At 41.4% G+C, this 518,854-nt stretch overlaps 1 protein-coding gene, 7 long non-coding RNA genes, 1 other non-coding gene and 1 pseudogene across 27 annotated transcripts; 5 read left to right on the top strand and 5 right to left on the bottom strand.

Annotated features, from left to right (window-relative positions):
- Positions 1-52,523: 52,523 nt before the first annotated feature.
- Positions 52,524-65,256, top strand: LOC147360967 (uncharacterized). Of its 2 annotated transcripts, none has more exons than XR_015139550.1 (2): positions 52,524-53,445; positions 63,627-65,256. It is a non-coding gene; the product is annotated as an uncharacterized LOC147360967 (long non-coding RNA). The 2 variants fall into 2 exon arrangements; XR_015139551.1 differs by lacking the exon at positions 63,627-65,256 and adding an exon at positions 54,651-55,076.
- A 5,144-nt stretch (positions 65,257-70,400) lies between these two features.
- LOC147360966 (uncharacterized) lies at positions 70,401-71,296 on the bottom strand. The gene is made up of 2 exons (XR_015139542.1): positions 70,808-71,296; positions 70,401-70,614 (listed from the first exon to the last, which is right to left on the bottom strand). It is a non-coding gene; the product is annotated as an uncharacterized LOC147360966 (long non-coding RNA).
- LOC147360965 (uncharacterized) lies at positions 70,591-137,478 on the top strand. Of its 5 annotated transcripts, none has more exons than XR_015139531.1 (6): positions 70,591-71,849; positions 72,012-72,088; positions 126,506-126,574; positions 132,156-132,277; positions 134,955-135,056; positions 135,771-135,929. It is a non-coding gene; the product is annotated as an uncharacterized LOC147360965 (long non-coding RNA). The 5 variants fall into 5 exon arrangements; XR_015139533.1 differs by having other exon boundaries at positions 71,229-71,849; positions 134,955-135,063; XR_015139534.1 differs by lacking the exons at positions 134,955-135,056; positions 135,771-135,929 and adding an exon at positions 137,342-137,478 and having other exon boundaries at positions 71,709-71,849.
- On the bottom strand, positions 117,287-314,158 carry ZEB1 (zinc finger E-box binding homeobox 1). 10 transcript variants are annotated; one of them, XM_086334045.1, is made up of 11 exons: positions 314,082-314,158; positions 264,772-264,927; positions 251,191-251,330; positions 171,047-171,247; positions 152,000-152,062; positions 144,404-144,565; positions 135,891-136,093; positions 131,733-131,838; positions 122,148-123,958; positions 119,937-120,117; positions 117,287-119,811 (listed from the first exon to the last, which is right to left on the bottom strand). In XM_086334045.1, exons 7-11 carry the CDS (start codon positions 135,918-135,920, stop codon positions 119,213-119,215), a joined length of 2,727 nt encoding a protein of 908 aa, XP_086190171.1. In that variant the 5' UTR covers positions 135,921-136,093; positions 144,404-144,565; positions 152,000-152,062; positions 171,047-171,247; positions 251,191-251,330; positions 264,772-264,927; positions 314,082-314,158; the 3' UTR covers positions 117,287-119,212. The 10 variants fall into 10 exon arrangements, with proteins under 10 accessions (XP_086190171.1, XP_086190174.1, XP_086190173.1 ...); XM_086334048.1 differs by having other exon boundaries at positions 152,000-152,059; XM_086334047.1 differs by lacking the exon at positions 264,772-264,927.
- Positions 159,229-159,780, top strand: LOC147360964 (deoxyuridine 5'-triphosphate nucleotidohydrolase, mitochondrial pseudogene; annotated as a pseudogene).
- LOC147360963 (small nucleolar RNA U109) lies at positions 166,966-167,091 on the bottom strand. The gene has a single exon (XR_015140116.1). It is a non-coding gene; the product is annotated as a small nucleolar RNA U109 (small nucleolar RNA).
- A 5,568-nt stretch (positions 314,159-319,726) lies between the features above and the next one.
- Positions 319,727-322,078, top strand: LOC147360960 (uncharacterized). Of its 2 annotated transcripts, none has more exons than XR_015139541.1 (3): positions 319,727-319,805; positions 321,078-321,163; positions 321,921-322,078. It is a non-coding gene; the product is annotated as an uncharacterized LOC147360960 (long non-coding RNA). The 2 variants fall into 2 exon arrangements; XR_015139540.1 differs by having other exon boundaries at positions 319,797-319,934.
- On the bottom strand, positions 320,991-321,402 carry LOC147360961 (uncharacterized). Its single transcript, XR_015139544.1, has 2 exons — positions 321,285-321,402; positions 320,991-321,189 (listed from the first exon to the last, which is right to left on the bottom strand). It is a non-coding gene; the product is annotated as an uncharacterized LOC147360961 (long non-coding RNA).
- Positions 322,079-451,554: 129,476 nt separating the features above from the next.
- LOC147360958 (uncharacterized) lies at positions 451,555-509,206 on the top strand. Of its 4 annotated transcripts, XR_015139537.1 has the most exons (4): positions 451,555-451,639; positions 466,219-466,313; positions 484,553-484,723; positions 508,666-509,206. It is a non-coding gene; the product is annotated as an uncharacterized LOC147360958 (long non-coding RNA). The 4 variants fall into 4 exon arrangements; XR_015139536.1 differs by lacking the exon at positions 484,553-484,723; XR_015139538.1 differs by lacking the exons at positions 451,555-451,639; positions 466,219-466,313; positions 484,553-484,723 and adding exons at positions 487,851-488,128; positions 502,395-502,516.
- LOC147360959 (uncharacterized) lies at positions 483,289-487,375 on the bottom strand. The gene is made up of 2 exons (XR_015139543.1): positions 486,975-487,375; positions 483,289-486,329 (listed from the first exon to the last, which is right to left on the bottom strand). It is a non-coding gene; the product is annotated as an uncharacterized LOC147360959 (long non-coding RNA).
- Positions 509,207-518,854: the final 9,648 nt, after the last annotated feature.

The following is a 518,854-nucleotide window of genomic DNA, read 5'->3' as shown; positions in this document are numbered from 1 at the left end:
TGTCAAGAATACACAGAAGAACTATACAAAAAAGATCTTCACAACCCAGATAATCATGATGGTATGATCACTCACCTAGAGCCAGACATCCTGGAATGCGAAGTCAAGTGGACCTGAGGAAGCATCGCTACGAACAAAGCTAGTGGAGGTGATGGAATTCCAGTTGAGCTCTTTCAAATCCTAAAAGATGATGCTGTGAAAGTGCTGCACTCAATATGCCAGCAAATTTGGAAAACTCAGCAGTGGCCACCAGACTGGAAAAGGTCAGTTTTTCATTCCAATCCCAAAGAAAGGCAATGCCAAAGAATGCTCAAAGTACTGCACAATTGCACTCATCTAACACGCTAGCAAAGTAATACTCAAAATTCTCCAAGGCAGGCTTCAATAGTACGTGAATGGTGAACTTCCAGATGTTCAAGCTAGATTTAGAAAAGGCAGAGGAACCAGAGATCAAATTGCCAACATCCATTGCATCATCAAAAAAGCAAGAGAATTCCAGAAAAACATCTATTTCTGCTTTATTGACTATGCCAAAGCCTTTGACTGTGTGGGCCACAACAAACTGTGGAAAATTCTTAAAGAGATGGGAATACCACACCAACTGACTTGCCTCTTGAGAATTCTGTATGCTGTTCAGGAAGCAACAGTTAGAACTGAACATAGAACAACAGACTGGTTCCAAGTCAGAAAAAGAGCATGTCAAGGCTGTATATTGTCACCTTGCTTATTTAACTTATGTGCCGAGTACATCATGAGAAATGCAGGACTGGAAGAAGCACAAGCTGGAATCAAGATTGCCGGGAGAAATATCAATAACGTCAGATATGCAGATGACACCACCCTTATGGCAGAAAGGGAAGAACTAAAGAGCCTCTTGATGAATGTGAAAGAGGGAAATGAAAAAGTTGGCTTGAAGCTTGACATTGAGAAAACGAAGATCATGGCATCTGGTCCCATCACTTCATGGCAAATAGATCGGGAAACAGTGAAAACAGTGACAGACTTTGTTTTTTTGGGCTCCAAAATAAGTGCAGATGGTGACTGCAGTCATGAAATTATAAGATGCTTCCTCCTTGGAAGATAAGTTATGACCAACCTAGACAGCATGTTAAAAAGCAGAGACATTACCTTGCTGACAAAAGTGTGTCTAGTCAAAGGTGATTTTTCCATTAGTCATGTATGGATGTGAGTGTTGGACTATAAAGAAAGCTGAGCACTGAAGAATTGCACTTTTGAACTGTGGTGTTGGAGAAGACTCTTGAGAGTCCCTTGGACTGCAAGGATATCAAACCAGTCCATCCTAAAGGAAATCAGTCCTGAATATTCATCAGAAAGACTGATGCTGAAGCTGAAACTCCAATACTTTGGCCACCTGATGCAAAGAACTGACTCATTTGAAAAGACCCTGATGCTGAGGAGGATTGAAGGCAGGAGGAGAAGAGGACAACAGAGACTGAGATGGTTGGATGGCATCACCGACTCAATGGACATGAGTTTGGGTGAACTCCAGGAGTTGACAATGGACAGGGAGGCCTGTCGTGCTGCAGTCCACGGGGTTGAAAACTGTTGGACATGACTGAGTGACTGAACTGAACTGCCTGATACTGTTATTTCTTTTTTTAGTTGGCTTTATTGACTATGCCAAAGCCTTTGACTGTGTGGATCACAATAAACTGTGGAAAATTCTGAAAGAGATGGGAATACCAGACCACCTGACCTGCCTCTGGAGAAACCTGTATGCAGTTCAGGAAGCATCAGTTAGAACTGGACATGGAACAACAGACTGGTTCCAAATAGGAAAAAGAGTACGTCAAGTCTGTATATTGTCACCCTGCTTATTTAACTTATATGCAGAGTACATCATGAGAAACTCTGGGCTGGAGGAAGCACAAGCTGGAATCAAGATTGCAGGGAGAAATATCAATAACCTCAGATATGCAGATGACACCACCCTTTTGGCAGAAAGTGAAGAACTAAAGGGAAAAAAAAAGAACTAAAGAGCCTCGTGATGAAAGTGAAAGAGGAGAGTGAAAAAGTTGGCTTAAAGCTCAGCATTCAGAAAACTAAGATCATGGCATCTGGTCCCATCACTTCATGGCAGATAGATGGGGAAACAGTGGAAACAGTGTCAGACTTTATTTTTTGGGGGCTCCAAAATCACTTCAGATGGCAACTGCAGCAACGAAAAGACGCTTACTCCTTGGAAGGAAAGTTATGACCACCTAGACAGCATATTAAAAAGCAGAGACATTACTTTGCCAACAAAGGTCCGTCTAGTCAAGGCTATGGTTTTTCCAGTAGTCATGTATGGATGTGAGAGTTGGACTATAAAGAAAACTGAGCACAAAAAAATTGATGCTTTTGAGCTGTGGTGTTGGAGAAGACTCTTGAGAGTCCCTTGAACTGCAAGGAAATCCAATCCGTCCATCCTAAAGGAGATCAGTCCTGGGTGTTCATTGGAAGGACTGATGTTGACGCTGAAACTCCAACACTTTGGCCACCTGATGTGAAGATCTGACTCATTGGAAAAGACCCTGATGCTGGGAAAGTTTTAGGGCAGGAGGAGAAGGGGACGACAGAGGATGACATTGTTGGATGGCATCACTGACGCGATGGACATGAATTTGGGTGGACTCTGGGAGTTGGTGATGGACAGGGAGGCCTGGCGTGCTGCGGTTCATGGGGTTGCAAAGAGTCGGACTCAACTGAGCGACTGAACTGAACTCAATTAAAAAAGGTTAAACATAATAAAATCCTTTTAGACTTACCCATTTCCGCCTATTATGGTCTCTCTCCAACATCCATCTGCCACCTGGTATCATTTCCTTTTGCCTGAAGAACTTGCTCTGATACTTCTTGTAGTATTGGTTTGACAGCAATTCTCTCAGCTTTTATTTGTCTCAAAAATGAATGTAATGAGAAATGAAAGTGATAAATATAAACCCAAATATTTTGCTAATTGTGATACATTTTAATGTATTTTACCACCAGTTACAATATAGAGGCTTAGGCTGGATGTTTAAGAATCCAGTGCTGTTTATAAGAAGCACACCTAAAGCATAGTGACACGGAAATGTTGACAGTAAAAACAACTAATCTCAAAAATATACAAGCAACTCCTACAGCTCAACTCCAGAAAAATAAATGACCCAATCAAAAAATGGGCCAAAGAACTAAATAGACAGTTCTCCAAAGAAGACATACAGATGGCTAACAAACACATGAAAAGATGCTCAACATCACTCATTATCAGAGAAATGCAAATCAAAACCACTATGAGGTACCATTTCACGGCAGTCAGAATGGCTGCAATCCAAAAGTCTATAAGCAATAAATGCTGGAGAGGGTGTGGAGAAAAGGGAACTCTCTTACACTGTTGGTGGGAATGCAAACTAGTACAGCCACTATAGAGAACAGTGTGGAGATTCCTTACAAAAAATAATCTATGTGAGTCTACTTCTGCTGACTCCAAATATCCTGAGTCTGCCGTTGGATCCTCAAGACAATGTCCTCCTGTCCTGGGCTCACTCTTATGCTGCATTCCACAATCGGTCTAACTGCTGGGTCTGCGGAGCGCTCCCCTCTTCGTCAGTGAAAGGCTTCCCATGGTGGACATCCCCACTTCAAGGAAAAGACTTTCTCCAAGTCTGTGAATACCTTCGACAACAATCACATGCGATGCCTCTTCTTCATCTGATGACATCTACCAACCCTAAAATGGACTGGTGCAACACTTTGTACTTTAACTATGGACATAATGTGACTTTTAATTTTAATTCTGGTTGTTTTGTTTTTACTGTTTGCTCCCTGCATCTATAATTGTATAACTGGATTTGTTTCTAGCTCTAGCCGCATGAAAGCTTTTAAGTTACAAATGGTTGCTCAAACTCTTGCTACTGCTGTAGCTTCCTCCAGCTACTATTTGGGGCCCCTGGATCAGATATCCTCAATATGAGGATTAGGAGAATATGTTGCCTCACCAATTTAGGGACAACGCCCCTTGTCAGCTCAGAAGTAGTTATGGAATGAGAACGACGCCCCTTTTCCCTAGGCAACATAATTCTCCTAAAAGAAAAGGGGGGAATGATAGAGTCATTTCCTAGGCAGGTTGATAGGGAGTCTAGGGGTCCCCAAGGAGAGAGGGGTCTGGAATTCTCAAGGAGGAAGAAAGGACAAACTTTTTTCTTTCTCCACATTCCTTAGGATTATATAACAATAATGTATCCTGCCTGAGGACAGTCTCTGGATTAAGGATAGTCTTTGGATTAAACCTTCTGGCTAATTCTGTTATCTTAAAATGTAAATTATGGGAGTAGGTCTGATGAGGTCTTTACAACCTCCAGACATTCTTTGGATTCATTAGAGAGAATATAACTTCATTGTCAACACTAGCAAGCGGGTACTCTTTCTGCCCCCTTCTGATGCCTATGTCAGAAGCTTTCTCTATCTCCTTTATACTTTAATAAAACTTTATTACACACACACACACAAAAAAAGAACTGCCTTATGATCCAGCAATCCCACTGCTGGGCATACACACTGAGGAAACCAGAAGGGAAAGAGACACGTGCACCCCAATGTTCACTGCAGCACTGTTTATAATAGCCAGGACATGGAAGCAACCTAGATGCCCATCAGCAGATGATGGATAAGAAAGCTGTGGTACATATACACAATGGAGTATTACTCAGCCATTAAAAAGAATACATTTGAATCAGTTCTAATGAGGTGGATGAAACTGGAGCCTATTATACAGAGTGAAGTAAGCCAGAAAGAAAAACACCAATACAGTATACTAACGCATATATATGGAATTTAGAAAGATGGTAACAATAACCCTGTGTACGAGACAGCAAAAGAGACACTGATGGATAGATCAGTCTTATGGACTCTGTGGGAGAGGGAGAGGGTGGGGAGATTTGGGAGAATGGCATTGAAACATGTATAATATCATGTATGAAACGAGTCACCAGTCCAGGTTCGATGCACGATACTGGATGCTTGGGGCTGGTGCACTGGGACGACCCAGAGGGAGGGTATGGGGAGGGAGGAGGAGGAGGGTTCAGGATGGGGAACACAGGTATACCTGTGGCGGATTCATTTCAATATTTGGCAAAACTAATACAATATTGTAAAGTTTAAAAATAAAATAAAATTAAAAAATAAAAACAAAAAACAAACAAAAAAAGTCCCTGCAGATGGTAAAAAAAAAAGTAAAAACAGATACTAATAAAACTGGCGAAGCTGCATTAATAACAGATGTATCTGTTTATATTCAGATAAACTATTAGATGAGTATAAGTATCTACACTATTTATATTTTAAACTGCAGACAAATAATGGGAGAATTCAGCAAGTTTGCCATATAAGACTTATGTACAAAACTTAATAGTCCTTCTGTACACCTGCAATAAACTGTCAGTAAAATGGCACCCCACTTCAGCACCCTTGCCTGGAAAATCCCATGGATGGAGGAACCTGATAGGCTACAGTCCATGGGGTTGCAAAGAGTCGGACATGACTGAGTGACTTCACTTCACTTCACTTCAATTCATATGCAATTATAGACAGCATTTTTTATAGCAACAAAAATAGCAATAGGATATGTGACAAAATAATATCTTTATAAAAAAATTACAAAGTGTATCAAAAGACTTCAAAATAAGTAAAGAGATATCATCATGATGGAAAGGCTCAATGTTGTAAAGTTCATATTTCTTCTACATTAATTTATAAATGCAATGCAGTTCTACTCCTGACTGATAAATTTCTAAGTTGATTCTAAAATAATTATGGTAAAGCAGAAAAGGCCATGAATAGTAAAGGTGGGTTTGTGGAAGACTAATGGCTGGGCGGGGTGGGGGACTGTTGTAGATACCAAGGCTTATTTTGAAGCTGTGATGATAAAGAGAGTAGAATTGGTGAAGGTTGGATGAACAGACCAGTGGGACAGATTATCAGTTCAGAAAAAGACTATATTTTGTAACTTGGCATTTGAGGGGGGTCTCATTAAGTATGTTTTTATGTTACTTTCATTTACAAGTTAGGGACTCATGAAAAACTGTAAAACTTTAAGGAAACACACCAGAATACTTTTATGACATCAGGGTAGGGGAATCGTTCTTAGGATAAAAAAAAAACACAAATGACAAAGGACAGGCTTGGTCATTTGACTATATTAGTGTTAATCATGCATCATAAATGAGGCCACAGTAAAAAAGACAAGCCACAGAGACAGATAACATATCTACAATCTCTGTAAGTGACAAAGGATGAATCCACCCTGTATAAACGAATCATGTAAATGAGTAGTTATTCATTTACAGAAAAATGAGCAAAAGATGTGAACAGATGATTCCAGAAAGGGTCCTAAAATGGTCAATGTGGCAATCTCAGCCATACTAATAATCCAGGAAAAATATTAAAATGGCAGCAGATTATCAGAAAGGCAAAGATTAGAAGTCTGATAAGAACTGGAAAAGATGTAGGGGATGTGGGGAAATGGGAACCCCAGTAGCTTGCTGGTAGGAGTATACATTGATACAGTCCCAGTAGAAAATGGGTGCTCTGTGTGCTTGAAGGTGTGCACATGCTTTAACTTGGCAGGTTTTTTTTTTTTTTTTTCTGGGTGCACTGTGCAGCATGTAGGATCTTAGTTTCCCAACAAGGGATTCAACCTGCGCCCCCTGCTTTGGGAGCACAGTCTTAACCACTGGACATCCAGGAAAGTCCCGTACACGGTCGTTCTTAAAGGAGCCGTGTGCAAGGCTATGTGTGGCAGTCAGCTCTCTGTGTAGCAGGGTCATTTCACCAGGGATAATACCATGCTGTGTTTAACATGAAACATGTGATCTGAATTACCATCCATGCCCCCTATCCCCAGATACACACTTCTTACCCACTTTTTTTCCTTAAATGATCTCTTTAGCATTTACCACTGCCTTAGTGCATTTTTATATATGCAATATTTCATATAGATCAGCATATGTGTTTTACTTATCTTTTTTATTCTGCATCTCATGAGAAGAGGGGTTTTATCTTTGTCCTCTTTTTTTCAATTCTGCTACCCCAGTACCCCAAAAGTTGCCTGGTTTATTGTAGACACCGTGTAACTATTTGTAGCAAAAATAAGTGAAATCACAAAAACATAATAATAAGTGAAAAAAGAAAGATGCAAAAGGGTGTGGATACCATGCATGTAAATTTGAAATAATAGTGCAAAGTTTATGGCTACCTAATGGATATGCCATTATATGCATCTTCACTTCAAGATAGTGTCAGGGGAAGTTTGGGGGTGGGATTTTAGTCCTATCTATAACATTGTATTTCTTAGAGAGTTCAGTTGATCTGATATAAATTTGGCAAAATGTTAATTTAACATTTTTCATCTCTGGCGTTTGAAACATTTTATAGTTTGTTTAAAGTAAAAAGTGAAAGTGTTAGTCACTCAGTTGTGTCCTACTCTTTGTGACCCCACCAGACACCTCTGTCCATGGGGGTTCTCCAGGCAAGAATACTGCAGTGGGTTACCATGCCCTCCCCCAGAGGATCTTCCTGACCCAGGGATCAAACCTGGGTCTCCTACACTGCAGGCAGATTCTTTATCATCTGAGCCACCAGGAAAGCCAGTTTGTTTAAAATTGCAGGTAAATAAGAGAAAGGCTGTCAGGTTATGTCTTTATATTAGGTCTATTCCTGGAGTTCTGATGCCCAGGCCTCTGTAGGTAGATGGAATCCTTCATGTTAATCTCACTCTCCTGAAGGTCACTGTTGCCGCCCTAGGCCATCAAGCACAGGTGTTCCTGGTTCTTTTCATGTTGTAAGATCTAATTCCACCACGTCTTATTTAATCAGGGCTCTCTTTTCCTGGGAGGAGAGGGCATCAAGTGCCAGAAATGAGCCCTTGCCTGCATTCAGCCCCGGCAGCCTGTCCCCTCCCTGGGGGGAGGAGCAGATATAGTCACCTCGTTGATCAGATAATGGGAGTCTGCCAGTGAAACCAACTGCAAGGCTGGAGCAGACACAGACGTTTATTAACACAGATAAGTTTTTATTGTGTTAAGAGCAAGCACTTAGAAGGCAGACTCTAGAGAGTAAAGGGATTAAGTCATTTTGAAACATTGTTCTGTCATGGGGGCTAGTGAACATCACCTCGGTCATCTGATTCTGATCCACTTGAGTTGGTGGCGTGGCAGTCAATGGAGGCGACGGAAAGTGCTCATGGGCAGTTTCCAAGGAAAGGCACCCTTGGTGGGCATCAGAAGTCACCTCCCTACAGGACAGTTCAGTGACCAGAATGCCCAGAGAATACACTACTCTGATTCCAGAGGAGAGTGACTTGTGAGGTACCATGATTTTTTTTTTTTCTATTAAAAATACAAGTGTTGATGTACTTTCCTTCCTTGATCAGTTTCTATCAATAAGGGTCAGCTACCTTACATGAGGCGTCTACCATCTTCAGTGGGTTATTATGATCCTCATTAAACAGAAAGGCATGAAGCTCCAGGGAGGTTAAATAATGCTGATCATGGGGCTTCCCTGGTAGTTCAGCTGGTAAAGAATCCACCTGCAATGCAGGAGACTCTGGTTCAATTCCTGGGTCAGGAAGATCCACTGGAGAAGGGATAGGCTACCCACTCCAGTATTCTTGGGCTTTCCTGGCGGTTCAGATGGTAAAGAATCCGCCTGCAATGCTGGAGACCTGGGTTTGATCCCTGGGTTGGGAAGATCCTCTGGAGGAGGGCATGACAACCCACTCCAGTATTCTTGCTTGGAGAATCCTCTGTTCATGGGGTCTCAAAGAGAAGGACATGACTGAGCGACTAAGCACAGAACAGGGGCAGGGACGGTACTCCAGGTGCCAGAACTTCCACCTCTTCCCACTGCTTCTGTCCCTCCCCCTCCCTCCTCTCCCTTCCCCCCCATCTCTTTCCTCCCCTTTTCCTCCTTCCCTCCCTCCCCGCTACTCTGTCTGTCTCTCTCCACTCTGATGACCAAGCCTCTTTGGCTCACATCCTGAATATGAAATTGTGTGTGAGGGGTGGTTGCATATATACTGAACTGAACTAATACTGTATAACCCTGGTAGTCCCACGATCATTTCTCTTTCCCAAGATTCCTAATCGGTGCTTTTTCCTGTCCATCTTTTCTTGTTTCACTGCTTCCTAGTTCTGTTTCAGAAAGTCTTGTTAATATTCCTGCCTGGTCTTCTTTCATGCCTTCAGGAACCGAATGTGCTCGTTGTAAATCCCTTCTGAGATTGCTTCTGTTTTTCCAGAGAGGAGGTTTCTCTGTTGATTATTGTTTGTGGGAGCCCTTTCTTGGGGCTGTGTTTCCAGCATCCTTTAGATCTTTTGTTTACAGGGTTGCCTGGACCAGGAATTGTTTCTGATTTCTTGATTTTTCTCCCTGGTTTTGTGGTCACCTCTACCTGCGCTGCCCCCACCCCCACCCTACCCCCGAGAGGGCCAGTGTCCCTGGCTCAGGTTTCTGGGTCCTCAGTGGGAGGAACCCAGGTGAGGCCCTGTCTGATCCTAACTCAGTTATGAGGATGCTTTTTTTCGGTACCAGCTACTCTCTCCCTTCCTGCCTCACTCCCAGGAGCTGGCTCTGGTTTCTTTCCAGGAAAGGGGAGCCTTCAACCCGCTTCTCTCCAGGATTGAGCTTGACTTCCTCTGCCTGGAGCCCCCCAGGCCTGTGACATCAGCTTGCCCTACTGTGTGTCTGTTCAGTTTCTTGTCCTTGGATATGTTTCTTTTGGTTCTAAATGCGACCCTGTCTTTTTTGTGTAAAGAAAAGTTCATCTCTGAGTGCCCCACTTGGAGAACAGAGGACTCATAGGGTAAACTCACACTATCGCTTTGACCTGCAGCAGCCCCCAAGCTGCTATTAATTTCTTTTTTATTCTTTGAACAGGCACGGATGTTTTGTTTAACTGTTTTTCTTGCTTCCTCTTATTTTTATTTCACCTAAAAGAAGAATGCAGAACATTCTCCACTCCCTGTGGAAAGACTCAGTTTCTAAGGGTATTGCAGGATGGTCTGGATTTTTTTTTTTTCAGATTTTTATGGTCGCACATTCAGCTGTAATGGGTGGAGCCTGTCCCATTCCTGTATTAAGAGGACTAAAAATTGGAGGAAGGGAGGGAGGGGATGAAAGCTGCATTCCACACCTTATCTTTAGCATTTACAAGAACTCTATAAATGTATTCAAAACCCCTCAAGCAGGAAGAGAGTAGTAAAACCCATGTGTTCATAGGAAATTCCGGGGCTATTTGTCCTCAGTGGGTTTTGGAAAGAACCAAGAGGTAAATAGCCAGCAGGGAGGTGGCCTGGGGGCCCAGAGGGGCCCACTGCAGCTTTCCCCCTCCCCGGAGCCACCATGCCAGGCCCCCTCTCTCCAGCTTCTCCTGGGTCCCTGGGGATGCACAGTGATGTTGGGGAGCCAGGATGGGTTGGTGGCTGGCTCCAGGCCTGACACCTGCATCCATGTGTCTGGGTTTTAAAAGGTCTCAGGATTGAAAAGTTGGAGAGACTGTCTTCCTGCTTGAATGCCCTCCACTTTCCACAATCAGACAAGAGATCAGAGTCTGCCGTCCAGGGTAGCAGGCAGCATGGCGTTAGAGATCAAGAGCGCAGACCTAGGAATCAGGTTAGCATCGCAGTGCAGTCACGCACTGAGCTGTGGCACAGGCTCCTCGGTCTCCCTGGACCTTAGGCCCCTTTGCTGATGGTAAAATGGGACCAAGTACCTGGCTCCTGTGAAGGCTTTTGTGAAGATTAAAGAAAGGAATGCGTAGTAAGCACTTAGCACAAGGTAAATGACTCTGATTTGCATTATTTTATCATCTGGGCTCATAAAGGCATGGCAGGCAAATCAGAAAGCCAACATTTTTGTTCTGGGGCCAAGTTCCAAGCACTAAGCTCTTCCTCCTGCAGTCCCCACCCCAGCCCCAACCAGGACACCCTTTCAAATTAATCTTGTAATTCTAATCGCATGTCTATGTCCCTTAAGGTTTATTGGGTTTTGATTTCTGCTCCCAGTCTGTCTGAAACTCTGCTGTTTCCATAAAAGTCAGTTAAAGAGCACATCTCTTCGGGGACTCAAATGCCTGCTGAGGAGGCAGCAGAGAGGGCCCTGAGCCCGGGGTGAACCGAAATCTCCCCACCCCCAGTCCACTAAGAAAAGACAGTAGTCAAAGAGACCACCAGTGACCACTTGGACCTGTTGGTCCCATGTTGCTGGGCTGCCTGCTCACCGCCTCCACCCTTCAGGAGTGATATGGAAAATGAGAAATTGTTGTTCTTGTCACAAGTTGCAGAGGGCTGTGTGCCACTGTTTTCAGTGTGAACCACAATTGTGGAGAGTCACAAAACTGCCTCTGACGTGACTCCTGCTGTAGTAGAAGCCTGGGCAAGAACATATGTGCCTGTTTGCAGGCACATTTTTGCTATACTTTTTGTGCTCCAGGAATGTAAATATGATTAATCGTCAAAATAGGTTTAATTTTATTTTAATCCGTGGTGTTTTTTCCCAGTACCTAATCATTACTCCTCTGCATTGTCTACTTTCCCTAGTCAAACCTGACATTTTTGTTTTATTAAAATTATTTATTTATTTAGCTGTGCCAGGTCTTAGTTGTGGCATGCAGGATCTAATTCACTGACCAGGGATTGAACCCTTGGCATTGAGGGTATGGAGTCTTAGCCACTGGCCCACCAGGGAAGTCCCAAACCTAACATTTTAGAATTACTTTTTTCACAGATGGGTGCAAATTCTCTAATGATTTTCTGACTGCTCTGAAGGCCCCAGAGGTCCAAGGACTAGGGCAAGGGGGAAGGGACAGAAGGTGGGGAATGGCCAGGGTTACCGGGGCTGCCCTGCGTGGTTGTAATCCATTCAGCTCAGGTTTTACATAACTTATTGGACGTCTAGCTACAGCTCAGTTGGTAAAGAATCTGCCTGCAATGCAGGAGACCAGGGTTTGATTCCTGGGTAGGGAAGAGCCTCTGGACAAGGAAATGGCAACCCACTCCAATATTCTTGCCTGGAGAATCCCAGGAACGGAGGAGCCTGGCAAGCTACAGTCCATGGGGTTGCAAGAGTCAGACATGACTCAGCAAATAAACCACTACACCATGGGACTTCTGTCTAAGATTTTGCTTAGAGGAAGAATTCTACTGTGGCAAAACAGCTATTCCAATGCATTTTGTGTTTTACACCTAATGGATTGTTAATGTATGAGTGTGATTAAAAGAATGTAACTATAGGGACTTCCATTGAGTTAGACAAGGCTGTGGTCCTAGTGTGATTAGATTGACTAGTTTTCTGTGAGTATGGTTTCAGTGTGTCTGCCCTTAGTATGATCTAATTGTTTCCAACACAGAGGAGACTTTAAACCTAAATTACCATAGCCTGGTGTTAGCCAAATAAATCCATCCCATAATTGTGGGAGATTTTTTCCTCCTTTGCTGAAACTTTTCTTGTTGCTCTGATTGAGCTTGAGTAATAGAAAAGAGCTCAAATTTATGGCCAGAGTCAGAGCAAGCATAATTAATTGACTGTGCCAAAGCCTTTGACTGTGTGGATCACAATCAACTGTGGAAAATTCTGAAAGAGATGGGAATACCAGACCACCTGACCTGCCTCTTGAGAAATCTGTATGCAGGTCAGGAAGCAACAGTTAGAACTGGACATAGAACAACAGACTGGTTCCAAATAGGAAAGGAGTACGTCAGGCTGTATATTGTCACCCTGCTTATTTGACTTCTATGCAGAGTACATCATGAGAAACGCTGGACTGGAAGAAACACAAGCTGGAATCAAGATTGCTGGGAGAAATATCAGTAACCTCAGATATGCAGATGACACCACCCTTATGGCAGAAAGTGAAGAGGAACTCAAAAGCCTCTTGATGAAAGTGAAAGTGGAGAGTGAAAAAATTGGCTTAAAGCTCAACATTCAGAAAACAAATATCATGGCATCCAGTCCCATCACTTCATGGGAAATAGATGGGGAAACAGTGGAAACAGTGTCAGACTTTATTTTTGGGGGGCTCCAAAATCAGTGCAGATGGTGACTGCAGCCATGAAATTAAAAGACGCTTATTCCTTGGAAGGATAGTTATGACCAACCTAGATAGCATATTCAAAAGCAGAGACATTACTTTGCCAACAAAGGTCCAGCTAGTCAAGGCTATGGTTTTTCCTGTGGTCATGTATGGATGTGAGAGTTGGACTGTGAAGAAGGCTGAGCACCGAAGAATTGATGCTTTTGAAGTGTGATGTTGGAGAAGACTCTTGAGAGTCCCTTGGACTGCAAGGAGATCCAACCAGTCCATTCTGAAGGAGATCAGCCCTGGGATTTCTTTGGAAGGAATGATGCTAAAGCTGAAACTCCAGTACTTTGGCCACCTCATGTGAAGAGTTGACTCATTGAAAAAGACTCTGATGCTGGGAGGGATTGGGGGCAGGAGGAGAAGGGGACGACAGAGGATGAGATGGCTGGATGGCATCACTGACTTGATGGATGTGAGTCTGGGTGAACTCTGGGAGTTGGTGATGGACAGGGAGGCCTGGCGTGCTGCAATTCATGGGGTCGCAAAGAGTCGGACACGACTGAGTGACTGAACTGAACTGAACTGATAGGGACTTCCCTGGCAGTCCAGTGGTTAAGACTCTGTGCTTTCATTGCAGAGGGCCCAGGTTTGATCTCTGGTTGGGGAACTAAGATGCCACAGGCTGAGTGGCATGGCCAAAAATTAAAAAAAAATTTAAATAAATGAAGTTTTAAAAAAAGAGTGTAACTAGTTATCAACCAGAACTCATACCTGGTATTAGTGGTTTCTCTTTGAAGTTGTCACATTGACACTGTAGACATAGTCCTGTGATATTAAATTTCTCAAAACATTCTGACATTTTAAAATAATTGATTCCAGGGCTAATTTGTATATTCCTTTGGCTATTTTTACTAGACCCAAAATCTCATATGTAAAATGGAGAGAAAACTAGCACGTCTATTGTTGTGAAGAAGAAGAATTGCTTAGGATTTACTTGAATGAGTGAGTGATAGTCACTCAGTCCTGTCTGACTCTCTGTGATCCCGTGGACTGCAGCCTGCCAGTGGAATTCTCCAGGCAAGAATACTAGAGTGGGTTGCTATTTCCTTCTCCAGGATTTACTTGGAAAAGTGTAAAACACTAAACAAATTTTATGTTTTAAAAACTTCTCTGAGCATGGGTTACATTTTTTGAATGGCTCCAGATCATTGTGAATGAAAACTATTAAACAAGATGAGTTATCAAACCAGGTAGTATAGTAAATGGTCCCAAAATAGGAGTGGTTAATACAGTAAGGTTGAAACTTTCTTGGTGGTTTAGCCTTGATCCTTCCAGAAAGCTTTGAAGATTAGAATAATGTTACAGGATGATACCTTTGAAAGGCATCTTTGGTGGATATATTCTGCTTATTGACATTGTAACCCCACAACTGGGTAAGAGGATTTGTACAGTGTGGGTCCCTGAAAGAAGTGAATGTCCCTAATCATTGTCCCTAGAACCTGGCACAGTGGCAGGTAAAGAATGGCTGTTAGTTAAAAATAAAGCTTTTTCAAGGCTAAGTATGTACATGTTGATAGAAATATGGATTCCTAAAAGACTGATTTTATAAATGGCAACTGAATTTGATAACTTATATTTTTCTTATATCTTTGTTCTTTGTCTTGGATTTTCAGATGACCCAGAGACACTGAGTGACTCACGCATAGTCACACAGCAAGCATGGGGTAGAGTGCGGACCAAACCCTGAGCTGTGGACTCCGGGCTCAGGGCTCCCTGCCTCCCACCTTGCTGCCCATGACCCAGGCCTGTTCCTGGACATCTGACCTAAGCATTCACCCAGGGCCCTGAGCTTGGTTTAATAATCTACTATTGCTGTCTTGAAATTTGTAATAATTTTCAGAAAAGGGACCCCACATTTTCATTTTCCTCTGGGACCCACAAATTATATGTGCTGCTTTGCTGGGACCTTGGTGGGTGTGATTCAAGGATTAGTCATGTTTCCTTGGAGAACTGCGTTCCGGTGCTACAACTTCCTGTGCTCTATCTTGAGGATCAAAGACAGAACTGATAGCAAAGGAGCATCACCCAGGACTCTGTCTCTCCTTGGCCTAGACTTCTGTTTGGTGCTTCATGCATGGCAGCTGCTTACCAGGTGGTGTGTTCCAGGCCAGCTCTTCCTGGGGCTCCTCCCTGTGCTGGATGGTGGCCTGGAGCAAACTCCAGCAATGCCACCAGAGTCGACCAGCGTCAGAGTAGCTGGTTGAAAAGTAAAAAATCCTCTCCTTAGACGTAAGCACTGGCTCTTTGGTATATTGCCAAGAGTTTAGCTATTGTTTCTGTTTATTTATTTTCTTACTGACTCAAATGATTTTTCAGTGAATTGCCTGAAATGAACAGTTAGTTTTTTTAAATTTTTGTTGTTTTTTAATATTTATTTGGTTGCACTTAGTTGTGGTATGCAGCCATGGGATTAGTTGTAATACCTTGTCTTTCATTTACAGTTTTATTTATTTTCATCTTTCCCCTTTTTTCTTAGTCTGGCTAAATAGTTGTTAATTTTTTTATTTCCAAAAAAAATCCAGTATGTTTTATTTTTGTTTTTTCCTAGTCTTTTAAAAAATTTTTCTCTGATATTTATTATTTCCATCCTTCTGGTCTTTGTTCTTCTTTTTCTAGTTCCCTGAGATGTAAAAGTTAGATTGTTTGAGATCTATTTTCTTAATGTAAACATTTATCTCTATTGGAGCTGAAGCTCCAATCCTTTGGCCATCTGATGTGAAGAGCCGACTTATTGGAAAAGACCCTGATGCTGGGGAAGATTGAAGGCAGGAGGAAAAGTGGGTAACAGGATGAGATGGTCGGATGCTGTCTCTGACTCGGTGGACATGAGTTTAAACTCCAGGAGATACAGTGAAGGACAGGGAAGCCTGGTGTGCTGCAGTCCATGGGCTCTCAAAGAGTAGAATATGATTTAGAGCCTGAACAACAACAACAATCTTTATAACTTTACTTTTGGAGCTGCTTTTGCTGTTTCCCATAGTTTTTCTATGTTGTGTTCCATTTCCATTTGTTTCAAGATAATTTTTTATTTCTTTTTTAACTTCTTTGTTCAGAAGCATGCTGTCAGCTTTCCATATTTGTGAATTTTCCAGTTTTCTACTTTTCTATTGATTTCTACATTGTGGTTAGAAAAGACATCTGACATGATTTCAAACTTCTTAAATGTATTAAGACGTGTTTTGTGGCTCAACATATGATCTGTTCTGGATAATTCTCTGTGCACTTGAAAAGAATGTGTAGTTTGCTGCTGTTGGATAAAATGTTCTATTTATGTCTGTTAGTTCCATTTCATTTAAAGTGTAGTTCAAGTCCAATGTTTCTTTACTGATTTTCTGTTTGGACCATATATGCATTGTTGAAGTGAAATATTTAAGTTCCCTTCTATTATTTTATTGCTTTCTATTTATCCTTCAGGTTTATTAATATTTGTTTTATATATTCAGGTAGTTCAGTGTTGACTGCATATACATTTATAGTTGTTTTATCCTGTTAATGAACTGACCCCTTTTTCATTATATAGTGACCTTCTTTGTCTCTTGTGATAATTTTTCACTTAAAGTCTATTTTGTCTTGATATAGGTTTGTCCGCTCTGTTTTGGTTACCACTTGCATGCAACATCTCTTTCCACACCTTCACTTTCACCCTATGTATATATTTAAAGCTAAAGTGAGCCTCTTGTAAACAGCATAGAGTTAAATTGTGTTTCTTAATCTGTTTTTGGTATGTAATTGTCTTTTCATCCACTCTGTATCTTCTGATTGGCAACTGTAATAATCCATTTATATTTAAAATAATTGTTAATAGGTAAGGACTTACTGTTGCCATTTTGTTATTTTTTTACTGCTTTGTAGTTCCCTAGTTGGTTTTCTCTTTGTGATTACCATGAAACTTACATAAGCCTTCCTCTATTTATTATAGTCCATTTTGTGCTGTTAACAACTTTAACCACATACAGAGACTCTACGTGTTACCTTTCCTTCTCCACATTTTATGTTTGATGCCACAGAGTGCATTTTAATACTGTATACCCATGAGCCAATAATTATAGCTATAGTTTTTAAAAATGCTTTGTCTTTTAACTTTTGTACTAGAGTTTAAAATGGTGTATATACCACCATTACAGTGCTAGAGAATATTCTTACCTTTACAGTGAGTTTTATATGTTCACGTGTTTTCATGTTGTTGGTTAGTGTCCTTTAATTTTAACCAGAAGAACTCCTTTTACCATTTCTTACAAGGCAGGTCTGCTGGTGATGGACTTCAGCTTTTAATTAAAATAATTTTTTTTTAATCTGGGAAAGTCTTTTATCTTTTTTTAATTTCTGAAAGACAACTTTGCTGGATATAGTCATTTCGGTTGGTGTTTTTAAAATTTTCTTTAAAAAATTTTTTTATTGGCGTATAGTTGGTTTACAGTGTTGTATAAGTTTCAGGTATACAGCACAGCCACTCATTACATGTATACATGTGAAAGTGAAAAATTGAAAATGTTGGTCATTCAGCCATGTCCAGTTCTCTGTGACCCCATTGACTATTGCCTGCCGGGTTTCTCTGTCCATGGAATTCTCCAGTAAAGAACATGGGAGTGGGTAGCCATTCAGTTCTTCAGGGGATCTTCCTGACCCAGGGATCAAACCTGGGATTCCTGAATGGCAGGCAGATTCTTTACTGTCTTGAGCCACCAGGAAGCCTACATATACATATATCCTCTCTTTTTGAGATTCTTTTCCCATATAGGCCATTACAGAGTATTTAGGAGAGTTCCCTGTGCTCTACAGCAGGTTCTTACTAGTTATCTATTTACATTTTGTAGTGTGTATTTCATATATTGTAGTTTTGTATTTGTATTTTTTTTTTTAATCTTCCAGTTTATTCCCCTCCCCTCCCTTACTCCTTGGTAGCCATTAGTTTGTTTTCTACCTCTGTAACTTTATTTCTGTTTTGTAGATAAGTTCATTTTTACCTTTTCTTAGACTCCACATATAAGCAATATCATATGATGTTTGTCTCTGTCTGATTTACTCGCTCAGTGTGACGGTCTCTAGGTCCATCCATGTTGCTGCAAATGGCATTATTTCCTTCTTTTTTATGGCCAAGAGATATTTCACTGTATATGTGTACCACATCTTCTCTAACCATTACTCTGTGAATGGACGTTTAGGTTGCTTCCATGTCTTGGCTGTTGTAAATAGTGCTTCACTGAACATTGGGGTGTATGTATCTTTTCGAATTATGGTTTTCTCTAGATATCTGCTCAAGAGTGGGATTGCTGGATCATTTGGGAGTCCTATTTTTAGTTTTTTAAGGAACAGCCATGCTGTTTTCCATAGTGGCAATACCAGTTTACATTTCCACTAGCTGTAGGAGAATTCCTTTTCCCAAACCCTCTTCAGCATTTATTGTTTACAGACTTTTTTGATGGTGGCCATTCTGACTGCTGTGAGGTCATACTACATTGTAGTGTTGATTTGCATTTCTCTGACAGGGATGTCGAGCATCTTTTCATGTGCTTCTTAGCCATTTGTATGTCTTCTTTGGAGAAATATCTATTTAGATTTTCTCCTCATTTTTTGATTTTTTTTTTTTTTTACATAGAGCTGCATGAACTGTTTGTGTATTTTGGAGATTAATCCCATGTCAGTTGCTTAACTTGCAAATAGTTTCTCCCATTCCAAGGGTTGTCTTTTTGTTTATTTATGGTTTTCTTTGCTATGCAAAAGCTTTTAAGTTTAATTAGATCCCATTTGTTTGTTTTTATTTTCATTTTTGTTTTTACTTTAGGAGGTGGATCTAGAAAGATCATGCTTCAATTTATGTCAAACAGGCTATGTTTTCCTACATTTAGATCTTTAATCCATTTTGAGTTTATTTTTATGTATGATGTTAGGAAGTGTTCTAATCTCATTCTTGTACATGTGGTTGTCCACGTCCCCCAGCACCACTTTTTAAAATCTTTTATTTATTTATTTTTGGCTGTGCTGGGTCTTCTTCATTCCTTTGTGTGGGCTTTCTGTAGTTGGGGCGAGTTGGGGCGACTCTAGTTGCAGTACATGGGCTTCTCATTGCAGTGACTTCTCTTGTTACAGAGTATGGGCTCTGGGCCATGTGGGCTTCAGTAGCTGCAGTGCACAGGCTTAGTTGCCCCAAGGCATGTGGAATCTTTCTGGGCCAGGAGTGGAACCTGTGTCCCCTGCATTGGCAGGTAGATTCTTAACCACTGGGCTGCCAGGGAAGTCCCTAGCACCACTTACTGAGGCAGGTTAGTTGTTTTTTTTTTTATGTTTTGAATGTATTTTCCGACTCTCTCCTGGCTTGTAAGATTTTTTATGAGAAATCCATTGATAGCCTCATAGGAGTTTCCTTGTACATGACAAGTCACTTTTCTCTTGCTTCTTTCAAAATTCTCTCTTTGTTTTTAACTTATGAGAATTTGATTATAATATATTTTGTTGATGGTCTCTTTGTCTTTAGTCTTTTGGAGTTCTTTGGGATTCATGGCTTTGGATGTTCCTCTACCTCTCCAGATTTGGGAAATTTGCTCTCATTATTTTTTAAAACAAACTTTCTTACCCTTTCTGTGTTCCTTCTGAGACTTAATAGTATATTGGTTTGCTGATGTTGTCCTATAATTCTTTTATGCTTTTTTTCTTTTTATTTCTTTGACTTGGTAATTTCAGCTGACTTATCTTTGAGCTGCTGATTCCTTCTTCTGCTTATTTGATGTTGAAGTTCTCTCTTGAATTTTTCAGTTCAGTCATTGTGTTCTTCAGCTCCAAAAATTGTTTGGTTTTTTAAAAACTTGTTTCTCTTTGTTGAACTTCATATTTTGTTCATGTGTTGTTTTCCTGATTTTGTTTAGTTGTTAATCTGTTTCTCTTATGGCTCACTGAGCTCCTTTAGGATGATTATTTTGAGTTGTTGTCAGGCAGTTCATAGGTTTCTCATACTTTGTGATCGGTTACCAGTGCTCTATTTCCTTTCTTTGATGTATTATGTTTCTCTGATTATTCATGACATGTATTGCCTTGTGTTGACCTCTGTGTGTTTGAAGAAGCAGTCATTCCTCCCAGGCTTTACAGACTGGCTTAGGCAGGGAAAACTCTTCACGAGTCAGTCTGTCCAGAGATTCTGGACAGGTCAGCTGATGGGTTTTATAGGCCGGCTTGCTCCTGGAGTCCTCAAAGGGCTGGTATTTTGCCAGGTCACTGGCAGGTAGGCTTGGTACTGGATCCACTGGGGCCAGCCTGATGCCAGGGTCTGCAGGGGTGTACCTGGAGCCTGAGTGTACCACAGTGGGCCTGGCCTCACAGGTGTGGGGCCTGGATCCTGGGTCTGTGGAGATGGTCTAGTTCTGGGGTCCACAGGGCCAGGCTTGGAGACTGGGTCCCCAGGGGTATACCTGGGGCCTGAGTATTCTGAAGTGGGCCCGGAGACTGGTCCACAGGTGTAGAAATGGATCCTTGGTCCACAGAGGTGACCTGGTGCCGGGGGCCATAGTGTCAGGCTGGGAAACTGAGTCTGCAGGGATGGTCCTGGAAACTGGGTCTGTGGCAGCCAGTCTTCTGCTGGGGTGGTTTTAGAGCCTGAGTCTTCAGGCCAGTTTGGTGTTGGGATGGACCTGGTCTTGAGTCTTTAGGGGCTAGCTTGGCACCAAAGTCCACGGGGAAAGGCATGGAGCCTAGATCCTTGGAGATTTGCCTGGAGTCTGAGTTCATATTGATGGACCTGGAGCCTGAGTCTTTGGGGCCTGGCGCCTGGGTTCCTAGGGGCAGGCCTGGAGCCCGGGGCCACACAGGCTGGCCTAGCACTGGGGTTCACTGGGCCAGGCTTGATGCTGTGGTACACAGCAAAGATGGGTGCTCTTTTTACCCTCCTTCTTCCACGCTGTACTGTAGGGGGTTGGAGAGGGTGGCGCAGTGCCTTAGTCCATTCAGGCTGCTATAACAAAATAGTAGACTGAGAGGATTATAAACACAGTGTCCCGGAAGCTGCAAACCAAAATCAGGGTGCTGGCATGGTCAGCTTCTGGTGCATTGCAGAGTGCTGACTTCTTGTGTCCTCACGTGGTGGAAAGAGCAGGGGAGCTCTCCTGGCCCTCTTTTATAAGGACACTAATCTCACATGTGAGGGCTCCACCTCCCAAAGGTCTCTCGAAGGCCCTATCTTCAATTTCCATCACAGTGGACATTAGGTTTCAGCCTAAGAATTTTGGGAGAACACAGACATTCAGACCGTAGGATATGGGTGATGTGAAACTGTCCTTCCTGCCTTCTTCAGTGCATCTTTTCATGCTTCTGTGTGCACTCAAGTGCTGCAAACTCTCACCTGGATTCCTTAGCCCTTGTGAAGGTATTTCATGTATGGATGGTTGTTCAGAGTGATGCTTTTTGAGGGACAGGTGCTGGAAACGATTCTGCTTCCTTGCTGATATCACTCCTAGTAACTGTATTTTCTTATTTTATGCATTCTTGATACTCTGCATTTGGGGGTCTTAGACTCTGAGGGAGCCTGCCCTTTCCGAGCTAGCCAATTTATAGAGATAACAAAGGGCTTAGCCAGGAGCACATCTTTCCCATGAAGAGCAAACACTCCCAAGTCTATGCCCCCAGCCACCTCTTCATCTAACTCACACACACCAGGTCAGTATTTTCTGTGTCCTGAACCATCCCAGGGCCAGGTACCAGGCAACTAGATACCACCCATATTGCCCAAAGCCCACTGGAATTGTTCAGTCTAGTGAACCCTATGCTCTTTACCCTACCCTCTTCCTGCAGAAGCCCCAGGACGGGCTCTGACTCAGCTTTTCCCTCACTCCTATCTTTTGCCTCCTGCCCATCCTAAGCTTTCCCTGTAGCCCTGCTTGGAGTGGTGTTTTCCTTTCTCTTGGGAAATATATGTCATAAATTCTTCTTTCTATGACATTGGCCTGTCTGTGTCTCTTTCATAAATTAAAATCCTACAGTACATTTCAGAACAGAAGGTGCCTAATAAATACTTGCCTGTCACAGTGAATGAAAGAATGAATGGATGAATTAAAAATAATGTCCAGCGATCTTAAGTGGCTTGCCCAAAAATCGCCCAGCCAAGTAACCGTTAAAAATTGAAACCCTCTGTCTCTCAACTTTCCTTAGGGACTTACCTTCCTTAGGGACTTAGAGTACTTGCCATATTGGTGAACACAGAGCTGGCATATCCAAAGAATACACAAGCTGACAAGATAACAACTCTGTCACATCATACATTTGATCTCTGAAACCATTCTTTCAGGCTGTCATAAAATGTGTATTTCCTTCACAACTATGTTTGCTTTTTCAGAATTTAAGTAATTTTTAGGAATGATTCCTATGTTTCGTTTTAAAGCTGTTTAAGATTCTTGTAAGTGCCCTTAAGAATTTTTAATTTTGACGAAGTTCAATTATCAACTTTAATTTGTTGCTTGAAGTTCTGTTGGCATATTTAAGAAACCATCACCTAGTCCGGGGTCATAAAGGTTTATCCTGTATGCCTTCTTCTGACAGTTTCACATTAAAAATTTTTACATTGGGAAAATGGAACAGGATAGGATAGAACGGAATAGAATAAAATGAGTAAAATTTGTTTCAGGGAGAGGGGAACGAAAGCTTTCTTTTTCTTGCAGTAATTTGCCCTGCAGCAAACAGAAGGTTCCAGAACTGTCCCACTGATGAATCTTCTCAAAGGCAGTTATCGTATCTTCCAAATGTTTGAAGGCATTTCTGAGGGACTTCAGCTGGAAGGGCTCAGAAACAGGGTCTCTGGAATGTTTTTTAGTATCATTTCGGTGCTTCGCCACCTCCCACTACCAAGGGCAGCCTGAGGGGTGATAGTGAAGGGAGATGGCAGAAGCAGAGGTCTTACAGATTGAAGACCATCTCCTGTGGCCTTGCTTTCCCTTGTTGCCGCCTGAGTGCAGGAGGAGACCCTGCAGGGTAAACCAAGGAATGACTGCAGGCTCTGGGGAGCCACTCTTCTATGATATTATCTGAGTGGTGAAGGATGAAAGCAGGCAAGGGCAATCTAGAAACCAGGGACTGTCTCTGTAGTGTGATGGCTCAGAGAGGAGTTGTCACACAAGCCATACGTGGATTTGGATTCTGCCTGTACAACCTTAAATGTGCTGACTTAGCCTCGGTATGTGCATCTGTAAAATGGGACTTAAAACACCCACCTTTTCCTGTTACTCTTAGATGATAGAGCAACATGGAATCAATTAAGTGCTCACTGAAAGGAAGCTATTGTTGCGTTTCTTGGGCAGGTCTACAGGACAGTGGTAGTCTCACAGAAAAGGCCTTGGATGTTTGATGCCAATAACGGGGTGGCGAGCTCAGTGCCAGATCACCATAAATGCCCAGGCTCTGAGACTTCAAGGTAGAGGAGAGAATTGCAAATTTGGACGCACTTGCAGGGTCACTCCTTCCTGGAGCTGGGAGGCCTGCCAGGGGAGCCCAAAAGACGCTGATCTCATTTCTCTGTTCCCTGTGTGTGTCCTGGGACAGAGGTTGGCTGGCACCAGCTAGCACCACGGTTAATGGGGTGTGCTGTGTTCTAGGCACTGGACACTCAACGAACCAGGCAAACACTTGGCAGACTTTATTGATCACCTGCTGTGCGCAATGCACTAGAGTCTGTTCTTATCCTTCTGTATGAACCAAGTGAGAAGCTGAACATTCCTGGAAGCAAACAGGCTGGAAACTACCTGCTTCTGTCAAGGGCTGAAGTTGTCCAGAGCACTGTGAAAAGGAGTCATTGTTGATCATAAAGTGACTGGCTATTTGGGACTTTCCAATACAGTTTAACCAAGGTCATTGCGAAAATTCAGGAGGAAAAGGTGGAACAATGTGATTTTCAAAGCTGTGAGTTTCTGAGAAATAAAGAAGTAACAATACAAGGGTAATTTAAAGATAAGATCTCCTGTTGAATTATCTCCAACATTTAAAAATAATTTTATTTCTTATTTTCATAAATTTTTCTTTTCTAAGCTTTAAAAATAGTGTATACACTCTTACTATATGTAAAAATTAACTCAAAATGGATCAGAGGCCTAAACTTAAAAGGTAAAACTTTTTCTTTTAGAAGAAAATTTGGGAAAGCTTCATGACATTGGAGTTGGCAGTAATTTTTGGCTGTGACACCAAAACCATAGGTAATAACAACAAAATAGACAAACTGGACTTCCTCAAAATGAAAACCTTTGTGTATCAAGGACACGATAGAGTGAGAAAGCAACCCATGGAATGGAAAAAATATTTGCAAATTATATATCTGATAAGGGATTAATATCTAGCCTATATAAAGAACTCCTACCACAGCAACTGGATCTAAAAATGGACTTGAGAAAAAGGACTTGAATAGACATTTCCCCAAAGAAGATGTACAAAGAAGACACACAAATAACCAATAAGCACATGAAAAGATGTTCAACATCACTAGTCATTAGGGAAATGCAACTCAAAGTCATGAGACACCACTTCACATCCAGGCTGTTATTAAAATGCCAGAAGATAGCAAGTGTTGACAAGGGTATGGAGAAATTGGAACTGTTGTGCTTTGCTGGTGAAAATGTGAATGTGTACAAAATAGTTAAGAAATTCCTAAAAAAGTTAAAAATGGAGTTTCCATAAGATCTGGACTTCCCAGGTGGCTCAGTGGTTAAGAATCCACCTGCTAAGCAGGAGATGCAGGTTTGATCCCTGGGTCTGGAAGATCCCCTGGAGAAGGAAATGGCAACTGACTCCAGTATTCTTGCCTGGGAAATCATGGACAGAGGAGCCTGGCAGGCTGCAGTCCATGGGTCACCAAAGAGTTGGACATGACTTAGCGACTAAACAAACCATGTGATCCAGGAATTTCACTCCTAGATAATATATGCAAAAGAGCTGAAAGCAGAGACTTGAACAGACACTTACTTATATACCAATGTTTATAGCAACATTATTTACAATAACCAAAATGCAAACGTCCGTCAACAGATGAATGGATAAAAAATATGTGGTGTATACATTCAATGGAATGTTATCCAGCCCTAAAATGAAATTTTGACACATGCTGCAACATGAACGAGCTTTAAAGACATGTATACTAGTGATATAAGGCCGATACAAAGAGACAAATATTGTATAAATATACTAGTATGAGGTATCTAGAGTAGTCAAACTCCTAGAGATAGAAAATGAAATGGTGGTTTCCAGAGGCTGGGAGCGGGGAGCTGGGAGTTAGTGTTTAAGGGAGATAGAATTAATGTTTGAGAAGATGAAAAAACTCTGGAGATAATGGTGGCAATGGTTGCACCACAGTGAATGTACTTTATACCACTGAAATGTACACCTAAAAATTGTTAAAATGGTAGATTTTATGCTATGTGTATTTAAACACAAAAAGATGAAATTCTGATACATGATAAAACATAAGATGAACCTTGAAAGCATGCTTAATGAAATAATCCAGCTACAAAAGGACAGGTACTGTGTGATTTCACTTATCTGAGACACTGAGAATAGGCAAATTCATAGAGACAGAAAGTAGTATAGCAGTTACTAATGAAGAAGTAACGGAAAGTTATGTTTCATGGGTTTCTGTTTGAGAGGATGAGAAAGTTCTGGAAATGAATAGTGGAGATGGTTACATCACATTGTGAATGTACTTAATGTTACTGAACTGTACACTTAAAAAAGGATAAAATGGTAAATTTTATATTACATTTATTTTACCATAATAAAAAAGTCATCTGCTAAAGTTAAAACCATTACACAATACAAATAGTATCAAATGAGAAGGGAACACCTCACCTCCCTTTCTCTCTACCCCTCCTCACTTTTGTGTGTTGCCTGTGGTTATCTCTGTGACTCTGAAATCAGAGTATCTATCTCTGTGTGTTGATTCTCCCAGGGTAGATGGTGTCTGACCTCCTCTCAAGAATGGATGAAGGGTTGAGAATACTTCCGTTAACTCCCATCAACCATCTGCCTTTATCACCTCCTTGTGAATACTTACATTATACTTTTGGATATTCTAGTGGCTAATTTTTAGCTTTAAATAACACACTTAAAGCTCTGTCTTCTAAAACTTTTTTAATTATGGAAATTTCAAACATATGCAAAAGTAACATTCAGAAAACTAAGATCATGGCATCCAGTCCCATCACTTCATGGCAAATAGATGGGGAAACAATGGAAACAGTGAGAGACTTTATTTTGGGGGGCTCCAAAATCACTGCAGATGGGGACTTCAGCCATGAAATTAAAGGACACTTGCTCCTTGGAAGAAAAGCTATGACCAACCTAGACAGCATATTAAAAAGCAGAGACATTACTTTACCAGCAAAGGTCTGTCTAGTCAAAGCTATAGTTTTTCCAGTAGTCATGTATGGATGTGAGAATTGGACCATAAAGAAAGCTGAGTGCCAAAGAATTGATGCTTCTGAACTGTGGTGTTGGCAAAGACTCTTGAGAGTCCATTGGACTGCAAGGAGATCCAACCAGTCCATCCTAAAGGAAATCAGTCCTGAATATTCACTGAAAGGACTGATTTGAAGTTGAAACTCCAATACTTTGGCCATCTGATGCGAAGAACTGACTCACTGGAAAAGACCCTGATGTTGGGAAGGATTGAAGGCAGGAAGAGAAGGGGATGACAGAGGATGAGATGGTTGGGTGGGTGGCATCACCAACTCGATGGACATGAGTTTGAGCAAGCTCTGGGAGTTGATGATGGACAGGGAAGCCTGGCATGCTGCAGTCCATGGGGTCTCAAAGAGTCGGACATGACTGAGTGACTGAACTGAACTGAAGACCTGGTGCAGCCAAAATAAATACATACATACATACATGAAGAGATAAAGCATAGCTGCAGTGTCATTCAGTTCAGTTCAGTTCAGTCGCTCAGTCGTGTCCAACTCTGCGACCCCATGAATCGCAGCACGCCAGGCCTCCCTGTCCATCACCAACTCCCGGAGTTCACCCAGACTCACGTCCACCGAGTCAGTGATACCATCCAGCCATCTCATCGTCTGTTGTCCCCTTCTCCTCCTGCCCCTAATCCCTCCCAGCATCAGAGTCTTTTCCAATGAGTCAACTCTTCACATGAGGTGGCCAAAATACTGGAGTTTCAGCTTTAGCATCATTCCTTCCAAAGAAATCCCAGGGCTGATCTCCTTCAGAATGGACTGGTTGGATCTCCTTGCAATGTCATTACCACGGCTAAAAAAATTCCTTAATAGCCAGCTACTTTAATATCAATATTTTAGTCTCTCTTTTTTTTTTCAGTTCAAATCAGGATTCAAATAAGACTCTTACATTGTAGTTGGTGGACCTCTCTCTTTAAATTATAATCTGTAGACTCTTCACTCCTCTTTTTCTTCCCATACAACGTAATTTATTGAAGAAACAGCGCTGTTTGATTTGTAGAGTTTCTACAAGTCTGGATTTTTTTGGTTGCTTCTCAGTGGTGTCATTTAAATTGTCTTTCCCTTGTGTCCACTGTATTTCCTGTAAATTGGTGATTAAGGACTGACTCAGGCTGAGATTTACTTTTATGGCAAGAATACTTCATATGTAGTTTTGTTAACTTTTACCAAGTGGTTGTACCTTTTTTAATGATTCCAGCAGCCACTGATGACTATTGCCTAGATCCTTCAGTTCTTTAGAAGTCATGTTGATTTCTTGCTCCTTAGTTGACAGTAGGAATGCTTATTTAAAAATAAATTTCTCCTTTGCCTATTCTGTTATCCTAAAGTGCAGAAGAAGCAGAACTAATTGCTTGACCCTTTTAATCACTGAAAAAGTGTTTAATTACCAGTTTTGAAAATGTTTAGTAGATTCCTGAGCATCCTGTAATGGTTACCTTTGAGTTCCTTTTTCTTTTTAAAAAAAAAAATTATTTTAGAATATGGTTAATTTACAATGTTGTGTTTCAAGTTTACAGCAAAGTGATTCATTATACATATACATATATCCATTCTTTTTCAGATTCTTATCCCATATAAGTTATTATAGAATATTGAGCAAGTTTCCTGTGCCATACAGTAGGTCCTTGTTGGTTATCTGTTTTATATACAGTAGTGTATATATTTGTTAATCCCAAATTCCTAATTTATCCCTCCCCCTGCATTTCCATTTTGATAACCATAAGTTTCTTTCTGAAGTCTGTGAATCCGTTTCTCTTTAATTGAGAAGTTCATTTGTATCTTTTTTTTTTTAAGATTCCGTATATAAGTGATATCATGTATTTGTCTCTGTCTGACTCACTTCAGATGTAATCATCTTTAGTCTCTCCGTGTTGCTGCAGATGACATTATTGCATTCTGTTTTATGGCTGAGTAATATTCCATTGTATTTTTGTACCACATCATCTTTATCCCAGTTCCTTTTCCTGTTAGGATCATGATGAACCCATATTTGATTTATTTCAAGCCATTCTTTTCAGTTCTTACTGAGGTTCAAATTATCCTGTCTTTGGCTCATGAAAGCCTCTTCACACTTGGTCCTGAATCCTCTTGGCTGATTCCAAGGGTCTTTGGTAATGTGCTTGTGTTCTATCTATAGTATGAACAGATGGCTCAGGCTTCTGTGATATTTACATTTGCTGCCCCAGACCTGGATTAACCATTTCTCCAAGGAGTTCTGGTTCCTTTTAGTTAGAAAATAGTATTTAGAGATCACAGTTTGGGCATTTGAGTGCTCATTGCTACTACTAGTTTGGTTATTGTTAAATCTTTATTTCTAAATCCTTAAAATCCAGACCAGATTTGTTAACCCCTTCCACAGAGCCTCATTGCCTGGGGGGTGGGGAGGACAACTTTCTTTCTTCAATCTTGTCTATTTCTGTCAGTTATAACATGAATTTTACCATCTTCAAGATTTGTATCCTTGATATTTGGCTTGGAGATGATAATTAATCTTTCTTACTTTGTAGGCTGATTATAAAAACTGTAAGCCAAAACTCAGCATTTGCAAAATTACAATTACATAAATATCATCCAGTTATAAACCTCAAAACAGTATGATTAGATCTGTGGCAAAGGAAAAAACTGTTTCTGTGTCACTAACCTGGAACCCTGGAATGAAATCTTTGTAAAGTTTCATGGCTGAATGGATTCTTTTTATAATTGCAGTCAATTGCTTAATGTCATGACACTTTATTCCGATTTGTGTTTGTACTATGATGTCATACAGCTCTTTTCCCTGGAATTTCTAGCTGTGTTAGTTGTTGTTGTGTTGCAAGAAGAGACGGATATGCTTTCATCTGATGAAAATTTTCCAGGTTCCTAATCGTTGAATTGTGTAATGAAATACACTTGCATTTTGAAAACTGCCATGGTGGAGTCCTTTGATGCCTCCCATTTTAATTTTAACTTATCATTTTCCAGGCCTGTTGCAGAGTTTCAAGCTAAGATTTATTTTGATTGCACTTCTGAGTTAATTTCACTTTTCTGGTGGATCATAGACATTCCTTGGGTTCCTGTTTGCTGTGATGGCATTCATCTTCAAATACCTTTAAAAAAATTTTTTTAAGAAAGTTTATGGAAGGTAAACTTTCTAATTTCTTCCTACCTAAAACCGTGTTATCTCCTCTCTGATAGCTAAGTATAGATTCTCAGGTCTGAAATATTTCTCTCCTAGAATCATAACTGCATTTCTCTGTTGTCTCCTAGCATTAAGTATTGTCAAATTATAAATCTCATATCTGTCTTCATAGCAGCTCTTGGTAATAAACTTTTTACCATCCAGTCTTTCCTTTTATTCCTTTTTACCAAACCCTGATTTTGTTCATGTCTCAAGACCATTGTTTTGAAGGAGGGGGCCCTCTTCCCCAACCCCAGGGAGGGGCTCATGATTTATTTAGGCCAGTCAGGAGAAATCCATTCTCCACATCAGTGATTGACTTACTAATAGGCTTTCAAATGTTTATGCTGGAGGATTTGATGATTCTAAACTGTGGCAGGCATTCTGTGACCATGAGAACAAATGTCAGCGACAGCAGAATAGACTGAAAGAATCTGAGTTATTGATAATGTGATCGCACAGTTGAATTAGCCAACCCTAAAACTATCTGAGTTGACCCTTGAATAAACTAGGGGTTAGGAACACCGACCCCAACACTGTGCAGTGGAGAATCCACGTTTAACTTTACAGCCGGACCTCCCATATTGGAGGTTCCATATTTGGGGATTCAGCCAGCCATGAATCATGCAGTACTGCAGGATTATTTAACAAAATATAATCCAAGTATAAGTGGACCTACACAACTCAAAACAGTGTTGTTCGAGTCAGCTGTAGGACTTGCCTGGTGGTCCAGTGGTGAAGAATCCACCTGCCATTGCAGGGGACACTGGTTCAATCCCTGATCTGGGAAGCTTCCACATACGAGGGGGCAACTGAGCTCATGTGCCACAACTGCTGAAGACTGTGCCCATTTCTCATGTCCCGCCACGAGAGAAACCGCCTCAATGACGAGCCCACTCACCGCAACTAGAGAGTCGCCCCCACTCACCACAGCTAGGGAAAGTCCGTGTGTAGCAACGAAGACCCCGTGTAGCCAGAAATAAAAATAATTAAAACTTTTTAATTGGAAAAATAAAAGATATCCTGGAGGTGAACAAGTTCAAAACATAAAAGAGTAAAGAAAGTGTTGTTTTAAAAAAAAGAATCAACAGTGTTTTGTCAAATTTTTGAGAATCACTTTTTCTCTTGAAGAGATCATATTTATCACTATTCCTAGCTCCTATTTTGAATCATTGGCACCTGAACATGGCTGATTTTTGTGTTAAACACTAGGCACCTCAGGCCTAATGTTTCTCCAATGTCTTCTTCACAAAGGGGTGAGAAACTTGAAAAAAAAGAAGAGCATCTGTACAATGAACTTGATAGACTTGCAGAACTGAAAAGACTGTCGGGAGTTAATTGAGTCCACGCCCGGGCTCTAAGCAGGTCTCATGAGAAAGTGCCCCATAAAATTGCTTCCTATGCTTTTCATAGACACAGAAGTGTCATCACCTCCCTTGCTTTGGTGCATTCCAGCATGGCTTTAGAGTTTTATTCTGAAAGAAACGGTGTGATATTTGTCTTAACAGAACCAGTTATTCTTAGCATGTGGGAAGCATTTCTTGTTGCAGGAAAACCAACTCATGTGCAAATTGATAAAATAGATTCAGGGAAGTGAGAGTTTGAGCTGCAGAAGTGACTTGGTTTTTACAAAAGTTTTCCTAGAATGTTCTTTAAAACACAAAGCTCACCAAATGGATTAAAAATGGAACTTCATCTCAAAAATAAAAATCCCAGATGCTGCCTATCTAATGGAGCATTTATTTTAAGTGCACATGCTGTTAAATATATGAAACCCCTCTATTAAGTGGTAGCCAAGGAGAAACCTCTGGTTTGGGAGTGGCATTCGCCTTTCCCCACCCGGGGCTTTCCTAGGGTGGGGACCTGCTTGGCTACCCTAATTCCTTCCACGTGGAGGCCCTGGCATCTGCAGTTGTAAACCACGGTTCTCTGACACGCAAATCCCAGATGGTGCTTTGACTTTAACGCCCATATTGCCTGCAGATTTCCACCGCGTGTGGTTTAATTTTTTCCCCTCACTGTTGCTCAGTGCATGCTTGTTGTGCAGGAAGAAAAGTAGATAAATATATAACAAAAATAAAGAAAACTCCTGTAGCCCCACGACTGTTCATATTTTGAAATCAATCCTTCTACATGGTTCCTGGGTATGTTCATTTATATGTATAACTTTATTTTTTTATTTTTTAATTGAATTTTTATTTTATATTTGAATGTTTGTAAATAGTTGATTTACATTGTTGTGTTAGCTTCAGGTGTACAACACAGTGATTCAATTATACATAAATACACATATATGTTCTTTTTCAGATTCTTTTCCCATGTAGATGATTGGGCTTCCTGGTGGCTCAGATGGTAAAGAATATGCCTGCCATATTGGAGACCCAGGTTCAATGCCTGGGTTGGGAAGATCCCCTGGAGAAGGGAATGGCTACCCACTCCAGTATTCTTGCCTGGAGAGTTCCATGGACAGAGGATCCTGGTGAGCTACAGTCCATGGGATCACAAAGAGTTGAACACAGCTGAGCAACTAACACACACACCTAGATGATTACCGAATATTGGGTAGAGTTCCCTCTCCTTGTTGGTTGTTTATTTTATATATAGGAGTGTGTGTGTGTGTGTGTGTGTATGTTAATCCCCAATTTTAATTTATCCCCCCACCTTTCCCCTTGGCAACCACAAGTTTGTGCTCTTTGTCTGTGAGTCTGTTTCTGCTTCATAGATAAGTTCACTTGTATCATATTTTAGATACCACATATAAGTTATATTATATGGCATTTAGCTTTCTTTTTCTGACTGACTTCAGGTCCATGTTGCTGCAGATGACATTATTTCATCCTTTTTTATGGCTGAGTTGTTGTTCTTGTTGTTCACTTGCTAAGTTGTGTCTGACTCTTTGCGACCCCTTGAACTGAAGCACTCTAGGCTTCCCTGTCACTATCTCCAGGAGTTTGCTCAAACTAATGTCCATTGAGTCAGAGATGCCATCCAACCATCTCATCCTCTGTTGCACCCATCTTCTCTTGCCCTCGATCTTTCCCAGCATCAGGGTCTTTTCCAGTGAGTCAGTTCTTCGCATCAGGTGGCCAAAGTATTGGAGCTTCAGCTTCAGCATCAGTCCTTCCAATGAATATTCAGGACTGATTTCCTTTAGGATGGACTGGTTTGATCTCCTTGCAGTCCAAGGGATTCTCAAGAGTCTTCTCCAACACCACAGTTCAAAAGCATCAATTCTTCAGTGCTCAGCTTTCTTTATAGTCCATCCCTTACATCCATACATGACTACTGGAAAAACCTTAGCCTTGACTAGATGGACCTTTGTTGTTATGGTTGAGTAGTTCCATTATATGTATGTACCACATCTTCTTTATCCATTCCTCCATTGATGGACATTTAGCTTGCTTCTGTGTCTTGGCTATGAACTTTGGGATGTATGTGTCTTTTCAAATTATGATTTTCTCTAGATATATGCCCAGGAAGGGGAGTGCAGGATCATGTGGTAGCTCTACTTTTACTTTTTAAAGGAATCTTCCTACTGTTCTCCATAATGGAACTTTATTTTTAATTATTTTTTACAAAAATGGTGTTGGACCTGTACTACTCAGGCTACTCCCCATTCTGTGTGTCATGCCGTGGATGTCATGGCCAACAGGTGACCCAGATGTACCCATCACAGGCTACTGCTTATGAGCTGCTACTGGGCAAGGGCCCATCAGCTCATCATAGTCAGCTGTGTTCACCAACATGAAGGGAAAAGCATGGGGGCCATTGCACCCTAGAGATACCATGTATTGAGCACCTACTGTTTGCTCCTGGAGATTTTACATGCGTTATCTCTGCTTTCCAGACTTACCCCAGGGAGAGCTGGTTCCCACATTTTGTGGATGAGAACATTGAAACTTGGTTAAGTCAGAATTTAGACTCAGATCAGTTTGGTTCCAGTGCCTGTATTTCCTGGGTCCCCTCAGTGCTTCCAGCTGGGCAGACCAGCGGGGTCTGGGGTGAAGGCAGCAGGAAGGGGAGGATGCTGTCCCCGGAGAAGGATGGGAGGTGGGATGGGATGAGCTAGATTGACCTGTAATGGACTGAGCAGGGCGGCTGGGGGCTGTTTTCTGCTCAGTCGAGGCAGGGGTTGGGGGCAGTGACTGAGCCTCAATGGGAGATACTTCTAGGGTAGATGTGTCCAGAGATAGAATGGGTTCCTGTGGGGCAGGGTTGGCCTGGGGAAAGCCATGGGGCTGAAAAAGCTTGGTCTTCACTCATGTGCAAAGCTCTCAAGCTCCTCAGGCCCCTTAAGACCCATCAGGGGTCCCAAACCCCAGGCCTGCCTCTCTGGTCTTCTTGGGTGGGACTCTCCCAGGGTACAGATCTCCATCCTGTGGCATTAGAGCTCCCACAGGCAGTAGTCCAGCTCTCCGAAGGCTTTTTCTGCTGACTAAGAAAGTGCAGGCACTGGTGGGTTAATGGGTATTACTGGCTCAGTATACTTGTCTCTCCTAAATACTCTCACTGGGACAGCATTGTTGGTACCAGGGGCTGGAAATATAAAGAGGAAGCCACCTTCTATTAAGCAGCTCACTGTAGTGGGGTGGCGTGACACAGTGGGGAGAACACGGGTTTGAAAGGACGTGATGGAGGTGCGCGCTGCAGGTTATGCTGCTTTGTTGTTGTTCCTGTTGTTGCTTTTTTGTTGTTTTTCCCCTGGGGAGAGGGGCCTGAGAGTAGCCCTGGAAGGAGATACTGGAGTGGGGCTTTGAGGGATGAATAGGAGCTGTATACCAGGCCGAGGAGTCACTGCACTGAGAAAGCAGCTTAACCAATTCCTGGACACAGTGATGGCCTCTGCCCGGACTGGATCATGTAGGCAGAGGCTGTAGGCTGGGCCAGGCTGAGGAGGGCCTCGGGTGACATCCTGGGACATGGGAGCTCTATCCCTCGGGCAGATTCTAAAGCATTTTAATCAGGAGAGAGACTTAATCTGACTTGTATTCTGGGAGGATATTCTTGGTAACTGTGAGGAGGCTGGATGAGTCACTTGGAGAGCAGGAGGCCGTATCACAGAAAGTGCAGTCATCTGGATGTTTTCTGCAGATGCTGAGGATGAGTTTGGATCAAGGTGGCTTTGTCCCAGGGTTCCAGTGAAAGGAAACGTCCTCAAGGATGTGTGGCAGGTGGTGTTGGTCCCCAGGGAGGCAAGCGAAGCAGTGCCCCCCAGCCCCTGGGCCTCATGCTCGGGGGCAATAGAGCCCGAGGCTGCCTTCATAGCCCTTTAAAGAAACGGAAGGCATTGGGCATTCATGGATTGCAGTAAGTCCTGGTGTTGGCCTGGGCAGGGAAGGAGGCCCTGGACACCTTTCCTATGTTCGCTCTTAACGGCCAGCAGGCTTTGTGAAGCTTTCTTGCTTCCAGAGGTGAGGAGCCACATGGGATGAAGGCCCCACACTGGGCAGGGGTGTCCGGGTGGGCCAGAGGGCTCTGACCCCAAGAGACAGCCAGTCAGAGAGTTTGGGGAGACTCCCAGGCTGGGTGGAGCCAGCAATGGGCAGGGCCTGGTCTGCCAGACACCTCTTGGGTGGAGTGTATCCTGTGCTTAGTCGCTTAGTCGTGTGCAACTCTTTGAGACCCCATGGACTGCAGCCTGCCAGGCTCCTCTGTCCATGGGGATTCTCCTGGCAAGAGTACTGGAGTGGGTTTCCATTCCCTTCTTCAGGCGATCTTCAGGGATAGAACCCAGGTCTCCAGCAGGCAGATTCTTTAGTGTCTGAGCTACCAGGAATGCCCAAGAATATTGGAGTGGGTAGCCTATCCCTTCTCCAGGGGATCCTTCTGACCCAGGAGTTGAATTGGGGTCTCTTGCATTGCAGGCAGATTCTTTACCAACTGAGCTGCCAGGGAAACCCTATACTCTAATACAAACCAGAAACTTTTAAAACAAGATAAAAAGAGAGGCCATGGAGTGTTCTGTGGTTCAGAGCCAGGCTGTGGGTTCAAATCCTGGCTTCACCACTTCCTTGCTGCATGTCTTGGAAAAGCCACTTCTCTCTCCATGCCTTGGTTTTCCCATCTGTAATATGGGGGCGATAATGACCCCACATTGCGGGTTTATTGTGAGGATGAAATGAGTCGATGCCTCCACAGCATTTGCAGCAATGAGCATCTTGCTAGGATCAGGTGCCTGCTTGCTTTGCCAGAGACCCAGGGCAGCCTGAACTCTCAGGAGGTCAGCCACCCAGACCCACCCTGGTCCCAGGCGCTTCTTCCTCCTCTGGCGTATGCACAGCTGCACCCTGAGACACCACCCTTCTCCCTCCACTTCCTACAAATCCAAGGACCAACTGGTGCCCAGACACACCCAGTTAGAGGGCAGGGGAGAAGCTGCGTGATACCCTGACCCAGCCCTGGAGCCCTGGCTGGCCAAGCCCCATGCCACCAGGGGAGGCAGCCTCCCCTTCCAGAGCGCCCAGCTGTACCTGGACTGACGCCCCCCCCCACTTGCTCCCCGCAGTTCTCCCTTTGCCTGGAACTTCAAAGAGGTCTATTTTTTCCTTTTGCATTTGGATTCCAGGAATATTTAATGGGGCGTGTTAGAGCAAACAGCCCCACTCACAGTCTTCTTCCCGAGATTAAACAGGTGCTCCGGCTTCTTTAGCCAGGCTTGGCAGCTGCCGCAGTGGAGAGCTCCCCCCGGGGGCCTCTGTGGCTGCACTTTCCTCCCGGCTTTGGGCGGGGGGATGGGCCCCAGTGCTCCTCTCCCTGCTCTGGGCCTTCCCCCTACTTCCCCATCAGCCCAGCCCGTGCAGGGCAAAGCCATCTCATCTGTGAGGAAAAAACAAGAAAGCAGGTCCTGTCATCAGGTGTGTTTGACTGAATCCACATAAGTTCTGAGGGTGGGGTGAGGTGAGGCCCCAGTGGACACCCCCCTAGGACAGGCCTGTGGAACCACTTAGGCGGCCATCTTCCTCTCTCCCGAGGGAGGGGTTGCTGCATCAGGCATTGGGGACTGTCCCTCATCCCCTGCCTGTCCTCTGGGACTTGGCTCAGCTCACAAGCGGGGGTCCTGAAGCCCGTCTTCCCCTGCCCAGGCCAGCAGCCCAATTGCCCAGTGCGGTGAGCCCTACCACCCCTCTCCTTTTTTCTGGAAGTTTCACAACCATGTTCAAATATAAACACCATTGTGTGAGAGCCCAGCAGCCCCTCGGGAGTCCCCTGCGGTGTGATGGATGAGCTGGGGACAGAGCCCACATCAGTCAGCTCTTACCTGGCCCCAGAGCAGGCCGTCAGCCCCGCCTGACTTGCATCATTTGTCTCCAAGTACCAGGGGATTTTCGGCAGCTGTGGAGCCAAGCATTTCAACAGGGAACATAGTTCTGGTCTGCGGTAAGAATAACACACACTGCCTGTTTGCTTCAGCAGCCTGGCCTCGCATCTCCTGGGCTGGGCGTGTCAGCCCCCGTGGTGACCCCTCGCCCTCCCCACAGCTCCTCCTGCAAGTGCCTGTGCTGGTCAGGAACCCCACGGGTCCCAGACTCAGGGTGCACTTGGTGGAGGACGTTCCTCCCTCTTCCCCTCGCCCCGAGACCTTATTTCCGCCTGACTCCCAGGGGCTGTAATGCTGGAAGCCAAGTCCTGGGCCCAGAAGGATGTTTCCTTCCACAGATGCAGCATTGTTCTCCTTTCTTCCTCTGCCCTTTCTTTGTCTCTCATTCCATCCCCTCCCTCCTCCTCATTTTGTGCCTTCTCCACCCAGAGAGGCCTTGCTCTGAGGAGGGATGGATGCGGGGCTGGAGGAGGGACCCTAGCTCATGGTGCTGGTATAAAAAAAGCAACTACAGAAAGTAGACAGGGTGTCAGAGGCTGATCATCAGCCGGACACAAGGGCCCGAGGGGGAGGCAAACACAGCAGCGGAGCACAGAGACCCCGTGTGGGAGCCACTGAGAGTTCCTGAGGGGGAGAAGAGGGGTGAGGGGAGAGAGGAGATGGAAGGGGAGGTGGCCGGGGCCCCAGGGCCTCAGCGCAGCATCCCTCAGCCAGACTCTTGGCTGCATTCAGCCAGTTCTCCAGGCAGAACTGGAGGCTGGAATCCCTCGTCCTCCTTCCAGAACTGCCTGCCCATGCTGAAACAGAGGGCTGCAGAGTCTCCCTACCCACCTGTGCACCCAGTGCTGCCTGCAGACAGGGAGCCTCTGGGAGCCGAGCCTTCTCGGGGCCTCCCAAGCATTGTATCCAGTTCAATTCAGTTCAGTCGCTCAGCCATGTCTAACTCTTTGCGACCCCATGAATCGCAGCATGCCAGGCCTCCCTGTCCATCACCAGCTCCCAGAGTTCACTCAAACTCATGTCCATTGAGTCGGTGATGCCATCCAGCCATCTCATCCTCTGTCGTCCCCTTCTCCTCCTGCCCTCAATGCCTCCCAGCATCAGAGTCTTTTCCAATGAGTCAACTCTTTGCATGAGGTGGCCAAAGTACTGGAGTTTCAGCTTTAGCATCATTCCCTCCAATGAACACCCAGGACTGATCTCCTTTAGAATGATCTCCTTTAGGACTGATCTCCTTTAGGACTGGTTGGATCTCCTTGCAGTCCAAGGGACTCTCAAGAGTCTTTTCCAACACCACAGTTCAAAAGCATCAATTCTTCGGTGCTCAGCTTTCTTCATAGTCCAACTCTCACATCCATACATGACCACAGGAGAAACCATAGCCTTGACTAGCTGGACCTTTGTTGGCAAAGTAATGTCTCTGCTTTTCAATATGCTATCTAGGTTTGTCATAACCCTCCTTCTAAAGAGTAAGCATCTTTTAATTTCATGGCTGCAATCACCATCTGCAGTGATTTTGGAGCCCCCCAAAATAAAGTCTGACACTGTTTCCCCATATATTTCCCATGAAGTGATGGGATGCCATGATCTTCGTTTTCTGAATGGTGAGCTTGAAGCCAACTTTTTCACTCTCCTCTTTCAATTTCATCAAGAGGCTTTTGAGTTCCTCTTCACTTTCTGCCATAAGGGTGGTGTCATCTGCATATCTGAGGTGATTGATATTTCTTCCAGCAATCTTGATTCCAGCTTGTGCTTCTTCCAGCCCAGCGTTTCTCATGATGTACTCTGCATAGAAGTTAAATAAGCAGGGTGACAATATACAGCCTTGACATACTCCTTTTCCTATTTGGAACCAGTCTGTTGTTCCATGTCCAGTTCTAACTGTTGCTTCCTGACCTGCATATAGGTTTCTCAAGAGGCAGGTCAGGTGGTCTGGTAGTCCCATCTCTTTCAGAATTTTCCACAGTTTATTGTGATCCACACAGTCAAAGGCTTTGGCATAGTCAATAAAGCAGAAATAGATGTTTTTCTGGAACTCTCTTGCTTTTTCGATGATCCAGGGATGTTGGCAATTTGATCTCTGGTTCCTCTGCCTTTTCTAAAACAAGCTTGAACATCTGGAAGTTCACGATTCACGTATTGCTGCAGCCTAGCTTGGAGAATTTTGAGCATTACTTTACTAGTGTGTGAGATGAGTGTAATTGTGCAGTAGTTTGAGCATTCTTTGGCATTGCCTTTCTTTGGGATTGGAATTAAAACTGACCTTTTCCAGTCCTGTGGCCACTGCTGAGTTTTCCAAATTTGCTGGCATATTGAGTGCTGCACTTTCACAGCATCATCTTTCAGGATTTGAAATAACTCAACTGGAATTCCATCACCTCCACTAGCTTTGTTCGTAGTAAGGCCCACTTCTCATTTCAGGATGTCTGGCTCTAGGTGAGTGATCACACCATCGTGATTATCTTGGTCATGAAGATCTTTTTTGTACAGTTCTTCTCTGTATTCTTGCCACCTCTTCTTAATATCTTCTGCTTCTGTTAGGTCCATACCATTTCTGTCCTTTTTTTTGCCCATCTTTATAAGAAATGTTCCCTTGGTATCTCTGATTTTCTTGAAGAGATCTCTAGTCTTTCCCATTCTGTTGTTTTCCTCTATTTCATGAGCAGGAATATCCCAGAACCCAGAGACTCAGCCAGGGGTTGGCCAGCAGAGCACTGCCTTCAGGAGATCTCCGTTTCTTCCTGCCCTAGCGGGGCCCTGTGGCTGGGGCTGCAGGAGCCTCCAGTGGACACTTGGGGGCTGCAGGATTGGGACTTGCCTTCTGTGCTCCCAGCAGGGTCTGGGGAACTGGAATGCTCCCTGCTAGGGGGTTACCTCCTATGTGGCCTTCAAAGCTGTCTCTGTAGGGAGAAAATTCCAGTTTGGGGGACATCAGCCCACAGTGCAGGCAGGGTCACTAAGGACAGCACTAGCAAGCTACCTGGGACACACGTATCCCTGACTGTGACCCCAGATGACTTTCCTGATGGGCAACCAGGCTTTGCTAAGTCCCCCCAACCCCCTTCCTCTCCCCTTAGGGTGTGTGAGGAGGGGGCGTGTGCTGCTCGATACACACACCCACAGGCACACGTGTGCAGTCACAGTCACTGAACATACCACAGTACAGAATACTTAGGAAACAGAGACAGAGGAAACACTCCACCCCCACCGTGATCTCACCTAAGAACTGCTGACCAATATCAGGAGTGTTTCTAAAGAAAGCAGTTGTTGTTGTTTAGTTGCTAAGTCGTGTCCGACTTTTCTGTGACCCCACGGACTAGCCTGCCAGGCTCCTCTGTCCGTGGGATTTTCCCAGCAAGAATGCTGGAGTGCGTTGCTGTTTCCTCCTTCAAGGGATCTTTCCGACTCATGGTTCAAACCATCTCCTGCATTGGTGGATAGGTTCTTTACCACTGAGCCACCTGGGAAGCCCAAAGAAAGCAATATAAGAATGAAAAAAAAGTAAAAGGGTCAGAAAAGAGTATTTCCTATTTACCCTTTAAAAATTGTTTTATTGAAGTATAATTGACTTACAGTGTGTTAATTTCTGCTGTATAGCAGTGACTCAGTTATACATACATACACATGTAAATATTTATATATATTCTTTTTATATTCTTTTGCATTATGGTTTGTCACAGTATACTGAATATGTTAATATCTCCGTGTGTCACACAGCAGGACCTTGTTGTTTATCCATTTCGTAGTACCGTGTCTTTTAATCCCAAACTCCCAGTCTGTTCCCCTACCCGCTCCCCTTGGCAACCACCAGTCTGTTCTCTCTCTGTGAGCCTGATTCTGTTTTGTAGATAAGTTCATCTGTGTTGTATTTTAGATTCCACATATAAGTGATATTATATGTTTGTCTTTCTCTCTCTGACTTACTGTAGTATAATAATCTCTAGGTCCATGCTTTTTGCTGCATGTAGCATGATTTCATTCTGTTTTATGGCTGAGTAACATTCCATTGTATATATGTACCACATCTTCTTTACCCATTCATCTGTTGATCGACCGACAGTGTTCATTAACAGATGAATGGATAAAGATGTGGTACGCATATGCCATATACTATGATAGCCATGTACTACTTGGCTATAGTAAATAATGCTGCAGTGAACATTGGGTTGCCAAGTATCGTCTTGAATTCTACTTACCCTTTTAAAAATGCAAATACTAATATAAGACACAGTTCAGTCATTCCCTCCTCTCATCTGTGGTTTCAGTTATATGTATTCAACCACAGTCTAAAAATACTAAATGGAAAATTCCAGAAATAAACAGTAGGTTTTAAATTGTACACTGTTTGAGAGGCAGGATGAAATCTTCTGTCCACAATCTGCAGCATCCTTTTGTCCAGCACATCTGCCTGTTGGCCACCGTGGAGCCACTAAGTTGTCAGATCTGCCGTCACAGGACCACAGTGCTTGTGTTCAGGTGGCCCTAATTATACTTCATATTGGCCCCAAAGCACGAGGGCAGTGATGCCAGCAGTTCGGATGTGCCATTGAGAAGCTGTAAGGTCCTTCCTTAAGTGAAAAGGTGAAAGTTCTCCACTTAATAAGGAAAGGAAAAGAGATTGTATGCTGGGCTTGCTAAGATCTACAGTAAGAACAAACCTTCTACCTGTGAAATTGTGAAGAAAGAAAAAAAATGCATGCTAGTTTTGCTGTCGCGCCTCAAACTGCAAAAGTCACGGCCACAGAGAATGATGACCTAAGTGCTTCGTTACGATAGCAAAGGCATTGCATTTATATAATACATTTTGAGAGAGAGACCAGATGTATATAACTTTGATTACAGTGTACTACTATGATTGTTCTATATTATTAGTTATTGTTGTGCATTGCTTACTCTGCCTGACTTGTAAACTGAGCATTATCCTAAATATGTCAACTACAGATTGGTAGTTGCCATGGGCACTTGCCATCTCCCTCTATGAAGATTAAATCATGTGCTACTGCAGCTGCTGACTTTCAGTACCCCCTGAAAAGAGCTCAAGAAATGAGGCCCTCTGTGCTCTGGGGAAACTGGCAGAACAGGTCTTTGGATCGTTTATTTTCAGGAGCCAATTTTATGAGCCCAATTCTTGCATCTCCTCATATTTAGAAAAGCACTAAAATCCTTCATGGTGACATCTGCCCCTCCTGCCTGGCCTCACGAGACCAGCAGAAACCTGCAAAAATCTGTGCTTGATTGCATGTTCTCCCCCTTCACCAAAATCCCATAGATACTGGCCTCCCCTCCTGCCTCTTTGGAGCAGTTTCTCAGAGCTGTCTAAGGCACTATCTCCCGGGCTGTAGTCCTCATCTTGCCCCAAATAAAATTTCACTTACAACTTTCATGTTGTGCATTTTTAAAAATCAACAGGTATTGAAAGGAAAAGCTTGGTATATACACAGGGCTTGGTATTATTCCAGGCACCCACTGGAGTCTTGGGATGCATCCTCCTTGGATAAGGAGAGGAGGTGACTATAGAAGTTTTATTCTCGATACAGTTTTGTGCGCTCCTTTTCTAACTTAACATTTTGCCAGAAGAATTTTAGATGAGTAGTATTAACAGGGATCACTTAGAATGACAGATTAACATTCCAGGAAACGGAAGTATGGTGGTAATAGTCCACATGTTGTGTCGGACTTTTAAGTGACTTCTGTTTTTTCGCTGCTCCAAGCAGTACTGCACCACAGCTGCAAAAAATACGTGTTTGATTGAACTGATCTCTGGGAGCCACAAACCACAAGCTTCGTGTTTCTTGCATGAGTCCAGCACCACAGATGGGAGCCATCCCTTGGCCATGGAAGTGGAGTGAGTCAGTGCAAGCCCAGCCCCTCCTGGGAGGGACGTTATAGGTCATTGTGTTGTCCCAGGCAGAGGAGACCTTCTCTTTGTCTCCCGCTACCCTGGTGCTGTGCCCCCCCGCCCCCACCGACCCATCGTCTCTGAGCTCACCCTTCCTGCCCACCATGGGAACCCCAACTGCTTTTCTCCTCAATGAAGTGTGAGCCCTTGAACACGGAGACTGTGTTACCTCATCTTTGAACCTCTCGTGCCTGGGGACGGGACACTGAATTCTTCACAAATACTGGGCTGGAGGGAAAGAGGACAGAGGGGAGGTGAGGGGAACAGCCACTTCCTTCAGCATGGTCATCGAGGACATTTTCATGGTCGAGTGGTCTAGTTTTGGGGAGGTGGTGGGGAGCTTTGTTTGTGGCTTGCCAAGTCTTCTTTTGTTTGAATTGGGAGAGTGATGCAAAAAGGGCTCACGGCCAGCCGGTCTTCACCAGCCTGGGAAATGGAGAGACTTGACCACTCTGTACCAGACCCACAACAGCAGGAATTCTGTGAACACGATCCCCAACAGTGGATATGATCCCTGACAGCGGGCACAGTCCCCAGCAGCACATACGATCCCCAGCGCGGATACAACCCCAAAGGTGTGTTTCTCAGCTCTGTCCCCTTGGAGCCTCAGTTTCCTAACCTGAAAATGTGAATAATAAAACCACCCACTTCGGGGCTGTCGGAGTGGATGAACTGAGCTGCTCCATGTGGCTCATGCAGAAATCTTGGACACATACAAAAGGTCCAGCTCGTCTTAATTGGACCAGAGTTGAAATGAACCAGAATCGAAATCTGATCTTCAGCATCTGTAGGTCTGTGCACAGCAGCCATGAACATGTGAGCTGAAATGTGACCTTGGACCAGTTCTGAGGGATTGCCTGTCTCCTCCTGGCATCTTCCAGAAAGGAAATAGTGGGGACAGCCCCTTGTGGAGGCTGCTTTCCTTTGGTTTGCACCTTCTAACACCTTTGAAGAGTGTTGCCATTTCTGTCTGTTCTCTCCCGGGTTTTTCTTTGGTCTGCTCAGGGCTTTCTCCCAGGTGACTGGATCTTTCTTGTCCCTGGGCAGGGCCAGGTGACTCAGCCCATTGGGAACAAGACCTTTCTGGATGGCGTTTTGATGCCCACTACAGCTTCTCTCATTCTGGGCTTTGGCTTGGAGAAAGTGGCAGGAACGGTCATAGCAGTAAAGGCCCTTTCTGTTCCAGTGGGGTCTCAGGATGCCTTTGGGTTCCTGTCTTCAGAGGATTTTGCTGTGGTTGCTACTGCAGATCTTAACTGGTCAGCATGGAGACCAAAGACATAAACATGAAATCTACTGCTTGTAACATTACGAGATGCTGTTGAGGATGTTGGCAAGACAAAATTCTCTGAGGTTTCACAGTGAGATATCCCCTCACACCTGACAGGACGGCCAACATCAAAAAACGTGTGTGTGTGCCAAGTCGCTTCAGTTGTGTCTGACTCTTTGCGTCCCCAAGGACTGTAGCCCTCCAGGCTCCTCTGTCCATGGGATTCTCCAGGCAAGAATACTGGAGTGGGTTGCCATGCCCTCCTCCAGGGGCTCTTCCCAAACCAGGGATCAAACCCATATCTCCTGTGGCTCCTGCATTGCAGGTGGATTCTTTACTGCTGAGCCACCAGGGAAGCCCTCATCAAGTAACAAATATTGGCAAAGATGTGGAGAAAAGGGAACCTTTGTACACTGTTGGAGAGAATGTAAATTGGTACAGCCACTATGGAAAACGGTATGGAGATTTCTCAAAAAAATTAAAAACTACCATATGACCCAGAAATCCCACTCCTGGATATGTTGGATATGTACCCCCCCAACCCCCATCCCCAAATGTACCCAGTGTTCACTGCAGCACTACTTACAATAGCAGTCAAGACATGAAAGCAACCTAAGTAACCGTCAACAGATCGGTGGATAAAGAAGATGTAGTACATACATACAATGGAATATTACTCATCCACAAAAAAGAATGACGTAATGCCCTTTGCAGCAACGTGGATGGACTTGGAGGGGATTATGATAAGTGCTGAATCAGACAGAGGAAGATAAATACCAGATGACCTCACATGTGGAATCTTATAAATACAACAAACTAATGAATAAAACAAAAAAGCAGACTCAGGTAATGGAGAATAAACTAGTGGTCTCCAGTGGGGAGAGGAAAGCAGGGGAGAGGCATTACAGGGGTAGAGGATTAAGAAGGAGGGGTTATTATGGAATTATATAAAATCATGTATGTGAAACATCTGAAAATTTTAAAGCACTGTAGAACTTGAAGAATTATTTTTTTTAAAAAACAGCCCTGAGGTTTCAGCATCAGAGCCATGCTTTCTCTAAACCACGGGTTTGTTTTTGTCCTGTGAGCACCATGGCTTCTGTAACTGATGGTTTCACTTATTACTTGGGCTGCTAGGGAGCTCAGAGCCAAAACTGTGTCTCTCCTCCCTGAAGCTGAGGCAGGACAATTGGTGTGCCCTTCTGTGAGGTCATTTATTTTCCTATTCATGTTACCCTCCAGTCCCTCAAAGGTTTTGGTTGCTGTTCTTCTGAATGAACCCTGTTGGTCACAGGATCAGTTCTCCATAGTCAGCAACCCGGACAACGAGCACCCAGAATCTGTCCATCCCATTGTCTCCACACTGGCCAAAGGCTCTCAGGTCAGCAGCTTGAAGCGCTAGGTTTGCCCTAGTGTGTTTTTGATGTTCATTTAAAATCCTGCCCTGCCATTTATTTTCTTTCAGGGCCATGTGAGGCTGGCCTAATTTTCATGACTCTTCACAGGACTCCACACCAGGTGGTAAAGAGGAATGCAAGTGGATCCGTGTGCCAGGCACGTTTCTGTTGAGTCAGATGATTTTCAAAAGAAATTCTCTGAGCCTCTCACAGCCTCTTCTTAAGACCATCCTCCCTCCATGCCTCTCTCTTTCCTTTCTTCTTTCTGGCCCTTCTTGCTTTCCACTGCACACATATGTCCCTTGGTAGCTGTACAAGTCACTTCACTTATTTGAGCCTCAGGTTTTTTTTTCCTTTTCATCCATAAAAGAGGGACCACAAGAAGTTATATAATGATTAGGTGGATTAAATGAAATCATTCCTGTAAAGCACTGAGAGGCAGGAGAAGCACAATGAATGTTCAGTTCAGTTCAGTCACTCAGTCGTGCCTGACTCTTTGCAACCCCATGGGCTGCAGCACGCCAGGCTTCCCTGTCCATCACCAACTCCTGGAGCTTGCTCAAACTCGTGTCCATCGAGTGGGTGATGCCACCCAACCATCTCATCCTCTGTCGTCCCCTTCGCCTCCTGCCTTCAATGTTGTGTTGAGCCATGAATGTTAGCTGTTATCATTCACTCATTCAACAGACATTTATGAATAGCATCTGTTAAATGCTGGACATACACAAACATTTGTCAAGGAAAGAGAATTCTCCTTATTTAAACACAGACCCAGGGCGGTCCAGTGCTTAAAAGACTCCATGCTCCCAGTGCAGGGGCATAGGTTCGATCCCTGGTTGGAGAAGTAAGATTCTGCTTGCCTCATAGCAAAGCCCCCAAAACAGGAAATTACACACATACATGCACACACGCACACCCGAACACAGTAATCCAGGGGCAGAGAAGGACTGAGATTCCACTTGTGAGACTTGCTGGACTCCTAGGACGGGCTGGCAGTGGCCCCTTTGGGAGGCTGCTTTCACTACTTCTCGTTTCCTCACCCCAGTTTATGACATCCCCCTTCTCGTGATTGTGAGACTCACCTTCTCTGGTCTGAGGCTCTCTTTAAGGCCTCAGCCACATGTAAGGCTGGGGGCCTCCCAGGCCGAACCCCACCGTCCACTCCCACGAATGTGGCTTCATTGTTACTACCTCTGTGCAAATCAGCCAGAAAAAGATGGGTCTCCGCATTCACTTGACCCTTTATTCCCCAGCCTGGCCTGATGACTTTCAGTTTCCTTCTCTGCCTTTGTGGACTGGTTGTCCCTCTGGCTCCCACAGGCTTAGCTAAACGCCCTCTGTCCAGCGATGGCCTGAGTGATTAATCTGTGGCTCGTTTCCTCCCCTCTTCCCTGGAGCGTGTGCAGGGCCCATCCATCAAGATGCCCAGATAATTGAAGCAGTCCCCCTTCATTCAGGGCCGTGCCTAAGCAGAGATGCTGGCTGGAGACCTGTGCTGTTCTCTATAATTACTCCTTCTGAGTGAATCCCTGGGGCTCCTGTCTGCCTCCTTCAGCTCCTCATCTCCTTGAACCATGTTTCTATAATGGCCTCTCCTCCTCCCACCAAGACTTTTCATCCCAGGCTGGCCTTAGCAATCGTTTCACCTTGACCCCTAAGAAGAGCTGTTCCACCAAAGAACAAGACAGGCAGAATCAATTCAGTGCAGTCTGAGGGAGCTGAGTTGGCCACTAGAAAGAACTTTCTTCCCTGAGGCTTGGAGAAAGGCAGTGGGATCTTTCTAGATCTCTGGGGAAGGGACTGAAGAGTCTTTCTTGAGATCTATTAGAGGAATGAATGCCCTCCCCGAGCCCTTCCCCAGTCTAAGGAGAGTTCTTGGAGTTGGAAGAGACCTAGGAATTATCTATCCCACCCTCCCTCTCAATGCCAATTTTGGGAGACTTTGCTTTGCACAAATCCTCCTTAACTGTTCATTTATTCATTCAGCCACTCATTTCACAATACAGTAAGTTCCCTACATACGAACCTTTAAGTTTCAAACTTTTGGAAGATACAGACATGCATCTGGTTCCAGTGGGGAACCAGAACCAATTCTATCAATGTCAGGCATTAGTGAAATTGCATCTTGCCCTCCGTTTCCTATTGCTGATGACCCTTCAGCTCTACCATCTCCCACCTCCTCTCCCTCCTCCAGTCAGTAACTCTTCTTGCCTGTCCACTCAATGCCAGCTCCTGGATGTCAGCTGTTGTACTGTACAGTGTACTTTTCAAGGTACTGTACTGTAAGATTAAAAATATTTTCGTGTTTGTTTTTTATGTATTATTTGCATACAAAGTATGATAAACCTATTACAGTACAGGGTTATATAGCTGACTGTGTCAGTTGGATGCCTAGGCTAACTTTGTTGGACTTATGAACAAACCGGACTTACACATGTGCTCTCAGAATAGAACTTGTTTGTGTGTAGGGGACTCACAGCATCTTATGACCAGATCTTCACTGTCCCAAGCACAGGGTAGGGACAGGTGACATCAGCAAAGTAGGGTCTGACTAACACGGAGGGATGAGAAGGTTGTTTCCAGACCATCAAGTTAATAAAAGCAATAAACCTCCTTGGTTGTTCTAGGGAATATTCAGTAAGAACGGCTTTGCATTCAAGGGGACGTCCTGTCTTTGAACCAATGCCAGTCAACTTGGCAATGAAACGAAGATGCGTGATCACTCCCACGAGGAAACCTCTCACGCGTGTAGTCCTGAAAACGCGTACCGTGCAACAAAGGATCTGAAATCCTGGATTTGGCTCAATGAGTAACTCAGAGATGCAGAGAATTTGAAGCAGTCATTGTGCTTGGACCCTCTGCATATCAAGACATGTGGAGTCTGGCTGCCTCACTGGGAATCCAAGTCTTATAAAACATGGTCCCAACTTAATTTTCTCCTGAGAGGCTGCTAATATTAGACCTCTGGAGGGCCTCACCGCTGGTGGTGTCCACCCCCACCCTCCAAAAAAGGTGAATATATAGCATTACTAAAAACCATAACACAAGGGTAAGGAAGTCCGATTCTGTTCCAGTTTTCCTCATAATGTCTTTTTGATGCTGTTTTAAAAATATCAAATGAGAAATGCTTAAACAAAAAGGTTGCCATCGATGGCCTGGGGATGTGTGTAGTATGATGGAAGGCAAGCAAGCATTGTCTACTGTCCCCACCAGGACCCCCCATGCACTGTTAGCCTGATCCTGACCCCAAGCTCAGGACCTCGAAGGCTCTTAAGCTTCCTCTGCACCACGCATCTCTCTCTTTCTCTCTTTTCCTCCATAATTCTTACTTTCCATCTAAGATTCCCGTTCAACTTCAACTCCCAGACCAGCAGCACCACCAGACCTGTCCCCCAACCAAGGAGGCCTCCAGTGGTTATTCACACACAAAGAAAGCTCCCCCGCCTCTGATCTCCCGTGGAAAGTGTTGTCTGCATCACTTAATAATATACTACTTGTGACACGTTCCACATTCTTGCTTCGAGCTTATAATTAACTTTTCAAGTGTTCTTGTATTGTTTTAATGAACCTATGAGTGTTTGAGGGCAGGACTCAGGTTTTCATTTCCTTCTGGTGCTGTAAGGAATAGAAACCACCTTCACATTTCAAAGATGCTTCTTCTTGGGTCAGTCCTTCCTAACATGAGGAAGAAAGAGACTCACTTTAGAAGTGGAAATTCTCTGAAACACTGAGAACACATTTCATTTATGAAATATTGAACTAAAGGTTGGTGATCACGTGGTGCCCATACTATGGCACCTTGAAACGCACCATCAAGCACTGGTTAATGTGAAAGGGGAAGTAAAACCTTACATGTTGTAGAAATGCTTAGATCCTCAATAATATCTCTCTACTTTTCCTTCCACCCCATGCCTGCTCCCCACCAAAGCCTTCAACTCTAATCCATGTTTGAGAGTTATCAAAATAGTGAAATAGCTCACCTATTACCACCTCAATTCCAATTATTTCTTTATATTTATTTGTTTATGGCTTCATCAGTTCTTAGTTGTGTCACGAGGGATCTTTTATGTCGCTGCGTGCAGGCTTCCCTCTATTTATGGCGCTTGGGTTTAGTTGCCCCATGGCATGTGGAATCTCAGTTACCCAACTAGGCATCAGACCCGTAGCCCCTGCATTGGAAGGCAGATTCTTAACCGCTGGACCACCAGAGAAGTCCCTTAGCTCCAGTTATTTCGTGCTGTGAGTCAGCCTCCCTTCACAGGGAACTAGGAGAACAGGCAGAGGCCAGTTGCATTTCTATGGGGTGAGAGGAAGGTTGGAAAAGAGTAGAGCTTTAGATCCTTAGTACCTTTAGATCCGGGTACCACTTCTACAGGTCACGTTTCTCTATGTTAGAGCAAGAAGAACCAAGAGGAATAGCCTCGAGAGAAGTGTGCGATTCAAGACCAGATGGTTGCTGATGCCAGGTCTGCAGAGCAACAGCACAAAATGAGCAAGTGTGCATGGTTTGCAATGCTCATGGGAGAAGAGGAAGGCAAGAGGGAGCTAGAGTGTGCTGTAGATTCAGTGCAAAGTAGGAGGCAAGAAAATGTAATTGGCAAGAGTAGAGGGGAAGGGGACAGAAGCTTGAGGAGCCTTTGTTTATTTAGTTTGGGAATAGGGAGATGAACACACTCATAACTAAAATGACCAAAGATTCAAGTGACGCAGGGGGTAAAACAAGGATGGCCGGGGTGGTGACTGTGTTGAGAAGGAATTAACCAGAGGCAGGGGAGGGGAACCTTTCCTTTTGAGAAGCAGATCAATATTGATGTTATAATGTATCATATAAGAGGCCTTTGGTTGTAAGTGAGAAAAGCCAAAATTTTATAGTTTTAATTTCATATTAGAGTATAATTGATGTACAGTGTTGTTAATTTCAAGTGTACAGCCAGGTGATTTAGTTATATATATATATTCTTTTTCGGAGTCTTTTCCATATAGCTTATTACAGAGTATCAAGTAGAATTCCCTGTGCTGTACAGTAGGTCCTTGTTGACTGATTATTTTATATATCATAGTGTGTATCAGAGGATGAGATGGTTGGATGCCATCACCAGTTCAATGAACATGAACTTGGGCAAAGTCTGGGAGATGGTGAGGGATAGGGAAGCCTGGTGTGTTGCAGTCCATAGGGTCTAGAAGAGTAGGACACAACTTAGCAACTGAACAACAAAAATAGTATGTATATGTCAGTCTCAACCTCCTAATTTACACCCCTCCCCCGACCTTTGCCCTTTGGGAACCATAAATTTGTTTTCTTACTCTGTGAGTCTGTTTAAGAGAAACCAGTTTGAATCAGTTAAGTTAAAAAAAAAGAAAAAAAGCATGGCTGAGCCTCAGGAGCTTCTGGAATGTTCCAGACTCTCCCTCCATAGCTGTCGGGTCTCCTCTGCTTCCCCTTCCTTCTCTCGGCCTCTGCAGGTCCTCAGCGTCTTCAGTGTTGTGGGGAAAACAGGACTGAGGCTGCAGCCAAAGGAGTGGGACTGTACTGACTTTCTTGACCCCAAACCCAAAATTCTAGTGAAAGTTTCTCACTGGTCCATCTTGAATCTGTAGGAGCCAAACTGGGGTCAACAGATTGTGCGAGGCTGTGCAGAGGCAGCTGTAGATGAGCACCTGCCCCACTGAAGAGGAGTGTCTTGTCGATCTGTGTAGTTCAGAGGTAGAGGGAAGTTTAGGAAGTCTCTGACAGGTTCACATCTCAGGTTTGTCTTTATTTTTTGTTCTCAGGGAAGTTAGAGCCTCTGCCAAGAATATGGGAGGGAGGTGGATGGAGGTTCAGACTGCAGAAGGTTTGGCATGCTAAAGTATGAACTGAACAAGTCCGTGGGACAACAGAGCAATGTGGAGAGGCAGTCAAGGGTAGGAAGTGCAAGTACGTGAAGGGGTCAGCCCAGATTTATTCACCGGATGAACATTATTGATGACAGTCTATTATCTCTTAACGCTGGACCTGGCACCAATAAAACAGACAGTTGGGCTGATCCAGCACTGGAGAGAGGAAAGATAGCTGCTTCAGGTAGAGGGGGCACAGGAGCCTGGGGCGGGGGCAGAGGGCTGAGGTCGCTGGAGATGGGTCCACAGGAAGGGACGCAGGGACCTCATCAGGAGAAGCTGACACTGTCGTCTCAGTGGTATCCTGTTCATGGCCCTTCCCAGCATAGATGACCTCAGATTAGGTGAATCCAGTCTGTTTTGGTCAGGAATGTGTGTGTGCATGTGTGTGACATGGACTGTACCCTGCGAAGCTCCTCTGTCCTTGGGATTTTCCCAGGCAAGAATACTGGAGTGGGTAGCCAGTTCCTTCTCCAGGGGATCTTCCTGACCCAGGGATCAAACCCATGTCTCTTGTGTCTCCTGCATTAGCAGGTAGAATCTTTACCACTGTGCCATCTGGGAGAGCCATACTCAGGAAAGTCCCATGTGATTATCCATGGCACTTCTTTTCATTACTGACAGGTCCCTATGATGCTAGATCATGTGGTCAGCCTTAACTCAGCCTCGCAGGGATGTCACTTCTTGTGGGTTGTCATTCCTAATGATCTGGAAAGGCTAAGTCCTGGTTCTCAACCTGTGTCTCTCCTGTTGGTCCCACCCAGGGAAATGGAGACATCTGCAAGTCTCCAGTGCCTGCAGTTATGAGGTCCAAAGAGAACGGATCAGAGAAGGAAACACAGCTACTCCGGCCTCTCCGCCTGCTCACAAGAGGGAGACACCCCATCAGCAGAGGCGAGAGGGAACGGCTCCTTTCCTTGTTGGCAGTGGGCTTGGAAACAGCCACACTGGCTTCCCCCAGGCCACCTGATACACCTCCGGCGCCTCAGGGCAGGAAGTCTCAGAAACCAGGCATGGTTTCTGACTGCCCACTTCAACTCTGGTTGGCACGAAAAAAAGAAGGGCTGTGCAGGAATTGTCTCTGTGCCACAGTAGAAACCGAAGTAGATTTTCAGTGCAAACTCACGTGATTGAATGGCTGTCGTCTCCAGAACAGACTGGAGCTGTCCTATCTTAGAGGTGCTTCCGTTGGTGGCCTTGAACTTGGTTTGCAGACAGAAACTGCACTGGTACACCACAGGAGATGGGGCAACTGAGGATGGGGGTCGACGGGAGATTGGCAGGAGCTGGGGCAGGATTTTTTTCCTGACCCCAGCTGGTGATCAGCTTATACCCTAAAGCAGAAGGATTAATAACCAGGGTAATTTTATCCCTGTTAGAATGTAACTACAGATGTGGGCTTACTGGCTGAAACAGCTAATCCTTTCTACATTTGGCTCACTCATGAAATACGATGCCTGAGGTTGTCTAAAGCACTGTTTCCACACGGGCCTGCGCTGGGCGCGGCCTCTCTCTCTAGGCTGAGTGGGCAGCTGTGGGGTGGGGTGGGGAGGCATCTGTGCTCTGGCCTCTTGGGCAAGCTGCCTTTTCACTGGGCCGGTGATGGAGGCGAAGGCCTGAGGCCTGTGTGTCTGTGGACTTGAAGGGTGCAGTTGAAGGAAAATGCCAGGTGTTGGAGTGGGTGGGTGCACAGAGAGCCTGGAGAGGAGAGAAAAAAAAAAACTCTTGGAAAAAAATCTAAGGTTCATTTCGACCTGAAGTCCCTGAGACTCGAGGGATGGGGAGGCAGCAGGAGGGGGAGGGAAGGGGGAGCCCCAGGTCGAGCCAGCAGGCACCCAGGGATTTACAGCGAGGCGATGGTTGGAGGCTGCAAAGCGAGGAGACACGATTATTAATAATCAAAGAGCTACTGCTGCTGGAGCAGAGATGAAAGGCTTTCCAGGCCAGTCGGTGATGCGCCTGGAGCTCTCCCCTGGGCAGCCACCTGCGGTGAGTAACAGGAGACACTGATCCTTTGGGCGCTGAGGTCCGTGAGTCCAGAGTCCGAGCTGCCCGAGGAGGGGCGGTCCCCGGGAGCCCTGGAGTGGTGGTGGGTGTGGCCTGAGGCAGAGGGCGTGGCTCCAGTGAGCAGGCGCAAGTGACCGCCGCCTCCCCACCTCCTAGTGGGCGTGGCCACAACGTCACCGGGCCAGGTCTCCCCGGGACCCCAGGCAACCCCGCCCTTGACCTCAGCGGCTCTAGGCCCTGTGACCCCGCCACCCACCCCCCCCGTCCCTTCCCCTCTTCTTCCCACCTCTCACCCCTCCCAAACCTGCAGTCTGGGCTGCAGGAACCTGAGAGGTTAAACCTTCATTTTTGAGCGCCGCCTTCCAGAAACTTCTACAGACGCCCCAGGGTTCTTGGAAGACGTTGAGAGGAAAGCAGAGCGTCCCGCAGCCCCACCCGAAAGTTCCAGAAGCAGAGATGGCGTTTGCCCCAGACTCGGAGGGGGGTTGGGAAGGGCAAAGTAGTCAAGGGGCTTGTAAGAACACCTTCCTCCCCTGTCCCCTTACCTATGGGCGTCATTGATGTCCCACCCCCTCCTTCCAAGCCCCAGCCCCTAAAAACCTACAACCCTCTCCACCGCGGGGTCGGGGGAAGGATTCTGCGTCCGGAGCGGGGTCCCAGGGTTGGGAAGCTCGCATCTCCATGGCAACGGGCTCTTCCGTGGGAATAACGAACTCTCAAAAGTGCGGCAAATTGGAGAGGGACCTGCTGAGTGCCAGCTGGGGCTCCAGGGAGGCGGGGTATGGGGCGGTCTGTAGGGAGTGGAGGGGTGGGGGCCGCGACCGAGCTTGACAGGCGACCCCAAGCCTGGATTCAGGGCTGCATGCGTTCCCTGGAAGTCAGATGGGGCCACACGCGCGGGACACGTGATGTGATGTGCTGCTCTCCGCTGGCCTCCGGGTCCGGGTCCGCTGACTCACTTAGAAGGGCCGCCGCCCAGTGATAGCCCAGGCTGAGGGGGGCGCTTCCATTCCATGGGTCTGTCCCACTCCCCTAGCAGGTGAGACCAGCAGCTCTTGTGGGAGGACAGGAGGGTTGGCTGTGGAATTCAGTTCTACCTGGCTGAGGCCATTGACATCTTTTACAGTTCCTTTTTAAAGTTTTTAAAGCTGTATCAGCCATTTAAAAAGTCTATATGTTTTTTTCAGTTGAGAAACATGTAAAGAAGGAAATGAACATGAGCCACAGTCCCCATCTTCCCACCCGAACGTAACCAACCACTATTAGCATTTCGTTGTCATCCTCCTGACATGCTCACATGGTCACCTAGGGATGTACCAGTGACAAAAGGAGATTCCATGATGTTTCGTCACGGGAATTTTCACTTAACTTACCAAAGACGTGGAAAGACAGAAAAACACGGTACTGTTGAATATGATTTCTAATGGCGACATAGGGTTACTGTGATTTGTTAGCTAATTTCTTCTTGCTGGAAAAATTTAAATTATTTCCCAATTTTTATTCTTCTACACGGTAGAAGGGTAAACATCCTTCTACATACCTATTTGCATTCAGTTTTCTTAAACTTCTAGAAGAATTACTGGGCATTAAAATTTTTAATGCGTATTTCTGAATTATGGTTCTGGGTTTTTTTTTTTTTTGTCTTTTGTTTCTTTTTTTTTTTTTTTTTTTTGAGAGCCAGTGGACTTTATTTTCTCCCTGTCGGTATTAGGAATCAGGGAAAGATTCATTATAAAGTTTATATTCTCCCCAAATCAAGATCTGAAATGAGTTTGGGTGTGAATAGATTTTTTTCTAGAGGCTATCCAGGAAGCAGGCTTCCCTGGTGGCTCTGAGGGTAAAGAATCTGCCTGCAATGTGGGAGACCTGGGTTCGATCCCTGGGTTGGGAAGATCCACTGGAGGAGGGCATGGGAACGCACTCCAGTATTCTTGCCTGGAGAATCCGCATGGACAAAGGAACCTGGCCGGTTACAGTCCTTGGGGTTGCAAAGAGTCGGACATGACTGAGTGACTAAGCACACATATCCAGGAAGCACACTGAAGGGGTAGCAGTCGGGTGCACCAGTGAATGGGTTACTCCTGTGGGCTGCGGGGCTGATCCCCTTGGGGATCCTCTGGGAGACCACACAGGACCACCCTCAGAATTGACCCCCATTTGTTTCTGCAAGGCATCAACTCTCCAGATTGGCTGATTTCCCCCCGCTGTTATGTGGAAAATGTCCACAAGTAAATTCTGAGAAAGACCAAGGGGATGTAGCCAGAGCACTCACAGCCTCAGTGACGAATGAATGATTGCTCCTTACACTGAACCCAAGCCAAGGCATGAGGTTAATCCAGGACACAATTGCAAAATGGGTTAAGATTTCATCGGCCCCTTCGTCTTCCCTCTCAGTTCCCTAAACCATCTCTTGGTGCCAACTCCATGCTGCCCCCAGCTTCCAAGGTACCTGATTCTCCAAAACACATGAAAGAGGTCTTCTCCTGATTAGAGTCAGAGACAAAATATGCTAGTTACTCTTCCAAGCACGTTTATATTTTAAGATGGGAGAATAGCTCTTCACTGAGGACATTGATGATAACATTGGCATTTCAGGCATGGTGGCAGCTAACGGCTTTCCTGGCGGGACACCCAGCCCTGGGGCTTGTCCAGCACAGGAATTCGGCTCGTCCTTTCCTGAACTGTGGCAGGTGAGAGGAGGTAGGGAGGTGGAAGTGGAGGAGGCAGGGAGGGAAGAGTCCAGAGACTTGCTTTGCTAGTATGGATGAGACTGGCCTGTGGATTTTAGAAACTGAGACCGAAAGAGGAAATCTGGGCAGGGGGGTGGGGGGAGGGAGGAATCAGTTGCTGGAGGGGTCCACATCAAAAACAAAAATCTTTAAAAAAAAGATTGAGCAGTTTGTCTGCCCTCCTTCCTCTCTTGACTCTTCCTTCTTGGTGTCCTTTAGGGATCCTGCTTTCTTCTGCCAGTCCCCTCCAGGCTGGTGCTACCTAGAGTTCAGTCCTGGACCTGTTTTCTTCTTCAGTTGCACACACTGTGTGGCCAGCATGCCTTCATGGCTTCTGCTGCTGCCACAGCACATGTGTGCTGGCCCAGCTTGTCGGAGGGGAGCTTGGGTCCCGACTGTCCAGAAGTTGACAGCATTCAGGGTAGTGGGAGGAATCTTGGGGCAGACACGTACTCCCTTTGGTGTGTGTTCTCTTCTTGTCACGTTTGAAAGCTTGTGTCCCTAGTTGAGTTGTGAGCTGTGAGAACAAGGGCTTGACTTTGACTCGCTGATCAGTGAATCTGCAGTGACCAGCAGACACTGGTGGAGCTGCCCTCCGTGGGCGTTTCTCCACCAGCACCATTGTGGGGACCTAAGAGAGAGGGCTTCTCTGATAGCTCAGTTGGTAAAGAATCTTCCTGTAATGCAGGAGACCCCAGATTGATTCCTGGGTCAGGAAGATCCCCTGGAGAACGGATAGGCTACCCACTCCAGTATTTTGGGGCTTCCCTTGTGGCTTAGCTGGTAAAGAATCTGCCTGCAATGCAGGAGACCTGAGTTCAATCCCTGGGTTGGGAAGATCCCCCGGAGAAAGGAAAGGCTACCCCCACTCCAGTGTTCTGGCCTGGAGAGTTCTGGCCCTGTATAGTCCATGGGATCACAAAGAGTTGGACGCGACTGAGCGCCTTTCACTTTCAGGAGGACGGGGGCCAGCACTTTTCTGTGCAGCATCTTTGTTTCTACCGACATAGGGACCGCCCCGCCCCCACCCACCACAGCCATTCACAATTCCTCAGAACCTTCTCACCAAATCCAGTGGATTTCCAGTTCTCATCCTCGCTCCTCTTTTTGCAGCATCTGGCGCTATTCACCTCCTCCACCATCTTGAAACCATCCTTCCCTGGCCTCCCTAACATCACACCCTGGCCCCGTCCTTCTGTCCAACACGCTGTTTTCTTTCATCTCCTAAACATAGTTCTCCCCTAAGACTCCATCCTCTGGAGCGGTGTGAGGTAGTGGAAAGAATGCAGGTTTGGGAGCCAGAGTGGCTGTTGGATCCTGGGCTGTGTCATTTATTAGCTGGGTGACCTCTCTGAGCCTCCATTTGCTCAACTGTAAAGTGCAGATTAATCAGGAGGGCTGAAGATATGGTAGGTAAAGGGCCTGACACAAAGTCATGGCTAAACACAGGGCAGCTGTGGGTGTTCTTGTGTGACTCTGCCAAGCATTACACAAGCCCCTGTTGACTCACCCACCACTCACCTCTGGGCTGAGGGAGCCAGCACTCTTTCCCCATCCCTGAATCCTCTCCTGCATCTGGTCCTGGATGCCACATATGGGTAAATGTTTCCACTTTTGATGTCCTGCCATGACCCAGGCATTGGCCTGCAGAAACCTACCTTGTCATCTTTCTTTCTCTGAAACTCTTCCTGCCAGGATTTCCCCTGGTTCAGCCATCCACATGCTGCTATTTCCCAGACTTTTGGGATAAAGAACTTGGGAGTGTCTTTCATTCAGCCATCTCTTTGGCTTTTCATATTTGGAAATTGCTTTGATTATTGGTCCAGGGACTTCACATGCATTTCTGACTTCATCTCAACAGAACTTTGAAGCCGGCTATTATAGAAACGTGGCCTGGAGATGCAAAATCATCTGCCAGGAGAGTGAATAGTAGAGCAGGACTTGGACTCAGAGCCTAGCTTATCCCATTTCTTGGAAATTCCCTCCCTGGAATGACGGGAAGTCAGACTGGTCCCACATCCCACTAACTGAAAATGTTGGGGTCTCTGCATCTTAAGAACAAACTGATGAACCTTTCCTAGTGTCTGTCTGCAGCTGTCAGCTTTCTCCTGTCTCCCCCTGGTACCCCTCCCCCTGTCTCCCCTCCCACCAGTCTGTCTTGCTTTCTGCTCTGGGTTCCTTAGTCACTGCCAGCTAACATCCACCTCCCTGGAGTGGCCCCCACCATGTCATTTGGTCCCCAAGACACTTTGTGGCCCTCACCATACCTGAGCCCTGTTTAACCTCTTCACAACCCATCTACCAACATGTTTTCCTTTAGCTTCTCTCCTAGATTTCCTCCCACCTCTCTGGCAGTCCTGCCCTAGTGGCCTTGGCCAGCCCATCACTTGGATGCTGCAAATCCCCAGGTTTTGTTTCCAGGCCATGTTCCCTTTATGAAGCCTTTGTTCACCCTGTGGGCTCATTTCCTCCTGGAGTTTCAAGGCTCTCACACGCACCCACCCAGAAACACCCATTTCCCCTGTTTCAGTCTCTCACTCCCTCTCAGTCTGTATCAGGTGCAGACTCTGATGGAAGAGATTCACTTTTCTAAAAGTCTTGAGTTTGGTTCTCAGCTTGGTCTACCTCTGGCTCCAGGAAATATTTTTTGTTTATTCAAAATTGCCAAGGAAGCCTCTGTCTCTCGCAGTTTGCTTTGGGTTAGTAATCAACTGCCCCGAGCCTGTAATTTTCTCTTTTCAGTGCCTCCAATGATGGTCAGTAATGGCTGCCGACACCACCATCTTTTAATTACTGTTTGCTCTGTACCTCTCATGTGCCAGAGATATTGCCAAAAAGTATTCCCTTTTGGCTCACCACTGATGAGGGTCTCAGTAATTACACTGCTGCACCAGGCCAGGGTTTTTCCATACTCCCACTGTGAGGAAAGGAAGCTGAGGTTAGATGCTTTTGGAGATTAGGACCTTCCAAAGTAGCCATGTATTCAGGAGAATTTAGAAACACATGTGCATGTACAGTGAAGATGCTCAGATAAACTCTGAAATGAGGCATTCACTTAGAGCTTATTCCTAGGCTCAGAGAAAGTCTAGGTAAGTGGTGGGGTGTCCCTAGGGCAGAGCTAATCTGCAAAGGCCAGGAAAGCTGGCTGTTTTCTCATTTTGGAGTCTTCTTTTGGCATATTTGTTTGTTTGTTTTGTATCTGTTTCGGCTCCTGGCATTTCAGGAAATCTCTGCCAAAACACTAATTGAACACAAGCTAAAGAAATAGAATATTCACAGTGATTAAGCATGACAAGGCATATAATCTTTGCAAAAATATTTTGGAACAGTCTCAAACAAATGTACTATTGTAGCCTTCAACAGCATCGAAGAAAGTGAGGGAGGGGTGAGAGAGAGAGAGAAAGGAGGAGAAAGGACAGAGAAGACTAGCAAACCTTGAGGAAGGGAGGAGAAGTAGAATCTGATTTCCAGAGTTACTACATTATAATAGCCAAATGCATGGTTTTCAACAACAGCAACACAATTGCAAGGCATAGAAAGAGTCAGGAACAGATGGCCCATTCAGAGGAACAAAATTAATTGACAGAAGCTGTCCCTGAAGAAAGTCAGACATCAAAATCAATAGACAAAGACTTTAAAGCAAATCTCTCAAGTATTTTCAAAGAGCTAGGGAAAACATGGATAAAGAACAGAATGAAATTAGGAAATCAATGTGTGAACAAAATGAGAATATTAACAGATAGAAATTATAAAAAGGAAACAAAAGTTTTGAGCTGAAAAGTACAATAATTTATATAAAATTCACTAGAGGGGCTTCAGGAACAAATTAGAACAAGAAGAGAAAGAAAATCATGGAACTTGCAGATAGAACTATTAAAAGTATAGACTCTGAGAAGCAGGGAAAAGGAATGAATAAAAATGAACAAATCACAGGGATTTGTGGAATGCCATTAAGTGGAACAACTTATACCTTATGAGCATTTCAGAAGAAGAGACAGAGAATGAGACAGAATGATTATATGGAGAAATGGTGGCTGAAAACTTCCCTAATTTTGGGAAAGACATGATTCAAGAAGCTGCATAAACTCTAAGTAGGATGAACTCAGAGAGATCCATACTGAGACATATAATCAAACTGTCAATAGTCAAAGACAAAGAATCTTAAAAATAGCAAGAGAAAAGTACCTTAGCATGTACAAGGGATCCTCAATAGATTATTAGCTGATTTTATATCAGAAGTCATGGAGGCCAGTGGGTAGTGATAAAATTTAAAATGCTGAAAGAAAAACTGTCAATGAAGAATTCTATATCTGGCTAAACTGTGCTTCAGATATGAGGGAGAAATTAAGACATTCTCTGATAAACAAAAGCTAGAGGGGTTTGTTACCATTCGACCCACTCCACCAGAAATTCTAAAGGGAGTCCTTCAAGTTGAAATGAAAGGACTTTAGATGGTCATGCAAAGTGGTGTGTGTGTGTGTGTGTGTGTGTGTGTGTGTGCGCCAGCTTCAGTTGTGTCCTTTGTGACCCTGTGGATTATAGCCCACCAGGCTCCTCTGTCTGTGGCGATTCTCCAGGCAAGAATACTGGAGTGGGTTGCCACGCCCTCCTCCAGGGGACCTTCCTGACCCAGAGAGAAAACCAGCGTCTCTTGCATCTCCTGCATTGGCAGGTAGGGTTTTTTACCACTAGTGCCACCTGGGAAGCCTGCAGAAAAAGGTAAATATATGGGCAAAAAGTCCATTATTATTGAAATTTCAGTTTGTAACTCCTTTTAAAATTTTCTGTAGTATTTAATAGACAAAATTTATAAATCTGTCACTGGGGACGCAGTGTGTAATAATAAAATTAATAATCAATTTCAGAGCTAATCTGATGTCCACTGAGCCAGGAAAGAAAGCAACAGGAATCAGGTTACATGGCACCCAGGGCTCCATTATTGTGAGCTGAGTCTGTTACAGAGAAGTATGGGACGTACTCTTCTTTGAGTTCCTGATCCCAGACAAACTTGCCATAGCAGTGGCTGCTGGTCTCACCTGTTAGAGGCCATGCACACTTTTCCCTGATTGACTGTTCACTCCTGTGTTCATTTGTTTGTTTACTTATTTGTTCACTCGTTGCTGTCATACGTTTAGAATAAAACCTGAAGTCCTTGTCATGGCTTTCAAGGCTCCTGGCAGTTTCTCCAGCCTCATTTCTTACCTCTCCCTGCTCAGTCTGATTTCTGTCTAATTGTCACACACATCAAACATCATTGAGTTTCAGGGTCTTTTCATTGCTAGGATGATTTATCTGCTGCATGCATCTCTCATGCTCCAGCAGGCTAACCTGGGCTTGCTTTCATAGTAACCTAGCAAGTTTCTGAGAGAGAAAGAGAGAGGACCAAGGCCACCCAAGGCCTAGGTTGGGAACTGGAACTTGGTCACAGCTTTCACATCTTACTGGCCAGAGCAGGTCACAGAGAAATGGGGATGGGGAAAATGCCAAAGGCTGTATGGTGGAGAGACTTAACAGTGGCTTCTGTAACCCCTGCCTCCTGTTGTCCATGACCTCGTATAATCCCTCCTTGAGGGTGAGCTGGACCTTCTATCTGTATGATAGACTATGATAAAGGTAAAGGAACATCACTCTTATGATTAGATTACATTACACAAGACTCTCTTAGCAAACGGGGTACTAGAGACCCTCCTTATGAGCTCAGTGAAAGATGGAGCCATGTTGGAGAAGCTTGTATGTCAAGGAACCGTGAAAAGACTCTAGGACACTGGGGTGTCCCCAGCCCACAGCCAGCATGGAACTGGGTTTTCAGTATAGCCATCGGAAGTGAGCTCTGTGGAGAACCTGAATGAGTCTGGAAACAGATTTTTCCCCAGCAGAGCCTCCAGATGATGACGCAGCCTTGTGAGATCCCAAGCAGAAAACTCAGTCCAGACTCCTAGATATGGAAAGTCTGAGATAATAAATGCAATAAAACAATAATAAATATTGTTTTTGAGCCATCAAGTTTGGAGCAATTTGTCATACAACATAGAAAATGAATGAAGTCTGGGTTCAGCTGATAAACAGTAGCTGAGAAGTGGAGTGTCCTTAAAGGAGTCTAATGGTTCTTTCTGACTTTACCTGGGAACCCAGGAGCCCTGAACAGATGGGTTGTGATGGACCATGTGTGCCTGGTATTGGATTTCTCATGTGAACTGCTGCTGCTGCTGCTAAGTCACTTCAGTTGTGTTTGACTCTGTGCGACCCCATAGATGGCAGCCCACCAGGCTCCGCCGTCCCTGGGATTCTGCAGGCAAGAACACTGGAGTGGGTTGCCATTTCCTTCTCCAATGCAGGAAAGTGAAAGTGAAAGTGAAGTCGCTCAGTCATGTCTGACTCTTCTCGACCCCATGGATTGCAGCCTACCAGGCTCCTCCATCCATGGGATTTTTCAGGCAAGAGTACTGGAGTGGGGTGCCATTGCCTTCTCCCATGTGAACTGACCTACCTAAAATTCTAGTGTGTGAACACATAGAAAGACAGACTGTATTAATGGGTGGAGCCCAGGATGGCTGTTCCTTGTAGAGTGGGGTGTTATGAAAGTCCAGACTGACCCTCCCTTCCCATTCACATACACACTCAGACCCAGTTTTTCAATGGAATCTCTAGGGGTGATGTGACTGGGATATGGTATTAATTCAATTAACTTGGAGATATGAGAGGAAAAGAGACTTGTCTCAAATTAGTGATAAAAACAAATATTAATAAAAAAAGACTTTAAAATAAGTTCTGTCTTGTCACTGTCAAGCAGTTAAAAGAAGATGCAGTGGTTAATGTATTCTTGTTAGATATGTTTTTATGATTAGGGAAGTAAACCTTATAATTAGCATATTAATTGCTGATATTAAAGTGATAGCTTGAAGATTTTAGTTTCAAAAAGATGAACATTATCACAGTCTTCTTTATATTATCAATTAGTGTTTTGAGAGACAGAGATGGTGCAGCAGCAAACAGCACAGCCCCTGTTTAAAAGTCACAAACAACAAGTGAGCTGGATGCAGATGATCAAATTTTTACTCTGCTCAAATGACATACCTGAAGCACTCAGGTGACAGAAAAAGGAAGGTCATGATCGTGTTTGTCAACTGAAGCCATGGAAACAGCACTTGTCCCACAGCTCTGCTGGGCTGCCTGCCCTGGTGGGATTTAATGTTTTGTCTTCCTCCGTTTGCAAAGTCCTCAAAGAACAGTCAGCAGTTTACGTAGGATGTGGGATACTGGGGCAGCAAATGGCATTGGTTTATCAAATTTTTAAAAAATTTGATGCAAAACCCATGTCAGGAAATTGGTAATTGGAATTATGTGGTTGCATTACTTGATGACAGCATATTATTTGATAAAAAGCAGACACCACTTTGCCGACAAAGGTCAAAGCTATGGGTTTTTTTTTTCCAGTAGCCATGTACAGGTGTGAGAGTTGGACCATAAAGAAGGCTGAGCACCAAAGAATTGATGCTTTTGAATTGTTGTGCTGGAGAAGACACTTGAGAGAGTGTCTTGGAGAGACCCTTGGACAGCAAAGGAGATTGAACCAGTCAATCCTAAAAGAAATCAACCTTGAATATTCATTGGAAGGACTGATGCTGATGCTCCAGTATTTTGGCCACTTGATGTGAAGAGCTGACTCACTGGAAAAGACCCTGATGCTGAGAAAGATTGAAAGCAAAAGGAAAAGGGGCCGGCAGAGGATGAGATGGTTAGATAGCATCAGTGACTCAATGGACATGAATTTGAGCAGCTCTGGGATACAGTGAAGGACAGAGGAGCCTGGTATGCTATAGTCCATGAGGCTGTGAAGAGTTGGACATGACTTGGTGACTGAACAACAACAACATTACCGGTGAAGACAGACAAGCATGTGGATTCTGGATTCTGGGCCTGTGTTTCCTCTCCCTTCTTCCACTGTCACTCCATAAACTGCAGAGCTGATGGAGAGCACCCCAGAAGGCTGCTGCAGAGGAGGGAGCAATGCTTTTCCCTCCAAAATCCAAGGCAGTACTTTCCCCTGGTGGAGGGTCCAGGCCTCAACCCCGGCAGCCAGAATGGCAGCCCAGGGGCCTGATGTGAAGGAGCAAAACCTTGGGTTTTGTAAATCTTGCCCCAGGACTGCCTTTCCTTCCAGGAAACTACTTCAGAGGTCACGGTGCTGAACTGCTGGTGAAATGCTTAGGTCTTCCCAGAGAAGAGAGGGAAGGGAGGCCAGAGAGGGTGTCAGTCCAACATAGATGCCCCTGGGAGGCCGGCAGGCTGCTCGGCGCAAACCTGCCTCTCTTGCAGAAATCTCCCTTGCATCACTGCAGCCCCCAGGCCTCTCTGTCATCAAGGTCCTACAGCCAGGGCAGAGTTAAGCACCGCTCAGGGCTGGGTTCCAGTCCAGAAGTCAGCTCTGGCATCCCGGACCTGCTGTGCCCACCTTGCTGTGTGACCCTCAGTTGGGTGTCTGAGCAGCTCTAGGCTTCAGGCGTCTCTCCCGCCTGTAGGACACGTCCTGTTCTTATGTGGTCCTGTGTGTGGCATCACAGCAGAATCTCATAACCAAGAAGAAGTCTAATTTTTCTGTGTCTGACATGAAGGAGGATTTATTTGGCTGCATGTGAAAGACTCCAGATAACAGTACTTTGAACCTGGCGAAAGTTTCTTTCCTTTTGATGGCAAAGCCTGAAGGAAGGCCCCTGAGGGTAGTGTGAGGGCTCCAGGCCTGCTCAGCTGTCCAGAGGGTGTGGCCTTGAGCCTCAAGGTCCAAGGTGAGCTTCCGCTGTCTTGTCCATGCCCCCAGGGCAGGATGGAGGAAGAGGGGTAGGGGAGGCAGTGGGGGGTGGGGGAAGAAGAGACATGACCTCCCCGCCCCCGCCCTGCTTAAGGGATCTTGTCCGAGAAACCACACATATCCATTGCTCACTCTCCACTGGCCAGCAGTCACCTGGCTACAGGAAGGCGGAGAAATGTGGCCTCAAACCCGGGTAAATATCAGCAGATCTATGGTTGTGAAAGGAGTGGATGATTATTAAAGGGATGGCAAAGAGCCTTTGACATTTGTTTTTATTAACCTTTTCTATATTGATTTTTAAATTTGAAAATACTTGCTTACAACATATCAAGCAGTGCAAAGATACATATATATGTATACACACAAACATATACTTATGAGAGTGTGTATATATTCTGCCCCTCCCCACCACCCCCTCCCCCCGCTGCCCTCCCCACCGCCCTATAAACTCTAGTAAACTCTAGGACTTCTTGGTGGCTCAGATGGTAAAGAATCCACCTGCAATGTAGGAGACGCTGGTTCAATCCTTGGGTTGGGAAGATCTGCTGGAGAAGGGAATGGCAACACACTCCAGTATTCTTGCCTGGATAGTCCCATGGACAGAGGAGCCTGGTGGGCTACAGTTAATGGGATGGCAGAGTAAGACAGACTGAGCAACACTTAAGCTTTCACATAAACTCCAGGCTCCCGAGGGAACTAATATGAACAGTTGGATATATATTCTTTCATGTCTTTCTTGATTGACATGTAAAATACATAAACCTTCCTGTCTCCCCACATTTATTATTTTTTTTTAATGAGAACTGCATTTTAGAGATAAAATATATTTTTCCAAATATGTAGTTTGCTGGTTTCTAATACATAGCAAATCATTTTATTGGAAATTATATGTGGCTCTAACCCGTTCTTTATAATAGCTGCATAATCGCTCATAGTATGGATTTCATAGTTGAATGCACTGTAATTTCTTTTGCCATTCCCCAATAGAATACATAGATTATTTCCTTTTATTGCCACTGTAAATAATGTTGCAAGAAACAACCTTGTACACTATCCTCAGGTATGTCTCTCTGTGAGATGTTTGATCCAAGGGCCTGCAGTGAGTTCCACTTGGTCACTTCCTGCTGCTGCTGCTGCTAAGTCGCTTCAGTCGTGTCCAACTCTGTGCGACCCCATAGACGGCAGCCCACCAGGCTCCCCCGTCCCTGCGATTCTCCAGGCAAGAACACTGGAGTGGGTTGCCATTTCCTTCTCCAGTGCCTGAAAGTGAAAAGTGAAAGTGAAGTCGCTCAGTCGTGTTCCTGAAGACTCCTAATTTGCAGGTGGGTGCGGGGCAGGGAGGGGCTGGTCTCAGCCTTCGGCCCCCTTTCACAGACGTAACTCTAGCTAGTGAGTGACAGAGTGGAGTCTTGAGCTCAGAAGTGACTCCCTCTCCACCCCCCCAAATAAAAACCCTTGCTTCCCCTTCACTGCCAGGGGGCTCCTGCTTCTCTAAGGAGGGGGAGAGACGCTGGGGACAGCCAGCTAATTCTTTAGCCACCTCAGCACTTTGTAGAGCATCCTGTTTTTGTGTTGGGGTGTGTTGGGGAGGATGGGTGACCTAACTTCAGGTCAGCTAGGCAGCCACACCCCCTCAAAGTTACTTCCTCGATTCCTGGAATCCCCACTGCCGAGGTTTCTAGCTCCTGGAAGGATGCAGTGCACCCCTCTCCAATCTGAGGATACACACAGTGTGCCCTTGACCCATGACATACACCGACCACAGCAGCCACCCAGAGAAAGTGACCGCTTCCCTTCCCCACCTGGCTGGAGGGAGGAGGGCAGTTTCTTCCACCTCTAGGGACTCTGTGCATCTTGTGCCTTCTAGCCAAGTCATTGCCATTACTGTCCATGGACAAATCAAAGTCGTCAGCTCTGAAAAACCCCAGTTCAATAAACAGCCTTCCTCACTCCACTCGGTAACATGAAGATTCTCAGTTCTTCTCAGCCTGGGCTTAGCAGTCAGCCCAGCCCATAAAAAGGACAGGAGCCAGCCCCACCTGTCACTGTTGTTTAGTCCCTAAGTCATGTCCAACTCTTTTGCAACTCCACGGACTGTAGCCCACCAGGCTCCTCTGCCCATGGACTTCCCGGGTGAGAATACTGGAGTGGGTTGCCATTTCCTCCTTCAGAGGATCTTTCCAACCCAGGGATCGAACCTGTGTCTCCGGCATTGGCAGGCAGATTCTTTACCTCTGAGCCGCCAAGGACACCCAGCCCCACACTGCTCACCTTTTATCTGCAAGTGGCTTTCACAGTATAGGACATTTTGTTTTTATCAACCTACCCTCTGTTACTCAGGGGCATATATCTAGCTGTTGCTTTTCTCACGTTTTGGGAAGTGCTGATTTTGTGCTTTTCAGAGTGAAGACAGAGGCCAGAAGCATCTTGATTTTGTTTTTGCATCTTGTATGTTTGATTCAGCAGTTGGAAAGCTGTTGCATGTAAGGATGTTTCTGAGTTTGGAAAAGGCTGGGAACAAGGCTCTGGCAGAGCCCTGGATGGTGGGGGCAGGGTTAGAGTAGAGTCTGTGTTGTCCTTTTAAGTCATAGGATCGCAAGCTCCCTGAAGGGCAGTGACTATGTCCTCTTGCTTCTGAGTCCCCAGCACCTGTGTGAGGTCTGCCCTGGAAAGTGCTTGATAAATAGAACTGGGCAAATGCAGGCAGAAGCTGAGCTCAAAGGCGGGCCCCAGGCCAGGAATGACTGTGCCAGTCTTGGGGAAAGCCAGTGTCTTGGGGGTGGGGGATCCAAGGTGGCTAGAGCCCAAGCAAGAGGGGACCCCCCAACAGCTCTGCTGTAGCCCCTGGAACAGACTTTTGGGGGACTCGCATGTTGGTACCACAGCTTTCCAGGCTGGGCCTTGCTGGGTGGGGAGGCTGCAGGATGTACCAGGTGAGTAGCTGTGCCCAGTGGCAGCCCTGTGTGCTCCAGGGCTGTGGGTGGGGGGCCCTCCTCCTGCAAAGCTCTCTGGGCGGTTTATTTCTGCAGCATCAGTTCTGTTCTGGGAGCTGAAATCCAGTGGCCAGACCTAGAAACAGTCACCAAGAGAAACAAACAGCAGAGGAAGCCTGGGTCATAGCTGACTCCCTTTTGGGGGGATGGCTGTGAGGGAGGTGTGTCAGCTCCTGCAAAATGGTCTTATGGGGGTGGGTGGAGGCAGGGAGCCGACCAAGGACCCTTGGGAGGGCCGTGCACAGGGAGAGGAGCACAGCTATTTGTTCTGTGTAATTAGATTGAGCTTATTTCCTTCTGTGGCACAGAGCCGGAGAGTCAGGGTTCTCAAAAAATGTTATCTTATCTCATTTTGTGTAATGTCATCATGGCACAGCTGGAATGGGAAGAAAGAACATTTTTGAGACATTCCTGGTCCTCTTCATGGATTGCGTTCTGTTCATTCGGCGTTGAAGTCAGTCTGATGCTGAGGTCTCCAGGAGCCCAGGGCAGATGCAACACTGTATTTATGTAATCAGCCCACAGACATACAGGAAGGCACTCTTTCTGGATAAATCTAAGGCCTGAGTGAGAGAGGCTGAGAGATCAGACAAGGCAGTCCCCTGGGCCCCAGCATCTCTGCTCAAGAACCTGCCACAGCTGCTGACCTAGGTTTGTCCCGGAGGGGAAATGAGAGAAACAGAGAAGTAGACCTGGGGCAGCTGAGTTCCCGTTTGAGTCACTGTCCTGGAGTGACTCTGTGAAAGGGGGCAGCCCACCGAGGTGGCGCTGAAAAACGTCAGGGAACAAAAGAGGATGACCATGCAGTTCTTTTCAAGATGAGAAGGCGAGACGCAGGCGGGGGGCTGGGATCCCGGGCAGGCACTGGCGGCCCTGCCTTCGCCCATGCACTCTCTCCCCCCAGATTTCTAGCTGCTGTCTTCATGGAGCGCCAGCTGTTGCTGGATGCGGATGTGTCCTCCAGGGCACTTTGCCTGGGGCGGGCTCCCTAGAAGGACAGCCTGGCTGGAGAGACCAGTGGCTGTGCCTCAGCCCTTCCCGACGGCTGGATGCTGTGATGGCCCCCCAGAGTCTCTGTTCTTGCCCGCCTGCCCTCTGGCTCTTGCAGTGACGTGGGACCCCGGCAGGCTGGGCTCCGAGCACAGTGGCCCCCTGCAGCTCTCCCCCCAGGGGTAGGTCTCTGGGGGTGCTACAGTTTGCTGTACTAGAAAGATCAATGATGGATCCAGATCTTAGGAGTGGACAAGCCACCAGGAAATACCTCCAGCTTCCTGAGGAGGGGGTCTCCGTGTCTCGGATGTTGAGGACGACACATGGCATTTTGTAATGTGCTGGCGTTTCTCCTCACGACCACACTGGCCCCTGTGGTCACCACATGCTTGTGTCACCAGGAAGATTGCCTGTCCAGCTCCTTCCTCTCCCTCTGCTCCCCATGTCCTTCTGCCAGGTCATCAAACCACTGGCCCCTCGGAGTCTGGATTTCACAGAAATGTACGTGCATACGGCTCAGGACTAGAAGGGACCTCTGAAAGTAGTTGGTACATCTGTCGTGCACTAGTTTTCCATCACTTTCATGTACATTTCCTCATTTCTTTATAAGGACTGCCATCCACCAGTAGACAGCACAGACACAGACACCAAGGTCTGGGGAGCATCGTGACTTACTGAAGGTCATGCCGACTCTGATCCATGCCCTTCCTGGAGCTGCAAACCCCCGGGCCTCCTCATTCTCTCCCTCCTCCTTGGACCAGCCCCAGCTCTGGTGCTAAATGGCCCCATCATAGCTCAGTCCAGCCTTGGCCGCCCCTGGACAGGGCTGTGCGGGCAGCAGTACTGCTCGGAGCCTCCTGACTTGAGCAGGAGTTTGAGTGGCAGCAGCTGGTTCTCTTGAGTCCTGTCCCGGCTGGTAAGTCTGGAGGCCTTTGTATAAATGCCCCGCTGTGGGGTCCAGTACAGGAGCAGGTCAAACACAATCTGGAATCACCCTTGGTCATGGCTCATCCGTGGCAACCTGAAACGGCTGAGCACACGTGAAGCCCCACTTGTGGCCCTAAGGTGGCTTAATCACCCTCGTGGGGTGATTTCCTCTCAGAATCTGCACTCCTTTTGGTCCGTGTGTCTGGTGGCCCAGATGCCCGGGACTCTGATTAGCCTTCACACACACACTCTCCCACAGGCCTCAATTCAGTGAGGTCTGTGTGCTCTGGACCCCTCCTAGAACAGTTTTCAATGAGAGGATGAAATACCCCAGACCCTACAAGGGAAAAGGCCATGTTTTGGGACTCCACACCATGGGTGTTCATAAATCCCAGAGGAAAGGAAGATCCCTCGTCCCTCCAGGCCAGGTCACAGCTGACCATCTGCTCCTTGTGGTCTGATAGGTATTTAGTTCAGCCTCAGCAAGTCTTCTCTGCCGCCCCCTGACCCCTGGGAAGCCAGATAAATGGTGACAGGAAGGTGAGAGTCTGATGTGTTTTTGAAGACCTGTCCTGGGCAGGAGCACACAGATGAAGGACACTGGTTTGTGGTGATGCTTCTGATGCCCTGGGAGTGAGCCATCCAGCTGAGGAACAGTGATGAGGGCCAGGTCCTGAGGGGCGCACAGTAGGGGCAGCCACGTGAGCTGGGGAGAGAAGCAGTTGAGAAGTGAGGAGCTTGTGCCAGGCTGGGAAGGAAGTGGGGTGACAGGTGGGGGTTGCTGTGCTGTCTGGAGCTGCAGATGGATGTAGGGGCTGGCAGGGCTGCCAACAAGAGCCTCAGATGTGGCTTGCAGGGAGTCCGTGAGCACTTTAAGTCAAGCAGTGACATCCAGTCACCTTGTGAAGCTGCCGACGGGCAGGATTGTAAGGAGGGTCAGGCTGCAGATCTCTGGCAGAGCGTTGAAGCCCAACACTCAACTCTAGATCTCACACAAACAAGAGGAGACTTCCTTGCTCCTCCAGGGCAAGACATCTTTGCTCAGAGCCAGGAGGCTCAAGTTGGGCTTCTCCCCACACAGGAGAAGTTGGTGTTATGGAGCCAGTTGCTCTGGCCTGCAAAACTTAGCAACATCGTAGGAGGCTGAGATGCTCCTAGGGGTTATTGAGACAGGAGACCCTTTCTAATCTGTGCTGATAAAAAGAATCAGCTCATGTTAATAGGTGGCAACAGCAGGCTTGGGACTCTGGCCATCACCAGTGGTCCCTCTGCAGTCTTAAGAATGGTCTTTGGTACCAGAAGGATGCTGAGGTTGAGGCTGGGGTTAGTGGGAGGGTCAAGGGTTGCCAGGGTTAAGGGTGTGGCAGAGACTCCTTTAAGGTCAGTGCACTGGGCCCGCCACCAGATACCTATTTGAAGACGTACAAGAACCGCCCCCACCCTGGGTGCCCAGCCCTGCCCCAAACACATCTGAGTGGCTCTGACTTAGTTTAAGGCTTTCTCCCTGATAGAGTAGGTCCCATTGAGGCCGTGGGTTAAACCCATTTCACCTGCCTTCACTAAGCATGGTCATTTTAAGAACCCAAGGCCGCTAATATGTTTGCCTGAGTTGTTTTCTAGAAACTTGGGCTCAGCTGTGTCTAGTTGGAGCTGAGTTGGTTAAGACTGGATGGAACCGCCCATCCTTCATCTGAGTGAGCGGGAACACGTGGTCTGCTACTTCTGGCCCATAGCGGAGTCACGCATGCGCAGAACAACCATCCTCACAGCTTTTCCTCATCACCTTTCCCCACGCTCCCCGAGCAAACACACTTTGCTGCAAATTTCGGCATCTCAGCGTTCAGGAAACAAACCTGGCTGGTGACACTGGAAGTTTTTTCTTCCCTCTCGTGCCTGGGACTTTGCATCTTGGAAGAGTTGGTGGGAGACTTTCCAAGTGAGGTTCGTATGGTGAAGGCACCAGGGGGCTGGATACCCGAGGGAACAGGTAGGGGGTTGCCCAGGAGGTGGGGGAGCAGAGAGCAAAGGCCACAGTCTCCATCTACTCTCCATTGGCTTCACCGTCTGTCTGAGCTGACCTAGGCCTTGCCATGTTCTCCTTAGGCCCAGCCGAGGACGGCTTGACCCCAGGGCTTCTGCTAGACCTCCCTACACCCTGGTTCAGCCTGAAACCCAGAAGGGTAAGTTGTTCCAAGGAGACCAAAGTACGGGCTGTCCTCAGCTTGGGCCAGGGTGTGCTCTGAATGCTCTTTGTTCATGTGGTTACTTCCCTGTAGAAGCAGTGCTGTCCTTGAGGGTGATCTGGGGACTTGGATCAGCCCGCAAAGGCTTGACTGACCCATGAGGTGTCCGGCGTGGTTTTGACAGTGGTCTTGGGTCACCAGCTTTACTCTGAAGCTCGGCTCTGAGCAGGTGGCGGTGCGGCCTCTCCTGGGGAGAACGTGGGCAACAGGAAGGGAGGGAAAAGGAAAAGGAAAGGGCAGGCGCTTGTGTGTGTTGGGGGCTTTATAGGGGTGAGGGAAGCCAGGCTCACACAGTTCTTTGGCTGCTCCAGGAGCAGAAGTCGACAGAGCCAGAGGGGGACGCTCAGCAGAAGGCCCAGGGCGGCTCTCAGGCCTGTTGGGGGCACATGTGTGCCCTTCAGAGCTTCGGGATTTGGTGTACTTTTGAGTCTGGTGATTTTTTTTTTTTTGTCTGCTTAAAAAAAAAAGTATAATTCGCATATAGTAAAATGGACCCTTTTAGAAAAAATTATAGTTGATTTACAATGAATGCTGTGTTAATGACTGGTGTACAGCAAGATGATTCGGTTTTGCATATACATTCTTTTCTATTATGGCTTATCATAGAATATTGAATATAGTTCTCAGTGTTAAGCAGTAGGAACTTGTTGTTTATCCGTTCTATATGTAAAAGCTTACATCTGCTAACCCCAGTCTCCCACTCCATCCTTGCTCCGTCCCCCACCCCTTTGGCAACCACAAGTTTGTTTTCTTTCTTTGTTCATAATTCTGTTTTGTAGACAGGTTCATTGTGTCATGTTTTAGATCCCACACATAAGTGGTATCACATCGTATGTGTCTTTCTGATTTCATTTTGTATGGTAATCTCTAGGTCCATCCATGTTGATGCAAATGGCATTATTTTGTTCTTTTATGGCTGAGTAATATTCTGTTGTGTACATGTGCTCCCTCTTTGTTGATTCATCTGTCGGTGGACAGTTCGGTTGCTTCCACGTCTTGGCTATTGTGAATAGTGCTGCTATAAACATAGGGTACATGTGTCTTTTTGAATTAGAGTTTTCTCCAGGGATATGCCCAGGAGTGGGTTTGCTGGATAACATGGTAACTCTATTTTTAGTTTTCCAAGCAACTCCATGCTATTATCCACAGTGGTTGCACCAGTTTACATTCCCACCAATAGTTTAGGGGAGTTTCCTTTTCTCCACACCCTCTTCATCATGAAATGAACCCGTTTAGTGGACAGTTCTTGAATTTTGACATAATGTATACAGTTGTGTAACCACCACTGCAGTTAAGAACGTTTCATTGTACCCTCCCTCCAGGTAAGTGATGGGTTTTCTAACTGTTACGAATGATTTTCTATTTTATTTCTCCATTGGCTATCATTGGTAAAGAACATTACATTAAATTTTATGAGTTAATATTTTATCTTGCAATATTGATGAACTCTTACTAGTTATAATGACTCATCTAATGGTCCTGTTGAATTTTCCATGCAGATGATCCAATGTGCAAATAAAGACAGCTTTATCATCTCTTCAAATTCTTTTAGCTCTTATTTTGTTTTCTTGTCTCAGTGATTGCCAGGATCTCCAGATTTATAATAAGTCATCATGATGATGGTAGACATATTTAGGTTTTTCTATTAAGTGTAATGTTTTGTTGACTATGATTTTTTTGTTATTGAGATATTGTCAAAATAAGAAAATACTTTTATATTCCCAGCTGAGATTTAAAAAAATAAAAATCATAATAGGTATTGAATATTACCTAGTACTTTTCTGCATTTATTTTCATAATAACATGATTTTTTCCCCTTTAATTCTTAGTACCTTAGGTCTTAATGTTACTGATGTTCTGATCCTAATGTGCTTAATTTAAATTTCTAGAATAAACTTCTTGATGCTGTTGCATCATCAATACCTATTAGACTTGGTTGTCTAATATTTTGTTAGGATTCATAAGTATAAAGAACTTTTTTTTTTATTCTTCTTACTAGTTTCAGAATCAGGCATATGATGATGATTATCTATTCCTTGGAAGTGTGGTAGATTACATCCATGATATCTGTCTTAATTTCGGCCACTGTAACAAAAATACCATAGACTTGGTGGCTTAAACAACATTTATTTCTTATAGTTCTGGAGGGTGGCAAGTCCAAGGTGCCAGAAGGTTCAGGGACTTGGTTCATAGGTGAGGACTTGGTGAGGACCTGGTTCATAGAACGTTGTCTTGTTGCTTTACCCTCACATGGCTGGAAGTGAATAAGGGAGCTCTCTGGGGTCTATTTTGTAAAGGCACTAATCCCATGACTTGATCACCTCCCAAAGCCCCACCTCCTGATACCTTCACATTGGGAATGAGGCTTCAATATATAAATTCCAGGAAGACACAAATATTTAATACCTTAAGAATACCCTTTGGGTCTGGGTACTTTTGCGAATGCTCAATTTCCCTAATATTTATTAGTCTATTCAGTATTTCTTCCTGTGCCATTTCAAAATAATGTTCATTGAGTTAAAATGGACATACAGCATTATATTCATTTCTGGTATACACAGTTATGATCTGATATTTGCATATATTGCAAAACCATCACCATGATAAGTCTAATTATTATCTGTCACCACACATAATTGCAATGTTTTTCTTGTGATGAAGACCTCTAAGATACTCTCTCAGCAACTTTCAAATGGGCTACTCAGGATTATTAACTATAGTCACTGCTGTACATTGTTATATCAGTGACATATTATTTATAATGGGAAGTCTGGGCCTTTGATCCCCTTTACCTATCTTTCCCATCCCATTTTTAAAACTTTACATATATCCAGAAATATATTTTGCCTAGACTTTCTATGTTTATTAAAGCTGAGTAGTTAATATTTTTATTGTTGTTATATCACTGTGTCATAGTTGATCGTATTTTTTCTGTTTAAAAAAACTTTTTCTTTAAAAAAAAAACTTCTTATTTTTCATTGGAGTATAGCTGATTAATAGTGTTGTGATAGTTTCAGGTGGACAGCAAATGGACTCAGCCATACATATGCGTGTATCCATTCTCCCCCAAACTCCCATCCAGTCTAGGCTGCCGCATAACATTGAGCAGAGTTCCCTGTGCTGTATAGTAGGTCCTTGTTGGTTATCCATTTTAAATATAGCAGTACATATGTGTCCCTCACAAACTCCCTAAATTAATCCCTTCATCTCCAATTCACATTATCTCTTTTTTTTCTTGACCAGAGGTATGCCTACCTGATTAGACAGATTTATCTTCTGATTTGTTTCTACTAGCCAAAGCAGATCCAATGTTCTTTAAAAATTAGCCAAACCTTTTTCACCTTCTGGTAGTTCTTGTCCTCTTTTCAGGTTTGGGGAATTTTCCAAAAAAAACTATAAGTTTTGGGCAACTTTCCAAATCAGATAATTTCCTGGATATCACATTGCAGAGTTTGAAATATATAAATTAAATGTGATTTAATTTATTATTTGATGGAAAAGATCTACTAGATTCCTTATCTCACCATCCATCCCCATAATTCAGGGAAATTAGGGTCCAAGGGGAAATCAGGCTACTATTTAAGTAATAACACAAATATGAAAATTACATAAGTGGTAAGATTTAGGAGTGGGGAAAGGCTACGAGAAGTGATATAGGAAGCACTGACTCAATTATGACCATCAAGGAAAATTTCTCTGAGTAAGTGAGAGTTATCTTGGTGAGGAAGAGAAGAAACAGCATGAGTAAACATTCTAAGGCAGGGAGCCAATGAGATGGGATGAGGAGGATTAAATGAATACATTCAGGGATTTCTGCAGTCAAGTATGAATCAGTGGTGTTGATAGTATTACGTTGGCCAAAAAGTTCATTTGAATTATGCTGTCAAATGTTATGGAAAAATCTGGATGAACTTTCTGGCCAATCCAATATCTTTAGACAGAGAAGAATTGAGAAAGAGTCCTAGGTTGTAAACTGAAAGGTATATGCATTAAAGTTGGAAAAACCCCAAAAGATAAAACCCTATTTGTATCCTGAGAAAAATAACTGCAAAGACATATTTCAATAACTGAACATACCCTCAGAAAACACGAAAATGTCTCTGGAAGGGTTTGAATTCTTCCTACAATGATTTGAAATGATCAAAACTCAAAATGTTGCAGGTTAAAATGGAAAATAATTAAAAATGATTCTTTGGGATAATATATACCAAAGCAATATGTTAGATCTGGAATATATTCAACTTTCCCATCATGGCATATTGAAGACAAATATATTTTCAACTTATGAAGTAGTATTTGCTTTTAATTTAATTGTGTGAAGAAGAGCTGACTAGTTAAATTTCAACTCTGCAACAACCAGCCTTTCCTAAGAGCACAGACTCAGATGTGCATGCCCTGGCACCTCTTTCTGCATTGTGCCCTATACCAGCTTTTTGGTTGAACGATAATGTCCGCAAGTACCACATATATCTTGATGAGAATAAGCTACAGGTTTGCTTAAAGGTTACTAACTTCAGTTGCCCCAAATATGTGACTGTAAGCGACAAATCTGGGCCAAAAAAAGAGGCAAGAAATTGAGATGATGTAATTTATAGCTTTTTTCCCAAAGAAGTTGATGCAAGATGATTTGTTCATCTTAATAACATTTTAATAGATTCTTTCCCATAACACGTATTGCAAACCAGAACATTAAGCACTGCAGAAGCCTTATTATGGCTATGGATTTAGTAATGTGACAAACAGATTGCCTTGGTTATAAAACCTGAGATTGCTTTCTTTGGTTTTGCAGCATATGGAATTCTTCTTGGTGAACCATTAAACACGCACCATGCTTTTCTAATTAAAACTAACGGTTCCCTTTGTCACCATTTATCCCATCATTTCCTGGTGCAGAAACTTTCATAGCATCATAGGATAAAGGCCAAATATCATAGTCTAAAATGCAGTTCCTCCATGACCTTCCTTTCTGCTCTTGCTACCCTTTAGGCTCTCATGAAAGTGAAAGTCACTCAGTCGTGTCCTACTCTTTGCGACCCAGTGGACTGTAGCCTGCCCGGCTCCTCTGTTAATGGAATTCTCCAGGCCAGAATACTGAAGTGGGTCGCTGTTCCCTTCTCCAGGCGATCTTCCCAACCCAGGGATTGAACCCATGTCTCCCACATTGCAGGCGGATTCTTTACCGTCTGAGCCACCAGGGGAACCTAGTAAACAGTCTATGTGATTTCTCCAAATGTGACTGGTCCCTTCCTGCCTCTGTAATTTACTAAATGCTCCTCGCAAAGTTCTTCACTTTCTCTCTTCCATCTTGGCCTGCTGAAGCCCTTGCAGTTCTTTCAGAATCATCTCGGATGCACCACGCATCCTGGAAGCTTTCCTTGGTCTTTCTAATTACGCTTCCCAATCTGGGTTCCTCAGAACACCAATTCTATGGACCATAGAAGGACATTGCTTTCTGGAGAGTCACAAAATGAAAGGAGCATCTTAAATGCTCAGAGAAGTTGTACAGTAAAGACATCGGTTAATTTTTGTTCAGCTCAGCACTTCCTAAACTTGGTGTGACCATGAACTTTCCCTCCAGATGATACTTGTTAACATCACAGAGAGAAGACTTTAAGAAATATTTCCCTCCTAGTCTGCGTTCCCTGTTCGCAGGTCCTTATTTATTCATTCACTAGTGAACAGATAAAATAATTATAGACTGTATACTAAGTGTAGAGAAGGATTAAAAAAAATGACTCAGGCTTAGAGTCTCGCGAGAAGCTTAAAGTCTAGTAGGAGAAATAAGGCAGTAATGGCTGTCCAAGGTTGGCTTTGTCAAGTGCCCCGATGCGGGCACCAATGAGATGCCGTGGAGGCTCAGGGTGGAAGATGATCTTTAAACCCAGGGACTATCCATCTGGGTCCTTTAAGAAACAGATTTCCGAATGTGTGCTTTGTAGCTAACTAGGAGTTTCTGGATGATTTCAGATGGTATATTAATGAACATTAACAATGTTTATTTCAGTTCAGTTCAGTCGCTCAGTCGTGTCCGACTCTTTGCAACCCCATGAATCACAGCACGCCAGGCCTCCCTGTCCGTCACCAACTCCCGGAGTTCACTCAGACTCACGTCCATCGAGTCGGTGATGCCATCCAGCCATCTCATCCTCTGACGTCCCCTTCTCCTCCTGCCCCCAATCCCTCCCAGCATCAGAGTCTTTTCCAATGAGTCAGCTCTTCACATGAGGTGGCCAAAGTACTGGAGTTTCAGCTTTAGCATCATTCCTTCCAAAGAAATCCCAGGGATGATCTCCTTTAGAATGGACTGGTTGGATCTCCTTGCAGTCCAAGGGACTCTCAAGAGTCTTCTCCAACACCACACTTCAAAAGCATCAATTCTTCGGTGCTCAGCCTTCTTCACAGTCCAAATCTCACATCCATACATGACCACAGGAAAAACCATAGCCTTGACTAGACGAAACTTGGTTGGCAAAGTAATGTCTCTGCTTTTGAATATGCTATCTAGGTTGGTCATAACTTTCCTTCCAAGGAGTAAGTGTCTTTTAATTTCATGGCTGCAGTCACCATCTGCAGTGATTTTGGAGCCCCCCCCAAAATAAAGTCTGACACTGTTTCCACTGTTTCCCCATTTATTTGCCATGAAGTGATGGGACTGGATGCCATGATCTTCGTTTTCTGAATGTTGAGCTTTAAGCCAACTTTTTCACTCTCTACTTTCTTTCATCAAGAGGCTTTTGAGTTCCTCTTCACTTTCTGCCACAAGGGTGGTGTCATCTGTGTATCTGAGGTTATTGATCTTTATCCTGGCAATCTTGATTCCAGCTTGTGCTTCATTCAGGCTGGCATTTCACATGATGTACTCTGCATATAAGTTAAATAAGCAGGGTGACAATATACAGCCTTGACGTACTCCTTTTCCTTTTTGGAACCAGTCTGTTGTTCCATGTCCAGTTCTAACTCTTGCTTCCTGACCTGCATACAAATTTCTCAAGAGGCAGATCAGGTGTTCTGGTATTCCCATCTCTTTCACAATTTTCCACAGTTTATTGTGATCCACACAGTCAAAGGCTTTGGCATAGTCAATAAAGCAGAAATAGATGTTTTTCTGGAACTCTCTCGCTTTTTCCATGATCCAGCGGATGTTGGAAATTTGGTCTCTGGTTCCTCTGCCTTTTCTAAAACCAGCTTGAACATCAGGAAGTTCATGGTTTACATATTGCTGAAGCCTGGCTTGGAGAATTTTGAGCATTACTTTACTAGCATGTGAGATGAGGGCAATTGTGCGGTAGTTTGAACATTCTTTGGCATTGCCTTTCTTTGGGATTAGAATGAAAACTGACCTTTTCCAGTCCTGTGGCCACTGCGGAGTTTTTCAAATTTGCTGGCATATTGAGTGCAGCACTTTCACAGCATCATCTTTCAGGATTTGAAATAGCTCAACTGGAATTCCATCACCTCCACTAGCTTTGTTCATAGTGATGCTTTCTAAGGCCCACTTGACTTCACATTCCAGGATGTCTGGCTCTCGGTGAGTGATCACACCATCGTGATTATCTGGGTCATGAAGATCTTTTTTGTACAGTTCTTCTGTGTATTCTTGCCACCTCTTCTTAATATCTTCTGCTTCTGTTAGGTCCATACCATTTCTGTCTTTTATTGAGCCCATCTCTGCATGAAATGTTCCCTTGGTATCTCTAATTTTCTTGAAGAGATCTCTAGGCTTTCCCATTCTATTGTTTTCCTCTATTTCTTTGCATTGATCGCTGAAGAAGGCTTTCTTATCTCTCCTTGCTATTCTTTATTTAGGTATTAAATATAAATTTGGAAATGTCACTGGCACACAATAACCACAGTGTAGGTAGTTGCCCAGAGTTTTTGGTGGTGGTGTTGGTTCCCATAAATTATATAAGTTAAAAGCTTGAGAGAGACTTTTAAATGAAATAGTAAATAGATAATAAAATGGGAAATACAGAGAAAAATGTAGATTCCAAGACAGGATTAACTGTGCAAGGATTGATTAGTCGGTAGGAGCTGTGAGAAAACAGGGAGGGAACTGAGAAAACCTGGGAGAGCCATCCAGCCACAATGCAGCCTGACCCCTGAGTGAAAGAGAAGTTGAGGGTTGGGAGGAAGAGAGGGCTGCCCAGGGAAGATGTGGCCAGGCCATTGGGAGTCCTTGAGCCAAAGCTAGCCTCAGAGCTGTCTGGAGGCGTCTGTTATACTCAGTCATGGCCGGGAGCAGCCCGGGGGTGATATGGCCTCCGCACAGGGACAGCACTGAGTCCAGAGTGAAGCCGCTGGCCTGGAGGTCAGTCCTGTCGTTGCCAGCGCATGAAGTGTGTTTCCATGGCTGCAGCTGAGCACTGGGGCTGGGTGAGGGCTTCACAAGCTGGCACTGGTGCCTGACCTTGATGTTGTATTGGAACGTAGAGGTGGGAGAGAAGAGTGTTCCAGGGAAGATGAGCAGTAACGCAGAAGCAGGAAAATATGGAATTGCCCGTGGAAAACATCATTTCATTTATGGTTGGAATGTAAGGAATGGGAGAGCTGTTAAAAGTTACTGGTGTGAAATCTGGAGTCAGGCAGCCTGGCTAGAATCCCAGCTGCTCTCTTACATTGGGTGAGGCCCCTCACATCTCTTTCTTCCACTCTCCTCATCTTTACTGTGGGAATCGTGATGGGGTGGTTGTGTCATTCCAACAACAACCTTTGAAACCAACTAGGTGTCTGGCAGTTCTATTCTATTCTGAACAAACCCGAGTGAGTGTAGACCCCAGAGTTGAAGGCTGAGGAGCACTGAAGTGACCGCCCACACTTAAGATAGCAGCTGCCAGCGAGGTCCCCAGGCTACTTGCACATCTGCCCAGCTGGCTGTAAATTCAAGATTTTCCACATACTCACCCCTCAGGTTCAATAATTCACTAGAATGACTCACAGAACTCAGAATAGAGCTTTGCTTACAATGACCACTTTGCTATTTTTTTACAAAGGGTGAAACTTCGGGACAGGCAAATGGGAGAGATGCATATAGAGCAAGGAGTGGGGTGGGGGACAGCGTTTCCATGCTTCTCCAGGCACAGCTGCTCCCCCAACACGATCAGTAGGTTCATTAACCTGTGTGTTTATGTTAGCATAAACACAGGTGCGGATGAGATGGGATTGTTAAGAATAGCAAAAGACACTCCTGTCACTCAGGAGTAATGTAATGTTTATGTGAAATAGACATATATGAAATACACTATCTTAACAGTTTTTGTAGTCCAGTTCAGTGGTACTAGATACGTGCACACTGCTGTGTGGTAATCACCACCCTTCCATCCTCATGACTCTATTCAGCATATAAAACTGAAACTATACACACACTGAGTAATTCCTCATTTTCGTCTCCTTCAGCCTGTCAACCAACATTTTATTCTCTATCCTTACAGTTTTGACTATTCTAAGTAAAGTCACGTAGGTGGGTTCATACAGCATTTGTCTTTTTTGTGACTTAAATAATATCCTTAAAGTTTATCTCTGATGTTACATATTTCACACTTTCTTTTTTAAGGCTATGTAATAGTTCATATGTATAGACCACATTTTGCCTATCCATTCATCTGTTGGTGCACACTTGGGGTGCTTTGATGTTTTCAGTTCAGTCACTCAGTCATGTCTGACTCTTTGCGACCCCACAGACTGCAGCACTCCAGGCTTCCCTGACCACCACCAACTCTCGGGGCTTGCTCAAACTCATGTCCATTGAGTCGGTGATGCCATCCAACCATCTCATCCTCTGTCGTCCCCTTCTCCTCCTGCCCTCCATCTTCCCCAGCATCAGGGGCTTTTGCAAGGAGTCAGTTCTTCACGCATCAGGTGGCCAAACTATTGGAGTTTCAGCTTCAGCATCAGTCCTTCCAATGAATATTCAGGACTGATCTCCTTTAGGATAGACGGGTTGGATCTCCTTGCAGTCCAAGGGACTCTCAAGAGTCTTCTCCAACACCACAGATCAAAAGCATCAACTCTTCAGTGCTCAGCTTTCTTCATGGTCCAACTTTCACATCCATATGTGACTACTGGAAAAACCACAGCTTTGATTAAAGGAACTTGCCAGCAAAGTAATGTCTCTGCTTTTTAATATGCTGTCTAGGTTGGTCATAGCTGTTCTTCCAAGGAGCCAGCATCTTTTAGTTTCATGGCTGCAGTCACCATCTGCAGTTGTTTTGGAACCCCCATAATAAAGTCTGTCACTATTTCCATTGTTTCCATGTCTGTTTGCCATGAAGTGATGGGACCAGATGCCATGATCTTCGTTTTTTTCAATCTCAGTTTTATGTATTTATTTATTTACTTTTACTTTACAGTATTGTATTGGTTTTGCCATACATTGACATGAATCCACCATGGGTGTACATGTGTGTTGAGTCTTAAGCCAGCTTTTTCACTCTCCTCTTTCAGTTTCATCAAGAGGCTCTTTAGTTCTTCGCTTTCTGCCATAAGGGTGGTGTCATCTGCATATCTGAGGTTATTGATATTTCTCCCGGCAATCTTGATTCCAGCTTGTGTTTCATTCAGACTGGCATTTCACATGATGTACTCTGCATGTAAGTTAAATAAGCAGGGTGACAATATACATCCAGGACATACTCCTTTCCCAATTTGGAACCAGTCCGTTGTTCCGTGTCTGGTTCTAACTGATGCTTCTTGACCTGCATGCAGATTTCTCAGGAGGCAGGTTAGGTGGTCTGGTATTCCCATCTCTTTAAGAATTTTCCACAGTTTGTTGTGATCTACACAGTCAGAGGCTTTGGCGTAGTCAATCAAGCAGAAGTAGATGTTTTTCTGGAACTCTCTTGCTTTTTCCATGATCCAGTGGATGTTGGCAATTTGATCTCTGGTTCCTCTGCCTTTTCTAAATCCAGCTTGAACATCTGGAAGTTCACGGTTCATGTACTGTTGAAGCCTGGCTTGGAGAATTTTGAGCATTACTTTGCTAGTGTGTGAGATGAGTGTAACTGTGCAGTAGTTTGAGCATTCTTCGGCATTGCCTTCTTTGAGACTGGAATGAAAACTGACCTTTTCCAGTCCTGTGGCCACTGCCTGGTTTTCCAAACTTGCTGGCAAATTGAGTGCTGCACTTTCACAGCATCATCTTTTAGGATCTGAAAGAGTTCAACTGGAATTCCATCACCTCCACTAGCTTTGTTCATAGTGATTCTTTCTAAGGCCCACTTTACTTTGCATGCCAGGATGTCTGGCTCTGGGCGAGTGACCACACCATCGTGGTTATCTGGGTCATGACGATCTTTTTTGTACAGTTCTTCTGTGTATTCTTGCCACCTCTTCTTAATATCTTCTGCTTCTGTTAGGTCCATGCCGTTTCTGTCCTTTATTGAGCCCATCTTTGCATGAAATGTTCCCTTGGCATCTCTAATTTTCTTGAAGAGATCTCTAGGCTTTCCCATTCTATTGTTTTCCTCTATTTCTTTGCACTGATCACTGAGGAAGGCTTTCTTATCTCTCCTTGCTACTCTTTGGAACTCTGCATTCAAATGGGTATATCTTTCCTTTTCTCCTTTGCCTTTAGCTTCCCTTCTTTTCTCAGCTATTCGTAAGGGCTCCTCAGACAACCATTTTGCCGTTTTGCATTTCTTTTTCTTGGGGATGGTCTTGATCACTGCCTCCTGTACAGTGTCACAAACCTCCATCCATAGTTCTTCAGGCACTCTATCAAACCTAATCCCTTGAATCTATTTGTCACTTCCACTCTATAATCGTAAGGGATTTGATTTAGGTCATAGCTGAATGGTCTAGTGGTTTTCCCTACTTTCTTCAATTTAAACTGCAGAAGGGAATCGAAAACCACTTCAGTATTCTTGCCTTGAGAACCCCATGAACAGTATGAAAAAGCAAAAAGATATGACACTGAAAGATGAACTCCCCAGATCAGAAGGTACCCAATATGCTACTGAAAAAGAGTGGAGAAATAACTCCAGAAAGAATGAAGAGATGGAGCCAAAGTGAAAACAAAGCCCAGTAGCAGGTAAGACTGAAGATGGAAGTAAAGTCTGATGTTGTAAAGAACAATATTGCATGGGAACCTGTAATGTTAGGTCCATGAATCAAGGTAAATTGGAAGTGGTCAAGCAGGAGATGGCAAGAGTGAACATCGACATTTTAGGAATCAGTGAACTAAAATGGACCGGAATGGGCAAATTTAATTCAGATGACCATTATATCTACTACTGTGGCCAAGAATCCTTTAGAAGAAATGAAGAAAGCCCTCATAGTCAACAAAAGAGTCCAGAATGCAGTATTTGGGTGCAAACTCAAAAATGACAGAATGATCTCTGTTTGTTTCCAAGGGAAACCATTCAGTACCACACTAATCTGATTCTATGCCCCAGCCACTAATGCCAAAGAAGTTGAAGTTATAAGGTTCTATAAAGACCTACAAGACCTTCTAGAACTAACGCCCCAAAAAGATGTCTTTTTTGTCATAGGGGACTGGAATGCAAAAGCAGGAAATCAAGAGATATCTGGAGTAATAGGCAAATTTGGCCTTGGAGTACAGAATGAAGCAGGGCAAAGGCTAACAGAGTTTTGCCAAGAGAGTGCACTGGCCATAGCAAACACCCTCTTCCAGCAACACAATAGAAGACTCTACACATGGACATCACCAGATGGCCAACATTGAAATCAAATTGATTATATTCTTTGCAGCCAAAGATGGAGAAGCCCTATACAGTGAGCAAAAACAAGACTGGGAAGCTGACTGTGGCTCAAATCATGAACTCCTTATTGCAAAATTCAGACTTAAATTGAAGAAAGTATGGAAAACCACTAGACCATTCAGTTATGACCTGAATCAAATCCCTTACAATTATGCAGTGGAAATGTCCATCATTAGATGAATGGATAAAGATGTGGTCTATATACACAATGTAATATTACTCCATCCTAAAAAAAGCATAGTATAAGGTCATTTGCCTCAGATTTTCATAATAAGTGAAGTCAGACAAAGAAACACAAATATTATATGACATCACTTATATGTGGAATCTTAAAAAAGGAAACAAACGGACTTATTTACAAAACAGAAATAGACTTACAAAGAAAACAAACTTACGGCCATGAAAGGGAAAAGCAGGGGAAGGATAAATTAGGAGTTTGGGATTAAAATATACATACTACTATATACAAAATAGATAACCAACAAAGACCTACAGTTTAGCACAGGGAACAATTCTCAATATCCTATAATAACCTATAATGGAAAAGAAATCTGTATGCAGGTCAAGAAGCAACAGTTAAAACCGGACATTGAACAATGGACTGGTGCCAAACTGGGAAAAGAATACATAAAGGCTGTGTATGTCACTGTGCTTATTTCACTTATATGCAGAGTATGTCATGCAAAATGCAGGGGTGGATGGAGCACAAGTTGGAAACAGGATTGCCAGGAGAAATATCAGTAACCTCAGATGACACCACCCTTATGTAATAAAGATAAAAGGAACTAAAGAGCCTCTTGATGAAAGTGAAAGAGCAGAGTGCAAAAGCTGGCTTAAAACTCAACATTCAAAATACGAAGATCATGGCATCTGGTCCCATCACTTCATGGCAAATAGATGGGGAAACAATGGAAATGGTGACAGACTTTATTTTCTTGGGCTCCAAAATCACTGCAGATGGCAACTGCAGCCATGAAATTAAAAGATGTTTGCTGCTTGGAAAACAAGCTATGACAAACCTAGACAGCATATTTAAAAGCAGAGACATTTCTTTGCCCACAAAGGTCCATCTATTCAAAGCTATAGTTTTTTTAGTAGTCATGTACAGATGTGAGAGCTGGACCATAAAGCTGAGCACCAAAAAAATCGATGCTTTCAAACTGGTGTTGGAGAAGACTCTTGAGAGTCCCTTGGACTGCATGGAGATCACACCAGTCAATCCTAAATGAAATCAGTCCTGAATATTCACTGGAAGGACTGATGTTGAAGCTCCAACACTTTGGCCACCTGATGCTTCAAAGAACTGACTCACTAGAAAAGACCCTGATGTTGGGAAAGATTGAGGGCAGGAGAAGGGGAAGACAGAGGATGAGATGGTTGGATGGCATCACCAACTTGATGGACATGAGTTTGAGCAAGCTCCAGGAGTTGGTGATGGACAGGGAAGCCTGGTGTGCTACAGTCCATGGGGTTGCAAAGAGTCGGACACGACTGAGCAACTGAATAATGGAAAAGAATCTAATACACACATATATACATATATTTATATACATGCTTGTATGTGTGAATCACTTTGGTTTATATAAAGATAAAGCAACATCAGAAATCAACTACATGCTAAGTTGCTTCAGTCATGTCTGACTCTTTGCACCCCTATGGACTGTAACCCTCCAGGCTCCTCTATCCATGGGATTCTCCAGGGAAGAATACTGGAGTGGGCTGCCACTTCCTCCTCTGGAGGGGAGGTCTTCCTGATCAGGGATCGAACCCGTGTCTCTTCTGTCTCCTGCATAGGCAGGCGGGTTCTTTATCACTAGCGCCACCTGGGAAGCCCTGGAAATTACTTCATTTAAACAATTTTTTAGGTAGGTTCTTTGAAAAGATCAAGAAACTTGATAACCATTAGATGAGCTAAGAAAAATTACTAACACCAGAATTAAAAGTGTGGGCATTATTACCAATTCTACAGAAATAAAAATTATTATAAGAGAGTACTATGAAAAAGCTGTGGTACATATACACAATGGAGTATTACTCAGCCATTAAAAAGAATACATTTGAATCAGTTCTAATGAGGTGGATGAAACTGGAGCCTATTATACAGAGTGAAGTAAGCCAGAAAGAAAAACACCAATACAGTATACTAACGCATATATATGGAATTTAGAAAGATGGTAACAATAACCCTGTGTACGAGACAGCAAAAGAGACACTGATGTATAGATCAGTCTTATGGACTCTGTGGGAGAGGGAGAGGGTGGGGAGATTTGGGAGAATGACATTGAAACATGTATAATATCATGTATGAAACGAGTCGCCAGTCCAGGGTCGATGCACAATACTGGATGCTTGGGGCTGGTGCACTGGGATGACCCAGAGTGGGGGGTATGGGGAGAGAGGAGGGAGGAGGGTTCAGGATGGGGAGCACGGGTATACCTGTGGCGGATTCATTTTGATGTTTGGCAAAACTAATACAATATTGTAAAGTTTAAAAAAAAAAAAAAAACAAAAAATAGAAGAAAAAAAAAAAGAGTACTATGAACAACTGTATGCCCAACAAATTGGATAATTTAGATCATCTGGTAAGTTTCCTAGAAACACAAATCCTAACAAGAGTAAACCATGAAGAGAAAAACTGAACAGACTTATAACTAGCAAGGAGATTGAATCAGTAATCAAAAATCTCCCCCAAAAAGAAAAGCTGTCAACCTGAGGGCTTCACTTAGTGAATTCTACATTTTAAAGAAAAATTTCATACCAATTCTCCCCAAGCTTTTCCAGAAAATTGTAGAAGAGGGAACACTTCCTAACTCATTCTATAAGGCCAGTTTAACCCTGATACCAAAGCCAGACAAAGATATTACAAGAAAAGTAAATTACAAACCAATATCCCTATGGATCAAATCAGCTCAGATCAGATCAGTCGCTCAGTCGTGTCCGACTCTTTGCAGCCCCATGAATCGCAGCACGCCAGGCCTCCCTGTCCATCACCAACTCCCAGAGTTCACTGAGACTCACATGCATTGAGTCAGTGATGCCATCCAGCCATCTCGTCCTCTGTGGTCCCCTTCTCCTCTTGCCCCCAGTCCCTCCCAGCATCAGAGTCTTTTCCAGTGAGTCAACTCTTCACATGAGGTGGCCAAAGTACTGGAGTTTCAGCTTTAGCATCATTCCTTCCAGAGGAATCCCAGGGCTGATTTCCTTCAGAATGGACTGGTTGCATCTCCTTGCAGTCCAAGGGACCCTCAAGAGTCTTCTCCAACACCACAGTTCAAAAGCATCAATTCTTCCGTGCTCAGCCTTCCTCACAGTCCAACTCTCACATCCATACATGACCACAGGAAAAACCATAGCCTTGACTAGACGAACCTTTGTTGGCAAAGTAATGTCTTTGCTTTTGAATATGCTATCTAGGTTGGTCATAACTTTCCTTCCAAGGAGTAAGCGTCTTTTAATTTCATGGCTGCAGGCACCATCTGTAGTGATTTTGGAGCCCAGAAAAATAAAGTCTGACACTGTTTCCACTATTTCCCCATCTATTTGCCATGAAGTGGTGGGACCGGATGCCATGATCTTCGTTTTCTGAATGTTGAGCTTTAAGCCAACTTTTTCACTCTCCTCTTTCACTTTCATCAAGAGGCTTTTGAGTTCCTCTTCGCTTTCTGCCATAAGGGTGGTGTCATCTGCATATCTGAGGTTATTGATATTTCTCCCGGCAATCTTGATTCCATTTTGTGTTTCTTCCAGTCCAGCGTTTCTCATGATGTACTCTGCATATAAGTTAAATAAACAGGATGACAATATACAGCCTTGACGTACTCCTTTTCCTGTTTGGAACCAGTCTGTTGTTCCATGTCCAGTTCTAACTGTTGCTTCCTGACCTGCGTACAAATTTCTCAAGAGGCAGATCCCTATGAATACTGATGAAAAAATCCTCAACAAAATCCTGGCAAAAAGAATTTGGTAGCATAGTAAAAGTATTATACACAATGACCAAATAGGATTTATTTCTGCAATGCAAAGAAGGTTTGATGTATGAAAATTGATCAGTATAATATGCCACATCGACAACATGAAGAAACTGCACAATCATCTCAACTGATATAGAAAAGTAATGTGGCAAAATAAAATACTCTTTCCTGATTAAAAAAGACTCCAACAAACTGAATAGAATAAAACTATCTCAACATAATAAGAGCAAGTTATGAAAGATTCACAGCAAATATCATACTTAACGGTGAAAGGCTGAAAGCTCTTTCTCTAAGAGCAGGAACAAGGTAAGGATGCCCAGTTTTCACCTCTTTTATTCAACACAGCACTGGAAGTTACAGCCAAAACAGTTATAGCCATTAACAATGAGAAAATGAAATAAAATACACCTAAATTGGAAAGGAAGAAGTAAAGTGATCTGTTTGCAAATGATGTCATCTGATATATATCATCTTATATATCATCTTTTAATATCATCTTATATATTTATATAGAAAACTATATATATAAACTATATATATATATATAACTTATATATATATAGAGAGAAAACTCTAAAAATTCCACACAAAAAAATTAGAGGTAATAAATGAATTCAGCAAAGTAGCAGGATACAAAGTCAACACACAAAAATCAGTTGCATTTTTATACACAATAAATCTAAAAAAGGAAATTATAATAATAGTTCCATTCACAATAGCATCAAAAAGAATAAGATACTTAGGAATTATAACTTAATCAAGGAGGTGAGAGACTTGTACAATAAAAACTACAAAATATTGCTGAAAGAAACTGAAGAAGATATAAATAAGTGGAAACACATTTCATGTTTATGGATTGAAAGACTCGATATTGTTAAGAATGTCCATACTATCCAAAACAATCTACAGATTCAAAGCGAGTCCTATCAAAATGCCAATGGCACTTTTTAAACAAAAATAGAAAAACCCAAACTAAAAGTCACATGAAATCTCAAGGGATTCCAAATAGCCAGAAGTGTCTGGAAAAAAGAACAAAACTTCAGGACACGCACTTTAATTTCAAAACTTACTACAGAGATAGAGTAATCAAGAATGGGAGATACGCAGAACGATAAACATAGAATAATGGAATAAAACAGAATGCTTAGAAATAAACATATACAGGGAAGTGATTTTTGACAAAGGTGGTAATGTTGCCTTTTCAACAACTGATGCTGGGAAAACTGAATAACCACATGCAAGAATTAAACTGGATCCATACATAACAGCACATACAAAATTACAAATGAATCAAGGCCCTAACTGCAAGATTAAAACAATAAAAAAATTCAGAAGAAAAGATAGAACAAAAGCTTCAGGACATTGGACTTGGCAATAATTTCTTTGATATGATATCAAAAGCAAAGGTAACAACAGAAAAAATACACAAATTTGACTTCATGAAAATTTAACATTTAAAGACATAGACAAAAGAGTAAAAAGGCAAAACCGTATGATGGTAAAAAAAATATTTGAGAATCATATATCTGATAAGGGATTAATAAAATATATAGAGAGCTCCTAAAACTCAACAACAACAAAAACAAAAAACAACCTCAACAACAATTCAAAATTAGCAAAGAACTTGGAATAGACATTTCTCCAAAGGAGGTATGTGAGTGGCCACAAAAAGATGTTCAGCATCACTAATCATTAGGGAAATGGAACCAAAATCACAGTGAGGTACCATCTCGCACCCATTAGGATGACTACTGTTTTTTTTAAATTTTTTTAAAATTTTATTTTTAAACTTTACAATATTGTATTAGTTTTGCCAAATATCGAAATGAATCCGCCACAGGTATACCTGTATTCCCCATCCTGAACCCTCCTCCCTCCTCCCTCCCCATACCCTCCCTCTGGGTCGTCCCAGTACACCAGCCCCAAGCATCCAGTATCGTGCATCGAACCTGGACTGGTGACTCGTTTCATACATGATATTATACATGTTTCAATGCCATTCTCCCAAATCTCCCCACCCTCTCCCTCTCCCACAGAGTCCATAAGACTGATCTATACATCAGTGTCTCTTTTGCTGTCTCGTACACAGGGTTATTGTTACCATCTTTCTAAATTCCATATATATGCGTTAGTATACTGTATTGGTGTTTTTCTTTCTGGCTTACTTCACTCTGTATAATAGGCTCCAGTTTCATCCACCTCATTAGAACTGATTCAAATGTATTCTTTTTAATGGCTGAGTAATACTCCATTGTGTATATGTACCACAGCTTTCTTATCCATTAATTTGCTGATGGACATCTACGTTGCTTCCATGTCCTGGCTTTATATTTATAAACAGTGCTGCGATGAACATTGGAGTACACGTGTCTCTTTCCCTTCTGGTTTCCTCAGTGTGTATGCCCAGCAGTGGGATTGCTGGATCATAAGGCAGTTCTATTTCCAGTTTTTTAAGGAATCTCCACACTGTTCTCCATAGTGGCTGTACTAGTTTGCATTCCCACCAACAGTGTAAGAGAGTTCCCTTTTCTCCACACCCTCTCCAGCATTTATTGCTTGTAGGCTTTTGGATCGCAGCCATTCTGACTGGTGTGAAATGGTACCTCATAGTGGTTTTGATTTGCATTTCTCTGATAATGAGTGATGTTGAGCATCTTTTCATGTGTTTGTTAGCCATCTGTATGTCTTCTTTGGAGAAATGTCTATTTAGTTCTTTGGCCCATTTTTTGATTGGGTCATTTATTTTTCTGGAGTTGAGCTGTAGGAGTTGCTTATATATTTTTGAGATTAGTTGTTTGTCCGTTGCTTCATTTGCTGCTATTTTCTCCCATTCTGAAGGCTGTCTTTTCACCTTGCTTATAGTTTCCTTTGTTGTGCAGAAGCTTTTAAGTTTAATTAGGCCCCATTTGTTTATTTTTACTTTTATTTCCAATATTCTGGGAGGTGGGTCATAGAGGATCCTGCTGTGATGTGTGTCGCAGAGTGTTTTGCCTATGTCTCCTCTAGGAGTTTTATAGTTTCTGGTCTTACATTGAGATCTTTAATCCATTTTGAGTTTATTTTTGTGTATGGTGTTAGAAAGTGTTCTAGTTTCATTCTGTTTAGAGAAGGAGTGGACAAACTGGAACCATTGTGCACTCTGTGGGAATGTAAAAAGGTATAGTTGGTATGTTGGTTCCACAAAACAATTATACGTAGAATCATTAGTGCCAGTGGTCCCACTTTTAGGCATAAACCTCAAAGAAGTGAAAGCAAATTCTCAAAGAGACATTTACACACCCATGTTCATAGCTGTATTACTCACAATAGCTAAAACATGGATATGCAAAGATGGATGTTAGGTCCATGAATCAAGGTAAATTAGAAGCGGTCAAACAGGAGATGGCAAGAGTGAACATCGACATTTTAGGAATCAGTGAACTAAAATGGACAGAAATGGGCAAATTTAATTCAGATGACCATTATATTTACTACTGTGAGCAAGATTCCCTTAGGAAAAATGGAGTAGCCCTCATAGTCAACAAAAGAGTCCGAAATGCAGTATTTGGATGCAATCTCAAAAACGACAGAATGATCTCTGTTCGTTTCCAACGCAAACCATTTAATATCACAGTAATCTGAGTTTATGCCCCAACCAGTAATGCTGAAGAAGCTGAAGTTGAATGATTCTATGAAGACCTACAAGACCTTCTAGAACTAACACCCAAGAAAGATGTCTTTTTAATCATAGGGGACTGGAATGCAAAAGTAGGAAGTCAGGACATACCTGGAGTAACAGGCAAATTTGGCCAAAATGAAGCAGGGCAAAAGTTAACAGAGTTTTGCAAAGAGAACACACTGGTCACAGTAAACACCTTCTAACAACACAAGAGAAGACTCTACACATGGACATCACCAGATGGTCAATATCGAAATCAGATTGATTATATTCTTTGCTACCAAAGATGGAGAAGCTCTGTACAGTCAGCAAAAACAAGACTGGGAGCTGACTGTGCCTCAGACTATGAACTCATTATTGCCAAATTCAGACTTAAATTGAAGAAATTAGGGAAAACTACTAGACCATTCAGCTATGACCTAAATCAAATCCCTTACGATTATAGAGTGGAAGTGACAAATAGATTCAAGGGATTAGATTTGATAGAGTGCCTGAAGAACTATGGATGGAGGTTTGTGACATTGTACAGGAGGCAGTGATCAAGACCATCCCCAAGAAAAAGAAATGCAAAACGGCAAAATGGTTGTCTGAGGAGGCCTTACGAATAGCCAAGAAAAGAAGAGAAGCTAAAGGCAAAGGAGAAAAGGAAAGATATACCCATTTGAATGCAGAGTTCCAAAGAATAGCAAGGAGAGATAAGAAAGCCTTCCTCAGTGATCAGTGCAAAGAAAGAGAGGAAAACAATAGAATGGGAAAGCCTAGAGATCTCTTCAAGAAAATTAGAGATACCAAGGGAACATTTCATGCAAAGATGGGCTCAATAAAGGACAGAAACGGTATGGACCTAACAGAAGCAGAAGATATTAAGAAGAGGTGGCAAGAATACACAGAACTGTACAAAAAAGATCTTCATGACCCAGATAACCACGATGGTGTGGTCACTCGCCCAGAGCCAGACATCCTGCAATGTGAAGTCAATTGGGCCTTAGAAAGCATAACTATGAACAAAGCTAGTGGAGGTGATGGAATTCCAGTTGAGCTCTTTCAGATCCTAAAAGATGATGCTGTGAAAGTGCAGCACTCAATATGCCAGCAAATTTGGAAAACTCAGCAGTGGCCACAGGACTGGAAAAGGTCAGTTTTCATTCCAGTCTCAAAGAAAGGCAATGCCAAAGAATGCTCAAAACTGCACAGTTAAACTCATCTCACACGCCAGCAAGGTAATGCTCAAAATTCTCCAAGGCAGATTTCAATAGTACATGAACCGTGAACTTCCAGGTGTTCAAGCTAGATTTAGAAAAGGCAGAAGAACCAGAGATCAAATTGCCAACATCCGTTGGATCATTGAAAAAGCAAGAGAGTTCCAGAAAAACATCTACTTCTGCTTGATTGACTACGCCAAAGTCTTCGACTGTGTAGATCACAACAAACTGTGGAAAATTCTTAAACAGATGGGAATACCAGACCACCTAACCTGCCTCTTGAGAAATTTGTATGCAGGTCAGGAAGCAAGAGTTAGAACTGGACATGGAACAACAGACTGGTTCCAAATAGGAAAAGGAGTACGTCAAGGCTGTATATTGTCACCCTGCTTATTTAACTTATATGCAGAGTACATCATGAGAAACACTGGGCTGGAAGAAGCACAAGCTGGAATCAAGATTGCTGGGAGAAATATCAATCACCTCAGATATGCAGATGACACCACCCTTATGGCAGAAAGCAAAGAACTAAAGAGCCTCTTGATGAAATTGAAAGAGGAGAGTGAAAAAGCTGGCTTAAGACTCAACACACATGTACACCCATGGTGGATTCATGTCAATGTATGGCAAAACCAATACAATACTGTAAAGTAAAAGTAAATAAATACATACATAAAACTGAGATTAAAAAAAAATGAAGATCATGGCATCTGGTCCCATCACTTCATGGCAAACAGACATGGAAACAATGGAAACAGTGACAGACTTTATTTCCAAAACAACTGCAGATGGTGACTGCAGCCATGAAACTAAAAGACGCTTGCTCCTTGGAAGAACAGCTATGACCAACCTAAACAGCATATTAAAGAGCAGAGACATTACTTTGCTGGCAAGTTCCTTTAATCAAAGCTGTGGTTTTTCCAGTAGTCACATATGGATGTGAAAGTTGGACCATGAAGAAAGCTGAGCACTGAAGAGTTGATGCTTTTGATCTGTGGTGTTGGAGAAGACTCTTGAGAGTCCCTTGGACTGCAAGGAGATCCAACCCGTCTATCCTAAAGGAGATCAGTCCTGAATATTCATTGGAAGGACTGATGCTGAAGCTGAAACTCCAATAGTTTGGCCACCTGATGTGTGAAGAACTGACTCCTTGCAAAAGCCCCTGATGCTGGGGAAGATGGAGGGCAGGAGGAGAAGGGGACGACAGAGGATGAGATGGTTGGATGGCATCACCGACTCAATGGACATGAGTTTGAGCAAGCCCCGAGAGTTGGTGGTGGTCAGGGAAGCCTGGAGTGCTGCAGTCTGTGGGGTCGCAAAGAGTCGGACACAACTGAGCGACTGAACTGAGCCTTTATAAGTGGTTGAGCTACTGTCTTTTCTGTATATGCGCCTTTACCATGCGGTGTTCGTGTTTTTCACATTCTAGTGTGGTCTTTTTTCCTTAGAGAAGTCCTTTTAATGTTTCCAGTAAAGTCAGTTTAGTGGCGCTGAAGTCTTCTAGCTTTTGCTTGTGTGTAAAACTCTTGATCTGTCCTCTAAAACCAAAATGATGGCTTTGCCAGGTAGGGTATTCTTGGTTGTATGTTTTTTCCTTACATCATTTGAACATATTGTGCCACTCCTTTCTTGACAGAAAGTCGGCTTCTAATCTATTTGTGCATAACTGTTTGCCGTTCTCTTGATGCTTTTAAGACTTTCTCTTTTCCTTTAATTTTGCCATTTAATTATAATATGTTGGCGCAAACTTCTTTGGTTCATCTTACTGGGCATTCTCTGTGCTTCCCGAACCTGTTTCCTTTCCCAGGTTATGGAAGTTTTCAGCTATTGTTTCTTTAAATAAGTTCTCTTCACCTTTCTCCGTCTCTTCTCCTTCTGCAACCCGTATAATGCCAGTGTTAGTATATTGGATTTTGTCATAGTTCTCTTAAACTATCCTCATTTTAAAGAAATTTATTAGATCTACAATGTGGTGTTAGTTTCAGGTATATAGCAAAGCGATTCAGTTATACACTTATTCTTTTTCAGATTGTTTATCAATATATAGGTTATTACAGAATATTGAGAAGTGCCGTATGCTATACAGTAGATCCTTGTTGATTATTTATGTATATTAGTGTGTGTATGTTAATCCCAGGCTCCTAATTTATCCCTTCCCACCTTGTTCCCCCTTTGGTAACCATATGTTTGTTTTAAAAATATGTGAGTCTGTTTTGTAAATAAGTTCATGTGTATCATTAAAAAAATTAGATTCCATATATGAGTGCTATCATGTACTTGTATTTTTCTGATTTACTTCACTTAGCATGATGATCTCTAGGTCCATCTGTGTTGCTGCGAATGGCATTATTTCATTCTTTTTTATGGCTCAGTGATATTCCTTTGTGTATATATGCTGCATCTTCTTTATCCATACCTCTGTTGATGGACATTTAGATTGCTTCCCTGTATTGGCTATTGTAAATAGTGCTGTGGTGAACATTAGGGCGTATGTATCTTTTCAAAGAAAGGGTTTCTTTGAATATATGTTCAGGAGTGGGATTCATGGATCATATGGTAGCTCTATTTTTAGATTTTTAAGGAACTTCCATACTATTCTCCATAGTGGTTGTACTGATTTACTTTCCTAGCAACAGTGTAGGAGAGTTTCCTTTTCTGCACGTCCTCACTGTATGTGTGTGTGTCCAGTCACAGGCATGTCCAACTCTTTGTGACCCTTTGAACTGTAGCCCACCAGGCTCTCCTGTCTATGGGATTCTTCAGGCAGGAATACTGGAGTGGATTGCCATTTTCTCCAGGGAATCTTCCTGACCCAGGGACCAAACCTGAGTCTCCTGTGTCTCGGGCCTTGCAGGTGGATTCTTTACCCGCCAAGCCACTGGGGAAGACCCAAATCCTCTCCAGCATTTTCTGTTTGTAGACCTATTGATGACGGCCGTTCTGACTGCTGTGAGTGATGCCTCGCTGTAGTTTTCATTTGCATTTCTTTGCTAATCAGTGATGTGGAGCATCTTCTCCTGTGTCTGTTGGCCATCTGCATGTCGTCTTTGGAAAAATATCTATTTAGGTCTTTTATCCATTTTTGGATTCAGTTGTATGTTTTCTTGACATAGAGCTACATGACCTGTTTGTATATTTTGGAGATTAAACTCTGGTTGGTTGCTTTGTTTGCAAATATTTTCTCACATTATGTGGGTTGTCTTTTTGTTTTGTTTATGGTTTCTTTTGCTATGCAAAAACTCTAAGTTTAATTAGGTCTCATTTGTTTATTTTTGTTTTCATTTCCATTGCTCTGGGAGGTGGATCCAAAAATATATTGCTGTGATTTGTACCAAAGAGTGTTGTTTTCCTCTAAGAATTTTATAGTGTTCAGCCTTACATTTGGGTCTTTGATCCATTTTGAGTTTATTTTTGTTTATGGTGCTAAAGAGTGTTCTAATTTTCATGCTTTTATGTGTAGTTGTCTAGTTTTCCCAGCACCATTTATTGAAGATTGAGACTGTCTGTTCACCATTATATTATTCTTGCCTCCTTTGTTAGAGAAGTTATCCTAATTTTTAAAAATTCTTTTTGTTCTTTTTTCTTTTCAGCATGGATAATTTCCAGTACTGTCTTCCAGTTCACTAGTCTTTTCCTATGTGTCACCTAATCTACTGTTGATATCTTTTGTTGCAGATCAGATCAGATCAGTCACTCAGTCGTGTCCGACTCTTTGTGACCCCATGAATCGCAGCACACCAGGCCTCCCTGTCCATCACCAACTCCTGGAGTTCACTGAGACTCACGTCCATCGAGTCAGTGATGCCATCCAGCCATCTCATCCTCTGTCGTCCCCTTCTCCTCCTGCCCCCAGTCCCTCCCAGCATCAGAGTCTTTTCCAATGAGTCAACTCTTTGCATGAGGTGGCCAAAATACTGGAGTTTCAACTTTAGCATCATTCCTTCCAAAGGAATCCCAGGGCTGATTTCCTTCAGAATGGACTGGTTGGCTCTCCTTGCAGTCCAAGGGACTCTCAAGAGTCTTCTCCAACACCACAGTTCAAAAGCATCAATTCTTCGGTGCTCAGCCTCCTTCACAGTCCAACTCTCACATCCATACATGACCACAGGAAAAACCATAGCCTTGACTAGACGAACCTTTGTTGGCAAAGTAATGTCTCTGCTTTTGAATATGCTATCTAGGTTGGTCATAACTTTCCTTCCAAGGAGTAAGCGTCTTTTAATTTCATGGCTGCAGGCACCATCTGTAGTGATTTTGGAGCCCAGAAAAATAAAGTCTGACACTGTTTCCACTGTTTCCCCATCTATTTGCCATGAAGTGGTGGGACCGGATGCCATGATCTTCGTTTTCTGAATGTTGAGCTTTAAGCCAACTTTTTCACTCTCCACTTTCACTTTCATCAAGAGGCTTTTGAGTTCCTCTTCACTTTCTGCCATAAGGGTGATGTCATCTGCATATCTGAGGTGATTGATATTTCTCCTGGCAATCTTGATTCCAGCTTGTGTTTCTTCCAGCCCAGTGTTTCTCATGATGTACTCTGCATATAAGGAGGAAGCCAATTCTGACTCCATGTTGGAACTGTTTCTTTGACTTGCTTTCCATTGTTTTTGTTATTATAATCATACAGAATGGTTTACCTCAGAGAATCCAGCCCCTCTGAACTAAATTTCCTATGTTCAGAGTCCTGTCCACATGTGGATGGCAGGAAGGAAGAAATTAACACATCTCTTTGCTGAGGCTTGCCATTCTAGGAGATGTTTGCAAGATTACTGGCCTTTTTACTTTGCTTCCTCACCTCCCCTCATCTCTAATTTATAAAAGAACCCGGCATCCAGACCCTAAAAGGATGGTTATTTTGATGTGCTAACCTGCCATCTTCTCGGCCTGCCAGCTCTCCTATTAAAGTGTCTTCCTTGCCTCAACACCTCGTCTCTTGGATTCATTGACCTGTTGTGCAGCAAGCAGAGCGAGCTTGGACTTGGTAACACTTATACTGTATTACTTATTTCAGTCATTGTATTCTTTAGCTCTGTTTGGTTCTTCTTTATACTTTCTCTTTTTAAACTTATTACTGCATGCATCCATTCTTCTGAGTTAGTTGAGCATCTTTATAATCATTACCTTGAACTCTTTGTTGGGTAAATTGCTTATTTCCACTTAGTTCTTTTTCTCAGTTTGATCTTGTTCCTTCATTTGGAACATACTCCTCTGTCTCCTCATTCTGCCTAATTCTGTGTTTCCATGTGTTGGTAATTCAGTTGTGTTTCCTAATCTTGAGGAAATGGCCTTATGTAGAAGACGTTCAATGAAGGGGAGCCCACTCCCTTCTGGTCACCTCATGTAGGCTGTGTTGGCTGTTATGTTGTGGTTGGTATGACTGCTGTGGGCACATTGGTACATGGGTCTCATCCCTGGCCCAGTTGACTACGCAGCCCTAGTTCAACCCACCCCTGTTGGCTTGCTGTTAGATGGGGAGGGGTCCTGGCATGGCTGGTTGCATGGCATGGGGGTTGCCCAGAGCTGGTGCTGGCCTGCCTGTTGGTGTGGCCTGATCCTTGGGTGGCTGGCTGTTAGTCCTGAGGGGTCCTGGGGTTGATGCCAGTCCACTAGTGGATGGGTCCTGGGCTGGCTGGCTGTGGGGCCAGAGGGACCTGGGAATGATGCTAGCCTGCGGTGGGTGGCTGGGGGGAGGATTCCAGAATGACGCCAGCACCAGTATCTTAGTGGTAGAATGAGCTCCCCAGAATGACTGCTGCCAGTGTCTATGACATCAGGGGAAGTTTCAGTAGCCTCCAAGAGGCTCTCCAAATCAATGAGTTTGACCCAAATCCCTGCAAAGTACTGAGTCTGCACTGGGACTTGAATTATGTGAGATTACTGTGTGCCCTGTAGGAATCTCTGTTTTCTATATCGCTCTGGTTCTCCCATACACAGGCCCTGTCACCCTTCAGAGCCACATATTCTGGGGTCTTGTTTTCGGTGCAGGGCCTCCACGTTGGGGAGCCCAATGTGGGCCTCAGACCCCTCCCTCTTTGGAAAGAACCTTTGCAGTTGTGGTTTTATCTTCCCATTTTTGGATTGTCTACCTGAGGGGGTGGTGGTGTGGTCAGGTCATATTGTGTCTCTGTCATCCCTACCCATCTCATTGTGGTTCCTTCTTTATATCTTGAGTTTTGGAAAAATCTTTTCTGCTGGTCTTCAGATTGTTCTCATTGATAGTTTCTCTGTAATTAGTTGTAAGTTTCGTGTGCCTATGTGAGGAAGTGAGCTCAGTTCTACTCTCTGTCTTGGCTGCACCTTCATTGTGTTTTCATTTGTACTCATCTCTGGGATTTTCCAGATTCCTTTGTGAGTTTTTCTTTGATCCATTGGTTAAGAGTGTGTTGCTTTCCCTTCTGGTTTCCTCAGTGTGTATGCCCAGCAGCGGGATTGCTGGATCATAAGGCAGTTCTATTTCCAGTTTTTTAAGGAATCTCCACACTGTTCTCCATAGTGGCTGTACTAGTTTGCATTCCCACCAACAGTGTAAGAGAGTTCCCTTTTCTCCACACCCTCCCCAGCATTTATTATTTGTAGACTTTTGGATCGCAGCCATTCTGACTGGTGTACCCCAGTGTTCATCGCAGCACTGTTTATAATAGCCAGGACGTGGAAGCAACCTAGATGTCCATCAGCAGATGAATGGATAAGAAAGCTATGGTACATATACACAATGGAGTATTACTCAGCCATTTAAAAAGAATACATTTGAATCAGTTCTAATGAGGTGGATGAAACTGGAGCCTATTATACAGAGTGAAGTAAGCCAGAAGGAAAAACACCAATACAGTATACTAACACATATATATGGAATTTAGAAAGATGGTAACAATAACCCGGTGTACGAGACAGCAAAAGAGACATTGATGTATAGAACGGTCTTATGGACTCTGTGGGAGAGGGAGAGGGTGGGAAGATTTGGGAGAATGACATTGAAACATGTAAAATATCATGTAAGAAACGAGTCGCCAGTCCAGGTTCGATGCACGATACTGGATGCTTGGGGCTAGTGCACTGGGACGACCCAGAGGGAGGGTATGGGGAGGGAGGAGGGAGGAGGGTTCAGGATGGGGAACACATGTATACCTGTGGCGGATTCATTTTGATATTTGGCAAAACTAATACAATTATGTAAAGTTTAAAAATAAAATTAAAAAAAAAGTGTGTTGCTTAATTTCTAAAATTTTTTGAATTTTTTTATTGATTTCTAACTTTAATCCTGTTGTGGTTTAGAGAAAATATTTTGTATAGTATCTATCTTTAAAAACTTTTGAGACTTGTGGCCTAACATATGGTCTATCCTGGACAATGTCCTATATGTGCACTTGAGAATAATATGAATTCTCTTGTTGGTGGCTAGAGTGTTCTGTATATGGCTATTATATCTAGTTGGTTTATTGTCTTTTTAAGTCTTCTATTTCCTTACTTACCTTCTGTCTAGTTATTTTATCCACTATTGTGAGTATTGAAGTCTCCAACTCTTACTATGGAGCTCTCTAATTCTCCCTTAAGATCTTTCCATTTTTGCTGCATTTATTATATTTTGATGGTCTGTAATTAGATATATGACTTCCCTGGTGGCTCAGACAGTAAAGCGTCTGCCTACAATATGGGAGACCTGGGTTCAATCCCTGAGTCGGGAAGATCTGGAGAAGGAAATGGCAACCCACTTCAGTGTTGTTGCCTGGAAAATTAGATATATAAATGTTTATAATTGTTATATATTTTTTCTGTGTTAAACCTTTTATAATATATGACATTCCTCTTTGTCTCGTATAACCTTTTGTGATTTAAAGTCTGTTTTGTCTGATATTACCATAGCCTCATCCCCTGCATGCCCAGTAACTTTGGGTTACTGTTTGCAGTTAAATCTTTTCCCATCTTTTCACTTTTGACCTGCTTGTGTCTTTGGATATCAAATGATTCTCTTGTAGATAGCATATAGTTGGAGCTATACATATAGCTTTCAGTTCCGTTCAGTCCCTCAGTCGTGTCCGACTCCATGAATCGCAGCATGCCAGGCTTCCCTGTCCATCACCAACTCCCGGAGTTCACTCAAACTCAAGTCCATCGGGTCAGTGATGCCATCCAGCCATCTCATCCTCTATCGTTCCCTTTTCCTCCTGCCCCCAATCCCTCCCAGCATCAGAGTCTTTTCCAATGAGTCAACTGTTCGCATGAGGTGGCCAAAGTACTGGAGTTTCAGCTTTAGCATCATTCCTTCCAAAGAACACCCAGGGCTGATCTCCTTCAGAATGGACTGGTTGGATCTCCTTGCAGTCCAAGGGACTCTCAAGAGTCTTCTCCAACACCACAGTTCAAAAGCATCAATTCTTCGGCACTCAGCTTTCTTCACAGTCCAACTCTCACATCCATACACGACCACAGGAAAAACCATAGCCTTGACTAGATGGACCTTTATTGGCAAAGTAATGTCTCTGCTTTTGAATATGCTATCTAGGTTGGTCATAACTTTCCTTCCAAGGAGTAAGCGTCTTTTAATTTCATGACCGCAGTCACCATCTGCAGTGATTTTGGAGCCCCCAAAAATAAAGTCTGACACTGTTTCCACTGTTTCCCCATCTATTTGCCATGAAGTGATGGGACCAGATGCCATGATCTTCGTTTTCTGAATGTTGAGCTTTAAGCCAACTTTTTCACTCCCCACTTTCACTTTCATCAAGAGGGTTTTTAGTTCCTCTTCACTTTCTGCCATAAGGGTGGTATCATCTGCATATCTGAAGTTATTGATATTTCTCCTGGCAATCTTGATTCCAGCTTGTGCTTCCTCCAGCCCAACGTTTCTCATGATGTACTCTGCATATAAGTTAAATAAGCAGGGTGACAATATACAGCCTTGACATACTCCTTTTCTTGTTTGGAACCAGTCTGTTGTTCCATGTCCAGTTCTAACTGTTGCCTCCTGACCTGCATAGGTTTCTCAAGAGGCAGGTCAGGTGATCTGGTATTCCCATCTCTTTCAGAATTTTCCACAGTTTGTTGTGATCCACACAGTCAAAGGCTTTCATATGGCTATAGAGTTGTGTTTTTATACACATGCCAATCTGTCTTGTGATTTGAGAGTTTAATCATTTATGTTTAATTAATTATAAAAAGAGGCTTACTACTGTCATTGTTTTCTATACGCTTTACAGCTTTTTTGCTCCCCTTTCCTACATTCCTGTTACTTTTTTGGGTTTAATTGTTTTTTTTTTTTGTAATGTTTAAATTCCTTTCTTATTTCCTCTTATGTATATTCTATAGCTATTTTCTGATGGATACTGTGGGGATTACATTTAACATTCTGAAGTTGTAATACTCTAATTTGAATTTATATCAATTTAACCTTGTTAACATACAAACAATTTAAGTCTGAAGAAAGTAGGGAAAACCACTAGACCATTCAGGTATGACCTAAATCAAATCCCTTATGATTATACAGTGGAAGTGAGAAATAGATTTAAGGGCCTAGATCTGATAGATAGAGTGCCTGATGAACTATGGAATGAGGTTTGTGACATTGTACAGGAGACTGGGATCAAGACCATCCCCATGGAAAAGAAATGCAAAAAAGCAAAATGGCTGTCTGGGGAGGCCTTACAAATAGCTGTGAAAAGAAGAGAAGTGAAAAGCAAAGGAGAAAAGGAAAGATACAAGCATCTGAATGCAGAGTTCCAAAGAATAGCAAGAAGAGATAAGAAAGCCTTCTTCAGCAATCAATGCAAAGAAATAGAGGAAAACAACAGAATGGGAAAGACTAGAGATCTCTTCAAGAAAATTAGAGATACCAAGGGAACATTTCATGCAAAGAGGGGATCGATAAAGGACAGAAATGGTATGGACCTAACAGAAGCAGAAGATATCAAGAAGAGGTGGCAAGAATACACAGAAGAACTGTACAAAAAAGATCTTCATGACCAAGATAATCACGATGGTGTGATCACTGACCTAGAGCCAGACATCGTGGAATGTGAAGTCAAGTGGGCCTTAGAAAGCATCATTATGAGCAAAGCTAGTGGAGGTGATGGAATTCCAGTTGAGCTATTTCAAATCCTGAAAGATAATGCTGTGAAAGTGCTACACTCAATATGCCAGCAAATTTGAAAAACTCAGCAGTGGCCACAGGACTGGAAAAGGTCAGTTTTCATTCCAATCCCAAAGAAAGGCAATGCCAAAGAATGTTCAAACTACCGCACAATTGCCCTCATCTCACATGCTAGTAAATAATGCTCAAAATTCTCCAAGCCAGGCTTCAGCAATATGTGAACCGTGAACTTCCACATGTTCAAGCTGGTTTTAGAAAAGGCAGAGGAACCAGAGATCAAATTGTCAACATCCACTGGATCATGGAAAAAGCGAGAGAGTTCCAGAAAAACATCTATTTCTGCTTTATTGACTATGCCAAAGCCTTTGACTGTGTGGATCACAACAAACCGTGGAAAATTCTGAAAGAGATGGGAATACCAGACCACCTGACCTGCCTCTTGAGAAATCTGTATGCAGGTCAGGAAGCAACAGTTAGAACTGGACATGGAACAACAGACTGGTTCCAAATAGGAAAAGGAGTATGTCAAGGCTGTATATTGTCACCTTGCTTATTTAACTTATATGCAGAGTACATCATGAGAAATGCTGGACTGGAAGAAGCACAAGCTGGAATCAAGATTGCCAGGAGAAATATCAATAACCTCAGATATGCAGATGACACCACCCTTATGGCAGAAAGTGAAGAGGAACTAAAAACCCTCTTGATGAAAGTGAAAGTGGAGAGTGAAAAAGTTGGCTTAAAGCTCAACTTTCAGAAAACAAAGATGATGGCATCTGGTCCCATCACTTCATAGGAAATAGATGAGGAAACAGTGGAAACAGTGTCAGACTTTATTTTTGGGGGCTCCAAAATCACTGCAGATGGTGACTGCAGTCATGAAATTAAAAGACGCTTACTTCTTGGAGGGAAAGTTATGACCAACCTAGATAGCATATTCAAAAGCAGAGACATTACTTTGCCAATAAAGGTTTGTCTAGTCAAGGCTATGGTTTTTCCTGTGGTCGTGTATGGATGTGAGAGTTGGACTGTGAAGAAAGCTGAGCACCAAAGAATTGATGCTTTTGAACTGTGGTGTTGGAGAAGACTCTTGAGAGTCCCTTGGACTGCAAGGAGAGCCAACCAGTCCATTCTGAAGGAGATCATCCCTGGGTGTTCTTTGGAAGGAATGATCCTAAAGCTGAATCTCCAGTACTTTGGCCACCTCATGCAAAGAGTTGACTCATTGGAAAAGACTCTGATGCTGGGAGGGACTGGGGGCAGGAGGAGAAGGCAACATCAGAGGATGAGATGGCTGGATGGCATCACTGACTCGATGGACGTTGAGTCTGAGTGAACTCTGGGAGTTGGTGATGGACAGGAAGGCCTGGCGTGCTGCGATTCATGGGGTCGCAAAGAGTCAGACACGACTGAGCGACTGAACTGAACTGAACTGAACATACAAACACAGCTCCTATACAGCTTTTACCCCACCTTCTTTGGTTGTTGTTGTCACAAAATTACATCTTTATACATTGTACACCCCAAGTCACTCCTTGGAAGGAAAGTTATGACCAACCTAGATAGCATAATCACAAGCAGAGACGTTACTTTGTCAATAAAGGTTCGTCTAGTCAAGGCTATGGTTTTTCCTGTGGTCATGTATGGATGTGAGAGTTGGACTGTGAAGAAAGCTGAGCACCGAAGAATTGATGCTTTTGAACTGTGGTGTTGGAGAAGACTCTTGAGAGTCCCTTGGACTGCAAGGAGATCCAACCAGTCCATTCTGAAGATCAGCCCTGGGATTTCTTTGGAGGGAATGATGCTGAAGCTGAAACTCCAGTACTTTGGCCACCTCATGCGAAGAGTTGACTCATTGGAAATGCTGGGAGGGATTGGGGGCAGGAGGAGAAGGGGACGACAGAGGATGAGATGGCTGGGTGGCATCACTGACTCGATGGACGTGAGTCTGAGTGAACTCCAGGAGTTGGTAATGGACAGGGAGGCCTGGTGTGCTGCGATTCATGGGGTCGCAAAGAGTCGGACATGACTGAGCAACTGAATTGAACTGAAACATAAACTGATAATCATTTAAAATGCATTAATTAGTCCTTTATATTTTGTAGAAAACAAGATTTGGAGTTACAAACCAAAGTTACGGCAATAATAGCTTTTACACTAATAATTTTTTATTTAAATTTGTTAATTTCTCAAACCATGTTGAAAACAAAAAATGCAATTACACATCATTTTTGTAATAGCTTTTATAATTTCCCATCTATTACCATTATTGAAATCTTCATTTTTCAATACAGCTTCAAGTTACCATCTAGTGTCTTGTCTTTTCACCTTGAAGGACTCCCTTGAGCATTTATTTCAGGGCAAGTCTAATGGTGAAGAACTCCCTCAGCTTTTGTTTATCTGGGAATGTCTTAATTTCTTGTTCATTCTTAAAAACAGTTTTTCTGGATATAGGATTCTTGGTTGAAAGTTTTTTCTTTTAGCACTTTGAGTATATTGGCTCACTGTTTTCTGGACTCTGAAGTTTCTAATGAAAAATCTGATCATCTTATTGAAGGTCCCTTGTATGTGATAATTTGCTGCTCTCTGCCTGCTTTCAAGATTCTTTCTCTTGATAGATTGATTATGATGTGTCTTGGTGTAGGTGTCTTTGAGTTCGTCTTTACTTGGAGATTACTGACCATCTTGGATGTTTACACTCATGTTTTTCATTAAGCTTGAGAAGTTTTCAGCCACTATTTCTTCGGCTGTTCTCACTTTCCCTTTTCTCTCTTCTTCTGGGACTCCTATGAGAGTATGTTGGTACACTTGATGGTGTCCCACAGATCCCTTAGTCTCTGTTCACCTTTATTCAATTTTTTTTTCTTTCTGATCCTCAGATTTGATAATTTTTGTACCCTGATCTTCAAGTTTGCTAATTCTTCCTTTGGCCTACTCAAATCTGTTTTTGAATGCCCCTTGTGAATTTTAAGGCTTCCCAGATGGCTCAGTGATAAGAATCTGCCTGCCAATGCAGGAGACATGAGAGATGCAGGTTTGACCCCTGGGTTGAAAAGATCCCCTGGAGTAGGAAATGCAGCCCACTCCAGTGTTCATGACTGGAAAACTCCATGGACAGAGGAGCCTGGTTGGCTACAGTCCATGGGGTCACAAAGAGTTGGATGTAACTGAGCATGCACAGTGAACTTTTAAGTTTGTTGTACTTTTCAAAAGCTACAGAACTTCTTTTTAGGTTTTTTTTTTAATCTCTATTTAAAAAAATTATTTACTTAATGTATTTGTGTTTGACTGTGCTTGGTCTTCATTGCTGTGCATGGGCTTTCTCTAGTTGCAGTGAACTGGTTCTCCTCTTTGTTGCAGTGTGCAGGCTCCTCACTGCGGTGGCTTCTCTTGTGGAGCACAGGCTGGAGGTACGCGTACCTCTAGTCTTGCAGTCTTCAGTAGCTGCAGTGCGTGGGCTCAGTAGCTGTGCACAGGGGCTCTGGAGCATGGGGCTCAGTAGCTGTGGCTCACGGGCTCAGCTGCCCCATGGTGTGTGGAATATTCCTGGACCAGGGATTAAACACACGTCCCCTGCATTGGCAGACAGATTTTTAACCACTGATCCACCAGGAAAATCCTGTCTCTGTATTTAGTTTCCATTTTGTTCACAGTGCATTTCTTGATTTTCTTGCATCATCCTTTAATTCTTTGAGCATCTTTAAGACAGTTGTAACATCTTCATCTAGTAGATCTGCTATCTGGTCTTTTTCAGGGACAGTTTATGTTGACTTATTTTACCTTTTGAATGGGCCACACTTTCCTCTCTCTATGACTTGTGATTTTTGTTGTTGAATGCTAGACTTCTGAATCTAATAATGTCACTCTGGAAATCAGATTATCCCCTTTTGCCAGGGTTTTCTCTTTGTTATTGTTTTATTTTTGTAAACTGTCTCTGAGCCAGTGATCTATCTAAAGTGTAAACTTAAGGTTTTCTTGAGTCTTTTCTGAGCCTTTTCCTGAGCATGTGAAATTACTTTCTAATTTCCTCCATATATTAGTTGTTTTAAATGTTCTAATGTCTAGCTCCCAGAGTCTTTATTGGTATGGAGATGTGGAGGAAAAGGAGGTTAGAGTTAAGGGTGGGAAATTGAGTCAATGCCAGTGAAAATCACTATGAGATACCATTTCACACCCATTGCTGTTGTTCAGTCACTCAGTCCTTTCTGACTTTTTGTGACCCCATGGACTTCAGCACACCAGGCTTCCCTGTCCTTCACTATCTCCTTGAGTTTGCTCAAACTCATGTCCATTGAGTTGGTGATGCCATCCAATCATCTCATCCTCTGTTGCCCCTTCTTCTCCTTCAATCTTGCCCAGCATCAGGGTCTTTCCCAATGAGTCAGCTCTTTGAGTCAGGTGGCCCAAGTATTGGAACTTCAGCATCAGCTTCCAATGAATATTCAGGGTTGATTTCCTTTATTAGACTGGCTTGATCTCCTTGCAGTCCAAGGGACTCTCAAGAGTCTTCTCCAACACCACAGTTTGAAAGCATCAATTCTTTGGCACCCAGCCTTCTTTATAGTTCAACTCTCACATTATACATGACTACTGGAAAAACCATAGCTTTGATTATACAGACCTTTGTCAGCAAGGTAATGTCTCTGCTTTTAAATATGCTGTCTAGGTTGGTCATAGCTTGTTTTCCAAGGAGCAAGCATCTTTTAATTTCATGGGTGCAGTCACTATCCGCAATGATTTTGGAGCCCAAGAAAATTAAGTCTGTCACTGTTCCCCATCTGTTTGCCATGAAGTGATGGGACCAGATGCCATGAACTTCATTTTTTGAATGTTAATTTTTAAGCCAGCTTTTTCACCCTCCTCTTTCACCATCATCAGGAGGCTCTTTAGTCTTGCTTCCCTTTCTGCCATTAGGGTGGTGTCATCTGCTTATCTGAGGTTATTGATATTTCTGCCAGGAATTTTGATTCCAGCTTGTACTTCATCCAGCCCAGCATTTTGCATGATGTATGCTGCATGTAAATTAAATAAGCAGGGTGACAATATACAGCCTTGATGCACTCCTTTCCCGATTTTGAAACGGTCTGTTTGTTCCATGTCCGGGTCTAACTGTTGCTTCTTGACCTGCATACAGGTGTTGCAGGAGGCAGTTAACGTGGTCTGGTATTCCCATAAAGGAATTCTCCACAGTTTGTTTTGATCCACATAGTCAAAGGCTTTAGTGTAGTCAGTGAATGAGAAGTAGGTGTTTTTCTGGAATCCCCTTGCTTTTTCTATGATGCAACAGATGTTGGCAATTTGATCTTTGATTCCTCTGCCTTTTCTAAACCCGGCTTGTACATCTGGAAGGTCTCAGTTCACATACTGTTGAAGCCAAGCTTGAAGGACTTTGAGCATTACTTTGCTGGCATGTGAAATGAACTCAGTTGTGTGGTAGTTTGAACATCCTTTGGCATTTCCCTTCTTTGAGATTGGAATGAAAACTGACCTTTTCCAGTCCTGTGGCCACTGCTGAGTTTTCCAAATTTGCTGGTATATTGAGTGTAGCACTTTAACATCATCTTTTAGGATTTGAAACAGCTCAGCTGGAATTCTGTCACCTCCACTAGCTTTGTTCATAGTGATGCTTTCTAAGGCCCACTTGACTTCACATTCCAGGATGTCTGGCTGTAGGTCAGTGATCACACCATCATGATTATCTGGGTCATGAAGATCTTTTTTGTACAGTTCTTCTGTGTATTCTTGCCACCTCTTCTTGATATCTTCTGCTTCTCTTAGGTTCATACCATTTCTGTCCTTTATCGATCCCCTCTTTGCATGAAATGTTCCCTTGGTATCTCTAATTTCTTGAAGAGATCTCTAGTATTTCTCATTCTATTGTTTTCCTCTTTTTCTTTGCATTGTTCATGTAAGAAGACTTTCTTATCTCTCCTTCCTATTCTTTGGAACTCTGCATTCAGATGGGTATGTCTTTCCCTTTCTCCTTTGCCTTTCTTTCACTTCTCTTTTCTCAATTATTTGTAAGGCCTCCTTGAAAGTGAAAGTGAAGTTGCTCAGTCATGTCTGACTTTTTTCGACCCCGTGGACGATAGCCTACCAGGCTCCTCCCTCCATGGGATTCTCCAGGCAAGAGTACTGGAGTGGGTTGCCATTGCCTTCTCCAGGGAATCTTCCTGACCCAGGGATCGAACCTGGGTCTCCCGCATTGGAGGCAGATGCTTTAACCTCTGAGCCACCAGGGAAGCCCTTAGACAACCATTTTGCCTTGTTGCATTTCTTTTTCTTGGGGATGGTTTTGTTCATTGCTTCTTGTACTGTGTTCACCAATTAGAATGGCTATTATCAAAACACAGAATAACAAGTGTTAATAAGGACATAGAGAAATTGAAATGCTTGTGCATTGCTGATGGAATATAAAATAGTGTACTGCTGTGGAAGAGTTTGGCAGCTCCTCAAAGAGTTTAACTTAGAATCACCATTTGATCCAGCAGTGCCACTTGTAGGTATATATCCAAACGAACTGAGAGCAGGAACTCAACAAGTCAGTGATCCTAGAAGCTTTATTCACAATAGCCAGAAAAGGTGGAAATAGCTAGATGTCTATTGATAGATGAGTGGATAAACAAGATGTGGCATATACAGTCAGTGGAATATTATTTAGCCTTAAAAAGGAATGCAATTCTGATACATACTACAGCATGGATGAACCTTGAATATAAACGGTTATGCTAAGAGAAATAAGCCAGACACAAAAGGACAAATACTGCATGATTCCACTCATATGAGGTATGTAGAGTAGACCAATTCATAGAGAAAATACAGTAGTGCATAATAAGGTTAACAGGCTGGGGAGAGGGAAGGGTGGGGAGTTATGGGTACAAAGCTTCTGTTTGGAGATGACGAAAAGTGGATAGTGGTGATAGTATAACATGGTGAATATACTTCACGCTACTGAACTGTATACTTAGATATGGTTAAAATGGTAAAGTTTATTGTTGGGGGCCAGAGTGAGGTACTCTGCCCGTGACAAAGGTCATGAGGAAGGAGGCTCGACATACGCAAAGGCGGGATCGAGCCTCAGGAGTCCCCCTGGAACTCCTCGAGCATCTACCCCCATAACCAGAGCCTGCCTACTTTACTACTTTGTGCTCTTACCTACACCTCTGACTTTACGGGGGGCTGTCCCCCACCACCTCTTTTGGAGAAGGAGTTAACTTAGAGCTCCAGTTAATAATAATTCCTGGGCATGATAAGAGTGTTTTAACCTACAAACTCCTCTGAAGGTTCTCTAGCCTGCCTGACAGGCTCGTCCAGCCACATGTGATTGCTCACAGCCTCCCAACCGTGAGAGGCACGAGATGCTTTAAACCTTCTAAAAACAGGTTCCTTAGAAAAGTTAGAAAACTATTAGTATAAGTATAATGGGCTAATTAGAAATTGTGTTGGTGAAGGGTTTTTCATTTGTTGAGCCAATGTTTGTTGCTAAGTCTCCACATCCCCTGCCCTTACACACATTAATGAATATATAGAAGAAATAAGTATTAACCTTTGATATTAATCACGTTTGACCTTAGGCTAAGTAAATTCTTTCCTTAACTAAAACCCACTACACCCTCACCCTGTAGGAATGTAACTTTATTTGGGTGGCGTCTGTTTTGAGAATAATCAGCCCTGGAGAAATAAGTGTCCTGATTGACTGACCGCTGTCACAAGGAGAGGGTCGTAAATTGTCAGCAGGCCCCCCTGGCCAGAAGATGATGTAACACCCTTAAGACCTCTGTATACATTTGTATGAAGCACCTGACTTTGATAAAAGTCAGGACTACTGACCCCGCGTGACTTTTGCATAACATCTCAGTGTATAAAAGTAGACCATGGAAAATAAAGAATTGGGATCAGTTTCTCAAAATACTGGTCTCCCCATGTCTCTCTCTCCCTCTGGCTGAGTCTCCATCTGGAGCGCGGAACCCACCAAGCTTACTAATTTTGCCTGGGCTTCTAAGATCCGACCGGGGAGGCCTCAGTGTCTCCTCTCCTTCGGGAGAACGGAAGGACGCCTGCGGCCTACGTAAGTGGTGCAAGCTTCTTGTCTTGAAGTTTTATTGGTCCCCCGCGTAAACCAAGCTACTCAGCCTCTTTTCTCCACTGAATTTTCCTACTGAGCTATCCTTATTCTATTACTCTTTATATCTTTAATTAATATCTAATTGAAGCTATCGTATCCTGATCCTCGCCTACGCCGTCTCTCCTTCGAATACCCTGGATCAGCCGGGGCTGGTCCCCGGCAGTTTATATTGTACTTATTTTATGATAAGAAAACAGACAAGCCCCAGAGTAATAGTAGAACATAGCATTTTCTGAAGATGAGATTATTAAAAAAATTTTAACTTGTAATTTGCCTTGAATATGTCTGCATTTAAGAGTTTCCTTCCCACTTTCTAGTACTCTAAAAAAAGCCTAATCCAGTAACAGAAATATTGAGTCTTTGCAACACAACTCAATATACTTAGAACACAAAGCCAGCGCTTACTCCCTGTTTTGTTTTGATCTTCTTTTAATTAAGAAAGAAAACGGAGGCATTGAAAAGGCTATTTTTTTTTTTTTTTTTTACAGTTTTTGCAAAGGTGTATTCCTGTATGGCCACCACTCTTCATGTTATAGTTAGCATATCTGCTCTTCAGATTCATCCATGTTGTATGTGTTGCTTATTGTTGAGTGGTATTCCATTGTGTGGAATACTGTGGTGTATTTATTCCCTGGTTGCTACATATCTGGGTTACCTTTGGTTTGGCTATTATGGCTAAAACTGCTATGAGGGTAAAGCATCTGCCTGCAATGCAGGAGACCTGGGTTCAATCCCTGGGTCAGGAAGATCCCCTGGAGAAGGAAACGGCAACCCACCCCAGTACTCTTGCCTGGAAAATCCCATGGAAAGAGAAGCCTGGTAGACTACAGAGTTGGACACGACTGAGCAACTTCACTTTCTTGCTAACTTCACACAGCTATGTTAATTGAGAAAGTGAAGTCGCTCAGTCGTGTCCAACTCTCTGCGACCCCATGGACTGTAGCCTACCAGGCTTCTCCGTCCGTGGGATTCTCCAGGCAAGAATACTGGAGTGGGTTACCATTTCCTTCTCCAGGGGATCTTCCCGACCCAGGGATCAAACCTGGGTCTCCCGCATTGGAGGCAGATGCTTTAACCTCTGAGCCACCAGGGAAGCCCATGTTATTTGTATTACTCTCTAAAAATGTATCGCTAAGTCTCCAATCAATAATGATAACAAAAGACATACTAATATGTCTCCAGTGAGTAAGAATTTAACTGTATTTAACTTTATGAGACAGTGACAAGCTATCTTCTAAAGTGGGTGTATTATTGTAAATTCCCACTAGTAATGTATGAGAGTTCCGGTTGCTTTCTATTCTGCGCAGTATTTAGTATTACCCATACTCTTAGGTATATAAATGAGTGTGTGCAAGTATTCTTCCAGTCTGTATTCTCTTTTGATTTTCTTAACAGTATCTTTTGGAGAGCAAAATTTTTAAGTTGTAATGTCATCAATTACTTTTTTCTATGACTCATTCATCCTTTTTGTGTCTTATCTATGAACTATTTGCCTAATTGGAGATCACAAAGAATTCCTTATGTTTTCTTCCAGAAGGTTTATAATTTTAGCTCTTGTATTTAAGTATGTTATCCATTTGGAAATAATTTCTGTGTATGGTATGACATAAGGTCAAGTTCATTTTCCTGCATATGGTGTGACATAAGGATCAAGTTCTAATATCAACAGTATATTTTGAAAAGATGATCATTTAACCATTGGATTACCTTAGCACCTTTGGCAAAAATCAATTGGCTGTGAATATGTGGGTCTCCTCCTAACTTTTAATGGTTTTCTTGATCTGTATGTACATTCTTATGCCCATACAACCCTGTATTGACTACTGCAACTTTATAGGAAGGCTAGAAATCAGGTAATCTAAGTCCTCCAACTTAATTCTTTTCCAAAATTGTTTTGCTTACCTGAAGTCCTTTGCATTTCCATATAAATGTTGAATAAGGCTGTCAATTTCCACAATTATATGGCTTCAGTTTTCACTGGAATCATGTTGAATCAATAGATGAATTTGAGGAGGACTGACACAGCAATGACATTCAGTCAATCTTCTAATCAATACACATGGACTATCTTCTCATTTGTATTGCATCTTTCTTTTAGCTGTATTTAGTATTTTTGGTGCCCAGGTTTTGCCCATATTTGATAAATTATCCCTAAATGTTTCATATATTAAAAAATTAAATTTCCATTTTATAAAAATGATAGATTTTTGCATGATGACCTTGTATCTGCAAATAAAGTTACTTCTCTTTTCTCAATCTGTGTGGTGTTCATTTCTTTTTCCTGTCATGCTGCACCTGATGGGACCTCTAATACAATACTTTAAAAAAAGAGTGAGAGTAGCCGTTCTTGCTTTGCTCATAATTTTATGAAGAAACCATTCAATTTTTCAAAATTATTGTAATAACTATGGGGTTTGTTGCAGGTGCCCTCTATTAGATTGAGGAAATTTCCTTCTATTCCTAGATTGCTGAGGACTTTTATGACTTGGTGTAGAATTTTGTCAGGTGCTTCCTCTACACCTGTTAAGATGATCATGTGGCTTTTCTTTTTGCTCTGTAAATATGATAGAAGTATGTACAAACGGTGTTAATTGGTTTCTGAATGCAAAACAACCTTGCAGTCCTGGGATAAATTCCACTTGGTCATAAAGTATTTTCCTTTTGATACACTACTCAAAATGATTTCCAAATACTTTGTCAAGGATTTTTGCATCTACATTCAGAGAAATATTAGTGTGAAGTTTTTACTTATTGTTATGTCATTGTCTGATTTTCCTATCAGGTTAATGCTGGCTCCACAGACTAAGGCGGGAAATGTGTTTTATTTTCTGGACGAGCTTGTGAGGAATTTGTACAATAACTTCTGTAAAACTTTGGTAGAATTCACTGGTGAAGCCATCTGGTCCTGGAGTCTTCTTTGTGGGAAGATTTTTAAAAAGCTTTATTCATTTATGGCTGCCCCGGGTCTCTGTCGCTGTGCACGGGCTTGCTCTAGTTGTGGCAAGTGGGAGCTACTCTAGTTGTGATCGGCTAGCTTCTCATTGCAGTGGCTTCTCCTACTGTAGAGCACAGGCTCTAGAGCTTGTGGCACACAGGCGTAGTGCATGTGGGGTCTTCCTGGACCAGGGATTGAACCCACATCCCCTGCATTGGCAGGTGGATTCTTAACCATTGGACTACCAGGGAAGTCCTGTGGGAAGGTTTTTAACTAGCAGTTTGTGATTGGACTAATCAGGTTATCTATTTCGTGTTATAGTGAGTTGTGGTTGTGTCATTTTCATCAAAGCTCTCAAGTTCATTGGCTTAAAAAGTTTACAATACTTCCTTTTCATCCTTCTACCCTGTAGAATTTGCAAGAAGAATATCTTCTCTTATTCTTGATGATGTGTCTTCTTGATCTACCTGGCTAGAGGTTTATCAGTTTTTTCAAAGAATCAGGTTCTGATTTCATTGGTGTACTTATTGCTTTTCTGTTTTCTATGCCATTGACTTCTTCTATTATTGCCTTTTCCTTGGTTTGGATTTAATTTTATTCTTCTAATTTCCAAAGGGGGAAGCTTATGCCTTCTTTTCTAATGTAAGCATTTAATATTATGAATTTCCTTATATGCACTGCTTTTACTGGTTACTACAACTTCTGATGTTGGACTTTCATTTTTACTTAGTTCTTTTTGTCAGTGTTTACTGAGAAACATGTTAACATAGTTTCAAATAGTTTTGTGGGGCAGGGGGAGGGGATTTTCCAGATGTATTTCTGTTACTGATTTCTAGTTTATTTTGTAGTCAGAGAAAACCACTTTGTTTTTAATCCTTTAGAATTTGAAGGTTGTTTCATGGCTCATAATATGGTTTCTCTTCATGAATGTCCCATGTGTTGTTAAGAAAAAATGTGAATTGTTGAGTGCACTGTATTTGTTCACCAGAACAGAGAAATTTATGTTCTATTTTTTTTTAAGGTTTGAAGTCCATATTATAGTTGTTCTAATATATCCTCCCATTGATCTTAAGAAGTCTAAGTTTGCATTTTCATGTTTTCATGGCGAATTTTAAGTTTACACAGATTTGAAAAAAAAGTCTTTGCCCTTCCTTCTCTTTTTCTCCATGTTATGAAATGTGTATTAGTCTTGCTGACAACTTCTACTCATATTACTTACAGCCAGGCTTAAGTTCAGATGTAGATAGTGTAGGCTATTCTCACATGAGATGTGATACAGGCTAGTTAAGAGCATGGCTCTTAGTGTCAGATATTTTATTCTGCTCCTTAATATGTGTGTGTTCATGGGCACATGGTGTTTCTGTCTTGTAAGGCTTCTGCAAAATCAGCTTTGACAACAGCAGCAAGGAGTCTGTGCATGTGGCACAGGTCAGTGACGCCCTGTTACTGGATTTGGGGGAGTGATGGGAAGTGCTGACGCGTTGTCATCTTCAGAACTTCTCTGATGAATCTAGAATTCCTTCATTAGCCATTTACCCGTATAAATCGAGCACGGACTTCTTTGAGCTTCCCGTTAGAGTGATTATAGTATGAATGTGTCCTAAGAAGGGTTACTTATTTATTCTTGTTTCCTAAACCTCTACTGTGCTTATTGGGGAGGTTTTGTCAGTGACAGAAGTGAGGCATCACGCTGGGAACATGAGGCCATCAGAAGGGAAGGGGGTCCTCATGGAATTTGTTAGGATGGGTGCTGGCACTCCTCCCAGAGGCCTTGAGCACCTGTGTCATGTACCTTGAGGTTAAGCACAAGAATACACCTAGAAATAAACTCACAAATCAGAACAGAAAGGCAGGCGGACAGGCAGAGTTTACTATTTGTCTATTATGTCTAGTGTTTAATAGGACCTGAATAAGGACATTACCAAATTGCTGAAATCATTTAACATATACAGAAGCAAAAGAGTAGTAAAGACATAGATGAGCTCTTTTAACATGCAAATTATATTATCATTCAGCACACACGGCCGCATGGACTTGTGCTGGGCACTGGGGCAGGAGAGTGACCTGGCAGGTGGTCCAGAGGACCCTGGTCCTGGTGGGAGGGGCGTGAGAGTGTAAGGGCCGAGGTGAGGAAAGCGAAGGCTGTGGGAGCGCAGAGGAAAGACTGTGAAACCCAGCTCCCCAAGGGTAAGAGGTCACGGATCCGGAGTCGGGAGTAAAAGCTTCTGGACGAGGACGCAAGCTCTCAGTTGGCCATTCGTTGTCACCTCTGACATTCCCAGAAACACCAGCTGCAGGAAAATCCCTGACTTAGTGGGGAATGTCTAAACCACTGAGTTTACCCAAACTCAGCCCAAGATACACCCAGAGCAGGATGACTGTATACCTACTTTACAGAGTCCTCCAGAGAAAATCTTGACAATGATTAAAAGAAGGACAGCAAGTCAGGCTTGTTGATGCATTTTATTGTGAGATGGGGAGTCTGGTAAAAAACTAGAAAATGACCATGGTGTAACAAGGAACTTAAAAATGAAGAGTCAGATTTGTAACTTACATACATGAATACAGGAACAAATTGGCACAAAATGTTAAACGTTGTTCCCAACACTGTTTACATGAGGTTATCCTAATTTGGCTTCCTAAGGAAATGAGAGTTTTATGGTTAGACTAATCTCTTAATAAAACCGCAGAGCATCATGCTATTAGTCACACAGTGAATTTCAAAATTTAAGAGTTTTATATTAAAAACTGGGTAAAGGTAAAATGACTTGATTGCAGTTGTAAAACTAATACATTCCCATTTAAATTCTGTTCTACAGTCCAAGGCAAGTATAAATGTTAACATAACACTGTTAAATCAAATCTCAATGCAAGAGAACCAATTGCATCTCTACTTTAAATCTTATCAACTTTCCAAATTTTCATACTAAAATATATTATTGTATTAATACAAACTACAGTATTATACACTACACTGTGTAATAAATAAAGAAATATAAAAATAAGACACATAAATATAAAAGTTTTCTAAAACTAAAAGTACATATGTCAGTAAGAAGGGTATTAATACTGCCAAGTTTGAAGACATACAGTACAAAAATGTTGCACAGATCTATAAACTAAAAGAAATAAAATAATACTGATAGGTAAAAATCAGCTAATGTTGTTAATAAACTGGGTCCATAATAACTAACATTTGGAAACAGTTATGAGCCAAATAACAATGGCAGGTCCATGTTTGAAATGCAAGTACATGGATAAAGCAGATTAGAAAATTTCCCTTTCGTTTCAGTAGAGAAATTCTGAAAGTCAATTAACGCAAAATGAATACTGAGGAATTAAAGGGTGAAATGTCCCAGTGTTTGGCTTCTCTGACAGAGTCAGTGGTTTTTAAGTTTTATTTTGGAATTTTGATACAAGAAACAAATCAACAAATGCTAGTTATTGTAGGCCACGCATGAACAGAGGCTGGTCAGAGCCTTGAAAATACTGATAAATGGCACTTACAGCACACAGGTCTTGCTTAAGGCCAGAGGAGATACAAAGCTTCATATCACATCCTTCATATTTGTGTACCACGTACGCAAACACAATTACGAACACTGATTCTGACGTCTCTGCTGTCTCACCAGTATCAACACTGTTAGTCCCTGCAATCAGAACTCAACGGCAATCTCGTCAACTCCATTTTAAACCACATGAGTAAGAAACTTCAGCTCTTCTAGCGGCTGCTTTCTTAAGGCTAACAATACACTTTAAATGAGAATACGCTCTACTGTGACATCTAAATATTAGAAATGACTACCTTCTAGGTTGAATTTAGAAAAGGTAGTTAGCACGGTTTGGAACTGCATTATACTTCTCCGTGAAGGGAATTCTGTAGTGCAGAAGTTCTCACATTTTACAAAACATAATAAAATACTGAAGCGGATTTAGCATATGTTTACCAATAAAAAATTATAAAATTCTCCCAATTGTACAGCTTAAGAATAAACTAACGTAAGAGTGCTAATTAATACTGATAAAATGAAACAATGTCAGGTGCTCATCTAATCAATCAGCTTTCTTTAACCTGTTAAATCTCTGCTTTCTGAGTCATTAAGTTTTCTAATCTGCTTCATATTACAAACTTGTTCCTAACTTTGAAAAATGCATGAAAAATTACTAGGTCTGAGGTTCAGGCACACCCGGATTTTTTTGTGTGGTTTTTTTTTTTTTTTTTTGATTTTGTGTTTTTTTAAATTTTTACTTTACACAGTAGTGAACAGAAATCACAGTATACAGGTTACTGTGTTTCCATGAAAAGCATGTATAATATAGAACAAAACTTCATTACCAATTAGAATTTTCTTTCTTTTCTAGAAAAACTATTAGGCTTCATTTGTTTTCTCTTCGGACACCTGCTCGCTGCCCTCACTGACTTTGTGTTCTAAGCTGTGGGCCTGGCCTCCAGCCCCCGCCCCCTGCCCCACACCTTCCGTTTCTGCTCTCTCCCCGTCATCCTCCGCCTCCTCGTCCTCGTCCTCCTCGTCGTCCATCTCCTCCTCTCCGTCCTCCACCTCCTCCTCCACCTCCTCCGCCCCTCGCGCCGCTCCACTTCCCTTCTCCTCCTCCAGCTCCTCCAGCTCCCGCTCCTCCTCCTCCTCTTCCTCCTCCTTTTCGCTGTCCTCATCCTCCTCCCGCGTCGAGCTCTCCCTCTCGTCCGAGTCGCCCTGCCCCGCATGCTGCTCGGGCGGGACCCCTGGGCCTGCGGCCCCCGGCTCAGGGGGCTCCCGTTCCTCGGCCTCCCTCTTGCAGTAGGAGTAGCGGTGGTTCATGTGTTGGGAGTAGGAGCCCGAGTGGGAGAAGCGCTTCCCGCACTTGTCGCACTGGTAGGGCTTCTCCCCGGAGTGCAGGCGCATGTGCTCGATCAGGTGATGCTTGTGTTTAAACGCCTTTTTGCAGATGCCACACTCGTGGGGCCTTTTACCTGAAAATAAGGGCACAGCTATGAAATACAATGGCATGGAGCCGCTAGGCCTTGGGGCACTTCTGGTTATGGAAATAGTCATCAATTCAACTCTGCAAAACTGGCAGCTTCCTTAATATACATACCTGTGTGTTCGTATTTATGTCTCAACAGTGAGCTACTCTTTTGGAATATCTTATCACACAAATCACAAGCATACATTCCGTTTTCTGTCTTCCGCATTTTCTTTTTGGGGGGCGTGGAATCGGAGTCGTTCTGATCCTCTACGTTGGATACTCCTTCTGAGCTAGTGTCTTGCCTTTCATCCTAGAGAAAAGGAAGTAGAAAAAGTTCGTTTAAGATTACAGGATAAACGACAGACATAAATAAAAGCAGAGCTGAAGGAACCACTTTGATTTCTGCTTTCGACAACCTGACCAAAGCAGGCTCTAAGGGAAGGTTCGGGTGAGGGGGCCGTGCAGTCACAACAGCAAAAGCAGCCCAGGGTCGGCGGGCACCGAAAGAAAGGACGCTGCAGAGAACACGCTTAGTTGCCTCTGGATCATTAATTTATGAGAAGTCTGCCGAACATTTTAACTTACCAGTTTGCTAAACAGTTGTGAATTTCTACCTGCATCACTTACTTACCTTCTGGGTTTTACTAAGTGAAAATTAAGACTCTATTTCTTAAAAGTGGTCTTTAAATTGTATCTTCCAGGACCTTAGAATTTTGTGAACTAAACTTCATTGTCTCCTTGTAAAGAGGGAGGTTTGTCCTATCACTTTCCTAAGAGGCAAGTTGGAAAAACAATGCAGGCAGGTCTGTGTTTTTAAACAAGAATCCTTGCTTGATGGTGAATCTTCAGAGTTTTGGGTGAGGGTTAGGGAGAAAACTGGAGGCAGGGTCTCCTGTAGGTGGAAGAATTCTGCAGGGAGCCTGCAGTGGGATTGGGCTCCTAAGATCCTGTGTCTTTCCTGAAGACTTCCATCCTAAACTCACACATTTTCCACAAGTTTAGAGGTTTCCCACAATTTCTTACAGCTTTGTAAGGTGGGAGAGGACTTTTCTGGTGGCTCAGTGGTAAAGAATCCGCCTGCCAATCAGGAGATGTGGGTTCAATATCTGATGCAGGAAGATTCTCTGGAGGAGATGTCAAACCACTCCAGTATTTTTGCCTGGGAAATACCATGCACAGGGAAGCCTGGCGGGCTACAATCCATGGGGTTGCCAAGAGTCAGATACAACTGAGCTGAGCAACTAAACAACAAGGGGGGCGAAGTGCTGACAGACGTTCTTCTGCCACTTGTAAGCTGCCAATGGTGTTAAAGGGACTCTCTTCATGTTATTGGGTGTCGTTAACTGAAATTTCCCAGTTTATTCTTCAAAGGTGTGAAGAGTGTTTTATACAGTTAAAATTTAGGTTTCATGAAAAATTTAGCCATGTGAAAACTTTTTCAAGGTTACCACGATTACAGGAAGCCCCATTGGTAGCAATATTTAAGGAGACAAAAATAGCAAAACATACTTGAACAGGATATTGTAATTATTTTACAGTCACATCTTCTTATAGTAAGTATTTGAGAAAAAGATTAAATTTATCTCTAGTATTCATTTGATTCAATCAGAAATTGATGGAAAAAATGGAGACATCAAGGTCAGTGACACAGAAAAAGCCTGGACAGTGAAACACACAACAGTCAAGCAAAATAGCTTTATCATAACTGTCATGGACTTGGAGAGTGTTACAGAGGAAAATACAAACACAGATTCACAGCTGTAATTCCTCATGTATTATTATGATTGAACACTAGTTTACAGCTTATAAAATCATCAGTAAACTCATTAGGTGAATTCTTTATATACTTAATTTTTGTTTGCTTCATTAAAGCCTTTTATAAACAGGTTAACACAAAAAGTGAGAGCTAAGTTTGCCTGGTGTAAAACATCTGTGAACAAATTTTCATTTACTGATGATCATAAGGCAGAAACTATGACGAATTCTGGGAACTTAACTATAAAACAGAAGTCTGATTAATGAGTATTTGAATTTTACTTTCCTCTTCCATCTCTAGTTACAAACAGTCAGTCTTATAGCTGAGACCCATTGACCCTCTTTTCAGCAAAATAATACTTAAAACTGCAGTTGAAAAACTACACTCTGGAATCAGTAAACAACAAAAGCCAAGATGCCACAGCAGCTAAGGCACATAGCCAGCTATTTCCTTTCAAATGTGACAGTTTAACAAGCTGCTTGGCTCTCTCATGCCTGGTTTTTATTAGAGAAATTCACTAAAATAAATCAAACTAGCATTTGATCAATGGATTGGGGCTGGGAGTGGTTTTTTTCCTTTTTTACCTGATTTCCACTGGGCTGGATCACCTTCAAGGGTGTTTCCTGGACCGCCGGGCTGACTGCAGTCGAGTATGTGTAGGCAACCTGGGGGATCAGGATGGTCTGCTTGTTGGCAGCCAGTGCTCGCAAGCACGGAACACTGTTCTGGTCAGCGATGGCCACGATCGTGGGTAACTGGGCAGTGACGGTAGGTATAGCAATATTTATGGGGTTGGCACTTGGTGGGATTACATTTACAACTGGTTCTGAGTCTGTAACACAACTGTCCTTTTGTGGCTCCTTTTTTGCACAAGACAAGTTCAAGGGTTCTTCCTGGACAGAATAAACACTGTTCTGGTAAACACTAGTGATAGTTGGCCTTTCCAATAACTCGCCCTGCTGCTTTGGTAGTGAAAGATCAAGAGGTTCGACCTGCGGCTCTTCCTGCGCCCCTTCTGTTGGGTATGAGTAACCCTGTGCGCTTCTGGAGGAAGAGAGGTTCAAGGGGGAAGGGGAGGAGGCGCTGCTTCTGGAACCATTGACGGCCGAGCCCCCTGGTAAGACGGGAGAGCTAGCTCTCTTCAGAGGGCTCTGGCGGTTCCCTGTGCTGTCCTGGGCTTCATCTGCATCTGCAGCCTGAGGCTGATCGTCGCTCTTGGCAGGGGTGTTGGCTTTGCCTGGTTCCGGGGAAGATGGTTCAGAAGACTGCACTGAGATCTGTCCCGCTTGCATCTTTTCAAACCACTTTTTCACTACATCCAGTGGTAGGTTCACGGAATCGGCAATTTTTGAGAGCTCTTCTGCACTTGGTTGTGCGTTCAAAGCATAATATGCTTTCAGAAGAGACAAGAGGTTCTTTAAAGGTGGCTGACTGGGAGACAAACTGCCATCTCCGGACCCCGATGAAGCGGAGGCCTCGGGCTTGGCAGCTTCTGGGGTAGGGGGCGGAGGGGGCTGGGCGGGCTGCTTCAGGTCATAGTGCTTTAGCTCCGGAAGTGCATTGAGGTCCCCGGGACAGTCGTCACACAGGAGGCACGTGCTGTCGTTCCCTCCCCCTTCAAAGCTTTTGTCCTTCTCAGACTTGACAGTAAGATCTTCTGGTAACTTTTCGCTTTTGCAATTGTTGGTGGGGACTGGGGTTTCTTTTTTTAAATTCTGAGGAACAACTTGAAGTTGGCTAGGTTGTTCAAGACTGTAGTTAATGATGATTTTGGTTGTTCCATCTTGATCAACCAGAGGAAGACTGATGGCTGAAATAACAGAATGGCCGCCTTGCTGGATGGATGAAGCATTGATTGTTTCTTGTTCTTTGGATGCAAGATTGGCTTGATTATTCTCCAAAACTTGCCTGATGACGTTACCATCTACCGCCACTTTAAGTACATTCTGAATATCACTTAAATTGATACTGATGGGGGACACCAAACCCACCGTTGGCAGAACGACGGCCTGCACCACACCCTGAGGAGAACTGGTTGCCTGTAAGGGGCCACCACCACTGAAAACCCCGTTCTGTAGAGGGGCTGAACAGTTGATTCCTGAAGCAACCACTATGGGTTTGAACTCATAATCCACAGGTTCAGTTTTAATCTGGTTTACGGGGAGCTGCTCCTGCAGGGGCTTGTTCTCTATCTTCTGCCGCATCTGTGGTCGCGTGGGGCTGCCTGGAGAGGCCGAGAGCGAGGGTGAGGAGCACTGCGAGGTCTTGAGCCCTGTTCTTGGTCGCCCGTTCACAGGCATCAGGCTGATACATTTCTTACTGCTTATGTGTGAGCTGTAGGAACCAGAATGGGAAAAACGTTTCTTGCAGTTTGGGCATTCATATGGCTTCTCTCCTAAACAACAACAAAAAGTTACATTCGTAAATTTTCACATATTCACATTTTCCCTAAAACAAGCAGTATCAATTTAAAAAGGGGGTTACCAGGTGTGCTTGTGATACAATTTTATTTAGAATCATCACTTTTAAGTTGAAAACCTTCATAAATGTCAAGCACCAATAAAATGTTAGTCTGAACTATGTGCTGACCAGTAAGAGAATCTTCTCTTCAGGTGCATGTAACAATTTTGCTCACTTTTAAAAGTTCAAATCTTTCTCAGATACCAAAAAATTATATCCCACTCTTTCAAGTAATTTTTTTCTTATCCTGTGTCACTAAACTATGTAATTCTCTATATTCTACTCTACTTAACCATCTATAGGAGAAATTATTAGACAAAAGGAAGCAAAATCTCCCATAAGGCTTAGTAAGTGTGGACATCTATCGTTGACTGTATGAGTCATATGAAGAGTATCTATCCTTCCTATATTCATAGGTTTCCTTGAAAAGACCTTTTTCAGTGGGGAAGAAAAGTTTAAATACAAGTATTGTTACAAGCCTTGGCTTATTAAGCTGGGATGTATGTGTGTGCTTAGTTGCTCAGTCATGACTGACAATTTGTGACTCCATGGGATTCTCCAGGCCAGAATACTGGGGTGGGTAGCCATTCCCTTCTCCAGGGGATCTTCCCAACCCAGGTCTCCTGCATTGCAGGCGGATTCTTTACCATCTGAGCCACCAGAGAAGCCCAATACTGCTGGAGTGGTAGCCTATCCCTTCTCCAGGGGAACTTCCCCACCCAGGCACTGAACCAGGGTCTCCTGCATTGCAGGCGGATTCTTTACCAGCTGAGCTACGAGGGGTGTATGTACTCCTAGATCAGTAAGGCAGTGTTCGCTGTGTGCTCAGTTGCTCAGTTGTGTCCAGCTCTTTGTAACCCCTTGGACTGCAGCCTGCCAGATTCCTCTGTCCATGGGACTCTCCAGGCACGAATACTGGAGTGGATTGCCGTTTCCTCCTCCAGGGGATCTTCCCATTGTGGGAAGCAACCTGTGTCTTTTGTGCCTCCTGCACTGGTGGGTGAATTCTTTACCACTGAGCCTCTTGGTACGAAAAGCATCTTGGAGTTTCAATTTCAGTGACAGTGGTTACAGTAACTTAGAACATTTAAGTATTAAAACACAGTATACTTTTGCTGCACAAATACAACATCTTTGTGAAATGTCAGGAAAAAAAAAAGAAGCTTCCTGCTTGCAGAGGCCTCAGTTACGTCACTCCCCAAGACCTTCCAGGGTACAAGGTGATCTTCTGGGTCCCTACGAGTACTCTGACAGAAATTTTTGAGTTGAATGGAATATTTTCATACAACCCCATTTTTTTTTTTAACTTTAGTTTGCATATGTTCTAGTTCATGAATGTATAGTCTAAAGGTACCGATGCCTGGGTTCAGGGAGGTCTGGTCTTAGTGCTGTTTACTCCCACATCTGCTGCGTGCAGGTCACAGCGCTGCTCTGTAAGCCTCTGCCAGATGAATGAGTGGCCAACTGTACAATCATGAAGTGTGGTGATGCTGCTTATCTACTCAGTGGCAAAATAAAGCTCTTTATCTCCCCCTTTCTTTTTAATGATTAAAAGGAAAGCAGCAAGAAAGCATAGGACCTGCTAGTCTTGGAATTTCAATGTTGTAAAGATTAAAACAAGTGCATTATATTTTCTCAAATGTGTCTGCATAATCAAATTAGAGTTGGAAGGAATCTAATAAAGCCCTCTAGTATAGCCTCCTTCCCAATGAAGCGTTCATTTCATATCATCCTTGGCACCAGCTCATCTCTGCTTAACCTCTTTTATTAAAAGGAGGTTACTGCCCCTGGACAGATCGGAGGAAGGCAGTCTAGTCTGGCTTTGCTGAGGGCCAGGATCTAAGTTCAGGTTCTCGCTCTGTCACATACTATGTCTATTTTCTTAACCTGTCCAAGCCTCAGTGTTTTGGTGTGTGAATAAACGTAGATGCATCCTCGCTGGACTGTTCTGCAGTTATAACAGACGATGCAGCAGAGCTCAGTGTGCCCTCAGGAGCTGTTAGTGACTCCTTAGAAGAGCACCGGGACAGAGGGTCGGCACTAAGCTAGAGTTGGCCTTCCCTGTTATGCTTGTTTCTGATGCCGCTTGGAGCTGGTCTAACACTTCCTCGACAAGCCAGACTTTGGATGTGATGAAGAGCTGTCCCAAGTATCCCTCAATTTCGCTCATGCAGGTTAAATGTGTCCAGGTCTTTCACACGTTCCTCATGGGATGTGTTCTTCAGAACTCTTACCCGCTTGTTAACTCACCTCTGAGTTTCTCCAGTTTTATCAATATCTTTCCAATGGGATGCCTGAAATGTGATTCAATACTCAAAGTGCATTGGATAAAAATTTCCAGTGGGTGTAAAACAAGGGATATGTCTTTGCATTTTTTAACATTCTTAATTATTTGATGACCTTTTTAGATTAACTACATGCTTGTTCCCTTGCTGACTAGGAAAATAAGCATCTATAGTATTGATTATTTCTGTCTTTACAGAGCACAGTGGGGATGGCAGTGGCTTTGGAGTCAGGAGGCCTGTGTCCCAGCTGAATGACTGGGGACAAGGTAAGTTCTCTGAAACTCTATTTTCTCATCAGTAAAAAAGGACAAAACAGTAGCATCTACCTCCCAGGGTTACTGTGAGAGCTGCGTGACTTAAAGCAGTTGAGTGTCCAGCAGGTGCTAGTTACCCTTACTATTATGGGAATCACCCAGTTATTTTACTGCTGCTATAAAAAAAGACTGCAGAACAATTATTCTAAAGCCAAAGTCTGTGTTAGAAAAAGCCGTGTTTCTAATTCTAACTTCATAGCTAAAGCACATCACCTCAGTTACTGACCTAGGTTAGTGTTTGTAACTACTACTACAGGAAGTTGTGCTGCTCAAAGTCTGATACATTATGCACATTGACTTTTTTCTAATGGCTAAGGTGGTGTTCAGTTGCACCTGATATAGAAGTTTTCTAGGCTGAAATGACTATCAGGCTGTGGAACAAACCCAGGTTACTTGCTGGGGAGGCTCCCTGCCTGGGTGCAGGGGCTCTTTTGCACCCTCTTTGTGGGCAGGTGCAGTGGCCTCCACACAGCTCCTTTGCACAGTTCCCATGTGCAAAGTTTATATGACAGTGACACACAGGACTCTGCAGAGGGTTCCCTTCATGGACATCAGAAGAGATCCATGCAATTCCAGGGCACATAACTTGAGGGCCCTGACCTTCAATGCCTTAAAAAGTCAGCTGCAAAAAAACCCCCAGAGTTTCCTGAAGGATATGAGGTTCATTCATTATTAGGTAATAATAATAAAAAATTAAAAAAAAAAAAGAAAAAAACAAAACTACCTGTGGTGAATGATCATTGTTTTTTTTCATTAAAAAACATTTTCCAATCTCCTATGGACTACCATTGTACAGACTATAATGAAATTGTCACAGCACTGTCTTGATAGACACTGAGGGTAAGCATTTAGAAAGTATTATGTTTATCTGGGATGACTTGGAGTAGCCCTGCTCGAAATCTCCCCCTGAAATAAACCACCAGGGAGCTGTAGACTTGGATGGTATCCACTGGGCACCCTGGGGCAGTGCTCTTTCTGAACTGCATTTTGGTGAAATATCACTGGCCTCTATGGAAGAATCTTACTTTAGAAAGAAAACACTATTGAATCCTCTGCTGTATTATTTTAAGGATATTTTTGAGGATGACGTAAATTATCTTCTGGTATTTTCTTCTTAATGATGCTCCAAGGAACAACTTTCTCTATGGACTTCAGTATCAGAAGAGAGTTGTGCTTTTTCTCTCATCTTCTGACATCTTATCCTTTTTACCTACAAATACTCTAGATTTCCATTACTAACTGTAGTTTTCTTACTTTCTAAAACCTAGGGTCTAATTTGTGGTCTCTTCTAGCATGTGCAAAGGAATTCATAGTATTCCTTTTTTTCTTTCTCGTTTTAACTTCATGCCTGTCTTGCTTTCTTTGAGAGATATAAATATGAATGGACAGCAGAGCACAGGAGTCCGTGTGCCAGGACGTGGCCTGAACCTGCCTCCTCTTTCAGAGCAGCAGCATGCTGTGAGCTTACTATAAAGCTCTTGACCACGAAAACACCTAAAGGGTTGCTGTAGATAGCACAGGCATTGTTACTTGACTGCAGCTGATTTTTGATGATCAGTGCAAGATTTTATGATTAGATATCTATTAACTTCTTGTTTCTGGACTTATATTTTAATGTTTTGTACGATCTGTGTTTCCCAACTTCATATAATTTATAGATCTGCGACTCTCTATGACTGCAATAGCACATTCATTTTTATATACAAAATCTTACTGTTTTATTACCCCAACTTCTTCAACATTAAAAAATGAATTAGCTATAATCTCTATCAACAACTTCAAATCATTTCTGGTGAGAAAGTGAAGTTGCTTAGTCGTGTCCGACTCTTTGCGACCCCGTGGACTGTAGCCTGCCAGGATCCTCCATCCATGGAATTTTCCAGGCAAGAGTACTGGAGTGGGTTGCCTTTCCTTCTCCAGGGGATCTTCCTGACTCAGGGATTGAACCTGGGTCTCCTGCATTGCAGGCAGATGCTTTACCATTTGAACCAGGGAAGCCCTCTGGTAAGAAGGGTTATTAAAAATAAATTATTGATGTAACACCTATCCTTCTCAAACTATGTTTAAAAATTGGATAGGAAGGAATACTTGTGAACTCATTCTATGAGGTCAGCATCATCCTGATATCAAAACAAAGCACACACAAAATTGCAGGCCAATATCACTGATGAATACAGATGCAAGACTCCTTGACAAAAATATTAGCCAACCAAATTGAGTAATACATTGAAACACCCAGGTATACCATGATCAGGTGGGATTCATCAAGGGATGAAGAATGGTTAAATATCTACAAATCAATGTGATATACCACATTAACAAATTGAAGGTAAAAACCATATGATAATCTAAATAGAGTCAGAAAAAGCTTTTGACAAAATTCAATATCCATTTATGATAAAAAAAAAAAAAACTCACAAAGAAATGGGTACAGAAGGAACATACCTCAATGTAATAATGACCATGTATGATAAGCCCATAGCTAACATCATACTCAATGGTGAAAAGCTGAAAGCATTTCCTCTAAGATCAGGAACAAGACTAAGATATCTACTCTCACTACTTTTATTCAACAAGGTATTGGAAGTCCTAGCCACAGTAGTCAGATAAGAAAAAGAAATAAAAGAATCCAAATTGAAAAAGAAGAAGTAAAACTGTCACTGTTTACAGATATGATACTATATACATAGACAATTCTAAAGATGCCGCTAAAAACCTACTAGAGCTCATCAACGAATTTGGTAAAGTTGCCAGATATGAAATTAATGTAGAAATCTGTTGAATTTCTCGACATTAATAATAAGAACGAACAATTAAGAAAATAGGTTTAATGATTCTGTATCAATTCATTCTGCTTATTCAATGTAATTCCTATCAAAATGCCAATGCATTTTTCACAGAACTAGAATAAATAACTCTTGAAATTTGCATGGAAACATAAAAGATGCCAAATAGCCAAAACAATCTTGAAAAAGAACAAAAGTGGAGGTATCACATGCCTCAATTTCAAACTATGCTGCAAAGCTACAGTCATTTAGCATGGTGTTGGCACAAAAGCAGATTAATAGATCTATGGAACATAACAGAAACCACAGAAATGAACTCGTAAGGGTGGTTAACCTATGGCAATATACAGTGGGGGAAAAAGACCCTTCAATAACTGGTGTTGGGAAAACTGGACAGCTACACTCTCTCATACTACGCACAAAAGTAAATTTCAGATTAAAGATCTGAAACCATAAAACTTCCAGAAAAAAACACAGGCAATAAGCTCTTTGACATAGATCTCAGTAATATAATTTTTTTTATATGTCTCCTCAGGAAAGGGGAATAAAAGCAAAAATAAACAAAGGGGACTACATCAAACTTAAAGACTTTTGTATAGACAAAACTATGAACAAACTGAAAAGGCCACCTACTGAATAGAAGATAGGGGTTAATATGCAAAATGTCCAAGGAACTCGTACAACTCAAAATCAAAAGATACAACCCAATTAAAAATGGGCTGAGAATCTGAACAGATATATTTATCCAAAAAATACTTATAGAAGCCAACAGTCACATGAAAAGATGCTCAACATCATTAATACGATATCCCCATACACCTGTCAGAATGACTATTACACACACACAAAAAAGTATTGGCAAGACTGTGGAGAGAAGGGAACCCTAGGTCACTGTGGGTGAGGATGTAAATTGGTACAGCCACTATGGAAAATGGTATACAGATTTCTCAACAAACTAAAAAGAAAACTACCTTTTAATCCAGCAATTCCAGTTCTGAGTATTCATCCAAAGAAAATGAAAACACTGCTTTGAAAAGATTATATATACAGCCCTGTATATATAATACATTTCAATGCATTCACTGCAGCATTATCTACAATAGCCAAGATAAGTCAAATCATGCTGCTTATACAGTGCTATATGTCAGTTATATCTCAATAAAGCTGGAAAAAAAAAGTAGTACAGGAAAAATATCCATTGGATATATGCTAATATAATGTTAACTTATATATATATATATATATATATATGAAATTGATGAAAATTGTTCAGTAGCACAGGAGCTAAGAAACAGGATCCTGATGCAGATGCCAAAAGACAGCTTTGTTTTCCAGACACATTAACGTATAAAATTTTTTAAAAATGTATGAATCTCAGTTTGAGCATGTTTTAAGAGGTAACATTTTTTAGCCCTCAATGAGCAATTCAGCACAACTTCTATTAATGCAGTTCCAAAATAAAACACACGTATCACAAAGCCACCCAACCGTACTTTTTTTGCAGGATATTTGTAAAATCTATGAATAATTGTCAATATAATAATTTTCACAAAACAAGGATGTGCAGAAATCCATAATTTCCCACTCATTAGTTAACAGTTGTCTTTCATTGAAATTATTTCATATTAAATAATGCATCAAAATTAACCGGGAGACAGGGTTCATAATGCGATGTGAATTTTCTTGGTTGCTTTTGGGTAAGTAAAGCCTCCAAAAAAAGGCAAACAGAGCTCTCTTTGTAAGTCTCTAAAATTGACATAATATTTTTACCAGGTATTAATGTTCACTTTTCATGTGAAGCTATAGCTGCTGAGTAGTGCAGAACTGAGGGTGAGATGGGGGAAGCCCTTTTCCGTGAAACCCCCTCTCGTGCCACAGTTCCCACCCCTCCTCGTGCTGCCCTCTCCCACAATCCCCACGGTGCACCATGCCATTTCCTATCTTGAGTTCCATCTCTCCTCTTACGGAAAGAACATCTTCATCTCCTCCTTTCCTTGTGCACACGCTTTATCATTCCCTGTTAACTGTGCAACAGAGGCAATGAAATGAACATTCACTGAAAAGCTCATGTCTCAGGTTGTACATCTTGTAAAACGCTATATTCTTATTAGGAAATTCAAAGTGTGTCCTCTTAGCTTGATATACTTTAGCCAAAGAGTCAGATCCCAATAAAATACCGTTTATAAGCAGAAAATGTCTCAATATTAGTGTTTATCCCAAAACCACTGCAGAGTTTGTAACCATATGTGTAGCTCACATGTGATATTAATTTACTATCATAATCACTATGATATTCAAGGTAGACAAAGAAAACAAATATTTACCACTGTGGATTCTTAAGTGCTCTTTTAGATGGTGTTTGTATTTGAAAGCTTTTCCACATTCAGTGCACTTGAATTTACGATTACCCCCAGACTGCGTCACATGTCTCTGTAAGAAAGAATTGGTATTTTATTTATAAAGCAAAAAATCTTTAGACATAAAGAACATCCAATCTGCTAAAAGTAATGTTTGGGTGGTTCTTTTGTTTCTTAAAGGCCTCAAATCGTAGCAGTCACAAAAATCTAACGCTAAATGTTACCAAAAAGGAAGAGGACAGTGGCAACAGAATTTTGACATAAAGGAAAATCTCCACTTCCCAGTTTAAAGAATCAGAATCACTCTATGATGCAATATAGCATTTAGCAAAAATATGTACTTGACCGGGAACTAGAGATGATTTCCCTCTCCTGCACTCTAATTGACAGGTAAAGAAACCATGGTCCAGAATGTCCAGGAATCTGTCTCAAGCACACTTAACTAAACAGAAGAACAAGGTCTCCTGAACAGAAGAAAAGGCTGGGGCTTTTTCAGGACTTTATCCTCTCTAGTAAGTTTGGTATTTCCAAAATCTTAATCTGATGATTTAAAAAATACTTCCCTCTTTTCAGTCAAATATGGATTACTGTAATAGCTTTCTGTCTGGTTTATCAAACTCCCACTTTTACATACTTCGAATTAATTCTGCACCCTTTATTCATCTTACAAAAGCAGTGTTTGAACTGAATTATGCGATATTCTACTCATAAATTTCTAGAGGATTCCTGTTCACCCATGGGCACAGATTCTAAGGCTACAGATGCCAGGTTTCTAGCCCTGAGTTTCCAGGCTTCTTCAGCAGGAGTCCACATCTCATCATCCAGTGAGTCCCACCTTCTGCAATACACCGCTCTTCACCTCCCTGCTCCCACTGATACCATCCCTTACTTCCTGGCTACGTTTCCCCTTAATTGTGACTATTAAGACTCTACCCATCGTTCAAAGGCTCCAGTTCTGCTTGTTCTATGTTCTCCCAAACTGCAATCTCCCTTCTGTCCTTCACACAGGAAGGACAGAGGATGAGCGTGAAGTATGTGTCAGGCTCTACTTCACCCAAACCCCTGGCTTTGAAATTGAATACATGGCGCCAACTCCAAATAGCTCTCTCTAGGTCTCTCCTCTCTCCATTCCAGACTCTCACAGCTTCCTCGACGTCCCCCCTGAACAGTGACAGGCATCTGCTAAGAGGACTACACTGACCTCTTCATTTCTCTCCTGGAAATTAGCTCCTCCTCTCCTGTTTTTTGGGGGCTTAATCCACCTGCAGTGCAGGAGACCAAGGTTCGATCCCTGGGTGGGGAGGATCAAATGGCTACTCACTGCAGTATTCTTGCCTGGAGAATTCCATGGACAGAGGAGCCTGATGGGCTAGTCCATGGGGGTCACAAAGAGTTGGACACAACTGAGTAACTAACACTTACTTACTCCTGTTTCTTACCTTTGTGAGTAAACCCCTCATTTATCTGATCATTGCTTAGGCCCTAATTTGGAGGAATCCTGGTCCCTCTCTTTCCCTGATACCCTTATCCAATCCCTCAGCAAGCCAGCCTACAGCCACCATCCTCATGACGTCACATCTGTCACACCAGTGCCTCTGGCCTGGGTTACAGCCACAGCCCTTAAGTGTGCTTCCTGCTTCCTTCTCGTTTCTCTCGATCTACTCTCCAACCCACAGATCACCTGGCCTTAAAAATAAGCCATAAACACAAAATTCAGTATCTTTCAAATGCTTCCCTATAATACTTTAGAGTAAAATCACAGGCCTTAGCCACGGCTCATACAAGAGGCCTCATCATCTGCCTCCTCCCTACCCAGCCTCTTCATCTTTCTCCCCTTTGTGCACCCTGGCTGCCTGCTGTTCCTTGGCTTCTGCCTGAGGCCTTCACGCTCCTCTGCTCCCTCTGCACAGAAGGCCCTTCTCCCAGTCATTCTGTGACTGGCTCCCTCACTTCACCCAAGTCCAGGTTCAGATGTCCTAGTCTCAGAAAGGTCTCTACTCTATTAAAAAAAAAAAAAAAAAGCAGCTTCCGCCACTTTCTATCCTCTTTGCTTTGTCTTCTTCATTCTACCTGTGTTTATATTTTACATCTGTTTTCTCTCACCTATAAGACACTCCCGCTACTGTCAGGGACTTGCTCATTTTCACTACTGTGTCTTAAACACCTACAACAGGCCTTACACAGAATCAAAACTCAGATATCTGTTGCATGAATAAGACAACCTGGAAATGCTTACCTTGATTTCCAGAGGCCAGCGAGGTGGACGCTCTGCCTCCTAACCTAAACGGTTCCCAATTATACCCCTCATGTTGCTGGCCTCCACATTCTATCACGGCTCCTTTCTGACCTTGGTCTGACCACATATTTCACATATGAAACTGACCGGCTACCTTTACCTCCCTCAGAGAAAGCCTCACACACACAGTGGCCTTCGTGATCATCAGAGATCTTACGACTTATTTTTCTCACAGCATCTCTGGCTTTCCCTCCAGTTCTCTCTGTCCTTTGAGGCTCCTTCGACAAGGGCCCTTGGGGTGGAGAGGATGTGGGGGCAGCAGTTGCAGGATAGCTCTGCTCCCAAATGTCACCTGAACAGCTCCTGTCCCAGGGCTTGTCTACACTGTGGTCATGTCCCCAGGGCCTGGCTACCCTGTGGCCACGTCCCCAGGGCCTGGCTACCCTGTGGCCACGTCCCCAGGGCCTGGCTACCCTGTGGCCACGTCCTCAGGGCCTGTCTACACTGTGGCCACATCCCCAGGGCTCGTCTACACTGTGGCCACATCCCCAGGGCCTGTCTACACTGGCATCAGGCCCCCAGGGCTCGTCTACACTGTGGCCATGTCCCCAGGGCCTGTCTACACTGGGTCACGTCCCCAGGGCCCACCCACACTGTGGTCAGGTCAGGACACTGGGGTGCCAAGAGCATGCTTCTGTTCTGTCTCTGATGAGACCCATTCAGGGCAGATGAGAAGATGGGGTTTGTCTTCTGTGGGTGAGTTTCCTCCTCGTGGCACTTACTCCCACCCCAAGTGCTCCTTTGTGGACTGAAGCACTGACCTCCCCAAGGAAAAGCTGGCCCTGTGCTCATCATGCCTGCCTGTACACTCCACACCCCATGATTTCATGAGTACTGTCACCAGGGTCCTGGGGAGACAGGCTGACCCATTCTCATCACTGTTTCTCTTACAGATTTTGGCGTGGTTTTTGGTTGAGCCATCATAGCCAAGAGGGTAACTCGCGCTCTCTGGGGTCAGTGACGTGGGTACACATGGAGCAGACTCTTACACTCAGGTAACAGGTATTCCTGTTATATATCTGTCTTTTGACAGAAGAGACTGAACATGTGCCCCAAGCACAGCACACACCTTCAACATACCATGTGCTGCTGAACACTTATTTGATTTTTAAATCTAGATTAACCAGATATTGATTTGATTATTTACAGTTGACCTTACAAAAGCAGAACTGGCAAAAACGTTTCTGACTTTAATCCTTAAGTTCAGAGCCAGCAACGTAACTTAAGGATAGTCTTGGTTTATACTTCTAGAAATTGAGGCAAAGTGACATAGAAACAGAATGAAACCATATGAAAAATTGAGTCCTCAGATTAAAAATGATTCAGTCTAAACTTTAGATTCTTAAGAGGCAACTTCCCTTACATGGGAAAAAGCCACAGTAGCTTATATGATGATAATCGGTGTTTCACGAAAAATTAAACTTGATTATTGTTTGATTTTCTCCTCTACTTGGTCAGTAGTAAGTCATGTGGTTTATTAAATGGTATTTATTTTTCTACATTGAACATTTTAGTAGAATGCATCTTGAAATCCAGTTATAAACTTGACATATTTGTTATGATATAAGCAAAATAAATGAGTTGAAAGGGACCTTGTCTGAAAAGAAATGTAGTCACTTCTAAAATAGTGTTCATAGTTGTTTACATGTGCATTTAAACTCAGAAATGACCCGATCATCCAAACGAATAATCACTGTCCTTTTTACAAGGCTGCAGGCCAGACACTGTCTGGTACAGCCCCTTAATCTTTCAGTGTGTGAGAGCCTGCCTTCCACGGAGCGAGGAGTTCTCGGTGTGGACAGTGGGTGAATCTGAGTCATGCCACTTACCTGCTCTCGTCCTGATTTGTGGGAGGTCATGTGGCGCTCGAGCTGGGTTCTGTATGCAAACGTGTAACTGCACAGGGAGCAGCTGAAGTTGTCTTCGTTCTTCTCGTGGCGATACTTAATGTGTTCTTTCAGAGAGGTAAAGCGTTTATATCCTCTGTCACAGTACGGACAGGTGAGCAACTGGGAAAATGCATCTGGTGTTCCTGTGAAACAAGGATCGTACGTTTTAAAGATGTTCCCAAAGTAGCACCAAAGCGCCCACCGAGGCCCTCTGCTGTGTGCCAGATATTGTGCTTTGTAGCTGATCCTCAAAACCAACACACTGATGTGTCTCTGTTTTATAAAGAGAGGACGTGATGCCCAGAAAAGGTTAAATTACTTCCAAGTCACACAGCCTGTGAACAATGAAGTTGAGAGTCAAATGCAAGCTGACTTTAAAGTCTCATATCTTTTTCACTAAAACGTAATTCTTCCCTTCTTTTGTGTGGTTAATTAGACAAAACAAAAGCAAAATTATAATGCAGGTTATCGTTGTGAATGTATACACATGAAAGGGGTTTGGTACACAATAACCATCTTTCTACAAAGGTAACAATGTCATCATTAGTTATTGAATGTTCATTCTTTCAAATTTGAAAAATGTCACTACAGTCATCAGAGAGTAAGTAGCATACAGTTAGAGCACGTTTCTAAGGCTCCCCTGCAGGTGAGTGTGGAGGACGTATTGTAGGAGGTGTGAGGAGCCGTGGGGGCTGGACTGAGGCTGGCCACTGAGATGCCCCTGCATCTTCGTGTTCTTTCCCCTCCCGAGACACACCAGCACACTTCTTGTTTAGTTTCAGATGGATGACTATTAGGATAGCTTTCAGAAAATAAGCCATTCTAGATAAACTGTAGTTCAGAGAATGAACTACATATTTTTAATACATGGAAACATCTAAGCCTGCCAATCTTAAAATGTAATATCACTTGGCCAATATTATTTAACTACATTTCTATATTGGATTTACTTCTTCAAAGAAAAAAGTTCCTAAGTCACATCTTGCTATAAATGTTATCTTAACTTTATTTTTAATTTCTTATAGAAAAACAGACTACCAGAGAAAATGTCATAATCTTTACTTCATCAAGCTGTCACTGTTATTGAAATTCAAGTCCATATAAATTAAATGTCTTATTCAAGGACAAGCCTGCAATGAACAGGCTGAACACCTGACTCTACATAGCTAAGTACACTGAAATATATATCAAATATATGAATAAAGTCAAACAACCAAGACCCCAAAGTTTATGATGGTATCTTCCGTTATCAGCTAGCAAGGTACCTGGAACCAGAGACTTTTCCACTGGTGATGACTCTGACATGACCCACTTCTCTGGGGACTAGACTAGCCCTGTGAGGACATTTGGGGGGAATCATGCTGTGTTCTAACGACTTCCTGTTTGTACAGTGTTTGGGACACTCCCCTCGCCTGGCGATGCTGCTGCTCTCGGCTGGTTCCAGGGGCTGAGGTCAGAGGCCCCGTGACAGGTGTTTTATCGTCAGCACCACAATCGGTTTGCTTCCACCAGTTAAGCTGCCCTGAACTCCTGTGTCATAAGCTGTCTGCTCGGCATTTCATTCTATTTTCTTGTCTTCATGATTAATTCTTGTAATTAATGTACAAAATACTAATAATTTTATAAAATGGCAAGTTGCTCATATTTAAACAGCAAGTTCTTTTCATAAATATCTATTGAATGTTCTCACACATATGAGATATGAACTTATTTTAGGCCAACAGCATAAAACAATGAAAAATAAATATTTAACATTATAAGTTTATAGAATGAACAGGTTTAAAAGTTAAAATTTTTGTTTTTGTTTTTAAAAAAGTTTTTTTTAAAACTCACCTTTTAGCAATGAAGACCTTTAAGGAATAGATGTTTCTTTTTAGAATTCCTATAATACACCTATGGTAGGAATTCAGTACTAAAAAATCCACCCTATGTCTGACCACTTTTCGAACTATAATTTCTTTATGAGTCTGTGATCATTTATGAATCTGTGACCATAAATAAACTTACTTAAAAAACATTTTAAATTTCTGTGTCTTAAACTTCCTTTAGTGGCAGACTGATACAAAACCTGTGAAAAAACCTCCTTGATTTGTTCCCACTGAACCAGAATTTTGATAAATCAACCTGCTGGAATAAAGCTCCCCTGTTTACAACTTATGAAGTACAGGATGGTATGTTTAATTTACTAAAACAGTAAAAACCTAAGTGCTTCTGAAGATAATTACTTTTTCATGGCAAGAGATGTTGCTGGTGTGACAGCATACCTACTGTGGAATACTGTATTAGCAGTTAAACTACATTACATACCTGAAGGTAGTGAATACCTGAATGAAAAACACTGTATACTTCAAATGTTGTACTGATTCAGAATGACTAAGGCTCCAATTCTTATGGGACTTAACTGCACTGATTTGTTACAATGGACTTTACAAAGCTGAGTTTTCATTATTTCACTGAGGCTTTTTGAAATCCTGTTACATAATAATTTTACATGTTTATAAACATCTGTATTTTAAGGTTTTATATTTCCCTTTCATATTTATTGTAACCTACTGCTTCTTCAGGTGAAATGTTAACACATTTTCTTTAAGAGAAAAAAAAAAAAATCCAGGAAACAAACAAACAAAAAAAACAGTAGGCAAGCAGGCCCTACAGAATTATGATGCTAATAACTCTGGACTCGACAAATCTGCAAATAGATCAACAGTGTCCTCAGGCTAACTATCATTTTCAGAAATGTGTCCTTTTGCCACACTGAAGTAAAGAATTTCTAGAGTAGCCTACTTCTCTTTCCTTTGTCACCAAATTATTTACAGAAATCCTACCTATTCTGGAGTGAAAGCTTCCTTTCTGATCTTTTCCACAGCTGATTTCCTAATTTAAGGAAGGGACAGTTGACTTTCTGTAATGGAATCTGATTTGTTTTCTGATCACCCTTGTAGATTTCCTTCAAAAATCGGAAAGTTGATTGATACAGTACCATTTACATTAGCACCAAAATGCCGAAATGATTAGGCATAAATCTAACAAAATATGTATAAGACTTATTTGAGGAAAACTACAAAACTCTGATAAGTGAAACGAAAGCACTTGATAAATACAAAGATATTCCATGTTCAAGGATAAGGAGACTCAATACTATCAGGATGTCAGTTCTTCCCAACTAGATCTTCATATTCAGTGCAGTCCCAATCAAGTTATTTTATGGATATTGACAAAAATTCTAAACTCACATGGAGAGGCAAGAGACCCAGAAGAGGCAACATAACACTGAAGGCAAGAATAACGGGAGACCGACACTACCTGTCTTCAAGGCTTACTACATAACTTTAATAATTAAGATAGTGTGGTGTTGGTGAGAGAACAGACAAATGGATCAGTGGAATGGAGTACAGGTGAGCCCAGAGAGCGAATGCAATACAATGGAGCAAAGACAGTCTTTTCACAAACTGTAATGGAACAATTGGACATCCACACACAAAAATATGAATGTAAACACAGACCTTACACCCTTCACAAAAATTAACTCAAAAAGGATCACAGGCCTAACTATAAAATGCAAAATGAGTAAGACACAGGCTATAACAGAAGAAAACCTATACCAACTTGGGTATTGTAATGCCTGTTTGGATACCAAAGGCATGAGTCATGAAAGGCATAATTGATAAGCTGGACTTAATTGAGAACATTCTGCCCCATGAGATAAGACAATAAGCGAGTTAGACGATAAACAGACTGGGAAAACTATTTACAAATGACACAGTTGAAGAAGGACTACTATCCAAAATACACAAAGAATCCGTAAAGCTCAACAGTAAGAAATCAAATAATTCAATAATAGGTCAAATCATACCCCCATTCCTCATCCATCTTCATGACAGAGAATAAGGGAATCACCATTGCAGTGTTGAGTTCAAGAATATGTGCCTAAGATTAAAGTAAGCCCAGAGGACAAGATGGAGGAGTAAGGACCTGCTCTTACCGCCTCTCAAGAAGACGCCCAAATCACAACTAACTGCTCAACAGCCAACAGCAAAAAAGGCTGGAACCTACCAGAAAGCATATTCTACTTCCAAAGACACAGAAGAGGCCATAAGGAGATGGTGTAAGGGGTGTATTCGCAATATAACTCAACTCCATTCCTGCTGGGTGGGTGACGCATATACTAGAAAGTAACCATATTACAGAGGTTCTCCCACAGGAATGAGAGTTCTGAGCCCTATGTCAGGCTCCTGGGTCTGGAGATCTGGCATCAGGGGGATGAGACCCCAGAGCATTTGACTTTTAAGGCCAATGGGGCTTGATCACAGGAACTTCAAAAAATTGAGGAAAAGAGAAGTAACACGCTTAAGGGGCACACACAAGGTACTGGGCACGCTGGGACACAAGGGAAAAAGCAGTGTTTTCAGAGGAGCCTGGGCCAGACCTACCTGTTGGGGCAACATTAAATGTACCCGCATTCACATTATAGTGGTCCTAGAAGGAGAGAGAGAAAGGGCCTGAGAAAGTATTTGAAGAGATTAATAGCTGAAAACTTCCCTAACAGGGGAAAGGAAATAGTCACCTAAGTCCAGGAAGCACAGATAAACCCAGGATAAACCCAAGGAGGAACATGCCAAGACATATTAATCAACTTGATAAAAAATTAAAGAGAGGATAGCATTGAAACATGTATATTACCATATGTGAAACAGATTGCCAGTCCAGGTTCGATGCATGAGACAGGGTGCTCAGGGCTGGTGCACTGGGATGACCCTGAGAGAGGGGATGGGGAGGGAGGTGGGAGAGGGGTTCGGGATGGGGGACACACGTACACCCATGGCTGATTCATGTGAATGTATGGCAAAAACCACTACAATATTGTAAAGTAATTAGCCTCCAATTAAAATTAATTAATTAAAAAATTAAAGAGAAAATATTAAAAGCAACAAGAGAAAAGCAACAAATAACATACAAGGGAGTCCCCATAAGGTTATTAGCTGATTTTTTAGCAGAAACCCTAGAGGCCAGAAGGGAGTGGCAATGTATTTTTAAAGGGGTGAAAGGGAAAATCCTGTAACCAAGAATACTCAGCAAAGCTCTGATTTCGACAGAGAAGTAAAAAATTTTACAGACAAGCAAAAGCTAATTTGGCACCACCAAACCAGTTTTACAATAATTGATAAAGAAACTTCTTCGGGGGGAAAAGAAAAGCCTACAACTATAAACAAGACAATTACGAACAGGAAAGTCACTGGTTAGGGCAAACATACGGTAAAGGTAGGAAATCATCCACACACAAACATGGCATCAAAATCAGCAAGCGTGAGAAGAGAAGAGTACAATGCAGGATATTGGAAATGCATTTGAAATTAAGAGACCAGCAACTTAAAACTATCTCGTATATATACAGACTGCTTTAGCAAAACCTTGCGGGAACCGCAAACCAAAAATCTACAACAGACATGTGCACAAAAAGGAAAAAGGAATCCCAACACAACACTGAAGATAGTCATCAAATCACAAGAGAACCAAAGAGGAAGGGAAGAAAAAAGATCTACAAAAACAAACCACCCAACAAACAGCTCATGCCAACTCAGCTGTTCTTTTAACAATGCATTCAAAAAATGGGCAAAAAATCTAAATGGACAATTCTACAAGAAGACATACAGATGGCCAGAAGGCACACAAAAAGAAGCTCAACATTATTACTAGAGAAATGCAAATCAAAACTACAATTAGGTATCACTTCACACCAGTCAGAATGGCTATCATCAAAAAATCTACAAACAATAAATGCCTAAATCCACAAAAACAATCCCCAAAGTAACAAAACAGCAATAAGAATATATATATCATCAATTACCTCAAATATAAATAGATTAAATGCTCCAACCAAAAGATTGGCTGAATGGATACAAAGATAAGACCCATATATATGCAGTCTACAAGAGACCCAAATCACAGTAGATGATGACTGCAGCCATGACATTAAAAGATGCTTGCTCCTTGGAAGGAAAGCTATGGCAAACCTAGAGAGCATATTAAAAAGACATCGCTTTGCTGACAAAGGTGTGTATAGTCAAAGCTATGGTTTTTTCAATAGTCATGTATGGACATGAGAGCTGGACCATAAAAAAGGCTGAGTGCCAAAGAATTGATGCCTTCTAAATGTTGGGAGGGACTGGGGGCAGGAGGAAAAGGGGATGACAGAGGATGAGATGGCTGGATGGCATCACTGACTCGATGGACGTGAGTTTGAGTGAACTCCGGGAGTTGGTGATGGACAGGGAGGCCTGGCGTGCTGAGATTCATGGGGTCTCAAAGAGTTGGACACGACTGAGCAACTGAACTGAACTGAACTGAATTGTGGTGCTGGATAAGACTCTTGAGAGTGCCCTGGACTGCAAGAAGATCAAACCAGTCAATTCTAAAGGAAGTTAACCTGAATATCCATTGGAAGGACTGATGCTGAAGCTCCAATACTTTGACTACCTGATGCAAAGAGCCGACTCATTAGGAAAGACTCAGATGCCAGGAAAGAAGGCAGGCAAAAGGAGAAGCAGGTGGCAAAGGATGAGATGAGACAGCATCACTGACTCAATGGCCATAATCTGAGCAAACTCCAAGAGGTAGTGAAGGACAGGGAAGCCTGGCATGCTGCAGTCCATGTGGCTGCAGAGAGTCAGACGCAACTTACTGACTGAATTCACACACACACACACTCACGACCCACTTCAGATCTAGGGATACATACAGATTAGAAAAGACAGTCTCTTCAATAAGTGGTGCTGGGAAAACTGGACAGCTATGTGTAAAAGAAAGAAATTAGAACTTCCTAACACCACACACAAAAATAAACTCAAAATGTATTAAAGACCTAAATGTAAGGCCAGAAATGATAAAACTCATAGGAAAACATAGGCAGAACACTCTTTGACACAAATCACAGCAATATGTAAGATTTTCTCTGACCCACCTCCTGGAGTAACATAGATAAACAAAAACCAATGGGACCTCACTGAAAGCTTCTGCACAATGAAGGAACCTATAAGCAAGGGGAAAAGACGGCCCTCAGGATGGGAGAAAATAACAGCAAATGAAACAACTGACAGAGGACTAATTTCCAAGTTATACAAGCAGCTCATGCAGCTCAATGGTAGAAAAACAACCAACTCCATCAAAAAGCAGGCAGAAGACCTATACAGACATTTCTCTAAAGACGACATGCAGATGGCTAATAAACACATGAAAAGATGCACAATATCATTCCCTATCAGAGAAATGCAAATCAAAACTACAATGAAGTATTATCTTACTCTTATCAGAATGGCCATCATCATAAAGTCAACCAACAATAAATTTCTAGAGGGTATGGAGAAAGGGGAACTCTCTTGCCCTGTTGGTGGGAATGCAAATTTATACAGTACCTATGGAAAAGAGTATGGAGATTCCTTACAAAACTAAGAATAAAACTACCATATGACCCAGCATTTCCACTATTGGACATAAGAAACCATAATTGAAAAAGAAAGACTCATGTACCCCAGTGTTCATTATAGCACTGTTTACAATAGTTATGACATGGAAGCAACCTAGATGTCCCACTGACAGATGAATGGATAAAGAAGATGTGGTACATATACACAATGGAATACTACTCAGCTATAAAAAGGAACACATTTGAGTCAGTTCTAATGAGGCGGATGAACCTAGAGCCTATTATACAGAATGAAGTAAGTCAGAAAGAGAGAGATGAACAATCATATATTAATATCACATATTAATGCATATATATGGAATCTAGAAAGACACTACAGATGATCCTATTTGCAGGGCAGCAAAGGAGATGCAGATATAAAGAACAGACCTTTGGTCACAGTAGGGGAGGGAAAGGGTGAGATGACTTGAGAGAGTAGTATTGAAACATGCTATTTTCATCTGTTTCTAGTGCTTGGAAGGCAGAATGACAGCTGATTTCTTTACAGGAGAATATGAACACATTACTATTGTATTTTACTGCTGTTTATACACTGGCTGTTAATATCAGAGACGACCAACATAGATACAGGAAAAAAAAAAACAAAACTGTCTCCAAATTAGTATGTTCTGAACCATACCACCAAGGTTTTCTTCCAGAACAGTGGAGCAGCATCAAGGGGAAGTATGGCTTCTCCCAGAACCTACTTCTGCTGCCTGCTGCCATGTAAGTGAATGGAAGTCAATGTCCAGGCACGGTGCTAAGCATCTCACGTGCGGGTCATCACAGTGCACACATGAGATGCACTGACAAAAGACTACACACTGTTACCATGGACATCACTCCATTCGCTAAAGAAATTACTCTCTATTGCCATCTGCAATAAATTCTCGTTTTCAGAAATGTTCCCTATAGTGGGGTGGGTTCCCACACAGTGCAATGGAAGCAATAATCCTTCAGAGGTGAGAACCAAGCGGCCGTGAGCTCCAATTACCGTTTTCATCATGCCCGCTGGCCTCCGGCGTGCCCTGCCTCTGGTCATCCTCGGGTGCCTCGGGGTAGATGACTGCAGTGTCTTGTTGTTGCAGGAACTCTTCAACGTTAGGATCATGGTTTTGTTCATTTTCTGCATCTGAGTCGCATTCATCATCTTTTACTAAAAGAAATGCATACTCTATAAAAAGCCATTTCACCAAGTTGTTACATAGTTTTCCTAAATAAGAAACTATCTTGAGAGAATACAACTGTCCTTGAATCTATAGGAAATATTTACAGGAATATTAAAAACAATTTACTCATTCACCTATAATCTATTGAGAAGTCTGTTTTTATAAGTTTACAGTGTTCTAAAAGTCTCAACATTGTAACCATATCCTCTTTAAGTTTTAGGGTTGTACTTCTATTCCATCTTACTGGTGAACAAGACCCAGTGGAGGCTGGCTGAATCCTTAGTTTCTCAATCAATAATAAAGCAAGGAAAACAGGAAAAGAGAAAAACATAGTTCCCAAACCTAAGTACTTCCTAGCAACCGACTGTACCATGTTTACTTAGAGTTGTACTTGAATGACAAACTGAGTGCAAACTGCTCTGAAGTTCAGTTCAATTATGTGGTTTCTTAGAAAACAGCTTTAATAGTTAGCTACAATCAGAAAGATTTCTAATAAGAGTTAAAGAGTATCAAACTGATAAAAGTGCTTTCCATCTCCCCGAGTATTCAGATACAGACAGGGCTGTTCTTTGTCTTTCTGCTCCAGTAACTGTGTCACTGCTGGGTGATGGGAGAGGCATTTCCACCAAGTCAGGTTACAAGGGTAGAGCACGTCTTCGCTTGGAGAAGGGAGCCAGGGCACTGGTGTGCTGCAGGGTGGGCCTGGTGCCCTGGGGTTCCATCCGTCTGTCCTCCCGGAGGAGGGTCCACACTTCTGGTGACTATCCTGGGTCAGTATGGCCTCTGGGTGTCTCATGTATGACTTCTTCACACACTTCAGATTGAAGTCGGTTCTGAATTTGTGAAACAGCAGACTGAACTGGGCCCAATTAAGACGGTGATGTACCAGCATCTTTTTGTTCAACAGATACTACAACACTTGCACGGGAGCAGTAACTCAGTTTCTCAACGTAGCTGCTGTGTAACACTTTAGCACCAACGACAGAGTAATAAAGGTGACTACTCACCATCTTTTCCTCCTTTTAAACACAGGCAGTAGCTATCAGTTACGTAGTGTCTGCTATATATAGTCAGTCCCTGAACAACATGGGTTTGAACTGTGAGGATCCACTTATACTTAGGTTTTTTCAATAGTGAATACTCTAGTACTATATGACTGTCGTTGGTTGAACCCATGGATGTGAAACTGCAGACACAGAGGAATCCAGTATTGGGAGGGCTGCCTGTAAATTACACATGGAATCCACTGCAGGGGGGCAGGTGCCTCTACCACTGTGTTGTTCGATGGTCGCCTGTATTGAGAACTCTTTTTCTTCAGTTGATGCCAGTTGTCACCAAACCTTGGTCACTGGGTCCAGGCGGAGGTGAAGACTCTTTAAGAGGGAAGCCACCACTCTTCACTTAAAGGGAATCCATTTCCAGATCCTCAGCTTTCATGCAGGGCCCTTCCTAGAGTCCAAAAGCTTCTTTCTTCTACTCCTCTTTCACAGTCCTTTGCTCTAACTTCAAAGACAGACAGGTCCCCCCTCCATCCATTACATCAGTACAGTGCATGCCTTGCAGTATAAAACCTCCAGCTGCCAAAGGAAAACAATTCAAAGTACTGATTGGGAGAAGCCTGCTTTACTGATCAGTTAGGCCAACAAAAGAGCACTCTAGTGTCCAGCCTTCCCAGGATTTCTATCAGGGGAAAGGCTGGCGACTAAAATGGGGATGTTTTGGCCCTGGTTATGAGTCTCTGAAATCAGCTATATGATATGGCCAGAGAAAGTAGAGTAATTTCCCCTTAATGACCTCACCTGTTTCATTCCCTAACTATTCTTAAAAAATTCACTGCTCTTCAGAAGGCTGGTGAGAACAAAGCAAGGAGTATTCTCGAAAACCTTTCCTAGGATCTGTCATTAGCTAAAACAATAAGCTCTTCTGAACAGCTAAAGTAGTACAAGTCTGTGTTGTTATATCTTTTATCATTTTATTTTCCTTTTTTATTTTTTAAATTATGAAAGTGTGTGTGATAACACATTTACAGGAGACTTGGAAAACACAGAACAAAGTTACATATAGTTCCACTGTATTACCATTATTTTTTTAAGTAGATCTGTTCAATGTAACTTCAGATATTTGAGTTAAACTAGATTAAACTCACAAATGAAATTTATATTTATGTGATTTCTTATAGAGGAAATATAGATTTGACAAGTTACTTAAAAATACTTTTATCAGATTATATTACAAAATATTTACTTCAATTAAATATTCTCCACTTTCAAAATGTTTATATTTTCTATAGCCTAGTAGCTAAATGGATAAGGCAATGGCACCCCACTCCAGCACTCTTGCCTGGAAAATCCCATGGACAGAGGAGCCTGGTAGGCTGCAGTCCATGGGGTCGCTAAGAGTCAGACACGACTGAGCGACTTCCCTTTCACTTTTCCCTTTCACACACTGGAGAAGGAAATGGCAACCCACTCCAGTATTCTTGCCTGGAGAATCCCAGGGACAGGGGAGCCTGGTGAGCTGCCATCTATGGGGTCGCACAGAGTCGGACATGACTGAAGCGACTTAGCAGCAGCAGTAGTTAAATATATCCTAGATGATGGAATGATGAAGTTTTAAGTAGTGTACATTGTTCAGAATTACATATGTAGTATGTATTTTATACATGAATCTTATGTCTTTAATAAGTTATAATCTTATCTATACACTGGTTGTAAAGATACTCATTTGGAGACAAAGATTTTTATAACTTTTTATAACAAAGATTTTTATAATTCATAATAATTAGATTAGATCTAAATAACCTTAACCTCATTGTTGAATATTTTAAAGAAGTATTTATTTATACTTTATGCATTCCTCATTATAAATTGTATATTCTTCATATTAATAGAAAAAATTTTATGAAATCCCTCAAAATGTGTATCAACACATTCATTTTAATTAGAAAAATGAAGACACACTTTATTTTTCTGCCAGAAAGTCTGACTTGGCTGATGGTCTAACAGTGATAATTGGTTTCACTAGTAAGGTTATTAGGTACAAATTTTCCAGAAATTGAATGAACTAATAAGTTTATAGCTCTAAGAAACTGATCAAAATATACTTAGCTCAGGTATTAAAAGAATTTTTATTTTAAAATGTATTGACAAAAGGTACTGATTAGCAATATTTCAATATTCCCAACCATTTCTGAATATATTACACAAGGTGCCTCTAAGTGAGGGTAAACAAGTAGCAAAAGTCAGAACAGACATCATTAGCCTTTTGGTAAGTAAGTATGGGTGAGACCTTTTGGTATACACCCAAGGAAGTGAGGGCCTGAGTGATTCTGGTGACTGAGAAATAAATCCTTTAGTGAAATAGGTGGCTCTGAATTTTTGCTTTCAACAGAACTGAAGGCGCATTTAATAGAACTGATCATTGACAAGTCATTAAAATACTCTTCTTAATAGATAACCATAATTCTTTGCATATAGTTCTGAAGATGTATAAAGAATTTAATAAATCACTTATGAGAAAAAACTGATTTCATCTTTTTACTTATGAGAATAAAGTTCTCTCAGAGCTAAAGAAAAGCCAGAAACAGAATTAATGCTCCACACTCTTTCTTCTAGAATAAGCGACATTAAACTACTGATTATGGGCTAATTAAAAAATACTTTGGCTCCTTTAATCTCATTTCCAGTAACATTTTACTTTAATGAGTAGTTGACCCCTGAACAACACAGTTTTGAACTGCATGGGTCCTCTTGTACTGGATGTGTTCAGTAGTGAATACTACAGTTCTCCATGCTCCACAGTCGGTTGTGTCCATGGATGTGGAACAGCAGACAGAGAGGGGCTCTGTGTACGGAGGAGCTGGGTACTCAGGAGGGCTCACTGTAAGTTGTATGTGGATTCTGACTGGGCAGAGGGGTTGGCGCCCCAACCCCTAGGTTGTTCAAGGGTAAACTGTAGTATTAAAATTTGTCATGTATGTTGTGATCAGTGATCATAGGATAAATCAATCCATAAATTTTAAAAAATCTAGGAGCCATATAGTCCCTGGAAACTAAACAGAAAGTTAAATTTCAATTTATATATATGTTTTTCTTGCAAAAAAATGACAGTTGATCAAAGTATCTTCGAAGAGGAAATACACTGGTTAGCATTAAATTCTATATTAGTTCAGGGAGTAAACATTATGATGTAACATTTCTGACTCTCAAAGAGGTATTCATATTTAAAAAATAAATGGTATTAAATTGCTGTTGATTTCAAATATAACAGTGATGTTAGAAATCTCATTTTTAATCTGTCAGATAATAGGCTGTAACTACATCTGACCCTTAAAACATGAGGTTTAGGGGTACTGACCTTCCAGTGGTGGAAAATCCACGTATAACTTAAGAGTCAGCCCTCATTGTATATGATTCCACATCCTCGGAGTTGGCCAACCCCAGACTGTGAAGCACTGCAGTATTTATTATTAAATAAAATATGTGTATATGTGGACCTGCACCATTCAATCCTGTGTTGTTCAGGGGTCAACTGTACTTACTAAAGTGGAGAATTCTGTATGTCCATCAGACTCCTGGGAGGCAACACATAATCCGTCTGTACAATATAAAATCTGGAGGATAGTAACAGTATGTCCTAGGATAGTTGGGAGGCTTAAATGAATTAACACAGTATGTGTTTAGTACTGTACCAGGCACATAGTAAGTGCTCTGTAACTGTTATGTTTTCTTCAAAGCAGTCCTGCAAGGTGAACACTGAACTAGAGCAGATGACTCAGTATTGGGGGTCTGCTATTGAAAGCTGGGCTCTTTCCAACTAAAGTACACGGTTTCCATGAACCTGTACTTACCAAGCCAATTTCAAGCTAAGACCAGACATTCCTCAGATTTACCCCTAAAACTAAAAGTGCTTGGAAGTGCACATGGTGAAAAGGTCTATTATAAAGCAAAATTCCTAGTCTTAAGACTAATAAATTGCATGTGTTTAAATATTAAAGAGATGAGCAAATACAGAGAATATGATGACAATTTGGTTTTTCAGGTGTGACAAAACTCTGAACGAACTGTCACAGTATAGAATTACAGGATTATAATCATTGGTCAAAGTGTACAATTGTAGGGTTATAATCACAAATTATACAAAGCAAGGTTAGAGAGACAAACATTTAATATAAAGGCTAAATAACATTTTTATGAGGCTATCAGTGTTTTACTCCCATCAGAATAAAGGATAGTTAGGGTTCCGCCAATCTTTATCCTCCAATTTTGAAACTTTGCACAAGTATCAGCTAAATAAACAAAGAAACGATGCTTAGAAGAACAAAGGCTGTTTTGGGTGACCTTTTCACTCCCTGAATACTAAGCTGAGACTATAGTTCTCTTCACTTCCTGAACTGCAGAAGAAGTCAGCTTGAGAAAGGAGCTGACAAAGTTCTAAACTAATGATGGTGACCTCTTGCCATGGTTTTGTTTACTTTGTCAGCACATTATTCCCTGGAAGTGAAGGAAATAACACAAGCAAAGGTGAAACATGACTTCAAAGTTGAACTGCTCTGAAGTCTCAAACAGCCAATTTCCACCCTTCTTTGCTGAAAACTGCATTTATCAGAGTTTTATTAAACGTTTGTGTTCTCCTAACTCCCTGAGTGCCAGGAAAGTAACACACAGGGCCCACTATTTTGGAGGCGGGGGTGCTGTATTTCAGCAGGAACCCTAGTTTACGTACAGTTACACTACCTTCCAGACCTGACTATTTTTGGGGAGGGAGGGAAATTATGTATCACTCAGTACTTCAAACTGAAAGCATGAATTCATTTCATTTTTGTACTAAAGAGCAAACTGTGAGGTGAAATACTGTCAACTCGGAACTCTAGGTGTCTTTTTTGCTGGCACTTTGCCTCAAAGCGCAAACGATCTTCTACAGAAGACCTTCTACTACTCTGGTGATGTGAGTCGTCACATTTTAATATAAAATAGAAGAGTAATGAATAGCATTCTTCTGTGCTCATTAACACTATTTTACTAACAACAAATATAGTTTAAATACTTTATATAATGTGTAAGTCAGCTTGACAAATATTTGATAATAAGCATACCTGAATACATTATTCATGCAAGTTCAACACAACCATGTTAAAGGCAGAATACACAATCTTTGGCTGTGGCACCATAAATGATCACACATTCCATTATTTGATTAATTTGGAGTGCACTTTCAGTAAGAGTACAAAGCCTTGCTCTTTGTTTTATAGAACTGACAAGTATGGGAGGGCTGATGCTTATAGGTAAAAATCGATTTTTGACACATTACTGCAAAATACACTCATCTTACACAACACAAGGTGATTTATAAGGCTCTGTGGAATACTCCTAAAATGTACTGCAAAGAACAAAAAACTATAAATGTTAAGCCAAAGAAGAAACAAAGAAAATTTAAAACTATATGATAGAAATATCTAATCTATGGTTGAATATACAGAATACAGTAATACTACTTTTAAGTACAGAATTTTGAGGAAATGTTTTAATAATTTGGAATTTCTTTTTGAAGTTTACATTCGAAGACTGCCTTATCAGAAGTAATAAGTGCCTGGTATATATTGGACATTATCATATGAAATATCTGGATTTAAGATTTGCACTTACTCTTTTGCTTCTTAAATCTGATTTGAATCCAATAATAGAGGAATAGTCTCGGGGAATATGTACTAATATAGTCACCTAGAAGCAACAAATTTCTTTGTTTACTATAATTCAACTTCATTTTGGGTTGGGAAGATCCCCTGGAGAAGGGAAAGGCTACCCACTCCAGATTTTGGCTTGGAGAATTCCATGGACTCTGGTCCATGGGGTCGCAAAGAGTCGGACACGAGTGAGCGACTTTCACTTTCAACTTCATTTTGGCCTTTTTCAATCACAGAAATGGTAAGAAAAAGTGTATTCTCTTGTTTGCTGTGACATGTTCACTTATCAATATTCATAATTCTCATCTGGTTTCTAGATAACCCATGATATTTGCTTCTTTTTCTCTCTTCTGCTTTTAGTCTTGTGGGCAATTTCATGTAGATCCTGGTAACTAATAATCAAACTCAAAATAGATCTGTATTTCTGTAACTATGGTAAAAATCTGATAGAAGTTTAAATTATCATTAAAACACTTACTCTGTGGATTACATGTAGATTATATTTGTTATTCTTACAGATGAATACCTGTATTATATGAATATCTAAGCTTGCAGTCTATTTAAAGAATATAAACATCTAATTTTTCATACAGTGCCCCATATGCTTAGGTACTTAAACATTTAAAGGGGGGCAAGATAAAGAGGAGGAAACAGATTAAATGCAGAACTCACAAATGCAAAAACCAGTCACACAAAGGCTGTTCAAAGATGATAGTGCTTGAGAAAAAGGCAAGAGTACCTGCACATCCCACTTCATCTGCCCGAGCTTCCGGCCCCAGGATTTCTTGTCCTTCCTTTCCTGCTAAAAATCAAAGAACAAAAGCTTTAAAACAGATCCCCCCTCTCACCAACACTTAACGTCTATAAATCTGAAAAGGAAACTTTTAGGTTATATTTGATTTGGATTTTTCCCCCCCTTGTATAAGTACAGTAACATGTCCTACTAAGCTAAAGCTTTTTAAGGAAATTAAGCAGCTTCACAAAACTCATAGAGATATTTTAGAGAAGCAAAATGAGTGAAAATGTTTATATATTCTGGACTTCTACATATATTAGAATTATACGCGTACTAGGATTTTATTAATGTATTTTTTTTTTTTAGGAGAGGCGCTCTATCTACAGGCAGTAGGACTCCTTTTCCATCTCTTCCCTGAAGCACAAATTGCTATGTGCTGGGCACTGTGCCAGGTGCTTTATCAACCCATTTCCTTTAACCTTCATAAACTATCTCTTTATAAATTAAAAAATCCCACCAAAACATGAGGCTTGAAGAGGTTACAGAACCTGCCTAAGGACACACAGCTACTGGGTGGTGGAATATGAATGCAGGTCTGAATGGCTCTAAAACCCGCTCTCTCCTCCACCCTGGCTTATCTCACTATAGACAGAGTCCCTGACAACCTGCAGTGTGCCCAGAGCAAACAGGTAAGGACTATACCTTTTCTTTCACTCTCTTCATGATTGTAACTACTAGTAAGCAGTAACAAATGATAATAGTGGTGCCAATAAATATTTTAGATGTCTATTATTCACCTTCTCTTGGGCTCATATGGTAAAGAATCTGCTTGCAACACGGGAGACATGGGTTCAATCCCTGGGTCGGGATCTTCCCGACCCAGGGATTGAAGGGAAGGGAATGGCAACCCACTCCAGTATTCTTGCCTGCAGAATCCCATGGACAGAGGAGCCTGAAGAGCTACAGTCCATAGGGTCACAGAGAGTCAGACACGACTGAGCGACTAACACACATTATCCACCTCTGACACCTATATATTTGTAATGAGCTGATAAGATCAGAGTCAACATGCACATTATTTAGGCAAGCAGAAAGTAAACTTTATATATTTAGGTACATTTTATTTATTGAGTAGTTTATTAAGAACGTGTGCACATACAAAAGATTAGAAGTTAAAAACTGCTTTCAGAGTATATAATGTAATTATGATCAGAAGACTTACAAAGTCACGTTAAAACACTGTGTAGTTATCTGCACTCCCATCAAATCCCATTGAATATGTCAATCAAAAATCTTGATTCAGATTTTCCTCGTTTGATAATTGAATTGAGAAATAGAGCACTAATCAAGTAAAATCTGTGCTCACATTAAAGCATGTATTTCTATAAGTGTCTTGGATTACTGGGTGGATTTATTTGGCAGATTTTCTATACTCATTAACTTTTATGTTACTACTTAAAGATGATCATTATGTGATAGTTAAAATATGCATAAACCTCTTTAGATCAGCATAAAAATCACTGTCTGAAGTGGATAATGATGAGATTAACTTCTGCTGAAGAATTCTGATTTTATATCTGCTATCAGCAAAATGACAATTTAAAAATCCCTGGTCAAATGTTAACAATACTCTATGATAAACACTGGTATTTGCTAAGCATCTGAAAGTCTCCAATGTTTATTTTTTTTCTCTTCCTCCAAAGCATCTACTTAATCTAAAATAATAAACAGTGTGCCAAGTGGGTAATTATGATAGCAATATATTTATTACTGCATATGCGTGTTCGCTGATTCTCCTCACATGAAAACCGAAGCAGGCTGAGCTAGGACTTGCTAAGGTGGAAGGTAACACTGATTTTGGTTATTTATTTTGGAGTTTTTGTTTCTTTTTTTTCTTCAGTACCACATGGCATGTGGAACTTTCCCCGACCAGGGACTGAACCCATGCCTGCTGCAGTGGAAGTGCAGAGTCTTAAACACTGGACCACCAGGAAAGCCCACAGGATCACTGACTTTAAAGTTTAAAATGTTATTTTGGACCTTATTAATTTTACTGCTTGCAGTTAAAGCTAACTTAAACACTGTCTGCAATTCAATTAAATTTTTCCTTCTGCTGGAGTGACATCCAGGCTACCTACATGAGAATGTAACATGTCAGAATCTGGTCCAATGCTTATTTACCAGTTTGAAACCTGGAAGGCTCCAATCATCCCCTCTTTATTGGGGGCAGAATTTTTGTTCAACAACTAAAATCATGTCAACTAATGAAACAGAAATGGTGCTCGCGCCGGGCTGTCAGGTGGGTACCCTCCTCTCCCAAAACTCACTGCCTGCAGTAGTCCCTCCCCGCTCCATCCAGGGACGGCATGAGGGCATCTTGGAACAGGGGGTGTTCTAAGTATTTCTCAAGCAGCATTCTCCCTAATGTGTTCTGACCTTACTTCTAGTTTTAAGAAATATAAGAGGAATAAAGTAACTGAATCTACTTATTCCTAAGATTTTTTTTCTCCTATAAGACCTTATAATGTCAACATATTATGACTGACCAATCTAAGTGCAACTTAGGAAGGAAAACCAGAGTGCTCCCGAGGGTTTGGCTTTTAGTCTAAATACCAAAGCAAGTATCTAAAGGACAAACTCCAGAGTAACAAGACTTCAGTTTTTCAAAGAATGGCAAAAGACAGCTGAAGTAAGTCATGAAATGCTTCTCAGCAATAAAAAGGAACAAACTATTGATACATACAACTTCAATGAGTCACCAAAAGATTTTGGAGAGTGAAAAAAGCCAATCCAAAGGTTATTACATACTGCATTATTCCAATTACGTTACATTAACGAAATGACAAACTTACAAAAATGGAGAATAGCTTAGTGGTTGCCAAGGTTAAGGATGGGGAGGAGGGGAAAGGAGGAGAGGACGGATTGCTTGAAGGCAAGTGGGGAGCCCTGTGGTCATGGATGCTCTGCATCTCACCTGTATCAACATTAATATCCTGGTTACAATACTGTACTACAGTTCTATAAGATGTTACCATTTGAAACTGGGTAAAAGGTGCACAGACTCCCTGTATTATTTGTAAATTTAAAACTATGAATTGTTTGTGAATCTGTAATTATCTCAAAATTGAAAGTTTACTTTAAAAAAGTCAAAGGCAAATAGCACACATTTATATCAAAGTAGACAGCACCTGTTCATTTTGCTGAAGAATGAAATTCCTAGTAAGTAAAAGCAAGTATGACAGATGCAGTTGATTTTAATTAGAGATGCAGATGCCTACTATCAATGGCGAGATAAGATAATTCAAAGTACAGGATAATTTAACACATATTCTAAATTCTAAAACTTGCATTTCTGAAATTAATATCAAGATGCTTCTAACAATTACACATATTTCTGTGGGGATATTTTGTAGCAGCGGCTAAGAAGGCACAGTGAGTGGCTAAGGGAGTCAGATTCTCCTTTTCTGCTCCTGTCTTTTTCTCGATGACACACACACCAAGCACATTTAGACCTGCCTTTTTCTTAAATCTGTGTTCTCTGCTAGAACGCTGTTACCCATTCATCTGAGTAACTGCTACTAATCTGACTTCTTTGAAGCTCAGTTCACCTGTCTCTCAGTTTGTAAGTCTTCCCTGACCCTGCTCTCTGCTAGCCCCACTCCACTGTCCCTGTTACAGGAGAGAAACCTATTACAGTAAGACTGTCCAAAAAGCAAACATTGAGAAATTCCTTAATGCAAACATAAAGTATTCAAACTTTGATTAAGGATGGAATGTTTGTTTCACTGTGTACTTTTTAAGAATGTTTCCAGACAGCTTCATCTTTTTCCTTCTTATATCCATTAGGTTCTACATATGTATCAATCTATTTTTGGTATAATTGTCCATCAACCTCCCAGTAAATATAATTCACAACCTCCAGGAAAACCTGTTACTGTAGACAATGGTAAATAAAAAACATGCCTGCAGTCAGCTTTGGTGAAGATGGAGATAGGCTACCTGTATGTCCCACCAGACACAGCCACAACACCTGGGAGAATGCATGGAGGGGCAGTGTGAAGACTCTGGAAGGTGAACCAGAGCAGGCAGAGGAAGAAGAGGGGGCCACTGAGCTGGAAGTGATTCCACCCACCGCAGCCTGGGTTCAGGGCGGTTCAAAAGCTGGATGTGGACACTGAAGCATGGAAGAAGCATGCTAGAAAAGCCCTCCAGTTTAGGGAGCAGGAAAGGGAGAAATATGCATTTTTCCATCTTTCATTTTGGGTCCCAGCCCCCAGGTCATCCCATAGTGGGAGAGACCATGCTGAAAGCAGGGGCCCCCAGGTACGTAAAAGCCAAGGGAGGGGCACCTTCTCCTCCAGCTGAAGGAGCAGAGCCTGAAGAGGGTGGTACGTGTGTCCACTGAACTTCTTCCTGCAGCTCTTCTCACAGTCATAGTTGTAGGAAGTATGCATAAGGTGGTACGTGTGTCCACTGAACTTCTTCCTGCAGCTCTTCTCACAGTCATAGTTGCAGGAAGTATGCATAAGGTACGGCAGTAAAGTCCCAGGATTTTGGACAGAAGACTGAACAGGAGAGTCCTGAGGAGCTGGAAATACTGAGGAGACCACTGAGCGGGAGGAGCATGGGGAAGCAACTGCACAGAGCTGTCTGTGGACCCCTGGGTGCATCCCAAGTGTCCCTCATGTGGTTCTGATCACAGACTCTGAGAATTGAAGAGTCGGATAAGATCATTACTCCACATGGTACAGATCGGAAGAGCACTGCAAAGGCTTGAAAACGCAACTTATATTGGGACTACAACCCACAAAAAGCTGGTTGGAACTGACAGCTTGATACACTGAATTGCCTGCTAAACCAGAAGTACAAAAATTCTGCACAGGATTTAAATAACAACAAGGGTCTCATAAGATAATACTCAAATGTGTCCAGGATACAATCCAAAATTACTTGGCATGCAAAGAACCAAGAAAACCACAGCTTCTGTGGGAAAATGTGGCAACACTGAGATAACACAGGTGTTGAAATTACAGGACAGCTTTTATAAAGGTTCTCCAAGAAGTTAAGGGTGAACATTCCTGAAAGGAGTAGAAGGAAAGTCTCAGCAAACTTGCATCAGCAAATAGAAACTATAAAAAAAAGAATCAAAATACAACTTTAGAAGAATACAATAACAAAAAATTTAAAAACCCACTTGATATGCTCAATAGCAAAATAGAGATGAAAGAGGATAGTGAACTTGATGACAGATCAATGAAAATTTTCTAGTCTGAAAAGCAGAGTAAATGACTAAGAGAGTCTTAGATACATAGGATAATAAGGAAGTATCTTTCATGTCACTGAAGTCACAGAAAGAGAAGAGAATGATATAGAAAAAAAATTTTGAAAAAATTATGTCTAAAAACTTCCCAAATTTAACAGAAGACACAAATTAATAGGTTCAGAGGTTAACTGAATCTCACAGGGTAAAGCCCTCCAAACCTAGGCCCATATCATCAAACTAACTCTGAAAGCAAAACAAAAACAAAAACAAAAACAAACAACAAAAAAACCCAAAACTTGAAAAGAGTAAGAGAAAATGTAATATAAGGGAACAATGATTGAAATGACAGTAAGTTTATCATTAGGAATTTAGGATTCCATAAGGAAATGGAATGTTTTAAAGTGCTAAAAGAAAATAAAAGTCTCTCAACCCTAAATTTTACATTCAGTGAAAACATACTTCAGAACTGGAGGTAAAAGAAAGATATTAGTAGATAAAAGAGAGCTAGCAGAGTTCATGGCCAGGAGACCTATCTAAAAGAATTGCTACAGGAAGATCTTCAGAAAGAAGGGGAAATGATATTAGAGGGAAACTTGAAATGTCAGGAATGAAGGAGAATATAAGAAATGACAACTACATATACAACTACAATATAAAGGAAGGAGGGCAATGGCATCCATGTGGGTGCAAGGTTTCTGTATTTCACTTGGGGTAGTAAAATATTGATTCTAAGTAGACTGTGCAAAGTATGTAACATTCAAATCTATAGAGCAACTACTAAAAACATCAGAACAAAGAGATACAGTCAAAAATGAAATAAATAAGTGAAAATGGAATACTAAGCCATATTCAAATGGTCCAAAAAAGACAGGAAAAGAATAGAAAAATGAAAAAAATGAAAAACAAATAATATACAATTATAAACCTAAATCCAAACACCAAAAGTTATATTAAATATAAATGGTCTAAACAAGCCAATTAAGAGACAGATTTTAAAAACCAAGCTCCATCTATAGCTCTCTACAAATAAGTCATTTCAAATATAATGATATAGGTATGTTAAAAGTAAAAGGATAGAAAAAGATATACCATGCAAACATTAATGAAAAGGAAATAGGGTGATTATTTTAACATTAAAGCAGACTTTAGAGCTAAGAAAATTACCAGAGATATAGAGAAACATATGATAAGTCCATTCACCAAGAAGATATAACTATCTTAAATATGTGTGAAACTAGCAAAGCTTCAAATCAAGAGACTGAGAGAACAGAAAGCAGATCTATGATTGTAACTGGAGACTTCAATACTCCTCCTCACATTAACTGACAGAACAAGCAGAGAAAAAGTCAGCAACAATATAAAGAACCAGGCAGCATTCACAACCACTAGAACCAACTGACATTTATAGAACATTCAACCTGGTACTTTTTAAAAGCACATAAAAGATTCAGGAAGACAGATCACATCCAGGATCATACAACTAAACTTAACAAATTAAATATAATTTAAAGTACTGAGTTGGCCAAAACAACACACTTTTTGGCCAGCCTAGTATGTTTTCTTAGCATAATGAATATAAACTAGATATGTAGGAGAAAGAGGAAAAAGTTTCTGAACACTTTGGAAATTAACACACTTCTAAGGAATCCATGGGTCAAAGAGAAAAATGAAAACCAAAATATCAACATTTGTGGAATGTACCAAAAACACTGCTTAAAGGGTAATTTACATTATTAAATGCCTATGTTATAAAATAAGGACTCAAATAAAAACTCTGTGCTACCATGGCAAACAGGAGGAGAAGAGGAGAAAAATAAATTCAGAAGTATTAAGAACAGAAATCAATAAAAGTGAAAAATAATAGAGAAAATGGTAAAAAGTTCTTTGAAAAGACCAAAACAGCTCTCGCTCTCTCTCTCTCTCTCTCTTGTTCCCCCTGCTCCCTCTTATGCCCACGTTCTAGGCTGCCATGCCCTGCTCTCAAGAGGCACAAGTCGTCTCCCCCAGCAAGCGGGCCTGGGCCACAGAGGCGGGCGATATGCGTCTCCGCTTTGCACGCCACAGCTCCAACCAAGGGGTCCGCGCGCGCTGTGGGCTACGACCTGTACAGTACCTATGATTACCCAGTACCACGATGGAAACAGTGCTTGTGGAAACTGACATTCAGATAGCCCTTCCTTCTGGGTGCTATGGAAGAGTGGCTCCTCGTTCTGGCTTGGCAGCAGAACCCTTCATAGATGTAGGAGCTGGTGTCATAGATGAAGATTATAGAGGGAATGTTGGTGTTGTCCTGTTTAATTTTGGCAAAGAGAAGTTTGAAGTCAAAAGTTTGAATTGCACAGCTCATTCGTGAACGGATATTTTACCCAGAAATAGAGGAAGTTCAAGTTTTAGATGACACTGAAAGGGGTTCAAGAGGCTTTGGTTCCACTGGAAGTAATTAAAACGTATGCCAAAAACAGGATATGAGAATGTACTTTTTTCTTGAAAATAAAGACTTTGCTTAAAAAAAAAAAGAAAAGACCAAAAACAATGACAGACATTAAGAAAGACTGACAAAAAATGAGGGAGGCTATAAATTTCTAGTATCAGGAATGAAAAGGGGATCACTGCAGAGCCAGAAGATATTAAAAGGGCTATGAGTTCAAGAAGTAAACATTAAGATATACATTTCTGACTCTTAAAAGAAGAGCTTATTCATGTTTTTTTTTAATGGAAGTATTAAATTAAGGTATTAAATTGCTATGGATTTCACATATGAATGGTGTTTAAAAATGTAATTTTTAATGTGCTAGAAATTAGGTTGTTTGTAATTACACTTAAATGAAAAGTTTTATATGTCCATTATGAAATCTGTGAGGCAGTTCATAACCAGTTTATAAAATATAAATTTGGAGGATAACAACAGTAGTTAGGGTAGTTGTGAAGATAAAATCACTACAGTATGTGCTTAGTATTGTACCAGACACTCAGTAAGTGCTATGTAATTGTGAGCTATTTTCCTTAAAGCAGTCTGGTAAGGTTAACATCTCTTAACAGACATGAATTTGAAAACTTTTAAATGGACTATATCCTCAAAAACTAGAAACTACTGCAAGTCATCCAAGACCAAATGGCTAATCTGAATATTCCTATAATTGTTTTAAAAATTTAATTTGTAGTTTAAAATCTTCTCCCCCAAGTAATAGAAATTCTAGGTCCACATGGTTTCCACTTTAAGTTTTACCAGACATTTACTAAACAGCATTAAATTTAAATAATATTTTAAGAAAACAGAAGAGAAAGGAAGACTTTCCTATTAATTTTATGAGGCCCATATTACCTTGATACCAAAACCATGTTACAATATTACAAAAAACAAACCAACCAACCTATAGACCAGTATCTCTCATGAACACTGGCACAAAACTCTTCAACAAAAAATTACCAAGTCATATTCAGCGATATATGAAAACACAATGACTCAGAGGGGCTTTCCAGATAATCTAAAGCTAGTTCAATATTGGAAAGTCCATTAATGCATTTCACTGTGTTAACAGGCTGAAGAAGCAAAACCACATGATCATATCAACTGACACAGAAAACGCATTGAAAAAATCTGACATCTATTCATGATGAAAACTCTCAACAAACTAGAAATGAGAATAGTTTCATAAAGAACATCTACAATAAATCCACAGTTAACATTATACTTTAAAGCAAAAGACCACATACTTTCCCTCTAAGATTGGGAAAATGTCCACTCTCACCACTCCTGGCATTTTCTAATAAAAAGAAATAAATGGTATACAGACTAGAAAGGAAGAAAAACTACCCCAATTTGAAAAGAAGACTGTCTACATAGAAATCTTAAGAATCTCCAAAGACTGTTTAGAACTAGCAAGTCTGCAGGATACAAGGGCAACAAACAAAAATCAATCATATTGCCCAATCATGTAACCCTAATGAGAATGAACAAATGGAAACTTAAAAATAAAATATTCACAATAGTTTTTCCCTTCAAAAATGAAAGAAAGAGGTTTAAGTCTCTCAAAACATGTTAATGATCTGCATTTTGAAACTATAAAATGCTAATGTAAGAAATCAAAGAATACCTATACAGATTAAAAAAAAACAACATTCAAAATCAGTTGCATTTCTATATAGTGAAACCATATGAAATAGAAATAAATAAATAGATGAAATCTTATTTACAATAGCATCAAAACTAACAAAATACTTATGAATAAATTTAACCAAGGAAATAAAAGCACTAAATGCTGTGAGGCAATTTTCCTGCAATTAAAAAATAAATTAAAACACAATTTCATTAAAAAGCTGTAAAACACTGATGAAAGAAATTGAAAACACAAATAAGTGGAAAGATATCTTGTGTTCATGAACTAGAAGAATTAATACTGTTAAATATCCATACTACCCAGAGCTATTTGTAGATTCAATGCAATCCCCATCTAAATTCCAATAGCATTTTTTACAGAAACAGAAAATAAATGATAAATGCTAAAATTTATGTGAAATTACAAAAGATCCTGACTAGCCAAAACAATCTTGAGTAATAAGAACAAAGCTGGAGGTATCACACTTCCTGATTTCAAACTGTACTATGAAACTATAGTAATAAAAACATGTGGTACTGGCATTGAAAACACATAGACTAATGGAAAAGAATCAAAGGCCCGGAAATAAACCCATGTAATTACTGAAGTCAACTAATACTTGACAAGGGAGCCAAGAAAGCTCAATAGGCAAAAGGTGGTCTCTTCAATCGACGGTGTTGGAAAAACTGGACAGTCACATGTAGAAGAATGAAGCTAGACTCCTATCTCGTATCACTATCAAACATTAACTTGAAACAGGTTAAAGACTTCAATGTGAGGCATGAAACCATAAAAATCCTGGAAGAAGACACGGGAAAAAACTCCCTGACATTGATCGTGGCAGTGATTTTCTAGATATGACACCAAAGCACAAGTAAAAAAATAAATAAAGGCATACATCAAATTGAAAAAGCTTCTGCACAGCAAAAGAAATGATCAACAAAATGAAAAGGCAAACTGTGTGGCAGAAGAAAGCATCTGCAAAGCATACAAGTGAAAAGGGGTTAATATTCAACATGCATAGGGAACTTCTACAACTTGATAGTAAAAAAGCAAGTAATGATTTTAAAATGGGCAAAGGACCTGAATGAGCTTCCCTGGTGGCTCAGTGGTAAAGAATCCACCTGCCAGTGTGGGAGACGTGGGTTTGATCCCTCGGTCAGGAAGATTCCCTGAGGAGGAGATGGCAACCCACTTCAGTATTCTTGCCTTGGAAATCCCATGGACAGAAGAGCCTGGAAGGCTACAGTTCATGGGGTCGCAGAGAGTCAGACATGACTTAGTGACTGAGCACACACACAAAGGACCTGAGTAGACTGTTTTTTTTTTTTTTTTTTTTCCAGAAGACATACAAATGGCAAAGAAATACACATGAGAAGGTGTTCAAAATCACTTCTCATCAGGGAAATGCAAATCAAAACCATAATGAGATGCCACTTCACACCTGTTAGAATGGTTGTCATCAAAAAGACAAGGTGTTGGTGATGTGGAGAAAAGGGAACCCCTGGTGCACTGTTTGGAATGTAACCTGGGGCAGCTACTAGGAAAAATAGTATGGAGGTGCCCCAAGAAAATTAAAAACAGAACTACCATGTGATCCAGAAATTCTGAGTATGTATCTGAAGGAAAAGAAACTACTACCTCAAGAAATATCTGTACTCCTATGTTCACTGAAGCACTATTTATAATGTCAAGGCATGGTGTCAGCATGACCTGATGCAAGTGGCATTAACCTTCATCACCTGGTTAAGATTCTGTCAGGTTTCTTTACACCAGTTATTATGCCTTTCTTTATAATTATCTGGTGGGAAAATACTTTGAGATTATGCACGTATCTTTTTTCTCATGTTACCGGCACCCACTAACTTTAGCACCCATTGACGGCTCTTGCCCACAACAATTACCAAGGTGTTTGCCTAATGGTGATTTTCCACTCTCCTGATTATTTCTTAATTTACAACTAGAATTATACTATAAGGAAGAGCTTTCCCTTCTCCTCCATGTATTTAAGTATTTATATCCATATGGATGCATTGATATTTATTTCACTTCATAGATTATAATCCAATACTACCATTTATTTTGCTGCCAAAATTGTTCTAGATTTGGCCATGGGGAGTCCTTTAAGTTAGCTCTTGTGTCTCTTGATATGCCTTCATAAATTTTTTTTAGCCCTTTTTTACTCATGTTCCAGGCTTATCTTACATTTACTCTCCCTTGGTTCCAGAATCAGTCATTTCTGCAAGGAGCCTTGCCACAGTCGTTCCCCAGATCTGGGCACTGGATATGCTTACTGCTACTGTCTGTCACTGCCGCCCTGCTTTCTCAGCAGACAGAGCTGGGAGACACGTATGCGCACTAACAGCTGCACGTAGGCGTGTGTACTTTTTTATTTGTCTTCATAGACATTAAGAACCACGAGGTCACACGAATACCTCTGATTCCAATCAGACACCACAGGGTTTATCCCAGCCTCCTTTCTTCCCCTTTCTCACTGCTGACAGTGAGAAACCTGGGTCTCCTTATCCTCAACATATTTACTTATTTGTTCAATTTCAGAGTATACTATACACATAAAGTAGTTTCAAAATTATGGAGTCTTCTGTGAGTAGCATTTTTATTAGGGAAAACGGGGACAGGAATGGGTGTGTGACACTTGTCTGAGTGTGTCTTTCTGAACCTTTACAGACAGAACAATCCACCTCCTCCCCCAAATAAATCACCCAGCAGACAGAATACAAAATGAAATACAGACATTAGCAAGGGAACCTAGCTGTATTACAAATGAATTACATGACACACTGAAGGGGGTGGGGAAGACAAGAACCTAAGTAACTTGGAAATCAATACTTGGAACATGAGCTGTAGAGCTGACTACACAGGAGCTGTACACACTGCTCTCCATCCAGGCACACGTCTGATTGGCTGGGATTTTTCAGGAGGGCAGTGGGCACAGCTGAGGTTCCCACTGTAGGTAGAGCCCAGACTCCTCCCCCTGGGCCACCTCATAATGCTTAGGCGTTTAGAGTCACTCAAATGTTAGTGCTGCACATTTAGTGCAAATGGAGTTGGATCCCGTTATGAGCAGAGCTAAAATAAGACCTCTGCGGTCATTCGGCCCAGTTTTTTCATCTTATAGATGCAAAAGTGACGCTCAGGGGACACAGCAGTACAAAGAAGACAAGAAGCCGCATGGTGAGCTTTTCCACATCACACACCACCTTTGGTTGAAAAAGGTTCCAAAGGGTAGGTCAGGCTAAATCTTGAGACAAGGATAATTTGGTTCAATACTGAGTTATTTAGTGACGGAGGCATTCTTTGCATAGATTGTTTACTGTATTTTATTATAGTGTTAGTTGCTTAATTGTGTCCAACTCTTTGCGACCACATGGACTGTGGTCCACCAGGCTCCCCTGTTCATGGAATTCTCCAGGCAAGAACACTGAAGTGGGTTGCCATTCCCTTCTCCAGGAGATCTTCCTGACCCGGGGATCAAACCTGGGTCTCCTGCATTGCAGGTGGATTCTTTACTGTCTAAGCCGCCATTTTATTATAACTTATATTCAAAAAAGCTTTATTGCTATAACTGTAAGATCAGACTTTTATATGTTTTTACCTTAAAGAAGTTTTCATTGACTTGGCATTTTTGTCAACATGTGCATTTCTATAGAGGTCAAAAGTTTTCAAGTCCAAAAAACGGTTAAATCACTCTTACTTGGGATCATTTTAAGGCATTAAGAAATAGCCAGTCTATTAAATGATATTGTATACCATTGGATTAGTTTCATGTAATTTTTAAAAGCTAAAAGAATAAAAGGTCTATGAACAGGTGTCCTGAAAGAGCACACATATTTAAAAACGTTTAACTGACACAAGCATGAGAGCTTCTGGCTGAACCACAAGCTCTTGTCAGATAAGTATGATGTGCTGGAACACTGCCAAGTTACACTATATTTCCTACCAAAAAAAAAGTGAAGTTTATAAGTCTTTTAAGACAACAGGACTTAATGAATCTAGAAATCTCATCCTTAGATGTGAACATGTCTTAGTTTATTTAGTTTTATAATGAAAATATTACTTCTCTTTAATCCTTCTAAGAACTTGATCCTAACTTGAGACTTCATTCACAGGTAAGATTTTAAAAGGCATTTATGGCATAATTAACATTTTGGTAGCATATTTTCCCAGTACACTTAAGACTGACGATTTGTACTCTGGTTGCAAATCTGTACCAGTTTCATGTGCTGATCTCTGCCACAGCTGAATGTCATTGCCTGCTTTCTTTACCGTTCCCCTTTTTTTAGTCTTTAAGGAAACCAACTGGCATAGACAGTGTGGCTCCTGTAGCTTTCCTTCTTTGGTTTTTTGTTTGTTTTACCTTGGGTAGTGGTCGATTAATAGGATGCACCAAAAAGTAAAGAACACGGAGCAGCAGTGGAGCCAGGTCTCCCAAAAGAACAGAAGCTAAGGGGACCAGGCAGGGGGCCATCTGCCCCTGGGTGCCTGCTCCTCTGGTCACAACTCAAGTGCTCTGTTTCTGCTCCAGGAGCAGGCTGGTTTGGTCAACCAGGTCCAATGTGACAGATAATTTTTCAAATTCAGCCACAAGGACCATCCTGAAGAGTCATAAAACGATTCAAGGGTAGAAGTGCTCTGGATCTGAGGCTTCATTACATAAAATTTCAGTGGAATGCATGATTAAAGGCTGGTTAATTGTAACCGACTGAATGAACCCTTAAAAGTTACTAACCTTGGTATTCATGAAGTTAAATTGATTTACAGAGGATTCTGAACCAATAGTCCAGCAAAAAGTCTGGGCTGCCTTGCATCCCTGGGGCAGGGCTGCAAATCGGCTGTGCATCTTTTTGCAGATGAAATTTTAAACTCCCACTGTTTACCAGAGGAACGGTTTTACGTTTACTGGCTTGTTCCACTGGTCAGGCAAGACTGTTCTGAACACAGTGTGACACACATAAACCTTATGTACTTACTTAACTAGGTGAGGTAAAGCCCAGAACTAGAACTTTATGTAGTTTGTTTATGAAATCAATGTATCTTCAAATTGAGGGCTTATTTTTCAGAGCAGTTTTAACTAGTTTTCACTATCTTCGTAGCATGTTCTCTAAACAATGCACACTGAACAACTGTGGCTCAAATGAACCAACAGTTATGTTCAGGTAGGAATTAATGTGCAACTCTTAATCCCCTATGACTTGGGTAGCAAATTTATCACAAGATTTGGTCAAATACAACTTGAGGGAGCTTATACACAATACAAATTAGAAAGTATTGACGTTTGCTCCATTTCATTCATTTTATCGACCCCTACTCATGTTTTCCACTTTGTCATCACACATAATTGAGAAAATCTGGGAAAAAAAGGATATGCATGTGGCCATATGTTCACTCTCATCATTGTGCTTTCTTCCTTCCTGATGGCCCAAGATTTCTTTTCTGTCATTTCCTTTTTATTGAGAGGCTGCTTTCAGACATTCGTTTAGGGAAGGTGTGCTGGGGACAAACCCCCTCCGTATTCATTTGATTTCTTCTTCATCTTTGAAAGATCTCTTCTCAGGAGACAGAATCCCAGGGCTGACATTTTTTTTTTTTAATGCAGGAGAAATATACTACTACTCAACTTCTACTGTAAGGCTGGCAGCCCTGAGAACTCCTTTTTTAATGTAGCATGTATTCCCGCTTCCACAGGAATGAGGAGAAGACACTTCCACGTGCAAGACAATTCTTTTCTTTAGCATTTGAGGTCTCCTGTTTCCGGCTGGCTCCGTGATTTCCTATGAGAAATTTTTGGCACTTAAACTGTTTCCCCCTAAAGGTATATGTACCTCCCTTCTCTGCTTTCAGGATTCTTTCTTTGGCTTTAGTTTGCTTATGATGCACCGTGACCTGGGTCTCCTTGGATTTATCCTGTTTGGGATGCAGGATCCTGTCTTTTTGCTGCATTTGGGAAAATTTCAGCCATTATTTCTTGGAATAAGTTTTCAGGCTCATCTTGTTCTCCTGGAATTTTGATGACAGGCACATGGCACCCAGAGGAGTGGCTCAGGCTCAGCTCCATTCTGCAGTCTGGCTCTGTTGTTCACACGGGCTCACACAGGCTCCAGTCCCACTGCCACATCACTGATTCCTCCTGTGTCCTCCCACATGGCTATGGAGTCTGTGCGCTGAGGCTCTGTATGTTTCAGTTCGAAACTTTCCATTTCTTTGTGAAGACTGTGTCTTTTCATTTGAAGCATGCTCACGATTGGGAGCTGAAGCGCTTTTATCATGACACTCAGTGTCAGGTAATTCTAGCATCTCTGTCGCCTCAGTGCTGGTGTTTGTTGACTGTCTTTTCTACTTCAGTTGAAATTTTCCAATGAGTGAGTTTTGAATGACACTTGGGGCTTCCGTGGTGGCTCAGACAGTAAAGCATTTGCCTGCAATACAGGAGACCTGGGTTCAATCCCTGGGTTGGGAAGATCCCCTGGAGAAGGAAATGGCAATCCACTCCAGTACTCTTGCCTGGAAAATTCCACGGACTGAGGAGCCTGGCAGGCTATAGTCCATGGGGTCACAAAGAGTCGGACACGACTGAGCAACTTCACTTTCACTGGGACATTCAGTTATTCTGTTGGCAGACAGAGACCCTGGATCTCCTGTGGGAAGGTGTTCAGCGTCTCATTCCAGGCTATGGCGGGCAGGTCTGGGCTCCTCCTTCAGCCTCTATTCCAGCCTGGGGAGAGGGCCTGCTCTTTATGGCTGAATGGGTGGGATCTAGGCCCCCACCAGGCTCTTCCGATTCCACTCTGGCTGAGGGGCGAGGGTGCCTTATCACTGCCCCGTGTGGCTTCCACTGACATCACGGGTGGTGCAGGGTGGGAGCCTTGAGTCCTCACCAGGCTTCCCAGCAGGAGAGGGCAGGACGCCTACCACCACTGTGGGGAGGGGGAATGGAAGGCCAGGTTTCCGCGTGGTTTCCAGGGCGTGTCCGTTGTCACTGCTGCTGAGGGGGGAGCAAAGCCCCATCTCCCTACTTGGTCTCTGACATCACCACGGCAGGGTGTGTGTGTGCTCTGCTCAGTGGATGCCAAAGGCTGGGATCCCCACTGGTGGGCATGGGTTGCAGGGCTGCACTCTTCCTGTGGCTGGACTAGAGCAGTTGGTGTGCACAGCCTTCTTCTTACCAAGTGTTGAGGTTCTGATCCCCAAGGGACTCATTACTGACTGTGTTGTTCCTTGGGTCCTAGGAAATCTGCCTGTCTTCTCTCCCCCTTCCAGAGTCTTCTTGGGTTTGTCTACATGTAATATCCAGAGGGTCTGGCTGTACTTAGCACGAGAGACATGGAAAAATATGTATTTCATCTCCCTAGAAGCAGAGGTCTTCACAGTTTTTTAAAAAAGAGTTGATAAAGGATTAAGTTACTATCTTATTTTACTGCTTCCCAGATGCCTTATACATGGGCCAGCCCAGAAAACTCCTTAATCTCTACTCATATTTTACATAAGAAAAGTTTAAGAAAATAAAAAAAAAGAAAAGTGTCACTCAGAAGGAGCTTCCAGGTTGCTCTGATTTCAAAAGTATATTTACAAAAAGCAGGAGAAATATCACCTAACCCAGACTGAATACAGGAGTTTAGACAATGTAAGGTCCAAATGTCAGGAAGATAAAAACTGAAGAAGAACTGAAGCTCTCAAATCAAGTCTAGGAGGGTGCAGTCAAGTTGGGCTGCATGGGCTCTGGTCTGCTACGTGGCATAGTCTGGATTCAAATCCCACAGGCAACTAGGAACACGAGAATTAGTTGTGATCTTCTCTTCCAGAAAGTATGAAGTTCAAGAAGCAAAAGAAACTCAAAACTCAGGATAGAGAGATCACAGTACAAAAACACTTGGGTTTCCTGGCTCATACAAAATTATTTTCAGAAAATACAAAAAATCTTTGAAAATAAATCACTGACCTGATCACTACTCATGATCTTTGAGGGACAGTGGAGATTAGGAGAGGTGGACAAAGTCATTCTGTTTGCATATTGTTCCTTTTGAAACTACAGGTCAGAGATGTTTAACTTCCTTCTGGAGAATGTGTTCTAGACTAGATTATATAAAGGTACTGTGTGTATCTGCACTAAAGAATAAAAGTAAAAATAAAGAACACTGATCTCTAGCACTCAGGATGGGTTCAGTAAAAGAAAAGTCATATAACTGGCCTCATATCCATTTTTTATATTATTCCTAGGAGGCATGATCTCATATGATATTTACTTTTGAAGACATGGATGGCAGAAAATGAAGAGGAATTAAAGAGCCTCTTGATGAAGGTGAAAGAGGAGAGTAAAAAAGCTGGCTTAAAACTCCACATTAAAAAACTAAGATCATGGCATCTAGTCCCGTCACTTTATGGCAAAAGATGGGAAAAAAAACAGAAACGGTGACAGACTATTTTCTTGGGCTCCAAAATCACTGTGGATGGTGACTGCAGCCATGAAGTTTAAAAAAATGCTTGTTTCTTGGAAGACAAGCTGTGACAAAATCTAGACAGTGTATTAAAAAGCAGAGACATCACTTTGCCAACAAACGTCCAGATAGTCAAAGCTATGGTTTTTCCAGTAGTCATACACAGATGTGAGTTGGACCATAAAGAAGGCTGAGCACCGAAAAATTGATGCTTTTGAACTGTGGTGCTGGAGAAGACTCTTGAGAGTCCCTTGAATAGCAAGGAGATCAAACGAGTTAATCCTAAAGGAAATCAACCCTGAATATTCACTGGAAGGACTGATGATGACGCTCCAATATTTTCGCCACCTGATGCAAAGAGCCAACTCATTGGAAAAGACTCTGATGCTGGGAAAGATTGAAGGCAGGAGAAGGGGATGACAGAGGACGAGATGGTTAGATGGCAACACCAGCTCAAAGGACACGAGTTTGGGCAAACTCTGGGAGACGGTGAAGGACAGGGAAGCCTGGCAAGCTGCAAGTCCATGGGGTCGCAAAGTGTGACATGATTTAGTGACTGAACAACAACAACAAAAATACAAAAATATAATTTGTTGGTTTCTAAACAGATTCTTCATTTGAGGTAATGATATGAAATTAGATAGGTTTAACTATATCGATAGTGTATGAAAAGCTTGATTCTGCTTATAAAAAACTAACAAAATTCAATATATTATATAGATCAATATACTAAATGCAAGTATGGTTGAAATAACTATTATTCTACTTCAGAAATTACTTTTTGGTAAGTAGAAGGAGCTGGTCCTTTTAGGAACCAGGCCGCACAGGAGGAGGTAAGCGGCAGGCAAAGAGTGAAGCTTCATCTGTATTTACAGCCATCCTCATCACTTGTGTTACCACCTGAGTTCCACCTCCTGACCTCCGCCTCCTGTCAGATCAGCAGAGGCATTAGATTCTCTAAGGAGTGTGAACCCTACTGCGAATTGTGCATGCGAGGATCTAGGTTGCGCACTCCTTAGGAGAATCCTCCAGAAACACCCGCCCCCCAACACACACTGGTCCATGGAAAAATGTCTTCCATGAAACCGGTCCCTGGTGCCCAAAAGGTTGGGAACCACTGGATTAACAAGATAAACTGTAATTCATTTCAAACTTATCATCTAGTTTATCATTTCCATTAATACACTTTTTAAAAAGAACCCAGAGAATAGAATATTCCAAGAAAAGCTGAACTCACCATCGTCCTCCCAGCAGCTCTTTGCGCTCCCTTCTCTCGCGCTGCTCCCGGGCAACACTGTCTGGTCTGAGGGCAGGTCATCGTCTGGCACGCCGCCTTCACAGTCGGCTGCATCTGTGATGCTTTCTTCTTCCACAATGTGGAGTTTGTCTTCATCGTCTGAATCTGAGTTTGTTTCTACCACAGTATTATAATTTGTAACTGTAATACAAACAAGAAACAATCAATCAAAACCAACTAGTATAAAAACCAGTTTTTACACCTTAGTAAAAATAAATTTTAAGAAGTGCTTAAAATAGATTGTCACTCAATAATAGTTTATTTTAGACTGTAAAATGTAAACAACTAATGTATTTGATAACATGCATACATACAGCACTCACTAGATACACAAAAAAGGCAAATAATAGTAGCCATGCTTAGTGAACACTTAATTGTATGTACAGGTGTTTTATAAAGAGTAACTCATTTGATTCTTACAGCAACATTTTAGCAACCGTACGAACAGAGGACCTATCTACTGCCTACTGCTTATAGCCCTATTTTACAGAAGTGGGAACCAAGACACAGGGAAGGTCACTTGTCCATCTAGGAAGTGGCAGGGCAGGGATTTGAACCCCAGGAATCTGGCTCCATATTCTGTGTTCTTAAACATTCCATCAAACATCTTCTCCAGTATAGCAAGTTTATGTTATATGATACTGCTTATACGGAATGAGAGCTTCAAATCTTTCAAGTACTACCATTTAAGAGAAGAGTTCATCTTCCCTAATAAAACAGCAGTGCAACATCAAGTTTAACAGTATTCTCAAGTTGTCAATTAGGTCCAGGCATTTTCATTAATCCCATACCAACTTTAGAAAGAATCGCCCAATATTACCAAATTTCCACATAATGCAGACATGATTTAAGTGACATTTATATGTAAGTAATGTTTATATGTGAGTCATTCTGAAAAAAGAAACCTAATGTTCAGTTTTCCAATGGGCATCCTTTCTACCTTTTCAATGAACTTCAGTAAAGTTTAACACCAGCGTTATAAAGATAATTATTCTGAATGAATAATTCAGCTCACAGAACCAAAACAAATAATATAGTCCAGTCAATATTTTTTCCTCCAGAGTCCTTGTAATAGTCACTCTAATTGGATTAATTATTTAGAACTTCATTGGATATGATCACTGGAATAGCTCTTTTCAACGATCTGCAGGGTGATTCTTACTTGCTAAAATTTAAGGGGACAAAATAAGCTTTGTTCGTGTAGCCAAACAATAATCACTTTCAGTTATTCTTTCCATTTTTCCCTTAACATTTCCAATCATTCTTGAAAGAAGATAATCACCCAAATGCTTAAATGACATGCATGTAAACACACACAGACACACACACACGCAAGAACACAAAAGAAGAAACACAATCTAAAAGTAGGGACGTGTATGTCAAGGCAGGAACTAATAACCAAAAGTCTACAAAACTGCTCTGACAGACCTGAGGAAGACCCCTCTGTCCAAAACAGTGCCAGAGGTACCCTTCTACTCACATTAGGAACTCTTCCATATCTGAGGAAAAATATCAAGTCTTGTGTCTTTAATATTTTGGAATAAATACATTTTCCCAGATCGTTCCCCAGAGCAAATAGTTTTCTCTCTAGTTTTAATTTAAAAGTAATAATGTCACTGTAAAAAATTCGCACAACACAAAACATGTAAAATTAGTAAAAGCCCCTCCTCCAATTTCTCCTTCCTCACCCATTCTTTCAAGGTAACAATACAGCAAGGTTTATTAATTAGTTTATGCACTAGGTGGACATGGTACTTGGAGAAGGAAATGGCAGCCCACTCCAGTATCCTTGCCTGGAGAATCCCGTGGACGGAGGAGCCTGGTGGGCTGCAGTCCATGGGGTCGCAAAGAGTTGGGCTCGACTGAGTGACTACTACACACACAGACATGATACTAAGTATTTTATATGATGCTGCTGCTGCTTCTAAGTCACTTGCAATGCTACAGACTGCAGGCTGCCAGGCTCCTCTGGCAGAGATTCTGTCCACGGGATTCACCAGGTAAGAATATTAGAGTGGGTTGCCGTGTCCTCCTCCAAGGGATCTTCCTGACCCAGGGATCGAACCGTCGTCTCTTGTGTCCTACATTAGCAGGTGGATTCTTTACCACTAGTACCACCTGGTACCACCCATTTTATATACTTTATACTATTTAATAGTAACAGACCTCACCTTATACTCTCTTATTTAATATAAACCCTATATATATAAATGTATGCATGGATATCTAAACACATATGGGGTCACATTATACTGTTTTGCCATGTAGTTTTTGGGCCACGTAATAACATATCCTGGAAACTTTTCTATGTGGGGATCTATTGAGCTTTATCACTTTCCTCTGGATGGCTACATAGCATTTCACTGTACAGACATAATCTAACCAATCATCTGTAGACAAAATTTAGTTTTTTTCTAGTGTTTAAGCATTGTAAACAATGTAGTAATAAATTTTCTTATAAGTACATCTTTGGACATTCCTTAAATACATTTGTCAGATACACTGGTAGGGGTGGAATTGCTGAATCCAAGGAAAAGTTACATTTAAGTAGCTATTAAAACACAGGAATTCCTTCTACTCTAGTCACATCACGAATAAAGTAAATTGTGAACCTATGTGACAGGTAAAGAGTGTGATTCTCAAAGAACAGTCTACAGCTGGAAAAGCGTTTCCCAATGAGAGTAAGCATTTAACTGAGAGTAAGATACAAATGTGTGTGTTTCTAATTTTACTTATTTTTGGCTGTGCTGGGTCTTTTTTGCTGTGCATGGGCTTTCTCCAGCTGCAGGGAGTGGGGACCACACTCTGGTTGTGGTACAAGTGCTTCTCATTGTTGGGACTTCTCTTGTTGTGGAGTATGGTCTCTAGGGCACGTGGGCTTCAGGAGTGGTGGCACATGGGCTCAGTAGTTGCAGATCCTGGGGGCTAGAGCTTCAGAAGTTGTGGTTCATGGGCTCAGTTGCCCTGAAGCATGTGGGATCTTCCTGGATCAGGGATCAAACCCATGTTCCCTGCATTGTCAGGCAGGTTCTTTACCAATGGGCACCAGGGAAATGTGTGGGTGTGTGTGCGCTTGAATGAAAGATCTTACTGACAAATGATGCAAAACGCTATTAGTCTTGTTTTTACTTTCCAGGGCTCCTTATTAGTAGCCTACTGAAAGCCTTACTGAAGTCATTTAAAGTTGAGACGGTATATAAAGGCATTGATATACCCCAAACTAAAATCTGAACACAGCTAATGTCTCCTGAGGATTAACTGATTCTTTAGTCCACTAGACCTGGCTGCCACGGAAGGTCTGGTTCAGTGCAAAGCTCTCACTGTGCTTGGACATTCATCAGTTCAGTTCAGTTCAGTTGCTCAGTCATGTCCGACTCTTTGTGATCCCATGAATTGCAGCACTCCAGGCCTCCCTGTCCATCACCACCACCTTCACTCAAACTCAAGTCCATCAAGTCGGTGATGCCATCCAGCCTCTGTCATCCCCTTCTCCTCCTGCCCCCAATCCTTCCCAGCATCGGAGTCTTTTCCAATGAATTAACTTTTCGCATGAGGTGGCCAAAGTACTGGAGTTTCAGCTTCAGCATCAGTCCTTCCAAAGAACACCCAGGAGGACATTCATAGATAGCTGAAATTCCTAATAATTTCTAAAAGGAGGTTTTAGTACCCTTTCAGTGTCTTGCAGTGGCCATGGGTTTGCAGTGATGCTATTCTTGCCTTTTAATACAATATACTCTAGTTTAGCTTTATTATTATCAATTCTGTTGGCCGTAGGTGGTCTGGTTAACTCTAGATTGTATATTTACATGTACAGTTAAGAGTATTTGGGGCTTGAAAATTTTCCAAAAATTGGTCTTTAAGATACACACACACACACACACACATTATGGTTTAAATATTTACTTGCATGCTTCATAGTTTTCAGTAAGTTCTTTTTACTCTGAGCTGTTTCATTCCATCTGAATCAACTGTAGCCTGAAGTCCTCTCTGTGAATATCTGTCACTTTCTAGGGTTCTAGCAAAACTTCTCCCTGTGCCCCAGGAGAAGCTGCCTTTGTAGTTTGGATGACTACAAGCCACATAACAAAAACACAGAGACTGCATATATTTTACTGTTACCTTGTGAATTTCCCCCAAGTGTGTTTTGAATAAGTGGAATAAAACTTGAAAAATCCAGAAAAGCAATATATTTTGTTAACGAAAATGGAAAAAAAGACCAATAAGCCTTCTCACTGTCTTCTGCTTCACAGTCACTTAGTGGAGAGAAAGTAGTGAAAATCACTTATATTAATTATCATAACTCAGATAACACACAAGCCTGTGTGTCTGGATCTATCCTTTGGTGGATCCACAGAGCTAATTTCAAACTACGCAGCTCCCACATCAGAAACGCAGAGAGAGTAATGCAGGACCTTTATGAACTGTAGAACACAATGAGTGCAGTGATCTCAACTGTCTGCCCATCTATTCCCATATCCCTATGCTGCGTGCAACCTTCGAACAAAAAGTAATGAAATACAGTTTTTCTAAAGAGAAGCATTTTTAACAATCACAGGTGATCATTACCTCTCGCTTTTGAGTTTTAACCAAAATAATAAAATTTTAAGAAAGAAAATATAAAGGTTTTAAAATCTTTAAATATATAAAATTATATAATTATATCATATAAATATACACAATGTGAAAGTTAAATTTCAATAAAAATGGTAAAATTTTCAATGCATTCCAGAATGCGGTAAGGATATGCTGACTCTTGGTGGTGGTTCTTTTGTGTCATTTGCTAGCATTAATGCCAGATTTAACAGTGTTTCCCACACAATGTGGTTGTGAGGAGCTAATGACTGAGAAATGCATTGTGCTTGGAACAGTATTTTATCAGCAGTAAAGACTACAGAAGTATCTGCTGTTACTCTCAGCAGCAGTGGCATCTCACTGAACCTTTACAACAATTCCTAAGAAGTAGGTACTACTACATCTTCCTTTTATAGACAGAAAAGGAAAAAGTAGCTGAGTAACGGTTCTGAGGTTAAGTAGCTACTAAGTTGAATAGCTGGACTCCGATCCTGGTCTGCCTGATTCTACAACCCATATACGTTTACTACTAAGTATAAAGCCTGCTGGCTGAAGACTTCTGCACTAGTGATAAATATTTTTAAACTTGTATTTCTGTGTCTAGCCTATTATGGGGCCCTGTAATTCCATACTTAACAATTTGCCACTAAAAACATTTTCAAATGACTCAAAAACTTTAACCATTAGAATCTCAATATAACCAACAGTATCCCATGAAGTAATATCATCATTATAATTAATAAGCCTTTACAAGACTTGCACATATTATTTTCAATACTTGATAGCATGTAGTATTGTATCAAAGGTGCTCATTAAACTCTATGTACCTATTTCTTAAGTCATGTACAATTATAATAAAAGAATTAGCTAAATTAGATGAATGAGGTTCAAGAGCTGAGCAATACAATCCCAACTTCCATCACAAAGGTAAGAGAAAGATATCTGAAGGCTTTATAAATAGAAGCCCCACCAGACACTGTTTATAATCATGCTGCATAGCAGATTAGGTTCCTTCCTGTATGTAAAGGGGAGGCTGGCGGGGTGGGAAGAGGAGGTGGGGTGGGTCAGGTCTGACTCACAGGTCTTCGGTTCCTGTCAGGTTACAGCAGTGGCATGTGTTGATTAAAGCCACAGGCAAAGGCCACGTTTTGACATATTTTCTGATGTACAAAGGCATTTTTCCTTCCAGAGGAGAAGTACATCATGGTGAACTACATCCCACTCCTTCACCAATCCCCAAACACACACATCTGCATGGCAGAAAAGAAAACTTCTCTTAGGAGAAGACACAAGACTGGTCCTTAAAAACTAATAAACCACTTCTAGCAAACTGTTCTACGTACATCAGTCTAACTTACTGTCATAATTTAAGAAAGACCTAGAAAACAAGTACACTGAGTCACGTATGAAGCCATATTTCACACGTGTCTGCACTATGTTGAGAGCAGCACAATTCAGGCGGGAGTGCTATGGAACAGACTGGAAGGTGGAGACGCTGCACAAGTACTTCCATTACTGCCAACATCGCTGTGAGGAAAATACCAACACATCGTGTATTCATACTCCTCTTGACCTGAGCATAGTCCCTGACACACTCACTGCCTTCCCCTTCCACAGAGTAGGTACAGAATTATTTGCTGAACTGAATGTGAGCCCACACTTATTTATTTCTCAAGGAAGAAGTCAGTCAGTATATTTAAGTTCTACCGATAATTCAGGAAGATAAAGACAAAGCTGCAATGATAATCAGATAAAAAAATCTTGTCAATTAACACACAACATAGAAAGGAGAGGTCATTTGACAATTTTAAGGTCAGAGAAAATTTGTGCAAACAGCATGACTCCAGGAAAGAGGAGTGCTGTCCATAAATACTACATTCAATATTTGTCAATCTGGCTTTTAAACTAATTTATAGATAATGTTAACTTACTATCTAGATGTATTTTACTGCACAAAGTTATGATGAGTATGCATATTTAATATAACATACAAGTAATCTAATAAATGGGCTTCCCAGGTGGCTCAGTGGCAAACAATCTGTCTGCCAAGCAGGAGATGCTGGTTCAATCCTTGGGTTGGGAAAACACACTGGAGAAGGAAATGGCAACCCTCTCTAGTATCCTTGCCCGGGAAACCCACGGACAGAGAAGCTTGGTGTGCTGCAGTACAGGAGGTCACAAAGAGTTGGAGATGACTGAGAGACTTAACAGAAATGTAATAAATAATATACAAAGTGTAATTAGCTAATTTTAAGTCCTTTAAAAATAGAAATCATAGTGATTGTAGAGTGCTCTAAACACTGAACATGCGAGATTTTACTTAACACTAACGGTTTAGCAAATTTGGAGGTAACTTATTTCAATTCCTCTCTAGGTACAATCTTTCTTAAGAGTACCCAATAAACAATAATCACAGACTCTTTTGACATTTTCAAAATAATTTGATAAACATAATTTCAACGAAAGTCAGTGATTCTGAAATTTACCCCTGCAAAAGGGCTGGTGGTTTACAGGGCCTCCAGATACTAGCTATTAATAGACGGACAGCTGAGAGCCACATCAGCCGGAGGGAGGGCTGCTCCCACGCACAGGACCCCCGTTCTTATTTTCCCCTCTCTCATTACATAGAAATCACTGCATATTCAGAGGATCTGTCTTTGGTCCTCTCTAGTTCTTATTTGGGCCTTTCTCCTATTCTCTATGGGTCCCTCTGTCTGTATCTCTTCCCAAGTTAACTTCCCCTTTTCCTGCTTTATCAAAACTCCCACTCACTCAGGGAGCTTAGTTTAGCCAATGTTTGTATAATTTACTATAATGTTGGCAAAACTGTTAAACAGCAAAATTCTCAGCAGATTAAGTTCAGTCCCAGGAACAGGTGAGGAATGTATATAGACTAAAAGAATTCATGCTAAATTATCAATTAGTAATAGTTCCTTTCACAGGTAAACTCTACATTGATAAAAAGGATGCTTTTTAATTTATATGACTTGTTACTTATGTAATACATGCAGTATGACAAAAGTCAATGTGAAGAAGGGATTTAAAATGCATACATAGAAATTATTAAGTTAAAAAGTAGAAAAGCTATATAATCAATAAATCAATCCAAAAGCCAGATCTTTAAATAATTAATAACATAGACAAATCACTAGCCCATTTAACACTAGAAAAAAATTGAGAGGCACAAATATTCAATATTAAAATACAAACAGAGAAGTAACTAACATGACTTACCAACTAAACAAGAGGAATTTAAGAGACAAACTTTATAAATATTTTGCACAAATCTAAGCAAATAAATTTGTAAACATGGATGAAATAACTTTCTTGGAAACTGAAAATGATTATAGCTATATTTATTATTTGATAGAATTTATAAAATTATAGAAGAGAGAGCCAAGGTAGACAGACCATAATATACATTTGGGAAGATATCAAATAGTTAACCATAAAGTGCCATATGTTTTCCTAGGTGAACTTCAGGATCTTCAAAAGACTGATAATTCTGTTGCTTTTTCAAAGGAGAGGAAAATGAAGAGTCCAAGTTCTTTTTATGAGGCCAGCATAATAACAGTCAACTAGAATCTGAGGATGGAGAAGGCGATAGCACCCCACTCCAGTACTCTTGCCTGGAAAATCCCATGGATGGAGGAGCCTGGTGGGCTGCAGTCCATGAGGTCGCTGAGGGTCAGACATGACTGAGCAACTTCCCTTTCGCTTTTCACGTTCATGCATTGGAGAAGGAAATAGCAACCCACTCCAGTGTTCTTGCCTGGAGAATCCCAGGGACGGGGGAGCCTGGTGGGCTGCCGTCTATGGGGTCACACTGAGTTGGACACCACTGAAGCAACTTAGCAGCAGAATCTGAGGAAGACCACACTCTTCCCCTCCCTACATTCCACCCAATAAAATCAGTCTTAATGGTAATCACTGATGTAAAAATTCCAAATAAAATATTAAATCCAGGATTATATTAAAAGAATAAAGCAAGCACTACTCAACAGTAAGAAATATATGAAATTCACTACATTAACACAATAAAGGAGAGACAATATGACTTGTATAGAAACTGAAACACATCTGAAAATATTCCCTCTTCCTTGTTGATAAATGCTTTTTCATAAAAAGTAAAAATGAAGTTAGTATCCTGATAAACAATTATGTATTGGGAGGCATTTTTAAGATAAAGATGTTTAATGTCATTAGAAATTAGCAGTATTCTAAAAGAACAAGCTGATATTTTAAAAGTATGAAAGAAAAGCACAAATAATAGAAAAGAAAAAGCAAAATTATTATTGTCAGGTGATATGAAGATGCTTCTTTATGGAGAATGCAAGAAAAATTAAGAAATCATTAGCAATGAGCAAATTTGGTAAATAACTAATTATGAATTTAATAGGAAAAAATCAATAGCTTTCCAATAAATCAACAATAACCTGCAAAAGACATAGCAAAAAAAAAAATTCTACTACTATTGATAACTACTCAGAAGATAACACCTATAGGAAAAAAAGAAGCCTGGAGAGCCAGCAGGGAGCTGGCACACTCAACGAGCATGGAAGGATGTGGGTGAATGAAGACATCCCTCTCTGGGGTAGAACGGTTTCATATGGTAAAGATTCAGTTCTACCTAAAATAATCTACAAACTCAATGCAATTCTGGCCCAAGTACTAACATGTTATTCTAGATTCTAAATCCAGATGATCTGGACCAAATGATTCTAAAGCTTACAAGGAGATACAAGAGCACAGTCTCTGGAGTCAGACTGCTTGGTCCTAATCACAGCTTCCTCTCTTATCGGTTGTGTTGCCTTGGGCACATTACTCAATCTTCTCATGCCTCAGTTTCCTCATCTCTAAGATGGGAATGATGATAGCATGTCCATAATAGAGTTGACATAATGAGAAAAAAACTTATATAAGCAAAAACTTCATACAGTACTGCACATAAGTGCTCAACATATGATATTATTATTATTTTCTGGGAAATAAACAAAAATATTCAGGAAAATTCATTAAACTAATAGTTCAGTGATAGAGAGGCTTCCCAGGTGGCACAGGGGTAAAGAATCCGCCTGCCAACATAAGGAGACACCAGAGACACAGGTTCAGTCCCTGGGTCAGGAAATGTCAACCCACTCTAGTATTTTTGTCTGGGAAATCCCATGGACAGAGGAGCCTGGCCTGGCAGGGTACAGTCCATGGGATTGCAAGGAGTCATACACGACTGAGCGTGCACGTATGTGCGCATGCACACACACACACACACACACACACACACACACACATATGGTGGTGGTGAGGCAGGAGCAAATGGAGTTCCCAGGCTGAGCAAACGGAGTTCACCCCCTATGGACAGAAATCCCGTAACAGAAGGATAAATGGAAGGATAATCTGAGTCCTGCCCAGATACAAGACAGAGACCACATATTTCTCATTCTTGAAGTCAAGGAGACCTTCCCAACTAGAAAGCTCCTTGGAGGTCAAAAGGGGAGTGGTGTCAGTCCACCCACAGCCTCTTCGCTGGAATCCATCTTGGCTGAGAGATGCATGCACGCCTATGAGAGGACCCTGAGGTAAACCAAACACTGACTCAGACCCAGGCAAGTCAAAATGACTAGCCAAAGGAAACGGGAAGAAAGGGCTCATGTAAGTGATTTAAACTAGCACAAGGGTGTGACTCTCAGTCTGCCCAAGTGTCTATCTACATGCACTCTTCTTCCTCTAATAAATACTTTACTTGTTTCACTACTTTCTGTTCTTGTGGGAATTCTCTACAAAGCAGAAAAGCCAGGGTCTTGTCACTGATCACCAGTCTAGTGACTGGGATTCAGCACTCTCATTGCCATGGCCCAACCTCAATCTCTAGCCGGGAACCAAAACCCTGCTTCAAGCTGCTGCAGGGCGAGGCCACTGGAGATCGGTGGCAGGAGAACATGGATGAGCTGTACCACACAGGAAAGGAATCTCGAAGCCATAGAAATGGAAAGATTTACACCAGCACAGGGGCAGGCAAGCAATCGATGGACCTCACAGAATCCAGAAACAGATCCCCAAACATATGGTGGTCTTGCTCATCAGATTCCCACCTCACAACTTTAACCAAAAGGAAATCTGCATGAGTCAAAGATTTTAATCAACAACTATTAAACCATAAAAGTAACAGAAGAAAGCACAGGCAAATCCTTCTACAGACTTAGTACAAGGAAGGCTGTTATGAAACAGACTCAGAGAATGAACTTATGGTTGCCGGGGGAAGGATGGAGGGAAGGGATAGATAGGGAGATTGGGATGGACAGGTACACACTACTGTATTTAAAATTAATAACCAACAAGGACCTATTGTATAGCAAATAGAACTCTGCTCAATGTCATGTGGCAGCCTAGATGGGAGGGGGGTTTAGGACACAACGGATATATGTATGTGGACAGCTGAGTCCCTTTGCTGTTCACCTGAAACTGTGACAACACTGTTAACTGGCTACACCCCAATACAAAATAAAAAGTTTTTTTTTTTTTTTTAAAGAAAGGCTGTTATAAGCATAACACAAAATCCATGATTATACATAGAAAAATTAAAGTCAAAAGACAACAAACTATGAAAAATGTGCACTACATGCTACCAAAGGTTGATTTATTACACAATCCTTAAAAACCCATGAGAAAATGACCAACCAATAAGAATATGCAAAGAAATTCACACACGACAGCAAGAGTGGCCAACAAACATGTAACAAGAACACTCAACTCTGCCAATTAAAGATGCGCGTGCGTACTCAATCGTGTCTGACTCTTCATGACCTCATGAACTGTAGCCCACCAGGCTCCTCTGTCCATAGAATTCTCCAAGCAAGAATACTGGAGTGAGTAGCCCTTCAGTGGGAGAACATTCCCTTCACCAGGGGATGTTCCTGACCCCAAGGACTGAACCTGGGTCTCCTGCATTGCAGGAGGATGCTTTGCTGTCTGAGCCATCAGGGACGCCCGTCAATTAAAGCCGTATTTACTTTAATCCTATGTTGTTAACATATCATTACTTCTATACAGAACTTCAACTCTCTTGCCTTTCTCTGACTTCAAAGCCCCTATTTTCATTAAATCTCACTTTTCTAGACTCTATACCTCAGTCCTGCTTTCCTGCAAAACCTCCAGAAAACGCTGCCTACACTTGTCTCCGATGTCTCTTTCTATTTGCTTTTATCTTGTCAGGACTGTAAAAGATGCTTACACTGTTAAATCCAATGACAATCGAGCCTCATGTTACACGACCAAGTAGCAGCATTTGACATAATCTGTCACCCTCTCCCTCTTCAAAGCCATCTTTTTGCTACCCTCTTGGTTTTCCTAATGCACTGCTGCTTTTCAGTTGCTTCCCTTCATCTCCTAACCTCAGTCTCTCTTAGGGCTCTAAACCCGCTTTAATACCCGAGTTCCAGTTTCTCTTCTGAACTCCAGACTTGCACAACCACTGCCTACTTGATGTCTCCACTTGGATGTCCAAGGGCAGACATGCCATACCCCAGGTCCAACTCTCGGGCCTCCCCTGGTCCTCTCCATTTCAGTCAATGGCAACTCTCTTCTTCCAGGTGCTTGGGCCAAAATCCTTCATGTCAGCTTTGACTCCTATTTTCTCTTATATTCCACATTTAACCCAGAAGGAATGTATCTTAAAATACCTTCAACATCTGACCACTCACTCCCCTACCCCCACCACTCTCTCCAGAACATTCTAACAGGCCCCCATCAGGCCTTCTTCCTTCCTCCTCTGCCTTCTGGCAGTCAGTTCTCAGTACAGCATCCAAACAACCCTCTACAGCATCAGAGGAACCCTGTCACCCTTCTCTCAAACCATGTAATGATTTCCCACCATATCCTCTGTAATTCAGAGGCCCTTCCGGAGCTGTGCCCCACCTGCCACCTCCCAGACGTCACCTTTGCCTTCACGCCTGCTCCTTGCACTCGAGAGGCACTGGCCAAGGTGTCTGCAGTCATGCCGCTCCACCTGGAATGCTCTTCCTGCACGGTTCAGCTTCACCTCCTCAGAGAGGCCTTCCCTGGCTGTGCTGTTTACACACACCCCTCTTCCTGTGATTTCTTTCTGTTTAAAATACTTATTGCCAACTGCCATAATATTTTACTAAAATTGTCTCTTCTCAATTGGAGTGATGGGAATGTAAAATCCATAGGGGCAAGATTTTTTTCTGTTTTGTTCACTGCTGTGCTTCCCTGTAACAACAAACTGTTCATTAACTCATGGTGTATGCAGAGGCTAAGGAAACAAGTACACGCTTACATGTTGTGTGAATTTGGCAGTGTTTACCAAAATTTTAAATGTTTACCTGTTGATCCAGTAATTTCTTGGAATTTACCCTATAAATTAGCTTACACAGGTGTGCAAATATGCATACATGTTTCTCTCCAAACTTGTTTTTAATTGTAAAACACCTGAGCAGCCACACAAAGTATATCCATTTGTACTAATACAGAAGAGTCCTTCAAAATAGTCTGATCCCATTCTTGTAGAAAATAGACACAGAGCATATACACATGTATCTAAATATAATTCATGATAATGTCTCGAAGGACATACAAATGAAGAAAGAGGGTAATGAAAGAGTGATCTGTTTTTTTCTACTTCACTCATTCTATGAGACTGTTTAAATCTTTGTATTACTTAAATTTTTTAAAAGATAAATTTTAAACTTGCAGGGGAAAAGTCTGAAATAAGAGCAGCATATGACTGCTAGTGGTGAACATCAGAAAACTGAACTGGGATCAGGGAAACATTTTCTTGATATTTTTGTTATTTAAATTTTAATAATAGTAGATAAGTATGATTAGAAACAGCATGAAATTTTAAAAACAGGTTAAAAATAATGTTTAGGAAGAAAATAAACAAGTTGTAAATATACATCTTGTAGATTTTGAAATAAAACAACTTCTTATTAGAAAATAATAGCCCTACTTTTCTTACATATAAAATATAAAAGACGGCTTCTGTTTCACAGTGTGAGTAGCATTCACCTTTTTAAATCTATAGTTACATAAAAGTATGAAATCATGTAAAATGAAAAGGAAGGTAACACTTGCAGAGGGAGATAAGTGAACACTCAGCCCAGCACTCCCTGCCCTTCCCTGATGCCCAAAGGCCACCATGCTCATGCTGTTCAGGCGCCCAGGAGGCCCTGAGAGAACACGCGCCTCCCATCATCAACGGCAGCTAATGCTCCCAAAGCTCTGGTCAGAGGAACACACACATCCATACACACAATCGTTTGTTTAACAGCTTCTGCTACATGATTCTAAGTTTTTCTCAATTTACAAAAAAAGTTTTAAGACATATATTGTCCTCTACCAATCCCAGAAGGCACTTTTTCCTTGACTGGTTTTGAGACTCATCCATTTGAGGCTGAACTGGTTATGAAAAATAAGATGAACACATAGGACAGGAATTTTATTCTAAATCCTTCATTTAGGTTTTTCAGAAACCTTTTAACTAGTAATATAGTGTGTTTAACTGAAAACTTTTGGCCATATGCTGGACACCACTGCTCACAATGGGAAAAGAAATCACAGAAGTGCAAGAAACAGGCTGTAGCCCCCAGGACAGAGTCTGAGGCTGGGTCCTCACTGGCTTCCAGGGGAGGTGGAACACAGTAATCCAACCAGGGCTCAAGGTACCCAAACTTTCCTGAGGGCATTTCAGTTACTAAATCCTCAAGTTTAGCCTCATAAAGGAACTCTCTTCACCCCTCTATGGACTAGACATGGAATAACAAAGATCATACTAACAAGAGTTGAACTGGAATTGATTTCTTAATGAAGAATTAAAAACAATCTGTAGATAACTACATTTTAGTTTTACTGAGATCTTCTAAACATTACATGATATAAGCTTGTGACTTACCAAATTAGGAAGCAGACTAGTTCTTCTGACCTAAGTGCTCCAGAAGGTGGAAGAATGAAGACATATGTTGTCTACAGTCTCTGCTTTTTGAGATATGTGCAATATTTACAAAACATGAGTGATATATATATTGAATATTATGATGAGAAATGTGATGGCAAATAAGTGCCAAGAGTGTATGCGTACTAAGTCACTTCAGTCGTGTCCAATTCTTTGCAGCCCTATGGACTGCAGCCCCTCCAGTCTCCTCTGTTGATGGGATTCTCCAGGCAAGAATACTGGAGTGGGTTGCCAGGTCCTCCTCTAGGGGATCGTCCCAACCCAGGGATCAAATCCAATCTTTGATGTCTCCTACATGGCAGGTGGGCACTTTACTACTGACCACCTAGGAAGCCCAGAAGTTAAGAGTGATGGAATAAATAAATACTACAGGATTCCCTATATCACTGAGTCTTAAATCTTTATGCCTTGATAATAAGCTACTAAAATAAAATTGTTAATACTTCTGGTTTTTAATTTGAAATATGTTGAAAAGTTAAATGGATTTGGATTTTGTACCAAAGAATTTCTAGTATTTGGTTGTACCCGTTTTGAGAAGCAGTAGAAAGGTAACTATCTTTGGAAAGAGCCTTTTCAGAAAATAAATAATATCTAGTAAACAGGAAGATCATGTGAATTCACTACACTTAAATTTTCATATGAACTTTACCTTAGCGAAGAAATGAGCTTAGTGGTCAAAGAAATAGAGATTCTAGGAAAAACATAATAAATGGAAACTTTAAGATCATATACAGAAACAGAAAAAGGGGTATTTGGTATTTTTAAAGTATTTAAAAGACATTATGTATACCTGTGGCGGATTCATTTTGATATTTGGCAAAACTAATACAATTATGTAAAGTTTAAAAATAAAATAAAATTGGAAGAATAAAAAAAAAATAAATAAATAAAAGACATTATGACCTATTGAATTTCTACTGCCAGTGAAAAGGTAAGCCAATCAAATGTAAATAGTTTTACAATCTGCCTCAAGAATACTACATATTCAGTTATTTTATAAATGTAAATTCAGTTAATCTGTATAAGAACCATATGAAGAGTTATTAATATTCTTAGTGAATAGATAAGAAAACTGAGACTTGAAGAGGTTATGGAATTGCCAAAGGTATACCAGTTGTTCTGGAACCAGGATTTCCAGTACAAGCTGTGTGGTTCTGGAGATCCTGCTCTGAACCTATATATACTGCTTCCCCAAGCAAGCAGAATGATAGCACCAACAAATCCTCACGAACCAGGAGCAAAGACAGGGTCATAATGAATTATTAAATACTTCACTGACAAGCATTTAATCAAATCTTTCTGACCTCAGAATCTCAGAAAATAAAACTTAAAAATATCATTATTCATCTTTACATCAAGAATGACATTTGAAGACACAAATAATTACAAAATGGCAGTTCAGAGATTGTTTTATTTTCTCGATTTAAATTTCCATTGCACATACCTGAATTCCAAAATCCTATGCACAGCAAACAAGGGCCTCCAGACTGAATGTTATGGCCTCCAATATCTCTTATCTTTATCTCCTACCAATCTGCCCAATATATTCTATTCCCTAGACATCTCTGATTATTCATGCTCCCCTCTGCCCCTTATCCTCTACTGCCAAATTTCTACTCATTTTTCAGAACTTACATCCAAGCCATCAACAAATCCTGCTAGTCATACCTCTCCATGCCCTTCACTGGATCCTACAGGACCCGCCTCACTGGAACCCTTGCCTCCATCTACCCCATAGCAGCCACAGCGGTATTTTCAAAACACAAAGCAGAACACGCCACTCTCCTTCTTGGAAACTTTCAGTGGCTCTTCCATGATCTGTCACGGCCTGCAGGTTCTGTGTGTTTAGGCCCACACCTTCTTCTGCATGATTCTTACACATCCTCACTAGACTATCATCTTGTTCCTGGCATGTGTCTAGCCAGCCTTGTGCTCTCCAAGCCCTTGTCCTTGCCTTGCCCTCTGAATGGAGTGATGCTCTGCCCCCAGCTCCTTCCACAGTGACTCTCTTCTCCATGTCTCCATCCCAATGTCACAGCCTCAAACCCTCCCATGACCACCCAACCTAACCTGCTCCACCTGTGTTCTCTCTCATCATCCTATTTCTTTCAGAGCAACCAATCTGTAAATCTCTGAACTGTTTAATTATTTGTTTATTTTCTTTCCTTTATATTAGTTTCCTATTGCTGCTGTTAATAGATTACCAGAAACTTAAGAGGTTCAAATTACACATTTGTTATTTTATAATTCTGAAGTCAGAAGTCCAGGATGGGTCTCGCGGGTTAAAATCACGGTGTTGGCAAAGCAAGAGTCTTTCTGGAGGCTCTGCTGCTGCTGCTAAGTTGCTTCAGTTGTGTCTGACTCTGTGCGACCCCATAGATGGCAGCCCACCAGGCTCCCCCGTCCCTGGGATTCTCCAGGCAAGAACACTGGAGTGGGTTGCCGTTTCCTTCTCCAATGCATGAAAGTGAAAAGTGAAAGTGAAGTCGTTCAGTCGTGTCCAACCCTCAGCGACCCCATGGACTGCAGACTTCCAGGCTCCTCCATCCATGGGATTTTCCAGGCTAGAGTACTGGAGTGGGTTGCCATTGCCTTCTCCGTCTGGAGGCTCTAGGGCAGTGTATTTTCTTGTCTTTTCCGACTTTTAGAGGCTGCCACATATTCTGCCCTTCCTACTTCAAAGAAGCAATGGCAGCAGAGACTCTTTAACATAACAACATTCCAACACTGACCCTACTTTTGTCTCTTATCTCCACTTTTAAGGGCCCTTACCATTGCCTGGTGGCTCAGACTGTAAAGAATCGGCCTGCAATGCAGGAGACTGGGGTTCAATCCCTGGGTGGGGAAGATCCCCTGGAGGAGGAAATGGCAACCCACTCCAGTACTCTTACCTGGAGAATCCCATAGACAGAGGAGCCTAGTGGGCTACAGTCAATGGGGTCGCAAGGAGTCAGACATGACTGAGTGACTAACATACCATCAGGACCAACTGGATAATTCAAAATAGTCTCATTTTAATATCAGCTGATTAGCAAGCTGAATTTTTTCTGCTACTTTAATTTTTTTGTCAAGTAATGTGACATATTTACAAGTTCTGGGGATTAGGACACAGGCATCTTGGGAGGCCATTATTCAATCTACTGTACTTTCCCACTAAAGTGTAAGCTCCACAAGGGCAGACATTGTCTTGTTCAATCCAGGAGTCTAGTTCCAAGCATTACAGGGCCTACTGAAAGCATTCAAGAAATTTGTTGAATTATTTAAAATGCTACCGCTTTGGTGATGTTCTTAACTTGTCAAGACTCTTGTTTTAACCTCTGTGATCTTATAGAAATTTTTACACTTCCTGTGATAGTGTATACATTCCGTTATGTTTTCATTAGGTTCACATGCTTACATCAGGTCTTTGGTTACATGTGAAGCGTCCTGATAACATAAATGGTTAAGTGCTGTGAAAGAGGTATTCAGTCAATGATTTTTAAAGTGAAAGAGACTTTAAAAGTTTTCAAAAATTTGTTAATGATTTCGTAATTGTTTTAATGATTCCCTAATAGTGTGGTATATTCTAACAATGTGTCAATAAAGGATCACCTTGCTATGAAATGTATGTTAATAAACTTTAAACTTGAAAAGGATTTGGAGTATAAGTCTCAATCCAATATTTTATATTTGAAACCCAAAGAAGCTAAGTAATTTGTCTAGTTATGCACAAAAATCATGAATCTGGCAAAAGATCCAGTGAAGTTTCTATAAGAATCCACTTCCTGAGGCTGCCATGAAGATGAAATGAATGCATTTAAAAGGACATAAATGCAGGACCTAGCACAGAGCAAGTGCTCGATAAATAATGGGGTCAGTAGATGCTTTTATTGGCATGATTATTATCATAAACATTATATATTTCCAATCTCTCAATAACAGAAATAATTTATGCAAAGTAGACTGTCAATGAATACTTGAGTTAATGAATGATTAAAATATAAAATACAAATAAACAAGGTTACACAATTTTTAACAAGCTAATGCTTTGCTTCTTTCATAGGAAAGGACAGGTAAACGAGAAAAAGCAAAGCAGCAAAGGCATATCAGTATCACACTGACCTGTGTCATGATGCCTCTCCAACCTGTCCTTACTAATGGCACTTGCCCTCCTCCCTTATCATCTGTTTCGGCAAGGGTACAAGCATTTATATAACACTGCTAAGGTGCTATGTCATTTACCTTATTTACTCTTTGACATCTGCACTGATAAGGCAGTGGTGGGTAAAACTGTTGGTTCTATAGCACAATTCAAAGCAGTAGCAACAAACCGTGTATCTTTGTGTCTTTCACTGCCACTCATTTCCAGTTTAAAAATAATTGCCATTTCACTTAAGAAGGCCTTCATGAAGTAGTAAACATCATTTTATTAAATCTGTATCCTTTAGTACAGGTCTTTTAAATATTCTGTATCACAAAATAGGATGTACACATAAAACATTTCTGCTGGATACCAAAGCATGCAATTGTTTTGAGTTGCCAGCTAAACTATCTGCTTTGTTCATGGTATAGCAATTTTACTTGAAAGAACAGCTAATTATTATTTAAAGTTCAAGATAGACCAATGGATTTTAATGTAACAGACTATGAAATTCATTATATGGTTTCATATTTCACCCACATTGCAACTAAAGAGTTGCTACTTGATGAATTTTGGTGCAATAATCAAAGAATATCCCCAATTATCTGATAGAGCTAATTCCAACTACATAACTGTGTGAGGCTATATTTTAACATACTTTAACCAAAACAATTTACAACAGATTGAAGGCAGAGCAGAAATGTGAACCCAGCTACCTTTACTGTTACTAAATATAAATTTTAAGTGTTTTATTAAGAATAATAAGTATTTTAAGTGTTTTCAGTTTTAATTCTGAAAATAGTAAATATTAATAAACATAACCCACATAAATAAAAGAACTTTGAGGTATTCAAGCATTCTGAAGAGTGTAAAGGGACCCTGAGATCAAAAAATTTTGAGAAATGTGCTGTTTAATAAGGTACCCACTGGTCACATATTATTTTTCATATTAAAATCAATTAAACTTATAAATAAAATATTAATTCATACCAGACTCAGCTCAAGTGCTCAATAACTACATGTGGCTAGTGGCTATTAGAATATAGAACATTTCTATCATCACAGAAAGTTCTATTGGACAGCGCTTATCTATAACTGTATTTGGGGTCAGTTAATCAGCATCTTACTAAATATCTCTGGTACAATTCTTTCAATATTTTCATACCCATTTTAACTCTAAAAAGAATATATATCTAAACACTAAAACATTAATATCTCTTCTACATATAGATGACATGGTAATGTTATACACATGATACTATATTGTAGCCCATAATGCCTTAAATATACATTACTAGAAATTATGCTGAACAAGAAAGATATCTGTTCAACTGAATAGTCATTAACTCAATAAATATTTATTGTGGGTTTTACATAAGACAAGCCTATGTGATTATTTATTATCTTTCATATTTCAATATATTCCTGTCCAAATTTATAAGCACTGGGTCTCAGTATTTTTTGTTTTTGTGTGTTTATAATAAACTATTTTGTCAAGGGTCAAGTTATGCTGCTTCACTTTATTTTCATAACTAAGGATTTAAACCCAGTCCTTCCCTCTTATTATCTATTGATCATACAAAATAGGTGTTATAGTTCATAATCATAAACCACTAATTATGACTTTCATGTTTTCCAAAGACTTCTGTACATGTGGCTGAAGAAAGCAGTTTTTAAAGTTATATTAAGTTATAGTAAACAATGAAATTATTAAATTTGTTTTGAATGAATTCCTATCACCTAGAGTTTATAGAAGGCTTTTATCTCCTGTATAGTGTTGTCGGATTTCTAACTTTAAAAAATTTTAGCAGCTAATTATTTTGATTTGACAATCCTTATATCCTACTAAAAGCAGGGAATGAAATTTGGGGAAGCTTATTAAAGTTAAAATTTTAAATACATTTTGTTTAAATACACTTTAAGTTTTTACATATTAAGAAAGCTGCAAAGTACTTTGGAATACCAAGAAGCTTGGGCGGGCCTGTATTTGTCCTCTGTTCCTCCTCACTCAGTAGATAAGAAATTTACAGTGTAGTGGACATTGCCTCTTATTTCCTGTTTAGTTTAAGGCAGTGCTCCCTGGCAGGCAAGACATTTACAGGGAGGAGGAGAACAGGAGAGATATGCGGGCTTCTGGCCAGGTAGGTACTTCTCTGGTCAATGACTGAGACCTGTACCTGGAACTAGGTGAGAGATTAGCTGTTTGCATCTATACAAAAGCCCTCTTCCATTTTAGGACTATGTATCACCCCCTTCATACACCCCGTGAAAGATTCTTTTTGGAGAAAGAAGACAATAGTTTTTCTTAAATCTTCTTTTTGGGTGAAAGAAGCAAAAACATGATCCATAAAACAAACATACTCTTTGTACAGTATAGAGTAGGTACTAATTTGGGGCTTACAAAATCACCCCTCCTCCATGCAGAAGAATGTGTACCATAAATTGAATTGTAGGAATTTATTTCTTCAATAAAAATAAATAAAAATAATTACTATTTAAATTAAGTAATTTTTGTAAACTATAAACTTTATAATATGCTAGCTCCTTAAGCCTGTTTTCAATTTTGTCTTGCTATATAAGTTCATTCTAAACAGTGTTTCTGTAACCAGAAAGGCTTATGATCTAAATAAGAGCTAACGTATTTTCATAAACTGCTTTATTTTCCATATAAACTGTTTGTATCCTTATGCAGCAAATTATTTTCCAAGAAACATTAATCCATGGTTAAGAGTAAAAGTTTGACACTATATTGGCAGAGGTAGAATTTTTTTAAAGTAAAATCAGATTTTATGATTCAAATTGGCTTGTTAAATTTTAGTATGGAAAAATTAGGAAACAGATAAAAGTTATATGACTACTTATTAAACTGAAAAAAGAAATAATGTTTACGAAATTAAAATCATGCCTCTATACAGTAGCAATCTAAAATACTATGTTAAAAAGGTAGTATTTAGGGGCTTCCCTAGTGGTCCAGTGCTTAAGACTCCACACTCCCAACACAGGAGGCCCAGGCTCGACCCCTGGTCAGGGAACTAGATCCCATATGCCGCAACTAAGAGCCCTCAGGCTTAACTAAGACCTGGTGGAGCCAAATAAATTAAAAATAAATGAAATACAAAATAAAATAAGGAGGCAATTCATTAAAAGAAGCCATAAAGGTTAATCTAACAATGTAACAGAGACTTTGGGGTCCAACTGATTTGAGTATAAATCATGGGTCAAACACTCAATGGGTGGTGGTTCTTGAGTAAGTTTTCTTCTTAAGTCTTGGTTTCCATACATATGACACAATAATAACTACTTCAAGGCTGTTTTCAGGACTGAATTAGTCAATTTCTATAAACTGCTTCATACAGTAAAGGATGCACAGTAAATAATTAATGAATGATCCTACACATCACACACACAGTTTCCCCAGGACACAGATATACTTGCAAGCATTTTACACTGATTCACTTTAGTAATCCACACCTGATATATTTTATTTAAAAAATTTTACTACGTCAAATATCACTTAGAAGTTTAAATAGGAATACGACCCAGCAATCCCACTGCTGGGCATACACACTGAGGAAACCAGAATTGAAAGAGACACATGTACCCCAATGTTCATCGCAGCACTGTTTATAATAGCCAGGACACGGAAGCAACCTAGATGTCCATCAGATGAATGGATAAGAAAGCTGTGGTACATATACACAATGGAGTATTACTCAGCCATTAAAAAGAATACATTTGAATCAGTTCTAATGAGGTGGATGAAACTCGAGCCTATTATACAGAGTGAAGTAAGCCAGAAAGAAAAACACCAATATAGTATACAAACTCATATATATGTAATTTAGAAAGATGGTAATGATAACCCTGTGTACGAGACAGCAAAAGAGACACAGATGTATAGAACAGTCTTTTGGACTCTGTGGGAGAGGGAGAGGGTAGGATGATTTGGGAGAATAGCATTGAAACATGTATAATATCATACGTGAAACGAATCGCCAGTCCAGGTTTGATGCATGATACAGGGTGCTCGGGGCTGGTGCACTGGGATGACCCAGAGGGATGGGACAGGGAGGGAGGTGGGAGGGGGGTTCAGAATGGGGAACACGTGTACATCCGTGGCAGATTCATGTTGATGTATGGCAAAACTAATACAATATTGTAAAGTAATTAGCCTCCAATTAAAATAAATAAATTTATATTAAAAATATTTTTTAAAAGTTTAAATAAGAAAATTAAGATATGGAGCCTATTATACAGAGTGAAGTAAGCCAGAAGGAAAAACACCAATACAGTATACTAATGCATATATATGGAATTTAGAAAGATTGTAACAATAACCCTGTATACGAGACAGCAAAAGAGACACTGATGTATAGAACAGTCTTTTGGACTCTGTGGGAGAGGGAGAGGGTGGGATGATTTGGGAGAATGGCATTGAAACACGTATAATATCATATATGAAACGAGTCGCCAGTCCAGGTTCGATGCACGATATTGGATGCTTGGGGCTGGTGCACTGGGACGACCCAGAGGGATGGTATGGGGAGGGAGGAGGGTTCAGGATGGGGAACACATGTATACCTGTGGTGGATTCATTTTGATATATGGCAAAACCAATACAATATTGTAAAGGTAAAAAATAAAATAAAAAAAAAAGAAAATGAAGATACTTAAATTAAAAAAGTCATATGCAATTGCATAAGACTATCAAAAACAGACTCTCAGAATCCTATCAGACTCTTTCCCTTAAGTATGAACTCACTCTACAGTGTCCCAGACCGCTTCATTGACTTTGAAAAGCAAGTGTTTCAAATTTTGTATATTTCAGATGGGGGATAAGGAGGGAGGGATAGGGGGAGAGGAAGGAAGAAAGGGAGGGATAGAGAGAGAGAATGAGAGAGGAGGAGATTGAGACTAAGTCCTATAATACAGACTGAGCCCCTGGATCAATCAATACCCTGAAGTCGTCACCTCTTGTTTTAATGTTACACGAGCCAATAAAATTCATTCCTTGCCCTCCTCCCGGCTTTGGGCTTGTGCCTACTGATTAAGTTGGGTATCTGAACTTACAACCCAATAGTATTTATTAATAAACTAGTTATGGGTGAGAATACACTAGGTAGACAAGACGTAGGTTTTATTTCTATAACATCCATTATAATTCTTTAGTGAATGATGGTTTTAGCCTTTGTACTCAAGACACTGATCCCCAAGCCTGGAAGCGGCAGCACTATTGCACATATCCCTGAGATGTAACCATGGAATTCCTTTCTGAATTAAGACCAGGTTGCACATACCTGTATGCATCTGTTTTTAACCATACACTTTGATAGTCTGTAAAGAAGATCAAATGGCAACAAAGACTACAAAGATGCAAATCAGATTTTTCTAGTCTCAACAATTTAGAAAAGAAGATAAGAAATTCTTTTTCCAGAAAGACTTCTGCTACATTCATATGAGGAGGTGTACAATTCACAACCTGTTGTCTCAGTTATGCAGAAAGACTACAGCTCTGTGTTTCTGTTTCAGGTATGTCTCCGGTCCCCGTCATCGGGGAGTGCTCATTAAAGTGTGACTGGAGACCTAGCTAATGGTCGCTATTATAATCTTGCCTTTTTGAGCTAAGAGACTCACCTACAAGAGGTGTTTGTTTAGGGAGAGGGTAAACATGCAAACTAGAGATTTCTGTTGTAGAAGGTGCTATACAATCTGGCACTAGAATTTCCAGGCATCTATCCAGTTATTCACAAACAGGATATGGGTGGGATTAGTGCACTAGGAACAGTCAGATCACAGGACGTCCCAGCTGCAAAACCTCAACAATATGAGGGTTTTCTGGACTACTCCCGGGCTATAAAGTTAGGCTGACACTATAATCAGAGTATCTTAGTAGTCTGAAGACTCTGGAGTGAGTTATAGACATAAAACTGTCTTTCAGGAGGAGTGTTTCACAAGGCCAAAACAATCTAGAACTCAATGAATATCCACAGAGAGCTGTCCAAACTGTCCTGTTTCTCCAAGTATCTCTTAACTAAGAACAGCTACCACCCTAAGTCACTCTGGGGAACAGAGAGTGGAGACTCTTGTTTTCTCTAGGTCACGTGTTTTGTAATTCAACTTGAATCTTCAGATTGACAAAGAGTACAGCAACCCACAGCATCTCCAGACCTTAAAACTGATTTACAAATGACAAAGCCCTTCAACCAGAACATCCTCAGAGCAACACCATGAGATTGTATAGTTGGTGTTCTCATCACCACCTTTTCAGGAAAAGGCATATAAATTCACACAGAGAGTCAGCAGGAAAGTAAGGATTAAAAGCAGGTCTCTGGAGTTCTCTCCGAAGTACCATGGTATTCCAGGAACAAATTGAAGCCTCTTGCTAGGTGCTCTGAATTTCTCAATTAATCTTCCATAAAACCTTTGTGCTGTTTATATGCATGCATCTAAAATTCTCTTCGATACCTGCACACAATTATTTCATCCTCTGGTAAACATATGTATTCTAATTTCTCAATACATGGGTAGATGTTCAGCTCTAGAAAAATATACCCTTAAGTGCCATCAAAACGCAAGTTGCTACACAATAATTTTTCAGACTTGCAAAAATGAAACAAGGGAAAAATCAAGGGAGACAGTTAAGCTTCAAGTCAGATAGTTTAAAAACTTTAAAATGGGCACAATTTACATAATTCAAAATTTGTGGGAAACTGATGCTTACAGATCACAACTGAGGAAGCAGGTGATGTAGAGTCATACTGGAGGAAGTCGTCATGCTGAGAAATGCGGGGACTTTTACATTAGAGAATTTCTCAGGTTTATTGAGGAACACATATATACACAAATTTTTCTTATGACTTCCCTAAAGTCTATTTTCTCTGAGGTCTGTCCTTCCTGCATTTCTGCCAACCTCACTCTTTCTAGAAACCTCACCTTGTGGCTGGGCAGGAATCACTGAGCTGCCGTAGTCAAACAAAAAAAATGCATCTTAGCGCTCAGTCTTGAATGTACCTCAGACTGTTACCACATGACGAGTGCTTTGAGTTCATGATGACGGTGGGCAAACTATTCAGTTAACTACTGGCTAACTCGAAACTACTAAAAATGTATTCAAAATTTTAAAATAATGTCCTCCATTTCCTTTCATCCTTAAAATACTGTCTCATCTAAATTTAATTCAAATTCATGATTTCTGGTCTTTGTATTTACAATTAACAAAGGTCTACTAAACCACCAGGTACACAACTCCTCCTCTTTGCATATATCGTGCTGGCCCAAATTCCTTCAGGAGTACTGACATTCCTCCCAAAGTAACAAGGGCTGAATATCAACCTTCCAAGTGTTTTCAAATTTTCTGTAATAAAACATATTTTCCCCACTAAAAACAATGAAACTTGGGTTGCATTTATTGTATAGGAACGCTTCAGAAAGAAGGTCAGTGCTGTGCTTAAGGCACAATCCTCTGTCTATACTGACTGTGTGATTGATAACATACATGAGGTTATTGTTATGAAGCATAAAATGTCGATTCGTAGGCTGAAAAAGGTTTAAAACATAAATCAATAAAACACTATGATTTGGTAAACCACTTTAAAGAGAAAAACCTACGAAATACATTATGCCAATAACCCACATGTCAAAAAAGAAGTTCCCACCTTAGAAAAAGAAATTCCTTGTGAGCAGCACGAACGTTCTAACACAAGTTTAGCACACCAGAAGCTGTCAAGTTCCAATACCTATTATTCACAGCTCTTTAATCACTGCCACAGAGTCGATTATAAACAGCCTCATACGTTTTAAAATAAAGTCATTCTGAAATGAAACAAAAGGCAGTAAATATTCTCATATATAAGGAACTCAAATCCTAATGCACCACAGAACTGTGTATGCTCAAACGTTCAATACAGAGTAGGTTAATCACACCTTTTATTAACCATGTCAAGTGTCTGCTCTGCGTAGATTAAGTGGAATAACTAAATTGCAGCATTAACTAAACCCAACAGCTTAAAAAAATCCCTCCCCAACCAATTTTATTATTGAGACCTTAGGCATTATTCATGGTATCATAAAAGTAAAATATAATAATCAAATTGTTAATCTACTGAAACAATGCCCTGCAAACTCATGACGGAAAGACTAGTCTGTAAGGAAAACTTATACAGCTTCACCGATGACACAGTTGGTGACCTCAAATGTGTGTTAGAGAAGAAGGTATAAAATATTTTAACAGAGTGGCAGAACATTTTTCAGAAAAATATTAAATTAAAATTGAGAATAAGGAGATAAAGTACTACTCAGAAGGCAAGGTCCTAAAACAGTAAGCTGAAACCAGTAACTTAAATAAAGACAACAGAAACAAGAGAAACAAAAGTAACAACTTGGCTTTGTATCAAGAGTCCTTTATGACAGCTGGTCATTACAGAATCTCTAGGAAAAATCTCAAGTCGTCTCATGATTCCAGAGTGGTTTCCTATCATCATGGCCCCTGTTAGCATAAGAGGAGTATGTAACTACAACCCTTCGTTTGGGAACTTTAAGCTAATAGAATGAAAAGACTGGACCTGAAGAACATTTGATTCCAAGAGTCCCATGGACTGCAAGCAGACCCAACCAGTCCATTCTAAAGGAGATCAGTCCTGGGTGTTCTTTGGAAGGGATGATGCTAAAGCTGAAACTCCAGTACTTTGCCACCTTATGTGAAGAGTTGACTCATTGGAAAAGACTCTGATGCTGGGAGGGATTGGAGGCAGGAGGAAAAGGGGACGACAGAGGATGAGATGGCTGGATGGCATCACCAACTCAATGGACGTGGATTTGGGTGAACTCTGGGAGTTGGTGATGGACAGGGAGGCCTGGCAAGCTGCGATTCATGGGGTTGCAAAGAGTCGGACACGACTGAGCGACTGAACTGAACTGAACTGAACCATGTTTGCCTTTAATTGACTACTTTAGGATTTCCCCATGAAGTTTTCAGACTAAAAATCCTGAAGTTTTTTCTGGAAGAGCAAACTTGCTAAGTGAGCAACTTTCCCCCACTTTTCCATTTCTTCCTAACAAGTGTGCCTGCCTATAGTTACAAATTACATTCTGGGAAGAGATAAATTAAAAAGTTTGTGCCAACTTAGCTCCTGAACACTGATCCTTATGCATTTACATTATGTAGTAACACAACCTTTGTGGAGAACACCTACAGCGTAAACTCGTTATCAGAACAATAATTGATAATGATAATAATTTTCCTCTTTTCCTGTGAAAACAGGAAAGAAGAAAAACATGCATTAACATTTTACGATCTTAAAAAAATCACATCATGTCCCACTTTCTACTGAATCATTCATTTCCCTCCACTGGCTTTAGAACTATTAGCTTAAAAAGCATTATTTCTTGCAAAATAAACAGTTACTCACCTCCTGGACTTTGTTTCCCATTTAAAATAGATTCATTTTTAAAGAAAAGCTTTTAGTTAATTGTAGTTAGTTACTTTTGACAAGGTAAGTACCAAGAGAAAATGCTGACCGTAGAGAAAGCCATGAGACTACTCTCTGCCCATATTCCAAAACAAGAGCTACATAGAGCTTTCTGAAATTAACTCAGCATTGTTATTCGTATCAAATTCTCTTAGTTCTATTCTATTCTACAGTCATCGATATTTTATAAAATTACTTCTCACATTAAAAAGTACACTTGTGATACGGAAGTGATGTTCTTCCAAGGTCAAATTTTTAATGATGCCACTGCACCGTCTTTATTTTTTTAATATAAATTTATTTATTTTAATTGGAGGCTAATTACTTTACAATATTGTAGTGGTTGTGCCATACATTGACATGGATCTGCCATGGGTGTACATGTGTTCCCCATTCTGAAGCCCCCTCCCACCTCCCTCCCCATCCCATCCCTCTGGGTCATCCCAGTGCACCAGCCCCGAGCACCCTGTCTCATGCATCGAACCTGGACTGGCGATCCAACTAATGCATATATATGGAATTTAGAAAGATGGTAACGATAACCCTGTATGCGAGACAGCAAAAGAGACACTGCACCGTCTTTAATGCTGCTTTTCAGCAGTAAATTACATAAAGACCTTCAGTAGAGACAATAATCGAAAGACCCTCTCTGACTTGGCTCTCTGTTAAGTATGAATATAAAATTATTTCCTTAGTAGTTCAAATAGTACACAACCTTAAAAATACAGTGCACATGTCAAAATATGGTGATTTCCAAAGATAATGTTTGGTCTATACCCCAAACCATCACTGATTCGATGGACATGAGTTTGAGCAGGCTCCCAGAGTTGGTGATGGACAGGGAAGCCTAGCATGCTGCAGTCCATGGGGTCGCAAACAGGTGGACACGACTGAGTGACTAAACTGAACTGATACCCCATACCTAAAGATACTGGTGGAATTATTGCTCCTGTTCTTCTATTTCATATCTTCAGAGGTTCATGCAAAGATAAAAAGATTATAATGAAGACCCTCGGCTAGTGCTTCACCCTAATGCCAAGCACTTTGCTCTTCCTCTATTTTCTGGGGTGACTTACAGAGCTTCAGGACAGTAAGACTTTGACCCAACCAAAACATCTTTTTGAAAGACTGGTCTTATGACTTTAAAATATGCTGGTCAGTAGGGGACAGGGGGAGAGGGAAAAAAGCAGAGAACTCTAGGCTAGAGTAACCAAACAAGCTATAAAAAGGATGGCTGTTAGTTCAAATATCATTATTTACCCACAGAGCAAGGTGTGGTCACCTGAATCATATGAGTGGAAATATGACTTGTTTAGGGGCAATGACTGATTCCTTCATTTATTTAAAACATTCACTGAGCATCTGTCATAGGTCAGACACTACAATTAAAAAAATGAACAAATCAATTTTATTACCAAGGATCTCACAAGTAGGGTAGACAAACATTAAATAAATAAGTTATAATACATTATGATGGGTGTACTTGATATAAACATAACAACCTGATAGAGAATAAAGAGTAAAAGACGGATTAACTTTCTCAAGGATGGACACTGGGGCAAGTTTCAAGAAATGAAAGTGCTTTAGCAAGAAGATGTCTAAGCTTTTTTTCCTTAAGCTGGTTCTTAATGGATAAACTGAACAATGAAAAGAGATGAAAATCTTTTCATAAAGAAGAAAAAGGAACTGCTTCTTCCAGGAAAATTCCACCAAGCTATTCCTAAATTAGGGAAACCATAGAAGACTACTCAATTTTGCTAGAGGACAGAAGGTTGAATTCAAGTGCAAATGATATACTTGAATTCTAAGAATGCATTTTATGATTTAAATTCACTGGTGGGTTAATAATAGACCAGGCATGTCCCAACTCATTCATGTCTGGCCCCTCTCAATAAATGCCATGAGGGTACACACACTCTTTGAAGGTGCCAAGTACACCATGGCTCCCCTATGGCTGCATCATCAAGAACCCCCTGACACAACTGCCTAGCCCTTGAGCTGGTCAAGTTTCCCAACCATCCTCAGGGTTTTCGCCACCATCCACACACAGCTGAGTGGTTGGAGCCGTAACCAATCATGGTAAGTTGGGGATGGGGATCTTCCCCCGTCTTCCCAGAAAGATCCAAGAATGGCAGGAAGTAATAGAATAGACTGCTTTTGTTTTATTCATTATATGATATCTGTTTGTCAGCAAGTGATTGGAAGGAAAAGAACCTATTAGTTTTGTTTTTAGAAGTAGGAAAATGGTCCTCAACCAAATGAAAAACAATAGATACAGGGTCAAGAAACAGGCTGGATGGTTATCAGGATGTTCAAAGAACACGAACATTTATGGAATGGATGAAGATAATGGAGAAGAAACCACCAAAGACATGGAGAGACTAGGATGACCGTGTCTGTGGGAAACCACTGTGGGAGAAATTCAAGAAGGGCAGGTGAGGCAGACACAGTTCTGAGTGACTACCCTGTATCATCCCTGCGTTATAAGTATGGACAAGAGACATCTCTCCCAGTATATCACTGTTACATGATGAAAGTGAAGGGATTTTACAGATATAATGAGGGTCTCTAATCAGCTGACTTTGTGTTTTTCAAGAGATTATCCTGAGTGGGCCTGACTTAATCAGATGAAACCTTTAAAAGAGGGCTTAGACCTCAGACTTCCCCTGAGCTCAGAGATTCAAAGCAGAGACTTTCTCTCTTTTACTGTTCTTAAAGAAGGAAAAGGCCATGTTTTTTTTTATTTTTAAACTTTACAATATTGTGTTAGTTTTGCCAAATATCAAAATGAATCCGCCACAGGTATACATGTGTTCCCCATCCTGAACCCTCCTCCCTCCTCCCTCCCCATACCATCCCTCTGGGTCATCCCAGTGCACCAGCCCCAAGCATCCAGTATCGTGCATCGAACCTGGACTGGCGACTCGTTTCATACATGATATTATACATGCTTCAGTGCCATTCTCCCAAATCTTCCCACCCTCTCCCTCTCCCACAGAGTCCATAAGACTGTTCTATACGTCAGTGTCTCTTTTGCTGTCTCGTACACAGGGTTATTGTTACCATCTTTCTAAATTCCATATATATGTGTTAGTATACTGTATTGGTGTTTTTCTTTCTGGCTTACTTCACTCTGTATAATAGGCTCGAGTTTCATCCACCTCATTAGAACTGATTCAAATGTATTCTTTTTAATGGCTGAGTAATACTCCATTGTGTATATGTACCACAGCTTTCTTATCCATTCATCTGCTGATGGACATCTAGGTTGCTTCCATGTCCCTTGGAAAGGAGCAGCCTTTCTACAAATGCAAGGAAAGGGATTCTGTCAATAATCTGAAGGAGTTTGGACGATGACCCTGAACTGCATGTGGGAACGTGGACTGGTGGAGTCCTTTCACTGCAACGTCCAACACCCACTGAGGCTGTGCCTGGACTCATGACCCACAGAAACTGTGAGGTAATAAACGTGTTGTTGAACTCATAACATTTGTGGTGATTTACGCAGCAATGGAAGGGTAATCCATTAAGCAGGGTCCCAGCTTTGCTTTTCTTTTGGACATGAATGTGGGCAAATTCCGGGAGATGGTGAGGGACAGGAAGTCTTGTGTGCTGCAGTCCATGGGGTTGCAAAGAGGCGGACACGACTTGGCAACTGAACAACAGCAGCAGCAGCAGCTTTTCTAAGAGTGAAGGAGAACTGGGAATCGATCTTTAGGTCATCAGGTCCCTGATACATGTTAGGACTTAGGAGGGGCTGTATTTTCAGCAAAGGCAAAGTAGAAACCCAATAACATAGGTGAGAACCATGAGAGTCTTGTTGTTCATCCAGGACATTCCAGATCCTGAGGCTGGGACAGTGAGGCTAATTTCACATCACACCATTGACAGGCAGGAGGGACAGCGTGCCACTTGCTTTGCTCAGCTCTGTTAGCCAGACTGCAAGTCCCCTGATGACACACTGCATACCTGTCCTATTCATGATTCTGTATATTCAGCTCTCAGCCACCCAGCACATTTTAAACATTCCAGTATTTACTGATGAATGAATGACGCACACTGGCCAAGATGAAGAAGTCAGTCAGAATATTTGAAGTTCTATGAGGAAAAATTAGTACAAATCAGCACCAGTCTTCACGACTCCTTAAAACTATTCACTTTGACTCATGGTTGAAGTATGAATAATCTGTGATGCTACAGCAGACAGTGGTCTAGTCACTGTGCAGCAAATCCACACACATCTGCTGTGTGTCCGATGCTGGGTAAACTCCTAATTGATGTCTCTGTGTTCCTTCTAGCTGTGCTCTTGGCCAACTCCACACATCACCCACAGCAACCTTTTTAAGACAACTCATCTTTAATTCCCTTGTTCCAAATCTTTTAATGGCTTCTCATTGGTTCAGTGATAAAGAATCCACCTGCCAATGCAGGAGATGTGCGTCTGATTCCTGGCTCAGGAAAATCCCTGGAGTAGGAAAGGGCAACCCACTTCAGTATTCTTGCCTGGGAAATCCCATGGACAGAGGAGCCTGGTGGGCTACAGTCCACAGGGTTGCAAAGAGTCAGACATCACTGAGCGATTGAGGACATTATACTGAGGATAAAAGCCCAAGTGCTCAGGGTGGTTTCCATCTTCTGGCTCTGCCCACCTCCCACCCCACCCCACCCCAGCTCCTCCCATGCCACCCCTTCATCACCTCGGACTACCCGTGCCTGCCATACTGGTGTCTGGAACTTTCTGCCTTTGCCCACCTCCTTCTCACCCTTCAGATCTTAGGTTAAGTCTCCACTTCGAGGTCATTTCTTCAAAGTGCTCCCAGCATAACTCCTGTTTCTGCACATTAGTTACCACACGGCCCGTGCGATTTCCTCCACAACACTGAAAGCTCCACTAGGTTAGGGACTGTGTCTGTTTTGCTCAGACAAGTATCACCGGAACTAAGTATATTTAGTTCACATTTTGTTCCGTACATAAAAGTAAAGACCTAAGAGGCTACAAGTCACAAATCATGAAGGCCACTGCCACCAGCAGTGAGAAGTCCCGAGTCCTACCTGGTAACATAACGTCACTGGAGAACACAATTCCCAACCTGAGTAGAGCAGAGGTGAGGCCATCACCCCGCTGCTGTGCTAGATACAGCAGAACAATCGCGAAACCACCACAACTAAAACAGAGTACTTCTCCTTCTACCTTTTCTTAAAATATTGTACTAAAATTTTTAAATTTTTAAGAGACCCAGGCCTCCCACGTTGCAGGCGGATTGCGCCTGAGCCACCAGAGAAGTCCAAGAATACTGCAGCGGCAGCCTAGCCCTTCTCCAGGGGACCTTCCCAACCCAGGAATCAAACTGGTCTCCTGCACTGCAGGTGGATTCTTTACCAGCTGAGCTACTAGGGAAGCCCTTTCTTAAAATACTGTATTGAAACTTTTAAATTTTTAAGAATTTCACTTACAGGAAAACAAAAGTTTTTAAATCACTTATTTAAGGGATCAGAAGTGCTTTCTTTAAGCAGCACTATTAAGAGTAAGAAAGTATAGGACTTCCCTGGTGATCTAATTGTTGAGAGTCCGTCTTGAAAATGCAGGGGATAGTGGTTCGATTCCTGGTCCAGGAAAATTCCACGTGCCACAACTACTGAGCCCACATGCCCTAGAGTCTGTGCTCCACACAAGAAAAGCCACTGCAATGAGAAGTCCGCAAACAGCACATAGAGAAAGCCCGCATGAAGCAACAAAGACGCAGTGTAGCCAAAGATAAAAATTTTTTAAAAAGAGTAAGAAAGTAGAGTCTTCCCAGGTGGCACAGGTAAAGTATCTGCCTGCAATGCAGGAGACCTGGATTTGATCCTTGGTTTGGGAAGATCCCCTGGAGAAGGAAATAGTAACCCACTCCAGTATTCTTGCCTGGGAAATCCCAAGGACAGAGGAGCCTGCTGGGCTATAGTCCATGGGTTACAAAAGTCAGATAAGACTTACCAACTAAACAAAACAATAACAAGAGCACAGACTGTCTATTCGTGGCTCTAGTACTAAAGTCCTATGTTTTGGCACATAGTAGATGCTCAACAAAAATTTTTTTTGCCAGAATAATCAAGTGTTTTAGAAAAACCTATTATGTACAAAGTAGCATTAGAGTAGGGACTAGAGATACTGCTTGGAGAAGGCAATGGCACCCCACTCCAGTACTCCTGCCTGGAAAATCCCATGGACGGAGGAGCCTGGTAGGCTGCAGTCCATGGGGTCGCTAAGAGTCGGACATGACTGAGCGACTTCACTTTCACTTTTCACTTTCATGCACTGGAGAAGGAAATGGCAACCCACTCGTCTCCTTGCTTGGAGAATCCCAGGGACAGGGGAGCCTGGTGGGCTGCTGTCTATGGGGTCGCACAGAGTCGAACATGACTGAAGTGACTTAGCAGCTTAGCAGCAGAGATACTGCTTGGTTAAAAATATGAACCATAAAATATTTACAGTAGCTTCAAATAAAATTATCACCAAATATGAAATACAGGGCAAAAACTAGAAATTTCTATTAACTAGTATTCCTATACATGTAAATTTCTAAGTGAAACACCTTCAGGATCATCAAAGTAGCATTAAGGACGCTTCAGTATATTCTCTCATAATGTGAGTTTGACTAAAAGACGCTGAGCCTTGTTCACCTATAAATTAAATGTGATAACCCACTAATTAACTAGAATACTCAATTTCCTGATAATGCTTTCAGATCCAGAATAAAAGGATGATCCAAATTAGATGACTAAATTCAACCTCAAATCTCACAAGGTACTTCTGGCTAGCTGTGTTTTTAAATATTTTAAGGAAGGAGGAAGACATCCTTGAAGAGGAAGGATAAGGCACCAAGAAGCGGAAACAGACATGTACTATGTTGAGAATAAGAAAATGTTACCAATAAGAGACTTGGGCTGAAGACCAAGAGTAAGTGAGATTTGGAAAACTTTAAATTCTAGCTTGAGTTTTGATTTGGTAGCCAATTAAGGACTATTAAAACTCCTAACTTAGAAATGGAACATATAAAAACACTGCTTAAATAAATGCTTGACACATGGTTGGGTCTCAGATGTATACAGTTCAAATACATTCATTACTGAATGTCTCTGAGCAGGGTAAGACTGAGGTATGGATTCCAGCACACAAGATACAATAAATCAGGTGTAAAAAGATGAGAGCCAGAACTAGTGGAGCAGCTGTGGAACTGGTAAATAATGGTTTTGTAAATTTTCTAACAGCCTGAATATTTGCACTGGGACTGATTTCAATGATCAGAGTAATACCAGTGATAGAAATTTCTAGGCCAGTATGGTACAATCAAGATAATAATTGCTTCAGAGTCATTTTATTTGGCAAGTATGTGCCTGTGTTGCTGAGTCCCTGGGTTAACCATCAAGTATGTAGCTGAATTCATTCTTTCTATATACTCCTATGTTTCTCTCTAGTGCTCTAAAAATAAGATTTAGGCATATCTGTAGTATCTCCTAGTTTATAAGGTGCTTAGAATCTTTAGCAAAATATTTTAAAATTTGATCCAAAATCCTCTAGGAAAAATGGCCAAAGGGTTCACTGAGAATTCAATTCACCATTTTTAATGTCTTGCTTTCCACCTTAAGCAGACTGGTGCATTACCATCATAAAGATAACTCCAAGCTTATAACAAGACTAGAAAATATACACTGCCATGTCATCATTTGAGAGTAAGAAATAACTTGGTATTTAATTTCTTGAATACTTTCCCTTGAATTTGTTTTTTATTTTAACAGCTTTATTGAGATATCTTTGACATATAATTGATGTTTTGATATGTGTATGCATTGTGAGACAATCACCACAATCAACTTATAAACAACATATCCATCTCTACATAGTTATAAATGTGTCCCTGTGTGTGGTGAGATTTAATCGTATCTATCTTCTTTGTGAATTTCAAGTATATGATACAGTGCTGCTATCTGTCAGCACCATATTGCACATGAGATCTCTAGAACTTACTTGTCTTGCATAACTGAAATTTTGTATCCTCAGATCTACATCACTTCACTCCCCCATCCCTAGATCCTGGCAACACCATTCTACTCTCTGCTTAATGAATTTGATGAGTTTAGATTCCACGTACATGTGAAAGTGAAAGTGAAGTTACTCAGTCGTGTCCGACTCTTTGTGATCCATGGACTGTAGTCCACCAGGCTCCTCTGTCCATGGGATTCTCCAGGCAAGAATACTGAAGTGGGTTGCCATTTTCTTCTCCAGGGGATCTTCGTGTCCCAGGGATCAAACCTGGGTCTCCCGCATTACAGGCAGACTCCTTACCATCTGAGCCACCAGGGAATCCCACATACATGTAAGATTTCCTTATTTTTAAGCCCATAAATATATAATATTCCATTTATATTCACTAAGTCATGTATGACTCTGCGACCCCATGGACTGCAGCATGCCAGGCCTCCCTATACTTCACCATCTTCTGGAGTTTGACCAAGTTCATGTTCACTGAATCAGTGATGCTATTCAACCATCTCATCCTCGGCCACCCTCTTCTTCTTTTGCCTTCAATCTTTCCCAGCATCAGGGTCTTTTCCACATCTTCAGTTCAGTCACTCAGTTGTGTCTGACTCTTTGCAACTCTGTGGACTGCAGCACACCAGGCTTCCCTGTCCATCAGCAACTCCCAAAGTTTGCTCAAACTCATGTCCATTGAGTTGGTGATGCCATCCAACCATCTCATTCTCTGTCGTCCCCTTCTCCTCCTGCCTTCAATCTTTCCCAGCATCAGAGTCTTTTCTGATAAGTCAGTTATTTGCATCAGGTGGCCACAGTATTGGAGCTGGAGCTTCAGGTTCAGCATCAGTCCTTCCACTGAATGTTCAGGACTGATTTCTTGTAGGGCTGACATCTCAGCTACTGTGAATAACGCTGTGCTTAACATGGGTATGTATGGGGTCTCTTTCAGATCCTAATTTCATTTCATCTGGGTCTGTCTCAAGAAGTGAGACTGCTAGATCACATTAGTTCCATTTTCAAATGTTTGAGCAATCTCTATACCATTTTCCATAGTGGCTGTACCAATTTATGTTCCCATCAACAGTGCACAAGGGTTCCCTTTTCCCTGCATTCTCACCAACACTTATCTTTGTGATAACTGCCATTTTGATGAGCGTGAAGCAGTAAACCTGGTTTAAATGGCATTTGCCTGATGATAAGAAATGATGAGCATCTTTCGATATACCTTAGATGTCTGAATTACTTCTTTTGAAAAGATGGGCTATTTTTACTTTTGGTATTGAGTTGTATGAATTTCTCATATATTTTGAACTCTGTATTGGATATGTCGGAGAAGTCAATGGCACCCCACTCCAGTACTCTTGCCTGGAAAATCCCATGGATGGAGGAGCCTGGAAGGCTGCAGTCCATGGGGTTGCTGAGGGTCAGACACGACTGAGCGTGGTTTGCAAGTATTTTCCCATTATGTACTATGCCTTTTCATGTTGCTGATTATTTCCCCACTTTCAGTAGTGGATAGAACCTCCAGCAGAAAATTAATAGGGAATTTTTCCTTTGTTTTATAGAAGCTTTTTAATGTAATTCCCCCTATTTTTTGCTTTTGTTGCCTGTACTTTTGGTGTCATAGGCAAAATAATTACTGCCAAGACTAACGTAAAGAAGATTTTCTCCTATATTCCTTCTAGGAGCATTTTATGGGGTTGGCCAAAAAATTCCTTCAGTTTTTAAATAAAAATAAAATGCATTTTTTCATTTTCACCAAGAACTTTATTGAACAACGTATTCAATGTTTTGTTTCACTACCTTCTGCCATTTTTCAGGCGGCTTCATAATTCCATCTTCCCAAAACTTTTTATCTTTTTGAGCAAAGAACTGTTACAGGTGCCTTTTACAGTGTTCCAGGGAACTGAAGTATTTTTCCACTAAGAGAATTTTGTAAAGACTGAAATCAACGGAAATCCGAAGGTACAAATGTCTGGTGAGTATGAAGGGTGAATCAGAACTTCCCAGCCAAGCCGTAAGTTTCTGCCTGTTCATCAAAGAAACATGCAGTCTTGCATGGAAGATGATGCTCTCTCTGTTGACTAATTCCCAATGCTTTTTGTCAAGTGCTGCTTTCAGTTGGTCTATTGGGAGTAGTACTTGGAATTAATTGTTTGGTTTTCCAGAAGGAGCTCATAGAGGACTTCCTTCCGATCCCACCATATACACAACATCACTGGCCTTTGGTGGTTTGTGGTGGTTCATTTCACTTGCCCCATGATCTCTTCCATTCCATATTATATTGTACAGTATCCACTTATCATTGCCCATCACCATTTATTTTAAAAACGAACCCTTTCATTATGTTTCAGTAGAGAAGTGGATGAGGAAATACAGTGAAGAAGGTTTGTTTTTTTTTTTTTTTGCTTAAGAGGAAGCTAAACACCAAAGCAATAAACCTAACAAAGCTAAAATAATGCAGATGATTTTCAATGCTTGATTTGGATATTTTGAGTATATCAGCTAGTTCCTATGTGGTATAATGTTGATTGTTCTCACAATTAAAGTCTCAACTTGATTACTATCAACTTCAACTCGTCTATCTGACCTGGGAGCATCATCTAGTGAGAAATCTCCAACATCAAAATTCAAAAACCACTTATGACATGTCACAGGCACCTTCTCTACACACTGCACAAGGCTTTTTTGGTGTGTAAGTTTTTACCTTTCTTGACATAATAAAGCCTAATATGCCAAAAATGTTACTTTTTCCTTCAATATTAAAATACTAAAATTTTATCCATTTTGCTAAGTTTTTAAGTGAACGCTGATAAGACAGCTGACACAATACGATCTAACAAAATTGTTTTGAATGAAATTAAAGACCACTAAGTGCCACTAGAACCATATTACGGGAAAACACAAAAGAACCTTTTGGCCAACCCAATAGTTTCGGGCCCTACATTTAAGTTTTAACCCACTTTGAGTTGATTTTTGTAAATGATAGAAGATAGGAATCCAATTTAATTCTTCTGCATGTAGATATCCAGTTTTCCCAATATCATGTGTGTGTGGGGGGGAATGATTTTTCTTTGTTGGCTGGTTATTACTAATTCAGTCTCTTTCTTATTGGTCTGTTTGAGCTTTGTATTTCATCTTGATTCAGTTTTGGTACATTGTATGTCTGTAAGAATTATCCAATTGTTGGCATATAATTGTTCCTAACAGTCCCTTAGGATTCTTTTTATTTCTCTGTAATGTCTGATTTTATTTGAATATCCTCATCATGTGAGACTATCCTTTTCCCATCATGTGTTATTGAACACTTTATCAAAGATCAGTTGACTATAAATGCGTAACTGTGCTTCTGGGTTCTCTATTCTGTTCCATTGGTTTGTATGTTTATTTTTATGTCAGTCCCTTACTCTTTTGATTACTATAATTTTGGAATGTGATCTGAAGTCAGGCATTGATGCCTCTAGCTTTGCTTTTTGTTTAAGATTGCTTTGGCTATTTGAAGTCTTTTGTGGTTGTATATGTAGGGCTTCCCTGGTGGCTCAGAGGTTAAAGTATCTCCCTGCAGTACAGGAGACTTGGATTCAATCTCTGGATTGGGAAGATCCCCTGGAGAAGGAAATGGCAACCCACTTCAGTATTCTTGCGTGGAGAATCCCATGGAGAGAAGAGCCTGGAAGGCTACAGTCCACGGGTTGCAAAGAGTTGGACACGACTGGTTCTATATGAATTTTAAGATGTTTTTTCTATTAACAAAAACAAAATCATTGGAATTTTGATAGGAATTACATTGAATTTATAGATCACTGTGGGTAGTATAAACATTTTAACAATATTAATGTTTGCAATTCATGAATGTTGAATGGCTTTCCACTTATTTGTGCTTTTTAAAAATGTCCTTCATCTATGTTTTATAATTTTCAGTGTATGTCTTTAACCTCCTTGCCTAATATCTAAGTATTTTATTCTTTGCATAGCTAATGCAAATAGGCTTTTTTGGTAGTTTCTTTTTCAGATAGTTTGTTTTTAGTGTATAGGAATGGAACTGATTTTTTTAATGTTGATTTTATATTTGGCAACTTCGCTGAATTTATTTGTTCTAATAGGATTTTTTTGTGGAGCCTTTAAGAGCTTTCTATCTGTAAGATCATGTCACTACAAACAGGTAATTTTATTTCTTCTCTTATGATTTCAATGCCTTTTATTTCTTTTTCTTTCCTGATTACTCATCAGAACTTCTGTTATTATATTGTTAGCTCTATTGTTCTGAGTCTTAGAGGAAAAACTGTTACCTTCCTATTGGTTATGATGTTAATTTTTTTTCACATAAAGCCTTTGTTGTGTTGAAGTACATTCTGCCTACACCTATTTTGTTGAAAGTTTTTATTCATAAAAGAATTTGAATTTTGTCAAAATTATATTTCTGAATCTATTGAGATGATCATCTGTTTTTTGTCTTTCATTCTATTGCACCACAGTGACAGATTTTCATACACTGAATAATCCTTGCATCCCAGGAATAAATTTTACCTTTTAGGGCTTCCCTCATAGCTCAGTAGGTAAAGAATCTGCCTGCAATGCAGGAGACCCCAGTTTGATTCCTGGGTTGGGAAGATCCCCTGGAGAAGGGATAGGCTACCCACTCTAGTATTCTCGGCTTTCCCCTGTGGCTCAGCTGGTAAAGAACCCACCTGAAATGCGGGAGACCTGGCTTCAATCCCTGGGTTGGGAAGATCCCCTGGAGAAGGCAAAGGCTACCCACTCCAGTATTCTGGCCTGGAGAATTGCACGGACTGTTCAGTCCATGGGGTTGCAAAGAGTCGGACATGACTGAGCAACTTTCACTTTCACTTTAATGTGCTGTTAAATTCAATCTGCTAGTATCTTGAGGACTTTGCATCTATGTTCAGAAATATTGGCCTATAGTTTTCTTGTGTTGTCTTTGGTTTTGGAATCAGGGTGATGCTGGCCTCATTAAATGAGTTTAGGAGTATTTTCTCTGCTTATATTTTTTGGGAAGAGTTTAAGAGCTGGTATTAATTCTTCTTTGAATGTTTGGTAGAATTCCTTCCATGAGGCCATTCAATCCACAATTTTTCTCTGTTGGCTGGTTATTACTAATTCAATCTCTTTCTTATTGGTCTGTTTGAGCTTTGTATTTCATCTTGATTCTATTTTGGTACATTGTATGTCTCTAGGAATTATCCAATTGTTGGCATATAATTGTTACTAACAGTCCCTTAGGATTCTTTTTATTTCTCTGTAATGTCTGTAATTTTTGATTTCATTTGAATATGCTCTTTTCTTCCCCTAAACTAGTTAAGGGTGTGTCAATTTTATCTTTTAAAAAAACCAACTCTTACTTTCATGGACTTTGTTTTGGTAATGTTTTTATATTCTCTACTTCTGCTCTAGTATTTATTATTTCATTCCTTCTGCGAGCTTTGGGTATAGTCTGCTCTTCTTTGTCTAGGTCCTTGAGTTGTAAAGGTAGAGTAAGATCTCTCTTCCATTTATTTATTTATGACTGCACTTGGTCTTCATTGCTATATGTGGGGTTTTTCTAGTTGTGGGGAGCGGGGGGCTTACTCTTCATTGTGGTGTATGGGATTTTTCATTGCAGTGGCTTCTCCTGTTGCAAAGCATGGGCTCTAGGCATGTGGCTTCAGTAGTTGTGGTACATGTGCTTAGCTGCCCCATGGCATGTGGGATTTTCCTGGACCGACTGAACCAGTGTCTTCTGCATCGGCAGGCAGATTCTTTACCACTGGACCACCAGGGAAGTCCCTCTTCTTTTTTAATGTAGGTATTTATCACTATAAACTTTCTTTTTAGTATTACTTTTGTTGTATCCCATAAGCTTTGGTAAGTTATATTTTATTTTCATTTATCTCAAGGTATTTTTAAAATTCCCTTTTGATTTCCCCTTTCACTCAATGACTGTTCTAGAATGTGTTGCTTAGTTTCCACTTGTTTGTGAATCTTCCTATTTTCTGTTATTGATTTCTAGTTTCATTTCTCTGTGGTCTGAAAAGATACTTGATATGATTTCAGTCCTCTTAAATTTAAGATGTTATTTTTTATAACCTCACATGATCTATCCTAGAAAACATTTATGGGCACTTGAGAAGACTGCATATTCTACCATTATTTGGTGAAAACTCTGCATATTAGGTCCACTTGATCTGTAGTGTTGTTCAAGTCATCTGTTTTCTTACTGATCTTCTGCCAGATGTTTTACCTATTACTCAAAGTGCGGTACTGAAGTCTTCAACAACTCTTCTACTTATCAGTTTTCTATGTTGATTTGTCAATATCTGTTTTATATATTTAGGTACTCTTGATATTGGGTGCATATATAATTGTTCCACCTTCCTATTGAGTTGACTCTTATTATATAATGACCTTCCTCGTCTCTAGTGACAATTTCTGACTTAAAGTCTATCTTGTCTGATGTAAGTATAGCCACACCTGCTCTCTTTTGGTTATCAATTCTATGTAATATCTTTTTACCTATCCCTTATCTTATCTGACTTGATATCTAAAGTGCATCCCTTCTAGTCAATCTGTCACTAGATCTTCATTTTTCCTTTTTTCTAGTCACCCAGCCACTCTCTGCCTTGACTGGGCATATTAATTCATTTACACTTAAAGTAATTATTCACAGTCATTATTGACTTAACTATTTTCACTTTATTGTTTTCTGTGTGTTTTGAAGTTCTTTTTATTCCTCTCTTCCTCCCTTCTTTTGTTGAGCTCTTTGGTAATGATTTGGTTTGACTCCTTTCTCTTTATCATTTGTTTGTCTACTGAAGTTTTCTCTTTGTGGTTACCATGAAGCTCATATAAGTCTTCTTGTATTCATAACCACCTATCCTAATTTGATAATGCATGTTAAATTGCATACAAAAACTCTTAGTTTGGGGTCAGAATTTACTTTTTATATTGTGGATCTGTTATTCAATTTTTGTGGTTATAATTAATACTTTTGTCTTCTAAGTTTTATGTTATAGGTAATTTGTACACAACCATTACACTGTTATATTATGCTATATTTGTCTATATATTTATATTGTCTATATTTGTCTGCTGCTAAGTCGCTTCAGTCGTGTCCGACTCTGTGCGACCCCATAGACGGCAGCCTGCCAGGCTCTGCCATCCCTGCGATTCTGCAGGCAAGAACACTGGAGTGGGTTGCCATTTCCTTCTCCAATGAACGAAAATGAAAGGTGAAAGTGAAGTCGCTCAGTCGTGTCGGACTCTTAGCGACCCCATGGACTGCAGCCCACCAGGCTCCTCCATCCCTGGGATTCTGCAGGCAAGAGCACTGGAGTGGGGTGCCATCGCCTTCTCCATATATTTCTCTAGACATATGCTATATCTCACTCTACCAGTGAGATCTATACTTTCATATATTTTCATGTTGCTGTTTTGCATGTTTTGATCCCATGTGAAGAATTCTTCAGAATTTCTTGTAAGGCAGGTCTAGTGGTGTTAAACTTCCTCAGTTTTTGTTTATCTGGGAGACTCTCTCTTCTTTTAAAGGATACTTCACAGGGTATAGTATTCTTAGTTGGAAGGTTTTCTTTCCTTTGGATATTCTGAAATGTATCATCCCACTCTCTCCTGGCCTGCAAGGTTTCTTAAAAAATCCACTGACAGTCTTCTGGGGAGTAAGGGGGTTCCCTTGTATGTGATGAGTCACTTTTCTCTTGCTACTTTCAAAATTCTCTCTTTGCCTTTAACTTTTGACAGTTTATCTGTAAGGTTTCTTGCTGTAGACGTCTTTATGTTCAATCTATTTGGAGTCCTAGTGCTTCCTAAGTCTTGATATCTATTTCCCTCCCCAAATTTGGTGAGTTTTCAGTTATTATTTCTTTAAATAAACTCTCTGCCCCTCTCTCTCTTCTCCTTCAGAGAGTTCTGTAATTAGCATATTGGTTCCTTTAACAATGTCCCATAAATCCTGTAGGATTTTTTCATTCTTTCTTTTTTTAGCTCCAGCTGGATAATTTCAAATCACCTATCTCCGAGTTCACAGAGTCTCTCTTATGCTTTATCAAGTCTGATGTTAGAGCTCTGAACTCCCCATTTTTTAGCTCAGGCATTTTATGCTTCAGCTCCACGATTTATTTGGTTCTTTTATATTTTTTTTCTTTGTTGAACATCTCACTTTGTTCTTGTGTTATTTTCCTAATTTCCTACCACTGTTTGTCTATGTTTCTCTTGTAGCTCACTGAGCTTCTTTAGGACAATTATTTTGCCTGTTTTTAGGCATTTTGTGGATCTCCATTTCTTTAGGGGTAGGTTATTGGAAGTTTATTGAGTTTTTTTGGTTGTGTCATATTTCCTTGACTTTTGATGTTTCTTGTTTCCTCGCACTGGTGTCTGTGCATCTGAAGAAGCAAGTCACCTTTTCCAGTTCTGATAAAGAAGCTTCCATTGAGTGTAGGAGTAGATGGTAGTTCCAGGTTTGGGGGAGAGACTCAGTGGTGCAGCAGCTGAGGTCAAACAGTGGCTATGAGGCTATGAGGGCTGGTGGGGTCCTCAACAGTAACTCCAGACCCAGTAGTGAGTATCCTTGGGTAGGCAGGGGCTAGGGCTGGCTATGAATGTAGGGGTTCAGCAGGCTGGCGACAGCAGTGGGGGCTGGCTGTAGGCATGCATGTGGCAGCAGGAGCCAAGACCAGCTGTCTGCAGTTGTTCTGCTGGAGGAGTTATCCATAGATACATGCTCAGTAGTGGGAGCCAGAATGGTGGCAGGGGCCAAAGTCAAGAGGGTGTGTGTGTAGTGTTGGTGGCCAGTTGTGAGCACTTGTGCAAGGGTAGGGTAGCAGAGCGTATTCACAGCAGTGAGGACTGACCACTGGTACACATATGGCAACAAAAACTGAAGTTGGCAGCAGGAGCTGGGATGACGATGCTTGGCGATGGAATCCAGTAGCTAGGCTTACATGGCAGCACAAAGTGTCTTCTTTTGTAATAGAGTAGTAAAATAAAATAATGGAGAGCTCAGTGTATTTAATTATTCCAATTTTTGCTTAGAAATCTACACCACAAAAGAGAAAAAGATTAAGAGACCACTGATAAGTATAACTAAAATTATTTTTCTTCTTTTCCAAATATGTGCACTATTAAGTTGTAACCAATCAAAAAGAACAAAAATATCTAGTCCAGATAGTCTTTAGAACTATGTGTTAGTAGTAAACATATCCTGTATTTAAAATCTGGGGGAAAAAATCCATCTTCAGATAATCACACTTCTACAATAGGACACAAATGATAACAGAGGAAATAATTTCAAACCTTTCAACACATTTTTATACCAGCAATAAAAAAGTGACGTAGAAAGTCAGTAACACGTTAGCATTTATATCTAAGATTATTACAAATAATTCCAGCCTTGCCTATCAATTAGGTATCTCACATTCTGAAGCCATCTTAAAATTTTTGAGTGTCAACTTGGATAGTTCTTAAAACACCAGGTAACTCTAGATAACTTTTTTGTTATTGTTCATAATTGAGGAGAAATTAATACTTGGTGCCAATAATCATTCATAAAAGGTTATGGAACAAAATAACTAATCAATATTAGTAATTCTAAATTATCTTTGAGAAGGCAAAAAGGGCAACAAATATTTCAAACACTGGTTTACATTCAAATAAAAGCTTCACTTTTCTGGATTTCCCTGATGGTCAGTGGTTAAAAATCCTCCTGCCAAGGCAAAGGACATGGATTTGATCCCTAGTTTGGGAAGATTCCACATGTCACAGGGCAACTAAGCCCATGAGCTACAGCTACTGACCTGGCGAGCCGCAACTACCGAAGCTTGTGCACCCCGGAGCCCGTGCTCCACAACAAGAAAAGCCACCACAGTAAGCCTGCACACCACAACTAGAAAGGAGCTCCAGCTTGCGACAACTAGAGAATACCCACACAGCAATGAAGACTCAGCACAGCCAAAAACAAACAAGCAAGAAAAAAATTGTTGTCCTCACTTTAAGACAACCCAAAAGACTTTAAAACAGATGTGATCCTGCCACCCATAATGGCTTTGACCCCACCCCTATGAACAGAAGAGACCTTTCTCTGCACTCTTAGTGGTAGCTGTACTAGTACTAGTCATGACAGCAGTAGCCAGGATGATTAAAGTGTCCTTGTCTAATTTATATAATATTCATGGACTAAATATTTCTAGCACTACTTCTCAGAAATGTAATTTTTATACACATGTATCACCCAAGCGGTTATTAAGAACGTTTTTTAATATTTAAGTTTCTAGAATTAAGTGAGCAAGGTAAAACAAATCTATAAGGACTATGCTGTCTTTTCATAGAAATCACGTTCTCTTTCTCTCTTTTAAACGTTTTATTTTGTATTGGGGTATAGCTGATTAACAATGTTGTGGTAGTTTTAAGTGAACAGTGAAGGGACTCAGCCATACATATTTGAAAAGCTAATTATATTGGAGACACAGACTTTGTATTCCAAGGGGAGACTTAAGGGAATTGGATTTCACCGTCAGGATTGCTGACCAGGTCAGAGTTCATCGTAAGGATCCTGGAGGCAGGCAAAGGGATGATGGTTCTGAATGACAAACAATATAGAATTTATAAAACTATACTGGTTAAAACCTGTGATCCCTGTTTCTCAATAATCTTGTTTAAATAAAGTTGATCCACTCATGGTAAGTTTCAATTCCACCCTTTCATCAATGGTTAACCTTTATAAAGTATGAACAAAACTTTTATCATTCTTCAGATGTATGCTCAATTAATATATCAAAAAGTCTAGTTGACAATGCTGCTGCTATTTATAAACAAGTGAGGACTGAATTTTTCTTTGCTGAGGGATCTTGAAAGACAGAAAGAAGGCAGTTGTGATAGGTAAAGGGTTGGTACTAAGGTTATGAAGTTCAATATGCTGCTGCAGATGCCAGGGATCTCAGGATTCAGATAGTCTACATCACAGGTAAGGATGTGCAAACATTCATTCACAACATGCAAAAATCACTCAGTCATCGACACGGATATGGAATTAGAGATGCTACCTCAGTTTGAGAAGCAAATAATTTCATAACTAAAATTACTACTAAGGATTCGCTCAGTCGTGTCTGACTCTTTGCGACCCTGTGGACTGTAGCCCACCAGTCTCCTCCGTCCATGGGATTCTCCAGGCAAGAGTACTGGAGTGGGCTGCCATTTCCTTTAGAACTAAGTATACCCTGTCTCATGTAACAACCCTCTCAGTAACTTTCAAACTAGTTTTAAGATAATTATGATTTTATGGGTCCACTATAGGACAGTGATGCTATTTTTGTTATGCTACAACTAACCTTTTAAAACAAGGTAAAGATAAAACACTTGATAACATATCTAATGAGAACAAATTTATATACAAATCCACTGTATAAATACATACCAAAATTTTGGCAAACGCAATTCATTTCATTTTTTTCTCTAAATTGTCACTGTTTCAGTAGAGTTATGATTACTAGTTGGTAAGAGAGGAAAAACACACATTTTCTGACTGAAGGTCAATGATTGTGTGCCGTGCTCTATGCTGGGTGCTTTCAAATACTAGTTCATTGAATTCTGAAAGTGGCAATAAGGTTTTCTTATCTCCAGATGACATATGTAAAAACCAAGGCACAGAGAGATTAAGTCACTTGCAGAAATTATACTTAGGACCAAAAAAGGTAAAGGAAAAAGAGAAAATAAAGAATGACTCCCAGCTTGCTAGTGCTTGGATACACCACTAAGAGGAAAAGTAATTCCAGGAGGGGTCAGGAGAGGAGCCCGTGGCACTGAACTGGGGCAGCTGGAAACATGGACTGGCACAGGGGCCAAGATGTCTCACCTGTTCACGTTTATGAATATCAAGTTTAACTGCTACAAAATTAGAAAGATGTTCAATCTATAAAGTTAAATTGTAAATGAATCTCGTTTTAAAGATATAAACCATCTCGGTATTCTTGACAGCAATAAAAAATTTCACAGGTAGCCTTAATTAGAGACTTGTATTTTGTCTCTCTCAAATTCTCTGTCCTGAAGGGAGGCCCGTGGAGGTGTCTGTTAGTGAACAATTCTGGCACTGAGCCCACCAACCTGCTTCTGCATCAGCTTCCTCCTCAGCTGTTATCTGTTTGTCCCAATAGTTTTGCATTTTCTTTCTAAAGAAGCACAAGTCCAAGGCCTCCAATTTCTAAAGCCAGTGCTTTCTGCCCTCTACATCTGTAACAATTCCTGTCCTTTCTCACTGCAGCTTGTTAAAATCACCTTCTCCAATCTCTATACCACATCTACAATTTCACCTCCTATGTAAAGTTTTTCTAGGCTAAAGCAATAGAGGCAATTTTTTCTAGACCACTTGAGCAGATAGAAATGTCTATTACCTATGAAGCCCAAAATGCACTTACTACTCAACCACTACATTCTTTTGACTGATGCCAAGGGTTTAGTTGCTTGTGTATCTTCTATATGTCGTGTATCTTTTATGTTGACATTGTCTGTGTTTTAGACTTATGATTGTCAGACATATACTTAACTTCATTTTTACAGTTATTACCATGTACAATGTCATGTAAAACTAATGCTTATGATATAGTTTATTTTCTATATAACCTAAATATATAATCTTGCAATTCTGGATAAAAATAAGTGAAATAATACTTTTGCATAATTTAGACTCTGTAACTTTAAAAATTACTAACTATATGAATCTTTAAAAATCTCCTGCAATGGGAGAAACTGAGGGCAATTAGCTGACTTTAGTTGGTTTCTCCCTCTTAGTTATACTTGCAGGATGTAGGAGAGTCTCAACACCTTCACTTGGCTGAGAGCAGTGAAAGTGAAGTCGCTCAGTCGTGTCCGATTCTTTGCGATCCCGTGGACTGTAGCCTACCAGGCTTCTCCGTCCATGGGATTCTCCACGCAAGAATACTGGAGTGGGTTACCATTTCCTTCTCCAGGGGATCTTCCTGACCCAGGGATCAAACCCTGGTCTCCCATATTGGTGGCATACGCTTTAACCTCTGAGCCACCGAATCTTCATCCCGATGCTTCCTGACAGCTGTTTTGGGCTACTTTCCAAAACCAGGAAAGACTTTTCTACAGACTACTACATTTTCAACTAAAGCCAAGGAGATCTAAAATAGAACCTATGAATCCTTAACGTTATATAAGAAAGAATTTTAAAGAAATGTATTTTATCAATTTTAAAATAAAAATTCCACAAGTGTAATCATCTTATAATTAGAATTTTGGTAATTCCTGCTAGTTTTAAAAAGTTAGTTCTTAATTAGACACTTCATAAAAGTGGGCACATACTTTAATAAATCTGCAGAGAAATAACAGTGTTGTCAGTTATTCCTCTCCACTCCTATCTTTTTCACAGTTTTGCTCCTAAAACAAAGTATGATCTTCTGCTATGTCGAATGGTTTTAAATATAATGGATCCTGACTTAGATTTGTGACGTGAAATTCAAATTTCAGAAAATCTTACACTGGTTCACTTAAGTTTGCATGGAACCTTATGAACTCAGGCAGTCCCCTCCCTCACCCATTACTCTGTAGTTTATTAGAACAGAATGCTCAAGGCAAAGAATGTACAAAAGTTTGATTTTGTTTTAGCTCGGTTATGCAGTTAAATGAAATTAGCAAACTTGAACAAAGAAGAGACTGGAAAACGAGTGCAGATGTGATACAAAGCAGTCTGTTCCATCTCAAATACACAAGTACTAGGGAGAAAGACAGCGGAGAAGGCAATGGCAACCCACTCCAGTGTTCTTGCCTGGAGAATCCCAGGGACAGTGGAGCCTAGTGGGCTGCTGTCTATGGGGTCGCGCAGAGTCAGACACGACTGAAGCGACTTAGCAGCAGCAGCAGGGAGAAAGACTGACAGGGCTGCCTAGAAGCCATTATGTTTGGGATTTTGCATTTCTAAATTTTAATTTCCAAAATCTTTTAAAATAAACTTTACCAGAACCATAAAGGCAAGAAACCATCATCATGTTAGAATAACAAGAATATTCAAAGGAAAAAATTACCAAGTAATTTTCTTGGGCTCCAAAATCACTACAGATGGTGACCACAGCCGTGAAATTAAAAGATGCTTGCTCTTTCGAAGAAAAGCTATGACTAATCTGGACAGCATATTAAGAAGCAAAGACATTACTTTGCTGACAAAGGTCCATCTAGTCAAAACTATGGTGTTTCCAGTAGTCATCTATGGATGTGAGAGCTGGACCATAAAGAAAGCTTAGTGCCAAAGAACTGATGCTACTGAACTGTGATGTTGGAGAAGACTCTTGGGAGACTCTTGGACTGCAAGGAGATTAAACCAGTCAATCCTAAAGGAAATTAACCTGAATATTCATTGGAAGGACTGATGCTGAAGCTGAAGCTCCAATACTTTGGCCACCTGATGTGAAGAACTGATTCCCTAGAAAAGACCTGGATGCTGGGAAAGATTCACTAGAAAAGACCTGGATGCTGGGAAAGATGCAGGAGGAAAAGGGGACAACAGAGGATGAGATGGTTGGATGGCATCACTGACTCAAAGGACAGGAGTTTAAGCAAGCTCCAGGAGATGGTGAAGAACAGGGAAGCCTGGTATGCTGCAGTCCACGGGGTCACAAAGAGTCACACATGACTGAGTGACTGAACGAAAGTACTACACTGAGTACAAAGCATCAGGCTTTACTGGTGAAGGAAGACTATTACGGGTTGTATAAATGTGCAATAAGTTAATTCAGAATGAAATTCTGTGTTTCCAATTGTTTGCATTTCTCAAACTGGGTATATTACATATTTACTTCGTAAAGTCTCAGTTGGAATCGAATCATCTTTGATACTTTCATAAAATCATTTTGATAAGCTCCTATCTCCCTCCACCCAATTTTTTGTTAAAGTGGCTAAAGTACACATGCGCGCACGCACACACGCAGACACTTTCAACTCAGGCCAAGTTTCCACAACTCTTCAATGTCTGTAAGATACCTTTTTAAAAATCATTCCCATTCTGAGAAAAGGAATGAAGAACCAAGGAGGCAGAAGAAATCTCTACTTTTTCCCCTCTTGTTATTTTCTACGACAGGATCAGCTACATAATTTGGGAGACCCTGTGCACAGTGAAAATGCAGGGACCTCTGTATGCGAATTATTAAGAACTTAAAGACGATGACAGCAGAGCATTCTGCTAAACACAGGGCCCCTCAGCATGCTGGGTCCTGTGTGACTGCTCTCTTCCTTCTACGAACTTAACCTCGCTTCATCCTCTCACCCAGTCTACTGCTGAGACGTCTCTCAAGTCAGCCCCTCTGCCCTCGCCTCTCACAGCTGCCACACGGTGACTGCAGAGACCACATTCAGCCTTTGATGCTGTCTCCCAACTTCAGATGGAAATAATAAAAGGAGGAGAGCAAAGGGAAAAGTTCAATGTAACAGCTCCCAAAGGTCCATGAGTGATTTTAATTGTAACCTACACTTCATATGATAAAAACAGGATACAAGAGAAGCATAAAAGAACCAACTTGCTAGACAAACTATACAAAGTGATACAAGCAAGCAAGCATGTATGAAAATACAAAAAACCTCCAATAGCCAAAGCAATCTTGAGAAAGAAGAATGGAACTGGAGGAATCAACCTGCCTGACTTCAGGCTCTACTACAAAGCCACAGTCATCAAGACAGTATGGTACTGGCACAAAGACAGAAATATAGATCAATGGAACAAAACAGAAAGCCCAGAGATAAATCCACACACCTATGGTCACCTTATCTTCGACAAAGGAGGCAAGAATATACAATGGAGAAAACACAATCTCTTTAACAAGTGGTGCTGGGAAAACTGGTCAACCACTTGTAAAAAAGTGAAACGAGAACACTTTCTAACACCATACACAAAAATAAACTCAAAATGGATTAAAGATCTAAACGTAAGACCAGAAACTATAAAACTTCTAGAGGAGAACATAGGCAAAACACTCTCCAACATACATCACAGCAGGATCCTCTATGACCCACCTTCCAGAATACTGGAAATAAAAACAAAAAATAAAAAAATGGGACCTAAGTAAAATTAAAGGCTTTTGCACAACAAAGGAAACTATAAGCAAGGTGAAAAGACAGCATTCAGAATGGGAGAAAATAACAGCAAATGAAGCGACTGACATAGAATTAATCTCAAAAATATATAAGCAACTCCTGCAGCTCAATTCCAGAAGAATAAGTGACCCAATCAAAAAATGGGCCAAAAAACTAAATAGACATTTCTCCAAAGAAGACATACAGATGGCTAACAAACACATGAAAAGATGCTCAACACCACTCATTATTAGAGAAATGCAAATCAAAACCACAATGAGGTACCATTTCACGCCAGTCAGAATGGCTGTGATCCAAAAGTCTACAAATAATAAATGCTGGAGAGGGTGTGGAGAAAAGGGAACCCTCTTACACTGTTGGTGGGAATGCAAACTAGTACAGCCACTATGGAGAACAGTGTGGAGATTCCTTAAAAAACTGGAAACAGAACTGCCTTATGATCCAGCAATCCCACTGCTGGGCATACACACTGAGGAAACCAGAATTGAAGGAGACACGTGTACCCTAATGTTCATCACAGCACTGTTTACAATAGCCAGGACATGGAAGCAACCTAGATGTCCATCAGCAGATGAATGGATAAGAAAGCTGTGGTACATATACACAATGGAATATTACTCAGCCATTAAAAAGAATACATTTGAATCAGTTCTAGTGAGGTGGATGAAACTGGAGCCTATTATACAGAATGAAGTAAGCCAGAAAGAAAAACACCAATGCAGTATACTAACGCATATATATGAAATTTAGAAAGATGGTAATGATAACCCTGTATGCGAGACAGCAAAAGAGACACTGATGTATAGAACAGTCTTTTGGACTCTGTGGGAGAGGGCGAGGGTGGGATGATTTGGGAGAATGGCATTGAAACATGTATAATATCATATGTGAAACGAATCGCCAGTCCAGGTTCGATGCATGATACAGGGTGCTCGGGGCTAGTGCACTGGGATGACCCAGAGGGATGGTATGAGGAAGAATGTGGGAGGGGGGTTCAGGATGGGGAACACGTGTACACCTGTGGCAGATTCATGTTGATGTATGGCAAAACCAATACAATATTGTAAAATTATTAGCCTCTAAAAATTTATTTAAGTTATTAATTAAAAAATAAAAAGAAAAAAAAAGAAAGAAAACAGATGTAAACTTAAAACTGATCAAATATATTTCCTATTTCTTTTTTCCTACAAAGGTAAACCTCTTAGATTGAGGTATGTACTTTGCTTTTAACCAGAGTATTAACCAGATAACAAGATTTTAAAAGATATGTTCACGAACACAAAGTTGGTAACTGTTTTAGTAAATTAGTACTTGCATAGACAAGTGCTGTATATAGAGAAGTAGGAAAATGTTTATAAAGGTGGATACACAGAAGTCTACATTTAATATTAACCAATAATAACCATTTATCTCTTCTGAAACAAGAGAATCACTATAATGAAACAGACTTTAAGAAGAGCAAAAAATAAAACGGTTGTGGAAAAGGGTACAGGCAGTCAGAGAGGCAATGACTGACTGCATTAAGACACATTCTTCAATAGTAACTACAATCATAAAATGAATTTATCTCAAACATATAGTTTCTGCTCTTAAAAAGAGTTTTACTATTTTCAAATGTGCAGAAGAATAATATACCAGATCTTTCATAATTCAGGTAGAAAATATATTAAATATAGACCTATCTATTCATCAGTTCAGTTCAGTCGCTCAGTCGTGTCCGACTCTATGACCCCATGAATCGCAGCATGCCAGGCCTCCCCGTCCATCACCAACTCCTAGAGCTTACCCAAACTAATGTCCATTGAGTCGGTGATGCCATCCAACCACCTCATCCTCTGTCATCCCCTTCTCCTCCTGCCTTCAATCTTCCCCAGCATCAGGGTCTTTTCAAATGAGTCAGCTCTTCACATCAGGTGGCCAAAATACTGGAGTTTCAGTTGCAACATCAGTCCTTCCAATGAATATTCAGGACTGGTTTCCTTTAGGATGGACTGGTTGGATCTCCTTACAGTCCAAGGAACTCTCAAGAGTCTTCTCCAACACCACAGTTCAAAAGCATCAATTTTTCAGTGCTCAGATTTCTTTACAGTCCAACCCTCACATCCATACTTGTCTAGGGGAAAACCACAGCCTTGACTAGACGGACCTTCGTTGGCAAAGTAATGTCTCTGCTTTTTAGTATGCTGTCTACGTTGGTCATAACTTTCCTTCCAAGGAGTAAGCATCTTTTAATTTCATGGCTGCAATCACCATCTGCAGTGATTTTGGAGCCCCCCAAAATAAAGTCAGCCACTGTTTCCACTGTTTCCCCATCTATTTGCCATGAAGTGATGGGACCAGATGCCATGATCTTCGTTTTCTGAATGTTGAGCTTTGAGCCAACTTTCTCACTCTCCACTTTCACTTTCATCAAGAGGCTTTTTAGTTCTTCTTCACTTTCTGCCATAAGGGTGGTGTCATCTGCATATCTGACATTATTGATATTTCTCCTGGCAATCTTGATTCCAGCTTGTGCTTCTTCCAGCCCAACGTTTCTCATGATGTACTCTGCATGTAAGTTAAATAAGCAGGGTGACAATATACAGCCTTGATATACTCCTTTTCCTATTTGGAACCAGTCTGTTGTTCCATGTCCAGTTCTAACTGTTGCTTCCTGACCTGCATTACAGGTTTCTCAAGAGGCAGGTCAGGTGGTCTGGTATTCCCGTGTCTTTCAGAATTTTCCACAGTTTATTATGATCCACACAGTCAAAGGCTTTGGCATAGTCAATGAAGCAGAAATAGATATTTTTCTGGAACTCTCTTGCTTTTTTGATGATCCAGTGGATGTTGGCAATTTGATCTCTGGTTCCTCTGCCTTTTCTAAAACCAGCTTGAACATCTGTTCATAGTCAACATTTATATATATTTATCCCTTAAAGAATTTGTGGATTTTCAGCAGTAATTTGCCTATCATATTCTGTCCATCTATTTTAAAAGGTACTTTTGTTATTTCAGAAAATAAAATTATTTCTGCAAAAATGTGAGTTTTACCATTACCATATCATTAGCATTATTGATCTGTTCCTAATTAATGCAAAGCATAGAAGATGTTAAGAAGTATCTAGGTTTAAAGTACTTTTTGGAAATTTTCAAGTAAATTTCATGAAAGCAAACCTGAATATGCAATGGAAATACTATAGCAGTAAACAATCTCTGATACCTACAATACTGGTTATCTTTGACAGGAAGTAGTGTAAGCAAGATTCTACGGCATGCTGCTTCTGCTATTTTGTCACATTTAGTAGATTACTAGTCTACTGTTACTTTTTAAAATACTTTTTTATATTAGTCTCAGAAATAATGCCATTTGAAAGGCAAAAAATAGAAGGGGAAGTCATCCTAATTTTACACATATAATTCCTCTCTAATTGACAAAAGAGTAATTTTGGCATTTAAATAACAGAAGAAATTAATTCCAACTTCCTAGAACAAGGTTATTATTTGTCACCATGGTAAAACCTGGTTTAAAAAAAAGTCATGAAATTACCCTTAATGAATATAATTTTAACCATCACTAATTTTTAACTCTTTGTGGGGAAAAATAAAGCTATCCTGTTGTTAGTTAAGTGTAGCTGTTCTCAAAATATGGTCCCTGAAACAACAGTATTAGCACCTCCTGAGAACCTGTAAGAAGTTTCTTGTAAGTTCCGAGGTGCCACCCTAGACCTACGAAGTCAGAAATGATGGGTGAAGGGTCATCCCATCATTATTTAAACAAGTCCTCTGGGTGATTCTGATACAGCTAAAGTTTAAGAACTGGTGGTCAAATATGTTTTCAAAATAGATCATTAAGTATTTGAGACAAAACTGTCAAAATTTCATGTATATTTTATGGATGAAGTGCTCCCAGACCCAAATGAATAGTTAAAGTACAACTTAGAAGAAACGAAAAATCAATTTTACAAATACATCAAATCTACTGTTTTCAGCAATGATGTAATCACTCCTTAAGAGAGAGGGAGAGAGAGCAATGATGATTGAATGTAATGTCTTGGTCAATAACAGGTAGGAAATTTTTTTAAAGCCACCAAAAATGCTTTCAGTAACAGCTGTGTAACAGATCTTGTAAAGTGAGAAGTTGTAAGTGCACAGTACTACTGAGCTGGCACCAGGTAAAAAGTGCAACAGAGGAGAGAGAAAGCCATACGCCTGTTTCTTAAGGACCCACATGAAGGCAGCCATCTGAACATGTAGTTATCTTATGATGGTTTCAATCAATTCCTGCATAAAATAGGTCTTCTGATAGCACATCATTTGATATTACTAATATTTGCATGTTTTAATTATTCAAAATGTCTTTTCTCTGGAATGTAAACAAATCTTTCTGCTTCTGTTACAAAATACATATTTAAAGCATTACGGTCTTTTAAAAATTTCCTTCTAATTTTTCATCTTAACCTATTTTGCCATCCTGATTAATGTCTTTCTTGATAAAACAGTTATTTCCATCCATGTTTTCCTAGTTTTGAAACTCATGATATGTCTACGTGGTCACTGTTTGCTCACGTACTACTATTCTTTCTGCCATATGTATTAGAATAAAGAACTAGTATAAATTAAGTTGGCTTCCCAGGTGGTGCTAGTGGTGAAGAACCCGCCTGCCAAAGCAGGACACATAAGAGACAAGGCTTTGATCCCTGGGTTGGGAAGATCCCCTTGAGGAGGGCATGGCAACCCACTCCAGTATGCTCACCTGCAGAATCCCATGGACAGAGGATCCTGGCAGGCTACAGTCCATGGGCTCACAAAGAGTCAGACACGACTGAAGCGACTTAGCTAGCATGCACGCAAGCATAAATGAAGTCAATGAAACACATCTACTTTCTTTAGATCCCTGAACAAAATAAACTTTCCAAAAGAGGCCACTGAGAACCATGGACGCCTTCCTTTGATTAAATACTCAGGGAAGTTCTTCTAGCATTAAAAAAAAGAAAACAAAACAACTGTATTTAGTATGACAGTTCATTGTTATAACATTATAAAATACAATCAATAACCTTTGAGAAAAAAATTAGCTCTCCTGATTTCCATCACAAAAACATTTTACATTATTCGACCTAAACTCCCTGAAAAGTGTACCTCTAGTAATTTCATTGCAGTACTGTCTGAATCTAACAAATGTTTTTATAAGAGCGGCATATAAGAGCAGCAAAAGACAAGTATTTATACAGAAAAAACATTTCTTTAAAAATAAACATTATTCCACCTGAGACTTGAATATGTTTAAGTTCTAGAATAAGAATTTTATAAATAATTCTTTGGTTTTACCATATCATTTACGCTGCCAAAAAGTTGAATATTAGAAACCCCATGGTCTCTCTCTCTCTCTCTCTCTCTGACACTGACACACATACACACACACACACACACGATCCTAAATTACAGGATAGGAATACAGAATAAGTATTTAATACAGTCAAGATTTTGAAAAAGCATTAACTAAGTATACTTTAATTAACTGTTAATGATAAAGGTTAGTGTTTACTGAATATCAGACTAATATTTAGTAGTTTACATTCTCTCTAATCATAACGACAACTCTGCAAACTCAGAATTAACTGTCCCAATTTTACATGTAAACTAAATCACCCGCTGACATCAAGCTTTTCTTTTCAGTTTGCCTAAGGGTACACAGCTGGTACAGCAGTAAAAGTGGTAACTGAACCCAACTAACTCCAAAGTCTGCTCTTTTATCTACAGGTTATTGCTTCCCCCTAGACTGTATTTATCACATATATTTCATGTATGTACTTATGTGAAATTTTTATATTTGTATTGCATTACTTTTTCAAAGTAATTTATTGGGATTTATAGCCGCTAAGAAAAATAAGAACCCCCCAAGTAGCTATTATGGAAAACTCCAGAATGCTTTCTCAAAGTCTGGCCTTAAATCCAATCTTCTCTGTTCTAAATTTTAATCTACAAGAAGCTGCTTCTGGCAGACAGAGATAAAATGAAATGTCAGTTTTGCACTTCCTGTGTCAAGTGTTTTTCTATATTAATGAAAGTTTCAACTCTAACAGACTCCAGATTGGACATTTTATCTTCATTTTTTGTAAACCAAAGTTTTAAATAAAAGGTCACTAGAAAGCAATGAGAAGACACAGTAATGGAATTCGCATGAAATAAAGACACAGTGATCATTCCAAAATGGGGAGAGGCTTCAGCAACCACCTGGTAGTAGCTCAACGCTTACTTCACAAATGAGAAAGCTCAGAGCTGGAGGAGTGGATGGTTGTCCAGGGTGCCATGTGATTAATCAAACTCTCAGGACACAGGCCAGTGCTGCGGCGGCTCACAGTGAGGCTTCCTCGTAAACAAAATTCACGGTTTCAAGAGGACCCAGTCCTTCCACTCAGAAAGTCCTTCTTCCTGGCGTGTCCCTGGTGGTCTAGTGGTTAAGAATCTGCCTGCCAATGCAGGGGTCATGGGTTTGATCTCAGGTCTGGGAAGATTCCACAAATACTGAAGTGCTGTGGCTACTGAGCCCATGCGCCCTAGAGCCTGGACTCAGCAATACAAGAAACCACAGCAATGAGGCTGGTACATGACAGCTAGAGAGGAGCTCCCACTCTCCACAACTTAGAGAAAGCCCGTGCACAGCCATGAAGACCCAGTACAGCCAAAAATAAAGAAAATAAAAATTTTTTTTAAAGAAAGTCCTTCTTCCTGATGTTCTGTTCTTTCCCTAGAATCACTACTCCTTACTACAAAGGATAATACTTTGAAGCAATCTTGGACAAATCATGATCTTACACCTTCTTTATCCTGTATTTATTATAGAAAGATAAATCCTACTGCTTATATTTAGACTTTCTTTTCCATTCTTACTGCCACTGCACTGGATAGCAATCTCTAATAGAAGGAGAACAGTTTACTAATAATGAATATCAGGATTTAAAAAAATGGAGAGATATCCCATGCTCTTGGATTGGAAGAATTAATGTTAAAATGGCCATACTACCCAAAGCATCAACAGATTTAATGTGATCGTTATCACATTACCCATGAAAATTTTCACAGAACTAGAGTAAATAATCCTAAAATTTAAATGGAACTATAAATGGCTCAGAACTGCCAAAGGAACCTGAAGAAAAAGAACAAAGCAGGAGGCATAATACTCCCAGACTTCAGACAATACTACAAAGCTACAGTCATCAAAAGAATGTGGTATTGACACAAAAAGAAACATGTGGATCGATGGAACAGAATGGAGAGCCCAGAAATAAACCCACACACCTACAGTCAATAGTCTTCAACAAAGAAGACAAGAATATATTAACACCAGGGGAAAAAGACAGTCTCTCAGCAGGTGGTGCTGGGAAAGTTGAATAGCTGCATGTAAATCAATGAAGTCAGAACCTTCACACTGTACACAAAGATAAACTCAAAATGGCTGAGAGACTTAAACATAAGACAGGACACAATAAAAGGCCTAGAAGAGAACATAGGCAAAAGATCCTCTGACATAAATGGTAGCAATGATTTCTTAGGTCAGTCTCTAAGGCAATAGAAATAAAAACAAAAATAAGCAGATAGGACCTAATCAATCTTATAAGCTTTTGCACAGCAAAGGATACCATAAACAAAATAAAAAGACAATCTACAGAATCGGATAAAATATTTAAAATTATACAAAATACAAGGGCTTAATTTCCAAAACATATAAACAGCACATACATCTCAACAACAACAAAACAACCTAAACAAAAACTGGGCAGAAGACAGACATGTCACCGAAGAAGACATACAGACAACCAATAGGCATATGAAAAGATGCTGACATCAGTAATTATCAGAGAAATGCAAATCAAAATTACCATGAGGTACCACCTAACACTGGTCAAGATGGCTATCATTAAAGAGTCTACAAATAATAAATGCTAGAGAGGGTGTGGAGAAAAGGGAATCCTCTTACACTATTGATGGGAATTTAAGTTGGTGCAGCCACTATGGAGAACACTACGGAGGTACTGCAGACTCTAGAATTACTATACGATCCAGCAATCCCATTCCCAGGCATATATACAGATAAAATTATAAATCAAAATCATACAAACACCCCAATGTTCATAGTAGCACTATTCACAAAAGCCAAGACATGGAAACAATCTAAAAATCCATTAACAGATGAATGGACGAAGAAGATGTGATAACTATATATAACAGAATACTGCTGCAAAGATGGGCTCAATAAAGGACAGAAATGGTATGGACCTAACAGAAGCAGGAGATATTAAGAAGAGATGGCAAGAATACACAGAAGAACTGTACAAAAAAGATCTTCATGATGCAGATAATCACGATGGTGTGATTACTCACACTCACCTAGAGCCAGACATCCTGGAATGTGAAGTCAAATGGGCCTTAGGAAAGCATCACTACACACAAAGCTAGTGGAGATGATGGAATTCCAGTTGAGCTATTTCAAATCCTAAAAGATGATGCTGTGAAAGTGCTGCACTCAATATGTCAGCAAATTTGGAAAACTCAACAGTGGCCGAAGGACTGGAAAAGGTCAGTTTTCATTCCAATCCCAAAGAAAGGCAATGCCAAAGAATGCTCAAATTACCGGACAACTGCACACATCTCACATGCTAGTAAAGTAATGCTCAAAATTCTCCAAGCGAGGCTTCAAGCAATACGTGAACCGTGAACTTCCAGATGTTCAAGCTGGTTTAAGAAAAAGCAGAGGAACCAGAGATCAAATTGCCAACATCCACTGGATCATCAAAAAAGCAAGAGAGTTCCAGAAAAATATCTATTTCTTCATTACTGACTATGCCAAAGCCTTTGACTGTGTGCATCACAATAAACTGTGGAAAATTCTGAAGGAGATGGGAATACCAGACCACCTGACCTGCCTCTTGAGAAACCTGTAATGCAGGTCAGGAAGCAACAGTTAGAACTGGACACGGAACAACAGACTGGTTCCAAATAGCAAAAGGAGTACATCAAGGCTGTATATTGTCACCCTGCTTATTTAACTTCTATGCAGAGCACATCATGAGAAACGCTGGGCTGGAGGAAGCACAAGCTGGAATCAAGACTGCCAGGAAATATCAATAACGTCAGATATGCAGATGACACCACCCTTATGGCAGAACGTGAAGAAGAACTAAAGAGCCTCTTGATGAAGGTGAAAGTAGAGTGTGAAAAAGTTGGCTTAAAGCTCAATATTCAGAAAACGAAGATCATGGCATCCGGTCCCATCACTTCATGGGAAATAGATGGGGAAACAGTGGCTGACTTTATTTTGGGGGGCTCCAAAATCACTGCAGATGGTGACTGCAGCCATGAAATTAAAAGACACTTACTCCTTGGAAGGAAGGTTATGACCAACCTAGATAGCATATTAAAAAGCAGAGACATTACTTTGTCAACAAAGGTCCGTCTAGTCAAGCCTATGGTTTTTCTAGTAGTCATGTATGGATGTGAGAATTGGACTGTGAAGAAAGCTGAGTGCCGAAGAATTGATGCTTTTGAACTGTAATGTTGGAGAAGACTCTCTGAGAGTAAAAAGATCCAACCAATCCATCCTAGGGGAGATCAGTCCTGGGTGTTCATTGGAAGGACTGATGTTGCAACTGAAACTCCAATACTTTGGCCACCTGATGCGAAGAGCTGACTCACCGGAAAAGACCCTGATGCTGCGGAAGATTGAGGGCAGGAGGAGAAGGGGACGACAGAGGATGAGATGGTTGGATGGCATCACCGACTCAATGGACATGGGTTTAGGTGGACTCCGGCAGTTGGTGATGGACAGGGAGGCCTGGCGTGCTGTGGTTCACGAGGTCGCAAAGAGTCGGACACAACTGAGCAACTGAACTAAACTGAACTCAGCTATAAAAAAGCATGAAATAATGCCATTTGCAGTAATGAAAATGTAACTAGAGATCACATACTAAGTAAGTCATAAAGACAAATATATCACTTATATGTGAAATCTAAAATATGATACAATGAACCCATCTATGAAACAAAATTAGAATCAGGATGTAGAGAACAGACTGTTGGTTGTCCAGGTGAGGGGGGTGGGAGAGGGATGGATTGGGAGCTTGAGATTAGAAGATGAAAATGAGCATAAATGGATAAAACACAAGGTCCTACTGAATAGCACAGGGAACTCATATTCAATATCCTGTGATAAACCATAATGGAAGGGAATATGAAAAAGAATACACATGTATAACTGAGTCACTATGCTATATAGCAGCAATTAACATAATACTGTAAATCAACCATACTTCAGTAAATTTTTTTTAAATGACAAAACCCTTTAAAACAAAATGAACATTAGCAATGTGGACTATTATTAACCAGTTAAAAAGACAATGATGTTAAAAATAAATTTAAAAAAAAGACAATGATGGACACCATAATGAATCATGCAAAAATGGATATAATTTAGAAACAAAATGAACATTATTTCTACAACAGTTTGATACGTTATGCGTGCAGTCAAGACAGAAAATATAGAAAATTTAAAATAGTAGTTATTTGGTGGTTTTCTGATGGTTATTAAAATTATTTATAAAAGCAATAACTTTAACAAAAGCTGTATTAGTAAGTTTAATATCTACGTTATGCTTTTTGAAGCTTGTAAGCTTATAAAACATAAATTAAGAATCCTAAAGAGTATATATTATGTACTATCTTCATAACTCTTCTGTAAATCTAAATTATTTTTACAAAGCTTAAAGAACAAAAAGATTCTTCATATTCTACTAAATGACCAACACTTTTAAAGACAAAAAGAGTCTTTAAGAGAAATCCATGTTGTAGCACACTCAAATAATGATCATACATAATTTCAAATAATATTTTTTCAGTATTCTATACTTATAAAGTTTCATAAGTAAATGGTCAGAACCAAGGATTTGTTCAAAGAAGCAAGTTTGGCATGCAATAATTATATCAGTAATACAGTCATATTTCTAATACCTTTAGGTCCATGTTGTTTACTGACAGGTTTGAGTGTTTATAAAATGATCCAAGCGCTCTCACAAACTCTGAACTACTTCTAATGTGGGGGCTACTGTTAAAAGATTGGTAACATCTGTTGGCTCACAGAAAAAGCAAGAGAATTAAAAAAAAAATCTACTTCTGCTTCACTGACTACACGAAAGCCTTTGACTGTGTGGATCATAACAACCTGTGGGAAATTCTTAAATAGATGGGAATACCATCCACCTTACCTGCCTCCTGAGAAACCTATATGCAGGTCAAGAAGCAATAGTTAGAATCAGACATAGAACAATGGACTGGTTCAAAACTGGGAAAGGAGTACATCAAGGCTGTATATTGTCACCCTGCTTATTTAACTTATATACAGAGTACATCATAGTGAAATGCTAGGCTGGATGAATCACAAGCTAGAATCAAGATTGCTGGGAGAGATATCAACAACCTCAGATATGCAGATGATACCAGCTTATTGGCAGAAAGTGAAGAGGAACTAAAGAGCCCCTTGATGAGAGTGAAAGAAGAGAGTGAAAAAGCTGGCTTAAAACTCAACATTCAAAAAACTAAGATCATGGCATTCAATCCCATAACCTCATAGCAAATAGATGGGAAAACATGGAAACAGTGACAGATTTTATTTTCTTGGGCTCCAAAACCACTGTGGATGGTGACTGCAGCCACAAAATTAAAAGATGCTTGTTCCTTGGAAGGAAAGCTATGACAAACCTAAGAAAAGTTACGACAAAAGTTGTGACAGTGTATGAAAAGCAGAGACATCATTTTGCCAACAAAGGTCCATATAGTCAAAGCTATGGTTTTTCTAGTAGTCACGTACAGATGTGAGAGTTGGATCATAAAGAAGGCTGAGTGCCACAAAGAATTGATGCTTTTGAATTGTGGTGCTGGAGAAGACTCTTCAGAGTCCCCTGGAGAGCAAGGAGATCAAACAAGTCAATCCTAAAGGAAATCAACCTGAATATTTACTGAAAGGACTAATGCTGAAGCTGCAGCTCCACTACTTTGATCACCAAATGTGAAGAGCCCACTCACTGGAAAAGACCATGATGCTGGGATAGACTGAGGGCAGGAGGAGAAGGGGGCGACAGAGGATGAGATGGTCAGATGGCATCACTGACTCAATGGACATGAGTTTAAGCAAACTCAGGAGATAGTGAAGGACAGGGAAGCCTGGCATGCTGAAGTTCATGGGGTCACAAAGAGTCAGATACAACTTAGTAACTAAACAACAACTTCCAAAATTGCATTCATTTGTTCAGCAAATATTAACTGAGCATGTAACATGAACCAGGCCTTAGGCCTCTATGTGCTAAGGATAAAGCTGTGAGCAAAGTGAACAAAATCCTTGCCTTTACATTCTGTGTGGAAGAGGTCAGGGGAAAAAAAAAAAAAAAACCCAGAAAAGTAAAATCTATGCGATGGTAGATGGGAATGGTACTCATGAAGAAGCAGAAATGGAGGAAGCAGAATGGGGCTGGAGTGGGGGAAATTTGCAATGTTAGACCAAGCAACTGAAGAAAGCCTGAGTTAACAGTTGAGTACAAACCCCCAACTGATCAGAAAATGACACAGGTAATAGGGAAAGAGATCTGCAGGCAGAGAGAAGAGCCAGTGCAAATCCCCTAAAGCAAGAATCTGCCTGCACGTTCCAAGAAGAGCCAAGAACCAGTATGAGGAGAGCAGAGTGAGAGTGGACAACAGAAGCCAAGGTCCAGGAAGAACAGAGATCAAGAGGCGGAGCCTGGGAGGAGATTTATCAGGTTTCAGATTTCATTCTGATTGAGATGAGAAGTCAATAGGGGGATTTAAATCAAGGGAGTGACATATTCTGACTTAGATTTTACCTAACTATGTTACACGCTGTGTTAAGAAGAGACCTATGTAAATCACTGGCAGAAACAGGAAGACCTATCATAGGCTTTTTCAATAACAGAGGCAAAACGGGAAGGGGACCTGGATCAGAAATGCACAGTGGAAATGGCGACTTGTGATTTGATTCTGGACATTTTTAACAGTACAGACAGGAGACTACAGTGACAGAGATGAGGAGAAGGATCAGACATAGATGAAAGAAGCTAGGAATCAAGGATGCACCAAGACTGAGCAAAGAACCAAGCTGCTATTTACTGAGAAACGGAAGACTCAGGAGGAAGTGGGCGTGGGGGAGACAGGGAGTCTGGTTTACTGCAGTACATTCTGAGAACAGAAAATCACTTCTGCTCATCAGCAAACAGGTGGGCATCTAAAGCCATGGCGCTGGGCGAGGTCATCAAGGGCTTAAGTGTGAACAGAAAAGAGGTCCAAATTCAAAACACTGGAGAATTTCCAGTTCAGAGGTTAGAGAGGAGAGAAGGAGCCAGCAAAGGAGATTGAAACAGAAGCCAAAGAGGTGAGGGAAACTAGCTGAGTGTAGCATCTGGAAGCCAGATAAAGACAGCAGTCAGAGCTGCTGCCGGTCACATGAGCTGAGGGCTGAAAAGCCCATCACCGGGGTCAGTAAGAAGGACAATTCTGGTGAGGTGGCCGGGGCTACACAAACTGAAATCCCAACACAGTCAATTCTTTCAGAGAGATTAGCTGCAAATGAAAAGACCCTCGGCAGTAACTGAAGGGAAAATCAGAACAGGAAATTTTTTAAGGTGGGAGGGGAAAAAAAAACCCAAACAAAACAAAACAGCATTACCTGTATGTTGATGGAAAAGAGCTAGTAGTGAAGGAAAAATTAAACGATGCAAGAGATGGAAGTCAGGTGTTCGATTAAAAATATGTTATGTCAGGAGAGCAAGAGCCGTTTTATTAATGATTTTTTGGATTGTCGGGTCCTTCAGGGTCCTGATAAAGTCAACAAGTCTTCCACCAGAAATGATACACATCTAAACCTCTGTTTTCATTTCAGAGAGGTCCAGATTCACTGAAGCTGATCCATAGCTCTCAGGGGAAGATCCTCTGAACTTAAAAAGCATAATCATTTTGTCCCTTCAGGTAATTTCACAGATAAAATCTAAATAGATACCATATGATAACAAGTAAAATTTAAACAATTAATTACTACATTATGACAAGTAAAGTAAAATTATACTTACAGATAATCTAAAAATCAATCATCTGGGCTGTTATATCTGCTGACTTACTGAGCAATTCAAATCCTCTTATCCATCAAGCACCAAATTGGACTCTACCACACCTATCATTTCTTTGATAACCCCATAATTTCTTTCCTCTGGATTCACTGCTTCTTCAACACCATTCAATCAGTTAACCCCATAATAATTTGCATCAGCTCACTGTTTCTATATGTTCTGAGTTTCCCGACTAGAACGCTAGCAGTAAAGGCAGAAATACTTCTTGGCATCATCACCTTCAGCTATAACACTGTTACAAACACATTTATTTCATAAGTATATGCTGAACAACAGACTGGTTCCAAATGAGAAAAGGAGTACATCAAGGCTGTATACTGTCACCCTGCTTATTTAACTGATATGCAGAGTACACCATGAGAAACGCTGGGCTGGAAGAAGCACAAGCTGGAATCAAGACTGCTGGGAGAAATACAAATAACTTCAGATATGCAGATGACACCATCCTTATGGCAGAAAGTGAAGAAAAACTAAAAAGCCTCTTGATGAAAGTGAAAGAGGAGAGTGAAAAAGTTGGCTTCAAGCTCAACATTCAGAAAACGAAGATCATGGCATCTGGTCCCACCACTTCATGGCAGATAGATGGGGAAGCAGTGGAAACAGTGGCTGACTTTATTTTTCTGGACTCCAAAATCACTGCGGATGGTGATTGCAGCAATGAAATTAAAAGATGCTTACTGCCTGGAAGGAAAGTTATGACCAACCTAGACAGCATATTAAAAAGCAGAGACATTACTTTGCCAACAAAGCTCCGTCTAGTCAAGGCTATGGTTTTTCCAGTAGTCATGTATGGATGTGAGAGTTGGACTATAAAGAAAGCTGAGCACAGAAGAATTGATGCTTTTAACTGTGGTGTTGGAGAAGACTCTTGAGAGTCCCTTGGACTGCAAGGAGATCCAACCAGTCCATCCCAAAGGAGATCAGGCCTGAGTGTTCACTGGAAGGACTGATGTTGCAGCTGAAACTCCAATACTTTGGCCACCTGATGCGAAGAGCTGACACACTGGAAAAGACCCTGATGCTGGGAAAGATCTCCGGTACTCTTGCCTGGAAAATCCTATGGATGGAGGAGCCTGGAGGGCTGCAGTCCATGGGGTCGCTGAGGGTCGGACAACTGAGCGGCTTCACTTTTACTTTTCACTTTCATGCATTGGAGAAGGAAATGGCAACCCACTCCAGTAGTCTTGCCTGGAGAATCCCAGGGACAACGGAGCCTGGTGGGCTGCTGTCTATGGGGTCACACAGAGTCGGACATGACTGAAGTGACTTAGCAGCAGCAGCTGGGAAAGATTGAGGGCAGGAGGAGAAGGGGACAACAGAGCACGAGATGGTTGGAAGGCATCATCAACTCGATGGACATGGGTTCGGGTAGACTCCGGCAGTTGGTGATGGACAGGGAGGCCTGGCATTCTGCGGTTCATGGGGGTCACAAAGAGTTGGACACGACTGAGCAACTGAACTGAACTGCACTGAAACAAACCAGTTAACTTTTCAGTGCCTTCTGAAAATACAGGTCTGATTTAACTATGTCAACATCGATTACAGGCAAAAATTTAAAAAACAATCATGAAATGAAATGGAGTGTTAATTTTTAAAATAGTACCATCTCATATGCAACAAAGCCCAAAGCTGGGTAAAACTATTAACTGAAAATTGTGATCATGATTGCTTAGGTTTTTTTTTTTCTTTCACCAACATGATAAACTGCATTTAGTTTAAATTTCGTGGTCTAAGTGCCACACTGAATCTTGATATGGGTACAGGGGTAAATGGACATGTCTATTCGTGATCTCACTGTCAGCGCTATACTGATTACTGTTCTTCCTATGAAACTTCCCGAGGGTGCGCTCAGCCCGGCAGCACTGCACAGCAGGCGAAGCTTCGGGCTCACAGCTCCTCCCACCCCGTGGCATTCTACACTCAGGTTTATCATCCATGCTTTGACACCCAGTGTCCTGCCCGTGGCACCTGCCACGACTCGTGCTCAGGTTGTAGGTTTTACCTCATTCTCATCTTTCTTTCCCCTGCCCTTCCAAAATCTAATGAACATTTGACATGTTAAGATTTGCCAAGTAAACAATCATTTCACAGAAACAAACTCACTTTAAGGTGTGTGTACTGTGCTAATTAAAAAAAATTCCAACGACAGAAACTCAATTTAAACTCCAAGACAGACAGACAGCACATATAGCTCAATATCAAAAACAACCCAACCCAGAAATGGGCATAAGAAGTAAACACAATTCTCCAAAGTACACATACAAATGGCCAACAGGCACATGAAAAGATGCCCAACATCACTAATTACTAGAGAAATTCAAATTTCAAAACTACAACGAGGTATCGCCTCACATCAGTTAGAATGGTCAACATCAGAAAGTCTATAAAAAAGAAGAGACAGTGTGGAGAAGGTGTGGAGAAAAGGGAACTTTCCTACACTGTGGAAATGTAAATTGGGGACGCCTTTATGGAGAACAGAATAGAGGTTCCTTAAAAACTAAAAAAGAGAGCTACCATACAATCCAGCAATCCCACCCAGATTTATATCTGGAGAAGACACTAATTTTATAAGATACATGCACCCCAGTGACCACAGCAGCACTATTTACAATTGCCATGACATGCAAGCAACCTTAGCGTCCATCAGCAGAGGAATGGTTAAAGATATGGTACGTATATACAATGGAAGACCACTTAGCCATAAAAAGGAATGAAATAATGCCATCTGCAGCAACATGAACCTAGAAACTGTCACACTGAGTGAGATCAGTTAGAGAAAGACAAACATCATATGCTATCATTCATATGTGGAATCTAAAATTTTAAAAACTATATAAATTAAGTTTTTATAAAACAGAAACAGATGCACAGATTTAGAAAGCAAACTTATGGCTACTGAAGAGGAAACATGGTAGGGAGGGATAAATCAGGAGTTTTGGGTTAGCATATGTACACTGCTATATATAAAAGAGATAATGAACAGGGACCTATTGTATAAAACAGGGAACTCTACTTAATATCTTGTAATAATGTATAATGGGAGAAAATATTAACAAAAAGAATATATATGTATGTATAACTGAATCACTTTGTATATACCTGAAACACAACATTGTAAATCAACCAGATTTCAATTTTAAAAAGTCCTCACACACACATACACAAAGTGTGAAGGCACTGCAATGCCTTTCATATCATGTATATATTAACAGGGAAGTGTAACTCTGCTTGCCTATGAAATTAGTACTGTTTTAGGGGGAAGTTCTATAAGATGCGACAAAATCACTCCTACAAACATTTAGAGACAGTATTTGATGAGATTTACAGGTGAAGAAAGACAAGATTTACAACATTCTCTATGCAAAAGAGCTCTTTTTTAGCACACTATTATCAGTGAATGTAAAACCATGCATCCATTCAACCGACAGGTACTTAGCTGTATAAAGCAGGCCTGGGCACAGGACCTCACACAGGTCACACAGTGAATTAATCATCCCCCTGTATCACTAAAACACAAACATCAAGATCCATTCCTCTCCAGTGTTAGGGCTTAATAAAGTGAACACCATTTCTGCCCAAGTCAGAAACCGTAGATACCCTTGGTGTCTCTGTATTCTTCGATCACTCACCTAACTACATGTGACGCCCAATAAATTCTCACTCTTAAATCTCTAACACACCCAATTCTCTTCATCCTCACCATCGCCACACTAGTGCAAACCTAAACTGACTGTGAAGCTAACAACCTCCCATCTTTCTATCCTTCATAGAGCAGATGCAGCAGTCTCAGAAAAGCGCAAATCTTGTGGTACATTCATGTCACAGAGCTTTACAGAGAAGCGAGAATGACTGGCAACTACACTCAACTACATGATGACTCTCGTAATTATGATGCTGTGTCTGGCTTCTTTCCCTGAAATGAGCCTGTACAGGATGCTCCCATTTCTGTAACCTATGAAGAAGGTGGGCCAGAGGGAACACTGACGGGAAGGAAAGGTGAGAGGGGACTTCTGTTTCTTCACTCAGGAGATGGTCACATACATGTATTCAATTTGTGAAATTCATCAATCTATATACTTATGATATGGTCACTCTTCTGGATGTGTATGAGGCTTTAGTTAAAAGTTTTAGAAAAAATAAAACATGCTGCTCGATGACCTCCCACCACCCTGAGCTGAAGCCCCAAAGCCAAATTTCTAACAGTGACCTGAAATACATTTCACCACAAGGTCTCTGTAAGTCTTTGTCTTAAATCGTCACTCTTTCTCCCTTTACGGCTTTCATATATGCTTATTCCGCCTCTGCATTTTGTTGGACTAACTCCTAGCAATGCTCAGATTCAGTTAAAATTTCATTTTCCCCAGGAACTCTTCCCTGATCTGAGACGAGGTTACCATCCCTGTCTCCCCTCTGCATGGCCTCACCACACATCTGTATGAGACTGTGAATTCTCTGAGGGCAGGGCACGTGTTTTATTTACCTCTCTGTTCTCTCAGTTCTTTGTATATTTGATAGCTGGCTGAATAAATTTTTTTCCTATACAAGAACATGGCAGGTAGTTGTGGCAAAGTTTCAGTCTATGAACTGCAGTATAAACAGTGAAACTGCTAAAAGTTTTTGATACATAACTTAAAGGAAGTAAGAGTTACATGCTAAATTATTTATACACAGCAAAGTAGGAAGCCATGTATGTGGTAACATAGAGAAGTCACTTTTAATACAGCTATTAAATTTATTTCAAAATTCCATTTTAAATAATAATCTATGGTAATAACTGAAAAAGTTCAGTTTTCATTCCAATCCCAAAGAAAGGCAATGCTAAAGAATGCTCAAACTACCACACAATTGCACTTATCTCACATGCTAGTAAAGTAATGCTCAAAATTCTCCAAGCCAGACTTCAGCAATACATGAATCGCAAACTTCGAGATGTTCAAGCTGGTTTTAGAAAAGGCAGAGGAACCAGAGATCAAATTGCCAACATCCACTGGATCATTGAAAAAGCAAGAGAGTTCCAGAAAAACATCTATTTCTGCTTTATTGACTATGCCAAAGCCTTTGACTGTGTGGATCATAATAAACTGTGGAAAATTCTCAAAGACATGGGAATACCAGACCACCTGACCTGCCTCTTGAGAAACCTACATGCAGGTCAGGAAGCAACAGTTAGAACTGGACATGGAACAACAGACTGGTTCCAAACAGGAAAAGGAGTACATCAAGGCTGTATATTGTCACCCTGCTTATTTAATTTCTATGCAGAGTACATCATGAGAAACGCTGTGGGGGAAGAAGCACAAGCTGGAATCAAGATTGCCAGGAGAAATATTAATATGCAGATGACACCACCCTTATGGCAGAAAGTGAAAGGGAACTAAAAACCCTCTTGATGAAAGTGAAAACGGAGAGTGAAAAAGTTGGCTTAAAGCTCAACATTCAGAAAACAAAGATCATGGCATCCGGTCCCATCACTTCATGGCAAATAGATGGGGAAACAGTGGAAACAGTGTCAGACTTTATTTTGGGGGCTCCAAAATCACTGCAGATGGTGACTGCAGCCATGAAATTAAAAGAAGCTTACCCCTTGGAAGGAAAGCTATGACCAACCTAGATAGCATATTCAAAAGCAGAGACATTACTTTGCCAACAAAGGTTCGTCTAGTCAAGGCTATGGTTTTTCCTGTGGTCATGTATGGATGTGAGAGTTGGACTGTGAAGAAAGCTGAGCGCCAAAGAATTGATGCTTTTGAACTGTGGTGTTGGAGAAGACTCTTGAGAGTCCCTTGGACTGCAAGGAGATCCAACCAGTCCATTCTGAAGGAGATCAGCCCTGGGATTTCTTTGGAAGGAATGATGCTAAGGCTGAAACTCCAGTACTCTGGCCACCTCATGCAAAGAGTTGACTCATTGGAAAAGACTCTGATGCTGGGAGGGATTGGGGGCAGGAGGAGAAGGGGACGACAGAGGATGAGATGGCTGGATGGCATCACTGACTCGATGGATGTGAGTCTGAGTGAATTCCCGGAGTTGGTGATGGACAGGGAGGCCTGGCGTGCTGCGATTCATGGGGTCGCAAAGAGTTGGACACAACTGAGTGACTGAACTGAACTGAAGGTAATAAAATCCTGAAATTGATCATAATTTTTTACTCATCTACATTCAAATGTTGGTTATTTTTAACCAGTTGTGAAAACCAAGGCTCTACCAAGGCTCTGAGTGGACTGAGTGAGTAGGTCAATTTTTTCAGCTTCTTTGCATGCAAAGAGAATATTTAATATCTGTCTATCTCAACTTAAAAAAACTATATTTGTAAATGTTCCTAAGAAGAATTTAAGTTTTTCTATTTTAAACACAAAATAATTTGCTGAATAAAAAGTAAAACTATAACTCCTTATTTGTTATAATTACCCATGGCAAGTAATACAGATAGCCTGTTGATTCACAAACTGTTCTTCCTGGAAAAAAAAACACTTAAAAGGTTACTGGCTATAAGGACAGAGAGCACAAGTGATAACCACCTTGAGTGCTAATACCCAAAAGAAAGAACAAAGCTGTCATCTTTTTGGGAAATCAATGCCATTTTCTATAATGAGCCTTAGGCTACAAATTTTAGAAATTTTTAAGAGTAATGAGGTTTAAATTAAAAATACAGGTAATATCCTGAGTTGCCTTACTTTTTTCTATTCCTTTTGGGAAGTAATTGCTTTCTGTGTATCATCCCTCAAATTTCTTTGTATTGTAATATTCATTAAAATTCATTAAATCTAAAGTTAGGTAGACTTTACTGGCCAGAAGCAGTAAAAGCAAGGATAAAGACACATCCTTTATTTTGAGAAAGATTAGTTTCCTTAATATAGAACTTGCTTACATAACATTTCTAAAGTACTACTATCACTTTTAGAATTTTTTTGGAGTATAGTTGATTTAAAAGCATCTTACAATAAAGAGAATAACCTTAAAATACTCTATCACTGAACCACACCTTGACGTGTACACCATCTAATCGCAGAATTTAACCAGAGTTCAGAACCAGGAAAGGTCCCAATAATGCTCAGTGTGATGTTTATTAGGGCAATTAACTGCTTTTTAAAAATACTCTGAAAATAATTTTAAAAATAACATTATTTCTTATTTTCTTGAGTCTTAACTCTTTTTGAAGGAAGGATTTGAATGATATAATTCATTTTTTTCTTTACTCCACCTTCAAGAATCTATTGCACAGTCTCACAATTTATTGAGGAGTCATTTTCATGTGACAGCTGGTAGAGACTGCAGTCAAAGCGGGGAACATGAGAAACTATTAGCAAAGTAAATGTTCCCATTTAGGCTGGTATTTCTCAAGTCTAACTAATTCAAATTAAAGCTTTTTCCTTCTAAAAATAAGTACAATGTTTCTTAGAATTAAATTTTAGTTTTTATGAATATTAAGTTTTAAATGAATGAAGGCAAGTAACATATTTTCTGAACCTCAGTTTGTCAATAAAGAGATAACTTTAGTCCAGATCAGTGTTTATCAAATTTTTTGTTATAAAACCCTTCAAGAAGATGATGGAAAAAGTACAGACATTCTTCCCAGCAAAAAACACATACACAGAAAATTTGATTATAATTCCAGGGTATTCACAGACCCTCTGAAACTCATCCAAGTACCACTTGGTAAAAATGCAGCTAGGTGGTATTTAAAGTATTTTGTAGTTTTAAATGTTGGTTTCAGAAATAAGGTTAACGTCTTTAAACAAAAGAAAGTCAGGCTTGAGAATAAATGTGAAAACCCAAACACAATTCATTAATTTACTCATTGCTACTAAAGATATTAGCTTGGAAAGCCTGAACACCTTATTTATATATAGACACAGGTGCTAATTTGACAAAATAATTCATACTTAAGGCATTAGAAGTTAGGCAAAATAAGATTCTTATGTAAAGCCAGGATATTTCTAGACATGGTAATGTATGACATTCACAGCTTTCAAATCACAATAAGTCGTCTCCTTCCAACCCTCCCCATTACCAGGTTCAACTCCTTGGAGTGAGGAAGAAAACTATTACATAACGTAAGCTGCATTTGAGGTCTTTTAGGTTGGTGGGCTGCCGTCTATGGGGTCGCACAGAGTCGGACACGACTGAAGCGACTTAGCAGCAGCAGCAGCAGGTGACTGTTTTGAGGGAAAGGGAGTACTTTCAGATCCTTAAACTTACTTTAAAGTAATTGTGGGATCACTGCCCCCTCCAAAAAAAAAAAAACTTACCTGTAATTCTTGTTCTCTGAAGGAAATGCAGTAATTATAACCATATCCACACTCTTGGGTTCATCCTCCTAAGCATGAGGGGATTTGGAATGCGCCATGGCTTACACCCAGCCGCTACACTGCCATACGCTGCCACAGTGCGCTGGCCTCGGCTCTCCCTGCCTGCCTGGGATGGAGCAGGGCTCACCTAGTCATCCACCCTGGGAGGCAGGTGCTCCCCCACAGGAAGTGTGGGGGTGGTGTAACTACTGTCCTTAGAAAACAGGAATTACAAATGGTCCCTCCTCAACAGTTTAAGAGGGATGGAGACACTACTAGACTTGCTGTTACATGCTTCAAAACCGGCATTAAAATTGCAACATTAAAGAATGTTAAAGAAAAGAATTCCCTAGTGATCCAGAGGTTAAAACAGCACTTCCACAACAGGAGGCATGGGTTCAATCCCTGGTTGGGGAACTAAGATCCTGTGTGCCATGTGCCACAGCCAGAACATTTAAAAACTAACTAAATAAATACTATGTAAAATAAATGTTAAAGTATAAGAATGGAAAGCTGTTCCTCTGTAAAAGAAGCCCTGAGGGGGAGTAAGTGATGCAGGTATAGGAACTGACTGCCTGTTGATCAGGGTGACGTCCCATGGTCAACCAGAGAGCAGAGCATCACAGGTACTTAAATATCGTATCTTGGCATTGAGCAACCTAGTATTTTGTATTAATGCCTGCCAAGTCAAGAGTCATGTTCAGAGTCAGCTGCAGTGTAGCCAACAGTAAGAAGGTAACTTGAAACAGCCAGGACCCTAAAAACTGCTGAGATTATCACCAAGGGTGGATGGTTTTTCATAAGGTCTGATACTCATAATACGTTGTTCGACTTCAACAAGCTCTCCTTTATGAACTCAAGTAACTAATCATTCAATTTATAAAATTTAATCAACCTTACATTTTAATGTGATAATTTAGATTTTAAATGTTCAATTATACAAAGACTGAGTCCCTGTCATATATAAATTCCTCTTCTGTCTCTTAGGTGAAGGCAATGGCACCCCACTCCAGTACTCTTGCCTAGAAAATCCTATGGACTGGGGAGCCTGGTAGGCTGCAGTCCATGGGGTCACTAAGAGTCGGACACGACTGAGCGACTTCACTTACACTTTCATGCATTGGAGAAGGAAATGGCAACCCACTCCAGTATTCTTGCCTGGAGAATCCCAGGGACAGACGAGCCTGGTGGGTTGCCGTCTATGGGGTCGCACGGAGTCAGACACAACCGAAGCGACTTAGCAGCAGTAGCAGTCTGTCTCTTAAACATCTTAGAGAATTAGGAAGAGGGGCTTCCCTGGTGGCTCAGTGGTAAAGAATCTGTGGAGAAGAATCCGCCTGCCAATGGAGGAGAATTAGGAAGAAATGGGCTACAGACAGTTTCTGGTTTGCATACTGGTTTTCGGAGGGTTATAAAACTTATCCACAGAGGACAAGATTCTCTATCCTCTGGTCCTACAGACTGGTGTCTTCCACTCCAACCAGGGTAGGACTGCCAGATAGAAACCAGGATTCACAGTTAAATGTGCGTTTCAGAAAAATACCTTTTTCTTAGTATATTCCAAACACAGCATGGGACATAATCACACTAATTTGTTATTTATCTGAAATTCAAATTAAGCTGGGCATCCTGAATTGTTTTTTGTCTTCTGCTAACTCTGCACACTGTAACCCAGTGGGGCCTCACAGGGTTACTCAGGATGGTGCTAGAGTGGGCCTTCCACTCTCAGTCCAGATCTGCACCAACACGGTGGTCACAAGCAATGTGCAGCTATGAAGCACTCGAACTAAGGCCAGTTCAATATGAAACATTCCATAAATGTAAAATTCACACCAGAGTTTGATGCTTAGTGTGAAAAAGGTAAAACATCTCATAAACTTTTGTACTAACTGCATGTTGAAATAACAATATTTTAGATATATTAGATTAAATAAAATATAATCAAAAGTAATTCTGCCCACTTCTTTTACTTTTTATGTGGCGACCAAAAAACTCTTAAAATTACACATGTAGCTTGTATTTGTGACTTGCATTACATTTTTACTGGACAGAGCTGGTCTACATGCCTCAAGAAGAGGAAAGTCTAGAATTTCCTTGCTGTTCTTTCTCTAAAAAATCAATATTAGTAAACAAAGGGCTGCCTCTCACTTCTGTCTAGATATGAGAGTGGGCAGGGGACATGACCATACCAAGGAAATAAAATTCTAGCAAAGACTGCTTTCCATATGTTAAAAACAAAAACAAAACACAGCATCCAAATATAACTGAGAGACAATTCAGAAACCTGTTCTTTGATAAGGTCTTATGTACAAAAGAAATGAACTCTAGTATGTGCACGTTGTGTATGATTAAGTTGTGCAGGTGCACATAAAAATACAATCTCCCGGACCCTAGTTCTAGTGGAAGAATCTCTCAGTACTACCACATCGGTGTCCACTCCTAAATATTATCAAATTTTATAATTATCAAAAAATTATCAATATTTTACTTATTTAATAATATGCAGAGTCTATCATGCTAAATGCAGGGCTGGACGAACCACAAGCTGGAATCAAGATTGCTGGGAGAAATATCAACAACCTCAGATATGCAGATGATACCACACTAATGGCAGAAAGTGAAGAGGAACTAAAGAGCCTCTTGATGAGGGTGAAAGAGAATGAAAAAGCTGCCTTAAAATTCAACATTCAAGAAACTAAGATCATAGCATCTGGTCCCATCACTTCATGGCAAACAGAATGGGAAAAAGTAGAAACAGTGACAGATTTTATTTTCTTGGGCTCCAAAATCACTGCAGACAGTGACTACAGCCATGAAATTAAAAGACACTTGCTCCTTAGAAGGAAAGCTATGACAAACCTAGAGACAGTATTAAAAAGCAGAGACATTACTTTGCCAACAAAGGTCAATATAGTCAAAGCTAGGTTTTTTCCAGTAGTCATGTACAGATGTGAGAGTTGGACCATAAAGAAGGTTGAGCGCTAAAGAATTGCTGCTTTTGAATTGTGGCCCTGGTGAAGACTTTTGAGAGCTCTTTGGACTGCAAGGAGATCAAATCAGTCAATTCTAAAGGAAATGAACCCTGAATATTCATTAGAAGGACTGATGCTAAAGTTCCTATACTTTGGCCACCTGATGCAAAGAGCGGACTCACTGGAAAAGACTGATGCTGGGGAGAGTTGAAGGCAAAAGGAGAAGCAGGTGGCAGAGGATGAGATGGTTGGATGGCATCACCAACTCAATGGACATGAATTTGAGCAAACTCTGGGAGACAGTGAAGGGAAGTGGAGCCCGGCATGCTGCAGTCCATGGGTCACAAAGAGTTGGACACAACTTAGCAACTGAAAGATAAACAACAATGGATGTGAAATTAGAGCACTGGTTCTACAACTACAAAATAAATTTTTCTTTTTAAAAAGTATGGGGAGGGACGAGGGAGTAGGGTTCAGGATGGGGAACACATGCATACCTGTGGTAGATTCATTTTGATATATGGCAAAACCAATACAATATTATAAAGTTAAATAAAATAAAATTAAAAAAAGAAAAAAAAAACTACGTTGTCAATACTATAGTAAGACAAAGCTTGTTTCAAAAATGACAGGGGCTGGGGGAGGAGGCTTTTTTAGAATAAAAAAAAGCTAAAGCTTAGGTAAGAAGTAATACTTGTTTATTTTTATATACTCCACCTTACATTTTCACTTGGTTTGACTTTCAACTCAAATTTTTTTCTCAACTGGCCCAAAGAAACAAAGGTCCGTCTAGTCAAGGCTATGGTTTTTCCTGTGGTCATGTATGGATGTGAGAGTTGGACTGTGAAGAAGGCTGAGCGCCAAAGAATTGATGCTTTTGAACTGTGGTGTTGGAGAAGACTCTTGAGAGTCCCTTGGACTGCAAGGAGATCCAACCAGTCCATTCTGAAGGAGATCAGCCCTGGGATTTCTTTGGAAGGAATGATGCTAAAGCTGAAACTCCAGTACTTTGGCCACCTCATGCGACGAGTTGACTCATTGGAAAAGACTCTGATGCTGGGAGGGATTGGGGGCAGGAGGAGAAGGGGACGGCAGAGGATGAGATGGCTGGATGGCATCACTGACTCGATGGACACGAGTCTGGGTGAACTCTGGGAGTTGGTGATGGACAGGGAGGCCTGGCGTTCTGCAATTCATGGGGTCACAAAGAGTCGGACACGACTGAGCGACTGAACTGAACTGAATTCTGTTCCATGCTGTTATAAAAGTTAAAAATTATTTAACATGTTCTTCCAAATTAAAAATCAAAAGAAAATTATGTAGAGATTTCCAAATTCTTAGTAACCTGTGTTTTTCACTAATGTAACCTATATCATCTCCAAAGTAGATTTAAATCTTTTAAAGGTGCCTGCAGTTGTAATAAGCAAGACTAGTTCTAACCCAAATACATACACACAAAAAAATTGATTCTCAAGGTTTTTTCATAGAAGGCCTCAGTCGTTTTTGTACTCATTCTAACAGCAAACACAAAGTGTACTTTCCCTTCTTAATATCTTTTTATTACACAGATATAGGAAGAACAATTGCTTTGAAAATAAAACAGAATTATCATAAACCAAAGACAGGCCTAACCAGACAAAAATCAGCAGATTTCTCCTAAATTTGATAGTTCATAAAAAGTTCAAATCTTTTAGAACTAAAGTTTCCAAGATCATTTTAAGAGCTTAAAAAAAGATGAACAAAATTAGATATAGATATTTAATATCTTCATGAGCACCAAGTACTCACTGCCAATACCAATGTCCTGGTGATTACAATCTGAAATGTTCTGTAGACATTAGGTCTCCAATGGCCTGTTACGATCTGACATGAATTTTATGACCACATACCTATTAAAGAGTAAGAAGACATTTGCTTTCACACTTTTTGAAGCTTAGCAGAGATTTAAAAAAATGGTTTGAGGGACTTTCTCTGAAGTAAAGGTAAGCTTCAAGAAGACCATGAAAAGCAAATCTTCAAAGCTGGTTACATCAATTTAAGCAGACTGCTTAAATGCTGTCACTGTGTCAAAATTCTTGAATGCAAATCTTAATACATCCAAGAAGAGTTTTTGAAGGATCAACGATGGTAGTTATTAAGCTGATTTAAATGCAGACTGAAGTGGAAGACAAGTTTCACTGTGAAGTGGAATTTTTGGAAAACAAAACAAAAAGTGCCCCGCATCTCTAGGACGTGTGCACTCTCCACACGGAGAACCATCCCTGCTTGACAGTGCGTGTGGCGTCCTGCCCACACGAGCGGCTGCCTCTCTTCTGTGAGAGAGGCAGGGGCGTCTCCAGGCCTCCGCGGAGCATTCCAAAGCCAGTCCTGCAGGGGCCTCGGCCCTGAGCGTGCTCCCTGCTCGGTGCTTACCTTTAGAGAACAAGGAGGATGACACAAAGTGACCAGGGCTCACAGCCCACACCTCCAAGAACACTGAAAAGACCTGCAGAGCCTTCCCGGTGCAGGAGGGACCTCTTTTTAATCTTCTGGTGGTGACGTTTAAGATTTTCCTGAAGAGAAGAGGAGAGTCAAATATTACACTGAGATCTTCCCATGTGATTCAAGTGTATCTAGAATACAAATGGTAGGCTCTGAAGAAATACATTAGATAAAATCAGGAGTCTTCCAAAAGCCATATTCTCTTCTTTCACAAAAAGTATTTTCCCTAAAGAATATGACTTCTCTTTAAACCCTAAAACCTTAAGTGACTAGTTCAACTTCTTCCTCTACACTGAACTACCAGTTGGGAGATGAGAAAAATACAGAAAAATTCTAGGTTGTCAAATAATCACAGTCGTAAATGCCATTAAAATACTTAGGAGAGCTAAACTCACTGAAAAGCAATGAGTTAAAAAGAACAAATAGAAATTTTGTTCTGCCTCTGTCTCTCTTTGATGACATGCATTTCCCGACAATTAACAGAGAAGTGGCCCTTTGAGTTAAATGCCACATAATCATACGTGGAGCATCTACTAAATGTGGGCTCCTGGAGGAAAAGGATTTGGGGTGCTTTTACTTTTTTATACTGATTACCTATACAGTCTAAAATAGCTCCAGGCACACAGTAAGTACTAAAAATAAAATTGGTAAGTAGAAAGAATACTAACCAATTAGCCAATATTCTCAAGGTTGAAAGTTACACAAATGAAACAATTAGAAGCCTACAAGTGTTCTAAGGAGTTTGAAACTGTATTATTTGAAAACAATATTAACAACACCAACATTCCTAAACACATATTAAGTAACTTAGGAATATAATGTTTTAAAAATGTTGTATCTTAAAATATTTATGAGGAAATGTTATAAATATATTATTTCAAGCCAAATTCCTGAAAAGGGGTGGAAATCACACACTGTACATTCACAGTACATTATGCAGTATCAGTTGTAAGAATATTAATATAAGTGAAAGAAACATGCCTTTCTAATACTTTAGTATTAATTATTTTTCATCTTTGAAGAGGTCTACATAAACCAAGTGATAATACAGTTATCTATCAATATATGCATAACTATGCTTAAGTAAATAAATCATTAGCATAATTTTAAAATCAGAAGATGCCATTCTATCAGTACGATTTTCATACATATTTCAAGTAAATATTTATGTTTTATTTAATCTCAAAAAAAACACAAAATTTAAATAGGAAATGCTGAATATTATTCATTTATTTGCTTTCCTGTCACTTACAGACTAAGAACACAGATTGATTTCCTTCAAGTAGTCTTACAACTCTTCCCAAAGTTGATAAATCAGGGAGAAAAAGAAAAAATGCTGAAATCATAACAGATACAACAATCATATTGATAAAGAACTAAATACGTATGTGTTGTATATGTTTTTTAATAAAAATGCAAGGCTTGTATACCCATGGCTGATTCAGGTTGATGTATGACAGAAATCCATACCATATTGTAAAGCAACCACCCTCCACTCAAAAAAAAAAGAAAAAATGCAAGGCTACTAGAAGAACAAACTATTACAAAATATGTGGTTTCATTTGACCCCAAATTCTGCAACTGGCCCTCCAAATACACTGAACGGTGCCCATAGGGCCTTTCACCTCAGGGCACAGGCAACTGTTAAACATACAGACAAAACCACAATAAGAAAACAGGCAGTAAATCTAGGACTGATGATTACCAGTAAAACAATGTTTAGCTGACAGATCATGCCTTGATTATAGTAGTAAAGAGCTTTCCCTATTTCACAAAGAATTCAATTTAATATCTTATATCAGGGCATCAGGATTAAATGTGAAAAAAGGAAGAAATTTTAAAACAAAACTTTAGAAATTCACTGAATTTAGAACAATATTTCCTATCTGGACATGTTGCGAAACCTTTGAAACTAATTTTGGGGAGAGGAGTGAACACAGTTACAAAGAACTAATGACCTTAAAGGGGGTAAAGGAAAACATAAAGTTGGAAATTCTCTTGAAAGAAAAAGATTCCACTACTTGGTTGAATCCCAGGCCCAGGAGGGTCAAGAAGAGGACATAAGTTCCCCAGACAGAGGCCCTGACTGGGAGCTTCTTTAAAATCCTGGTTCCCATTAGAGGGTGATGGATCCCTTGCCGCATCTCCAAAAGCAGGAGCAATGAAGTTTAAGTTTACCACATTTGGAAATTCAGTGTTCAGCGTTTAATTGCACTTGCAAGCATAGATTATTAAGGTACAGTACAAGTGACTTAGCTTCTTACACAACTGTCAGAAGCAATCTGCTTTCTCTTTTTTATCCTGACTAATGTTTCCCATAGCTCATAGCTATTACTCAGCTCAGACCACAGGGGGATTCTCCAGGCAGCTTCCTCAATGAGGTAAGACAGGTGATGTGCTCAGATGACACAGAAGTATCACATGGCTATACAAGGTTCTAGGCAAGTACTGAGGTTGAGAGGAAGCAGGCAGTCAGGGACAGCAGACTCTTCACTAGTCCACTGCCTGTACTTTATGGGATGCTGATCTGGGTTACAAAAGTAGCGTCTTCTGATACTATTCCTTATACTTTCTACCAACTTGCATTTCCCGTTCTAACTCACTTGTGCCCTTCAAAATTGACTCATCAGTTAAGTTATTAAGGACTTGTTCCTGTATATTCCTCCCATCGGTTCTCTCTACAGCACTTACAACAGAACATTTTGCAATAGCTGATTTCTGTATCTGCTCTGTCCAAATGTAAGCATTAGCCACAAAGAGTTACTGAGTACCCAAAATGTACCAGTGTGACTGAGGTACTGAAGTTTTAATTTTTACTTAATTAATTTGTATTTAAACTGCCACATAGGGCTGGTAGCTACCATACTGAACAGCACAAATGTGGAGTGCTGCCATTATTTTCACTTGATTTTCTAATTAGCATTTTAAAAATCACCCATTTCCTTCAAATTTAACTGTGGATACCACTTTACATACGTACATACAAGTATATACACACTTGTAATCATGGTATGTAAACTTACTAGTTTATTTTCACTTACACCTAACATTTCTCCACATTTCCAGAACTGCAATGCCCAATACTGTGGCTACATGAGTATTTAAATTTAAATGCTGTTAAATAAAATTAAAAATTCAGTTCCTAAGGTGCATTAGCCACATTTCACATGCTCAGTAGCCATGTGTGTGACTAGTGGCTATAATATTAGTGTAAATCATAGGATATTTTCATCAAAGCAAAAAGTTCTCTTGGGAAGTTGTTCTAGAGTCTTCAAAAACTTATTATTTAAAGACAGTATTTTTACAGTGATGTTCTATAATTAGTCTCTACATATATGATTTATAATTAGCACAATATTTGTTTCCTAAATTCCCAAGTGAAATATTTAAACATTACTGTGACTCCGAGTATACACGCCTGAATCACTCCCCAAGAGTTTGGCATTACTGCTTATCTTGCAAGATTAGATTTCTTTTAAGAAAATTTAGCCCTTTTAATACAATGAAAAATCTGTATTTCCAAGTCATAATTTGTAGTTTTTTGGTAAGTGCATAGGTAAATATTCCCCCTCATATTACTCTTATTTCTTTATTCTCATAACTTGTCATACTTTTTCTCACTTATATGCTAGGATCTTGAAGTCTAAATTTGCATATTCTGCAATAATATGAAACTATCATATCTGTTATCATTTTCTCTGTAACTTCTGTTTTGGATATTTTCCACAATTTTCAGTGATCCTTTTAATTATAATATTTTGATCTGCCAAACATTTTTAATATTCAAGGGTATACTTTATCTTGGTGAGTTCTACTAATGCTTCATATATGAGATGTAAAAGCATTTCCCATGCTACTTTTTAAAAAAATTCCTCTGGTTGTATAAAGTATGGATGAATGCCTTTTCTTGTCTTATCCCTTTTGCAGTTATACCACTACCTAATACCATTGAATGAATATCCTTTAAGTGGCCTCTCCTATAATGAAAAATAGTTAAGTTGTTGTAAGTAAATGGGACTAAATTTGGATTCCTTATAACACTCCTGTAATCCATGTTTTACAAGACAGAAAAAATACTTTTCAGACTCCCTCTAACAAAGGCAATTGTATTAGTTTAGTAAAGAGTAGAAGCGAGGCAAGGATGTGAATAGCAATGTTTTGCCCAAAGATTAAGATAAAATTTGCTGATTACAGCACCTACTCGAGTCTCTAAACTCACTGAATGCTACATTTTAAAAAAACTAGTAGAAGAGGCTGATTTTCCATCTGTACTGACACTGGCAAAGAAATCACAGTGGCTGCAGAGGCAAGAAAGCTGAGGTCGTGAGGGACAGGGATTTGCTGAGGTCACAGGATGAAGGGCATTTCTCTCAACTCTCACTGACCAAGAAGTCAGGGGCTCAAGGAAAACTTCTGTCCAAATCTGCAAGCGGCAGAGAATTCTCTTCTACTACCTGAGTTACACGTCTGTTCCGGCATCATTACCACTGATGTTTTAAACGTCTTCCAGTATGTAGTAGATTTAGACTTACCCTCATTGTTGAATCACTATCAAATAAAGTAAGTCACTAGAAAATCTGAAAGTTAGAAGTAAACTGAGAAATCTATTAATTGCTTATAGTGAAATAATTTGCCAACAATTCTCAAGATTAAGAAATAGTTTCTCTTCATTTATTTAAATTTTAAGATGCTTTCAAATGTTTTAAGTTTCTTTTGAAAGGTCTAATATCTTTCTTAAATTTATTGGTAAGTATTATGCTTTGTTTGTTACAGTTCTGAGTGGGGTCTTTTCCCAGTGTTTTTTCAGTTGGTATAAAGATACAGTATATCCAGAACTTTATTTTTCCTGTTTATAAAAATGGCTTTAAAGCTGACCGCCATAGGTTTTCTTAATCAGTCATGTCATCTAAAAGTGAAATATTTTTCTTATTTTGTTAACAGTATTAGATGGAGTTACTGGTGGTTGTTAAATAAACTAATAATAAAAATAACAGTTTTGCTCCTGAATTTAAGTTTATAAATCTGGCAATATTAGATCATCCCTTATATGCTACCCACCTATACAGTACTACTCTGCCCTGTGATACTGTTTTGCTTGCTGAGGTTCAACTAATCACTCATGACTCAGCAAAGAGAAACATATTTGACCAAGAAGAACTTGAAAGAAAAGGGTCCCAGTTCCTAAATAATCAATACTGTATATGCTAACTATATAAAGTTGTCCTAATACTGACACTGTTCATAAAAATCAAGTAAGAAGTATCTTTCCTCTATAAAAATCCTGTAATTACATGGTCACTTCAGTACTATGTGATTTTCATACCTAAAGTTACTCTTGGATAGGAAACTAGATATTTAAGAGATGATATTAAGAGCGCTGGGTTTATTTCTTGGATGAACTATTTCAGAGAAATCAAAAGTCACAGTTTACAGGGGAAAATTCTTCTTAGAATAAATGTGGATGGTGTAACAGATTAAAATATTTGTTATCCTGCAAACCCTAATGATAGAACTGATTCAGAAACAATTGGCAATGGATTAAACCACAACAGGAAAGGGGGAAAGGCTCCATGGAGAGACTGGGCTGTTGGCACTGACCAATTCTAACACTGTGAAGAGAGTGACAAGCAGACACACCACATGCTCCGTGATGTGGTTCAGCATAAAGGCACAGCTTCATGTACGAGGTATTCCTGTCCACTCCACCTAAACCCTAAAATCAAAGCTCAACCTGGATCTAACCAGGTCTGTTGAGCTAACTTCTAATTTGCAGGAAATGTAGAGGTCAATGGAATATATTAACTGGGAAGCCACCAGAAATATCCAGAATAGGGGCTATTCTATGGGACAACTTCCCCAGCTCCTTTGAAGAGTCAAGAACAGGAAGGACAGAGAGATGAAGAGAGGAAGGGAAGGGAGGAAGGGAGAGGCAAGGAGGAAGGGAAGCAGGTAGTGAGGAAGAAAAGACTTCAACTATGCAGCCGTCCGAACAACCTAACACAACAAGGATTTTGTGTGGATTCTGAACAAACGGCCCAAATATCATATAACAATTTTGAATCAAAAGCATGGGGGACTGAATAGGGAGATAGTATCAACTGATACACGTAAGTTTTGTTAATTTTATTTGATGTATTAGAGGTATTGTAGTTATATTAAAAAGTCTTTCTTTCCCTACTGTATAGCACAGGAACTATATTCAATATCTGATGGAATATGAAAAAGAATGTGTGTGTATATATATATGTGTGTGTATGTATGTATGTGTGTGTGTGTATTTATATGGGTAACTGAATCACTTTGCTATTTGACAGAAACTACCACAACATTGTAAGTCAACTATACTCCAATAAAATAAACTTTTTAAAAGTCCTTGTTTTTATAAAAGAGTTGACTATTGAAGAAGGTAGAAGTAAAAAAGACTTGAGGTCTGGGATATTCTTCAAAATAGTTGAGCAAACAGGAGGAGGTAGATGAAGCAACCGTGGCAAAAATTTCTAATTGTTAAATCCGGACCACAGACGTAGGGAGTTTATTACACTAGTCTCTTTTCCTTTACATGTTTGAAATTTTTCATAATTATAGAAACCCAGGCCCCTAGAATATCACCTATTAAGCCAAATACAGTCTAAGTAAAAATAGAACTATTATCTACTGCCTTGCCACACATCGAACATGCTCACCCTGTACAAAGCAAGGGTGCAAAAGACAGCACAGACTGCCCCGTGGTTGGCACGAATGTACCCACATTGTAAAACAGTCATTTAAAAATTAAATTTGACTTGCATATATTGTTACTGTGTATATGTGTATATGCAAGGAAAAACTATAAATTCTAGTCCAATGATACTTTAGGAAACAAAATATCAGAGAAACAGAAAAATCTGTACCCCTAACAATCAAATATAAGATATTATGGTTTGTCGGGTACACTGAACCAATGCAAAGGAAAGTACTTTGATATTATACCTCTTTCATATCTCAATAAACTCATGCTGCCTTCTGATTTTAATGGTACATATTACACTTGGGTTTGCATTTTCAAAACTATTCCCGATTCAAATGACCCCTTCCTTTAACCAACCAATATTCTTTTCTCTGAATGAGGTTGACTGGTCTCAGGTAAGTGACAGGAGGTTGTGTGTTACAGCCTCACTGTGCAAAATATGAAACAGCATATTTTATTCACAGCAGGTACTCAAGTATTCAAGTGAAAGATTTTAACACCCACACAGGTATTTGGATTTATATGTTCCTCAAACATTTAAATGAATCTCTAAGAGTAAAGTATGTGGCAGAGATACCCTGAAAAGTGCCCCTCATACGCTCCACCACATCATCACCACCACGGAACCACAGTCATCATTTATCTGTCCCCACATAAAGTGTCCCTACAGCATAAGAGAGAACTGTCTACTTGTCTTATTTTCACAGCAATTAGAGATGTTATCTTTTTTAAATTCTTGGTTTCGCTTTTTCTGTATTAATGATCGCTTAGTGATGGAGAAGGCAATGGCACCCCACTCCAGTACTCTTGCCTGGAAAATCCCATGGATGGAGGAGCCTGGTGGGCTATAGTCCATAGGGTCGCTGGGAGTCGGACACGACTGAGCGACATCACTTTCACTTTTCACTTTCATGCATTGGAGAAGGAAATGGCAACCCACTCCAGTGTTCTTGCCTGGAGAATCCCAGGGACGGGGGAGCCTGGTGGGCTGCCGTCTATGGGGTTGCACAGACTCGGACACGACTGAGGTGACTTAGCAGCAGCAGCAGTGATGGATAAGACTTTTTCCAACTTGCTAACACAGAAGCAAATCCTCCACAAATTTTGTTAGTTTTATATTCTTATAAACTTAAGACTTCTTTCATAATACTGCATGTTAGTATTTCCTCCAAATAACTTGTAAATTTAAATGCTATGCGTGTCCAAAAAACGTTTGCTTTTAATGCCTTGTTACATTTTAACATTTAAAATGCAGCAGGCGTTCTTAATGTGTGTGCAAAATCACTTCAGTCGTGTCTGACTGTGCGATCCTATGGATTGTAGCTGACCAGGCTCCTCTCTCCATGGGATTCTCAAGGCAAGAATATTGGAGTGGGTTTCCATGCCCTCTTCCAAGGGACCTTCCTGACCTAGGGTTGGAACCTGCGTCTCTTTTGTCTCCTGCATTGGTAGGCAGGTTCTTTACCACTGGCGCCACCTGCGAATCCTATTCTTCTAATTATGACTACAATCTCATCTGTAAGTCAATAGACATACAAACCAACTTCCTACATTCACTTGGCTGGGAACACATTGGGGCCCAGATGCCCGCCACACTGAGGCAGAGCTGGGCAGTACAGGGGACCTTTAACTAGCAGCTTCTGGCCACTCTGCTCCCCTTTAGCAAGAGTAGGTGGTATTTACAGGATTCAGTGAGATCATATGGTAAAGTGTATACATATAAGCACAAACCATGCTTGCTCATATCTTCTCCCTTCAAAGGCTCTACCTGAATCAGTAAATTACTCTAGGAACTCATGATACAATTTACCTAACTAGAAAACCGTATATTGTTGTAAAGGGCAGAGTTGCTATGAACTACTATAATTATTAACACTGGTTTATAAAATGCTAGTTTAAAGGTGTAAAAAAATAACTTGGTACCTGCTAGAAATGTTTACTGGAAAAAAATTTTTAATCATATAGCAAGGAAATCAGTTTGAAATTGGGTAGACTAAAGCAATTTTACATTTCTCTTATGAAGTTATAGAATAGTACATAATTTATATGGGAATATTTGAAAAGCCCTGAAATAGTATATGTAAAAATCAATAATGTATTTTTACTTGATGGTATCATGTAAAATACCATGTAGGACAGAAATCTTTACTCAGCATATAAAATAAAAAGCTTAAATGAATTCTTAGCTTTTCATTTCAATTTAGGGCAATAATATGGAATGGATATATATTGTGTGTATATATGCATACACACATGCATGCATATGCATACACATATATATATATATCACATACACATAAAGTGAGGAGACGAGATCTGAGATAGCCTCAACTAGAGTAGTTCATATATCTGCGATCCCTCCATGTATTAGTAGCAGAGCAGGAACTAGGTCTCAGATCTTCGGCTTGACGTCTAAATGTTCTTTCCATGGTTTTAGTCTTCCTAAGGCCTAAGCACAGGGACAGCGTAGTTTTTCGTGACACTACTATCAGCAAGTGCTAGACAGCCTAGTAAGTGTTCAGTAACTTACCAAGTTGATTAATTCTATCCAACTGATTAGGGTCATGGGAAATGATACTTCCAGTGTTGAAAGAATTCTCTCTTACTGAGATCTTACAACGGAAGAATTCTATATTGTAAGCAAAAATAAGGACACTGGATTATGAAATACCTATCTTAAATTTAATTCAAATATTTCACCTGAAAATCATTAAAGTACTTGCACTTATTGTGAATTAAATTGAATTAATCTACAAATACAAAAACTTTCTTTGTACACAGAGGGGTTTAAGGATGCAAGCTTATAAGTCTCAGTTAATAGTCAAACCCAACTGATCTGATTCTAGAGCCCAACCTCTTAATCACGACAACTCAGAAATGTAAAACCGCTTTGTATAATTTTAATTTTATTAAGTGATCATACAGGATAGGCTTTATGAGATCTGCTGATATTCACATTTCTTGGTACCTTAGAAACTTCAAGTTTCCTTATTTTAAGTAAGCTATACAAAAGCCAAGAATTCATAAGTCCCTACTAATTTCTAAGATCCAGTCTCAAAGACTTTCTGTTCAATTTTTATGTAAAAATGAATAACCTCATTTCATGAGGAAAATAAACTGAATAACGAACACACTATAGATCAATTCTCAAGGTATCCTTAAGAAAGGATGCTTTTTAAAAAAAGCCACAACTTTACTGTAATTACTAGGTTAATGTCTACCCCCCCGACAGACTCTAAACTGAAGGTGACATCAGTCATATTTGTGACTACAGCCCCTATGCCTAGTGTAGTGCCTGACACATACAGCAGACTGTCAGTAAGAATTTACAGAATGAATGACTGGGATATACTCTTTTATCTATTATATTTATTTAGTAAAGATCCCTAGCACATGTGTGCTAAGTCGCTTCAGTTGTGTCCAACTTTACCCTGCCTAGTTTCTCCTCTGTCCATGGGATTCTCTAGGTAAGAATATTGGAGAGAGTTGCCATGCCCTCCTTCAGGCAACTGCCTGACCCAGGGATCGAACCTGTGTCTCCTCCACTGGCAGGGGGGTTCTTTATCACTAGCACCACCTGGGGAGCCCAAAGATCCCTAGTAGTAGCAACTAAATATTGCTTGTAACATTTATTTTACATAAGACTTAATACATTTTTATCATTATTTAATATATTAATGTTTAAGATGTCACAATTTTTCTTCAAATGATCCTTGTGATTTTTATCAGTAAGAATTCCTTCTTTATAAACTTCTGTCTTAGGTTCTTAAAAGAATGGATCTTGAAAGGTACTCCATTTTATTTTCCACATTTAAAAGCTTCTTTCATCTATGAACTGAAAATGATTTTTCCTTCCCACCATTATAAACAATAATTTTATTAAAATTTACCTTTCTGAAACTTCCAATTCCACACCATTGCTAATCATCATTTATTCTGATAGTGGTAGTCCCCAAACTTCTTTTAGAAAACACTGTATCACAACATACCAAGCAGATACCGATTCACTAAACTGAAAAGTTACAGTTATGTCCATCATATAAATGATGACTGTTAGTAGACTTTTGTTCACTTAGAAACGAGGGTTATTTTTCATTCATTTTAGTAAAAGAAAGGCTATGTATCCCCTTCCATCTGTGATGTTTACATAACTATGTGGTTAAACATTTTTATGTGGCTAAATGCCCAATTCTCCACCTGCCCATGGACCACTCGAAGCTAACTGCATAGAACCTAAAACAGCCATCATAGAAATGTGATGTCGTGAAAATTGCAAGGCTCGATGCCCAGCCAGGATCATTTTCCTCTAGACACTCCTCCTGGGAGGATGGGAATGACATCTTTCTCCTAGCAGTGACAAACAAACTGCCTTATCAGCTGATAAGATCTTCAAATCAGAATACTTGAAAGGGAGGCTGGAGTCCTTCTTCTGAGTGTACCCAGGAAAAAATTATAATAGAAGTCACTGCAGAGACTGAAGTCAATATCACAATCTTGAGGAGGAAATTAACAACAGACTTACCCTGGATTTTTGCCACTTGAAAAATATTTATAGTTATTTAATTTTTAAAATAGCTTATATATTTTAGTAGTAAATTAGGGGAAAGAACATGTCTCATCTAAAAGTAAATCTTTCTGATTTTAGGTTCTTACTGGATTGCATGCTCTGATTCAATGCTTTCATATTATCAGCTGAATAAAGAAAAGTGAGTCTTCAATGAGTTTTTTTTTTAATGTTGACAGATCCAACTTAGAAACAAACTAACTTTATCATTTTTTAAACATCACTTCCCTTAGACAAGATTCACTGTGTCCTACAGAAAAAGTGTAAATGTTTAGTCATCCAAATAGTCTATCATATATATTTTCAAAAATCTAATAAATATGCACATTTCAGAATAAGCTATAAAAGAAACAAATTTTAGTTATTTCTTTCAAAAAGGGATAAAAGTTGATTAAGGAAATCATACTATCATTAAAAAATGTCTCTATGTAACAACTCAATGATATAAAGCGAGAGATAAATAAATCCCTGTGCTGGCCTGACACTAGAATGGAATAGTTGCTAAGGAGAGGAGAGTGCTTAGTTCATGGATGACATCTATTTTAATAATCTTAAATTCAGCTGAAGAAATCAGGGCCATCATTCACTGCATTCAATCTTAAAACGTAAGAATTCTCTTCAGAAAACGAAATTCTTATAAGAACATGACTTTAACAAGGCTTTGCTGCAAATTCTTAAGAACATCTAAGAAAACAGAATAGCAGCAGAAAAAAAACTTCCGTGGTTAGAATTCAGTCTTTTTGCGTGTTTCGATTAGAAGATATTCATTTAATAAATGATACATATTTAAAGTTCAGAAGACAAGTCATCAGTTACCTTAGTAAATAAATATGAGATCCCTGTTTCCCTGCTTTCCTCACACACCTGCTTATGCCTTTCTAAAGTATTGGCTCCAGTTGCCATTTTATCTACACTGTAATCACCATCTACACTGCGCGTTTAAGAGCAGTTAGGAAGCACCTCTGGTTTGAATGGCACCATCTTCCTTTGGGCACTCAGCTGTCCGGACGGCATAGAGCAGACTATCCATAGACCGAGTGCAGGGAGGTTAGATGCCGCCATCCAGGGCACTAGGCTCGCTGTCAGCGTGAGAATGTTCATATGGTGACAGACGCTGTGTGAGGCGCTTGTCACACGTGCTAGTCCTGACACGTTTGTTACTAACCTCTAGAAAATACGGTCACATTCAACTAACATCATTTTGACACCTCTAACTGCAAAAGAAAAACTACCCAAACTATGTCAATCTCAAAAATTGTTAAGTCTGACACAGAATCACAATCTATTATTAATATCTGGCCTTCATCACACTGTCCAGTTATCAAAAGCTACTATGTCCACAGAGACACTCAAGTAAGCTCTGATAAACACTGATTTTGGATTTCAACCTTTATAATTTACTAATTCCACTCCTGTCCAAAGTTAATGAATCATGGATCTGACAAGACACAGATATTCAAATAAAAGGGTATACAGGAGCCAAACACAAAGAGGATAAAACTATTAAGTTTCAGGTCACTTGAAGGACATTAAAATGTAGCCAAATTTGAATTACTTTCTCAGTGCAAACATGTGAAAGGCAGAGAGACAGGTCTGATTGTTTCACTACAATTTGATTCTGTGCTATATTATGAACAGCTACTCCATTTTATTTTGGCTACATAAATATCTTAAGAACTTCATATTTTCCACAGAGGTATAGTAATAATGATATGTTTTAAAGGCTTAATGTCAGTCAGTGTATTTGATTATTTGATATTACACTTTCTTTCTTCCTCCCTATCATCTTATAATGTAATTAAAAAGGAAGCAGGAATCAACAGGCTACTTCACTGCAAAATTTATGACATTTACTTTGAATGAGGAGCAGCTATGAAACTAATTCAGTTTGGCAGAAACTTTACTCAAGGAACATTTAAAATATGCTATTTTAAAATGATGATTATCTATAGCAGAACTATAAAAAACTGAATGTGTTAAACTGATTTTCACACTTAATATTATTTTCTTATCAACATTAAGCATTATAAAAATCTCTTATCTACAAAACCATTCCTTACATTTATCTTATTATAGATGTAAATCATAGACATATAAATTCAAAACTTGGCATTAATTTTGTCCTAGATTCTAAAAGCTCTAAAATTTTAATTCAGATACAATGGTATCTGTGTGTGTATGCTTCTCACACACACACAGTAAGTTAAAGGGAAACTCTTACCATGGGTTTTCTTTTGCCAGTCAGTTCTTCCACGGCTCTCCCGGCAGGGCCTCCTCTGTTGAGCAGACAGCAGCCAAATCACAACATGACTTTTGGATGCTCACGTCTTCAGATGGGAGTTTTCGGCCAATTGCCAGTTGAGAATTTAAACTGAAACTAAATTACCCAAACTTTATTAAATTGTTTCCACACCCACTAACTGATAATGAGTAAAGACTCTAAGCTGGAAAATTAAGTGAGTTGAGTTTGATTCACCTCTTTTCAAGCAGTCATTAACATGTTTAAGAAGAAATGCTAGGATAGAAAATATTATCTACAGAGAACAGTTTTAGGTAAACTTCAATTGTTTCCAAAAAAGTTCCCACAATTATTCTGTAACCCAAGTTAACACATGACAAAGATGGTATTTATTCAATGATGTATCTATAAAACATAGAGTCACAAATTTAAATTCTGTCATTGAATCTACCTGAAAACTAATTATAATATGGAGAAACACTCTGACAATATCATCTATATGTATATAAAGTATTTGTTAAGTTATCACCTACTTGCAGTCCACACCATTAAGAAGTTAAAGGTTACATGCCCTGACTGCAAGCATCATCCTCTGTACTGAGAAGAAAAATGTCTGGCTACCACTTCCAATTACACTGCACCAACAACTCTGCCCCCTTTCTGCACCAGCTGAGGCTCCTTTTCTCTCAATCACTACAGTTGGTCTTTGTAGCACCTGTCAATTATATACGGTCTTCAATCATCGGGCTTTCTGATTAAGTTGTACAGTCTCTCTCTGTTCTGATACTTCTCAAGTATTTGGCATATTACATTGTTCCCACCTGTGGTTAAGATAGTCCCTCAGATCCCCAGGAGCATTTCTGCCTGGTCAGAAGTTGGCCCATTCAATAACATTTTTTCCCTGACAATGTAAAGCTTCAGTAAATATACAATAAAGCTAAAATGAAGACAGGAAAGAAAAGGAAAACACTGTCTTACCTTCCCAAGGTATCATATTTACTACTGATTAAAAACAGTTTCTGAATGTCACCTATAACAGGTGCAGACTCAGTGTACATAATTAGACAGTCACGCAGGACTCAGATCAGAATGCTGACCGTGACACACCCCTATCCTCAGATTCCATGCCCGCCCTCCTCTCACACACATGAAGGCAAGTGCACTTGCATCTCTAGCCCACCCACACCCTGAGAGGTTCCTCCCATCAGTAACCTGGTATTATATACAAGGTATCACATACAAGAGAACATAAAGTAAAGGGTCAATTTACAGTTAAACCAGGAGAAACTGACTTCAGAACAAAGCCCAAAGCTTACCAAAACTGCTGTGTCTTAAGAGTTAATCACACTGACCTCAAATAGTTTGATATCCTAGAAAAAGGCTTACTCCATTCTATCCAATAATTTTAATCCCAAATCCTCAGCAGCAATAACACTTAAGAACTATTCAGAGATGAACAGAGTTCTTTCCTGGATAGTAGGAGCTACAACGTTAACCTCCTTTCTCAAGGAGTTTTATAATATAAAACTTTGAACATGGGGGTTGTGGGAGGAGAAGACAGTTCATGATGTATGATTGGTAGATTTCCAAGAGAGAAACAAGCACACAGTGGCAGTTTAAATTGTTTGAATAGATTTGTCACATGTGGGGTGATCTGAGAAGACTTTCTATAAAGATGTATTTTGAAAGCAGAAAATATACAACCATTTTATTATTATTGAGCCTGATGAAGCCCACAGAGCAAAACTTAATTAAATATAGACTATGACTGTGGGAGTATTCATGTCCTTACTCTGGAATAAGATCAAAGATAAATTCCTTAGTCAAATGAAATTGCAGACCATGAGATATTTTAAAAATCAAGCCTTCAGTATAAGAGAAACAATTCTAAACTTGTTCATGTCACTCATCCTAAAGATTCCAATCATCATCGTAGTGATTTAATTTAATTTTTAGTACAAGAGACATAATTCTGAAAAGTTACTACCACAGTAACAAAATCATGAACCAGAAAGCACAGAATGCTTCTTTTGGTGTGAACAACATTATTGATAACGCACCTACATAACAGAGCTAGTTTCATACTCCAGCAATGACGACTTGTCAAGTGTTTGTGTGCCTATATATAATCTTAAATACATTCAACTAGTTCACTTATAACAGTTTTAACATTTAACACCACCCCTCATTTTAATGGAGAAACAGGTCCAGCAGTAATACTACTTGTCCAAAGTTACACAGCTAGATAGCAGCAAAATCAAGACCCCTTAATAACCAATGTTTCTTTTACTATAGTTAAGTAAATAAAGAATTATGCCTAAGAAAGATATAATTTTATTAAAAACATGTAAACCTTTTAACCTCAACATCAAATCTCAAACATACAGATCACTAGCTCCAAAGATGCAAAGACTCAATTCACGAAGTTAGGGGAAGAAGAATGTATGATTAATTTAAACCCCACAGGCATTCAGTCTTATACCCAAATCTTACACACTCAGAACATGAGTTTGAGGAATATATAAAATTTCATCTGAAGTTTCTCTACAGGCCAGTATCATTGATGAACATAGATGCAAAAATCCTCAACAAAATTTTAGCAAACAGAATTCAACAGGACATTAAAAAGCTCAGACACCATGATCAACTTGGGTTTATTCCAGGGATGCAAGGATTCTTCAATATACACAAATCAATCAATGTGATACACCATATTAACAAATTGAAAAATAAAAAACAAATGATCTCAATAGATGCAGAAAAGGTCTTTGACAAAATTCAGCACCCATTTATGATTAAGACTATTCAAAAAATGGGCACAGAAGGAACCTACCTCAACACAGTAAAGGCCATGTATGATAAGCCCACAGCAAACATTATTCTCAGTGGTGAAACACTGAAAGCATTCCCCCTAAGATCAGGAACAAGACAAGGGTGTCCACTTTGATCCCTATATTATTCAACATAGTTTTGGAAGTCCTAGCTACAGCAATCAGAGAAGAAAAGAAATAAAAGGAATCCAGATCAGAAAGGAAGTAAAGCTCTCACTGTTTGCAGATGACATGATACTGTACATAGAAAACCCTAAAGATACTATCAAAAAATTACTAGAGCTAATCAGTGAATTCAGCAAAGTCACAGGATACAAAATCAATACACAGAAATAACTTGCATTCCTATATACTAACAATGAAAAATCAGAAAGAGAAACTAAGGAATCAACCCTATTCACCACTGCAGCAAAAAGAATAAAATATCTAGGAATAAACTTACCTAAGGAGACAAAAGAACTGTACACAGAAAATTTTAAGACACTAATGAAAGAAATCAAAGATGACATAAACAGATGGAGAGATATTCCAAATTCCTGGGTAGGAAGAATAAAGGTAGGAATAAATAAAATTGTCACTGTGAAAATGACAATACTATCACATGCAATCTACAGATTCAATGTGATCCCCATCAAATTACCAATGGCATTTTTCACAGAACTAGAACAAAAAATTTCACAATTCATATGGAGACACAAAAGACCCCGAATAGCAAAAGCAGTCTTGAGAAAGAAGAATGGAGGTGGAGGAATCAACCTTCCTGACTTCAGATTATATGACAAAGGTACAGTCATCAAGACAGTATGGTACTGGCACAAAAACAGAAATACAGACCAAATGGAACAAGACAGAAAGCCCAGAAATAAACCCATGCACCTATGGGTATCTTATTTTTGACAAAAGAGACAAGAATATACAATGGGGCAAAGACAGCCTCTTCAATAAATGGTGCTGGGAAAACTGGACAGCTACATGTAAAAGAATAAAATTAGAACACTTCCTAACACCAGACACAAAGATGAATTAAAAATGGATTAAAGACCTAAATGTATGACTGGAAACAATAAAACTCATAGAGGAAAACATAGGCTCGATGACATAAATCAAAGCAAGATCCTCTATGACCCACCTCCTAGAGTAACAGAAATAAAAATAAAAGTAAACAAGTGGGACCTGATTAAACTTGAAAGCTTTTGCACAGCAAAGGAAATGATCAGCAAGGTGATAAGACAACTCTCAGAATGGGAGAAAATAATAGCAAATGAAACAACTGACTAAGGATTAATTTCCAAAATATACAAGGAACTCATACAACTCAATACCAGAAAAACAAACAACCCAATCAAAAAGTGGGAAAAAGACCTAAACAGACATTTCTCCGAAGAAGACATACAAATGGCTAACAAACACATGAAAAGATGCTCAACATAGCTCATTATTAGAGAAATGCAAATAAAAATTGCAGTGAGATATCACCTCACACTGGTCAGAATGGCCATCAGAGTATTACTCAGCCATTAAAAAGAATACATTTGAATCAGTTCTAATGAGGTGGATGGAACTGGAGCCTATTATACAGAGTGAAGTAAGCCAGAAAGAAGAACACCAATACAGTATACTAATGCATATATATGGAATTTAGAAAGATGGTAACAATAACCCTGTATACGAGACAGCAAAAGAGACACAGATGTGTATAGTACAGTCTTTTGGACTCTGTGGGAGAGGGAGAGGGTGGGATGATTTGGGAGAATGGCATTGAAACATGTATAATATCATATATGAAACGAGTCGCCAGTCCAGGTTCGATGCACGATACTGGATGCTTGGGGCTGGTGCACTGGGATGACCCAGAGGGATGGTATGGGGATGGAGGAGGGAGGAGGGTTCAGGATGGGGAACACATGTATACCTGTGGCGAATTTATTTTGATATATGGCAAAACCAATACAATATTGTAAAGTTAAAAAATAAAATTAAATTTAAAAAAAGTCTACAAACAATAAATGCTGGAGAGGGTGTGGAGAAAAGGGAATGCTCTTGTACTGTTGGTGGGAATGTAAATTGATATAGCCACTATGGAAGACAGTATGGAGATTCCTTAAAAAAAAAAAACTAAAAATAAAACTACCAGCAATCCCACTCCTAGGCATATATACTGAGGAAACCAAAACTGAAAAAGACACATGTATCCCATTGTTCATTGCAGTACGATTTACAATAGCTAGAACGTGGAAGCAACCTAGATGTCCATCGACAGACAAATGGATAAAGAAGTTGTGGTACATATACACAATGGAACATTACTCAGCCATAAAAAGGAATGCATTTGAGTCAGTTCTGATGAGGTGGATTAACCTAGAGCCTATTATACAGAGTGAAGTGAGTCAGAAAGAGAAAGATAAATATCGTATACTGATGTATATATACAGAATCCAGAAAAATTGTACTGAAGAATTTATTTGCAGGGCGGCAATGGAGAAACAGACGTCAGAGAATAGATTTATGGACATGGGGAGAGGGGAGGAGAGGGTGAGATGTATGGCAAGATTAACATGGAAACTTACATTACCATGTGTAACACAGATAGTAAATGGGAATTTGCAGTGTGTCTCTAAACCCAAACAGGGGCTCTGTATTAAGCTAAAGGAGTGGGATGGGGAGGGAGATAGGAGGGAGGTTAAAAAGGGAAGGGATATATGTATACCTATGGCTGATTCTCTGTGAACTCCGGGAGTTGGTGTTGGACAGGGAGGCCTGGCGTGCTGCAATTCATGGGGTTGCAAAGAGTCGGACACGACTGAGCGACTGATCTGATTTGATCTGATCTGATGGCTGATTCATGTTGACATTTGACAGAAAACAACAAAATTCTGTAAAGCAATTATCTTTCAATTAGTAAATAAATTTAAAAAAATTACACACACACACAAAGTCTCTAATACAAAAGTCAATTTTGTAGATTTTCCCGTGGCATCACATCTATTTTTATTTTACCTCCTGGCGTTCTTTTTATCTAGTTTTTCTTAGGACTGTCTAGCAATTAAACCATGCTACATGGATGGATAGCATTAGAAATTAAAGTCTTATCTTGATTGCTTGATATAACTCATCTTGACTATATATAAACTGACAGTAAGAAAAGTTCAGAAAATTTGTAAATGAGAAATATAAAAATAGTCAAAACTGCTTACATTTAGTTATAAGGATAAAAGTTGGCACTAACTCAATTTAGATTTGTCTACTCAGTCATAATTCATAAGATGTTTCCAGTCAAACACAACACATTTTTTTAGTTCAGTTAGTCTCCAAAGTCAGAGCACTCATTAGGTAACACCGAAAATCATTCACTAAAATTCTCAGAACAGGCAACGACACCAACATATTAGCGCCTCCCACCACCACAACCACATGCTTACCCAGACCACAGCCAGAGAGCATGAAATAATCTCACCTAACTTATTATTAATAAATATAATTTATTAAAAATAGAATATTTCTGAATATAAAATCAAGATTTATGCTATTTAAGCAAAAAATATGTGCTTAAGCAGTCTTATATTCCATTTGGTCACAAAGTAACATCTCTATATATTATATGTCTACTGCATATATATATATGTACACACATGTGTATACATACACATGCATGTAGTTATTTATACTAAAGAGCAGTCCTCTTAAAATCATGTGTTTATTAGAATGTGTAATTTTTTAAAATTTTCCTCAATGTACGAAGTTGTGTGTGTGTCTACTTTTTTACCAAGAATTGTAAAATATAGGGTGTCCATATTTAGATCTGCCTGTTGAAGTATTCTACAGAGCTGGTGTATTGATTTGACAACATACATAAGAAGAAATAGTTTCTTTATACCACATGATTCACAGCAACCCTTGAGAAAGTAGGATTTTTAAAATTAGCCAAAGAAATATGCCTCATCCTTTTCATAAATTTACTATATTTACAAGAAAGTTATTCGGGGGCAAGTTATTTACCTCTACGGAGAAGGCAATGGCAACCCACTCCAGTACTCTTGCCTGGAAAATCCCATGGATGGAGGGGCCTGGTAGGCTGCAGTCCATGGGGTTGCTAGGAGTCAGACACGACTGAGCGACTTCACTTTCTCTTTTCACTTTCATGCATTGGAGCAGGAAATGTCAACCCACTCCAGTGTTCTTGCCTGGAGAATCCCAGGGACGGGGAGCCTGGTGGGCTGCCGTCTATGGGGTCACACAGAGTCGGATACGACTGAAGCGACTTAGCAGCAGCAGCAGTTTCTCCAGTGAAAAATGAAGGTAACAACAGCAACTCAGCTCACAGGCTTGCTGTGAACACAAGGTAAGTTAACAGCTGTCCACTGGCTGGAGGAGTGGGCCAGACACACACCAGTTTTCAGAGCGGTCACAGTCATGACCACAACCACCACCACCTTTGAAAGCACCTCAAAGGGGTCTTAGTAAAAACGCAGAGTAAACCCCACTCCCAGAGATTCTATTTCAATATCACACCCGAAGTGTAAAAATAATGTATTAAAGAGAAAGCAAAGAAATATGCAAAACACTGCACCAACACAGCCTTATGCATACAGTACCAAGTAGCAAAACACTTAGAAAAAGCTACACCTTCCAAAGTCCAACAATAGCTTTATTTTCTTCTCTAAAACACACACGAACCATCCCCAAAGCCAAGAGCTATTTTCCAAAGAGCCAACTAACCCTACAGGTAGACAGGAACGCAGAAGCAAGTAAGGGGTCCTGGCTTGAACAACATTTAAAGAAGCTTAAACACACCAGTCCTTCTTGGCTACAGGGTAGCAAGCAATTCTGCAAAAACTCTTGTGAGTAAAGCAATTACCAAACATTTACCCACTCACTCTAAGTGGGATTCTCTGCTAAATGTCGAGGGGGATAGAAGCATGAAGTATGAAACGTTATGGAATCTCATCATGAAAACAGCCTCTCAGCTTCTTCCAAGCATCACAGAAGTCCTGCTCCAGCTCATGAGTAGTATGTGCTAGGAACTCAGACAAAGGATTCAAGTTAGGGTTGATTAGGAAGCCTTCACAGAAGAAAAAGGTCTTTGCTAGACCTTAGAACAAACAAGATTTTTATAGGTAGAGATAAACTGAATTTCAGGCTGAAGAAAACAGCATGAGCAGGAAGCAGAACCTTGGAAAACTCCCTCTCCCAGGAGAGCACATGCACTGCAGAGCACCCACACTGCGTCCAGGAAGGGCAAGCAATCATCTCATGTTCTCTGCTCAGAAACCCAAGCAATCCTTCAGAAAGCCCGATTTGACAAGGGTGTGCCTAACAGGGTGTGTTAGGACAGTCCAACCCTGGCTTTGAAAAGGGACAGAGACAGGAATCCAAAGGATCATTTTAATCCATCATTCAGCGGTGAGGAACAAAACAGGTATCAAAGATGATTCAAGTTTTAGGGCTGGTTTTTTCCAGAAACTCTCTATTCCACCCTGCCAGCTCAGGATGAAGGAGGTGGTAGACAGCCGAAGCTGCTGAAAGGGGACATGGGGTGGTCTTGGCATTAGGCAATGAGGACCACCCCGTGGCACAAAAGGCAGAGGGTAACCCTGGCAAAGACTAGGCAGTGTGAGCCTGTCTACTGGAGCCAAACACTCACAGCTGTTTTTTCTTGATGACACTTCAAAAGGCCTTAAGGGTGTGACTCAGAAAGAAAGAAAGAAAGAACAAAACAGTTTAACACTTGGAAAGCCTAAAAATGACAATGACTGGTCAAAAGATGACGTTCCCTGTATTTAGTAGGATGTACAAATGCATTTTAATATGGTTTATAACGTATTCACAAATTCAACCTGTCCAACAAAAAGAATCAACAATAAAACTTTTATTCAGTACAAATAAAGGTATCAAGTACTTGCAAACAAAAAAAAAATAAAGCTCATTTATTTCATTGAAAGAACCTTTGCTTTTTTGATTAGTTTCACCTTTAAATATCACATTGTTCTTACGTGTAAGAAGAATTTAAGTCATATTTGCTTCTCATTTAAACCCTGCCTCTACCCACCTGGCACCCTGGCCTTTCTTGGAAAGTTGCTCATAGGCAATGTTCATAGACTTCCCTTATGTCGCGTGCCCCGATCTTAGCCAAGCAGGTCGCATCACTGAGATGGCTCCTCAGAAGCAAAGGCCACACTGTTTTCAGCTTGGCCCACGAAAGCTCAATGACACTAAATGTGTGCTTATGAAATGAATGATATCCCCTAACCCAATGTGCACACAAATTAAATAAAAGCTATGCCAAATTATAGGATTTTGTAACAATAAACACGTGATTTCCTAGGGCACCCATACAGTACCGTTCAGGTTGCTGATGGCCCTGCAACAGCACCGCACTCACAAGCTCATGAACTCTTTGGAGATATTAATAAAACATTTCAACACAATTAGTTTTGCTGGCTGAAAAAAGGTGCTTTTCACATTTCACTAAATATATTTTTCTTGCATCTGAATTTGCATTTTCAGTCTTCAAAAATAGTCCACATTTTGTTCATTTGCTCAAAATTAATTTACAATATCTTGTCATATACCCTTTATTAGAACAGGCTTATGGACTCTGTGGGAGAGGGAGAGGGTGGGAAGATTTGGGAGAATGGCATTGAAACATGTGAAATGTCATGTATGAAACAAGATGCCAGTCCAGGTTCAATGCACGATGCTGGATGCTTGGGGCTGGTGCACTGGGACGACCCAGAGGGATGGTATGGGGAGGGAGGAGGGTTCAGGATGGAGAACACATGAGAAATAAAGGAATAAAAAATTTAAAAATAAATAAATAAATAAATAAAATAAAAAGTTAAAGCAATATTAAAAGCTACCATTTAAAAGCTATCATATTTTAGGGATAGTCACACATGCTGCTGCTGCTAAGTTGCTTCAGTCGTGTCTGACTCTGTGCGACCCCATAGACGGCAGCCCACCAGTCACACATGGTATCATACTAAAATAGGCAAATGTCAGTTCCAAAGCAAACAGGTCACTTATCTTAAAACATAAGGAAAAACTAGCATCTGTTAACCTCTCTCCTGTACCCGATTTAAGATCCTCACTCAAACCCTGGGAGGCAGATGGGGCACAGCCACTTTATAGCTGTCGGCGTGCTCTAGGCCCCAGAGCTCCTAAATGACCCGTCACAATCCCCATGTCATCTGTCTATGCTCCTCCTTTTTACAGTAACTCTGGAAAACTGTCAGTACCATTTTTTTTTTTTTTAAAGGGCAAGGGAATAGGGGGTAGGCAGGACAGGGAGGGGCAGTAGGTGATAAAGGTAAATACTGTGAAGCCCCACCACTCTCCTGGAAGTGCTCTGCAAGAGAACCTGCTTTTCCTCACTTTGTTCATAGGCAGCCTTCCCCGCATGCCAGCAGCCATATGAATTCATATCATGCCTTGAAAAATGGAAACAGCATTTTCAAAAACTCAAGGAAACAGAGTCTACTGAGAACTGTTTTTTGTGAGGACAGATGGCCCTATGATATACACACACCCCAATAACCCCTGAAGATATTAACAATAGTCACCAACGATCCAGAGTTCTTATATATATATGACTTTTAAGAATTTTACTCTAAGAAAGGTCGAGATGAAATGTTCAAGCAACCAAAGAAGGCAAGCGTTTATTATCTGGAAAACTTACTGATTGCATGTCTAATGATTCTAGATTAATAAATTACTAATTTATCTACAAACTTTCAAGAGGTATTTATGCTATCATTTTATACTTTCACAAGAGGATACTGCAGTGTGAAATCAGCCACTATAAATTTAGTGGAAAACACCAATTATTACAATTTCCAAATAGTATAAAGTTTTTAATTTTAAGAAAAAGAAATCCACAGGCCCCTTTTTAACACAAGCTGGCAGTAAACCACACCCCTGTCAAAGTTTACAAAAAAAGTATCTCAGAATAGAATAGCCTACAGTACTTCAAAAGTGAGGGTGAAGCTGCTGTTTCAGTTTACTCCCCTCTTCCCTCCCGCTTCCTGTATCTCTGCATACTGACAGTTAAGATTTCCCATTTACTTGAAGATGCTGCTGTACCATCTAGTACAACACAGTGAAATGGGTTTACATTTCAAGTGTCCATAGGGTCTTAGGAGTTTTGAGGTTCTCAATACCAAACTGCATGCAGGTTAGATCTTTAAGAAATGCTACAGCTTTGGGGCCACAACACAGTTTGTCTAGCATTTTAAACAGGATTTCACATGATCATTAGCATGGCAGTACACAATTCAACATGTGTGACCCTTTGTACAGCAACAACTTTTAAACACAATGGTCAAGAATAGTCATTTATTTGCTTTGTTACCTTGATTGAGAGGGAAAAATTCACAAGACGACCTATTCTATACAAAGAATTTATATAACACTGAAAAATTAGCAAATGAAGTTTAGTTGAAGGGGAACCAAATAATGAAAAGTCACAGCCCGGTCAAACAGAGAAGCAAGCTGGCAACCAAAAGGCATCAACCATTTTGGCCTAGATTTGCTTGTAATGACTGTGTGACCCAGATACTGAAATATTTGGCCAATACTTAGAAATCTAAAAACTGAAATAAATGAACTATATGGTCAGCTGGTTAAATATTTTAGTCAAAACAACAGGTACTTAAGATAGCATTTTCTACACAAAGACTTTTTATAATTTTAAAAATAAGTATTTTTTGCTTTGTAAATAATTTCAATAAATTATAATTCACTTTTCTAATCAGATAATAAGGATGATACTCTTTACTGGAGATTATGGTACAAAAATTCTTTGAAGAGCAGAATGAGAATATACATTTTTAAAAGTAAAGCTTATTTACAGATATGTAACCTAACCTTGCTACATTTATGATCAACATAATAACTTTTTCTACAATGAGATGTCTATTAAGTGACAAGGGAATTTTTGGGAAAAAAAAAAAATCTTCCACCAGAAGCTATAAAGATTAATATTCTTTTTTAGAGGCAAAATCAGACTAATTTGAAAACTGGCAGTTAGGAAACTAGTAAGTGCCTGGCTTTATTTAAATACTTTTAGAAAATTACAAAATTAGTTTTACCTATTCCTGGCTTTTAAAGAAAAGTGGTATATACACTTTTTTATATTTTCTTAACTGCTTACAATAACTGTATTATATGTGTTATTGAGAGAAGAGGATTTAAAACATCAGAATGTAAAATGCAAAAACAATTTCTGATCTGATCTCTTCCTGATCATGAATGTAAAAGTCAAATAATGCTTTTAAGACAGTAATGCTTTCAAGGATCCATGACCTACTCCTATGGGTCTTAGAGTCAGAGTTCTCTCTGACACCAGCTGTGTCTTGTTTCTGTCGTCCTTTGCTGGGAACTGGTTAAGAGAGAACCACCAAATGCCCACCTACAGCACCTGGGCTCCCTGCTCCCCGCACACTTTCATCCACTCTTGAGCTCCCAGCCACGCACATACAGACAGCTGAAGTTGCCAGAGGTAAGCTCTGAGGCACAAATTATTCCGGGGACAGTGAATCTCTCTTTAAACTAAAAATAACACCTAGGTAGTTATATATTTCTTATGTAAAAAAAATCCTTCATTTCCTCTCTCCTTTTCTTTTTTCCTTCCTTCTTTTGATTTTTGCTTTACCTATAAATAATTCTGATCTTTTATCTTCATATTGTGTGATATGACGTACTAGTCACCCCTCTCCCACTTAGAGGAGCACAAACTCTCTAGAACTCCAGTCTCCAGGTCGTCTCCCTAAATACTCTCACTCCTCGTGTCAGGGCTCTTACAGGTATCTGGTGACGCGACCCCTGATACAACAGACAGCAGCCCTAAGAACACAGAAGACACTGCTGGCTTAAAAAATACAGCAGTAGATGAGGCATTCAGGGAACTGTGCTTCTAAAACGTCCCCCTCCTGAATCTTCTAATTTAACTAGGAAACTATTTCTAGAACCAGTGAGCCAACTGTAAATTCTTATCATTACAAAGGAAAAGTGTTTCTTAATAATATACTATTGAAACAACATGGTTTAGATCTAAGTTTCCACCAATCAATCTAGAATGTGCTGTGTGCTTGCCAAGTTGCTTTAGTTGTGTCTGACTCTCTGCAACCCCATGGACTGTAGCCTGCCAAGCTCCTCTGTCCATGGGATTTCCCAGACAAGAACAATGGATTGGGTTGCCATTTCTTTCTACAAGGGATCTTCCCAACCCAGGGATTCCACCTGTGTCTCTTATGTCTCCTGCTTTGGCAGGTGGGTTCTTTACCACTAGCGCCACCTGGGAAGCCCCAATCAAGAACACTAAGATCCAGTCTTTTGGACTCTGTGGGAGAGGGCAAGGGTGGGATGATTTGGGAGAATGGCATTGAAACACGTATATTACTATATGTGAAACGAATCGCCAGTCCAGGTTCGATGCATGATACAGGATGCTTGGGGCTGGAGCACTGGGATGACCCAGAGGGATGCTATGGGGAGGGACGTGGGAGGGGGATTCAGGATGGGGAACACGTGTATACCCATGGCGGATTCATGTCGATGTATGGCAAAACCAATACAATATTGTAATCAGCCTCCAATTAAAATAAATAAATTTATATTAAAAAAGAATAGTAAGATCCTAAATACTCAGTCACCTTTCAAATCTGATGTTGATTAATAAACAGTGTGAGCAAAGGAACAGGTACCAAATGAGCACACATCATGCATGTACAGACTTGTCTACAAGCTTTACCATATAACTTAAGATGCAAATTCTTTTACAACTAAGTTCTCCCTAGAATTCTTAATGGAATCCAACAAACGATACCATTAGCTCAATACACAAATTATTTTTTAAGGAGCAAGCTTTCTAAGTTATTCTATATAATAGTCATTGCCTAACATTAAGCCCAGGCTACTAAGAGGATTCTGGAGATGCTCTTGTAGTCGAGTTCTACAGATGGAACGACGACAAGACTGGTGTTATATTTCTGTCAAATCCCTTGTTCACCTCCCAAATTTCAAATCTATCCAACTCAGCTGCTGAATCCATCATCTCCAACCTGATCCACAGAAACAGCTTCTGACAACAGGCCTCTACATTCACTGCAGTCAGATTCATGGTTTCCAGATGAAAACAAATCACATTACATCTCCGTTACAACCTTCCCATGACTTCCATATTCTTTAGGATAAAGGTCGAACTCCTGAACAAAATCGGGTAATCTGTTTCCTGAATTCCTCTCCACTGTCACTTCTCTTCCTTCTCAATGCCAGCCACCCTGGAATCCTTTAACATCTTTCTCTTGCTTTTACAGAGACTATTTCTGCTGCCTGCCGTGCTCTTTGACTCATGGATTCCAAACAACCTCAGCCTAAAAATTAACTTCTTTTGTCCTTCCCTGACTTGCCCATTAGTGCTGCCCACCAGTACAGGGCTGGGTTCGGTCTACCCATTGCTGCTGCTGCTTTTAAGTCACTTCAGTCGAATCCGACTCTGTGCGACCCCACAGATGGCAGCCCACCAGGCTCCGCCGTCCCTGGGATTCTCCAGGCAAGAATACTGGAGTGGGTTGGCATTTCCTTCTCCAACACATGAAAGTTAAAAGTGAAAATGAAGTTGCTCAGTCGTGTTTGACTCCTAGCGACTCCATGGACTGCAGCCTACCAGGCTCCTCCGTCCATGGGATTTTCCAGCCAAGAGTACTGGAGTGGGGTGCCATCGCCTTCTCCGAGGTCTACCTGTTACATACTCTCATATCACCTTATGACTTTCTTCTCCCTTAATGTTCATATGAGTTGTAGTTGTTTAGTTTCCAGTGTTTCCCAAAGTTTCTGGTTTTACAAGGATACAGAACTTATTTACTGTTTTACAATATCATTTAACATAATGCCCAGCACACAATAAGAACATTTAGTAAATATTTGTTGAGTAAATGAATCTCAATTAAAGGTGCAAAAGGTAGCACAGTAGACAGTACACACATCTGGACATCCTGAAGACCTGGTTTATAATCCCATAGCAACCACTTACTGTGTGACTTTAAGTCTCAAGATTCTTGACCTTAATAATAACAGTATCTAATACCTGCTATGTCTTCCCTATGTAGTTGGAGGGAGGAAAAAACTATAGTCTGTTTTCTTCTATGATGTATTCGAGAATACATGTACACTGGTGACTTCCCTGCCCTTCCAGTGGTTAAGACTCCATGCTCCCAATGCAGGAGGCATGGGTTCAATCCCTGGTTGGGGAACTAAGACCCCGCATGCTGCAAGGCACAGCCAAAAATACATAAATGTATATTTTTAGTATTTTTCACTTTAACATTTTTCAAATAAAGAGGAGTCTTCCAGTAGAAATCAGAAGAACCTTGCAGTCATTACACACGGCATCACATCTTGTCACTGCCTATCCCTGTGTAAACTTGGACATGATTAAGTGTACCTTTTATCACCCCAATTATCTGCATTGCTAGAGCCATATAGAGGTGAATTTTAACTTAATGTTAAGTCCCTAATTACCTCTTAAAATGTCTTTATAAAGAACTCTATAATGCAGCACTGAAATAAAAAGTTACTACACATGCACAGCTGCCTGTAATATGTGGCTAATTTATGTTTAGTGAAGATTTACTAAGTGATAATTCTGAGCAGGTAACAAATACTTGTCTGTGAAATTCTCCTGGATAACTTTCAAGAGAATTTACTTAACTTTTAGTGATGTGTAATGTAACTAGTTAAAAAAAAAAAAAGCTACAAGCTTAAACAGGAGATGGAAACCAAGCCAAAGGAACTCCTTGATGTGCCTCAGAATTATAGTGTCAGTGCAAAAAGTGCTCAAGGTCAAGAACAGCATGCCTATGGCTGAAAGAAATTCAGAATAATCCTTCAATGGAACACTCCTCCTGCCTCCAAAATAAGTGCTTGATTTTTCCAAAAGGAGAGGAAAAAAGTATTAAATCTATAAAATTAAAAACAAACAAAAAAATAAAATAAAATAAATGTAAAAAAAAAAATCAAAGGATATGTCTTTCAACTGCTATCTCTTAGGATCAAGAAAACATAGTACCATGTACAAACATGCTCTGCAAATTAAGTGCTATGCATACAGGTAATTTTAAAGGCGGGCTTCCCGGGTGGCTCCGTGGTAAAAGAATGTGCCTGCCAATGCAGGAGACAAAGGAACACGAGTTCAACCCCTGAGCTGGGAAGATCCCCGGAGGAGGAAATAGCAACCCACTCCAGTATGTGTACAAAGAGCCCTGCTTTCCATAAAACTTAAAAGCTTCTCTCAAAAAGCACATATAAAGTCCATGTTTAAAAATAAGAAAATGAACAAGATTCCAATGTCACTGACTTTGTTTTAGAGGAAATAAAATGCTCCCCCTAACTTTCAAAAGACAAATGCACTTGACAAAACTAAGTCCCCTTCTTCTGCCCTGTTCTTCACCTTCAGCACTTCCCACATAATCCATCACACCATTATATGTTCAACTCTTTAACATATGCTCCTGGGAAACCTATTCTAACATCTAATCATTATTACTGTCCAAAAGTTCTTTCTTACATCTATCTTCATTTTTCCAATTGTCTATTATATTTAATATAGTATTTTATTTGGTTTTGTCTTTGAAGACATTATTTAAAGGCAAATCAGTATCCTCCGCAATCTGATCTTGAAGAGCAAAGCAGGACATGAACTTTCACTTATTTATGGTGACCAAAACTCTGTAATGACAATATAACAGATTGGTGGCACTGGTGACTCCTAAGACAAGAACAAACAGCAGCTGATTCAAATGGAGTCGAACCTTTGGTTGTTAGTACCATGGCTATTAATCCATGTAAGTATTCTGTATCCACACCCTCCTTATAAATGGCTGCTGGAAAATTACATCTCTCTTCAGACTTCTTCTTCTGATTTTGTTTGGCGATCCCTACAGCAAGGGACTTGTAAATCAGATCATAAACAAATTCTGGAGGGTGACCTGAAAAAGGGACTTTCCTGGGAAAGTCACATAACTTCTCTGCAAAATGGCAGGCTGGGTGGAACACAGAACTTTGGCAGATGAAAATGGTCAGCTGATTTATTTAGACATTTCTACTGTTCAGCAGCTCACTACATGGTAAACAGCCTATACAGAGCCATTTACAAAGAATCTTTGCATGGAGTAGAGGCTTAAAATTAGAAGATCTATAAATTATATGGCTATTGTCAACTTTACTCAGATTAGAAGTATCAAAATGCCTTGGTAAGACTAATAAGACTTTAGATGAATTATCATTTGTCATTAAGAACACACTTCTAAGTACTTCTAGTACTATCTCAGATACAAATACTAAGCAAACATGCAAGACACGAGAGGAACGGACAGGAGTAGCTGGCGCTCCAGCACGAGGCCACACGCCCTATCATCTCATCTGTCAGGTCATCCTGTAGGGCTGACATTACTATTGTTTGGCTGAGAAAACGGCAGCTAATAGCTCTTAAGTGACTCCAGTGTGGAGCTAGCACACGATCCTCATATGCCTGATGACACCATCTTGTGAAACGTGTAACCACTACCATCTGTGTCCAGCCAAAAACTCCATTCCTCTGCAGCAGTTAAAGTTTCCCAAGATAGCTGCAACCACACATCTCATCCCATCTGCTCTTTTAGTGTCATCTCCCCCATCAAGAAGTGAAGCCTACCTCCCGCCACCTCGCGCCCCACCCTCCCCGCAACCAGTTGTGACCAGTTTTGACCAACAGAATGGGCAGAAGTGACTCTGAGTCTCTCCAGAGTCTGGGCCTTAAAAGAGCTACGGCTTTTGCCTTCACTTTCTGGAGACTTCCTTCTTGGGATCCAGCTATAAAGTGGGAGGAAGCCCAGTCAAGTCCACAGAGAAGCACTTAAGGAGAACCCAGCCCCCACGGGGCCTGCCCCAGCTGCATCCTATATTCCTGCCATCCTTCTGAGCACCCTGACCATGAGCACATGATGCAGAAGACACAGCCAGGCAACCCTTGGGATGATGAGAAATTAAAATCGACTGTTGCTTTAAAGCACTAAAGCCTTGGGGCAGTTTGTTATGCAGCAACAGGTAAGTGACACGGTCACTTTCCCCCTCAGAAACGCACTTCAACAATACAGTATCAGCACGAAAGAGGCCAATAAAACCCCCAAGATATGTGGTCTCCGTGACTACTGAAACACAATTGTGAAAAACCTAGTACAGTCTAAGTTTTACTACCCTGTTGGTCCAGTGGTTAAGACTTCACCTTCCAATGCAGGGGGTGCAGGTCCGATCCCTGGTCCCACATGCCTCATAGCAAAAAAGCCAAAACATAAAACAGAAGCAATATTGTAACAAATACAATAAAGACTTTACAAATGGTCCACATAAAAAAAATCTTAAAAAGAATTACTAAGGATTAAAACTAATTTCGATTAAAAAAATCAACATCGTTCAGCACTTAAAATCACAATGTGTCATAAAATCACCAAGTGTCATAATATCACAATGACTATTTATGAAGTTAATATTAAGTGAATCACTGAGTCTTAAATAAGGTGTCACCTGAGGTTTGAAAAAGGCAAATAGGTAACATACCAAAGCAGAGCATCTAAATCAGATTTATTAGCCTATGTATTAAAGACTGCCATATGAAGAGCACACAATATACACACTGACCTATACTAATCACAATATTTATCTTACTTAAAAACTTATTCAAGGATAAACATTATATTGGTGAAGTATCTGTACACTAGAGAAGCAGCAAAATATCAATAAATATTTCCAATTGATAGAAGTTTGGATTACAGTCTAGTATTTTAAATTTCTATCACATAAGTGTAGAAAAGGTATTATTATATCATGAAATGTGCTGAATACACACAAGTTTCAAGAAATATTTTTAGATAATCTCTTAAGATATCCAGATACTAATTTGTTACAAAAAACAAGGATGCAGTCGATTTATGAAAGATAACCACCATCTTCAGCTGTGTCACTCTTCAAGAGATTATTGGGCTGAGAGAAATTGCTTTGATTCAATAAAACATGAGTCTCTTATGACTTAAATAGCAAAGAAAATAACCTGGCCTAATTCCTACTTTGGTGCTATAATAAAAGGTAGAAAAATAGAACTTCACATAAATATATAATATTATCTTCATAATTTTTAGAAAATAAAAATTCCCAAATGGCCTGTAAAGGATTAAAAAATGCTCATGTTTTACCATACTAACTCTGGCAATGTCATAGTCATAATTAAAAGGTTTCTGAAAAACCAGAAGAAATGCAATGATTTCCTCAATTTAAAATTCAATTTTGTCTTGAGGCAAACACTGTGAAAGATACTATAGCCAAAAAGAAGAAAATATTTTGCTAAAGAAAATTCCCCGGGAAACTTCACCCAGGACAGGGCCTGACAATGTGTAACTACTCTGCCCCTTTCTAGGCGCTGCTGGACACACATTTAACACAGAACCCCCCCCCGCCCACAACAACTCTGGTGACCCCAGTTATGCAGCTACATCCAGGCTGCAACCATGCTGCAGCCCTTGCACATTCACACAAAGTTACTCTTTGGCTGTAAAGGATCCTTTTAAAAGAGAGAAAGCGAATAATGGGGGAGAAAGGAACTGGGGAGAAAGAAAAAGCCGCTTTTGTGCCATATGAATTATTTATTCAGTCCAGCAATGAACTCACTATTTCTACCTCTAACAATCCATCAGGGAACTCTAAATAGTGAACTCAAAGACTAACAAAGTTTAAAAACTATCACTATTGAGCAAACTTCTGATTTTTTTCCTACATGAAAACACTTTTAACACTGTAAATTAATTCATAAATTTCTAATTTATAAATTTAAAAACCAGACCAAAAGTGTCAATTTTAAATTGACAGACCAATAAATCAGCTAATAACTTTCATCACAGGATATTATAAACAATTTTTTGTTATTCTTAGTTTAGAAAGCTGATTACAAAATGCTCACTTATCAACCTTTTAATTTTTATCATTATTTGTGTCTGTTCAATATTTAAATGTCTTACACTGGTCCAAGGAAACCCCTCCCCACTGGTGACAGGTCCATAGAGATTAATTCTACAGACGTCTCTCAAAGGCAGTCCTGCTCCTGAAGAGCCAGCCAGGCTACGGTCAGGTTTCCCTCACAACCATTCATGACGTCTGGTTGTCTGAATTATTCACAGAGATTAAGTCTTCTTTGAATAAAAGCAGAGTTAAGGTGCTGCTGCTTGAAAAGAGAAATAACCAAGTTTATTCTATGCCCAGGTCTCCTTCTACATATTTGAGATGATAAACAACTTTTGTTTCCTTTATCATCACAGAATAATTTACTCTAAAAACATGAAGATATTTTGCCTTTTGTGTGAGTATCTGAATCTTTAATAAACTTTTTTTCCCTTGGATTGGATCTTTTGTAATCTACAGTCCACATAGGACACAACTTCTGAAAAATCACATACATGTTTCCTTATACTTCCGTTCTCTACTTGAAATTATTTGAAAATCCTTGTCTCCAGAGAAGCTGTCTTCATGGTACAGTTTGACTGGACCCTGTTTTTCTTCTCAGGTAAACCCCTGAACAGAGTCAGACGTCTTGCTCCTCTGGCCCGGCGCCCTCCCTCTGCCATCGGATTCTCCTGCTTCTGCCTTCCTTCCTGACAAATCACCTGGCAAAACGCCAGCACTCATCCTCCTTGCTCAAATCCACTTTTAAAAAGGATGCGAAGAGCTGGGAGAGTACTTAGAATTCATCTAAGGTTATGGTGAGGAAACCAAGGGCCACACAATTTATGTGATTAACCCGGATATCTACAATTAGTACATGGTATGGCAGAGACTAGAAACCATGTTTCCAGACACCATCTGGTGCTCTGTGTTCTAACCTCCCAAGAGGACACGGGAATTCATGCTGGAGAATATAAACTGATAAGGGCTTTTGGAAACAGCACCAGCAATATGTATTAGGAAGCTTAAATGGGTTTGCCCAATCATTCCACTTCTGGGACTCTATCCTAGGATAAACTGTCAGAAAAACTTGATGTACGGCTATTCATGTTATAAAAAAAATTTAATAACATATGTCCAATGATAAGAGGGGATAGTATATCCACTAAAAGAACTATAATGGAGTAATTTCAATTGTTTATGAAAGTTTTATAAATTTTATAAAAGGAATTTTCCTATGTTAAGTAATGGTGTGTGTGTGCAGGGGACAAGTTAAAAGCCCACGAAGGTATGCAAAATGAATGTTTTCCATCAAATGAATCCTTAGCTTTTCATTGAGTGAGATTCTACTAAATTAAGACTGATAGAAATAAGAATCTTATTTTAGTAAGAGGAGATTACAGAAGAGAGAGTGATCTTAGCCTCTAAGAAATATACACGCTTTTTTAAAATCAGCATTTCACAATTCAGTTCCTTTCTCTAGAACTTTATAAGGACTAAAAACCTGCTCTCATAATCACTTTAGAGTAGAAATAAAGTGAATTTCCTAAACCCCAAATAAAACCTCAAGACCTTCCTTATCTAAAGCTCAACTGCATTTTACTTAAAACTGGAATACTAAGTGTTTTGAGAATTTTTAAAGTCCTCTTTCAAAGCATCTAATCTCACTTATCAAAGCTTCAAACAATCCTCAGTAGTTAGAGGCCTTTCAAAATTCACACTCTTTAAATTCTGTAAATCTTGTCTAATCTTAACTCCAAGGAAAAGGGTTGAATGAGCAAAAGTAGTGTTAGGGTAGAAAGATATTTTGTGCATTTATTAAATGAGAAATGCAGAAAAATGTGCAAAGGACATTCATTATTTAAGATTCAAAGTTCTGATAACACATTTATTCAGTAACCTATCCTGAAAGAAGACCTGATAACTGACATCATTAAACATGCATGGTTATATTAATGCCTGAAAGACAGAAACAGACTTTGTGTAAGTTGACAAGATTTATTAAGTTCCTTTTTACACAATAAAGAATAGCCAGACAAAAAGATACTGAATTTAAAAAAACAAAACAAAACAGGATTTGTCTATTTTGGTTACTATTTCATTCCTCTGCTCAACAAGTGGTCTGTTCTTGGCTAATCAAGACATGATAGATAGGAATATTAAAATGCTTTATCCACTCAAAAAGAGAAAAGAAAATGGGATATTTAAAAGTTGAATTTATATGTTTTTACCAAAAGAAATACTATTAGTCCCAAATCCATCTAATTCAAGACAAATTGCTTAAGGGCAACTGTTAAAATATCTCAAAAAAGTTTCTGTTTCATTCAAATTTTAAGTACTAAACTCATAACATTCTACCTTAATTTGGGGTCTAGGGCTTCCATACATCAACAACTCTTTTATACTCCTTTGTCTCCCTAAATAGAACTCTGAAAAACCACCATAAAGTTCCTAGAAATAACTCTAATGGAGTTGAAATCTCAAGTGAGGCAGACATTTCCCATAGTTTGTGTTTATACAAAGGTCAGTCTTACACACAAGTCAATGAGTAGAGTTTTACTTTTGAAGTGTGTAAGGAACAGTGAACATTTTGTAAGGTAACTAGTGGTCCTTAAGGCATATGGTCCCCCATATTCCTTACATTTTAACAATGACTTCATACTTTTAACCAACCAAAACCAAAAAGGAAACTGTAGTTTCTGCTTCAAACTATCTGTATGATCTATACATCAAATCATGTAGCTTTCTGAGATTCTCGGTTCCTATGTACAGATGACCTGTTCAGTTGGATTTCTTTAAGGCCCTTTCCAATTTAAAAATCTAGTATTCATTTCTCTCAGTCTTTTTCAAGTCCTTTTCAAAAGTGATAGTAAAAGAAAATGTTCTCATCTCTTTCTGTTAGTCTGCACAGAAAAATTTTCTAGGTTCTCCCAGCATTTTCCAAACCCTCCTTATGATCTCAAGATGCTGACTTCCTCACAACATGATGATGCTTGTAAGTGAACAGGCCTTTTTAATCTTCCTCCTTTTAGACTACTGGTCCCCTAGGCATTCCGCTTAGTCAAGAAGAGTCACATCCCTATCAGGGTTTCTCTCTCATAAAAGGTGTTAGGATTGCCTTTTTTTTTTTTTGTCTTAACAGCTTTATGGGGAACATGAAGGCTTTTGGAAAGTAGTTCTGTGCAGCTGGACAACTTACAGCATGTAGGGTCTGAATCTACCATCTTAGCTAAAGAATGGGACAAAGCTCAAGAAAAAGATTTTAGGTTACTAGTCTACCTTTCTGTCACTAAAACAATTCTGAAAAGTGAAATTAAGGTTTCTACTTTAAGCAGCTTTAATGGAATTTATTACACTTATATAATGAACTATTTACATTATGCATGCGTGCTAAGTTGCTTCAGTGGTGTCTGACTCTTTGTGACCCTATGGACTGTAGCCCACCAGGCTCCTCTGTCTATGGGATTCTCAAGGCAAGAATACTGGAGTGGATTGCCATGCCCTCCTCCAGGGGATTGTCCCAACTCAGGGACTGAACCCACGTCTCTTTCATCTCCTTCACTGGCAGGTGAGTTCTTTGCCACTACGCCATCTGGGAAGTTCATTTACATTGTATAATGCAAATCCCCCCAAGTCTGTTTTCATCTATCAAAATGTATACGCTAATCTTTAGCTAAATGGAGCTGTGACTCCATTAGCTGTGACTAAATGAACTGACTTCAGAGCCCTGTAAGTGAAAAGACTAGTCAACAAAAATGCTGAAAACACAAATGGTTTAGTGAACTGCCTATAGATTTGGGTATTCAACATGTCAGTGGTCAATTTAGCCACCTCTTCAACTTCCTTCCCCTTCCTCCAGAATCTTAAAATCAAAACAAGTTCTTTTGGTCAAGTATTTCTTCTGGTCAAATCTTATTATCTGACAAATACTAAATATTTTGATTTTTCTATGTTCTCTCATATCAAAATTATTGGAGATCTCCATGTTAATAGTTTTCATTACTTTAAGTTTCAAATTTATATTTATGAATTTGAATTAAAGAGCTTTAATCACTAAACTGTTGATTCAGCAATAAGAAAAAAATGAATTAGTTAAGTTCTCAACCATTCCAAGAGTCCAGTTCAGTATGTTCAGAATAGTCCTGAACAAGTCGAAATATCCAAGTTAGCAAGAAATCTCCCACAAGTCTTGTCTAAAGGGAGGAAGAGTCTTTTCACCCAAGCTATGAATAGAGCTTTTCTTTTGAAACAAAGTGTGTGAGGTACAGTGAGCAAACTGCAAAGGTAACAAGTTCTTTTGTCATATGGTCTCCTACAACCTTCTTGTATTTTAACAGTTAGCGACAGTTTGTAGCTTCTAATCAACTACAATCGATAAGGATGTAACAGCTTCTGCTATTCAAAGTCATGCAAGCCTAGCTAAGCACTAGTCCTAATTTCCTAACAGATTATCAGAACCTAAATCAGAAAGTTTTAGAGATTCAAGAATTTTCGACTTCATTACCGTAAAATTAAAATACTATTTACTTAACTCTTTATATTTAAGCATTTTATAATTAAGAGTTGACAAACTAGCATAAATACCAGATTTACAAAAATCTACACAGAAAAATACAAATATAATCTTTTATTATATAATACACACATATAATACTTTTTTTCATTGAATACATGAAAAACCTCTTACACTAGTAACTACTGTGAGGCAATCTAGTCTAGTTTACTGAGAAAGGGAAAGGGAGATACTCCCAAATACAGCGTCTTGATACAATTCATCAGTTCACACACTAACGATGAAATATAAGAGCCTGGGTCAAGCGGGAACCACAAACACCAGCCAGCACCCCGTCTCCTTTCCCTGACTGCATGGAAAGCAGAGAGAAGAGTACAGCAAGCCCACCTACCCTTGACTCACACTTTCTCCTCTGAAAGAATCATCCCCCTAGCTCCCAACAAACCTCCATAATAGAAAAAGATAAACGTGGGGATTATGCCAAGCTGACCCCAAGCTTTGTTCTCCCGCTCAAGACACATTCAGTAAAAAGGTCTAAACACCCATCTGATCTGACAAGCATTTCAGCTTACAAAGAAGGAGGTGAAAGTGAAATCATACTTGAAGCACTCATGGGTTCTGTGTCAAAGGTCACTTAGCAGCATTTCAGCTGCTGCTACTAAGAACCAATGTAGGCAGAGCAGAGAACAAGATCATGGGAATCTGCTCTAAAAGGCACCTTTGCGAATCATCTCCTCCACCCTTTGCATTATATGAACATATTTTATAACAGATTTTATTAACTCTGAATTTCCTAAAAGTGATACTCACTTGTCAGAAGGACATACATATATACATAAAGGATAGGTGGCATAACTATATAACCACAAAGTGAAAAAAAGTTATCAATCAAAAGCTATACTTTAAATTATACAATAAAGAATAATAACTTAGTTTTAACACAATGCTATAAAAAATTACTGAATTTTTATATTTTCCTAAAGGGAAATAGTCAAGACAGAAATAACAATGCTATCAAAATATATGACAATAAATTAGAGCCTTCCAAAGCAAATGAAATATCAGATTGAACAATCTTTTTTAAAAATGAATCAGGACTGATGGCTTAGGTTACTGAAACATGCTGAAAATGTTCCACTGAAAACGTTAACTATAATGTAAGTGCTAAAATAAATTTTACTTTTTTCTGTGCAACCATGTAATGTAGAAAGAAAGCTCTCAAGAGCTTCTTGAAACAAAAGCATTGGAAAAGGGCCCTGGGGGAGGGGCAGGGTAAAGGGTCAGCAGGGAACTGGGAACAAATGGCCAGCCACTGGGATGAGGGCGGCTGAGGGTGAGAAAAGCAAGTGCGTTTTGTTCCTGCTTTTCTTGGGATGTGTCCTCAACAGCTACTAGACAAAAATCAGAGTTGCTACAAACACCAAAATTTTGCTCTACTACTACAAAAACCCAGGGAAAGGTTTTTAGGGGTTTTTTGTTTTGTTTTGTTTTGTTTTTGCAGGGGAGAAATGCAACATTCAGAATTCATTCCTTAAATATTGCTGGAATATTAGGCAAAATTTACAACTTTTGTATTTTTACTCTGGGGACTTTTGTAGCTCTGCAATAGGACTGTCCCCATCTGAAAAGGAGTGAAGCCAATCTATCCCTGTCTTTTCAGCAAATCAGCTCTCACCTCTATGTTCAAAAGCTGGGTGGGAATTGAAAAAAGAAAATGGCATTCATCACAGAAAGTGGGCTTCCTCATGAGCATGTCTCCACAGAGCAGCACCTCATCTATGAGGACTGGGCCACCACCTTCCTCTCCATCCAAACGCCTACAGAGAACACCTCCCACTCCACTCCACTCCAGACACCTGACCCTTTGTCACCACCCAGAACAACCCACCTCCATCATTTACCTCCCTGACCATCCTCCTCTCTGCATCTGTCAGGACCTTGTCCCCGCCATACCTCCTAGACAGTCCCAGGATGCCTTTGTTCTCCCAGCTCCATGTCTTGGCTCACTTCCTTCTCTACCAGCTCTGTCACTAAGTAACATGAGTTACTGAACCTCTCCTTGCCCAGTTTCTACCTCTGCAAAATGGAAATGATACTTTCTATCCATGGCTTTTCCAACAGTCATGTATGGATTTAAGAGTTGAACCATAAAGAAGGCTGAGAGTTGAAGAATTAATGCTTCTGAACTGTGGTGCTGGAGAAGACTCTTTAGATAGAGTCCCTGGGACAGCAAGGAGATCAAACTAGTCAATCCTAAAGGAAATCAACTCCGAATATCCACTGGAAGGACTGATACAGAAGCGCCAATATTTTAGCCACCTGATGTTAAGAGCCAACTCACTGGAAAAAGACCCTGATGCTGGGAAAGATTGAGGGCAGGAGGAGAAAGGGGCGGAAGAGGATGAGATGGTCGGATGGCATCACTGACTCAATGAACATGAGTTCGAGCAAACACCAGGAGATAGTGAAAGACAGGAGAACCTGGCATGCTGCAGTCCATGGGGTTGCAAAGAACTGGACATGACTTCGCAACTGAAGAACAACAACAAATCCACTCATTTATTCAATGACCATGTGGGCACACTCTGCAGGTCAGGCACTGAGGACAGAAATCCCTGTCCTCATGGAACTGACACTTAGAATCTCCTGGAACAGAGAAGGCTGTTGTGAGGATTCAATGAGTTGATACATATAAAGAATAATGCACAGTACGTAATATGCAATATGTGCCACAGCAGATCACCTAAACTGCTCTGACTTCAACATATTGGCTGCACTAAGCGCCTAAGTTTGTACTGTGCCAGCCTGGTGAGACTTCAACCCTGGATTACTGCTGCATCTCGAATGCCATCACTTGTTTAGGCTACAGAGGGCATCACAACCGTATCAATTTGTTCTATTAAAAACGTGGCTCTTATTTCCTTAGTTGGAGCCTCAGATGGGCTCACTGATTATTTCATTTGTTCTTGGTTGATTCCTTCTCTCCTTTGTGGGGCTTCTCTTTCTCCACATGACTCTGAAACTCCCCAACAGCCTATCTATCTTCTGCCCTCTTCCATGTTCTTAGCCCATAGACGCTGCCTGAAAGGTCTCATGACGTCAATCACCTCTGACAAGCTGATTTTTTCCAGCCCAGGTACCCCAGTCACATCCACAGCATCAGATTCAAAAAGTCAACTGCCTTTCTAAACCTTAAACTCAAAATGTCCCAATCTGACTTGATTAGGTTCTAGACTGGTCCTTACTCATCGTGTATTCACTCTGCTTGGTGTCATCACCATCCATGCAAGCACTAGGCTAGAAAGAGTTAATCTTGTCTACTCCTGCCCCCCAGCTATTTCCAAGCATCAAGTAGTACTGAATTTACTATCAACTGATATCAAGTGTAAAGAGTCTGAAATCTCTTCCTGCTTCTCCATTTTTATTAACACAGTACTATTTAAGTCCTTGTCAACTCTGATTAAGCCAACTACTTGGCCTCCCCGCCTCCAATCTTCTTCACTTCAAATTTACCACCCATAACAGCTACCAGAGTAACCCATTCAACTTGGCAACAATCTATAGCCCCTGCTTAACACTTGTTGATGGGTTCCCAAAGCAAAAAAATGAGAGGAACTTCAGTCTTCTAACAATGGCATAAAAAAGCTTCCCGTGTTCTGGTTCTGCAGCTCTCCACCATGTTGGTCCCTTAGTTATTCTCCTACCAACACACACCTACATGTGCTTCCAGACCACAACTGTTGTCTTTCACCAACGTGTCTTCACCTCTCTTCTCCCCCAGCTTTGCCCTCGGTTCCTATTCCCCACCACTCCCCAACACAGACACATGCACAAACGCTCTCTCTCCAATTCTTTTAATACTCAGTTCAGACATTATTGCTTCCACAAATGCTTTCTTTGGCCATTATGTCCATTTTTCTATATTACACTGACTTTACTGTACTTACAAACACCTGTTTTGTGACTCTATCCATCATCCAACTATGAATTCTCTTAGTGCAGGACCACAGCTTTATCCATCACTGGATCCCTAGTAATTACCTCAGTGCCTATGACACAGGTGACAAGCATTAAATGTTGGTTATATTATACCATCTAATCTCATACCAAGCACAGCAAGTAAGTTCATCAAGTACCAGACTGTAAAACTATATAAAACAGAAAATGAAAAGTAAGCTGATTTATTTTTTCCTTTCTGAATATTAAGTGCTATTTCTAAAATGTTATGAATGGGGTTTTAAGATTAGCTGAAGTTCCATTCAACGAAAATCAAGACTTTTTCTATAGTATATCCTCCAAATGGTTTCAAGTTTATACCAAAAGAGTAAGTTAACAATTTCTAAAATGTATCCCTAACTGTTTTGACATCTGAAAGAAAAATATCTTGTGCCAAAATCAGGATGTGCTTGGTAGGGGAAAGAGAGTAAGAACACAGAGTTATAAAACCCTTGAATTTACATGGAAATTTCTATCAGCCAACATCAGATTCTCAAAAGGATGTGGCCCTCAGTGGGTAAAGGACTGTCACTCTAAAGGATCTGAGTCTTCCTCTCTACCTCTGGAGCCTAATTTTCAAATATTACTACTAGTTTCTTCACAAATCACTTACAATTGCCTAGTTTTTTCCTATTCATAGTCTATCTTATTATAGGAATTTCCCAAAAGTATCACATCAACATCCCTGAATCAAATATTGCTTTCCAAAATTCATAATGCTACCATTAAACTTTTTTATTTAAATTATGACTCCATCAACTATCTTCAGAAGAAAGAAAGGTCATTATCACCATCTGTGCATGTGGTTAGACCTGCAATTAAACCAATAGGTACTCTGACCTACCTACTTTTCTCCTCTCGTGCATATATCAACACAGGCTAATTTGAGTCAATTTAAGCAATGTCTAGAAATACATCATTTATTCAGATTATTTTTTTACACCAGATAAAAGGGAATTATATAATTATTTGATCATAGTCTAACAATAAGCTGTCAATTTTCCAAAATAGTACCCTATTTATTAAATAATATTGAAAATGATGTTTCCCTTAGAGATCTACTTCATAAGGTCTTTTGTAGCTCAGTGGTCTGGAGCCAGGCTGCTAGGTTTATAGGCTCCGCTTACTAGTGGTGCCACCTTAGGCAACAGCCTCTCTGTCTCTCTGTGTCCTTGGCTATAAAACAAGATAACAATATCCTTCTCACAGGATTTTAATGCAGATTAATGAGTTAATATTTTTAAAGTGCTTAGAATAGTGCCTGACACATAAAACTACTGTTTTATAAACAATAACAACAACAAAAAAAGTGGTAATAACCTAAAAGAGAGAGAGTCGGTCTGTCTGACTCTTTGCAACTCCATGGACTATACAGTCCATGGAATTCTCCAGGCCAGAATACTGGAGTGGGTAGCCTTTCCCTTCTCCGGGGGATCTTTCCAACCCAGGGATTGAATCCAGGTCTCCCGCATTGCAGGCGGATTCTTTACCAGCTGAGCCACAAGGGAAGCCCAAGAATGCTGGAGTGGGTGGCCTATGCCTTCTCCAGAAGATCTTCCCAACCCAGGAATCAAAACGGGGTCTCCTGCATTGCAGGCGGATTCTTTACCAGCTAAGCTACCAGGGAAGCCCAATATCCTGAAATAAAACATTATATCCACAAATTGTGAGAATAAAATACATCACATATGTTTTAAGTTAGAAAAACATAAGGTAGGGCAAGGGTGTTCTCAAACTTCTTAAAATGAGATCAATAAGAATATATTTGAAAGTAGAAAACTGTAAATTCAGTGCTTAGAAAAATGTAAAAGAATTAAAGTTATCTGTACCTCACAGGGCTTCCCAGGTGGCACTAGCAGTAAAGAACCTGCCTGCCAATGCAAGAGACATAAGAGACTTAGGTTTGATCACTGGGTTGGGAAGATCCCCTAGAGGAGGGCATGGCAAGCCACTCCAGTATTCTTGCCTGGAAAATCTCACGGACAGAGGAGCCTGACAGGCTACAGTCCATGGGGTTGCAAACAATTGGACATGACTGAGCAACTAACCGGAGAAGGCAATGGCACCCCACTCCAGTACTCTTGCCTGGAAAATCCCATGGACAGAGGAGCCTGGTAGGCTGCAGTTCATGAGGTGGCTAAGAGTCGGACATGACTGAGCGATTTCATTTTCACTTTTCACTTTCATGCACTGGAGAAGGAAATGGCAACCCACTCCAGTGTTCTTGCCTGGAGAATCCCAGGGATGGGGGAGCCTGGTGGGATGCCATCTACGGGGTCACACAGAGTCAGACACGACTGAGATGACTTAGCAGCAGCAGCAGCAGAGCAACTAACACATTCCCTCAAAAAAGACACAAATATCATATTAAAAACTCAAGATATTCAAAATAATTTTTCCCAGTTACTATTTTCAATTAAATACTGATTGTCAGCAGCTGATTAATTTTATAAGTAGTTATTAATATTAAATACTAAAAATAATTATATAGATAAGTTTTTAAGGTACAAATAAACATATAACAAATATTTGAGTATTCACCATACAGGATTTTTTTTTTTAAAGAAAAAACATTACCCTTACCTCTTGCATTTACTATGTCCCTCCCCAAAGCAATGTTATTCACTCATCCCTAATTTTATATTTATCATTCCCTTTAAAGTTGTACTGTAATTGTATCCTTGAAAAACATATTATTTCACATATTCTTGACTTTTATATAAATGGAACAATGCTACATCTTCTTCTATGATTTGTTTTGTACCAACAGTACATTCTTCAGATGATCTGAGCTGTTGAGCACAGCTATAACTCACTCATTTTTAGCATTCCATTGTCTGAATATATCACTATGCATCCCACTGTGAATTTAAGGGTTTTGCTGTTATTGTTATGAACAGTGCTGTATGGACAATTATACACGTCACCTAACATGTCAAGTAGAGAGGTTTTCCTAAGACATACTTAGGAATGGAGACGCTGCGTCATAATGAATGTGCATCTTCATTTAATAACACCAGTTTTTTTCTAGTGGGTGTACCAATTAACATTACCACCATTACTTCCTAATTGCTCCAGCTGCTCCATACTTACGTGAACAGAAGTACCATTTGCCTTTTAATTTTTGAGAATCTAAGAGGAATGAAATGCTTTTTGTGGTTTTAACATGTGATTCCTTAATTACTCAGGGGCTTCTCTGGTAGCTCAGAGGGTAAAGTGTCTGCTTGCAATGTGTGAGACCCGGGTTTGATCCCTGGGTCGAAAAGATCCCCTGGAGAAGGAAATAGCAACCCACTCCAGTATTCTTGCCTAGAGAATCCCATGGATGGAGGAGCCTGATAGGCTACAGTCCACAGGGTGGCAAAGAGTCAGACACATCTGAGTGACTTCACTTTCTTTCCCTGATTACTCATGAAGTTGAATATCTTATAATATGCTTATTGGTCAAATGACTTTATTCTTTTATGAATGAAATGACATTTAAGTCCTCTGCCAAGTTTTCTATTGAACTGTCTTTATTTCACTGTGTGGCAGACTTTTTATGTGCTGAGAACTAATCTCTATGCTCTTTACATATTTATGTAGTGAAAAAATTATTCATTTTGATGTAGTCATGCTTGACCATCTTTTGCTCTATTTATGCATTTTTACCTTATTTATTCAAAGTCCTTAAAATATCCTACTCTATTACCTTTGGAAAGTGGTATGGTTTTACCTTAACTATGCCTTTATCTTACCTATAGGTTTAGATCTACAGTCCAGTCTAACTGATTCTTTAACTATTACGAGGTGATGCTCCAACTCAACTTTTCTCCACTTAATTAACCAACCACCCCAAATATCGGGTCAACCGATAATACCAGTGCTGTTACTGATCAGGTTTCCTTAATGAATATCTTACTATTATTCCTTGAATAGTTTGTACAAGAGAATTTTCTAGTAACGTGGTAGCTGGTATTTTTGTGAGCGTATTTTTCCTTTATGTTTTAAGACCATTCAATTTTTTACGCCTTCTTGAGCTAATCAATACAGGCTATCTTTTTCTAGGAACGTGTTCACTGATGTAACTTTCATCTACAGGAGCATAAAGACGGCCACTCCTGAAGCGCCAGGGGAGCGCTCTTCCTCACTCCAGAACCATACTATCTTGTGACTTCTCTTCCCTCTAGTCCTGCAGTAGTTTTCAACCTGGTTAGTCTTTTCAAATAATAGGTTCTTAGTTGCACTATCTCCTCTAATTTACTTTTGGTTTCAATTTCATTAACTTATATTTCTTTTTTACACTACTTCAAAGAGCATTCTTTTATTCTTCTAATTCTTAAGGATTCAGTTATTTTTTTCAGCATATAGTCCTGTAACATTAAAGTCTATAAATTTCCATAAACTATCACTTTAGTTACATCACACAAGCCCTAATATACAGTATTTTATTACTGTTAAATTATAAATATTTTCTAATGTTCTTTATGAGTTTTTCTTTGGCCCAAGAGTTATCTGCAAATAATACACCTGAATTCCCAAAACTACAGGGAAATTATGTTATCATTATTGTTATATAAATTATGTGTTTGTAGTTAATGGCACTGTAAACAGAGAATGCAGTATGATGTCAATATACAGGAATTTGTTAAAGCTGGCTGTATTCCACCAGAGTATTGTCAATTTTATTAAATGTTCCCCATGTGCTTTAAAAGAATTTTTTAAAGATATCTGACAGGCAATGTTCTATAAATGGCCGTGACAGCAAGTTTGTGAATGCTGTTATTAAAATCTTCTATATCTTTGTTGATTTTTCTCTGCTTATTTGAACATTTATAAGCAGAGAAATTATTGTAAGCATATTAAAAATTAATACTAAGCTCTAGTAAGGGAAACCTTTAAATAACTTACAATGCTGATGGATTTTTTCCTGTGGTCCTATTTTTTGCTTAATATATTTAGAAAGCATATTATCAGGTGCATGGCAGTTTCAAATTACCATTCCTTTTATCTTTTTTTATAATTATTTGCTGACCCTCACTCTCCATGATAGTTTTTTCCCCCAAAGTAAACTTTACACAGTATTCATATGGCAACATAACACAGCTTTTCTTTAGTAACTATAGTCAGGCATATCTTATTTTTATCCTTTTTAAATTTTTTATAATCTTTTAAAAGATATGTTTCTTCGAAAGAGCATATACCTAGATTTTGCTATTTTATCCAATCTGACAATGAGTTTCTGTTAACAAGAGCATTTTTCCAATTTACATGCATTTCATTTCTAATATATTTACATTTATATTACTACTACCTTATTTGTGCTTTCTACTTTATTCCCATTTCTTGTCTTTTAAAAAAAATTGAATATATTTCTCATTCTATTTCCCTATTCTACTAGTTTGGAAGAAACACATACTACTTCTAGATCTTTATTCTTTATCTCAGAAATTTTAACATGAGTACACAACTTACCAAAGTCTATAGCTTATCAATAATATTACCCTACTCCCAAGTTTACAGTATCGCTCTGTCTTCCTTATTTACCATTTCCTGGGTTCTCTCGCCTTACATCTCAGACTTCCCATCTGCAGCTACCTTCCGTATCCATGGTAATCAGAAACTCAAGAGAACACGATGGTGGCAGCATGACCATGACTCGTTAACTGACTGCTGACTCAACCCAATGCTCTGAGGACAGATGGCAACCTGGGCTCTGCATGACTCAGGTGACCAGGAACAAGTGGGATGAGCATGGTCATGAAACCTGCAAACACTAACACGTTGCTTCTTTCCCCACATGCGTCAAATACTGTCCAAGAACAGACTGTCCAAGTCTGCCTTCCTGCCTTAGACTGTTTTTGTAGCACAGTAAAACTCCATACTCACTACTGTGGAAAAAAGAGGATGAGCCTTGTCCAGAAAACCAGCCTGACATGGTAAAAGCCATGATTACAGAGCATTTCACAGCAGTTAAGTTTATCACTGTCACACATGGTATTGAAGTTTACTACTGTCACACGAAGTCAGTTGAACATACACAAAAGGTACAAATGAACATCACTAAGATGAACTTAGTTAAGCTTTAAAAGTTTCTATTACAAAAACAGTTTATAACATACGGAGCACAAAAGCCCCTTAGTTAACACAAAATTAGGTCCAATGTGATATATTTAGAAAACATATACAGATAAAAGGAGAAGGGAATGGCTACCCACTCCAGTGTTCTTGCCTGGAGAATCCCAGGAACAGAGGAGCCTGGCGGGCTACAGTCCATGGGGTCGCAAGAGTCAGACACGACTGAGCAACTAAACCACCACCACCATACAGATAAGATGATATTTTTTACATAAGAATTAATTACTTAGCGATTGAAACATGATGAAGTGTGCTTTCTCAGCACCTGGTCTAAATACAAGCACTAGTTTTAATCTATCCTTTAACATGCAGTGTGATTTCCCAAAAAAGCTTGACTTTTTTTTTCTGTTTGTTTATTAAGAGAAACACACATCAGTCCTACAGCTGTTCTGAATCAGAAACATTCCCTTAAACTTTTATTTTATTTGGAATCTGTAAGTTTCATATATGCCTAGTTATTTCAATGTAGTCAGTAAAACAGCTCATTTATCAGCCTTGTTTAATATTAACAAGCAGGTAGTGGATCCTGCCAGCCCAAAGAATGGCAAGCACCATTACCTTATTTTATTAATTATCTACAGTAGAGAACTGATCACAAAGTACATATGACAGATTCACAAGACGGAGTTCTACAAAGAACCGTTAATAAGTGCCAGAAATCTAGAAAACTGCCCAGTAATAATAAATGCAGAGGATTTTACATCTTCAGAGAATCATAATTAATGGCAGTAAAACCATCTTATTCCTTAAGACTGTAAGTCCACAACACATTTGCATGGGTTGTGATTTACTGATTTGAAAAAGGAAAAAAAAAAAATATATATATATATATAAAATTCCTCACAATAGTGCAGAGCTCAGAAACAACCAACTTCTTACAGATTTGAGCAATCTATTCCAACCAAGGCCACTTCTGCTTCCAGTGAAGCAAGTCTTTTATTCAGAGATGACGAAGTGGCAGTGGTGACAGTCACGATGGCAGCCATGCAATCAGAGCAGTTACTGTGTGACTCTGTTAGCAGTGCAGCGCACAAGCAAAAACTCAGGAAAACAGGAAAAACATGCTTTCACTTTTATAGCTTTTCCCACTTTTAATAAAGCGGCATGTATGTTCTTCAAGGTTTAATCATTTAACATCTAATACATAAAGAAAATCATATGACAGATTACATAATCACCTCACCCTCTTCCTCAAGACCTTTGGCAATTCCTCATCATCATTGCACCCAAGACAAAATCCAATCACAGTAAAGCACAGCTTTATTTTCTTCATCTGCTTCCAATCTAATTCTCCAGCCTCATCTTAAGCCATTCCTCCTCTTGCCCTACAGAGTTCAACCAAACGTGACTTGCAAACCCCACAATGAGTGCTGGATATGTGTGTGTGTGATGTATTTGCATACAATTCCCTGTCTGGAATATTGCTCTCTACATCTTTACTAAGATAACCCAGACACATCCTGTAAGACATAGCTATCCCCTCTGTGCATGTGGGTCAGAATATCAAATCAGTTATCAAACTATATTCTAAAGGCTGGTTTTTCTATATTTTTTCCATAGGACACTGTAAGCTCTTTAGGGCTACATACTGTCTCCTTCATCCTCAGGGTCTCACTGCCTTTCACATAGATATCCATCATGCTCATTCTACAGATGAACAAACTTGACCCAAATAAATTATTTTCCCAATTTCATAGGCTGAGTAGCAATAGATTTAATACTAGCATCTAAGACTTCAATCTTCCAGTTCAAAGCTCTTTCTATACATGCACCTAAGGATACCAGAACAGAAGGAATTATGCATTAATATCTATAAAGTTCAAGCCAGATACAAAGCTAAGTGGACTATAAAGAAGTGAGAGCTTTACAAACAAAAAATAAGATACAAGTTAGTTACAATGGATTTTCAAGAAATAGGGACAGGTGATAAAAATAAATAGAAAGGTTAGATAGAAAAATACTATCTTAAAAATAAGAATCACATAGGAGTTAATCCAGTGACATATAGGCTTTTTAGGACATGAAAAAGATAAATAAATAAACATTATCTGTAATCAACTTCAAAGAGGGATAAAGTATGTAGGAAAAAAAAAAAAGATCAAGCATCTATGCCAAAGTAATGGGTATAATGGGGCTTCCCAGATGGCTCAGTGGTAAAGAAGCCACCTGCAATGCAGGAGACACAAGTATAATCTCTGGGTCAGGAAGATCACATGGAGGAGGAAATGACAACCCACTCCAGCATTCTTACCTGGAGAATCCCAAGGACAGAGGAGCCTGGTGGGCTACAGCGCATAAGGCAGCAAAGAGCTGGACACAACTTGGGGATCAAACAACAACAACAAAGGGTATAATAATCATTTATGCTAAGAGGAAAGCAGCTTTATTTGGTATATGTTACCTTTTATGGGAAAAACGTTATAGGAAGCAAGATTTTAACTTAAATAAGAAACACCAGTCCAAGAGAAATGACCTTAAAAAAGCTCACAATTGAGAAGTAAACATAATATTAACCAACTCAGATCTATGTGCTTTAAAATATTTAAATATTACAAAACACAGAAAATTTGAAAATAGTCTTTCAAGTTACCCTAGGGGCAGAGGGGAGCAGGGCAATGACTTCTTCTCCCAGGGTTAGCCTTCACTCCACAAGCACTGATTGCCTACCATGCACAGGTTCACCGAGAGGCACGAAAGGGCAGCGTCCAGGAGAAGGAATCTAAGTGGACTCAGACCCCAGTTCTACTGTTTATTAGCCCTACAAAAAGGGTCTGACCTTAACAGGATCACTGTGAGAATCAAATGAGCTCTAAATAGTAAATGTGAAGCCCTCAGAACAGCACCTGCCCTATGGAGAATAGTGTAAACACAGCAGGTGCTGAACCTGTCCAGTCACTACCACCTTGAGACCACCCCTGGCATGCCAGGGTAGGGAAGAAAAGGAAACCAAAACAACAATGTAAAGCAATTTTCTTCCAATTAAAAAATAAATGAAAAAAGATAAAGGAAACCAGGGTGGGGTAGGGAGGATGACACAGCAACGCCATAACACAGCAGAATAAGCACAATAATACCAGTATAAACATGGGTCCACAACAGAAGATAATCACCTTTCTCTGGCAAATGGGAAGGGGGCCAGGGAAAGCATTTTAGTGGAAGAAACATCTGAGATGAACTCCTGTCATTTCAAAATGTAACAAAACCCAAGGGATCATGGGGAAAAAGTGTATACCAGGTAGAGGAAACAAAAGGACCTGGGAAGGCATGGAGCAAAAGCCAGGAGTCTGGAGGTGGGATGTGGGAGGGGCCACCAGAAAGAGGGAGAAACAGCAGGCAGGACCATAAACCAGGGCCTGGGATGCCTCTGGAAGGACCTTGGTTTTGTCCAGTACGTTAATAAAGATCCCAGGAAGGGGTTTAATTAGGGTAATGATTGAATGAGACTTCTTTTCTCACAGATAGTTTTGGCAGCAACCTGCATGGTAGACCAGAGGAAGGAGGAACAACCAGCTAGTTTCAGACTGAAAGTGCTAAACTCACCACCACCACGTAGGAATGCAAGAGTGCGAAGAGAGCATTCACAGGCAGCTCAAGTCTGGTTACTCTTTTTCAGGATCTTTCTCAAAAACGTTAGCCTTGAGTGTCTCCGTGAAATGAAAATGTGTTAAGGACAGAAAAAAATTGAAAACTGACTGGACACAATGAAATGGCTCTCTGTTAAAAAAAAAAAAAAAAAAAAATGTATAAAACCAGGAAAGCAGGATTTGTGTTTCTCTACAATCAAGAAAGAACTTTGGTTCTCAGTTAGGTTCTGAAAAACATTCTTAAAAATCTCAAGTAGAAATTCTTATGCTGTAATTTTGATGAGTAAGATCTAGTTTTTGTCTCCTGCAAACTACTCAAGGCTATCTACATTTGCAGATGAAAATCAAAACAAGATTCAGACAAAAGTTAACCCCAAATGGACCACAGACATAAATGTTAAGATTTCCTAGAATACAAAAAGCACAAACCCTAAAAGAATAAAATTATAAACTGTACTTCATCAAATGTGGTATAAGCCACAGAAAGGGAGAAAACATTTCACATATGTAAATCCAACAAAGATCTTGGATCCAGAATATACAGAGAACTCATAAGTCAATAATAAAAAGGCAAGCAGCCCAATTAAAAGGAGATAAATGATTAGAAGACATATTTCACAAAAGAAAATATCGAAATGGCCAATAAGTACATCAGAAGATACTCAAACATCATTAGTTATCAGTTAAATCCAAATTAAAACCAAAGTACACCTCTACATACCTACTGGAATAGCCTAATCTAAAATGGACGAACGTCTGCAAAGATTGGAACGACTAGAACTATCATTCTTTGCAAAAGATGAAACGGTACAAGCACGCGAGAAACTAGTCTGGCAGTTTCTTGCAAAGTTAAACATGCATGTACTACATGAGCCAGCAATTCTACCTAAAAGAAACATAAGCATATAACATAAAAATTGGATGTGAATGCTCATAGCTGCTTTGTTCTACAGCAAAGAACCAGCAAACAACCCAAATGCAGGCATAACTCGTTCTACTGTGTTTGACTTTACAGTACTTCAAAACAAACTGAAGGTTTGAGGCAACCGTGTGTTATCAAATGATGGCTAGCATGTTTCAGCAGTTATTTTAATTAAGGTATGCGCAGTTTTTTAAGACATAATGCTACTTACTGCACACTTAGAGAGTACAGGACAGTGTAAACCTTCATGTGACACTTTAAGGCGATACTCAGTTTATTGTGGTGATCTGGAACAAAACCTGCAGTATCTCCAAGGTCTGCCTGTGGTAAGCCCATTGCAAATGACAGAAAATCCAATTCTACCACACAAGGGAAGACTGCCCAGCAAGACAAAAGGGATGGACTACTGACACATGCTGTAACACAGTGAAAACGCTGTGCTGAGCAAAAGGAGGCAGACAGAGCACACACCGTATGATTCTGCTCATATAAAACTCAAATAAAGACAGCCAACCTCATCTCTAATGATCAAAACCGGACTGTTGGTGGCTTGGGCCAGAGGCAGTGATGACTGGCAGAGACGAGGTACAAGGGAACTTTTGGAGATGCAGGAAACATTCCATATCTTGATTCTGTTGTTGGTTACACAGGTAACCACAGGTATGTCAAAACTCATCAGAATATACATGCATACTACTGTACATAAGTTAAACCTCAATAAAACTTAATAACACGCACAAAAAAGAGAGTCATGTTTTAACTTTTATCTTAGGATTGCCTTGATCTATAACCACAAGGACACACTATGTTTTAGGGAGACACACAACTGTCTTCTTCCATATTATTTTCAAAATAAATGAATGAAACCATGAAAAGTTGTGGACGCCACATTCCTTATGCTATTCAATTATGGAATATGAAGCTTAGCTTTCTTGGGCTTACGCTGTTTTAGCCAGCAGAGTAACAAGATCAGGTCAATACTATACATAAGGTAATATGGTGAGGTCTCTTGCAATAAAATGTCCTTTGAAAAGAGTCCAAGGCAGCCTTTCTAAAGCTAAATGACATACACAGATACCTGTAAAATGAAGCTTCAGGGTATGCTAACTAATCTACTACTGATTTAACAGCCAGCCATGTTCTTAAGGCCAAAACAATTAAGCAATGCTTAAGGTTAAAGCTATAGATACAATAAACAAATTTTATAAATAAATAATAATAAATATAAATAATAATAAAACAATATGCTTTTAGATGGCAGTTATTACTGTATTAGTTAAAGTTAATTATGGACAAGAGAATAAGAAATTGTTAGTTGAGTCAAGATGCATTTAAAGCAAATAATCTTAATAATATAAATAAAATTTTAAACGAAATTTATTGAATGCTTAAAACATGTATTAAGCTCAGGGCTTCATACATCTTATTCAATCTAAGGTAAACTCTAAGGTTACCAACCCCATTTTACATATGGGGGAATTTAAGCATATGGAGACTAAGAAACTTAGTCAAGGCAACTCAGGTAATATATTATAGGATCAACCCAAATCCTTAACTACTGTTTGCTCCTCTTCAAAAAGAAACACCATATTCAAAAAGTGAACTACAGTCTCACCAAAGACCTCAATATGAAAGGTAAAACTACAAAACTATTAGAAGAAAATCTAAGAAAACATCTTTGTAACTTATGGATTAGAAAGGACATCTTACAACTCACAAAGTAAAAAACGCGATGGATTTAAGTATATTACAATTGGGGTCCCCGTACCATAGTCAACATCAACAGGTGATGGGACTACTATCTCAAATACACAGGAATTCCAGGAAATCAACAAGTGGAAACTCAACCAAAAAGAAGGCAAAGAGTATGAATAAGTCAGACCTGGAAAGAGAAACTTAGATGGCTAGCAAGAACGCGAAGAAACAATCAACCTGCCTACAAAACAGAGAAATATATTTTATACTTAATATAAAGCAATTACAATATTCTACTTAACAACTGTCAAATTACCAAATGTAGATGCTGTACAATACCAAAAGCTGACAAAAATGAGAAAATGGGAATTATCTAACAGGTGAAGGGAAAAACTGGTGTAGCCATTTCAGAAATAATCTGGCAGAACTTAGTGTTATTTAATATGTGACTAACCTATAACTCAGCAATAAGATGCCTGGATATATGTTCCCAGAGAAACTCTTTCACAGTCATTAGCAACATGTAGAAAGATGCTTTTTACAGAATTATTTGTACCCAAGAGTTGGAGTCAATCTGAGTCACTGTTATTAGGGGAACTGATAAGTAATCGTTAAGTGCTGAAGCAAACCATGAATGAAAGACGTGTACTTACAATAACATGAACAGATCTCAAACAACACTAAGTGAAGGAAACATCACAGCCAAGTATCAGTTATACGGATGCAAAACAAAGAACTAGATAATTTTACAAGGAAACAGCCAAGAACATACACAAAACACATTAGATTGAGTACAAGTGAGAGTTGGGAAGGAAAGTGAATGGAAGCTGAGGCAGGGAATGAAGAGGGAAAATGACAATCCAAGTAAGAGGAATACGTCTCTAAGCAACACGATACCAACGCTGCACCTGCAATGTTTTAGATGAAGTCAGCACATCAACTGTCAAATTTGATGGATGTATGGGAAGAGATTAGAAATCCATTTTTATGAGACAACTGAGTATTCCACAAAATACCTTTGGTTTTTCCTATGATAAATCTTAGAATTCAAGACTTCTACTTCTTCCTTCTTATCTTCATAGGTAAAATGGCCCAATTAAGGCATATCAAGCTACTCGCCTGAGAAGCTGTAACCAAGTCCAAGCAAACTACTAACAGAATTTGGTAAAGTTCTTTTTCCTCTTTGAATCTGTTTACTTATCTGAAAAAAAATAATTTGGATAATTCTCCCAAATCCCTCCAGCTCCAAGATTTCATTTAAGTAGTATCTGTTCACATTAAATTATTTTCTCTCTGCTCCCACATTCCCTCCCCCCAATTTAAAAAAAAAGAGTATCAAAAGAAATTTAGAAAAGGATGTAGCAATAGGAGTGAACAGCAACTTATTTTTTTAGAGTAGAAACGAGAAAACATTAGAGATACAGTGATGTTCAAAGAGCCTTTTCCCATATCTAAGGTAGAGTAAGGTTAACTGGAACCCAGGCTCAGACATTCTATTTCATGAACGATTTAGGTATTCCACCCATTACCACTGCCCCTTCTTAAAACACATGTTAAAGTCTCTTATGGAGTTTCTACTTGAAGGTTCTAAATTTCAGCTTTACTGTATCAGTTTTCAGATAAAAAATGACGATTCCCTAGAGGTCCCTTCCGTATTAAAAATGTTAAGATTCCAAAAGAATGATTAATTTTTAAATCAACAAACTGGTCACATTCTGAGCACTTAAACAACAAACAAGCGTTCAATTAGATCTGTGGATTGAATGGATATAAGGCCTTAAAAATAAGAGAAATCAGACTATATTGTAGCTTGGTAACCATGAATAGTAACCGAGGTATCTGAAGAATAGTGATGTCACATTTTACAAAAAGAAAATTAGAATCAGTATTTTAAATATTTAAAAGCTGAAATTAGAATATGCCTAAAATTCTCAAACTGGAACATATTAAAAGAGAAAAGGGACATCTTGCAATATTTTTAGAATACAATAATAAACATGAGAAATTGACATCACTCCCATATTTATCTTCATCCACACTGAAGTTTAAATATGGATGGGGAAGGGGTGGGGGAAGGGGAGTGGGAATTAAGAGGTCACGAAACATCTGTTCCTAATAATTCCAGCACAGATACAGTTGTTCCTGCAGGTCCCCCAGGCCGCCACGCTACGAGGTCTTCCACCAACAGCTACAGTGTAGACTCCAAAGCCCGCACATCAAGTCTCAGGAATCCACAGAGTTGACTACAGGACAAACATGTACGTGGACAATTAACTACATTCTCTGTGTCTACAGGGGACCTCTATTAAATACCAAGAAAATGTTTGAAGAAATAAACGAGAGGAAAATAACTTCTTAGAGAAAGAATAAAGAATCTAATAACATTTCATAGCTATTAACACAAGCATGGACTTGAATACTTTTATTTGGCTGATACTTTTGGAATCTTTCAATTTATCTACACCCCAATGATATTCTCCAAAGTATGTTTTAACAAAATTAATGGAAGTGGGTTGTAAACATTAATTTTTTTCTCTGAACACAATCTTCTAGAGGGCCTCTTGCTATTTAAGTTACTTCCATACTTTCAAGACACCCAGTTTCAGACTAACCAGCAGCACAAACCACCCCCGTCATGCACACAACATACTTAAAAACTGTATTTGGTAAAACCAATGCCCTAAGAATGTTTCCTTTACAGCTATCATTCTTCAAGCACTGTTCCACAGGGATGTTTGTCAAAGGGACAAACTTCCAATTATAACACGAAGAAATTCGGGGAACTGACGGTTGGTTAACAGTACTGTACACTGTACTTGAAAGTTGCTATGAGAGTAGAGGTTGAATGTTCTCATCATGACAGCAACAAACTGGTAATTATGTGAGGTGAAGGATGTGTTAACTAACCTTACTGTGGTAAACACGCTGCAATACACATGTGTATCAAATTATCACATTGTACACCTTAAACTTGCAGTGTTATGCGTCTATTACATCTCAGTAAAACTGGAAAAAATAAGAAAAAAGCCACTGTCTCATCCAAAGGAAAGATGATTTCCTATAGCAAAGCTTGTACAGTAGGTCCCATTTCATTTTAACCAAGGTTGCTGCAAAACTTTTCCTACTCTGGGTATATCCATTTATTTTCCACTTTTAATACACCTTTTTTAGCTATTATTTAGCTAGTTATACGCATAACATAGTCTTTCAAAAAGTATTTTCACTTTATATATCATTTTTAATATATTGCATTTTATTTCCTAATTAAGGCACTTTAATTTTAAAAATTTACATTTTATGTCAATAATGAACTTTAATTTTACTTAGCTGATAGGTCTGTTGGAAATGAAGAGACATTTCTCCCCATAAACTAGTGATCATACTGCAAGGATTGTGATGGTGGTGATGGTTTCGTCCCTAAGTCAGGTCCCACTCTTGCGGCCCCATGGACCACAGCCCACCAGGCTCCCCTATCCATGGAATTTCCAAGGCAGCAACACTGGAGTGAGTTGCTATTTCCTTCTCCAGGGCTTCTTCCCCTTTTTCACGCCTAAATACTACTATCATTTCATCAAGTCCTCTAACCTCTCACTGCACTTTTGCACATTAACGCATATCTTCTTCCAAAATCTGTGTGATTTTTCTTTACCTCTTCTGTAATTCACGACAAGTAGTTAAGAGTAGCTAGTAATACAATTCCACATCATACTGCATCTCTGTTTACATCTGGCTCTAATCACACGCTTATAAGTGATTTATACAAGGGAAAGCAAAAAAAGAGAAAAAAATAAAAACACATCCAGGAGAAATAATTATGCTGTTATTTCAAATGTATCATTTCCGATTTGATAGAACTTTCTTACCATATGCTTCAAAGCTATCAAAATTGAAAACACAGGGTATGGCATTTTAAAAAATACTGTCTACAAGAAAGAAGAGAAAGTCCTAACCAAATATTCCATATGTTTTTATATCAGAGTCATTTTAACAAGTGATTGATGCTTCCAATTTATAAGATAGTTTAAGTTTTACTCCACGCTACAACTGTACATGTCATGGCTTCCTGGTGAAGTTCCTTAGTTCATTAAAAAAAAAAAAAAGTAAACCAAAACTATTCACTGTTGAGCCCTAGGAATTGGTAGAACACCAATCTCAAGAACTATGTCAGGAAATGTGAAACAATACACACAAACACACACTCTTGAAGAACTATGACAACCTAAAATGAGAAATTCACACAAGTTTACCTGATAATTCAGGTAATTCCTACCTGAATTCCTACAATTCAAGATAAGAGTATTACAATTGCATTAAGGTAATGGTGTTGGTGCATTAATAGAGAAACCATTAAAAGTAATTACGGAAATAAATATTCATGACATTTGACCTAAGTAGGAATTCCAAAAGTTTACAGTTACATTAACATAATTATGTAGACACAGGCCAAAAAGATATAAATACATTGAATCTTGTGCAATATAAGTTATATCAATATACATTTGTTGGAAAGAATTCTTTGAATACAAGCATACTAATTAATAAGCTGCAGAGATTTTTAAATGAATTTAAAACTTCAAAACAAATGTACATTCCTTAATTTTCAGTTGATCAATTTAAAATTTATATACTATCTGATTCTGAATCTTAAATAGAAGAGGCGGGAAAGACAAAATCTAAAAATCAGTAACATCTGAGTAACTGCTGTTTAATACCTTCTTCAGAAGTTGTCTGCCAATCCATGTATAGTTTAAGTCTACATAAAGTATGAAAAAATAATTACACAGTATCACCAATTTCAAATTTTCTTACTATATCCAACCACTTACATTTTTAATGTCTTAAAGTATATATTCCAAGATCTTACTATGAATGAAAAAGAGAGTTAAAAAATATAGTAATTATGTAAAATAAATATGGACAAATCATTACATATTCTTCTCCAAACCTACCAACATAAAACTTTAAGATAGCAGTAATACAACTGGTCTAAAGCAAGACTAAATTGATAGGAACCTAAACAATCCTACTTCTTTCCAGTCCTGGCAGCCTAGAAAATGCTTATGCCTAACTTACCTAGGGCTAGTTTTAAATAACAGTTAAGACCCAGAATTACATCGAAGGTCCCTATCAAAGCAGAGGTCTCAAATCAACAGGAGATACGACAGGTTTATGGTAATACTAAAGCAATAATCATTTTTGTTAGCATCCTCTACTGGTGGTTTCCAAAGACAGCAAGCAGAAATGCAAATGACAGAAGATATGTACCTGCTAGTCCATCCAGGGTGAATTAATCAGTGTTAGTCATTAGTGACTAGAGTACACTTCTCAAGAAAAAAAAAAAGTAACCACAAAGAGAAGTGGAAAATGAGAACACAGATTTTGAAAATACAGCAAAGCATGACATTATAAATGGTAAAAAAAAAAAAAAACAATTTAAGCCATTCTAATGCCACTAACATCATTACCATAAAGTTACTACATAAGGTTTGATGCTTTCCTCAAACCTTGCTCAACTGGTCTACCCCTGTCAAGTCACATTACTTGATGCTCCCATTAATATCCTACTCTGCAGATATATTCCAGAGAAGAAATTAAAATATTTTACTGGAGGCTGAGCAGAAAATCTGCATGCCTTATTTCAAAATGAACAAAACATTATTTACATATAAATTACAGCATAAAGTACCTCCATGACTATCTCCTACTGTATACATCACATCATTTATTCCTTCATTAAAAAGATTTAAGAGTTAACATTTTTTCCAAGCGATTCTCTCCAGTAAACAACTGCAACTTACATATGATTGCGTTGCTAAGAAATCCTAACCAGCACCTATCCTGAGGTTTCACAACACAATGGCGTGTAACTTCATTTTTAATTTGCAAATCAGGAGGCTTAATCAAATAGCGTAGCTGTAATAATCAGCAATGGATGAAATGCATCTGAGAACAAAAAGAAATACAAGGATGGAGCCAAAAGTGATGAAAATGGAAGATACCTGTAGTAGCACACTGCTATCTGAAACACCTTTTGTTTTCTGGGAGTAATGCTCACTGCAGACAAGACGTTTTGTGCTAAACATCCCCAAATCTGTTTTTCTAATATTAAACACAAAGGAAAAACACTGACAGCAAACGTGATAAATAAATCCCTCCCTTGAGAATGAAAGCAGCAGACAGGAGGGGGCTGACATACATGCAGGAGAAAAACTAAACACCATCTTTTTTCTACCTGCACAAGTTGCCATTTGCTGCAGCGATCCAACAGCTCTCTTTCCTGTTGATTTCAAGTACCTTTCAGGATCGCTTTTTCCCCTTAAGTCATCTGTTGATATGCCTGATGGGTGTAATAGTCACATCCCAGGATCTTTAGAAGAAAAATCCATCCTTTCCTGCTCAGGTAAACATGTTTACAGCAGCTGCACAGACGCTGGGTGGTTCAGACTCACATGTCACACACATGTCGTCAGCAACAAGAAAAGCCCCTTTCTCTGGCGATGAACATTTTAAATAAGGTAAAACGCGAACAGCCCTTTCCAGACCAACTTACCTTTCATAAAGCCACATCAGCAACAGCAGCAACAGCTCAATATAGCACACACACTGTTTGACGCTAAAACAGGAAATTAAAATTGCAATAGCCTGTGCTCCGCTCCTGGCCGTAACAAGTCATCTCTCCACAACGAGGACGCCAAATATTAGTTATCGATCATCACTTAACAGACGTCTTTAAAATGCAAATGTGTATTTGGGTAACTAATACCGTTCACGAAAGCGGCGGTTTCAATGTCGGCTCGAATACATTAAAATTACGTTTACATCTTGAAACCGCCTAAAAACCTCCGTATCTGCTGCTAGACAGGAAATCCCACACAAAATCTAAAATTGCCAGGAAAGGTTACAAAACCTCGCGTTTCGCATCCCGGAGGGGAGGGAGAAAGGGAGCCCGGGCCTGGGGGTGGGGCGAGCGCCGGAGAGTTTTGACTTAAACCCGTATTTCCTCATTTTCTGGAGGATACGGCGATCCCGTTCCAGGCGCATTTATTTCCCTACTCTCGGAAACTCGTTTTAAAAATAACGCAGGAACCCATACGAGCCCCTCGGTCCGCTAGATCCGTGCAATTCCTTATATAGACTCGGCCGCAGCCAGCGGCAGGGCCGTAGCCGCCCATTATTCTCCAAACAGGTACCCGGCGGGCGGGGGCCGCGCTCCGGCCTCGGCCCTGTCGCCGCAGGAACTGTCCAGACAATACCCACCAGCAGACGGTCGCCGCGGAGCGGGCGGGCAGGCGGGCGCAGCATCGCCCCCCAGATAAGCAGAAATGCAACCAACTTCCACCGTCTCTCCCCACCGCAAAGGGCGACTGTGCAACCCACCAACACATGTTCGGGGCTCGCTCTCTCGCTCTCCCGTTATTATTGTTATTTTTCTAAACTCTCACACCAGGCAGATGGGGGGTGTGTGTGTGTGCGCGCCCCTCCCCGCGCAGCATCAGCACTCAGTAAACCCGGCGGCGGCCGCCGCCGCCGCTCGGGCAGCGGCGCCCTGCGTCCGTCGGTCCGGCCGCCCCCCTCCCCCACACTCCTTCCACCCGAGATCCCGAGCGCCGTCCAAGCTCCCTTCGCCGGTTTCACGCCCCGCGCGTCCGGCCCAGGTAACAACTTCCCCAAACCGAAAGAGAACAAGGGAGGCGCACGCTCGGCAGCCCATCCCCGCGCGGAGGAGGCGTCCTCCCGGGCGGGGGGACCTGTCTGCGGTGCTTCCCGGTCCCGAGACCAGGTAACAACTCTGCCAACCCGCCGCTGCCGCCCCCTACACACACCCCCCACGGCTCCCACGGCCGCGGCTTCGCGCCCGCCCCGCCCGCCGGCTCCCCGCGGGACACGGACCGCGCTCGGGGCGCTTAAGGGATCCGCACCCCACCCCGAGGACCGTGAAGCCCCGTCCCGCGCCGAGCGCGCCTCGCCGGCCGCTCCCAACTTTACCGCCACCGGCCTGGCCCGTCCGCCAGCCGCGCGCTCCGCGCACACGCGCGCACGGACGACACGCAGCCCGCGGCCGCCGCGTCCCGCCGCCGCGCGCCCGCAGCCCGGCCCGCCCGCCCGGCCAAGCCGCGGGGCCCGAGCCACCGCGCCGGCGGGGCCGCTGCTCGCGGAAGCCACTCTGCACGGACAAGCGCCGGGCACAAGTTAGTTCCTCGGCTCCGGGGCCTCGGCGCCGCGGGGACGAAACGCCGAGGGCGCCGAGGAGGCGGGGAGGGGGGCGCCGAGGGGGCACAAGAGTGGGGAAAAAGTGCGGAAAGAAGCAACAGCCGCTCCCCCCCGAGCCCAGAAAAGTGGGCGCCGCGTCCCGGCCGCCCGCCCGCCCGCCTGCGCCGGGGATGCGGCGGCGGCGGCGGCTAACGGTCCAGCGAGGCGGCAGGGGCGGCGGGAGCCGCTAGGCGGAGAGACCAGGTAAGAGACATAACGGTTCAGGGAGAGCGGGCGGCCGCGGCGCGGCTCCGGCGGCGGCGGCCCGGAGGGGGGCAGAGAGCACTACTTTCTACTTTCCCACTCCACTTGGCCCGTCCCTGCCCGGCCGCCCCCAGCCCAGCTCGCCCCCCTCGCCCTTGGGGGCGCACCGGCCGCCCGGCTCCCCCTGACTCCGCCGCTCCCCGGTCCCCTCCGCCACTCACCGTTATTGCGCCGCGGGTTCGCCTGCTTTCTGCGCTTACACCTGGGGCCATCCGCCATGATCCTCTCGCTTGTGTCTAAATGCTCGAGTCACCTCCTCCCCCTCCCTCCCTCCCCCTTCCCCCCCCCCCGCCCCTCCGCCTCCACCCCTCCCCCCTCCCCACCGCACCTGGTTTACGACACTCGCGGCTTTACGACATCACCTTCCTTACACCTAGAGCCACTCGCTCTACGGCCGGAACCTTGTTGCTAGGGAGAGGATGGTTTGCGGCAGACGGGGGAGCAGCTGAGTTTGCATGGAGGGGCGAGGAAAAAGTTTCCTCCAGGTGTCGCGGGTGGGGGTGGCGGGGTGGGGGCGCGGGGGAACCGTGCGGACGTGGTCCGAAGGGCGACTGGCCGTCGGAGCCGAGAAAGGTAAAATAGGAGCTCTGAACTGGCCACACCCGCTGCGGCCGCCAGGGGCACGTTCGGGTCTAGCTGATTCTCGCCGGCATCCCGTGCCCTCGGAGCCGCCCCCGGAGTGGCGGGATCGACCTGTCTTCCTTCGGCCTTACGGGGGGCGGGTTCGGGGGGTGGCGGTTCACGCAACCCCGGCCGCCCGGGGATGCCCCGCAATCGGGGGGCGGGCAGGGGAGCGGCGGGCGGCTGGTTCGGGACACGCGGCGCCCCGAGACTACCTGACCCCGCACGTCGGACTCCCTGCCTCTCCTCGGACGCACGGTTCCCCCCTCGCCCCCCGCCCGCGAGCAAACCGGGGGTGGGAAGTGACTTCAACGAGGTAGAAGTTCAGCTGGACCGAAAGAAGGGCGAGAAGTTCCGCTTGCGAGCCACCTCGGCGGTGAAGCGGAATGAGTAATCCCCACGCCGGCCTGTCTCACTTCCTCCTGCGCGCTGGGCGCTCACCTGCTGTCACCTCGGCCGCCTCCGCCCCCAGGCCGCGCCCTCCTCCCTGCGGCCACGTCCGCCCTGCGGCCTCCCACCCCCTAGTACATCGGCCAGATCCGAGGCCCCCAGACTTAAGAGTTAAGGCGTTAACAGGCCACAATTTAGTATCTGGGTGGGCAGCGGTCGCTGTGCAGAAACTTATGGCGTGAAACGAGGGCTGGCAGGTGTGGTCTTGGCAGGTGATGGATGGCGATTTTATCTCGAACTGCGTACAAGTTCAGGGATTTCTGAAAGACCACGTAGATACCAGCACAAATACCAAGAAGGTCACGTCTTCAATATTCAGTAGAGACTTCGCTCTCCCCTCCTCCCCTCCTTCAAACGAGGAAATGTCTTTGGGACCAACTTGAGGGAATACAACTGAGCTGTGTTGCAAATAATAAAGAGTTATGAATGAACATTGTAAGAGATGATAAAGAAGTTGAGAAGACTGAAACGTCACAACGTATTAGAAGTAACAGTCAACCTAGCACAGTGCTGTCACAGTAGGTGCTCAACAAATTTATGCCTATGATTTTTGTCATGGCGACAGCAGGACTTTTTTTTATTATGTTAATTTTTTGAACACCGTCCAGGCTTTTGGAAGATTAATAATCTTTCCAAACCTTTCATCTGAAATAAATTTACAGCTGAAGTCTAGTAATTTAAAATTAGAAAGTTTAATCCTGAATATACATGAAAATTTTCTCTCCCACGTTTGCTTCGGCATTTTGATAAGTGGATGTGTTATTTATTGGTGCATGAAAGGGGACTGTAACTATTCTTTGCTGTGCGTTATGTCTGTGTGTCTGGTCTCTTCCTCAGTACCAAAGCTAGAGTCATCACTCTTAATGATCAGCTTAAGTACAGGCAGTCCTGATCTCAATCCCATGTTCACTGAACTTGTACATGTGAGAACCAGAACGAGGCTCATGCATTGCTCGGTTCAAGTGGTAATTTTTCCCTGCCCTCCCAAAAGCTGTGTTCTTCAGTTGCAGGCTTCTGAATCAGCTTAGACTTTATCCTTTGAGGACACCCCTGCCCCACCTCTCAACACACACAATCACACATCCCTGCCCCGCCTCAACACACACACACACCATCTCCCTGTCCCACCTCTCAACACACACACACACATACATCCTTTTTACAGCTACCCAGCCAGAAAGGGAAAAAAAAGTACTTTCTAACTCAAGCACACATTTCACTTAGTCTTAAACTTAGGAAGTATCACACTTTTTTCTGAAGTAACCTGTCCTGATCCACCTACTAAGCTTTCTTCTGTGTTCATGGGAGTGTGCTCAGTTGTGTTGGGCTCTTTGCAACCCCATGGGCTGTATAGCCTGCCAGGCTCCTCTGTCCATGGGATTATCCTGGCAAGAATCCTGGAGTGGATTGCCATTTACTCTTACAGGGGATCTTCCTGACCCAGGGATCGAACCTGCATCTCCTGTGTCTCCTGCACTGGCAGGCAGATTCTTTACCGGTGAGCCACCTGGGAAGCCCCTTCTGTGTTCATCCTTACCTTGAAATCAGATACAAAGTGAAGGAATAAACCAAGTAGGAGTTAAACCATCTTTGGTGGTTACTGGTTTAGTTAGTTTGGGCCAGACTATTCAGCTCCTTGCAGACAGATACCTTTTTTCCGCCTTTTGCTTGCTTGTTCATTTTGTGCCCTCAGTACCTGGCAGGGTACCTAGTCACATAGCAAATACTTGAAAAGTAATTTTTTTTTTTTAAGTTAGTACCGTTGACCTTTTCTGGATCTGTTCTTGGCTATAAACTAAGGGTGGTTAATCTGCATTCATCACATTAATTCTTAGGGGCTGTTGAAATTATGGATGTGAAAGCCGTTTACTGCCATTTATATCCTGCCTTATTTTGAGAATTATTGCTCTTGATTTTAGATTCTCCACAGTCATTTTTCCCCCAAATGATTAATCCTGCTCACTTCTGTTTTTTTAAATATATGCAGGAAATACTGATATACCAAATTTTCTAATACAAAATTTCAATTTTTTAAAAATCCTATAGTAATGGGTTAGTGGAGGACAAAGGATCCTGGCATGCTACAGTCCGTGGTATCACAGAGTCAGACATGACTTAGCAACTGAACAATAACAACAGTTAGATTGTAAACATAATATATGTTTAAATGCACTTTATTTACTGTGATGTTCCCAAAATTATTGAACTCTAAGCTGAAACGACCGGAGTAGGCAATGGCAACCCGCTCCAGTACTCTTGCCTGGAAAATCCCATGGATGGAGGAGCCTGGTAGGCTGCAGTTCATGGGGTCGCAAAGTCGTACATGACTGAGCGACTTCACTTTCACTTTTCACCTTCATGTGTTGGAGAAGGAAATGGCAAGCCACTCCAGTGTTCTTGCCTGGAGAATCCCAGGGACAGCGGAGCCTGGTGGGCTGCTGTCTATGGGGTCACACAGAGTCGGACACGACTGAAGAGACTTAGCAGCAGCAGCAGCAGGATGATAAGAAAGCAGGCAAATCTCAGAGTAGATTGCTGCTTTAAACCTGATGCATATGTGATGGTTGCTTCTTATCTCTTAAATATAACTGAAGAATTGGGAAAAAAAATCTTGTGAAGAACTTTTAAAAAGGAATTTTTTAATGTTTCAAGATTTAAGTTTGTTTAGTCAATTATACTTCAAAATTTAGGTTTCCTTAAACAAGATGGGGATACTAGTTAGAGTTTAACATGTGCCCTGTACTGTTGGTTTTTTGTATTTGTGGTGTCATTATACAGTGTATATTCAATGTGTACTCCTAATTTTAATGTTACTGAAATGTTAACATTGCTTCTGGAGAGCACTGGGATTGCACATGCTGAAGGAGAGGTATTCTGCTAAAAATGAATTACTGTAATCTTTTCTAAATTTACAGGGAAAATGTAAATCGGTAGAATATTTTCAATATTGAGTTTTTTCTATAAATTTTTCATAAATCCTTTGCACCTGCTATTCACATTCCATGTAAGATTCATGTATACAGTAGGATAAAATTTGACATAGTTAAGTTTAAAATGTGCATATTGCATGGTGTTCCACTTGGAGCATATGGTTTCCACGCACCTCACTTTCTGAACACATTCGAGAAGTATAATATTCTATGTGTGTATCTTCTGTTGTTCAGTTGTGTCCGACTCTGCGACCTCATGGGCTGTAGCTCGCCAGGCTCCTCTGTCCATGGGATTTCCCAGGCAAGAATACTGGACTGTGTTGCCATTTCCTTCTCCAGGATAATATTGTATAATCTTTGTCAAAATAAGAAATCAGTTATTTTCGTGGAAAAATAATATATCTATTTCATGAAATAAGTTGACTATATTAACTTGTAATTAAAAAAAAATCTTTAAGTCTTGAAAAGAATCCATTTGAGACATGTTATCCATCAAAGGAAGGAATGTAGAAGCCCCACAGAGAGGTGCTCTCAGTCTGTGGCTCAGTAGTGACCCTGGACGTGTGGTTCACAGGGAGTCCGAGAGGGCAACTGTGTCTGGAAGTAAACATGGCTACCACGTGATGCAGAACCAAGGGCTGGCCTAAGGACGCACACACACTTTTCTAATGAAGCCTCCCAGGAGGCAGTCATAGGGACAGGTGTCCCCAAACCTCCATGTGATTTTATTATATATTGCATCATGAAACAGATTTTCCCTCTCTGGGGAATAATGCTCCTATTTTTCATATAAATTTCTGAAATGTTAACCCATGGGGCTCCTTATTTGGAGGACAGTTTTTCAGGAACATTTCTAACAGATGTTAAGTATAAATAAATGCAGACAGAATTGTTTGAAGGCAGTTAATGAACATCTAAAAAGTAGTTTCTATAAAATCACAATACTTAAAACGATTGCTTTCAAAGGCTGCCTCTACAGAAGATAGGTCATAGTTTCTATTACTGAAATCCTTTATGAACATGAGTAGCATTTTTTTCGTATACTTAACAGCTATAGGTAGGTAATTTGTACTAGAGATGGGGAAGCAACGTGCATGTTTAGGATTTGAGGGAGTTTTAAGAATCTTGTAGTATCAGAGGTCTGATATCAGGTTTCTACGGCTGTTTTTTTCCCTTTTGTCTCAATGTATTTCTTTTCTCTGGCATCTTGGCTTATTTTTTGCAGCTGACTGGTTCTGCTACAGAATATTGCTATTTCTTTGACCTACAGTTCTGGCCTTCTGTATTCCACAGACCTTCAGTTATAATCATTGCCTCTACTCCATCCTTTCAGTATACATATTAAGAATATTTGCAGTCAGTAACAGGTTTTAGATGTCCCATCATTGTGTTACGCTCACGTGGAAAAGTCGGCAATTAGAAACACCATGTTCAGATAGCACCGTGTGGAGCTTTAAGGCTCCTGATCAGGCACTTCTCGTTTTTTCATCTTACATATCAATTTCTTTGCTCTATCTTGTTGTCTCACTTAAATAAATAGATCACACCTGTGCCCCTCTCGACTGTCTCATGTGTTAATCATTCTCTTCATCTTTATCCCAGGTTTAGCCTAGATCTCTTTGGGTCAGTTCCCTTTCTGTTTTTGTTGAAGGTTTTTTAAATCATCCCCGCCCTGTAAAATGCTTTTACAGAAAAATATTATGAAGAATGAAAAACTATGCTGGTTACCCTCTGACCCTCAGAATTCCTTCACTGCATTTGTGTGCCGTGAAAAACTGGTTTCTATGGACCACATCTCCCAGGCTCCTTTGCCCTTTGGTTTCTGTTCGGTTTCAGCCAGTTTGGAGGCATTGGCAGATGATCAGAGGAAGGAAAGAGAGAGAGGTCAGGATATTAATTTCACCTTCCCCCACACGCCCTCCTGCCTGTCTGTGGCTTTTGGCAGAAACTTCATTCCTCTACCTAAGGCCATGGCTCGGATCAGACAGTCCTGTCCCATGGCTACAGGTCTTGGCAAGTACCAGAAACGGCTCCTTCCCTTTGTCCCCTCAGGCCTAGAGATGGTCATGGTTTCCTCCTTACAGTTGTGAGTCCTTATCCCTTGTTGGTTCCCCTAATGCCTTCCCACATCACTGTAAGTAGTCTCTTTATCAGACTCTCTTCAATTTACCCTTGGAGTGTGCCATCTGTTGCCTGCCAGGCCCCTGAGTTGTACACACCTAGAAATGTGTTTTTATCCTATTTCTTTTTTTTGGTTTCTCTGGGATTGATTGATTTATTTATTTCTATTCAATATTCTTTTTTTTAATTTTATTTTTAAACTTTACATAATTGTAGTAGTTTTGCCAAATATCAAAATGAATCCACCACAGGTATACATGTGTTCCCCATCCTGAACCTTCCTCCCTCCTCCCTCCCCATACCATCCCTCTGGGTCGTCCCAGTGCACTAGCCCCAAGCATCCAGTATCGTGCATCGAACCTGGACTGGCATCTCGTTTCATACATGATATTTTACATGTTTCAATGCCATTCTCCCAAATCTTCCCACCCTCTCCCTATTTCTAATCAAGCATTGTTTCCATGAATTACAACACTAAAGTTTGAATGTGAGGTAGATGCCTTATGTCATCATTATCAGGCATATACTCATGTCCTAATAAGTGTACATGCAAAATCTGGCAGATGCTGCAAAGAAATGTGCTGGAGTCTATGACATACACTTATTCAGTTACTGTTTTTGTCAGGAAGCCCCCTGCCTTGGTTGATCTAAAGTAAGAGAAACTACTTTTATATACTTCAAACAATGGGCCAGGGGAATCAGTGCTTCAGTATTAAGATGGAGAAGATGGCTGTTCCCATCTGTTTCTTCGTGTTTTAATAATGGAACCATCCATGCTTATCAGTGGCCCCAGAATGGTCCTTGTATCTACCTCATGGCTACTGTGCAGCTCAGTCCTGGTCTGTAAGTGATGTGCTGGTGGATGAAGTCTCAAGAGAGGTGGTTCACCATTCCTTCTCTTCCTGCTGGCTGGAATCAGACCTGCTGGCCAGAGTCCCGTCAGGTTAAGGAAGGCACACCAACAAGATTAGAGGAGCCTGAGTCCCTGACGCCACAGGAAAGCTTGTAACTTCTGCCTCCACGTCTCTGTTACAGAGACAAGTCAACCGACATCTTTTTTCAGCTGCTGTTGTCTCGGGTTTTCTGTCACATGCAGCCAAAGTTAATCCTGTTTGGTGTAGGTATGTGAATTAGTTTCCTGTTGCTGCTGTTTAAAAAAAACAAACACAAACTTGGTGGCTTAAAACAACACAAATACATTATCCTACATTTCTGGAAATCAGAAGCCAGAATGGGGCTCACTGGGCCAAAATGAAGGTGTTGGCGTGATTGGGTTTCTGCTGAAGGCTCTAATGGAGAAACTATTTCCAGGCCTTTTCCAGCTTCTTAGGTCCCTCCCCATCGTTTGACTCCTGGGCAGCTTCCATCTTCAAAGCCGGCAGCACCGGGCAGAGCCAATGCATGTCATGCTGCCCGATCACTGGCTCTAATCCTGCCTCCCTCTTCCACGTCTGAGGGCCTTTGCGATTAGATTAGGTCCACCCGGCTCATTCAAGGTATCGTTCCATTTTAAGGTCAGCTGATTATGATTAGGCTTATCCCATCTGCACCCTTATTTTCTCTTTGCCTGATGACCTGACATACACATCCAGGGTGTGCCCAGGGCATTAGGGCATAGACATCTTTGGGGGGCACTATGCCTCCCAAAGGATGCAAGCTTTAAGCTTCATGATTGAGAAGTATGTTTATGTTGATTAATCAGTTCATCTTAATTGATAAGCAGCTGTAAAGTATTTCACTAAGTGGTCATTTTTTATATTAACATTTAACATTGAGCCCCATAGAAGTTCTAATAATAATCCTTTGGTTCATTTATTCACCTAATATTCTTTTTTTTTTCCCCCACCTAATGTTCTTGACTGTATTCTAACATGACAGGTGCTGGGTGAGGCTATAAATGCCTAATTTGGTCCCCAGCCTCAAGAAGCTTGCAGGATTGTGGGATAAACAAGTTGACAAAGAGGCTGCTGCACAAATGTCTGTGAGAGACACCTAAAGTCACCTGGAGTCAAGGAAGTCTGGAAGAAGTGATGAAATTTGTCAGGAGGAGGAGAGAAGTGTGTTAAAGACGAAAGTCACAACATAGGCAGAAATCTCCAGATGAAAGTACTGTATTGTGGAGCAGAGGTGGGGGGAGGTGGCAAGTCCAGTAGAATGAATGCATCGAATAACAAAACTCACATGTTCCAGAAGAGGCTGCAGAGATGGGTGGGCAGGAAACAGATCCTATGAAGATGCTAAGGTTTTATAGTGACGAGTTGGAGCCATGGAAAGGTTTTTTTTTAATCAAAAGTGTCCATGTTGTACATGATGTTAATTAGTCTTCTGGGTGTGGGGGATGAGGGGGTGAGCAGAACAGCAAACATCAAGAGAATTTTAAAAGTTTTTTTTTTTCCTCTTGAATAATCATTTACAAAGGAATAACTGAGCAAGTAAATACAGGCTGTGACTATCCAAACGAAGCACAGATGAAAGGTAACATTTCCAGATTATATTAACAAGTAGTATAATAATATGAAAAGCAATGTAAAGCATAATTATCATTTCTAATGTAAACATCATATATAGTGTTTATATTAGTAGTAGAGTTGTTTCAGGTTATACATTCTTGCAGTGGTCTTACTAGCTCCTAATACTGCCTTAGTACATGGTAGGACCTCAAAATTATGTATTAAATGAATAAATAGTTTTTGAAAGGTTCTCCGATGTATCTTTTAATACTTGCTTTTTTCCCCACTATCACGTTTACTACAGCCCAACTCATAAAAGCTCACATCCTCTCCGTTCAAATCCTGGTGTCTTCCAGGTTACCTCACATATTCTCAGGAAGGCAGGTCGGTTTTCTTTCCCTAGTTTTCACCTTATCTCAGCACTTCTCCAGTTGTATCAGAGTTCTTGAAAATTGTACCACCAGCCCCACGTAGCTGGTAATTCCCTCACCCACTTCAGAGCACGTCGTACCTTCCACTATGGTGAGCGTTGACCATCTTGACTGTTTCACATCTCTCTCCTTGCCTAGTCTGAGGCTCTTCATCTTGGTATTTCTGATACCAAAAGCAATGCCTGTCTAATGGGAAGTACACTTGGTTAATTATGGAAGAGACTGAAAGCTCCTGCCATTCATGCATCATGTTGGGGGGGGGGGTTTGTGAAGAACAAATGAGATATTACATGTGAAGTTTTACATACTGCTTGGCGCATGGCAAACAATGATTAGTACTACAACAAAAGCAAATTCTCGGGCAAAGATCAGAGTCAGATGTTAAGGGCATAATCTAGCATTCCTACACAGTGCCTTGCTGTTTAGGCTAAAGGATAAGGTAATTTTTATCCCTGAAAATGTCACTTCAGGTGTAGGTGTAATGATTCTAATTAAAAGGCAGAAAGAGAAGATGATATTAACGTGTTGTTTGTTTAACATCAGTTGGTTAGGTTGTCTAGAAATACTATTGGCTCACATTAGTTATATTATCTCTAGAACATCTGTCTACACAGTAAGTGAGCTCCCTTTCCTAGAATGAGTAACACTATTTGCAGTGCAGTTAGATCGTGTGGGGGGCTTTTAAAAATGCAGATTACAGATTATGAAAGGAATATTAAAAATTCTTCATTTCTGTATTTGTAACAGACACCAATTCAAAGTGGGTCAAGCCAAGAGTAGAGGTGCAGACACAGAATGGACCTGTGGACACAGGGGGGAAGGGGAGGGGGGATGAACTGGGAGAGTAGGACTGACAAATACACACTACCACGTGTAAAGCAGGTAGCTAGTGGAACCTGCTGTACAACACAGGGAGCTCAGCTCCGTGCGCTGATGGCCTGGGGCCGGGGGGTGCAGAGGTGGGAGGGAGGGTGCGTGTGCTGATTAGCATTGTAACAGCAGAAACTAACACGGCACTGTAAAGCAAGTTTACTCTAGTAAAAAGTAAAAATTTGCTGTAGCCAGCCAGGCTCCTCTGTCCATGGGATTCTCCAGACAAGAAAACTGGAGTAGGTTGTCATTTCCTTCTCCAGGGAATCTTTCCCACCCAGGGATCGAACGAATCCGTATCTCCTGCTTTGCAGGCAGAATCTTTATCACTGAGCCATCTGGGAAACCCAATAAAAACAAAAATAGGGAATAATAAATAAAAACAAGGTGGCCCAAGAAAAAAGAAAGGATTTATAATAAGGATGTGAGTGGGATTTTCCCCATGGAATCCTGGAGTTGGGGAGCAGCTGGTCAGGACTGAGGATCCGGGACACCTGTAGATCTGCAGGCAGTGCTGCTCCCTTGCTCACCTCTGCACCCCTGTGTGGGTCTGATTTGTTTTCTCTCTCAACCTCCTGCTCTGCATGAGGGTGAGATGGACTCAGGAGAGGTCTGGCTCGACGCTGTAACATCACACAATACTTGGGGTGAAAACAGTCACCGCTACCCCAGCCCCAACGTAGGGCTGTTCACTTTTCACGTGTAATTTATACAGTGATGATAATGCCTGGTTTTTGCCATATATGTGTATAAGAATGGTGTATAATTTAGTGTTATCCTGCCTTCACTGAACATATCAAATACATTTTCCCAGGTAGGCACATAGCCTTTATGATTGAATTTTTTTTTCTCACTCAACTGTGAAGTGAAGTGAAGTCGTTCAGTCGTGTCCAACTCTTTTCCACCCCATGGACTGTAGCCTACCATGCTCCTCTATACACGGGATTTTCCAGGCAAGAGTACTGGAGTGGGTTGCCATTTTCTTCTCCAGAGGATTTTCCCGACCCAGGGATTGAACCCAGGTCTCCCACATTGTAGGCTGATACTTTACCATCTGAGCCACCAGGGAAGCCCTTAGTCCTACTTAACTGTAACATTCCTCAAATTGATATACTATAATTTACTAAACCAGTTATATCTTGTTGAACATTTACATTACATCCAGGTTTTTTGTTGTTGTTATATGAAAAATGAACACTATCGTATGTTTTTTGTCATCTCCTAGAGAAATAACTCTTTAACACTGGAATTATTTAGTCAATGGAAATGAACATGGTTACATCTTTTTAAACCTGTCATCAGCATGCTTTTGAAAAGAGTTGTATCAACTTATGATGCCACTGGAAATATAAGAATTGGTCTCACCAAGACTAAAAATTTTTGAAAATAGGTAGCTTATTCACAGTACTTGGAATCATACAGATCATTCTGTGCTTTAGAATCTATAGGAAGACACTTAAATGAACTAATAAAGAACATATATGAATATATGTTCCATATAATTAATCCAGTAAATTCCATACTGGATTAAAACATTAATAATTCCATCCCTGAATCTTGAGACCTATTCAAGTGCTTTCATGCCTGGTATTAAAAATATGTGTGCATTTATTCATTTTTTATTTTAAATTCCCTTATTAGTGCAAGAACAGTTTGTATTTCATTTATGTTCTAACTAAGCTTATCACTGGATCTTAAAATAAATGTCTAGTAAAATGAGAGTATTTAGAACTTTTGTAAGTTTCAAAATTCTCACTTGCTGTTATGGAATAATCAGTTAACTGCAAAGATTCCTTTTCTATGATAGCAAAGGTTAGCAATTTTAGAATACTTGAAAAAATATATTTGGCTATCAAATAAACTGGAAATTAATCCAAAGGCATTCCTAGGAATACTATGCAATCATTTAAAAAGAATGGAGCATGGGACTTCTCTGGTGGCCCAGTGGTTAAGAATCTGCATGCCAATGCATGGGACTTGGGTTTGATCCCTGGTCCGGGAAGATCCCACGTGGTGTGGGGCAACTAAGCCTGTGCACCAAAACTCCTGAGCCCGGGCTCTAGAGCCAGAGAGCTGCAACTACTGAAGCCTGTGAGCAGCACTGAAGACCCAGCACAGCCAAAAATAATTTAATAAACTTTTTAAAGTAAAAAAAGAATGGAACAGTTGATCTGAAAAACTCTCAAAGATAAAAAGTAAAATTAAAGTTAGGTAAAATGGCAAGGTAACAGAGTGTATAGTTATCTACCATTTATTTTATCCTCATAATTGTACACACACATATACATGCCTGTGCATAAGCTAGAAAGATGATGGTGCTCAAGAACATGGTAAAGTGATTCCACATAAAGCTGTAAAGTAGGGAGACAGCCAGCTCTTAGCCCTGCTGATGAGCGTAAGGATAGCATGGTCTGACAAAACTGCAAATCTCTGTTAGCCAGCATTTTTACTTTTGATTCATATCCTAACCATACAGTTCTGGCCACTTTCCCATTTTGCTGAGTTTCTATAGTACATTCTTAACTCAGGTGGTTTTTATTTCTCTATCAAGATTGCCTTTATCCAACAAAGAAAACTTAGGGAAAGGAAGCTCAGTTAGCCAAAGATGGATGAACGAGTGAATGAATACATGAGATTTGAGAGTCCACACTCAGCAGTTTATTGTAGGCATGTGAAGTGAAGTCAGGTCGTCAGTTGTATCCAACTGTTTGTGACCCCATGGACACCAGGCTCCTCCGTTGGTGGGATTTTCTAGGCAAGAGTACTGGAGTGGGTTGCCATTTCCTTCTCCAAATTGTAGGCATAACCTTAGGCAAATCATCTAACTTCCTTGACCCCAAGTTCCTTCTCTGCTGAATTAAACCTAATTCCCCTACATAAACTAAAATCCCCTACATACGCACAGGGCCTTTAAGTATGACATGAGATCATGTGTGTGGACGTTATTTTGAAAAATGTAAGACGTCAAGTTTTGAAGTTTTACTGTGCAAACCTGTATCAGTATAAAAATACTTCCTAAAGTCAAATGTTAAGGAATTTTGAATAATTAGCTCCTTTGTATTTTGTTTGAACCTCTAATATTAACTCATTTCAGTAAAATATATTGAATTGATTATTTTTAATTTCTTTCCTTTCTCTTGCTCATGCTCTAATGGAGGTGCCTTTAAACAAGGAAAATGTCAAGACCAAAATAGATAAAAAAGATAGAGGAAAAAGAGGTCTGAACTAAAGTGGCATATCAAATATTTAACTATTATTTTAAAACCACCATGATAAACTTTTGAAAAAATATTTGCTTTTTCTTTCTGAAGGCTTTTGCAAAGGACTGGCTTTGGTTTTATGACCAGTTTTGTCTCTGAAATTGTCTTCCAGGATTTCAGCCAACTGTCAAATGCAATTGAATTTAGTCACATTTTTCCTTCTAGATTACCTTATAAAGTGCTCCCAACAGACCATTAAAAATGCCCACAAATAACCAAATTATTATTTACTCCTAACTTTGATATTGTTTTACATTTTGCTGTATAACTTTAGATAATTGTGGTGTTTTACTTTCAGTAGCAATATTGTAGTTATAGGTAAAGTCATTCCTATTTAAAATAGTATGGAGAGCACCCACACTTGGAATCAACATTATTCAATACATTTTGCTGTTACTTACAACTAGTCATTTACATTATTTTATTTATATTATTTTAATATAAACAGTTGTGGAATTTAGTCATTTTGTATACATTTAATTAATGAATGTCATTAGATAAGTATTTTTTTCTCTTAAGTAGCTCAACTTATTTTCTGATTCTACCAATCCAATATTATGCTTTTGATTGGTAAAGTCACTGACAAATATCTGTTACTGATATTTTTCAGATATTCAAATATCTGAAATATAATTTCAGATAATATTACAATGATACAAAAGATTTTCTGACTCATATTTTCACATAGCTAACCAGTGACATATTTAGTAAATTCTAAAAAGAAACATATAAATGCATGCGTGCTAAGTCACTTCAGTCTTGTCCTACGCTTTGCAACACTATTAACTGTAGCCCACCAGGCTCCTCTGTCCACGGGATTCTCCAGGCAAAAATACTGGAATGGGTTGCCATGCCTTCCTCCAGGGTACCTTCCTATCTCAGGGATCAAACCTGCATCTCCTGTGTCTCCTGTATTGCAGGCAGATTCTTTACCACTGAGCCACCAGGGAAGCCTCCTAATATATGAATATAAAATATCAAATGCTAGCATAAGCTTTATAAATAGCAGAAATGGTTAGTAGAAGAAATTATTCAGGTACTGTCTACTAAGAGAAAAAGATGAGAAACATTGACTATAGGAGAAAAATATAATTAGTGTCATGAGACAGTTGAATAAATTAATTCTTCATTTTATTTTCTGTCCCTACAGAAGTCATAGTAAGTCAAGAGAACATGGCCTGAATTTCTGTTTTCCTTAGTCTCTAGTTTACTTATATTTTTGTCCTCCCTCAAGCTCACTTTCTTCAGACTTTGGGTGCGTTATGGATGTAAATCAAACCACTACAGTTCACTTTGAGCGTTGATGTTGATTATAACGCATGTCCTCCTTTACACCCTCTCCCCTTCCACTGTCAGTCAGCATCGAACTGACCAAAATGTTATCAACCAGACAGAACCACTTGATGCAAAGAATTGGACAATCCATTAGCTAGAAAACCATTCCCTGAATAATTCAAAAATCAATTGAAGCTCTTCCCTCAGATACAGAATTGTTCTGGAGTTCCATTCATTGTTGCATTTCTCCTTTGCAGAGCCCTGGAAAACACAGATCAACGGTGTAACAGCAAAAGACATCATGATACCAAATAGGGAACAAGGGTCTGGGAGATGCTTGGGACCTCTTAATTTCCAGGCCACTTGATAGCAGATACAGTTCATTACACAGGAAAATTGCTTGATCCGGGAAAGGAGGGTGCTGGAGGTGAGGGAAAATGAGCTAGTCCCCAACACAGTTCACCTTGCAATTCAATCATTTCGATCTAACTGGAGAATGATTGCTGTTGCGTTCCAGATGAAGAATGAAAGCTGCTTTCTACAAGAAAATGGCGAATCATGTATCCCCTGTGTTTAGATCGGAGAACAAAAAAGAATAAAAGGAAGGGGGAAAAAACCCATGTCTGTTGATGCACACTTATGAATTTAATAGAGAACGCACAATTTGTAGAGCCTTTATAATCTACTCTCAACATGGTTTTATTTGAGCTTCATTAACAGCGCCAATTGACATTATTCCCATCTCATATGTATAGATACAGATTCAGAGAGGTTGCCATCACCCAGTTGAGAATAGTCTAGACTGGGACTCAGCTGACACTGTAAGTAAACAAATCCCACCTTCAAATTCTGTTATACTTGGTTAACATAAAAGCATACCCACGGCTTTGCCAAAACAGAGTTCTGAAGCATAAAGGAAATGTTAGCCTTCAGAAAAATAATGAGCACAAATATTTTGGTGAACATTTGGCTATGCAGTCAACATTTCTGTAAGTTTTCTCATGATGTATACCATTTTGAGTGACTTGTAATTCTTTCTATATCCCCTCTTCTCTACTTGAACAATTCCATGAACACAAGAGATTCCTTCAGAAGGTTCTTTTTCTCCCCATTCCTCCTGATCTGCTGCATTGATTTCTGTAGTATCCAACCATCAAGTTTTTAATTATCTTTATTTCATAATCAATTGGTCCATGTCTTTTCTCTCATGCTCCATTATAAAGTCTTTTATGAGAGAGACTATGGGGTGCTTGTAACTCCTGTTACTGTGATGGTCATGTCTGGAAAGTTTATATATTTTCAAGTATCTTCCATGATTGATAACTTCCATCAATGACTCATATTGGAAAGGGTCCTGACTGGAAGCTGACATGGAAAGAGCACATTTTGTCTCAGAGTAATTGACCTGAACTTAACCCAATAGGAACCAAAAAAAAAAAAAAAGGTTGGAAGAGCAGTAGCCCTTTTGAAATGAGCTACCAAAGATGAGCCATCACATTTTATATCATTACTTATGGTATTAGTACACCTGACTTCTGAGAGCCAAGGAAGTAAAGGTTGGTTTGGGGAGCAGACATCTTTGACGTGACTAGACCAAAGGAAGGAAAATAGCAGTCAAAAGTTGAAAGATGTCCATCATCCCAACAACTTAATAAAATTTGGTAGCCCTGGAATAGCAAGGGATCTAGATGGTCCATGAAAGCGGGAACACAATACAGCTTGGGAGTTACAGAAACAGAATAAGTCAAGACTATGTCTTCTAAGAACTTCCCTGGTGTTTCCAGTGGTTAAGAATCCATCTTGCAATCCAGGGATGCAGGTTCAATTTCTGATTGGGCAACTAAGATCCTACATGCTGTGGGGCAACTGAGCCTCTGTGCAGCGACTACTGGGCCTGCACGCCATAACTAGAGAGTTTGTGTGCTGCAATGAAAGATCCCACATGCTGCAACTAAGACCCTACACAGTCAAATAATTTTTTAAGAATATATCTTCTGAAGTGAATACTTCTAATGGGGAAAACTAAGAGTTGGGGGGAAAAATCTGACATTACACAGTTGCTAGCATAACCCACAAACATAATGCCAAAGACTCTTTTGAAACACAATTTAAAAGTTTTATGATAAAATAATACATGGAGCCAAGAGTTCATAACTATCTCCTTTTGGACCTAGATAAATTGCCAACCTGATGCAGAATTAATTTGTAGAACTCTCAAGGCACCATGCCTTCAATAGGCACATTTTAAATTAGCCAATAGAAAAATTAAGAAATGGCAGACATATAGATGTAGGGAGAGGAAAAGTTTTTTCAGGCATCACAAGATGTTTTACTTGTCATGGAAGGCAATTTAAGCATCAGGGCAAGATCCCAAAAGTATGCATCTCTCGCAGCATCTCAGTTAACCTACTTTTTCAAACCAGGATTACCTGGAGTCAAAACAAATGACTGCAGAGCAGGAAAAAAACTCAAATAGCCTACCAAAAAACAGTTTTAAAGGGAAAAATAAAAATGTTTTAAAGTAATCGTGTCTCAGCACTAACACATTCCTACAAGAATAAAGATAGTTTTATATAGATGCACATACACATATGATGTAGTGATTGAGAATTTGAAAGAGTAAAATGAAATAAACATATTGACTGGATATCGAAGAATGAACATCAAAAGGTAAGGGTCTAGTCACACTAAAAATATTTTGGAAAGAATAGAGATAATAACAATTTCCCACAAAGAGATGTCAGCAGAGAAAGAATATCTTTTAAAAATCATCCAAGTCATTAACAAACAGAACAAAAGAAATCATAGTGAAATTGAAAGATGTTTGAGTGAAGTCAACTGTTGGTTTAAGGCATAAGAATGATTGTTCTTTGAGTATCAAGAAAGTGTGGTAAGGTGATTACAGAAAATACTGCTGGATTGTTTTTAGAAAACTGGACAGAGCTGTGTGCCAAGTAAGATAAAAACAGATCAAATATTAAGTCAAAGATGTCAAAACAGGCCATTTAACCTTATAAGCCTACCTTGGAAGCAAGGGAGAGTGCCTAATCTTTTTAAAGAGGGATTTTTAAGAAGAAATCATCTTTTCCATTCATTGGACAAATATTTATTGATCTGCTTCTGTGTGCCAAGCACTGTCCTAAGTTGTTGGGAGACATCAAGGGGCCAGAGAGACACAAATCCTTGCTCAGCAGAACTTGCTACTGGATGAGACAAGTAATAAGCAACAGATATAGTATAAATAAATAAGCAAATCATTTAACATGTTAAAAAGAATTAAATGCTATGGAAAAGTAGAAGAGGGTAAGAGCGATTAGAGATGCTGATTGATCATGATCCCCTCTTTTAAATTACTGAGCAAAATTACAATTAGCTGGTAACATGGTCTCAGAAAGGTGCATGCTGCAATTAAAAATAAATTTTAAAAATAAAGGTGCACGCTGGCATATCCAGGAGGGTGTTGGGGGAGCTAGGCAGGTAGGACTTCTTCCATGCATGACTGTTTGATTTTAATTCCTCCATAATGTTCATTTGGTCCAAAGCAGGTGTTGTCAGAGCACCAGGATGGAAGCAGTGGAGTTCTCATAAGAATATAAGTCTGTTGTTTAGTCGCTAAGTCATGTCCAACTCTTGCAACTCCGTGGACTGTAGCCTGCCAGGCTCCTCTGTTCCTGGGATTTTTCAGGCAAAAATACTGGAGTGGGTTGCCATTTCCTTCTCCAGGGGATCTCCTCTACCCAGGAATCAAACCCGAGTCTCTTGCATTGGCAGGCAGATTCTTTACTGCTGAGCCACCTGTGAAGCCCATATAGTCTGTTATGAACACTGTAATGAAGTCTGTGGTGTCTCTCATTAATTGACTCCCTAACACCTGTTCTCCTTATTTACCTTGCTTTTGTTTTCCATTATGTTAAATACTATTTCACTACTGTTTTAAAACAAAATAATTGAACATATGTGCAGTTACCATTTTAAACCCTGGCTTTCTTTCCATCAGTGTTAATGGTGATACAGTTGCCCGTGTTTGCATGTTGATGAAAACAGGGCTAATGTCTAACCACACAGATGAAAACGCAGAGCTCATATGTTTGCATAGCACCCAATATGGAGGGATTTGCTTTCTGCTGCCAGGGACCATGGGCTTCAAGTACCTTTGCTCGTCTCTTCTAAATTTCATCCAAGTACATCATCAGTAACACTAAACTCCACACCACATCAATGTGGGAACTTCTGCCTCTTTTCTCATCCTTGAAAGATCATTAGAAGTAGGAAGCTGATGTATCATTCTTAAACTCCAGTCATCCTAGTTCAAAGAGCTTTGGGCTCATGACCACTTGAAATCTCCCTCATGATAACATTACAATTTTGCCATGATTGCTCACCTAGTTGGGTGAAGGGCACAGTGTGTGAGGCAGAGCTGAATATTATACTGCACTGTTCCTAAAAAAAAAAAAAAAAAAATCTCAGTTACTTAGGCTTAAGTGACTTGGTTTTGTTGTGAAAACCAGGGCAGTATTTAACAGAACTTAGCAAATCTTGGTATTGCAATGACCTAGGTTAAGTCTTGTCCTTTAATGACTAAGTGCCTCTCCCGTTTTGTCCACAGTTGGTTCCTCTGTCCCAGCCAGAGCTCAGCTCAGCTCACCCCAACTCCTTTGCATCGAGGGGTGGGGGTGAGGGGCGGGTAGGACCAGAACTGTTGTAATCTCTGATAGAGGAAGCAACCAAGTATGCATGAGAACTCTGGTTGGCTTATTTATTTTCTATTTTATTTTGCTTTTTTTTTAAACTTTTTATTTTGTATTGGGGTATACCAGATTAACAAACAGTGCTTATTGAAAAATATGCTCACCTAGGATATGAATTCTAGAATTTTTTTAAAATGAAACATCTCTTGTACAGTCATTCTTAATAATTCATTATTTTTTCAAGATGGAAAAAAACTCAAACTGGATATTGCAAAAAATTAGTATTTCCAAGTCAGTGTTTTACTACTTTGTATGTAATTTATGGATCAAGCCAAAATTTTAGAATTTAAATTTGTGAAATAGTCAAGTCTCAATACTTGTGTTAGTGCAGAAGCAGAACCACTAAACCCTGAGTCATTTTAGTCCTTGATTGTGTATTAATGCGCGTCTGGAACATTCACTGCTATGGGCTTTGCCTCAGGTCTCTATTTCCAACTTGGCCATTAAGCTTGTGAAAGAATATCCTATCATATTTTGTTTATGCAACAGTATAAATAAAGTCTCCTTGAAATCTAAAGTTTTTTTCCCTTGCTGTTCAAAAATATTCTTAGAGGGATGTGTGTGTGTGTACTCTCTGAGGGATTGATAATCAAGTTTAATTGCATATTGAATAATGAGATAAAATTTAATATTATCCAACCCACTCCAGTACTCTAGCCTGGAAAATCCCATAGATGGCAGAGCCTGGTAGGCTTGTGAAGAGTCGGGCACAACTGAGTGACTTCACTTTCACTTTTCACCTTCATGCATTGGAGAAGAAACCCACTCCAGTGTTCTTGCCTGGAGAATCCTAGGGACGGTGGAGCCTGGTGGGCTGCCGTCTATGGGGTTGCACAGAGTCGGACACGACTGAAGTGACTTAGCAGCAGCAGCAGCAGCAACAGGACTGCCCTACCCTGCGCCCAGGTGAAAAGCAGATTATTTATGGAGTGTCTCTAAAGATTAAGGTAACTCCCCAGAGAAGGAGACTTAGGCCCTCATTCCAGACTTTTACAGCTTTATTAGTACAGTTTTTCCTTATTGCTCAGATGGCTTACTGCTTTTTTAAAAGTTGGGGTATAATTGCTTTACAATATTATATTAGTTCCTACTATACAGAATGAATCAGCTGTACATAGATCCACTCTTTTTTGGATTTCCTTCCCACTTAGGTCATCACAGAGCATTGAGTTAGAGTTCCCTGTGCTATACAGTAGGTTCTCACTAGTTATCTATTTTATACATAGTAGTGTAAAGCCTTTGGAGAAGGCAATGGCAACCCACTCCAGTACTCTTGCCTGGAAAATCCCACAGGCGGAGGAGCCTGGTAGGCTGCAGTCCATGGGGTTGCTAAGAGTTGGGCATGACTGAGCGACTTCACTTTCACTTTTCACTTTCATGTATTGGAGAAGGAAATGGCAACCCACTCCAGTGTTCTTGCCTGGAGAATCCCAGGGATGGGGGAGCCTGGTGGGTTGCCGTCTATGGGGTCTCACAGAGCTCACAGACACGATTGATGCGACTTAGCAGCAGCAGCAGCAGCAGCAGCAGTGTAAAGCCTTTGACTCTGTGGATCACAATAAACTGTGGAAAATTCTTCAAGAGATGGGAATACCAGACCACCTGACCTGCCTCTTGAGAAACCTATATGCAGGTCAGGAAGCAACAGTTAGAACTGAACATGGAACAACAGACTGGTTCCAAATAGGAAAAGGAGTATGTCAAGGCTGTATATTGTCACCCTGCTTATTTAACTTATATGCAGAGTACATCATGAGAAACGCTGGACTGGAAGAAGCACAAGCTGGAATCAAGATTGCCGGGAGAAATATCAATCACCTCAGATATGCAGATGACACCACCCTTATGGCAGAAGGTGAAGAGGAACTAAAAAGCCTCTCGATGAAAGTGAAAGTGGAGAGTGAAAAAGTTGGCTTAAAGCTCAACATTCAGAAAACGAAGATCATGGCATCTGGTCCCATCACTTCATGGCGGATAGATGGGGAAACAGTGGAAACGGTGTCAGACTTTATTTTTCTGGGCTCCAAAATCACTGCAGATGGTGACTGCAGCCATGAAATTAAAAGACACTTACTCCTTGGAAGAAAAGTTATGACCAACTTAGCATATTGAAAAGCAGAGACATTACTTTGCCAACAAAGGTCCGTCTAGTTAATTCTATGGTTTTTCCAGTGGTCATGTATGGATGTGAGAATTGGACTGTGAAGAAGGCTGAGCGCCAAAGAATTGATAATTTTGAACTGTGGTGTTGGAGAAGACTCTTGAGAGTCCCTTGGACTGCAAGGAGATCCAACCAGTCCATTCTGAAGGACATCAGCCCTGGACTTTCTTTGGAAGGAATGATGTTAAAGCTGAAACTCCAGTACTTTGGCCACCTCATGCGAAGAGTTGACTCATTGGAAAAGACTCTGATGCTGGGAGGGATTGGGGGCAGGAGGAGAAGGGGATGACAGAGGATGAGATGGCTGGATGGCATCACTGACTTGATGGACGTGAGTCTGAGTGAACTCTGGGATTTGGTGATGGACAAGGAGGCCTGGTGTGCTGCGATTCATGGGGTCGCAAATAGTTGGGCATGACTGAGTGACTGAACTGACTGAACTGAGTGTGTGTGTGTATATATATATATGTATGTGTATATATATATATGTGTGTGTGTGTGTCAATTCCAATCTCCCAATTCATCCCATACCTCCTTTCTCTTTGGTACTATACTGACTTACTACTTTTGTATTTTTGCATTTCTTCTGTTTTTCTCAACTGGCAATAAGGCCAGTACAAGACCCCTCTACTGGTACGCTGCGTTGCACTGCCTCTCCTTCACTCGGGGAAGGAAATGGCTTCCTCTCTTCTGCATCTGTATCCCTCTCAGTAACACAACTGTTACAGCATCCTCAGAGCTGGCGGTTAGTTCTCAGTCCTTGGGATGGCAAATCCTCATGGCTGAGCCTCTGTCCCTGAAAGATCTCATGCACTTGACCTTTACGATGGCACACTTGTCTGATTTCCCTAATGCTTTTCAAGCAACTCTGTCTCACTCTCTCTGACTTGTTCATCTTCCTCTTCCAACTCTCTAAATATTAAAGTGCCAGGGGTCACTCCACAGCTGTCTTTCCTTCTCCACCTGCATGCCTTCCTGAAGTGATCTCATCCAAGCCCTTGGCTTTAGTTCTCATCACTTGGTCAGTTCAGTCCAGTCACTCAGCCGTGTCCAACTCTTTGTGACCCCGTGAACCACAGCACGCCAGGCCTCCCTGTCCATTACCAACTGCGGAGTCTACCCAAACCCATGTCCATTGAGTCAGTGATGCCATCCAACCATCTCATCCTCTGTTGTCCCCTTCTCCTCCTGCCCTCAATATTTCCCAGCATCAGGGTCTTTTCAAATGAGTCAGCTCTTTGCATCAGGTGGCCGAAGTATTGGAGTTTCAGCTTCAACATCGCTTGATCAGTGGCTCCCAAATAAATATCTCCAGCCTGGTTCTAATCTGTGAACTCTGAGCTGACTTGGCCTCTCTATTTGGATGGCCAGTAGACACCACAGACTTAAACTGCCCCTAACTGAGCTTTTGGTATCAACTCCCCTCCCCCAGCCTGTTCCTTCTGTCTGCTTAGTCTCTTGTTTCACACAACAATCATCCCATCCTTCTAAAAGGTTCAGGCCAGAATTAATCTTGAGTTAACCTTGCAGTTAATCTTGACTCCCCTTTTTCTTAAACACCTTGTTCAATTTTTCGGAAAATTCACGTGTTCTACTTTCAAAATATATTCAGAATTTGTCCACTTTCCTTCACAGTCATCTGGGCCAACCCACCATTGTCACTCACCTGGACTATTGTAGTCACCAGTGTCCATCATGGGGTTTTCTCGGTTTCTACCTCCAGCCTGTTTCAGTGGATCAGCCAGAGTTGTCCTGTTAAAATAAATCAGCTCATATTCTTTGCTCAAACCCCCCAAAAGCGTCCCCTGTCAATAAGTTCAATCCACAGTCCTCACAGTGATCTTCAAAGTCTACATGAGGTGCCCACAACCCAGCTCTCCAGCCTCACCCCCTGTAGTCCCATCTTCACTCCTCTCCACCACACTGGCCTCCGCAGTTTCCTTGTATGTGCCAAGCAAGTTTCTGCCCTATAGCAGGGATTAGAACCAAAGTCGCTCAGACTCCAAAGCCTATTCCTAAATCCAAATAATTTAATAGAGTATCCCCAGAAATCCTAATCAGAATATTCTCATAGAGACATAACACCTAAATCATATATACTAATTTTGAAAAATTCCTTTATTAAAAGGAATTCTGAACATATGCTTTATTGTGCTGGGCTATTTCCTAATAATGTGATATAAACAGTTGTAAGACTAAAAAAAAAAAAGATTTAACAGTTCTGTGATGTATGATATATGCAGATTGTCTTAATTAATATAAAATCATCTAAATACTGTCAACAAATATTTAGTGTCTATTAAGTGCTAGCACCTACAATGACACCACAGGTGTCAAGCCCATGTTGGAGTAGGGGGATGTACTGGCGAATGAGAGAAACAGAGACAGAAACTGAGAAGGAGGGAGAGAAACTGGAGAGGCCCAGGTGATTTTGCAAAAGGGACTGTCAGGTGCCTTTGTCCAAAAGGGAATAGGACAATAACTGTTAAAAGAATCTGGAATGCGTATCTTATTCAACAATATAATACCAGTTAGTGAATTCATCATGTTAACAAACTGAAGAATAAAAATTGTAAGATAGTTAGTGGGTGCAGAAAAAGCATTTGATAGCATTCAACATTCATTTGTGATTTAAAAAATAACTCTTAGGAAACTAGAAATAGAAGTACATTTATTAATAGTTAATCTGACAAAGCACCTATAAAAAACCTTATATAAAATGTTGTATTTATTGATGAAATGATGAAAACCTTCTCCTTAAGATTGGGATAGATAATCATGCCCTTTATCAATGTCCAAACAATACTGTAATGAAGGTCATAGCCAATACAATAAGGCAAGAGAAAGATACGAAACATAGAAGGATAGGAAAGTAAAAAATAAAGCACATTGCTCACAAGTGATAAGATTGGGTCAAACAAAGTCCAAAAAGATCTTTAGGTAAATTTTTAGAATTAATTAGAGAATTAGCAAGAAGGCTGAGTATGCAATCAATATACAAAAATCAATTGTATTTCTCCTAACTCCAGAGTAAGTAGGACCTAGAAAAAAGGAAAAATTTAAAGATATCATATAGAATAGTTTTAAAAAGCATCAAATGCCTAGAAATAAGCTTATTAGAAGATGTACACCTCTATATGGAAAGCCAAACTATAAAACATTAAAGGCATGCTGCTGCTGCTGCTGCTGCTGCTAAGTCACTTCAGTCATGTCCAACTCTAGAAGCCCCTTAATAAATGTGTGTGTGCATTGAAAAACTCTGTTGTAAAGTTAGTTCTCCCTAAATTTAGTAAGTTTAATGTAATGAATATATTCAAATGAACCCAATAAAAACTCCAGCAGGTTTTTAGCAAACTGACAAACTGATTCTAAAACTTTATATGGAAAGGCAAAGTTTCTTAAGGAAGGAAAAGAAGTATGGAGGAGCCATGATTTATTTAAAAAAAAAAAAAAGTAATTAAGAGTGTAAACTGGCAAAAGGATTGGGATAAAGACCAGTAGACCAGAGAAGATTTTTCAAAGCTGATTCATATACATATATGGACTCTTGTTTTATGACACGTGGCATCCTTGATAAGTGGTATTGAGTCAATTGGCTCCCCATATGGTGGACTGGAAGAAACACAAGCTGGAATCAAGATTGCCGGGAGAAATATCAATCACCTCAGATATGCAGATGACACACCCTTATGGCAGAAAGTGAAGAGGAACTAAAAAGCCTCTTGATGAAAGTGAAAGTGGAGAGTGGAAAAGTTGGCTTAAAGCTCAACATTCAGAAAATGAAGATCATGGCATCTGGTCCCATCACTTCATGGGAAATAGATGGGGAAACAGTGGAAACAACGGCTGACTTTATTTTGGGGGGCTCCAAAATCACTGCAGATGGTGACTGCAGCCATGAAATTAAAAGACGCTTACTCCTTGGAAGGAAAGTTATGACCAACCTAGATAGCATATTGAAAAGCAGAGACATTACTTTGCCAACAAAGATCCATCTAGTCAAGGCTATGGTTTTTCCTGTGGTCATGTATGGATGTGAGAGTTGGACTGTGAAGAAGGCTGAGCGCCGAAGAATTGATGCTTTTGAACTGTGGTGTTGGAGAAGACTCTTGAGAGTCCCTTGGACTGCAAGGAGATCCAACCAGTCCATTCTGAAGGAGATCAGCCCTGGGCTTTCTTTGGAAGGAATGATGCTAAAGCTGAAACTCCAGTACTTTGGCCACCTCATGTGAAGAGTTGACTCATTGGAAAAGACTCTGATGCTTGGAGGGATTGGGGATAGGAGGAGAAGGGGACAACAGAGGATGAGATGGCTGGATGGCATCACTGACTCGATGGACGTGAGTCTGGGTGAACTCCGGGAGTTGGTGATAGACAGGGAGGCCTGGCCTGCTGCGATTCATGGGGTTGCAAAGAGTCGGACATGACTGAGCGACTGATCTGATCTGATCTGATGGTAAAAGATGAAACCTAACCCTTCATATCATACATAAAAATCCATTACAAGTAAATTGTAAATAAATATGGAGTGTAAATGTTAAATCTTGCAGAAAATGAAACAGGAATATCTTCAGGACAATAAGATAGGTGGTTTCCTTGAACAAAAACCAAAAAACACTGTCTAAAAAGAGAGTAATTATATGTCACGTTAAATAGATTGCATTGAAATTAAGAACTTCTACCAGTCAAATCATCAGAGAGTAAAAATGAAATCCATGGAGTAAAAGGCAATATTTGCAACCATATAATCAGCAAGAGCTCATATCCAGAATTTGTGAAGAACTCTTATATCTTATATAGATCAATAAGAAAAAGATTACCAAAAGAATAGTGGGCAGGAGACTTGAACTTCACAAAAGAGGATATCCAAATGGCCAATAAAGATATGAAAAGGTGACATCATTACTCCTCAGGAGAGTGGAAATTAAAACCATGAAGAGATTTTACTTCAAATCTACCGGAATGACTAAAATAGAAATGCCTGGCAGCACAGTGTGGGGAGGATATGAAGCAATAGGTACCGCTGTATTGCCGATAGGGATGTAAATCAGTACTTGTCAGTTAGAAAACGATTTTGAACCACCTACTAAAACCGTGCAGAGTCATACCTTCTGACCCAGTAATTCCACTTCTTGGCAGAAATGCACACATACATGCATATACATCAAAAGGCATGTACAAGAATGTTCGTAGCAGCATATATGAAGGTAACATTGTAAAACATTCATTCAGGCAATGCAAATGAACTAACCACTGTTGTTTGATTTATATAGAGTTAAAAATAAATAACATGAATGTATGGTGGTAGAAATCAGAATGTTGATTATCTTTCAGGAGAAGGGAGGATTTAGAAATGGGAAAGGGACCAAATGGGGGACTTTAGGAAGCTAGTAATGCTCTATTTCTTGACCTGGTGGGTGGTCATAATGATGTCCACTTTGGGATAATTCATCGAGGTTATGATTTTCACTTTAATATATGTCTCTTATACTTCACCCCACTCCAGTACTCTTGCCTGGAAAATCCTATGGACGGAGGAGCCTGGTGGGCTGCAGTCCATGGGGTTGCGGAGAGTCGGACACGACTGAGTGACTTCACTTTCACTTTTCACTTCCATGCATTGGAGAAGGAAATGGCAACCCACTCCAGTGTTCTTGCCTGGAGAATCCCAGGGACGGGGGAGCCTGGTGGGCTGCCATCTCTGGGGTCGCACAGAGTCGGACACGACTGAAGCGACCTAGCAGCAGCAGCAGCATTATACTTCAATCATATTGAAAAGACTTTTTAAAATTCCCACTGCAGAATAGCAAGTTTTACTTATTAGGTACTATTTTTTTTTTTTTTACCTATTTTGTCAATGGATTTATTTCTGTTACAGTATCTTACAGTTGTTGGAAACAGCATTATGTGAATTTAAAATATAATATTAACAGCACCTCAGGAAATTATACTATTGACCTGAAAAATGACCAGATTCTTTTACTACATATTTTGTGTTAGCAAGCCTAGTTACAAATAAAATTTTAGGAGGCACTTATCAAGTGAATACTTTTTCAAAAAATATTTTAATTCTGAAGTAATACATTGTTTTATGGTGTTCTGTGGCAGCACATGTTACTTCATGCCTGTGTTTGTATCAATACCTGTAAAATGCCTACAGTTTTTAAAAAGTGAATTGTGATCATAACTTATATACTATTTTGTAGTTTATTTGTATATATAAAATACATATGTTAAATCTTTCTAATTTATTTATTTTTATAAAGTAAATGTTGTTATTCAAACTCAAAAAACTATAAGAATTAAATGTAAATTCCATTTACTCTTCCCCTTACCTTTCCCCGCTTCCCAGAATTAAGCTTGTTAACACTTTTGCTTTTGCATCTTTCCATAAGTGCTCTGTGTATGTCAATGCAGTTTTTGTTTATTTTTTACAGTTTGAGACCATGCTCTTCTTCAACTTAAGTCTTTTCCTCAATATAGTTTCTTGGAAGAACTCTATTAGCCTTTGCCCTGCTTCATTCTGTACTCCAAGGCCAAATTTGCCTGTTACTCTAGGTGTTTCTTGACTTCCTACTTTTGCATTCCAGTCCCCTATAATGAAAAGGACATCTTTTTTGGGTGTTAGTTCTAGAAGGTCTTGTAGGTCTTCATAGAACTGTACAACTTCAGCTTCTTCGGTGTTACTGGTCAGGGCATAGACTTGAATTACCATGATAGTGAATGGTTTGCCTTGGAGACGAAAAGAGATCATTCTGTCATTTTTGAGATTGCATCCAAGTACTGCATTTCAGACTCTTTTGTTGACTATAATGGCTACTGCATTTCTGCTAAAGGATTCCTGCCCACAGTAGTAGATATAATGGCATGGAGTTAAGTTCACCCATTCCAATCCATCTTAGTTCACTGATTCCTAGAACATCGATTTTCACTCTTGTCATCTCCTGTTTGACCACTTCTAATTTACCTTGATTCATGGACCTAACATTCCAGGTTCCTATGCAATATTGCTCTTTACAGCATCGAATCTTGGTTCTGTCACCAGTCCCATTCACAACTGAGTGTTGTTTTTGCTTTGGCTCCATCCCTTCATTCTTTCTGGAGTTATTTCTCCACTGATCTCCAGTAGCATATTGGGCATCTACTGACCTGGGGAGTTCATCTTTCAGTGTCCTATCTTTTTGTCTTTTCATACTGTTCATGGGGTTCTCAAGGTAAGAATACTGAAGTGGTTTGCCAAATGCTGGGCTGGAGCACAAACTGGAATCAAGTTTGCCAGGAGGAATATCAATAACCTCAGATATGCAGATGACACCACCCTTATGGCAGAAAGTGAAGAAGAACTAAGAGCCTCTTGATGAAAGTGAAAGAGGAGAGTGAAAAAGTTGGCTTAAAGCTCAACATTCAGAAAACGAAGATCATGGCATCTGGTCCCATCACTTCATGGCAAATAGATGGGGAAACAGTGAAAACAGTGGCTAACTTAATTTTGGGGGGCTCCAAAATCACTGCAGATGGTGACTGCAGCCATGAAATTAAAAGATGCTTACTCCTTGGAAGGAAAGTTATAACCAACCTAGATAGCATATTAAAAAGCAGAGACATTACTTTGCCGACGAAGGTCCGTCTAGTCAAGGCTATGGTTTTTCCAGTGGTCATGTATGGTTGTGAGAATTGGACTATAAAGAAAGCTGAGCATGGAAGAATTGATGCTGTTAAACTGTAGTGTTGGAGAAGACTCTTGAGAGTCACTTGGACTGCAAGGAGATCCAACCAGTCCGTCCTAAAGGAGATCAGTTCTGGGTGTTCATTGGAAGGACTGATGTTGAGGCTGAAACTCCAGCACTTTGGCCACCTGATGCGAAGAGCTGACTCATTAGAAAAGACCCTGATGCTGGGTAAGATTGAGGGCAGGAGGAGAAGGGGATGACAGAGGATGAGATGGTTGGATGGCATCATCAACTGGTTGGACATGGGTTTGGGTGGACTCCAGGAGTTGGTGATGGACAGGGAGGCCTGGCATGCTGCATTTCATGGGGTCTCAAACAGTCAGACATGACTGAGCGACTGAACTGAACTGAACTGAACAATAAAGTTTCAGCATATTCATGTGTTTGCATATCAGTGTGTAAATATCTACTTTTAAATATATAATACATCTTCTTTTAAATATAGTATCTATGTCATATTTTAACGGCTGCATAATATTCCAACATCAGGAAATGTCATAATGTATTACATTTAGCTTTTCTCCTTCTGATAGGTATTTATATTACTTCTAGTTATTTGTTATTACAAAATTATTACAACAAATATGTGTCTCTGTGTATTTGAGAGAATATGTATATAGGAATCTCTAGGTCAAGAGTATAAATATTTTTTGACAATTGAAAATAACCAGAACCATGCTTTTGTGAGTAGTCATTGAGAATTGGATTCAGCAGTATAGCTAGAAATTAATTTCATCAAGAATTAAAGTACGCAATAATAGTGGGAGACTTTAATACCCCACTCACACCTATGGATAGATCAACTAAACAGAAAATTAACAAGGAAACACAAACTTTAAATGATACAATAGACCAGTTAGACCTAATTGATATCTATTGGGTATTTCACCCCAAAACAATGAATTTCATCTTTTTCTCAAGCGCACATGGAAACTTCTCCAGGATAGATCACATCCTGGGCCATAAATCTAGCCTTGGTAAATTCAAAAAAATTGAAATCATTCCAAGCATCTTTTCTGAACACAATGCAGTAAGATTAGATCTCAATTACAGGAGGAAAACTATTAAAAATTCCAACATGTGGAGGCTGAACAACACGCGGCTGAATAACCAACAAATCACAGAAGAAATCAAAAAAATCAAAATATGCATAGAAATGAATGAAAATGAAAACACAACAACCCAAAACCTGTGGGACACTGTAAAAGCAGTGCTAAGGGGAAGGTTCATAGCAATACAGGCATACCTCAAGAAACAAGAAAAAAGTCAAATAAATAACCTAACTCTACACATAAAGCAACTAGAAAAGGAAGAAATGAGGAACCCCAGGGTTAGTAGAAGGAAAGAAATCTTAAAAATTAGGGCAGAAATAACTGCAAAAAAACCCAAAAGAGACCATAGCGAAAATCAACAAAGCCAAAAGCTGGTTCTTTGAAAGGATAAATAAAATTGACAAACCATTAGCCAGACTCATCAAGAAACAAAGGGAGAAAAATCAAATCAATAAAAGTAGAAATGAAAATGGAAAGATCACAACAGACAATACAGAAATACAAAGGATTATAAGAGACAACTATCAGCAATTATATGCCAATAAAATGGACAACGTGGAAGAAATGGACAAATTCTTAGAAGAGTACAACTTTCCAAAACTGAACAAGGAAGAAATAGAACATCTTAACAGACCCATCCCAAGCACAGAAATTGAAACTGTAATCAGAAATCTTCCAGCAAAAAAAAGCCCAGGTCCAGATGGCTTCACAGCTGAATTCTACCAAAAATTTAGAGATGAACTAACACCTTGCTGCTTTTACTATTTGTTCTTTGTGTTTGATCTTTTTAAATTTGATTAATATGTGTCTTGGGGTTTTTTGCCTTGGGTTTATCCTGTTTGGGACTCTCTGGGTTTCTTGGACTTGGGTGATTATTTCCTTCCCCATTTTAGGGAAGTTTTCAACTATTATCTCCTCAAGTATTTTCTCATGGTCTTTCTTTTTGTCTTCTTCTTCTGGGACTCCTATGATTATCTTCCAACAAACAAAAGCCCAGGACCAGACGGCTTCACAGCTGAATTCTACCAAAAATTTAGAGAAGAGCTAACACCTATCCTACTCAAACTCTTCCAGAAAATTGCAGAGGAAGGTAAACTTCCAAACTCATTCTATGAGGCCACCATCAAAGATGCCACAAAAAAATAAAACTACAGGCCAATATCACTGATGAACATAGATGCAAAAATCCTTAACAAAATCCTAGCAAACAGAATCCAACAACATATTTAAAAGATCATACATCATGACCAAGTGGGCTTTATCCCAGGGATGCAAAGATTCTTCAATATCCACAAATCAATCAATGTAATACACCACATTAACAAATTGAAAAATAAAAACTATATGATTATCTCAATAGATGCAGAGAAAGCCTTTGACAAAATTCAACACCTATTTATGTTAAAAACCCTCCAGAAAGCAGGAATAGAAGGAACATACCTCAACATAATAAAAGCTATATATGGCAAACCCACAGCAAACATTATCCTCAATGGTGAAAAACTGAAAGCATTTCCCCTAAAGTCAGGAACAAGACAAGGGTGCCCACTCTCACCACTACTATTCAACATAGTTTTGGCAGTTTTGGCCACAGCCATCAGAGCAGAAAAAGATAAAAGGAATCCAGATTGGGAAAGAAGAAGTAAAACTCACTGTTTGCAGGTGACATGATCCTCTACATAGAAAACCCTAAAGACCCCACCAGAAAATTACTAGAGCTAATCAATGAATATAGTAAAACTGCAGGATATAAAATGAACACACAGAAATCCCTTGCATTCCTATACACTAATAATGAGAAAATAGAGAAATTAAGGAAACAATTCCATTCACCATTGCAATGAAAAGAATAAAATACTTAGGAATATATCTACCTAAAGAAACTAAAGACCTATATATAGAAAACTATAAAACACTAGTGAAAGAAATCAAAGAGGACACTAATAGATGGAGAAATATACAATGTTCATGGATTGGAAGAATCAATATAGTGAAAATGAGTATACCACCCAAAGCAATCTATAGATTCAATGCAATCCCAATCAAGTTACCAACGGTATTTTTCACAGAGCTAGAACAAATAATTTCACAATTTGTATGGAAATACAAAAAACCTCGAATAGCCAAAGCAATCTTGAGAAAAAAGAATGGAACTGAAGAAATCAACCTGCCTGACTTCAGGCCCTACTACAAAGCCACAGTCATCAAGACAGTATGGTACTGGCACAAAGACAGAAATATAGATCAATGGAACAAAATAGAAAGCCCAGAGCTAACTCCACGCACCTATGGACACCTTATCTTTGACAAAGGAGGCAAGAATATACAATGGAGAAAAGACAATCTCTTTAACAAGTGGTGCTGGGAAATCTGGTCAACCACTTGTAAAAGAATGAAACTAGACCACTTTCTAACACCATACACAAAAATAAACTCAAAATGGATTAAAGATCTCAACGTAAGACCAGAAACTATAAAACTCCTAGAGGAGAACATAGGCAAAACACTCTCCGACATAAACCACAGCAGGATCCTCTATGACCCACCTCCCAGAACATTGGAAATAAAAGCAAAAATAAACAAATGGGACCTAATTAAAAGCTTCTGCACAACAAAGGAAACTATAAGCAAGGTGAAAAGACAGCCTTCAGAATGGGAGAAAATAATAGCAAACGAAGCAACTGACAAAGAACTAATCTCAAAAATATACAAGCAACTCCTGCAGCTCAATTCCAGAAAAATAAACGACCCAATCAAAAAATGGCCAAAGAACTAAACAGACATTTCTCCAAAGAAGACATACAGATGGCTAACAAACACATGAAAAGATGCTCAGCATCGCTCATTATCAGAGAAATGCAAATCAAAACCACAAAGAGGTACCATTTCACACCAGTCAGAATGGCTGCTATCCAAAAGTCTACAAGCAATAAATGCTGGAGAGGGTGTGGAGAAAAGGGAACCCTCTTACACTGTTGGTGGGAATGCAAACTAGTACAGCCACTATGGAGAACACTGTGGAGATTCCTTAAAAAACTGGAAATAGAACTGCCTTATGATCCAGCAATCCCACTGCTGGGCCTACACACCAAGGAAACCAGAACTGAAGGAGACACGTGTACCGCAATGTTCATCACAGCACTGTTTATAATAGCCAGGACATGGAAGCAACCTAGATGTCCATCAGCAGATGAATGGATAAGAAAGCTGTGGTACATATACACAATGGAATATTACTCAGCCATTAAAAAGAATACATTTTAATCAGTTCTAATGAGGTGGATGAAACTGGAGCCTATTATACAGAGTGATCAGATCAGATCAGATTAGTCGCTCAGTGGTGTCCGACTCTTTGCGACCCCATGAATCGCAGCACGCCAGGTCTCCCTGTCCAACACCAAATCCCGGAGTTCACTGAGACTCATGTCCATCGAGCCAGTGATGCCATCCAGCCATCTCATCCTCTGTCGTCCCCTTCTCCTCTTGCCCCCAATCCCTCCCAGCATCAGAGTCTTTTCCAATGAGTCAACTCTTCACATGAGGTGGCCAAAGTACTGGAGTTTCAGCTTTAGCATCATTCCTTCCAAAGAAAGCCCAGGGCTGATCTCCTTCAGAATGGACTGGTTGGATCTCCTTGCAGTCCAAGGGACTCTCAAGAGTCTTCTCCAACACCACAGTTCAAAAGCATCAATTCTTCGGTGCTCAGCCTTCTTCACAGTCCAATTCTCACATCCATACATGACCACAGGAAAAACCATAGCCTTGACTAGATGGATCTTTGTTGGCAAAGTAATGTCTCTGCTTTTCAATATGCTATCTAGGTTGGTCATAACTTTCCTTCCAAGGAGTAAGCGTCTTTTAATTTCATGGCTGCAGTCACCATCTGCAGTGATTTTGGAGCCCAGAAAAATAAAGTCAGCCGTTGTTTCCACTGTTTCCCCATCTATTTCCCATGATGTGATGGGACCAGATGCCATGATCTTCGTTTTCTGAATGTTGAGCTTTAAGCCAACTTTTCCACTCTCCACTTTCACTTTCATCAAGAGGCTTTTTAGTTCCTCTTCACTTTCTGCCATAAGGGTGGTGTCATCTGCATATCTGAGGTGATTGATATTTCTCCCGGCAATCTTGATTCCAGCTTGTGTTTCTTCCAGTCTAGCGTTTCTCATGATGTACTCTGCATATAAGTTAAATAAACAGGGTGACAATATACAGCCTTGATGTACTCCTTTTCCTATTTGGAACCAGTCTGTTGTTCCATGTCCAGTTCTAACTGTTGCTTCCTGACCTGCATACGAATTTCTCAAGAGGCAGGTCAGGTTGTCTGGTATTCCCATCTCTTGAAGAATTTTCCACAGTTTATTGTGATCCACACAGCCAAAGGCTTTGGCATCATCAATAAAGCAGAAATAGATGTTTTTCTGGAACTCTCTTGCTTTTCCCATGATCCAGCGGATGTTGGCAATTTGATCTCTGTTTCCTCTGCCTTTTCTAAAACCAGCTTGAACATCAGGAAGTTCACGGTTGACATATTGCTGAAGCCTGGCTTGGAGAATTTTGAGCGTTACTTTACTACTGTGTCAGATGAGTGCAATTGTGCAGTAGTCTGAGCATTCTTTGGCATTGCCTTTCTTTGGGATTGGAATGAAAACGGACCTTTTCCAGTCCTGTGGCCACTGCTGAGTTTTCCAAATTTGCTGGCATATTGAGTGCAGCACTTTCACAGTATCATCTTTCCGGATTTGGAATAGCTCAACTGGATTTCTGTCACCTCCACTAGCTTTGTTCGTAGTGATGCTTGATGCTTTCTAAGGCCCACTTGACTTCACATTCCAGGATGTCTGGCTCTAGGTCAGTGATCACACCATCGTGATTATCTGGGTCGTGAAGATCTTTTTTGTACAGTTCTTTTGTGTATTCTTGCCATCTCTTCTTAATATCTTCTGCTTCTGTTAGGTCCATACCATTTCTGTCCTTTATCGAGCCCATCTTTGCATGAGATGTTCCTTTGGTATCTCTGATTTTCTTGAAGAGATCCCTAGTCTTTCCCATTCTGTTGTTTTCCTCTATTTCTTTGCATTGATCGCTGAGGAAGGCTTTCTTATCTATTCTTGCTATTCTTTGGAACTCTGCATTCAGATGTTTATATCTTTCGTTTTCTCCTTTGCTTTTCACTTCTCTTCTTTTCACAGCTATTTGTACGGCCTCCCCAGACAGCCATTTTGCTTTTTTGCATTTCTTTTCCTTGGGGATGGTCTTGATCCCTGTCTTCTGTACAATGTCACGAACCTCATTCCTTAGTTCATCAGGCACTCTATCTATCAGATCTAGGCCCTTAAATCTATTTCTCACTTCCACTGTATAATCATAAGAGATTTGATTTAGGTCATACCTGAATGGTCTAGTGGTTTTCCCTACTGTCTTCAATTTAAGGCTGAATTTGGCAATAAGGAGTTCATGGTCTGAGCCACAGTCAGCTCCTGGTCTTGTTTTTGCTGACTGTATAGAGCTTCTCCATCTTTGGCTGCAAAGAATATAATCAATCTGTTTTCGGTGTTGACCGTCTGGTGATGTCCATGTATAGAGTCTTCTCTTGTGTTGTTGGAAGAGGGTGTTTGTTATGACCAGTGCATTTTCTTGGCAAAACTCTATTAGTCTTTGCCCTGCTTCATTCCGTATTCCAAGGCCAAATTTGCCTGTTACTCCAGGTGTTTCTTGACTTCCTACTTTTGCATTCCAGTCCCTTATAATGAAAAGGACATCTTTTTTGGGTGTTAGTTCTAAAAGGTCTTGTAGGTCTTCATAGAACTGTTCAACTTCAGCTTCTTCAGCGTTACTGGTTGGGGCATAGACTTGGATTACTGTGATATTGAATGATTTGCCTTGGAAACGAACAGAGATCATTCTGCAATTTTTGAGATTGCATCCAAGTACTGCATTTTGGACTCTTTTGTTGGCCATGATGGCTACTTCATTTCTTCTGAGGGATTCCTGCCCGCAGTAGTAGATATAATAGTCATCTGAGTTAAATTCACCCATTCCAGTCCATTTCAGTTCGCTGATTCCTAGAATGTCGACATTCACTCTTGCCATCTCTTGTTTGACCACTTCCAATTTGCCTTGATTCATGGACCTGACATTCCAGGTTCCTATGCAATATTGCTCTTTAAAGCATCAGACCTTGCTTCTATCACCAGTCACATCCACAGCTGGGTATTCTTTTTGCTTTGGCTCCATCCCTTCGTTCTTTCTGGAGTTATTTCTCCACTGATCTCCAGTAGCATATTTGGCACCTACTGACCTGGGGAGTTTCTCTTTCAGTATCCTATCATTTTGCCTTTTCATATTGTTCATGGGGTTCTCAAGACAAGAATACTGAAGTGGTTTGCCATTCCCTTCTCCAGTGGACCACATTCTGTCAAATCTTTCCACCATGACCTGCCCATCTTGGGTTGCCCCACGGCATGGCTTAGTTTCATTGAGTTAGGCAAGGCTGTGGTCCTAGTGTGATGAGATTGACTAGTTTTCTGTGAGTATGGTTTCAGTGTGTTTGCCCTCTGATGCCCTCTTGCAACACCTATCATCTTACTTGGGTTTCTCTTACCTTGAGCATGGGGTATCTCTCCAGGGCTGCTCCAGCAAAGCGCAGTCATTGCTCCTTACCTTGGACGAGGGGTATCTCCTCACCGCCGCCCTTCCTGACCTTTAACCTGGGATAGCTCCTCTAGGCCCTCCTGCGCCTGTGCAGCCATGGCTCCTTGGACATGGGGTTGGTCCTCCCGGCCACCGTGAAGTAAGCCAGAAAGAAACACCAATACAGTATACCTATGCATATATATGGAATTTAGAAACATGGTAATGATAACCCTGTATGCGAGACAGCAAATGAGACACAGATGTATAGAACAGTCTTTTGGACTGTGTGGGAGAGGGCGAGGGTGGGATGATTTGGGAGAATGGCATTGAAACATGTATAATAACATATAAGAAACGAATCGCCAGTCCAGGTTAGAAGCAGGATACAGGATGCTTGGGGCTGGTGCGCTGGGATGACCCAGAGGGATGGTATGGGGAGGAAGGTGGGAGGGGGTTTCAGAATGGGGAACACGTATACACCTGTGGCAGATTCATGTTGATGTATTGCAAAACCAATACAATATTGTAATTAACCTCCAATTAAAATAAATTAAAATATATATATATAAATAAAATAGATACAATCTCTTTCCTCATGGGAAAAAAAAAAAAAAGAATTAAAGTACGGCAGCAAAATGGGTACCAGTGAGTCATTGAAGGCAGACAAGTTATGGTAAATGTGAGTGGAATGAGGCTTTAGTGGAAAGGGAGAAACACAGCAGATAGTATTCCGTTCCCAAATACCCAGCCACAGTTCCTGTTTAAATGTCAAACATAGAATGCCAGACAACTTACACAAAGTTATAGTCACTATTCACAAATGGAAATTATAATACAATATAATGAAATCATCCACTTATATACCTAATAATCCAGTAGAATATTTCACTTAGATTCCTTAAATTTAGAAATTGTCTTCTCAAGATCAGGCTACATTTCCTCTGGAAACCCATCATTTTTGAGTCATGCTGTTCTAAGAATTGAGTTTTTCTTCTAACAGAGAACTGTTTATCATTTAAGTCTGCACCTACAGCTGCTAGCAGTTCTTAGTTTAACACAGGAAATGAAGACATCAGAACCTGTTAGAAATGAAGCAGTGGACACTACATGTATTAATGTACTTCCTAAATTGTTGAATTTAGAAAGGAACAAATAATATTTTTTCTTCACAGCTAGAAAATTAGTACCGTGGCTCTGTTATTCTCCTACACCGTGCATCAAAATAAAATCTTTCTTTGCCATAATATAAGATTGTTATAAGAGAACAGGAGACATGGTGGATGTCTGTGTACCTGGATGATTTTAGCCTTTGTGGATAATCACAGCTGATATCTGAGTGCTTATTATGAGTGTGGTGCACTTATAAGTGCCCATTTGTATCATTTCATTTACCTGCTGTCATAAAATCCCTGTGAGGTGGGTGTTACAATAAGCACCATTTTGCAGATTGGAAGTACAAAGTGTAGAAATGCGAAGCCAGGCAGACAGCTGCTAAGTAGTCAGTATTCAAACTCTGGTAATATGGCTCCAGAGCCCCTCTCCCTATCCATTTCCCCAGAGCTGGAGTCTCATTTGGTTCTGGTCTTGTGAAGCCCAAGGCCCCACATCTTTTCTTCCTTCACCCACTTCAGAACACACAGCATCAGTTGGTCATGAGATTTCCCCCTGCCATTGGGAAGAGGAGCTGGACAAGGGCAGAGGTTTCTGTGTGTGCGTATTTCATCTGTAAGATGGGTGTCTTCACCTTGTCTTGACTTTCAGCGTGACTTGTTATTTTATTTTATTTTTTTTGCTGAAAGCCAGATGTGATCTAGCTAGTAATAGGAACTGAGTTTATCAGGCTATTAGTGTGAACTGTCAGTTTGTCCAGGAGCTGGGCTGTTTATAATGTTTGCTGTAGTTTGGCCAGAAGCTTCTGTTTCCTCTGGGGTTTTTTGGTTTTGTGTGCAGTGTTTTGTTTTTAGTGTTATTTTTTCCCCTGCTGTTGTCTTTAGGTTTCCTGAAGAGCTCCTTCTTAAACAGTCTCTGTCTCCCCACTATCTCAATTGTAATCTACCATTACTGCAATGGAGCCTCGTTGATTGGTGGTGAAGTATTGGGGAGGAGAAGTGTGCTGTAATCTCATGATTAAGTCTCTACCTCTTCTCATGGAAAATTGTGCAGCTATATACTGTTTATTAGATGGTATCTTAAGGAAATGATAATAATGTTCATAAAATGTGGCAGTACCTGCTAGGCCTGGCATGCCTGGCTGTGCCCAGTGGACATATAGAGCAAAAAGGGATTAAAGCCATACATGGTGATGAATTCTCTTCATTGACTCTAACATCATGGTGAAAATTGACCAGATTTATTAAGGAGCTCACATGAAACAGCCCTTGAGCTGTCAGAATCGCTTCAGGCAGATTTGTAGAGACGTAGGATATTGTGTTAGCAAGTGACAGAAAGATTCACTGAAAGCAGAATTTCCCTAGTTAGCTATAGGCATATTTTTAATTTTAATATTAAAAATTATAGCCTTTAAAATACGTGCTCTTAAACATTCTCTTATTTTTGTCTGTTTTTGCTATCCGAAATTCCCTTACTTGCCGTCAATCCAGTTCTTTGATGGGACTGCAAATCTGCAAAGTACTCTATTTATCTTGATTCAGAGCTCACATCTGCACTGGAGCCAGTACAGAAGAGAACCAAGGACATGCCTCCAGGACATGAAGTTTCAAATGCAAGCACAGGAATTCTCATCCTCTTTCAAAGCTCTTGGCTCAGTGGGGAACAGAATGGGTTGAATTTTTCTCATCTTTTTTTCTGCCCCTTCCCTGAACTCCATCGATCCTCAATATTTTGTGGGCTTGTTAAAGGTAATGGATGTTAAAAATGTGATGCCAGAAAGTTGATGTTTGCAGCTATGCTTCTTTAGTTATCTTTTTATGAAAGTTTCTGTCCTGAAATAATAAAAAGTTATCTCTTTATGATTAAAGTTTTTGTTCTGAATAATTATGTGGGTTTTTAAAAATTATTATTTTTCCTGATTGTTGACGTAGGAAGTCAGTGGTTATGGGTGGTTGCCTCCCCATCAGCCATTACTACTGTAATCCCCATGTTGAACTGATGTGCTCTGGGGCACCACAGAGAACTCACAGAAGCCCTGGGAGATATTTTACATTTTCAAGAGAAGCACTGTAACATTTGTTGAATGCTGTGTGAACTACTATTATTAAGTTGTTTGGACCTGACCATTTAATAATAAAAGGAACAAAAAAGGAGCTGTTGATTATTTCTTTTGACTGAGAGGCACCATGAAAAAATTACTGAGGCACTAAAGGCACTGTGAGCAGCGGAAGTTTAGCACCTCTGCATTACCTTCTTATCAACAACTCTATGGGAATCCATGTGGATCCGAGACATTGAATGCATCATTGGATTCAAGGGATGGATGATGTGATCAAGCTAAATCAGTCAATACAGTCTGTCTTCCAGACCTTGTTAAGAGATGAATCACTGTCCCAAATCAGCCCAATCAGAGTAAATCTCAGGTCTTTTACTTGCAATGTTTGAGCAGTCTCCATCTCAATTTCTCTCTTTCTGTCTTTGGTTGAGAAAACATGTAGCCAATGGAGCTCTTGATAGTCATCTTTTGACTACAACAAGAGCCACCTTTTGATGAAGCTGATACTGTAGAAGATAGAGCAGAGAGACTGATAGAAGCTGAGTGCTTGTAACATTCTTGAGCCAGTGGATCAAGCCATGTGTGAAGCCTCCTGGTCCTCTTCATTTAAATTTTTCTTGCCTTATTGCACTAACTAGGATCTCTTATACAATGCCGAATAGAAATGGTAATAGTGGACATCACTGTCTCATTCTCAATCTTAGGGAGAGAGCTTTCAGTAATTCACAATTAAGTATTACACTTGCTGTAAGCTTTTGTTTTATTTTTGTAAATACTCATCAGATTAATAAAATTCCCTTTTATTTCTTGTTTCTAAGAAATGATATCATGGATGAATGTTGAATTGTATCTGTTGAGGAAGTAGGACCTTCTGTCCCTCTCCTGGATTGAAACAATGCTCTGGGCCTAGGATAGTCCCTTATGTGGAGGCTGGGTTCCAAGCTGTCACTTAGCCCTAGCTTCTTCTTCCTTATTAGAGAAACCTTTCCCCTGTTCTGGATACACAGTGAACTTCCTTTTATTTCTTAACTGTGTGCGTTATATGGCATGTAGACATCCCCATGTATATCTGCCCCAACTCCTTGGGAAAGGAATGAGGATTTCACCTACAGCATGAGAGAGGTGCACATATCCACAGCCCTGCATTGACAATCAAGAGGGCCATCCTGCTCACTGGGAACCAGCATACTCTGCAGACCTGATTTTGCTGCATATATTCTCCCTTCTGTGAGTGAAACCTTGTTCCAACCACTACCTTATATGCTGAATCCTTCCCAACTGGTAGAAGGTGCAGTGGGCTGAGGTCTGTGGGTTCCCACTTCTGGTGGTTGGTGCTGTTATGATCTTTGCTGCCCTCTGTTCAGTGGGAATCCTCTCTGGGGATTGGTAGCTGCAGTCTTCCTGCTCAACATCATCAGATACTTTTTCTTCATCTACCAAAATGACCACATCATTCTTTTTTCTCCTTTTTTCTCCATTAAGTGAAATGTATTACGTGAACTGATTTTCAGATGTTATACTACACTTACATTTCTGTAATAAACTCCACTTAGTCATAATATAATGCTGTTTTTATACATAGCTGGATTTGACTTGCTATTATGTGATTTAGAAATGTTGAATGTTTGTCCGAGAGAGACTGGTTTGTGATTTTCATGTAATATCCTTGCAGATTTTGATATCAAGATTATTCTGGTCTCATACAAAAGTTGTGATCCATTCCGTCTTTTTCTGTTCTCTAGAATGTGTTTATTCACAATATGTCTTCCTTAAAATTTTTGAAAGACTTTGAAGCCATCTGGGCTTGGAGTTTTCTTCATGGGAAGGTTATCAATAACATAATTATTTAACACATATATGTGTGTGTGCATATGCACGTGCATTTTGACTATTTAGATTTTATGTTTATTCTTTTGTCAGCTTTGATAAATTCTGTTTTTAAAGAATTTGTTATTTCATCCAGACTGACTGCAAAATTTCATGGCATAAAGTTGTACATTTGTTGTTCAGTCACTCAGCCGTGTCTGACTGTTTGTGACCCCATGGACTGCAGCTTGCCAGGCCTCCCTGTCCTTCACCATCTCCCAGAAACTGCTCAAACTCATGTCCATTGAGTCAGTGATGCCATCCAACCATCTTGTCCTCTGTCGTCCACTTCTCCTGCCTTGAATCTTTCCCCGCATCAGGGTCTTTTCTAATGAGTCAGCTCTTCGCATCAGGTAGCCAAAGTATTGGAGCTTTAGCTTCAGCATCAGTCCTTGCAGTGAATATTCAGAGTTGATTTCCTTTAGGATTGACTGGTTTGATCTCCTTGTGGTCCAAGGGACTTTGAAGAGTCTTCCCCAACACCGCAGTTCAAAAGCATCAATTCTTTGGTGCTCAGCTTTCTTCACAGTCCAACTCTCACATCCATACATGACCACTGGAAAAACCATAGCCTTGACTAGATGGACCTTTGTTGACAAAGTAATGTCTCTGCTTTTCAATATGCTGTCTAGGTTTGTCATAGCTTTTCTTCCAAGAAGCAAGCATCTTTTAATTTCACTGCTGCAGTCACCATCTGCAGTGATTTTTGAGCCCAAGAAAATAAAGTCTGTCACTGTTTCCATTGTTTCCCCATCTATTTGCCATGAAGTGATGTGACTAGATGCCATAATCTTCATTTTTTGAATGTTGAGTTTTAAGCCAGCTTTGTCACTCTCCTCTTTCACCTTTGTCAAGAAGCTCTTTAGTTCCTCTTCACTTTCTGCCAGAAGAGTGGTGTCATCTGCATATCTGAGGTTATTGATATTTCTCCTGGCAATCTTTATTCCAGCTTGTGCTTCATCCAGTCTGGCCATTTCACATGATGTAATCTGTATATAGGGCTTCCCTGGTGGCTCAGACAGTAAAGAATCTGTCTGCAATGTGGGAGACCTGGGTTTTGATCCCTGGGTTGGGAAGATCCCCTGGAGAAGGGCATGGCAACCCACGCCAGTACGCCTACCTGGAGAATCCCAATGGACAGAGGATCCTGATGGTCTACAGACCATGGGGTCGCAAAGACTCAAACACGACTGAGTGACTAAGCACACAGACACTCTGCAAATAAGTTAAATAAGCAGGGTGACAATATACAGCCTTGATGTACTCCTTTCCCCATTTTGTACCAGTCTGTTGTTCCGTGTCCACTTCTGTTGCTTCTTGACCATAAAAGTTGTACATATTAGTACCTTAATACTTTATTTATGTCTATAAGATCTGTAGTGGTGTTCATTTTTTATTTCTGATGTTGTAATTATATATGCTTATCCAAGTACATTTCTTAATAATTGGTCTTCATAGGTTTTCATCAGTTTTATTCAGTTGATTTCTAACCTTGTGTCTATTATTTCCATTCTTTTACTTTTCTTAGGCTTTAAATATTTATCTTTATTCTAGCTTATTGATATTGAAACTTAAAACATTCTTTTCAGCCTTTTTTCTTTGCTCATAAGTGCATTTGAGGACATAGTTTTAGAGGTAAAGCTTTAGCTGTATCCTGTGAATTTTGATATATTACTTATTCTTTTAATCTCTATATGTTTAAATCCATATGTTGAGTTCTTAATTTCAGTTTTTGTCTTTTCCTGTATTTTAGTATATTTTTGTCCTCTTTTATTTCATTGAACATGTTAATTATAGTCATTTTAAAGCTCTTGTCTGCTAAGTCTAGTCACCAAATCTCTAAGAAGTCTCCTTTATCTCTTGAGTTTGGGTTGTATGATCTTTTTCTTGGCATGCTAAGTAATTTTGTATTAATTCTGGACACTGTGTGATAATAAACTGTAGAGACTCCAGATCATATCACGTTTGTCCAGATGAGTTTCACCTTTTCCTCTGCTGGGCAGACAGAGTGAAGACTGACCATCTAAATCCAGTCAAGGACTGGACTGTGTTCACCGGAGGTCAGTTCTCCATGACTTCCAGATGGAGGCCTCCTGTGTTCCCCAGACCCTCTCCTTCTGTCTAGTCCTTAACTTTTTTTTCTCCTCAATCAGAAACTCAGGTCTGATTTTTCTGGTCTTTGTTCTTAGTTTCGCACCTTTGCAGCTTTCAGAATTCAGCAGATGTCCAGGGAGAGCCTGCTGCTGCTAAGTCGCTTCAGTCGTGTCCGACTCTGTGTGACCCCATAGATGGCAGCCCACCAGGCTCCCCCATCCCTGGGATTCTCCAGGCAAGAACACTGGAGTGGGTTGCCATTTCCTTCTCCAACACATGAAGGTGAAAAGTGAAAGTGAAGTTGCCCAGTCGTGTCCGACCCTCAGCGACCCCATGGACTGCAGCCTTCCAGGCTCCTCCGTCCATGGGATTTTCCAGGCAAGAGTACTGGAGTGGGGTGCTGTTGCCTTCTCCGAGGGAGAGCCTACCCAGCACCCTATGTGCAACTTAACCAAAAGTTTGACGAAGTTGTAACAGGAGTATAAGAAGCACTGGGATTGGCAAGTGGTAGGCTCTCCTTGCCTCTACCACTTGCTCTCCTACCACTTGCCAATCCTAGTGCTTCTTATACTCCTGTTACAACTTTGTCAAACTTTTGGTTAAGTTGCACATAGGGTGCTGGGTGGTGAGCCATGGTTCAACAAAAGGTCACAAGAGATTGAAACAGAGAAGTTTATCACTCATAGGTTCTGGAGGAAGTTCATGGCACAGTTCGAGGGGTTAGAGGGGGGGCAGGCAGAGAAAGAGGCAGGACCTGGGCACATACTTTTATTAGAGTCAGTGGGTGGAATGCTTTTGGGGTTCCTGTGCTAAGACCAGATTGGTCAATTTAAACCAGAAAGAGTGGGGTTTGGGTGAAGTCCTTAGGTGCCCTCAATGGAGGTGCTGGGGGACAGGCAGACTGCTGATGGGGAAGTCATATCAGGAACTTGCACTGCCTGTGACTCTGGGGCTGTTATCTAGGGTGAGCACTTGCACTGGGGCTGGTGTCAGTGCAAGACCCCTGCAGGCCCCTTGGTGAAATGAAATGTCTGCTGAGGCAGCGATACCGTGGAAGAGCTCAGCTATACTCTCAACAGTCCCTTTTCAATTGACTACTGGCCCTTCAGGTCTCTAATTTTGTGTCCCAGTGCAGCAAGACCACCCAAAACTCTGCTCTGTCTCTGCTCAGTAGCTCTCTGTCCAGGCAATCCCCAGATTCTAGGACTGAGCTTTGGCAAACTTCTCCAGGGAAAAAGCAGCTACAGACTTACCTGCTCTTTCCCTGGTTGCCTTCTTTACAGAAGCTTCCAAGTCTCAGCCTCTGTTCTTCCTGGTTCCTTCAATAAGTCACTGATGCATTTAAACAGATGCATGTTTTGTATATCTTATTTTGTATTTGTCCATTTTTTCTCAGTGGGAACATTGATGTACTCTAAGGTACCCCATAATATCTTGAAACGGAAGTTGGCTTTTTTCACATTTATCTTTTGAACCGTGTTTTAGGAGATCCAAGTTTTCTATGTGTCACTGAGTGAGTTCAACCAACATTATTTCTTAAATACCTTTCCCTTTTGGTAACCAGGGCTATGGCTACTTCTAGAATTCTCATGAAAATAATTAGAAATGATTAAAGAATAAATGACTGTGTAAGTTGTGGACTAAGCAGTCATGAGTACACTTACCTGATAGAAAAGATAATGCATTTTTCTTCTTCTTTTCACATGGTTGAAAGGACTTCAGACATCTGGAACAATAACGGTAGCATCAAAATGGTGACCTTGGCTTCAGAACCATCCACTTGTGACCTCAAATTTCCATAGTGCTGCACAAGCTTTCAAACTTCACCATGCGTTGGATGGACGGAAACGTGGCTTGAAATATGATTTTACCCAGAAACTCAGAACATTTGGAAACTGATGTAGCACAAATAGCTATTAAAGTATAGAAGAAGGAACAGAGATTTAATTCAAAGTCAAAACCTGTTTCCAATTGGATGGGGTGGGGGGAAGAAGCCTACATTTCCTAGTAGCCCTTTCCCCAGATCTTTACATGCCCAACATCCTCCTCTACCCCAGGGAAGACCCTCTCCAGCCTGGGAATCCCACTACTCACACAGATGGGGAAGAGCTTTCAGGGTCTTTGGAAATGTTCTTTTTCCCCTCTCAGAATATATTAGTTCTCTTTGATCTTTTAGGTACATTCTTTCATGAGTCTCCTGTTTTAAGGCTCAAAGGGGGAAAAAAGAGTTTTTAGTAACTAGTTTCAAATCAACTACTGGTAATTTTTAAAATGCTTTATTTACCTGCATTACATCTTTTCCTTCCCATTACTTCCTATCTGTGCACATCCAGGTACAGATGACCCACAGAAAACTATAATCTTTAACCCTGAGATCAGAATCATCTAATGTGGCTCTAAAAACAGTTTAGGATGAGCCTTGTATATTTATGTATTTGGAAAGGAGGGATTAAAACTGTCTTTATTTGCAAACAATGTGACCGATTGTATATAATCAGTAAATTTAGCCAGGTTACAGAATCAGCCCCTTTTAAATGTATTATTAAAAAAAAAATTTCACCTGTAAGGTAGTGCACAAGCATACACGCATATTTTGAAATTAAAAAGCCTCAAAGTTCAAACACCTGGAACTAAAATAATGTTATATGTCAATTATGTTGCAATTTTTTAAAAAGAAAACAAGCCCTGAAAGTCTTGTTGAAGAGTCTCTCTCATCGTCCCCCTTCACCTCCCAGTCTGAACTTGGGCAGCCAAGTTCAATTCTTTTCTCTGCTTCTCTACCTCATAGGTAATGTGCTTAGAATGCAGTTCCTCAGTTTATGAATTCTAGTCAGCATCAACCCGTTTTGTAGGTGAGGCCATGGTCTTACCCTCCCTTTCCATTCCCCCCTCCCATTTTCCCAACAGAGTGAAATTTGAATTTGTGGCTAGATCAGCAGTCATGGTTTGCCTTTATAGTTCTACATTAATCTTTTCTGTTGCTTATACAGGCAATATACTTTGTTTCTCTTTCTGTATATAAGTTTTTATTCTTCCTAGAATTAATTTATATTTTTATTTGCTTGGTTTCTGTGTATCTATCACTATATATATATATATATATATATATATATATTTCTTAATGCTGTAACATACTGTCAAATAACTAAAAATTAATTTTCCTAAAAGAAAACAGCACATCAATCAGTTCCCTTTTCCCCTCTCTGGAGATTTCTCTCCCATGGCTTTCAACCTTGCTGGAATATGGACCTGCTGTCCAGGGCTGCCACACAGCTGTCATTCCGGAACATTCTTTCACTGCCCCCTGGGAATTTCCATAGGCTCCTAAATCCTCTGTTTCCTGTATTGCATGTCTTCCTTTTTCTTCACTTACTTCCTCTTTTTTCTGGACCAGATTCTCTAGTAGTTTCCTGAGAAAGAGTAGACATAGGAGGTAAAAGTTTTGAGCTTCTGAATATCATAAAAGACCAGAAATAATCAATTGTGTGCCTGGGAGTAATGTTTTAGGTGGGAAAGAATTTTGCCTCAAACCTTTGAGGACTGTCCTCCAGCGTCCTCGAGCTTCCTGTGTTGTTGGGAGTTTGATGCCACTTGACACCTGAGTGGTGTTTACTTGCTTGTCCTTTGTGGGAAGATTTTAGGATCTTCTCTTCTACTGATGTTCCTAAATTTCACTGATGTTGTGATTTGGTGTGTGTCTTTTCTTGTTTCTTGGGCCGGCCCCTTCAAATGTAGAAAGTCTCTTTTAATTTGAGGGGGATTATTTGTTTATACTTTCCCCATTTGCTGAAACTAGCAAACAAGTTTCTAATCATGTCTTTATAGAACTGTTCAGACCATAAGGCTCACTTATGGCAAATAGTTTGCATGACCTATAACTTTGGAGAATGAGGTATGGGGGAAGAAATCAAGTGTAAATCTAAAGAATGATTTATCTTACCCTTACGCAGTTTTTGTCCTGTATAAATCTTGCTTTCATAATTTTTTAGAGTGAAGAGATTCCTGTTGTTTTACTTCTTTTCCTCACTGGATGTTAATCCTTCTAACACTAATAGTGGCATTGTGATTGTTAATAGCAATGATTCCCATTATGAGTGTTATTATGGCTCAGGTTTCTCACTGTAAAGTCAGGATCACAGTAGAAACTATTCCTTAATATTGTGAATACTAAGGGAGTTTCACACATACAGTGCTCAAGCCAAATACTGTACAGAGTAAGTACTCAATAAATAATGCCCCTCTTTATCACAGTTTTTGATCCAGTATGTGTAAGACTAGTATTATCCCCATTTCACAGAGAAGGAAACTGAGGCTCAGAGAAGTTAAGTCACTTGTACAAGGTGGCACAGCTAGCAAGGGCTCTTCCTGTTCTGCTGTGTTCTAAATGTCACACAGCCATCCTAGTTTTAGTTGTAGAACAGATAATCATTATTTACATTCTTTTGCAAATAACAGTTAAGGCTTTGGAGGAAAAATTATTTGGAAAATGGATTTAACTTACTTTCTACTTAAAATTCTCATTAGAGGCCTCCTTGGAGATCAGCCCTGGGATTTCTTTGGAAGAAATGATGCTAAAGCTGAAACTCCAGTACTTTGGCCACCTCATGCAAAGAGTTGACTCATTAGAAAAGACTCTGATGCTGGGAGGGATTGGGGGCAGGAGGAGAAGGGGACGACAGAGGATGAGATGGCTGGATGGCATCGCTGACTCGATGGACGTGAGTCTGAATGAACTCCGGGAGTTGGTGATGGACAGGGAGGCCTGGTGTGCTGCGATTCATGGGGTCGCAAAGAGTCGGACACGACTGAGCAACTGAACTGAACTGAACTGACCTGTCTTTTCGTCCTTGCGCTTTTTCCCACCTGTGGACACAACTCCTTGGCCCACCCATCTTAGCACCTCACAGTGTGCCCAGTCGGTTGGGTCACCAAACACTAGAGACTGTGGACTTCCTTGAAGACACTCAAGAAGCACATAGAGATCTTTGCCCCAAGTACATCAAGTGCCTGCTATGTGCAGCCTGGGCCTGGAACACACCTTCTCCACATGTGCTATTTCATGACATCACAGATAGCCCTGGGTTTGTCTCAGTTAAGGCTGGGATGATTTCCAGCTGGTGGACAGGGAATACTGGTAACTGATGCCTGCAGCATGTGTTCAGCAAGCAAGACCGGGCATCCTCTCCAAGAGAGTCAACAGACTGGCCATCCGTGTTCTTTACGACACTTGCCTAAAAGAAGAGACTCCGTGTGTGAGTGTACAGGCAGTGACTGCATTTCTCCAGTCAGGCACATGAAGTTTAGCTCCTTGAAGCTCTCCTGAAATAACCCCACATCATGGCCAATGGTGATGGACAGGGAGGCCTGGCTTGCTGCAGTCCATGGAGTCGCAAAGAGTTACTGAGCAACTGAACTGAGCAACTGAACTGAACTGATGGCCAGTGGCACTGGATGCTGAACACCTTGCAGACCCTCAGACTTGCCCTGGGCCCAGGGATGTCCTGGGTGCTTGGCCCAGTGGGCTGCTGTACAATTCCCTCTAGTTTGAGACCTGGAAGATGTTCTTTTTTGATAAACTTGGATCCACTTTTGGACAGGCCCATTGTACCAGGCAATTTTTGAACCTGAAATAATGTATTGGGTTGACCAAAATGTTCATTTTGGCTTTTCCATAAGATTTTATGGAAAAACCCAAATGAACTTTTTGACCAACCCAGTAAATTACCATGAGAGGAAAAGTACTCTTTGCCTCTCTCCCCATTGAAAACCTCTTAAAATGTTTAACAAATGGAAAAAAGGTCCAGCACCATAGGAGGTTCTGGGCTGTCTTGTTGTGATCTTGAGCACATATTCTGGAAAAGAACATGTCTGGGCAATCAATTCCAGAAACTGGAAATACAAGAAACAAAAACACACAACCTTCTAAATACTGGTCCATCTGCTTCCTCATCCTCGCCCATTTCTCGTGGTAAATCCAGTTTCTCAGGACTGCCTTTGTGGTCTTTACACTAATGAACCACCTGAAAGTCTGGAAGCCAAAGAGTCAGGCTGAAAGAACGGATGTCATTTCTTTATGTGTTCTGACTCTTCTGGCCTCAAGATTTACATTCATGATACTGGACAGACGGACGGGCCAGAGTGAAACAGAGTGGAGACAAGGGTCTAAGTTAGGTGAGGCACCTGCGAGGGGTCCTGCCCACGTAGACCCTTTCCCCACACTTCCTCCTTAACATCTCAGCTCGATGAGGTGGTTATTTCTGTTCTCATATTGTAGGTGAGGTAACTAGGTCACTTAGAGCTTCACCAGAGCATATAGAGGAGGAGCTGGGATTAAACTCAGTCCTGTGGCTTCCCCAGTCGTGCTAATAGTAAAGAACCCACCGGCCAATTCGGGAGACTTGGGTTAGATCCCTGGGTCGGGAAGATTCCCTGGAGGAGGGCATAGCTCCCACTCCAGTGTTCCTGCCTGGAGAATCCCATGGACAGAAGAGCCTGGCAGGCTACAGTCCATAGGGTCACAAAGGGTTGGACACAAGTGAGCAACTTAGCACGCGTGCAGCACCCAAAGGGTCTGTATAACTAGCTGAGTCCCTCGTGGGAAAATATCAGATTAAGAAAACTGCAATCCCAGGACTTCCCTGATGGTCCAGTGGCTCCCACTGTGGGCTCCCAGTGCAGGGGGCCTGGGTTCCATCCTTAGGGATCTCGGTCCTGCATGCCACAACCAAGACCTAGGGCAGCCAAATAGATAAATGGATAGAAATATATATTAAGCAACAACAAAAATGTTTTTAAAGAGAGAAAAATGCAATCCCAGAGGTAGGCAGGGGGATGAAAGAGCTTTTCATTTTGAATTCTAAATGTCACACAGCCATCCTAGTTTTAATTATAGAACAGATAATCATTATGTATCAAAATTCTTTGAGTAACAGTTGGTTTAAGGCTTTTGAGGAGAAATTATTTGGAAAATGCGTTTAACTCACTTTCTACTTAAAATTCACATCAGAGCAACTATTTTAAGTACAATGAAATGCCATTTTAATAATTTCATAATATATTTTTGTGATGGATAGCTACTTTAAATTTACATGCCAGCGATGTAAATGGCCGTAAGTGATTTTTCATCATCCTGAATGAAAGAATGGTAAGTAGCTTGAGATACCAATGCAAGGGTGATGCAGGCATACCATTTATAGTTGATTAAACTAAAAGGATGCTAATTAGTCTGTATATTTAATACATCACCCGTTGGGGAAGGAGGTTGATTTGCTGAGATAAAAAATTGTTTTTTAGAGTTAGAATGTACTCTAACAAGGACTTGTCTTTAATAAGTATATTGGTGGTGAGAACACACAATTATAGTTGCTAAGGCTTATTAGTTTGACCTTAAGAAATTACTGTACCCTTAGAACCAAGTGAAGGGAGGTCTGGGAGGAAGTCTTTATAGGATTTCCTAGTAGACAGACTGGCAATTGATTTTCTCCTCTGGCATAAGGAAGACTGACGCTCATGAACATATCAGCCCTGAAACTCAGTGTTTGTATATTGACACCTAGGCTCTACATCATCAACTCAACAGACATGAGTTAGAGCAAACTCTGGGAGACAATGAAGGAGAGGGAAGCTTGGTGTGCAGCAGTCCTCGGGATTGAAAAGAGTTGGACGCGACTGAACGATTGAACAACAACAAGGGTCTACACTATATTTCTTTGATTTTGAATTTTTAAAAAGGCTCTTCATTAAGCTTTACTATTAGAAGTAGTGACATCAAAGCAGAAGTAGTTTAGCCTTAAGCAAGCAGCAATGCAACCTTTTAAAAATCATATGCTTGTGAAGCAACATGAAATTCTACTGATTCTTCTGCCATGAAAAAATTTTGGCTGGACTTCCCTGGTGGTCCAGTGGTTAAGACATCGCCTTCCAATGCAGGCGGTGCAGTTCCATCCCTGGTGGGGAAGCTAAGATCCCACATGCCTCTAGGCCAAAAACCCAAAACATAAAACAGAAGCAATATTGTGACAAATTCAATAAAGACTTTAAAAATGGCCCACACTAAAAAAAACAAAAACCTAAAAAAATTTTGGCTGAAATCTTTAATTGCAATGACTAGAGGTGAATTAAATAACATTTTTTTAAAGGAAGTCTACTCTATTTTCACACAGCTAACTTTTTTTGAGGAACCCAGGATTGATTTACAAATTGTTTTGATCAGATTTTGTCAGTAAAGAATCAGGTTTGTTTCAATGAGGGGGGTCAAGCTCTTTGATGTATATTGATCACTTTTATGAAACACGTGTTTGCAGTTAATTGTTATAGCAATGTATTAACTTATTTGGAAGTTGATAACTTTTCTTGGGAAGAAAAAAGGATAAATTTAGATGTAAGATTAGTTTAAATTGTTAATCCATAATTTATCCTTGAGTGTATTATTTTACAATTCTATGATACTTTACAAACTGGAAAAAGAAAAACCCCAAAGCTTTATTATATAGATACCATCTTTAAGTTGTTTCATTTTCTGTACTTTCTACATTTTACCAATTTTAATTGTAGCCCTATTATGATGTGTTATGGTAAAACCGGGCAGAATGTAATTTTGTCTGATATTTAAAAATGAAAAGTATGTAGGATTTTAAGCTTCTAAATACTTCAAGGACAACATTACACATATATGGAGTTCTTTATTCCTTTTTTAGTATGCATCCCAGTAAACAGCTGCTGCTGCTGCTAAGGCGCTTCAGTCGTGTCCGACTCTGTGCGAGCCCATAGATGGCAGCCCACCAGGCTCCGCCATCCCTGGGATTCTCCAGGCAAGAACACTGGAGTGGGTTGCCATTTCCTTCTCCAATGCATGAAAAGTGAAAAGTGAAATTGAAGTCGCTCAGTCGTGTCTGACTCTATGCGACCCCATAGACAGCAGCCTACCAGGCTCCTTCGTCCATGGGATTTTCCAGGCAAGAGTACTGGAGTGGGTTGCCATTGCCTTCTACTGAATGCTTATTCAGTATAAGCCACTGAGCTGAGTCATGAAGCGGTTACAAAGAGGACTAAAATACAGCACCTTCTGCATGGGGAGTGTTTGTTAGGCTAATTATTTAGCTGCTGTAACAAACAGATATAAAATACAGTGCTTTAATTAAGATAGAAATACATTTATTTCACCTCAGCCCATAGGCATATTCAGAGCTATGGGGTTCTGCCACCCTGAACCTGTGGTTTCCCAGATTGATTGAACCATCAGATCTCCCAGCCAGCAGGAATGAGAGGTTCAGAAAAAGCACCTTGCGATTAAGAGGGTGGCCCAGAAATCACATATTATTTCTGCCCGCTTCTGTCATTGGAGTGAATTTAGTTTTGTAGCCACATTTGAGGAATGTAGTCTCTAACTGGCAGGGAAACCACACTAGGGAACTCCATCACTGGTAAGAATGGGAGCTCAGTGATTAAAAGGGTCAAAATAATTTTTAAAAATTGCAATATATTTGATTTACAATGTTGTTTTAATTTCTGCCGTATAGCAAAATGAATCAGGTAGATACACACACACTAGTCTCTATATTCTTTTCCATGTGGTTTATTTCAGGATGCTGAATATAGTTCCCTGTACTATACAGCAGGACTTTGTTGTTTATCCATCCCATATATAGTAGTTTGCATCTCCTAATCCCAAACTTCCACTCCATCCCTCCCCCACATCCCTTCCCACTTGACAACAAGCCTGTTATCTGTGTCTGTGAGATTGTTTCTGTTTCATAGATAAAAGTTCATCTGTGTTGTGTTTAAATTCTATTATACATCTAAGTGATATCATACTGTATTTGTCTTTTTCTGACTTCTTTCATTTAGTGTGATAATCACTAAGTCCATCCGTGTTTCTGCAAATGGCATTATTTCATTCTTCATCGTGGCTGAGTAGTATTCCATTATATATATGTACCACCTCTTCTTTACGGAGAAGGCAATGGCACCTCACTCCAGTACTCTTGCCTGGAAAATCCCATGGACGAAGGAGCCTGGTAGGCTGCAGTCCATGGGGTCGCTGAGGGTCAGACACGACTGAGCGACTTCACTTTCACTTTTCACTCTCATGCATCGGAGAAGGAAATGGCAACCCACTCCAGCGTTCTTGCCTGGAGAATCCCAGGGACGGGGGGGCCTGGTGGGCTGCCGTCTGTGGGGTCACACAGAGTAGGACAGGACTGAAGCGACTTAGCAGCAGTAGCACCTTTTCTTTATTCATCTGTTGATGGACATTTAGGTTGTTGCCATGTCTTGGCTTTTGTGAGTAGTGGTGTATGAACATAGGGGTCCATGTATCTTTTTAAATTGTAGTTTTGTCTGGATATATGCCCAGGAATGGGATTACTGGATCATATGGTAGTTCTATTTTCAGTTTTTTGAGGAACCTCCGTAGTGTTCTCCATCGTGGCTACACCAACTTGCATTCCCGCAAATAGTGTAGGAGGGTTCCTTTTTCTCCACACCCTCTCCAGCATATGTTACTTGCAGACTTCTTTAATGATGGCCATTAATGATTGCTGACAGGTGTGAGGTTATACCTCATTGTAATTTTGATTTGTATTTCCCTTAAGTACTGACCATGTTGAGCACTTTTCCATGTGCCTACTGGCCATCTATAAGTCTTCTTCGGAGAAATGTTTTTCTAGGTCTTCTGCCCATTTTTCAGTTGTGTTATTTGCTTTTTTGTTGTTGAGTTGTATCAGCTGTTTGTATATTTTGGAAATTAAGCCCTTATCAGTGACATTGTCTGCAAATATTTCCTCCCATTTCATAGGTTGTCTTTTCATTTTGTTTCTGGTTTCCTTTGCTGTGAGAAAGTCTGCCACCTGGTACTGTTTTTAAAGTCAAAAGTATTTGCTGCTGCCTTTGGGAAAGAAACCTCACTTTGCCTGGCAAAGGAGCCTAGGACTTGGAGCGTCAGTCAGCATCCTCTGCCCTCACCTCATCCCTTCCTATCTGCATCCAGGCAACTTTCCTTCTCCCCAAATGCTTGTGAAGGTTCCTCAGGGCCCCATCCTTAGCAGTAAGTTACTCTCATTGTAAACGCGGTTTGAGAATAGGCAACGGGATGTCCTCCAAACTACCATCCTCCCACACTGTCCCCCCCCCACCCCCAAACTTAAACTCTTGTTGGATCAGAATTAATATCCTGGGCACCATGAGCATCTCCAGTAGATCTGTAGAGGGAATCGCCCCATCTTTTGACACGCCATGTGTCTTCAAGTCAAAGGTGATCATTTCACATTGAAGAGAATAGACTGCGCAGGTCTGGTTTTCTATCTTCTTTAAAAGACTTGTAATGAGAGCCAGGTGGAAAGTTTCTGGCCTGTGATACTGAGCTGTACATGGGGGAGTCTAATCCATGCCGCCCATCTCGGTTCTTTGTCATGATGATTATTCTGGGATGTTCTGAGCTTTGGATTGGTCCTTGACTAACCGCGGAATTGCTACATGCCCTTTAGAGGTATTTTACTGTGCTCCTCCATGTCTAGCTGTACTACTGTTATTATATGATATCAGATTTCTCCACAAAATGCCTTTGCCATTGGCTATTCATTTGTGTGCAACAACAATATGATTTACTGCACCAAATCCATTCTGTAGTATTTGGTGACCTTCACTGGGAGTTCAGCGTTCTTGGCAGCATCTTTCCCCTTGGCCACAGAGGAGTCCTGTGTTTCCCTGGATCCTTCCAAGAGTTGGGAATGCAACAGCAGCAGCCGAAGGAACAACATAGAAACGAATTCAGAAAAGTACAGGAAAAGAATGATCAGCTGAAGCAGTTCTCTTTTGATGCCAAACATTCTATAGGATTCAGTGATAGGTTGGCTGCCACGTGGCAATTTTGAGCAGGAGAAAAAGAACCATATGTGTATTGACATGCAATTTCATATTTTAAACACAGATGATAGATTTTTCACTACAGATTTGACTCATTGGCCCATGTGAGTGACTACATTTATATGCTGAAACCCATGAAATAATTAGAATCAAATAGAAACTTCTAATATATATATATGTATATTTTATTTTATTGAAGTTTAGTTGATATAGGCTTCTCTGGTGGCTCAGCAGTAAAGAATCTGTCTGTAATACAGGAGATGTGGGTTTGATCTCTGGGTCAGGAAGATCTCCTGGAGAAGGAAATGGCAACCCACTCCAGGATTCTTGCCTGGGAAATCCAATGGACAGAATAGCCTGGAAGGGTATAGTCCATGGGGTTGCAAAAAGAGTTGGATAGGACTTAGTGACTAAATAACAACAATAGCTGATGTGCACTGTTGTGTTAATTTCTGCTATACAGCAATGTGACTGAGTTATACATATATATACATATACACGGGCTTCCCTGGTGGCTCAGTTGGTAAAGAATCCACTTACAGTGCAGGAGACCTGGATTCGACCCTTGGTGGGGAAGATCCCCTGGACAAGGGAATGGCTACTACCTGAAAATTCTTGCCTAGGGAATCCCATGAACAAAGGAGTCTGGCAGGCTATAGTCCATGGTGTCACAAAGAGTTGGACACAACTGTGCAACTAAGCATGCACACACACATATATACACACATTCTTTTTTATATTCTTTTCCCTTATGGTTTATCCCAGGATATTGAATATAGTTCCCTATGCTATGCAGTAGGCCCTTGTTGTTTATCCATCCTAAATGTAATAGTTTGCATCTGCTAACCCCAAACTCCCAGTCCATCCCTCCCCCGCTCTCCCCCTTGGCAACCCCAAGTCTGTTCTGTGTCTCTGAGTCTGAGAAACCTCTGATATGTTTTTAACCAGACACAAATAAAACTTCACAAAAAGAAATGAATCTAGTGGGTGGATGATGTCAGCACCTAAATTTCTGTTAATACTTTCAAAGTGGGCTTTTAAAAAAATGCTTTTTTAAAAAAATGTTCCACTGATTAGAAAACCAACGCTTGTTGAGGTACACAGCGTCTTTGAGCGAGCATTCCAAAAAAATGAATATGTCCTCTGGCCTGGATGTTTCTCTCCTCGGCATTCCTAGCTGACGCAGCCACATTTCTCCAGTTATATGTTCTGTTAGCCTCCAGACTCCTGGGCCGTCCCACCCCAACGCATTGACGTTGCCATACTACCATAAAAGTCCACCCTGTGAGTAATATTTAAGAAACAAAGCAAATGGGCTGCATCAACATGAAAAAGCAGCCTCCCCTCCTGGATAGAAGAAAACATACCCTTCACACTCTGGCTGCTGGAGTTCCCATCTTCCCAAAAGGAAGGTGACTTCCAAAGTGCAGAAAGCTTCACCCCAGAACACAGTGACGGCCATGATCTCTGCTTCTGTTTTTAACTCTTTCCCTGAGGGTATTGTAATGCATCAAATCTTAACTTTAAAGCTGTGTTTGAGATCAAGAGAAATATTTAAAACATTTGTGCATTCAGTTCATGATTCAGAGATTTATTTATAAGCCTGTTGATTTGAGGACACCCAGCTCTTGCATTTAAACTGCCGAAGTGAGTCATGTTTGTGGGAGGTAATTACTACCAGAAAGTACAACTAACTTGTAAGCTTCTCTTTAAAATGTCCATTCACAATCCACAATTACTGTAAATAACGGGCTATCAGGAATCTTGCTCCGTTTTATGGCTGTATATCTTTATTAAGCGTGCATTAGGCTATACCCAAACAGACTTGTGTCACAGAGGGATTCTTGAAGGAAAAGTGAGTCCCCTTATGAAAGTATCAGTATAGGTTTCTGAGGATGTAGCATTGGAAAGATTTATCTCTTTTGCATTATAGGGAACAAAGCTGAGAAAACAGCTGGCTCAAAAGAGAAATAAAGATTCCCATTTGTGGAAGTGTGTACATGTGGTTCATCTTTAAAGACCAGATCCAACCCACTATCATTATGGCAGGGACCTCCCTCTTTAACACCCCAGTGCCTCTTACTGGCTGAGTCCTTGTCTTCCTGGGGGGCTCTCTGACTCTCCGCTTAGAGACTGTTGAAGCCCATGCCACTCTGACCAGCAGCAGAGTGGGAAGCTTCTTGTGATCACAGTGCCAGAGTTTTTGAGAACATCCTGCAGTCCAAATATCCGTGATGGGGGAGGAGGCCTCACCAGGCAGTGTCTGATAGCTCCCAGAAGGTGTCTAGAGAGCCTGTGTTGTATGGAGGAGAAGGAGTGAGAGGGGATTTGGTGTCTGGATTCAGCTTACACAAGGGACAGGGGCGGGGAAACACCAGGACAAGGTAGAATTTCCCTAGACCAGCTCTGGCCCACTTGATGGTTTTACTCAGCCCTAGCTTTGCCTACCTTTGACCTGACCTTGCTTAGCACAGCTCTGCTGTGACACCAAGGCCTTCTGGTCTCCCCTAAAGCTCTCTTGACACCTGACCAGACACACTTCTTGTGGTGGGTTTGAGACTCAACCAGCTCTATCACCAGCCTCCTCAGGCTGCCTATGACTCAGCTGCCTTCTCAAACCTGTTCACAGACATTCACTCATTCTTCACTCATTACTCACCACTCATTCAATAACCATGTACTGTCTCCCCTCTGTGTGCCAGTCGTGTTGGGTCCTGGAATGCACCTGGAGTGTAACCTAGCCCCTGTCTTTGGGGATCACATTGCCTGGCTGGACAGACAGCCATGAAAAGTGGCAATTTCAAAACCGTGTATTTAGTTTTGGGGTGAGTGGGCATTCTAGGGACACATTAGGAAGGTGCTCTACCTGATTTTGGGAAGTTGAAAACACTGCCATGGAAGTTGAAAACAGTTTCACGAGAGCCCATGTTTAAGCAAAGCTATGAAGGAAAAGTAGGAGGCAGGAGACCTATGAGGAACAAAGGAAAAGAGAAAAGGTGCAATAATCTATGAGGAAGGAAAGGAACAAACCAAACTCTGAGATCCAGGCAGATACAGTTCAGAGAAGCGTGATGAGCTCACAGTGGATGGCGCAGAAAGTGGAACAATTAGTGGAATGATGACAGCACCAGGGTGGGGAGACCAGACATGAAGAGTCCCAATTACATTCAGTGTTAAGGTGTTGAATCAGTTGGTGGATGAACCCCATGTACCATGTTTCCATTAAGGCAGCCATTTCCAGATTTGTCATAAGCTTGTGTCTAAGCATCCAAGTTTAATCCCAAACAGTTTAGTGGACTCAAGAGAGCCATTTGGCTGGCTTCCGTGCCCTCCTGTCTGTCCACAGTTAACTGAGGCTGTGACCAGGGCCTGTTTGTGTCCCTTGACTGGTGGTCTTGCCCAATTTGACCTCCTATGTTCAAACACTCTGAGCTCCATCTGGGCCCACTACATAACCTTCAGCGCTTCTATTTTATGCATTTTCATCAAAATGTCTCTCTTGCTTAATTTTAACTCAAAATCTGGAATGTATAAGAATATAGGAGCTTACCATTCACCCCACAAATATTAGAGTAACTACCATGTGCAAGAGAATGTTCCAGGCAATACTGTAATGACTAAAAAAGGCTCAGCCTCCAGCTTTACAGAGTCAAAGACAGACAAACAAGACCTCAGAAAGTGACGGTTGTTATGCAGAAAACTATTATGAGATAATGTTTGTTCTATAGAAAACGTAAGAAGCAAGGGTTTGCGGGTCTATGTTGTTTTACTTTAGGATTGTAACATACACACACACACTAGAACAGAAGCAGGCTACCACACTCTAAGCCTGTATCAATGTAAGTTTCTTAATGACCTCAGGGTTCCAAAATTAGAGAATTGATGTAACTAGTTAAAGATCATAGACTTGGATAGTTATGTTATCAATGCTTGTCAATTTCAGTTTTCAAGAATCTGATTTTGAGTTTATTAAATTCCAGGTGTGGTTGTAGTTTTAGCCTTTTAGTGGAATAAAGAGGATTTTGCCATAATCTTATGGTCTAAGTGCCCCTGGTTTATTTTTTTAAGGCAAAGTCTTTTAAATTTATTTATTTATGGCTGCACTGGGTCTTTGTCGCTGCAAGAAGGCTTTCTCTAGTTTTGGCAAGTGGGGGCCACTCTCTAGTTGGGGTGCAAGGTCTTCTCATTGCCATGGCTTCTCTTGTTGTGGAACACAGGCTCTAGGCATGTGGGCTTCAGCAGTTGTGGCACATGGAATTAGCTGCTCTACAGCATGTGAAATTGGACCAGGGATAGAACCCGTGTCCCCTACATTGGCAGACAGATTCTTAATCACTGGACCACCAGGGAAGACTTCCCCTGGTTTAAATACTGTGACTCAGTGCATTTCTGAATTAGGATTTTGCTTTAAGCAAATGATAGTTAAGCACTTCAACATTTATATTGTGTCTTAATTTTCCATTTGAAGGATGGAAAAACATTACAACCTTGTGGGTGACAGTAAGGACTTTGATAGGAAGGGACATAGGTCCTCCTGTATATGCCCAGCAGCGTGGACAGGGAAGAGGACTAGAGAAGCAGGACTTGAAGAAAGATGAGCTGAAAATTTCCAGAATTGTAGGACAGTCTGAATTCTCAGGTTAAAGGGAGACCGGTAGCAAGCAGGATGAAGAAAAAATAAGTACAACATAGTGAGGCTGAAGAACATCAAAAAATAAAGAGAAAAATTGTAACAGGGAAGAACAAATCTGACCTGACCCCTCTTTCTTTTATTTTAACCTTTATCCTCTGTTGCCTATGCTTAGTCATGCTGGCCCTGCACCCTTTTGGAAATAGTATTCCTTACAGCCTGAAATATGTCCTATGCTCAAGGCTCTGACCTTTAAAGGTGTAACACTTTTCCATTCATATAGAGATAAAAAGTTGCAGAATAGAGAACAACATTTGTGTTGTTGGAGGTTTACAGTAACATTGCGACCTGATCTACCTGGACAGCTGTAAGAACAAAGTATTCCTACAAAGTTTTCAACAACTGACTACACCCTCTTGACTTTAAAAATGCTTTGCTGAAACCCTTCTGAGAGTTCAGAGTTTTTTGGGCACAAGCTACCTGTTTCTTTGCTTGGCCTCTTCAATAAACTTTTCTCTTTTCCAACTGTGACATTTTGGTTTGTTTGGCCTCCCTGTGCATTGAACACACAAACTTGTGTGCAGTAACAAAAACTTTAAAACCCTCAGAGATAAAAGGCAGATTCCATGCAAAGCAGCACTCAATAGACTTGACAGTGGATGTGTCGTTATTACAGTTGTGGGGAGACAGTAATGTCTTTATGACCCAAGAAAAATTAACCTCCATCTAGGATTTTAGACTGCAAAACTATAAAATGCAAAAATAGACATTTCCATAATTACAAAGATTTAGAATGTTAACCAATCACAATATATATATATATATATATATAGAGAGAGAGAGAGAGAGAGAGAGAGAGAGAGGATATATTTTTAAAAAATTAACCCAGAGAAAAAGTATGGACCAGATGACAACAGTGAACACCTATGTTGATAGGAATAAAAGACAATATTAATATATTAACATTTTTAGTCTATAGTCTATCTTTTAGTCTTGTATCTAATAGTCTAATATGACTGTTAGAAGCATTTTTATTGTTGTGTAGGATAAACCTGAAGTTCTAGATAATAGTATGAAGTATTTAGTGGGAGAAGTTTAAAATACTGACCAACTTTACACTTAGCTTTAAAAACATTTTAGCAGGCTTCCCTGGTAGCTCAGTGGTAAAGAATCTGCCTGCCTGTGCTGGAGACACGGGTTCAGTCCCTGGTCTGGGAAGATTCCATATGCCATGGAGCAGTTAAGCTCATGCACCACAACTACTGAGCCCACACTCTAGAGCCTGTGAGCTGCAAGAAGAGAAACCACTGCAATGAGAAGCCCACAAACTGCAACCAGAGAGTAGGCCCCCCACTCGCTGCAACTCGAGAAAAGCCATGTGCAGCAACGAAGACCCAGGGCAGCCACAAATAAATAAATATTTTAAAATTTTAGTGGTAATCACCAAAAGAATAGAATCTATAGCTTTCAAACAAGTAGCAGGGAGAAATAAGAAGATGGAAGATGGAAGACCAACAGGAGACAGAAAAGAATATCGCAAAAGAAATGATGGTAAACGAAAAGTACTAACGTTAGAAATGTATGCAATAAATGAACAATCACAATAAATGCAAACGGATTAAGCCAGAAGTCAGAAAACTTCTTTTCTGTAAAGGACTGGGTAATAAATATTTTCAGATACTATGGGTCACATACAATGTCTGCGATTCTTTAAAAACCTGAAAATCATCCTTAGCTTGTGTATGGCTTGCAAGCCGTACTGGCTTCCCTGGTGGCTCAAATGGTAAAGAATCCACCTGCAGTGTGGGAGACCTGGGTTTGATCCCTGGGTTGTACAGATACCCTGGAGAAGGGAACAGCTACTCACTCCAGTATTCTGACCTGGAGAATTCCACACACAGAAGAACCTGGCAGGCTACAGTCCATGGGGTTGCAAAAAGTCAGACATGACTGAATGACTTTCACTTTGCAAGCTGTACAAAAACAGATTTCAGGCCAGATTTCACTCTTGGGAGTAGTTGGTCCACTTGTGAATTAATTTTTTCAGACAAATGTTTTTTCCATGTATACTTGTTTATTTTTTATTGAAGTATAGTTGATTTACAATGTTGTCTTAGTTTTAGGTGTACATCAAAGTATATCATATATTGTTGTTGTTTAGTTCCGAAGTCACCTCTGACTCTTACAACCTCATTAGACTATACCCACCAGGCTTCTCTGTCCATGGGATTTCCCAGGCAAGAATACTCAAGTGGGTTGCCATTTCCATCTCTGGGGGGATCTTCCCAACTCAGAGATTAAACTTGCATCTCCTGTATTGGCAGGCAGATTCTTTACTACAGATCCACCAGGGCAGGCCCTATATCATATATATGTGTGTGTTACACTGTGCTCAGTCACTTCATTCATGTTTGACTCTTTGTGACCCCATGGACTGCTTCTCTGTCCATGATATTATCCCATCAAGAATACTAGAGTGAATTGCCATTTCCTCCTCCAGGGGTTGGATCTTCCCAGCTCAGGAATCAAACCTGTGTCTCCCGTGCTCCTGCATTGGCAGGGAGATTCTTTATCACTGAACCACCTGGGAAACCCATCACATATATTTAATTTTTCATATTCTTTTGCCATATGGCTTATTGCAAAATATTGAATATATAGTAGATTCTTGTTTTTTATCTATTTTATATATGGTACTGGATGGCATCACCAACTTGATGGACGTGAGTTTGAGTGAACTCCGGGAGATGGTGATGGACAGGGAGGCCTGGTGTGCTGCGATTCATGGGGTCGCAAAGAGTCGGACACGACTGAGCGACTGAACTGAAATGAACTGAAGTGTGTATATGTTACTCCCAAACTCCCAATTTATCCCTCCCTCCCACCTTTCACCTTTGGTAACCCTAAGTCTGTTTTCTATGTAAATGAGTCTATTTGTGTTTTGTGAATCAGTTCATTTATATCTTTATTTTTTTTGTTCCACATATAAGTGACATATGATATTTGCCTTTGTCTGACTTACTTCACTTAGTATGATAATCTCTAGGTCCATCTAGGTTGCTGCAATTGGCATTATTTTATTGTTTTTTATGGCGGGATAGTATTCCAATGTATATGTGTACCACATCTTCTTTATCCATTCATCTGTTGATGGATATTTAGGTTGCTTCTATGCCCTGGCTACTGTAAATATAGTACCGAAGTGAACACTGGGGTGCATTGCATGTATCTTTTCAAATTATGGTTTTCTCTGGATATATGCCCAGGAGTAGGATTGCAGGATCATATGGTAGCTCTATGATTAGTTTTTAAAGTAACCTCCATACTGTTCTCCATAGTGCCTGTGGCCAATAATGTAGGAAGGTTTCCTTTTCAAAACCCTTTCCAGCTTTTATTGTTTGCAGACTTCTTGATGGTGGCCGTTCTGACTGGTATGAGGTGATGCCTCATGGTAGCTTTGATTTGCATTTCTCTAATAATTAGTGATGCTGAGCATCTTTTCTTGTACCTTTTGGCCATCTGTATGTCTTTGGAGAAATGTTTATTTAGATCTTCTGACCATTTTTTCATTGAGTTGTTCATTTTTGTGATATTGAGCTGTATGAGCTGTTTGTGTATTTTGGAGATCAATCCCTTGTCAACTACATCATTTGCAAATGTTTTCTCCCATTCCATAAGTTGCTTTTCATTTTGTTGTGGCTTTCTTTGCTGTGCAGAAGTTTCAAGTTTAATTAGGTCCTGTTTTGTTGTTGTTGTTGTTTGTTTGTTTTTATTGTCCTTGGGAGACAGAGCCAAAAAGAACTTGCTGCAATTTATGTCAAAAAAGTGCCCTCTGTTTTCCTCTAAGAGTTTTATAGTATCTGTCTTACTTATAGGTCTTTAATCCATTTTGAGTTTACTTTTGTGTATGGTGTTACAGAATGCTCTAGTTTCATTCTTTTACATGTAGCTCTCCAGTTTTTCCAGCACAACTTAACTGAAGAGACTGTCTTTTCTCTACTGTATATTCTTGCCTGCTTCATCACAGATTAATTGACCATAGGTGCATGGGTATGTTTCTGAGCTTTCTATTCTGTTCCATTAATCTCTACTTCTGTTCTTGTGCCAGTACCATGCTGTTTTGATTATTATAACTTTGTAGTATAGTCTTAAATCAGTGCACCGGATTCCTTCAGCTCCACTCCCTGCCCCACCCTCTTCTTTTTTTGGCCATGTGGCATGCAGGATCTTAGTTCTCCAGGTAGAGATCAAACCTGTGTCCCCTGTGGTAGAAGCATGAACTCTTAACCACTGCACCACTGGGGAATTCCAGTTCTGTTTTTCCTTCTCAAGATTGCTTAGACTATTCAGGGCTTTTCATGTTAACATTCAAATTAAAAAGATTTTGTTCTAGTTCTGTGAAAAATGTCATTGGTAATTTGATAGGGATTGTGTTGAGTCTGTAGATTGCCTTGGGTAGTATAGTCATTTTGACAGTATTGATTCTTCCATCCAAGAACATGGTATATCTTTCCATCCGTTTGTGTCATCTTCTATTTCTTTTATCAGCATTTATAGCTTTCAGAGTACAGATATTTTGTTTCCTTTAGGTAAGTTATTCCTAGGTATTTTATTCTTTTTGATGTGATGGTAAAAGTGGGATTATTTCCTTCATTTCCCTTTCCCATCTTTCTTTGTTAAGTATAGAAATGTAACAGATTTCTGCGTATTAATTTTGTTTCCCACACAGACAAAAATTTTCAGGGTGGAATTTTTAAAGTCAGCTCTATCTTTCTGACAAGAATCTTTAAAAAATCACATAAAAGATTTATAATAAAGGGTGAGGAAGATACTCTATGCATATACAGCTGACCCTTGAACAGCACAGGTTTGAACTATGTAGGTCCAACTATATGTCGATTTTCTTCAATAGGAAATACTGCAGTGCCACATGGTCTCTGGTTGAACTGGGGATGCAGAACCACAAGCAGGGGCTTCCCAGCTGGTGCTAGTGGTAAAGAATCCACCTGCCAGTGCAGGAGATGTAAGAGATGTGGGTTTGATCCCTGGGTTGGGAAGATTCCCTTGAGGAAGGCACAGCAACCCACTCCAGTATTCTTGTCTGGAGAATTCCATGGACAGAGGAGCTACACCCTATAGGGTTGCAAAGAGCTGGACACGACCAAGCAACTTAGCATCTACACAACCACAAGCAGGGAGGTACAGCGAATAGGAGGACCCAGCTGTAAGGTAAATGCAGAGATTGAGCAAAGGGTCAGTGACCTTAACCCTGGGATCACTCAAGGGTCAACTGTATTAACCAAAAGAAAGCTAGTTAACAGATCTCAAAGCAAGGATTCAAGTGCAGGTACTTTATTTGGGAGACGATTCCAGGAAACACAGTTAGGGAGAAAGGAAGAGAAGGAAGCCAGTCAAAGGTATCATCAACCACCTAGCACCATGGCAACTGAAGCTCCACCCCTTGGGGACTCTGGGAGATAGAGCAGAAGGCAGATCAGAGCTTCCACCTGAGGAGCAAGGGGGCAAGAGTGTTTAGTGATCAACTACCCAACTATCCAAAATCACTGCAGATGGTGACTGCAGCCATGAAGTTAAAAGATGCTTACTCCTTGGAAGGAAAGTTATGACCAACCTAGATAGCATATTAAAAAGCAGAGACATTACTTTGCCAATAAAGTTCCATCTAGTCAAGGCTATGGTTTTTCCAGTAGTCATGTATGGATGTGAGAGTTGGCCTATAAAGAAAGCTGAATGCCATAGAATTGATGCTTTTGAACTGTGGTGTTGGAGAAGACTCTTGAGAGTCCCTTGGACTACAAGGATATCCAACCAGTCCATCCTAAAGGAGATCAGTCCTGAGTATTCATTGGAAGGACTGATGTTGAAGCTGAAACTCCAATCCTTTGGCCACCTGATGTGAAGAGCTGACTCATTTGAAAAGACCCTGATGCTGGGAAAGATTGAGGGCAGGAGGAGAAGGGGACAACAGAGGATGAGATGGTTGGATGGCATCACCAACTCAATGGACGTGAGTTTGGGTAAACTCCGGGAGTTGGTGATGGACAGGGAGGCCTGGCATGCTGCAGTACATGGGGTCACAAAGAGTCGGACACAGCTGAGCAACTGAACTGAACTGAACCCAACTATCATCATTGAGCACTGGCTCTGGGGACGTTGGCTCTCTGGCTTTCTAGGATTACCTTGTGGGTAAGTAGAGTATCCTGCCATGACCATAAAGAAAGCAGCCTTTGAACCTAGACATGAAGCTGAGGGTATATGAGTGGGGTAAGGAGTGCCTTCCACTATACCAATACAACAGTATTAATATGAGTCAAGATTGAATGTAGGGCAAATGGCACTAATAGGTATAAAATGAGAAATGACATAACAATAGAGGGATAATCCACCAAAAGACCAAATCAATCACAAATTAGTTCAAGACACAGCATCAAAATATGCAAAGCAAAAACTGACAGAATTACACAGATAAATTGACAAGTGCACGATCATGGTTGAAGATTTTAACAAACCTCTATTAGGAATTATTACACTAAGCAGACAAAGATTAGTAAGGAAAGCAGAAGATATGGTGGGAAATAGTCCATTGTGATGTGCCAGCTCAGTTGCTCCGTCGTGTCCAGCTCTTTATGATACCATGGACTGTAGCCCGCCAGGCTCTTCTGTCCATGGGATTCTCCAGGCAAGAATACTGGGGTAGGTTGCCATGCCCTCCTCCAGGGGATTCCTGACCCAAAGATTGAACCAGGTCTCTTTGTGATACTTTATTAAATCTGCCAAGTCTCTTTTGTCATGTAAGGCGAGGCAACATATTCACAGATTCCAGGATTAGCACATAGAGTTCTTTGGGAGGGTCACCATTCTGCCACCACACAAACTATGGAAACTTTTGCAGCATGTATACTGGGGACAAAGAGATGCATTAGTGTACTCTTGAAATCAGGGCAAACATATGAAAGGGCAACCATTGACCTATTTTACTTATGGGCATGGAGGCAAAACGTTCTAAATAAAATAGTAGCAAATGAAATTCAGCAATATTTATGTTCAGATTGGGTTCATTTCAGGAGCAGAAGGGTGATTTCAGAAGGGATTCCAAAATCTTTTGATATAATGTGCTACATTAAGAGATTAAAAAAGTCTTTCTGATCATCTCAGTAATTCCATAAAAAGCATTTGATTAAAAAAAATCAACATTCATCATGATTTCAAAAAATCTTAGCAAAGTAGAAATAGAAGAGAATATTCTATACCTAATATCTAAAACCTACAATAATCATGTGTATTGATGAGAACTTTATAAGCATTCTCACTAAAGTCAGAGACCAAAAACAAAAGATACTTTGTGTCACCACTCCATTCAGGAATGTACTAAAGGTTCTAGACAACCCAACAGATTAATTAAAAACATAAAGAATTGGATAGAAAGACATGAGCTATGTTTATATACATATAAAGCCTAAGAAATAATTTTATTCCTAGTAATAAACCAATATAAAATTCTAAAACTAATTTGAAAGTTGGTGCACATTTTTGGATATAACCTCAGCATAATCAATAACATTCCTCATGATCCATTAGAAAAGCAATACACAAAACATACTTTTTGCAATAACAATAAAAACTATAATTTACCTAAGGCTAAATTCAACAAAAATGTACTTGATAATTAAAGAGAAGACACAGCATGATTGAAGTAATGGAAGTCTCAAATAAATGGAGAAGTCATAAAAACCATATGTGGGATTGGAAGGTTTACTATAGTAAAGATAGCAGGTTGCTCCAAATTAATTTATAAATTCAATTTAAAATGTAATTCCATTTAAAATATCCTCAGAGTTTTATATAGAGCTTGATGTCTCCTTTATATGTGGAGAAAAGGACAAGAATAGCCCAAAAAATCTTTAAAGAAGAGCAAGGTAAGGAAGAGATCAATACTGTTTGTAAAATTATAGTGATTAATACAGTGTGATGTTAGCACAAAGATAGGGAAGGTACCCGGTGGAACAGAACACAGAGTTCAATCCTATTCATCTTGGAAAGCTTAATATTTGTCAGAAGTTGCATTACTGATCATTGGGGTAATAAAATGGTAGTGGGAAAATTAGCTATCTGTATGGCAAAATGTAAAATTTACTTCTTACCTCATTCCCCTGGCTGGATTTTAAACTCAAGTGTGTGGAGCATTATTTTTAAAATTTAGAAGATAACATAAAATAAAAAAAAGCTGACAAATTTGACTCCTTTAAAATATTAAACTTCTTTGCAAAAGTGTTAGTCCCTCAATTGTGTCCGACTCTTTGCAACCCCATGGACTGTAGCCTGCCAGGCTCCTCTCTCCGTGGGATTTCCCAGCCAAAAATACTGGAGTGGGTTGACATTTCCTTCTCCAGGGGATTTTCCCGAGCCAGGGATCAAACCCATGTCTCCTGCATTGTAGGCAGATTCTTTACCACCTAAGTCACCGGGGAAGATGCATGTGCTAAGTCACTTCAGTCATATCTGACTCTTTGCGATGCTGTGGACCATAGCCTGTCAGCCTCCTCAGTTCATGGGATTCTCCAGGCAAGAATCCTGTAGTGGGTTGCCATGCCCTCTTTCAGGGATCTTTCCACCCCAAGGATCAAACCAGAGTCTCTTACATCTCTTGCATTGGCAGGAGGGTTCTTTACCACTAGTGCCACCTGGGAAGCTCCTCCATGAAAAAAGATGCTATTTAATATAAATGTAGTTAAATTAAAACACAGAATGAAAGAAAATGTTTACAGTGTTCCTAGTTAACAAAGAATTGGTTGTCAAAGTATATAATGATTGCCTTCAAATTAAAGAGAAAGAACTAACTTGATTAAAAAAAACAATAGGCAAGATTTTGGGGGGTTGGGGAGAAGGAAGGATGAATATGTGGAGTACAGATGATTTTTAGGGCAGTGAAAATACTGTCTGACACCATCATGATGGATACATATACTTATACATTTGTCCAAGTCCATAGAATGTACAACAGCAAGAGAGAACCCTAAAATGTAAACTGTGGACCTCTTATGATAATGATGTGTTAACATAGCTTCATCAGTTGTAACAAATGTACCTCTTTGGTGGGGAGGGGTTGACAATGAATGTGTGGGGGCTGGGGGTATATGGAAAATATTGGTACCTTCCCTTCTAACTTTGCTATGAACCTTAAACTGCTCAAATACAATTTTTTTAAAAGGTCTTACTTTTAAAAAAATTGGCAAAGTTATATGAGGTGACAGTTTATAAAAGGATGGCCTAATGACCAATAAACATGAAATATTGTTTCACTTTTACTGGTAATCAGAGACACATAAATTTTTTTTTAAGTTGCCGTTTCACATCATGAGGTTAGAAAAATATTTAAAGCCTGACAGTACCACATGGTGACTTGGATGTAGATCGAGGAGAACTTTCAAATATTTCTGTTGGAAATGTTAATTTGTACAAAATATTTGGAGAATAATTTGACAATATCTAGCAGAGATGAAACTTGACATTCCCTGTGCCCCAGCATTCCACATCCTTCCTAGACGGATTCTTGCAGGTTGTAGCACAAATGCGCGTGTACAGGGATGTTCGTCATAGCGGTACCAGTAATGACAACAACATGGAAATCATTGCAATGTTCATCGATAGGAGAATGAATAAACTGTGATACAAGCAAGTGAAAAGGAACCCTGCACAACTTGAAAGAACTAGAGCCACAGGCATCAATATCGATTAATCTCAAACACATAATGCAGAAGGAAAAAAAGTTGTACAATGATATCTCGAGTATGATGCCACTTACGTGAAGCTATAATCCTTCAGAACAATGCTATATAATATTACAGAGTGCTCTAAATAGGCAGTAAAGTTCAAAAACTTGACATGAGAAAGATAAATGCCAAATGATTGACAGCAACAGGATCCAGAAAGGATACATAGGGGTTTCCACTTTATCTGCAATATTTAATTTTTTTTATGAAAGAAAAAAAATGTGAAGCAAATATATTTGATAAATCATGGATATACCATTGTGCTTCCTGTTTTAATTTGTGTACGTTTCTGTGTCCATTCATTGAAAATGAGTATCTTGCATGTGCTAAACACTGTTTTTAAAACTAGTGGAAGTGCCAAATATCAACATGAATTAGCCATTTGTATAAGTGTTAGTTGCTCAATCACGTCCAACTCTTTGCAACCTCATGGACTGTAGCATGCCAGGCTCCTCTGTCCATGGAATTCTCCAGGGAAGAATACTGGAGTGAGTTGCCATTCCCTTCTCCAGGGATCTTCCTGACCCAGGGATTGAACCCTGGTTTCCTGAACTGCAGGCAGATTCTTTATCATCTGAGCCACCAGGGAAACCCTTTAAGAACTAGGGATAAAGCAAACCCTTTCAGCCTCCTAGACCATATATTAAAGAAAGTGTTTAAGATATTTCATATTTTTTAAAGGGGAAAAAAAAGAGCAAGAGAAAGAAGTAGACGTGAAGACAACGTTTTGAGAAAGATTGGTTGGAATTGTGTAGATTCGGTTGTGCTTAATGATCAGCAATTTATGGTGATTAGCTGTCTGTTCACTAAAATGATTTTCTCTAGAGGGATTCCACTGCTGGATTGCAAGCAAGTACAAGAAGAGTGCCACTGGGTTGGTTGAGAGTTTTTTTGCCAAGTGGGGAAGTACAATTAAAAAGCAAAGATTCAGAGAGGTTTCTGGGAAGGTGGCAGAGCAGGAAGCACCAGGAACCTGTGTCTACACCTAGACAGCAATTGCACTGGTAGAATCCACTCAGTATAACTATTTTGGAACTCCGGAGTCTAGCAATATCTAAGGAAAGCTCAGCTCAGCTCAGCTCAGCTCATTCGCTCAGTCGTGTCCTACTCTTCGTGACCCCATGAATCACAGCATGCCAAGCCTCCCTGTCCATCACCAACTCCCGGAGTTCACTCAAACTCATGTCCATCGAATCAGTGATGGCATCCAGCCATCTCATGCTCTGTAGACCCCTTCTCCTCCTGCCCCCAATCCCTCCCAGCATCAAGGTCTTTTCCAATGAGTCAACTCTTCGCATGAGGTGGCCAAAGTATTTGAGTTTTAGTTTCAGCATCAGTCCTTCCAATGAACACCCAGGACTGATTTCCTTTAGAATGGACTGGTTGAATCTCCTTGCACTCCAAGGGACTCTCAAGAGTCTTCTCCAACACCACAGTTCAAAAGTACCAGCTTTCTTTATAGTCCAACTCTCACATCCATACATGACCACTGGAAAAACCATACTCTTGACTAGACGAACCTTTGTTGGCAAAGTAATGTCTCTGCTTTCTAATATGCTATCTAGGTTGGTCATAACTTTCCTTCCAAGGAGTAAGCGTCTTTTAATTTCATGGCTGCAGTCACACATCTGCAGTGATTTTGGAGCCCAGAAAAATAAAGTCTGACACTGTTTCCACTGTTTCCCCATCTATTTCCCATGAAGTGATGGGACCAGATGCCATGATCTTTGTTTTCTGAATGTTGAGCTTTAAGCCAACTTTTTCACTCTCCTCTTTCACTTTCATCAAGAGGGTTTTTAGTTCCTCTTCACTTTCTGCCATAAGGGTGGTGTCATCTGCATATTTGAGGTTATTGATATTTCTTCTGGCAATCTTGATTCCAGCTTGTGTTTCTTCCAGCCCGGCATTTCTCATGATGTACTCTGCATAGAAGTTAAATAAGCAGGGTGACAATATACAGCCTTGACATACTCCTTTTCCTATTTGGAACCAGTCTGTTGTTCCATGTTCAGTTCTAACTCTTGCTTCCTGACCTGCATATAGGTTTCTCAAGAGGCAGGTCAGGTGTTCTCGGTATTCCCATCTCTTTCAGAATTTTCCACAATTTATTGTGATCCACACAGTCAAAGGCTTTGGCATAGTCAATAAAGCAGAAATAGATGGCTTTCTGGAACTCTCTTGCTTTTTCCATGATCCAGCGGATGTTGGCAATTTGATCTCTGGTTCCTCTGCCTTTTCTAAAACCAACTTGAACATTTGGAAGTTCACGGATCACGTATTGCTGAAGCCTGGCTTGGAGAATTTTGAGCATTACTTTACTAGCGTGAGATGAGTGCAATTGTGCGGTAGTTTGAGCATTCTTTGGCATTGCTTTTCTTTGGGCTTAGAATGAAAACTGACCTTTTCCAGTCCCGTGGCCACTGCTGAGTTTTCCAAATTTGCTGGCATATTGAGTGCAGCACTTTCACAGTATCATCTTTCAGGATTTGAAATAGCTCAACTGGAATTCCATCACCTCCACTAGCTTTGTTCCTAGTGATGCTTTCTAAGGCCCACTTGACTTCACATTCCAGGATGTCTGGCTCTAGGTGAGTGATCACACCATCGTGATTATCTTGGTCGTGAAGATCTTTTTTGTACAGTTCTTCTGTGTATTCTTGCCACCTATTCTTAATATCTTCTGCTTCTGTTAGGTACATACCATTTCTGTCCTTTATTGAGCCCATCTTTGCATGAAATGTTCCCTTGGTATCTCTAGTTTTCTTGAAGAGATCTCTGGTCTTTCCCATTCTGTTGTTTTCCTCTATTTCTTTGCATTGATTGCTGAGGAAGGCTTTCTTATCACTCCTTGCTATTCTTTGGAACTCTGCACTCAGATGCTTATATCTTTCCTTTTCTCCTTTGCTTTTCACTTCTCTTCTTTTCACAGCTATTTAGAAAGGCTTCACAGTAAACTGAGGTTAAGTTCAAATCAGTTTCAGTTCATAGTGTGGTAGCAGCTATATATCCTCCATCTTTCCAGCCCCCTCCCTCCCACAACCCAAGAAGCTTGTGTGTGTTCAAGGAGCAGCTTGTGCAGCTTTCAGGAGCCAGAGGTTCTGTACTCTGATTGCTGCTTCTGCTCATAAAGGTGTAGATGAAGAGGTGAGCAGGCATTGTGGCAAGCCCCTCCCACTCTGGGTGAAGTGACTTCCAGGGCATTTAAAGGCTGCTCCTCCTTTTTCTCTTTGTACACTTTTGGGAGCTGGACACTAAAGATTAGAGAATTCAAAATACACATATGGGGCAATTAGAAAGTTACCACACATATCCAGGGAAAGGCACAGATTCAGAAAAGAATTGAAAAGACCCAAAGTAGTTTACACCTCAGGTTGACCCTCACTTAGCATGGAGACAGCATAAAATGAGAGAGAGAGAGGCTGGGAGGGAGAGAGAGAAAGAAATCAGCAAACCTTTAGAGAAGGGGGAGAATCTGATTTCCATAGTTAGCACATCATTAAATGCCATGTCCAACTTGAAACAAAAAAAAATTCACAAGGAACAGAAAGAAATAGGAAAGTATCACCCATTCAAAGGGAAAAATAAATAAATCAACAGAATCTGTCCCAGAGAAACAGCAGATGGTAGACCTACTAGACAAAGATTTAAAGTAGCCATCCTAAAGATACCTCAGAAAAACTAAAGAAAGGTGAGAAAGTGAAGAAAATGATGCATGAACAAAATGGAAATATCAATACAGATATACAAAATGTTAAAAAGAGGGATAGAAATTCTAGATAACATGTGGAAGCAAAACAAGTGTGCAAATAAGCAAAAAATGGTACATACATAGCATGGAGTGTTATCTAGCTCTAAAAAGAAAGGAAATTCTGACATATGCTACAACAAGGATGAACCTTGTTAAATCATGTTATGTCTGGACGTTTTATGTTGCTTCTCTTGCTCGGTGATTTTAAAGAGATTGAGTAGTATGATTTTTTCCTTCCTTTTCCAAGCTGAAGTTCTGTTTCCACCTAAGGCATGCCTCTATGTATCGGCTACTATTGTATTTCAAAAAATGCTTGAGACCTTGTGCAGCATTCCTTAATTCTTTCTCTTGCTTGTCACAACTGCGTGAAAACATTGTGACTTTTTTTTCCTCTTAGCTTAAATAAACTCCAAGATTACTGGGGAAAAAAATATGCTAAATGAGATACACCAGAAATGAAAAGACAAATACTGTATGATTCCATTTATGTGAAATACCTAGAGCACTCAAAAATCATAGAGACAGGGGACTTACCTGGTGGTCCAGTGGCTAAGACTGCTTCCAATACAGGAGGTACAGATGTGATCTCTGATCAGGGAACTAGGATCCCACATGCTGTGGGGCTCAACCAAAAAATAAATAAATAAATAAAATAGCCTATTTAAAAAATCATAAAGGTGGAAAGGAGATTAGTCATTTCCAGGGACTGGCAGGAAAGAGGATGGGTGTGTGTGTGTGTTTAACAGGTACACTATCAATACGCTTACAGGGCCATATGTTTTGGTAAAGTTTGAAAATTTTTGAAAAGATTTTATGATTTAAAAAAAAATCACCATTCCCTTCTTACTTCCTTTTTGCTGAAATGGCCAAGGGTGTTTTTGCCATCCAGCCAAGGAGAAGCTGTGCTGAGGATACATCCAGTTGGGTTTATTGAGATGTACGTGTGGGGCTCCCAGATGCTGCACTGTGGAATGAACCACTTTCCACTGGCACTGGTGTAGGAGTGATTTCTAGAAACATGTCACCACCCCGTATGCTGACTCACTGGGCGTTGGTGCAGGTACCGAGCAGAGGCTTTATCATGACAGGAGCGTGCCGGGTGGCACTCAGCACAGGAAGTGGGTGGGCACCAGAGAAGACACGAGATGTGAGGTGAACAGAGCCAGAAGCCAGTCAGTGGAAAATTGTTCTAATCAGACACATCAAACTGTAAACTGAAGATTTGGGTCAGAGCAGTGCCTGGTCAAAACAGAACTTTCTGAAGTCAGGAATACTCTCAGTAACACAGCATAAATAGTTATACAGTTAAATACGTATCACACATTTTTTTTGTCATCATTGATAATTGCACAAAATAACAGAACGTATAGGTGCAGCCTGGTGGCCAGACGACGGAGTGGAAATGTCTATATGTGAAGCTGTATGTTTTATTCATTCCAGTTATCAACAATAATAAAATTGTGACCAACATTATAGAAGAAACACTGGATTATCTTTCCCTTTTCTCTATAAAAATATTACACTTAAATAACTCTGACAGGTAGTTACTTTGTGGAAATGTTATTTTCTAGATTTTATAATGTCTGTTGTCTTCATTAACTTATTAAAACGATTTTTTATTTTGTTTTGATTATTCTAAGCAAATAATCATTTTCACATTTGACTTTTACTAATCACTGTGATTTAGTGATTTGTTAACTGTTTTCCCCAACTGTTTAAACTTTAGGTCCTACAGAACCTGGACCTACCCCAGGACAAATTAATGAGTGTGATAAGAGGAAAACTTAAGAGGGGCAGAGAGAGTTCTGGAAAGGAAGACATTACTAAAGACAGAGGTGGCTCAAGAAGGGTTTCAGCTGAGCTGTGGTCAAGTGGAAGGATCTGAATTCAGAAATATGGCAAATGGTACTCTAAATGAAGAAGAAAATTCTTCATAGCTTTTGTTTTTACTTTAATTTTTTAATTGTAGTATAATTACTTTACAATGTTGTGTTAGTTTCTGCTGTACAACAATGTGAATCAGCTCTAAGTACACATATATCCCCTCCCTCTTGAGCCTCCCCCCAACTCCCCCCATCCTACCCCCCATCTTGGTCATCACAGAGCACCAAACTGAGCTCCCTGAGTTCAGCAGGATCCCATTAGCTACCTGTTTGACACCTAGTAGTGTATATATGTCAGTGCTGCCCTCTCAGCTCATCCCACTCTGTTCTTCCTTCCCTGTGCCCTTAAGTCCAACTTCTACTTTTGCATCTCTGTTCCTGCCCTGCAAATAAGTTCATCGGTATCATTTTTCTAGATTCCACATATATGTATTATCTTTGTAGCTTTTAAATAATTTCTATCCCTGGATCTGCCCACTCAAATATTCCTAGTCTGTTACTGACACACCTCATCTACCTTCACATCCTTTCTGATTCCACATCCAAAAAGATGTGGTGTGTCTATGGCTTCAAGTAACAAATTAGTGGGAACTTGGTGAGTGTCAAGGAAGAGACTTTCCTAGGATGGATTCTGGGTCGGTGTTCAAGAAGTTTGTGCCACCTAGGCCCTATGCATTGAATGATGCAGAAACAAAGCAAACTCTCTCCCCTTCTCTTCAGTTGTGGTACAATCCGTGAACAGATCGTCAGAAATAGAAAAGTCCTATATTTAAGCTCTAGCCTTCATCCATGAGAAGGAAACAATCATAATATTCAGAAGTCAGGGCAAGAAGTTTTCACAGGGGGTAGTGTGGCCTAGATGGGACTTCCCAGGTGGCTCAGTGGTAAAGAATCCACCTGCCAATGGAGGAGATGTGGGTCCATCCCTGGGTTGGGAAGATCCCCTGGAAAAGGAAATGGCATCCCACTCCAGTATTCTTAGCTGGGAAATCCCGTGGATGGAGGAGCCTGACGGGCTAAGGTCCATGGGGTCGCAAAGAATCAGATACAACTGAGGGACTGAGCACACATGCACTCACACACAGTGTGGCCTGCATACTGTGACACCACATCCTGAACTTAAGATCATGGACTTAAGAACGTGCATGTGCATATGTGTATGAGAAAGAAAGAGACACAGAAAGACAGAGACTGGAGCAGCCATGTCCTGCACAGGGACTCTGGAGGAAGGGCCACTCCCTTCCCCTCCGCAGCAGCTCAGCCTTCAAAAGTCCAGTGACTCACCGGCACTTCCAGGGGCCCTAGCCTTTGGGTGACTCGGCCCTGAGCAGATTCAGCATGAACCTACCTGACATGAGTAGGGAGAGATAGCATCAGTGACATAGAGGGTCAGCCCCTGGGATCTGGAAATGAGGCTGGAGGCAGGTGGAGACTGCTGAGTGGTTGCTGAGTCCTAGAAGGAAGAACCAAGAGCCTTAACTCCTGGAGATGGGACACTGGGAGCAGGGGCTTGGGACCAGGAATTCCTTCTGCCACTGGCTGATGCCGTGGATCTTGCTGAATTGCAGCAGTGCTCTTGTCATCTGACCAGAAGGCTAGCCTCATGTCATGCTAATGATTAATGTTCTGCTTCCTCCTCACTGCTGCCCTGGTTTTCCAGGTCCCTGAAGGTTAGGGACTGAGCTCTGGCCAGCTCAGAGCTGTTACGTGCGTCACCATGGCCATGTGCTCTGCCAGCCTCCTCCTATATGACTTCCAATGAGAATGCAGAAGACACACCACTTGCTAGGGGTTTAACCTTATAGTCAGAATATGATTTGCCATTTGATGCAATTTCCTCCTTACAACTATCCTCCAAGATGAGTATAGTCATCCATTTTATAGGTAAGTGAGCAGAGACTCAGAGGTGGTACCTCGTGTGGGTCCCATGGATGATCATCTTCATTCTGGTTTTATTCTTCTGTATCTTAACTTTCATGAAATGTACTTTCTTGGTCATTCTTCAGAACTGGAGAGAATAATAGCTACAGGATTGTTTTGAGGCCTAAATGAAATCCTCAGTATGAAAGTGCCTGAAGTGAAAGTGAAAGTTGCTCAGTCGTGTCCAGCTCTTTGCAACCCCATGGACTATACAGTCCATGGAATTCTCTAGGCCAGAATACTGAAGTGGGTAGCCTTTCCCTTCTCCAAGGGATCTTCCCAACTCAGGGATCAAACCCCAGTCTCCTGCATTGCAGGCAGATTCTTTACCAGCTGAGCCACAAGGGGAGCCCAAGAATACTGGAGTGGGTAGCCTATCCCTTCTCCAGTGGGTCTTCCTGACCCAGGAATCAAACCGGGGTCTCCTGCATTGCAGGCGGATTCTTTACCAACTGAGCTATCAGGGAAGCCTACCATGAAAGTGCCTACCACAAGGTAAATACTTAAATAACAATTTCCTTATTTCATCCTATTCTAACTTCTGCATAGAAAACCAGCTCTGCTGACAGAATCCGGACTGGATACACACCTGGTTCAGCACCAGGGCATGTAGTAGGTTGTAATAGATACAAAGAACTTCCCTGGTGACTCATCTGTAAAGAACCTACCTGCAATGCAGGAGACCCAGGTTCGATCCCTGGGTGGAGAAGATCCCCTGGAGAAGGAAATGGCAACCCACTCCAGTATTCTTGCCTGGAAAATCCCATGGACAGAGGAGCCTGGCAGGCTACAGTCCATGGAGTCACAGAAGAGTTGGACATGACTTGGAGACCAAGCAACAACAATAAGCACAACCTTGGATGGATGGATGAACTAATGGATAGTCAAAGGAAGTGTTACATTTCCATTTAGGGTCTGCAAAAACCTAAAGACCATCATTTTCCCCCTCTACTGGGCTTCTCTTGGGTCTATAATGTGAACTCAGATCTGCTCATTTACTGGATTTCTCTTTCCTCATTCCTCCTCACAAGTTCACAAGAACATGCTTCTCTATTCTACATGTGCCTCATTGCCAGGTTCCAAGTACTCCTAGCTTGCATCCTAACTTTTCTTTCCATGTTGCCATCTTGATATTCTGGACCAAGGAGGCTGAACAAGAGAGGATGTGTTTCACTGATCAAGAAGGGGTCCCGAAAGGGCAGGTCTACTAAGATGTAGATTTGTGTGGGCATAGGGTGCACTCAACTGCAGCATGCTCAGACCACCTGCTGGCTCAGCACCTTTCCAAATAAGCCATATACTGAGAGCCTGGAGATTGGAATCAGAGGAAAGAGCTTTGGATAGTAGTACAAGCAAGAGTTCTACAGTTGCTTCGTCCACTAGCCAGAAGGTCCATTAAGGAAATTTATTTCAGTGTTTTGGAAGCATGAAGATTTTAGTTCAGTCATGGAGACTTCCAGTCATCATTGTGCTCAGTCAGCATATTCAAAGACTGCTTAGAGGGGAAAACCCAGGGCCCTGGGCCATCTGTAAGACCAGGCACACCCACAACCATGATAGGGAGGTCCTCCATTGAGTATCTGTTAGTGGGTTGCAAGAATGACATCTGGTCATCAAGGCAAAAACCACCTCTGGAACCTGATTAATCTATAAAATTAAGAATTTAGAAAGGAATAAAAAAAGTCCACAAAAAAATTTACTAAAGAAGGATGCAGTGACCAAGGAATTCCTTGCTCTTAAAGCCTTCATGTCACACAGCTGAGACGTCTTAGTGATCACCTGGAGACTCCATTCTGCCTCAGGCTCTGTGATCAGGTCAGGGGGAATGGAGGAACCATTTAGGTATCAGTTTGGGGGCGTTCAGCATCAGGCCAGCCTTGGTCTCCTGCTCGCTCTGACCTTGTAGTCTCGAGTCTGGTAAGTGGAGTTTCTTTCACCTTACGCTTTTTGATCAGTCTCACCTTATGCTTCTGTGAGTCAGAAGTTCCAGACCTGCATCCTTATCTAACCCTGCATACTTCAGCCTACCTGCCTTGGCATTTTCAGGACTGGAAGCTTGCCTTGTTATCACAAGAATTTGCAGGAATCTGACTCCCCTGTTGCCTGTCAAGCTTAAAGTAGTTTTAGCTCACTTGGAGCTGAAATCTTCTAGGAAAACCTGCATGAACCCATCGCATCAATCAAGTTTTGCACCACAAGCCCATCACACTCCATCTGACCAAACTTGATATGAGACTGCCCTCTGATTGTGAAAGAGTGGAGTTGGGTAGATTAAACCATCCATGCCCAACCTTTCTGTCTGCACATATAACCTGGGGGTTTGGGTGGAAGCTACTGGAACAACAGGACATCCAGGAGTCTCAAGGACATCACAGAGTGTGAAGAAAACAAAATGAACACTTCTACTTCTGAACTAAATCCTACCAAACATTCCAGGAAGCCTGGCTTTTAATTCTGCATGTGTTCATCCACATCACCCTTCCAAGATTTTGGCCCTGAATCATATGCCTTCATTTCAAAGAACCAGTCAATTAAGTATCTTAAACTGCTGTGAAGCAATAAAAATTTCCCTAAACAATAACTATACAGAGGATCACTTCCAAGACTGAGATTTTGTTATCTCATTGCAGGCATTCTAAATTAAGCCCTGGAGGAACATTTTACTGCTAATAAATAATCATTTGTTGTAATGTGTGTTATTGCTGAGATAATAGGCTATGTCAATATCTACTCATGTTATTGTAACTGGGAAATAAGATGGGGGAGTGCTGCTGTGTGTCTCAGTATGGAGGAAAACCAAATGTTAATTTTCATAGTGTCATGTTTGGTTTAAATTATCTATTCTAAAATAAAGGCATGTATTCACCTTCAATGTAATGAATTCATTTGCTATCCAGCCACAGATGATTTCTATCAAATTTCTCTCCAAACCAATTTTATTTGATAGGACACAGAAGAACAAAAACAGTCCACAACTTACCAGTTGATAAATACATTGAAATTCACTAAAAGAGAGTGTTGATGAAATCTTTATATTAAAAAAAAAAGAGCATCTCTGTGACAACCTAGAGAGGTGGGATGGAGTGGGAGGTGGGAGGGAGGTTCAAGAAAGAGGGGACATATGTATACCTATGGCTGATTCATATTGATATACGGCAGAAAAGAATACAATACTGTAAAGCAATTATCCTACAATTAAAAATAAATAATTTTTTAAAAAAGAAAAAAGCATCATAATAAACTTGGGAAAATTAATATCATGTGTTAGTTGCTCAGTCATGTTGACTGTTTGCAACCCCATGGACTATGACCCACCAGGCTCCTCTGTCCATAGGATGCTCCAGGCAAGAATACTGGAGCAGGTTGCCATTCCCTTCTCCATGGGATCTTCCTGACCCAGGAATCGAACCCAGGTCTCCTGCATTGCAGGCAGATTCTTTATCTTCTGAGCCACCAGGGAAGACCTGAAAATTAATGTCATAAAAGGTCTAAAAAAAATTTAGCTCAGATTCTTGTGTGTGTTTCCTCCCTACTGAGCAGTATTTCAAAAATGTGTTTATTTTTTTGTAAAATCCTGAATATTGTAGATATTCCGATTTTTAAATATTGTCAACTTTTCAGGTGGAAAATCACAGCCTCTGATTGATCTCCAAGATTTGATTTGAGTTTTTAATTCACCAAAAGGGATTGCTGAAAAATTAACTATTTTTTCCCATGATTTTAAAAAAGTATTTTTTTCCCAAAACAAACTTGGATGGAATGTTACACATGAAATAATTGACTTAAGAAGAATCTAAAGCCACTCCAAGTCTTTTGTTTCCAACTTTATGATCAAGCACCCCTAAGGCTGTATAACTTAGTGGGGATTAATAGGGAGTGAGTCAGCCATAAATAATCAATAAAAAGAAAGCAACTTAGTACAATGGTCTTAAATCCAAGTTCACAGTTTGCCTGACAATGGACAGTCCAGTGAGATTCATAGTGGCCAAGATATAAATCTCCACTAAATAAGCTTCCTAAAAGAAACACTAACCCAACTATATTCTAAAAATTGTGATGTTACATAAAAGGACTTTGAGTTTGCTGATCTTTGTAATAGTGGAAAAGCATTAATAAATGGAAAATCATCCTAAAGTTTTAGGTTTTTCTTTTCAAACCATGGAATAAATTTGGCTTCTGTCACTGACCAGCAAAGTGGCCAGGACTTGAAGGACCAATATCCCAGAGAAAAAGGACATTGAGGAAAGTTGAGCATTTGGCATCATGTTTCTCTGACCTTTTCAAAGCTCAAGCTGTGCAGGTCAAAGTCTAGGAAACTAGGCAGAAACACTGAAACACAGTGTGGAATTTTCAACAGTCTCATGATCCTTGAGAACCAAAAATTGGATTTCAGAATCTGTCCAGAGGGGAGGGGGTACACAGTAACCTTCACCTGGAATCCCTGGGGGTTAGTGTACTATTAATATTAAGCCTGTGGGTAAGCCAAGCCTTATAAAGACCACCAGAGCACCTCATGTCAGCTCAATCTTGATTGAACTGAACTCATCTGATCCCATTCCAGCTCACAGAGTAGAGGAAAGCTTCTTTGAAGAAAAATAATAGCATCCAAGGCCATAAATTTTTTAAATCATAGTGTCTAACATTAAAAAAATACCAGGTGGACTCATTTGTGACTCAGATATCAATCAGACACATGCTTAAAAAATAACGGAGATTATCATGTTAAAAAAAAAGTTGAAATCAAGATAGAGAATTTTCCATAGTACTAGATCATTAAGATTGGCTGGATAACACATATATAGGGGTCTTGTTTTTGTATCCATTCAGCCAGTCTTTGTCTTTTGGTTGGGGCATTCAACCCATTTACATTTAAGGTAATTATTGATAAGTATGATCCCGTTGCCATTTACTTTATTGTTTTGGCTTCGAGTTTATACACCCTTTCTGTGTTTCCTGTCTAGAGAAGATACTTTAGCATTTGTTGCAGAGCTGGTTTGGTGTTGCTGAATTCTCTCAGCTTTTGCTTGTCTGTAAAGCTTTTGATTTCTCCTTCATATTTGAATGAGATCCTTGCTGGGTACAGTAATCTGGGCTGTAGGTTATTTTCTTTCATCACTTTAAGTATGTCCTGCCATTCCCTTCTGGTCTAGAGTTTCTATTGAAAGATCAGGTGTTATTCTTATGGGAATCCCCTTGTGTGTTATTTGTTGTTTTTCCCTTGCTGCTTTTAATATTTTTTCTTTGTGTTTGATCTTTTTAAATTTGATTAATATGTGTCTTGGGGTTTTTTGCCTTGGGTTTATCCTGTTTGGGACTCTCTAGGTTTCTTGGACTTGGGTGATTATTTCCTTCCCCATTTTAGGGAAGTTTTCAACTATTATCTCCTCAAGTATTTTCTCATGGTCTTTCTTTTTGTCTTCTTCTTTTGGGACTCCTATGATTATCTTCCAACAAACAAAAGCCCAGGACCAGACGGCTTCACAGCTGAATTCTACCAAAAATTTAGAGAAGAGCTAACACCTATCCTACTCAAACTCTTCCAGAAAATTGCAGAGGAAGGTAAACTTCCAAACTCATTCTATGAGGCCACCATCACCCTAAATATCAAAACCTGACAAAGATGCCACAAAAAAAGAAAACTACAGGCCAATATCACTAATGAACATAGATGCAAAAATCCTTAACAAAATCCTAGCAAACAGAATCCAACAACATATTTAAAAGATCATACATCATGACCAAGTGGGCTTTATCCCAGGGATGCAAAGATTCTTCAATATCCGCAAATCAATCAATGTAATACACCACATTAACAAATTGAAAAATAAAAACCATATGATTATCTCAATAGATGCAGAGAAAGCCTTGAACAAAATTCAACATCTATTTATGATAAAAAAAAAAACCCTCCAGAAAGCAGGAATAGAAAGAACATACCTCAACATAATAAAAGCTATATATGGCAAACCCACAGCAAACATTATCCTCATTGGTGAAAAATTGAAAGCATTTCCCCTAAAGTCAGGAACAAGACAAGGGTGCCCACTCTCACCACTACTATTCAACATAGTTTTGGCAGTTTTGGCCACAGCAATCAGAGCAGAAAAAGAGATAAAAGGAATCCAGATTGGAAAAGAAGAAGTAAAACTCTCACTGTTTGCAGGTGACATGATCCTCTACATAGAAAACCCTAAAGACTCCACCAGAAAATTACTAGAGCTAATCAGTGAATATAGTAAAACTGCAGGATATAAAATGAACACACAGAAATCCCTTGCATTCCTATACACTAATAATGAGAAAGTAGAAAGAGAAATTAAGAAAACAATTCCATTCACCTACTTAGGAATATATCTACCTAAAGAAACAAAAGACCTATATATAGAAAACTATAAAACACTAGTGAAAGAAATCAAAGAGGACACAAATAGATGGAGAAATATACCGTGTTCATAAATCAGAAGAATCAATATAGTGAAAATGAGTATACTACCCAAAGCAATCTATAGATTCAATGCAATCCTTATCAAGCTACTAATGGTATTTTTCACAGAGCTAGAACAAATAGTTTCACAATTTATATGGAAATACAAAAAACCTCGAATAGCCAAAGCAATCTTGAAAAAGAAGAATGGAACTGAAGAAATCAACCTGCCTGACTTCAGGCTCTACTACAAAGCCACAGTCATCAAGACAGTATGGTACTGGCACAAAGACAGAAATATAGATCAATGGAACAAAATAGAAAGCCCAGAGATAAACCCACACACCTATGGACACCTTATCTTTGACAAAGGAGGCAAGAATATACAATGGAGAAAAGACAATCTCTTTAACAAGTGGTGCTGGGAAATCTGGTCAACCACTTGTAAAAGAATGAAACTAGACCACTTTCTAACACCATACACAAAAATAAACTCAAAATGGATTAAAGATCTAAACGTAAGACCCAAAACTATAAAACTCCTAGAGGAAAACATAGGCAAAACACTCTCTGACATAAACCACAGCAGGATCCTCTATGACCCACCTCCAAGAATATTGGAAATAAAAGCAAAAATAAACAAATGGGACCTAATTAAAATTAAAAGCTTCTGCACAACAAAGGAAACTATAAGCAAGATGAAAAGACAGCCTTCAGAATGGGAGAAAATAATAGCAAATGAAGCAACTGACAAAGAATTAATCTCAAAAATATATAAGCAACTCCTGCAGCTCAATTCCAGAAAAATAAACGACCCAATCAAAAAGTGGACCAAAGAACTAAACAGACATTTCTCCAAAGAAGACATACAGATGGCTAACAAACATATGAAAAGATGCTCAACATCACTCATCAGAAAAATGGAAATCAAAACCACAATGAGGTACCATTTCACACCAGTCAGAATGGCTGCTATACAAAAGTCTACAAGCAATAAATGCTGGAGAGGGTGTGGAGAAAAGGGAACCCTCTTACACTGTAGGTGGGAATGCAAACTAGTACAGCCACCATGGAGAACAGTGTGGAGATTCCTTACAAAACTGGAAATAGAACTGCCTTATGATCCAGCAATCCCACTGCTGGGCATACACACCGAGGAAACCAGAATTGAAAGAGACATGTGTACCCCAGTGTTCATCACAGCACTGTTTATAATAGCCAGGACATGGAAGCAACCTAGATATCCATCAGAGACAAATGGCTAAGAAAGCTGTGGTGCATGTACACAATGGAATATTACTCAGCCATTAAAAAGAATACATTTGAATCAGTAATGAGGTGGATGAAACTGGAGCCTTATTATATAGAGTGAAGTAAGCCAGAAACAAAAACACCAGTACAGTATACTAACGCATATATATGGAATTTAGAAAGATGGTAATGATAACCCTGTATGCAAGACAGCAAAAGAGACACAGATGTATAGAACAGTCTTTTGGACTCTGTGGGAGAGGGCGAGGGCAGGATGATATGGCAGAGTGGCATTGAAACATGTAAATTATCACATGTGAAACGAATCGCCAGTGCAGGTTCAATGTATGATACAGGGTGCTCAGGACTGGTGCACTGGGATGACCCAGAAGGATGGGATGGGGAGGGAGGTGGGAGTGGGGTTCAGGATGCGGAACACCTATACACCCATGGCGGATTCATGTCAATGTATGGCAAAACAAAAACAATATTGTAAAGTAAATAAATAAATAAAACTGAAAAAAAAGATCAGTTGGAAATAAAAAACCTGAAAAATATAATAATGCAAATTAAGCTATAAATATATGTATTTTATAATTAATTATATATAACTAAAGAGAGGATTAAGGAAGATTATTGATGTGATAAATAAAACTAACCTAATTAACAATGCACCTATCTTGAGAATATACTTGTTCTCAACTCATCTATGCCAAATTTGATCAAAATTGATAATTTTCAAGGTCATAAGTCTCAACAAATTTTAAAAGATCCAAATCATGTTCTCTTACACAGAAGAATTAAACTAAAAATAAACAAACAGAAATAATCACTAGAAAATCCTCAGGTAAGCAGTTCATTTAAAAATAAACTTTGGGTCAGGAAAGAAATCTCAATGGAGTTAAATGACATTTTACACTGAATGAAAACGAAAATATGGCATATCAAAATATGTTGGATGCCACAAATGCTGTGCTTATAGAAAAATGTAAAACCATCAAATCCATATGTTAAAGAAGAAAGTTTAAAAACCAATGATCCCACTGTCCAGCTAAAACAAAACAAATAGGAGGGGAAAAAAAAAACTCTGAGCAAATTAAGCCTAGAATGTAGGTGGAAGGAAATAATAAAGATAAAAGCAGAAATTAGTAAAATAGAAACTCTAAGTACGATAGAGGAAAATCAACAAAGCTGAGATTTGGTTCTCTGAAAGACTAAATATTTTGAAGATTGAAAAAGGAAAAAAAGAGGCCCTATAATCAATATCAAGAATTTTTTAAACAGGAAGTCATTACAGATCATAAGGATACTTTAAAGATAATAAGGGGTATTAGAAATAAATTTAGGCACAAAATTTACCAGGAAATGGACAAATTCCTAAGAAAACACAGTTTACCATAACTGATACAAAAAGAAAAGTGCAAAATCTAAACACCTACTTATAGCCTAAATATGTAATTAAAACTTAAATTTGTAATGATACCTCAGTTGGTAAAGAATCTGCCTGCAATGCAGGAGACCTGGGTTCGATCCCTGGGTTGGGAAGATCCCTTGGAGAAGGGAAAGGCTACCCACTCCAGTTTTCTGGTCTGGAGAATGGCCTGTATAGTCCATGGGGTCACAAAGAGTTGGAGACAACTGAGCAACTTTCACTTTCCCTTTTCACAGATCTTAAAGATATTTAAAGATAAAAAGAGTTATTAGAAATAAATTTAGGCACAAAATGTACCATTTTTGAGGAAATGGACAAATTCCTAAGAAAATACAGCTTACCATAACTAGTACAAAAAGAAAAGTGCAAAATCTGAATACCTATTTAAAACTTAAATATGTAATTAAAACTTAAATTTGTAATTAAATGCCTTTCCATTAAGAAATCTCCAGGTACAGATAACTTCATTTGTGAATATTTCCAAACCTCAAAGAATATATAATACCACTCTTATAAAAACACTTCCCAAGAACAGAAAAAGAGAAAATACATCCCAGTTTATTTTTATGAGGCCACATCAGAATCTTGATATCAAAGCCTGGCAAGACTAGTAGAAAGAAAGAGAATTAAAGGCTGGTTCTTCTCATGAACATAGATGCGTGACCCAAACAAAATTTTAGCTGATTGAATCCAGCAATTTATAAAAACAAAACCAAAAGCACATCACAAAAAGTTGGATTTATTCCAGGAATGCAGAGTTGATTTAACACTATAAAAATCAATAAAATGCAATTTACCATACTAACTGAATAAAGGGGAAAAAATTGATTATCATGCCAGATGCAGAAAAAGCATTTGATAAAATTCAAACCCCAATGATTAAAAAGAGAAGAATTTATCAAAGTCTATACAGAAGGGAAATTCCTTAATTGGATGAGCAAGTATATACAAAAAACTTAGAGTAAGCTTCATACTTAATTTTGGTATATCAGAAGTTTTCTTCCTTAAGCTAGGAACAAGACAAAGATGCCTAATATCACTTTTAATTTAATATAAGAGAGGTCCTAGCCAGTAAGTAAGGCAATAAAAAAAATAGAATGATTAGAAAGGGAGAAATCAAATAGTTATTATACATAGACTATTCAAATAATCTACAAACTATTATAATTTAGAAGTTAACTAAAAAAAAAAAAGAAGTTAACTTAGTAAGGACACTAGATAAAAGATCAATGCAAAAATCTCCTTTATTTCTGTATGTTAGCAATAAAGATTTAAAGATGAAAAATTTAAACATACCATCTGTAATAGCCTCAGAAATATCAAATATCTAGGGCTGTAACTAATAAGAAAATATGGAGGGCTTCTATTTGGAAAATTACAAACATCGTGGAAATAAATTAAAAATACCTAAATATGTGGAGATTTACACTGTGGTAATGGATTAGAAGACTAAAGTTATTAACAAATCTCCACAAGTTGATTTATAGAGTAAATGCAAACTCAGTGAAAATGTCAGCAGATATTTTTTGGTGTGGAAGTCAACAAGCTGATTCAAAAATTTGTGTGAAAAGATAAAAGTCTAGAAATAACCAAAATAATTTTAAAGAAAAACCTATTTGTAGAACTTATACTCTCATACATTAAAACTAATTATAGGTTATTGTAATAAAGTCAGTGTGCCATTCACACAGTGAGAGACAAACTGAGAAATGAAACATAACAGAAAGCATAGAAACAGTACCAAATATATAGTCATTTGAGTAAATGACAAAGATGATTCTGATGTGCAGTGAGAAAAAGACGGTCTTTCAGTTCATGGTGCTGGACCAATAGAATATCCAAAGCGAAAAAAAGAAATCATACTCAAAATCAGTTCTAGGTGGATTATATATGTCCATAAGGAAGGCAAAAACCAATAAAATTCTAGAATAAATTACAGGAAAATATCTTCATGCCTTTTGAGGTAGAGAAAGACTTTTTAAAAGCACTAAACATAGTGTTTAGAAGTAAATAATAAACAAGTAAATAATACATAATAATTGATAAATAGGGCTACACAAAGTTAAGAAACTGTTGATCTAACAACAATACTAAGAGAGTGAAAAGGCAAGTTAAGAAGTTGGGAGATGATATTTTGCAATACACATAACCTGGAAAGGACACATATGTAAATGGGCAAATGTAATAGAGAAATGGGCAAAATACATAGAGAGGAACTTCATAAAAGAAAATATATAAATGACAAATAAGCATATAAAAAGGTGCTCAAAATCATTAGTTATCAGATAAATGTAAATTCAAATAAGATACCCACCTGCAGAGCTATAATAAAAAGGACAGACAATACTGGGTTTTGGCAAAGATGTGGACCAAGCAGAACTCTCATATCCTGCTGGTGTGTGTGTAATTTGGTAAAAACCACTTTGGAAAACTGTTTAGCATATCAATAAAAGTAGAATAGATTTATACCCAAGGAGCCAGCAACTTCACTTCTTAAAAGATTAAATTGATAAATACCTACTAGGAAGACTGATTAAGAAAATACACTAGCCATTATTATAATGAAAAAGGAGACATCACTAAAGATATTCCAGAAATTGAAATTAGGATCCAGAATATTTAAAAAAGAATTTATGCCAAAAAATGAAAATTGAGGGAAAAATGGACAATTTTCTATAACAAGACAACTTTTCAAAACTCGTATTAAGAAGAAATAAAAAATCAGAATAGTCCTGTAATTACTAAAGATATTAAATCTGTAGTTAAAAACTTCCACTCAAACAAAAGTCTATGTCTGTATGGCACCACCATTGAATTCTACCAAACATTTATCTTAAACAATGAATAAAATTGAGGAAACCACTTGACCTTACACGATGCTAGTAGATTCTTGTTTCAGGCAAATGACACTGTGAGCTTTGAACAAGGGAGAAGGAATTTGGTCCTAGAATAAAAAATAATTTTACAACCATGATAAATATTGTTTATTGATTTCCAATATTAGAGTCAATCTATAGGGATTGAGGGCAGGAGGAGAAGGGGACGACAGAGGATGAGATGGTTGGATGGCATCACTGACTTGATGCACATGAGTTTGGGTGAACTCCTGGAGTTGGTGATGGACAGGGAGGCCTGGCGTGCAGCGATTCATGGGGTCACAAAGAGTTGGACACGACTGAGCGACTGAACTGAACTGAACTGATAGGCAAACCTCAAAATAAATATTTAACTATCATGTAGCAGCGAAATGTACATAACATCAGCTTTGACAGTAAAATTGTTGTTGTTCAGTCACTAAGTTGTGTCTGACTCTTCGGGACACCATGGACCAGAGTTTGCTGAAATTCATGACCATTAAGTCAGTGATGCTATCTAACCATTTCATCCTGTCACCCCCTTCTCCTTTTGCCATCAATCTTTCCCAGCATGAGGGTGTTTCCCAGTGATTCAGCTCTTCACACCAGGTGGCCAAAGTACTGAAGCTTTAGCATCAGTCCTTCCAATAAATTTTCAGAGTTGATTTCCTTTAGGATTAACTGGCAAGATCTCTTTGCAGTCCAAAGGACTCTCAAGCACCACAACTTGAAAGCATCAATTCTTCAGTGCTCAGCCTTCTTTATGGTCCAGCTCTCACATCCATACATGACTGCTGGGAAAACCATAGCTTTGACTATACAGACATTTATCAATTAACAGATGTCTCTGCTTTCTAATATGCTGTCTATATTTGTCATAGCTTTCTTTCCAAGGAGCAAGCATCTTTTAATTTCATGGCTGCAGTCACTGTCCACAGTGATTTTGGAGCCCAAGAAAATAGGATCTATCAAAAGTGGAAGTTTAAAATTGTAGCAAAGGAAAGAGGCAGTAATACCCTCATATTGCAAAGTAAGGAATCAATATATACTGCTGCCAGTTGATGGATCAGGAAACAAAAGTCTAGATGTAGCATTTAATTTACAAAGGTAACCAAAAGAAAGGGGAAAATAACAGTAAAATTATCAAATATTGAGAGAGGAGGGAAAGGAGGTAAAATAGTAAAAAATGTGCTTAAATTTTCTGCGCTCTGTCAACTAGTTACATAGTATTTACAAGTATTTACTATGGGGTCAGCACAGAGTCGGAGGCGACTGAAGCGACTTAGCAGCAACAGCAGCAACATAGCATTTACATTGTATTAGACCTTATACGTAATCTAGAAATGATTCAAAGTATACTGGAAGGCTGTGCATAGGTTATGCAAATGCTGCATCGTTTTATGTAAAGGACTTGAGCATCCTTTAATTTTGGTACCCACAGGGATCCTAAAACCAACCCCCTGCAGATACCAAGGGAGAACTGGATGACTTTAACAGTTAAGAAAAAGATAAATATATATGTATATATTCTTACAGGACGGTCATGAGGATTAAATGCAGTGAAGTATAACAAGTGCTTGAGAAAGAGTAGGCGTTCAATATCTGTCAGTTTTTCCTTTTTATTGCAATTGCAATCTGAACATTGATTCGGTCCTTTGCTCTTCTCCTTCCCTGTTGGATAGTTTGGTCTGTTGCCATCACACTTCGCATTTCTTTATAGTAAGAATATTTTAACTTTTAATCAAAATTGCCCTTATTACTAAATGGCTTGCCTATTATTTTTAGAGAATTCCCATTACTTTAAATAGTCCAGAGAGATCTTTAGGAGAGGGATCTTCAGGAGAAGCGCTTAACAGAGGACCTCAAAGCATTCCACAGAAAGAGCTGCTTTCCTTCCCATGGAAATAAGATAAATGCTCTGTTTCTATGGTTACTATTCTTCTTTTATTAATGCTAAAAATCTCCAGTTTTAGCCTCCTAAATAAAAGTAAGGAGATGCGCTGATCTTTAGTAGCATGAATGTATCATTGACATTTTCCAGGCTACTGTTATTTAACTGCACTGTTTTTTATTATACTATGGTGCAGCCAATACTGTCAGACTTTATACACATAAACTCCGCTTTTCAAGAGTTTCTCAAACTGCTAAAAAGCTGCATGCCTGGCAGGAACTTCCCCCTAAAATGTACCATCCATCAGGGTCTTTTCAAATTATAGGTGATTATTTACATTCTGATCTTCAGATTACTAGTCTACACAATACATGAAGTAGAACCTTTCTTTCTGAATGTTTACCAGTTTCTTGAGATTCTTCACTTAACAACATGGATTATGCTATAGCCTGGACATGTCTGACTCGTATCAACTTTCCTTTACTTCTTATTATGATCTTGATTGCCTGGTCATTTTAAGTGAAAAGTGACAGATATATTGGAAGGGTATCTGAGGGGTCAACCAGGAGATTTACACTTAGTTTCGGGAGTTGGTACATGTGCAGAGAAGGACTGAAGGATGGTGAAATACCACCATCGTAAGCACATCAAGCACTGGCTTCATGCAGAAAGCCAAGAAAATGGCAAGCAGGAGAGATAAAGTATGATCCGGTTTATGAAGTTCAAGTTCAGGTGGAAGCTCTCTCTGCTGATAAGAGTCAGGTAGGCTCCCCCTGGCTCTCAGCCATCTCTGTTTCGACATCAGCACAAGTCTAATTGTAGTTTTTTTTTCTTTGGCTGCTTATAGGACCTCCTATTTTTCTTTGTTTTTCCTGTGATTTTTTTCAAACATTCATCTCAGTTGGAATTCACAGGACTCATGGCATCTAACGGTGAACATCTTTCAACAGCTCTGAAACATTCTGTTTGAACAGTGCCTCTTCCACACCCTATTATCTCCCCGTGGCAACCAAATTATGCACAGGTTAGAGCTTCTAATTCTATCCTCTTGGTCCCTTAAAGTCTCTTTCACAGTCCCCATCCCTCTTCTCTCCAGATGTTATTTATGTCTTGGGGTTTATCTGCCATTCACTTTTTTCTCTGTATATCAGCTGTGTCTAAACTGCTACAAAAGCAGTTCATTGATTTTATTATATTCACTTTAAACATATTAAGTGAGTTATTCTGGGCCAGTTATTTTCAATTCCTGAAGCATTTGGGGATTCGTTTCTGTTTTGTGTTATTTCTGGTAAATTTCACCTATGACATCTTCTTTCCTTGAGAGTTTTGTGAATGTTGCCTGACAGTCTGGGAAAGTTATCTGTGCAGAAATTCTTCCAGGCTGGATTGGAAGCTGAGTTCCTCAGGAGAGGATTAGCCCTTGCTCCTCAGAGACACCAATCCTGAACCAATATAAATTAAAATTTCAACCTGAGTTTTCTGTACTGCCCGGGTAGTGTGGATTTAGACTGCTGGCTTGTGGGTATGAATTCTCAGGGGGAGGAGCTGTTGTTCAGTCACTCAGTCGTGTCTGATTCTTTGTGACCCCATGGACTGCAGCACTCCAGACTTCCGTGCCCTTCACCATCTCCCAGAGTTTGCTCAAATTCATGTCCGTTGAGTTGGTGATGCCATCCAACTCTCTCATCCTCTGTTGTACCCTTCTCCTCCAGCCCTCTATCTTTCCCAGCATCAGGACCTTTTCCAATGAGTTGGCTCTTCACATCAGGTGGCCAAAGTATTGGAGCTTCAGCATCAGCCCTTCCAATGAATTTTCAGAGTTGATTTCCTTTAGGATTGGCTAGTTTGATTTCCTTGCTGCCAGTTCAGTTCAGTCACTCAGTTGTGTCCGATTCTTTGTGACTCTATGGACTGCAGCACACCAGGCCTCCCTGTCCATCAGCATCTCCTGGAGTTTACTCAAACTTATGTTCATTGAGTCGTGCTGTCCAAGGGACTCTCAAGAGTCTTCCCCAGCACCACAGTTCAAAAGTTTCAATTCTTTGGTGTTCAGCCTTCTTTATGGTCCAACTTTCACATCTCTACATGACTACTGTAAAAACCATAGTTTGACTAGATAGACCTTTGTCAGCAAAGTGATGTCTCAGCTTTTTAATATGCTGTCTAGGTTTGTCATAGCTTTCCTTCCAAGAAGCAAGTATCTTTTAATTTCATGGCTGCAGTCATCATCTGCAGTGATTTTGGAGCCCAAGAAAATAAAGTCTGTCACTATTTCCATTATTTCCCATCTATTTGCTGCGAAGTGATAGGACTTGATGCTATGATCTTCATTCTTTGAATGTTGAGTTTTAAGCCAGCTTTTTCACTCTCTTCTTTTCACTTTCATCAAGAGGCTCTTTAGTTCCTCTTCACTTTCTACCATTAGAGTGGTATCATCTGTATATCTGAGGTTGTTGATATTTCTCCTGGCAATCTTGATTCCAGCCTGTGCTTCATCCAGCCCAGCATTTTGCATGATGTACTCTGCATATAAGTTAAATAAACAGGGTGACAATATACAGCCTTGACATACTCCTTTCCCAATTTTGAATCAGTCCATTGTCCATATCTGGTTCTAACTATTGCTTCTTGACCTACATACAGGTTTCTCAGTAGGCAGGTAAGGTGGCCTGGTATTCCCATCTCTTGAAGAATTTTCCATAGTTTGTTGTGATCCGCACAGTCAAAGGCTTTAGCATAATCAATGAAGCAGAAGTAGATTTTTTTTAATCCCCTTGTTTTTTATATGATCCAACAGATGTTGTCAATTTGATCTCTGGTTCCTCTGCCCTTTGTAAATTCAGCTTGTACATCTGGAAGTTCGTGGTTCACATACTGTTGAAGCCTATCTTAAAGGATTTTGAGCATTACCTTGCTAGCATGTGAAATAAGAGCAATTGTGTGGTAGTTTGAACATTTTTTGGTATTGCCCTTCTTTGGGATTGGAATGAAAATTGACCATTTCCAGTCCTGTGACCACTGCTGAGTTTTCCAAATTTGCTGGCATATTGAGTGCAACACTTTAACAGCGTCATCTTTTAGGATTTGAAATAGCTCAGCTGGAATTCCATCACTTCCACTAGCTTTGTTTGTAGTGATGCTTCCCAAGGTCTACTTGACTTCACACTCCAGGCTGTCTGGCTCTAGGTGAGTGATCACACCATCTGGGTCATTTGACCTTTTTTGTACAGTTCTTCTGTGTATTCTTGCCACCTCTTCTGAAATCTCTTCTTTTTCTGCCAAGTTATTTGTTTACTCGCATTTAAAATGACACCAGCTTCCCCGGTGGATCAAACAGTAAACAATCTGCCTGCAATGTAAGAGACCTGGGTTCAATTCCTAGGTCAGGAAAATCCTCTGAAAAAGAAAATGGCAACCCACTCCAGTATTCTTGCCTGGAGAAGCCCATGGACAGAAGAGCCTGGCTACACTTCACAGGGCCCCCAAAAGTCAGACACAACTAAGCAACTAACACTTTCACTTTTCACTCAGTTTTTAGTGAGGAGGGTCCTTCAGGGTATCTTATCAATCACACCTTTGGAAACAGAATCCCCAAAGCCTGTTCTGTCGAAGTTGATGATTTTCTGCTAGGTGCTAAGCCTGGAGTTTCCACAGGGCTCCAATTTCATGAATGCCTCATGCTACAAGCTATTACATATAAGTTACTACTAGAAGAAGTGATTCTGGGCTTCCCTGGTGGCTCAGTGGTAAAGAATCGCTTGTCAATGCAGAGACATGGGTTCAATCCCTGGTCCAGGAATATCCCACATGGCGCAGAGCAACTAAGCCCATGCACCACAACTATTGAGCCTGAGCTCTAGAACCTGGGAGCCTCCGCTACTGAAACCACATGCTACAACTACTGAGGCCTGTGCACGGTACAGCCCGTACTCTGCAACAAGAGAGGCCACCATAATGAGAAGCCCGAACACCAAACTCGAGAAAAAAGCCCAGCAGGGGAGACCCAGCACAGCCAAAAAGAAATAAATAAAAATTTTAAAAAGGAATGATTATTTCTTACCTAACTTCAGAACTCAATTAGGCAGGTGACTGAAACTTATTTGTGGGGGGAGTTTGAGTGGTGGGAAGCCTCAGTGATATGGGAGCTATATTTTCACGTTTTAAAATGGCTCAAACATTCTTCACTGTTGCCATTGTTGGAACAGTGGGAAGCTTGGAATGGGGTTTATAATGCAATCATTCTTCCAAATGCATAACATGGCACCAGTCCGAGCTCTTATAACCAGCTGCGAAATGAGCAGAATGGTTCCAGATTCTACTGCAGCCGGGGAAAGTGGGAAAGTGATTTGTTGATTTATAGGGAATGATAGAGCCCGTTAAAGTTATTGTTCGAGTTTGTTCTGTCCCTCATCTTTCCTTTCTTCCCCTTCTGCTCTTTATGTCCTTCTTCTTTCTATCATATTTTTACAAAAGTCACTGGTTTGAAAATTCCATTTAGAGATCAATACCAGCATTCATAAGTCAAGCAAGATGAAACTATACATCCCAGTTAGCTATTTTCCAGAATTAGAATCTTCTTTTTTATAAGGAATCTATTTCTTAACAGTTATTGTATGATTTTAAGTCTGGAAGGCAATCAAATAAAGAAAATGGAAAAAAATACTTAGTAATAATTCTCTGTAAATTAGAAATTCGTAAGACATAGTTAATGTTAATAGAATTCAGTTAAGATATGTTCTCTTCTTAATTTTTTGGGACACCTGTGAATTCACTGCCAAACTGTTATTTATAACTTGCTTGTGTTCTATTCTCCCATCTTATCCCCTTACTTCCTCACCCACCCAAATCATCACTATCCTGAATTTTGTGTTAATTCTTCTCTTGACATTTTAGTTTGTAGTTTTATCAAGTACCTTCATATGTTTAAAGAATGTATTGTTTGTCTCATTTATTGTTTCCTTTGCTGATTTTTGTTTTTATTTTCGCTACCCTAGGAGGTGGGTCAAAAAGATCTTGCTGTGGTTTATGTCAAAGAATGTTTTTTTCCTGTGTTTTTCTCTAAGAGTTTGTGCCTTGTCTTACATTTAGGTCTTTAATCCATTTTGAGTTTATTTTTGTGTATAGTGTTAGGTAGTGTTCTAATTTCATTCCTTTATATAATCCTCAGAATGGGAGAAAATATTTGCAAATTAAGCATCAGACAAAGGATTAATCTCCAAAACATACAAACAGCTCATGGAGCTCAATATATATTAAAAAACAAACAACCCAATCAAAAAATGGGCAGAAGACCTAAATAAACATCTCTCCAAGGAGGACATACAGGTGACCAAGAAGCACGTGAAAAGATGCTCAACATCACTAATTATTAGAAAAATGCAAATCAAAACTACCATGAAGTATCACCTCATACCAGTCAGAACGACCATGGTCAAAAAATTTACAAACAATAAATGCTGAAAAAAGTGTGGAGAAAAGGGAACCCTCTTACAGTGTTAGTGGGAATGTAAATTGATATAGCAACTGAAGAGAACAGTGTGGAGGTTACTTAAAAAACTAAACCTAGAACTACTGTGTGTGGGGTGTGTGTGTGTGGGGGGCGGGTGTCTGCTCAGTTGTGTCTGACTCTTTGTGACCCCATGGACTGTAGCCCACCAGGCTCCTCTGTCCATGGACTTTTCCAGGCAAGAGTACTGGAGCGGGTTGCCATCTTCTACTCCAGGGGATCTTCCCAATCCAGGGACTGAACCTACATCGCTTGCATCTCCTGCACTGGCCGGTAGATTCTTTACCACTCTACCACCTGGGAGGCCTGGAGCTACTACATGACCCAGTAATCCCACTCCTGGGCATATACCCTGAAAAAAACACAATTCAAAAGGACACACGTATCCCTATATTCACTGCAGCACTATTTACAATAGCCAGAACATGGAAACAACCTAAATGTCCAGCAACAGATGAATGGAAAAAAAAGATATGGTACATATATACTATGGAATATTACTTAGCCACTAAAATGAAATAGGTTCATTTGTAAAGATGTAAATGGACCTAGAGTCTGTCATACAGAGTGAAGTAAGTCAGAAAGAAAAAAACAAATATTGTATGTTAAAAAACATATGTGAAATCTAGAAAAATGGTACAGATGAACCTCTTTCCAGGCAGGAATAGAGATGCAGTCATGAAGAATGGACATGTGGGCACAGCAGGGAAGGGGAGCGTGGGACAAACTGGGAGGTTAGGACTGACATACATACACTGCCCTGTGTTCAGCAGAGCGCTAGTGGGACGCTGCTGTATAGCACAGGGAGCTCAGCTCAGTGCTCTGTGATGGCCTGGAGGGCTGGGATGGGGGATGGGTGGGAGGGAGGCCCGACAGGGAGCGGGGATACATGTGTGAGTATGGCTGATTCACTTCTTTGTCCAGCAGAAACTAATGTAACACTGTAAAAGCAATTGTATCCCAATAGAAAATTTAAAAAATAAAGTACATTGTAAATTTTCAGAGCACTCTGTTATAGAAATGGTCAAAGGACAGTGAAAAATCCATTAGAAGTTGAAGACATTTGAGCTGAGTTTTCAGAAACCATCTACTTATAAAACATGGATTAGAAACATGCCCTCTAAATTAGAAAAACAATCTTATCTGAAAGTAAAAAACAAAAAACCAAATAAACCAAAAAAAAAAAAAAAAAAAGAATAAAAAACCACCACCACCAAAAATCAATGTATTGTTTAGTTTCACTCATTGTTAAACTTTATAAAAAGGATATGTAATGTTCTGAAACTTGCTTTCCAGTTGTTGCAAAGATAAATTACAGTCTGTTGACTCTCGGCCCTGCCTTGTGTGTGCGTGCTAAGTTGCTTCAGTCATGTCTGACTTTTTGAGACACTATGGACTGTAGGCCTCCAGACTCCTCTGTCCATGGGATTATACAGGCAAGAATACTGGAGTGTGTTGCATGCCTTTCTCCTGGAGATCTTCCTGAACCAGGGATCGAACCTGTGTCCCTTTATCTCCTGCATAGGCAGGTGGGTTCTTTACCACTAGCACCGCCTGGGAAACCCCAGCCCTGCCTTCCTTATGGACAAACTGGAGGTTCTTTCTGACTTCAGTGGAGAGGGCAAGACAGGGCAGGACTAGCTGTCATTGTCTTTATGTGCATGTGTCTGTGTGTGTTTCTAATTTTTAATTTAATTTTATATTGGAATATAGTATTGGATGAACAATGTTATGTTAGTTTCAGGTGTAAAGCAAAGTGATTCAGTTATACATATACTTGTATCTATTCTTTTTCAAATTATTTTACCATTTAAGCTATTACAGAGTATTGAGCAGAGTTCCCTGTGCTGTACAGTAGGTCCGTGTTGGTTATCTGTTTTAAATATAGCATTATGTACATAACAATCTCAAACTCCCAATCTATCCCTCTGGTAACTGCTCTCTAAGTCTGTGAGTCTGTTTCTATTTTGTAAATAAGTTCATTTGTATCTTTTTTTTTAGATTCTGCATGTAAACAATACCATATTAATCTTTGTCTGCCTTACTTCACTTAGTGTGATAATCTCCAGGTCCATCCATGTCGCACATGGCATTAGTTCATTCTGTTTTGTGGCTGAGTAGTATTCCGTTGTACATATGTACCACATCTTTATCCATTTATCTGTCAATGGGCACTTAGGTTACTTCCACATGGTGCTATCACTGGCCTTTCATCTGGGCGGTGTTCCCATTTCAAGGGACTTACTCTGCATTCTAGCTCCCCCAGGAAAATCATGAGCTGTCTTAAAATGAGATCCGATTCTCTGCCATTAGAGAAAACTAATTCAAAGAAAACTAATATTCTTGAATAAATTCAACCCAGTACTCTGAGTATTGTTTCAATGTTTGCTGAAAATTCTCTTGTTAAAAGAGTCTCCTTTAATCTCCTAATGGTAACACATCCACAGGTGACATGCCTGATCTCTCCAGGCTCTGAGGTCTCCCCATTGTACATGGGCTCAGGGAGGTAGAATTTTGACAAAAACTCTGGGGTTGGCAGAGGAGGAACCATAGATTTTTCTCTTTGGAAAGATCACAATATTTTTCTGTAGGGAAAATGTCTTCTTAGCCCTGTTGTTGTTCATTAGCTAAGTTGTGTCCAACTCTTTGTGACCATGGACTGCAGCATGCCAGGCTTCCCTGTCCTTCTCTATCTCCCGGAGTTTGCTCAAACTCATGTCCATTGAGTTGGTGATGCTTTTCAACCATCTCGATGTCCTCTATCATCCCCTTCTCCTCCCGCCTTCAATCTTTCCCAGCACCAGGGTCTTTTCCAATGAGTTAGTTTCAGCTTCAGCATCAGTCCTGTTAATGAATATTCATGGTTGACTTCTAGGATTGGCTGGTTTGATCTCCTTGTAGTCCAAGGGATTCTCCAGAGTCTTCTCCAGCTTCACAATTCGAAAGCATCAGTTTTTCAGCACTCAGCCTTCTTTATGATACAACTCCATGACTCCTGGAAAAACCATAGCCCTTAGCCTTTACCCTTGAGAATAAAAGGCAACACTCGTTAAGTAGCTTGAGTATCAGTGAATTCTCCATACAGTAGGTCCCCTATACACAAACCTTCAAGTAGTGAACTTTCAAAGATGGCAAACATGTTCACACGTCCAGTCACGTTAAGTTAGCTCACGGTCCGGCACACTGTCACCCATGTGCCTCCTCTACAAGTGGCTGTGCTTTTGTGGGCTTTACTGTGCAGTACTGTATAGACAGGAGTATCTTTATTTCAAGCCCAGGATGTACCCAGACATCACTGGATCATTTTTTCAAAAGAGCAGACAGAACTGAATCCAGCACAGAATCAGAACCTGTGCCATCCACATCAGACATGAGTGAAATGGCAACTTTCCCTCCATCTCCCATTGCTGACGATCCTTCAGCTCTACCATCTCCCACCTCCCCTCCCTCTGCCAGTCAGTAACTCTTCTTGCCTATTCACTTGATGCCTGTGTGCCAGCTGTTGTACTAGGGGCTGTACTTTTCAAGGTACTGCACTGTAAGATTAAAAATGTTTTCTTTGTGTTTGTTTTTGTGTTTTTTATGTTATTATTTGTGTGTAGTGTCATAAACCTGTTACAATCCAGTACTATACGGCCAATTGTGTTAGTTGGGCGCCTGGGGCTAACTTTGTTGGACTTACGAGCAAATTGGACTTACAAACATGCTCTTGGAATGGAACTCATTCATCTGTCGGGAACTTACTGTATTTGACTTAATTCCCCAGGGGTCAGAGGAACACTGCTGCTACTGCTGCTAAGTCGCTTCAGTCGAGTCCGACTCTGTGTGACCCCATAGATGGCAGCCCACCAGGCTCCCCCATCCCTGGGATTGTCCATGCAAGAACACTGGAGTGGGTTGCCGTTTCCTTCTCCAAGGCATGAAAGTGAAAAGTGAAAGTGAAGTCGGGACTGATTTCCGCCTGAGTGAGGCTCAACCCCTGCCACAGCCACTGCTAACAGTAAACATTTATTGAGTGTTTACCTGCATTCAGAGCTTCCCTGGTGGCTCAGATGGTAAAGCGTCTGCCTGCAATGCGGGAGACCTGGGTTCGATCCCTGGGTTGGGAAGATCTCCTGGAGAAGGAAATGGCAACCCACTCCAGTATTCTTGCCTGGAGAATCCCACGGACGGAGGAGCATGGTAGGCTATAGTCCATGGGGTCGCAAAAAGTCAGACACGACTGAGCTTACCTGCATTCATGAGTATTCAGGGTTTCTGTGTTCACGACAACCATATGAAGTAGTTGTATTCATCTTCGTCCCACAGAGGGAGAGGTCAGGGTCAGGCAGTTTGTCAGGAAGGACTCCGACTCCCACCTTTAGGGAAACCGTCGACACTCCCCACCTCCACCTGACAGTTTGTCACAGTTGGACTCAGCCTGTGAACAAACTGCAGAACCAGGGAGCCTTGGCAGCATCTCCTGGGTGGAGGGTGGTGGTTGGGGTCGGGGGGTGGGTAGGGAGAGGGATGGCAGGGTGGTTGGATGCTGCTGCCAGCAGGTTATCAGATGCCAGACTGACCCCTGAGTCCCTGGCCCCACCCCTCTTTGAAAGGTGAAAAGGGTGTCAGTGACCAACATTGTTTTAACTAAAAAAAAATTGAGGGGACTTTCCCGTCAGTCCAAGGGGTTAAGACTCTGCTTCCAGTGCAGGGGCCACAGATTCTATCCCTGGTTGAGGAATTAACATCCCGCATGCTGCAACCAAAAAAATTTAAAAATTAAACATTAAAAAAAAATATTTGTAACCTTTTTTCAACCAAGCTCTGGGCCTCACAAGCTTGTTCCTTGGGGAGGAGGTAATGACAGAGCAGGAGGAAAAGGTTCAGATAACAGTAGTCACTTGGCATTGGCCCTGAATGGCTCCAGCAGTTTCTGAAGTCTTCACTGTCTGGCCCTTCCCCCTCGAGGTCCCAGTCTAATCAGCCCGATGAAAGGTGACTGGCCATCCTGTGCCCCCTCCCTGGCTGAGCCTTCCCCTAAAGGCATAAGTGCAGCGCCACCCCTCCTCCCACACCCCACCTCCGGCCCAAGAGACTGAATAACAGCCGAGTAAGCACCTGTCCAGAGGCTACCCATCATCCTAATGTTTGACTCGCTGTCACTCACTTGCTCGCAAACCTGCTGTGTCATTTGAGGGCTTCCTTAGCACTAAGCAGATTTACCGCAAGGCAGTCATCACAAGAGAGAAAATGAACCTCTCCTGGCTGAAAAGCACAGAGGAAACCGTGTCCCCACCCCCCACCCCTTTCCCGGTTTCTTCCTTCTTTTTATTGTCTGTTAGGTATTGTTCACTGTGAATAAAATTTCCTGCAGCAACTGGCCTCCAGAGGCCAGGTCTCCACTTAGAACCTGTTTACCTTAGAGGGTGTAACATTTTGACTCAATTTCACAGCTCTTAGCATCCAGCCCTAGTTCTCTCTGAAATGTGCATTTGACTTTGTGGTTGTAGGAAGGTCCTTTTATGACCAAGCAAGACTCTGCAGCTGGTGAGTGCAGAGACCAGGAGTTCTATGGGTGGGGGGGGGGGGAGGCTTTCCCTTTCTGTTTACCAGCATCATCATCCTGAGTTTATTAAGGTCTGTCTGTACATGACACCACCCCGGATGTTACCTTTACCTGCCACCTATGAAGAGGTGTCCAGGTCTCTCCTCTGGGATCCTCTAATTTGTAAACCATTTGCTGAAGATAATAACACAGAAATCTGCCAACAAGCGATGGTTAAGGAATGGTTGATAGACATTGTTGAACTAATTGAGTGTTCTGGAAAATAAATTTGGCATGACCATCAGAAAAAAATTTTCAAAGAATTGGAGTTCCAGACATAGCAAAAGTGTGCCAGAGATCATGCACCTATTCGTTGATGAAATCAGGAAACATTTGCAGAGCCTGTAAAAGCAGCTTTTTTTTTCCCCACAAGAGCGTAGTTGCAGAGTGAGCTGACAGCGAGGTCAGTGATTGCTCAGAGCTTAAGGATGACCATCAAGGAATAACTGATGAGGGAGACATTTGGGGAAGTTTGGAGAAATGTGATCAGTCACCTTAGAATTTATAATTGCCAAGAACAGGATGTGGTATGTAAGCCATTCCAGGAAATGGGACTGGAGTCAGAGCCTGGGCTGACCATCGGACCAGGGCAGGTATCCAGGGGTCCCAGGGGAAGAAAGACTGCAGGAAGAAGCAGTCAGGGCTGCAAGGGAGCATCTCACGAGGAGAAAGAAACCTGAATTGTTAGGGAACCCCTCCCTGAGCCAGGCTCCATCCACATCCTGAGAACGGGAGTGGCGGGCAGTCAGGGCCACAGTCCCGGGTGAGCAGGGACACTTGGACGGGTTACAGGACAGAAATACAGGTACAAGGGAAACTTGGGCTAGGGGGTGGGTGTCACCAGGTAAAGCGACTGGTTGCAGGATGGCCAGGGAGTAAATGCAGTCTAGAAAGGGGCCTGAGGGGGCAGACACAGGAGCTACGATGAACACACTTCCTCTCCAGAACACCAATGGCTCAGCCTGACCCAGAGTAGAGGCTGTGCTGTGTCATGCTGCTGCCTGAACTTCTCCCAACCGGGCCTGCAGGAGCTTTTTGGGTGGGAACTTCGCTGCTGAAACCAGCAGCAGGAAGGGCAGGAAATCAGGCGAATCACAAGAGAAGAAAGAACACTTGTCGCAGGAGAACTGCCCTTCTATCCCCAGCCTCCAGTACCATAAACAATCCCCTGGGCTCATCTGAGAAAGAGTGGAGCCATAATAAAGTCCCCAGCACACAGACTCAGGCGAGGTCACCAGAGCCTAGAAATAAGAAAGTGCTCAGAGAATGATGGAGAAATGTCAGAATGACACAGGGGGCAACCTTCAGTGGCTCCCACTGGCCAGATCTGGGATATTTTGATCATCAAGATACATAATGACATTAACAGATTATAACTCAGTGAGTGAAATAAGAAGGTGTGAGTCCACACTCACGTAAGTAAACGATCTCAGGATGAGGAAAAGCCCTCCTTACCATAAAGTGCTGACTCATCGATGCAAAATGAATGATCAGATCAGATCAGATCAGTCGCTCAGTCGTGTCCGACTCTTTGCGACCCCATGCATCGCAGCATGCCAGGCCTCCCTGTCCCTTGATGGGTTTAGAAAAATCACAATTTGCCAACACTCACAGTAATGATTTACTCAGGGGAGGATCATCCATGAAAGCTTAGGAAGTGGTTAAAGTTTGAGGCTGAGATTTACATAATCTAAAAATATCTCCCCACAAATACCTTATTAATTACTAAAGGGAAAAGTGACATCTTTCCAGAGGAAAACCTGACGGACTCCATGTTAACCAAGGCACGGGAGTGAACACACCCCGAATCCAATAAAACAGAAAATCCTTCAAACCATATCCAGGCAAACCACTGTCATCCCCACCGTGGGGTCGCCAGCCCCCTCATCATTGTGCCCCTGCCTCCCCTTGTCCACACAGAGGTCACCGTCAGCACGGTAGCCTGAGGGGTCCTGTTAAAATGGGACTGTCCCGATGGCATCACTTGTCTGAGCAAACCTTCTCACACCCTCGTCTTGCTCACAATCAAAGCCCATGTCCCCACAGTGGACCGAGGGTCAGGTCTTGTGTCTCAGCCTCCCACTGCTGCTGTCCCTGCCTCCTCCAGGCTCAGCAGCCGGCTGTCCCTTTAGCGCATCAGGCACATCCCCATCTCAGGGTCTGGCCCTTTCTGCTCCTTCCCCTTTGACAGTCTTCCTCCAGATTCCTGTTGAGGCTGCTCCTTCATTTCCTTCAAGGTGTGGCTCAGCCCAAACCTCTTTCAACACTGCTTTCCCTGGAAACTATTTAGAATGGCATCTTCCCTGCTTCCCACCTGGGCAGTCCTGCAGTCTCCCTTGCTTTCCCTCCTGTGTATCTGCAGACACTTTCTAATGTACCAAGTGATTAGTTATGTATTTCTGTTAACTCTCTCATACTAGTGTTTTAAAATAATTATATTTATTTATTACTTTTGCTCTTCTGGGTCTCAACACTGCTGTGAGAGCTACTCTCTAGTTGAAATGCGTGGGCTTCTCACTGTGGGGGCTTCTCCTGTTTCAGAGCACAGGCTGTAGGGGGCACGGGCATCAGCAGTTGTGGCTCTCAGGCTCTAGAGCACAGGCTCAATAGTTGTGGTTTTGCTTCTTGGCATATGGGATCTTTCCAGACCAGGGATCGACCCTGTGTCCCTTGCACTACAAAGCAGATTCTTTACCAATGAGCCACCAGGGAAGCCCTCCCACATTAGCATTTGAGCTGGGAGAAATATATTCTGAGAAACTAGAACACAGTGAACATTTAATCCACACGTGCTGAAATGTTGAATGATTATGTACCTACCATAGGCCTCACCAGGACTGTGCGTGTCCATAGCATGGGATACAAGATAACAAAAACTGAACAAAACCAAATAAAAAACATTTGCCTTGGTCTCTAGCTCTTCAGAAGCTGAAGATTTCATTAGAGAAGTGGAGCAAATACAGACTAGCATCAGCGCGGCATCAGGTGTGAAGTTCTTGGTCCCTTGTGCCCGTATGAGCTGGGTTCCAGGAAGGGAGTGTCCCAGGGGCTGGTATTCTAGAGGGGGCGGGGGGACTGTTTGGGGGAGAGTCAGAAAGAGGGACACCCCAGACACAAGGAGACATGCTGAGATGCTTCTTCCAGAGCCTATATGGGGGTTGGAGAGAGAAGGCCATGGGGGATGCAGGCACTGAGTGGCAGAGCGAGAATGAGGCCAGGCTGCAGAGGGACTGCGGCTTCCAGGGCTCTTCACTCCCAGCCCTGCCCAGCTCAGCCCATCCTGCCTGTCCTGGGCCAGGCTAGCTTGTTAGTTTGCATCTCCTGGGAGCACACCTGAGACAAGACTGAGGCACGTGCTGCCTTCCTGGGAATAATCCCACGGGCAGTGAGGCAGGGAGAAGGAAGCTGATGCTGGTACCCAAATGAGCAGGCACCACAGGGCACCACTGTAGCCACAGGGCCAAGCCTGCTGGGGAACAGGGCTCCGGGGATTCTCTCTCCGTTGTTCCTGTGCAGATGCTGATGGGATGCAAGAGCATCACCTCCCCCAGAACTTCCAGCACTGCCCCCAGTAGAGCCCAAGACAGCCACCCCCAGAGAGCTGTAGGGTATGGGGGCCCGGGGATGGGGGAGCAGCAGCAGGGACCAAGGAGCTGGAGGAGGTGCCAGAGCATTGGCTCATGTAGTCCATGCATTTTACAGTAAGGAGATACATAGGTTGTAGGCACCGTGGCAGGGCTTTTTTGAAAAATAGAGGGTAATAATTCTCCATGCATCACCACAGTGCCTAGCCCAATTCAGAATTTCTGTGAACCTGGTCCCTGATACTCTATAAAGACAAGGAAAGAGCTGGCCCATCTAGTAATGCAGATGGATGGGACTCGACCATCCTCCTGTCTAAAGACTGTAAATAAGAATCAATATCACGGAGCCTGGAAAAAGCATTCTCCCCCGTGATGACTGACTGGGGCGAATAAATGAAGCACTAGTCACCCCACAATTCATTCACAAGGGCAGTGGCACTTGTAATTAGCATTCAAATTTCAATTCCATAATTTTCAGGTAAAAATCTAGAGCCAAACCCACATGTCTCCTGGCTGACTGTCCTTGTTGTTCAGTTCCTCAGTCGTGTCTGACTCTTTGTGACCCTGTGGACTGCAGCACGCCAGGCTTCCATGTCCCTCACCATCTCTTGGAGTTAGCACAAACTCATGTCCACGGAGTCAGTGATGCCATCCAACTATCTCATCTGTACTGGCTGACAGTACATTTTCTTTTTTTTTTTTAATTTAAAAAACTCATTTCTTTACTTAGTTTTGGCTGCACTGGATCTTCGTTGCTGCATGCAGGCTTCCTCTAGTTCTCTCATTGGCTACTCTCCAGCGGCAGTGTGGTGGCTTCTCTTGCTGTGGAGCAGGAGCTCTAGAGCTTGTGGGTTCAGAAGTTGCGGCCCACAGGCTTAGTTGCCCTGAAGCATGTGGGGTCTTCCCAGATCAGGGATTGAACTTGAGTCTCCTGCATTGGCAGGCAGATTCTTATCTACTGGACCACCAGGGAAACCCCTGACATTTTCAGGAGGATAAAAGAAGATCACAAGGCTCCAGGAAGCTTGGTGCTTGAAGGGAAACTGGGAATCTCAGTGCGGAGCGGAGGAGAGGGCTCTGAGGGCTCTCAGTGTCCTGGCTGGTAGACTCTGGGGGCAAGAGCTTTGACCTCATGAGAACCAGGTCTCCAAGGGACGAACAGTCAGCATAGCAGCCTTACCAGCTGAGAGGGAAACATCCTTGAACTCGGGAGGTCTGTCCAAACCATTTCTATCAGGAGCGGCCCCACCTTCCACCTGCTGGTAACTGGAGAAGACTGAGGCCCTGCTGGTAAGTTCTGGAGGATTTTTCTGGATTCCTGGACCTGCCAGGAATGTGACTTTGAGGGGCAGCCAGCAAGGCCTGCAGCGTGGGAGGCTGAGGCATTTCAGCAGCTGCTTGGGGGCGGTGGCACATTTTCGTTGTCTCAGGGCAATTACCTTGGAGTTTAGTTCCCCTCTAACCTTTATGGTCCTGTTTGGGAATTGGGCGAATGAGTCAATGGCTGTGAGGAGGGAGGAGCCACAGTTTTGTCTTTTTCTTCAGGGATGCTCGGCCAGGTCCTGCCCAGGGAGCACCCTCCTGTCTTTGGAGCTCTGTGCCCAGGGTGCCCAGAAGGAAACCCTCTACTCCTTCCCCACAGCTATGGGCACAAGATGAGTTCCCTGAAGGGACTGGCGCAGCGATGCCTGGCGGTGTGCATCAGCTGGCCTCTGCACCCCATCCTGGGCTGTGACTTGAGGCCTCCAGAGGCGCCTCCCCTCCAGGCAGCAGCACCCCCACACACACCGACCCCCAACACCGCAGGACCTGGTCTGGACTCTCCCACACTCTGCTGGCCTCCTTGTTCTTGTTACTGTCTGCCTCGGAACCTTGTCTTCCCTTCTTCAGCCTTTCCATTCATATTCAGATAAACACCCCCTCACTGGTCCTCATGGAAGCTGGTTCTATGGGGAAGGACAGGGAGGCACAAAGAGGGTTGCAGGTTGGTGGTGGACACACAGCTGGTGAATGCAAGTGATCAGATTGAGAGTCAAGGCTTCTGACTCCAGTCCTACTGCTCTTCCTGTTTCAAGGGTCCTCCCCACAGCCTCCCACTTAAAATGGCTCTCACATATATATTAGGGAAGGGATGGGCATTCCCCTCATGCATCCCTGTGTGGGCTCTGTTACCTGAGGACAGTTCTCAAGACGTGCGGGAGGATGGGGTGGGCGGTTGGAGGGGCATTCACAGGTGGGAAAGATGATGAAGACAGCAGTAAACAGCAGCATCACTGACCAAGCACCCATCAAAAAGTTCAGCGAATTATATGCACATTTTTCAGATTAATTCTTTGAACAACTCTATGGTTTGAGTAATACAATTGTCCCCATTTACAGGTGAAGAAGCTGAGGCATACTTAAATACCACGCCCTGGGTCCCCAAGTGATCAACCAGGGCCGCACACCTCCAGGCCCTGCTACTCCCGAGTCAATGCTCTCCTGAGTACTGTGAGATGCTGGGCACTGACCTCATACGTTCACCCACTGACGCAGCCTCACAGTCATTCAGTGGACTCTGTGCTGTTTCTTCCCCATTTTACAGGCACAGAGTCTAAATAACTTGCCCAAGCATGCAAGCCACCAGAGCGAGCTGCACTCTCAGGGTCATGATCTAACCACTCACATTTGTTGCTCTGCTGCAGATGTAGTGAGTCATATGCCTCCTTTCATCCTCAAGGTCAAGGGTGAAGGTGGATCTGGTTCAATCGATGCCCTGTTCAGAAACGAGGTCCTATTTGGATTATTGATGATAATGATTTAAGGCAGAGGGTTTGCTTGGCAGGGATTTGAAAGAGCCTTTGCTTGGTCCAGCCTTCGGATGCTCTGAGAAGCACTGTGTTTCTGGAACTGTGTGGGAGGGGGCTTCACAGGAGCCTGTTTTTACCACCTTTAAAGAAAAGGTGAAAATGGAAGAGAAAAATTTACCCGCCTCTATTTCTCTAAGGGGCTTCCTAGGTGGCTCAGTGGCAAAGTCTCCTGCCCAGCAGGAGACTAGGGTTCGATCGTGGGTTGGGAAGATCCCCTGGAGAAGGAAATGGCAACCCACTCCAGTATTCTTGCCTTGGAAATCCCATGGACAGAGAAGCCTTGTGGGCTATAGTCCTTGGGGTTGCAAAAGAGTCAGGCACAACTTACTGACTTAACAACAACAGAGTTTTCTAAGAGTGTTTATTTCATGTGGTTATTTAGTCACTCAGTCATGTCCAACTCTGTGACCGCATGGACTGTAGCCCAATAGGCTCCTCTGTCCATGGATTCTCCAGGCAAGAACACTGGAGTGGGTTGCCATTCCCTTCTCCAGGGGATCTTCCAAACCCAGGGATTGAACCCAGGTCTCCTGCACTGCAGGCAGATTCTTTACCGAGTCACCAGAGAAGCCCAATATTTCCATGTTCCAGTTAACAAACAGAGTTGGCATTGGGTCAGTCCAATCGTTACACACTGATTATTGGGTCAGGGCTGCTTTCAAAGGGTGGTTTTGGACCTGAGCTGTTCCTTCCACAGTGGGGAAGCAGTGCTGCTCTCCCTTGGTACAAAACTCTCCTGAAAAATAGACAGTGGTTTTCACAGAAATCAGAACGTTTTCCAACAGCATCAATAATTAACTTCTATTCCTCACCCTCATCTCCCAAGGAGGATGCTTTTAAGGGAAGATTGTCCAAAGAAAACATAGATCCAGGTGGTGGTGACATCACAGGAGTCCAGGATCTCCCTGGAGAAGATGCCCCTTGAGGTTAAAAAGACATTAGTCAGGTAGACCCACTCTCAGGATCACACCTATCAATATTTGATAAGAGCTAAAGCTGAGAAGTGCAAATCGACGAAAAGCTCATCTTGCTTGCTCACTGCCAAAACAGTGCAGAGGGCTACGGCCACACTGGATACACCTAGTCAGGGGTTCATCCATCCAGTCTTATCCTCAGTCAAGAGACTTGTTTAGCTACACATAAGATGCTCTTCTATGTGCTGGAGCTGTATCGAGGAACAAAACAAAAACCCGTCATGACGGTATTTATAGTTTTGTGAGTGAGAAAAAATAATATATTTTATATATATCAGTTCAGTTCAGTTCAGTCGCTCAGTCGTGTCCGACTCTTTGTGACCCCATGAACCGCAGCATGCCAGGCCTCCCTGTCCATCACCAACTCTCGGAGTCCACCCAAACCCATGTCCATTGAGTCGGTGATGCCATCCAACCATCTCATCCTCGGTCGTCCCCTTCTCCTCCCACCTTCAATCTTGATCAGCATCAGGGTCTTTTCCAATGAGTCAGCTCTTCATAATCCAGTGGCTAAAGGATTGGAGTTTCAGCTTCAACATCAGTCCTTCCAATGAACACCCAGGACTGATCTCCTTTAGGATGGACTGGCTGGATCTCCTCACAGTCCAAGGGACTCTCAAGAGTCTTCTCCAACACCACAGTTCAAAAGCATCAATTATTCTGCCCTCAACTTTCTTTATAGTCCAACTCTCACATCCATACATGACCACTGGAAAAACCAGTGGTTTCCTTGACTAGACAGACCTTTGTTGGCAAAGTAATGTCTCTGCTTTCTAATATGCTGTCTAGGTTGGTCATAACTTTCCTTCCAAGGAGTAAGCGTCTTTTGATTTCATGGCTGCAATCACCACCTGCTATTTATATGTATATGTCACATACATATGACATGGCTCAGATGGTAAAGAATCTGCCTGCAATGCAGGAGACCCCAGGTCGATCCCTGGGTTGGGAAGATCCCCTGGAGAAGGGAATGGCTACCCACTCCAGTCTTCTTGCCTGTAGAATTCCATGGGATCACAAAGAGTCAGACACAACTGAGCAGCTAACACTTTCAATCTATTATATAATAGTATATACTGTAATATTATACATAATTTAATGATAGTAATATTAAATATGTTTATTAAATAATCAAATTATTAACTATCAAATCTAAACTTAATGTAAATATTAATACATATATATGTGAAATCTCAGATAGTGATAAGTGTTATGAAAAAAATATAGCATGGAATAAAGCAGCTAGGGGTGAGCCAGGGGTATTATTATTTGTGGATGCTGTCGGGGAGGCCACTGTGATAAGGTGACATCTGAGCAGAGACCTCAGGGAAGAAGGGGAGGGTTGTGCTGCTCTAGAGGAAGAACTCTCCAGGCAGATACTCCAGGGGCAGAGTCTCTGTGTGTGTGTCTGAGGAGCCTCAAGAAGGCCCTGAGGCTAGCGCAGAGGGAGCAGGAAAGAAGTGTCAGCAGGTGAGGCCAGGGAGGTGACCAGCCCCTGTATGGCATGCTGTGGACCACTGTCAGGACCTTGGCTTGTATCTGGAGTGAGCTGAGATGCTTTGGCTGGTTATTACCTGAGGGGTGACAGGACCCTGTCTACTGAAAACAAAACAACACAGGGGCACTCTGATTGCTGAGTAGAAAACAGACCCAGGGCAGCTAAACAGAGCTGAGAGACTGTTTCAGGACACTTGCTGATAATTCAGGCCAGAGGTGATGCCAGATGCTGCTGACAGGCCAAGTCCCATGCAACCAAGAACTGACCACTGGATTCGGCCATGGGGAAGCTCTGGTGACATAATCAAGGGCGGTTTCAGGGGCGAGGATGCAGGGCTGACCCCAAGCAGTTCAAGAGAAGATGGGAGAAGAGGAACATGGCAGTAACAGAAGAGGGGATATGGGGCCAAAAGAGGATACTGGGGGGTGGTGGTGAATAGCAGGCTCTTCAGGTGCTGAGCACAGGATCCCATGAAGAGTGACTTCATGGGAACAAAAGGAAACAGAAGCTGGAGAGATGAAATGGGGCTCTGTTCCTCTGAAGGGGCAGAGCTTAGATAGACACTCCTAGAGATAGTTTGCAGATATGGGAGAGAAGTCAGTGTAGACGAGTGGGTGGGTAGGTGAGATGGTAGGGTGTGAGGAAGCCCTCTTCTGACTGTCTACTTTTTCACTGGAATAGAAAGGTCACATTCACACAAAATTAGCAAAGGGTGAATTTGGAGATTTGGAGAAAGAGGATCTGATGATTTCCAGAGAAGAGCGGGTTTCCCTGATAGCTCAGATGGTAAAGAATTCACCTACAATGTGGGAGACCTGAGTTCGATCCCTGGGTTGGGAAGACCCCCTGGAGAAAGGAATAGCTACCCACTCCAGTATTTTGGCCTGGAGAATTCCGTGGACTGTATAGTTTATGGGGTCGCAAAGAATCAACACAACTGAGCGACTTTCACTTTCAGAGAGAAAAGAGGTTGTGAAACTTTCTCCTAGGAGACCAAGAGGGTGAAGGAATCATGGAATCCTCCTGGGGATTTGCAGGCACACAGAGATACTTCCTGAGTCTCAAGGTTGGTTGTGTGTTTTTTCTCCACCCACATTCAGTCCCGAGGTTCAAGTATAAAAGGCGGAGGGTTGGATTCAATGAGAGTTGGGATTTTTCTCAGGGGAGCAGGACGTATGGAGTGAGATCATAGGTTATAGGATCAATGGACTGTAGGTCTTAGTGGGGTCAAAGCATTGCTAGAATTGAGTACTAGAGGGTATAAACTGTAAAGATAGGAGAGTGGGTTGCCTGGAGGCAAACTGGACTTCATTTGCCACTGGAGGGAAGATATGCTGGTTTCCTATTGCTGCTGTCATAGGTTATCACAATTTATTGGCTTAGTCACTTCTTCAGTCATGTCCGACTCTGTGTAACCCCATAGATGGCAGCCCACCAGGCTCTCCTGTCCCTGGGATTCTCCAGGCAAGAACACTGGAGTGGGTTGCCATTTCCTTCTCCGATTTATTGGCTTAAAACAATACAAATGAGGGACTTCCCTGGTGTTTCAGTGATTAAGAATCCACCTGCCAATGCAGGAGACATAGGTTCGATCCCTGGTCAGGTAACTAACATCCCACATACCACAGGACAATTAAGCCCTCACACCACAACTAGAGAATCCCACATCACATAACAATGATCCCGCATACTGCAAATAAGAACCGATGCAGCCAAATAGATAAATAAATATTTGAAAAAATAAAACAATACAAATGTATTATTTTATCATTCTTAGAGGTCAGCATTCTGAAGTGGGTCTCAGTGGGCTGAAGGCACTGTGTTGGCTGGACTGTGTTCCTTTCTGGAGGCTCCAGGGGTGAGTCCACACCTCGGCCTTTTCTAGCCCACAGAGATCACCCACATTCCTCAGCTCTTGGTCCTCTTCCTTCATCTTCAAAGCCAGCAACAGTGGGTCACGTTCCTCTCACATAGCATCATTCTGACATCCTCTTCGTCTTCCCTTTTCCACATTAAAGGGTTCTTGTGGTTGTCGGAGGCCCATCTGGGTAATGCAGGATACTCTCTCTGTGAGGTCAGCTGGTTAATAACCTTAATCCCTCTTTGCCATCTAATGCGCCTTATTCACAGATTCTAGGAATCAGAGCATAGATATCTTTTGGTGTGTGTGTGGGGGGGTGGGGGGTTGTCATTATTCTACCTTCACAGGAGCAGTGTAGACAAGATAAAGACAAAGTCTAGGTATGACCATGGGAGTGAGGGCATGAGTGGGGGAAAAGGTCACATCATTGGAGGAGAGAAGGTTCAGGAAATGAGAGGCTAGGCTGTTGCAAGGAGTGTCTGAGAGAATACTGAACACGCTCAGAATTAGAATGGGAATAGTATTAGAGAGAATGAGAGTTAATAAGGAAATAAAAACCATTAATGAATGGAGAGTGAATTAATGAATGCTTCACCTGGTGAATTGCTTCATATCGAGTTTCCTCTCTGGCATGCCAGCCTCCTCTCTGTATCAAGGGAAAAATATTTTCCAAGCTCTGCTTCTTTGGAAGAAGTTCCATAAAAGGTAAATGAATGAGAGAGATTTTCATGAATGCAGAATTCCCATATTCCATGTCTCAAGGGAGCTCTTATAATTGTATTGTTTTGTATTTTTCAAAATGTTTAAACATCTATTATCTTCATATGTGCTCAACTGTAAGATGGAAACAGACAAACCATGTTGTTCCTCTTTCTTAGTTTGGAAAAGAAGAGATTGATTTATAGCAAATAAGTGGAAACATTAAACTGACCCTGTGCCCATTCAGTTACTGAGCTGAGTTACTGAATATATTGCAAAAAATACAATAAAATGTATCATCTAGTTTCTGTCCTCCAAGAGGTGGAACTCTCAGGTTAAAAATCCCTTGGAGAATCTGATGAAAGATAATTTTTTGCCCCTAAAAAGGCACATACACACCAAATTTTAGAAAATTTCATGACATCCCCAGTTTCCCTGAAGTCCTAAGGGGTCTATGCATCCCAGGATAAAAACCTCTTGTCTAAATGCTGGAGTAAAACCATACTCAGTAGAAATGGAGTTAACAACAGTAAGTCATAAAGGAAGGTATGATAAGGCACCAAATGAGTGGTACAGAAAGCAGGAGTTGTGAGTCCTGAAACCAATGCATTGCTGAACTGGGGAATAATTAAAGAAAGACTGCATGGGATCATAAAGAATTGAGATGATTACATGAAAAGAGGAGAGACAGAATTTTAGGCAGAAAGAGGGAAAGGAGAGAAATTGGAAATAGTTTAGAATGCTTGGGGGACTGTCAATAGACCAGTCTGACTATCTGTGAAATGGGAGCAAAATGACTTCTATGGTGTATTTGTGAAAGAGAAATAAAATTCTTGGTGGAAGGAGCCCCCTAAACATTATTAATATGGTAGATGGATTTGTTTTGGGATAAATTAATGTTTTCATTGATTCTGTAGGGATTTCTAAATGTGTGCTAAACACTTTTACAAGGTCTCTTATCTTTAAAAGAAAACAGAAAAAAGTAACCTTCTCCTAATCCAAGTGAGAAGGTTCTCCTAAGATCATATAAGAGCTCCTTGAATGTTACACTTTTTCCTATGACTTTCATGCATCTTTTAAATGTTCTTATCTTTATCTGAAAAACTGATTTATGAATACTAACAAAGGCCTTTGTTTTTAACCAGGGTAAACAATGCTTTCGTTGCTTCAAGAGTTGGGGTAAGATCCGAAGCTCATCTTTTGTTCCTCTTTCCCCCAACCTTCTTTTGCTTTCTACTAGATAGGAGGTGCCATGTAGTCAGGGAGGAAGTAAAGTGGTCAGTGCATTCTGACTACTTTAAAGAGAGAGTCAAATCTTTGACGAACACAATATCAAATGCAAAACAGATGGACAATGGTTAATAATTCTATCTAGAGCTCTGAGTTGCTGCACTGGAATCCAGATTGGAGGCATCACAGGGAAGAATCCTCTACAGGATTCATCAAGGGACTGAACTACACTAAAATGAGATCCAGTTTCGGAATGTGGAAATTATGGCGAAATCCCCTAAAAGCAGGTTTTTCTAAGCTAAATTCCCCTCTAGCAGTATAGCCATTGAGAGTAATTACAAGCATCAAAGAATCATAGAATGTTAGGACTGGAATGGATCTCAGTGTCCTCCAGTCTGACTCCATAACTGATGCTTGAGTTTCCTGTCTGACATGCCAGCCTCCTCTCTGAATAGACATCTGGAAAAGGGCTAAGTCAGTGGTGTGCTGGGAAATGCTTACCAACTGGATCCCCAAAGGGGGAAAAAAAAAAAAAAGACCATGACTTGTAGCTTTGCCAGTTTCCATGGTGTAAATACTCCCTCTATGACCTATTCAAGCTTTCAACATGGCATCACCATTATATTTCCACCATACACATATGATAGAAATAACCTCAGGAACATAGGTAATAGTAAAACATAGTAAAATAATCAGGAGGAAGTGATAAACTTGGAATAATTTTACCTTTAAAAAGTATAATTATAATGTTATAAGATTTAACTTATAATAATGTAATAATTTGGCCCTTGGAGCCAGAACAAACTGGCTCCTTTGCACCACTGATAAGAGTCCTTAAAAAGGATGGACTTCACCCTCCCGAGGAAGGCTGTCAGCTGGTTCTGATCCATGGCAACTCCCCACTCTCACTGCCCTGCATTCTCTTTTTGGCCTGTCTTCTCTGCCTCACTTCCATTTCTCTATAGTTGCTTCTAACAACCAACACCACTCAGAAAAATAAACTCCAGCTGGATTAGTAAAGAATTAGAAGGTAGTTGGATGTTTTTATAAACTTGGGGCAGGACAGACATCTTAAACATGGTATAGAATTGAGAAACTATGAAAAAAAGATGAACAGACTTGATTTAATAATTTAAGACCTTTGTATAAGAAAATATATCATTACTCAAAAGTTCAAGGAAAATCATAGAATGGGAGAAAATAAATGTAAGTACTATATCTAGCAGGTTTGTAGCCGTACCTGATATAAAAGCACTTAGAAACTAATTAGAAAAGATACATGCATACCCATGTAAATTACAGCATTATTCACAATAGCCAAGATATGGAAACAACATAAGTGCCCATCAAATAATGAATGGATACAGAAGATAGGGTGTACATATACAATGGAATACTACTCAACCATGGTGCTTCCCAGATGGTCAGTGGTAAAGAATCCACCTGCCAATGCAGGAGATGCAAAAGACAAGGGTTCAGTTTCTGGGTCAGGAAGATCCCCTGGAGGAGGAAATGGCAACCCACTCCAGTATTCTTGCCTGGAAAATTGCATGGACAGAGGATCCTGGCAGGCTACAGTCCATGTGGTTGCAAAGAGTCGGACACTGAGTAAGCACACACACACATACACAGCTACTCAACCATAAAAAAGATAAAATCTGACATTTGCCAAAAAACACAGATGGACCTTGATGGTACTATGCTAAGTGAAATAAGTAGACAAAGTAAGACAAATACCATATGATTTCACTCATAGGTCAAATTTAAAAAACAAAGAAAATAAGTAAAGAAATCAAACCAAACAAAAACAAAAGGTTGATACAGAGAACAGAGTAGTGGTTACCAGCAGGGAAGGGGTGGTGTAAGGGGGTTAGGATGGAAAAATGGTTAAATGCGGTCATTCATATGGTAATGGCTGGACACTAAAATTTTGGTCATGAGCTTGCTGTAAGGTACACAGAAGAGGAAATATGATGTTGTACACGTGAAACTTATGTAATGTTGTAAAGCAATGTTACCTCAATAGAAAATTAATTAAAAGCTCTTAGAAATCAAAAGGAAGACAAAAATACAATTAAAAAATGAGTCAAGGAAATGAACAAGTAGAAATCACAATAAAATGATGAGATAACCTTTTCACCTCACAGATTAGTAAACATTAAAATGTTTGATAACCTCAGTGTGGGGGAAGCCATGGTAAACAGACATTTACACACTGTTGATCAGAGTGTAAATCAATGCAATCAACTTGAAGAGGGGAAAACAGTAACATCTAAAACAGAAAAATAAGTATAAAAATATATATCCCTTGACACAACAGTTTTGTTACGAATTAATTTAAAATTTTAAGATTGAGCTAAAGGTCTGTGTACAAAATCTTTTTTTCACAGCATGGTGGTATATTCATAATATTGGAAACAATAAATGTTCTTTAATAGGAGACTTGGGCTTCTCTGGTGGCTTAGACAGTAAAGAATCTACCTACAATGAGGGAGACCTGTGGTCAATCCCTGGGTCAGGAAGATCCCCTAAAGAAGGAAATGGCAACCCACTCCAGTATTCTTGCCTGGAGAAATCCCATGGGCAGAGGAACCTGGCAGGCTACAAGTCCATGGGGTCACAAAGAGTCAGACATGACTGAGCAACTGGAAAGTGGTTAGAAAACTATGGGATTGCCATAGAATATAAGGCCATTAAACTGTTATTTAAAGATCTGCATGTGCAAATAAAACTGGTTTCCAAGACTATGTCATTAAGTGGAAAAAAGATGCCAGGCATAGTGTTTAGAATTACTCCACTTATGTAAATTTAAAAGGATATGTGTAGATATTTGTATAATCATGTGTTTTATCTGGAAAGAAATAAAGGGTACTGTCAACAGGCATTACTGTTGGGTAGAGAGACTAGAAGTTTAAAGAGGAACGATGTTAACCTTTCATTTTCTATCTCTATATATTTAAAAAACACCAGGTTCATGCATCACCTTTACTTAGAGAATAAACTCTTTTTTTCCCCCCAGAAATAAATGAGTATCTTAGTTCTGACTCTCCAGAAACAGACACCAGGACAAAGACTTGAGTGTGAGGGTTCATTTGGGAGTTGAACTTGAGAAACCTGAGTAGGGGATGGAGGAAGGGAGCCAGGAAAGGGAAGGCTGTCAATCAAGAGTGTGCTGTCAATCAAGTTACCACTGAGAGCAAAGGAATGGCTGAGATCCAGTGAAAAACTCAAAACACAGAGTTAACCCTTCAACGGGTGCATGTCCATTAACTCCTGTGGGTCACTGATTGAAATCTGCTTTGGGGTATTCGTTCCATCGCTTACACAAAGACAGAGAAGCTCTGGTGGCCCTGGGAAGCCTCAGGCAGAGGTGGGGCAGCCTGCCTGGTGATGGTGAGTGGAGGGATATGAGTGAGGCACTGGCTACCTCTGCTGCAGAGACTACAGCCACAGGACCAGATCCTAATACATCAATTTGTTGTTGCTTAGTCGCTCAGTCATGTCCAACTTTTACCCATAGAATGTAACCCTCCAGGCTCCTCTGTCCATGGGATTTCCCAGGCAGGAATACTGGAACTGGTTGCCATTTCCTTCTCCAGGGGATCTTCCCAACCCAGAGATCAAACCCACGTCCCCTGTATTGGCAGGCAGATTCTTTACCACTGAGCCACCGGAGAAGCCCAGTACATCATCAGTATATGCATATTTGCTGACTTAGGAATTTTGTCTAGAATCTCCCTCCTAATACGTAGTAATCTACCTCAGCCTGATTGAAAATATAGGGAGACAGATTTTTATTATAGAATTGTTTTTGATTTTTTTTAAATTGAAGTATAGTTGATTTATAATGTGTTAATTTCCGCTATACAGCCAAGTGATTCAGTTATTTCTTTCTAAAATATTCTCTTCCATTGTGGTTTATCACAGGATACTGAATATAGTTCCCTGTGTTATACAGTAGGATTTTGTTGTTTATCCATTCTATATATACTAACTTGCATCTTCTGACCCCAAACTCCGACTCCGTCCCTCCCCCAGCCCCTCCCCCTTGGCCACAAGAAGTCTATTCTCTATGTCTGAGTCAGTTTCTGTTTCATAGAGTTCCTTTGTGTAATATTGTAGGTTCCACATAAAAGTGATATCATACAGTATGTCTTTCTCTTTATGACTTACTTCACTTAGTATGATAATCTGAGTACATCAATGATGCCACGAGTGGCATTGTTTTATTGTTTTTTTGTGGCTGAGTAGTATTCCATTGTGTATATGCACCACATCTTTATCTATTCCTCTGTTGATGGACATTTAGGTTGTTTCCATGTCTTGGCTATTGTGAATAGTGCTTCTATGAACATTGGGGTGCATGTAACATTTTGAATTATAGTTCTCTCCAGTATATGTCCAAAAGTGGGATTGCTAAATCATATAGTAACTCTAGTTTTCTGAGGAACCTCCACACTATTCTCCATAGTGGCTGCAGCAACTTATGTTCCCACCAACAGTGTAGAAGGATTTCCTTTTCTCCACACCCTCTCCAGCATTTATTATTTGTAAACAGAATTATTTTCAATATAGTAGAACCAAAACAAAACCCCAACATGAATGTGAAGCAATAGGGGATGAATTGAATGCATTATGGTGTATCCTCTGTAAGAAGCCAAGAGTAAAAGTGAGATATATCTTGTTAATTTTCATGACAAAAATCTCTGAGACACATCACAATATCTGTATAATAATATCTGTAGCAGGATCTCATTTTTGTAAAGGAAAAAACAAGCAGGTAAAAACACAAAGTCCCAGTCCTATGTGTATGCATTTATGTGTACACATAAAAAGGTCAGGAAAAGTAAACAAATTGCGAGAGTGAATGGGATTTAAAGTATACGTTGTTGTATATTTGAATGCACTGTTATATGTTTTAATTTTCTGTAAAACCCACATTATATTAAAAAGAGGGGCTAGAAATAGTGTATACTTTATAGATCATTGCAGAGACTAACTGAGGTAATACATGTAAAATGCCTAGCACAAAGGCCCACGTATAGTCAATCTTCAATAAATGATTGGTGTCAAAGGAGATGACTTTTCCAGGCTGGAGAAACCTTGGGTGTGAAGTGAGTCAGACATTCTCCACCTCCTCCCACCTCTCTTTATTGGCCCATCATTTGGAACTGCCATCAAGAGCCTCCTGCCAGCCAGGCACTGAGGATGCTTCAGGGAAGAGGACCAAGCTCTACCTTCGCAGACTCACATTCTAATAATCAAATAAACGTGCATCAGCTACGTGGTAACTGATGCTCTGGAAGAAGATAAAGTAGGCAGAGCGGGTAGGGGTATCCGGGGTTGAGCTGCTATTGTTTATAGATGGTCTCTTATGAAGTGGTGTTTGAGACTTTGAAGATGTCAAAGGAGAAAGCTTTGACTATCTGAGGAAGATCCCTTGGAGGAGGAAATGGCAACCCACTCCAGTATTCTTGCTGGGAAAATCCCATGGACAGAGGAGACTGGTGAGCTGCAGTCCATGGCGTCACAAAGAATCAGACACAACTGAGTGACTGAGCATGAGCATGTGCGTGCGCTCACACACACACACACACACACACACACCTGAGGAATAAGCTATCTGAGAATACGGAAGACCAAGTGCAAAGCCCTGAGGCAGCTGTACTTGGCCAATTTGAGGACAAGCCAGGACACTGGTGTGGCTGGAGCAGAGTGGGCCCAGGGGAGAGGGGAGAGGTAGGCAGGGAGGTCTCACAGGTGGAAGGTTCTAGAGTGTGTGGATCTGGATGGACTTGTGGCAAGGCAGGGTATTTCCACAGAATGAGATGTAAAATGACGGGGGGTGGGGTGGGGGTTAAGCTTGCCTTGATGTTTTCACATCACTGGTCGTAGTGCACAAAATGGATTGGGAGAGGGGCAGGTGGGCAAGGAAGACGGGACAATGGTCCTGCTTTACAAGGTGGGAGAAGGAAGACCATGGCAGCAAGTATGGAGAAGGAGGGGAGGGGATCTTGTGAAAAAGAGCTAAAAGGTGAAACAAGCAGAACCTGGAAATTCATTAGATGTGAATTATAAAGAAGATCTTAAAAAAATGGAGCCAAGAATGAAGCTTAGTGACAGAAACTGCTGCAAGAATGGCTCTCAGTCTTGGGGGATAGGACTGCCCAGGATGAAAGTCTCCAGTCTGTTGACCAACCACATCCCTTTCTACCAAGCACACACTTGAATTCTCCAGCTGCACCAATTACCAAGTTACTCAGAATGCCTTTACCCTACTTGGCTGCCTAGGGAACTCCTCTTCATTCTTCAAATCCCAGCTCAGGTATCACCACCACCGTACAGCTCAAATGAATCATTTACTCTTCTGCATCACTTTCAGCCTCATGCACAACCTAGTGCACAGCTTCCCAACCAATGTGAAGTAGTACATTGTGTGAGCAAATAGATCCTAGGTGTGCCCTTGAACTGTCCAATTGGGCCTAGAGTAGCTGGAGCCCCTTGCCAGTCCCCTTCAGCTACCAACAGCACATCCATGGACCCTAGTTCAGTTCAGTTCAGTCGCTCAGTCGTGTCCGACTGTCTGAGACCCCATGAATTGTAGCACAAGCCCATGGGGTCACTACGAGTCTCGACTGAGAGACTTCACTTTCACTTTTCACTTTCACACAATGGAGAAGGCAATGGCAACCCACCCCAGTGTTCTTGCCTGGAGAATCCCAGGGACGGCAGAGCCTGGTGGGCTGCCGTCTATAGGGTTGCACAGAGTCGGACAGGACTGAAGTGACTTAGCAGCAGCAGCAAGCCTCCCTGTCCATCACCAACTCCCGGAGTTCACTCAAACTCACGTCCATCAAGTTGGTGATGCCATCCAGCCATCTCATCCTCTGTCGTCCCCTTCTCCTCCTGCCCCCAATCCCTCCCAGCATCAGAGTCTTTTCCAATGAGTCAACTCTTCACATGAGGTGGCCAAAGTACTGGAGTTTCAGCTTTAGCATCACTCCTTCCAAAGAACACCCAGGGCTGATCTCCTTCAGAATGGACTGGTTGGATCTCCTTGCAGTCTGAGGGACTCTCAAGAGTCTTCTCCAACACCACAATTCAAAAGCATCAATTCTTCGGCACTCAGCTTTCTTCACAGTCCAACTCTCACATCCATACATGGCCACAGGAAAAACCATAGCCTTGACTAGACAGACCTTTGTTGGCAAAGTAATGTCTCTGCTTTTGAATATGGACCCTAGAGTACCTCACAAATGCTACCATTTTCTGTACATGCCATGCTCCGGGGGAAGAAACGGATGCACTAAGGATGTTCTGTTGGAACTTTTAGTCTCAGTTTCCAGTAAGGCCACAAGTAATAGATAAAATATTCCAAAATGTGCATGTGAGTTCTTCAGTTTTACACTTATCACCAGGGTCCTATGTAATAAACTGTGCAATATCAGAAATAAAACCATTTTCTTTGTTAAAAAAATTCCAAAATGAACTGCAAGATTTGCAAGGAATGCTTATGAAAACCAGTTTTCTACTGTCAGTCCACCACCCACCTCCAGACTATACAAGATAACTAAAAGGCCAAGAAAAGAACTGCTGTGAACAGAATTTGGAGGAAGAGAGCTAACCTGTGGGTTCCACCTGGAAGAATGGCATGTCTCCCTCAAAACAACACGCAGGGGCTTTGAGGAAGCATGTGGAGGTTTAAACTATGTCCCTGAAGCTGGGGGACACAGTGGGCTGAAGTCTGATGGAGTCTGGAGGGAGAGAGAGCCTGGCAGGCCAGCCACTCTGACAGCCAACCCGGAGAGTCAGCCGCCTGGGGACTGGCTAGCCCTCAGCATTGAGGGGCAGAAGGCTCTCAGGGTTTCCAGAGGGCAGGATGAGGGCCAAGCAGACACCCACCACTGGAAGATGGGGTCAGAACCACAGTTGGGGGTGCACTGGTGGGTAGGGGCTCTTTGCTCCTGCTGACCTCAGCCTGCAGTCCATGCAAGGGGGAGAGGCAGGCAGAGTTTTCCCAGTGAAATGAAGTGTGATGCTTCTGATTATCACAGGAGATTGGCCACATTAATTACTAAAATGAAGTGATGCTTTGAGATTTAAGTGACTGGGACATTTCTCATATCTAAATGGTACCAGGAGAGTAATGGGCACCTGGTTTTCACCCACCAAATGCTCTAAAGGGAGACTGCAGCAAGAATAAACTTCCCTTCTTGCTGCCCGCTGGGATCCTGGCTCATCCATCCTCACAGGTGCAGCTCTGTCTGAATCCCCTCCCATATATGTCTGCATCAGCTCCTTGAGAGTAAGGCCCATCCTTACCTGTCAGGGCCTTGGACTTGGTGCAGTGCTGGGTGCACAGGGGCACCATGGCATTTGGTGGATGGACCCAACCGCCATCCCGTCACGCGCTGCATTTCTGTTTCCTACTTCCCAGTTTTCTCATTTGGAGCTCCTCACCTCTGAGCCTGGAAGGAGTTGCGGGTGAGGACAGAATGGTCGTCCTCCACCCCCAGCTCAGCCCTCGGGCCACCACGTCAGTCCTGTGGGGCTGACACCCAACACCAGTTCTCTTCAGCCACCAACACCTTTTCATGCAGCATGCCTTCCAAAAACCATTCCTTCCTGCTTTCCTGCTCTGAAGTTTATTTCCATCTCTCCCTGAAGGTCACCTGCTATACCACTGCTTCCCCATCACCCGATGGAGTGTTACTTCCTCCTTACCTGTGCCAGTTATGTGTGACTTTCCTTCTTCATCTTGGTTCACTTAGAATTCTTCGCATGTGGTGACACAGGTGTCCTTATGTCTACGTCTCTACCTTGCTACGTCTGTTACAGATGTCCCCACACCTACGTCACATATCACTACGTCTGTGTTACGGGAGTCACCACAGCTACATCACAGGGCACTACGTCTGTGTTAGGGCGTCCCAACAGCTACATCATACGTCACTACATCTGTGATACGGGCGTCCCCGCAGTTACCTCAGATGTCACTGCGTCTGTGATATGGGTGTCTGCACAGCTACCTCAGGCGTCACTGTGTCTGTAATACAGGCGTCCCCACAGTTACGTCATACTTCACTACGTCTGTGACACGGGCATCCCTGCATCTACCTCATACCTCACTACATCTGTGACACAGGCATCCCTAGGTCTACATCATACATCACTGTGTCTATAACACAGGCATACCCACAGCTACCTCGTACGTCACTGCGTCTGTGATACGGGCGTCCGCACAGTTACGTCATACGTCACTACGTCTGTGACTCGGGCATCCTTGCATCTACCTCCTACCTCACGGCATCTATGATACAGGTGTCCCTACATCTACGTCATACGTCACTACGTCTGTGATACGAGTGACCCTACAGTTATGTCATACGTCACTGCGTCTGTGATACGGGTGTCCCCAGTTACGTCATACGTCACTGCATCTGATATGGGCGTTCCTACTTCTATGTCATGGAGAAGGCAATGGCACCCCACTCCAGTACTCTTGCCTGGAAAATCCCATGGACAGAGGAGCCTGGTGGGCTGCAGTCCACGGGGTTTCTAAGAGTCGGACACGACTGAGCGACTTCACTTTGACTTTTCACTTTCATGCATCGGAGGAGGAAATGGCAACCCACTCCAGCGTTCTTGCCTGGAGAATCCCATGGACAGAGGAGCCTGGTGGGCTGCCATCTATGGGGGGTCGCACAGAGTCGGACACGACTGAAGCAACTTAGCAGTAGCAGCAGCACTTCTATGTCATACATCTGTTATAAGCACTGGGGGGTAATGAGGATGCTCACAGCCATCACCAAGAACTGCCTCATGCCTCCCTCTGAACCACTGCCACGTGTGTCATCCACATGTTGCTTGGGCTATGGGGCTGGCTGAGCTCTGGGACCAGCCAGCCTCCAAGGTGAGACTCGATTTAGCTGCAAAGGGAGAGGTGTAGTGGCAACAAGCTTAGTCTCCAGCTCCACCCATTTGCAGGCACCCCAGGCTTTTCCCAGCCCTGCCTCTCATGCCCTTTGGTTTCTACTCAGCTGCATCTTCACTTTGCAACTTCCTGGCCTCGGGGTCTTGCTTCCCAGGCCTGATGCCAAGGTTCCTGGGCTCTGCTTCTCCCACCTGGAGCCCTGGTCCCTACCTGTTCCCAGCGGCTCTGGATCCTAGGAACTGTAGGATCTGCTAACTGAACCTCTACTAATGGATCTTTCTGATCATCCCCATTCAGCTGCATCCCAAACCTGGTATGATCTTGTTGGTCATGAAATCTGAAAGAAATTCAAGTTTTATTAGAAATGGTAGGGGCAAATGACATATTATAGCACTTATATGGGGAATCTAAAAAAATGATATAAATGAACTTATTTACAAAATAGAAAATAGACTCACAGACATAGAAAACAAACTTACAGTTACCAAAGGGGAAAGGGCAGAGTCGTGGGGTATCTAGAAGTTTGGGATTAAACAGGTATGCATTACCATATATAAAATAGAAAACCTACTGTATAGCATAGGGAACTATATTCAATATATTTTAATAACCCATAATGGAAGAGAATCTAAAACTGAATCATTTTAGTATATACCTGGGACTAACACAACATTGTTAATCAACTACATTTCAATTTTTAAAAAAAGGTAAAATAAATGATAGGGACAAAGTTAGGAGGTGAGAAAAATTATCCGATGCCAAAGATCACAGAATGGCAACTCACTCCAGCATTCTTGCTTGGGAAATTCCATGGACAGAGGAGCCTGATGGGCTACAATCCATGGGGTCGTGAAAGAGTTGGACACAGCTTAGCTACTAAACAACAACAAAAGATCACCTGAGCCGAACTGGAAAGAAGGTGTTTCTGAAGACTTCAGAAAAACGTTGCAAGCCGTCTTCTGGCTTAAGTTGTCTGTCTGCAGCTATGACACATGGTCATGACCGCCCACACCATTATTTGGAGACTCAGTTAGTATTAAAACTGTCTAGTAAAGTATGCTTCACATTGGTAAAACTCTGGAAACAAGAATAGAATTTTATTGTTTAGTCTGGCAGAAATTATTAAAACAATGGTAAATGAAAACCATGTTCCTTGATTCTTTGAGCTACAAGCACGAAACGCTCTTAATTCCAAAGGTTTTGGTAAACAGGAGATTACTTGCAGTATGTGAATGGAATGACTTCCTCTTTGCCAAACTACACACGGGGAAGTCTCAGGTACCCACTAGGCATCTAAGTATAATGACCAGTAGGGAATTAGGTACACTTCTGAAATTCAGGAGAAGAAACTTGGCTGAATACATCCATTTGCAAACTGTTAGCTCATGGATGGTGTATTAGTCATAAGTCAGGGTGAGATCCCAGAGAAACAAAATAAGAGTTCAGGATTGGAAAACCGGGAGTACAGAAAAAAAATGTTTTATTAAGTTAGAAAATCATACACTAGGAAAGGAGATAACCTCCCTTATGAAGTATTTGCTGCGTTCTCCCTCTATGGATGGGCCCACTGATATTCTTTCACTTCCTCCTTATCAAACACAAACCCCATCACGCTCCTCGCCTGGGGCATCGTCCTCAGAGATCAGCAGAGGATGGCTGTAGGCATGACCACAGGAGAGGCAGAAACTCCCAACCCACTTTTTCCAGATCCCAGTTCTAGGATCCAGGCTCTGTCCATAGCCCTCTCCCCTCACAGGGGGAGGGAAGGTGCAGAGTTTAGGAGCTAAGGGTTCTGGGAGCAACCCTTCACATCTCGCCTGGCACAGGGCAGGCACTGGAGTGCCCCCTTCCACTTGAGGCACCTGCCAGAGATTCCCAGGCCCTCACAGAACCACCGTCTTCTTCTTCAGGCCTCGCACCACCTCTGCTTTCCCACCGCAGGAAGAGACATTGGCACCATGACCTCAGGGCCACCCCAAAGATACCTGCCCTTCCCTATCCTTCAATGAGGGACAAAGGCTTTCATCCTCAGAGATGGGGCTGCACTGTGAACTAGAGCTTCCCAACCTCTGTGCCAGTTGTCAGTGTATCAATAAACTGATCCCCTAGGGCCTTGGGCACCTGGGTACCCGGAGCATCCCTCACCACCCCACAGCATGGTCCCAGCAATGGTATAAATGTGCCCATTCCCTGTGGCAGCCATGACATGTAGATAGTCTACACAAGAGCAGATCATCCTAGTGAGTAGCTTTTGTGGAGGATGGGTCCAGGTTCTGCCAGAGGCATTTCCACCCACTCAACTTTTTAGCCAGAGCATCATTACCTGCAGGAGTGGCAGCCGGCATAGGGGGCTGGAGACCCTAATCCGTCCCCGGTGCTGGGCCAGCCTGAGTCCTGTAGGGCCCTCTGAGCTTTTGAAGTAGAAGATTTCCCCGTCAATCTAACCTCCCAGAATCCTCCCTGGCTTCTTTTTTTTCTCTCTCCCATTTTTACCCAAGGTTAGAGTCTACCTCAGCCAGCATCATACACTTCCCCTATTCTGACCCTAGGCAGGGGACTCAGAAGCAGGGGTGGGAGCCCAGGGCTATGCCCTTAGCCCTGGTCACAGGTGACATAACCTCCCATTAATGCTTAGCAGGAAGACTTCAGAATTGACAACCATGCTCAGTTTTAAGAGGTTTATGAAACACTTTCCCCGTCCTCCCCCCCTCCAAAAAAAAAATGCAGGGATATTTTTAAATGAAAATGTGCTGTATTTCTATTTCTAAGCAAAAGCTATATTGCTTTCCCAAAAGCAGTTTTCAAACATTTCAAAAATGTTAGCTAGTGAGTCAAAAATCTCCTTTTATTCTTTCTGTTTTCTCTCACTCTGAAAATACATACATATATATGAGCACACATTACCCTTAGAGGCATATTTTCTAGGATGTAAATAACAAAGGGAAGAAAGCGTATGGCAGTTGGAATCCTGGTTCTTGAAAGAGATGGATCTGTGCTGAGCATTTCAGCACAGCGTTTAGCACCCTGTTCCCTGCAGAGCATCTGTTCCCTTCATCTGCATCCTCCTCGTCCTCCTGTGCTCTCTGACCTGACCTGTGAGGCGGTTGGGCCAATACCCCATCCTTATACCACATGCTTGGAGAGTTCCCAGGGCTGGCAAGTCAAACGTGGGGCCAGGTCATTGCCTATTCCCAGCAAAATGAGTTCATATCCATTTCAGGCTCATTTTACTACTGTTTGTTATAACTTGTTGTCCAGAAGAAGTGAGCAGGTTTGGGTACCATGAAGCAAAATAAAAATTGAAATTTTAACATATGTTTATTTCTTAAAATCATTAAGAAACGATGTAGAATGAGGACTTTTGTGTTGGTCTTCAGTCCTCTCCCACGAAGTCCAGGAGGACTGGGTGCTCTGGCCTTGCCCTTGGGGTGCCGGTGCCTGATCTCTCCTCCCTGTGCACAGAGGCCGTGTCCTTTGCTCATGGCAGGGCTGTGTGGAGGATCCCTGCTCCTGTTGCCTGGGACATTCCATCACAGACGCTCTCCTAGCAACATGGTGACGCCAGCAAACCCAACAATGACCTTTTGTCTTTAGCTCTATAAAGCCTGTGGCCATGAGTCTCACCAGAAAATTCAAAGGATTTTCTTTGCAAGTGAAGAGTGATTTCTAGCTGAAGCTTTGAATCCATTACTTTCCTCCAACCTGGAAATACAAAACTGGGCCTACACCGGATTGTTGCTTCAGATGCAGGGCGTAACCAAAGAGGTGCCCTGGATGGGGAGAAGATGAGTCGGGACGGTCCCAGTCTGGGCTCTGTTTAGGGACCCACCTACATAGCACCAGCAAGCCATTTAACTCTCAGATCTTACTGTCTTCATCTCCACAGGTGAGCAGTTACTTCTTAACAGTTCAGGGTACTAACCATCCATATTTCCTGGGCTGATGCTTGTTCTCCTTTGGAATCACAGTCTCTGGGACTGTACTCCTCACATGTGACTTTTAACCAAAGGCAAACAGATGACATTAGCCAAACAACTGTAAAAACACTTAGGTAATTAGCATTCTAATTTTGCTTACTTGGCACAAGAGGACCAAGGCACACCTAGAATTGATATGTTATGTATATGATGGGGAACATTTTTTTCCCCTAATAAATTGTTTTAGGGAACTAAACCAACCCGTTTTCTTTGTTGTTTCTGATTAGCTATCCTCTAAACAAGACTGTAAATCATGCACTCCTACTGGTAAAACCGTTTTGAGCATGTGCTTCCGGTATTTGTGCTTTAAAAATATTTAGTATTAATATCTATATTTATATATTATGTTATATGTTAGTATGAACACGTTATGAATATACTTCTAATACTAAAACAAAATTTTAAAAGGAAAAAAGTTGAAATAAGATTTAAACATTTTGATTAGAAGCAAGCCAGCAGCTCACTTATGGACTCATGTTAGAAGTCTCTCCACCTTCATTCTTTCAGCAGTCAGCCCACTGTTTGTAATTTTCTTCCTAACATTTTGCTTGTATCTTCTAAAGGGTTTTCCAACTAAAAGAGAATGTTTTCATTTTTCATCATTGCTTTATGTAAATTATTTCTCTATTGCAGTTTCTCCAATAGTGTATTTGCTATTAGGTAAGAAATCTCAAAAGTGGCTTCTAAATATGTATAAAAATTCAGGACATTATTTAAAAACCCTGGATGGAGAATCACACAATTCTATACTTCAAACAAAACCAGAAGCTTGGTTGTTTTTTTTTGTTGTTGTTGTTTTTAATATATTCTGACATTTTCATTTCAGATAGTTTGCTAAACATGATAATTTTGTTTTTATTATCTTCTACTATAGTAAGTGTTAGTCGCTCAGTCGTGTACGACTCTGCGACCCCATGGACTGTAGCCCTCCAGGCTCCTCTATCCATGGAATTCTCCAGGCAAGAATAATAGAATGGGTTGCCATTCCCTTCTCCAGGGGATCTTCCTGACCAAGGAATAGAACCCAGGTCTCCTGCATTAAGGAATGCTGTCCATTTAGGTGAATGTTTACTGTTAACAATAATAGATGTAAAAACTATACTTCAAATAGCTTTTGTGTAAGAACTTTTTAACAGAATTTTAGAGTTACAGAAGCATCACTAAGATAGAATGAAGAATTCCCATTACCCTTCATGCAGCTTCCCTTAGTGTGAACATCTAATATAAAGAGTGAATTCATCAAAACTGAAACATTAGCATTAATGAAGTATTATCAACCACAGACTTTATTTTAATTTCTCAGGTTCTTCTATCAGTGCCCTTTTTCTGCTCCAGGATCCCATCCAGGGTACCATGTCACCAAAACAGTCAGCAGCCAATGCCATATCATAATTTTGTGAAGATTTGTTTAGTTAAAACTAAATGATATTATTTAGTATTCCAGTTCATTGAGGAGTCCACTGCAAGTGTTATAAGCTGCTGAAAGCAAGAGCAGCTTTGTCCTTATCTTTCCTACTGTGGAGTTAGGGCTCTGTTTTCTAATGGGCTGGAAATGAGGCAGTCTAGCTCGTGAACTGAACAGGGGCCAATCTCTGTTTATTAAATATTGGGGAAATCTTTTTTTCTTCCTTGCTTTTCCTTTTTTAAAGACAAAAGTATGTATCTGTAAAACTTCTCAAATTTCCTCTCCATAACGAATGTTCCTACTTAAAGAGAAGGCCAGGGTCTTTTGCACCCCCTGGAATACCTACATACCATTTTGGTGAACACTGCTCTATATTCATGCTCCTTTGGCCGTCCAGAGACTCTATGCCAAACTCATGCTGATATTTATTTATTTTGGCCATTCTGTGCAGCATGCAGGATCTTAGTTCCCCAACCAGGGATCAAACCTGTGCCCCCTACATTGGGAGTGCAGCGTCTTACCCACTGGACAGCCAGGGAGGTCCATCATGTTGATATTAACAAGGGCTAAGATAGAAAAACTGGACAGTTTCAGTGTCTTATTCTCCCCTAGTTAATTCACGTGTGTCTGAATTATTGGTCTATAATAAACAATTATTGAGTAACCTCTTAAGGCAGTGAGTACACACAGCTTTCTCCCAGAAGCACCTCTTAGACCATCCTTCATTCAACTGTTAAAACTTCTGGTACTTTTGGCAGGGTGGTGCGGAGTATGAAGTACAATAGCCCTCGGGCACCACGTAAGTCACCACAAACTATTGTGACTGGAAATTAAATCCCTGTCCTCTATGTCCTTCACTTATTGAAGGAACAGCTAGTGTTGTGGATACTGTTCTGTGCTGTCTGATCCCCGCTTCAAGAGGGAGAAACTTCTCCCCCAGCTGCTGACAATGTGCCAGAAGTCCCTTACCATCCCTTTCCTCAGGGATTGCCTCTGCTGAAGAAAACTGCCTCACTGCAGGTCCACTTCCTTCAAGGACCAGCCAGCGTCTGGTACCTGATGGATGGTGGTATGATGGCCTGGCCCCTCCTCCCATCTTGGGGCAGCTCTGAGGGGCCATCCAGCTTCCGACTGCCTCCACCCTTCAGGATTGGCTTTGCTGGGACTCTGTCACAGACGGACTTCTGCCTCTTTCCAGTTCTGCTTCCCTTGCTCCCTTCCACAGGCATGCCTCCAAATAGATGTTCTATACACAAGAGTCTCAGCTCAAAATCTGCTTCCCAGAAAAGTCACCTAGGCTAGTCCAACAATCCAAAAACAGGGTGCAAAGGAAGATCAATATCCCCATACCTGAAGATGCTTCCAGAGATGGTCCTGTGTGTGAATATGCACATGAAATTAAAAGACGCTTACTCCTTGGAAGGAAAGTTATGACCAACCTAGATAGCATATTAAAAAGCAGAGACATTACTTTGCCAACAAAAGCCCATTTAGTAAAGGTTATGGTTTTTCCAGTAGTCATGTATGGATATGCGAGTTGGACTATAAAAAAGCTGAGCGCCACAGAATTGATGCTTTTGAACTGTGGCGTTGGAGAAGACTTTTGAGAGTCCCTCGGACTGCAAGGAGATCCAACCAGTCCATCTTAAAGGAAATCAGTTCTGAGTGTTCATTGGAAGGACTGATGTTGAAGCTGAAACTCCAATCCTTTGGCCACCGGATTATGAAGAGCTGACTCATTGGAAAAGACCCTGATGCTGATCAAGATTGAAGGTGGGAGGAGAAGGCGACGACCGAGGATGAGATGGTTGGATGGCATCACCGACTCAATGGACATGAGTTTGGGTAAATTCCGGGAGTTGGTGATGGACAGGGAGGCCTGACGTGCTGTAGTCCACAGGCTCGCAAAGAGTCGGACATGACTGAGTGAACTGAACTGAACTGATGTGCAGGTTCTTTACCATCTGAGCCACCAGCAAAGCCCACATATACATGTTGGCCATTTTCTTAGAGAAAGTGTAGCATCCTATTTGTTGTTTAGTCTCTAAGTTGTGTCCGACTCTTTGAGACTCCATGGACTGTAGTCCACCAGTCTCCTCTATCCATGGGATTTCCCAGGCAAGAATACTGGAGTGGGTTGCCATTTCCTTCTCTAGGGGCTCTTCCCCATCTAGAGATCGAAACTGCATCTCCTGCATCAGCAGGCAGATTCTTTACCACTGAACAATACTTCTTTATTTATATCATATTTTAAATATTAAAATTTATTTTTACATAGTGATACGTAATGTTTTTAAATTACTGCTTACTATGCCATTGTATGGACATACCACCTAATAGCCACCAGTTGATTGCCCACTATTCACTGGGCACTCTTGCAACCTCTTTGTATTTATTCAATATGTATTTATTGAGAACCTATGATGTACCACACACTGTTGTAGATACTACAGATACTAGCAACTATTATCTCAGGCTTCACTTCAACCTTAAGAATTAGCTACTGTTATTATCCCAGTTTTACAGAGGAGAAAACTAAGGTTTAAGTAACTTGTCCAAGGTCACAGGATTAGTAAATAGTGGCACCAGAATCCATAAGCAGGCAGAGCTGGTCTCCAGTGCTTCTGCTCTTAGCCCCTCCATTAGCATCCCTCCCCAAGTCAGCTTTGATAGGCAGTCAGACTACATGTGGAGAAGGCGATGGCACCCCACTCCAGTACTCTTGCCTGGAAAATCCCATGGACAGAGGAGCCTGGTAGGCTGCAGTCCATGGGGTTGCGAAGAGTCGGACACGACTGAGTGAGTTCACTTTGACTTTTCACTTTCATGCATTAGAGAAGGAAATGGCAACCCACTCCAGTGTTCTTGCCTGGAGAATCCCAGGGACGGGGGAGCCTGGTGGGCTGCCATCTATGGGGTTGCACAGAGTCGGACATGACTGAATCGACAGCAGCAGCAGCAGACTACATGCAGCTGGCAGCTGTTATAAACAACGCTGCAGTGAACATCTTTTCTCAGGCATCTTTGGGTTCTGTCTCCTCACTTTTAAAAAGCACTGGGAAAAGGATACAGGTGAGTTCATTATATTGTTAAGAATACCTGTTCACAGTCCCAGGCCATCACTCAGATCATTTTAAAAGGTGCCTTTCTTCAAAATTGGGGATTTAAGGAATCAAAAGATACTACATTCCATTCTTAATATGAAAATCTTGGGTTAAGCCTTTAAAATACTTCCATGCAGGCCCTGCGTGTTGGATGCATATTTGCAGATAGGGTAATACCTGGATTACCATTCCCAGCGTCTCTGGTGGGAAGTGGAATGTTTTTATTAAAATTTCTCTTGTTTGTGTTTCAGGGGAGAAAAAATGAAAGCAGATCTACAAGCCAGGTCTGGTTTTAATCAGAGCATAATCTTTATGAGACAACGCCAGGCTGAGAATTTTTCAATCTGATATTTTGAAAGAAAAATCCTTGTTTCATAATGATACAAACCAATCAGCCTTAGAAGGATGGAAAAAAGAAATCTCTTGCATGAAAGAGAGGCAGGAAATTCCAGAGAAGTTTCACAGGGAGGAGGGAGAAACCCACAGTCTGTATCACTATTTGTGAGCTTATTTCTTCATATAGGATAATACTTGATTTTGTTGAACAACCAAAATTCAGTTCAGAGGAAGTAGTGGACTTCTTTCTCCCTGAAGTGGGAACATAACGATTTACTGAACATATTACAAACCCACAATGTGTCCCATGATCCACTGGCCCTTTAAACAAATATTTTGTCCTCTTCAGGGACTCTTCCCATCGTGGTCATAGATCCATCTCATATTAGATGATTTAATGCCTGAGTAATTTGGAGTGTTTCTGTAGATATTGCTGAAATTTTTATATTTCCGTGTGATGGTACATTCCACTGATGGGGAGGGGGGAGTAATTTGGCAAACTTCAGGGTGAGTTGTTGAGATTTATAAGCATTTTCATATAATGCTCAGCTAGAGTGGGAATAGTAAAATCTCAGTCTTTCAATAAGCTGCAAAACTATTAATGGGTTTCTAGGTCATGTTGTTCAGGGTTAACACTCGGTGGAATATATTTTTCATTAAATATGAAAGTGCTCCAAGTGTGTTTTATACAGATGTGCTAACTTCACTGTTTCCTGGAGTGTCTATAATTTCAAAACTAATCGAGTCTTCTTTTATATGCTTTTGCATGAATTCTGGCTTTCTTTTGAACAGTCATAATGACTCAATGAAGGAGACTAAAAACTGGCAAGAAAAAACCAATAAAAGCATAAAGTCCAGAGTTTCAGAGAAAGGAGATTTACGAAATGATTTACAGTATAGTTCCCTCGACCAGAGCTTTCAACGTTACATTTATTCGAAAATACCTCATTTAGTGTTTATTTGTGCCAGTTCCATAACATGAATCAAATCCTGAAGGTTCAATGAGCAAATCAAGCACCATTTTAAAATTCATCCTCAGAGGACAGGAGTGTCTCTTCTCTTTATCCCATTGTCTTATCTCTTTCCAAAACAAGAAATTTAAATTTTTATCTGACTAAAATCATTACATGTCCAAATATCATAGGACTGAAAACTCCATCTGCTTTGACTTACACATTTCAGTTTCCTAAGTCCACTGCAAAAAGAAAAAGAACACTGGATAAATTAAAATATCTCATGTGTTCCTATTATTATTCTCCATTTAGTCCTCTTTGCCACATATTATATGTGGGTACTTAGATAAATTCGATTGTCTTTTCTTCTGTTGCTTAAATCTCTCTGTCTATGAGAAGTGGAAAGAGCTCATCCATTATTTGTTACTTTTTCTATAACTGTTAATACATACATGGACCCGAGCAAAGAGGTTGATAGAGTGAAGGTCTGCACAGATGTTCTGCCTGATTTCAAATCCCATTTGAACTCTGTATAGATGTGTAATAGTGAAAACACATTGCCAGAAACACCAGGTCTTAATGCTATGATGATGGTGTATCAGCCGTCCCCAACCTTATTTGCACCAGGGATTGGTTTCCTGGAAGACAATTTTTCCATGGAAGGGGGATGGTTTTGGGATGGTTCAAGAGTATTTCATTTATTGTGCACTTTATTTCTTTTATTATTACATCAGCTCCACCTCAGATCATCAGGCATTAGATCACAGAGTTTGGGGACCGCTGGTGTAAATGGTACTGTAAGAAGAAGAAATACTCAAATATTTTCAGCAAAAGGATATTCTCCTGGTTTAAAAGATGCCTCTTAGTCTCTGAATCCTCCAGGGCCCACAGTAGAAAGTCAGTTTCATCCCACTTTGCTAAGTGTGCATCAAGCTGATGTTTATCGACTGCCCTGGATTTTTCAGTATAAAGATTGGGAGTTTGAGCTTTCCTTCAGGTTACGAGTCCAGCCTCACTCGGCCAATGCCTGGGTTCTTCTAACTTCAGTTTCTTGAGTCTGACTCTTGAGTTTGTCATGGCCCCAGTGGCTGTCTCTGTGAAGGGAGGAAGTGGAATGGAAGGGAATTTTAGGGGAGCACTTCACAGGAATTCAGGGCAAAAACTTGGGAGGAAAACAGTGTCAGGCTCTTGCCCAACAGGCCTCCACTGCTGAACCTGCATCTATGTATTTGTTTAATATCTGAATTGATGTACTTTCAGAGAAGATTTACTTCATTCTGAAATGTTGCCTTATTTTGTTGTTCAGTCTCTAAGTCATGTCCGACTCTTCACAACCCCGTGAACTGCAACACCCCAGGCTTCCCTGTCCTTCACGATCTCCCGGAGTTTTCTCAAACACATGTCTGTTGAGTCAATGATACCATCCAACCATCTCGGCCTCTGTCGCCCCCTTCTCCTCTTGCCCTCAATCCTTCCCCACATCAGGGTCTTTTGCAGTGAGTCAGCTCTTCTCATCAGGTGACCAAAGTTTTGGAACTTCAGCTTCAGCACCAGTCCTTGCAATGAATATTCAGAGCTAATTTCCTTTAGGATTGACTGATTTGATCTCCTTGCTGTCCAAGGGACTCTCAAGAGTCTTCTCCAGCAACACAGTTCAAAAGCATCAGTTCTTTGGCACTCAGCTTTCTTTATGGACCAACTCTCACATCCATACATGACTACTTATATTGCCTTATGCATCGCAGCTTATGGCAGATAGCCCTCTGTGATGATAAAGTGAAATCACACACATAGCTGAGCTGTGGGCAAAGTGTACTTTAAAAACAAATACACGGGGAAACTTTCCTGGTGGTCAAGTAGCTAAGATTCCATGCTTCTAATGCAGGGGGTCCAGATTCAATCCCTGGTTGGAGAAGTAGATCCCACATGCCACAACTAAGAGTTTGCATGCCTCTACTAAAGATCCTCCTCCTGCTGCTGCTGCTGCTAAGTAGCTTCAGTCGTGTCCGACTCTGTGCGACCCCATAGATGGCAGCCCATCAGGCTCCACCGTCCCTGGGATTCTCCAGGCAAGAACACTGGAGTGGGTTGCAATTTACTTTTCCAATGCATGAAAGTGAAAAGTGAAAGTGAAGTCGCTCAGTCATGTCTGACTCTTAGCGACCTCATGGACTGCAGCCTACTAGGCTCCTCCGTCCGTGGGATTTTCCAGGCAAGAGTACTGGAGTGGGGTGCCATTGCCTTCTCTGAAAGATCCTGCATGCCACAGCTAATATCCGGCACAGCCAAATAAATATAAATATACAAACAAAAACACAATTACATGATGGGGGAATATGGGAAAGATACAGAGAACAAAATAATTGATCAACAACAAGTGTCTTGCTTAGAGAGATTCATTGAAGGAATGGGCTCATGGTTGTGGAGATGAGTAAATACGACATTTACTGGGAAGCTGGTAGGTTAGGCTGGAAGCTCAAGCAACAGTTACTTTGCAATCTTGAGTCCAAAATCCACAGGGCAGGCTAGAAGAACAGAAATCCTGGAAATATTTGTGGGTTAGGGTCTTGAGGCAAATTTCTTCTTCTTCCAGAAACCTCGACGTTTGCTTCAACTGATTGGATGAGGCCCACCCACATTATCAAGGGTAATCTTCCTTTCAAGTCAACTGATTGTAAGTGTTAATCATATTCCAAAATATCCTCACAGCAACATCTAGACTAATGTTTGACCAAACACCTGAGCACCGTAGCCAGGCTGACACATAAAAGTAACCCTCATGGTACTTTCCCTGACTATAAAGGAGGAGACTGGGGCTTGAAGAGAGTGAGTAACTTGCTCAAGGTCAAACCATTAAGAATGAAATAATATCAAACTTTAGGCTGTGCAACCTCAGTGTTTCTGCTCTTAATCACAGACCCTGGCTGCTTGCTTAGACTAATTGCTAAATTAGACAGGGAAGAGGTTCTAAAAAAGAGGCATCTGAACCTGGTGACTTTTGATTTAAGGCAAAAGTTTTAAAAACAGGGCAGACAAGATGGAGTAACAAGGGCCATATTTGCCCTCTTATCTAAAATAGCTGGTAACAAAGGTAGTGCATATGAAACAAGAGTTTGAAAGACATTGGACATCAAGTAGGAAAGGACAGTGATCCTTGAGAGATGAGATATAAGCCAGGGGCCGTCTAATTCCCCCAGCCCTATAGGAGGGTTTCCAAGGCGGGGCCAGGGAGGGAAACCCAGGCAGATCCCAGTGATCTCCCTGAGTTGATGAGACAGAGCTGAGGGTCTGGGGAAACCAAGGTGGCTGGAGTTGGCTCCCTCCTCTGGGAGAGGAGGGAGTCATATGACGAAAGTCTCCAGAAGTATCCTGGGGCTTCCTCTGGCAGCCTATTAGCAAATGTGTATGTGGAAACTCCTGAGGCTGGGGGAAGAAGCACCCAAGAGATGAAACTAACCATTTTCCAGAGATCACACAAGACCAGAGCAAAAGAGGCGTAATCAATGGAGCTGTGAGCGGAGGTTCCAAAAGTGTTTGCCTTGGTGATGAGGTGAAATTAGACCTGGGCTCCATTCTCTCTGGTTCTGCCTATGTGTGTGTGTGTTAAGTCTCTCAGTCATGTCCAACTCTTTGCAATCCCATGGACTGTAGCCCACCAGGCCCCTCTGTCCATGGGAATTTCCAGGCAAGAATACTGGACTGGGTTGCCATGCCCTCCTCCAGGGGTTCTTCCCAACCCAGGGAACAAACTCCTGTCTCCTGTGGCTCCTGCACTGCAGACAGAATCTTTGCCACTGAGCCACCAGGGAAACCCCTGTTTCTGCCTAACAAACCTTAAAAGCAAACTTGAAAAGACTGAACCACTTTCAGGTAATTTAACTATGCTCCATAATAGGGTTCAAGAATAGTTCTAGGAATAAGAAAATAGACAGCACCCCACAGGGTAAAATTCACAGTGTCTGGTATCCAATCTAGATTACGAGGCATGCAGAGCAACAGAAAATTTTTACCCATAATCAAAGGAAGAAATAAGATCATGGAAACTGACACGTAGACATCTATGGAAATGACATAGATGTTAGAATTACTAAAGATCTTTAATAGTTATTATATCTGTTTTCAATACGTTCAAGAAATTGAAGGAAATATCATGCATAATTAGCAGAGACTTGGAAAATATAAGATACAGGGACTTCTCTGGTGGTCCAGTGGCTGAGACTCCATGCTCCCAATGCAAGGAGCCTGGGTTCAATACCAGGTCAGGGCACTAGATCCCACATACCACAACTAAGAGTTTGCATGACTTAACTAAAGATCCCATGTGCCACAACTAAGACCCAGTGCAGCCAAACAAATAAATGTTTTTTTTTAAAAAGAAGATATACAAACTGAAATTCTATGAAGATTACAGTATTTAAGACTAGAAACCTAGTCCAGTTCAGTTCAGTTCAGTTTAGTCACTCAGTCGTGTCTGACTCTTTGTGACCCCAAGAACCGCAGCACGCCAGGCCTCCCTGTCCATCACCAACTCCTGGAGTCCACCCAAACTCATGTCCATCGAGTCAGTGATGCCATCCAACCATCTCGTCCTCTGTCGTCCCCCTTCTCCTCCTGCCCTCAATCTTTCCCAGAAGCATCAGGGTCTTTTCAAATGAGTCAGCTCTTCGCATCAGGTGGCCAAAGTATTGGAGTTTCAGCTGTAACATCAGTCCTTCCAATGAACACCCAGGACTGATCTCCTTTAGAATGGACTGGCTGGATCTCCTCACAGTCCAAGGGACTCCCAAGAGTCTTCTCCAACACCACAGATCAAAAGCATCAATTCTTCAGCACTCAGCTTTCTTTATAGTCCAATTCTCACATCCATACATGACCACTGGAAAAACCATACTCTTGACTAGACAGACTTTTGTTGGCAAAGTAATGTCTCTGCTTTTCAATATGCTGTCTAGGTTGGTCATAACTTTCCGTCCAAGGAGTAAGCGTCTTTTAATTTCATGGCTGCAGTCACCATCTGCTGTGATTTTGGAGCCCCCCAAAATAAAGTCAGCCATTGTTTCCACTGTTTCCCCATCTATTTGCCATGAAGTGATGGGACCAGATGCCATGATCTTCGTTTTCTGAATGTTGAGCTTTAAGCCAACTTTTTCACTCTCCTCTTTCACTTTCATTAAGAGGCTCTTTAGTTCTTCTTCATTTTCTGCCATAAGGGTGGTGTCATCTGCATATCTGAGGTTATTGATATTTCTCCCGGCAATCTTGATTCCAGTTTGTGCTTCCTCCAGCACAGTATTTCACATGATGTACTCTGCATATAAGTTAAATAAGCAGGGTGACAATATACAGCCTTGACATACTCCTTTTCCTATTTGGGACCAGCCTGTTGTTCCATGTCCAGTTCTAACTCTTGCTTCCTGACTTGCATATAGGTTTCTCAAGAGGCAGGTCAGGTTGTCTGGTATTCCCATCTCTTGAAGAGTTTTCCACAGTTTATTGTGATCCACACAGTCAAAGGCTTTGGCATAGTCAATAAGGCAGAAACAGATGTTTTTCTGGAATTCTCTTGCTTTTTCGATGATCCAGCAGATGTTGGCAATTTGATCTCTGGTTCCTCTGCCTTTTCTAAAACCAGCTTGAACATCTGAAAGTTCACGGTTCACGTATTGCTAAAGCCTGGCTTGGAGAATTTTAAGCATCACTTTACTAGCGTGTGAGATGAATGCAATTGTGCGGTAGTTTGAGCATTCTTTGGCATTGCCTTTCTTTGGGATTGGAATGAAAACTGACTTTTTCCAGTCCTGTGGCCTGCTGAGTTTTCCAAATTTGCTGGCATATTGAGTGCAGCACTTTCACAGCGTCATCTTTCAGGATTTGAAATAGCTCAACTGGAATTCCATCACCTCTACTAGCTTTGTTCATAGTGATGCTTCCTAAGGCCCACTTGACTTCACATTCCAGGATATCTGGCTCTGGGTGGATGATCACACCATCGTCATTATCTGGGTCGTGAAGATCTTTTTTTGTACAGTTCTTCTGTGTATTCTTGCCATCTCTTCTTAATATCTCCTTCTTCTGTTAGGGCCCTACAATTTCTGTCCTTTATCGAGCCCATCTTTGCATGAAATGTTCCCTTGGTATCTCTAATTTTCTTGAAGAAATCTCTAGTCTTTCCCATTCTGGGATTAAAATAGATTAGACATTGCAGAGGAAAAGATTAGTGAATTTGAAGATGTAACAATAGAAAGTAAATACAATGAAATTTGGAAAGAAAACAGACTGGAAACAATATACAGTATCTGTGCACACTGGGACAACTTCAAGTGGTCTAATATATGTGTAACTGGCAATTCAGCAAACTAAGCATTGAAAGGAATTCCTCTACTTGATAAAGGTTATCCAAAATGTGTAGCTACCCTCATAGGTATGACAAAGGACTGAATATGTTCCCCTGAAGATTAGAAACAAGATATGGATGTTCACTCACCACTTCTATTCAGTATCGTCCATGGAGGTTCTAACCAGATCAATCAGTAAAGCAAGAAAAAGAAAAAAATGGCATTACAATTGGAAAAGAAGTAAGCATTGATGACATTATCATTTATGTAGAAAATCTTACAAAAAGAAAAAAAAACAAAACCCAAAAGAACTAATAAGTTACTTTAGGAAGGTTGTAGGATGTAAAATCAATATACAAAAATCTGTTATTACTAAGTACTACTAATAAATGATTCACTATTGATATTTTTAAAAATTCCATTTACAATAGCATTAAAATGTTAAATTCCTAGGGATAAATCTGGAAAAGATGATTAAGAATTTCACACTTCAAACTATAAAACGTTGCTGAGAAAAATGAAAGACCTAAATAAATGGAGTAATTCACCAGTTTCATGAGTCAGATGACTCAACATAGCAAATATATCAAATTTTCCCCAAATTAATCTGTGGGAAAAAAAAAACAGATTCCCAGTCAGAATCCTTTTTGTATAATTTGGCAAACTGATGCTAAAATTCACTTGGAAATATAAAGAACCCAAGGAAATAAAACAATTTTGAAAAATAGGAGGAAAGATTGCACACTACCTTATTTTGATATTTATTATAAAAGTGCAGTAATTAAGAGAGTGTGTTATTGGCATGAAGATAGATAAATAGATCAATGGAAGAGAATAGAATAATTACAATACTATGATATTGGTGTCAAGATGGACAATAAGATCAATAGAAAAGAAGAGGAGTCCAGAAATAAACTCACATCGATAAGGTCAATTGATTTTTTTTACACAGGTGTAAAGGTAATTCAGGAAAGAAAATATAATGTTTTTAACTAGCAGAGATAGAACAGTTGGATATTCTTATGCAAAAAATAATTCCAGTCCAATCCTGCCACTTCCACAAAAAGTAAGTCAAAACAGATTGGAGATTTAGCCATAAAAACTAAAATTACAAAATTTCTAGAAGAAAACACAGGAGAAAATCTTTGTTATCTCAGGTTAGGTAGAGTTTTTTTACATTCAACAGCAAAAGAATACCACATATATAAAATTGATATTGGACTGCATCGAAATTAAGAAACATTGTTCAAAGGACTCTGTTAAAAAATAAAGAGATAAGTCACAGAGCAGAAGAAAATGCTTATAAATCTGATAAAGAACTGATAGCCACTGATATCCACAATATATTAATAACTCCCTAAGCTCAGCAATGGACTTCCCTGGTGGCTCAGAGGGTAAAGTGTGTGCCTGCAATGCGGGAGACCTGGGTTCAATCCCTGGGTCGGGAAGATCCCCTGGAGAAGGAAATGGCAACCCACTCTGGTACTCTTGCCTGGAAAATCCCATGGACTGAGAAGCCTGGTAGGTTACAGTCCATGGCGTCACAAAGAGTCAGACATGACTGAGCCATTTCACTTTCACTTTAAGCTCAGCAAAAAGGAAACAAACAACTGTATTGTTTGAATGAGCAGAAGATTTGAACATGCAGTTTATCAAAAAAAGCAAATGCATGACAAGATACTCAACATCATTATGCACTATGGAAATGCATGTTAAAACCACAGAGAGATACTCTTGTAGGCCTATTAGTATATCTATACTTAAAAAGACTGACTCTATGAATTGTTGGTTAAGATGTAAATGAACTAGACCTCTGACACACTGCTGGTGGGGACGTACAATGGCACAAATACCCAGAAAAAGTTTGACACCTTCTTAAATTGTTAAACAAGCACTTTATAAGACCCAGGCTTTCTACTTCTAGATATATTGTTGGTGTTGTTTAGTTGCAAGTCATGTCCAACTCTACTGCAACCCCATGGACTGTAGCCTGCCAGGCTCCTCTGTCCATGGATATCCCAGATAAGAATACCGGAGTGGGTTGCTATTTCCTTCTCCAGGGGATCTTTCCAAGCCAGGGATCAAACCCGTGCCTCTTGCATTCACAGGCAGATTCTCATCTTTCTATGGCCATAGGCATTTATTTCATCTAGAGATATACCCAAGTAAAATAAATGCCTATGTCCATGCAAAGAGTTGTGTAGAAATATTTTTAGCAGCCTTGTTTGTAATGGCCAAAATTAATTAAAATAAATTAATGCATTAAAATAGAACTAAAAACAATCCAAATGTTCATCATCAGGTGAATGGATAAACAAATTGTGGCATATACATACGATGGAATACTACTTAGTAGTAAGAAAGGAATGAACCATTGATACATAGAAGTAAGTAAGTGTTAGTCACTCAGTCGTGTCTGACTCTTTTCGACTGTATGGACTGTAGCCCACCAGACTCCTCTGTCCATGGAAGTCTCCAGGCAAGAATATTGGAGTGGGTTGCCATTTCTTTCCCCAGGGGATCTTCCCAACCCAGGGACTGAACTTGGGTTACCTGCATTGCAGGCAGATTCTTTGCTGTTTGAGCCATCAGGGAAGCCCCCATTGATACATGGAAGGACCTGGATAAAGCCCGAAATAATCATGCTGGTGAAGAAGCCAAACAACAATTAGTACAGACTGTGTGACTCCGTGGATACCATACTAGAAAATGTAAACTGACCTGTGGGGACGGAAAGCTGATGGGTGGTTTCCTGGATTAGGAGGAAGGAATGGGAGTGCTTACAAAGGGCCAGGTGGAAAGTTTTGGAGGGGTGGACATGTTGGTCACTTTGTGGGGTGGTTTCATGGGTGCACACATATGTCAACATTTCACATTGTATACTTTAAAAACATATAGTATATTGTTAGGTCATTGTACCTCAGTCTCTAAGTTGTAAGGCTATAAGGCTGTTAAAGCAAAGATCTTGCTGAAGTGACATGCAGTGGCTCTGAGACTGGAAGAGGCAAGACTGAAACAGAATAACCACTCAGGAAGACGCTGAGAAATCCAATTCTCCTTATGCCTAGAACCTGCCTTAGAGGCACCAATTTTACAAAATAAAAATATAAGAATTCTGGTCTATTAAGGGTTACTAGAAAGGGGAAAAATTGGAAACTGTGACAGATTTTATTTTCTTGGGCTCCAAAATCTCTGCAGACAGTGACTACAACCATGAAATTAAAAGATGCTTGCTCCTTGGAAGGAAAGCTATAACAAACCTAGGCAGAGTATTAAAAAGCATAGACATCACTTTGCCGACAAAGGTCTATATGGTCAAAGCTATGGTTTTTCTAGTAGTCATGTATGTATGTGAGAGTTGAACCATGGAGAAGGCTGCGCACTGAAAAATTGATGCTTTTAAACTGTGGTTCTGGAAAAGACTCTTGAGAGTCCCTTGGACTGCAAGGAGATCAAATCAGTCAATCCTAAAGGAAATTAACCCTGAATATTCATTGGAAAGACTGATGCTGAAGCTGAAGTTCCAATACTTTGGCCACCGAGGAGCCGAGTTGTTGGAAAAGACCATGATGTTGGGAAAGGTAGAAGGCAGGAGGAAAAGGGAACAGCATAGGATGAGATGGTTAGATAGCATCACCGACTCAATGGATGTGAGTTTGAACAAACTTCACGAGATAGTGAAGGACAGGAAGCCTGGCGTGCTGCAATCCATGGGGTCACAAAGAATCAGACATGATTTAGTGACTGAACAACAGCAACGATAAAGCTAGTATATTTGAGACTTTTTTGTTACTTACAAAAGGACTCCTGATTCCTGCTGCTCTGTCACCCATCAGCTGGGTGCCTTTGTGCATGCACAGGCTGAACAACCACCCATAGCAGCCCTGATCCTATAGACCACATGGTGTGATAGAAGCAGCACTGACCACCAAATCTTGGTACTAACCATATGGCCTTTGGTGAATCAACTAAAAATTCCTCATAACTTAGTTTCTTCATCTTGGATTCCAGTCCTGTGGGGCTTGGTTGAGATAAGGACTAAGATGAGGCTTTAAAAACAGACATGGGCCCCATCAATGTGTTCTGGCCAGAAAGTGAGGGGAAAAAAGGCTGGCCTGGAGTTCAGGAATTAACATTCCTCTAATAATAAGAACATCCCAGGACTCTTTATTAAGATGTACATTATGTGACTAAACAGGGCTATCTTGGCTCAAACTGTGAGAGACATGTGTTCCCACTTCTACCCCCACTGCTCCCTTCTGGGGCCTTTTCCCTTACAAGCATCACACCCAGTTCCCCCATCACAACCTGGCTGCCCAGGGCCCACTGGGAATTCCCTCCCAGAGAAGTTTGCTTCCCTGAATTCCCAAGTCAGTCCATTCCTTGCCTCCATCCTTCATCCCTCAGCATAGAGATCACAGCGGGGAGGAATGAGGATTACTAAATGGACTCTCACTCAGGTTTATATATATGTCCAGAGTTAGCTCTCTTAGCCTTTATCTTTCAAGAGACACTTATTTTAAATGAGATGCTTGTTTACTCCAAAGAGTGACTTTCTAATGGAATTTGGTATCAGCTAGCTAGATCTTTAGGCATGGGATTGAGAGGGTGTCTCTAGAAAGAAATCTCCACATTTAGTGCCCAAATCTCCAAAGTGGTCTCAAAAATATCATTTACATGGAATTTTGGGCAGGAGAAGTTTCTTTCTGTATAATTATGTTTATATCTGTTTCTATATAACTGCTACAAACTCTGCACAGGAAATAATGGAATCAAACATGCACATTTTTTTCTATTGGATACACTGGGTCTTTCATTGTTATGGGATGGATTTTTCTAGATGCAGCAAGCAAAGGCTACTCTTTGTTGAGGTGGGCGGGCTTCTCGTTGTCGTAACTTCTCTTGTTGCAGAGCACGGGCTCTAGGCATGCAAGCTCAGTAGTTGTGGCTCACGGGCTTAGTTGCCTCTCGCCATGTGGGATCCTCCCAGACCAGGGATTGAACCCATATCCCCTGCATTGTCAGGCCGTTTCTTAACCTCTGGACCACCAGGGAAGTCCAGACTTCTTTTTTAAACACACAAGTCATCAGATTCAGATGATTTGTGTTTTCTTTTTAAAAAATATTGATTTAATTTATTTATGCACTGGGTCTTTTTTGCTACAGTCAGGCACTCTCTAGTTTTGGAGAGTGGAGGCCGGTCTAGTTGGGGTGTACAGGCTTCTCATTGCGGTGGCTTCTCTTGTGGTGGAGCACAGGCTCTAGGCGCGAGGGCTTCAGTAGTTGTTGCATGTGGGCTCGGTAGTTGTGGCACATGGACTCAGTTGCCCTGAGGCATGTGGGATCTTCCTGGACCAGGGATTGAACTGGTGTCCCTTGCAGTGTGAAGTGGATTCTTAACCTCTGGACCACCAGGAAAGCCTATCCGGACTTTTTTTAGTATATGAAACTGATACACGGATTGAAGGCTGCTGCCACACCTGGTACATTGTTCAGATGCTGCTAGTGCCTGAAGTTCAAGAAATCTCCACATTTAGTGCCCAAATCTCCAAAGTGGTCTCAAAAATGTCATTTACTTGGAATTTTGGGCAGGAGAAGTTTCTTTCTATATAATTATGTTTATATCTGTTTCTACCTGTTTCTATATAACTGCTACAAACTTTTAGGTAGTTCCAGTAATTTAGCTCAATATACTTGTCAATGACCTAGAGGATGAAGTGAACGATAGCGTGAAAGAATCTGCTGATGACTCAAAAGTGTTTAGCTTGGTAAGAGCCAAGGAAGATCTTAAGATGGTTCTAACAAACTGGATGACTGAACAAACGCAACGACTGATGACACTTTACAGAGAAAGTCAAAAGGTAATAGATATTGAAACAAATAACTTAAGCTCCACATAATTTAAGCTGTACACACTGATGGACTTAGAATTTATGTTAGTTTCAAAGGAAAAAAGACTTGCTGTAGGAATCAAATTAATAAAGACAATTTCCATAAAGCTATCTAATCTGCAATGGTCCAGAAAAGGCCAAAAGCGTCTAGAAGTATACCCAGAAAATGAAGGGGAAAATACAAGAAAACATGCAGTGGACAGGACAGGATGCCGGCCTAACAAGTTCTCTTTGGCTAATTTGGTCCTGATGTTTTCCTCCAGTTGTCCCTAGCCCTAGAAAATGAATCAAGATCTGTCTAAACCAACAAAAGTATGATTCCCTGGACCAGCAGCAGTGGGATGACCTGGAAACGTATTAGAAATGCAAATTTATTAGGCTCCATTCTGAATATAGTAAATCAGAAACTTTGGCCCAGGAACACAGCAATTTATATTTTAATAAGGCCCCCAGGAGATTCCAGTTCATGCTGAAGTTTGAGCACCACTGGTCTAAACCAATTATGATAATCCCTTTCCACTTTGCCAATGATTATGTTAAGGATAAGCGTGAACTCCCTTTAGGCCAATGAGATACAAGTAAAAGTCTGCTGGGGGATTCTAAGCAATATATTTCCTGAAAAGAGGAAAGACCTTTCACCCTTTGGCCTTAGTTCTGTGAGAATGTGATGTCTGGAGCTGCAGCATCCATCTTGTGGCTATGAGGAGGCACAGTTGAGGACTGCAGAGCAAAATATATGGTTTATGCCAATCTTCCCACGACTTTACATACAGGATGTCTTGCTGTGTGAGAAAGTAAACCTCACTTTTGGTCAAAAATGCTTTTCCTTGCATCTGAAACCATCCCTCAAAAGCACATCCCTTTCTTCTCTACTGTGGTACAGAAGAAGAAAACCTGACTGAGTAAATTCTCACAAATAGTGAGAAACAAAACAAAACACAGATCTCGGACCTTTCACCTGAACAGGTGATAGCTATATTCCCTAATCTTTAGTTAATATATTGTACATCCATTTTTATTCAGCTCAAGAGAAAAAAATATTTTTGGCCCCTTGGCATGTAGAGATCTTCGTTCCCTGAACAGAGACTGAAATAGTGTCCCTGCAGTGTCAGTACAGAGTCTTAACCACTGGACCACCATGTGTATTCCCTTATCTTAAAGCAAGTGTATTATTGAGCCTCTCTGCTCTTATTTATTGTATTAATGTAACAAATATGTACTTTCCTCACAGTTTTTGTAAAGTATCTTTTGTAGTGAGCTATGTGCAAACATAAAAAACCCCTCTGGCAGTCAGCACACCATCCATTCAGTTCAGGGCTGTATGGCCAAAAACTACATTGTGAGAGAAGTTTGAAGGTGTGATTGTATTGATCTCAACTTTAAAAAGTTAAGGCCACACACAATGCACTTTCATTTCCCCAAATCCCATTATGAGTGACCATTTATGATTCGACTTACCTCTCCACATTGTTGTTCATATTATGAATTAAGAGATCATGCAGTAGAGGTAAACCTCAACCTTAGAATCACTTTCATGAGAAATAAAATGCCAAGATAGATGCATGGATGGAAACCTACACAGAGAGGAGGCAAAAAGTATTTTTTGTGGATTGTGTCTTCATATCTTGGCAACACACATTGTGTGGGTCTGTCAACAAAGCCATAAGAAAGAGGGCAGAGAGTGGAAGAATCAGCCTGATGAATGCATCTTTTTCTGTGCACCATCCAGCTTAACTTTCGACAAACTTTTTACAATGAAGCCCCCCCGATAACTAACTGCAAACACAGATGGGGTTGTCAGCATGCCCTATAGGTCAGGAAGCTTGGGCTTTGCAGGACTGACAGCAGGAATTGGTCCAAAATCAACTGTTCTCCACTGAGAATTCCCTGTCAGCTGTTGAAGAAGGCTGGCTCTGCTGAATTCAGCCCTCAAAGAGTGCAGAGAGGAGGGAAGACCTCTCAGAGACAAAAAGCAGACTCCGCAGGATTTTAGGGCTTAAGACCAATACCTTCCCCTGCACTCAGAGGCATGAAAGAAGCCAGCGCATCTGGAGCCCAGATGTTCCAAGCGAGTCTCCCTCTGAGCAGAGGCTGTCCCAGTCCACCCTGGAGCTCAGAGCAAGTCACCAAAGAAGGTGGCCTTGCCCCACACTGGAAAGTGGAAGAGCACTTCTGGTTGCAGTCTTTATCCAGGCTGGAGCCTTGAGTTCAAAGTTTCTGTGCCTCTATTTCCTCTCCTTGGAAGGCAAGGCTATTCTGGTCTCCTGGTGGAGTGAGGATAAAGCAGGACAAAGGATGGGAAGAGCAATGATTGGCTGAAGATATATATAGATATAGATATAGATATAGATATATAAAACTCCCCCAGGGGGAAACCCTGTTAAGGACTCAGACAAACATATTTCCCAGACTCCTTTGCAGCTAGGTGGGGGTCATGTGTCTCAGTCCTGGCCAGTGGGTTGGAGGCAGAAGAGACATGCATCACTTCCATGCTAAGCCCAGAAAACCCACCTCAACCATCTCCACCATCCTGCTGCCCTGTCTCCTGGTCACATGCAGAGGATCCAATAGATGATCCCAAAGCCAGAGAGAATGGGGGAACCCCAGTGGATGGACCTCAGATTCCTGATCAACTTCATAGAAGCCTGCCTTCCTAAGTGTCTCAGATTGTGATAGAATGAAAAACGAAACTCTGTGCTAAACCAGCTCAGATTTTTTGCTGCACCAAGCATTATTTATCCGACATAATGCAGGCTCTGAACGTGTCCTAGAGAAAGCAGCTGAGAGGGTGACGGAACCCGGGATGGGCGAGGGGAGGCAGAGGTGGCAAATACATTTAAAGGGATGCTCGTGATGTCTAGGTGGCATGTGGTCTCCCACTCACCTAATGACCCCTCCCTTATCAAGGCTTTTATGCTCCCGATGAACCTCTTTGAGGCTGCCCAGTTACCCCTCACCTCCAGCCAGCTGTCAGGGTCTATACAGACAGCCAAGGAGTTATATTAAACAGATTTCAGGGAGTTCAGGGTCTGAAAGAAATTAGCCTAGGCACATCGCTGCCAAGTAAGTTTGTCTTTTTTTGAAGACAACATTGGCAAACAAACACAAGCCACACTGTTTCTCAAAACCTGTGTCTTCACTGCCATTGAATTCATCCATGGTTGACTGTTGACAAGTGGAGGGAGGATTGGCGAATGGACATCAGCTTAATATCAATTTTATTTGGCTTAGCAAGAATTTTTTGTATATGAGCTCTACAGAGTTCTTATTCCAGAGACTGCAGTCATTTTAGATAAATACTTTCATGCAAAAGATCCTGCCAGATATTTTTCTAACACATGAATAACCTGATCTGAACAAATTCATTTCTGATGATCAGATATTACCTCACTTTTGTATTTTTATTGTGACAAAATATACATAGCACAAATTTACCATTTTAATAATTTTTAAGAGTACAATTCCATGGCATTAATTACATTCACAGCGTTGTAAGCCATTATCACAATATGTTTCCCAAACTTTTTCATCATCCCAAACAGAACTTCTCAAAACAATGAAATCATAATTTCCTCTTCCCTCTTCTTTCAGTCCTTCATAAACGCTAATCTATTTGCTGTCTCTAAGAATTTTCCTGTTCTAGATATTTCATGTAAGTGGAATTACAAAGTATGTGTCCTCTTGTGTCTTATTTTACATAGCGTAATATTTTCAAGGTCTCTCCACGTTGTATCATGCATCAAGCATTCTTTTTTATGGCTGCATAATATTCCACCATAGGCATACCGATTGTTTATTCATTCATTTGCTGAAGGTCATTAGGTTGCTTCTGCCTTTTGGCTACATTTGTGAGTAATGCTTCTATGAACATGACTGTATAAGTATCTCTTCCAGTTCCTACTTTTCAATTAGTTTGGGGTGTATACTGAAGAGTGGAATTGCTAGGTCATACAGTAATTCTACACTTTGCTTTTTGAGAAACTACCAAACTGTTTCCCATGGTGAATCTGCAAAATTAAAAAACCCAGATTAAAGAAAAAATGTAGAATAAGGCTCTCATTATCCATGGGGATGCCTGAGTGATGAGAGTGCCAGCTGGCCCTGGAGCCCTCATTAGCACGGAGCATGTATCTCTCGGGTCAGCTCTCTGTGCACAATCACATTAAAGACTTCATACCTGAGTGATTCCTAGATACAGAGGTAAATTGCCAAGAAGCTGATGAAGCTGAGAGCCCCTCACTTGCAGTGGCTCCTTCCACAGTGCTGGGAAGGGCCCTTACAATGTGGTCATTTTTAAAAATTTTGCTAACAGTAAGATATTTGAGCTCAAGTCAGTTAAGACCACTGACTCCTTTCAGTCCAACTTCCCCTTGTATTGGGTGGTGTTGGGATGCCTGTGGGCATTTGGAGGAGGTTGGTGATTTACTCTGGAAGCCACTGAAAGAAGAGTCCCAGTTTTTCAGTCAAGTAAGTCTCCAAATAACCACTGAATGACACTGCAGTAAGCTAGGCTGAGAGGCTAATGTGGTTGAGACCTGGTTCCTGCCCTCTAGGAGCTTCAAACCTTGCCTGGGGTGGAAGGGAAAGCAACATTAAACACACATTAATATTTACAATAAAATTCAGAACATGCAAAATGCCATCACAAGGCATTATGGGTCCAAAGGAGGGAGGGATGACATGGAAACAGGAGTCAGGAAAGCATTTGTGAGTAGGGTCCATATGGAATGGGCCTGAAGGGGAACATTTCCCCCAGCAGAGAGTGGACTAGTGGGAATCAAAGTGGGAAAGGCAGGAGAGCCCAGGCTCTAAAGACATGAAACTGGAAGGAAATTTGGGACCACATTTTAGAGCAGGGGTCAGCCAGTATTTTCTATAAAGAGACAAATGATATTTTAGGTTTTCCAAGCCGTGTAGGGCCTGTCACAATGACTCAGCTCTGCCATCATAGCATCAACACAGCTATAAACAGTATGTAAATGAATGGGAGTGACTATGTGCCAATAAAACTTTATTTACACAAATAGGCATCAGACCACAGCACCCAACTAAGGAAACTCGAGACCATGAGAAGCCACTGGAAGTCTGTGAGCAGGAGAATGACATTGTAACATGACCAAAGGTATGTATTTGGGAAAGAAATCTGGCTATAGAATAATACTTGAATTGGAGGATGTAGAATTAAGCATGGAAATAACTGTTGAGGATGTTAGAGTGTTTAGGGGCAGAGACTGGAAATTTTAGGTCAATGAGAGCAGAAAAAGAAAGTTGGCTTGATGGGGCATGGGGTCTTATTGGGGAAGAGAGCTGGGTTAAAAGGAGGCCTGGGGGACTGGGATTTTGAGGTTGCAGGCAAAGTTTGTGAGTGATGGGATGAAGGGATTGGGGTTTGGATGTGTTTCTGGTTGACTGCCATGATGGCTCAGTGGTAAAGAATCCACCTGCAATGCAAGAGAAACAGGTTCAATCCCTGGGTAAGGAAGATCCCCTGGAGGAGGAAATGGCAACCTACTCCAGTATTCTTGCCTGGAAAATCCCATAGACAGAGGAGCTTGAGGGCCTGTGGTCCATGGAGTCACAAAGAATCAGAGCGACTGAGCATGCCTGCCTGCACATGCCCTGGGATGGTCTCTGCACTCTGAGTGGAGTGGTGGGCAGCTCATGTCAGATGGCTGAGGCTCCTTTGTGCCACCCATGGCCACGTGGAACACGGTTGCTGTGGGCTCCATCCAGTCTAACCCCCAGGGCTCCCAGCAGACAACACCCGACTCTATGTGAGTCTGGCCAAGCCTGGGCTCCAGGCAAGTGCTGCCCGGGATCCCTGAGCCCTGAGACGTCTCGGACAGCCAAGGACAGCCAAGGACAGCCAAGGTCAGCCAGGGCAACCCCATCAGAGGCAGGTGGAGGCCATGCCAAGTTACCCTGGCAGCTGCGTGGGTGGGCCAGATTGCTTTCTAATTACATTGTGCTTCAGACAAGACAAAATCGTGTCTCTTAAAAAGCATGTATGTGGAGTCGGGGTGCATCCAGAGAAGGTCAGGCCTCCTGGAAATCAGGAGCAGCCAGTCAGGTTACAGAATTCATTTGCATCCCGGGGACTCCATGTGCAACCCCGTGGCCCGTCGGGGACGCATTCTGGAGGAGCGAATGCATTTAATGGAGCGGGTGATTCTGAAAGAAAATGTGCCATTTCACCGCGAATATCTCATCATTTCTCCCTGGAACTTAATATAATACCCTCCTGGAAAAATCATCTAAAGATTGGGCTTTTGCCCGTGTCCTATAGCAAACCCTCTCCCTGCTGCTCTGCATGCTGAGACAATTTAGTTGAAAAGGAGCCACCTTAGAATTTGCCACATTTCTGTTTGACAAAGAGGCAGTTTACTCACTGGTTACATGCTTTCTTGCTGAGACATGAACATTAGGTTGGCAGATATTGAAAATACTATTTTGATACTTAACGCACTTTCTTGGGAATTTATTTTAGAAGCAGAGTAATAAGAGAAATCTTCCTGACTTAGAAATATAAATATGATGCTACCACTTGGGGTTATTTATTTCCAAGGCAATCAATGAGGAAGCGTTAGAAAATATATTCAGAGTGATTTCAAACCTGATTTCAGTCAAGTGAGTAATCTTTCCATTTTCTTTCCATATGTTACATGATTTAAAAAAAAAAAAAGATGAAATGGTAAAGAATTAAAAGGCACTCTGGAACTAAGACCATAAATATGAATATAAGACTGTCTATTTTTTTAAGGAATGAAATGGCTTTAATTATGCTGAAACAAATGTTGATAGTGAAGCTAAATACTGTTCAGCAAAATGATTTTGTACATATATATGCATTCTTTTTATATTCTTTTCCATTATGGCTTATCACAGGATATTGAATATAATTTCCTGTGCTATACGGAAGGACCTTGTTGTTTATCCATCCTATATATATTAGCTTACGTCTGCTAACCCCCACCTCCCATTCTATCCCTCCTCCACCCCCACCGCCTTGGCAACCACAACGTCTGTGATTCTGTTTCTGAGTCATAGATGAGTTCATTTGCGTCATATTTTAAACCCTACATATAAGTGACATCACACGGTATTTGTCTTTCTGATTGACGTCCCTTAGTATGATCATCTCTAGGTCCATCCATGTTGCTGCACATGGCATTATTTTATTCGTTCTATTCCATTTATACATTTATACAATTCCATTGTATATATACCACATCTTCTTTACCCATTCATCTACTGATGGACATTTAGGTTGCTTCCGTGTAAATAAATTATAAATAAAATACTTACTAAAATAGGCTATTATAAATAAAACAGGCACAATATTTTGAATACAGCTGGTGGCTCCAGGACTTTAGGAAACTCTTGCAGTTGTTTTCCAAGCTGAAGGGTCAACCAGCTGGGATCCGTCTCTTCAGCCTGGCCGCAGGTCTAGATCAAGTCCAGCCCCAATTATTATAGGGCTCAATACTTGAGTTTCCATTGTACTTACACACCATGGGCTTTGCCTGTATTTGTTGGCAAAAGGGTTCAGAAGTGATTATGAGAAGGGGTTACATGTGGGTCCTTCACACTAGGGCCATGAAGGAGAGCAGACTTGTGGAGGTGCTCGCCCAGTTAAGTCAGGCACAGAGAGTGAGAAATCACAGGGCAGAGAAACCCTCTTTCTGGTAAGATCCTCTTCCTGGACTATGTTAAAGGTTATTTCGGCTGGGGTGGGGGAGAACTTGGTGGAATGGGTCAGGTGGGTGGATCAAGAGCAGATGCTACCTAGAGACCCAGGTTGGCCATGGGCCTGTGGATACCTGCCCTTGAAGGTATTCATCAGGAGCAAAGGTTTGGAAACCAATGGCCATGTCCTTGTGTCTATAACCAGGTACGTGGGACTGGGTCTCCTGATCGAGTCAGCTCCTTTGGGCTCTGCTGGGGGTGGGATGGCTGGCAAAGTTCAGGGTGAACTGGACACAAACTTAGTTTTGTGTGCTATTGACCTTGGTGTGGAGACAGGCACCTTCCCATCCATGGAGCGTCCTTGCCTGCAGGCCTGCTTTGCTGATGATAGACTCATCCACTGATAAGCCCGGCAAGGCGTAGCCTAGGTGACACTGCCCTCATTTCCCTGCCTGGCCCTTTGGTGCCCTCCTAGATGGCGGTGGTAGTGGTTTAGTCACTAAGTTGTGTCTGACTCTTGCAACCCCATGGACAGTAGCCCGCCAGGTTCCTCTGTCCACGGGATTTCCTCTTCTTTTTTCTGGGACCCAAGGACCCTCCTGCTCTCAACCCCTTCTTGCCCCTCCCCACCACCAATTGCCTACAAAGCTTAACCTCAGGCAAGAATCTGCATACCATTATAATCTTCGTGGGATGTTTTCCATCTTCTCCTCTTGGCAGAGTCCTTGGTTCAGATGGTAGAATTGAAAATTTTGTTTCCCATTTGAGGGTTTCAGGCAGCAAACTGGCAGAGGAGGACATGTAAGGAACATGTCTGCATGCAGATGGCAGCTCAGCTTTGGCCCTACTGTATCCACACCCTGGGCATACACACTTGGCAATATTTGGAAACATGAGACCACAAGATAGAAATGTACTTATTCTTAGAAAAGACATTTGGATGTGAAAAGCCAGTTCATCTGTGCATATCTGGGTGAATTATATGGCTTGAGCCACAGCACATGACGTTCAGTAGCTGAAGACAAACGGAGATAATTCTGAAGTCACTCTGAGCAGAGACGAGGTATCTGTCGCACTGTGGATAACAGACACCTTCAAATGCACTCAGCCTGGTTCTCTTCCAGTTCTGTTTCAACCTACTTTCCCAGCCCCAGTCGACACGGCTCTCGCGGCTGTAGCCTGAGAAAGGAAGTGACCCTCTGAGATGAGAGGGTTTCCCTAGTGACATCCATCCAGCTGGCCACAGTGGGGGCTCGTCTGGGGCCCACACAGTCAGGCCATCAGAATGTGCCAAGATCAGCAATAATAAGGTCTTTGCACAGAATTCCTTCATCATGAGGGGAAAGCAGGCTGGACTGAGACAGACCTGAACCCAGCCCTCGCTTCTAACATCTTCAGCCAACAGAACCGAACTACACTCAGAGAATACTCTGACTGAAGAGACAGAAGGAGAGACAAAAAGAAGAGATAAACCAAGGTCATGGCTGAAAAACTTCAGATACTTTTGCAAATCAGACCGAAACAGCTATATCAGCTAAAAGGTCAAAGCATCTTACAGGTAAAGTCCCAGTGGCTTTGGTGCTGGAAAGTGACTCCTGCCAGAAAGCTCCATTCAGATCTACAGAGTGATGGCTTTTATCTATTTAGTCCTACAACTCCCAAACTTTATCATCATTGTCTTCTAATTGGTCTTGATGCCAGGCTCAAGGGCCTAATGAAATCAGCAAGCACAACTCTGAACGGAAAGAAGAAAACCAACTTGTGTTTGGCATTTGATAAAATGCCTGTCCTAGAGAAGATTCTTGACAGCCCCTTGGACTGCAAGGAGATCAAACCAGTCAATCCTAAAGGAAATTAAACCTGAATATTCATTGGAAGGACAGATGCTGAAGCTGAAGCTCCAATACTTTAGCCACCTGATGCAAAGAGCCGATTCATTGGAAAAGACCCTGATGCTGGGGAAGATTGAAGGCAGGAGGAGATAGGGAAGACAGAGGATGGGATGGTTGGATGGCATCATCGACTCAATGGACATGAATATGAGCAATCTCCGGGAGACAGTGAAAGACAGGGAAGCCTGGCATGCTACAGTCTATGGGGTCACAAAAAGTTGGACACAACTTGGCGATTGAACAACAGCGATTGGATATGGAGCTCTAGACCTGCTATTGCTGGATTTTTCCCACAATGGATGGCTCTGCAGCTGGGAGGGAGAAATTACCATCTGATACCCATGGGGGCTCCCTGGGTTCCTCCAAAACAGACAGAGAAGGTCTGAATATACTGACCTTGGAGAAGTGACTCTCCACCTCCATTTCAAACTGTCCTCTACTTGATTAGCTTCAAGAAACACATGCTTACCAAAGATTAGGCCAGGCATCAGGGCTGTAGCTAGACAGAATCCCTACACTGTCTAGAGCAGAGGTCCCCGACTTTTTTGGCACCAGGGATCAGTTTTGTGGAAGTTACTTTTTCCACGGACCAGAAGAGGAGTGGTGGTTTCAAGGTGCTTCAAGCACATTACATTTATTGCACACTATATCTCTATGATTATTATATTGTGATATATAATGAAGTAATTATACAACCCACCAAAACGCAGAGTCAGGAGGAAGCCCTGAGCTTGTTTTCCTGGAACCAGATGGTCCCATCGTGGGGTGATGGGAGACAGTGACAGTAGGGTTTGCACCCCTGATAGTCTAATGCCACCACCAGTCTGATAGGAGTCGGAGCTCAGGAGGTAATGCGAGTGTTGGGAAGCAGCTGTAAACGCAGATGAGGCTTCTGTCGCTTGCCCACCACTTGCTTCCTGCTGTGCAGCCTGGTTCCTAACAGGCCATGGGTCAGTACCAGTCCATGACCTGGGAGTTGGGGAACCCCAGTCTAGATAGTAAATACTGTATTATGATAAATGCTTCATTATAGTGTGATAAATGGTCTTGTGGATGGATGCACAGAATAGGGATACCCAAGGGCACACAGCAGAGAGAACTAATGCTTGTCAAGGGTTGAAGATAGCAGGGGCTTATAAAGTAAGAGAAGGCAAGTTCCCTCAAAAAGTGGGACAGTCATCTTGAAAACTATGAAAGAATCCATTTTCGAGAGGCATTGCAGGATCAGTATTAGGAATATGGGTTTTGAAATCTGGATGAGTCTGACTCTGTCACTTGTTGACTGATAAATTTCAAAGCCCCTAAAGTCCTTCTACTCCCCTTTACAACGTGACTTTGCAACTCCTCCAGTCGAGAGGTAAGAGTCTGCTTCTTTACTCCTTGCATCTGATTTTGCCATGTCATTTTCTTTGTGACACAAGCAGAAGCTTGAGCACTGGGCTGTCCTCTCTTTGGGTTCCTGGGACCACCACAGGCATGTCCCAGCAGCCTGTTGTTGGATCAGAGACTATTAGATGCGGCAGAGAGCTCAGGTTTTTTTGTGAGCCCAGCAAGACTCACGGTAGAATCTCCCAGCTCAGTCCACCCAGTTGCTTGCCCACAGACTTCTGAGCTGAATAAATGATTGCTGCTGGTTATAGAATAAAAAGGAATTGGTACAACAACAACAAAAGAGACTTAGCTTGTCCTACCTTTGGAAGGGGAAATATTTGATGGGGTTGGAGAAGTGGGAAAAGATGTCTGCTCATTTAGGGAGATGGGCTGTGCTTTTTGTTATTATTACTGAGGGCAGGGTAATGGCTCCTCTGGCTGGGGGACTACCCTGGCTGCCCAGAGATGCTTGCCGATACTCCTCGACCATTTCCGTTGTCACATGGACCCTCCACCAACTTGTGCTACAAGCTGATTGTCCTGACTTTATATTCTCAGTCTCCCTACTGGTGCCCTGGACCACTTGTGTATAGGACACACTCTGTGTGTTCATTAAACAAAACGACAACAACAAAAATACAGCTTGCCTCTCTTAAAACTCTGCTATACCAAATAGGAAGGAGTTGAAGCTTACTTTAGCTTTCACAGCAGATGTTTTTGCATTCATTTTCCCCCCGGGGAGGAGAGGAAATGCAAATTGTTCATTTTAGCAATTTCTATCCCTTTTGGATGGCCCCATCCTCTCTATGAAATGTGCGTCGCTCCTCAACCAAATTGTATGGGATCATCTTTCCAAAGGGAGAAAACCTAGTTTGCATGCTTCAAATTAGAGAACTGCATTAAAGCGTGTGGAAATCAGAGATGCACACCACCCTGGTCCCAGCCAACTCGGGCCTTCTGGGAGGATGCTGCCTGATGCTTAGTGGTTCCGACATCCCAAAGAGGTGGCAGGAGATCTAATGACATGTCTAAAGAATGTATAGCTCATTATGCAATGTTTTGAAATTGTTGGTGGAGCATCTTTCTTAGGCAGGTGTATTAGGGATGAAACTTTCAAAGCCTCTCTACACAGGCTGTGTTCGGGCCAACTCCCTGGTATCAAGAAAGCGGAAGGAATGTGAATTAAGTTTTCCTTTTTTCAGCACAAAACCACCTTGTGCAGCCCATCGGCTGGCGCTGGCTTCCTCACCAGTTCAATTTCCCTGGAACTCTGAGGCCAGCAGAAAACTCCGGAAACTGAAACCAAGAAACCTCCAGAGTTCCCAGAGGAAATTGGACCACCCGAACCTTTCTAAAAATGGGTGATCACTGACCAAATTACAAGTCAGGATGAGGGTCTCTGGGGCATGCACTTTTCTGAGGTTTCAGAATATTTTCACTGGACTGAGAATGTTTGGACTCAGGTTTTTGGTTTTCTGGATCAGGAAAAATATCTGGGCCATTTTCCCCTCAGGAGAACAGAGCAAAGGGACCACGACTGTCCCGAGGGCTCCAGGGCAGGCAGAACCCTGCTGCCCATCCAGTACCAGCCGCTCCTGACACTCCATCCTGGGATGCTCACTCTGCAGCTACTCCCTGGGCAGCCACGTCGCTGTCATTTACTGCTGGGCTGGTCTTCCAGAAGCCCAATCCCATGGACTTTTGATGACAGGGATTTTCAGTGTTTGGCTAGTAAAGTTGCACTGTTTTTCTCCAGTGGATAAAAAAATCCTGACTTCCTTTGTCTCTAATTAAAGACAGATGGGCAGAGGATGACTCGCCTCTTCATTTTTTCCCTCCGTGTGAGCGTGTGGCTGAGGGCAATCCACTTTGCCTGTCACCAATTTGTTGGGCAGCTTTAAACAGGTCACCGATCTCTCTGCAACGTGAGAGACACACACACACACACTTCTCTATTGGGTGTCCTGTGCTCCTTCCCTGTTGGGTGGTATTTAGCACCTGTAAAAGTGCTCTGGAAGCAAAGCCCTGGGTTGTCAAAATGCCCATTCATCATTATAAACAAATTTATTCCCTAACACTTGTGATCTTTAGAACTAACTGGAGTAAGTGCAAAAAAACCAAAAATCTCTTTGAAATAAAAGGGAGAAGGATGGAGTAAAAGTCTGGTCCACACAGTAAGTTAACAACACCCTGGGACTGCAGGTTTTTTCCTACTTGAGAAGCTTTAACTCTGCAGGTACAGAAGCATGAGGAGAGCGAAGACCTTCCCAGATCACCAAAAGGCAAACTGTTTGCCGCCACTTTGTGCCTTTTCCCCCCCGAAATAGGCATCAGCACAAGTCATTGTTCTTGTGCAGCAGGTGTAGCTCGTGCCCGGGTGATCCTTCCAAATGAATCAGTGTTTAATTAACATCTCCGGGCAAGAATACTGGAGTGGGTTGCCATGCCCATCTCCAGGGTATGTTCCCGACCTGGGGATCGAACCTGCGTCTCTTACGTCTCCTGCATAGGCAGATGGATTCTTCACCACTAGCTCCCCCTGGGAAGTCCTATATCTCCATAAATCTGGGGTGGGGGGGGGCGGCAGGGGGAATTAAGTGCATTGGGCCTTCCCTGGCAGTCCAGTGTTTAAAACTTCACCTTCCATTGCAGGGGGTGAGGATTTGATCCCTAGTTAGGGAGCTAAGATCCCACATGCCTCGTGGCAAAATAAATAAATAAATAAAACAGAAGCAATATTGTAACAAATTCAATAAATATTTTAAAAAATGATCCACATTAAAAAAACTTTAAGAAATAAGAAAGTGCATTACTTAAGGTATTACAAATAAAAAAATAGAAAATGAGAAGTAAAAGGGGAGAGCCTTTCAATGTTTTTAAAATATATGTGTCCCAAAATGTTGACGATAGCTGCCTTAGGTATTTTGGTAACGATCCTTGTCAGAGTCTAAAAAATGAGCCATCCTCGTCCGTATTACTCACCAGAAACATGCTCAAAGCTTCTCATGTTTAATACACTTGGAAGAGAGTTCACCCACCTGCTAACAGAAGCCCCCAGAAGAGGGTCCCTGGGGAGGACGGAGGAGTGACCATGATGCTCTATCTTCCTCGAGTGGCTTTTTGCTTTTCTCTTCCGGAAGGAGTTCAGAAGCAAAGAGGAAGTGTCTTTTCTGTCCTCGAACACAAGGAATCAGGACTGAAACCTATCATAATTCCAGTCCCTTGGACCCATGCCCCCGCCCCCGAATGAAACCATGCCAGCCATCGCAGACCTGCTCCACTGCTGCAAGGGAAGAGAGAAGAGAAGCTGGAAGAGAGGGATCAGAAAAGGGCCTCCTGCTTCATCACACACTGAGCCTGATCAGGTTCTTTGCAAATCACCACCGAGAAGTTGCTGCTCTGGGAAGTGCTGCTCTGCCATCACTCATGTCCCTAAACCTAGGACGAGTATGGCTTTATCAGGGTTCATCTGGTGCTTATCACAGTCTTGCTGATGGCCATACATACTCAGAAAACCCTGAAAACCAAGAGCTGGCCACCCCCATGAGAACCGCCCCAAATCCCAGTTTCCACCAAAGGAGATTAAAGCAAAGAGCTGTTTTTAGGGACTGTGTGTGTGTTTGTGCACGCTTTTGTTTTTTTAAACTGTTCAAAGAGTCTGTAGGAGGATTTTTGCTCAGAGCTCTGGCCCTCCAGACAGCCCAGGGCCCTCCACCACATCCTGCCTCTCCACTTCCTCCCCCTTTTTCCCAGCTCCAAGCCAAGCTGGGAAGTCTCTCACGCCCCTGAGGCTTGGCGGGAGGAAGCCTGAACTTGATACAGCTGCCTTTCCTGGGGCCTGCGAAGCACATTGATCCCCGGGTCTGGGCTGCTTTGCTTGCCTATTTTTAGCCTCGTGCTGTAGACCTTTCTGAGGGCTCAGGACATGTCTTCATTTGGGCTGGGCCACGCCAGGGAGGGGTCCCCGTGTGCTGCCGGGGCTGTTGGACACCTGAACAGGGATCCACGCAGCAGTTAAATGTGGTTTGTTTAAACGTCAAAAGGAAGAGGAGTACACACCCTTCACCAGCTCCCTCCCTGTCTCCCAAGAACAAAGGTCTGAGTTGCCTCTTCAGCCCAGCGGCAGGCCCTAGAGGATAGTTGTGGATGCTTGACTCAGGTCACACTGCAGAGGCAGGGGGGCAGGAATGTCCCACGCAGGACAGCCAGTCACAGATCAGGTCAGGCTTGGGCAAGGACCTGCCTCCCCAGCCTGTCCTCCATCCTTGTCCCCTGTGTCAGGCAAGCCACCCTCCCCACCACACATGTCCTGGTTTCCAGCCTTGGCACCCACTGCTTCTGCAGAGCTGAGCTCGCTTGTCTGCTCTGCGTCTTCAAGACCCAGGGCAGACCCCACCACAGCCTCCATCGCCTAGGAATGGTTGATGTGTGGCTGTCACACCCACCCAACAGGGTGCCTTGAGGGTGACCATGTCTGCTCACGTTATCTGCATGTGTGCCTGGTGGTCCATGCCTGAAGGGAGAGTGTGTGGTCGTGAGGAAGGAGGCGTGGTTTGGGGCCAGCATATGACCCCACGTAACAGGTTCAGTGAAAGCCAAGCAAAAGAACCGGCAGATGACATGCATGTGGTGACTGAAGGTCAAGAACCAGCAAATTGCCACAGTTAGAAAATATGCATCAGCTAACTCTGGTTTTCTTTGTACTTATCCAGGTGATTAGTTTAAGTAAGACTTTCTGAATTGACTCCATTCATCCATTTAGGAAAACCAAGAATCCCTGGTGGCTCAGACAGTAAAGAGTCCGCCTGCAGTGCAGGAACCCGGGTTCGATCCCTGTGTCAGGAAGATCTTCTGGAGAAGGAAATTGCAACCCACTCCAGTATTCTTGCCTGGAGAATCCCATGGATGGAGGAGCCTGGCAGGCTACAGTCCATGGGGTCACAAAGAGTCGGACACGACTGAAAGACTTCACTTTCACTTTCATCCATTTAGGAAACTTATGGCACCTAGACCCAGGTTGGTTGGGCCAATTGTTATGTGGGTGAACTTAAAACATCATTGTAGGGGCTTCCCTGGTGGTCCAGTGGTTAAGAATCTGCCTGCCAATGCAGGGGATGCCAGTTCAATCCCTGGTCCAGGAACTAAGATACCACAGGCCTTGGCAACTGAGCCTGCACACCACAAAAAAGATCCTATATAATGCAACTAAGACTTGAAACAGCCAAATAAATAAATAATAATTGTGAAATATTGAATATACCGTCTCTGACTTGTCTCTGTGCATGCTAAGTCACTTCAGTTGTGTCCAACCCATTGCAACCCTATGGACAGTAGCCTGCCAGGCTCCTCTGTCCATGGGATTCTCCCAGAAAGAAATACTGGAGTGGGTTGCCATGCCCTCCTCCAGGGGATCTTCCCACCCCGGGATCGAACCCACAATCTCTTAGGTCTCCTGCATTAACAGATGGGTTCTTTACCACTAGCAGCACCATCATTATCACCCAATATTCAGGCAGAATGTCATATCCAAAATAATCAGACGTGACACTTAGAAATGAAAAATGAGCTAGAATTCACAAGCTGACATGAGACAAATAATCGCCGTTCAACCCAAAAATGACATCCCGGCAGTGACCCTGCAGTGTTTACACCGGAGCTTGTCATACTAACTCTTGGACGGGGTGGGGGCAGGGCAGGGGTGGGTAGCTGACAGTCACCAGGTGTAACTGCAGAGCCAGTGCTAGGAGGTGGGATTTCTGACCAAGGGAAGAGGTCCAAGGACTAGGTAAGTTCAGTACGAGGGCCCCTGAGCCTGGGACAAACTGCAGCAGAGATGCCCCGGCCAGAGTCGGCATAAGAACAGGTGTCCAGCACAGGCCTGACCCAACGCTTGGGGACGGGCCCTCAGGAGCCCGTGTCACCGCTGACCCAAGGCAGCTCCTGCCGCATGGGTCAAGAGGGACTCACGGCTCCACTGCCCCACAAGAAGGCACTGAGTTCTACAGACTTCTGTTAAGATCACTAGACCCATGGTTCACCACCCAAGGGTGTAATCAGAACTATCATAGGAGTTTTGTTTGTTTGTTTCAAAATCCATGTCAGGGCCTCCCACTGAACCTGGAAAGCTAGAATCTTGGATGAGACTGGGGTGAGGTGGGCAGGCATGTGTGACTTTAGAAGGCTGCCCAGGTGACTTAGATACAGCACCAGCCCCAAGGTGGGCACCTTCTCAGCCCAGCAGTTTGAGGTCAGAGACCCTGGCTTTGTGAGGTTTTATTGAAGTAGAGTTGATTTACAATGTTAATTTCTGCTGTACAGCAAAGTGATTCAATTATGTGTGTGTGTATATATATATATATATTCTTTTTCATATTCTTTTCCATGATGGTTTATCATAGGACGTTGAATATAGCTCCCTGTCCTACACAGTAGGACTTTGTTGTTTATCTGTTCTATGTATAATAGTTTGTACCTGCTAATTCCAAACTCCCAGTCCATCCCTCCCCTGCTCCTGATCCCCCTTAGTGACCACAAGTCTTTTCTCTGTGTCTGTGCGTCTGTTTCTATTTCATAGGTAAGTTCATTGTGTCATATTTTAGAGCCCACGTATAAGTGATGTCATGATATTTGTCTTTCTCTGCCTAACTTTCTTCACTCAGTATGATAATCTCTAGGCCCATGTATGTTCTGCAAATGGTGTTATTTCATTCTTTTTATGGCTGAGTAATATTCCATTGTATATATGTATCACATCTTATTTATCCATTCATCTGCCAATGAAGCTTGTTGCCACGTCTTACCTATTGTGAACAGTGCTGCTGTGAACCTAGGGGTACATGTATCTTTGAATTATAGTTTTGTCTGGATATATATGCCCTGGAATGGAATTTCTGGATCATATGGCAGCTCTGGATTTCCCAGGTAGCTCAGTGGTAAAGAATCTGCCCGACAATATATCTGCCTGACAATATAGGAGCTGCAGGAGGACTCGGGTTTGGTCCCTGGGTGAGGAAGATCCCCTGGAGGAGGAGGCCTGATCCCACTCCAATATTCTTGCCTGAAGAATTCCATGGACAGAGGAGCCTGGCGGGCTACAGGCCATGGGGTTGCAAAGAGTCAGACACGACTAAGTGACTGAGCATGCATGGTAGCTCTAGTTTTGGTTAGAGACCACACATCTTCATACGTAGTACAGTTCCTCTCACATCAAGACCTGAAATGATATTTGTTGACTGAATGAACTAATGTGTGAAAAAAAATGAACAAACACTCCCAGTGACCGTAAGAATTATTGATGATGCCAACAAACACAGGCAAAGACTGGAGTTTCCCACAATAGATTTTAGCCCCAGTTGTACGTTAAGTCTTCCAGTTACCCACTCAGAACAACAGCTAAATGTGATAGCATTAACGTGTGCTTTATAGACTAGTGCAGTTCGGCAGTATACGGTATTACTGGGCAAAATGAGGATTTGTATGAACATCGCAGAAGACAGCATACAATGAAAGAAAGTTCTCCACCTAACTCACAATTAATTATATCATCTGAGGCTTCATTCTGGCTTTGGAAACAATGGGAACCATAATTACATGTCTAAAGCCCAAAATGGAAGCCCACAAGTGTTTGACAAGGGGAACATAAGGATGATGGAGTGCTTTACCCATCAGCTTGACCACAGAGCAGCCCTGGTGAGTCACGCTTTCAGGCCGCAGTAGGATTTCTCATTACCCGCCATTCTTCTCAGTAAGTATATTGAGCTCGTGGCTACTTGATGGATGTGACTTTGTTTGTGAATTCAGGCTGGCCTGCTGTCTTCCTGGACCTGACTCGTATATAGAATAGCCATGCAAATTAGCATGGGCCTCGGGCCAGGAAAAATTAATCCAGGCTTCAGTGCAATCAAGTAAAAGGTGTCAAAGGGCAACAAAGAGGGGGCTGTGCCTGGGGCCAGGGATGCTCACTTTTACAGGTTTCTCTGCTCACCACCTGGTGATTGTGTTTTTAGTTTTTTAAAATTTTGTGACTAGCAAACTGGCAAAAATGTAAGAGAAGCTGATGAAGTCTTTCTAAATCTGTATGAGATGTGATGGAAGTTCATGTTGAAAGTGCAATTAAGGCATTCAGAGAGGGCGTCCCCAGCATCAGGTCTAAGTGGGCCTCCAGGCTGGCTGCCTGGCCTCCATCTCCAGCACCCGGCCATGCCTGGACAGCGCTCTCCACACTGGGCTGTTTCATTCACTTGGTTTGTGATGGTTGTCTGTCCCCACCATTGGATTGAGGTCCTGGAGGCTAAGGATCACATCTGTCTTGCCTTCCTCTGATTCCCAGCAAGTGGCACAGGCACGGCAGGAACACAGGAGATGCTGGCGATGCCCCCCAGCCTTCCTCTAAGGACAGCAGGCTCCAGGGTTGGCCAGGTCCACAGTTCACCTCGTACCTGACCTTCATTGAACCCCCTGCTGGCCAGCAGCTCTTGTGTTCTGCTTGGGTCCAGGGTGTCTTGAACACTCACTAAGTTTTCTTTTAGCCATGCCGGCAAGATGCTAGGTGAAACACCACCCAGAGAAAACAAGACAGAATGTGAGCAGCACAGGCAAACTGGAGAAGGAAAAGCAGGGGCTGGGGCGAAGCGGGGTGTGGATCCAGGGAGTAGATGGTCAACAGAGAGCCAGGTGGCAGGCCAGGGTCCCAGAGGGGCTGGAGGTGGAGGGCAGGAATCAGCCTAGACCAAGCATGTGGTGATGGAGACCCAGGCACAGTGGTACCCACTTCACAGGATTCCACTTAGAGGCCTGCTGCAGGGGCAGAGCCCATAGTAAGAGCAGTAACTGGTATCTAATGGACTCTCAGTCCATGTGCAGAGTCTCCTCCTGGTGGGAGTAACTGACCCAGGTCCGGGACAGGTAATCGTCAGAGCTTAGAGGTCAGAGCAGGGAGGATTTGATGGCTGGGATGGTATTATCTCGAGAGAACCAGCAATGTCCCAAGTCTCTGTCAGTCAGTCCCCCGCCCATGAGGTTTGATCTTGTATGTGGTATCACCAAGGAACAATGGCAGAGTGACAACCAAAGCACACTGTTATCTCCTGGTGCCCCCAACAGAGTGCTCGCTCACTATTTGAGCTGGGTCAGAACCAGTGGTCTCAACCAGTGGTCCCCACCAGTGGTCCCCAACCTTCTTGGCACCCAGGACCAGTTTCGTGGAAGACAGTTTTTCCACAGATCAAGGGAAGGGGTGGTGGTGGTTTCGAGATGACTCGAGCTCATTACATTCATTGTGCGTGCGCATGCCCAGTAGCTTAATCGTGTCCAATACTTTGTGACCCTATGGACTGTAGTCCACCAGGCTCCTCTGTCGATGGAGTTCTTCAGACAAGAACACTGGAGTGGGTTGTCATTTCCTCTTCCTGGGGATCTTCCCGACCCAGGGATCAAACCTTTGTCTCCTTGCATTAGCAGGCTAATTTTTTACCACTGAGCCACTGGAAAGCCCACATTTGTATTATTATGTGCACTTTATTTCTATCATTATTACATCAGCTCCATCGCAGATCATCAAGCATTAGATCTCAGAAGTTGGGGACCCCTGGTCTAGATCAAAAGCTACACAACACAAAGACCTCCTCCCCCACAAAAATATGTAAATAATAGAATTAGCAAATTAAGAATGTCTGTAGGAAGAGTGTGGGCACGTGAAGGCAGCTGAGTCCTGGATGAGGTGATCAGAGGGGCTGCTGCCTGGGGCTATGCCCTCGGATGATGGCAGCCTTTGAGTGTCGTCATCCTTCAAGCATCTCTTCCTTGGAGAAGAAGGATGTCCCACAAGGAAGTGGCCCGGCCAGGACGCAGGTGAACAGGCAGAAGCGTGAGGACATGGGAGGGGAACCATCTGCCCCTATAGCAATTGTAGTAATAACAATAATGATGATGATAAATATTTAGATCTTATTTGCAGAGTGCAATGAAATGTACTGTTTAACCTTTACAGCAATCATGTTGGTAGCTGTTCTTTGCCTTGAGATAAGCAGATTGCTTTAGTGACTTATCCAAGACCGTAAACCTAGGAAGTAGCAGAGACAGAACTCAATACCAAAAGGGCAAAGCCCACCAGCTTTCTGTCCACCACGGAAAGCTGAATTAATCCCTCTGGGTAACGTGATTTAGATATAAGGCAGGCCTGACACTGCACCAGTCATCCCAGCCAGGCCCTCTCCTTCCATCACTCGTCCTTCTAGGCATCTTCTGCTGACTCCCAGGAGAGGAAATTTTCTCTCTGGCTATACCTTTCCAATTATACATAATGTAAACTCTTTCTGGGAATTCCCTGGTGGTCCAGTGGTTAAGAATCCACTGCAACTATTGAGCCCAGGCACTGCAGAGCCCATGAGCGACAGCTAGAGAGCCTGAGTCCTGCAACTACTGAAGCCCACACGCCACAACTAGGGAGTCTGTGCACTTTAACAAAAGGTCCTGCATGACTGAAATAAAGATTCTACATGCCACAACTAAGACTCGACACCACCAAATAAATAAATAAATATTTTTTTAAAAATAAAATCTTTCCAACAATTGGTTAATTCTTAAATGCTCATCACTAGTACAGGATTTATGGCAATAGGAACCATCTAAATATATGGTAGCTTGTTTTAAATAAAACAGTATATCTAGGTGCCAGGATACATAGAGCAATGAAATGGACCTTGGAATATGGTTACTTATTGCAACCAAAAGATGTCATTTCAAATTACTCAGTGAAAACATGGATTATATAAATAATGATAGAATAAATGATAAGATAAAGGAAAACTCAACTGAATCTTTACCTTAGTCTTTACCATCAACATACAGATGCATCAAAAATTTAAGTATAAAAGTACAAAGCCATGAATGTACTGGATAAAAGCTATGACTATTTTTATAATCTTGGAATGAGGAAGGGACTTTTCCATCCCAAGATTATATTGATATAGCACATAATTTTAAATCTCATGTAGCAGAAAATTACAAGAGAGAAATAATGAACTGGGAAAAATATTTGCAAACTGTATAACAGATTGAGAGTTAATATATTTACTATACACAGAGCTCCTACAAATCAATAAAAGGAAACAAATAGCCCAATAAAAATGGGAAAGGAAACACACAAGCTTTTTTAAGCTACAAAAGGGTATATTTTATTTACTTATTTACTTTAAATTGGAGTATAATTGCTTTATAACGTTGTGTTAGTTTCTGCTGTACAACAAAGTGAATCGGCTACACTTATACATATATCCCCTCCCACTCACCCAGTCCCACGCCTCTAGGCCATCACAGAGCACCAAGCTGAGCTCCCTGTGCTATACAGCAGCTTCCCACTAGCTATCTATTTTACACATGGCAACCCACTCCAGTGTTCTTTCCTGGAGAATCTCAGGGACCGGGAGCCTGGTGGGCTGCTGTCTATGGGGTTGCACAGAGTCGGACACGACTGAAGCGACTTAGGAGTAGCAGCAGCAGCAGTGTATATAAATATGCCAATGCTAGTCTCAATTCGTCCCACCCTCCCCTCCCCCTTTGTGTCCATGAACCTATTTGCAGGGCAGACACAGAGAACACATAAGCTTTTAAACAAAGAAGAAATATCTAACATGAAAATATACTCCATCCTTACTAATAAGCATAGTTACACAAGTAACTATAGTGTATTTGTGTGTGTATGTTTACCTATCAAATACAAAGAATAATGAGGCTGAATGTTGCTAGCATGCTACAGAATGGGTTTTTGCATGCACTGGTAGTTGGCATACAAAATGGCATAACTTCTGGAGGAAAGTTTAGTAATATACACCCAAATTTAAAATATACATACTAAAAAAAATAAAAAAAAAAAATAAAATATACATACTTACTCTTAGCCCAAGAATTCCAAGTCAAAGTATTCATTTATTTTTACTGTGGTAAAAGACATATATTATAAAATTTACCATTGTAACCACTTTAAAATGTACAGTTCAGAAGCATCAACTACATTCACATTGTTGGGCCACCATCACCACCATCCACCTGCAGAACTTTTTTCTCCTCCCCTATTGACACCCTTCACCTATTAAACAATTGTGTTCTTTCTGTCTCTAGTAATTTGACCAAAGAATTAATCTGAATGAGAAATTGCATTAAGAGCTACATATATATGCACAAAAGATGTAAAAGATGTCATTCAAAAAGCATTTCTTGAGGACCTACTGAAGGTACGCTAGGTAATAAACCAGATAGGCCAGGTTACCTGACTTATGCACAAGTCATGATCAAGAGAAGGTACAGCATGAACAAGTGCATAAAGAATAGAGCATTAAGTTGCCATTAAGTTTGAAGAAAATGAACAGGGACTTCCCTGGTGTTGCAGTGGTTAAGGATCTGCCTTGTAATACAGGGGACGCCGGTTTGATTCCTGGTCCAGGAATTAAGAGCCCACATGCTGCAGAACAACTAAGCCCACTCGAGGCAACTATTGAGCCCTCTGGAGCCTATGTGCTACAACAAGAGAGCCTGTGCGCCACAATGGAAGATCCAGAATGCCGCGACTAAGACCTGATGCAGCCAGGTAAATAAATGAATACTTAAAAAAAAGTTCTCTCAAGCACTATTTATAAGAACCAACAAATTAGAAAAACTAAACATCCAAGCAACATCTCTGTGAAGGTGGAGAATCCATCTGGCCAGATGTCATTATGTGCCAGTTTATTACAGACCGCAAGAGACTTTCTCAGAACTAACTCCCTTAATTCAGGGTTTTCTTCTGTATTTTCCTGGAGGGCAAGAGTTTCCAACATTTGGGGGTAGAAAATAATGTAGCAGGGGTCCACGCCAATGCTGCTTTATTCCAAGAAGGAATGCATGGATGACAGTTTCAAGTGTTTGATGTCCAACCCCTCCTAAAACTGTAACATAACAGCCGGCAGATGAAGAGGCTGATCTAAATCTCCTTTCTGTGGTTTTACTTTTGTTCTGGCAGACTGAGCAACACGAAAAAAAAAAAAAAAAATTACAGTGCGTGCATGGGAAACATTCTTCCCTTTTTTCTTGAGTAACGGACACGTTGGAGAGCCAGCGTGAGTAAGGGGCGACAGCTTTGCTGTGATAAATGCAAAAAAAGCATCCAGGGCCTGGCCTACCCTGAGCCCAGGCAGGAAATTCAAGGGTAACATAACACTTTACCGTTAAGTAATGCCATTGGAATAAAACCATGTTTGGGATGACTTTTGGCTCTCACTTGGAATTTCTGTTTCATTTGCTTCCAAAAAGAACTCTTCTCCCATAAAGTTCTTAACTTGCATTTCAAAAGTTTTTGTAGCTGTATAAATAGGATGTATGCGAACTGGCCTTGAATTGAAGCTGTATGTCATAGAACACGCAGAAAAACACATCCAATCCAGGACCTCGGTTTTCAGGATGGACTCCAGGGCAGCAGCTTCGAGCAATGGAAGTGCAATTCACAAGTTAGAGACCTCACTCTGCCCTCTGCTAGCAGTGTGACCTTGCGTGGATTCTTTGACCTTGGAGCCAGTAAAAGAGGAATAAAAATAGTACCCACTCAGAGGGTTTTTTGACGATAAAATGCAAGAATATGAAAGGCTCAGTGCTAGCCTGCCATACAGCTTTTTCCTTCTTTCCTGGGCTTCATAACTGAGCTGGGCATGACTAGCCTCAGCGTAGAAAAAGACTAAAATGGAAAACCAGAATTTATTTTTGTCTGAATAACTTGGCCATGGTTGGACTGTTTTTCCCTGTTGGTTTTAAGCCATATTTCTCCAGTGCTGCCTCCTAGGCTGAATTTCTGCATGATTGAAACACCATCTTCAGTTTCAGAGGAACTCAGGTGAACTGAAGCATCTCTGCATAACTCGGATGGTGCAGGAATCAGACTCACGGGACAGACTGGTGAATCTGCAGGTTTAGCTGGGAGAAGACTGGGGTGAGGGTGTGGGGAGTGTCTCCAAACATCTGAAGGGTAATACCATGTGAAATAGAAATTTGATTAATTCTCCATGGTTCCATAAGTGGAGGCAGATTCCAGTTTTATGGATAGAAAACCTTTTTTAAAAAAAAATCAGATTGTCAAGGAAAGATGCTGTCTTCTGATGTAAGGAATTCCAGAGGGATCCTATCAGGGAGTAGTTCTTCACATCCCAGGAGTCCTACAGGGAATTCTGCATCAGAAAAAAGCTGAGTAAGCGCCCTTTCAGGTTCTTTTCAGGTCGGGGAGGCTGCAGTTCAGGTAGCTACAGACATGCAACATTTTGCTGCAGGCACTTAAGGAAGCAGCCCTAGGAGCTGCAAGGCACGTACAGGGGTTCACAGACTGAGCTTATGTGAGAATTTTAACCTTTCATAACACAAGTGTCATGCCACATTGCAGGGGGGGGGGGGAGCCTTTAACCCGCTAGAAAGGAAAACGTTCCTAGTTTAGGTATCATATTTTACAGGTTCCATCATATTTTACAAGTTCCTGTAGACACAGGGACCAAATGAAACTGAACCACGATCTTGGGCATCAAATTACACTTCACTTTTACCTTTTCCCCCTGTGATTCTGACATAAGTGATTAAAAATGAACCCGAACCTTTGACCTACCCATTTGGTTTTGTTCTTTTTTTTCCTCGTCTCTCTGTTCACCTGCAAACCTCCGCTAGTCGTTTCATAGAGCTTTGGTCAACTGCTTTCAACAGCTAGACATTAAAGCCACTGAGGGCATAAACAGGAAGCTCGTGTTTAGGTGGGAGTTCCTAGGAATTTTATACCACTGACCACAGAGGCCAAGAGAGAAAGGAAATAGGAAAAACAGTGTAAATACCTGGGTGACTAATGACGCGCAGCTCAGCTGGCTTTTCTGAACACTTAACAGGAAGTCTTTCCAGGGGAAACACCCTGCACATTTTTCGGGACCCCGCGTGGCACTGAAGGGCCGTATCGGGGCGTTTGCTGGTAACCCAACAGACTCTGCCCACGTCTCCAAGACGCCAACTCGATTTGCATGCGTGGTGCAAACCGCTCGCCGAGCGCCAGGCTCCAGGTCTGGGATTGCAAAGGCTTGGAGGGCCACCCCCTTCCCGGTTCACACCGCGAGCGCCTAAGAGGATTTAGAATCAAGTGGGCACATTTGCAGGCCTCGTTGTGAAGAGGCAGCTGGAGCGCGGCGCAGCCCCCCGCGCCCCAGGGCTGCATTGTCCTCCGAGGGGCCGCCGCCAGGGCTCCTTTGTGCGCGGGGCTGGCCCTGCCCTCCCGCCCGGGGCCCCACGGGCCCCCTCCCCGACCTATCCCCCCAGCCCCCCACAACCACGCAGACGGCTCCCTCCGGCCCCCGACCCGCCGGCTGCCGCGGGCCCCGCGCCGAGGAGCAGGCAGGGCGGGCAGGCCATCTGCACCGAGACGGACTGCGGCCCCGGAAGGTCAGCGCCCCGAGGATCGCCGTCTGAACAGCAGGCCACCCGGGCCTCCCAGCAACACAGGGACATCTGCTCCCCTTCATTCAGAACCCGGGTTCCGATTTCACCAACTCCCCCCACCCCCTACTCCCCGCAGACCCGGGCTCCCAGGACTGCAACGGGAACGGGAGGGGCCGAGCAGACGCGCCGCCCGCCCCCTGCTTCCCCCCTTCGGAACGGGGCAGCTGAGTCCGGCGTGGCGGGGAGGGGCTCACCCACGTGACCGGGTGACGTCGTGCGGGGGAGGGGCGGCCAGGCCAAGGGGTGGCGGGGGGTGGGTCGCAGAGACTGCGACACGCAGGTGCGTCCTGCGTTTGCGGAGGGGTTGGACCGGGATCCCACCCTGCTAGGGGAGATCGGGCAGCTCCGCCGCCTACTCTCCTCAGGACAGATGGGTTTAACCGTCCGCCTCATCCCTGGCTGGGAAGAACCAGTGAATGCGCGGGAAAGTTTGTAGCGAGCAGAGGCAGGCATTCCTCGTGCGGGGCTCCGGACCCACAGTTGTAGAGCCAGCGGTCTGCGGGTAAGGCCAGACTCTAGCCTGGATGGTTGACACCCAAACTTGTCCTGCCTTTTCTGCTCTATGTTTGGGCGAAAAGATGGAAGGATGAAAGAATTGCATTTCTGTTGTGTTTCCACCGCTTGATCATAAACCCCCTGAACACAGAAACGCTGAATCTTATTCGTCTTCGTCTCCTCCGCCTCCTGCAAATATTTCGACTTTAGCGTGCAGAGGGGTGCGGGTGTGGTCCTTATGACGTTTGAGTGTAACTGCTGTCCTTTGTTATTTGACAAAAACCAGGGAGAAGGAAATGGCAACCCATTCCAGTACTCTTGCCTGGAAAATCCCATGGACAGAGGAGCCTGGTAGGCTGCAGTCCATGAGGTCGCTAAGAGTCGGACACGACTGAGCGACTTCACTTTCACTTTTCACTTTCATGCATTGGAGAAGGAAATGGCAACCCACTCCAGTGTTCTTGCCTGGAGAATCCCAGGGACAGGAGCCTGGTGGGCTGCCGTCTATGGGGTCGCACAGAGTCGGACATGACTGAAGCGACTTAGCAGCAGCAGCAGCAGGGCATTGTGGGACTTCCCAAGTGGTGCTAATGGTAGAGAACCCGGCTGCCAATGCAGAAGACAGAAGAGACACGGGTTCAGTCCCTACGTCAGGAAGATCCCCTGGAGGAAGGCATGGCAACCCACTCCAGTATTCTTGTCTGGAGAATCCTATGGACAGAGAAACCTGGTGGGCTACTGTCCATAGTGTTGCAAAGAGTACAACACAACTTAAGCGACTTAGCACGCTTCAGGCGCAGGACATTGTGGAGAATAAAGTGTGGACGAAGGGAGGTGTTAGTTCGTTGTTCCTCCCTCCTGCTGTCCTCCCTGCTTTTCTTCCTTCCACAAACATTTGATGGAGTGTCCCTGTGAACTGGGGACCAGGCAGTTGACTAGATCTGGGAAGTAAAGAAACATGACTCCCAGGCTTCAAGGTGCAGCCATTCTGCTGGGGGACTGTGCACAGGAAAACAGCCAACCAGGATTCTGGGTGACGAGTGCTATTGACAGGAATAGGGGATCCCTAAAGCTTAGCTTCTGGAGAGGGAAGGGGTCTAAGCAGATGTGGGAGGGCAGGTAGTTTACTGGGAGAAGCTCTGTGGCTGACACAGGTCCCTCTGCGGATTCCTTCCAGGTGTGTTTACCTCCTGGTCAGTTTTTAGGCCTCGGGTGACATGTCACTTCAGTGGCACCTAAGATAAGGTTTTCTTGTTAAGTGATCTGCCGTACCTGGCACTTTTTTTTGCTTTGTTTTCATATTCATGGCAGGTCCAGTTGGGCAAAGTTCATCATCCTAATTCAACTGTAAGCTTCTTGAGGCAGAAACTGGCCTTTTATTCATAGGCAGAGTCTCCATACCCAGCCCAGTGTTCCCTAAATATTTGGTGGGCTAATGAATAATCAGACTTTCCTTAAGTTAATGAGAAACTTGTTCCTGAAGTTTCTTTTTAAAAAAAAAAAAAAAAAAAACTTTAGTATTTTTATTTATTTATTTTTGGCTGCCTGGGTCTTCGTTGTTGGTCTCCAACTTTCTCTAGTTGCTGCAAGCGGGGGCTACTCACTAGTTTCAGTGTGCATGCATTCTCATTGTGGTGGCTTCTCTTGTTGCAGAGCACAGACACTAGGGCGCAAGTGCTCAGCAGTTGCATATGGCGGGCTCCAGAGCGAGGACTCGTTAGTTGTGACGCACAGGCTTAGTCGCCTGGAGGCATGTGGCATCTTCCTGGACCAGGGATCGAACCCATGTCCCCTGGATTGGCAGGTGGACTCTTAACCACTAGACCACTAGGGAAGTCCCAGAGTTTCTGTTTTGGATGTGGGGACAGGCTGCAGCTGCTCCACTCCGGGTACCCCCAGGGGAACCACCAAGATGAGAGTGACTGGGGTATAGAATTTATTATTTTGTGGTCTTCTTCAGCTTGCTAATTTCAAAACTGTTTCTGCAACATCATCGTGAGGTCATCATGAAATAAGTCTGAAGAGAGTTGTTGACCCCTGGCCAACAGGTTTCTGAACTGCAAGGATTTTAGAGCCTCAACTGGTCTCGTAGGTTGTGTTCAAACCAGAAATATCTAGTAACACTTTAGAGCTGGGAGTGTGGATGGAGTGAAATGGTAACTTTGCTGCTGTTTCCCCCATCTCCTCCTGTGTCCTGGGAGGACGGGCCTTGGGGAGAGATGAACAGGATTAACTTGTCCTCATCAAGGTCAGCTCCCTTATCTTGGCCTCTTTGTTATATCCTGTGACAAATCCTTTCCTTGTTTTTTGATGATAAGGAGAGAATCAAGGATACAGATTAAAGAGTCAGGCTCTGGTGACTGGTGCTGCCTGGCTTAGACTCTACCATAAAAAGTCTGCTACTTCTTAGCTGTGTGAATTTGGAGGCCTTCCTTAGCCTCTCTGTGCTTCAGGCACTTTGTAATGAAAGATAATAGTATGTACTGTTATACTTTTAAAAATTCTTGTGTGTACAGTTGGCCTTTGAACAACATGAGTTTGAACTGCGAGGGTCCACTTATATGCAGATTTTTTTCAATAAGTTCAGTATTGCATGGTCAGTGCATCGGTTGACCCTCAGATGCTGAGCCGTGGGTACAGAGGAACTGAAGACAGGCAGGGTAGACTATAAATTATATGTGAATTTTCATGGAAGGTCAACTATTGACCTTCAACATGGAAGGGTGGGGCCCCTAAACCCCTGATTGTCCAAGAGTCAACTATATTAAGAATTCTCATGATAGGCCAAAGTTTGACTTAAATGCTAATAGTTGATTAATTAAATGTTGAATATCCAACCTCTAATAGGTTAACATAACTCCGTAAGTCATGTGTCAGTAGAGTGAGTCACAGGGGACTAAGTCCTGGGAGAGGAGATTTTCTTTGCCGCTGCCTTTGGAACTCAAGGGACACCTTTTGGACCTTCATCATTGATTGCTCTTCCCTCCAGAAGGATTCCAATTCTTTTACTTTTCATTTTTTTGAGATTTAAAATTTTTGTACTGAAGTATAGTTGATTGGCAAGCCACTCCAGTACTCTTGCCTAGAAAATCCCATGGATGGAGGAGCCTGGTGGGCTGCATTCCATGGGGTCGCTGTGAGTCGGTCGCGACTGAGCAACTTCACTTTCGAGCGATGGAGAAGGAAATGGCAACCCACTCCAGTGTTCTTGCCTGGAGGATCCCAGGGACGGCGGAGACTGGTGGGCTGCCGTCTATGGGGTCGCACAGGGTCGGGCACGACTGAAGCGACTTAGCAGCATAGTTGATTTACAATGTTATGTTAGTTTCAAGTGAAAGTGAAAATTGCTCAGTCATGTCCGACTGTTTGTGACCCCATGGACTATACAGTCTATGGAATTCTCCAGGCCAGAATACTGGAGTGGGTAGCCTTTCCCTTCTCCAGGGGATCTTCCCAACCCAGGGATCGAATGCAGTTCTCCCACATTGTAGGCAGATTCTTTACCAGTTGAGCAACAAGGGAAGTTTCAGGTCTACAGCAAAGTGATTCAGTTACATATATATACACACATATATATTGTTTTTTGGATTCTTTTCCTTTAGAAGTTATTACAAACTATTGAGTATAGTTCCCTGTGGTCTACAGCAGGATTCCAGTTCTTTACCAGCATTTACAGAGCTCTCCCACTTAGTAAATTTAGTTGTGATTCCATCTCCCTTTATTCTCAAAGAGAGAAGCAGAGTAGCTGTCTATCAAGATTCAGACATTTTGCCCACAGTCCATTTTCTGATTTAGTAGCCAAGTGCTAAGTTCCTCTGCATCAGAGTTGTGATCCAGAAGACCACACTATCTTAAACAATAGCGACCTACTTACAACAAAAAGTAAATGGGATCTTGCATTGTTTGTTGCAGCTTAATTTGACCATGAAAAAAAAAAAATCAGTACTGGATTCCCAGAGAAGAAACATTTTCAGGGGCTGTAGGTAAGAAGACAGTGAAAAAAATTCACATTGTTTAGAAATTGCACTTACACCAGCCAGCCTCAAAGAAGTCTGCTTCTGGAAATTCAGAGGTACTCCGAAAATGAGTGTAGAAATGGTTTCTTATCCATATATGAAATATGAACAGTTTCACTCCTTTCAATTATTTATTTTCTGCAAAGGACATTGACTTGGGTGGAGCTTGTTAGACTAGATGTTTGGAGTAAGTCTGTTTTCAGATGTAATCTCTGATGCATTCATGAAAGCATCGTACTTTGAAACAGGAAACAAACGACATACTTTTTCAAATGTTGTCTCTGTGCATAGATAGAATCTCAGTGCCTAGAACCTTGTGTGGCTTATGTATCATCACATCATCATCACACTGATAAAGATTAAAAGATTTTAAGAAGATGCTCTTTTTAAAAAAAATTCATTGAAGTATAGTTGATTTAACTTTTGCAGTACAGCAGTGACATATATATATATATATATATATGTACACTTTTTCGTATTCTTTTCCATTATGGCTTATTATAGGAGATTGAATCTAATTCCTTGTGAAAGACAGAAGGACCTTATATGTATATATGTATCATTTCAGTTCAGTTGCCCAGTCGTGTCTGACTTTTTGCGACCCCATGGACTGCAGCACGCCAGGCCTCCCTGTCCATCACCAACTCCCAGAGCTTGCTCAAACTCATGTCCGTCGAGTCGGTGATGCCATCCAACCATCTCATCCTCTGTCGTCCCCTTCTCCTCCCTTATATATGTATAAAAGTATATATATAGAAAGGCAATGCTGAAGAATGCTCAAACTACCGCACAATTGCACTCATCTCACACGCTAGTAAAGTTATGCTCAAAATTCTCCAAGCCAGGCTTCAGCAATATGTGAACCACGAACTTCCTGATGTTCAAGCTGATTTTAGAAAAAGCAGAGGAACCAGAGATCAAAATGCCAACATCTGCTGGATCATGAAAAAAGCAAGAGAGTTCCAGAAAAACATCTATTTCTGCTTTATTGACTATGCCAAAGCCTTTGACTGTGTGGATTACCATAAACTGTGGAAAATTCTGAAAGAGATGGGAATACCAGACCACCTGATCTGCCTCTTGAGAAATTTGTATGCAGGTCAGGAAGCAACAGTTAGAACTGGCCATGGAACAACAGACTGGTTCCAAATAGGAAAAGGAGTACGTCAAGGCTGTATATTGTCACCCTGTTTATTTAACTTATATGCAGAGTATATAATGAGAAACGCTGGACTGGTAGAAACACAAGCTGGAATCAAGATTGCCGGGAGAAATATCAATAATCTCAGATGTGCAGATGACACCACCCTTATGGCAGAAAGTGAAGAGGAACTAAAAAGCCTCTTGATGAAAATGAAAGTGGAGAGTGAAAAAGTTGGCTTAAAGCTCAACATTCAGAAAACAAAGATCATGGCGTCCAGTCCCATCACTTCCTGGGAAATAGATGGGAAAACAGTGGAAACAGTGTCAGACTTTATTTTTCTGGGCTCCAAAATCACTGCAGATGGTGACTGCAGCCATGAAATTAAAAGACACTTACTTCTTGGAAGGAAAGTCGTGATCAACCTCGATAGCATATTCAAAGGCAGAGACATTACTTTGCCAACAAAGGTTCGTCTAGTCAAGGCTATGGTTTTTCCTGTGGTCATGTATGGATGTGAGAGTTGGACTGTAAAGAAGGCTGAGCGCCGAAGAATTGATGCTTTTGAAGTGTGGTGTTGGAGAAGACTCTTGAGAGTCCCTTGGACTGCAAGGAGATCCAACCAGTCCATTCTGAAGGAGATCAGCCCTGGGATTTCTTTGGAAGGAGTGATGCTAAAGCTGAAACTCCAGTACTTTGGCCACCTCATGCGAAGAGTTGACTCATTGGAAAAGACTCTGATGCTGGGAGGGATTGGGGGCAGGAGGAGAAGGGGACGACAGAGGATGAGATGGCTGGATGGCATCACTGACTTGATGGACGTAAGTCTGAGTGAACTCCGGGAGTTGGTGATGGACAGGGAGGCCTGGCGTGCTGCGATTCATGGAGTCGCAAGGAGTCGGACACGACTGAGCGACTGATCTGATCTGATCTGATGCTTTTCATATTCTTTCCTGTTATCATTTACCACAGCAGATTGAATATAGTTCCCTGTGCTATACAGGGCCTTGTTGTTTATCCATTCTCTCTAAATTGATACAGTACTTGGCATCTGCTAATCCCAACCCCCAATCTTTCCCTCCCCGACACCCACTCCCCTCTGGCAACTACAAGTCTGTTCTCTATGCCTATGATTATGTTTCTGTTTTGTAGATAGGTTCATTTGTACTGTATTTTAGATTCACATATAAGTGATATCATATGGTATTTGTCTTTCTACTAAGAAGATGCTCTTAAAGCAGCATTCAGTTTTAGTCGTGGAGTACCTCTTGGGTACCATCTCAGTGCCTTTGGGCATCTCTTGTCCTTTATTATGGCTACTGATGCAGGCTGTGAGCAGCTTCCTGTGGGGGCAACCTAACAGGCCCTTGCCTCTTACCCATACCTTACTTCTCTGCTAAAGCTTCTAGAGTCTGTCCTGAAGTGTCTCTGAGCCACATGAGGCTCAGAATTGATTAAGCCAGAAATTCAGGGGACTAAGTTTGTGGTGGAGGGGTGGGGGCGCAAATCTTTGAACATTAGAGCATAAGCACTTACGGATAAATGCATTCCTTTTTTCCCCAGCTGCTGAGAGGGCCGTTGGATGGTGGCCCTCAGCTGTTAGCCTCTGGGGTTTGCCTCAGCTAAAGAAATCTGCCTGAGGATCTGAATATCACACCTCCTTCTAGGGACAACCTGCCTTGAGTGGGCCTCTTACCCTAACTTGGGACAACTCTAAAAGGCTGCCCCATGTCAGAGCTCCACGTGGGTTGGCTGCTGACTGGACCGCATCTCCACTTCTCTCTCTAATCTTGCTTCCCCCTCTCCCATCTAAAGTATTGATCCCAAGAGTAGTCCTTAATCAACTACTTCCCTGGGAACATGACCTACAACAGCCCGTAAAACTGGGGTCATGACCAGATGAGATCATTTGTATTTGTAGACTGGTGAGGTCAATGAATGAAAAACTTGGGCTATAAAAAGTACTTCATCTTATTAATACCATAGTATTATAAACCTCTTGTTAGTTGTCAATTGACTTTTTCTTTTTAGCCGTCAATGGATTTTGATTAAAATATACATATAAGGAGCAAAGGGAACTCTTTTTGACAATTCCTAAATACTTTCAGTCTGGGCACATCTGAATTCAAATGCCAGATTTCCAACCCTGGTTTCGATTCTCAGTTTGGATTTTAGCCATTTCATAAAAAACAGAATGCATTTTCGCAGAGCTAAGTTAATGCAAACGTTCCCTAGAGTTCTGATACTGATAAAGTCAGAAACTTTAGGACATTTGTGGATTCATATATTCGCATCTGAAATCCCAAAGTTTTGTGCCTGCTTTGCATGCATGGCTTGTATGTCAGCTCGATCAGTTCTTGAAACTGAACCATGCCAATAAGGCAGATGTACAATAAGGCAGATACATGCCAAGACTTGTATACGGTGGACAGTTGCAGAAACTTAAAAACATTCAGTTTTTATCAAACTCTATAAATATTTTCTTGATTTCTGACTCTATATTCACCCAATAGCAGCTCCATGAACTCTGTCGAGGTTTGAGGGGACTCAGGGCTGATCAGAAAAGGTAGAATTGGTGTCCCCACCTGCCGTCTGTTTGCACACGTGTCCACTTAGGTCTGAATGCCTGGACAAATCAGCAGGGCATGTTTCTCTTTTTCATCCCTTCAAGTTCAGCTCTCATCTCATCAGAAAGAAACGTCTCATCCCGTCTTGGATCCTTTGGGAAAAGAACAAAGTAGCTCCTCCAAATTCATTTAAAAATTTTTTTAAATTTATTTATTTATGGCTGTGCTGGGTCCTCCTTGCTGCACTGGCTTTTCTCTAGGTGCAGCGAACAGGGGCTACTGTCTAGGTGCCGTGCTCCGGCTTCTCATTGCAGTGGCTTCTCTTGATCTGGAGCACAGATTCTAGGGTGACCGGGCTTCTGTAATTGTGGCACGCAGGCTCTAGTGCACTGGCCCAGTAGCTGTGGCACGCAGGCTTAGTTACTCTGTGGCATGTGGGACCTTTCTGGACCAGGGATCCAACCCACGCCTCCTGCATTGGCAGGTGGATTCTTTTTACCGCTGAACACCAGGGAAGCCCCTCCAAGTTCTTTCATGACCAAGTTATTGATCTAAGTGGTTCAGAAAACTTCTCCAACAAGTTTGTAAACTCAGCAGTGATTATGTGTGTGCTCAGTTGTGTACAACTCTTTGTGACCCCATGGACTGTAGCCCGCCAAGCTCCTCTGTCCATGGGATTGGATTCCCCAGGTAAGAATACTGGAGTGGGTTGCCATTTCCTTCTCTAGGAATCAAACCTGAGTCTCATCAGTGCACACAAGAGGACTGCTGACAGGTGTCATGAGCCTGAATGGCCTCGTCCCTGGGCCAGTTCAGAGGAGGATGCCTTGGATGTTGGGCACGTCTCTTCTTTGGACTTGAGTAAAGAACTGAGAACTTTCCCTCTTTTCAGATGCTCCCTCTGCGGTAAGTGATCCAGCTTTTCCACTTGATGTCAAGCTTCTCAGATCTTTTACTGGAAGGAGCATGAGGGCTGAGTCATCTGTGGATACTGACATTGCCCCTGGGCCTAGTGGCCCCCACCTTCCTGCCATTCCCAGCTCTGCTCTTCCTGGTTTGCATGATTCTATCAGTTCTAAACATCTCTGGTTAGGAGGACTGTAAGAGCAAACCCCATCATGCTCCCCAGCTTTGAAGGCTCTGACATGTGTGCCATTCTTCTGCCATCGTGGGGGCTGCAGAGGTGGGTGGACCAGGCAGAAGAGACCAGAACAGAGTAGTCCAGGGGAGTGATTTAGCCCAGGTCCTGTCAGAGCCTGAGTCAGAGCTCACTGCTGCTGGGCCCTGTGCTTCCTCAATTAGATTAGCCTGTCTCCCTCACAATTGATTTAGCCTGTGCCTGGGGAGGTGATCTCTGGGAATATTGAACCCAGCCCTCATCTGTGTGTGTTTGGATGCCAACATCCTTGCATTAGTACTTTTCCTCTTTCTTTCGAGCACATTTGCCCTTTCCCTTTGACTATACCATTGAAAAGGCTGCTGTTGAAAATAATAGTAAACTTTTGCAGTACAGTTAAGTCTCCTACATACGAATGAGTTCCATTCTGAGAGTGCAATCATAAGTTCAATTTGTTCGTAAGTCTAACAGTGTTTGCCATGTTTCTTCTTCAAGCTTTCATAAAAGCTTTCAGCTCTCTTGAACCATCACTAAGCTGAACAGGACTCAACACTGATGCTGATCCTGCATCTACACACTGAGATGGTTTTCCATCTCCTCCATCCACTTTTCCCTGCTTCTGTGATATTATTGTCGACATCATTGGCACAGCAGACGTCGTGTGTTCCACTGTCTTGTCCTTATTCTTTAGAATCCTGCCGATGGTTGAAGGATTCATGTTACAAGAACGAGCTACGCCTACCAGCGTTTCGCCCCTCGGCACTCTCTCAATTATGTTCACTTTTGTTTCCATCATTGTCACTTGGCACTTCTTAGCAGTACCAGCTACATCACTGCTGCTTTTAGGCTTGCTTCCAGACATCTTGGGCTTGAAATAAAGACCCTGCACTACTGTACTCTGTACAGTAAAGTACATAAAAGCACAACCACTCGTAGAGGATGCACACATGTGACAATGTATGCCAGACACGTGAATGAACTTATGTTTGGACATACTAACACGTGGTAATCCCTCTGTCCATGGGATTTCCCAACAAGAATACTGGAGTGGGCTGCCATTTCCTGCTCCAAACAATGACAATAGATACGAATATTTGGAGGGATTTCTGAAGGGGAAGTGTATTAAAATAGGCTTTATAACCACTATCAGACTTTTATATTTGATTTCCGACTGAGTTTTAGTCTGAGAATTTATCTATCAGGGACTTCCTTGGAAGTCCAATGGTTAAGACGCCACACTTCTAATGCAGGGGGCATGGGTTTGATCCCCAGCTGGAAAACTAAGATCCAGTATGGCACGTAGCACAGCCAAAAAGGAAAATAAAAAAGAGAAGAATTTACCCATCTGTATATGCCTATAGTTAACGAAACTAATAATAGCAACTTTGTAATTATGTATAGTGCTTTACAGTTCACATCTAAAGTAAATGTCAGTCCTCTGGAAAACTGTCCCAAATCTCCAGTACTCTAGTATGTATTGAAAAAAACATGCAGATAAGTGAACCTGCACAGTTCAAACCTGTGTTGCTTTAACGTCAACTGTAACTTATACGCCTGACTCCTTAGCAGACGGACTTCTCCAAGGGGGAACTTGGTTTTTTCATTTGCAGGCTTTTGTGATTTGACTCATGATAAATAAATGAGATAAATGAATGAATGGAAGAATGAATGATATTCCTATATTAAGCATTTGATAAATACTTGATTATGATAGAATGCTGCTGCTAAGTCGATTCAGTCATGTCTGACCCTGTGGGACCCCATAGACAGCAGCCCACCAGCCTCCTCTGTCCCCGGGATTCTCCAGGCAAGAATACTGGAGTGGGTTGCCATTTCCTTCTCCTATGATAGGATAAAGAAGAATAAAAGCAGATAAATCTTGCTAATAGCTGTGGAAAAAATATTTATGGGAGAAAGTTTGGAGTTGTAGATAAAACTAAATCTCTAAATTTTCCTGAGTACCTTTATCCCTAGGATAGATAATGAGGTGTCAGAGGCATTAATCTGGGCCAGCCCTTCTGCAGTGTTGTGAAATTGATTTAATTCTGTCCCATCTTTCCTTAAGACTTAGAAAGTATTCCAGGATTTGAAAAAATATAGAACAAATAGCTGCCATGTAATTTGTAGAGTATCAGCTTCTTTGCGTATTTTCTCCTTCATGCTTAAATGTTACTCTCTGAGTTATGCACTATAATAATAGATCCAACCAAAAAAGTGTTTCTGGGACTAATGCATAAAATATGTGCATGCAATTTGAAGACTGAAAAATGGTTCATTCTTGGGGGGAAAAGGATTCATAAGAAAGTTACTGCCATTCTGGGGAAACAGAATGTGATTCTTTACAAGGTTAGCTGATTTTAAATACTGGTTTCCAAACTGCTCAATAAAATATGAATACTTATTATGGCAATCTGTATCACACACTACACATCCTATTTTGGGGGTGATATGTGCCTTCTTGAAGAAATTTACACTAACTAGGTAATGTCAAACATTATAAAGTGTGTGGAAATTGAGTCTGAAGTTCTTCTTCCTTATTGGTCTCCCAACTAGACTTCAACCTCTAGGAAAAGGCTAAAACTATAAACAGTACTTAGTATCCATGGTAAGATGCCTAAGAAGGTAATTATTTTTTTCTTTACATTTTTAAATTTCAGAGTTTAATAGCATATTATATGCATTGCCTCAGGCCCACAGTTCCTCCAGTTGGTCATTAAATATCAGGGAATACCGTCTCTACCAGTCATTATTGCTAAAATAAAATACCACTTACAAGCCCTGGCGAACAAAAGATCCACAGTGGCAGTGGCAGGCACACCTTGACTATCTAGTGAGTTGGCATAGAAAGCAAGAACCCTCAGAGTACCCGGCCCAGAAGCCTAGCCGTGTCCTGAGAGCAATGTTCACTGGGAAATCTTTTCAGTTGCAGTTAATTAGACTCAAGAAACACCTCTGTCCTTCAGGCGCATCCACCAGAAGAAAGGTCCTGAGTTCATGTTCTCATCTGGTCACTGACAACAGGAGCAAAGCATTCTGGGTATATCCAACCAATGTACATTAATTCCATCTGACTATGGAGAACTACTTTCTGATGAATCAATTAGGTAGTGAGGATTTTGTACTATTTGTTTTTTGTTTTTTTTTTAGGAAAACTCATATTTACAACAAACCAGATGATTGAGAAGGTATAAAGGCAGAATTTACATAACAGAATCTGTCTGATGTGAGTTCTACACAGGCTGAGTGGTGACAGTATTTGCAAGTAATCCAGAAAATCCAGTCCAAGTTGAAACCAAAACTCTTTTCTGAATCACAGAGACTCCCTTTTTCCTTGGCCCCTGAACACCTGGGTGACTGACTCCAGACAGGTGCCCCTCTTACAGTTTGGGTTTGCCTGCAGAGGCAGTCTCTGTAAGCCCGTCCCCAGATGCCTTATGCAAACAAAAGGAAAAATATGTGCTGAAAACTAGAGCTAATCTAGGAAGTTCCAAATTTAGATCAGATTATTTTCTTCCAAGAGTTTGTTTGTAAATCAGTTTTTGGAACCTGGGGCAAACATTTTCCCATACATGTGGCTGTGTAAATGTCACCCTCATGGAAACGAACAAGTACACAGGAGCAAGAACATCTTTTATCAGCTGTGTTTCTTTCACTCTTTTTCAGCTACATTATGGATTAAGTGGGCCGTTTTTCTAGGCTGGTCTGGGAGCTGGACCACCATGTGCGATAGTTTGTATGGGAAATTAGTTGAACTCAAAAATCTAGCTGGGAGGAACTCTCCTCCTGCTGCCAAAACTTCACAGGGAACAGGAATTCTCTCTGGTGGTTCTGATAACACTACCCACAAGCAAGAAGGGGCAGCTCTTTCGGTGTAAGGGATATTCATAAATTTGGTGTTTGTACTTTGGGGACTGCCAGTACTTAATTTAGAAAGCATTACAAGTGTAATTGGCTGAAGTTGAACTTCACAGAGTTTAGACCAGGAAGTTGAATTAAAAAACATAAACAATAAAGCAAAATATAGAACCAAGATTTGAACAGAGATAGACCCTGGAAGGAAGAACTTCATAGCAAGGCTGTGAGCAAGACCAGTGTTCCAGGGCCAAACAAGGCAATGCACTCATTTCTTTAGTAGAAAAAGAGAAATTCAAGAGGCCCCAAACCATGGATTGTGATACAGTCCACACAAACTCCCTGCTTTTCTTTGGTCCCTGTCTATGCTGCCTCTAAAAGTTAAGAAGTTCTGAGTAGTCTAAGCTGTCTTGAAATCATGTGACCATCCCACTCCCCATCTGTGATCCACACCCCAGCAACTTGCCCTACCCGCAAAAGCTGTGCACAGCAAAAGCTCTCCTTCTAGACATTCCCCAGTTGGTTTTGATTCCAAATGGCAAGAGTGATAGAAAATTTTTTTTCAGCCAGAACATGTGTAAATATATATAAATATATATATGTTCGTTCTTTTCTTTATATTCTCCATTATGGTTTATCATGGCCTAGTCACTTCAGTTGTGTCTGACTCTTTGCAACCCTATGGACCATAGCCTGCCAGGCTCCTCTGTCCTGGATTCTCCAGGCCAGAATACTGGAGTGGGTTGCCAGGCTCTTCTCCAGGGGATCTTCCTGGCTCAAGGATCAAACCCATATCTCTTATGTCTCTTGCCTTGGCAGGCAGGTTCTTTACCCCTAGTGCTACCTGGGAAGCCCCATGCTTTATCATAGGATGTTGAATATAGTTCCCTGTGCTATACAGAAGACTTTATTGTTTATCCATCCTATGTATATAAAAGCTTATATCTGCTAACCCCCACCTCCCACTCCATCCATCCCCCAACCCCTTACTCCTTGCCCACACTAGTCTGTTCTCTATGTCTGTTCTCTATGTCTGTAATTCTGTTTCATAGGTACATTGATTTGTGTCATAGTTCAGAGTCCACATACAAGTGATATGATATTTGTCTTTCTCTTTCTGACTTACTTCACTTAGTAAGAGAATATTTAGTTGCACCCATGTTGCTGAAATGGCATTATTTCATTCTTTTTTATGATTGGGTAGTATTCCACTGTGTATGTGTACCACATTTTCTTTATCCATTCATCTGTCTGTGGACATTAGCTTGTTTCAGCTATTGTGAATGGTGCTGTTATGAACACAGGGGTGCATGGATCTTTTTGAATTATAGTTTTGTCTGAATATATGCCCAGGAATGGGATTGCTGGATCACATGGTAACTCTAGGTTTAGTTTTCTGAGGAACCTCCATACTGTTCTCCATAGTGGCTGCAGCAACTTATATTCCCACCAACAGTGTAGGAGAGTTCCCTTTCCTCTACACCCTCTCCAGCATTTGTTATTTGTGGCCTTTTTAATGATGGTCATTCTGACTGATATGAGGTTATATCTCATTATAGCTTTTTTTTTTTTTTTTTTAGGCAAGGAAAATGACTTTATTCAGAGAGTTGGCTGATCAAGAAAATGTCTACTCATGTCTCAAAATGACCAATTTATCAGGGTCTGGAAGCCAGGATTTTTTATAGATCACAGATGGGAGGAGGTGAGGAAACAAAATAAAAAGGCCATTAATGTTTCAAATCTCTCCTAAATGGCAAGCTTCAGGCTGGGTGAAGAGTTAATTTCTTCCTTCCTGCCATCTGCATCTCTCTAGTAATTAGCAATGCCTAGAGAATCCCAAGGACAGAGGAACCTCGTGGGCTACACTCCATGGGGTCACAAAGAGACATGACTGAGTGACTTAACACACACACTAGCAATGTTGAGCTCAAAGCTATTTGGAAATCACTTCTCAGGGTTAGTTAATGAAAGGCCCACATAATATGCTGTTTCCGCTGCACCAACATACAAAAGTGTGTGTGAGCCTGCTAGGCTCCTCTGTCCATGGAATTTTACAGGCAAGAATACTGGAACAGGTTGCCATTTCCTACTCCAGGGAAGCTTCCCAATCCAGGGATCAAATGCATTTCTATTGCATCTCTTGCATTGGCAGACGGATTCCTTACCACTGAGCCAGCTGGGAAGCCCAACATACAAAAGTGGCTGTATGCACAGCTGCTGTTGGAAGAGAAAGGGAAATAGCAATCTAATGGTTTGGGTAGATTGAAAGCATAAGGTAAATTTACATCAATGATAGGAGATTTTTCCACTCCTTTGGACCTGAAATTTTAAGCATCTGTGGAGCTGGTTCCTGTCTCATTTTTCAGCTTAGTGCTTTCAAATATGTTAATTTCAGACAAATGCTTCTTGCTACTTAGTTCAAATAATACCTTCTTGGATGAACCAAGGGCAGAGGAACGGGAGAGTCAATTTAAAAAATAAGATACATTCCAAACTAATGAGATTATTGCAAGTCTGACTTGGTGGGAAACCCTAGCCTCTGGCCCTCTGCCACTGCAGCAGTGCACTGTGGCACAGCGGCTTCCCAGCTTCATGATGTTTGGAAAGTGTGGTTTGTACAAAACAAATCATCAAAATATATCAGTCTCGTCAATGTTCCACCTAGAGAATTAATGGTCAGAGGAAAACCGACCACCTTTGTCATCCTCATCAGAAGGGTTTCCTTTCTCAGTTGGTGGTTTTATGCTCTTGGTCATTTCAAAATGAAATTTTAATCAGGATTGACATATATACACATAGTATGATACTATCCTGGAGAAGGTGATGGCACCCCACTTCAGTACTCTTGCCTGGAAAATCCCATGGGCAGAGGAGCCCGGTAGGCCACAGTCCATGGGGTCACTAAGAGTCGGGACACGACTGAGCAACTTCACTTTCACTTTTCACTTTCATGCATTGGAGAAGGAAATGGCAACCCACTCCAGTATTCTTGCCTGGAGAATCCCAGGGACGGGGGAGCCTCATGGACTGCCATCTATGGGGTCGCATAGAGTTGGACACGACTGAAGCAACTTAACAGCAGCAGCAGCATGATTCTATCCATAGTATCATAGTATATACATATTCATCAATTCAGTTCAGTTGCTCAGTCATGTCCGACTCTTTGCAACCCCATGGATTGCTGCACGCCAGGCCTCCCTGTCTATCACCAACTCCCGGAGTTTACTCAAACTCATGTCCGTTGAGTCTGATGCCATCCAACCATCTCATCCTCTGTCATCCCCTTCTCCTCCTGCCTTCAATTTTTCCCAGCATCAGGGTCTTTTTAAATGAGTTAGTTCTTCGCATCAGGTGGCCAAAGTATTGGAGTTTCAGATTCAACATCAGTCTTTCCAGTGAATATTCAGCACTGGTTTCCTTTAGGATGGACTTGTTGGATCTTCTCCAACACCACAGTTTATATTGATCCTGTGATACAGTACGTATTGATACTATGTATAAAATATATAACTAATGAGAACCTACTGTATAGCACAGGGAACTCTACTCAGTCCTCTGTGGTGACCTAAATGGGAAGGAAATCCAAAAACGAGTGGGTCTATGTATACATATGGCTGACTCACCTTGCTATATAGCAGAAACTAACACAACATTGTAAAACAATTATACTCCAATAAAAACTTTTAAAAAAAACTGAGGTAGGCAAAAGGGATTGTATATGTTATCCTGTCCGTTCTACCTAAACTTTGTGTTTGTTAATGTATGTTATGAGGTAAATTTTTAAAATCCTCACTGATCATCACAGATAGGCTGGAAGAAGGTCTTCCTGAATCACCAGTGCCTGGATGATGAAACCAGTTGGACACACATGAAGTCTGATTGTTTTAAGTAGTTCCACTTGACTGTTTATTAGACTTCCATAAGCAACAGTGATTGAGGAAGTTGTGTCAACAAAATCACGTGGTTGGTCTTGACTCATCCATCCTTTGCTCTGCTCCACTTGTGCTCTTGACTGTGCCTGGGCTGCGTTCTCTGCCTCATAATCACAGATCATCCAGTGGTGGAAATGAGGTAGGGGCCTTCCCTGGTGGTTACGACTCCACTTTCCAATGCAGGGGCCACAGGCTTGACCCCTGATTGAGGAACAGCCCACGTGTAGGAAAAAAAAAACAAGAGTTGGAAAGGGAGGAGGGACCGTCTAGGTCAAGGATTGGCAAACTCTTCGGTAAAGGGCCAAAGGATAACTATTTCCAGCTTTGCAGGCCATATGGTCTGTGTCACAGCTACTCAGCAAGAGCCATGTGGCCTGAAAGCAGCCACAGATAATACAGAAACAGAGGAGAATGGCTGTGTTCCAACAAAACTTTATTTACAAAAACAGGCAACAAGCAGAATTTGGCTGGTGGATATTAGTTTGTTAACCTCCAATCTAGTCCAGCTTCCTCACTCTACAGATAAGGAAAAAGAAACCTGGGAAGACTGGGAATTTCCTAGAGTCACTAGATAGTTCAAAGTGAAGCCAGATCCCAAATCTAGAAATTAAGTCTAGAATCCAGCTCTATTTTCACCATGCTGTGTCAGTCTGTCTTATTTCACGAAGCTGCTCCTGCCGTGTAGATGACATAGGTTTGAATCAGAAAGTGGTATTTGAGGAAATTATGCTGTGGTAACATCAATTAATTAATAGAAATTACTTTGAAGGAGAGATTTTATAGGAGAGTGTCACTAATTATTGACACCACTCTCAATGCCTTTGTTATGTTTCAAGGTGGCATTAAAGGAGTGAAAAACTGAAAGATTGTTATTATGTCACAGGGTCTTGTTTTAACGAGGTTTTTTTCACTAGAGTTGATTTGAATAAGGCTAGAGAACTCGAGGTTCCCATTCGCCAATGAGCAATCAGCCTCCAAAGCAGAAGCTCTTAGTGTGGAATTCATGGGGTTGATGAATCTCTGAAATTCATGCACAATTCTGTGCATGTACATTTCTTCTCAGGACAGGGTGCACTGTTTTCTTCAGATCCCCAAAGGCAGGGGTCCCCAACCTCCAGGATCTAATGCCTGATGATCTGAGGTGGAGCTGATGTAATAATAATCAAAATAAAGTGCACAATAAATGTAAAGCATTTGAACCATCCCAGAACCACCATGCCTCCTCGTCTATGGAAATACTGTCTTCCATGAAACTGCTCCCTGGTGCCAAAAAGGTTGGGGACCACTGCCCATAGGGATTTGTGACCTCCACTCCAAGTTACAGGATTCTAGATGGTGAAAGATCTTTGTCCAACCATCCTGCCTAAAGAAAAAGAAGTTCCAACCAACCAAGTTCCTTTCTTCACATGTGACCTCAGTGGCTGGCTCTCTGGAGGGGAATTATCTGGCCACCAAAAGAGTTCTAGACGGGGAAAGAAAAGCAGTCAGTTGACACAGGTGGATACACAATATAATTAGAGAGATGAATTAAGCATCACAGGTTTCAGGAGCAGTGATGCTCAAAGTTAGCAGACAGTAGCACAGTCTGCTATCAGAATAAGAACTCCACCTGTGACTGACACTCAGAAGGCAAAATTTTGAGCCCTCAGCAGCTGGTGTGCGGGCTCCACTTCTGGCAACATGGTGGAGTGAATGGACTCAGCCATTCCTCCTGGTGCAAACACAATGAAATCCTGGATGGAATGGAATTTTTAAAAAAAAATGCTGTTTAATGCAAGCTGAATTTAAACAACAACAACGGAAGTGGAAACTCTCACATGTCAGGAGCATAGTGAACTCAAATGAGAATGGTCTGTCTGAGCTGAAGCCACATGGCCCAAGAGGCTAAAGGATAGACTTAAAAAAAAATTGATTTATTTTGTTTTTGGCTACCCTGCGTCTTCACAGCTACGCCAGCTTTCTCTAGGTGCCGTGAGCAAGGGCTACTCTCCGTTGCAGTGTGCGGGCTTCTCATTGTGATGACTTCTCTTGTTGTAGAGCACAGGCTCTCGGCATGCAGGCTTCAGCAAACAGGCTTAGTTGCCCTGGCATGTAGGATCTTCCCCAATCAGGGATCGAACCTGTGTCCCTGCACTGGCAGGCAGATTCTTAACCACTAGGCCACCAGGGAAGCCCTTTAAAGCTAGACTTATAATTCCCATGCATGGATAAAAAATGTAGCCTTGAGTCAATGCCAGAGGAGGAGGTAGAAGTGAGGTTTCAGCTGAAAGCCAGGACTCTTGAAGGGCTGCTGGTTTATAAGAAAGGGTCCAGGAAACTTACAAAGGCCCAGATAGGTATTAAGAAAGCTTTCTGCCCAGCCCTGAGCCCCAAGTAGGAAAAAAAAAAGTCTATTGTGAATAAAAGTCAATCCTGAACTTCATGTTCGAGGGTGGAATATGAGTTTACATGACACGCATAGATTGCAAATCTCTGGCAGAGGAGAAAATGGTACAATGGCTACCCAGTGGCTGCCTGCATAGAACCAGGGCATAAACCATGGCCCATGAGCCACAGCCTCCCAGAGGATGATACTGTTCACTGATGATGAGGCTGTACACACATCTGAAGATACACACAAACTGAACCACCACGGAAGAAACAAAACTCAAAGGTGATTGGACAATCTGGAAGAGATTATAATATTTTTTTAAACCTCACAGGTGTTTATTTTATTTCATCTTATTTTTTTAATCTATTGGCTGCACTGCACAGCAGGTGGGATCTTAATACCCTGACCAGGATCAAACCCATACCCCCTGCATTGGCAGCATAGAGTCTTAACCACTGGACCACCAGGGAAATCCCTGGAAGAGATTATAAAATAAACATTTTAAAGATATAAAATAAGGGTTTGAAACCATTAGGGAAGAAATGAGCAACAGCAACAAAGGTCTGAAAGAAAACCAATTACAGATGACAGAAATGAGAATCATAACGTGAAAAACCTGTGACCAACCGTTTTTATTTAGCTGAGGCAGAAGGCAGATCTGAGGGAAGAGCTCTGAACACCGCACAGAAAGTTAGAGGTGTTGAAGGCTGTTTTGAGCGAATCCATGGAAGCCCAGGGCAGCCAGGCTATGACAGCAGGAGCAACCATAAAACCAGCTAGTAGCTCCTTCCCTCTGCACAGCCCGCACCGCACCCCCCCCACACCTGCCGCCAGGGCTGGGGGTCCTGCAGAACCTGCTCAAAATTGCTTCAGGAGGGAAGGCAGCCTGTGCCTGAGTGTCTGGGGAGCTCTTGGTAAGCAAAGCTTGAGGAAAGGTGGGTGGGGGCATCTTCCTGACAGGCCTGATGTACCTGCCATCACCTGTCCCCTCGAGGTCTTCCTGTCTGGAGATTAGCTCCTCCCTGGAAAGGACGAGGGAACTGTCCAGCTTTCTTACGGTTCCTTACCAGACTTGTGATCCTTCTCCAGCTGAGGAGAGCCTCCCTGGGGCCTTTCCAGGTTTGTGGGTGGTTTTCTAAAAGCCATACTGCTCAGTGCAAGGGCCTGACTCCGGGGCGGGTGCAGCGGGGAATATTCACCAGGCCTGGGTAGATCTCATTAGAGCCCTGGGGACTGGCAGCTGTCTCCCCTGAGTGGGCCACCCAAGAGGATAAACTCAAGCTCCTGAGAGCCTCCCTCTGTGGGATCCCTGGGCCAACAGTCAGCCCCTGACCTAGCGCTGGCCTGGCCCCTCCACCCAGAGCTCCAACCCCTCCTGCTTCGGCCCTCAGATAACCACACTGTCCTGCCCGCCTCTCCCAGGCCTGGGATCACCAGTGCTTTGTCCCAGCCCCCCAGCCCAGGCCTGGTCACACGCTGAGGATGACCTTTTCACAGCCAAGCAGGGTCTTTCCAGAAATTGACATCTCCCTTTGCTTCTATTTGCAGGAAGCCATTCTTTTTCTGAGAATCTGCCATCAAGAACAGCACTAAGGGAAACACACTTCTCCCAGGGGTCCTGGAACAACTTCATTAGGAAGCTGGAGGTGAATTTTCACAGGCGCGTCACGTGGGAGACCCCCAGAGAGCTGGACCAATGAGCATGTGGCAGTGATTTGGGTCACACACGCTAATGGCCCAAGAAAATAACACCATTAGTGCCGTAATGGAGCAGCAGCATCTCTGTCCCCAGGACACCCACTGACTGGAGAGGGACCGGGCCACCGGGTGATGTTAAGATGCCCTCTGCTCCTTTCCTGTTCAACATGTACTGATTCCAAAGTGAATCAGCAATTTGAACCCATGAGGACCTTTGTTATCTGAAACTACACGTGCCATCTAACTGCTTAGACAAAGAAAATGACTCTTAATCAAATCACTCTGATTTCCATAAGCAGGGTATCCCCAACCCCTAGGATCAAATGCCTGATGATCTGAAGTGGAGCTGATATAATAATAATAATGGAAATAAAGTGCGCAACAAATGTAATGCACCTGTATCATCCCCAAACCATATCCCCGGTCCCTGTCTGTGGAAAAATTGTCTTCCATGAAACCAGTCCCTGGTGCCAAAAGGTTGGGGACTGCTGTCCATAAATATGTAGCACATCATCACAGACAAGATTTTATTCAGGCCCTGGAAGGTACCCTCAGAGACTGTCAATAGGGTAGCACAGAGGGTATCAATTTAGTACAGGGGAACTAAGGATCCAGAAACTAAAATCTTGACTTTGGATATCTGAACAGACATATCTCAAGGCCAAGTTTGTTATCCAGATCATCCTTATGATAATCCAAAACAAAATCCCCAAGAAACCTTCCCTAAATAGGCTGCTTCCAGCCAATGAGGATGAGATATATTTTCAATTCAGTTTTTTGCTCCTGCGTTAAAAGTCACAGGCAAACTGTTTCTGTAGTCAATGAGAATATTTTGCACACTTCCAAACTTGTTAAGAGGGTAGGGGTGGTGGTGGTGGCATAGTTGCTAAGTCGTGTCCAGCTATTTGTGACACCATGGATTGTAACCCGCCAGGCTCCTTTGTCCATGGGATTGCCCAGGCAAGAATAGTAGGTTGCCATTTCCTTATCCCTGGTAAGATGGTAGTGTTTGAGCTTATAATACTTGTAAAGCTTTGCAACCCCATGGACTGTAGTCCACCAGGTTCCTCTAGTCCATGGAATTCTCCAGGCAAGAATACTGGAGTGTGTTGTCATGCCCTTCTCCAGGGGAATCTTCCTGACCCAGGGATCGAACCCAGGTCTCCCACACTGCAGGCAGATTCTTTACCATCTGAGCCACCAGGGAAGCCCCCAAAGAGGGTAGATCTCGTATTAAATATTCTTAGCACAAACAAACAAAAAAGTCACAAGCAAGAAGATGACCCATTTCAGCTTCCTCTTCACTCTTACCCATCAAGCAAAGCTCCCATCAAACATTTGGGGCCTGGCCTGCAGTTTTCATGTGTGAACATAGCAAGCTTTTTGAGACCGTTTGGTAGCAGCGAAGCCAGAGGCCTGGGCCATTTGGAGGGCGGGAGGGATGCAGGGCGTTCCACTGCCCTCTCTGGCAAGTGCCTTTGAGGGAAGCAGTGAGGACCAGCCGCCTGGGTCAGAGACCTGGTTCTGCCCTGAATCAGCTGTGTGACATTGAGCCATCACTTAACCTTTCTGTGCCCTGGACTCTTCATCTGGAAAATGAAGATAATGGTCTATCTCACTGAGTTGTTTTAAGGGTCAATGTATAATACTTGTAAAGCACTGACCTTGTAACAAGCTATGAAATGAAACCTCCCTGCGTTGCCAGAGCAAGTACGTAATACCCATCTAAGAGAGGGATCCCTGCCTTAAACTGCACATGCAGAAGAAGATACAGACATTTCCAAGAATATTTGGGCATTCTTAACCAAAAGGACATATACTATTTTTTAGTGGAGTATAATTGCTTTACAATGTTGTGTTAGTTTCTGCTGTACAACAGCATGAATCAGCTATATGTATCCCCTCCCTCGTTGACATTCCTCCCCTCCCCACCCTCCAGGTCATCACAGAGCACTGAGCTGAGCTCCTCTGCTATACAGCAGGTTCCCACCAGCTCTCTGTTTTACATATGGTAGTGTATACACGTCAATGCTACTCACCCAATTCGTCCCACCCTCCCCTTCCCTGCTCTGTGTCTACACATCCATTCTCTACATCTCCATCTCTACTCTGCTCTGCAAATAGATCTGTAGAGATGCGGATGGGCCTAGAGGACATATATTATTAATCAAGTAGCAGGATTCTGGTGGATTAGGGCTGTAGAAGGTAAGTAGGGACCATTTGCTGTTGTTATTTTAGTCATTAAGTCGTGTCTGACTCTTGCAACTTTGGACAGTGGACTGCCAGGCTCCTCTGTCCATTGGATTTCCCAGGCAAGAATACTGGAGTGGGTTGCCATTCCCTTCTCCAGGGGATCTTCCCTACCCAGGGATTGAACCCCCATCTCCTGCTTCTCCTGCATTGGCAGGTGGATTCTTTACCACTGAGCCACCTGGGAAGCCCCAGAGACCATTTATACGGTCCTAAATACAGATTCATTTTAAACAAAATATTATTTCTTTTATTGAAGTATAGTATAGTTGATTTACAATGTTGTGTTAATTTCTGCTGTATAGCAGAGTAACTCAAGTGATACACATATATACATTCTTTTCCATTATAGCTCTCAATGCAGGTTCTAAATTAGCAGCTTGCTCATAGAGTTATTGGAAAATCAAACAAAATAACCCATGTAAAGGTGATTAGTGCAGGGCTTGGCACAAGGAAAGCTCTCTATACATGTTGGCTGCGTGGGCTGAGTCTTTCACATATGGTGTCCTAACCCAAACTCACCCTGGTCCATGGAAGAGTGCGTTTTCACAGGTGAGGAATCAGGGGCCCCCTGCAATTATTAAGAATCAGCGCTGACCCAGAGCAATGGGCTTCATGACCAGTGGGTCCTACAGTATGTCTCTTTTTCTCTCCTGGGTATTCTGAGAACATGAGGGCCTTCTGACCCATTCACAAGATTTTATCACCTTATAGAGCAGGAGTTTACTGTGTGATCCCCTCAGCCAGCAAGGTGGCCGATACCTACCTGAGTAAATCCTTCTTCCAGTGACACAATGATGCCACATTGGAGGCCTTGTCCATAAATGGATCACTGACAAGTGATCACTGTCCCAAGATCCTCCACACCCCTAGTCCTAAAAGCATCTCATAACTGGTGATTATCTAACAATCAACTACTCTCCACAATGTTTTTCAACACATGAATCAGGGGTCCAGACATTATTACCCAGCAGAACTCCCGCTCTATCTCACAGAGTAGTCATTTTGTAGCACTGTTTATTTAGGTTTTAACAATGGAGTTTTATTCTTTCTCTCACCTGCTGCTCATCGATGGACTTTGTTAACTCCTGTTCATTATTGCAAATCACCGTAGTGACCGGTGATGCCATGTTTCTCACTTAAGAAACTCAAAGGCCTCCATGGGCAACAGGATTCAGCCACCTGGCTTTCTTATGTTTCTAAATAAACAAATCAAAAGGAACAGAAGGCAGGGAGGTCCCTGAAACCTATATTTAACCTGCACTTGGATCTCAGAATTATTAGAAAAATGCTGATAAGCATAACATTATGGTTCCATTTGTTGATGACTCTGCCTTTGACGTGGCAACTGGCATTGCACTGTCCAATTTAGAGAGGATTTTCCTGAGCACTGTCGCTTGTGATTCTACCAAAACCCTGTGAAGTAGGTGGGACGTTTTACAGATAAGGAAGTGGAACCTCTGAGAGGTTAGGTGACTTCCCAGGTCACCCACAGAGCGGGTGCTCTGACTTCAGGTCCATTACCCAGCATCCTGGCACAGCAGAAGATGTAGCCAGCCCTGCCTCCCAGCAGCCCCCCAGGGAGAGATGCAGGGAGAGTCTGGGCAGATTATTTGAACACAACCATTTGAACAGCTTGATGGGATTTAATTGTTTGGAAGGTGTTCAACATGGTATTTCCAAACACGAAAGGAGAATGCTGGAGACTGCTTTCCCAGATAATGATCCTGTCTTCATTTTGGAGAGTGCTTTCGTGTTTACAAAGCACTTTTGCAAATTTTCTTATTTGATTCTGGACACAATCTGGGATTGGTGTGAAAGGTTTCATTTTCATTAACAGATCCAGCAATGTACTGGAAAGAAAAAAAAAAGATGCTGGACATGAACAAAAGGGAGAGAGCCAGGCCTTTCTACATCACCTCCCTCCCTGCTTACCTGTACCTGCAGGCCAGGTGTGCCAATGGGCGGGGCAGAGAGCCCAGAGCCTGGTTCTTTCTGTTTACAGGCACCGCCCACTTGACTTTCTTGCTGAGGGAGCTCTCTGACCTTAGAGAGACCTGTGTTTTACTGCCTGCAAAGGTGTTTTACTGACTTGAGTTATTGTCCACAGGGACTCGTTTGAAACCAGCTTATGGGTGAGTCAAATGGTACAGATGCAGCTGCTAAGAAAGGGGAGGGGGGGGGCTGGGGCATTCCAGGCCTAAGGGGGGGTCTTTAGGAGGCATGAAGTCTGAACCTTCCCCCAACTGTGTATTTATAAGATGCCTAGGTGAAAAGCTAGCTTTTTTTTTTTTTTTTTTAAAGAATCTTTAGCTAAGGGGACTGCCCTCCCAGGCCTTGGTTGGATGGATTTAACTGCAAACACTGCTGAAGCCATCATACCAGGAGGCTCTGAGAAAGAAGTGGGAAGAGATGAGGCAGCAGCTGGGGCCTGAGACTGGGCGGAAGGGCTCTGAGGGTCTGAGGAGGGAGAAGTGATAGCATCTCTCAAAGTCAGCTTGCAGGTGGTGGTCCCACCACTTATCTGGGCGGGGCTCTTGCTGTGTCACCCAGATCAAGTGGAGGCTCTCCTCCCGGGAGCACTCTTCATCCTCCCCTCCGGGCCGGTTCGGACCACACCCACAATCACTGACAGCTCTTGTCTTTCTATCCATACTGGGGACACAAACAAGCATGAATTCAGAGCACACATCAGAATAGGATTAGACTTTAGCAGACCAACACTAAAGAAACGCACCCTGTCTTGTACAAACTAAAAAAGGAATTCTCAGAGGAGTGCACATTTTCCTTCTGTATTATCGGAAGATTTCTAGCTGGTCTTTCCCCTCCTGGTGCTTGCTCTTCTGTCCTCACACAGAGGCAAGCAGCTTTGAGTCAAGTCCTGGCATCCCACTGCTCCAGGCTAGGGTGACAACCCCTCTCCTCTGGTGTCTCTGCCCCTCTCTGGTCTCATCTCCTGCCCCTCCTCTCATCTGTTCCAGCCACATGGTCTTCCCCCTCAGCCCTGCTCATCCCTTTTTAGGGCTTTTGCTCTAGCTGCAAGCTTTGCTGGAAAGGCTCCTCCCCTCCAGATTCACAGGTCTGGCATCCCCAACTCCTTCAAACCTTGCATCTGATTTCCCCTTCCTTATGCAGCCCTCCCTCCTCATCCCTTACCTGTGGTCTGTTTCTCCGTAGCCTCATTCATTTCCAACCCACGGGTTCAGCCATTTATGATGTCCATTGTTGTCCATTTTCGACCCCTGCAACATGAACTCCCCGTGGGGCAGAAACAGCTCTGCTGGCCTATGGATGCATCCCAGGGCCTAGAACTGGACCTGGCACACGGTTACCATTTAGCTAGCCTTGTTGGGTAAATAAAGGGCATCCAGCTGAGGGATGGTCCTCAACTCCCCACGCGGCTGCCACGTGCATTGCCACCCTCATGTTGAAACAGGACTCTGCTGAACACTACAAGTGGCCGCATCCGCCTCCAGGCTTCTGGAAGAGGAGCTGGAAATGCTACACAGAGGGTCTGGCTGTTGTTTCACAAGGACTCAAGGCTGCAGGTGTCGGGGGCGGGGGGGAGGCTCCAGGACGCGAGGCAAACACCAACCCAGGGTGGGCACAGCCAGCTTGGCTCTAAAACTCCTCTGCTGCTGGGGAGTGGTGACCCCAGACCTTGCAGCCCTGGTCATGGTCGTCTGGAGCGCTCAGCAGGATTGTTCCCGGTTGTCAGGGCCAGCTAGGAGGAGAGCTGGACGGGAACCTGTTACATAATTTGTAGGGTTCAGCCCAAAATGAAAATATGGAGCCGGCTCCTTATTAAGAATGTATAAGGAATTTCAAGATGCTGACGGCCGAGCTTTACATCAGGCCCAGTCCTTCTGAGGACTGACCACCCTCATGGCATTTCACAGATCTCCCTTGAGGGGGTGGAGGGGAACGTTCCCCGCCCCAAATGTAGATCACTTATACCCAAGGTGTGTAGCCAGCTTCTCCTTGAGGAAAGGAGCCCGAGGGTGCAGTGGAGGACAGTGGGCGACAGTCCCAGAGAAAAGGTATAAGTACCAAAAACAGTATGCCTGCAGCAAGCAGAAGGCCCCGAGGTCATGTTGCGGGCGTGGGGGGTGGCAGAAGAAGGTAACATCAAAGTGGCATGTGGACCAGGAGGGGGGTTATGTTCACAGAGAGGAACAGCCAAAGCCCTGGAACATTCTCCTTTCACAATGGTGGTCAGTGATTCATAACGAGTGGGAGAAAAAGAAGAAGAAAATGTAGTTTGAAGAAATAACGCCAGTTTGGGGTGTCCGTGGGTGGCGTGCAGTGCTAGGAAGCCCAGTCCACGCATGCGCCAACTGGGGGAGGGTGGGTCCTTACACTCCTCACAACGCCCCCAGACATCTTGGATACTGATGCTGAGGCAGGCACTTCCTGCTTCCATTTGGAGAACGCTTCAGACAGTGAAGCGTCTGCCTACAATGCCGGAGACCCAGGTTCAATCCCTGAGTCAGGAAGATCCCCTGGAGAAGGAAATGACAACCTACTCCAGTATTCTGGCCTGGAAAATCCCATGGACTGAGGAGCCTGGTAGGCTACAGTCCATAGGGTCGCAAAGAGTGGGACATGACACGACTGAGCGACGTCACTTTCACTTTACAGTTTTACAAGTGCTTTACATGATTTCGGTGGACTCTCTCCATGAGCCTCTCACTTGAGTGTTGGGGAAGGCCAGAGCGGATGTTACTTGGTTCTCTGGTGTTGAGTCCAGCACTTTCTTCCTTTCCTCCGTAATACGCCTGCCCCTGGTGGCTGCCATCTTCCCAGAGTCCATGGCCGGAGACAGACAAATAGATGCAGGCCAGGGCATCACAGGCACAGGGCAGCACGATGACAGACTGCCTCCAACATACCAGTGACCTGCAAACACAGCCAAAGGGAGCCGGGAGCTGCTGGCCACGCAGAGGACGAGCCCCGACGGCAGGAAAAGGCAGACGTTCGGAGGGATCAGATGCTTACCTTTCTATGAACATTATGGGAGCTGCTTTTTGGGGTCATCCGATAAATGGGACCTGCAGATTAAGTAAAGATGAGTAAAATGATGCTACTCTGAGTGAGTATGCATTTTGAAACGGCCCATTAACCTCTTGTCAGGAAGGATTCTTTCCTTCGAAGCGTTGGTGGTTTCCTGCACTAAAAGGTGTGAGGGTGAGTTGCCAAATCACGTTATTATGTGCAGCTAACGGCTTTGCCAAAACTGGTACCCGCAGATGTGGGCTCAGAGGGTTAGAGTTCAACACCTCAGTCATTAACATCTTCTCTAAAAATTAACAAGTGCGATTAGCCCATATTAATGAAATAATCTCTTGAGGTTTTTTTTTTCTTTTAATCTGCAGTTCCATCTGAATCAAACAAAGAGAAAATGCACCTTCCCATCAGTTCCAGTTTAGAACTGGCACATGTTAAAAAAAATAGCTGAACTTATTTTCCCCCTCTTCAAATTCTGCAAAATTTGCTCCCAGGTTTCCTTTCTAAGCCAAGTTTCATCGCTGAGCACATTTTTATGGTCTAGTTATAAACCCTAGAAAAACAAGGTTTATAGGAAATGTTGACACAACCTTCACTAAAGTGGTGCTAGCTGACACCTCTCTATTTTCAATTTGGGGATTTCTACTGGGAAAATATAAACGCTAATTCAGCAAAGGAAGCCAACGATAATAAAAATGTTGTAGTCTTCCTGTTCACCCCATGAAGTTCTACTTCAAAAGATGCCAGGGCAGCGTGGAGTGAGTTAGAACGAGGACGCGCAGTTTGGAAGGCACCTGCAAACACCTCAGCCTCCCGGTTACTATAAACCTGGCCTGGGAATGTATGACCTCACGGTGAGTCATGGCTGCCCACGGCCATTCAGTCGGAGAGGTGGCAGAAGATTCCAGATCTTAATGTCAAAGATGCCTACCAGCCTCCAAATCTACCCTAAATTCAGGCAAATTGGATTTTTCACAGGCTGGTAAAGTCAACCTGCAGACACACAGAGAAGCCTCAAAAGATGAAAGTTGGAGAAAAGGCAGACCCTGGAAGGTGGATGTTGAATGGTTAGCAGGCTCAAGTTGGGGCCAGCAGCAGTGTCAGGGGGACCCAGGTGTGAGGGCAGGTCGGCACATGGGGACAGAGGGCCAGTGACAATTCCCATTTTCCCAACCCCGCTCTACAGCCCAGCCGAAAGGCACATGTGTTCCATATTTAGGCTTTGATTTTTTTTTTTTTTTCTTTCTGAAACAGGAGGAGGTGGGAGAAAGGGGTGAAGGTTGACTCAGGTCCAGAGATAAAGACTGACATACACAAATGGCCCATAATAGGGGGCAAAGCGAGTTAAGCTGGAGTCAGTATTTTCAAATCCTCAGCTAAATAGACTAAACAGGACTGGCTGAGGAGCCAGGAGGGCCAGCTGCCGGCCAGGAGCTCCCACTGAGGAGAAGGGTAGCCTGTGAAGCCTCCCGTATCCCCCTTTTTGTCACCTGTACAAAGGGGTCCAGCATCCATCTAGCCATTGAGGTTGTGTGGGGAGGAAGGCAGGTTTCTGGTGGGGCTCTGTGAAAAACTGCAAGGTGAGGAGGAGTGTTATTTTACGTTGATTTATTCCTACTTTGGAAAACTACAGAAAATGGAAATGTTTTCAGTCGAGGGAGAAATCCATCAGGATAAAGGAGAGAAAACCTCTCTGGCATTCATATAATTGCTTTTCGTTCATCGAGACTGATCTTGGGGCAGGGGTGGGGGCGGTGGGCGGTGCGTGCGCGGTCTGCTGCTGACAACTTCGCTTTCCTCTTCAGTCTAAGAATCTACTAACGAGGCTGTTCAGGTTAACACCCCAATTACCATCACATATTTTAAACTTTCCCAACTCACAAGGGACCACTCACTTACATAGCCTCCTGGACACAAAGTATTTCTTTGGATGATTATTTTTTCCTCCTGGGTTTCTAAGCCTGTTGGCAGCATTTTTCCAGAGTGTTTTCAAAAGCTTTCAGAAGATATCCTCATAACAACTGGGGAAAAAAAATTAGGAAGCGTACTTTAAGACTAATGCTTAACTTCTGCAGGCCCTGATTTTTTGTTCAGGTTGAAAAGGAAGACAGTTTCTGGATGTACCTGTCAAGACTAAATGATTGTTCATTTCCTGTGAATTGGGAATCAGGTAATAACATGCAGCTGAGGAGCCAGGCTGGGTTTCTTGCTTTTTCCTCTTCCAGAAGCGGGGTCCATTACCAGCTGGGAAGTATTACTGTGTGAATGTGCTGAAAAACTTTGGGGAAATGAGAAGAACAAGAACATTCTAAATGTCAGCAGTCAGTTTAATGGTCTTACCTGTACCCACCAGAGAAGATTTTAACAGCAAAGGTACAGAAAGATTAATTTAACTAAAAATGCTCAAGAAAAAAAGGAGGGATTTTAAAAAACCTTTAAAAAGTCTTTTTCTAGGATGGAGCTGATGAGAATGAACTCTGCTAAAATTATGCATGCCAGTGACTGGGTGAGTTGGAGAGAAACCATTTAAAATAATAAAATTTTTTCACCCAAGAGGAAGGAATTAATCAATGAAGTTGCATCTTGCTAATGAAGTCATTGTTGTTACTGTTTAGTGGCTCAGTCGAGTCCGACTTTGCAACCCCATGGACTGTAGCCCACCAGGCTCCTCTGTCCATGGAATTTTCCAGGCAAGAATACTGGAGTGGGTTGGCATTTCCTCCTCCAGAGGATCTGCCTTATCCAGGGATCAAATCCACATCTCCTGCACTGGCAAGAGGAT

This window comes from Bos grunniens, chromosome 13 (assembly GCF_055505025.1).
Source record: "Bos grunniens cultivar Pamir isolate PY7600 chromosome 13, Bosgru_T2T1.0, whole genome shotgun sequence".
NCBI classification, from domain to species: Eukaryota; Metazoa; Chordata; class Mammalia; order Artiodactyla; family Bovidae; genus Bos; species Bos grunniens.
Note: the sequence above shows the minus strand (reverse complement) of the source record. Positions and strands in the feature narration are given on the sequence as shown.

What these genes read in the sequence shown, in the direction of transcription:
- ZEB1 (XM_086334039.1), bottom strand. Translation starts at nt 314,139, where the DNA reads ATGGCGGATGGCCCCAGGTGTAAGCGCAGAAAGCAGGCGAACCCGCGG. An exon ending in GAACCCGCGGCGCAATAACG is followed by an intron (nt 171,248 to 314,081) that starts GTGAGTGGCGGA and finishes TTTGTATTACAG; the next exon opens with TTACAAATTATAATACTGTG. An exon ending in CAGCGGGCATGATGAAAACG is followed by an intron (nt 136,094 to 144,403) that starts GTAATTGGAGCT and finishes CTTGTTTCACAG; the next exon opens with GAACACCAGATGCATTTTCC.